This window comes from Notolabrus celidotus, chromosome 15 (genome assembly GCF_009762535.1).
Source record: "Notolabrus celidotus isolate fNotCel1 chromosome 15, fNotCel1.pri, whole genome shotgun sequence".
NCBI classification, from domain to species: Eukaryota; Metazoa; Chordata; class Actinopteri; order Labriformes; family Labridae; genus Notolabrus; species Notolabrus celidotus.
Genome location: NC_048286.1, coordinates 6,832,884 through 7,332,676, shown reverse-complemented (window position 1 = coordinate 7,332,676; position 499,793 = coordinate 6,832,884). Strand labels below are relative to the sequence as shown.

The following is a 499,793-nucleotide window of genomic DNA, read 5'->3' as shown; positions in this document are numbered from 1 at the left end:
TGAAGTGAGGGTGAAACTATAAGTCATGATTTAAAGCCTTTGTTCAATCATCACAGTATTTACTCCTGAAGCAGTCGGACTAAAGTGTCTTCATTTGAAGTTGAACAGTCCTTCTGTAGCATCGTACTGTATACCTCAACTTATTATTGCCTTTAAGGTGTGTTTTGAAGTTGGCAAAATGTTCTGATTTAGTCTTTAAAAGTAAAGGACGTGATTTATTTTAGTTGAGGACATACACCAGACTTTCAATGACCAAAAACGACGACTGAAGACATGATAATAATGAAGTTAAAGCTAAATTATGCTGAAAAATGTTGCATTATGTAGAAGTCATGAAACCTGAAATACCTCACGGTGAACATAAAAGAGAATTTGAAGCCTTTCTTTGGTTAATTATAATCTTATACTTATTTATTATGGCCAGTTAGTTTTACAGGTCAGTGTTTTTGTTCACCAGATGGGAACTCTTAACACAGTCAGCGTTAAGCACTGCGTATAGAGCAAAAAAAACATGAAATGTGTTGAATAAACGGTTTAGTTCTGACTGAGTATTTGCTGCTGTTTGTGTTTGTTTGGAGAAGCTGGTCGGACTTGAAGAGGTCATTAAAACAGCTGAACAAAACGTAGCACTCCAGTCCAGCACACAGAGGGAGCACCTGTCCAGGGTTGACAGTGTGATTAGGGCTTACATTTTTCACGTGGGAACTGATTCTTATTTGCTTCTGCTGCAAGTCCAGAATTTTGCTGCAGAGTTGAGCAATACGACGATGACTGAAAAAAGTCACTAAGTTAATACTGGTATCTTTGTTTTCCATGATTTATGTTGTTTCCTGATTTAGTAGTTAAGTACACAAGCTCACTGATCAATCATTGTCATCTTTACATCCATGTGTTGCATGATTCACAGGCATCAAGTAACCAACAGTTTATCATACAGAATGTTAGTTTATGTTAATAAGATGATTTTTCTACTTTCAAATAAACTCAAAGGGAAGTTCAGCACATTGTGGAGTCTGGCGTCGGTTACTCCGGGACTCCGGATGTAGCATGTAGCTTCATTATTAGGGTCACAAACCAGGGATTAGGGCTTTTATTTCTAAGCTAAAAATCAAGATGTGGCTCTTTCAGATAAGCTTGTGTTTTGTCAGTTAATGTTGATTACATAGTCACCTTCCGTTTAGACTATTGTAACTCCCTTCTGTTTGGCCACCCACACAAAACCCTCCATAAACTACAACTGGTTCAAAATTCCGCACCGCCTCCATCCACCACATCACACCCATTCTACAACAGCTCCACATGCTCCCCATCACATACCGGATCAACTATAAAATACTTCTCCTCACCTTTAAAGCCATACATAACCTCGCCCCTCCATATCTCTCTGGCCTCCTCCATACTGCCACACCCGTCTGCACCCTCACATCCTCCTCATCCATCCATCCATCTCACTGTCCCCCCTGCTCGCCTTGTTACCATGGGGAGCAGAGCCTTCAGCCGCTCTACTCCCCAGCTCTGGAACTCTCTCACACCTGACATCCGTAATACTGACTCACTCCCACATTTTAAATCCAAACTTAAAACTCATCTGTTTATACTGGCTTACTCCATTTGACCACAACTGTACTGTCCATTCTTTAAAAACTTTTTAAATTGTATTTTATTATTGTTTGTTATTTAAACTCTGTGTTTGTTTTAATGTTGTAAGGTGACCTTGAGTGTCAAAAAAGGCACCTATAAATAGAATGCATTATTATTATTATTAGTATATTTTGCAGAAATGATTAATAAAGGTTTTCAAAACTGTGCTGGCATTGGATATCTGTATAGGGTTCAATAATGCAGCTGTCACTTACACATTGAATGGTGGAAAAAAAGGCCTACTAGCTGTTGCAAACATACTTTTAACTACAAGTCTTTAATTAAGCATATGTTTTGGGTGTTTTACCCAGCATTTGTCTGCATTGCACATTTTAAACAAAACTTCAAGCAATCCTGTTACTTTAAAGGCTGAACTGCTGCCTGACATACAGATGAAGGTTAGTTACAGGTAAACTAAGACAGGGAAGTTTAATTTTTCCTGAAACACCTTCAAGTAATGGTAAACAAAGGTGAGGCCATCATGTTTGTCTCTGCCTCTCTTTTTGTAATTTCACTGCGCCTCTATCTCTGTATTTACGGTACGCCCCTTCGCCACACGGAAATAAAGGCTCCAGCTAGCTAGACACACACAGGGATGTCAAATGTTGTAGTACGTCGCCCCTTTTTGCATGTTTTTAAATATTTGTTCCTCGAGAAGACTATTTTATTGTAATTCTGCCTCACTTATCACCTTGCATGAGTCGATATGGCGACGTGCATACCCTTTCAAACCCAGCTGTCCTCGATAATGGAGGTCTTGGTCAAAGCAGCAGTGTCAGAGATATCCAAACTGGTCGATGACAAATGTGCGTTTTTGCATCTTGAGATCTCCAGAAAGCAAAGCGAGAATGAGATGCTGAAGAGGAAGTTAGTAATGATGGAGAATAAAAACGCACAGCTGCAGAGAGGCTTCGGTAAGACGCTTCATGACCAATGTTTACTCACATTCAACGACTGCTGCTGATGTATTTGTTATTATAACTGAACAAGTAGCATGCATTTAGTAACATTTGCAAATGCAAAAGGCTGGATTAAGGAGTTTTAACCATTACCTGTTTGGAAATCATACTTAATTATAGTCCAATATATTTTAATATGTGCTTCTGTTCTGCACCAGAGAACTACATGGACCGAGGAACTGATGTTGGGGGTCCGCATCCCACAGGAGATATGAAGGTCTGTATTATTAATACTACTTTAGAGCACATTTTTTAATGTATTTGAGTTAAGGCTTGTGAAACCACCTGGGTAAACAAGCTCAAGTTCAGAAACTGCTCCTGACCCCAGACCACAAGGGGCCTCAGCAGGCCCAGGACAAACTGGTGTAGTGTCCCACTTGGACACAGTGTTTCTGCAGGGTATGAAAGAGGGTTATGAAGGCTAAGGAATCCTAGCATCATCATCTTATTAGCATTGACACTTCCTCAGAACATCCGTTCATCATCCATACCGCTTATCCCATTTGGGGTTGCTGGGGATTGTAGCCGATCACTGCTGGGTACCTGGACAGGACCCAGGGTACTCTGGCTGGGTACCCCAGGTTGCCAGAAACATGAACCCACCCATGCACATGGAGATTTTGTAAACTCCCCTCAGAAAGGCTCCTGCTGAGCCAGAGTGGTGAAGCAACAGTACTTATTACTACGCCGTGCAGCCCACCTGTGCAAAGCATATTTACAGTGACACCTAAAGCTGCAATGAGTGATGTGTTTCTATCAGCGGTGGTTTGAATGACTGTCTGTATTTTAATGGTTACAGCTCAAACAATAAATAAACAGAGAATGATGAGCTCACTGTGCAGTTCCTCTCTGCTCATTGGACTGTTTTAGTGTCTTCTGTTTCATCGTTTTAGTTTAGTTTTTAGTTTCACTGTTTTTAGTTTCACTGTTTTTAGTTTGGGATTTGCTCAGTGTCTTTGTTCTCAGTGGTAGCACACACAACCATGTACCTGCCCCTTTCAGAGCCAACATAGAATAAACAACAAGCATGAAAACAAGCAACATAGCTAGCTTCTGTCAACACAGAAACAGGATGTAATTGAATGATGTGTTCTAGCTTCTGCGCAATTCAAAGGTTATATGTTCGCTAAACCTGCTTCACATTGGTGATATGTCAGCGTTGTGTTAAAGACTGTGCTGACTTCAATTTAAATCAAACATTGCAAGCTCAAATTTTCCTCACTCCCTTTCCGTAGTTTCCTGAGATCACAGATGCCGCTGTTTCATTTGCAATTAAAGAAGAGAGTCCAGATGAGACGCTGTGGATCACTGATCCTGCCGGACCTATCGGCAAGTCAAAGACTTAAAGAGTTAAAGAATATTTCTACAATAAATGTGTTTAAAAATTGAATCTCCTTTGGTTGAAACTAACATCACAACCCCTCTTATTACTGCCAGGTTCTGATGTTCAGTATCCTAATTCAGCCAATGCTCCAGAGAGTCAGCAGCTAGAAGATGACCGTCAGTTACATCCCTCAGAGGTTGGCAGGCAAAAAGCGTCCGAGTTTGGTGAGTTGTATAACTCTGGTCAGCTTGCAGGAGACATCAGTGGCCTTCAGTTCACCGTCAAGATGGAGAAGGAGGAGAACCAATCACGATTTGGGCGGGATGGATGTCAGCACAGCAGGGGAAAGCAGACTCAGCTTGGTGCTGACTTCTCCATGGATGAGCGAGAGAATCAGCTCTGGTCGTCCATAATTGAAGGTGAGGACATTGACACAGGTTTCCCTGACTTTTCCAGCGTGGTAGAGGAGTATTCCCAAACATTCCCAGACCATCCTGATGCTCATGTGGGTTCAAACACCAGCAAGTCAGCTGGAGTCCAGCACCTGTCCTCTCAGAGGCAGTGTAATGGGATCTATAACAGTGACGGTCCACAGTCGTCCACTTTTCAGGCCAGACCTCAGGGTGCTGTGTTGCAGCAGGACAGGCAGAAGGAGCAGATTTACACACAGCGAAACCCGTCACATGCTGCACATCTGAGGCAGCTGGATGAACACTCAGAGAGAGAGACTGCAGCGGGAGATAGACTGACTCCAGCGCCTTCGCAAAACACTTTCACATCAGGCAGCTTCACCCATCACACCCCACACAGAGCTCTCTCCGGCATGGCACGAGGCTACGTCTGCTCCCACTGTGGAAAGTCTTTCAGCCGCCTGCACCAGTTCAAGCTGCATCAGCAAAGCCACAAGAGAAAGAGGGCGTTCTGGTGCTCGGTGTGCGGCAAGAACTTCCAGTGCTCCTCCCATCTCAGCATCCATCACCGCACGCACACGGGCGAGAAGCCGTTCGGCTGCGGACAGTGCGGGAAGAGGTTCACGCAGCAGAGCAGTCTGAGGGTCCACCAGCGAACGCACAGCGGGGAACGGCCATACAGCTGCTCTTTGTGCGGGAAAACCTTCATCATGATGCACCATTTGAAGCGGCACAGAATCATTCACACGTACAGCTGAGGGGAAGACGTCTGAAGGGATATTGCTCAGGTGAAAAGACACAAATGACCCCAAAACCAAACAGAAGTGGCGCTGAGTTGCAACTTTTATCGGTTTGGATTCCTACCCATGAGGCATTTCACTCAGACTTTGTAAATTAATGCATATTCGACTATGCAATACTCCATGTGGATGGATTTTAAGACACTCCTTTTTTAAAATACTTATTTAAACTTGACTGAATTGCATCCACAGAACAGACACACACACACACACACTTCAGTATTTTTAAGACACCTCTGAAGCTAGAAATCCCCAAAAATACGGTCTGAAATGTGGAGTCATAACAAGAACGTCCTGCAGATTCTCTCCTCATCTTACCTGCATAAAGAGCTTCACTCATAGATCCTGTTGGTTTTAGCTTGTAGAAATCTGCCTTACTTTATCTCAGCACTGAAACTGTAGAAGCACAAGATGCCCATTAGCCCCCTTAACTCTGCCCTTTGTATTCAGAGCCAGCGAAGCACCTCTCAGGTTTCAATTTGGTGTCAAGATGTAAAAATAAATGCCTGCCTATTGTTCCAAGTTGAAAATTTCCATTAAATGTATCCCCCAAAGTCCTTAACTCTTTGTTATGATTTGTAATAAATTGACATTATAATTGAGAACCTGATATTTTATATATTTTATTCTGAGCAGTAACCTCTGCACTGCAGGTCCTGGATTGAGGCTGGCTCGAGAAGCCACAGAAACCCGATCAGAGCTTGCATCAGTATGATTATTTTAACAGCAGCATCAAACATGTTAACAGTTTTGGTCTTTCTACCTCTTTCTGTTTTGTTTTTTTTAAGTTATATTTTTGGGGCATTTTTGCCTTTAATGGATAGGACAGCTGAAGAGAGGAGAGGAAATGTGGGGAGTGAAGAGTGGTGGATGACACGCAGTAAATGGTTGAGGCTGGAATCGAAACTGCGACCTCTGCTATGAGGGCTATGGCCTCTGTATATGGGGCGTGCGCTTAGACCGCTTGGCCAACAGCGCCCCCTCTAACAACTTTACAGGGGGTACATTTTTATCACTCATCTATGATCGTATTGTATCATCTGTTAAAGTTTCCAATTTGACAGCCTCTATCTTCTGGCTTCATAACGCCTCTTCAGAGACCAATGAGTGACATCACTGAGATTACATCCATGTTTCATACAGCCTGTGGTTTATTCATCTACTCTGACTATCAAAATTTTGGTGTGTAAAAGGATCCATCACACTCTGAGCAGTCTGTTTCTTTAAGAACTTATCATCTCTCATAAATCTGATCAGGGAGACTGAAAATCATACTTTTTTTTAGTATATAAAAAGTAAAAAAAGAAGAAAAACACACATCTCTTCTTTTCAGAGCTAAATGTTCCATTTTTTAAAAATGTATTATTTTTGTAAAGTTATATTTTTGAGCATTTTTGCCTTTATTTGATAGGATAGCTGGAGAGAGATAGAAAAGTGCGGAGTAGAGAGCAGGGAAGACATTGAGGTAATGGCCGGTTGAGGCCGGTCCTGAAACCTGTGACCGCTGCGACAAGGACTATAGCCTCTGTATATGGGGCGCGCTTAAACTGCTGAGCCAAAGGCACCATCATGTTCTATTTTTTTGACCAGCAGCTAACAGCTAGTGTATGTGCGTATTAAGTAACCAAACAATAAAACATCACCCTCAAGAGTCGGCACCAGGATTACACTCAAACGAATTATGTTTTTATTATTGTCGGCCTGATAGGCTGATCATATGACTGAACTGTAGCACAGCCGCCAGCCACTAGTCAAGACTTTAGCTCCAGTAGTTATGGCTACTTCCGTAATGCTATAACACTGTACTACCTGGATGTAAACAAGCACAGATAAGAATACCTTTATTTGTATAGCACTTTTCAATACAAGCAACAAAGTGCTGCACAAAAACAATAAAAACACAATAAAAGCAAAGAAGCAATAAAAGCAAACTGACAGTAAAAGCAGAGAGGTAAAACTTTACTATAAAGGTGTGTCTTGAGAAAATGAGGGACTGACTCTGCAAGTCTGATGTCCTCTGGCAGGCTGTTCCACAGTCGGGGGGGGGGGGGGGGGGGGGGGGGGGGGGGCTTTGATAGCAAAGTCTCTGTCCCCTTTAGTTTTTATTCTAGACCGTAGAATAGCAAGCAGAGCCCTGACAGAGGATCTCAGACTGTGTCCTGGTTTATGGGGGGATAAAAGCCCAGAAATGTATTGAGGGGCGAGTCCATGTTGTGCTTCAAATGTGATAAAAAGTATCTTAAAATAGACAGGATTGTTACAATGTAGCTACAATGTAGCAATGCTAAAATTGGGGGATGTAGGAACATTTGTTTGTTGTAGTTAAAAGACGTGCGGCTGCATTTTTTACTGTCTGAAGGCGGTGGATTGATGTTTGGTTAAGACGGGTGTATAGTGAGTTGCAGTAGTCAAGGTGGGAGGAAATAAAAGCTTGAATGAGTTTTTCTAAGTTTTATGATGAAATAATCGACTTTACCTTCTTGTTTAGCTGTTAATAAGCTGTGCTCAGTTTTGAATGTTATCTGAGTGTTTTCTTACCTTTAGACAAGACGGTTAGTCTTAGTTTAAATTTCTGTTCAGAACTAACAACCCAAAATATTCTAATTTCTGTAATTTTGAAGTTAGACAGAAAACAGATCATCATTTGTTGCTGCATCAAAATGATTGTTTGAGTTTGATCTTTTTAAATGTCCGGTCCATGCAGCTGATTTTATTTGATATCAATCAACTCAGCAGTTCATGCCTAACAGAAAGCAGCCTCATTCAGGTCTGTAGAGTTGTCTGTTTTGCAGACGTGCAGTAGAGGGCAGTAGAGGGCAGTGTCAGTCACACTTCAAACATCTCTCTGCAGAAGTGGAACCTCAGAGTTCTGTTGTCTGAGAGGGAACTTTACCTTTAAAGTTCCTGTTTACTGACAGGTTATTACTTTGTTCACTGACTTTAGCCTTTAGGGTTTGATAGTCTTTTCTGTAATTCTTAACAAGGACACATTTTACTGTTTCATGCACATCATCCTTGATTCATTTACATATTTGACATAGTGCTTTCTGTTCAGCATCTAATTTTATCATGACTTTACCTGCTACTCTGGTTCTCCTTGCAGCTAAAAATGTTGCAACAACCAAGATGTTAAAACTAGTTAAGATTACGAGCAGACACTTTTTGTTAGAACATCAGGAAACATCATCGTTACATTTCTAACTAAAACATGTTAAGTCTTTAATATAGTTTGTATTCTGGTCTGTTGTGTGAAATATACTTTCTTTGGTTTATGTTCTTTACCTTTGTGGTCAACACGGCTTGAGGCGGGCGTTTAAAGGGTCACACAGGTAGTAAAGCACAGTCTAAACACAGCTTAGGAACAGCTTGTCCTGAGAGAGAGATACTTCCTTTTAATGCCTTCAAAGATTGTTAGTGCAGAGAAAGAGCTACTCTGTGAACTCACACAGTTATCTGAATAGATTAAACTTAACGTGCTGAAGTCATCCGGTGATCATGGACGATTCTTGCAGAGTGGTTACCCAGTCCAAGCATCTTTTTTTTTTACCTTGTTCTGGTGTTTCTTTACAACTTATCTCACCTCCTCTTCAAACACATTTGATTCCCTTTATTGTCAAACATGTTGAACTTACATGAACGCTCTCATTGTAGCTCTGCTTGATAAGTTTGCTGGAACACACACGAGGCGGTGTACAGCTTGATTGTTTAAACACCTCTAAGATGTCAAACAGGTTAGTGCCTGTTTTCTTTTTTTTCAACCAGGTGTGCCTCTGAAAACCTGCTCCACATGCTCAGCATCATTTGCATTCTTGTAAAATTATCCTCACCAGATGTCTTCATGTGCATAAATCTTGAAGAACTTGCAGGAGAAGATATTTGTAGCCTGTCAGTATGCAAAGAGACTGTTCGGTGAATCTGTACATCACCTGGACCTGCTCGTTGGCTGCAGTAAAACACATTTCTCATGACCTTGTAAGGCCGTAAAAAGTGTAGCCCAAATGTCCTGGAAAGGTTTTCTGTTTTGGGTTGTAATTAGGGAAAGAGGAGGAGAAAGAGGACAAGTGGTAGTCGGTGTGTTTCGAGTGAGAAAGTGGGAATAGAGGGGGACTGAAGTATCCTTGCTCAGAGCGAGTGGACAGGAAAGAAGAAAGCAGGCTGATAAAGTGAAGGACAAACCAACAACCATCATTGTGTTTTCTCTCACACGGGACTGATGTGGGAACTGGAGGGATTTAGTGTTTGGCATTTTGACTCTGGGAACATTTCTGTCTTTAAATACAGGAGTAACGTCGGGTCAACTTTTGTGCTCTTGTTTTTCTCTTCCTGTTAGATTAAAGTCCAAACTCTACACATGACGCTTCATCAAAACCACGTACATGATGTGACCTAAAGTACCTGTGGTCTGTTCCCTTTTTAAAGTTTGCGGTTTGACGTTGCATTTCCGATTTGCTTCTAACACTGCTGTCTTGCCTGAAGCACATTAATGCTCAGGAGTTTTGCTTTAGTTACTTTAAGAGAATGATGCAGGTGATGAAAATCCATGAAGCACCCTGAACAGATGCAGTTTATGAGGTTATATTTTCTTTAAAGCTCCTGTGAGGAGTTTAAGCTGATTATAAAATAGACTGAAACTAAGAATGGGGCCTTTGTTTGACCTGCAGAAGCAGACAAGATCATCAGCGTTGATACTGACTCTTTCTTTAAAGCCATTTTTAGTGCTTATATACCCCGCTGCTGCTGCTGCTGCGGGGTAGGTGTCTTATAAAGGGACGAACTGCATGTCACATGTTTGCATGTTGGAAGAACGCATGAGGAGATCTGTAAAAAAACGAAACATTATTACCAATCCTTAGAGGTGGGACGAAATGCTGATACAGCAATTTATGATACAATTATTCTCTCTCTCTCTCTCTCTCTCTCTCTCTCTCTCTCTCTCTCTCTCTCTCTCTCTCTCTTGTACACTACCAGTCAAAAGTTTGGACACACCTTCTCATTCAATGGTTTTTATTTATTTTCTTATTTTCAACATAGTAGATTAACACTGAAGACATCAAAACTATGAAATATTATGGTTTTGCCACAATCTGGATTACAACAGTAGTCAAATAGGGCTATCCATTGTGTGCTAACCCTACCTCTGAACAACACAACTGATGGTCTCAAACACATTAAGAAGGCAAGTCATTCTACAAATGAACTCTTGACAAGGCTCATGTTAATTAGAAACCATTCCAGGAGACCACTTCATGAAGCAGACTGAGAGAATACCAAGAGTGTGCAAAGCTGTCATGAAGGAAAAAGGGGGCTACTTTACAGAATCTAAAATCTAAAACATATTCTGTTTTGATTAACACTTTTTTGTTCATTAAATAATTCCATATTTGTTCTTTCATAGTTTTGATGTCTTCAGTATTAATCTACAGTGTTTCAAATAATTAAAGTAAATACAAACCCTTGAATGAGAAGGTGTTTCCAAACTATTGACTAGTAGTGTATCTTCTTTAAAGCTCCTGTGAGGAGTTTCAGCTGATTATAAAATAGACTGAAGTCAGGAATGATGCCTTTGTTTGGCCTGCAGAAGGGAACAAGATCATCAGCATTGACACTGTCTCTTTCTTTAATGCCATTTCTAGTGTTTATATCCCCTGCTGCTGCCGCAGGGTAGGTGTCTTATAAAGGGACAAACTGCATGTAACATGTTTGCATGTTTTAAGAAAGTAGGATGAGATCTGTAAAAAACAGAACATTATTACCAATCCTTAGAGGTGGGACGAAATGCTGATACAGCAGTCTTTTTCACACTCTATATACCTAAATCTGACATCAGACACACTGATGATCAAAATGTAACTTTAATCACATAAAAACACAATGAAGTAAGTGCTGTGGAGCACTGGGTGTATTTGCCTAGTTTGTTAGTTTTAAAAAGACAGCTGCATTGTGGGAAATGTGGGCAAGCACAGAATTTTCAAGAACCAGATGAGACCTTTTGAGGGAAAGTTTGCACACCAAGATCAAAACAACAGGGATGACTTTTTCAAACTGCTTATCATCAGAGACCTTAGACTGATTATTCATAACGGTGTCAGATCTGAAGCTGGGTTTTCCCTTTTAATACCATGACTCACAACCACACACCTGCAGGGGAAATATCCCCTACAGTACATCCCACCAGTAATCAAACCAGTAAGGAAACAGACTGTTCTAGTTTCCAATGAAGCACCAGAGAAACCACGTTGTTTTCATGTTGACTCATTTTATTGTAAAATAAAAGATCTGCAGTTTGTACAATCATCCGTACCTCTAAAGCACAGACCCAGTCTGCTACACAGTGATCGGACATTGAGGGAGATTGGAATTAAATCTGCTTACTTTGGTAATCTCATGCAGGATATAATCTGTCTTCAGCTCTGTCCATCAAACACTCTCAATATTAACACAGCAAATAAAAACACTACTTAAATACATTCAGTATAAATATTTTTACCGTTTATACATCTTCTAAAGAAAGCTCAGTATTATTTTCACCTTATGTAAGGATCTCAGAGACAGGTGCGATGTGTTTGTTAGATAAACTATAAAATAAGAATATTTCTGTATTTCTATGGTTTGTTAATAGACAACAGGGAATGTAAAAGAACCGCATTAATAAATATTTATTATATTTTATTCTCCAATTCTTAAATTAGAGGTTAAAATATGTTGTTTCACTCAAGCACTAGTCAGCTGAACATAGTGCAATAAATGGCAGCAGGGATTCTTCAGACAGCATTGTTCAGAAGTACAAAAAGAAAATGTAAACATGCTGATAGAGGAGTGTATAAATAGAACAGCTCCCAGGCTTTAAGTAACAGTCAGTGAAACTCTAAAACTCTTTTTGCGTTCTATGAAGCAAACGTTGAGAGCCGCAGGAAGGACAGCCGACCGGGTACCAGGTTCAGATATCTTTAGTCACACGCTTCAGTAGGAGTTGTTGTTCTGCTCCAGCCGAGCCACTATGTTGGCCACCAGCTTCTCCAGCTGCTCGGCCCTCTGCCTGCCCGTCTCCAGGACTTCCTCGTGGTTGGCCCTCTCCTGGCTGTCGTAGTCCATCACGGATCGGTTGCTTATCAAGGACAGGGCGAAGCAACGCATCCCTGCGTGCCGCGCGACGATGACCTCATGGACTGTGCTCATCCCTGCAGTGAGGAGACGAAGAGGAGGTGAGGAATTACACAGAAAGAACTCTTCAAGGTAAACTTCATACCCAAAGGTTATCATACAGATACTGAGAATTTGTTGATTTACATTTTAAAGAAGGATTGGAATACTGATTTTAAAGGGGCAGCTGTAGCTTCATTTTCTCTGTGTGAATACAGACATTATGGGCACATTTAGCAGTCCTGCTCGATGTTAATAACAGGCTTCAAAATGAGAAAATTCACTTGATATTCAAGAAACAGGCATTCATATCTTTCAGTATCTATGTCTTTAAGATTATTTGACGATATCTCTTAAAACCAGCTGCCAAACTTGTAAGTAAACATCAAATTTTGACTGCTGAAACTTCAAAATATGATTGAATCACCTTATTTTGTTGACATAACATAGAGCAATTGAGAGAATATGCAGGATACACAGGTCAATGATTAAAAATATGACAAATAGATAATAAAGCTTCATTACATCAAAGAAACTACATTTTAAAACCAAACCAGCAAGTCACTTTAGCTTGTTCATTCATATTTAAGTTGATGAATCTATCCATAACTAATAACTAAGCAAACAATAAAACCATGAGGATTTCAGGGAGCACATTACGCTGATTGTTTTCTTTATTTTCTTTAATTTTAAGAAGTATTTAGGCAACAAAGGCCAGGAGAAGCTTTCTGATTTACAAACTGTTAAGCTCTGTCCAACCCCTCAGATAAAAATAATGTTTTCTTAATCATAGGCAACTACTCCTTACAAGACAGAGTGTCAGTTTGACAATTAATACTGTTTAAAGTCCAAACTGCTGATAGGTGGTGTGAGTATTATTTGTTTGCAGGGATTAGTTGTTATTTTCAAAGCACAGAGAGGACCGCTGGTTGAAGCTTGAACAACCTTCACTTAACAGATATGGGACACTACTTATCTCTGACACAATGATGTTTTGAATTCTCTATCAAATCCACCTTTCAGAGGAGAGGTGTAACGTCTTCTGATCAAGCTTCTGATTGTTATATTTTGTAGCTGACAAAACCATCTGTTACATCCAGAGCAATCGCCCACTCCTGAGCTGTTGTATAATGTAAGAACAAAAACAACTTTATTTTGATGTTCTTCAAGTGTCACAAAACCAAAAATGTATCAGATGAGGGTTGATAAACAATATACCAGACAGACATGGTAAAAAAACATGTGACTCCAAACCAGTCTAGCTTCCACTGACTCCTCCTACTGTCTGCCACTCACAATCCTATATTACAGAGACGGTGTCTTCTCATCAAAAAAGGAACTAAAAGAGTTTATAAAACAACCTAATCAAATTATAATTTTTACAAGCTTTACCACTACAATTTTTCAACAACTTTATTCATTTTACTGTATTGATTTTATTTTATTTTAAAGTATTTTTTATGATACTAATTGATACTAATACTAACTAATTATGAAACTATTTAATTTTACAATTTCTGTCGTTTTCTGTCTCTGTTCTCTTGTGAAGCACTTCGGGCTGCATACTTGTTTGTATGAAAGGTGCTATATAAATAATGTTGAGTTTTAATATCTGGGATCTGTCCTTAGTCAACATGCAGTTATTTGGGTTTGGTCAAATGATCCAACTTAATCCTAAAAGATTGAAAGCACCTTTTAAAATGACGTGCATTTTATTACACAAAGGTTCGTTGGACATGTCTTACACAAGTATCCTGTCTGCGGTGGAGCGGAAAATTTGAAGTTGCATAAAAGTAGGCTGGTGACAGAACAGAACTGTGACTCGCCTGTTAGTCAGTAGAATAGATTTAGACCTGTGTGAGTACGTGTGTGTGTGCAGGTACACATTTCTTGTTGTATGGATTAGGTTTGGATTAGATGTAGGTGAAGGACAGGTTCATAGTTGGAGTAATGAGTGTTGTGTTCAGGGTCTCATTAATGGCACTAACAAGCATTTAAGGATTATCACTTACCGACAGCATCAGCCCCCAGCTTGTGCAGCATGCGACACTCAGCGATGGTTTCAAAAGAAGGCCCTCCCAGGACGACGTACACCCCCTCCCTCAGGAAGTCGCTGTAGCCCAGCTCTGATGCCACATCCTGTGCCATCTGTCGCAGCTCGCGGTCATAGGCGTCAGACATGCAGGGGAAACGGACTCCAAACCTGGAGGGAGGAGGACAGTGTGTATTCAAGTTTTAGAAGCTGTTGGAACCGACACAACTGTCCTACTCAATACTGAAATCCCTCAAATGACTCAGGTGCCATTAAAGCAACACCACGTTTCCAGTCTTCATGAGAACAACAGAACCATTCATGTGTCAGTGTTTCTGGGAATAATTGCAGCAATACACTACAGTAGTGTAGGGAATTATTGAAAAATCAAAAAAAGTTTGCATCAGCAGAGAAAGTACTCATTGTGATGTAGGGAGAGCTTAAGGTCTTTGTGAATGCATTGTGTGGAGGATTTGTAACGTGAACTCCTGCATTACACAGATTTCTGCTCTCAAGCTGAAAGTCTTGTTAAAGTGTTTTGATGCCTGTGGCCTCAGAAAACAATAAGATTTAGTGACACTAGCATCAGCTCAATGTTGCTCCAGGTCAAGTTATGCAAACGAGACTGAAAAATGTGCGATAAATACAGAGTAAAGTATGTCTGGGGAGGGAAAACTGTCATGAGTAGTAGGATCAGGAAATGAGTTAATGTGCATGAAACGGCAAGAAGAGATAAGACTGTATTGATCTCCGGAGGGGACATCTGAATGAAAGTTATTTGCACTCTTATTGCTGGAGGAATATCTTTATTTTAAAGTAAATTCTAAAATCTTTTCATCAAATATAAAAACAGATATTTGTAGATTACGTTTCGGTGTGCAGACTCTTAATCAGCTGAAAAGCCCCACATTTTATCCGGTCTAATTCTGTTTAATTTTTCTACAATAAGGCTTAAAAAATATTTTGCTGTAAGGTTTTTTAAGTAAAATCTAATATTAAATATCCTCCATTAATAGCTGTCAAAATAATAATAATAAAGTGTATCTCTTCATGTATAAAACCCCTCCATTCAGAGATCCACTCCTCTTCATCTCCCCTACCTCTCATCATTTGGTCCTCCCAGCGGGTTGACTCCAGCGAACCCTGGCATGTTGATGTGGTCTTTGATGATCATGACGTCCCCCACCTTGTAGTCCTGGTTGAGGCCTCCGGCTGCGTTGGTGAAGATCATCGTCTCAACACCCATCAGCTTGAAGACGCGCATTGGCAACGTGATCTGAAGGAAACAAGGTATCATAAAACATGTGCACACTCAATGGTGACATTTATGAATATCATTGAAAAGAAGTGCAGGATTGCAGCTGTAACTGTGCAAATGATAAGAAAACACTTGTATCCTCATTGCAAAAAATAAGTGCCTTTAAATGTTTTATGTTTTTTTATCCAGAAGTCAAAGAATTTTAGGGACACTGAGTTTGATTTAAAGCCACTCAGAGACGGTTCAAGCTCAAAGATGTTTCTGTGTTTACTGCAAACCTGCCAGTGCAGAGCTTGTTTCTGGCTGAACCAGACTGGAACATACGCCCTGATATCTCCATCTGTGACTGTACCAAGACAACAGATACACAAAAAAAACCTGCACGAGTGATCAACTAACCTTTAAAGGTGGATTTCCCCCAAAAACACTCAGTAGATATTTTGATCTAATTTGAGTCAGGGAGATCTGTGAGGACTCTCAGACTTTAGTTTGAAGCATTTGGAGGATCATAATGCCTCTCCAGAAATATTTAGCCGTTTTCGTACCAATAATGAATCATAAATGCTTCCAATATCCCTTAACATGTGGTGCAAGTATCAGTGAGGACGTCAGTCTATGCACCAATCCAATTTAAAGTTTTAGTCTTAAAATAAATGTACAATACAATTCATGAAATGAATTCTTCTTCTCTGCTCTAAAACAGTACTTCCTCTGGTTGTATAATTGCTGCAACTGAAAGAAGGCCTGACATCAAGTTATCCAGTGATTCCTAAACTGGAGGGTGTGATGCCTACAGCTTGAAAATAAATGCAGACGGCTCAGCTCTACTAGCACAGCTTGGACAATTTTGCAAAAGGGCTGCCAGGTAAATAAATAAACAACAATAGTCTCAACTACCAAAACCAAGGCAAAAAATGATGGCGAGTCATACCACACACACACCCTCAGCTTGGCCTCCACCAATGTTGAGCTCACATATTAAAAAGCTTGGAAGGTGCATGTCGCAGTGTAGCTTTAATTGCTTCCTTGTATCCTTTGCAAAAGTGGGATGATAGTTTTTCACTTTGATGCATCAGTTTGATGGATGTTCCAAATAATTCTGCAGATAAAGGACGTGTCTGACTGTGAGCTCTTGTTCTTACTTATGTATGTTTATGTGTCGTAGTGAGGTAAGCAGGGCTTGAAAATTCTGTCATCTTCTGAAGAGTAACAACAGTGTGGAGCTAGCAGAAATGTAGTGATTTTTTAGAAAGAAAAGCTCAGCAGTTACAATATGATGATGTGGTAAACACAGCTTCAGTTATGAAGGGTTTAACACAGGGTTAGGTGTTTTAGCTTGAGGTTGTGAAATAATTGCTAACAAGTGGCTTTCAACATACGCAAAGTAACAGGTTCAAGCATTGTTGGTATTTGGAAGTAAAAAATGAATGTGATCATCTTTAGAAAAGAAGTCCCAGTTCAACCCCAGAGCTCCTGGTGGTTACAAGCCTTCACAGAGCTGGTTCTGTTGTTAGTCTCACCTTCTGGACAGGGTAGCCCTCATACAGGTGGAACCTGCCCTGCATGCAAACACACGGCTTCCCTTTTAGTGTTCCAAACACCAGCCGGCCTGCGTGACCATGCACTGTAACACACACACACAAACACACTCAGTTAGCCACCTGGTGAATTTAAGTGCAGCTTACAGACATGCTCTCACATTCATTAACAGCTGTGTACATGTCCAGACAGCTGCAGTTTGTGCGTACCTGTGCTCCGGGGGAAGTTAGGTATATCGCTGTATTTGATGACCTCAGGGTCCTTGAGAATCCCGGCCAGCCCCCCGAGACCAGAACCACACACTATTCCCACAGTGGGCCGCACCTGTGTGGTGGACATCAGCCAATCAGCTGTGGCCCTACACTCCTCATAGCTATCACTGGAAAACAGAGACAACGGAAAAAGACAAGGTCAGTGGGCTGGGTACAAAACTCCAGACTCTACAAAATGTACGTTCTGCTGATCTGAAGAAGAAAAAGGTTGATTATTGAGGGGTTATAAATGATGCGATTAGATCATTGCATTAACTTGGACACTCACTCCATGCCTGATAGATACCACGTTCAAGGCAGTATCTGAGTTATTTCCAGTACTAGTTCTGGTTTGTTTAATTTTCTTTGTAACATAACACTCATATAGTCGCTGAACACGTCATTTCAGAATAACAGGGATTATTCTGCAGATGTTTATGCCTCACATGAGCCACTTTGAGGTCAAGAAAGCGTGGGACGAGGCAGAGGTATTATTATGTTCTTTTCTTATTCATTAAAATCATCATCATCATTCACACACTCCAAAGTTTAGTCAACATATTGAGCTTTTTCTGATGTGGCGTGACTCAATGCTCTGAGCAATGACCTCTCAGCATGCTGGGTCATGTGGTATTCAGTCACCAGGAAACAAGCAGGAGTATCTGATTAAACAGAAGGAATTTAGGATGCGAGGGGGGGCGGGGGGCATCCTAAACAGAATATCTATCCCTGCTTGTGTAATGTTTTTACATAAACACTCATAATAACCTGTTATGTTTCTGAAGTTAAGGTTAAGGTGGCTCTATTGTGCCAACATAGCTTCATTATCACATTCAAGAGCAGCACAGTAGACTTGAAAACAACTGCCTTCACAAAGAATACAATTTATTCACTTTTATATCCCTGCATGTGTGACTGCCCGGTAAATGTGTCTATCCCTCCTTTAGCCTCTGACTCTCATACCAGCCTTGACCTTTTATACAGAGATATCATCTTTACAATTTAACTAACAAGTGAAGATAACATTTTTTAACAGATTTTGTTGCAAATAAGACTCTAGTTTGACAGACAAAATGTGGATATCTTAAGAGAACAAATGAGAATTTCAGAACTGCTGTAAGACTAAAAACTAACTAATTCATAAAACTGATTATTTAATACTGGTTGTATAATTGATTAATTGTGTCTTGTGCTTCAGCCAAAAAAATAATCGATTTTTGTTGAATTTTGTTGATTTTATTGTCTCTGGATATTTCACCTAACATCTTAATTTTTGTATTTTCAAATTATAAACTTTTAAAAAGTTGTCAGTGAGCACAATTCTAGCATTTCACATTTCAGTTCCTGTTTACTCCTTGTTATATTTTCCTTAAAGTTTTGCTCCACTAAACTTCTACTTTACCACAATTTCTGAGGCACTTCTTCACTTCTCATTACAACATTCAGTGATTATTTACAAGTTATTTAGCAGATTTGGAAAAACAAAAAAAATGTTACAAACAAGCAACCTTTTCTGACTAGGTCATAATTCATGACTCGTGCACGCTGTATCATAATCATTTAAAAGCTTCAACTTTATAGTTAGTTCATCGTTTATGCACCATTTCAATCCAGCATTAAGGCATGAATCATTCTGATTTAGAATATTATTCATGGTCAGTTTTTTGGGGTTATTTTACGTGGACTTCCTATCGATGCTTCCACTTTTCATTTTTGAGTAAATGCTATGTTCAGGACTTTTCCTTGCAAAACAGTGCTTCATTGGCAATTTGATTTGAAGGAAACAATGTATCATAAAAATTTGTGCCAGACAATGGTGACGTTATGAATATCACTGAATAGAAGTGCAGGTTTGGGGCTGTAACTGTGCAAATTGTAAGAAAACACTTATATGCTCATTGAACAAAAAGGGTGACTTTTAATGTTCTATGTTTTTTATCTGGAAGTCAAAGAATTTTAGGGACACAGACCTTGATATAAAGCCACTCAGAGACAGTTCAAGATGCTTCTACTTTTTCATTTTTACGTAAATGTTAAATTCAGGACTTTTACAAGTAAAACAGTATTTTTTAAAGTCTTGCACTGTTCCCATTCATGACTGTCCTTTAAATTTAGTATGTTATGAGAAAGTGTCACATGTTTTTCTGTTGCTGTTAGAAACACAAAGTTTGCTGTGGAAGCTGTGCATTAATGTGGCTACAAAAAAAGGAATTTAAGTTTCGATTTTCAGGTATTTTTCTTTCATTAGTCAGAAGCAAAAGGTTATGATTTCAAAAACACAAAAATTACAAAAATAAAATGAATTTCCAAAAATATACTTAAAGACTCCAGACTGTGTCTATATGAAGAATTATGAATATCTGATTTTGCTAACACTGATTTAGAAGCTTTTCTGTGAAACATCCAAATACCACTTATAACCCAGTGGTTCAGACAAAATCTAGTGCTCTATTATAGGTGCTACCAAAGTGGGGGTTAAGAGAAACAAATTGGGGTCGTGAGATGTCTTCCAGAATGTTTTTTTTTTTCAAGTTATCTAAAAATAGTATATTTTACCCATTATAGTAAAACAAAATAGTAACTAACCTTGAAATAAAACCTTGAAAATAGAAAATGTAATGAGTTTTTTGCCTTTCTTTTTGCCAGATGACTCCTAAGTTTAGGGTTAGTGAACAGTTAATTAGGTTAATTCATAATGGCACAGGAAACACAGACACATGCTCATTTGGTTAGGCTAATTTTCTGCACACTAGCTTAATGAAGACACATTAAATCACTTTGAGGGACTGTGGGGGTCGCAAGTCTTATATATTCTATAATCTATAGAATATATAATTTGGGGGTCGAGGGCTTAAACGTTGCTCTATTAGTCTAATCTAAAAGCTTCAACAGATCTGTTCTGAGCTCAGCTGATGCAGGAAATTATGAAATTCCATTGTGGAAAAGAGGGGTTAACTGTCACGTGATGCTGTGACAGTATACATATTAAGAGTTTTTGAGGATCATGTGCGATGAACCATGTGTTCTGCCTGCTGTGTGCCAAACATGACCCTCACATGGTCCACTTTATGCATCATGAAGTCCTGGTATTGCTGAATGGATCACCTCGAATGTGTTAGGTCCCACAGACAGTCACATTTAGTGGTTACACGCACTTCCAGTATTTGTTAATGAGTATTACAAAGTTTTCCTGTAGGACTAAGAGGTCAGTCAGTTTGTAGAAATGACGTCACGGCTGAGCGCGTGTGCCAATTGGGGTTTTTCCTCCCCACAGTGAGTGGGCAGACAGACCGGGTCTGTTACGTGCTTTACTGTGTTATTATCTGATTAATGAGGAACACGTTTTTATTGGGAAGAGCGTCAGGAGCGAATATGTGTCTCCTCTGCTCCTCTGGTCCAGAGACATGAGAAGGAACTGAGCAGCATCCTCCTCGAAGCGTCACATCCCGGCGAGGCAGGCGCGCTCTTTTGATTGCGCTTTTAATTATCGCGTTAATCACCCAGCCTGATCTTATCTGTGTCCTGATCGATTTCTGCAGAATGTTACTCCATGAAAGAGTATTAATCAAATAAGTACAACCTCCAGATGTACCTCTCACTGGGAAATGAGCGAGGAAAACCGGAATTCGGAGTCTCAGAAATATGATACTTCATATAAAAGACGTTTCATGATCACAACAAAGCTTCATAAACACGATCATACCTTCTTTGAATATAGTTTTCAATATTTTACTCACCCAGGCACAAACTCGGACATGGATGCTGGTGGTTGGCAGGCTTTTCCGTGTTGAACTGATCAGGATCAAGGTTATTCTCCGGGTTTCCTGATGAGAGACCGGTTTTACGTTTACACCCCCCACCACTTCACAGGACTGCCACACTCCCTTTACGTCACACCCCGGCAGAGGCTCTGATTGGTCGAAGCACAGGCGTCGCAAAAGTGCGGTTCTGATCCGCTGGTGTGGTCCCATAGACTGATGGTGCGTTCACGTACTCCGCTGGAAACAAAGTCAAGGGTTGAAATTAAGTGAAAAGAGGTTTTTTAAAAGTACAATCTACCGTTGAAATGTAAAGAAAAGTCCCCTGTCTGCAAAAGTAGTGTATAATGATGAAATATAAGTATTCTGTCAAAAGGCTCTCTCACTCACATCTTAAAAAACGAAATCCAAAACCAAACTCAATACCTTTTCATCAATCAATATATATAAATAACCAACAAATTTGATTTTAAAAAGTCCTCATTTAAAGTTCCTGACAGAAACTTTTAGTATGTGTTGTTTTTTTTATTATGAAGCTGCACTTCTTATCTCTTTGCTGATTTTTTACTTTAGTTATAACATGTATAAGTAAGTACCGTGTTGGTATCCCTAATTGAGGATCTGTGCTGTCAAAAAAGGAAGAAAAAAAAGGTGGGTTTCTACAGTATGTTGTTGACATCTCTGTCTGACATCCACCCTGGTGCAGCGGTTTCAGGAATAAAACACAACAATATCAAAAAAATAAACCTTTAATGACCTTATTTGGCTTTGTAGCTCATTAAGAGGCATTAGTGTTAATTTATGTCTCATTTAGAGTCAGCTAAGAATAGTGTTTCTTAAAAAAATAATAGGATGACAATGCTTTCATTTCTTGCTGTGGGTTTGCATGGAGTTTTATATGACAATATTTGCATCAATAGATTTGATCTTGGGCGTCCAATATATTTCTATGCAGCTTTTATATCACTGAATACAGGAAGGTTGAATATTGGCAGGACAAAAATAACATGTATGAAGATAAGTTATCCAATATGACACATAATGTTGCAGTAAACCTCCAGGGTTGTTGCCTTACAAAACGTTAATATATCTCAAACAAGTCAGTTTTGAAAATCCCTTTTATTAGTCCTTCTTTAATCTGATGTTGTTTTTAAGTAGCTGATGTTTTCAGTTTGCATCCTACGTGACCAAATATGCAGAGCAACCCAGACATTCCCCACAGTACTTGAACGCAGCATTCCGCATTCATCACAACGTGGTCGTGTTGCTGTTGGTGCTGATGCAATACCCTCCATAAGCACATACGGTGAATCAGGGGTTTCCTGCTTTTGAAAAAAAGAGATCTACTAACCATTGAAGAAATAGTTTATTATCTATGATTCGGAAAGCTTGATTCTTACCTGTGTCATTTTTCAAGTTTAACAAAATACATTAAAAATAAATGTATAATAAAAGACAGTCATATAAACCAAAATTAGGGTTCTCACTGCAAACCCCCCCCCCCCCCCCCCCCAAAACAAGCAGAACAAAATTCATGTGAAAAGATGGTCCTGAAAGCATCTCTGTCTACATGTAATGAGTACACAGTTATAAGAAGAAATGTCCAACTAGTCCGATTGGTTTGAAGAAGAAAACAAACATTTATCAGTGTCCCATCTTCCATATCTGTCAAGAAAATCTCTTTCTGTTTGTGGTAGAAGAGCACTGAAGATTACGACCGGAAAAACCTCAGACACGCTTTGCTGAAGTATTCGGCAGTAAACAGCGTCTTACAGTGGAATGTCTGTCCGTGAGTGTGGGGCAGGAAAAGCACAGGAAAGCCACAAAACAAACCAGACTTCAATCCATCCTGTACCTAAAGGAGGCATGCAACTATGACACTCCAACACACCAGAGAGCTGTCTGTAAAACTAACCCAACCATGATGTTTTATTAAAGTCAGTATTTATACACTGTGAAATAGAGTGTAAAACTATGGTTGATTATTGTTTTCTCAGACTGATGCTCACCATGATCAAGAATGAAGCAAGTACTGCTTATTTTTTAGTTATTATGAAAAGTAGTACATTCATATATTTATGGGTTTGGGTGTGATAGCAAATAATCAAGAAACACTTAATAAGCTGTAAAAGCAAGCTGCTGCTAGGGGTGATTTGTGCATGTTGCAGAGAGAGCTGTCTTTACATTTATCATGACAAAGATTCACAGTGAGTGATGTGTTTGTTCAAAGAAAGCATTGCAAGATTAATTACAACAAAGAAACACTCATTACCTATGATTAGGACAAGATCAGCAAAGAGAGAGGCTGCATCGCTTTGTCAGGAGGGGGCGCTAAAGTCAGCACAAACCGAAAGTTCTTCATATAAGCTTGAGGTAAAAGCAAGCGGCAACCTCCGGTCTTAAAATATGAAGCCCATGTGGAAGTGCTAAAAACTGCAGTTCATCGAACATCCACTTGAGGCTGTCTGCAGAAGCACCAGAAATCCATCCATCCACCGGAATCTATATTGGATTATTGGATGCTGCGTTATTAACCCCCCGCCCCCCACAGTGTGTGCCAATCGAGAAATGAGCTATCCAGACTACACTTGTCTTTTGTACCAGGCTGTAAACATGTTTATTTCTGATGTAAAGATCGTCTTTTTTGAATTCATGTCATTTCCCGTACTTCCGGAGCCAGCCTCAAGCGGACACTCGAGGAACTGCAATTCTTAACACTTCCGCATTGGCTTCAATTCTGGCGGCCGGAGGTTGCCGCTTGGTGGGCACCCTCTAGCTGTTAGCGAAAAGGCTAAAGGCCTGCCTCTTTACCTTACACTAGTTCGGACAAAATTTGGTTGTGTTTAGCATTTCCAATATGGTGCCCACTGATGATTGGCTTAAAAACAACGCTTCAGGGAGAGATGGGTGATTTTTTATACAGCATAGGGGTAAAAGTTGCAAAGCATGGCTGCTCACACGAGGAGCTGGTTTAGACCGTACTCTTTGTTGTATTAATAAGAGGAACCAGTCACTAATGTACCGTGAGCAAGCACACAGGGCAATACCACATTTAACAGGCAGAAACCTCCAACAGAACCAGACTCATTGTGAGCATACTTCTATTGTGACTGGATAGGCTGTAAAGTAGAGCTGCACAGTTCATAGAATATGAATCATGATCGCAATTTTGGCCTTTCCACGATTTGATAAACATGGTTCATGGATATACTGATCCCAAAAAATGCATGCTCCTATTTTATCAACTTCTCCCTAAACTGAGAAGCTCTCCTTGACAGATTTTTACATGTAGTCAGTATTTTCAAATTTCCTCCAAAGCTAGTGGAAGAGAGGTTAAGATGAATAAGATAGAAAACCCAGAGTGGATTATAACTACCTCTAATTGTTCTTAGGAATAGTGTTAGAATCAATGAACTTTATTACTATCCGTGCACATGTATCTGTGTATATTTTTCTACATGTACATGCTGTGAACGAAGCGGCACAGAGCAGCCAGTGTTACCCACTGTTATGTAACAGCTGATTTGTATTCAGACCGTTTCCTTTGGCCTTTCTGCCGTGTGAGTTCCAGCTGAAGACTGCACTCTCACTTTGCAAACACACAACAGAAGGTGGAAAGGTTTTGCACTGAGAAAAAAAGAAGATAATAGATGTTTTGTTTCCTTGTACATCACTTTGTGCTGCAAAACAAAACTTTCCCACAGGAAAAGAAGAAACATGGACGAGCTGCATGAGTCCCAGACAGAATCTACTAACAGTACACATGTTTTTTAAATCGCGGTTTCCTTATCAGAAAGGCTGTGAAATGATGACTTTTTGCATCTTGATTTATAGCTACATTTGAATAGTTTCTGCGTTTTTTTAATTGCATGTTTAAAATACTGTTTTTTTTGCATTTCAAAACAGTTTTTTAGTTTGTATGAACAGTGTAAAGCATTTCTTATCAGTGCATTCATTTAGGAATCAAATGAATGCAACTAATTGTACTATATGATCTTAACTTTTTAGGTTAATTATTCAAACAACTGCTGCACTGCTACATCAGCCTGTTCTGAAACCATGACTCAAAGGGAGGAGACAGTTTCAAAGTGCTAAAAGGCAGTCGGGGCCAACCCATTAAACAAGTACTGTAGTTAATTTCTTCAATTTAGATTCATCCTCAGGTCTGATGCGATTCTCACTCTCCAAGGTAGCACTCTGTCGGCTTTTGCAATGCTGTTTCCTGCTATATTTAATTCTATTTGACCCAAAGTTACTTTTGACTTGTCATCAGAGCTGTCTGGGAATGAAATGAGCCACTCAAACACACTGGTGTTGTTATTTTCTATTATGGTGCCAGTAGAAGCTGGAAGACACTGACAGCTTAACTACGGTGTGCAAAAAGGGACACAATAGTGACAACCCTATCTGTAAGTTTAGCATGTACTGCACAGTGCAGTCTGAAGAATATTTATAGCTGTGGAATCATTCAATCGCTCCTGATTTTGATTTTCAAGCTACTTTTTATCATGCTATCTGTCTTATTCTGACTTTCTGCACACTAATCTATGGAGACTCAATTGTAGTACAAAATATTTTTTCGTTATCCTTGTAGTTGGGTCTTACATTTATTGCACTTTTAACTTTTTGTACCTATGTGTGAAGGATGCGGAGCTTTAAAACCCATTTGAATTATTCTTGGCTTTTGGGATGATAATTTTAGTTGTTGCTCCATAACTTTCCAAAGCTTGATCCGTAAGGCAACTGGACTGGTAGAAATTATTGAAAACAAGAATTTTCAAGAATTTCTACCAGTCCAGTTGCCTTACGGATCAAGCTTTGGATTACCATGACCTGGATGACTGAGAACCTTCACAGACATCTTCCATAACTTTGAAATATCTTAAGTTACAACCATGTGAAAGAATTCAAAGATGCTCATGGCTCCAACAAGATGAATCATTTATGACTTTTATTGTCCCCTCTTCTTTTATGTGGTGCCAGCTGCAGGTTAAAATGTCCTAGGTTGTTAACAAGTCTAACAATAAGTCTCAGTGCTTCCAGGACAAATGCTGTAAAATATTAGCATGTAACTATAGTGAACTAAAGTGGAACCCAAACATGTGAATAATGAATTATATGGATCTGAGTGAGAAATTGTGCATAATATTAACGCTCATGTTTTTATAGTTTCCTCAGCTCTTGCTTCAAAAGTCTGCTCTTATATAACTGAAGAAAACAAAAGCCTAAGTCCCTCCAGTCTTACTGAGGTTTATCCGGACTGAACTGAGAACTTTATAACATCTGCCTGAAGGTCTGCTGAGCTCCTCTGCAGCATCAGAGCTCACGCGATCACATGCAGTATCTTCACCGTGCATCTCCAGAGCCTCTCTGTCCTTAAATGCCCTCACTCAGTGATCTGGCCTCTGCACATCCGAATAGTTTCCCTCATGCTGCAGGGATTTAGATTTATCCATCATGCATTTGTGTCTTTCTCAAAATTATGAAAGGGTTTGGCAAGGAATGGTAGAAAATATGCAATTATATGCTGATTCTGATCTCTTCAATGTGATCAGATGTGTCCCTGATGTGCAGTTAGTTATTTAATAACCACATTTTTTAAATCATTGAGTCATCACAAATGCTGCTCTCTGTCACCAGTAAGGGGCGCTGCAGTGCAAAGAGCTTGCTAGTCCCTGATGAGTGCTTTGAGTTCAGTTCAAAAACCAACTCAAACCAACCTCTTCTGAAAAGCCTACAACACGTGACCTCTACTTCCTCCTCATCTCTGTTTTTGTTTTATTTATTTCATTTTCATTTTTCACACTTCATGTAAAGCATTGAGCATTGAGTACCAAGAAAAGTGCAATAAGTCTTATCAATTATTATCTATTATTAAAGATGTATGCTTTTCTATATGGTGCAACTGTAGTTGCAGTGTCAGCCAATCAGAGACCCTGTGACATATGACCTCTAGACTAAATCCTATCACCTGTCAGGGTGCTTTTTCTGTTTACTGGCTGAGAGTAAATAAGTATTGGATAAATAGTATATCTTGTGTTTTTAGACCCAGTCTATTTAATATTTCATATTGACAACAACAAAAAAATGGCATGAGTTCATCATCAGGGTCACGTGACAAACACCAAACAAGTGTCATGAGGTTAAGATGTTTTTGAGAGCTCCCAGTGGCCGATAAGTGGACCTGTGAGTTTATACATTATCCTTTAATAGATATAGATTTAGAATAGAATAGATTAGAACAGAATATAATAGAATAGAATAAGTCTTTATTGTCAACCAAGGTGGAAATTTGTCTTAGGCTCTCCTGATACATGATGTGGGCACAACAACATTCATGCATCAGTATAACAATCAAGCAGAACAGCAAAATGACACATTAAAAACAGTTCATGTTATGTCAGGGATTGGACCTCATCAGTTGTTTTGTGAGGTTGAGAATGTTTTTTGCACCTGGGATTAATGACTTCTTGAACACATTTTTAGTTGCCAAAGGGACTCTAAAGTATAGTGCTTCCCTGAGCTTAGAGGCTCAAACTGGCTGAAGAGAGCATGGGAATTATCTGTAAGATGCTCTGTGCTTTCTTCCTCATCCTGTCAGTAAATAGTTGAGACAAAGGTTTTTGTGGTTTGGTCACAATTTTATCTGCCACTGATACAATCTTAAAAAGTTTGGAGTTATTTTCTGACGTGTGAAGCATCACACTAAAACATATTAATTCTTGACAGTATTTGCACATGATATAACCAATTTCAAGTGCACATGTTCTACAGATAATGTGTATTTTAGTAGAAAAATACTGTCAGTAGTCCTAGAGATGTAAGCGAGCACCCCACTTTCAAGCGCTACGTCCTTGTTCCATTGTTACGACTCATGGTCACGCTGCATGTCAGCCCCTGCTCTCTACTCCCCACGTGTCCTGTGTCTCATCCGCCATCCTGTCAAATAATGGAAAAATACCCCCCAAAATTAGCTTATATAAAAAAGAGTTACTGGAAAAAGTTCTCATTTTGATTTCTAAAACTGATGAGATCTTAATTTTGGTTTACATATCACCACAAACATTTACAAGTTAGTCTTATTTAAACATTTTTGGCATTTATATTTAAAAAATAACCCTTCCTCATTGTTTAATCTTATTGGATGCACATCTTTGTACATGTTTAATTTGTACATATTGGTGTATTCTTATTTTGAATGCACAGCAATATATCACATTTCTGTTTCTTCTACGTTGTGAACAGTGTTTGTAGTTTACATATTATTGACTTATTCTACAAACATCCTCATATCTGATTTTTTTTTTATACTATATTCCATATCAGAGCAAGTGCAACGCCCAAATCTTCCCTCATGGATGAATAAAGTATCTCTGATTCTGATGAACAATGCAGTAATGTGTTCAGTGCAGATATTTGTTTTTCTCGAACCCAAATCTGATTGTGCGTCTGCTCTCAGGTGGGCAGACTGAAGCTTTGTTCCCACGAGAAAGACGAGGAGCCGTCCTGAGAACTTCTTGGAAGTGTCGGTGAGCACGCAAACACACACACACAAAAGCACACATCATCATGCACGAGGCAAGTTTCCCCTAAATTTGTTAAATGCTGCCACCTGTTGGTTGAAAACTTGTAACAAAGGCACAAAGTACTAAAGGTTTCTTTCTGTCTTATTTTCTCCATCCTTCAGTTATCACATCATTTAGTGACATCTGTATGCACCAACATGTTTGAGTTCGTATAGTTATGAACATATGCAGCTCACTTTTTGATTTCTTCTGTATTTTATTGAGAGAAAGTTACTTTTTGAGAATTACAAATATTAAAATATTCTATACTTCTACATTAGCTATTATAATCTACTGCAAAAAGGAAATAAAAGTCTGCTATGGATGGCATTTGGTGCAAAAACATGAATCAATGTTTCCCAGGCTTTGATTGTTGAGAAACAGCGGCAGGTCTTTAAACTCTCTCTGAACCTGTGTCAGTGCTTTTACCCAAACTGGGATAGACTGACCAACGGCAGAAAAGAGGGGAAAAAGTGAGCAAAACAGCAAATAAATATTCAGGAAGAGAGCGAGCAAGAGCGAAGGGCTGCAGAGATGCAGAAAGAGAGTCTGAAAGAATGAATGAAACGGAGGTAAGACTGCTAACACCAACACTGACAGGAGCCAAAAGCACTTAATGACCCCCTCTCACACACACACACACACACACACACACACACACACACACACACACACACACACACACACACACACTAACATGCACACACACTCACACACACACAGAATGTTTATCCCCATCATGCAACACACAGTTCAGCATTTAGAGGAAGAAGAAGTGTTAATCAGCTAATTATGTTATAGGCCTCAGATCAAATGAACGCCATACAAGGTTAAATGTGATGAGATGTAGGAAACATCATACCCACACACACTAACATGCACACACACTCACACGCACACACACGAACCCACACACACACCCATCCACACACACACACACGCACACATTGCAGCAAAGAGGAAGTTCTATCAGCTGATTCTATCTTAAGAGATAAAATGTTCCCCGCTGAGGTTAACATCAACACTAAGTCACACACACGCACACGCACGCACACACACACACACACACACACACACACACACACACACACACACACCCACACCCACACAGCTGATTCTATCTTAAGACATAAAATGTTCCCCGCTGAGGTTAACATCAACATTAAATCTCACACACACACACACACAGACAGACAGACACACACACACACACACACATACACACGCACACACACACACACACACACCACACATGATTTTATCATTAATAAGACATCATCAGAGTCATGCTCACGTCTCATGTGTTGACTAACTGTCGCCTCTCATCACCTCAATGTTGAGAAAGTTGTTTCACAATGAACACTCAGAAGAAACAGCAACTTTATTCTGAATAACTTGGAACTAACAACTGAATTTCAAGTGTAGAATATCTGCAGATTTCAAGGAAACAGCAGATTCTATTATCTTTACTCTGAATCTGATGCAGATCACCGCAGCAGCTGTGAAGTGATCTCAAAATGTCCTCTACCACTGTACATAGACTCCACTCTCTTTCACTTAAGTAAGAATAAAGTATAAGAGAAAAGTTATCCCTCCATCCATCACCTATACCACTTCCTTGAGCTCTTAAGAGTGTTATTGAATCCCCATTAGCCGCTATCAAGTTAGCAACTACTCTTCCTGATGTCCACTCATGCAAACATGAAATTAAAACTCACACAGATTACACAATAAAAATCGAAATTAAAAAACAATAAAAACAATAACACTCAATGATATGAACATATGATAAATCATTTTAATACCAGTAATCTCTTAAGTTCCCACATTGCATCCATCAATCAATAAGGAGTACTACAATGAAAGTTTTTTTTTTACATTAATAAGTGCACAGAGTGACTACCAATGGAATAAAAAGTGACCATAAGGTTGTTAATTTATGGTTGTATTTTATAAGCAAAAAAAAACCCCATGATATTAAGAGAGACTCTTAAGATGATGCATTAGATGTTGACATGACCTCAGCCTTTTGTCCATCTGTCATTTGACAGAGGTGGGAAACACCCTGGAAAGGTCAGTCACAGGCTACATACACCTACACAAAGTGTTTGCTTTTAAAAAATGAAGCCAATGCAGAAGTGCTAAAAAACTGCAGTTCCTCTATAGTTCCCTCTGGAAACCTTGGTCGACCGGCCAGGAGTCGAGCCAGTGACCTTTTCAACAAGGACTATAGCCTCTATACATGGGACGCTTAGACCGCTAGGCCACCATTTTTTGAATCTTTTAATGATATTATGAACTGTAGATGATGAAAATAGTTTGTTATTTTATGCTCAGGAACATTTCTCTGGAATGACTGAACTATTTGCTCACGCAGTCTCTCTCAGAGTAGTGAAACTCCTCCCATCCTTACTTCTGAAACACTCTCTGGAGTACCTTTTTTATACCCAGTCATGTGACTAAACTGTTGCAAAGTAATCTCATTAAATGAGGGATTCTCCTCTATGTGTTTTATTTTAGCATTGTAAAACTTTTTTGGTGTTTTGTTGTCACTTTACCAAACTTTTTGATATATGTAGCTGGCATCAAATTTAAAATGAGAACACATATTTCATAAGACAATCAGGCTTTTTAGTTTCAACATTTGATCTGTTGTCTTTGCACTATTTTTAGTAAAATAAAGACTTTAAATGATTTGCAAATCATCAAATCCTGTTTTAGTCAACATTTTACGGTGTCCCATCTCTTAGGTTTTTCATATTAGATTACATTAAATGAAATAATTATGCATTATCAGGCCTAATTTGGGGGTGTGGCTGATTTGACTGGCAGGTGGATGTGTTGTAGCTATTTACAGAAAGGTTACGGCCTCTACTCTTCCTCTTTTCCTGTTTCTAGATGAGCTGGATGTTAGTTAAAGTCAGCATTTCCAACAAGGCAATGTCCATCTTTGGGTTTTAAAATGCATCTTCATGACCAATGGATGACATCACAGAGACTACATCAGTGTTTATTACAGTGTGTGACTCACACCTATGAGTAACTTAGAGCTGAAATTAACCTAAACTGAGTACAAGGGGAGGACCCACATACACAAAAAGATCACGCCGACTACAAACAGAAAGTGGGAAGTATTGTGTCTCACTCACATTCCCACACAAATTCCCATTCAATCAAAAAATCAATCAATTAATCAGACTTTGTATTTGTAAAGCAATTTTAATACAACATTGTAACACAAAATGCTGTACATAAAAACAATAACTGGAGTAATAAATAGAATAAAATAAATACAAAAAAGAAGAACCCCCAAACCCACATGCAAGGTTAAGAACATTATAATAATAATAATAATAATAATGATAATGATAATAATAATAATAATAATAATAATGACAATAATAATAATAATTATAATTATAATAATTATGATAAAATAATAATAAATGAAAATTCAATAATACTTTTCGTTCTTTTTTTTTTTAAGTTCTATTAAAAATGTACCCCCCCTGCCTTCTCCTGTTATCAGTATAACCTTAACCTAACCTATCAATACCAATACATTATTGTTAATTTATTTTATTATACCTATGTTGTAATTTTAAGTATTACATCCAATGTTAATAAATAAATAAATAAAGTTGGGTGTAAAGTGCAATATATAATGATTTATTTTAGTGGAGAAGAAGTTTAAAGAAACCATTCAGTAAATGTTCCCCAGTGACGTGTTCCCACTGAGAAAATGTATGAATACACATTCATATAAAGTTATAACCTAAACAACCTCATCACTCAGTTAGTGCTCTCATGGTGAGTTCAGGGGTGTGTCTGTGGGTGACCAGGGTTGGCATGGGCCCCTCTTGAAGGCCACCCTGAAATCCTGAACTATGGCAACAATTGGCTTTTTTCTTTGTCAGTGGCGGGGCTACTGTGATAATTAACTTGGACTGGAACCCAACAGGCTGCTTATTTTCTTTACACTTCAATGTAGCATATTTTCTTTCATGATACCTTAAATTGTAGAAAAATACTTCACACATCTTTTTCATAAGACACGTGTGTTTTTGTGTTTCAAATACATGGGCCAGACATGACCATCAAACAGGCCGAGGGGGTCTGACACAGAGTAGTTCCTTGAGCAGCAGAATCAGTCCATCAAAAACTGCAAGGAAACTCTGCACACTGTCTAACCCTAAAATTACATTTATCGGAAACATGAGTGAGTCACAACGTTAACAGTAAATGTATTTTTGGCACCTAAAGTACCTAAAACCTTGACATCTTCTTTTTAAGTCTTTGGAGAATCAAATACAAACGATTTACATGTTAAAATTTAAACACAGGTATATTTTATCTATATGACACATGACCTATGTATAAGTTGTCAAGTTATGATTAATGGTTGGAGGCAGGAAGGGTAAATAAATGCTTTTCATGTGTGCATAAGTCAGAACCCCAATTGGGGAACTCAGTCAAAAAGTCTGGACATGCCAGGCAGCGCTGACTAACAGTAAAGGAAACATATGTGGCTGATGGTTCTCTTTTCTGTTCTTTTTCTATTATATCCAACTTCCACATTAAACAGTGTATCTGTAATTCAAAGAAACTGTGATGACCTTAGGGAACATTAGCAGACATACTCTAAACAGTCTTAATAACAATCATACGGTCCATTTAACAATAAAGCCTGAACACATTGACTAGAATAGAAACCTATCAGATCCAGTACCGTGACGGATTGGAGACGGACCAGACACGTATCTGGTCTAATTTGGCTGTAAGGGGGCCCTGAAACAGACCATAAGCACACAGCCATTTCTAAACAGTCGATATTTGATTAGCTGAGATTTGTTTGTGGAAACAAAGGAATTACAACAAATCAAACATTTCACACTCAAAACATACAGACAAAAATGGCTCTCACAGTTACTTAGCTTGACATGAGGAGTACTTCTCTACATGTCTAAAACAAATTAAGCCGTATGTAGTCCTGTGTAAAGGCTTATAAAGTCACCTTTACCCAATGATGTCATCAGCTTGAGACAGAAAACAGCCGTAGGCTGTATAAATAATGGACGTAGTATCTGTGACGTCACCCATCTGTTTCTGGAGCGCTGTTTTGAGGCCAATCGTCAGTGGCAGCCATACTGGAAATGCTAAACTCAACGTAAAGAGTCGGGTTTTGAGCCTCCTCGCCAACAGCTACAATGTTCCCGTCTGTCAATCAAGTCAGCTGTACCTCTCGTAATGGAAAACTCGTAATCTTAATATCTTCGAAATTGACGTGTTAGAAAAAAAATTCACTCCCTGTACAGTGTGTGCCGATAGAGAAATGAGCTATCCAAAGATTTGGGTGTTCTACTACACAGTATTATTTTCATTATGGGAAGTGTATGGTTTTATCATTCTTGTTTTTTAACCTGTCCCTCTCAAGTATTCTGACTCCATGGAGGAACACAGCTACATTGATGCTGCACTCATTTAGTGATAGTGACAGCCTGCCAACCAAATGAGGCGTGCTGATCTGAGGTCGCAGGCTGCTGATCAGACAGGAAGCTCTCTAAAATAAAGAATTCTTTTTTCAGTGTGTGGTGTTTCACTTCTTGAAACCACAGACTCACAAAACCTGGGGTTACTTTTATTGTCAAAGTTTACAATCTACATTAGAACATGTAGAACCCATACATCGTAACATACAGTATGATACAAATCAATACAATGCAATTCGATATGATTTGATTGATGCAATGCGCTTTTCCGTCCCCCTGGGGAACTTTGTCTGTGACTTGAGTGCATTCAGCTGTCTCCACACTACTCTAAATAACTAAAGAAGAAGTACCCTCTACAGTCTAGCACGTTTGGGTGGTCTTTCCATGATGCCGACTCTTTCCTTGTCTTTCCTTTCTTGGTGATGAATCTAACCTCCTACCATGAAGTAAGCTTTCCTACCATGCAGAAACTGCACACGCCGCTTTTTCCAGCAACAGTCTTTGCAGTCTACAAACTCAACAGAAAGTGAAACGACACATTGGGCTAAGTCACACTGAGGGCAGTAGACACATCAGGGTGTTGGTTAGAGTTCACCAAAGTTGACGTGCAGTAATATAGTTTTTCCACTGTTTTTTTAAAGTAGGTTTCTGAGTCCCTTACAGCTTTGAGGATGTTACTTTCTCTGACCTTTTTTAACACCTGAGTGAGACAGATGTGCTTTTTGTAAACACCCAACAGAAAGAGCCATGGTCCTTTTTTTTCTTTAAAATGTTTGAGTTGTTTGAGTTTTTTTTTGGGGGGGGGGGGGGGGGGGGGGGGGCTGTTTTTTTTGGAGGGGCTGCGCTTTTGGGGGCTACTTTTTGGAGGGGGCTGCTTTTTCCCCCATGCAACAACTTTTTGATGCAACCTTATTAGTCTCAGTCATTTTCAAACTCACTGTAAAACAAATTAAATGAGGTGGAGAGATGGACCCTTCCAGGTGTCCTATGCCATTTCTTGCGCATACATTTTCTCCATTCATGTATCATGTCAGTGTTTACATTGTTTCTTAGTTTGATTTTTGTTTTTGGTAGTATGGTGACCATGTAGACCCTCTTGCTTCAGCTTCTGTAGGTTTAATTAGTTCACTTATTTGAAATGTCTGTCCCAGTTCAGTTTCAGGTTTTTATTCAGCTGTTTTGTTTGAGTAAAGGAACTCAAGAATCTCTGAGTCTTGTCCACGCATAAGCGTAAGTTAGATCGTAACATTAACATGCGGGTTGGTGTGGTGTCAGCAGTACTTCAGGTGAAGAGGGAGCTGAGCCTGAAGACGAAGCTTTCGATATGTCCAAACCCTCACCTGAATGGACACGAGCTTTGGGTCATAATTGAAAGAATGAGATCACAGCTACAGGACGACAAAATGAGTCTCCTCAGCCTTAGAGGTCAGGAGCTCAGACATATGCTACCTGTTAGCACCTAAAGGAGCCAGTTAAGCTGGTTCAGACATCTAGGCCTGTATGCACGTCCAGCCACTAGTGATGAAAACGGGCCGTTTCTACTAATGGTGGGAAAAAAATTTGGTTAGCGGTATGCATGAGCCAGGTTAACACCCAAACAAAGCATTAAATTTAATGGCGGTAGACCCCACCATTACAGGTGCTAACGGCAGGATTACTGCACCTGTTAGGCTGTTTAAAGGACCGCGAACATCATGCTTATGCGTTACCGTTACCGGATATTTAGGGATCAAACGAATCCTTTGGAAAAGTATGACGATGTCGAAATATTCAGCAAATTAAAATTTAGGAGACGCAACATAATTCTTAGGTAACCTACCAGCAATACCGTGAAGTGAATCCTTCCCAAACAACTCCAAGTCCTCATCCTTCAATGGGGGGACAGGTGGTCCTCCACATGGACCACGCTTGTTGCGCAAAGCCGCTTTCATGTTGCTTATTTTATTTTTGAGGTCTTCTACTGTGGGCTCAGAAACACCACACGCATTTATCCGGTTCAAGATCTGAAGCCTCGTCTGTTCTCTTTGAGGATTGACTTGCTGATAATAGCTGTTTGTTCATTCTATATTCTTGAAATAAAGTGTCCATTTCTTCCGTTGAGAATTTTTTTTTTCTTGATCTTCTCTCAGTCACACCGGTACCGCTCACCATGTTTATTATTGTTTATGTGTAGTAGGCATGCGCAATTCAAATTTGTTGGATAGTGGTTTTCCAGGAGGTTCCCTGGACGTTTTGCACCAGCCCCGCTTTCATGGCGCAATTAGTTAATTGGCCAATTATTTGCAGTCGTGCATGCGGCTAATGCTACTGCCAAATGGGCCGTTCCATAACGGTACGTTAAGACTAATGGTCCCGTTTGAGTAATGGCTGGATGTGCATATGGGCCCTGATGAGGATGCCTCCTTGATAGCTTTCTCAGGAAGTTCTCTCGAGCACTTCTGATTGGGAGGAGACCCGGGGTAAAACCCGGAGCTCACTAGATGGCTTATGTAACTCGGGATTCCGAGGTGTTTCCATCTGGCCTGGGAACACCTCTGAACCCCCCGGGAGGAGTTGGAAGAGGTTGCTGGGGAGAGGGATGTTGACTTGCTTAGCATGCTTCCACTGCGACCCGACCCCGGATGAGTGGAAGAGAACAAATTAATGTTTATTTGATAGGGACAGAACATGTCGCTGAAGGCTCCAGAGTTTACAACAATGCTCATTTCTACTCACAGTCCCTAAAGTTGCCTTCGCCTTTTATTACATTCCTCACTTTTTGTTGCTTCTATTAAACAAAATCACAAAATACTTACAAATAAAGGTCTTTGCTGAACTTTGCATTGCTTTGTCAGGAACCCTCAACTACATTCGACCAGTGGTCCTCATCAGCTGTGTCCTCCTCCCCCTCTTTGAGTTAAATAATGCTTGGTCACCCTCTTCTGAGGCGGAAAAAAGGCCTGTATTCACCTCACGGATGTCCCTCTTTATGTGTTGGAGCTCGACAGGACGCTCCGTACGGACGCTCTTGGACACAGCAAACGCGGGGCTCAGAAGTTATGAATAGGGGGCTCTGTGGTGCCCCCTAAAAGACTGTTTGTGTGTGTGTTTTTCTGTGTGTGTGTGGGTGGGTTTTGCTGCAGGGGGTGGTCTTTTAGACTTGTTTGTTGGCGTGTGCTCTGTGCATTGGTGGAGTGCATGTGAGGTTCAAACATGTGCACGTGTTTGTATGTTTGAGTATATCTGTGCACATTTTCAACATTTAAAGCAAAAGAGTGATGTGATGCAACAACAAATGCATTAACTGATTCTTTCAAGCCAATTTGCAAGGCTACCTTTGATGCATTTGTGTTCCTACGTGTTAATCTGATGCTGAATTGAGATGAGGGGGAGCGGCTATCAATTATTACAGCAATTACACAGACGTTTGCAGGATGCAGCAGGAATTCAGGAGTGAGAGAGAGAGAGATGGAGGAAAAGTAAAAGAGAGAGAGATGCCTCTTATAAAGCCAAGTCCGGTCTCTTTGGAAGGAATTTGTGGGCAGTGAGACCGGGCTTTGGGTCAGAAACAGGAGCCCCATCAGCCAATGACTGTCTCCATAATTCTCCTCAATGGTGCACGGGTGCCAGGCTGCTGAAGTTTTACAGTCCGTGTCGTGTGAGCATGCGTACGACAACAAAGCAGACATGTGGACGACAGGCTGAGGCTCCGGGCTCCTGCCTCCTCTCTGAACAGGTCAATTAGATTTCAATCCCAGCAGAAAAGGTAAGCAAATTATCTTCTCAGCAGAGTGCAATGAAAATACCAGAGTGAGAACAATGAATAACTTTTAAACTGCAACATGTTTCCCTTTTTAATTCTTGGTTTTTAACAATCTAATCTAAACAGTTATGTTAAGTGTATCTTTGGTTCTCACCTGAACTTTTCTTGTGCAGAATATCCAGATTCATGGCAGTGATTTGGAATTTATGTCATCTTTCACTTATTATCTATGTTTTTCTTGACGACTAAAGTGCTGTTGATGAATTATTTCCACAGGTTTCTACCACTACCTTTTTACATTTTGCTGGTTAAGGACTTGTTAATAATGAAAAAACTATTTAAAAAGTTCTCAAACAAAGATCAAGTTGCTTCTGAACTTTTAAGAACTTCTAATTTCACAACATTTTAAACGTTATAATGAAAATGAAATAACATCACAGCAAGGAAAATCAAATAATGCAAGGTACAAAGAATGAACTCCATGTCATTCATTCTCAGGTGTCATTTCGTGCAAAGTTTCACAGGTGAAACCCCCACACGGGGTTATCAAGTGAACACGGTGGAGGGAGGTGCCCACTTGATAACCTCATTGATGTGCCGGCTCTCGCTGCCCATCTGTCCTATCTCTCTCAGGCTGTGGGTGACACGAGGGGCCATGTGGTAGACTATGAAACCTATCAGTGGAGAACATTTGTATGAGGGCGTGATGGGATGGATGTCTTCACTGAGCGCTCATCCTTCTTATTCAAGCACAAATCCAAATCCTTGGATGTCAATTGGTGCGGTAACTCTGAGTGCAAAGGTTAAAAAAGATGCACTTCACGCACAAAATATTAGAGGTGAACAAAAATTATGGATCCCAACATGATCTCATCAAGGACTGAATCAAATCAGAGCATCAGGTCTGATTGTTTATTCTGTATTTTCTCTTAAAATTGAGTGAATGAAATTCAAGGTAGCAGATAAAGTAATATACTGTCACTGTGATTAGTGATCTGATAGATAAACGGCGTGGATTAGGGCTGTCTTTGTGTTTTGCAGCAGTTTGGAAGATTTAAAAAGGAAATAATACCAAATAAAAACTTTAAAATGTTGTTTTATTTTGAGGAAATTTCAGGGTAATGATTGAAATAAGACATTTGGCTTAATTTAAATAAATTAATCAATTAAAGCCTGATGCTTCCTTACGGATCCTACACTTTCTTCAACTTTTTCCTTTTTTTTTCTTCTTTTTTTTAGTGCTAGAGTTTTAGAGTCAGAGTGAGAGTCTGTCCTCTGACTGACAGCGTGTCAGATGTAAGAAGGGACAGGAATATTCAAGAAATTTGATGAATGGACCGTAAAAAACAAACCCTTAAATCAGGAGAAGAAGAAAGTGAAAAAGGGAAGAGGAGGAAACAGAAGAGTTGCTTTCATTTTAAGAAATGTTAAGACATTCAAAGATATCATGTCTAATAAAAGCCTCTTATTTTGGTGCTCAATGAAATTCTGTAAAAGCAGAAATTTGTTAAAGAAGGAAAGGAAGAGAAAGAAAGGGAGGTAAACTGAGGTGGGAGTGTGTGTGTTTTGTGTGTGTGTGTGTGTGTGTGTGTGTGTGTGTGTGTATGTGTGTGTGTGTGTGGTGGGGTGCAGAGTGGGAGAGATGGAGGGGGATTACTCCTCACTCCGGAATACTAACGAGGGCCTTTTGTCACAGATCTCTTTCTCTCTCTCTCTTCCTCTCTTCCGCTCCCTCGTTTTTCTTTCACTCATCGCACACACACACACAGCAACACACTCACACACATGCACATAAACACACTTGTATTTATGCTTGACTTTCCAGTTATTGCTCACATACATGCATACATCACACACACACACACACACACACACACACACACACACACACACACACACACACACAGAAGCAGGCGTGTAATTGCAATCCCACTCTCACATAATCGCACACTCTCGCTTACACACACACACACACACATACGGATGGACACAGAGTCGTTTTTGTCAATGGTGTCTTTTGTTTCTTTTATCTCAGCTGCAAACAAAGCATTCCTGTGTACACAGAGGAGAGAGAGAAGGAAACAGTGCGAAAGAGGAAAGCAGAAAAAGAGAGAGACGGAGGGAGAAAGAGAGAGATCAGGAAAACAGTGCGCGGCCTCTTTTGTTTGGCTAAAGAGAAAAGTTTTAATTCAGTTTTTGGACCCGGCTCACTGAGGCAGGGCGGTACTGTAAAGTAGTCATGGAGATGGAATACATCCGACTGGAGAGGTTGGTCTGAAATATTTCACTCTCATTTACTCCCAAATTGCTCTATTAGTTATCTGATATCTGCCTGTGGTGGAATTTATGTGTGTGTGTGTTTTCTCTCTCTGTTTGAGTGTGAGGAGAAAATTGGGCGAGACAGCGACCCAGAGTTGAAAGAGTGAAGATTTCAATGGTGTCATTGTAATTATGAATCTTTTGAGGGGTTCAACCCTTGCGTAATCACCAAAGTGAGACGTAATTAAAGCTGATTGGTTATGTAATCCATGAGCAGCGTTGCAAATAGGCTATTTTCAATCATAGAAAGAGGCCAACGTTTGTGGACACCCTCGATTCTGTGTACTCAAAATCAAAGCTCTAAACTTCCTCAGAGGTAAGGTCCACCAGGTGACGTCAGTGTAGGTTTTTTATTTGTATGTTTGGTTTGGAAGAACTTGTCAAGTCTCTGACCTGAACTTCATCCAACAAATTAAGGATGAACTGAAACCACGACTGAAAACCAGGCACAATAGGTGAACATAATACCATAATAATAACATTCACCTGTGTGCTACTTGAGTACATTCATTTGATACGACCTATTGTGTCATTGTTTAAAGTTTAACACCTTATTTGAATTTGTATTTAAAATAATTGAACATTTTGGTAAATATCTGGCGTTACAAAAAACAGCACCATTAACGTAAATACTTGCACATGGTAGGTTTAAAACCTTAAAGTTTTGGACAAAACGAGAAACCACAGAGAGAAAAACAAAGATATAGAAGACTATAAATGAACTCATATTTACATGCAGAGCATCTTTCATACACAAAAGCATGCACCATCAAGTGCTTCACAAGCAGAGGTGCACCCAGTCTGTTTTTAGTCGGGTGGTTGGATGAGGGCACCAACGTTTACAGAAGTGGCATTAAGTGTGTGAGTACACACACATGCATGATTTAAAAGCTGTTACTCCACTGATCATATCTATTTTAAAGGGATGATCCAGTATTTTTTAAGTGGGGTTGAATGAGTTACATGTCATGTAAGTGTAGTGGCAACAATGGATGCTGGTCAACTCAACTCCTTTAATAAGAAACTGCAGGGAGACACGGCACGTAAGCTAGGCTACATTCTACTACAGACGCTCTTTTGAGCCGGTAGACCTGAAAAGCTGATCAGTGCACTACATTTGAAATAGCGCGCCTGTGTTGCATCTGCAAATAGTGTAAAACAAACAGGCTTCTTTATGGCAAAATAAAGCGCTGAAAATTTCTAAGTAGAGTGTACACCTGAACCGAGATGAGTGTTCGGGTCCAAATATCTCAAAACCAAAAAAAATTATGAGGAAGACTTGGCCCCATCTGCAAAAGACTGTAGCCTAGATTTCTCCCTGCAATTTCTTATTAAAGGGGCCGAGCTGAGTGGCATCCTTTGTGGCTACTACAATTACAAGTGACATACAACTCATACAACCCAACTTAAAAAAATCTGAAACATCCCTTTAATCAGATCAATAATCAACCCAAAATGTTTTACTCCTTTGCACTTTTTCATTTTAAAAACTAAAGTAATAGAACGGTGAGAGGAGCTCTTCAAAAGAAAATGTTTGTCAAAAATTCAGATTTAAAGTACTAACACAAGGAGATGTGACAAATTGAAACCCAAGGAAAGCAAAGTCCTGCCTCTGATAAAGCCAATAACCTAAAACAGTTTAAGATTTGGGGTGGTCTCATTTCGGGGGGGGGGGATTATGGCCACCCGTAACTTTTCCCCGGAGCTGCCCCCAAACAAACAAAATGACAGGAAAGATGAGAGAATAAATAAAATACACTTCACTGACTTAGATTAAAATTGATTTGAGTTGAATTAGACTAAGTAAAGTCTGCTGTTAAAGTTCATCAGGTAGAGTTTGTCTAAGAAAAGAAAACAGAAAAAACCAAGAAGTCAAAAGCTGCAGAAAAAATAAGTCCTGATCAGGACATGCAGAAAGCGCAGATCTGGCCCTTTTCCTACCAAACTCTTACCACCGTCTCTAGTTACCACTCTGAAGTTCACCCTTTGTCCATTAAAGGCCTCTCTAGTTAGACCCAACTGTAACGCGCTAAATAGAAAAACTTTATCTTGATTCACGCCGAGTTTCAGACAAAGATTTTTTCAACCTTAAGCGATTCATCCAAGTTTCTCCTCTCTCTCTCTCCTCCGGCTGACAAATGAGACAGTGTGTGGAGTTTGTTCTCTTAAGACACTACATCTTCATCCTAATTCTACTCTTTCTCCTTTTCTCTCACGTCTTCCTTATCTTCCTCTTTGTGGGAATTCTGTTCCCCACGGGCCTTCGTGATTTGTTGGACGTAAGTGAGCATGTTGAATGTGTGGAGATACAGTGACTGTCTGTCTGTCCGTGACAAGGACGGACCACATTTGATGTGTTTGTTGTGAAAAGAGCGTCCCAACCGTCCCAACAGTATGAAGCCCTCAAGTAAAGATACTGTACTGTACATGTCTGGGAGATCCAGCAGGTCAAACACAGGACTCACTGTTAACACTGACTCAGTGTTTTAGCCCAAACCAGGATATTCTAAAAGCTAACTTGTACATAGTTCATGTTGTGAAAACGTTCTTTGAGTTTCTTTGTTAAATTTATGAAAATATGCAGGTTTGGGTTAAAACATTACGTCACCAAAACTGTTACATCCAGCGTAGGAATGATCTGCCTGCAAGAAGCATTAAAGACAAGCTTTAAGGTAGCGGGTATAGCCAATCACCAGGGATGTGTCCAGAGGGGTGGCCAGGGGTGGCATGGGCCCCTTTAAAATCTGAACGGCCATCCCTGGTGCTGAGTTATGATTGGCTTTTTGCCTGACATGCCTCCATCCCCAGTGTCTTTAAAGAGTTAAGGAAGACTGATAAGCTGACACTTTCTTCTTTATCCTTTCAAAGCTTTTTGCATATAAATCAAACATCCGTGTGATACTACACCAAAGGAGAGAGGATTAGTGGAGATATGAAGGATAAGTCAATTCTTGTTTGTTGGTGATTAAATCAGTATCAAGTGGGCTACAACAGTTTAAAGGTTTGGCCACACCCCTACCAATCACAGTACATTAGACTTGGATTATGTATTATGAAAAAAAAAAAGAAAAAAAAGACTTGGATTATGTGGAGCTCTTGTGAGTAAAAAAGTGTGAATGCAACTTGCTGCATTGTGGATTATTTGAAGCTAATTTGCTCTATATCATAACCAATATGCTTCATCAAGGGGAAAGATCTCACACATGCAGACGACACAAGATCTACAAGATCTCTACAAGTCCCATAGACTGTATAAGAATTGACGTAGCCGCCGTGATGTAACCTGGTCTGTGGACTGCTGTTTTGAAGCCTTAAGTCTGGTTTATACTTCTGCGTCGAATCAACGCCGTAGCCAAAGTGTGTAGGTTTGCGTAGCCCCTTACCTAGGCAGAGGCCTACACACATAGCTGACATACATAGCTGACACACATCTCCTCACAAGACCTGTGATTGGTCCTTTCAACAGCATTGTATTTCCTGTTTTCACAGCACTTCTGGAATCACTGCACATCAACCGTGAATTTAATCTCCTCCAAAGTCTCCTCTCTATTCTCCCCTATAATCATGTCTGTATGATATAAGCAGCATCATGTATCAGCTCTAAACTAACAGAATACATTCAGAATCGCTGTGAAAAAGCAAACAGGAAACAGGTGACCCGACTATCAGGGAGACCAAACTGCACTCAAGCATTTCGGCAGAGTACAGCTGTGTGACACCTACACACCAATGCACAAGTATGTGGTGCTCACGTTCGCATCAACCACTGCTATGTAGGGTCGACACAGAAGTATAAACCAGGCTTTAAACTCTGATTTTTGACAATCACCCTTTTGGAGTTTTGATAGCAGTGATGCTATTTTTGATGAGAAACTCAAAGGCTACGTCAACTTCTTATTAAGAGCCTTTCGTAATACCCAAGTCTGCCTTCAAGTGTCAGACCTTAAAGATAGCATCTTAACAAGAACTGTGCACTCACTGCTTCTGCTCACTCAACTTAACAGGAATTAACACCCACATCAGCAGAGGTGTTAAACTATTCTCTCTGTTGTTTACATGAATTGTAAGACAGTCAAGTGTTTTAGTTTAATGGCTGAGAGGTTGAAATATTTAAATGTATCGAAATGTTTGACCAAGTGACTTGTTTTACTTCCCTGGAGTTATCAGAATCAGAATCAGAATCAGAATCAGCTTTATTGGCCAGGAATGCTTGAACACACAAGGAATTTGACTTTGGTAAACTGTGCTCTCTCTCTACAAGGCATAAGAATAAGGCATACAAATAAAAATGAAATAAAAATAATAACAATAACATCAGCTATAAATACAAAAGAACAACAAATAGGCATGACTAATATGTACAGGCTAAAATAATATGATAAAAGTGCAGTGGTGAGTTGCAGAGGTAGTTTTTACATTTAAAAAAATAATAGTTAAATAATACAAGAAATAGAAATATGGAATTCTGCTTGGAGAATTGTTGCATTGTATACTTACATGTATATTTACAGAGAGTTATGCCTCTTGGTTAACACCTCTTTAATGACTAAATTATATAAACTTTAAATTTAGGTCAACAACTTTTTTTCCAACCTCAAATCTTGTTTGGTTTCCTTTTACATGTGGTTTGGATGTTTATTCAGTGGTTCTCAAGCTCTTTGTTCTCACACTAAAAGCAGAAAAAAAATGTGTGGCCTGCATGACATGTTTTATTATATCCTTGATTTCCATGCTTTTGAGATTGAGATCTTTTGAAGAATCTCTCAATCTACTTCCAAGCAACAAAAACTTAAATTCAGAACTATGTCAAAAAAGAGGAAGACAAGCCATGTCATGAACCGTATTTGTTAACTCTTTGAGGTTTTATTGCGTCATGGTTGTGAGGAAACACCTTAGCTTCCTCTTAACTCTAAATCTACAGAAAACTGTCAAAACAATGAGAGCAACTCCACCAATTTTTTCCCACATCACAAATGAACTTCTTATGAAGAAGTGTTGCTGGTCTTTCCGATGGTGTAACAGGCAGGTCATTATTTGAAATTTCCAAAACCAAGAGCTCAAACAGGCCTGTTACATGGAGCTATGTGACAGATGTACTAAGCTGAGGAGGTGGGACAGGTTAACACTATTTGCTTTATTTTATCCTCACTCAAATTATTCTGTCTCTTTTCAGTCCTTAAAGAGATACCGTCTGAGAAATTGGGAATCATTACTCAGGGTCCTAGTCTACTTTGTCATGTCATTGTGCAAAGCCCCTCTCACTACCTGCTGACAATGTCAAGACAATTTCAGGACATTCAGGCCCTGACAATGTACGAGCGATTTTGCTAGTGCACAAACAACTTGTCACTCTTTTTGTTTTTAGGGGAGAGGGACAACTGGATGGAAGATGCAGTAGGAAGAGTCTTCTGGGATAATAATTATGCAACAAATTTAAGGAAATGTCCTTTTAAAAAGCAGAAGTAGAAAATAAAGTGCAACTGAGGCGAGCAGTATAAAGAAGCAGAACTCTGCTAATCAGAACCTGTTGACACTCTGACATTGCAGAGGTTTTGCTTGGGGTGGATCCACATGAACAAGTCTTCTCGAAGTCAATGGCTGTTTTAGAAACCGCCTACTGTACTAGTAGTACGTATGGATTTGGCCATAATTCAGTATGTAGTATGTAGTATGTGAACAAGAGCAAAATCTGCAGTATGACAAAACTTCCCGGATGCCGTACTGATTCGGGAAAATTTCTCAGTATGCATCAGAGCATTCTCCCTCGCATACTGTTTCCCACAATGCACAGCGCTAACGTTACACTTCTTTTTTTTTGACGGGGGGCACTCAGTTTTTAGGTTCTGTGAAAATGATCAAATTCCGTATAAACCACTTTTTAACTTTTTAAACCACGAGTAATGCTAAAGAAGCAGTTTTGCTATCAGCTTGGCCGTTGTTTACTTCCACTTTCCGAAACCAGAAATCCAGTGACGTCTGGCCAACGTCTGGACAGATTGAACAGAACTGTCATACTACAGACTGAATTCAAATCAAGTATGTAGTAAGCAGTACCCACTGCCTACTACATTCGTAGGTAGTATGTAGCAGGCCATTTTGAAAAACTGCCACAGTGAACAGACATTCGCATCAACACATGTATCTCCTGGATGTTGTAGGGACATTTCTCAGGACTTCAGACAGGGGGAGACTTCAAGAGATCTACCAGAAGACTCCTGAGATCATGTAGTTTGTGTTGGACATACTGAATCGGGCTGTCTTGGTATCAGATTTTCACCTATCAGATATGGAAAACTTGAAAAAAATTGTATCAGTCAAATTAAGGAAAGGCAGCACAAGGGTGGAGCGACACGTTGCTTAAACTTAAACTTTTGACTTACTTACATGTCATCATGTATTTCTAATGATGCTTAAAGTTAATATCTAATGAAACGAACAACTCACTGTCTTCTTCTGCATGTGATTCTGTGTAACACGTTGTCCATTAAAACTCCTGACATCTTCTTCTATGTGATTTGCGCTGCAGTAGAAGACACACACTGTGGTGACAGCTTCTTCTGCTGCTGCTACCCCCTCGTATGACCCAGTTAGTTACATAGTATTACCATATGTCTATTTTAAGCACAATATCAATATTTCTTCTTTTAAAAAGATGGTAATAGTCAATACCGAAATATTGTGACAGCCCTAATACTATAACTTAACCTGCCGGAGGAGATCAGGCAAGCAAAATCCTTGTCCTCTTTAAAGTCTCTTTTAAAAACACACTTTTTTAAATGTGCTTTTACTTCTTAAATCATCACTGACTTTTTAATTTCTGCATGGTTTTTATTATTGTCTTTTACTCAACTCATTTTAGTTCTCGTACACCATTGTGATGTGCTTTTGTGTTTTTTCTCTCACTATGTCTTGCACTCTGTAAAGCACTTTGTAAACCTATTTTTAAAAGGTGCTATATAAATAAATGTTTTTGTATTATTATTATTATTATTATAACTTATATCCTCAAAGGGGGCTTCGCTTAAAGGTCTTTTGATTTGCGGGCAGTTCTCTTCCAGTTTTTGAACGACTGACAAGAAAACATGGGCATAAAAATTCAATTCTGAAGGGTTAAGAAACCTCAGAGCCAAGAGATTGAGAACCACTAAAAAGGAAAACCCACACATTTTCTTATTTTTTCTGGATGACTGACCTGCTTTCACGATTCTGTTCGAGGGTCGTACATTTGGAGTAATTCCCAGTATTTTGTAAGAATTAAAACAAAAATTAGTCCTTCTTAACGTGTCTTTTTGATTACATCATGCAGATTTTTTGGCAATCATGAAGGCCGTATTAGAGATTAAGTCCACACCGTGGCTCTTTGATGGCAGTCAAGAAGGTGTTTGATTGTGTGTCATTCTCAGGAAACTCCCACAAAGCTTCCTCCAAATTTCAAAAGAAAAAAATTCAAAAACACATGTGGGTGTGCCAGACTTTTTATGTTGTTTTTTCTTCACTTGTTTTGGTGTTTAAAACTGTGTTCCAGTTGAGGTAAATCCCCCTCTTAGAATGGGAGCAGGTGGCTGATGGTTACCAAAGCCATCAGAGGCAGTTTCTAGCTTTCCCCTAATGCTAAAGGAAATCACCAAAATCTCAATCAGATCATGAGGTTGTTCTGACGTTGTGAATTCTAGGAGTCATAAAAATATTCTTCACTTCCTTCTGACAAGCCTTCCCATTTTACCAAGCGGCAACCTCTGGTCTAAAAATATTCAGCCAATGCTGAAGTGCTAAAAATTGCAGTTCATTGAGGATCCGCTTGAGGCTGGCTCCGGAAGTACCGGAAACCACATAGACACCAATTCAAAAAAGACGATCTTTACAGCAGAAATAAACATGTTTACAGCCTGGTTCAAAACACGAGTGTAGTCTGGATAGCTCATTACTCGATCGGCTCACACTGTAGGGGGGGTGAATTTTTTTATAATGCAGCAGTGTCGAAGATATTTAGGTTGCAAATTTTCCATTATGAGAGGCACAGCTGACTTGATTGACAGGCTGGAACACTGTAGCTGTTGACCAGGAGGCTCAAACCCCGCCTCTTTACCTCACACTAAGTTTGGTTGACTTCAGTTTATCCAATATGTTTCCAGCCAACGATTGGCTTCAAAACAGCGCTTCAGAAACAGATGGGTGACGTCACAGATACTGCGTCCATTATTTCTACAGTCTATGCATTTTACCCATCACTTATCTCAAATTACCATATTAACAGCACTGTCAAGTTCTTGAGGTCACCAGAGACCTTTTTCTAACTGTTTTTTCTTTGTTTTTCACCAGATGACATCTGCTACACCCCCTTCCTCCCGTAGCTCCTCCCCCCAGAAGGTGTGCCACTCACAGACACAGACAGACGTTTTAAAACCCTTGCTCGGAGGTGGTATATCTGGTGGGGGCGGGACTCTGAGGAAGAGGAGGCGTGTCTTGTCCAAAGATGGGCGCAGCAACATTCGAATCGAGCACGTCAGTGGGCGGAGTGCTCTGTACATGCGAGACCTCTGGACGACGTTTCTGGACATGCAGTGGCGCTATAAGTTCTTCCTGTTCACCGCCACCTTTGCAGGAACATGGTTTCTCTTTGGCGTGCTGTGGTATCTGGTCGCGCTGGTTCACGGTGACTTGCTTGGTGAGAGATGAAAAGGGTGTCAGGGGGTCATATACGGTAACTGACAGGGCTAAGCAAAGGCCCACATTCAATATGAAGCACTTTAATAAATGTGCAAAAGCAAAAAAAAAAGATTTGTGGAAACTTTCTGCAAATTAAAGACGTGCTGCAAAAAAAATGACACGACTGCATCGACCGCAAACATGCTGCAAATACATTAATCATGCTTGATGATAGAAGCACTTCAGGTCAGCAGAACAGCTTGTATGTGACAGAGCAAGAGAGTAAGAGAGATGATGCTTTACCACACGTTTCAAAATGTTACTAGAATTTCTGAGAAATTGTTTCTGATGAACATCAAGCTGTGCTAATGTTACTGCATCTTAGCATGGCTTACGCTAGCTAGGACTCTCAGTTAGCTTTACTATAAGCTGACTGCCCAGTGTCAGGCTCTGAATTTAATATTTGAACGCTTAGCTATGGTGCTTAATTAGCCTTGCAGCTACTGTTGCACAGGTTTTTTCTATGTTTTCTGTTTTTGTGTTTTTTGATTTGCAGCACATTTGCTGTTAATGTAGTTTTCTCTTCATTTTAAGCATGTTTTTTTGTCATTAGTAGCATGTTTCCAATCTTGCATGTGTGTGTGAATATGCAGTTTGCAGATTGGTAAGCCTGGTTGACCACTTTAGTCATAGGTTACGAGGTCAAAGAAAACTGAAGTTGTGTCATTCCATAAAAACATGTTGTGCTCACTATGGCTTTTAGAAGGACTAGGTCTTCAGAAGACAATACTTCAAATAAAAAACAATGTTTATCCTGAATCAACAAGGGCTGCTTGTTCAAAAAAACCCAGCCTGGATAAGAACAATCTGGATTTGGGAATCCACTTTTTGTGATCCAGAACTAGGTAATCCCTCTTTCTCAATCCCATAGCTTTAATAAAATTGGATTTCTTTAAAACAGCTGGCCCAATGGGCACTGATTTGGCCTAATGGTTTGTCTGTTTGTCTAATGTTTGATACTTCCTATCTCAGCCACAAGAAGACTCTGCATGCATTAGTTGCATCATCAGAGTGGTAGGCAAGTAGGTAAAAACAACAGGCAGGTTTGCATACAATCATACATTAGCTCCAGGGGAAATTATTGGACTAATTCAAAACTGCACAAGAAATTGATTTTTAATTGTTTGGTTTAAGGATTTGATTTAATGATCAGTGTAAAGGGTTTTATAGAAGTTTTAAAGAGTAATACTGAAAGAAGCTTTCTCTGCAGCACTGCAGATCTAAGCCTGATAAAATGAGACATTAATAACATCAGGAAATTGTTTCATATCCGAAGTAAGACACATATTTCCCCCCTGCTTCCTTTAATGTCACTCAATTCTAACGCTTGCTCAACCATATATGACAGTTATACAGAGTCCTCCGTGATGCTGCATATGAATAGGATATTTGTGAGCAGACACATAGATATGGTACAATTACAATATTTAGCTTTCAGGCATAACAATCACCAGAACCCCATATTTTAGTGTACAAAAGTAGAAAACAGCAGCACATCCCAAAAACTGCTTCCTGTTCCTCAAACTCTAAGAGAAAACCTTCAATGACCTATTTTGCTCCTCCAGAGTTCGACCCTCCCTCAAACCACACGCCATGTGTGATGCAGATGCAGTCCCTGACGGGGGCGTTCCTCTTCTCTCTGGAGTCTCAGACAACCATCGGTTATGGCTTCCGCTGCATCACTGAGGAATGTCCGGCAGCCATCATCCTCCTCATTGTCCAGCTTGTCCTCACCATGCTGATGGAAATCTTCATCACTGGTACCTTCTTGGCCAAGGTATCAAACAATCAATCATCAATCAATCTTTATTTATATGGCACCAATCCATCCATCCATCCATCCATTATCTTGACCGCTTATCCCGTCAGGGGTCACAAGGGGCTGGAGCCTATCACAGCTGGGATAGCGGAAGGCAGGGTACACCCTGGACAGATCGCCAACCTATCACAGGGCTAACACAGAGAGACAGACAACCATACCACACACTCACACCTATGGGCAATTTAGAGTGACCAATTAACCTGGTAAGCATGTTTTTGGACTGCGGGAGGACGCCGGAGTACCCAGAGAGAATCCACACATGCATGGGGAGAACATGCAAACTCCACACAGAAAGGCACCTGCCCGGCCGGGGATTCGAACCAGGAACCTTCTAGCTGTGAGGCAACAGCGCTACTCACTGCACCACCATGCGGCCATGCGCCAAATCAACAAACTTTATCTCAAGATGCTTTTACAAACATAGGAGGTCTAGACCACTCTATGTCAAATTATGAACAGAGACCCAACACCAAGACAGGATAAGACTCAGTCTTACCCCACCTTAATCCATCATGATTATTGCACCTCGCAATATTTAGCTAGTTACAGCGGCTTGGAAAAACATTTTTTTTAACAGGCAGAAACCTCGAGCAGAACCAGACTCATGTTAGACACACATCTGCCTTGAACGAGTTGGGGTAAGAAAGAGGAATAGAGGAGAATAAGAGATAGAGCGGTGACAGTGATGAGACGAGTAGTAGTAGTAGCTGTTGCTGCTGGAGTCCAGCATGTCCGTATCAGCTGGAATCTGGAACCTCCACAGCAGGAGGACGTCTACGGCAGCTCAGAGGAACCTACGAGACAAGGGAGCTCAGGGACTCCAGAAAGGTCTATGGTTAGTAACTTTAATGGGACAGGAAGAGCTAAAGTAAGTGATGGAGGGTTGGGAGGAAGGGGATGAGGTAGGATCCCAGTGTGTCAGTGTGCCAGTTCCCCTGACAGTCAAAGCCTATGGCAGCACAACTAAGAGCTGGTCTAAGCCTGAACCAGCTTTAACTATAAATTAGGTAGGAAGCAGAAAACATGAAGCTGTAATGTAAATGTCATGCAGAATCTAGAACTGATGAAGCTTTTTCTCAGGTGGCGCGGCCAAAGAAGCGAGGTGAGACTGTGAAGTTCAGCCAACATGCTGTTGTATCGACTAATGAGGGCCGACCCTGCCTGATGATCAGGGTGGCCAACATGCGCAAGAGTCTCCTGATTGGATGTCAGGTAGGTGTGAATAGATACTATCAGACGTTTCCTCAGAATCTACAAGTTTTTGAAACTTTAGACTCTGGATGTGGATCTCATGCAAATCAGAAACTTGTCAAACTGTGAGCTAAGGGAGCGTCCCTTCTCCACCAGGTGACGGGGAAATTGCTCCAGACGTCTCTGACCAAGGAGGGCGAGACAGTTCGTCTGGACCAGAGGAATGTGCCCTTCCAAGTGGACACATCCAGCGACAGCCCCTTCCTTATCCTGCCCCTCACCTTCTACCACCTTATCGATGACAGCAGCCCCCTGCGAGCCTGGGCAGACAAAGGTAAGCTAACCTGTAAGGACAGGAGGCTAGTTTTACCTCTGCAGTCAGCTAACTTTTATCCCTTCAACATAATTGGTGAGAATACATTTTGAATTATCATAGTAGTGTTTCATTACTGTGGAGTGATCTACTGTCAGCCTGGTTTCACAACACTGGTTGTCAGCTACAGCAACACACAGAGCATTCAGATTTCCAAGAATGGAAATGGTGTAGAGGTTCAAAAAGTCATGTGACAGGATGATAAAATGACTTCCTCTGTTGGTGTCAACTAAGAAGGTGTGAACTAAGTTTGTGCTACTTGAGTCAGTCTTATCTGTCAGGGAATGGAGCTTTGTATTGCATTTGTTTTGCAGGATCAAGTACCTCTGATAAAAACAGAAGTGAACATTTTGCCATCCACAATTGGCTCTGAAAACTTTCTTATTTCTTAAATACTGATATCTGAATATTTGTTAGCTTACAGACACTGAGCCATATCTAAACAGTCTGAGGTGCAGAGTTTAAAGCATATGGCATGGGGTCATATGGTATGTTTGACTACTTTTGAACTGGTAAAATGATCCATGCACATCTTATAGTGAAATTTGTTGCAAGTTGTTGAAACTTCCCTTCATGTCTGAAAGAAAAGTGCCCTCACGGATAAGATAAAACATTAAAAAATTGCCTTCTCTGGTGTCCTTTCTTTGGAAAATGCATGAAAAAGAGTCCTCTAGGTGCCCCTCCAATGTATAAGGCGTAATAAAAACCGCTCTGGATGCACTTCTGTTAACTCCACAACTAAATTTTGAAAAATACTCCTGAATGCAAACAGACAATTATTGTTAGGAAGTGCTCTCTGGATTCCTTTTTATTGGATTGAATGCATAAAAGTGCCCTTTGGATGCCCCACCAGTGAATCAAATGTAAGGAAATGCCCTCATGTTGCCCTGTAATTTATTATTAAATGTTATGTTAATTTTGTAATATAATCAATGATATAGAAATATATCAATAGTATTGTGCTTTCCTTTTTCATAATTAACTTGGCACCACAATTTACCACAAAAATATTCACCATGATACAGGGAATTACATTATAGATACTCAAACATTTTCTAGGGATGGATCATTCATTCAAGTTTAAACTTTAAAAAGTTACACAACAAAGTGTCAACAAATACATCTTCTATGCTAAATTCTTCAAGGACTCAAAAGAGAATATTCGAAACACTTAAAACAAAAGTATGCAAGCAATTTGCTGCAAGCTGTCGCAACGTTAGAAACTTTCAGTCTGATAGCCAAACAGGAACATGCAGTTGAATGCACGGATACTGAAAGTATGGCAGCGGTAGCAAAGCCAGAGCAGAAGAAGAGACTGGAACTTTTGCAGGTTTTTGAAGTGCTGTTTTGAAGCCATATTGGTAATGCTGAACTCAACCTAACTTAGAGTGAGGTAAAGAGGCGGGGTCTGAGCCTCCTAGCCAACAGCTATGTGTTCCCACATGTCAGTCCAGTCAGTCCTGTCCTTAAATGGGCAAAACTCGTAGTCTTAATGTCTTCTGAACTGACGTACAGTGTGTGCCAATAGAGAAATTAGCTACTTAGACCCAAGCCGTTTTTTGAACCAGGCTGAAAACATGAATTGGTGTGTATGTGGTTTCCGGTGTTTCTGGAGCCAGCCTCAAGCGGATGCTCAATGAACTGCAGTTTATAATACTTCCACATGGGCTTCATATTTTGAGACTGGAGGTTGCCGCTTGACTACTACATCTTGAATTTTTTTACACAGAGAGGGAAGTTTGCCTGCTATTATTTGATGGACTGATTCCTCTCATAACACTCCTGTTCTACGAAAAAGAAGTGTGAAGTATTTATTTTGGAATTAAAGAAACAATAAATAAAAACAGGCTGTCGCAACACAAGTCCCGCCTCCGACAAGGGAAATAGCCAATCATAGTTTAGGATTCTGGATGGCCAAGCAGATTTCAAACCCCGGTCCTTGTGCTATATGGAAACACCAAAAAAAACCAAAAAAAAACACACTGCTTAATGAAATGGGTTGATGTGCACATTGAAATTAGACTTGCTTTTTCAACATGGCAGACTCAGGGTGTAAGAATGAAAGCTGCATCAGGTGAAAACTTGCAATCACACGTGTGCAGCTTGGTGCCAGGTGTAAGATCGACCCATCGTTATCTTCCCATAGTGCAATGCTAGATTTCTCTACTCGAGTAAAAAAAAAAATTCTCACCCTCTCTCTCTCATTTTCCTTCTTTTACTCCTCTGTGATGGGCCATCTCCTCTAATCTACCTTATTCCCATCAGGTGGGGGCTGGTCAGATCCAGAGTTGGCAGACTTTGAGCTGCTGGTGATCATGAGTGCCACAGTTGAGCCGACCTCCGCCACCTGCCAGGTCCGCACCTCCTACCTGCCCGATGAGATCCTCTGGGGTTATGAGTTTCCCCCTGTCGTCTCTCTTTCCCCATCTGGCAAATACGTAGCGGACTTCGCCTTCTTCGACAAAGTGGCCAAGACCAAGACCACGCCCATCTTCAAGACCCCCAGCCCCCAGCATGTGTACCAGAGCAACGGGGGTGGGCTTGTGTCAGAGTTGTGCGATCCAGAGAAGATTCGCCTGGAGCAGAGTTACAGGGAGAGAGGCGAGGACCGAGGCAGAGCCAGAGACACCCCTCTCAGTGTTCGCATCAGTAACGTCTGATCAAAGAGGGGCGGGTTAAGTTTGAGCATTTCATTCAGAGCAATGAGCAGGAAACAGCCAAGCTTTTAGTCAACTGCAAATCAATGAGAGACTGTTTATTCAGACTGTTTGGAACTTTAACAGGAAGATATTCAGGTCTAGGGAGCATCAAGTGATGCTGTTAGCAAGTCGGAGGGCTCTGGACGACTTCATGTTCCTTTAGTCGTACGTTTGCTGGGAAAATATGTTTTACTCAAATATAAATGTAATCATATGACGGCATAACACACTGTCTTACTTTAGCTAATGAATGTATTTTCTGATCGTACACTGTAGACTCTTTTATAACTAAAATAATAACAGGTTGATTTATTTATTCACACAGAGAAAAACACCATGATGGGTAAATAGAAAACAAAACTACAAGTGGAGAGTACAGAAAACTCCGTGGGGTGGTTTGGTCTCCCCCTGAAAAAAGGTTTCATACAGGTTGTGAGTCCGTATGAGTAGTTTCCTCCGTCATGAATGGATGATTCCAGCGTTTGGTAAGATTTCTGATGAGGGGGAAACTTCCAGAAACCTTTGGTATCCTCTGCAATGATCATGTGTTGAAAACTCTCCAAATGCCTAAGTGACACACGTTTACAAGACTTAGGGTCAAACTAAGCCGGTCCATGTAGCACACTCTCATGATACTTTCATTTCCTGTAGAGTGCTGTGAGGTTCAGCCTTACAAAAATGGAGTCAGCAAACGGAAACCTCAGCTGAACCAGCTCTGTATTGCCTCATACGAACGTGAAGATGGTATCTTGGTTTCTCTTTCTGTATAACTGCTGCTTCAAACAGAGAGTTGGCACTTTATGTGAGTACAGTCTGTACATTTGCACCTTAGGAAGTGTAGCTGCCTTTACTTAAAACCTTAACAGAGATGTGTTTTGTACTACTGCAAGCACTTAAACACTGTTTACCATTGAGGGAATTAAAATAGACTTTTTCTACAAAGATAAAAGTAGTTTATCTGTCTCACTGGCAAGCACAATTAGGCAGGGCATACACTGTGGTGGTGGAAAGTGAACTCATATTGTATGAGTGAGTCGTTCACAATGCACAACTGAAGGTGACGGTTTATGTGCTCACACGGTACGGTCCGACTGTCGAGCTCGACCTGACTGTTGGCATGTTTCAAATCGGGAGAGAGCTCAAACAATAAAGTTGCCTTTGAAAACTCCCTCAGACAGCAGTTCAAGTCTAAAGGACAAATTCCACCAGATCCATGTCTGGTCAGTCTCCGATCCGTCATGGCACCGGATCTGATAGGTTTCTATTCTAGTCAATGTGTTAACTCCCACTGGATCCACTCTGCTGCGTCTCTGATCCGGCAGCTCGGAACGCAACAGATCAGATATGCAAGACTTCTATTTTTGCTGGATGCGGGAGCACGACACATCAATCTCAACAGAGCAGATGGAGCGCGACAGGAAGTCAGCCACCAAAACAAAATGAAAACATCCGGTTCATTTTCAGAATAAAACACTCTGTGTTATCGTTAGATCATTTTTGACTTAACTATGACAACAAAATGTCATTTTGAGCGGAGGCAGGCCTGGAATCAACAGGTCAGAGGTTTTCAGAGGACCATAAAGACAACATGGATGAGGAGAGGAGGAGGGGGAGGAGGCGAATGCTTGATTCAGTGATTGCTGCGAGAAAACCTCGGTAACATGACCAAAGCGCCATAAAGCACAATCTTCTTCTTCGTTATCTGACGACCGCAGCAGAAAAAGTAGAAGCTTATACTAGACTGTGTTAAATTGCACAGGAAGACATAATATTATGGCTGATTGGTGTACAGTATATGTATATTTCAGTTGTCCACATCTTGCTTTGTGCTCTGCAGGCCTAATCAGGAAAAAAAAAGCCTTGAAGCTGGGGAATCATCTCATGGCGCTGCTCTCATGGCGCTGCTCTCATGGCGCGAGAGGATGCAGTTGGCCGACTAAAATTGCATGCCAAAATTTCATCCGACTGATCAGGAGCAGCAGATCGTGCCGTGGTCGTCTCCTGTGTTCCCCCTGTACACTGCACTGCAAATCGCGGAGGCAGCAGTCCAAGCAGATCGACCCAGACATCCCTCTCCCCAGCAACACTTTCCAGTTCCACCTGGGGAATCCCAAGGTGATCCCAGACCAGGTGTAATATATAATCCCTCCAAAAAGTTCTGGGTTTATCATGGGCCTTATCCCAGTTTTACGTGGGAGGTGTCCTTTTCAAATGCCTGAACCATCTCAGCTGACTCCTTTCGATGCGAAGGAGCAGCAGCTCTACTCCGAGCCCCGTACGAATGTCCGGGCTCCTGACCCTCTCTCTAAGGTGGCCCAGCCACCCTTAGGAAGAAGCTTGTTTCAACCGCTCGTATCTGTGACTTCATTCTTTCAGTCAGGACCCACAGTTCATGACCATATTTGAGGGTTGGAACATAGACCGACTGGTAAATTGAAAGCTTTGATCAATCTTGCGACTCAATAACTGCGCCTGAGTAAGCCTGGATTCTCACAGTGTATGCCCAGCCTTCTAAAGGTTAATGTTTTTAATGACTTCACAAACAGCTGCTGTAAATAACATGGGTTTTAATGCCAGTCTGGATGTTATAGTTTTCAAATATCACATTAAACATTCTGTTTTTGTACTAATGTCACATTTTGTCGAAGCCCTTTAAATGTTTTTAGACGACGAAGAAAGAAGGAGGACTTGTAAGATGACCACTCAAGTTTCACTCGAGTGACGACTTATGAAAATGTGAAAGAGATGTTGTAAGTTACTGAAAATGATTCTATTTGAAAGAAAGATGGTCAGACCTGACGGGTGAAGAAAAACGAGAGTGATGGATGCAAATATGTGCGAGATTGCAAGTATTTTTCCCCACTTCCTTCAGGTAACATCAAGATCTCCTCGTAAATATAAAAAGTGTTTATAATGAAGAAAAAAATATGAAATGTGGATGACCTGTGTCTAAAATCTGATTAAATAAAGCTGATTTTGAGTTATTAAAGGCCATGGTTTGCTTTGTGTTACAGGTACAAACTACAAGCTGCACCCTCACATTCACTCTACGTGGCTGTTTAACTATTTAACTCAAAGGATATACACTGCTCTTGAAAGTTAGGGGAATACTTAACCACCAATGGAGGGAAATGGAGGGAGGACCAATGTGCAGAGAAAATTAGATTTTAATCATAAAAGAACAAAAAGTAACAAACAAGACTCCAAAAGGAAACACTAGGATAAAAGAAACACAGAGAACACAGGAGAGACGTACACTGATCCTACAGAGGACAGGGGAAACAGAGGAACTACATACAGAGTGTAATCAACACAGACGTTGAACACATGTGAAGCAAATCAGGGTAATCAAAAAGGGAGGGAAACACACAATGGCAGGAAGTATAACTAAACTGGAAACACAGGGATCAAGAACTACAAAATAAATCAGGAAACACAAGACCAGACTAAGAAACATGAAAATACAACAAGAAATGACCAGTATACACACAAGAGAGACAAAGATATGAGTAATATAGACTAAACACAGGGAGGAACCAAGGCATGAAACACAAGGACAAAACTAAACTAAAAATCAACTCATGACAGTATAACACCAGGGGCCCATTTCAAGAAGCAAGTTTAACAAACGCAGAGACATTTCCATGCCCCCCCCCCATACACATACTATTTGCCATTTATACATACATACTATACTACCTATTTATGTATTCATTGATTTATTGATTCCTCATTAATTAGTTCAACTTTTTTTTTTTTTATTAATTTATTTTTGACTTAAAAATACAGAGTTGTAACACTTTGAAGCAGGTAGAGCCGTAGTAACAGATGTAAATCCCTGCTTCAGCTGCTTGATGAGCGTGGCTGTCCTGCAGTGTCTGACACAGAGAGGAGGGGGTCCGATCTACGTTGTTGTCTGTCACATATCACTCTGCTACACTAATATGTTTACCTGCCACTTCACTTCTATCACATATATACATAGTTGGCCTAGTAGCAATGCAGAAGTGCGTGTATTGTTTTTATTAATCCGTGCCACCCCCCTGGTACGACTGCTTTCAGTCTGCGGGCTTCAATCTATGAGCAGGGGTAACTCAGGGTTAGGTGAAGGCCAGCGAGCAGGTTAGTTTCATGGTGTATGTTCCCCGGGTAACTGAGTCAGTGTAACGCTGAACTGGCTTTGAGAAACCGAAAAACCAGAGTTTCCCTCATTTCGGGGTTTACTAACTTGGGATTTTCACTTAACCTGCTTTCTGAAATGGGCCCCAGGTCAGAAAGCATGAGTATATGTATACATATATGTATATGTACTAGTATATGTATTTGGGCCTGTCAGGAATGTGCCCAGAAGTTGTTGGGAGTGCATGCAGGGAAGGGAAGAAGGAAATACTGAGTCCCATAATGAGCTGCTGTGATAAAAATTAGCAGCGAGTTTAAAAAAACCCTGTAAAAAATACATTTTTTGAAACTCTAAGGAAGACGTTCAAAGCGGAAGTCTGCTCGCTGTTTATACCATCAACACTTCCTCATGTGGTTCACTGTGTAGAATGGGTCCCATCGTGCTTCTGCTCTCTTTTACTCTGCTGACTTTGTGCCAAGCAGACGGTAAGCGCTGTATTTAATGTATGATTCCCTTTGTTTGAGTGTGTGTGTGTTCTGCTGCATTGCTTTAATAATAGGTCAGAAATTTGATCTGGATTTTAAATAATAACACTGAGAAACTTTTCAAGGCCTTGGGTTACACTGAGCTAGAACATGATTATTGTTCTCAGAAGCCAGTCAAAATGTTGTTGAATATCATAAACATTAATATCAAATCAAAATATTAGTCAAATTTAGTTCATATAGGAAAGTTCACATTTTGAATCCCCGGCTGGGCGGGTGCCTTTCTGAGAGGAGTATGAATGTTCTCCGAGTGCGTGCATGGTTCTCTCAGGGTGCTCCAACTTCCTCCCACAGTCCAAAGACATGCTGGACAGGTTCATTGGTCGTTTGTCTCTATATTTAGTCCCTGTGATAGATGGAGGAGCTCTCCGGTTGTACGCTGACTCTCACCAAATGACAGCTGCGTTACCCGGGAAGTCCACAGGATGCGTGTGCGCCACGTTACAGCTGCGCAGCATGTTTGCTCCATCCGAGGGCTCGCGCCCTGGTCCACATGACGCGAGTTGAGAGCGTAGCGCAGAGCAGAGCAGGTGGGATCAGCTGGATCCAGGGGTGTATCTTTCGCTCGGCTGGAAGTGAAGCTTCCACCAAAGCGTCTGCCCCCTGGTGGCTGACTGCAGTATAGGTCAAAAAATCTGTCTCCCCCATTCATTTGAATGGGGCAGCAGTCAAACTTTAAAAAATAAATACACGTTGTACGAATGTTTCTCACATTCGTATGCTGTGGTGATATGTAGTTATTATTTGACTGTTTTGTGTTCAAGGCCTCCTTTTTCTGAAAAGTTTATTTTTCGTTAGTTATTGGAGTTTTTTAGAGCGCCCTGTGGACCCTAGAGCGTTGACTAGAATGGGAACGTATTGGCTGCGCAGTGCACGGCGCAGCCGTAATGTAACGCCACGCATCCTATGGACCCGAGGCTTTAGGCTTCAGCCCGCCAAGACCCTGAGTGGTGTAAGCGGGGAAGATAATTGATGGATGGAAGGATCGAAAAGACAGAAATTCTAAAATCATCCGTATAGCCTGCTGATGAAACAGTCTTTTCAACTTCCTTTTAATCATCGAGTTGATCAGGATACAAAAAGCCCAGAACAGCACGTGTAAAAGGGCTTTAGAGAGTAATTGTTGAGGGTCAGGGTGCAGAATATGTAGAAAATTCAGTTAAGTCAAAAATTTTAATCCATTTTTTTCCCATTTAGTTGACATAACACATCGACAGCTTCAAGCTGGTTATCCATCCATCTCATAATCTGTCCTCAAGTCCTTTGAATCTACCTGAGGTCCCCAGGATAACAGCCTGTACACGAGATTCATAGAGGTCCTGTGCATGGAGCTTTATATTTCTAATGACAAACACAATCAAGGAACTGCAGTCTTTAACTGACAGTAAATATGCAATTTAAAGTATGAAGTTCTAAAAGCTCCAGGGCAGAAAAAGAACTTGAAATGTTCTTCCTCTTAGTTAGTGTGTTATAAAAATATCTTCAGTGTGAGAAAGAGCTGCAAAAACCCAGAGAAACCACACGAGCAGACAGCTGCAAACCCCACGTCTCTCTTTTTTTTGGTTCATTTCTCGTTACCTTGTTTGGTTCCTTTGGATTTTTTTTTCTGACCTCTTGCTCAGCACGGGGAGATTTAATGCTGTCTTAAAGATGTTCTGCTGCTTTAGAAGTTTTGGGCAGTATAGAGAAAGGTAGTCTGACGAATCCTTATCATTTAACAATTTGTACACCAGCTAAGGTTACATAGGGGTATTGTGCAGAAATTTTCCTGAGAAAGCATATAAACCAATTGAGGATACATTGCAACATGACGACTTTGAGTCTTTATTTAACACACCCTTTAATATCACTGTTGGACTTAACCATTGATGAGGAGAATTAAGTAGCACGGTTGCCTGCTTAGAAGTTGTTTTTATTAAATGTACGTTCAACAATCACTCTGATTTCAGTTAATTTTGCACCTGCAGTTAGGTGATAATGGTAGTGTGTTTGTCGGTAACATACACTTAGGTATATAGGTATATACCTATTTAGGAAAAATTGACGATATTTTGCTTTAATCATATAGATAACTTTGATATCTCTTCTTTGTTGCAGGGACTCCTGTGTTTGTGCAGACGGGGAAGAATTTACTTCTGGATGTCAAGGAGAAAGTTACTCTAGAAGAGGATGATCTTTTAACATGGTCTGTCAATGAGACCAAGAGTATTTCAAGATATCCTTCGACTGGCAATATCATTTTAAAGAGTTATTCAGGAAGGGCTGAATATTTTACTCAAAATCACTCTCTACTGTTGAAGAACGTGGAACAGAGTGACAGTGGAGATTACAAAGCACATGTTTCTGGTGTTGCTAACAAAGGTGTAGCTGAACACAAGGTCACAGTTCTGGGTAAGTTTCTGAAACTTTCAAATATTAAAACAAAATACTTCCTTGTTTCCAAACTCCTCACACATGTTCTGTTTCTCACAGATCCAGTGTCTCCAGTGAATATGACAGTGAACTCCACCAGCTCAGACTCCTCTAACCTCACAGTGACCTGCAGTACTCAGGACTCTCTCATCAGCAGGACTTTCACATGTTTCACATGTGCTGACCGAACCTGCTCTGATGAGAGAGGAGAGAGAGCAGAGTTTACCACACCTGGAGCCTCTCTCAATGTGTACCTGCAGGACAACTCCATCATCTGTGTCCATAAGAACGAGGTCAGCAGGACAGAGGACGTCAGAAAGATTGAAGATTTTTGTAAAAGGAATGGCGGTAAGATTCAAACACTCAACAACAATCTGACAGTAATGTAGATTGAGGGTGGTAGCTTGGTTACTTTGAACAGATACATAGTTTTTTATGATAAAACAGTAAATACATCAGGTTTGATATAAAAATGTGTTTTACACTGAGACTTCAGGGCACGATGTGTTAGTTCTTAATTCAACACATTAAATCATATTTCATTGTTCACAATTTACTAACAAAGAAATCTGAACAAATCAAACTATGATGTTTCAAAAGCAAAGGCTAAATGTGAAGCTATTACACACTGTCGGTTATGATGCATTTGATTTTCTTTCCCCTGACAGGACCGGGTCACCACAACAATAATGTCCCAGTCATTGCTGGTGCCAGTTTTGGTGTTTTAGCTTTTCTTCTGCCCATCATTGGTGCAGTATATTATCTACGAAGGACAAGAAAATGTAAGTCAATGTGGATTTTTGTTTTTATGTAATATCCCAAAAAATTTGAATTACTGTACATTTCATTTCTGAATGTTGCTTTTGAGCAATGACACATTAATAAACTGAAGTCCTGCAGACTGCGCACAGTATGGAAGCAAGCCACATTTGTTATATGTCTTTATTTATATTTATATTTATATTTATATTTATATTTATATTTATATTTATACTTAAATAAAACATGTTAGGTTTTATAATAACTGAAGTTTGTCGTAATCAATGTTTCATACATTCTTAATGCCTTTTTTCCATTAAAAGGAGACCTGTTATACTTATTTTACCCTTTCATTATGTCGCTCTGGGACTCATAGAGAGTAGCTTTGTACGATTTTCAGCTTAAAATACTAATACCCTTGTTACAGCACTATTCAGCTTCTGACTGAAAAGCTTGTTTTGGCTGCTTTTCCTGTGATATAAAGTTAGACACAGCTTGTGGATGTTACTGTTCTCTCAGCTTTGTAGGGATGGAAGGACCTGAAAGTTCTGCCTTCACAGAAAACGAGTGAGGCAAGCTGTTATCGCCACGTTACATCCCTGTTGGACATTATTGTTACATTACCTGATGTTATAAAGTTAAATGCCTAGAATCATGTTACTCAGGCTTCAGTAACAGTTGAGACACACATCCAGCTCGTTCTGGTGTTATTTTTTTACAAAGGAGTTGTCAGTAAAGTGGTGAGCACAAGCAGCTACGTTGATGCTGTTTTTGTCGTGAAAACATGAAATCTTCCCTCTGGTGCCTTCGTCTTTGTAAAAAGAAAATAGTTTGATTTTCCTTCACATAAAAAAGACACATACATGAAACTCTCTGAGACATACTGAATCAACAAAGTGCAGAGCGGAGGGTAAACCCGAGCCGGCTTAACTTTAACATTGTCCTAAAAGGATGACAGAGCCTGGTTACATAAATAAACTCAGGACTCCATGTAAGTGCAGCTCCACAAATATGAATCTAATGTTACTTTCAACATGATGTTTTTATGACTTACCTGCAGATAAAACAGAGAACGTGGAAAATACAGTATATGAAGTTCCTCAGGTAAGGGGGAAGCTTTTTTTTTTAACACCACTCTCCCAAATTCCTCAGACATATCCAGGTTCATAATTTCACTTTTTAACAAGCTTACAACTGACACACAAAAACACCAGCAGTCTAACATGTCCCTGTGAAACACTGTCTTGAAAGGAGATTAATTTACATTCATGACGTCTGACCCCTTGTAAACTCTGCATCAATCTGCTGTTCCAGGTCCTGCTGCTTGCTCCTAATGCTGCCCGCTCATGCCTATGGGACGCTGTTTGTAAAGTTGTGCACACTGAAATAACAACATTTCTCCACATTTAGCTAAAAAACATCATAAAAACAGTGTCAATAATCAAAAGTCACTATTTTATCACATTGAGAGCAATATTTGATCTTTTTCACTTTATTTTTGTTGTGACAAATATATTGAAGTTAAAATAACTGTAAAATCTAAATGCTAAATCTAAATGTTAAATGTTAAAACTAAATGTTGAATATAAATATAACCCAAAGAAGTCAGCACTGATTGACTTGAGATATGACTATGGGATATCTGTATCACTTATGAAGCTTTTATTTTGATACTTCCTTTAGGCAGCAGTGGGAATTTGAAAATTAGCTAAATATTAAGTATTGCAGAGCAACATTTAACACTTAGATTTTGTTTTTAACATTTAGATTTAACATTCAAGATTAACATTTAAAATTAAGATTTAGCATTTAGATTTAATTTTAACATTAAGATTTAATTTTTAAAATGTAGCTTTAACTTTTAACATTTAGATTTAGCATTTAGATTTAACATTTAGATTTAGATTTAGCATTACATACACACCACATACATGTCAGTGGTCTTTCTGCTTTCCTGTGCTTCAGTGTATTGTCTTGGACTAAATAAACCTGAGTACTTTCAAGGTGAACAACAATCCACAACTCTCTACCCACTGCAACAGTGTCCCCTTGCAATTAGCTCATTTTGACTGCGCTATGTTTGTCTCTGTGTTATTTTCCTGCATTTTAAACATTTCATGTGTGTGCACTGTTAAAAAGAAAGGATCAGTGCTTGGGAGTTGGGTAAAAATCTAACAAAGTTGTGTAAAACAGGAAATGTTGATTCCACATGGTGTTGTGATCTCAAAAATAATATTTCAAATATGTGAATAGTTCTCTCTGAGAAGACAATGTGTTCATTGAGCCGTACATTGTCTTCTGATTTAGCTGCTGTTTGTTGTGTTTGTTGACACACACCAAACATCCAAAGCTAAATGTGATTTTATATTTAACAACATTTTTATATCATGTTCAGTCAAGATGAAAGAATATCAGCTTAAATCTGAAGCTGTAAAAAAGTGTAAAAGAAACCACCTGCTCTCAGTTTTAGAGCGTACTCAGTGATCAGAAGTTTGTAGTTCTCTAAAGATTATACTTTATATGAGCTGCTGTTCATTTCAATGAGATAACTCTGTATGCTAACGCTATATAGAAGCAACATTTGAGACAAAGCCTGATGATCAAATATTAAATAACCTTTCTTATGTCATATGTGTTGAAGGGCACCAACCCAAACCAAACTCTGGAGATGAGACCAATGAATGATAAGGGCTTGACTGAGGATCCATCCTCCCTCTACCATTTAGTAGGCAATCCCACTCAACCTGAAGTATCCAATGAGGCTAGAGACAAGCCTTTGCCAGAGAGTGTGTACGCCACAGTACAAAAGCATACAAGGTTCTGACACACTTCAGAACCAGCTGTGTTTCTCCAACACTCACAACAAGAACCAGATTTTTGCTAGCAGCAAGCAGTGATGGACTTCTGGTCAAGACATCTTCTTCTTTGCGCTTCTTATTGTTTACACTCCAACAAGCACCCTGAGTCACAAGGACGGACTGAAAACTGAGGGACGTGACTTCACCTGGATTTCTATCAACATTTTTATGTAACTCAAAAAGAGATTAATCAGAGTTAAATGCATCTTCTTGAACTTTTAACACAGACTGTTTCACTGCATATCACCTTGACTTGCGAAAATGCTAAAGAAGATACTACTGGGACAACCAAGGAAATAAGAACAAAATCATGCAGGTTAGGGCAATAACCGGTACGATACTGTGACGATAACCGTCTTTAATGGCCCCGTCACACCTTGACGATTTTTCAGAATCAGAATCAGAATCAGCTTTATTCGCCAGGTATGCTTGAACACACAAGGAATTTGACTTGGTAAACTGTGCTCTCTTTATACAAGGCATAAGAATAAGACATACAAATAAAAATAAAATAAAAATATAATAACAATAACATCAGCTATAAATACAAAAGAACCACAAATAGGCATGACTAATATGTACAGGCTAAAATAATATGATAAAGTGCAGTGGTGAGTAGCAGAGGTAGTTTTTACATTAAAAAAAATCTGCTTGATGATGTAACACATGATGGCAGCAGCAAAATGAACTCGGCAGTCTACAGAAACATTTTGTCTGCCAATTTTAAAGAAATATGCAACCAAACTGATAGGGAGATCCTTCATCATGCAGCAAGATAATGACCCCAAACACACTGCAAAAACAACAAAGGAGTTCATCAGGGGCAAGAAGTGGAAGCTTTTAGACTGGCCATGTCAATCTCCAGACTTAAACTCTATAGAGCATGCATTTTACCTGCTTAAGAGGAGACTGAAGGGAGCAACCCCCCATTACAAACAACAACTGAAAGAGGCTGCGGTGAAAGCCTGGAAACGCATCACAAAAGAATGCAAAAGTTTGGTAATGTCAATGGGTCACAGGCTTGATGCAGTTATTGCAAGCAAAGGATTTGCAACAAAATATTAAGTCTTATTCACTTTAATGTATTATAAGTGTATCTGTTCCAATACTTTTGCTCACCTAAAAATGTGATGTTCCTTTACAAATAATGCTATCTTCTAAGTTGTGTATCAGATCCAGATGTAAATACCTGGAAATAAAAGCTGAAATGTTGATATCTTGTCTCATGTTCATCTTTTGGTGTCAAACTCAAATGTTTCCCGTCTACAGCAAAAATAAGGGAGTTGGCCTCACTGTTCCAATACTTTTGGAGGGGACTGTATAGTCCACTTGTGCAAAGTGTGCGGCAGCAATCTAATGCAGACGAGGTGCATAAAAAGGCTGCCGCTCGTTAGTGACAATGTATACATTTTGAAATGAGATGCTCTTCATTGGTGATTAAAAAACGTGTGTTGTTAAAAACTCTGTCTTTGTGCGAACATGATGAGCCATGGAGAGTGTCAGAGGAGTGAAACCAGCAGGAACACAGCCTCTGCTTTTTACAAGAAGTTACACTTATTGACTGTGCTTTCAAAAACGTCACATTTTGAACTTCATTGCATTCTACAACAGCAGCTTTATCGTTGAACAACACCAGACTCTGACAAGCTGGCTTCAGCTTCTGTTTCAGAGGCTCTGCTATTTGAGACTGAGTGAGGGCTCCAAGGCTTCTCACACTCACACACACAGAGACACACAGCTCTGCGTGTGTAAACGTGTGTCAACCATCGCATAACTTACCTACAACTTACGGCAGGCCTATGCTGGACGTATGATCCATACGCTGCATGCTTACTCGCCGTACTACGACGTATTCCAGCGTGCTTCAGTATGCTCGTAACTTATACAAAACTTGACTGTAAGTTATGCGACCTATGCCAGCGTACTCACCAATTTTTTTATACGCCAGCATACACTGGCTGAATCGTCAAGGTTTGACAGGGCCATAAAAAATAAATATTAATATTGGGCTGAAAACTAGCATGGGGTTATACCATATAACTAACTGGTTCATAGAGGGATGTTGTAGTGTGTCTTTACACTGCCACCTGCTGTAAAACAGGGGACAGACGAAGAAGAAGCAGCAGCAGCAAAAGAAGAAGACTCAGTATTCAGCTAGCCATCTAACCTTTACAGCAGTGGGTGGCTTCTACTGCCGAGCAAATCATGCTGTCTGAGATGACAGATCAAAACGAAGTACGGTACCTGATCACCCCAATGTTTCCTTTGTAGTTGGGGAGTTTTGTGGATTTTGTAAGACAGGGTGTTTGTGGATGCTCTAGTCTGCAGGAAATGCAGAACAACAGTGACTGCACAATGGAGAAAAAAGAGACATGGACAGAAAAAACCAATCATGTCCACATGATCAGTGGACATTAATCGTAAGACATCAGAGTGATTAGCTGTCTGTGGCTAGTGATTTTGATGTAGTCAGCACATTGTTGTCAGATATTGGGCCTTGTGGATGTTTTGAATCAGGTTGCTTTTTTACCATTCAGTATTAGTGTACTTGTTCTGTCTTGTAAATAAAAAAAAAAATTATGATTACAGAATCTCTTCATTTCCATATGCTCATGTTTAGAGCATTTTACCAAATAAGAGATTAACAATTTTAATATTGATATCCTTTATTTTGTAAATATGAACATTTTAAATTGTCATTGTTTTTCTATTTGTGTTGTTGCCTGTATTTTTTTCTCATTTAAATATTTGGTCATGTTGTCAGTGATGCTTGTGCAAAACTGTTCTTGCAATGTTGATGCAAATAAAGCCTTTGAATTGGTTAGAAATTAAAAGAACAAATTCTGCAAACAGGCTTCCTTATCTTTAACAAGGTTGGACAATCTGCAACCACCTGTACCATCTTCATGAGTAGAAACCACATGCTCATCGAATGCAAATTCAAAAACACATGCAAAAGTCCATAAATAGCATAAACATGCTGCAAAAAGCCAAAAACTACAGTGTGCAAAAGTGGATGCTGCAGACCAGACAATAATATTGATCAGTTATTAGACCATGTAATGAAAAATGCAACTGGAGTGTGTTTTGCAGCCATGTCCTCTTGTCTACTGTGCCAAAACACAACTTCATGAACATATACCAAGTAAATTCTGCACAGCTTTACTTGAGCAATAGTTTCTGATGCAGCTGTTATCTGGAACCAGGAAGAGAGAGAGAGACCATCTCTTATGCACTTGCAACTTTGCACTGACTTACAGTCAAGTTCAGGATTTAGTGTCTTTTTGTTTTTAAAGCTTCACATGGCCTCTCCCACAAAATGACCTGCAGCAGATGGTGTGCAGGATTATCAACCCGACTGATCAGGAGCGTGTCCAGAAACTGTTGGGGGTGAAGATGTTCAACTGGTAATTTGTCCAACAAGATCTGATGAGTGTTATAAGTTTTCACTTTATTTTAATGATCACTGAATTTGAAAACGGAAGTTTCAAAAGGTTACAACAGGAACTCTTCAAAGCGGAAATCTGCCTTAGAGGAAGTTTGCTCTGGGTGCATATAGCCTCAACACTTCCGTATATGGCTCACTGTGTGAAATGGGTCCCATTGTACTTCTTGTCTCGTTTTTTCTTCTGCATTTGTGCGAAGCAGAAGGTAAGAATTCTATTTAATTTCTGATTCCTGTTGTTCGATTGTTTTTCTGTCTACAGCTGCATCGCTTTCATGGCCTTAAGTTATCCTGAGCGAGAATCTGATAATCATGGCCGAAAATGAAGTTTGTTCTCTATCATCAATATTTATGTTAAAATACATCCATCCATCCATTATCTTGACCGCTTATCCCATTAGGGGTCACGGGGGGCTGGAGCCTATCCCAGCTGGCTTCGGGCGGAAGGCAGGGAACACCCTGGACAGGTCGCCAACCTATCACAGATGTTAAAATACAATATTTGTAAAATGTAATTATTAAAGAAAGTAAATAAATACTCTCACCAGCCATGCCCTGTTGATAAAACTGTCTTTCAGCTCACTTTTAATCACTGAGTTGATCAAGAAACCAAAAACCTGAAACGGCAAGTGTAAACAGGCTCTTAGAGACTCATTTCTGAAGTTCAGGGTACCGAACACCAAAAAATCTGCTGAATCCGATCTTTAAATTCAGTTTTTGTTGCCTTCTGGGTCAGTTCACTCTCTAATAATGAAGAGTAGGGAAATCAAAACACATCACCGTCAACTCAAAATACAAAGCATAATCATAAGTAACCTGTAAGATTGACTCCTGTTTGTGGTGACACAATGAATAGACTAATCAAGAGCTCCACACTGACCAGCCTGGCACGGGTGGGCTCACATAGCATAATCACTCTGCTGTGGGGGAAGTGGGCCATGTGAGAGGACATGGGGGAAACCTTCTCACAGGCAGAAAAGAAAAGAAAAGTTTTAGCAGCTTTCTTACTTTTTAAATTCAGAAATGGTTCCAAAGTACTGCTCAGTTTCCTTTTCAAAAGCTATAAATAACCATTTGGAGTCTTTGGATGAACCAGCGCCATTAAATGATGAATTTTGAAATACAGCATTTTTTGTACAGTATTTCTAGCAGTGTTATGTGTCTGCTAGTAGAGTGTACGTATCAGATGTGCTTGGGTGATTCACAGCCATCACAGTGCGAAACATTATCATACAAACAAAGCAAATTATATTGTGTAACGTCAGAGCAGGCACAGGAGTTCCTTTGGTGATTTTGTTTTGACCTCATGCCTCATGGATCATAATGTTGTAGTGCTGTTCTAAAGATTGTTGGCAGTATAATGATTTAAATGCTTTTGATATCTCTTCTTTGTTGCAGTGACTCCTGTGTTTGTGCAGACCGGGAAGGATTTACCTCTGAATGTCAAAGAAGCCGTTACTCTAGGAGAGGCTGATCTTTTAACATGGACTGTCAACAACAAGAAAGATATTGCAAGACTTGGTGATACTGGTAGAGTAACTATTTTCAGGGATTATTCAGGAAGAGCTGAACTTCAAAATCAGTCCTTACTGTTGATGACTGTGACAAAGAGTGACAGTGGAGATTACAGAGCTCGTGTTTCTGGAGACGATCCCAAAGTTCTAGCTGAATACAAGGTCACAGTTCTGGGTAAGTTTCTGAACCTTTCAAATATTAAAACAAAATACCTCCTTGTTTCCAAACTCCTCACACTTGTTCTGTTTCTCACAGATCCAGTGTCTCCAGTGAAGTTGACAGTGAACACCTGCAGCTCAGACTCCTCTAACCTCACAGTGACCTGCAGCACTCAGGACTCTCTCATCAGCAGGACTTTCACATGTGACAACCAAACCTGCTCTGATGAGAGAGGAGAGAGAGCAGAGTTTACCACACCTGGAGCCTCTCTCAATGTCTACCTGCAGAACAACTCCATCATCTGTGTCCATAAGAACAAGGTCAGCAGGACGGAGGACGTCATAAAGATTGAAGATTTGTGTAAAAAGAGTGATGGTAAGACTCCTAGACTTAACAACCATTTGTCAGTAATGTACGGTGTGTTTTGTAGCCTGGATAAATATGAACAGAGTAACAGTTTTTTGTTATGTTGTCTTGATCAATCAGTACATATTGATAAATCAGGATAACCAAATGTAATTTTCCCATTCTGTTTTGTTTCTCAACAGACTTTAAACCTCCTAACACTCCCTTTGCAGCGATTCTTGTTCCCATCTTTTTTTTCACTGCGTTCATATTTGCAGTATTTCTTTATCTTAAAAAAAAAAGCAAAAGTAAGTCAAAGTGTCCACTGCCTAAAAACTGTTTGTTTTACACATTTGTATTTCATCATCATGTATTCAATTATTAGAAGGAACTTCATGAGCTTTGTCACTGCTGTTTGCCAATGCACAGTTTTTGATGCTTCCATGAGTTCTCAACATCTGGAAAAGTTTTATCCTGTATGTAGAGGGCAACCGTCATAATTTGATTTAATTTAGACAGCCAAATTCTGGACTCAACAAAAGTGCAGCTTAAGAAGTGTTATTGAAATAAATGTTTCAAAATTAATTCTAAACATTTGTTTCATTTTCATGATTGTTCTGCAGATGAAAATGAGAGTGCTGAAAACACCATATATGACGTTCCTCAGGTAAGGACGAGGATTTTTTAAAACTCTTTTCCACTCTCTCAAATTCACCTGACATTCCAGGTTCAGAGTTTTAGTTTTGGAGGACGTTATCAATTGCAAACTGCCAAACATATTTTTATTGACTATTCCTGTGCTGTATTTTCATAAAAAAGGTCAAGTTAAATCTATTTATAAACCACATTTAAACACACAGCAGAAGCTAACCAAAGTGCTGTACCGTTTTACGCATTATTAGGAAGAGAGCATCAACCAAAACCAACAACGTTTTGTTAGTTTGTAAACAGCAAACACCTTTCAAGGTGTAATGCACTTAAAAGTCTTCGTATTTTCACAGAAGCTAGTGTCTTAAAAGCAAGCTGCCACCTTCATACATTGACAAATGAAGGCAATGTGGAAGGTTATAAAACTGCAGTTTCCTGGATGTTTAGAGTAGAATTCAACGTTTATAGCCTGACTAAAAAAAGCAAAAAAAACTGTTTTAGTTTAGCTTGTTAGCTCATTTCCATAATAATAGGTCAGCTTTAATATCAACTCACTAGTTTTTATCATATTTACCCTAAAACCTATGGGGCATGGTAGCTTTGAGTGACGGATGGATACTGCTGGTTGTTGCCACACATCAGCTCAGCCAAACCAGTCACCAAACTTAGTCTATTAGCCATGTTTGGGTTTTGGTATTCCTTTTTCTTTTAAGTAATGAACTGGTGGTCCAAGAAGTGTGAGCTCAAGCTTTTTCAGATAGTGTAATTCTAGTATTATTGAATTAATATTGATGCACTAAGTAGCAGATATACTGTGCTCGCCGTACCATGCTTGTCAGCTCATTCAGTGTTCAACAGGGGTGTAACGAGATCTCATGCTACAAGGTACTAAACACAGATACTAAATTGTGAAGATATCGGTCAGGATATTTGTTGAACTTGACATACAATTTAAAATAGCAAAATAACCTTTCTCATGTCATATATGTTTCAGGATGTTAATAAAGACCAACCTCCGGTGAAGAGACCAACAGATGACGCCGCTTCAACTAGTCCATCCACCGTCTACTACACCTTAGGGCAAATCAATAACACAGAAGAATCCACTGAGGCTGTATGCAATACTCTGCCAGAGAGCCTTTACGACGTAGTAGAAAAGCCTGCAAAGTCCTGAGACAGTTCAGCACCAACTGTATTTCGCCAGCAAGAAGCAGCTATGATGGACTTCCAGCCAAGACTTCCTTCTTGCATTGTTTACAGTCTGACTAGTGACTTGAGTCACAAGAGTGGAGTTAATGTGGCAAGACATGAATATAGCTAGATTGCTATCCGAAGGTATTCTATCTACCACGTATCCCTCAAAATAAACAGGCCTTTATTTGCTTTTACTGCAGAGGGTACCAGGCCTTTATATGTGGCAGGCTTGTATTAGAGGCAAGCTTTTACCTCATGTTCTCCGAGTGTTACAGCCTCCCTTCACAAAGAAACCAAGGCTCAGAAAGTGGCGACGCCAGACAAAATGTATAGATTCAACTTTGAGCTTTATTTGAAATCAGACCCCCAAAATATTCAAGAAAGAAGAAAATGAAAACCTGGGACACAGAAGGGTCTGGAGACCAAAATCCACAAATGATGGGAAGGTGCATGGCCAGCCGAAACTAACTACCCAAGTTTACATTTTTACAGTTGCCCAAAGCCCTGTATCCTTGTAAATGAATGTCCAATCGCAACAGTAGTTGCAGGTCTATGTTAAAATGATTCTGTGTAAACAGCCCCTTAATAATCAGTCGCTAAGCTGGTAAGCAGTATATCTGGCAGCTACTCAGCATTTTCAGTTTTGCTAATTGTTGTCTCCCATTGTGCTTTATTATTGTCTGTATTTGTTAAATTGTTATTCAGTGAACAACTTTTGCTTTGTTGCAGTTTTACAGTTCTTCAATAAATACCAAGAAAAGTTAACCTTTTGCTTACTGAAGGACTTTGAACTGTGGTTCAACCAGAATATGGGAGCCGATTGGGGTGTCATATTTTAAACTTGTAATGTTAGCTGGGGATCAATAATTATCCCTGAAATGTAAAAAAATGTATGCATAATTTTAGCAGTACAGTAAATAGAACTGTACAAAGGTGTACATACTTTTAGTTATTATATTGTGATTAAACACATAAAGGGGATGTCTTTGTTGTATTTTCTGCAGATAACATCCTCAGACACAGTTTTATATAGTTGTAATGTAAAATTAATTAATTTAAAAAGTGTTATTGGATATGTTGCATACAATCAATGGCAATCAAAGAAAAACAGCATTTGATAAAAATTGCAGTGTAAATGTATTAGCAGCAGTACAAAATAAAGAATGGGAAAAGCAGATATCGACACGTATTTCAATTCTTTCATTGGCTGTTTCCATGTTTGCTGGCTTGCACTCGTCCACCTCCTCTACATTTCTTGGTGATTTAGCTCCACCAACAGTGAATAAGTAGAACAGCATGAACTCAGAGACAGGGGTGTGAACACAGCGCCCTGCAGTTTCACATGATGAACCAAACAGGAACTGTGTCATCACAAATGCTCTACAGTGCTGTGTGTGGTCAAAGTTTCCACAGGTTACATTCAGCTTTACAGTCCTCCATGTTTATGTTTTCTTCTTGACATTCTCTATGATGTGAACACTGATGACCGCACACACCATGATGACCAGACCAGAAGAGATCACAATTATCTTCACTGTGCACACAGAGATATTATTGAAATAACTCAAAGGACCTGAAAAAAAATGAAACAAACTTCAAACTTTGAGTGAATATCTGAAAATTGTCTAGAGGAGTCTGAGCTGCAGGAGTTCACTGTCAACTTCACTGGAGACACTCGATCTGTGAGAAACAGAACACGTGTGAGGAGTTTGGAAACAAGGAAGTATTTTGTTTTGATAATCGTAATATTCAGAAACTTACCCAGAACTGTGACCTTGTATTCAGCTAGAACTTTTGGATTGTCACCAAAAACACAAGGTCTGTAATCTCCACTGTCACTCTTTGTCACAGACCTCAACAGTAAGGACTGATTCTGAGGGAAAACTTCAGCTCTTCCTGAATAATCCCTGAAAATAATTGTTCTACCAGTATCATCAATTTCTGCAATATCTTTCTTGTTGTTGACAGTCCATATGAAAAGATCAGTCTCTCCTATAGTAACAACTTCTTTGACATCCAGAAGTAAATCATTTCCGGTCGGCACAAACACAGGAGTCACTGCAACAAAAAGAAATATCAAAGTCATCTGTACAGTTGAGTCAGAGTGAAGTCAGAATGAATGCTGTTGTAGCTCTGTGTATGTTGTGCTTACTGCTCAACTCAACTCTCAACTCAACTTTATTTATATAGCACCTTTTATACATAAAAACATGTAGCCCAAAGTGCTTCACAGAGTAACAGACAGTCAGAAAACAACAGCAATGGTAAAATTATAAAAGGCATGATTTAAAAAGAAATACTTAAAAAAGAAAATCAGCACAGTAAAATTAATAAAATAAGTAAGAGTGGAAAGAAAAGTTAAAAATAAGATAGAGTTAACAAGATCAGATGAACACAAAATAAATAAAATAAATAAATACATGTTAAAACAATGGTTTAGATAATAATGATTAAAATAATAATAATAATAATAAATAAATAAATAATAATAATGCAGTCCAGGGCTAAAATAAACTACTCCAAATTAAAAGCTAGATTAAAAAGGTATGTCTTAAGTTTACTTTTAAAAACTCCCAGAGAGCTCGCCGTTCTGATGTCCAGAGGCAGAGTTCCATAGCCTAGGGGCATAAAAACAGAAAGCTCTCTGGCCGGTGCCTGTGTGAGACACACAAGGAACATTTAAAAGGGAAGCATTCGAGGACCTCAGTGATCGGCCTGGAACATTAAATGACAGGAGATCAGTGATGTATGGAGGAGCAAGGCTGTTAAGAGCTTTAAAAACAAGTAAAAGGACTTTAAAATCAATTCTAAAAGAAACAGGGAGCCAGTGCAAAGTTATTAAAAGTGGGGTGATGTGATCGCTTTTCTTTCTCCTCGTTAAAACTCTGGCAGCAGCGTTCTGAACAACCTGCAGTTTCTTGAGAGACTTTTTGGGCAGGCCTGTAAAAAGGGAGTTGCAGTAATCAATGCTGAAAGATGATCTGTGATCACTTCAAAGTTACTCCCCTCATCATGCTAACACAGATCTGTGAGTGTGGGATGTATTACGTTGGTCGTGTTTCAAGACACTAAAAAAAGTGTAAAATAAGTTCATAGTTGTTCCTACCTTCTGCCTCCACACAGACCAGCAGTCCCAGAATCACAAAGATGGACATCATGAAGTCTCTGCTGTACTGACTGAGTGTGTTCTGTAGCAGCAAACACACCACAGTGTTTTATTCCTGTCAAACCCACACAGTCTGTGAGTGAGTTCATATGCTGATGGTGTGAACATGATGTGGTCCTCTTCTCTACTCTCTATTTGAATTCTTCAGATCTGATGATAAAGTTCATTTGTCTCTTTGTTTAGGATTTGTACAAATCCATGAAAGAGTGAAAACCAACAAACTAATATTTTAATCAACTCTGTGCTGAACTGATGGTTTTAACCAGAAAGACAAATTTAGGAAAATAATCAGTTTTACAAAAGAGAAGACTCAACAATTACAGTTTTACCAATTGCACTCTTGGAGGGAGTCTTCTTTCCTGAGTAGTTTGCTCATTTGCACAGGCTTAATGACCACAAAACCTGCACTCATTCGGCCCTAATTTGTGTTTGAGGATGATGGGCTTGGTTTTAGTCCCACAGTAAGTATTCATTTCTTCAACAGCCAGCTACGATATCATGGAGACAAGAAAACACTTTGCTGACATTTTCTTTATTTTTGAAATCAAACTTCAGTGTGTTCACACATCAAAAACTGTCAGTCTGTTAAATGTCTCTTTAGTGTCTTCATGTAAAGATTGAGAATAGCTGCATTAGGAACAAAAGATGTTTAAATAAAAGCAAGACATAGCGAGGGGTGCTACTTTCAGTGACTCGTACTTCAACACATGAGATAATGTAATTGTGCAACCCACAAAGGTTGACCGAGCAGGAAATGCAACAACAAACACGGCCTCAGCAACAAACCAGGAAACAGAGATGAAGCCAGAGTCCTTTAAATAACTTCTAAGTTAGCTTACAGATCTCAGCCATGAGTCTAGCAGAGGGGTACCGCAGCCAAAGTCCAGCATATAGAGGCTCAGTGAACGTGGTCTGGACTCTGTGGAGGAGAGTCATGGTCTCAGAGACGCTGTAGAAAGACAGAACACCTGCACTGTGATCCAGGTACACTCCTACTCTGTTGGACCATGGACCTGAGACGGGGATGTTGACGATGCCGTGCCATACTTCATACTTCTTGTTGAAACATTCCAACGCCCAAGATTTCAGATTGTATCCAAAACAGCACTCATCTACTTTCGCTTTCCTGCAGATACTCTTGTACGCAACTTCTACATAAATGCCTTCTCTTTTCCACTCCACCTCCCAGTAACACCGTCCGGTCAGACTCTCTCCACTCAGGACCTGACGCCAGTGACTAAACCGGTCTGGGTGATTGGGGTAAGGCTGTCTCTTGATCACCAATGTTACTTTTCTGTTCCCTTTAGATAACAACATCTGTTTGTTTGCTGTGTTTTGATCCAGTGTGATGTCACATGCATACTGTAAGAACTCCGCTCTGGTCTTGGGCTCCAGGTGTGACAGTAAAACATCCACTTCAGTCACTGTCTGGGAGATGTTTGTCCATTTCTCTCTCAGGACATCCTGTAGATTATCTCTGACTTCTGAAACAGTCACTGTCACATCCTCAAAGTACCTCAGAGGACGGGTCTTGATGCCTGATGAGTGTGTAGATTCACTGAGCGCTGACTGTGAGGGGTAGTCCTGTAGAAACTTTTTGTGGTCCTCTGTGTGTGACAGCTTCTGCAGCTCAGCATCTCTCCTCTTCAGCTCAGTGATCTCCTGCTCCAGCTTCTCCTGAAGCTCTTTGACTCGACTCACTTCAGTTTCCTGCTGGGATCTGACCTGCTGCTTCACATCAGAGCGTCTTTTCTCCATGAGACGGATCAGCTCAGTGAACATCTTTTCACTGTGCTCCACTGCTTTATCAGCGGAGCCGTTGATAGCCTCCACCTCCTGTTGAAGCAGCTTCACATCTCTCTCTCTGTCCTGAATCCTCTGCTGGATGTTCTGTAGACTCACCTCGAGCTCTCTCTGCCTCTCAGTCCTTTCTGCTGCAGCAGTGTCATGGTCTTTGTGCTCCTCCTCAGAGCAGAGACAGGCAGACTGCTGATTCATGTGGCACCCAATCTTCTCTTGGAGATCCTTCGAGGGCTCCATCAGCTTGTGTTTCTTAAAGGCAGGAGATTTGTGATAATGATGAAGGTCCATCTCGCAGTAAGAGACCAGACACTGCATACAGGACTTGCAAGCTTTGCGTTTCCTCCCAGTGCAGACATCACAGGCCACGTCTTCTGGTCCAGCGTAGCAGTTATCAGCAGGAGCAGCTTTGAGTCCAGACCTTCTCAGTCCCTCCACTAAATCTGCTAACATGGTGCTCTTCACCAGTACAGGCCTCGATGTACAGGTCTTGTTGCACTGAGGGCAGCTGTAGACTCCCTTCTCATCCCAGTGGGTCTCAATACAGCTCATGCAGTAGCTGTGACCGCAGGAAATTGTCACCGGCTCATTCAAGAGGTCCAGACAGATGGAACAAGAGATGGTCTCTCTGACCACCTGAATGTTGTGCGCCATTCCAACCTCTAGTTGTAATGCAGCACTTTAACGCCTGTCTCCCTTTGATTCCTGGTTGGTCTTCCCTGCGCAGTGCTCACTCGCCCTCGCTGTGTTGGTTGTCTGACGTATAAGCGTTAGCTCTGTTTTATCAGTGAGAGGGCGGGAGCAAGGAAATGTGAGCACACAATGAAGATCCCAACAGGGCGGGGTTAAAAGTCAACGTTGCACTCATGAAGGAGGAGTTTCCTTTCAGAGGGGCAGTGACTTTCCCTTCCTCTCTTACCATGCGGCAAAGTTTAGAGTAAATATTTTAACTGAACATACATACTTCAGCCTGCCACACTTCTCTGTAGCTGATTCAAACATTTAAAGGGTAAAAAAATAATACATGCTTTCATGTATGGTCCCTTACATCCTTCAGAGTAGTGCCTGTTCATCTGTTTCAAATAGGTCTTTGCAACCCACCTTCACCCTGGCTCCTCCCTTTCTGCTGTGTCTGATGTTAGCAGTGTCATATGTTTTGTCACTGGTGCTTGCTCTGTTCTGCACACCTGTTTTTTTTTTTTGTGCTGCTGCTGCTCCCCCTACCTTTGCTTTTCATGGCTGCACATTAAACAGAGAGGGGATGTGTGTTCATCCCAGCTCAGGCTTTGGCATTCCACTGAGGCAGATGGAAGGGCAGGGAGCTCAAAGAACAGAGCCATACCGCCAAAAGAGAGTGGTCCTGGCTGATGTTTACCAAATTAATAGTGCAAACTTTGTTAAATCTCCCCTCAAGAGGAAAAAAAACTACTTGTAAAATACTTATTCCTCTCACAGAGATCAGATCAATCACTCATGATGCATTCAAGGGAGTCTGGAAATGTAAACACTAATTTTCTTTTACAACAAAGCAGCTGGCAGATCTGTTGCCCATGTATCAATTTCAGTGCAGTTCAGCTGCACTATTGTAAATGGTTTACTTCTGCATCCTGTTCTCAGTGCTCAGGTGGACAATGACCTGAAACCTGTGGTCGGTGCTAAAGGTCCTATTTTAATATGTATGGCCTATTGATGGGGGACTGACGACCGCAGCCTTTGTCATTTCCCAGAGCTCAGATTGATTGGCTGAGTCAAACAACCCAAACAAATGAACATTTGAAAGCTTACCCTGTCTTTTTGAGTGTTGACGGTCATTCATGTTAATTCTGACTGGGCCATTTGGCTGCCCTGACCTGTTCTCAAGTCAGTGCGGGTGTCTACAATGGCTTGGATCATGTTGGCTTAGGGTGGATGGTCGAGGTACTTGTTGTTGTGTTTGGACATGGTGGAGAAGAACTGACAATGACGGCCCTGGTTGTTACCCTGTGCCCGGATACTAAAGTTGGGTTGTGTAACCCCCCTCCAAGAAATTAAGACAGATGTTTGCACCGGTACTTATTCAAAGCCTGAATCATCACTGACTTTAGGGCCACTTGGGGGATGGGGAGTACTAGTTTGTTGATAAGGAGGATTCATGCAAATAATCCCATTTGTCAGTAACATTTGAAATTTGGTCCTACCTCTCTTTTGTGTGGAGATGGTCCATCCTAACAGCACCATTGTTCAGTTTGGGCTTGATGGGGCCATTTCTGACCTATTTCAGTGCAGGTGTGGGCAATGGCTTGGACCATGTGGGCTTCAGAGTGGGTCCCTGTTGTTGTGTATGCATAAAGTGAGGAGGGACTGAGTATGACCACCCTAGGCGTCACATAATCTCACATAAATTATTTTTACTGCTTTGTGAGTTTACAAAACCATGGGTGTGGACCAAAAACTAGGAAACCGTGTTTGAGTTGGAGGAAACAGGCTAACTCCAAACTTTTGAAACTCAGATAATAAGTTGAAGTGATTAAGACAATATAGGAGGAAAACATTAATTGTTTAGTTTTTAATAAAATCAATGTTGTCACTTCAAAAATCAAAATATCACTAATGGATAGATATTTTCAATCCAAGAAATATTAAATATGAGGTTTTAAAATCCTGGATTTAAACATTGCAACAAGGGAATATTTAGCATTGGTGTGATGAAGCTATCAGTCTCCATGACAGCCTCAACCTGAAGTTCTGCTTTTTAATGTGTGTCAGACCACAACTACATTAACTTTATATACAGCCCCAATTCAAAATTTCCCAAGATATGTTCCTGGATCATGTGATATAAGGTTTCATTTCTGCATGGTACAGCTTTAACCTGCATTTGTAGCTGCAGTGATGAACTTTGTTCACAGACAGGGTTTTTTGGAAGTTATTTTGAGCCCATGCAGTGATTTCCACTAAAGAGTCATGACTGTTATTACTAGAGTACAGCCTGAAGATTATAGACATCCAGTATTAGTTTTCAACCGTGTCCCTTTTGCAAATATTTCCCTGATTGTCTCAAATTTTAACCATTTTATGAACAGTAGATGATGAAATCCCAAAATGTTTTGGAACTTAACACTAAGGTGTATTACAGTTTCTCAAAGAATGGGAAACCTTTTCCCATCTTTTCTCCTGAGAGACACTGCCTCTCTGAAATACCTTATGATATAGTTAGTTTACCTGTTGTACCTCTTAGTGGGAAGATGTCCCTCCAGGTGTTTGGCTTAAATATAACACAACGTTTCAGTGTTTTATTGTCACCTTCCCAACCTTTTTGAAAATGTACACAACTTCCCAACACTTATTGGAATAGAGGACTCATTTCCACCTCAACTCAAATAAGAGAATCACATTACTGTTTCCCTACACTACCAGTCAAAAGTTTGGACACACCTTCTCATTCAATAGTTTTTTATTTATTTTAATTATTTTCCACATTGTAGATTAATACTGAAGACATCAAAACTATGAAATAATCTGGTTTTGCCATAATCTGGATTACAACAGTAGTCAAATAGAGCTATCCATTGTGTACTAACCCTACCTCTGAACAACACAACTGATGGTCTCAAACACATTAAGAAGGCAAGTCATTCTACAAATGAACTCTTGACAAGGTTCATGTTAATTAGAAACCATTCCAGGAGACCACTTCATGAAGCAGACTGAGAGAATACCAAGAGTGTGCAAAGCTGTCGTCAAGGCATTAGCGGGCTGCCTTAGAGAAGCTAAAATATAAAACATATTCTGCTTTGTTTAACATTTCATTAAATAATTCCATACACGTTCTTTCATAGTTTTGATGTCTTCAGTGTTAATCTACAATGGGTAAAATAATTAAATTAAATACAAACCGCTGAATGAGAAGGTGTTTCCAAACCTTTGAAGGGTAGTGTATGTTGTAACGTGATATTGTGCCCCAATTCCATCAGCAGTAAGACGATTAATGGCTCTTATTTGATGATGTTATGTGCAGAATCTAAACTCTATACAATAAACAATATCTTTGATTACTGTAATTGTGGTTTTATGGTGACTTGTTGTATTTGGTTAGGTATTTGGAAGCATTGGTTTGGTATTTGTGTGGTGTAACAGATTAGGAAAATTAGAAACAGACAGTTTCAAGTTCATGTTAAAAAGTAACTTTATTGATAGAAAAAAAAAACGTTTTATTTACAAATCCTGTCAACCAAGTATATTTTCAGATGAAAGTTATTCTTGGAACAAAACTTGTCAATTTGAATGTGGATTAAACCAGAGAATTCTTCAAACTGAACATTAGAGACCCCCCGGGAGAAGACCTGGTGCTTTCAGTCTTCAGGTTGTTGCAATGAAAAAATTAACATCATATCAACATATTACAAAAAGGAAAAAATGGCATCACAGAAAATCTTTTACTTTTTGCATCACATTGTTGTCTCAGCAGGCGAGCTCACAGAACTTAGCAGTGGTTGGTGGAAAATACATTCCCAGTCCAGCATAGAGAGGCTGAGTGAACGTGGTCTGGACTCTGTGGAGGAGAGTCATGGTTTTAGCGACCCTGAAGAAGGACAAAACACCTGCACTGTGATCCAGGTACACTCCTATTCTTGGAGTCAGAGGATCTGTGACTTTGCTTTCGGCCTGGTCATGCTTGAAGGTATAACCTGATTGGCTGATGTCGAAAGACCAGGAGTTTACATTATATCCAAGTCTAATTTGGTTTCTGCAGAATCTGCTGTTGTCCCTTTTGATGTCCTTGTATGTGACGCCTACATGAGCAAACGTCCCTTTCACCTCCACTTCCCAGTAATGACGTCCAGTCAAAGTCTCTTTACCCAGGACTTGATTCCAATAAGTGAATCTCTCAGGGTGGAAAGGATAGGGCTGTTGATCACACACTGCTGTGGCCCTTCTGTTCTGCTCGGACAGTAACAGTGTGTCAGACGCTGTGTTTGGATCCAGAGTGATGTCACACCAGTACTGCAATAACACAGCTCTGATTGTGGTGCCTGGGGGAGACAGTGTCAATTTTTCCCTCAGGATATCTTCAAGTTTGTCTCTCTCTTCTGAAACAGCTGTCTCCACATCCTCAAAGTACCTAAGTGGACGGGTTTGGATGCCGAGTGAGTCTGTAGGGTCACCGAGTCGTGATAGTGATGGATGGTTGAGACAAAAACGGTCGTGGCCCTTTGTGTGTGACAGCGTCTGCAGCTCAGCGTCTCTCCTCTTCAGCTCAGTGATCTCATGCTCCAGCTTATCCTGAAGCTGTTTGACTCGACCCACTTCAGTTTCCTGCTGAGATCTGACCTGCTGCATCACATCAGAGCTCGTATTCTCCACGAGATGGATCAGCCCAGCGAACATCTTCTCACTGTGCTCCACTGCTTTAACAACTGAGGGTCTGATAGCCTCCACCTCCCATTGAAGATGTATCACATCTCTCACTCTGGCATGGGTTGTCTGCTGGAGGCATTGTCGACTTATCACAAGCTCGTTCTGCTTCTCAGTCCTTGCTGCTGCAGCTGGTACAACATTGTGGCCTTTATGATCCTCCATGTGGCAGCAGTAACAGATACACCGCTGGTCAGTGCGGCAGAACAGCTTCATCACCTTGCTGTGTTGAGAGCAGACATAGTCGTGAAGGTTCTTGGAGGGCTCCACCAGCGTGTGTCTCTTGAATGCAGAAGAATGGGAATGAGGCCGGAGGTGTTTCTCACAGTAGGAAACCAAACACTGCAGACAGGACTTGGAGGCTTTCTGTTTTCTCCCGGTGCAGACATCACAGGCCACATCCTCAAGACCAAATGAGCAGGGAGAAGCTTTGAAACCGGTCTTCTTCTGTTCTTCCACTGAGACTGCTAACGCTGTGTCTTTCAGCAGGACAGGCCTCGGTGTGAAGGACTTGTCACAATGAGGGCACCTGTAATTCTTCTTTTTCCTCACTTTGTCCCAGTGGGTGTTGATGCAGCTGATGCAGTAGCTGTGTCCACAGGGGATTGTAACAGGTACTTGTGGTAGGTTCAAACAAATCAAACAGGTGAGGGATTCAGTGCCCGGCTGGACTCCATCCTGTCCCATTTCACCTCTTGTCCACCGATGAAAAGAGTTGTCTCTGCAAAGGATCACACTCTTTAGTCAGCCAAAACTTTCTCCTTCAGCGTGTTCAGTTCAGTGCTCCTGAGCCCCTGCTGTGTGAAGTGACCTTCTCTCCTGTTTCAACACGCTTTTATCAGTGAGGGGGAGGGAACAAGTACAGGTGTCAAGGAGGGAGGGTTATCAGTGTATGATGCTTTCCAAGAGGAGGAGTTCACTCTCAAAGAGCAATCACAGTTTTGTTGGGTTTCTCACCACGCATTCAAGATGAACAAAATCAAACTATTACATTTATATGACATCAGTTTACATGAGTCCAGTAAAAACAAGGACTCAGGATTTAAGTCATGAATTTACGAGATCATAGAAATGAACACATGAGAAAAAAAAGAGAATCATTTTAAATTTGTAAAACCTATATTTTATCTTGATAGTGAAGATCAGAAGAGCAGCTCACCTGACCTGAAATAAGGGAAGTGGATAATCTTGCAAAGAACAACTTAAGTAAAGTTTTCAAAAATAACAGAATACTCGGTCTCGTGTAGATTCTCTCTCTGGTGAAGGCTAAGAAGAAGAATGTGCACCCTTAAGCAACCTGTGTGTGTCCTCAGCTGTTCAGTCTAACTTCACAAGATGATCCACGTTCCTCATGCTGGGTAATGTAGCTGGCTGCCCAAGTAATACCAAAAAATGTGTTATATCTGCCTCCATAAAGATTAACCATATGCTGAAAAACTATTTCTTCACAAATTACAAATTTATTCTTGTAAAATTACCACATTATTCTCTAAAAAAGTCATGAATTAACACATTTATTCTCGTAAATTGTTTGATACATTTATTAGAATATATTTGCAAATATACAAACATATTATCCCAAATTATTAACTTTATTTTTGTAGACTTTTGAATAAGAAATGACTTTATTCTTTTAAATTAACAACTTAATTTTTCATTATTGGTCTTTTACAACTCTATTTTTGTGAATGTAACTTTCACATAAGTTTACACCTTTAATCTTGTCTATTTACAAGGGAATTCTCACAAAATTAACTTCATTTTACAAGAATTTAGTTGGAATTTGACATGAATACAGTTAATAATAAAGATAAGTAAATTTAGACCTTATTCTTGAAATCTCAAACAAAGAAGTTTGGGGACTAACAAGATGAGTTAGAGTAATGAGTACATAAACCATCAATATTTGGTTTGGAGTAAAATGATATGGCGTTGTTGTAGTTTTATTCATTTTATGTCAACAACATTCAACACGTATCACATCAAGTTCTGAGAATGTATTTTTGAGAAGTTTTGCATCTGAAAATTTGAGGGAGAAAGTCCTGAAATAAAGAAGCACAAGTCCCAACACCATTACCATCAGTATTTAAATTGTTCTGTCTCAAGCAACAAAAGGTTGGTAACAGCCAACCATTCATTCATTAGTCAGCACACTTTTCGGCCTATTAGACTCATCTGTGAGTGCTGTAAAGATGATGGGCCACACCTGTTTTAGATGATCCACAACGAGCTGAGGATGGCTGGGTGATTACCAAACTGTCTGGGACAAAAGACTTGAGGGTGACCATAAGAAGACAGACATTTGAAGACTTGAGTTTGAACAAAGGAGGCAGAGCACCACATCACCCCCTCCACCTATGCTAATGCTTCTCGTGCTATCTGCCTCCAGAGCCATCCTCGTACAGTTTGAAGCAACATTTACAGACTACCCTGCAAGTTAAAAGTAAGAAAAGGTAGCTCCTGAGAAAACCAGCTGAAAACATTGTTTACCATTCAAATAAAACACCAAACCAATTCTGCATGGTGACTATACTCAGACATAAAACTCTGTCATTACTAAAGTTGTCAGCTGACCGACGCTGGATGTATTGTAACAAATATGAAAACTGGTAATCAACACAAGTGATTAACTTAGCTGTGTTACATATCTGTGTCTATTGTGGTCTTCTCTACACTGTGGCTAATATGCTGAAGTAAATATAGAAGCAGTACATTTCTGAGTTGCTTTATTGCAGCCAAACGTGACATATAAACATCCTTCAACAACATCTTCAACAACTACAATAAAATGTGGCAGAAGAGGTTTTTTTGTCCATATGTTTAAAAATGTACTATAGTGGCTTTTTAGAAATCAAGTAGACAAACTGACAGAAGTAACACAACAACAAAATTTTACTTAGTTAAAAAAATTAAAAAGCCCTTAAAGAAAACCAGGTAGCTGGATAACATTCTTGGTACTGTTGTGAATGTATGACTAGATACTGTATTCATTAAATGTTCTAAACTGTTACTTTGGATGTACTTGAACGTGAAGGGTGGTTGAATACAACTTTGCAGTAAAACAGATTAAGTTAAGAAGTCACTGATTTATTTTGAAGCACTATAATGCATGCTGGAAAATCAGAGACAGGAATATGAACAGCGCCCCCTGCTGACTCTCACATGTACAATATGAACAAACAGGAACTGTGTCATCACAGATTGTTCTACAGTGCTGTGTGTGGTCAAAGTTTCCACAGGGTACATTCAGCTTTACAGTCCTCCATGTTTATGTTCTCTTCTTGACATTCTCTATGATGTGAACACTGATGACCGCACACACCATGATGACCAGACCAGAAGAGATCACAATTTTCTTCACTGTGCACACAGAGATATCATTGAAATAACTCAGAGGACCTGAAAAAAAAAAAAAAAAAAATTAACCAAACTTTGTATGATTTTCTGAAAATTGTCTCAAAGTCTTACCAGGGTCCTTCTTACATAAATCTTCAATCTTTCTGACGTCCTCTGTCCTGCTGACCTCGTTCTTATGGACACAGGTGATGGAGTTGTTCTGCAGGTAGAAATTGAGAGAGGCTCCGGGTGTAGTAAACTCTGCTCTCTCTCCTCTCTCATCAGAGCAGGTTTGGTCATCACATTTGAAAGTCCTGCTGATAAGAGAGTTCTGAGTGCTGCAGGTCACTGTGAGGTGAGAGGAGTCTGAGCTGCAGGAGTTCACTGTCAGATTCACTGGAGACACTGGATCTGTGACAAACAGAACATGTATGAGGAGTTTGGAAACAAGGAAGTATTTTGTTTTGATAATCGTAATGTTCAGAAACCTACCCAGAACTGTGACCTTGTATTCAGCTAGAACTTTTGGATTGTCACCCACAACTTGAGCTGAATAATCTCCACTGTCACTCTTTATCACAGTCCGCAACAGTAAGGACTGATTCCGAGGGAAAATGCCAGCTCTTCCTGAATAACCGTTGAAAATAGTTACTCTACCAGTATCATCCAGTCTTGCAATATCTTTACTGACATTGAGAGTCCATATTAAAAGATCAGTTTCTCCTATAGTAACAGCTTCAGTGACATTCAGAAGTAAATCCTTTCCAGTCTGCACAAACACAGGAGTCACTGCAACAAAGAGAAATATCAAAGTCATCAGTACAGTTGAGTCAGAGTGAAGTCAGAATGAATGCTCTTGTAGCTCTGTGCATGTTGTGTTTATTACTGAAAGATGATCTGTGATCACTTCAAAGTTACTCCCCTCATAATGCTAACACAGATCTGTTAGTGTGGGATGTATGAGTTGGTTGTGTTTCGTGTCCGTTTTATTTTCAAAAGACTAAAAAAAGTGTAAAATAAGTTCATAGTTGTTCCTACCTTCTGCCTCCACACAGACCAGCAGTCCCAGAATCACAAAGATGGACATCATGAAGTCTCTGCTGTACTGACTGAGTGTGTTCTGTAGCAGCAAACACACCACAGTGTTTTATTCCTGTCAAACCCACACAGTCTGTGAGTGAGCTTATTTGCTGATGACGTGAACATGATGTGGTCGCCTTCTCTACTCTCTATTTGAATTCTTCAGATCTGATGATAAAGTTCATTTGTCTCTTTGTTTAGGATTTGTACAAATCATTGAAAGAGTGAAAACCAGCATACTAATATTTTAATTAACTCTGTGCTGAACTGATGGTTTTAACCAGAAAGACAAATTTAGGAAAATAATCTGTTTTACAAAAGAGAAGACTCAACAATTACAGTTTTACCAATTGCACTCTTGTAGTGAGTCTTCTTTCCTGAGTAGTTTGCTCATTTGCACAGGCTTAATGACCACAAAACCTGCACCCATCGGCCCTAATTTGTGTTTGAGGATGATGGGCTTGGTTTTAGTCCCACAGTAAGTATTGTAACAGCTCTACTGTTAGTGTTGTGTTCAGTGTAGATGCTGTGAATTCCTACAGTGTGTTAGTGAAGGCATCAGGAGGGGGCGGAGTTAAGAGAGTGTGTGTGCGAGCGGAAGGGAGAAAAAGGAGAGTTTTTTCATGGTTGAACGGGTGGATGTTTTGTTGCTGTTGTAACTGTTGTAACTGGCGTGGTCACGGCTGACAGTGACCGGGAATTAAAAGGAGTTACTACGAATCGGCTCGTGATTTTCTACAGCGTCCAGGACGGACGTTACATTGGTGTCAGAAGTGTAAATACCGAACTTTCTACGCTAAATTGTGTTAGCCACATCTAGCTTGGAATCGGCTAACTTCAATCGTCGGTTACAATGAAGGCTGAACGTGACGGGAGCGGGGCTCGTCCGAAAGTCAAGGAGGAGGTAATGGACGATGGACAGTCTTACATGCCGGCGGATGTGATGGACTTTGACCGTGCTGCAGGGCACATGAGCCGCTTGAGACAGACAGCCAGGAGGCTAGCGGTGGACGCCGGTTTCAGCCCATCAAGCGCAGGTGCAGCGGCCAGAAGCGTCGCGGGTCTGGACACAAACAAAGATGGCGTCGCCATGTGTGATCGGTCACAGGTCAAGACCCCGAAGTACTCCGGTAAGGTGGACTGGGAGGCCTTTCATGCCCAATTTGAACTGCTAGCTCAGGCTGCCACCTGGTCAGAAGGCACTAAAGCTCTCCAGTTAGCCATGTGCCTTACCGATGACGCCTAGTCATGCTTGCTGCAGCTGAGCCCGGCTGAAAGAAAGGATTATGGGGCTTTGGCTGGAGCTCTCCAGCGGCGGTTCGGACAGTGTAACCAGCCTGGTGTCCTACGTGCAGAGCTGACAAACAGGCAGAGGCAGCCAGGGGAGCCTCTCCGTGTGCTGGCTAATGACATTGAGACTTTGGTGAGGAAAGCTTATGCCCACATGCCCACTGTTGTGCAGAATGAACTAGCCAGAGACCAGTTTATACGAGCCTTATTCCCCAGGGAGCTGCGTGTACAGACACAGCTTGCCCATCCAATCAGTCTGCAGGAGGCCCTGGAGCTGGCAGTGGAGAGGGAGGCTGTGGGAGCCGCTGCTGAGAGCTTCCATGAGCCGGTTGCAAGGGCTGTGGTGCATGATAACCCGGGCCAGGAGAAAGCAGCCTGGGCTGCTGAATTGACTGAACTGATCAGAGCGGTGTCGCTGCAATCGACACACAACAGCCCCCAGTGGACATGTGGTCAGCAGGGTCACATCAGCAGGCGGTGCCCAAAGCATGCTGGTGTTCCGGGAAACGCCTCGGGGCCTGCGTAGAAGGGACGACGCAGGCTCCTTTCTCTGCGTCCTTACCTGCCTTTTTTCCGGCAGACGGAGCCCCACTGAACAGCCAGGGGGCGGGGCTCCACTCCCCCCAGAAGCAGACGATGGCACAGAATCTGCTAGGGTGGTGGGCTGGACCCATGCAGGGAACTTTTGCCATGTCCCCATCACCCTGGCGGGTGCTCCACAAACAGCCCTTGTTGATACTGGCTCCACCGCAACGCTAGTGAGACCCGATGTGGTGCCGGCAGGGACACTTTTAGAGCCCACTAGGGTGAAGCTACGAACAGTAACTGGGGAACTAGCCCCCATGATTGGGAGGGGAGTGGTGACAATACGACTGGGGGGGCTGTCTGTGAACTTTAAGGTATGGGTTGCAGCAGTGCAGGACCCCTGCATATTGGGTCTGGACTTTCTTCGGGCCTCACGGTGTGTGTTAGACCTGGGGGAGAACACATTGGCTTTTCCTGGGGGCCCCACAGTTGAAATGGTAAGCCCCAATTAGCCCTACGGACTGCACCAGCCGAGCGTGAGAGCAGCGGAGGAACAACACGAGACACAGCTCCTACCCCGACTCAACCCCCCTACACCCCAGCCCCCCGTGCCCCATTACCTGACGGTCACACAGCCTCCTTCCAAGGTCCAGTGTCCTACAGCAGGTGAAGAGGACAGGATGACAGTGGTGAGGGAGGTGTGGAAACGCAGCTGCCACAGCTTGGATGCCGTTCAGCAGGAGGAGCTATGGCAGGTGTTGTTGGAGTTTCAGGACATTTTTGCTCTGACAGAAGAGGAAGTGGGCCTGACTCACCTGAGCTGGAGGAGCTGGCACCATACAACTTCCTAGTGGAGTACAGGGCTGGAGCTCGCCACACCAACGCTGACGCTATGTCCCGGCGCCCCTGTGCTCCTGATGGCTGCCGGTACTGCGAAAAGAGGGAGACCCGGGAGGTGGAACTCCGCACCGAGGAGGAGCGCGACGCCATGCACAGTGAAGACAGACCGGCCTGCAGAGCAGCGCAGATCATCGGCCCAGCAGAATGGAGAGTGCAACAGGAGCAGGATACCGACCTCCAACCAGTGCTGCAGTGGGTGGAGTCCGGACAGCGACCCCTGCGGAATGAGGTTGCCAGGTGCTCACCTGCCACTAAGGGACTCCTTGAGAAGTTTGCAGCTCTCCGACTTAAAGACGGGGTGCTTCAGAGAGCCTGGAAGGTGCCAGCTACAGGGGAGGAGAGGTGGTAGGTGGTAGTCCCCAGGGCCCTAAGAGAGGCTGTGCTAAAGGCCTGCCATGGCACAGCTGGGGCAGGGCATTTTGGAGTCTCAAAAACCCTTCGCCGGCTACAGCAGAGTTTTTACTGGGGCCAGCTCAGGCGGGACGTGGAGGACTTTTGCCGCCGCTGTGACCTTTGCACAGCGCATAAAGGCCCCCCTGACCAATCCCGCGCCCAGCTTCAGCAGCTAGCGGTGGGAGCCCCGATGGAGAGAGTAGCCGTAGACATACTGGGTCCATTTCCACACACAGACAAGGGGAACCGTTATGTTCTGGTTGCCATGGATTACTTCACAAAGTGGCCGGAGGCGTACGCCATACCAGACCAGGGGGCAGAGACTGTTGCTGACGCTCTGGTGGAGGGCATGTTTGCCAGATTCGGGTCAGCTGAGACTATTCACAGCGACCAGGGGAGGAACTTCGAGTCAGCTGTTTTCTCTGCCATGTGCGAGCGCCTGGGAATGGATAAGACACGGACCACACCCCTGCACCCTCAGAGTGACGGACTCGTCGAGCGGTTTAACAGGACCCTGGCGAAGCAACTGGCCATCCTCACCGCAGACCACCAGCGTGATTGGGACATGCACCTCCCCCTCGTCTTGCTGGCCTACAGGTCTGCTGTGCAAGATTCCACTTCATGCACACCCGCCCTGCTCATGCTGGGACGGGAGCTGCGGGCCCCAGCAGAGATGGTTTTTGGAAATCCCCCAGACACACCAGCGGTTCCGCCGGGGCCGGAATACGCCAGGAGGCTCCAGGACAGGATGGAGTCAGCTCACGACTTTGCCCGCGACCAGCTAGGAAAAGCAGGGATAAGACAAAAACGGAACTATGACCTAAGGGCCAGAGGGAGAGATTTCAGGGCCGGTGACTTGGTGTGGGTGTACAGCCCGAAAAGGAAAAAAGGACGGTGCCCTAAGTTAGACTGCCACTGGGTGGGGCCCTGTGAGGTGTTAGAGAGGTTGGGGGAGGTAGTGTATAGGGTCCAGCTGCCCCCTAGGGGGAGACGAGTGGCCCTTCACAGAGACAGGTTGGCCCCATACAGAGGAGCTGCGCGCCCGCTTCAGCGCCCCAGGCCCCCAACACCCCCCCAGAGAAGCGAAACAGCATCACCCCTGGACTCACCCTCTGTGCGACAGCAGGATACTGCAAGGCTGCCGACACGGCCCCAGAGACAGAAAAAGGCCCCAGGCCACTTCAGAGACTTTGTTTGTGAACCCTCTGGGCGAGGGATTCAGTAAGGGAGGGACAATGTAACAGCTCTACTGTTAGTGTTGTGTTCAGTGTAGATGCTGTGAATTCCTACAGTGTGAAGTTAGTGAAGGCATCAGGAGGGGCGGAGTTAAGAGAGTGTGTGTGCGAGCGGAAGGGAGAAAAAGGAGAGTTTTTTCATGGTTGAACGGGTGGATGTTTTGTTGCTGTTGTAACTGTTGTAACTGGCGTGGTCACGGCTGACAGTGACCGGGAATTAAGAGGAGTTACTACGAATCGGCTCGTGATTTTCTACAGCGTCCAGGACGGACGTTACAGTATTCATTTCTTCAACAGCCAGCTACGATATCATGGAGACAAGAAAGACTTTGATGACATTTTCTTTATTTTTGAAATCAAATTTCAGTGTGTTCACACGTCAAAAACTGCCAGTCTGTTAAATGTCTCTTTAGTGTCTTCATGTAAAGATTGAGAATAGTTGCATTAGGAACAAAAGAAGACGTGCTAAGTGTTTGGTGTGCTATAACAAATGCATTTCTACAAATGTTTAAATAAAAGCAAGACACAGCGAGGGGTGCTACTTTCAGTAACTCGTACTTCAACACATGAGATAATGTCATTGTGCAACCCACAAAGGTTGACCGAGCAGGAAATGCAACAACAAACATGGCCTCAGCAACAAACCAGGAAACAGAGATGAAGTCCTTTAAATAACTTCTAAGTTAGCTTACAGATCTCAGCCGTGAGTCTATTTTGATTGGTTTATGAAAAGGTTTAGACTACCCCACTCATACTGTTTGGGTCTATTTATTCCTACTGATGGATTTGTATGAGCATTTTTTTTCTTTGACTTTTGAACCACCAATAATCAGAATATTATGCTCCATAAAAACACAGCTAGTAAAGAATCAAGCCATGAATCAGTCCAGTTGCACTTCCATCTCCTAAATTATTGGGGTGGTTGACAAAACAACTGATACAGATTAAGGTGAACGACCAGGGCCATGATCGTCAGTCCCTTTCCACCATGTCGATACCAAACAACAAAGACCTTGAGCTCTCACTTTAAGCCCACTTGATCGAGTTCATTGCCCACACCTGCACTGTGAAAAGGTTGTAGCAGCAGATTAATGGCCCAATCTTCATAACAATAGAGCAGTCTGAACTGGTTGTCCCCACACAAAGAGCAACAAGTGAACGTTTCAGATGTTTTTATTTAAAACAATCCTGGGTGTGTTAGAATGACTAGGAGTGGGAACCAGTTCCCTCATATCCACACACAATACAAAGACCTCACTTAATACCCTAATAGCCAACACTACCTACAAAAGCAGTCAAAAGATTGGACACACCTTCTCATTCAATGTTTTTTAATTATTTTCCACATTGTAGATTAATACTGAAGACATCAAAACTATGGAATAATCTGGTTTAGCCGTAATCTGGATTACAACAGTAGTCAAGTAGGGCTATCCATTGTGTACTAACCCTACCTCTGAACAACACAACAGATGGTCTCAAACACATTATGAAGGCAAGTCATTCTACAAATGAACTCTTGACAAGGTTCATGTTAAATAGAAACCATTCCAGGAGACCACTTCATGAAGCAGACTGAGAGAATAAGAGTGTGCAAAGCTGTCATCAAGGCAAAAGCGGGCTGCCTTAGAGGAGCTAAAATTTAAAACATATTCTGCTTTGTTTCTGCTTTTTTGTTAATTAAATAATTCCATACACGTTCTTTCATAGTTTTGATGTCTTCAGTATTAATCTACAGTGTGTAAAATAATTAAAATAAATACAGAGCCTTAAATGAGAAGGTGTTACCAAACCTTTGAAGGGTAGTGTATGTTGTAACGTGATATTGTGTGTCCCAATTCCATCAGCAGTAAGACGATTAATGGCTCTTATTTGATGATGTTATGTGCAGAATCTAAACTCTATACAATAAACAATATCTTTGATTACTGTAATTGTGGTTTTATGGTGACTTGTTGTATTTGTTTAGGTATTTGGAAGCATTGGTTTGGTATTTGTGTGGTGTAACAGATTAGGAAAATTAGAAACAGACAGTTTCAAGCTCATGTTAGAAAAAGTTACTTTATTGATAGAAAAAAAAACCTGTTTTATTTACAAATCCTGTCAACCAAGTATATTTTCAGATAAAAGTTATACTTGGAACAAAACTGGGGAAAAATGTCAATTTGAATGTGGATTAAACCAGAGAATTCTTCAAACTGAACATAAGAGACACCCCAGGAGAAGACCTGGTGCTTTCAGTCTTCAGGTTGTTGCAATGAAAAAACTAACATCATATCAACATATTACAAAATAGAAAAAATGGCAGCACAGAAAATCTTATGCTTTTTGCATCACATTGTTTTCTCAGCAGGCGAGCTCACAGAACTTAGCAGTGGTTGGTGGAAAATACATTCCCAGTCCAGCATAGAGAGGCTGAGTGAACGTGGTCTGGACTCTGTGGAGGAGAGTCATGGTTTTAGCGACCCTGAAGAAGGACAAAACACCTGCACTGTGATCCAGGTACACTCCTATTCTTGGAGTCAGAGGGTCTGTGACTTTGCTTTCGGCCTGGTCATGCTTGAAGGTATAACCTGATTGGCTGATGTCGAAAGACCAGGAGTTTACATTATATCCAAGTCTAATTTGGTTTCTGCAGAATCTGCTGTTGTCCCTTTTGATGTCCTTGTATGTGACGCCTACTTGAGCAAACGTCCCTTTCACCTCCACTTCCCAGTAATGACGTCCAGTCAAAGTCTCTTTACCCAGGACTTGATTCCAGTAAGTGAATCTCTCAGGGTGGAAAGGATAAGGCTGTTGATCACACACTGCTGTGGCCCTTCTGTTCTGCTCGGACAGTAACAGTGTGTCAGACGCTGTGTTTGGATCCAGAGTGATGTCACACCAGTACTGCAATAACACAGCTCTGATTGTGGTGCCTGGGGGAGACAGTGTCAATTTTTCCCTCAGGATATCTTCAAGTTTGTCTCTCTCTTCTGAAACAGCTGTCTCCACATCCTCAAAGTACCTAAGTGGACGGGTTTGGATGCCGAGTGAGTCTGTAGGTACACTGAGTCGTGATAGTGATGGATGGTTGAGACAAAAACGGTCGTGGCCCTTTGTGTGTGACAGCGTCTGCAGCTCAGCGTCTCTCCTCTTCAGCTCAGTGATCTCATGCTCCGGCTTATCCTGAAGCTGTTTGACTCGACCCACTTCAGTTTCCTGCTGAGATCTGACCTGCTGCATCACATCAGAGCTCGTATTCTCCACGAGATGGATCAGTCCAGCGAACATCTTCTCACTGTGCTCCACTGCTTTAACAACTGAGGGTCTGATAGCCTCCACCTCCCATTGAAGATGTATCACATCTCTCACTCTGGCATGGGTTGTCTGCTGGAGGCATTGTCGACTTATCACAAGCTCGTTCTGCTTCTCAGTCCTTGCTGCTGCAGCTGGTACAACATCGTGGCCTTTATGATCCTCCATGTGGCAGCAGTAACAGATACACCGCTGGTCAGTGCGGCAGAACAGCTTCATCACCTTGCTGTGTTGAGAGCAGACATAGTCGTGGAGGTTCTTGGAGGGCTCCACCAGCGTGTGTCTCTTGAATGCAGAAGAATGGGAATGGGGCCGGAGGTGTTTCTCACAGTAGGAGACCAGACACTGCAGACAGGACTTGGAGGCTTTCTGTTTTCTCCCGGTGCAGACATCACAGGCCACATCCTCAAGACCAAATGAGCAGGGAGAAGCTTTGAAACCAGTCTTCTTCTGTTCTTCCACTGAGACTGCTAACGCTGTGTCTTTCAGCAGGACAGGCCTCGGTGTGAAGGACTTGTCACAATGAGGGCACCTGTATTTCTTCTTTTTTCTCACTTTGTCCCAGTGGGTGTTGATGCAGCTGATGCAGTAGCTGTGTCCACAGGGGATTGTAACAGGTACTTGTGGTAGGTTCAAACAAATCAAACAGGAGAGGGATTCAGTGCCCGGCTGGACTCCATCCTGTCCCATTGCACCTCTTGTCCACCGATGAAAAGAGTTGTCTCTGCAAAGGATCACACTCTTTGGTCAGCCCAAACTTTCTCCTTCAGCGTGTTCAGTTCAGTGCTCCTGAACCCCTGCTGTGTGAAGTGACCTTCTCTCCTGTTTCAACACGCTTTTATCAATGAGGGGGAGGGAACAAGTACAGGACAAGAGTGCACAAAGAGAAGGTATCAAGGGGGGAGGGTTATCAGTGTATGATGCTTTCCAAGAGGAGGAGTTCACTCTCAAAGAGCAATCACAGTTTTGTTGGGTTTCTCACCACGCATTCAAGATGAACAAAATCGAAGTATTACATTTATATGACATCAGTTTACATGAGTCCAGTAAAAACAAGGACTCAGGATTTAAGTCATGAATTTACGAGATCATAGAAATGAACACATGAGAAAAAAAAGAGAATCATTTTAAATTTGTAAAACCTATATTTTATCTTGATAGTGAAGATCAGAAGAGCAGCTCACCTGACCTGAAATAAGGGAAGTGGATAATCTTGCAAAGAACAACTTAAGTAAAGTTTTCAAAAATAACAGAATACTCGGTCTCGTGTAGATTCTCTCTCTGGTGAAGGCTAAGAAGAAGAATGTGCACCCTTAAGCAACCTGTGTGTGTCCTCAGCTGTTCAGTCTAACTTCACAAGATGATCCACGTTCCTCATGCTGGGTAATGTAGCTGGCTGCCCAAGTAATACCAAAAAATGTGTTATATCTGCCTCCATAAAGATTAACCATATGCTGAAAAACTATTTCTTCACAAATTACAACTTTATTCTTGTAAAATTACCACATTATTCTCTAAAAAAGTCATGAATTAACACATTTATTCTCGTAAATTGTTTGATACATTTATTAGAATATATTTGCAAATATACAAACATATTATCCCAAATTATTAACTTTATTTTTGTAGACTTTTGAATAAGAAATGACTTTATTCTTTTAAATTAACAACTTAATTTTTCATTATTGGTCTTTTACAACTCTATTTTTGTGAATGTAACTTTCACATAAGTTTACACCTTTAATCTTGTCTATTTACAAGGGAATTCTCACAAAATTAACTCCATTTTACAAGAATTTAGTTGGAATTTGACATGAATACAGTTAATAATAAAGATAAGTAAATTTAGACCTTATTCTTGAAATCTCAAACAAAGAAGTTTGGGGACTAACAAGATGAGTTAGAGTAATGAGTACATAAACCATCAATATTTGGTTTGGAGTAAAATGATATGGCGTTGTTGTAGTTTTATTCATTTTATGTCAACAACATTCAACACGTATCACATCAAGTTCTGAGAATGTATTTTTGAGAAGTTTTGCATCTGAAAATTTGAGGGAGAAAGTCCTGAAATAAAGAAGCACAAGTCCCAACACCATTACCATCAGTATTTAAATTGTTCTGTCTCAAGCAACAAAAGGTTGGTAACAGCCAACCATTCATTCATTAGTCAGCACACTTTTCGGCCTATTAGACTCATCTGTGAGTGCTGTAAAGATGATGGGCCACACCTGTTTTAGATGATCCACAACGAGCTGAGGATGGCTGGGTGATTACCAAACTGTCTGGGACAAAAGACTTGAGGGTGACCATAAGAAGACAGACATTTAAAGACTTGAGTTTGAAAAAAGGAAGCAGAGCACCACATCACCCCCTCCACCTATGCTAATGCTTCTCGTGCTATCTGCCTCCAGAGCCATCCTCACACAGTTTGAAGCAACATTTACAGACTACCCTGCAAGTTAAAAGTAAAAAAGGTAGCTCCTAAGAAAACCAGCTGAAAACATTGTTTACCATTCAAATAAAACACCATACCAATTCTGCATGGTGACTATACTCAGACATAAAACTCTGTCATTACTAAAGTTGTCAGCTGACCGACGCTGGATGTTTTGTAACAAATATGAAAACTGGTAATCAACACAAGTGATTAACTTAGCTGTGTTACATATCTGTGTCTATTGTGGTCTTCTCTACACTGTGGCTAATATGCTGAAGTAAATATAGAAGCAGTACATTTCTGAGTTGCTTTATTGCAGCCAAACGTGACATATAAACATCCTTCAACAACATCTTCAACAACTACAATAAAATGTGGCAGAAGAGTTTTTTCCCCATATGTTTAAAAATGTACTATAGTGGCTTTTTAGAAATCAAGTAGACAAACTGACAGAAGTAACACAACAACAACAACATTTTACTTAGTTTAAAAAAATTAAAAGTCCTCAAAGAAAACCAGGTAGCTGGATAACATTCTTGGTACTGTTGTGAATGTATGACTAGATACTGTATTCATTATATTTTCTAGCCTGCTACCTTGGATTTACTTGAAAATGAAGGGTGGTTGAATACAACTTTGCAGTTAAACAGATTAAGTTAACAAGGTCACTGATTTCTTTTCAAGCACTCATGTTTATATCTCTGAATGCTTACATAAAAGCTGAGATTCTTAAATCAAAGCCAGCATTCTTAGATTGAAGCTGGAATTCTGAGATCAGAGCCGGAATTGTGAGATCACATTCAGTTGCTGTTCATATTTTGTTGGTCCACATATCATCTTTTTAACAGCAACTTGCTTGTTGATACAAATCTGTACAATAAGGGAACACTCTACTTTAACAGTGTGAATCATTTCATATTGTAGTAAATCTCACTTTTAACAATTTAATTAAATGTGAGGATGCTGCTTGCAGGGCACTGCACCAAGACACTATGGGGCACTCTTAAAGTCTACATACTTTACCTGCTGTTCTGTTCATTTTCTTAAGCAGTTTATAATTATGTGTGGTAGCTCAGGAAGAAACGTGGAAAAGGGAAAGTGTTCTTTTAAAAAATTACTTTATTTGTGAAGGAAACGTCTGGTTTACATACACAACCCATCAGCAACAATCTCTTACATGAACCCAACATGATCCAATGCACAGAAATGGAAAAACAATGTTGTATATTGTTTTTATTCTCATTAAACCACACTATGACAATCCTTTTTAAACAGTGCTACAGAGAAAAGCATTTGATCTGATTATCAAACCGCTGATCTCTTAAACCTGGAGAACATATGGTGCTTTGATTCTTTACACATTACTTAAATAACAGTAACAGTATACCAGATGATCATAACAAGAATTGTTAGTTTAACTGAGAAGAAACAACAAACACTGTATGTCACAGCTGCCTTCATTTGTAATCTCCTTTTACTGTTTGTTCTATTTCAGCTTACAGAACTCTGCAGTGTCTCCAGCAGCCCGGTAAAGTCTTAGTCCAGCATGTAGAGGCTGACTGAATGTGGCCATGACTCTGTGGAGGAGAGTCATCGTTTCAGAGACACTGTAGAAGGAGAGGATACCTGCTCCGTGATCCAGGTACACTCCCACTCTGGGAGACGGAGGGCGTATGAAAGCAGTGCCACGCCATTCGTGGAAGGATCTGTATTGTTCTTGTACACAGTCTAGAGCCCATGAATTTTCATTGTATCCAAATTTAATTGTGTTTTCACAGTGTTTCTCGGTGTCCCTGTTGATGTTCTTGTAGGAGACAGCCACGCAAATGTCCCTGCTTTTACATTCAACCTCAAAGTAACACCGTCCAGTCAGACCCTCTCTGCTCAGGACCTGCATTTCATCAGTGAATCTGTCCGGATGACTGAGATCAAACTGTTTCTCCTTCGTTGCTGTGACTTTCCTGTCACCATCAGATAACAGCAGTTTCTGGTGTGCAGTGTTAGGATCCAGTGTGATGTCGCACCAGTACTGTAAGAATTCAGCTCTGGTTTCTGGTTCTATTTTTGGTTGTGTCAGTAAAACATCCACTTCAGTCACTGTCCTTGACAGATTTGTCCATTCCTCTCTCAGGACACCCTGCAGCTTGTCTCCCATTGTTAACACAGCTGCATGCATTCCTTTCAAGTACCTCAGAGGACCAATTCTGAAGCTTGATGAGTCTTTGTCTTCTTCCTTGAGTCCTGACACAGAGGTGGGATAATTGACCAGAAACGTGGTGTGATCCTTGGTATCAGAGAGCCTCTTTAGCTCCTTGTTTTTCCCATACAAGTCAGTGATCTCCTGGTCCAGCTTCTTCTGAAGCTCACTGGCGCGCTGCTCCTCAGGTTTCTGCTGGTTTTCAACTTGTCGCTTTGCATCAGAGCTCCTTTTTTTCAAGAGACAGATCAGCTCAGTGAACTTCTTCCCAATGTGCTCCACTGCTTTATCAGCTGAGCCATTGATCGCCTCCACCTCCTGTTGAAGCAGCTTCACCTCTCTCTCTGTGTCCTGGATCCTCTGCTGGATGTTTAGTCGAGTCACCTCAAGCTCTCTCTGCCCCTCAGTCCTTTCTGCTATAGGTACCGTTTCATGGTCCTTATGCTCGCTCACAGAACAGAGGTAACAGATAGACTGCTGATCAGTGCAGCAGAACATCTCAATCACCTCATCATGTACGGAGCAGACACTCTCCTGGAGACTCCTAGAGGGCTCCACCAGCGTGTGTTCCTTAAATGCAGGTGAATCATAATGAGGCTTGATGTCTGCCTCACAGAAGGAGACCAGACACTGCATACAGGACTTGCAAGCTTTGCGTTTCCTCCCAGTGCAGACATCACAGGCCACATCTTCAGGTCCAGCATAGCAGTGATCAGCACCAGCAGTCTTCTTCAGTTCCTCCACCAAATCTGCCATCATGGTGCTCTTCACAAGGACAGGCCTCTCGGTGAAGGTCTGCCAACACTGAGGGCAGCTGTAGACTCTCTTCACATCCTCTTTGTCCCAGTGGGATTTAATGCAGGTCATGCAGAAGCTGTGACCACAGGGGACAGTCATTGGCTTGTTCAGTAGTCCCAGACAGAATGAACAAGAAAGATCATCTTCAGTCTGTGCCATCCTCCTTTCTGAAAGGAAAGTTTCGATTTCTCTGTCTCAAAAGTTGTGATATTTTTTGCAGTGGGTGGCTGATCTGCACTGCAATCATGTAGATAGCCCCGTGGGTCTTGGATTTATAGATCAGCAAGGGGGAGGAGACCAGTGACGCTGTAGGTGTGCACTAAGGGGACCTGGCAAATAGGGCGGGGTTACTATCCGGCTGTGCACACTCCAGCATCATGAGGTCTGCTCTCTGAAGTTTGAACTTTCAATTCATTGTAATGTTTGTGATCAATACTTTCTGGCCCATACTCGTAATGGCTGGTAAAGTGCATCTATTGTAGCATAAAAAATGTTACTGGCAATGTTAATGTCTGAATAGGAGTAACAATTCATGACTGATTCTGCACATTAAATAACTACCTTTGTGAGCTTAAGACTCAAAATAAGACTAAAACAAAGTGAATTGTAAACTATAAGAAATAAATATATAAGCTCAATTTCCAAAATGTTGTGTAGAAAGTTAATTAAGTCAGAATATGGTGTTTTGCAAATCATTTAAACCCTACATTTGGTATGAAGAAGACGTTGGGACGAACACAATGGGAATCACAAAGTCATTCTAGAGAAGCTTAGTCTCAGAAATAGAGACAGAAAGAGGTTCACTCTCAGACTTTTGAACTTGAATGCTCTGAGTGAATGTGGCCCCGCTTAAACCTACCTGATATTCTGGATTTGGCTAGCTGTGACATGTTACCTGTGTGTGTGTGTGTGCGTGTGTGTGTGTGTGCGCTGCAGTGCTTACTAATCTCATTTCATTTTATGGCAGTGGTAACAGCTATCAAAATATTATTTAGCCTATTTTTTATATAATTATAATATATACTATACCTTCTTTTCTTTTTTTTTCACATTTCTGCCTCTTTTTCTAAGAATTACATGATATAAATTAAATCATAAAAGTCCAAACCCTGACTTGTTTGTTAGTATTCTGTGTCACTGCCAAACATGCTGGAGGGAATGTTTTGGATTGAGTTGTTGTTTTTTGTTTAGATGTACCTCAGAAGAGACTATTTTATCACATGAAAGATTAAAAGGTTAGGGTCATTCATATACATATACTGTATACACCTTTTAAGATGTGATCTTTTTCATGAATTCAGATTTTTATAGAGTTTCAAGGATTCACGTCCACTTCAGAAAAAAAAGATGCTGATGTGTCTTATCTGTGACTACAAATTTGTTGCATTATATCATTAGACTTCATGATTCCTGTGGTGTCCTAATTTAATTCAGATTTCCTGCAGCTGTGAAACAGTTCAAAGTGATTCTGTCTTATTCTGAAAAAAACCATCTCACTGACTTGATATGGAAGACAAATACAATTTACCTGTGATTAAGCAACAACCTAGACAGTCATCTCATTTACACCTACAACAATGAGCACCCACCCTAAACCTCCCCATCCACAGCTATTGTCAACACCGGCAGAGAGGACAGGTTATAGAAACAGATGAACGGCCCATCAAGACTTACAATCATGCAGCCTGAACTGACCATCACCAGACAAAGGCGGGGGAGAGTTTCAAATGCATTCAGAAGGGGGTCGTTTACATACGACCTCCTCGTTAACCTTCTGGGCTTCTTGGATACCAAGTGAGCCTACTATTGGTAGACATGTTTACATGGACAACATTTCTTTTTTCCAATTAAAATCACTACAAATGAAGGTATCAGTTCTAGTGTATACATGGGATTTGATTTCATCTGGTTAGGTGTCTACATGAACCTACAAACTTAGTAAGAACAGCTGTGTGACATGTTCATAATAGATGTTATTAAGCCCAGCAACCCTCTCCTCTACCGGTCCATGTAAACAATTATATCTGGACGACGGAAGATTGAGCGTTTATACAAAAGTCAAACAAAGAACTTTATACAATACTAGTTTTATCCAGCAGGAAGGTACTTCCTTTTCTACAACTGGACACAGACTAGTGATAGACTGGTGTGCATAGTGAATGAAAAATCAATCCGAAAGGCTTAAAAAAGGGACACAAACAGAACACCGCTGGTAGACAATCAGAACCATAGATAATATGAGACCATTGTTATTTTGATTGGTTTATGAAAAGGTTTAGACTACCCCACTCATACTGTTTGGGTCTATTTATTCCTACTGATGGATTTGTGTAAGCATTTTTTTCTTTGACTTTTAAACCACCAATAATCAGAATATTATGCTCCATAAAAACACAGCTAGTAAAGAATCAAGCCATGAATCAGTCCAGTTGCACTTCCATCTCCTAAATTATTGGAGTGGTTGACAAAACAACTGATACAGATTAAGGTGAATGACCAGGGCCATGATCGTCAGTCCCTCTCCACCATGTTGATACCAAACAACAAAGACCTTGAGCACTCACTTTAAGCCCACTTGATCGAGTTCATTGCCCACACCTGCACTGTGAAAAGGTTGTAGCAGCAGATTAATGGCCCAATCTTTATAACAATAGAGCAGTCTGAACTGATTATCCCCACACAAAGAGCAACAAGTGAACGTTTCAGATGTTTTTATTTAAAACAATCCTGGGTGTGTTAGAATGACTAGGAGTGGGAACCAGTTCCCTCATATCCACACACAATACAAAGACCTCACTTAATAACCTAATAGCCAACATGTTCCAGGCCATTATCCGTATCTGCACTGAGAACTCGCCTTTTAAATTTCAGGTGACTGATTGGAAATAAACTGTGAATTGTAAATTGGCACAGGTTGTCACCACGCTTGTTCACATAGTTTCGTTTATATTAAAACAACATTTTCTATCAATTTAAACAGTAACAAAATAAAGCTGCCAAACAAACTTTTATATTCAAGTTTGCTTCAAATTTGTCTTTAATCTCAGAATTCTGGTTTTGATCCTAGAAGCCTTGCTTTGATTTTATAATTCTGGCTTTTATCTCAGAATTCTCTCTTTTATTTCAGAATTCTGACTTTAATCTCAGAATTATTGTTTTGATCTTAGAATTCTTGATTTGATTGTGGCTGCTTGCTTCAATCTCAGAATTCTGGTATTTAATATCGTATAATTCTTGCTTTGATCTTATAATTCTTGCAGAATTCTTGCTTTGATCGTTAAATCCATGCTTTGATCTCAAATTCCAAGAAAAAACATCAGACTTTAGAAAAAAAAGTTTCCTGCCTTAAGTCTCCTCCATATTATTATCAGCGTATCCACTCCTTTCACTACAGCTATAGCAATGCTGCATTCAGGGCACATGGGAAAGATGGATGGTTTATCTCGTTATGCTCTGTTGAACAGGAACTACAGTATACAAATAAATCAATGGAATGATCAAATGGCTTTTAGAGCAGAAGCTAGGTTATTTTTTCATGCTGAGAGAAAAGCAGTTCAGGTGTACAAAAACCATCAAAAGTTAATCCTCCACGGCTAAAAAGACAGAGGTAGGAATGTTACTTCAACAAACTCAAACCTTTACACAACAAATGAGAATACTTAAAAGCAGTTTACATCAAGTTTGATCGACAACTGAGAACAATCAGCTCTCAGCACCAAACACCCATTGTCCCTTAAATCACCACTTTTTTGGTTTGCAAAACTCAGCGTTTGATCCAGAAGACCAGTACAACCAAAGTCCAGCATGCAGAGGCTCGGTGAATGTGGTCTGGACTCTGTGAAGGAGATTCATGGTGTCAGCGACGCTGTAGAAAGACAGAACACCTGCTTTCTGATCCAGGTACACTCCTATTCTGGGCGACCAACAACCTGAGACAGGAGTGCTGACTTTGTTGTACCAAAAGTCATAGCCGGTTTTGTAACAATGTAATGCCCAAGATTTCTCATTGCATCCAAACACACATTCGTCTGAGCTCCCTTTCCTCTTGATACTCTTGTATGCAATAGACACAAAAACTTTCCCCTTACACTCCACCTCCCAGTAACAACGTTCAGCCAGAGTCTCTCTACTCAGGACCTGCCATCTATCACGGAATCGGTCTGTGTGACAAGAATATGGCTGATGTTGTGTCATTAATTTTACTTTTTTGTTCCCATCAGATAAGATCAGCTGTGTGTGTGCTGTGTTTGGATCCAGTGTGAGGTCACATGAATACTTTAAGAACTGAGATCTGGTTGTGGGCTCTGGTTTTGATGACAGTGAAACATCCACATCAGTCGCTGTCCATTTCTCTCTCAAGACGTTAAGTATTTTATAGCTGACTTCTGTCACAGCCGCTGTCACGTCCTCAAAGTGTTTCAGAGGAGAGGCGTCACTGTTGTCGCTGCTGGGTGATTGTGTAGATTCACTGAGCGTTGACAGTGAGGGGTAGTCCAGTAGAAACTGGTTGTGATCCTCTGTGAGTGACAGCTTCTGCAGCTCAGCATCTTTCCCCTTCAGCTCAGTGATCTCCTGCTCCACCTTCTCCTGAAGCTCTTTGAATCGACTCACTTCAGTTTCCTGCTGGGATCTGACCTGCTCCTTCAATTCGGAGCGCCTTTTCTCCATGACACGGATCAGGTGGTTGAACCTCTTCTCAATGTGCTCCACTGCTTTATCAGCAGAGCCATTGGTAGCGTCCACCTCCCGTTGAAGCCGCTTCGCATCGTTCTCTCTGTATCGGATTCTCCGCTGAATATTTCGGCTACTTGTCTTCAGTTCTTTCTGCCTCTCAGTCCTTTCTGCTGCCGCTGTGACTGTGTCGTGGGATTTGTGTTCATCCATAACACAGAGGTAACAGATACACTGCTGATCAGTCCGGCAGAACAGCTTCATTACCTCATCATGAACAGAACAAATGCTCTCCTGGAGCCTCATGGAGGGCTCCATCAGCTTGTGTTTTTTAAAAACGGGGGATTCAAAATGAGGCTTGATGTCTTTCTCACAGTAGGAGACCAGACACTGCAGACAAGACTTACAGGCTTTCCTTTTTCTCCCAGTGCAGACATCACAGGCGACATCTTCAGGTCCAGCATAGGACTGATCCGCAGGAGCAGCTTGGGGTCCAGTCGTCTTCAGTTTCTCCACTAAAGCTTCCAACATGCTGTTTTTCTCCAATACAGGCCTCAGTGTAAAGGTCTGCTTACACTGTGGGCAGCTGTATTCTCTGTTCTCAACCTCTTTGTCCCAGTGGCTGTGTATGCAGTTCATGCAGTAGCTGTGTCCACAGGGGACGGTCACTGGATGCTTCAGTAGATCCAGGCAGACCAGACAAGAGAAGGTGCCCTGGTCCAGCTGAACTCCTTTCTGATCCATTTCTCCTCTCAGTGACAACTGGCTCAGAGTCACTTCAACTCGAACTGTAGATCTGAAGGAGAGGGAGCACGGAGATATATGGTCAGTTGAGCTGCAAGAAGAGGGCGGGGCTAACAAACTATTGTTTCTAGTGTCTCAACAGTGATGAATAAACACTATGGCTGTGTTAACAGAGAGCTGGCAAACTGATTTGAATACTAAATGTAAAGGGCGGGGAAGTTTACAAACAACAGTAAAAATTACGACTATAACAAGTTAGACATTTCAACAGCTACACTGAACTTTTCAAAGTTTATGCACACTGTATTGAAGTGTAGCTCTTTTGTACATAGATAATAAATATTTAACACTTCTTTATGTACTTTATTATTATTTCATTTGAATTTATATCGTATCTTATTCCTTCTTTCTATTAATATTTTGACTTGTTTATAAAAGCATACTGTAATGACTGAATATCCCCCCAGGATAAAGAAAGTATTTCTGATATATTAGTGAGGATGCAATACAACGATACATAAAGATTGCACATCTAACAGGATAAATAACTATTGTTGATGAATTCAGAACACTGTATGAACACAACAAATAAAAACGTGTGCGATTTTGAAACATAATGATGAACATGTAAGCAGAGCCATTCAAATATGATGGTTTGAAAATGTAAAGCCTGTCTTTGATTGAAAATAGTGACAAAAGCAGTTGTTTTTCTAATCTTGAAGCCCTTTTTAAACTTGATGCAACATGTTTGAGAACAATTAGGAAATTGGCATGTTTAGCATTATGTTGCCACACCTCTTCTTTTCACACTTAAACATGTAAATGATTGGGAACAAAGGAGACCAGTTTCTGGGGTTTGAAGGAAACCAGTTGACCCATTCTTGCCTGATGATCTTTTTTACAACTCTTTTATAGTCAAGACTTTTTAATCATTTCTAGTTTTCATGGTCTTATCTTCAGTGAAACTTGTGGTGAGGTGAGGCTGAAAGCAGAACCCCGTGTGTTTGCAATACAATGTGTCCATGGCTAAACTTTTACATGAAACATAAACATAACTTCACATACCTTTAAATAATGTACTATGGTAGCACAGCAGCTTCACACAGCTGGTTTCCACATGCACACCTGAAAGATAAACAAAGTGCTGTACTCGATCAAAAGGGCTTAAAACAAATAAAGCGAACATGTTTTAGATCAACAAAATGTCTATGCGTTAAACAAAGTTAAGTTAAACCCACTTGTTTACAGTTTTAACACATTTTAACACAAATAAAGGACAGGTAATCGACACTTACCTCTTCAGCTGGGATTCTAAAGTACAGTGAAGCGCGAATTTACCGGAAGTGACGTCGCCGTACAGGATCGCCAAAATAAAAGTTCTTCTTATTCTCCTTTTTTGTTGGCGCATTACCGCCACCTTCTGGACTGGAGTGTGGATCATTTTTGATGATTTACCATGCCACACTCTCATAATAAGTCCTGTATTTGCTAAAAATATAAACACTGCCCTCTTTCCTTTATCCCCTGGACTCCCCTATATAATTCACCTGATATCCAAATATCTTTTTCAATTGATTGTCTCAGAATCATCCTCTCTGGTCTCATTCTTAAAAAAATATGTCCTCCTCCTTTTTGTTTCTTTAAGTATTTCTCGCTTCTCCTTCTTTCATTTGAATGCTGTAATAGAACCTACCTTTATTTCCCGTATTACCCACTCATCCTGCCAATTCTTTTTGGTCTCTTTCTTTATTATATTGTTTTATTTCTGCTTTGCTGTACTTTACAATCATACTTCTGCTTTCTTTGTTGCCATTTTTGCAAATTTACCTGCTAATTAATTTCCCTCCACTCCAATATGTGAAGGAATCCATAAAAACTGGACATGTTCCACCACTCTCTTGATTCTAGATGCTTTATGAAATATTTCAAGGACTACATCTTGCCTGAACTCTGGATATTCTGAAGTGCACTGGAGTCAGAACAAATTAAAACCATCATTGGCTTGACCTCCTCTACCAAGTTTACAGCAATCCGAATAGCTAGGAGTTCCCCTGTATACACTGCCAGTTTATCACTAACCCTCTCATTTGACATTATATTTAACTCTGGTATGATAAATGCTACCCCAACTTCATTGTTTTAGATTCATCTATATAAACTTTTACATATTCTGAGTATTTTCCTTCAATGTATTTATCAATTTTACCTTTTCCCATACAACCTTCTTTCCCCTTCCTCAACAGGTTTAAATCTTACTCATGTTGAGTCCATGTTGGGATAACAGACCGTAGAACTGTCAGACTCAACTTTTTATCACATTGCAAAGTTTTTAACCTTTTTGGGCTGGGCGGCTGTTGCTGTGCCCCTTTAAGTTCGTCCAGTAAATTAGTGCCATCTGCTTATATCACATTTCTAGATAATTCAGGTCACAGGACAGAATGCAGAGTGACCTCAGTTTTAGTCACAATATCGTGAAATATACAGAAAACAAAATACGAGAGCTCACTGGTGATCTTCACGTGGTCCATTGGAAGACCCAGATGAAGAAACTCTGTTGAAATGTTGACTTGTGAAAAGTTTCAGATTTTTTTTTCAGACGTAGGAAAGTGTTTAGGTAAAAAAGACTGAGTGAAATCTTGGGGACACAACCTAAATGTTTATTTTAACCAAAAATAATGGAATTATTAAAGAACTATATTTAAACCAAAGATGGGATGTGGCAAAAACAAATTACTATATTTCATGATAAAATGTTGTTTTCGAAAGTTAGGGACAGGTTAGAAATGCTATCTATTGGCGTTCTAGGTAGTTTTTATTGATGCTTAAAATTGAATAGCTTAAATTTACAATTTGAAAGACACTTTGCTTAAAAATAAAATATATTTGATATTTAATTATCATGCATTTTTATATCTAAAAGGTCCTGGGGACTTAAAGGCACCAGTATGGTGGAATGGCCTGTGTATAGAAAATAAATACAGCAGTCTTACGTATCATCAACTCCCTTAAGGTGCTGAATCTTATCAGTAATTAGAAACAATCTACTTATCTGACCAGTGAGCAAAAAAACAAAACAAGAATAGTTAGTTCGTGTAAATCTGGTTAATACAACATACAATAAGGTTGGATTTTTATGAAAGCACAGGAATTACAAGCTGTCATAAACTAATAACCCACAGTGAGGCGCCAGAGTTCCACTAAAATTTCAGTACCACAGGAAGGTGTATCAATACAGTTCATATACACACCCTAACCAAGCGACAACCTCCGGTCTCAAACTATGAAGCCCATGCAGAAATGTTATAAACTGCAATTCATCAAGAATCCGCTTGAGGCTGGTTGCAGAAACACCGGAAACCACATACACATGAATGGGAAAAAAAACAATCTTTACTGCATCAATAAACATGTTTACAGCCTGGTTCAAAAAACGGCTTGGCCCTATGAAGCTAATCTTTCTATCGGCACTCACTGGGTCTCATTCATGAAACGTGAGTAAATCTGTGTGTAGATTTGCACATAAAAGCTCACTCGACTAAAACTCTACTCCGGATTCATGAACAGCGCAGGAAACTCAGATTTAAATGAAACACGTGTGTAAGATCATGAATGCCAACTCATCGTAAATTGACAGCACGCTCCCGGTGATCATCAATTAGCATAAATCCAGCCCATGAATGGCAAATAACCACAATATAAGGACACAGACCTGTGCATCTGGTCGGCCTGCCCTGCAGTCATGGCGCAAGGAAAGAAGGATAGAGAGCGAAAAAAGAACTTCTCCGTGGCGGAGATTGAAATTATTTGGGGCAAATTGGAATCTAGGAAGCACATTTTATTTTCTATGGATATAAAATGGTAAGTCTCTCCATATAAAACACATGCATTTGTATAGAAGACTACATTCTTACCCAAAAGCCAGCCGTCTCTCACAGCTCCATTCTCCAAACGGGTGCCAACACTATGAAGCTGTCATGCGTCCCAACGGGCCACCGAGCCACAACGCTGAGCAACACACAGTTTGCATCACATACCAGCTGCACACTCATGGAATTAAAGTTTTTCGGGTTTATGTATGCAAATGCATCATCAGATGGAGCCTTGATGCGTATGTGTGTGCAGTCTATGGCACCGATGACATTTGGCATGTTGGCCAGCGCGCTAAACCCCCGCTTTTACCTTGATTTGCCATTGTGCGCCATAGGGGAATTGAATGTACTCCAGCCTTAATTCATCAATACCAAATGAGGACGTTCAGGAACAGACGGGTGACGTCAAGGATACTACGTCCATATTTTATACAGTCTATGCCTTAAACACATGAAGTGACCTTTTCTTCTTTGCTTCAGTGTTCAGATAGTTTAGTTTACTTAATTATACTAAAAAAAAAAATAGTTAAAAAAAAAAAACACAATTACAATCTTCAAAAGTTATAAGACTCAATGGCCAGTTATTGGTTTTCATGACTGTCGGTCATAGGTCAAAACCCTCCACCCAGAAAAATATGTCATATGAACAGGGGATGCCTAAAATTGACTTATAATGTGGATAACTATTAGAGACATACCTGTAGATCATCTCCAACATGATTTGTGCTGCAGTAGAGGCCACATATTGTGGTAAAAGTTAGCTAACTGGTTATTTATCGAGTCTTCTTCTTCTGCTGCTGCTGCTCTGTCTTCCCTCCGTTTTATGGTAGTGGCAACTATTGTAACCACTACCATCTCCTACTTCTAACAAACAAGTTAAGAAATATATTTTTTTATTATCATCAATACTGGTAAATTGTAACAGCTTCAACCCAAACCAATTATCAAACAGTTATTTAGAATAAACTTGAAGGGGGTAAGCTTCTTTGAACCTCACATCAGATTCGCCTCCTGCTTTGAGAAGCATAAAGCTGTGTTACCAACCTGCTGTTGGTGCTACATGGAGACAAGCTTCTTTGATGTGTCCCGTTATTCAAAGCAGAGTTTCCAGAGCTGCTGGGCAGTGGTCTGTTTAGTGTTTCATGTTGCCCCTTCAAAGCCAAACATGTCATAACAGCAAGGTGGAACTGGAGTCAGCTGGTACTGCTGTGTCATTATCATCTCTCATGTTTAATTGGTACCTTTGAAATACGGTAGATGTGTGTTGAATCATTTATTATAAATAACTGATGTACTGTATATCTTCATATGTATTATAATTAACTGGAAAATCCGAGATTTTATAGTTATAGTCACCACCTTTTTTGCTAAGTGCTCCCAGACCAGGCAGAATCAGCTTAGTAGAGATAACTTAGAAAATTAGCGTATAGCAGCTCCATTTAGCAGAGGCCATTACTTAAGCAATTATAAACCATTATCAAATAAAAAAAATGAAAAAATTATGACAGATTTTCAATAAAATTAGAGAATGAGCTGAAAAATTTGTGTTAGTATATAACAATAATGTACAACATTCCCCCCTGGTGAAGTCAAAACCTTTAGAGCTCCCCCTGGTGACTGGCTGCAGTATAGACCATAAAGAAGACTTTACACGGTGTAACGGGTCAAACCAAAGGACATTTTTATACATGACTCATATACATCTTTGGTTTTGTTTTCCACAAATAAGCCAGTTCTGACAAACTGTTCCAGCACATAAATGTTTTAAAGGTCAGAGGGCCAAGTTCTGGACCTCCTCCAACCAAGGGCCCAGGATAACTGACCCAGCTGTCCACCCCGTTGGCGGGCCAGTGTGGTGGTACAGCTGAATTAAAGCTCAGGGATGCAGAGGCAATGGTGGAGAGCAATCAAAAGTCACTTTCCGCTCGTAGAAAGTGACCATGCCTACATTTGATTGACAGTAAGCACTGCAAAGGCATTGGCCCCAGATTAGAAAATATAAGAAGCACCATGACAAAGCGATGTTGCACAGCATTTTATACTTCAAACAATGAAAAAGAAAAGAATACACAACATTAAAGATGTTTATCATCCTGAGAGGATAAACTATGACCATCACTGGATTCACTTTAATGAATTTTAAAGGTCACATTGCTGATCGCAGAATATATCTGGGCGTTTTATAGCCATTAGTTAATAAAATCCATAAACCCTGGAATTTCCATTTACTGTCTGTCGTTTATTGACTGCCCACATCCAAAAGGGGGCGGGGCCACAACGTAAGAGCAAAGTACCTGTTATTGAAAAGGGACAATGTTAATGCTGCCGCCCTTTTGTGTTTCAGATCATTGAACAGCTGATACCTACTGAACAAAACTAGATGTTTTTGGGTGGTGCATTGAACATATGATGCGGTGCACATTCAAACACAGGATTTATTCACTCAATTTGTCTTCAGCCAATTCTTATAGTGCAAGTTCCAGTATCATTCGGATTAAATAATGAAAAGAAAACACATTTTTTGACATCTTTTAAATCTAAAGCAGTTGTCCGACAGGGTGTGGTGGAGCAGGACACATTGGTGGACTGGGAGGGGGTTCTGAAAGTTAGCCAAAAGGAAAAAACGCTGATATCACAAGCAATGCAAAGGCAGAGGGAAAAACTCCTTTAGGGAACACAGAGCTGGCCGAAGGGTCCGAAGGGAGAACAGAAGAGGCTTGGGTGAAAAGAGGCCTAGTGACAACCAGCTACCGTTTTTTCCAACTAGAAACTTTAATCAAACACGCTGACAAAGATATAATTTCAGTTTATACAGAGACACACTCTGATAGCACATACAGGGAACCTCTCACTCTCTGTGCAGGTGAGACAATGAGTCAGTGCTGAAACTCCAGGGTGTATATATAAACTACACCCACCTGATCTCAATCAGGGCCAATCAGCCACACACACACACACACACACACACACACACACACACACACACACACACACACACACACACACACACACACGCGCACACACACCTACACACACACACCTGACTCTACTCTGGTATGATTCCCCACCAACTCAATAAGTATCCAGAGTGAGTGCTTCTCCCAGTCTTTCAAATTAAAGCCCAAATTAAATCTCACAATCCTCCTCACACCTCTTCATAAACTGTGATGTAACAGAGTTAATTTCAGTGTTCACTGTTTGCTGTAGTTTGTTTGCTGGAGGTGATATATCTGTGTATCAGCTGTCGTCTGTGGCACATCCTGCCTTGCTCAGCCTCTCCAAAACCCCAAATTCAGTCATCAGTCAGTCAGACTGTATTAAGTTACACTGTTTTCCTCTGTGTTGACTGAATAACCCAAAGCCAGACATGATGTAGGTAAAACAGCCAATACTAATAAAACTGAAAGCTAATAACTGGTTATTTAATGATTGAGGAGAAAGAAGAAATCAGCTTGAGGTTTTTTTATTTGAGATTTGACAGTGTTCTGTCCGGTTTGTGTCTTATTCGTCAAAAATAGCCTAGGAGATCAAATCCCTTCAACATTTTTTGCCTGGTTGTGAGTTTGTTTTGTTGTGGGCACATTGTGATGACAACATTTGGTAAATTTTACGGATTAAAGTTCTGCAAAGACTGGAAATTTAATACAGCAGCAGCAGTGAAATCAGAATCGTTGATCTTCTATTGAGAAGTGTCTTTAATCCGCCATCTGTCATACCATTGTACAATAACCAAAGATAATACAATCCTTCAAACAGATCTGTCCGACAATTCAGACTAACAAAACAGACCTGCAGAGAGAAACTCAAATATGGAGCTGATGGGGATTTGATTCACTCAGCATAAACCTACAAGCAGGAGGAAGCGGCTTGATTTATTCCAGTACGGTGTTAAGTCAGGTTATCAAACACAAAATTAGATATCATTTAAGTTAGTCACAAAACATAGCTTCATAATACCATGTATTCTCTTCTCCAGTGGATTGTGGGATAAACTTAATCCTCTAAAGCCATGAGCAAGCCTGAGTACGCAGAAAAACCCATTTGAAACACAGGGCTGTGAGCGCTGTCGAACTGATCTCTGCAGATCGACAGTCATCAAACACGTTCACTGAGGGAGCTATTATGTCCTCAGTTTAGCATATGATGCTGAACAAACTGCGCTTTAGCCTGTCTTCACCTAGAAGCTGTGATCCGTGTGATGACTAAACCTGCAAGCATGTCGACACGTGAAATGTCATAGCAATGACCTGAAAGTGTCAGACAGAACAGCTGCCAAAACAAAGCAGATCCAGCGACCTTACCCTCGTTGGAGCAGGGATTTCTTTGCCACTGTTTCTATTTCACTCTTTTGTTTAAGCTCTTATTTAAAAATATGTTTCCCCAGCCTCTGGAGACAAAGATGATTCACCATATGGAATAAAGCTGCTTCTCTGACTCAGTCTGCAGCTACTGCAACAGCCTAGCTGCGAGTACAGGTACCACTCGAGGATACTTTTTTACCTGACCATACTTGATTCTGATTGGTCAAAACTCCATAACTGTGTTAATTTATGTCAGCAAAGTCTTAAACTGAATTATTCAAAGGAAAGGAGTCCAGCACATTTCACCCTTGCCTGTTGACACTGTGGCAAAAATGTTAGTTTCTGTTAGTGCTCAAAATCTGTAAGAAACATGAAGGATCATTTTTAAATAGCTTCTAATTTATTTTGAAAACACACGGCTTTAGATCCATGGTTGATGGCTGACCTAAGATGCAGAAACGATGCATCTTTAAAAACACATGCAAAATTCCAAAACAAACACGCTGCAAATGAGAAAAAGTACTGCAAAAAGCCAAAACAACTGCACTGATATCAAACAAGCTCCAAATACACGAATGGTGCAAAGTAAAAAACATGAAATCATAAAACATCTGCAAGAGAAAAAGCGGTTCAAATTGAGGCTTGAATATCGAAGTGCTCCAGGCCTCTAGGGGGTGCTAGTATATTGTATCAGGGTGTAAACATGTTTAATTCTGCTGTAAGAATCTAAACACAGGCATTCCTTGGCTTCTGAAGTCAGCCTCAAGTGGACACTCAAGGAACTGCAGATTTTTGCACAAACACATTGGCTTCAGTTTACAACATCAGATGTTGCAGCTTAGCTTGAATGTTGGTTTTTCTTTTTTGTTGATCGGAACCAGACACAACTCCCTCCCTGCTCCTCTTTGGACAAAAGGTGTAGCTTAAATTGCATCCATATTGTAGTGTATTTAGTTTCACAGTAGTTTAGTAAAACAGATTGAGCTGGGATGGTGTTTCTGCAGAACTACTAAGCCTGTTTAAGGATTTCTTTTATCCTCTCCCATTACTATAATTTTCTGTCCTTGGTAAGACTCAGTACAGTCCACTTTCTTCTGCCCCCGTTATTACACAATTTGCTGTTCAAGAAACTTTGATACAGATTTAGCCACCCCCTCTGGAGGACTCTGGTCTCCATACACATCAAACCAGCTACGTGAAGCCATGTGTTCACTCATCGCTCAAGCATTGACCTCTTTTCCCAACCCGCCTTCTCTTTCCTAATTAATGGGATCTTTGCCTAAAGTCGCTCTGTCAGCTCAGATCAGGACAGCTCGACTTCTCAGAGATGACTGAGCATCCAGCTCGCCACCTTCAGGCCGTGCAACTCGAAGATGGAGACAGTATGTTTAAAGGACACGAGCAAGAAGGAGAAAGAAAAATTAGGTAAATGAAAAAAAAAAATATTTTGGGGAGATCTCTTCCAATCTAATCTGACTCCAGCACCAACTACCCAACCTGATATTGGTCCTCTAAACTCAACTCAGTGGTAGGTAATGCTTCTTTGGATTAGCTCAAATAAGGAACATTTCTAAGGGGCCATTTGTTTCCCCAAATTTAAAAATTAATTTAGAGGCTCAATATTGTACAATGTTTAAATTTCATGATTATTCAAAACTTGCTGTAAGGTTTGGTCGATGCCTAGCAAGGGAATTTTTACTGAAGCCCAAAAAACAACAAATTTTGTACTAAGGAGCTTCAACTCCATGAGTCAGAGTAATCTAAAGAGATTATGTAGAACAAATTGTATTACCTGTAATGAAGGAAAGGTTAAATTAACAGCGACACAGTGGGATGCTTACAAAGACAGTCTTTATCAAACATCTTTTTCATGACATTCATGGTGTTTCTATTCAGATACACAGGTTGAATAAAGACCCGAAACCCAACATCATATCAGTCAACATTAAGTATGAAGTCACTCTACAAACCAGCACTATGGGGGCCTGATTCAAAATACGATTGTGCTTCTTTTTGCGTACGCTCAACCTGTGCAAATACACCAAAAAGGCCTCCTCTAATTCACAAAGCATGCACGAACAGCTAAATGCACTACAAACTTCACTGCAGAGCAATTAGTGTCTCTGCCCACCGGTGACTCTCTTGACCGTCTGATGAGGGTAAGTTTTTATACAGCTTATCTGAAAAGTGGTGTTCCACAAGGTTCAATACTTAAGCCTCTACAAGTCTCAGCTTAGAATCAACATTGCAACATCATCTGAGAGTAATTTAATAAAATCAACCTTTGTGCAGACAATGTTCATACTTAGCTCTCTAACAAGGGGACATGATGTTGCAGTATGCCAAACTTTGTAAAAATGAATATAGAATTATGATTTGACTTACAATGTATTCATGATATCCTACTTTTACAGATGTACAAAAATGTATGGAACTCTTTTTTACATCATCAAATATTAAAAAACATTACATCTGATATCTGATATCTCTAACAGGCCCATATTTGCAAACCATGACAGCCAACTGATGCGTCTGTTTGGCTCTGGTTGTTTGCTTTTACAGAAACTCATGTACAATGTTAATTTCAAATATTTAATGTGAACAACATCACACATCTTCCTTTCTTCTCCTAACTATTATTATAATTTCTATGTCCAGTAGAGGGCTCCGTCACTTGAATACAAACATACTCTGTTTTGGAGTGTTTGTTTAAGATACTGAAATCGCCATTGGGAGGACAGTCTCTTATGCTTAGTAGAAGTACATGGCTGATGCATTATATAAACAGCGTATATAAAAGTATAAATTTAGGTCAGTCAAACCAACTTACAAACACAAAAAGGTGCCAAGCTTAATTAATATAGTTTTCTCTTCAAGATTTTTCTCTTCCAGCACCGCACAGTCACAAAATACGACTTACATGGCAGCAACAGTAATGGTAACCATTAATAGAAAAAGTAGTTCTCATTCACACATATAAATACATACCATATATGCAAGGTTATGTACAGACATTTCTTTCCAATCTCATGAGAACATATCTAGGAAAAAGCTCACTAAGTGTACGGTTGTTGATGTTGCAATGATTGCCTACATGAACTGTCCTTTGTCAGTTCATGGCATAAAAAAAAATACAAATGGGTCCTTGTGTCCAGCAAACATATGAACACTTTCATGGATGGTCCAGACATGCTGAGAGTCCATTTAAGGTACATTGAAGGCTTGCAGATATGTAAAGCTAAAACCAAGATCTGAAAAGCTGCGCAGATCCAAACAACGTAGCACTTCACCTCAACTTTGTAAACTATGAACCCGGGTCACCTGGAGCTTGTGTTTATGTGTAGTCGTTTTGAAGATTCTTCAGGTCTTCACAGTACAGTGGTCTCTGACTGAAGGATGGACTGAGTTCTGGAGTTTCGGTGAAAGTGCACCATGTGCTCTGAACCGTTCCTGGAGGTGAAAGTGTTGTTAAGGTGTTGCGCTCTGCTCAGGCGGCAGTTCAAACAAATACTCCGCCACTTCCTCTTTAGCTCGCCTTGGACCTGTGCAAAGAGATCAGATCACAGTCATGAGGATATCTGAATTGCAGGTTTATATATTTCATATTTGTATTATATATTTTCCTTAAGTCCAAAGAGATGCTTGATGGGTTATCGGTTACTCTAAAATGTCTGTAGTTGTGAGCATGTGCATGAGTGGTTGTTTGTCTCTATATGTTAGCCCTGTGATTTACTTTCAACCTGTCTATTGTGCAGCCCGCCTTTTGCTCAATGACAGCTGTGATAGGCTCTAAACCCTGTGACCCCCAGGAAGGATAAGCAGAACGGATAATAGATGGATGGATTTTTATTGTATTTTTCATCCAAAAGTCAAAAACTAAAACTAAACGGTTGTTGATTAAAGCTAGGGTTGGTAGTCTCGGAAAACTATCATGAATTTGAATGTAGCATGTCCTCAGGACTCCGTCTAACCACTACCCCCCTTCCCCTCGGAGCTCCTCCAAAACAGCCCTACAGCGTCCGGACGAACGCTACAACACATATACATTTTCTGTAGGACTTACTAGATGTAATTCATTCTTCTGCTTGTCAGAGCCCCCGTGGTGAGAGCTTTTTAGACTCTGATCCAGACTACAGTCCTGAGCATAGCACCTCATCAGGTCAGAGGGGACAGGCCCGAGGACGAGCGAGAGGGGCAGTCAGTAGAGTCAGGGGAAGTAGAGGCAGGAGACGGGGAGTACACGCCAGGGAAATGTACGCACAGGAGGCGGGCAGAACGGCAGGACAGGATTTGATTGTTTTAAAATTTTGGCACCCAAAAAACAGTGATTGGTTGGTGTTTTCTCAGGTTTACTCCGGCTGTAGATAGCAGCTTTTCTTCGCTCTTTTTTAAGAACACATTATGTATTGATTGCCATCAGGACATGAAGATCATTTTAACCAGTATAACAAAAAGTGTATCTAAATCTGATTACCAACCCCAGCTTTAAGTAGCAAACTCAAGCTTGAATGTTTCCTCAGATTTACCTCTTGTTATACTCCTAAATACTTTATGCTGCACTCAGTCATCGTAAAACTGTATATCTTACCTCACTGTTTAGGAAACAATACAGAATGGCGACCACCAGGCCCTAAAATAACAGCACAGAAATATTCAAATGTAAATATTAAACTTACAGCATGAAAATGGACTTTAGCACAACCTAAATTCCCAAAAAGTTGTGACGCTGTGTAATTTGTTGATAATGAACGGAATTTGATTGTTTGTGAATTATTTAAACCCTACATTCAGTTGAAATAGTGCAAAGACAACACATGAAATGTTGAAAGTGAAATTTGTATTGCTCTATGAAAAATATATGCTCTTTTGAAATTTGATGCCAGCAACACATTTTAAAAAGTGTGAAGGGGACAACAAAACACTATAAAGACATCTACATCTACCCAGTAGTTAGCCTAATTCTCAACAGGTTGGGTATTAAAAGGGCATTCAAAGAGGCTGAGTCTTTCAAAAGTAAAGATAGGCACAGGTTCACCCCCCTGTGAGAGTCCCTTGGGCCAAATAGTTACACATGCTCAGAATAATGATGGTCAGTGTAGAATTTTAAATAATTAGTGGATTTCATAATCTACAGTACATAATATCATCAAAAGATTCAGAGAATCTGGAAAAACCTCTGCCCAAAGGGACAGGGCCAAGAGCATTGCGGCACTGCATTAAAACATGAGTCTGCAGTGGAAGTCACTGCAATAATTATCTGTAAGCACAGTTTGTCACTGAATCCACAAATACAGGTTAAAACTGGACCATGCATAAAAATGATTCAGAAACACCAGAGACTTCTCTGGTCGAAAGCCTACAATTTTTTTGTCAGGAAAGACATTTACACAATATCCCAACTATTGGGGAATTTGGATTGTACCTCTAAAACTGCAATAGTAAGTAACAGTAACATGTATTACTAAATGTCTGGGCAGAGGAACTTATAAAACACCACCTGAAAGGATCCGAGGGCCAGGTCAAAGAATATTTTGTAATCTTCAGCGATGGATTCACTGGGAGAAACGAAGACCACATAGTGGATCCCAAACAGAGGGATCAGGAGTAGAGTGGATTTGGCCAACCTCCTGAGAAAAAAGCAAAAATAAACTTCAAAGCTGGCACCACTAAAATAAAACAGATGCACAGCTGGATTGTTTGCACTTTTAATAAGAGTTTGCAGAAAGTAAAGGGGTCATTTGTGCAAAGTAGATATCATACGTTTAAAATTTGTACCTCTCAGACATTAAGAGGATATGACAAACAGGCTTTACCTGCTTTATTTGGATGTCAGAGTGCAGACTGGTGATGTTCAGCATTTGTTGCTTAAATTTACATTAATCTGCTACACAAAAATATCAAAACTTACAATATATCTGTGACTTGCACATCATATACCGACTGACTGATTAGTGTGCTTCAAGAAGAGGACCTTCCAAGAAAAGTGCAAAAACAAATGGGCTTTCTTACAGCAAAGTAAAGCACTGGAACATTTCCAAATACAGCTAAGACTTGGAAGGAGAGTAGTGCTGTGGTTGGAGTTCAATGAAATTAGCTAGTTGACCCTGTCTGTTGTGGTTGATAGCCTAGCTTCCTTGCTTGTTTCTCAAAAAAGAAGCCAAAATGATCAGCATCCTCTGTGGCTAATCCACACTTACTATTGTCAAGTACCTTATACAACCCCACTTAAAAAAATCTGAACTATCCCTTTATTTCAACTGGGGAATGGAACCCCATCTTGGTTACTGGAATCCAAGTGGATATTTTAAAATTGGGGAGAAAATAAGCAGAACTTTCACCGTGGCTGCTGGAGAACTACTCATGTAGCACTGTGATACACTTACAACTCTCATCTAAGACTCTAAAATCCTCCCCTCCAGTTCCGCTCTCCAGCTGTCGACTTAGCTCAGCTCTACACTGAAATGCTCTGCACTGACTCTGAATCTTCACTTTCACCAACAGGAGAGTCTGTGGTGGAACAAATTAAGATTTATCCAGGCTTTTCATCACCTCCTGACACTAAATCTCAGATCCCTGCAGCTACAGGAATACCTGACGACTCAGCACACCTGAGATTTCCCGGGAGGTGGTAAAACTTCCAGAAGATCAACGCACTGTCCATGACCGGGAAAGACTCGGACAGACACTGAATCATGCAAGAATGTATGCCACAGAGGTTTCACCCCCGCACTCTACATTTCACAGATTGCTGCATGAAACGCTGTTGTGTTCACTCAAAGTTAGCATCACTCTTATCTCTCCAGACAGCAGACACTGAGGGGATAAAACACCATCTATTTTATATAGTTTGGGACATTGAGCTGACTCTTTTCTAGACAGATCCAGCTTATGTGACGTCTGCCTGTTGACACATAAATGTTAACATAATCTGTCAACTCATATTAAAGCTGAAGCTCAGAAACAGGTCTGCAGCACATATCCAAGCAGGCTGAGATGAGGTGTAAACCACTGTGTAGGTTTTTTGCTGTGCTTGCCTGGTGTGAGATACCTGTATTGTGATTGGTCGTTGCCACCCACGTCAGGACACCTCAGCTTCTGGACCAAGATCCGAAAGATGCTGATGAACAGGATGAAGTTCACCTATGGGACAGGGGGGAAATAAAAACTGAGGAACTCATTAGGGAGGATAACTTTGCTGTGTTGGACATTTTTTCCACCCACAGAAAGCAATAAAGGGAAAGCTAAGATGGAAAACAGCAAGTGTATAAGTGTGAAATATAAAGTCAGTAAATAGAACAGTAAAACGTAAGTGTTGAGCTTTTTTAATTTGAGTTTAATGTCAAGTGAAATTACATAAATACGTTATAGGGGAATTCAATTATTTTAAATTCCAAATACAGCTGTCAGCATACTTAGCTCTTCTTACTGGGGATGTTTCGAGGCCACTCATTTTATGAATGTGTAATTGGAAATGTAAACTCTGAGTAGCCAACTAATCCAAAGGCAAGAAAAACCCTCAGATAACAGTCCAAATGGAACAGCTAATTTAACACGGCTGAACATGAGTTCAGAGTCTACAGGTGACCAATGTGAAAGTGATTTGCTGAGTATGGCTAACGTTAGCATGGCTTTACCTCTCCTTGCAAGTTTAAGTCCACATGTCTGTGCTGGTTACGCATTGCTCCGGTCGAGTAGAGTAGGGTAGAGTAGAAGATTTAGAGTCCCCCCCATGCTGAGCAAACTTCAATCTGCATATCTTTACAAATAGCAGTCAAATGCAAATTTATAGATTCCTCATTTTCCTATGATTCTGGGACGCCAGAGCTAACTGTTAACCTCTCCGAAGTGTCATGAGCCTAACTAAAGGAAACATCACTGAAGGGAGGTCCCCACCTGATAACCCCAGTGATATGCTTGCTCTCTCTGCCCATCTGTCCTTTCTATTTCAGGCTTTTGAGGACACAAGGAGCAATATGGTAGGCTACTAAATGTATCATTAAAGGGCATAGTGGGTTGGGTTTCTTTACTGAGCGCTCATCCTTTCTTTCAGCACAAGTTCATTGTGTTAAACACAAAGTCAAATGGTGAAACATAGGTAGATCAAGTTTAGACATTAACAGGCTACAGCTGTCAAATCAGAGAGTGACGCCTTATGAATCAAGATGAGTCGCTTAATATGATCTTTCTAAAGTCATGTATTCTTTCAAAAAATGTGCACAAATTTAGAGTGGTGAACCTGCCATAGATATAACTAACAGCCCATGTCAAGTGTTGGAATTAAAAAGTACCAATAGTAAATGAAGATAGAGGGGTTAACACCTGTAAGTTTATATTGTCCTTTAGTTTTACCATTATAAACACCTCAAAACCTCAAAACATAAAACCACCTGCAGACAAAAGGAGGTAATAAACCCAACCTACCATTATGGAGAATCCAATTGGTCCATTAATCACCCAGTTGGGTATGGGGTTGTCGTTTCTTTCCCAGCATCTGAGGGCACAACACATTGATGTAATGAAAAAAAAGGACTTAAAATATTTGCAAACAAGAAAGTTTGGATGGTCACAAGCAGAAGACAAAACCAGCTGCTAATACTTTTTCCAACAGATTTTTTTCTTGACCTCAAAGCTTGATGATAAGAAGAAGTCTGTATTTTGCCTAAGCTATCACAGTCTCAAGCTAAGTCTAGTGTGCTTCAAGGCAAGTGAGGATTTTAGTCACAAATCCAACCATCGATTTTCAAACACTTATCCTCGCTCGGCTGCATTAGTCGAAATCTACCTTCATTTAAGCCATGGCCTCCAGCAGTTTCTTTAAAATCCCAAAATATGAACACACACATATCAGGTGGTGAATATAATCCCTATTAAATGTTCTGCGTCTGCCAATTGGGTCTTCTTCCAGTTGAATATGCTATATATACTGGAAGAGTCTTTACCAGTGGGCCAAGCCATTTTAATTGGCTTCTTTTGATATCAATGAGCAGGGTTTCTGCTTTGAGGATTCCTTCAAACGCCTAAGCTCTACATCTCTCTGAGCTCTGACACCCAGCATAGAATACTAATTTAAGACACTTCATTGAATATCTCTTTCTTACTCTAATTAACCAAAGACTATGACCGTACACCTGAGGGTTGGAGAGTAGAGGAACTGGTAACCCGAGAGCAAAATCTTTGGACACTGCTTCCTTTTTTATGATGATCCATTAGAGATAACAGCATCGTGATGATGAGGACAAGACCAGAGAATACTTGGATATTTCACTTGCAGAAAGTTTATAGAAATACATACTATTTTATCCTTTCAGAAATATGGAAGGTTGTAAGGAAATTACATGTCAAGATGATGATTTTTTTTAAGGTTACTATCAAACTGGTGCATTTGAACAAGATATATGGGCTCAATAAATAAGTATAAGTATTTCATGTATCCGGCCACACAAGGCCTGACTAATTTTCTTTTGAAACACTAAGTGGTCAGAAGAGACTTGCATTCTTCAAAGTGTCTGCCGCCTTGATGATTCTTCCAGTAGTACATGCCTGGAGGACTGGAAGCATCTTAATCATTGGGAAAAACCCTAATCATTATATTCTTTTGATAAAAGGGAGCAGGCTCTCTGCTTGAGGATCTCTTCAACGCCTTAGCTCCTCATTTCTCTGGGCTCTGACGCCCTTCAAAGAATACTAATTTTAGCTGCTTTGTTAGGGACCTCTTAATTACTTTAATTTACCACAGCACATGACAAGCCAGCTGAGGGTTGGAGAGTAGAACAACTGGTGGTTCAAGAGTTCAACCTTCAGACATTGCTCCGTCTTTGTGCTTGTCGATCAGGCCATCCAGATTGTAACTGATGCAGCAATGTGCCAGTGAGTCTCATATTCATGGGCAAGACCAAAGAGAACTTTTGATCTTTTACGTATTTCAAAAGTGAAGGAAAGGCTTCGCACATCTACTTCATGGTGCATAGGAGAGAAGTTAGGAGGATCATTGGCGCCCCCCTACCCTCCCTCTAGGACCTGCACTCCTCCAGGATGAGGGAAAGGGCAGGGAAAATCCTCACAGACCGCTCTCACCCGGGTCACCACCTCTTTGACCTGCTGCCCTCCGGCCAGCGCTTCAGAACTCTGAGCACAGAACATCCAAGCAGCGGAGCAGCTTCTTCCCTCAGGCTGTATCTCTCATGAACAATCACACTGTAAACCACTAAAGACTCCCGTGATATATCACATACATGTGCAACACTTTGATTTCCGGTGCAATACCTCAATTTCCATGTGCAATATTGTAAATTATTCCATAACATATTTTATTATCATATTAATTTACTACATGTGCACTCTGGCTTAGGCTGAGTTAACTTATTTCATGTCTTTAAAAGTACTTCTATACCTTTCTTTGTACAGATAGTATTTTTATTTTTATTTAGAATTTTTGGATTTGTGTTTGAGTTTATATATTTATTGCCCTTACTGTCTTATTGTGAAGTACCAGTGTTCCATTCACCACGTCAAATTCTTTGTGTGTGCCAGCTCACTTGGCAGTAAAGCTTTCTTGAATCTCATGAATCTTGAAAGTTAGAAGAAGCTCACAAAATGCAAGTTGCAAGATCTTTTACTTACTGACCTTTTTTTAAAAAGTATATACACTTCTTTGATCCTTGCAGAAATATGTAAATTGCAAGTCAAGATAGAAATAACAGAATATCTGGGCTCAGTGATCCAGCATTAGGGGTTTTCTGCTATAAGAGGCCTATTTGATGCTCTTTTTGATCACTACATGTCCAGAACTTGGAATTCAATTCTTCAAATTTGCTTCCAAGCTTTGAAAAATTAATTTATGTAAGCAGTAAAGTCTAAAGATCTAGGTTTTGGGATGAAGACCAACTCTGGTCTCCAGCTGAAGACTCCAAGTTTTGTTAATTGACTCTGTAATTACAACATTGGATAGCAAAATGATCCTAATTTACTGTCTAGCTTTTCTTCATGACTTTAACGTTACACTGCGTCCATTTGTTCAGTGGTGAAAAAAAGCCTAAAACACAATTGAGATATTGTGATACACATTATAGAAATCAGGATGGAGACATCCGCCAAATTTTGGATTGGGGCGGATTTCTTCTTTCTTTCTTTCTTTCTTTCTTTCTTTTGTTTTTTTGGAACCAGACCAGGATGGAGCTGGAGAGCAGCAACAGTTCAGTAAATTAGCCATTGCTAGCACTATCTAGCTTGGTCTGCAAGCTGTTTCCAAATTGAACCAGTTAGTATTTGTGATGCTAATCAATGTTAGTACAACGCTCTAGGCAACAAACAAATGCTCTTGCAGAAATATTAAACAGCTGACTCCTTAAGAGTGTCTTTTAGTGCGAAGGAAAGCAGACAAAAATAATGAACAACAATTTAATTTACCGTCCAACTTTTTCATACCACACCCATTTGTACATTGGCAAAACAGTAAAGACAAGCTACTGTGATAGGATGGCAAACATGCTGTTAAATAATAATTGAAAATGCTTATATAGTTGCAAGGTCAAGAAGGAACCTTGTAGCTAAAGCTTCATTTACAACCTCAATGCAGTCTGCGTACACTGTGGAGCTGTATCCTAGCTGTTTTTACTTCTTGGACTGCTGCTGTAGAGTCATTTTACAAGAATACTCTGCTGCAATATGAGCAAAGAAGCCAATTAGAATCATAGCACTAGGTTCATTATGATGACTACTCAATGCAGATCCCCGGCTGAATGAACCAATACAGTGCCCTTTGACCTCAGAGATATTAGTTTTATCATCTAAGAAAGTTAGCCACTCACACATTCACCCTCCAGCAGAATCTAATCTGAATGTAATATGTGGGCTTAATGTGATTAGTGATGCAGTCTTGGTTGAATATCAATGATGTGTAATCTATTCTCTGATATGACTGAAAATCCCCATCATCCTTCATTTAATTAAAGAGAAAATAATAAACAATTCAAAAGAGTCCACAGGGTATGTTTGACACAAAGCAAATTACAGATGATGACACATGTATCAGACAAAACATGGCATGCAGATTCTTGATATTCAGTAGAAGCTTTTTGATTGTAATGATATATATACCAAAGCTTGTCCATGTTTTCATGCCGATAAGTGATGTGTTGTGATTGGTTGTTGGTACTCACCCTGTGTCCTCCAGATAAACCCTCGTCATCACCCACACAAAGACGAACACGGTGGGGATTCCTGCAAAGCAGCAGGAAGAAACGATCACCACATATTTTATAAACAAGATCCAGAACGCTGGCGACTTCTCTGTGCTCGAGCCTATTTAAGATGGACAGAGGTGAAGTGAAAAACTGTCCTGTGGTCTTACGAATCAAAACATTCTTTTTAGAAATCCTGGACATGTCCTCGGCTCCGACCACCCAGCTTGTTATCAGAGAAAAGTTGAAAAGCCAACACCCTTGATGGTATGGGTATGCATTAGTGGCCATGGCATGGGTAGCTTGAACATCCGGGAAGGCACCATTAATTCTGAACAACATATACAGGCAAAAGGCGAGCGTACCCCAGCCGATGAACATGTAGATGACAAAGTGTCTGTTCTCAGAGAAGATGACGACGAGCAGAGTGTGGAGGTACAGACCCTCCACCAGCAGCCAGAAGAAGTTAGCCATGATGAAGTACTGGAAAAACACCAGGCTGGCTCTACATCCCACCTTAACAAAGAGAAAGGGGAAAAATAAAAATAAGGACTTTGCATCAAAACATTGAAACATTTTAAGTCACAAAACTATCTGCAAGCATAACCATTGACTCAAGATCAGCCTTTAATTAATTTCCATGTATGTCTGCAGGGCTGCTTCATTCTGCAGGGTTGTATGGACTCCAAAATCCAGAGACAATCTGGGTTAATCAGGCTTTTATTCCCAGTATTGTATATGGGGTTACACATTCAGCTGTTCCATTGGGACAATTATTGAGTCCGTATGAAGTGGAAGCTTAAATTGAAGATCATAATGTTCCAACAAGGGAGTGTAAGGTCAGAAGGTCACTACAATTATTACAGAAACGGTACCCCTTAAATATTAAAGCCAATGAAGGCTTTGAAACTGAATCAAGAAAGGGTCAGCTAATGAGGAAGAACAAATATAAATGTGTTGCAGCATTAATCATTTGAATGAAAAGCTCTTAAGGTACTTAAAGCTGAAAGTAAGTTCTTCACGTCTTCATTCATGTTATTTTTGTTGCTTTTTTAATGACGGTATAGATATGGTAACAAGACAGGAAAGTTTACCAGCTGGATTGAGCCCAAATGAATAAATTTAGGAATGGACTTAGCCAACATGATGTCCAGTTTCGGTTTGTGAAAGTTTTAGTAGTAACCATCTTTTGTTTTTTGGAGCCAGAATTTGGATGAAATTGTGGAGCTGGAGAGTGTGAGTGAGACTGTGTAAAACATGGTCGTAGTCTCAATTTTTTTGTTCTGGAGAGGCATTATGAAGCCTGACTATGACGATCACCATGTTGGAAATGCTCAAACAAACTTTCAATCAAGCTAGATACTCTTGTTGATGCAAGTGTCCTGGCAAACAGATACAATGCGCCCACCTGTCAACACCCCCATGCTCCTTATCGTTCAAATTTATACATAACTCTTAGCCTTAATCAGAATCAGAAATACTTTATTTATCCCGGTTGGAAATTCAGTCATTACAGTTGCTCCTATACACAATAAGTAAGAATATCAAATAATATTAAATAGAAGAAAGTAATTAATAATATATCAATATAATCAGAACAAATATATATTTTAAAATATGAACAAAGTGTGTATGAATTGAGAAACTGTCTTCTGAACCAGGTTGTACACATCTCTATTTCTGCTTTAAAATGGGAATTTTAAAATGTGTGTTGATGGGACCTCCTGGGCTTTTGGAGCCAGCCTCAAGTGGACACTTGAGGAACTGCAGTTTTTTGCACTCCTGCATTGGTTTAATTTTCTAACACTGGAGGTTTCTGCTTATTTGTAATGCTTATTTTGGCTGGTGAAGTAGTCTTAATATAAAATAATAAACAGCTAACTGTTTAGAGTATCTTCGAGCACAAAGTAAAACTAGAGACTCTTCCTTGGTAGCAACAAGTCGATCACAAAAGGCCACACCACATCGTATTTCCAATCTTTATCCTCTTGTAAATGATAGTCACATTTAATGCTAAATAAACAAACAAACAAATAATGCTGACTATAATGAGACCTGAAAGTGGAAATTCTGACCATGAAGCCATGTGGTAATATCTCAAATTAGTAATGGGGTCACGTGCTCAAAGACTTCCATATAATTGGCGTCTTATTGAAACTTGTGACCTGCCTGCCATAACAAAGAAAGCTGTTTTAAGGGTCTTCCACACTGGCTTCACTTTCTAGTCTTGGAGGCTTTGTCCTCTTCTTGTGTTCAGACAATGAGTTTAACTCTGGAACTCATGTCTCATGTAAACCCCAAAACCACATGGTCACTCCAATTTTTGCATTTCCCTGACTTTGATATAAACTTGGTAAGTTTTGTATTTGTTTAATTTGTATAAAGTTATTTTCAGCTGTGACAATTAAATAATCTTTCCACATTAAAGCCCTTCAGTACACAGCTGCCCTTTCTCTAAAACTGAAGCAGTATGGTTTCACACTCTTATAGTATAATCCTCCCGTCATACAGATTATTATTTTCAGGTTTTCAGGACATCTTTGCAAACATTTCAACCAAGTAGAAAAATGTGAAGTCCTAAGACATTACATTCTACAGGGTCTCAGTTTCCCTCTGTGACAGCTGCCCCCGTTCACACATAAGCGTATATCCCCCTGCTCCCTGTGCTCCTTCACTTTTCTTCCCTCAGGATTAGACCCGGCTCTGTGAGGACAGCGGGGTGATGACCTCACCAGAGACGGTTGGTTTGAGCACAGTGATGACCGGTTAAAGAGGATGACGTCTTTCACCAACACCGCCACGGCTCTCAGGATGAAGGAGAAGAAGAGGTTGAGGTGGATGTAGTTCCTGGTGCAGTGGAGCTTCCTGAGAACAGGTTACACAGAATACAGTATATGACTACTGAGCTTGGTCATGAGATTTGCTATATGAGTACACTCACTATCAATCCTGGATACTGGTAGAAAGACAAGACGACTGAGGGCTTCACATCTCACAATGGGCTGATCATGGAGTGGAGATGTACTTACTATACAGTCAATGTTTGATGCAGTGTTGGCTGACATGGCTGATGTGCTCGGCCATCACTGTTATGTTCCCCCCAAAATTTATCTTGCACCAAACTTCAGAAGACACTCAACCAAGACCTAAAAACTGAGCTTCAATCCACACTAACTACTCTTTTGTAAGCAGGATTTATTGTGTATGTTTTCACTGTTTTGTATGTTACAGAACCAGCTCCTCCACAGGAACTTTGGATTTTATACCATGACAAATTCTAGTTATTTTTCTCCCACCTGAACAGACAGAGGATGGCGCTTCCTGTGGTCAAAGCGATCAGCGACAGACTGTGACCCAAAGTGTACAGCGTCTTCACAACCACGTAGAAGACCAGCTGCCCAGACAGAGACACAGAAGCAGGATTATTGTGTTGTTGTGTTATTATTACAGACACAAAAATCTCAATGATTACCAAGTGACAACCTCTGGTGTTAAAAATGACAATATTGACGATCAATAAACTGCAGTTCCCAGAATGACCACAAGAGGCTGGTCCCAAAAGTGAGTTATTCTCCATTAGAGCCCATGTTAAGATGCTCTCACTCCGAGCCCACTGTAAACTGAATGTCTGTCCAGCACGCCTGTCACCACAGGTACAGTTAGGGACCATAGTAAAAGTCCGATACAGTCCCTCTCTTTATGAGCACGTGTGTTCATTGCTCTTTTATTCAAAGTCCAAGAAAATAAATATAGCCATAGTGGCCAAAGAGGAGTGCACTGGAGTAAGAAACTTTCCTTGTCTGAAGACCTAGACCAGGACTAAAGCTAAAGGAGCAAGAAATAACTCTGGGTGTTGGCTATAAAAACAATGCATAAAATATTTTACAAACTAACTTCAGATCATTTGTTAAAGGCACAGAGGATACACGGGAAAACAGCTTCACTTAATGAAACAGCCATGAGACATGAAAGCTGATTTGATGTGATTATTCTCACACACAATACATGTTTGTCTTCTCCAAGTGTTTTGCACCACAGTACATCTGGCCTGCACTCTCTGTGACCCTGCGTCGTGCTCTCGGTGTGTATTGTGAAATATCTTGTAACATGTCAGCAGCAATTAACCAGGTCACCCCTTTCACTCAGGACATAAAAGCTGATTCAAAAACTAAAACACAGAGAGGGATAGAATTCGTTTTACTGTAGCAAGGGAGGTGGCAGGGTGCAGTGTGATTGTTTTTGTGATACAGTGGTTAAAAAAAGCAAAGTTTAACTCCCAATTAAAAGTAGGTTTCACATGATTTTTATGAGGGAAAAACAAAATTATTATCAGAACACAACACAAACAATTAGATAATTCTAAATTGGGGACATTTCTAAAATGCAACCAAGTATTTGACCAAAGTGCAAATATCTGAGAAAATGTATTAGACATATATTGAATTACAATGCAATATGTTGGGTTTTCCCAACAAAACATCTGAATGCAATTACTGCCCAGTCTGCCCACTGCAAATGATGTGACATTGAAAGCAATAAATCACATTACCATCCTTATTTGTGAGCATACTTGATTACTGTTCATGAGAAAACAAACAAAAAACATTCACTTTTATTGACTGTGCTCAGGTTTACAAGATCTAAAAGATTGTTTTTAAAAATATATATTTTCACAATTAAACTACATTCCTTGAATAAAGAAATACAAACTGTTTTACACTTCTTAATAGGTCTGAAATGGCATCTGTAAATACAGGAAAGGGTAAGGGCCACTGATTTATTTTGTATTGTTTAGGGTCTGACATTTTTAAGTAATTCTGGCACCTTTTGACAATCAAATTCTGAGTTTACAGTATGAATTGAAACTTTTTTCTGAGTTTGATCTCAGAATTTGGAGGCAAAATTCATAAGTCTGAAAAAAGGTCAGATTCCATGTTCAAATGGTCAAAAAATGCCTTTCCTTTGGGCGGTGGTGGCCTAGCGGTCTAAGTGCCCCACATACAGAGGCTATAGTCCTCGTCGCAGAGGTCGCCGCTTCGACTCCCTGCCTGGAACATTTCCTGCACGTCTTCCCCCACTCTCTATTCCCTCGTTTTCTGTCCCCCTTCAGCCCTTCAAAAAAAATTGCTTTACTCCTTCAAGAAAAGTTGGTAGTGTGCTTCTTTCCACATCCACGGAAGCGTGAATAGCAAAAGTTGAATACCTTTCTTTGAATTCGTCCATTTTAATTTCAGGTACACTCATTTACTTTTCAAAGGACCAGGCATGGGAGACGTTACGCTTCTGACTCCTGCTGTCTTTTGTGCAGAGAAAATGAGCTGTGAATTTTCCCCGGTTTCTCTCTTCTTCCTTGTCCAGCCTGTAATAGCAATGGTTACGTTTTAAATTAGTTTATGATTTTCCCTTTCACACAGCTGATGAAGTCATCCATAAGAAGCCAACAAGAAATAAATGCTATCTTTTTTTCCAGCAGAATACATCAGCTGGAGGTGGACTGCTTTGGTTCAACAGACATGGAGTGCTGTTTGTGGTGTTCTGAGTGAAATGTTTCGAATGACACATGTTCAGAAGAGTCAGGGACGAGGACTGAGGAGGACTGAAAAGAAGAGGAGTTAAAGAGGCAGAAATTGAAGGACAGGAGAGAGAGAGAGAGAGAGAGAGAGAGAGAGAGAGAGAGAGAGCAACAGAATCAGGGAGGAGAGAGAAGGGAGAGATAATTGAACAAGCACAATGGGTGATTCAGAGTTAGAGCGGTCGTGACCCGAACTCAACCAAGATGGGAGCAGCAATTATCACAGTCAAGGTCAGACGAGGCCAAACATTTCCTCAGCAGAAGTTTCCTTTTCTTCTTCTCTCCCAACACGACAGAGTAAACCAGGAATCATAGCACATCAGGAAACACAAAACACTAATACTCAGAGTTAGTAGCCTCAGGTATCATGTTTTTGATTATTATCGATACACTAGCATTTCAGAAATCTGTCAGCTAACTGCTGCATGATTTTGGCCTTTGGCTTGTGGTTTGATCAATGCTAAAATGATTTTAAATTAAAACAATGTGGCAGCACTCCTTCTTTTAGACCTTAGTGCAGCATGTGATACCATCGACCATGACATTTTAATCGACAGACTTGAGAAATGGGCTGGTCTCTCTGATCGTGTTTTAGCCTTGTTCAATTCTTATCTTTGTAACAGACAGTTTTTTTATCAGCCTTGGTGCTTGTGCGTCTCAGACACATGATTTGAACTACGGAATTCTTCAAGGAAGCATTCTTGGGCCTATTTTAATTTCATTGTACATGCTTCCACTTGGCCATATAATCACTCACCACCATGTCCACTACCATTTTTAAACAGATGACACGCAACCTTATAACCCAAATGCACTTCAGTCCCTCATCCCCTGCCTCTCTGACATTAATGTATGGATGAGCAATAACTTTTTTAAATTAAAAGAAGATAAAAACAGAAAATATTTTAATAGGAACCAAAGCAGCCAGAGACAAAGTACAAATCAAGCTAAGAAGTTTCAAGAATAAAGTCAAAGCAAACGTCACAAACCTTGGAGTGGTGTTAGATCCAGAGTTTCATTTTAAAGCTCATTTTAACAAGGTCTTAAGCACTTCATTTTATCACCTTAGAAACATATCGAAAATCAGACCTTTTGTATCTCAAAAAGACGCCAACATTTTAATTCTTCTTTTATCACCACTCGTACTGATTATTGCAACTCCATTTTTACCGGTCTGCCAAACAAGTCTCTTGAAAAACTGCAACTCATTCAGAACACTGCTGCCGAGTCAGCCAATCAGAAGCTTCGAAAACGTTTCATCATGGATGTTTGTTGCCTGCTTATGTGGTTGATAATACAGCCTTTCTGGAAAGCACATCATTACCGCACATTGTAACAACAAATATCTTCAACAAAAGTGATAGTTGATGGCACGAACAAAATCTTTTATGTAGACTGTATTAGGGGTGACCCCAAATAGTCGAATATTCGATGATTCGTTCTAACGAGCCTTAGTCGACTGCCAATCTCATAGTCGAATATTTGCATATGAAACGTGGATCATTCCATTCAAACCATGGGGGTGCTCAATGTCTAATTTTACATTATTTTCCTGTTTCCCGTATAAATAGTGTCTCATTTAGCCTATTTTGATATAAATATAAACTTATTTAATGTAATTCTGAGAACAGATCTTGAAGTGTTAAATCTAGTGGTAATTAAATCTCCCCTGGTAATTAAAGGTGGATCATTTAGTGGGGACCTGTGGAGCAGACGTACCTCAGCTGGCCTTTAAATCTTTCTACGTTCATAGCAGCTCAAAATGTCAGGAAATAAAACTTCACTTGATCCTAAAAAATAGTGATGAATATGAGGAGCAGCTTCATGAAGAGGGCTGTAAGATCAAGGATTATTGTAAAGGGTTATGCGCAATATTGTCATGCGGTCACCATCATACAGACTTTGGGTCAATAAGGAAAAACAACAAACATTCGACTATTCGTCGACTATGGGCAAAATCTGATGAATCAGATTCGACTAAGCAAATCCTTAGTCGGGCTCACCCCTAGACTGTAAAAATAATGGACGTAGTATCCGTGACGTCAGCCATCTGTTCCTGAGCGCTGTTTTGAAGCCAATCGTCGACAGGAGCCATACTGGAAATGCTGAACTCAACCTAACTTGGTGTGAGGTAAAGAGGCGGGGTTTGAGCCTCCTAGCCAACAGCTATGTGTTCCCGCCTGTCAGTCAAGTCAGTCATGTCCTTATTTGGGCAAAAACTGAGTACAGTGTGTGCCAATAGAGAAATTCGCTACATAGACCCAAGCCATTTTTTGAACCAGGCTATAAACATGTTTATTTCTGTTGTAAAGATTGTCTTTTTTGAATTTGTGTGTATGTGGTTTCCGGTGCTTCTGCAGCAAGCCTCAAGCGGATGCTCGATGAACTGCAGTTTATAACTTCTCTGCATGGGCTTCATATTTTTAGACCGGAGGTTGCCGCTTGGTGCACAGATGAGTTGCTCACTCATGGACATGTACCCCTCTAATGTCAGGCGTAATGACTTTCACGCAGATGCAGCAATTCACTTCAAACCAGCATCAATGAACATCAGACCCTGCATGCTTTGGATGCTGTGCAACTAATGGTCTGTGTTATGTTGCAGTTAGTTTTCCTGCAGAATAGGAATCATTCAGGGTTAATGAGAAACACTCCACCATCATTTTCAACAAGACCACACAGCAAAGTAAGATAACAGACGTTTACTGTACCTTATCATGGCTGGTGTCTGACCCACACACGCTTGAGATGTTTGGGAACACATCCGTCCATCCCCCTGATGAGCAGTTTCGGCTTATGTTACCTGTGAGAGAAGAGACGAAGTACAACAAATGATGTATGCACTGCACCCCTGCACCAACTGAAAACTGAGAGGTTGAGTACCAAAAAGTCTTGCGAGTCCAGATCAGAGAAATCAAAGTCGAGGCCAAAGGATAAATCTGGGTATTTTTCCTCTTCTTCTTCTTTTTTGTTTTGAATCATGTGTTCTGAAGAAGATTATTGAGGTATCATTTATTCTCAAGTTGGTACCTGTCTCATGTCATATTGTAGTCCACTACTCAAAACACAGCATTGCAAAGTGATATTCAGCCTGACACACTGAGCTCCACAGGGAAATTTTCTGGTTGTTCTTATTCCAAATTCGCTGCAGTGCACTGGAAGTTCATCTCGTTTGGAAATTCCCAGAATGCATTGTAAAGAGCACGAAGCATCTCTGGCTCAGTGGCTGGAAGTAACGTCACCACACTTCTGCCTCAGCACACTCTCAACAAACCGTCCTCACAGTGTCACAGTGAGGTAAACACAGCTGAAGCTGGGGGAACTTTTGAAAGCCAACAGTGTTTACATTTGGATTTAATTGTTAACAAGAAGAAAAAATACTGCTGTAACAATACTGTGATGTCTGAGGAAGTACCAGAGCAGCACACCAACCAAAGTGTTACAATAAATCCAGGTTGGTTTTTTTGCAGCTGTTTGAAAAACTTTTCACAGCACAGTCGTGCATGTGGAGACGTGGACTCTGTTTTTCCCCTTATAAGTGTTAAAATACTTTTAATGTTACACAACATCATAATCTATTTAATGCTACTAAAAAACTGTTGCATTAGTATAAAGAATCGGTATACAGTGACAGGAACAGGATCACTCAGGGTACACTCCCTAGGGATGGGCACAAGTACTCATTTTTTAAGTAGTGATTCAGCACAGACAGTAATGCTCTCTGACAGCCAAACAGATGGCTTAGTTGGGGAGGACCTTGTCAGATTGGAAACTTGAGCTTAAATTGGTTCAATAATTACGTTGTCTGACATGGATTGATCCCTCCGCCCGGAGAAAGTCAAGAGGCGGTGCGATAGATGAGCCTAATAATAGGAGGAAAAGGGGGCTGAAAAAGCCAGATTAGAAAAAGAAAGGCAGACGCCAAAGTCAATACGTTTTCTTATTAAAACAAGCTCAAGGAACATGCCAGGTGGAGATGACACAGATTAGCTACCAGCACAAAAATCAAGATGTCAGATGTGCAACACAAAGCATAAAATATAACCTTCAAACCATCATTCAAGCTTATGAATCAAGCCATGACTCTTGCCTTATGTATATGATACAGCTACAATTTTTGAAAAGACCATATTACAACAAGAATTGAGTGTGAAACACTGCCATGTAGGCCCTTAGCAGCAGCAGGTCTTCAAACAGTTTGCTGCTGACAGTGAGAGTGAGGAAGAGCCATTACCAATCACAGGCCATGAGTCCATAACTCCAGAGTGGGCAGGTGGGATTCAGTCAATGTTTGTATTATAAAGACTACAGTCTAGACCTGTTGTATAAGAAAAGTGCCCAGAAAAAAAATTATGATTTAGCTTTATAAATAAAACTGACCTGACTTCATCGTGATTGAAAATAAAACTTTGTAAGGAGGGAAGACAAAGCTGTCAAACTTTAAAAAATCATAATAATGGGTCTTTATTATGATTTCAGCTTTTTGTTTTAGATGAAGTTTAAGGATTTAGGTTGAAATGTCTCTCTAAAGCACAGTGAGGTTCAGTTAAGGCTGCAGAGAAACATATAAAGAGAGATGGAGTTCAGATGGCTGTTTTAACTTTCACATTGTTGAGTCATAGCCTGGACTTAAACATTTTTACTTCAGCAAAGAAGCTGAATCAGTGCTTCTAATGTTTTTCCTTTATTTGATAGGACATGCAATGTGGGGAGTAGAGAGTCGGGGAAGACATGCAACAAATAGTCAAGGCCGGGAATTCAACCAGTGACCTGTATATAGGGCGCACTTGGACTGGTAGCCTACCGTCGCCCATGTGCTTCTAGTTGTACCTGAGGGTCTTTACGCAAGCAAATGTTCCTCTACTTGGGGAAAAACAAGTGCATTTTCTGGTGCAGAGCACTGTAGGCTGCATTGTAAGTTCTGAGAGTATGCAGAGTAAATATTGCTCAGCCAAGTAGAGAAAAAATGTAATAGGTAGAGATAGATGAAACTTACAATGTAGGGTTAATCAATACAAAATAAGCTTCATTAGTGGTGAACCTAATGTATTTCCAGTTATATGCCCGCACTCGCATGACGTTATTTGATCAAAACCAAAAACCTTCAGACCTCAGGACTCCGCTGATGGAACATGTTCTTCTTACATAATGAGTCTTTAGTATTTCTGTAAAATGATGTAACTGTAGGGGGGTTAAATCTGTCTCAAATCTGTTTAGCCTTCAATGTAAATCAGAGCATGGCTCAGAGTGGAAATCCAAACTGCCATCTGGTCACTGGCAGGAAAAAGTCTGATGGATCCGCAGGGGGTTCACTGCACATATTAACATAGACAGCAATAACCATGGGGGAGCAGGGGCAGGAGGGTATATACAAGGTAAGACCAGGACAGAAAGCCTCATGAGTTCAAATTCAATAGTGGAGTTTTATTTAAAGTCAAGAAAAGAAATGGTGGGAGAACGAATCAGTCTTTTACTTATGTCAAATAAGATTTCAAGGTTTTGGATTCTAGAATAAAGCCCTTAGAATAAACTTATCATCTGATTAAATGTACTAAAGATATATTCATTCCTCTTTATTTCTAAATCACCTCATTACTTATTGTGAATGAGTGAATAACTTACCATTTCTCCCAAACACAGTCTTGAGGACTCGTGGACAGGGGATGGTGATGGTCTCTCCGATGTCAGCTCGCTCCCAGCAGGCAATGTTGTCCCATGCTCCTTTGCATCCTGACCCTGTCCAAACCAACAAGAGTCAACATGAGCACTCTTTCACACAGAAACATCAATTACAGTTTGGCATGGCCCTGATTACTGCTCTCACAGGTGCTTTTTAGTGATCCAAACAAAATCAGGGTAGTCTTTCCTGATATTAAGATGTCCAGACAACCAAAGGTCACTGAGCACTCCACACATAAGTAAGAAAACATTATAAATGTATTCTTTTAACATAAAGGAAATCAAACATACCAACGTGTATTGACAGACCAGACCAGTTCCACTTCCAGCAAATCAAATCCTGCAGTTTTGCCAGTGGCCCGACGTTTTGAACTACATCAACATCTCTAGCAACTGTTTTTTGAACTATTCAGACATTACAAAACTTAGATTTCCACAGCCAAAATTAAGGCTAATGTCTTTCTACAGATTCTACTCAAAAACATAGAATCTGTACTTGGAGGTCTGGATTTTCAGCATGGGCTGTGTTCTGATTTCTGTTTGTAGTGCAGGTAGTTTGCAGGCTTTGGTGTACGTATGTCAGGAAAATGGTCTGCATGGAGAGCAAAAGCAAGAGGAACACAATCCTCTGAAATTACATCCTAGTTTCTATTGGTGATAAACTCACAAGGATTTATTGATCTCTGTAAACAGATATCTCCATGAAAGCTCAGCTAAAGACATATTCTGGATCAAAAATGTAAACTTAAGTGACAAATCTGCCAAATGCTGTGTTGTAAGAGCCAATCAGCGTTTAGATTTCCTGACTCCCGGGAACGCATGAGAGATGGTCTTTCCGACCTCTAGTTAATAAACAGAGGTATGGACTTATTTCTGCAAACTTAAGACATGGAAATTGTATGTAAATCACAAAAAAAATGGTTCCTTTATTGGGCTCATACAGCTGAAGTAAGCCAGAGTGAAACCTCTGTGTAATTGACAATGTACAGTGAAACTGAGACCTACTTGAAACAGTACAGCAGAAACTCCTGGGGATGTAATGGACAAAAAATGACAGTGATCGTGTCTGCAACCGCAACTGCACTGAAAAGGACATTTTGTCTGGACTAATGGCTACACCAGAGTTACAGAAAAGTTGGCTCTCTATTCCCAGAGGCATACATATCACACAGTGTCGTTAGAGGGGAAAACCAAACCTAAGATCACCCATCGATAAAACACAAATAGATGCCCGCATTGCTAGGGATCACATCTCTATCATATTAGCTTCTCTGCACTGCTCGATAAAATAGACTCTTAACTGCATGGCATCATCACATCTGAAAGCGCCCCAGTACCTCTCTTGGACAATATGCTCCCAGAGAGCAGGTCTGCTTGTTGTGCCTAAAGTATTTAAAAGTATTATGGGAGGTAGAGCCTTCAGTCATCAGGCCTGTGAAATATATGTATGCAGCAAAGTCAGAAGATATGACAGACAACCATCTGCTCGTTCCTCTCCAATCTAATGGAGCTTAAGCGCTACCCAGTGTGCATTTTTGTGACATCAAAGTCCAGGGTTTGCGCTTAATTTGAATACCCTGACGGCCAGACGTCGCTTCGGAGCAGGAAAAATGTGCACAAGGCAGCTCTCCTTTGGAATCATTAACAAATCAGGATCTGGGAGGCAGACACCTGCCCTCTTTTTAGGAGTAGGTTTCAAATCGTCCACAGGGAACGCGGGGAGCAGAGAGTGGGGGAAGACATGCAACAAATGGTCGTGGCATGGAGTCGAACTGGCAACCTCTGTGGCAAGGACTATAACATCTGTATGTGGGGCGCTCAGACCACCAGGCCACCAGTGCCCAAAATGTTCCCTGTTTTAAAGTTATATTTTGGGCTTTTTTTGCCTTAAAGATACCTTAATGATAGGACAATTGAAGAGAGACGGGGAACGCGGGGAGCAGAGAGTGGGGGAAGACATGCAGCAAATGGTCATGGCCGGGAGTCGAACCGGCAACCTCTGGGACAAGGACTATACTGTAGCCTCTGTATGTAGGGCACCAGCGCCCCAAACTTTCCCTTTTTTATAAAGCTGGCTCAGAGTTAGATCAGATCTTAGTTATGCTACTACAAGCTCAGACTCCCTAGACTGGAGAACTGATCCACTGATTTTACTCTCTCTCTCTCTCTCTCTCTCTATCTCTCTCTCTCTCTTGTCCTTCAATTTCTGCCTCTTTAACTCTTCTTCTTTTCTGTCCTCCTCATTCCTCATCTCTGACTCTCTCTCTCTCCATGCCATTGCTTCTCCCGTGTCTCTGAGGTTCCTGTGGATCCTGTTACTGCAGAGCGCCACCTGCTTGCCTCAAACTGCTGCAGTTATTGTTATAAATCCCCATGACAGGTTCACCTTACATCAACTCATCAGATTTAAACTATAACTCTGCATTGTTTTGTTGCTTTGTGCCTGTTTGTCCGTCTGCATGAAATTCGTGCGACTCCCTTTCAATGCTGATGAGCTGAAATAGCTTTTGTAGTGCAGGCATGAAATAGACTTACCATTGAAAGACATCACTTTTCAAATCCCTGCTGACCACCACAAAAAACCCCAATAAATATGGGCCCATGAATAGGATTGTACAAATCATAATGTGACTATTTCACTGCCGGGAGACTAGATTTAATCAACATATGTGGAGGATTTAGACGCTATCAGGGAAATTTAATGAATACAAAACTCCCACCCACCCTCCAGAAACAAAACACACAATCTGCCTTCTGAAATAGCTCTCCCAGCTCTGAAATGGGAGCAAAAAATGCTGATGGCAAACTGAGTAGTCAACAAGGCTTTTGAGATATAGATGAACAGAGACAGTCTGTTTGGTAAAATGTTGCAGCCATCTCAACATTCATGCTAAAGAGACGCAGACATCCAGCCACCGAGGCATCAGACCATGAAAAGAAAAAAAACTGCTATAAAAGGAAACCTATTAGTATCAAGGCAAAATATAAGAGCCAGAGGAGATGATATTCAGAACAAACCAGCAGGATTTCTTCTCTTTTTCTGTTTCCATTATGACTCTGATGGAGGGTGAAATCGTATTTAAACTGGGTAAGAACTTCACATAAATCAGAGCTCACTTCAAAAACACGGAAACATGCCTTATCAAGAATGACTTTTAAAACTGGAGTATTAATGTTTTGTCAGGGTTCACAGCTTCTCTTGGTTTGCTTGCATGCAGACATTATTCTTTTTAATCTAGAGATCCACATGAATGAACCACATCTTTTTTTATTTTATTTTGACACACTGGTTAATTTGTTTGCCTTCTACGTAGGATGGTTCAGAAAAGAGAGAAAGCAGAAGCCAGGGGCCGAGATAGAGATAGAGATAGAGATAGAGAAAAGGAACGGCTGTGAAAGAGAGTGACAAACAGAAACACAGAGAGGACAAGAGAGGGAAGAAAAAGAGCAGATGTCTTTGGGGTAAAAATGTCTAATGCAGATCTGAACTCATCAGTGCACAAAGACGAGTCCATCTACCCCCTCAGTGAGCCGTGCTTTCTCTGTGTGCTTTCACAGAAGCACACCAGTGGCAGGACTGCTGCTTTTCAGCAACGAGGCAAACACACAGCAGCTCTCGTCTGCGGGGAAATCCTCTTTGTCTGGTGGATGCTCTTTTTAGTCTTAAATTATGTATGAGTGAAGACTGGCTGAGCACAGTCTCTTTTCAGCATCACCCAACTTCACTTCAATTTATTGTGACTGACTGCTTTCTAGACAGTCGTCCATTACAAGGTTAAAAACGTTCTGAAATTTTCATTAGTTCTTATTTTAAATTCGTTTCGACTTTTTGTATCCAATTCAGTTTAGTTTCAGTTTGTTTTTAAAGCTGTTTTCAATTTTTGAAAATGCTTGGTTTTCGTTAGGTTTTTATTAGTATTAGTTTTAGTTTCAGTATTTTGCAGTTTTTTCAGACAAGACCCAAAAGGACCTGAAAGAAACTCTTTAGAAAAACCTGAAAACATAAATCTATTTGGCTATTCGCCGTGTCAGATATAGGACTTCTGTTAAAACTAACTATACGCACCATGTCATCCACAATCTCGCTGCTATACCTCTCTGAACTTCTGCACATCAACACAAACCAGCCGCACTTTCAGGTTGTCTTGTTCCATTCACCTCACTACACCACCCACACGCTTCACCACCTTGGGGTCCAGACCCTTCAGCCACTCTGCCCCCCACCTCTGGAACTCCTTTCCTCCAGACATCCATAACATTGCCTCATTTCCCATTTTCAAATCCCACCTCAAAGCACATCTTTTATAAAGTGGCATTTTTACTCTGATTACACCTCTTCACTGCACTGTATCTTATCATGTTTGTTGCACTTGTTTTTCACACTGTATCATGCCTTGTTGATTTTATCAGACTGATTTCTATGCCCGTACAATGACATTGAGTGCTCTGAAATGCACCTTTAAATAAAATGTATTATTATTATTATTATTATTATTATTATTATTATTATTATTATTATTATTATTATTATTATGTTTCCTTACAGATGCAACAATAAATACAATTTATTGCACTTTATTAGGTACACCAGTTCAATTGCTTGTTAACACAAATAGCTAATCAGCCAATCACATGGCTGCAACTCAATGCATTTAGTCATGTAGACGTGGTCAAGACAACTTGCTGAAGTTCAAACCGAGCATCAGAATGGGGATTTAAGTGACTTTGAACGTGGCATGGTTGTTGGTGCCAGACAGGCTGGTCTGAGTATATCAGAAACTGCTGATCTACTGGGATTTTCACGCACAACCATCTCTAGGGTTTACAGAGAGTGGTCCAAAAAAGAGAAAATATCGAGTGAGCGGCTGTTGTGTGGATGAAAATGCCTTGTTGATGTGAGAGGTCAGTGGAGAATGGGCAGACTGGTTGAAGATGATAGAAAGGCAACAGTAACTCAAATAACCACTCGTTACAACCAAGGAATGCAGAATACCACCTCTGAACGCACAACACGTCGAACCTTGAAGAAGATGGGCTACAGCAGCAGAAGACCACACCGACTGCCCCAACTGTCAGCTATGAACAAGAAACAGGGGCTACAATTCGCACAGGCCCATCAAAATTGGACTATAGAAGATTGGAAAAACGTCATCATCATGGTAACCTTGCACGTCAGTGCCTCAGTTGGGCCACCCCAGTCAAAGCCTACACACGCCCCTGCTTGCTAGAGCGTACCTCTCTGTAAGTACGTACAATGTGCTACTTTGCTCAGCAGCAGGGGGATTCATGCTGAACAGCGGTTCTGGGGTTTGCTTTTCATTACTTATATCAGTTTTTGTTGCCTTAGTATTGAAACAGGTATTGACATTTTTTCATTTTTTACAAGTATTGAATTGTAGTTCAAAACTCTAGGATCGTGACTACTGTAGTCCTGAGATAACTTAACTACCTGCACCTTAATCTTGAGAAGCAAAGGTGACAGGGTAAATGAAAATGGGGCATGGATGGGTCTCTCCAATGCTGCTTCAGAGTTTAATGTTCAAACCCAAATCCAAACTTTTTTGCGGTCCTAATCTCTAATGTCAAATTTCAACCCTTTGTATGACCTCCATCCACCCAAGAGGAGTTCTTTTAGCGCGTAATACTTTCACTGTGGTTAAAAAGAGACTGTCATTTGAAGCTTGACCTGACTCTTATATTTTCTCATACCTTAAAAATGATTAGATTCCAGATTTAGAAAACGACCCTGATTTGAAGTCAATTCTTGGCCTAGTTTGCTGCTGAAGTGGTCGAAAAAGTCAGTGACACTGAGGTTTTGGTTTGATTACTGATGTAAATGTTAACTGTCATGTTTGGACATTTTAACAAACCAGATCTGCAGCATGCCACAAAAGCACGAGAGCCTCTTTTTGCCGACCAAATGGATGAATCAACTCTGAAAGAAAACTGCTTTTCCCAGCAGATTTTCCCCGCAGACAATTTGAGCCATGTTATTATTTTGCTCTACTTCATGTCATTGAGCTTTGATTAACGCAGCAGGGGGGACTCGGAGTCCAGAGCTCACATGGCTGCAGAGCAAAGTCAGCCTCGTTAACACTGCAGGAACACTGCGGCTAACACAACAGAGCTTTTAAGCTTCACTGTCGCGTCTGTCACAGACAAAAAAGAGCTAAAGAATTAATTTGTTTTTCATGAACAATTCACCTCACATAAGACCCCCGACTGTGAGGTAAATGTGGAGAATTAGAGTATATACGTGACTTCACTGAATGTGCAGTTTAGAGGGGGATGCGCTGATAAAACACTGAAGGAAAGTTCCCTCAAACTTTCACCATTTAACTCAAAATAATTGGATGTTAGTGAACAACAGTTGGTCTTAATAAGACATCCGCGAGGCAGCTCAGTGCGTGGATAATTTAAAAGAAGAGGGTTAATCAAAATGAGCCTTTTCTCTGTGGAAAAAGAATCAGTAACTAAAAAAGTTTTCCCTCCTACCAAACTTCAACATTAATGAATATCTTTTTCCTACCAAGAAGTAATTTAGAGAAGTGGTCTCAGATTTTCCGCAACTCAAGTAAATGAAGCAAAAACTTAAAATAATATTTCTATTATGCATCATATTAACCTGGCCTTGGTGGTTTTGCAATATCCAGGTAGAATTTCAAAATAAATCAATCAAATCAACAATAAGACATTACGAAACACCTGGCTAGACTTTAACCCTTTACTATGCCCTGAGTATAAGTAAGTAAGTATCAATAACGACAAGACAATACAAGGCGTGAACTTTAAGAAACTTTTGGTTAATCATGCATTTAAATAAAAGGGTAGTATACCGTTAATTACAGAAAAACAACCCTTGTTGAGTTCTGTTATGGATGAAAAGACTCCTCAATCTAAGACAATGGTTGACCAGCAGAGGTGGGTGGCAAGAGTCTCTGCCTCTTGATTGTTGGCAATGGATCCAAATTACCCCACTACCGCACCTGTAGCCAACAGGATGGTGAAAACATATAATACAATAATAATAATAATAATAATAATGATACTTTTGTTTGTATAGCACTTTTCAATATAAGTGACAAAGTGCTTCACAAAAACAGTAAAACTAGACATTAAAAGCAGAGAGGCAATAAAAGCAAACAGACAATAAAAGCAGAGAGGTAAAATGTTAAAAATTAGAATGAATTCACAAAATAAAAGCTTTAACATAAAAAGTGTGTCTTATAGTGAAATAAAATTGGCGGTGGATGGATTTCTGGTTGACACAGGTGTACAGTGAATTACAGTAGTCAAGGCTGATGAAAACAGGACTGGACAACTTTCTTTAATTTAGGCTAAACATGATACTAGAAGGTGCTACACAGCTGCATAGAAACTGCACATTGCTGAATGTAATGGAAATCTTCCAGACTGTAACAAACTATCAATCCAGCAGTATATCATAGAATAATCTGATCCTTGACCCCAAATACCAATATTATAGCTTTTCTTGGATTATATCTGGTATGGTATCTATTATTGTATCACACCGTATTTGATATTGTATCATATAATATCTGGTATCGTATCATATTGTATCATATCTGGTGTTGTATCGTATTTGTGACGACCCCTCCACACCACTAGGTGTTCCCGTGTTGCTGTTTTTTCTCTATCTTTCAGATCCGGGTGTCATCGAGGTGATGAGCGGCACCTGACCGAGCTATCAGCATAAAGCATCCTCCCATTCATCATTTTGGCTTTCCCTTTAATCGGCTCGCACACATTCCGTGTGGGCATCGCGGCACAGCTCTTCTGGTTCCTTATTTTTATATACTGACATTTGTTCTATTATTTTCCTTACTTTTTGTAATAAATTCAGAATTACTTTTGCACATCCCTCGTCTCCTCTCCCATTTTTGTTACAGCCTCTGAGCCGGGTTGTAACATATCATCAACGTTATTTTCCCTGCAATTCCCACGCCTGGATTGGTTAATGAAAATATGATGGTTTATGTTTAAATAGGTACAAATTAAAATTCTTGGTTACATAACCAACAAATATTAAACTACTAATAAAACCAAAGCACCAATGTAATGAAACTAAGGTCACAAGCACATTAGTTTGATTTTGACATTAAATGTTTTCCTCAGGGTTTCAGAAATCAAGACTTGTTTGTTAAATACACAACAAAGATTAAAACCCCAGGCTTTAAAGATAAACACTATCAGAGCTCTTTTTAATGAGAGCTGTCAGTGACTGAAACTGGACATTAATACCATCACTTATTCATCACATGCAGAAGGAAGTGTTCTTGTTTGTTTTTTTTATGTAACGGAGAATGAGTATGCTGTTTGCAGAATACCAGGAGAGGTCCTACTGCTGTATTTAGTGTTTTCACACAGACCCATAAGCCATTCAGTTTATTTCTGTTCCGGAGTTTAACATTCAACACATTTTTCGATTGGCATTGTATCAAAAATGCTCCTGACATGAGCCTGGACACAGCCGAATCCCCGAGTTGAACATCAGATTAGAGGTATTTGCGTAAGTTTAATTTTAGTTGTATCTATATTTGGTCAGGCAGAGGATTAATCCCATAGTTCAACATGAGATATAATCTGATTAGTCAACTCCAGAGGTCAGATCAGGTGAGTCTCATACCCTGATTTAGTGTGAATACATCCCTCGCTGTATCACTCAGGTTTTTAAGTCCTGCATGTGTTATTCGATAGGAGAAGATGACCTGACCTGGAATCTGCTGGCTTTTCATTTTGTGCAGAGAAAACATGCTAAACTGCTGGACAGAATACAAACTATGGGATTAAACCATGATGTACAGGCTGCTCACGTCCTCACATTGCTGAGGTATGAATATATATATACCTATACATGGATGAACTTCATACATAAATACATTATACAGCCATCTACAGTTTCTCTCCATATTAAATGTATTAAGATGCAGCTCAGTTCCACAGATCTTTAAGAGTCTTTCATCTGCTTGGTGGAATTTATTTTCAAATGCAGTTCTAATGAAAGTCTGACCTTTTCCAGCGGTCTCCTCCTCCTCCTTCAGCTTCCTCAGACATTCGGCCTGGTCTCTCTCCACCTCCAACATAAAGTTACAGTTTGGATGTCGTCCGTCCACCTAAAGAGGAAAAGGCTAAGGATTCAGTGTATCTGACAGATCTGCACAAAGCAGCAACCCTTCTATATAAATGTCAGCATTAATACAATATACTCAAGTTACCTATCTTTGTTCCCAGCATGCTTTGAGCAGAGAATCAGCTGCTTGCAATGAACACAATGAATGGGAGTACATTTTCAACCGCGTTAGTTTGCTGTCAGCGGGCACACACACTCATTGTTTATTGAAAGCGGCTTCCTCGCTGCTCAAAGCATGCAGGGATAGTGATGTGGACCAGACTAATGGTGCCCTCATTAGGTCATATTCATGCATCAAAAAAAAACATTCGTGTAGTATTCAGCAAAAACCCTGTGGAGTGCTGATTTGATTGAAAATACTCCTCACTATGAGGCCGCCACAGTAACCAGCAAAAGTGGCATTGGTCACAGGCAGTGCCACAGAATTATCAGTGCGACTCTAAGCTGAGCTAAACTACAAGGGGGCGGGGACAAGACATTTTATCAATCATGTAAATAATACTGATTGTAGAAATGCAAATGTAGTGTTCTCTGGTTTGTTTTCAAGCACTTATTTTGTCACAAATGTTCTTTTTCATCATCAATCAATCAAGCTTCAGCTTACACTCCTCCACAACCACACAACTGGCTACTTTTCTTACAGGCTGAATCTGGTGTAGTTTAATCACCTTTCTTGAAGGTGCTTTGCTTGACTCATGTTTGATAAAAGTAGCATTTCAGTGTGATTTCTCCTTAAAAAAGAGTGAGACTCTGTCTTTGCTTCTACCACCTTTGCAGTACACTGCATACATGTAATCTGACACCGAGCCACAGCGTCAACTGCCCTGTTGTGGTGAGTTGGTGTTACTGAAAGGAATCCAATTCAAGACAACAAGTGAAGCAGCCGAAGTGGGCGGCTTGTCTGCTGACTGCATGCAGTGAGTCTGCACTGTTATTGTGAGTGGATACACCACTTATCTCATAACACTGACAACTCACAGGAAAACCAAGAGGCAATCTCCGGCTGTGAGAATTGAAGTTAATGCAGAAGTGTTAAAAGACTGCAGTTTCCCGAGTGCCCACTTGAGGCTGGCTCTGGAAACACCAGAAACCACATACACACGAATTCAAAAAAGCTGATCGTTACAGCAGAAATAAACATGTTTACAGCCTGGTACAAAAAACGAGTGTAGTCTGGAGAGCTCATTTCTCAATCAGCACACACTGTTCGGGGCGTGAATTTTTTCATAACGCAGTGATTTTGAAGATATCAACATTACAAGTTTTTCATTGCAAGAGGCACAGCTGACTTGACTGACAGGCAGGAACACTGTAGCTGCTGGCGAGGAGGCTCAAAGCTTGCCTCTTTACCTAACACTTGCTCCACAGAAGTTAGCTTGACTTCAGCATTTCCAATATGACTCCCACTGACAATTGGCTTCAAAACAGCGCTTCAGAAACAGATGGATGACGTCACGGATACTATGCTCATTATTTTAACAGTCTATGAGGAAAACGTGTAAAATCTAGTGTTGTCTGTTAACAACCTGCCTCACACAGAGTCTCCGACTCAATAGAGGCAGCATGGTAGAGCAGTGGATTCTAGCTATTAAGCAGACGTGCTGTTAGTGGTCAGCGTCAGAGCACAGGGTGTGTGCATTAAATGTCATGTCTACAGGGGGTGCGCTCTAAGCTCATTTAAGTGTAGGCTGTGGGGGTAAATTTTGTTTGCCCCTAGCTTCTGCTAGAACCAGAGCTCCACATGGTGAAATCAGATAGTGCTAGAAAGAGCTACACAGCTGCAGAAATGTTGAGGATGTTGCTGAACACAATGGAAGTCGTCATGCAGGACGACAGTTGAAAGCTTTTTCCCTCTGAAAGACCAAAAACAGTTTGTATTAGGGTTATATTCAAAAGTTTATGGTAAGGTCAGTAGGTCTGTTTTTTTGATTGCCTGACAGCACTATTCTTTAAACCCTTTTAAGATGTAATAGTCCAAGATATCTTTACACAAGATAGATTCATTATGATTGATTTAAGGCAATATCTTATTAATAATGCAAAATTAATCAGTTTTTACTTTCAAAACACTTGACAAAAAAGCTTAAGTCTGACACTCATTCACACCACAAGTCATTAAGAGACTGACTTTAAAATTTTGCAAAGACTTGGTATGTTGCAGAGTCCCCATTTCAAGATTACACAAGTAGATACACAGTTGCCCTTGTTTGAGTAGTGGATTACATAATCTGGCATTACTGAGGCCACCAAAACAGCCTGCCAAATTAGCTGTTAACAGTTTTCCTCATCCTACAGCAAAAACTATTATTTCAACTTTTTATATTCTTACTCAAAAAAATTATAATTTTCTGTTTCCCTCACTTTTTTGTCCATGTTTTGTTAGATTTGTTTTAAAGTAACTCATGTAGAGAAATATTTCAACCACATACACTGGAGGGAAGTCACGGTTATGATTACCAGATAAATACACAGTCAAGATAAGCAGCTTATACCAACTCCCTGTGCTCCCTGTGTGTATTTGTGTGTGTGTGTTTGCTATTTGTGTACGTGTGTTAAAAATCAACAGAAGCAGATGACCTAATGTTCTGTGAGCCATATAAATCCTGCAGATGAAACACCGAGACCCTGCCAAACAACAAAACAACGCCTGTATTTTGGATCATAACATCAGCTAGTGTGTGCGTCTCCGTGTGTGTTTGTCCATTTGTGTGAGGGTTTGTGAGTTTTGCATACATTCAAGCAGCAGCCGTGATGAACAGACGACATGATGCAGAGTGGTTGGAGTGTGTAAAAGTGGAAAATAGGCATGTGATCTGATTTCAGTACTAATGAAGACTCATGCCGACACTGCAGTCTGGTTACGTCACTGCTACATGGAGAATATTCTGATGTCACTGGCACAGAGTCCTGAAACAACACGCAAACTGAAGTGTTGTTTTAGTTTTTTGCCAACAGGATTAAAGTCTGACTGCTCTGATTTATAAATAACTTTAAATTTACAGTGATTTACAACCGTCAAAGAGCATTCCACTGTGCTCAATATTTGGTACTGTCCTTACAATTTACATTAAGAATATTTTAACCTTAACAACTATTGGGCTGTAATGACTAAATTGATGGTTGACTTGTCATTATTGAACATTAGTGCACAATCATTTAATAGCTCCAATTGAGCTGTCAGATTTTGAATGTAACTGTATTAAACTGTGCGTTTGTTCCAGACTTAGACTGTATAAAGAATTGACAGTATGCGTGACGTCACCCATCTGTTCCTGAACAGTGTTTTGAGGCCAATCATCGGCGGGAGCCATATTTGAAATGCTGAACACAGCTCATTCAAGCTAGTGTGAGGTAAAGAGGCAGGCCATTAGCCTTTTCACTAACAGCTACAAGGTATCCTCCTGTCAATCAAGTCAGCCATGACCTTATTTGGGCAAAACTCATAAGTTTAGTATCTTCAAAAATACTGAGTTATAAATACAGTCTCCCCCTGCACAGTGTGTGCCGATATAGAAATTAGCTATTCAGACCTAAACCATTTTTAGAACCAGACTGTAAACATGTTTATTGTTGCTGCAAAGATCGTCTTTTTTGAATGAGTGTGTATGTGGTTTCTGGTGTTTCTGCAGCCAGCCTCAAGAGGACCCTCAATGAACTGCAGTTTTTAGCACTTCTGCATTGGCTTCATATTTTAAGACTGTCTGGAATCAAGCGGCAACCTCCAATTATAAGTACAGGTGAGCTTCTTGGTAAACTGCCATTAACTCCCAAGAATCAACGTTTGCAAGCGCTTACGGGTCCAATAATTCATTTTTTCATGCTGTGTCTGAACCACCACCTAGGACCTAAGCATACAGGTGCAGCTAACCAGACTGATATAAGCAGACTGGCAGAGCATTGTTTATCACTGTGAATTATCCCTGAATGAAACTTACATTGAAGAAATAGAGAAACTGGAACTCCTGAAAAGTGCAAATGCTGTTGCGTTAACCAAGGATCACTGGGCGTGAGGGACTGAAAATGTAAGTGAGAGAAAAATTATAGTGTGGCTCTGACTTTGGACCTTTGGATGTTGAATATCACTGTTGATGTTTAAAGGTGCACATTACTGTCCTCCCCCCACCCCCCATCAATTACTTTAACTCTCCCTGTCCCATTGAAAGTTACTAACCATAGATCTTTCTGGTGTCCTGGAACTCCCTTGTCTCGTAGGTTCCTCTGAGTCGCTGCGGACAGAGCTACTACTACTATTCATCTCATCACTATCATTGCTCTCTCTCTCTCTCTCTCTCTCTCTCTCTCTCTCTCTCTCTCTCTCTCTCTCTCTCTCTCATATTTCCTTCTGTCCCTCTTTCCAACCCCAACTCAGTTGAAGCAGATGTCTGTCTAACAGCCTGTTAATGGAAGTTTGTCCTTGCCAGTCTAACTTGCTAAATGCTGCAAAGTGCTCTGCTCATGGTGGATTGAGATGAGATAAGATTGAGTCCTGTCTGTAAGATGGGACTGGATCTTATCCTGTCTTGATGTTGGGTCTTTCTTAATAATATAACATAGAGTACGGTCTAGACCTGCTCTGTTTTGTAAAAGCACCTTGAGATAACGTTTGTTGTGATTTGGTGCTATACAAATAAAGATTGAATGATTGATTGACTGTCATGCTCCCATGACAGACAACGTCCACTGAATTTGTAGGCAGACGCTTCCTTTGCAGAGTTGAGGGTGAAATGCTCCTAGAATTTAAAAGTTTTTGGACATGATTGTGTTGCATCTACTGCCGTTATGTGGCTTTGTTTTGTTTACCTGCCACTGCCCAGTAGCTGTTTTGCACGGGCAACTCTCAGCAGCGATAGTAAGGATACAAGATCGTTCACCCCTCAGCAAATCAGCTCCAGGAAATGGTTTTAAATCTGTTCCCAGCTTGAAAAACACTCATTGCGAAGTAAAGAACTTATCACTAAAGATTAAGTTCATAAGAAACTAATTTTGTCATCAAGTTGTGTTGACATTGTCAACTAATCTTCTTTGTGCAGATGACACAGTTCTGTATTTCTTTGCTCACTGCAACAGCATTATTTTGTAATCTGATTGAATCAACCTGCACGGTGGTGCAGTGGGCAGCGCTTTTGCCTCACAGCTAGAAGGTTCCTGGTTCAAATCCCTGGCCGGGCGGGTGCCTTTCTGTGTGGAGTTTGCATGTTCTCCCCGTGTGTGCGTGGGTTCTCTCCGGGTTCTCCGGCTTCCTCCCACAATCCAAAAACATGCTCAGGTTGATTGATCACTCTAAATTGCCCCGTAGGTGTGAGTGTGTGCATGAATGGTTGTCTGTCTCTCTGTGTTAGCCCTGTGATAGGTTGGCGATCTGTCCAGGGTGTACCCTGCCTTCCGCCCGAAGCCAGCTGGGATAGGCTCCAGCCCCCCGTGACCCCTAACGGGATAAGCGGTCAAGATAATGGATGGATGGATTGAATCAACAATTTAGAGTTTAATTTCACACATATCCTAAAGTGAAAACCAAATACTGGGATATTTATACAGGAGAAGATTTCATGTGGTTGAAAATTGTTGAAAGTTGAAAATTTTCTTCCTCGTCTTTGCTAACAACAGGGTATCTCACCCTAATTGTCCTTTCAGCATGCAGTCCCTTTTCAGTCTCGATGATGATGGTGGGAGGATGGGAATGAGAGTTTGCGTGAAAGTCTGGTGACACAGAAGACTATGATTCAGATTTGAGCCTGCAGCGTCACATGACCCATCACCGGAGAGATAACATTTAACGCTGAATCTGTCGGCCATCATGTTTGACCTCCATCAAATTACATTTATGTTTCAGACCTTTAGGTGATGACTTCCTGGGGGGAGTTTAGTCCTATGGTTCTCTTTTCAGCTGGATATTATTAATGCCTAAATTAATCCTAATTTACAGGCATTTCTGTTGTTTCATCATCCAAACATGTTGGGCAGAAGGAGTTGAAATTCAGTGTTGTAGTTAAATTTTTAGGGCTATGTTTTAAGGTGGTGTTAGACTAAAGGTAGGATAGAGGTGGCAGGTGTGTCAGCAGGGTTAGCCTAATTGCAAACTATTATTTAAAGTGCTGGGTTCTGATATGTAACCAAAGAATGGGATTAAAAGGGCTAAGAAAATAGTAGTTTAAAACACCCATAAAAACGATTCCTCAAAGTTTCATTAGATAAAGAATGTTTTTATAATTTCTTTGACCCAAATTTTCTCCCGTAAAAGCTATTTGTTGTATTCATTTACATTTTGCAGTGCCCTATCAGCAGCTCAGCAGAGTTTGATGAAGAATTTTAGTTCATTTCATCGTCCAGCTATTCAAATATGGCAGCTAGGTATCAAAATATAACAATCTCGATGCCTTTTTGTCACCAGTATTCCAAGCCACATAGACAAGATGGTAGTAATAACTTTAAAACTTCCTGTAAGCAGGGGTGTGTCCGGACTTTTTTGGTTTGGGTGGCCCAACTGGGGAACTTAAATCCTTAAGGGCTCTATAAGAAGTTGTCCGTCAATTTAAAGTACAAACTTTAGTAAATGTAGAACACTGAAGTGCAAAGAAAGCTACCAGCAGCCTGTCGAAACAATGCCCATATGGTTGGTTCTAACATCAGACCCACCTCAGATAAGGCACTAACCAATCAAAGTTTGGGATTCTGGGGTGGCACATGGGGGAGCCAGTCATATTTCATTATGCAGCAATAAAAAACAACATCTGATGTGATGCAGAACTTTTAAACTAAAGGTGCAGGTCTTGCTCAGTTGGTAGAGCCCACAAAGACCTTGCCACATGGGCCCTTAGATTGATTCCATTGGCTGTTTGTTATCTCTTTCTACCCACTCTCTCTTTCCCATGTTTCTTGGGCTGTCCTATTAAGAAATGGAAAAAATCCCAAATGAGTTCCCAAAAATTGACTTAAACCAAAGTTGTCAAGTACATCTAGAAAGACTGCGACGTGCAACACTTATAAACAAGTGGGTAAGTGAGAAGTAATGCAGCGAAGTGATAGTTCCTCTGACTCCATGGTTGGTTCCATAAGAACAATACCGCTCATGAATACACGTAATGTTGAAGTGGCAGATTAAAACAAACAAAGGGATTTGGTGACGATGTATTTTCATGACAAAGAAGATAAATCTTCACGTTTTTGTCTGAGGAAATGAATCATGAACCTCTGGATCTGAGACTCAATAAACCGCCTCCAGTTCAAATGTGGTATCAAACAGCATCAAATAGGAAACTGTGTTCCTATAGCAGACCCCCCCCAAAGCAAAGACTTAATATAAAGGAGTCCTTATCAGGGCTGTCAAAGCCTAACAGGAGACAGCGCTTGTAGGGTAACACAGATTACGGTGATAAAGGAAAATGTGGTGTTCTGATTTTCTGTTATCTAAGTAATCACACTGCAGGGGACACCGCAAAGCTTCAGAACCTCCCTATTCTGGTTCCCTTTATGAATACACTTGGTTGATCTGTTATCTCAGAATTTATCTCAGAGTGGGTCTTTGTGAGGTTCAGTGCCTTGCTTGAAGGTACTCTGCAGGGACAGGAGCAGCAAGGGGAGGACAGACAGCTGTTCATTAATTTGTTCAGCTGGTTCCACAAAGTCAACTTCCTTAAGTGTGCACGGGGAACAGATTTCAAAATATACATTATTACCACATTTATCGTGTATTTAAAAAAAAAAAAGACATTATGTTGCCAAGCAGTGCCAGAAATTCACAGGGTGAAGACTTCATCAGATAAATCCCCACAAAATTAAACCAGATTATGAGAACAACGAGACGCCAATTCCAAACAGAGCTGCTAATATTTTTAGAATCCCATTATATTCAGCTCTGTTGTGTGCTGGCTGTGTATAATAGAGGCAAGCGCTTCATCCCTCATCGTGTTAATGTTCATGCTCACGGCACAAAAGCAACTAAATCACAGCGCTATGCTTAATCATGGCGGGTTACGCCTCGCTGCTTTCTGTGGCCTAAATACTGACACACAAACAGATTTCAAAATGAACTTTTCCTCCCTCCCAAAGAAAAGAACCCCCCTCACTGAGATTAAAACAAGTAGTGTAGGTAGCAGTGATGGCTGGTGGAGTTTTCTCCAGGGGGGGCTATAACTCCAAAATAGTACATGTTTGCTTGCTTTTTGGTAAAAGTCTGAGGTATCACACCAGTGTATTTACATACACGAAAACAGCAAAAGCAACATTATAATGTCATGTACTGTTCTAACTTTTGTACATAAATTTTGCTCTTCTTTCCTTGAGAGAAATAAATTTCTCAATGACTCTATGGTTAAAGTCAGGGATGCTTTTGACAAGTTTCTTCTCCATAGAGAGCATGGCCAATGCATTGAGACGATCCTGTGACATTGTGTTCCTGAGGAAGGTCTTGATTCTCTTCAGTGTTGAGAAGCACCTCTCAGATTCAGCGAGATTCATTCGATTGTCTTGCTGCATCACCTGTAATAGATAAGTGACCATGGTGATGGTGTCTCATGGCTGCAGTATTCATGCTGCCACTGGTGCAGTAGGCTAAATAGCTACAGTAGATCATTGATTAATAAGATTTCTGTTTACCATTTGTATAAGCTGTGTAAGCTAATCATTGTCTCAGTACTTATTTAAAGAGGTGTAGATATTATTCATGTATCACCAATTAATGTGTGTGTAGTAATGATATTACATGCTCGCCAGCAGAGGGCACTGTTACACTGTGTATAATGCTTGTTAACAAATAATCTGTCAAATAATAGCATTACTATTCCTGCCAGTTTAACTTTTCTGAAAAGTGCTTTAAATCAGTAATACCTGTCTTAATCCATGCTGGGTCAGATCCTGACGTTTGGAAAAGGAGGCAGGGAAAGCAGAATAACGCATTAGCATCACTGCATGTAGTTAGCCTTGTTGCTAAACCAGGTCCTGGAAAAAGACCGGGTGTATTGTCTCCCTCTGTCTTTGGACTGATGATTAGTGTTGATGTTCGGCTGATCAGGTCCATGCTCTTTCACGTGGAGCTTCTCCTGGTATGTTCTCCTCTCAAAGGGTGATGTTTTGAGTGACTTCACTGAGTTATTTACTTTCTCTCCCTCCATTTTGCGTCTCCGTCCGATCGTCTCCTACTCCCACGGCTCGAGCTGTCAATCAGCCGCGCTTGATGACAGACGGCTGTGACGTCAGCCCCATGACAGGAGGGTGGTGGTATGTAAATCAAGCTGCATTCAGCTCTGGGCGCAGGGAAGGTGCACCCCGACATGGCCCTATCTCTTGTATTGAAGAGGAGCTACTGCGCATGTACAACTTTTAACGAGAGTCTATGGCCAAAGATTTCTGCGCCCCGGAGGAAAACCGGAGAAAACCAGTCTATGGGGAAACCCCATGGAGAACATACGTCAGCAATCAGACAACACAGATGAACGAAACAGCTTTGCTAATAATTATTTAACTATATAATATGAATCTTGCTCATTTAAAAATATATATACATACAGTTCAGAATATTATTTTATTATTTTATTTAAAAAAAATAATTTTAATGTCTTGTGGTGGGTGGTGGGGCGGCGCCCTAGCGCCCCTATTGGCCAGCCGCCACTGGTAGGTAGATTGGAAGACTGGCTATCACAAAGGTATCTTTAAGATGTTCTGTGGTGAAAAAAAAAAGTCTCCCAACCAAGACTTTAAATCACAAGACCTGGTCGACTCTGAGAGACTTCTTCTTCCAGCTGACCGTCCTCACCACAATCATTCTGTAACTCTGGCGTACGTCTTTTCATCTCTCTTCCAATAAATAAAAGATATTGTCAAGAAAAACATGCATATTTGACCACTTAAGGCACAATGATCAAGTGACCCCTACTGAGGGTCGAGGATTTGATAATCCTCCAATTTACAATGAAAAGATAGTGATCTGAGGGACAAACTGAATAGACTGATGTGTATGTAAAACCTACACACAGTGCTGGAATCCCAATGAGTGCTCTCTGGGATGAGACACAGAAAATGTTTTTTGTTTACCACAGCTCAATCAATCAATCAATCAATCAATCAATCAATCAATCGATCGATCGATCGATCAATCTTTATTTGTATAGCGCCAAATCACAACAAACGTTATCTCAAAACGCTTTACAAACAAAGAAGGTCTAGACCGTACTCCATGTTAAATGATTAACAAAGACCCAAGGCCAAGACAGGGTTAGACTCAGTCTTATCTCATCTTAATCCACCATGAGCTTTGCACCTCGCTGTATTTAGCTAGTTACGAGGAAAAAATGTCCTTTAACAGGTAGAAACCTCGAGCAGAACCAGACTCATGTTAGACAGACATCTGCCTTGACCGAGATGGGCTGTGACTTTTCATTTGTCAAATCATCCTGCGTCCTTCTATCTCAAACAGCCGTGTGGTAACTTTGGCTGTGGGATGATTCATTATTTAAATCACAGCTAATCGCTGAAATTCAATAGTTAATTGGGATAAATCCCATCCCTTCAAATCTCATTGTTTTGCTTTTTAAAACAGCTCATCCTCACATTTAAATTAAGGTGAAGATGTGTTAACACACATTTGTAACACTTATGGTTGATTTATACTTCTGCGTTGAATCAACGGCGTACCCTACACCGGGGGTCCGCGTAGCTCCCATACCTACGCCGAGGCCTACGCACGTAGCTGACGTGCACCTCCTCCAAAATGTAACTCCCTGTAGAGCCGACGCGGACCTCAAGCACTGTGATTGGTCCGCTCGGCGGCTTTGTCTTTCCCGCATTCACAGCACTTCCGGGATCCCGGACATCGGCCGTGTATTTCATCTCCTCCTCTCTGTTCTTATGTAATCATGTCTGTATGATAAACAGCAACATGTGTCAGCTGTAGATTAACATAACACGCTCTGAATCGCTGAGGAAAAGTAAACAGAGATCGTAGCGAGACCGGAAGCAGGCACCGACACACCGACGCACTAGTATGTAGTGCTCATGTCTGCGTCAGCCCCTGCTGCGTAGGGGAGACGCAGAAGTATAAATCAGCCTTTACATTTACAACACTTGTTACCATCTGTTCCAACCATAGACTGTATAAATAATGGACATAGTATCCATGACGTCACCCCTTTGTTCCTGAGCGCTGTTTTGAAGCCAATCGTTGGCAGGAGCCATATCGGAAATGGTGAACTCATCGAAAAGAGTGTGGGGTAAAGAGGCGGGGTTTGAGCCTCCTATCTAACAGCTACATATGTGTTCCCGCCTGTCATTCAAGTCAGTCATGTCCTTATTTGGGCAAAACTCGTAATCTTAATATCTTCTGAACCGTTGCATTAGAAAAAAATTCATCCCCCGTACAGTGTGTGCAGATAGAGAATTAAAGTAGTAGACTGAAGTTGTTTTTTGAACCAGGCTGTAAACATGTTAATTTCTGCTGTAAAGATTGTCTTTTTTGAATTGGTGTCTATATGGTTTCTGGTGTTTCTGCAGCCAGCCTCAAGCTGATTCTCAATGAATTGCAGTTTATAACTCTTCCGCATGGGCTTCATATTTTGAGACCGGAGGTTGCCGCTTGGTTCTGACAGATTATATCAACCAAATTCAACTTGGATAACCTTCAGTCAGAGCGCTGGTGGTGTTAAACTTTTCACCATGAGCCATGTTTTCTCATCTCTGGCGGATGAGTTTCAGTTTGAACCCTGCTGTGCTCTGATTTAGATCTGACCACTATGCAGCCCATATTCAGACAGGTTATCTTAATAAGCCTCTGTGGGAGGAGGTCTGCTCACACCTGAGTCCCTGCAGTCCTCTGGTGAACCCAGGCTGCACAGACAGGGACGTACATGTGTGGAAAAAAAGGTACACAGGAATCACTTATGAAACATCTATGAATATATTAAACAGCTCGACAAGCAACAATAAAGTAAAATTATGAACCTACTATTATGAATAAGTGCAGATAAATGCAGTCTGCTGTATTATTAATTAACGTTATTTAGAACACCTGAAACAAGTGATACATACAAATGTTTGCCAGCTGTTTTAAATACTTGATTCTGATTGGTTAAAACCAATAGCATTATTTCCTAACAGCGAATTGTTTCCAAACTGATCCCACATCCTTCAGCAATCAGAATAGAGTCCAGCACATTGCCCCTCTGCCTGTTGACACTGTGGCAAAAATAGCGGTATTCAGTAACTTTCCAAAACTAGTAAACAACACGGTGGATATTTTTGATATAACTTTTTATTAATTATGGTTAATGGCTGACCAGTCACCAGCAAAGGAAAGAAGAAGAGAGGAGGACAGCAGTGCAGAAACAGCGAGAGAGGTTCACAGACACAAGGAGCTGACTGAAAGAGACGTCGATCACATTGAAGAAAACAGAGATGGTATGAGCTTTAAGGGCAGGTAGAGTAAAAAGTTTGGTAAAAGTCATCAGTTGTTGCGGTCATTTTAATAAGCATCAGTTCAGAAAAATGCTAATGTTAGCGTGAATGAAAATATTAAGTTAAATGTTAATTAGACCAGCCGATAAGATTACACTGATGCCTGGACTGGAAGCACAACCAACTGTGAAACTGAGACTGCTATCTTACAACTGTATTCATAAGTATTTTTTAAATCAACTACATCAACATTAAATCAGTATTTTGTGTCAACCTGTTTTATGCCTTTCATTGTAGGCATACCTCTTCGGACTCTTTGTAACGGGTCCTACTCACCCTGTCAAGGTTTCAGTTCACTGTAACTAACCACCCGCTCACTATACATTATCCCTTCCTTTAAAGTCCCTGTGCGGTTGCACTCTGACTTGTTTCATCTCTCTATCGTCTGATTGTACTTTTATGGAAGTTGTTTTCAAGATTCAGGCTTTGTTGTGAGGGGAGCTCTGCTGTTTTTTATGTGTCCACTTCTCTCTATCTAAACACTGCATGTTGCTGAACCTCCGTGTTCAACACCAGAGGGTTCTTATTTCAAACTTTTCAAACACATCGACTCGTCGCTGGCTTAAAGCTTTAAAGTATTATTTATCTCTGTAAACAGTGATCTACAAACGTGTCAACACAGCCTTGCTCCTTACTTCATCCATACTGTAACTCAGTCCAAGATGGTGACTAATATCATATTTTTGTTTGCTTTGTTTTCTATTCCCTATTTTTGATTATTCATATAATTTGTGTGCATATGTGAAGACTTTTAGCATACTTTCAGAGACAGTGTTCACCCCAATTTAACCCCTACATTTTAGTGGTGTGAACATTTTGACAGCCCAGTCTTCTTTCAGTCAGAGAAGGCTTGAGGGAAAGTCACTGTTTATCCTGTGAGGTAGATCAACGTGGAAGAAGGCAGATGGTGTGTGATGGGCTGACAAAAACGAGTGAGATAATATCTGGAGGATAACTAGAGAAAAAGGACTGGCGATAAGACCTTACTTTGACAAAAGAAATGCTTAAAGGTGATTCTAGCTACCCTGTGACAACATTTCACATCATTTATTAGACTACCAATTCATTTCCCAACCCGCAGATTAAATAATGAACCTAAAAGATGTAGAAACTATGGAAATGTTTTCAAAGGCCAAAGAAAGATGTGTAATTTCAATATTTTAACCAAACTACAGTAGTCTAAAGCACAAAAATGTTCAGTTTATGATCACACAAAACAGCTATAAGCAGCTTGTCTCACATGTAGAAAGCAGAGTGTAAATATTGAGAATTTTTTCTTTAAAGCTCCTTTCAAACTTTGTGTTGATTTTGGCGCCCTCTGTGGACAAAGCAGCACCTCTTATTTACTTTCTTATTGTGTCTTTTGCTGGTTTATGAATTTTTTTTTAACACAAATTTATTTTAACAGTAAAATGTGTGAAATCTTTTTCATGGAAAATGTTTAATCAAAAGACGTGTGCAGTTATATACAACTGACGCTGACCCCCTACCAATAGTTTCAAACTTTAAAAATATCATCACTGAAACAGTTCATTTTGATGATAATGTTCTTGTTTACTTTCGTAGATCGTTAAGAAGCATCAATATTAGTTTCAGTCGGTTCTGTAACAAGCTAAAAACTCCTCACAGGAGCTTTAAAAAGTGGCCTTAATCAACTATTTGACCATCAAAAGATTGCTTTTTAAATTTCTATTTTGTTTGCATAATTTGCATTTTTACATTGAATTTCAATGCAGATAGTAACAGTTCTTGCTTAAACTGGAGAAAAACATTTGCTGTTTTTTGTGGCTCAGTGATTTTAAAAGTAATATATTTTCAATTTGAACAAAACAAGATGAAGTATACAACTCAAAACTGCTTCAGCGATTAACTGTTTGGTACATACTATGTCTTATTGTAGCAAAAATGCCCATTTCTATCACCCAAAGCCCAGGCTGAGCTGACCAGTTAGATTTTTTTTTTTTACCCAATGAATGACCCCAAACTTAAAGAAACTTTAATTTAATAAAATAATGGCAAAAAAAAGCATTCAATATTTAGACAGAAACAAAAACTTGAAGAAAACTTAATTTGCTCTTGTATTTTTCCAAATCTGTCTAAGTGTTGATAAATACATTGGTCTTTTTTTCTATGAAATGTTAGAACATTGTCAAAAATGTAGATTAGTGCTTCCTCCAGCCTGAGATGAGTCCCCCAAACATCTTGATTGTTTTTGGTCCACAACCCAGAGATATTGATGGATTAAGACACATCCACAAAAACGGTGACAGATCAATCACATGTTTCAAATCCAACAATTATTCTGATATTGAAACCTTAAATTCGATCCATAAGGATTAAAAAGAACAAACTATGGGCCAGGTTAAAGAAATGCAAAGGAAATATTTAATAACCATGATTAAACCATAGGATTAAACCTCCTTTAAAAAAAAATCAAGACTATAAAATATTTATAGCTTTTTTATAAATCAGAAAATGTCCCTAAATATGAACTAGGACTTGTGATATGCTTGTTTCGATATCGATATGACGGTGTAGGTTAGAGTCAATTATTTACGGTATCAATCCAAGAAAATTTTACACGTGTAAAGTTGAATGTTGATGTTTGAGTTCTGTGAAAACAATACAGAAAAAAATGTACTTACCGTGAGCGGACAGGTCGAGAAACACAGCGTGACAAAAAGCAAACTTTTCATCTTTAATCACTCCTCTAGATGAAAAACAAAAATAAGTCCGGACTCTATTTAAATTCCACTTTGGACCTGGCCATTCCGTTATCAGTGTGTTTTTGATTCCATGAAGTTTGGGAGGAAAAAAGGGGTAAAAAATAAGAAAGGTATAAAGTCACAGCTGGTGATGTCCTGATCCACGCTGGTCACTGACACGGAGCTGAATGTGGAGAGGCATCGGTCCCCCACAGCTGTATTCAACAATCAAGTTGACAATGCTGTGCCCCCTCACTTCCGGTGTTGAGTATCAAATTAAAATCAGTTTCCTTTTACAGAATGATTGTCCGCTAGCTGTAGACATTGGTTGTCTAAGGCGAAATACATTAAGTGGTTTTTAAAAAGCAAACTAAAAACTATGTAACATGTTTACACTGAGGCCATGTTTATTAGAGCAGAGGGTTTTTTTTAATCATCATTTAAAAACTTTTTATTGTCAATCCTGCAGATGCTACAGTTGTTTTTACACATTTGTTCATTTTAATTTTCCCCTTTTTATACAGTGACAAGCTTGACCGTTGACCCTCATTATCTCCCTGAAGTTAGATGTATCTTACATTTAGATGCAAGTACCTCAAAACAGGAGACGTCTTGTAAAAAATTCAGTCCTGCGACCAATGATTTTCACAGTCCTATTTTTGTTGAAGTAGGTCTGACTGGATCCTGGCAAAAAAAAACCATAATTGGTTTTTGTTTTTATTGGTAGTTAATTGTCCCATGATGTTCACCGCCTGCAGTTCAGGGTTCATCCACTTCTATAATTGCCACTTAAATACCAACGGCTGCAATCCAGACCTCTTCTGTCCAGACAATCAGAGCCAAACAGAGGCCCTGTGTAAAACGTTTGACCTACAGTAGATTGAGATTCAGCAGGGCAACAGCGGGCTGAGTCACACTGGGTTTGTGTTGTGACTCAGACTGTGAAATCCAAACGTTCAGACACCTCCTAACAACTGATAATCTGGAGCGTTATAGAACCTGAACTCATAGTCACAATGTTCCTTAACAAGTGTACCATGATAATGCAGCAATTACACACATCACCACAGGCCAACACCCTGAAGCCTTTCTCACATATGCAGTACTGAAAACTTCTAGGAGGCTGTGGCAATGCTTCATAGAGTCTTTCATTTATGCACTCCTGAAATTCAGAGCCCCTGAAATTTGAAGCTTTAGATATTCAGAACACCTGTAAATTCCTAAAAAAAAGGTTCTGATTGTTATAGTCAAATATAAGGCTCTGCAAATGTATAGCTCATGAAATTTTTTTAATGTTCTCCAAAAAATTGAGCTCTTGTAATTGAGAGCTCTTAAATACGAAAATTTGAGCTCTCGAAATTAAGAGCTCCAAAATCCAAAATATTTGAGCCCCTGAAATTTGAAGCTTTAGAAATGTAGAACTCCTGCCAATTTCTAGAAAATATTCTGATTATTTTAGGCAAAAAACAGCTGCAGAAGTAAAAGGCTCTACAAATGCATAGCTCATAACTTTTTTCAAAAAAATTTCTACAATTTTCTAGAAAATTAGAACTCTAGAAATTGAAAGCTCCAAAATGCTCTTGAAATTGGGCACTCCAAAATCCGAAAATGTGAGCTCTCGAAAGTAAGAGCTCTAAAATCACTCTAGAACTCTAAAATTCTAAAAAAAAAAAAAAACAAAAAAAAAAACAAGAGTGCTCAAAATTGAGTGCACCAAAATCCAAAAATTAGAGCTCTCAAAATTGCAGAGCTCCAGAAATGTAAAGCTCCAAATTTCTAGAGCACTTGAGATTTGGAGCTCTAAATTTGGAGCCCCTGGAATAAGATTTCCAGAACTTAGAGCTCCTGAGAAATGTCATAATTATTTTTTACTGAAAAACCTCTGAACAATTTTAGCTCTTGAGATTATAAACCCCTGAAATTAAGAACACTTGATATTTAGAACACTTCAACTTTGTAGATATTTTCTACAAAGTTCCCCCAAAAGTTTGAGCTCAAGAAATATAGAGCTCCTGTAATTTTTTAGAAGCTGTGCCCCTGAAATTTCTCTTTTTCAGAATATGGTCTCACATTGGCTCACCTTGACTTCTTGTTAAGAGTAAGAGTGATTTCTTTAGCAGCTAACCTTAATAATCTTGGTAAGTTTTCAAGAGTTTTGTGCGTATAAGATTAAAGGTTTATACAACATATCCTAATGAGAGGCCACTGTCCTCTGGTGGGCTATTAAGGTATTACAGGTGGGCTTCCAGAGGTCTTTCAGTTGTTCCTACATAGCTGTACTGTACATACTCATTAATGGTTCACAGGTCGGACTGTTAGCAGCTCCTGCACAGTCGTAGAGTTGTCATACAGGATGATGTACATTGTATAGCATAAGTTGTCTCTTTCAGAGCAGGAATGCACACAGAAACTCCTCCTCCCTTTATTATGAATGTACTCACACCCTCAGATGTGTACATACTTTATGACTTATAGGGTAAACTGAGGGAGGCAGAGCGAGGATGAAGTGCCACATATTTATACAAAATAGAGACCATCAGTCGCCCTGCTGTGAAGTGAAGTGTCAACATTACATTTCAGAGTGCAGACAGACAACCTAAAGCAGTCACTCTCTGTTCTACATGCCTCAAGTGCTTTATGGTTTATTTCTTACACTGAATTTAAACAGTGGGGTGGTGTGAGCAGCATGGTTTAAGATACCCATCCCGAGCCACATAAGGTAAAGGAAGTATCATGCAGTCTTCTTTTTCCTTGTTTTGATCATTTCTCCTTTCTTATTTTTGTTACTTATGATTCATATCTTTATGGATGCCCAACGCAGACATGCATTCATACTTTTGAGTGTACTTTCAGTTGTTTTCTCAAGATCTGATCTTATTTTCCTCATTATCTAAAGATACCAGCTGGTTTTCCTGTGATTAGTATGAGTTTTGCGGTTATTTTTCATTGATATGTTTGTTTTCTTTCTGATTTAAAAAGTACCACCTCCCAGGAACTAATATGGGGTAATGTATTGCTTACAGGTGTTTATGCAAATAAGAATCTTGACAGGGTAAGCCAGACCTCAACTGTGCCTGTTAACTGTCATTATTTCTGACTGTCAAGACCAGCTTTAGAGAGAAATTAATGTTTTTGCCACAGTCTCAACAGGCCGAGGTGAGATGTGTTGGAAGTCCTGATTTGATTTAATGTGTGTAATCAGGTTGTCCTTAGTTTCGCTTTTGCTGTTGAGAATTGATCACTGTTGTTGTGGGGTTTTGACCAATCAAAATCAAGTATTCAACACAGCTGGGTAATAAATGCTCATTAATCTATTAGTATACCTGTTATAGTCCATTTTGTCTTGCCTCTGCACATTACAAATTATTTTAAGAAAGTCCCCCATTTATTTGAGCAAAGAAAAGCAACTCAACTGGTTGCTAAATTCTCTTAGGGCTAAGGAAATATTCTTCTTAGATGACTAAAATAACAAATTTATCGTTACGTTTGAATTTAGAAAGTGTCTTTTTTTCAGGATTGTTTCAAGAGTTGACTCTATATGAGCTCTCTTTATTTTAGTTTACTGTATTGATACTATACATCAACAGTGATGCAATGCGTCAGACAACTAGCCCTACCATGACATCTAGTGGGGGAAGGCTGCCTTTGCAACTCTGCTTACCAAGTCACCTCATCAGCCCTTACAGCAATGATGGTCTCAAAATGATCCAGAACTCCTTAAATGACCTTTATAAAGTTCTCTTTTGGTTTTAAAAAGTAAACCATCTCTTTTAAAATACCTGACAGTCTTAAAATATATATGGCGTCAACAGCAGATTAGCTGTGTCACATTACAGGCAACAAATGGGATTAAATGGTCAAAGGTTAGTGGTAATGGATTAGCCAAGTGGTGAGAGAAGAACACATGGAGTTGACTGAACGGCCATATACTTACTATTCTTTCACCATACTAGACAAATGGTGTTTGGTAGATCTGTTACTGTAGGCTGTATTTCATAAGCTCCCAGGCAGTATTTGACAGTATAGTTAGATACGGGATGTGCAAATGGTAAGGAAGTCTTAGTGGTTCCTGTTCTTCTGGCAGATGAAATTCAGTACCGGGTTGATAAAGTAGGCCTACATTATGATCTGGTAGATATGATACAGTACCACAAACTTGTCCACAGTAAAAATAATATTACGATACAACAATTCTGTGAAAACTGAAATTCGTATAATGATACATCATAATATCTGATAAAGGGAAGAATACAAAACGCCCCTAAAAGGTGAAGTGCAGGATTAAACATCACAAAATAAGACACAATATGACTTGATATGATACAATAGCCTCCCGCTCATCATGATAGAATAGGATAAGATACGCTACGACATAAATAATATATGATACAATATAATATGCAATATATGATACAATTGGATACAATACAATATGATATGATATGATACAGAACCCCAAACTTGCCAAACAGTTCTGCTTAATGACCCTGTGATAACAAGGGATATAATGTTTTGGGGACAGGGTAAAACAAAGCTTGAGAAAACAATGCTTGTTACCTCGAGATCTTGACTTGTTTTTCTCATGATAATAAGAGATCATTCCTCTCATTTATCAAGAGATTGAAGCTTGTTTTTTGTGGTTTTTATCTTCAACCTGTAAGATAAATGTCTCATAACAAAATGTCTTTTTATTCTTTACTGAGACAATATTTTCTGAAAAAAAATTGTGAAAAAACAAAACAATAAAAGAAACTGAAACAGGCCTTTCCTATTACCTGGAGTTACTTGCTTATATGTTTAAATGTGCTCTTTTTATGTTTAGTACAGAAGCCCTAAAAAAGAACATGATTAAATACAATTTATTTTCTCAGCTTTCTCAAGATCTCAACGTTATCTCTAGAAAACAAAGAAAATAAAATGTATTTAATCATGTCCTTTTATGGTTTCCTTACCTATTACCTGAAGTTACTTGGTTACCAATGTACAAATGTGATCCTCTTATGCTTAGTACTGAATCCCTAAAAGAACATGATTAAATACTTTTCACTTTCTCAGTTTTCACCTCTTGTTTTTCTCGTTATCTTGAGATAACGAGAAAAACAAGTTGAAATCTTAAGAAGACATAGAAAATAAAATGTATGAAATCATGTCCTTTTAGGGCTTCCTCTAATTAGTAGTACTTTTTACAACCCTTCAAAAGTTAATGATTATACATTTTAAACTTTACATGTAACTTTAAACTTTAAAAACAGAAAAATAACACTTAATTATTTGTAAAACCTTGACTTTTTAATAGAAACACAAAATTCAACTTTACAGTTTTTACCTCGACACAAGATGGCGCCCAGGTCCACTGTCGTGTTGGTGTTTTGAAGCTCCCTCCATGTCTGAGGCTGACCTCTTTCCCGCGATGACAGTTTCCTGCAGGCTCTGTTCAGACAGACGAGTCGTCCTCACAGCAGGATATACTGAAGGGGAGACTGAAGGGGTTATCAGAGTTTACCTGGCCGACATGCAGAGGATCGGGCTGGTGAAGTGATTTTTTATTTATTTTTCAGGGAAGAGTGAAGGTAGCTGGTGGAACAAGGTGAGTGTGCTGCGTACTTTGAGAGAGAAGTAGTTGTTTTCCTCGCTAGTGTTTGGTTTACGCAGTGCTGGTGCTTGAATCTCAGATACGTGTCACTTTGAGGAGAGAACGTCACGACGGACCCCGTTCAAAAACCTCGCAGTTTAGGAGTTGCAGCTCTTGGCGGCATACTTAACCACACAGTGAGTGAAAATATATGTTATAGTTAGATCAAGTAGTCCAGTATCTGTTCATCGGATGCCTTAAATCAAACAAAACAATAAGTATTCCTGAGAATCACCATCTCTTGTTACGGCTTCACACTTCTCCTGTCTGTCACGGGGGTTTATTTTGGTTGCTGAGGACGTTGGGCAAAACGGCTGTAGCACTTTTAAAAGTTAAAACACAACTAAATGATTGTGTAAAGATATATTGTAAGCATGCCGAATTAAAGAGTACACATATAGGCTTTGTATTTTTCTGTTTTAGGAGTTTATTGTAGCAGTACGCCCCCTAAAAATCCAGTGGACTAAAAATGTCATATTTTCAAAGGGGGTTTCGTGTGACGTGCCCTCTTCATACTGACAGTTCTGCCTGCAGCCTGTGTACACAATACAGGCAATGAAAACATTACCAAACAAATATGATTTAACTCACCTTAACAAATAGAATGATTAGGTTTAGATATAAATTAGTAATTTATATATTATTCACTTTTTACTGCCTGCTTGTTGAAGAGATAGTCTAACATGGGGCCTCTGGGGTAGGATCTTTTTATCCTCTTTTAATATATTTTTGATGTATTTAAGGTACTAGATTAAAAAGTTTTAAAGATTTCTCTTAACATGTCATGCTTTTTTCTCCAGATTATCTCTAACATAAAACTTAGTTCAGTGTCTTTACTTTATTGGAAGGTTTATGATTGTTTTCCACCTGTTTCTGCTTTTTCCACTTCTAACCAAGAAATGAATACAAGAAAAATGATGTTCAGTAGTAAGCCTGTTGGATTTTCATGCTCTTAATTCCTTCCCTTGAAGCTCTTTAAATCTTGCAGCCTGAGGCCTGTACTTTGCTATGTTGAACAACTGCACTTTGTTGAAGCGCTCTGCGTGTTAAAACACTAACATATGCTTTGAAATGTTAAAAATGTTTACCCAGGGGGAGAAATGAGTGACAGGATGGAGGGTTCAACTGGACCAGGTGCCAGGACGAATGGACCCATTGCAGCGCCCAGCAGCCCGGTGAGCTCATCATTAGGCCCACCTCTGTCCCCAGAAGAGCTGGAGGAAGAACCACAGTCAGCTCTGACAGATGTCAGCCAAATGTGGATTAATTTTGGCAAGACATTTGCCATCATCTTCCCGATTTACATCCTGGGATACTTTGAGTTCAGCTTCAGCTGGGTTCTGATTGGACTCGCCATGTTGTTCTATTGGAGGAAGAACCATGGCGATAAGGACAACAGGATAAACCGTGCCTTAGCATTCTTGGAGCAAGAGGAGAAGGCAGTGAAGCAAAGCATGCCTACTACTGAGCTGCCACCATGGGTAAGTCCCTCCAGCTTTATTACAGTTCTTGTGTTATCAATATCGAGTAATCGCCGCTTTGTAATTGGACTTCTTTCTTCTGCCAACATCAAGTATTGGATGTCAACACAGACTGCTCGCTTGCCAAAGTGGCTGATAAAGCTGACTTAATACCCTGCCTTGGCTGAAATGTAAATGTAGTTTCTTCCCACTGCTTACTATTTTTATCCTTATTCAAGAAATATCACATTTCTATCACTTTCCCTACAACTACCTTAAGATTGAACAAGTGTTTTGAGTTTCCCATTTCAAAAATCAAGTCAGTACCCTATAATTTCATTATCTGGCTTTGTGATGAAGATTTCCAAACTCTTATATTTTGGGTGTTAAAACTGCATCAGGAACAACACGAGACACACAAGCTTATTTCCCAAGAGGAAGGACAAACTATTGGTGGAAAAGAGTATTTTCAGATGGTGCACTTGGTGTCAAATAGAAAAAAATCTGATACTCCAAAAAGGCCACAAATTGGAGAACTCATGTTCCACCAAGTATTTGAATGTATGTCACTACATTGTGAATACGTCATCCGCAGTAGTGTCTAGCAGATGTTAATCAGAAGGTGTAGCCGTGTTTTAACAAAGAGAATGATGATGAAAACCAAAGATAAAAAGTGCCATCAGCTCTGACATTTATTTTCCTCTGCAGGACAAAACAAATGTTGTTTGTGGTTAGCTGGGTTCCCATTGTCATTCAATGAGAACAGTCAAAAAACAAGAACAACTGTTATCAAAGCATGGAAATCATAGTAATTTGAATTTGCACAACAGCCCAATCAAATGAATTGTTTTTAAGATGACTTTAAAAGTAAGATGGTTCTGCTTTTAAAATAGTGGCATTAAGCTGCTAAATTTCTGCTTTATGACTAAAATCTTCCCCCTGATCCTGTAACTCTTTTTTCCTGTTGGCTGGTAATTCCCAAACTCTCAAACTCCCAAATGACATTACATCCTAAAACCAAGCGACAACCCCCAGCCATATGAAGCTAATGCGGACGTGCTAAAAACTGCAGTTCCTCTAGCGTACACTTGAGGCTGGCTCCAGAAGCACCAGAAGCCACATACACACCCATTCAAAAAGGAATAAACATGTTTACAGCCTGGTGAAATAAGATCTACCGTTTTTAAATTACTTTAAAGTCATGGACGGAGTAAAATGTTGTAGAAAAGGTTTTGAAAAGTTGTAGAAGTTCATCTTTGATAATGAATAAAAATCCTGAATAATTAGGGTCTCATAGATAGCTGTCTGAAAGGTCACAAATGGTCCACCTTTGTCGAGTGCACCACCATCAGTTGGTCTATCTGATCCATGCTGGACTCTTTCTGATATTCTCACTCCGGCTAACCACCTGAAGGAGCTGGGTCGTCCTCAATGAATAATTTACACCTGGCCTCTGAGCCCCGCAGAGGTTCTCTGGGCTGGCACTCTTTTAGAAGGAAAGCCATGAAACATGTTCTGATTTTCACTCTTTGGATCCATCCCCTTGGTGTGGTTGTCTCTCTGTCAGAGAGCAGGCAGGTTTCCCTGAGCCACGATAAGAAACCAGCATGAAGAGGAGCGACAGCAGGGCGCACGCCTCCCACATAGCTGCCATTCTTTCTCGGTCTACTCATTCTCTGGTTATTACATGTGGCAAGCTCATCCAACCAAAATTACTAGTTGTATGCATGCGAGGAATGGAGACTACCATTGGGTGTGTATTGAAGGGATGTCAGCAAACCAATAACATTCAGAGCTGACTCTGTAAATAAGTTAGTGTGGCACGTGATGGTAGAGATTCATATGAGCACAGCGTTTTCCAGGGAGCTTGTTTAGAGCATGGTAATGAATGGAAAGCTTCGATTTAGCAATGTATGGTACCATTCATCATTTTGAAACCTCATAAATCCCACAAATACGCCATATCTGCAGGATTACTTATGGTTAAAGAGCACAAGAATCAATGCTTGTGATTACTTTCAGTGTACATCATTTCTGAGAGAATATCACAGTTTCATGGTAACTCATTTGATGGAATCACATATTTATTATTAGCTTTGATTCCTCTTTAATGATTGAAAACAGTATTTTTGACAAATCAAAAATAGGAGTTGTTTGGTTATAATCCAGCAGAGTCCAACTCATAAATTAAAAAATGTTCTTTATATGTTATTCGACCATTTTCAAATGATGGCATACAACTGTAAACTTGACAATGGGCTATGTACAGAAATTATCCTTACTTATGTAAGAGATAATGTGCAGTTGGCAGGTGATTATTCAAATTAGAATCCTTACAGGGTGAGCTGAAACTCATCTGAAACTTAAAGATGCTCACACCAGCTCTGCTGCTGTTGCCTGATATGCATTATGACAGAATATCAAAATATCCATTGTTTAGCTTACTGATATACCATGCTAATGCAAACTAACACTTATGCCACAATGTTAAGCAGTTTGATGCTAATTGAAGTTGATGTTTTTGCCACAATGTTTAGGCAGGAACTAACATTTTTACCAATGTCAACAGGCAGAGGTGAAATGTGCTGGACTCCTATCTGCAGATTATATGATGTGACGTGTGTGACATGGTTGTCCCTCGTGTTGCTCTTGCTATATAGATCTAATCACTTGTTGTTTTTTTTTAAAGTGATGTTTTTTGGGCATTTTTGCCTTCAATGACAGGACAGCTGAAGAGAGACAGGAAATGTGGGGAGAAGAGAGAGGGGGATGACATGCAGCAAACGGTCGACCGGCCGGGAGTTGAGCCAGCGACCTCTGCAACGAGGACTGTAGCCTCTATACGTGGGGCGCTTAGACCGCTAGGCCACCAGCGCCCCAATCAATCACTTGGATTTTAACCAATCAGAATCAAGTATTTAACACAGCTTGGTAATTAGTATTAAAGACGGATAATAAGTAACTGATACATCTGTAATCTTTTCCATGGGAGGTTAGATTTTAACTCGGGTGTTAATGGGGATTGGTGGACTTTTGGAGCAAGCCTCCAGTGGACACCATTAGAACGGTAGTTTTTTGCACTTCCGAATTGGCTTCTTTTTTCAACACAGAAAGATAACTTACATTAAGAAACAATGCAGTACAATACCAAATACATTGCAGATGATTACAATGATATCATGATGTAGAGAATCGGAAGAAAATGGTAAAGTGCAAGATTACTGTTAATTGCGCCATTGAGTGGATTCATGAAGTGGTGATGCGGTGGGTCGAATTTGAATTGAAATCTGTGTTGAGAGCCGTATTATTCTGAAATATCAACTTTGGCGCTAGTGTTATGATAATTTATCGCAAAAGTCATGGCGGCGATATTGTGGAATTAATATTTCATTCCAGCCCTACGAAGGTTTGTTTTCCACAACAAATGTCACGAAAAAAACGTTTTCAAATCAGGAAATGTCTGAACACATTTACAAATACTGATATCTGTTATAGGAAAATATTGGCTTATAATATCGGCCAATCTGTTCAGTATATCAGTCTAACTGTTTTCTGTTTGTTGTGAATTTGGGTCGAGCTATATTTCAACATTATTAGCTGAAGGTGAGTTTTTACAGCACCAGAGAACTGATGCTTGATCTCCAGCATCATGTTTAATTCAGTCTTCAGAATTACAAGGAGTCTGAACATTTAGGATCTGTTATGTTCTTGTAAAGCATTTCTCTGCCTTGAAGCCTGGCGTTCATCTAATCCCAGGCTTGTGCAACCGACACTCAGTACCTCTGTGATAAGGATGCTTCTGTTATGCAATGATATTTTTGATGATGATGCAGTGAATCTGTGAGGAGCTGAGTGGATGGCAGCGTGCCAGGCCGACCCAAACACAGCGTCCTCCCACCATCACGTCCATTATCACACAGACCTTGAGAAACTCAGAGCTCAGCAACAACGCAGACAGCTTTGCAGCGAGCAGAGACATGCTGCTGTGGAGCAGCTGTCGTGTTTGTTGTGTTGTGAGTCAGTGAGCTTATCTTTTGTCTCTGTGTTGTCTCTGTCACCACGTCTGTGTCGCAGAGGTTTAAACCTGCAACAGCGCGGCTAATAACATTTGGATGTGTAAACCAAACAGTGATGACTGACAGCTCATTGTTTGTTTGATTAAAGGGAAACAGAGGATCCACTGAAAGCCAGTCAGAGGATAAACGTGTCCCTCTGATTACCAGCCAAACAATCAGCTGTGAACTTTGACTCCTGACAGACACTCAGACACTGACAGTCTGTGCCTGTTCTGCATTCAAGATACTTTATCAATCCCACCTTTATCACACTCACCTCAAAACTCAATGATTGGAAGCTGAAAGAAAGTGCTTAAGTCATCACCGACCACCGTTAGGAGCCTTTTGTATAGCTGGAACTTACTTCTTGGTAAGTGAAAGTCATTGATTTCGCCTGAAATCAGTTTTTTTTCACCAGCAAAGAGACCTAAACCCAAACACAAGGCTGAAACTTCAGAAAGGGACAAATGTTTTTGTATTCTTGAAATAGAATATTATATTATATATTACTTCTACTGTCCCTCTCATCACTATCATCGCTTTCTCTATCTCTTATTCTCCTCTATCCTTCTTTCCAACCCCAACTCGGTCGAGGCAGATGTGTGTCTAACATGAGTCTGGTTCTGGTCAATGTTTCTGCCTGTTAAAAGAAGGTTTCCCTTGCTAAATGCTGCAAAGTGCTCTGCTCATGGTGGATTAAGAAGAGATCAGAATGTCAGTAAGATTGGACTGGATCTTATCCTTTCTTGATGATGGGTCTTTGTTAATAATAGAACAGAGTATGGTCTAAACCTGCTCTGTTTGTAAAAGTGTTAAATAACGTTTGTTGTGTGGCACTTTAAAGATTGATTGATTTAATATCAATTCGTTTTTCAATGATTGCGTTTACGTAGACTTGAGTATCCTGCTTATGAGCCTCATCCTTTTTTTTAAAGTTATATTTTTGGGCATTTTCGCCTTTAATGGACAGGACAACTGAAGAGACAGGAAATGTGGAGAGTAGAGAGTGGGGGAGGAAATGCAGTAAATGGTCGAGGCTGGGGTCAAACCTGCAACCTCTGCGATGAGGGCTATAGCCTCTGGGGAGCATGCTAAGACTGCTAGGACAACAGCGCTCCATGAGCCACATCCTTTTTTTTAAAGTTATATTTTTGGGCATTTTCGCCTTTAATGGACAGGACAACTGAAGAGACAGGAAATGTGGAGAGTAGAGAGTGGGGGAGGAAATGCAGTAAATGGTCGAGGCTGGGGTCAAACCTGCAACCTCTGCGATGAGGGCTATAGCCTCTGGGGAGCATGCTAAGACTGCTAGGACAACAGCGCTCCATGAGCCACATCCTTGGTCTTATAAGGTATATGGCGTTAACATGCACACAGAGAAACCTGGTTATTAATACCCCTGTATACATGATAATTATTCGAACTTGTGCCTGTAAACGGCTGCAGTTTGGAAATCTACGAAAAATAAGTCCACTGTGGTTAGAGAGGCCACTGTGGCAAAGTGGTGTTGCAGACTGAACTTTGGGTGGTGGACAGACCAAACACAGGAAGTTTAACCATCTACATTTTTAAAGAACAAACAACTACTGGATCATAGATAGATAGATAGATAGATAGATAGATAGATAGATAGATAGATAGATAGATAGATAGATAGATAGATACTCCATTGGGGGAAATTTGTTTGTTCCAGCAGCTTACAACACGGGACACGAAAATGCAACAATGTGCTTACATAGATACAAAAATTATTATTATAAATGAAAATGAAAATTAAATTAAATACAATTAAATACAATTAAATAATATTAATAATGATTAGATGAATATGAAATAAGATACAGTAAAATATATGAAATATACTATGTTCACTTCTACACTTCTATCTTCTGAATCGATAGTAAGGTATGTTATTGCATGGATAAAATTGCACCAGGTTTTTATGAGCATACACAGTATGAAAAGCAAACACAGGGCGATTTATTTATGGAAAGTATAGATATGAGAAATAATAATAGTTGTGCGCCAACCCAGAACTCCATACTTCAAATTCAAGCTATAATTGTTTTTTTTGCGTATAACATATTTTTTCCTTCTCAGATTTATGCTTGTAAAGAATTCCTCCCCTTTTCTTTCAGTTGTCTCACGGACTAAGTGTCTTATTCCATTATATTTCTATTCAAACTTAAGCAAGAGAAACATGCAATGCTTCAAACTTGCATACACTCTGTTTACAAAACCAACAAAATGAACATCATCTGCAGAAATCCTGGCACACAAACCGCGACCATGAGTGAAAAATGGATTCTGGTCCAGAGCCTGTCGTCTTCGTGGCTTGCTCTCTCAGAGAAATATTCCCAGAATGAGGTTTGATAGGCAGTGTGGGCAGCAGCTCACAGTTAACAGGCCAAGACTGCCTGAGGTAACAATGCAGTTTTATTTTAGTCAAGACACACGGACTCTGCAGTGAAACCCTTCAGTGATCCACATACAGACAAATGCATGTCAGAGTTTCTTTTCAGGAGCAGATCGAGTTTTTGTCTGCTCACGAGTGTGTGAAGTAATACAGCTGAGTTTCACCCCGGAACAGTGAGTCATGAAAACCACTTGACACACAGATGGAGAATTTACCACCATGTATGTTTCTTAGGCAGTGTTGTAATAATCCTTTTTTAACTCAGAATAATTTCTTCACTTTTGCGGTTTGGACTGAACACCACCAACAACCTGTTCTCTTCTGTAACACAGTGATGTGCTCAGAGGGGGGGCACCTGGGATGTGGGTCTCAATATAACATTATAAAACGCCCTCTCTGCCCTTCAGTGGATAGAAACACGTGCATTCTACTTCTACTACTACTACTTCTTCTGCAATTTCTACTAGTACTACTTGTTCTACTACTACTACTATGACTACTACTACTACTACCACTACTATTACTACTCTTTCTACTAGTACTTCTGCCACTGCTATTACTACTACTACTCTTACTTCTACCACTACTATTACTACTACAACGACTTCTTCTTCCACTACTTCTATTACTGCTTCTACTACTACTACTTCTACGACTACTACTACTACTACTACTACTATTACTACTACTTTTACTTCTACTACTTCTACTATTACAACTACTACTACTATTTCTACTAGTACTACCACAACTAGTATTACTCCTACTGTTTCTACTACTACAAATAATATTACTCCTAGTACAACTACTTCTACTATTACTACTCCTACTCCTACTACTTCTACTACTGAAATCAGAAATTAGTGGCAGGGACACCAAGGTCATCCCAGGAGACAGGTGACATTCAAGGCCTGATGAGTAATGTTGCAACAGTGGTGCAGACATATGATTAAATCTTTGCAGCAGCGTTCCTACACTAAGGGATTTGGGTTAGTAAACTAATGGTATGGAAGTCTTACACAGGTTACCGGATATTGAGGACAGGCTTTTCTTGTAAAACAACATTCCTGTGGAGCTTAACACCAATATTAGAGAGGATATGATGGCTGACAGACATGTGTCTGGCGTCATGTCAGTCAAGTATTTGGACTTGATGTCAACATCTCCTTCTGTCCTGACAGCAGAGGACGTGTAAGGCTGGAGGGCGCTAAATTACCCAAAAGTTCGTTTAAAGCTTTCAAAGGTTTTTTCAAGGTACAAGGTTCAAAGTTTCTTTATTATCCCGGGGGGCAATTTGTTTCTCAGTCAGCTGTGCCATAAACAAAACAGTACAACAAATTACACCAACATTAAAACATTTAGAACAATAAAAACATAAAAACAATAGTTATGTGGCATCGTTAAGCAGACTAGTTGCTACCGGGACAAAAGTGTTTCTTTTTCTATTTGTACTGCTTTTTGGCATTGCGTATCTGCGACCTGAGGGAAACCGGCGAAACTCACAAAAAAGAGGATGGCATGGGTCAGCCACAATGGACCAGGCTTTGCTGAGGGTCATGGCTCAATGAAGGCTTGACATGTCAGGCAGGGATGTTCCCGCAACCCTGCTGCATGTCTTCACAATAGCCTGATGTCTCTTTTTATATTTCATACTAGTCGACTCATACCAGCACACCATTGAAAAAGTTAAAAGCAATTCAATAAAACACACATTTTTCTGGCTTTTGGCGTGGTTAACCTTTTTCTTTTTTCTTTTAGAGAAATTAACTTGAGATTCAGTAAAGAAACACAGGGAAAGAGGAAAGAGAGACAAAAAGCCCCTGTATAATCTGATCCAGGGTCCTTGTGGTCATGGGTCTTAAACGTCTGTCCTACCAGGACCCCCTGGCACTTTTGAGTGCTTTATCAAATCTCATCTAATGAGGAGGATTTGCACAGGAGCAAAGGGTAACACTGGGAAAACTGAAACAAACCATTGACTGTAGACAGATGATGTGATTCCACCTTCTTTTGTTAAAAGAGGAAGCTAGAATTCAGTGGTCGCTGATGAATTGGGCATTTTGTGATCGGATGTGTGCAGTATGGGGCAACCTTGGCAGGGCCCTTTTGATAGCCTCAAATAACTAATTATAAATAGAATTCTCTGAAAAATGCTTTGTCGTCAGCTAATGCTAGCTGCGCTACAAATGTGCAGCTTGTGATTCTTATTTTGGCTAGTTTAAAGTGGCCATATCAAGTTTTATATTTCCACTCTGTGAAACCTCTTTAGTAGCTTTGAATTTCTTTTACAATTTTAAAAACTCCTTTTTCATCTCACCCTAGTGTGAAAACCCTCACTTCAGCCTTTGCCTGACACAGGAAATATCAGGTACTGTCTCTTTAAGCCTGCCAGGGAAGAACCTGTTTTCATAGCAACATGAACAACAATGGATTTCTGTAATTTTGTGATGTCGCAAAATTTTCAAAATAGAAAAAATGTGATGAAGCTGGTGTTTTTATCAGCCTTGAGTTTACTGATTTTTTTTTTATAAAAAAGAGCTTACTCCTTTAGACGTACTCAGTCTAACTAAAAGCTGAAAAAGGCACCCCTCATGTGTCCTTGGCAGAAACTTGTCAATCACAGGTTGTTACGCCTTAAAAACAACCCTGCTTTGTTTTGTATTCAACTCTAAATGGGACCTCTATTCAAAAATTAACATTAAGCACATCCAAAACTGTTGCTAATTCAAACTTTAAAGACTCTCTTTAGTAAGCTTTAGGGAAAAATAAGCTTTTTTTGCCTCCCCACTACTTCCACTTGATTGCTTTGCATTTTATGTAACGCTACTTTAATGTGTAGCATCCTTTCAGTTAAAAGTCCTGTGAGAAACTTTTAAATTGTGTCAGTTTTGCCAACATCTATGATAGGAATGTTTTCAAGTGACTCATTTCGTAATGTTATGAGCTTCAATCATTAGTATTTGCCAACAACTCAGTACAAAGCTCACAAACCACAAAACAGAGAGGCATCACATTGAGCATATTGTGTTTTTATGTAGCTCTGAAACCTTTCAGATTAATAATGTAGATGTTCGAGTTGGAGGAGTATGTCCTCAGTGGGCAGTTCCTGGGTGTGGATGTGATGATGCAACTGTACGAATATGAAGCTTTGTGGTGCTGTAAACAATCAGCTGTACCCAGATAAACCCTCAGCCTGAGAGGTTAAATGTTAAATTTGTGGTTTGAGACTGTTCTCATTAGCTTTTCAAAGTTAATACAACTGCGGAGTAACAGTTTCTCTCTCTGTGTCAGTTTCTGTTTCCCTCCACCTTCTTCTTCCTCCCCTCAGTCTCTGTGTTCTCGTATGACTCCGGCTGGGTGGGGCTACACCCAATCTTTTTGAAGTGCTACAGGGCGGGGCTCTGCTCCACAGCCCAGTATGGAAACAATGTGGAGGAACAGACAGGCCTTGTGCTGCTCTGAACTGCTCTTACAGAGAGTTTATAAATGTTTGCTTTTCTTTTAGAACAGTTTTCAAGCACATTAGGTTTGCAAAAGAGAAAGCTATTGTAAGATTGATATGCTGCTAACTTTAATCCTCACTTGAGGGTTTCTAAATCTGCCAAACAACAGAGACTGATGCTTCTTTTACTGTTTATGCTCCAAGAGCTCCTACAACTCCTGCAACGTAACAAACATCATACAGTATATGACTTGTTTTATTGAAACCAGAGTGCTAGAATACATCAAAAAACATTTTTTAACTTTAAAGACTCTCTCCAGAAAGCTTCAGGAGTCCTCTTTCTGCTGGACCACTTTGCATTTTTAAGTAAAGCTTCTTTAATTTGTATTTCTTGAAAACAGAACCCTGTAGTTAAAACTCTTGAGAGAAACTTTTGGGTTTTGTCAGTTTATCCAACATCGATAGTAGGGATGTTTTCAAGTGACTCATTCTATAGTTGTTTAATCTGAAATTTCAATTCCGACCTATAAGCATAAAAGGAAGGAAACACCTAGCAGTCCAAATTTGGCACAATGTATCCAAAGTACAAGTCTAAGTACAAGATTACAGTCTACTTGTAAATGTTGACAAATGAATTTGGAGAATGTGGCTAATGTTAGCCAAGCTATCAAGAGAAAGTAACAGCTTTTCTTGTCGCTGACAAATTAACATGTTTTAAGTTAGCTGGTATAAAGATGTGTCAGGAAACGATGGCCAACGTATGATTTCCAAGCGTGCCGGATACGGCCCTGGTGGTGAGGCTTTCAGCAGTGTGACTGCCCCCTGGTGGCTGGCTGCAGTATAGGTCAAAAAATCCGTCTCCCCCATTCATTTGAATGGGGGAGCAGTCAAACTTTAAAAAATAAATACACGTCGTACGAATGTTTCTCACATCCGTATGCTGTGGTTATATGTATTTAGTATTTGACTGTTTTGTGTTCAAGGCCTCTTTTTCCTGAAAAGTTTCTTTTTCGTTAGTTATTAGAGTTTAAAAAACGGGGTTTTACTTCCGGGTTTCCTTTGATTCACAGCCGCCGTAGAACGAAACTTCAAAGGGCACGCAGCGTCTTGTGATGTTGCGCTGTAGGGCGGAGCTTATTACAAAGGCTTCACAGGCTCTGGCTGCACAATGGCGGCGCCCAGGAGAGGGATTTTTTGGCTTCAGAACTGTACAACGGGAAGAGGCGGAGCAACGCTGTCCATTTTTATTTACAGTCTATGATGATTTCCTGTGTAGCTAGACGTTTGTGATAAACAGTACAAGTTGCAATTTGACATGCAAAAAAAGCGCCATCATTTCTCCATGGCATTCTAGGGGCAGCGCCTGTTTATCTGTTTCTGGTAGGTCTCCGTTTCACCGTAAATTTAAAGTTGACAGAGGCTTCACTCTGGCATAATCTACCAAAATAAACCTGCAAAACTAAGCACTATCATTTCTTGGTTCTTTACATTCCAGGAGCACAGCATTTCTGAAGTGGACAGAGGCTTCTCTCTAGCTTACTTTAGCGACATAAACCTGAAAAAGTAACTGATTTTCATACTGGAATTAACAGGCCTTAAATTTGCCAATATAACATCCTCATGAAGATTTGTATGAAGTCAAGAGTTCAAGCTTTGTCAGGTCTGTCTTGAAAAGGAGAAACAACTTTTAAAATGCTTTGTTTGTTAAATGAAGGTCAGATGGATCATTTCTGATGCATTCAAAGGAGTCCGGAAATGCTAATTAGTTGTCGCAGCACAGCATAAAGCAGATTTGTCCCTCAGGTAAAATGTTTGATTTAGAACAGATTTTAAGCACTTGCATGTTGATATCTGTTTGTAAATATATAAATAGTTGTTGGATTACCGCCAATGGAAGCCAGTGTGTCATTCAGTACAGTAGTGCATACAGATTTCCTCGACTGCAGTTCCTGCCTGCAGTTTATCCTCCTCACATCCTCAATAGCTCTCTCCTCTCTCTGTCTGAGCCTATATATAGACCCCAGCAAGGAGAAACCGTCTTGTCATTTGGGTCTCCTCTTTCTGCACCTTTCAACCCCTTCTGCAGACGCTTATTGAGCAGGTTTCCTAGCTGTTTCAATGTCACCTTGTAGAGGAGAACCGCTGTCCTCTTGGCGTAGACTTAGACTGACTACCAGACAGAGTACATTTATAATGCCATCAGGAAATGCAGGTTTCTTTTTCATTTGTCTGTTGGGTTTTAAATTAATGAATTCCAGTGCTTGTCGACAGTTTTTTTAATCCTCTCCACACCTCTCTCTTGCTCTCATACTCACATGCTTTGTATGGGAGGTGTGGCTAAGGGAGGCTAGGATTTCCAAACAGCTGTTACATAGTTGGCCTGTGAGACTCACCCATTTGACGTGCCGTGACACAGAGAGACACACACACACACATTCTGGACAACAAGGGATGCCCCAGTCCTGACAGATCTGTAGTGAAGTATAATTTTCTGCTCATTTCAGTGGTGTTGTTTATGTCACTTTTAATAGAAACACACAATGATAAACAGGCTGTTTTGGCCAAAGAAAATCAACCACTTTGTCTGAAATCTACCCCCCCCCCCCCCCCCACCAGCGAATTTAGATATTAAAGATAATTGTATTAGGGATGCACCGAAATGAAAATTCTTGGCCGAAACCAAAAAAGGAAAATGAGGAAACCAAGGCCGAAAGCCGAAAACTAAAACACCAAAACACCAAAATATCGAAACAAATGATTATGACAATTATGAGTAGGGAGACCGGGGACAGTTGTAACATGGATCAGTTGTAACACTTGCACTTGCTCCAATCAGGAACAAGTTAAGAATCACCTGATTCACTCTGCACATGCTCAGTTTAGTTGCAGCTAGTACAAAGTTATAGACAGGAATGTCAAAAATGTTACAAATGTCTCCCCTACCATTGCATTTATGGCTATGACTGTGTACTAACCTCACTAAAATCAAGGATCTCATTGAATATATCAGAAAACGAGGGTGCCTGCCCCTCATAGTTCAGAGAGACAAGTCCTTTTTTCTGCGCTCTGTTCTCCTTCTCCGGCTGCAGTTTTTGCTTGCATCATCACAAAATTCTGTTTTGTCTGTGTTGGTTTGGTGATAAAAGTCTTCCGGCCGAAAAGCGAAAATGCACAGTTCAGCCGAAAAATTTAGGTGGACAAATTTTCGGTGCATCCCTATAAATAATCAGTCTTCATCCTGATGGTCTCATTTGCTTTTGAAGGTCATATAAAGAAGAAGAAGAAGAAAGGTACTTTATTGATCCCCAGGGGGGAAATTAAATTTTTTCACTCATGCTATTTTGGACATGCTACACGTACAGTTTTTTTGGTATATACATACAAATGCACACACATGCAGTGAACATGCTTAGGGAGAGATGTCAGAGTGAGGATACTGCCGTCAACCAGCGCACCCCGAGCAGTTGGGGGTTCGGTGCCTTGCTCAAGGGCACCTCGGCAGTGCCCAGGCAGGTGAACCAGCACCTTTCCAGCCACCAGTCCACTTGCCAAGCTTCGTCCATGCTGGGACTCGAACCGGCGACCCTTCGGTTCCCAAGCCAAGTCCCTATGGACTGAGCTACTATTAAAGGCATTAATATCAATTCCTGTTTCTCAACTCAAAATCTATATCGTATAAACATGATCCAGAAAACACCAGTGATTTCTCTGGGCCTGAGTCCATTTAAGATGAACTGGGGCGAAGTGGAAACTGACCTGTGGTCTGACAAATCAAAGTATGACATTCTTTTTGGAAATCATGGACACTGTGTCCTCTGCTCTAAAGAGGACCGAGTTTGTTATCGGTGTGCAGTACAGAAGTCAGCCTTTGGTATGAGGATGACATTTCACACACATGAAACAAAAAATATGACACAGGCTCTAATACTCATGTTAGCTAGTTTGTATGCACCCCCAAACTTTCCTGTTCACCTCCTGTGAAAAACACTTGTTTGCTGTCCGGCCTAAGTATTGTTCCCTTTCCACTCCACTTTCTCTGTCTTTGCTGTTTATCCTCAATGAGGAGAAATGATGTGACTGCAGCTGCCTGTTTTATTAGCCAGATGAGTCATTCTTTCCTCTTTTTACTCCTTTATGTTGCTTTGATATCCGTGAAGCTGAAACAGATGCAGCTGGTGTTGCTGACGGCGCCGTGTGGTTCAGGTACACCACAGAGGATAACAGGGACAGATTGTGTCTGCTACAGCTACACTGTAAATACCACCTTTAGAAAACGTCTGTGTTCAAAGTGTGAACTCAGGCGAGAAGTGATTTGCTTTTCATTTACATGTTCGGATACATTCCTTTGACTTTACACTCTGTCCTCGAGACCTGACTTGAAAGTAGTGATAATAATTGATGCAACTTTAGCCTTTTCTTGTCATTTATGGTGCTACATGTATTCCCATGACATTGTGACACAGTGCATTATGTGTCCTGGCAGAATAAAGGCAAATACTGTTAGGTAGTTTGACTTCCTCTGGTGCTTTATTTCTGTATTATTTTTATGTAACAGGCAGCAATACATCTCCAAGGTTAACTTAATTCCTGGCAACAGAAGTTCAACTTTTTATTCTCCATCCATACATGAGATATGTCCAGATAGAAACTCTGCCACCTGTGTTACAGAAATAGAAGCTGTCGTACCTTCTGAATAATCACCACGTGATGCTGACGTCTGTGTCACTTGTTTGTTTATGTTTCACACTGCATGGTTGTGGGTGCACGATGACTGTCTGGTGTATATTTCCTGGATGGCTTCATGTGTCACACATAGACACATGAGCTGTGTGTGTATTGAACAAGAGTGACCTTACATTCTTGTGATACATGCAATACTCTAATGTGAGTGTGTGCCAGAAAAGAAACAATGACCTCATGTGTAGAGTAAAGATGTGCTAGTTAGTTAGCTGTTTTTTTCTTTACAAATGTTAGGGTTAGGCAAGAACCCAGAGTGGTTAGGGTTAGGGTAAGAGTTGGGTGAGGCAATAGGTGTTGAACAAGCCTGAAGGTTAGGTTTAGGGATATAGTTCACTGACAAATACTAAGGGTTCGGGTTAGAGACTAAGACCACTGACTATTCAAGTTAACAGTTTCTCTATGAAATACTTTAATTAGAGTTGAAAGAAAGAATTTAAAAGTGTTTTAAAACTTTTTTTAGTAGAGAATTACTGTTCCTTTAATAAAAAAACATGATATTAATTTTTTTTAAAAGCACAAGACATAAATTGTTCTATATAAAAAAGCAGCACACTATATAACATAACTGGTTATTTGTCTGTCATGAGACTGTACTTAAAATGGTGAATTAAAGTATATATTTCGTAGCCTTGAAGCACAAAACTGTATATTTTAACCATATGCATTAATTTTTCATGGTCCACCCAAATGTCCTCTCTATATAATGCCAAAATTAAAGATGGTGGATTCTGTGTGTCTGCAGAATCCTCTCTGTGTTAAAGGTTTATCTTAGTCCCTGATGCTGCTTTTCTACGTCCTGTCAGGCAGGTAGTCAGCACTCTGCTGATGCACACCGCCACTTAAACGGCTTACAGTAAGATCTCAGTGGGATATCATCCATTATACAACAGAAAGGCATACCTGCACTTTGTGGGATAAATCAAAATACATTAGTCATTGTTTTTTAGCTGTACCAGCATCGTTGATTGATTCTGAAATATCACAGCAGCTATTAGATGCATCATTAACAGCATTTTGTGCTGAGGTTATGGTTCCCAAATTGATGTATCTTTGTATTTTGTGGGTTTTGCTGACTTCTGGATCATGTGCTACCGGTAAAAAGTTGCAGAGTCACTCAAATATTAACAAAGTGCGTTATCCAAACTTCAGAAGCTGCTTCCTTTCAAGCGCCAACCTTGGATGTTGAAAAATGAAGCTAATGCAAGAAAATGCAGTACCTCGAGTGTCCACTTGAGGCTGGCTCCGAAAGCCCAGGAAGCCCTATTAACACCCATGCAGAAAAAATAAGGCTGTCTTCAAACCCGCTTACTTTACTTGCAGAAGGTACTTAATTAAAAATTATTGCAATCATGATTCTTACTTTCTCCTTTCTTTTTCTAATTTCAGGTCCATTATCCAGACGTGGAGAGAGTGGAGTGGCTGAATAAGGTAAAAACACACTCACATTCACAGTATGTCATCTTCCTCTTGTTCTGTCCAGTGGTTTGCTCTGTGTCAAGAGCTGTAAGCTTGTTAGCTCACAGAGACTGACAGGTAGGGTTTATTAATAGAGTCTGAATCTGGAGCTCTGCAAGACCCTGACCCAGTGCTGCAGCATCCTCAGAGAGAGAGGAAGAGAGAGAGAGAGCCAAAGCCTGATATGTTATAATAACCTTTATTTATTTATTGCACTGACTCGATCTCCCCTCAGGTAGTTTGTCCCAGACCCTTAGGCCCTGGCAGATATAGAAAGAGAGCTACACCCAGGAAGAGCACCACTTAGTGTAAATGTTAGGATGGTCTTCCAGGAAGAAGTAAATGGATTTAGATGAGACAGAAGAAGGATATCTCTATATCCAATATTGAAAATGATATCCATAATTTCAGCCCTGATGTATTGTTTGTATATTTTTCAAAGCCTGTGCAGTGAATATTAAGGTTGTCTAAGGGAAAAGATGGAGAGATACCAGGAGTGGAAATCACAGAACTCATGGTAACATTCCATACCATACTATACCATATCATATCATACCATACCATATCATACCATATCATACCATACCATACCGTACCGTCTCGTACCGTACCATACCATATCATACCATACCATACCATACCATATCATATCATACCATACCATACCGTACCGTCTCGTACCGTACCATACCATATCATACCATACCATACCATACCATATCATATCATACCATACCATACCGTACCGTCTCGTACCGTACCATACCATATCATACCATACCATACCATATCATATCATACCATACCATACCATATCATACCATACCATACCGTACCGTACCGTACCGTACCGTACCGTATCGTACCGTACCGTACCAAACCATACCATACCATACCATACCATATCATACCATACCATACCATACTGCACCTGAGTACAAACTGAACTGAATACAAAACTGTTTACCAGTATATCATAACTGTACTGTAATGTATCAAATGGAATGGAAAGGGCCAGGATTGAATGGTATGGTATAGTTCTGTTATGGTATGGTATCATATCGTACCGTATGGATTAGAATGGAATGGGCTAGGATGGAATGGAATTGTTTCATATCATATTGTGTTGTATCGTATTGTATCAAATGGAATGGAATGGAATTGTATCTTATCGTATAGAATGGATTGGAATGGGATTGAATGGGATGGAAATCGTATCATATCTTATTGTATCTTACCATTAAGTATCATTTTAAAATCATTTCACACTGTTAAAGAATACTGTATGATATCATAATATATTGTACTGTACTGTATGGTACATTAATATAGGGAATTGAATGTGTTGTGCCTTAAAGTATTGTATTGCCATTACGTGAGGTAACTCAACGTTAAGTATTGTATTGCTACGTCATGTAACGTTACGTAAGGTAACTCAACGTAAAGTGTTGTATTGCTACGTAATGTAATGTTGCATAAGGTAATTCAACATAAAGTGTTGTATTGCTACGTCATGTAACGTTACGTAAGGTAATTCAACGTAAAGTGTTGTATTGCTACGTCATGTAATGTTACGTAAGGTAATTCAACGTAAAGTGTTGTATTGCTACGTCATGTAACGTCACGTAAGGTAATTCAACGTTAAGTGTTGTATTGCTACGTCATGTAAGGTAACTCATTGAACTTAAGGTAACACAACTGAACTTAACGTAACATAATGTAACTCAGCTTAACGTAACTCAACTTAACGAAACTCAACGTAACGTAACTCAACTTAACTTAACTCAACTTAACGTAACTGAACTTAACGTAACTGAACTTAACTTAACTGAACTTAACGTAACTGAACTTAATGTAACTCAGCTTAACGTAACTCAACTTAACAAAACTCAACGTAACGTAACTGAAAACGTAACTGAACTTAACGTAACTCAATTTAACGTAACTGAACTTATCGTAACTCAACTTATCGTAACGTAACTTAACGTAACTTAACGTAACTTAACGTAACGTAACGTAACGTAACTTAACGTTACTCAACTTATCGTAACTCAACTTAACGTAACTCAACTCAACGTAATGTAATGTAGCATAACTTAACACAACACAATGTTCTGTATTTTTTAAAAATATTTTACTGCATAGTTTTGTTCTTATGGAACTGTAATTATGATATTGTGTTGTATTGTTTACTCTATTTCTGGGAAATTTTCCTTTAAAGAATATAAAGTTTTTCTGATTCTGAAAGTGTCATATATATTATCTTATTGTTTCATATTTTATCATGTTGTATTATACTCATTGCGTGGTACTTTGTTGTTTAGTATCACATTGTCGTATGATATGGCATAGTGTTGAAATGTACTGTATCATATCACTTCATGATATCCTGTCATATTGTACGTATCCTATTGTATCATATTGTTCTTAATAGTGGTGTATCACGTAGTAGTGTCTCAAGGATTAAGTGTGTAGCATTGTATTTTATTGTATTGTATCGTATTGTAACTCATCATGTTGATATGTGTAGTATTGTCTCCGATTGTCTATTATTGTATTGTTTGATATTGTTTGGTACAGTATAGCATCTCATTGTTTGGTATTGTAGTATATCTTATCATATTGAAAATTGTCCAGTAACAATTGGAAATTATGAATATAAGTTTTAATTTGATAGAATTTCAGTTTCCTAAAGCGCCTCAGTTCTTTTTCTACAGTTCAGAGACCTCTCCTTAATATCACGGATGGTTAAAAATGAGAATACTCCTTCAGTTTCCCTCACACAGATTTATGCCGTCTACTCATCTCCTCTCTCCGCCTGTAAAAATTCTTCAAAGTTTTTTCTGGGTCACTGAGCAGCAGTTTAACGCTCTGGGGAGAGAAACACTCTGATCTCGGAGCCCTTACAGTGTGAGGCATATTAACAGATAAAAGAGAGGTTCCACTTATTATTCTTCAGTTTGATCCTCCGAGCAGAAGACACAGTACATGGCTCCGTTTAGACATCAGGAGTTTGACACTTCTTTTATGTGTTGATGTGTAAATAGATCTACATGACAGCCTGATCAATACTGGATTTTGAGGCCAACTCCAACTCCAATATTGATATAGTAGAGAGATTCATGTTTGTGTGTGAGGGAAAAAACAAATGCAGAATAATGTTGAGAAAGAAAGCACAATAACCATGAAATGAAAAATGTAAGTGCCAAAGACAAAAACTCTTAAGAACAAGGATCCAGCTTTGTCTGAAAACAGATCTTAGCTTCTTCATACAGTGTTGAAATTGGACTCTATACTTCTGTCTGACACTCTCTCTCTCCCTCTTCTTTTTCTCCAGACGGTGAAACAGATGTGGCCGTTCATCTGCCAGTTCGTGGAGAAGCTGTTCAGAGACACCATCGAGCCGGCAGTGAAGGGCGCCAACCCTCATCTCGGCTCCTTCTGCTTCACCAAGATCGACATGGGCGATAAGGTGATGAGACAAACAGACAGTATTGGTTATATTTACTCTAAATAAACCACATTTGTTAAGTAATTTGAACATAAACTGAGTTCAAACATAAAGCCAAAGAATCCGAATTGTGCCAGAAAAGAAGACTAATGCAGAGGTCAGACTGCACCATGTTTTTCTCTGCTACGATGGCCACTGTGACAGATTAGGGGATCACAGAGACATAAATTTGTGTCATGACTTGGCTGACAGACACGACAGACTACATAGTGGCACCCGACCAATAATCAGGACCGAAGTAATGATGTTGGAAAGAAGAGAGGCGTGTCCTCCAGGTCACGTCATGTGATGAAGGCATAGATGAGCTTGACAAACTCTTCCTCTGTCTCATGGTTCCCTCTTGCAGGACCAAATTCATCAGTCTTCTTCTGCTTGTGTGCTCTCTCATTGGTCAACATCACTAATGTAATGGAACACGTGGTAAAAAGCAGAGAGAAATCAAACATGCTAGACCTTCTGTCAGGAGGTCGTGAGGTGTCAAAGATGTGGACTCAATTGTTGGTCATTATGACACAGGATTACCATTTTCGGTGCAGACAGGTCTTGAAATCCTTCCTCTGCTGGATCGGCCTATGAATGTGCTTATAATGTGTAGTCTGACCTCTGCACCTCTAAAAAAGACACAACAATCTCTGCAGAGAACTTAGCTACTTCTTTTGAGGTAAACTGTTGTTATTACAGTTTATAAATCTTAAACATAGTGACAGCGATAAAAGCTAATTTATTATTATTGAAATGCATATAAGGTAAGGTAACAGGTTAAAGGGTAAACTTTGAGATATAAAGCCATCTAACATCCAATTTGGAAACATTCAAGAGATACTTGTATATATAAAATTCAATAAACATATGTTGAATTTCCCTTTGGGATTAATAAAGTACATTCTGTTCTATTCTATGTATGTATGTATATATATATATATATATATATATCTATAAACCAATAAAACCTTAATTTCAAAATTTTATAACATTATTATTGTCTGTATTTAATAAAGATAACCAAAGGAATACACATACATACATACATACATACATACATACATACATACATACATACATACATACATACATACATACATACATACATACATACATACATACATACATACATACATACATACATACATACATACACGAGGGCAACTCAATGTGCTTTACATTAAAACATTAAAAGCATTGGAGACATTCAGAAAAGAACACAATTAAAATGACAAATATGATAAAACAGAAAAGAAAAGGAAAATTAGAAATATATTAAAAATTACATTAAAATTTTAATTTAAAGTGGGTTAAAATGAGCTAAGATAGGAAGGCAGAGGTAAATAAAAAAGTCTTAATCTTTGATTTAAAAGAGGTGAGAGTTGGAGCAGACCTACAGCTTTCAGGGAGTGTGTTCCAGATATGTGGTGCATAACGACTAAACGCTGCTTCACCATTTTTCATTCTGACTCTTGGGACTGAAAGCAGACCAGTACCTGATGACCTCAGCGGTCGAGGTGGTTCATAAAGTAGTAGCAGATCAGCAATGTATTTTGGGCCTAAACCATTCAGTGCTTTATAAACCATCAGCAGGATTTTAAAGTCTATTCTCTGACCGACAGGAAGCCAGTGTAGGGATCTAAGAACTGGAGTGATGTGGTCTACTTTTTTGGTCCTTGTTAGGACTCGAGCAGCAGCATTCTGTATGAGCTGCAGGCGTCTGATGGGCTTTTTAAGGAGTCCTGTAAAGACCCCGTTACAGTAATCTAGTCTGCTAAAGATAAATGCATGGACGAGTTTTTCTGCATCCTGCTGAGACATGAGTCCTTTAATCCTTGATATATCCTTAAGGTGATAGTCTGCAGACTTTGTAATTGTCTTAATGTGGCTGCTGAAATTAAGGTCTGAGTCTATGATTACACCAAGGTTTCTGGCTTGGTTTGAACATTTCATTGTTGCAGATTGGAGCTGAGCAGTAACCTTTAACCTTTCTTCCTCCAAAAACAATCATTTCAGTTTTTTCTTTGTATCTTAAGTGTATCTGTTATCTTTTCTAGAGCCAAGCACAGAGACATTTCATTAAACCACCGTGTAAGAAATGCATACTTGTATATTTAATTAATAATGCTGCTTAAAGCTTCTGTAGGTCTAAGTGTTGCTATTGTTACTTTTATAACTTGTATGAACTTGATTTGTCTTGTTTAAAGAGTTAATCTCATTTTTTTTTCTGGGATGAAAAGAATCCATCCTTCTCTGGATGGAGTGTCTGAATCCACATTTGTAATCCATGGTTATGTCAGACTGGGTTAAGATTTGCTCACTTGGATCTGTTTCATGTTTCTGCAGCCGCTGAGAGTGAACGGGGTGAAAGTTTACACAGAGAACGTGGACAAGAGGCAGGTCATCATGGACCTGCAGGTCAGGTAAACAGAAACTCTCTTACATTTACAAATGCTCATTTCCTTTATGTTTTCTGGGGATGTAGTTTTTTTCTATAATGTCTAAAAACCTCATGAAACCCAAAACTGTATCCTTTGTGTGAAGGAGTAGTTAAAGTAGTGCAAATAGTCACAAATGCATACATACTCCTGCTTCACTAACACCAACTTTAGCGCCCAGCTGCCTTAGATCATTGCAAAGCCTTTATATCCATTAAAATACATATTTTTCAAAAGTTACAAAGATTATTTCTCTACTATAAACAAATTTTCTTAAATTTGAATTTTACATTTCACTTTTTTACTAAGATGATAATATTTCTACTGTTGCTGTCTCTGGTTTAAGACTATAGCAAAACATAAAACTCTAACCCAATATTCCATCTATGTATTGCTAGCTTTGTACCCTAATATCACATTACAATATTAAACCTCTGATTACATTTTCTTCTTCTTTGCTTTCAGCTTTGTCGGAAACACAGAGATCGATGTGGACATCAAGAAATACTACTGCAGAGCTGGAATCAAAAGCATACAGGTACGGCTGCAGCAAACATTGTATTTAAGGCAGCTAGGGTCACAATATATGAAGTGTTTTCACTGAGTTTTGTCCTTTTAGGTCAGTTTTAATTGAGCTTCTCTCTTTATCTCCACATCCTTATAAATAAGGGGAATCTAAGTGATTTCTGGGCTTAGATAAAGGTTTGAGCCAATATGCTATAACTTCTTTTAAACATGCTTTTAACTGATTTCAAAGAGAAAACAATACCTCAGTTCACTTTCATTAAGTACTTGCATAGTTAGAGCTCACACTGCAAGATTAACCTGTACCATCCACCTCTCCCTTTTTATGCTTGTTTTTATTTCAGACCTAACTGTCTTCATTTTTTCTCAAAACCTTAATAAAGCTTGGGCAATAAAACATGAATTTTAATACTAATATATTTTACAAGACTTAAGATCAATTCAACCAATTTCATTCAATTGAATGTGTTTTGTACAGACATTAAAAAACACAGCCAGTGCAATGCAATGCATGTCACCCTGACATCCTCTCATCCTTCAAACCCAATATAAATAAAATTAATGGAAAAATAAATCAGAATAAAGTAGAGCAATGAAAACATTAAAATAAATAGCAGAGACAGAAACAAGGTGCTACTGTTCAGAAGTCAAAATCATAACGAGACAGCCCTCCATCACTGATGTTTACCTTTACCATGGGAAACCTTTCTCTCTGACCCTGACCTCTGTGTTAGCCTGTGACCCCTCCACAGACAGATTTTACATAATGTGTAGACTCAGCAGCTGATAAAGGAGACGTTATCCTCTCTGCTGTTGGCTCAGGATCAGGACATGTTTGCTGTTCAGAGATCAGAGGAAAAGTAAGAGGAGAGAGGAGTTGGAAAGATTTACGAAAAGAAGCAACAAGGCTTACGAGTCAATATTTGCCTTTGTGTTTGGCTTAAATTTTACAGCTGCAGCGCTGCTCTGTGTGTGAGCACTTTTTATAGACTGCTGAAGACATAAGAGGCTCAGACGGGGACGACTTCAGCTTAAAACTTAGGATGAGTCATTTTCTAGGAGAACGGATTTTAAGAAATGTCAGACTACACCACTTTCTAAAACAGAGAGCTTCTTCTTCCTCTGTGAAATGTTTTTGGATACAACATTATCTACTGCAAGTGGTTTAGAAAGCCTCCTGTGTCAGGAGAGAACTCCCTTCAGGGCGAGGGGATAAACAAAACACTATCTTCAATCTTTCCACTGAACTCGCTCTGATGAGCAAAATGTTGGTATTTGATTACTCAGAGTGAGCTACGACCAAATTTGGTGCTGCAGACGGGCAGTCTACATGTCTGAGGTTTGAGTCACTGCAGCCTCTGAGGAAGCAGCGTCCTTAATAAACATAATGAGCTCTCAGGGGATATGTATACTTTTTTCTCAGGAATAATAAACCTTGACTTTTATTGTAGCCTGATATACAGTAAAAGAAAACTTGTTTGCACCACTTATTTAGCCGATTTCTCAGTATCACTTTGTCCCTTTTTGAGGATCCCTGTGATTCTTGGCACCACTGAAATTTTGCAATACCAGCATTTCACACATTCTGATATCAGCGGAGACAGCCAAGTGTGTTTGAAAAGTACAAGTCGAGTATCTCCTACATGACAGCCAGAGTGCAGATTTCCACCAAGGCTGATATTGGAGTCTTCCTTGTATGCAAATCTGCAAGCACAGCATTTAAATATATACAAAACTACATTTCCCAAAACTACGAGAACTATGTCAGAATATGACTACCTTTAGCTTATAGTCCTTACAAGTCTTTGCATGTAACATCTACACATTATACAAATCTGTGGGACCATGCATGGACCCAGATACAGTGGTGGAAGAAAAGCCTGAAAGCTTTACCTGATTCAAAGATTTCATACCAGAAAATAACTTTGGTTAAAATAAAAGTTGACTTTTTACAACCTAAAGTCCAAAAGAGTTTTGATGCTGTGTCAAATGTTGATAAAAACAGATTTTGATGGTTTCCAATTCATTTAAAATTAATTGAAAACCGTGCCTGGCCCTTTTTTCCCTTTGCATAATCATGAAGGTCACAAAGATCATGTACTAAACAGGAGTTTTCATCACTTCTTATTAAATCCTTGCATGAGGTGGCTTACAGTAAACATAATGATATGTTTGCAGTTGTCACATCACTAAAGGGTTAACTGCCTGATCAATAACGTTTTGTTTCCTCTGTTCAGCTTCATGGAACGATGAGGGTGGTGATGGAGCCTCTGCTGGGGGACATGCCTCTGATCGGAGCCCTGTCTGTCTTTTTCCTCAAGAAACCAGTGAGTACTTTGACCTTTGACCTCCACTTCTGATTGTGACTTCCTGCAGAGAATCTCCACTAAAATACTGTAAAATACTTAAAACATGAAGTACAAAAGATGGACATAAAAAAACTGTGAGTTTGAAGCTCCTGTGTGTAACTTTCAATTTGTGTTGATTTTGGCGCCCCCCTGTGGACACAGTAGTACCTCTTATTTTTTGCTGAATTGACTTTCAAATTTTTTACAAAAAATCTCATCTAATTTTTTAACAGTTAAATGTTTTGACCCATATGATGGAAATGGACAATATTTTAAAAAAAAAGCTGTTTCTGCTGGCTGTCATTAATCACTGACACCTACCCTCCACCAGTGGTTTCAGACATTCAATATAACTACATAAAATAATAAATCTTATGCTGATGGTCTTGTTTGCTTTTGTAGCTTAAAATGGGGGCATCAGTATTAATTTGAATCTGTTCCATAGCCAGCTAAAAATCCCCTCACAGGAGCTTTAATTAATTCACTCTTTTCAATATTGATTATTTCATATGTTTCACAATATTAAAGCTCTGTGAGGAGGTTTTGGCTGGCTAAGAAGGAGACTGAAATTAATGCTGATGACCCTATATGAGCTACAAAAGCAAACAAGACCATTAGCATAGAGATTTATTATTTCTAAGGTATGAAACCATTGGTGGTGGGTAGGTGTCAGTCAGAGTGATTAATTATAGGTTGAAGAAACATATATAAATATTTTCCATTTCAATTCATATTTCGTATGTGTCATACATTGTACTGTTAAAGCTGGGGTTGGTAATCAGATTTAGATACACTTTTTGTCATACTGGTTAAAATGATCTTTATGTCCTGATGGTAATCAATACATGATGTGTTCCTAAAAAAGAGTGAAAAAAAACGTCTATCTACAGCCAGAGTAAACCTGGGAAAACACCAACCAATCACCGTTTTTTGGCTCCATAAATTTTAAACCAATCAAATCCCGTCCAGCCGTTCAGCCCTCCTCCTGCGCGTACATTTCCCCCGGTGTGCACTCCTCCGAGTCCCAGTCTCCTGCCTCTACTTCCCCTGACTCTATTTACTGCCCCTCTCGCTCGTCCTCGGGCCTGTCCCCTCTGACCCGATGAGGTGCTTTGCTCAGGACTGCAGTCCGGATCAGAGTCTAAAAAGCTCTCACCAACAAGCAGAATAAATGACGTTCAGTAAGTCCTACAGAAAATATATATTTATTATAGCGTCCGTCCGGACGCTGTAGGGATGACGAGCCGATTCGTGAACACGTTGAGCTTTAATAACCGGTCACTGTCGGCTGTGATCACGCCAACCAACAAAACAACAATCAATGTTTGAATGAATGAAAAACTTCTCCTCTCCTCTCTCCCACTCGCACACTCTACACCTCTCCTGATGCCTTCACTGACTGTCAACACTGTAGGAATTAAGATCATCTACACTGAACACGTTTAACAAACAGTAGAGCTGTTACAGTACTATGTGTGTTTGAACTTTTCTCCTGATATCGTGTCACCGGTACAACTGGATAATGCTAGCATGATAGTTGTGAGTACTAACAGCAGCCATGTTTGTTTGTGTTTTTAACTTTCACTATGAGAATGTTTTGTTGAGGACCGGTTTTGAATCAGTCACCATCATATGGTCGCAAGAATAAGCGGTGCTCGTGCATGTGAGCGGGGGGGCGTCGTTTTGGAGGAGCTCCGAGGGAGATGGGGAGGGGTTAGACGGAGTCCTGAGGAAAAGCTACGTTCAAATTCATGCTGGTTTTCCGAGACTACCAACCCTAGCTTTAAGAAAATCAAGATGAGAATTTTTGAAAAAAAAACAACCCAAAAAACATACACATGTGCAAGATAACATTTGCATAAATATAAGAGGTACCACTGTGTCAATAGGGGGCGCCAAAATCAACACAACTTAAAGTTGCACACAGGAGCTTTAAACTCAAAGTTTTTATGTCCACCCTCTGTACTTCATGTCCGAGCTACAAAAGCAAACAAGACCATCAACTTGTAGACTCATTTTTTTTATGTAGTTGTTTTGAATGTTTGAAAAATATGTAGGGGGCTAGGTGTCAAATGAAGTGATTAACAGCATGCTTCTGATACCGCGTTTTAAACAGAAAGATTCTCGTTGGGTGATATGTTTGGATATTCTGAGATAGCAGAATGAGATTTTTGTTAAAACATTACTTACACGCGAACAGGACAAGATCAGAAAAGAGACAAGAGATACTGTGTTGTCCACAGGGGGCGCCAAAACAAACACAAACAAAGAGCTTTAAGCAATGACTTGAATGTATTTTTCTCTAGCTGTGCAGATCCCCCAAAAGACAGTATTTTTCCACTGTTGTCTTCCTGAACTATATCAGTGCATTCCTCCTCTCTGAATGCTGACTTCCTTCCTGCACATCAGCACATTCTATCTTCTAGATTCAGGGTTAGATATGTGTCGTCGTCAACATGGGAAAGAATCATCATCAAGAGAGGGATGTGGAATTTTTCCCTCTCTTCCAAAGTTGGTTTTTCGACCACAGAGGGTCATTTTTGAAGTCTTGAATGAGTTCAGCGGCAGAACTTTTGTTTTCAACCTGTCGTGAGTTGCTTCAGTTGTACTAATCTGACTTGTAACCACAGTGCATTGTTTCTCAGTGATGTCATTGGATTCACATAGCACTCATTGTTGCCTTTTTGGCTGCATGCAACAGATTGCGGTTGGAACAAAGGAGCATGCTTTATCTTTAAATGAAGAATGTATTACTCAGTGTAGAAATGTGGTTGGGTTTGGTACGTTGCTTTGGTTTCATAAAAACATAATCTGGTTATAGTTTAAAGTCAAGGTGTATACCCTGGGACCTGTTAACTAAAGGAATGTGCAGCAAGTCATTCGCATTTGCTGTAAAAAAGTTTTGAAAGATAACCTTAAGTTCTGCTTTTAAATATTTGTAGCTGTCAAGACCGGATTAATACTTTTTATCCCTCACGCCTGCTGTCGGTTTTAACAAGCAAACAAAAACATGACAGACTTCAAGAGGTTTCACTGAGAGGCTGTTATTTGCTCACAGATAGCATCTTTTGCATCATGCTAAATTGAGTTCTGGCTTCATTTTTCAGGCCCAAAAACAAAAGCCTTCACTTTTATCTCATCTAACATTCATTTCAGAGATAGTTGTGAAAAGTTCACATGTTGCTGCTTTTAACTGTCTTCCTGTGCCACCCTTGCAGAACGGCCCTGTGGTCCACTGTGCTCTACATCTAGACTGCTAACTAGGCCACGGAAATATACTCCCACTTCTACACTGTTAGACACACTCACACCATCACACGCCAGCGGTCACACACCCACACCCACATATACATTTGATTTGAGATATTAGTCACACATCCCTGCTGACAGCTTCTGCTGTTAAATCTACTCTAGAGACACATTTTAACAGACTTGTCTTTTCGCAGGAAACTAGTCTGCCTCGTTGTTTTTAAGTGATTTTAATGATGTCTCTTGTGTTTGGTTTATTAATTATGTATTTCTACATTTTATTTTTAGGTGCATATGCATGGCCTACTTGTTAAACACTACTTCCAAAATGTTTTATTGCTTTGTGCCAGCAATGTGTTTCAAAAGAGCTGGGACAGGGTCATGTTTACCATTGTGTTGCATCACCTCAGATTTTAACACCGAGACGACGAGTTTCTGGAGTTTGGAAAGTGCAATGTTGTCCCATTCTTGCCTGATAAAGGTTCAACAGTTCAGGGTCCCCTTTGTCTCGTTTTCATTTCATCATGCATCCAATGTGTTCAAAGGGTGAGCCAGTTCAGCACCTGGACTCTTCTACTACGGAGCCATACTGTTGTAATATGTGCAGAATATGGTTTGGCATTGCCTTGCTGAAATATGGAAGGTGTCCCCGGAAAAGGTATTGTCTGGATGGCAGCATATGTTACTCCTTCAGGTTGTGAACCCTGTTGGGATAGTTTGACATAACCCCCTGATAACTATACATTCTCCCTCTGTATCGTATCGTATCGTATCGTATCGTATCGTATCGATACGTAAAGTAAGGTATCGTACCGCATTGTTGGTTACCGTGCAATTCCATCCCTATTTGCAACTCCATGTAAATAAAACAACCATTATCACATTAATCACCTCTGCTTATACTGGTGCTACTATGATGCCCCAGTTTAGTATTTTATCCCTGATATTGGGAAGACATCAGGGTGTGTCTGCTTTCTGTTCTATGATTCAGTCTTCCCCCCTATTACTGCAGTGCATGTCAGGAGATTCCTGTCTGAGAAACTGACATGATATATTAAAATATATGACTTTCCTCATATCCCAGGTCCCCTGGTGACACAGTTAGAGTGTAGAAGCTTCCTAACTGGGTTATAAAACCAGGCTAGGCCCCCTCTCTGACGGTGGGAGCGGATGTTTCTTTGGAGAACTGAGTGTAGGAGACTTGTCAGTACCTGCAGAGCTGAGTTTCCTAATTTCTGCAAACTTGGATGTGCACATACGTTTTTTTGTGGCTTGTAATGTTAACAAATACTTGGTGTAGCCCAGTGCGAGGCAGCTGCACCTCCCACCATTATCTCTTTCTACTTTGTATTTTCCTGTTCTGTCTGTTTTTACTGAAAAGCTCACTCAAAGGTTCTGAGAGGTTAATACGAATAACTTATCTTGTAGGTGAAGGGGTAGAAGCATCGTAGAGGTGGAGGTAGTGTTAATTTGTTGATGACCCCTCTGACTTATTTTTCCCCCAACCCATTTCAAGAGGTTATGAACTATTTTTTTAAACTAAAGTTTGACATCACACATCAGACTCTGGACACTTATTAGAACAGCCACATTACAGAGTATGTATGGAGATCTAATAGTTAACTAAGGATCACTTTGGGTGACATTTATTGAAATTATATTCACAAATACCAAAAGCCAAAGAAATGGGATAATCTATAGTGAGATCCCATCTCAAAGTGGAGGGGTCCTCTCTTACCCTGAATGGATTCATTATCACCCACTTACTTGTTACCCAGCTACCAACTAAAGAAACAAGCTGACAGAGAGTATTGGTTTAAAGCTGATTTTATTGATTTAAAGATAAGTAATGTACAGCTATAAAGTTGGTAGCGGTTGTGGTAACGATATATTCTTATTGGCCTACTTGCAGGAGGAATCATAAACTTCACATTTTCATTGACACTAGAGTCAAAACCCTTGTGTTTTCCTTGTTGCATGTTGACAACTGATACATTGAATGATAGGCACACCTGATTAAGGTCCTCTAGCCTCTAAGGTCTAACTTCTGTTGACAGTTGTGGTTTGTGGTTGGTGGCTTCATGTTGGTTTTCCTTAATCTGGTCGTCGTCACTTGAAGTAGTCCCTGCTGGTAACTGGTCAGCCATAAACCACCAATCTAAAAAGTCATGCCCTTTAAATACTGTAAATCCAAAGTAAGATTAAAACTATTCTCTGTGTTTACAGATTCAGAATGCTAATGGAAACTACGATTTTTATCAAAGTATCAACAAGCAGAAATGTGCCAGTTTCCTTTACACTGTTTGATTTAGCATGTAGGATAGTAGTATGACGTGTGTGATTAGGTTGGGAATTGCCTCTGCTGTTGAGAATTAATTACTGCTGTTATAGGTTTTTGACCAATCAGAATGAAGTTCACAGCTTGGCACCAATTTCCTTCAATCAACTTTCACTCAGCTTGAAATGTGGGGCTTTAGTTGGCTAAAATCTACTGACGCAATACATTTCATAATACAGAGGGTACAATTCAATGAATCATGATACAGTACTGTTCTGTAAGGAAATTTGTCCTGGTGTGAAGACCTAGCACATAATGCATTAGTTATGAGCAGAAGTGGTTGTATGCAAATTGAAAAAGGGAATCTGTTTCGTATTTTAAAAGCTTCCTCACATTACTTCATTTGTCGTTTTATTGTTCAGTACAACACTAATTCCTACAGTACATGCTAATAAAGAGAACAACCAACCTTTTTTACTGAAAGCCGAACATGCATTGAATTCCATCACATGACTGATACATTTAATCAGATTAACCATGTTTAGGTGTAAACTTTTCCCCTGTGTTGAAACAGCCTGGGTTCAATTCTGCTCATACTGCTTCACTGCATATTCATCTTAATGAAAATCCCAACCTTTCTAACACAAACATAACAAAAACTTTTTCTGAACATCCAACACATCTTTGTTTCATTTCTTCATTACTATATTATATTATACTTTTTCAGTGCGAAACGACCCATGTCAATGCATAGTTGCGGGATATGTAAAAATCCCTCATACCTATATCAGGTTATATTTGTGTGGGTACTCAAGCAGGTTCTTTATCTCTAGCTCACTTTCCCTTCATGATTATGTGCCATGATCGAAACAGTGACAATGAGATCAAAGCTATTAAATGAAATCAGAGAAATGGAATAAGTTCAATCATTAGAATGAGATCAAAGGAAATAATGAGTTCAATCATTTGAATGAGATTAAAGCAAAATGATTAGTTCAATCGTTAGAATGAGATAAAAGCAAAATAGTTAGTTCAATCATTAGAATGAGATAAAAGCAATAGAATGAGATCATAGCAATAAAATGAGATTGAAGCAATATAATGAGATTAAAGCAATACAATGAGATGAAATAATAGAGTGAGGTAAAAGCAAAATGATATGATAAAAGTGGTAACAAGATCAGTATTAAAATGAGATCAAAGCAATAGAATGAGACTAAAGCAGTAACTTATTTAAAATAGACAAGAGCAGAAGAATGAATAAAAGTGTTAAAATGTATAAAAGATGATCTATTATTGCATCTAACAGCTGTTTATATGTAATGGTTTTTCCAAAGACTATTAGATACATTACCTTGTCATATCCTTCCTGTTCTAATGAAGGCTAACTCCTGCTGTAATGATTATTGGGTCGATTGAGTTTTGAGCTGAGCTCTTGCTGCAGAGGCTCTGCTGAGTCATGGAGGTGTGGAGCTGATAATGTGAAGAGAAAGTTCAAGTCTTTAACAAAAATGATCATGCAAACTTTAAGGGTGTTTATCTTTTTCTTTTTTCTAAGGTGACAAAGTATTTTAAAGTATGAGGGTCTTCTTTTTATTTAAATGTTTGTTTATTCAGAAACTGTTTACTTGTTTATTTGAATCTAAATTGTCTTTTCTGTCTTTTCTGTCTTTTAGTTGTTGGACATTAATTGGACAGGACTCACAAACATGCTGGACATTCCCGGTGTCAAGTAAGTGACTGCATATTATCTGCTGTGCTATTTTAAAGGCAGTCTTATGATTCATGTTGATATCCTAAACAAACTGTGGAGGGTAAAAAATAAAGAAAAGAAGGAAGGAAGTATGAAAAGAAGAAGGAAACACAGAAAACAAAGAAGACAAAAAGGATCACAGGAAGTAAAAAAAAGACAGAAGTAGGAAAGAATAAGAAGGAGAGATAGAGAAGGAAAAGGGAAAAATAAAAGAGAGGGGGATTGAGTTGGAAATGATAAAAAAGAAGGCAAGAGAAGGAAAAGAAAAAAGAAAGGAGAAGGAAAGAGAAGAAAAGAAAAGGAGATCAGAAATAATGAAACAAAAAAGAGACAAAGAAAAGAAGGAATGAGAGGGAAAGATTGGGAAAAGGAAAAAATGAAGGAGAAGATAGAAGGAAAGAATAAAGAAAAGGAGACAAGAAAGGGAGAAGAAGGGAAGGAGCTGAGAAGGAGAAACACAGAATGAAGGAATAAGAGAGAAGGAGAGAAGGAATGAATGAATGGAAGGAGGAGAGAAGAAAAGAATGAAATTGAAGAAAAGAAAAGAAAAGGAGATAACAAAGCTATAAGTTAGCTGTTAGCTGTAAGCTAACAAAAAAGAGAGAAGAAGTCAAGAGAATGAAAGATTGGGAAAAGGAAAAGACAGAAGGAGAGAAGGAACGTATAAAGAAAAGAAGGAGACACTGAAAGAATAAGGAGAGAAGGAGTCAATGAGGTGAGAAGGAGAGAAAGACAGAATGAAGGAATAAGAGAGAAGGAAAGAATGAACGGAAGAAGGAAATCAACGACGAGGGAGGAAGGATAGAAAAAAGGAGAAAAGAATAAAGGAAAGATGAAGAGAGAAAAAATGAAGGAAAAGAAGAAATATATAAAAAAAAAACAAAGGGAGGAAAGATGTTTGTATCATAGTTATCAATATGAGCTGAAAAAACTGAAGCAGCTTGTAGTTCTCACAGACCACCAACACATTCTGCAGCTGTTACTATCAGAAACAACATCAGGTGTTTTTATCACCTTTCAGTCTCATCACTGTGTGATCATATCCTTCTGAACATATAGTTTTACTTTTCCCTGAGTCATATGTTGGTCTGTGCGTCCATGAGTACTAATGAGATTACTATGTTGTTCAGTGGCAACAGCAGTGTCCATAACACACACATGCACTCAAACACACGCTGCTTTGATAATCATGACCCGGTGACTGTCCCCAGTTCTTCAAGCTGACTGTAAGAGCTATGTTTATGTGTGTCTATATATATTACAGAGACATGATGTCACATTTTTTCTCCTTGAGCACATGCTCTCACACTCTCTTGTAGTTTAGTCACAGTCAGCTGTATTTAAGGGTTATAACTTTGAGGTCAAAGGTCACTGCTGTATTCATTATTCCTACCTTGTGGGAGTGTTTGTGCCTCATAATAGACTGCATGAGAATGTTATTATGGTTTGGTTTCATGTCACCAAACTTTAACCGGAGCCTGCTTTCATATGCAAACACTGGGATCATGTGAAGCCACTGAAGTGACTTTATAGAGGGGGGGAATTCAAATGTGACATTTAAATGAGGCTCAGTGAGACAGCAGAGTGTCGTAAAAGGAATTGTGAAGCAAACATCTCTCAGTGTTTTTGGAGCATGAAGCAGCACATTCTTCCTTCTCTGTTTAATGACAAAATGAAGCCGCTGCTTTGAAGAGACGTCCCAGTGGACACTCAGACAGAGCAGGTCTGTCAGACTCTCAGGCTCTGCTGCTGCTGAAACCATTACATTAACCACCGGATCACAGAGTGGATTATGACCTTTATTTTTCCCTCTAAGTGTTATTTATAGAAACATGGTTATTAGAGGGGAGCAGCCGCAGACAGAGATGTGGGGCTCTGTGGATTTGGGAGAAACAGTTCCAGATACAAAAATAAACCTTTAAGAAGAAACGGCCACTCTTGGGATTAAAAATAAAGCTAACAGAATCCACATCAGTCACCACTGATATGGATGTAATGACTTTGTACATCCAATTCCAATAAAAGGTGGGGTGCTGGGTAAAATGTTCATAAAAAAAGAATTTGATGGTTTGCAAAGCATGTAAGCCTTTTCTTTAATTTAAGATAGTGCAAAGGCACACATTTTTATTGTTATTGCAACATGTTTCACAAAAGTTGGGACAGGGGCATGTTTACCATTTGCATCACCTCTTTAACAACACTCTGTAAGTGTCTGAGAACAGAGGAGGACAGTTTCTAGAGTTTAGTGAAATGTCGTCCCATTCTTACCTGATAGAGGATTTCAGCTGCTCAAAAGTATTTTGTTTTATGATGCGCCAAATGTTTTCAATGGGTGACAAGTCAGGACTTCAGGGAGGCCAGTTTAGCACCTGGACTCTTCAGAGTCTCAGTCTCTACAGAGCCATGACGTGACAATGTGTGCCTAATGTGATTTGACATTTGGAAATATGTTAAGAAATATGATGGCAGCATATGTCCCTCCAAAACCTTTATATGTTATTCAGTACTAATGGAGCCTTCACTGATATGCTATGGGCACTTATGTATCCCCATACCATCATGGATGGCTTCTGAACTGTGCGCTAGTAACAAGGTGGGGGGGGGGGGGGGGGGGGGGTCTCTCTCCTCTTTGGATTGTAGGGCGACATAAATGGTAAATGTACTTGTACTTCTATTTATATAGTGCTTTTCTAGTCTTTCTAATCACTCAGCGCTTTTACACTACTCGTCACATTCACCCATTCACACACTAATGGTAGAGGCTGCTATATAGTAAGGGATCATCAGTATTACGGTAGTAGTACAGGAGTAATTTGGGGTTCAGTGCCTTGCCTAAGGACACTTCGGCATGTGGCTGACAAAGCTGGGATTGAACCAACCTTCCAATTGATAGACGACCGACTCTTCCCACTGCCCCACAGCCGCCCATGAGGTGTCCATGATTTCCAAAAAGAATGTCAGATTTTGATTTGTCAAACCACAGGGCAGCTTTCCACTTTGCCTCAGTCCATCTTAAATATAGTCTCAGGACCAGATAAGTAGTCGGGGTTTCTGGATCATATTTAAATATGGTTTCCTCTTAAAATAGTATTTTTGGTATCTATTTATATAATTAAATACAGGGTTTAAATTATTTGCAGCTATGGAATCTGTATCTATCAACATTTACACAGAGTCCCAACTTTTTTGAAATAGGGGTTTATCTTGGTCCTAAAAAAGTGTTGTGGATGTGCTCGAAAGCAGCCTTCCTATCATCCTATCATTCATTTTAACATAGTTTGGCGAAAGAAAACTCAAGCTCAGACTCTACACACATCACTCCTGAAACACTACCTGTAAAAGTGTTGACAGCACACTGTTCACTGTGATGTGACTCCTCTGTAGTGACTTCATTCTGTTTCCTGCTGGTTTGTTTTCAGCAGAGAAACTCTTTCTGCGGTTAAAAAAAAAAAAAAAAGACTCCGCCCTGTGAAATGTAGCTTTCCTTGTTTGACGAGTTTGAAGGAAAACACCAGTGAGTGTGAGTGTGTGTGTGTGTGTGTATGAGTGAGTGTGAGTGTGTATCTGCTGTTTGGACCTGCCCTCGCCTCACCCTGCTCGCTCTCTTCCTGTGTGTTAGAGTGACGGTGCTCAGTGTTTCCTCTGGTGATTTGCATTTTGTCCTGAAAAGAACTGTAAGTCATCCTCACTTTGTGTCACATCTGAGGACGTTGGGTTGATGGTTGTGTTTTTAAGGAGAGGGCAAACTGGTAAGCAGCATATAAGCATCACAATGAACTTATTAAATTTTTTTTAAGTGGTCTAAAACTGACTCAGGATCAGCTCTTTATTAAGGGGGAATTTGTCCCTGTAGTGAAGCACTGCAGCTGTGTTTTAATGCAGGTTGCTGCTGCCCTCTAGAGGTGACAAGGCCAAACATCAGCACAGTGTTTTCTATACTCATTTGTTCATGCTGTACTCATTATGTTAAAAAATGCAGATAAATAAATATGTTTCAGTTGAAAATAATCATCACAACTTGTAAACCTTCTTATTTCTCCTCGTATTGCAGCCTCAGGTAGTTGTGTGGCGTCAGATCGAGACATTTTGGGATCTTGATCTGCTACAGAGTAGTCAATCAAAAAGGGTCAGTTTCTCAAAACTCCTCCAAGATTTTTATTTTATCCTCCAGATTACAAATTTGAGCCTGTGAAATTCCTGGCTTCACCTGATACGTTCAGTAGCATCATCTTTTTCCCAGGACAGTATCAGAATTGCTCTAAGATCTACTGACACACTGTCTCAATGAGGCGCCCTCCTTAGGGACATGGAGGAAGAGAAATGTAGGTAAATCTTGAGAAACTTTGGGAAGATGTAACAGATCTCTCAGGACTCTCAGCTGGCTGTGAATAGAGGGTAATTTTGGAAGTCGAGCTCACAGGATGGTTTTCACTGATGAACATTGGGTTGTGGCTCTCGATCTGCCTCAGTGTGGTAGTGACCGTTTTGTCAAAGAAATGATCAGCTGATGAGTTTTTGACTCGGGAAGCCTGAATCTGAAAATCTCTCCAACTTCACAGAGGCCAGACGAGCTCAGTGTGAGATGAGTGTTGCCTTCCAACAGACTGATTTCCTAATAAGTGACGAGTAACATTTGAAGACACATTTAATACTCATAGTTCCTGCATATGATAAAGGACTGTTAAAAACAACAGCTGGTGAAAATGGGTAGTTTCTATTTCATTAAGGATGTGGGTTAATGTGCACATCCCTAATTCTCTCCACACGTCTCTCACTTCTGTGAAAACCATGCTGACTGGTGAGAACGGAATTCACACTTTACATTGAAGCCCCGGCTCAAAACCATGGGATTGGAGGGACTATGTTGTTTTTGCTGTATGGATACATTATTTTATAAATCAATAAACTCATCTTGGGTAAACTTGTTTGTGTCTTAAGTAGAGCTAGACCCAATAATTGATCAGCCTTTTAATCAGTTAATTGATTTATGGCATTATGAAATAATCATTATCAACCAATGCCTGCGCTCACCAGGCTGATTAAAATAATTAGACGATGTCTGCAGACACTGCAGGCAGCCTTGTCAGTTGCTGCTGTTGAGAGCAATGTTAGGACTCTCCCTTGTCCCCCAGTGCGCTGTTACTTTTAAGTTATTATTATTATTATTAATATTCACATATTTTTCAGTCTGTATTTGTCAAATGTTTTTCTTTTTATCAAATACAAACAACAACAACATATCATCATATATCAGTAATCGGTCAACCTGCTCTCTAATTATCAATCAATCAATCAATCAATCTTTATTGGTATAGCGCTAAATCTCAACAAATGTCCCTGAAGACTCTTTCCAAACAGAGCAGGTCTAGACCGTACTCTATGTTCTATCATTAACAAAGACCAAACATCAAGACAGGATAAGATCCAGTCCCATCTCACAGACAGGACTCAGTCTGATCTCATCTTAATCCACCATGAGCAGAGCACTTTGCAGCATTTAGCAAGTTACAGCGGCAAAGACAAACTTCCTTTAATAGGCAGAAACCTCCAGCAGGACCAGACTCATGTTAGACACACATCTGTTTAGACCGTGTTGGAGAGAGGGATAGATGGAGATGTCCACATGTCCACAGAGGAACCTACGAGACAAGGGAGCTCAGGGACTCCAGAAGGGTCTATGGTTAGTAACGTCAAAGGGACAGTGAGAGCTAAAGTAAGTGATAGGCAGAGAGAAGGTAGAGATAGTATCCCAGTGTGCCAATTCCCCTGGCATAACGCAGAAGTAGTCCCAGTGATGTCACCAGTTAGTTTCTGAAGAGGTGTTATGAAGCACAACGATGTCCGTCGCCATATTGGAAATGGTAAGGACAAACTTCCTTTAACAGGCAGAAACCTTGATCAGGACTAGACTCATGCTAGACACACATCTGCTGAGACCATGTTGGAGAGAGGGATAGAGAGAGATGAGAGAGATGAAGAGAGAGAGATGAAGAGAGAGAGAGAGATGAAGAGAGAGAGAGAGAGAGAGAGGAGAGAGAGAGAGAGAGAGAGAGAGAGAGAGAGAGAGAGAGAGAGAGAGAGAGAGAGAGAGAGAGAGAGAGAGAGAGAGAGAGAGAGAGAGAGAGAGAGAGAGAGAGAGAGAGAGAGAGAGAGAGAGAGAGAGAGAGAGAGAACGATGATAGTGATGTAGTGATGAGACAGATAGTAGAAGTAGTAGTAGTAGTAGCTGTTGCTGGAGTCCAGCACGTCCGTATTAGCTGGAGTCTGTCACGTCCACAGCAGGAGGACATCTACGGCAGTTCAGAGGAACCTATGAGATAATGCAGCTCAGGGACTCCCGAAAGGTCCATGGTTAATGACTTTCAATGGGACAAGGAGAGTTTAATTGATTATCAACATCAGACATTCAAAAACGGATATCAGTCGACCACCAGTCTTAAGGTGATAGTCCGTCTACATGCTGTAGTAACAGCTGTCTGAGTCCGGCTCACCCTGTTGGGATTCTAGTTTGCATAACCGCTGTCTAACTGTACATTATCCCTTACATAACCATGCATTGTTAGACATTCAAAGGTAGCGGCTACTGAAACAGCTGTTTGAAGATGTATCACAAAGGTTAGTCGTGTGTTTGCACGCCACGCTGCTGTTAGCGTATCAGGTCATCGTGTCACCCTGTGTAAACAGCAGCTTAGTCTGCAGTCAGTCAGGGTTTAACGGTGTCCTAACATCCATGCAGGTTGTTTTCTGTGTGGATCAGCGCCCGTCTTTCAGCCTGTCCATCATCTTATGACTCTGATTTATAAATAGTGTCTGCAACCAGAGAGGAGAGCATGTATGTGTTTGTTTATATGTGAGCATGCTCGTTGCTGCACGTGTTGGAATGTTTGGACGAGTGTGATCCTGCAGGAGACGTTACAATGCTTCTCTTTTTGGGCTTAGGATTTGTAGTAAACGCAGTAATTTTACTTCCAGGTTATTTTTTTATTGATAACCTAGCTCCCTCTTTCCACCACTCTTCATCTTCTCTCTCTGTTCTTCATTATAATTTTCCCTCTGTCTTTTTTTCAGTGGTTTGTGCGACAACATCATCCAGGACATCATCTACAGCTTTGTGGTCTTACCCAACAAGATCACCATCCCTCTGGTCGGAGAGGCTCAGCTGGCCCAGCTACGCTTCCCCATGCCAAAGGTGAACACGATAGCTTGGCTAAAAGTTTAGATCACAAATATTTGATCTTGTAGCCTCAGTGAACATGCATCGTGAAGGATCCGTGCTTTTACATGAAATGCCTCCACTCCTGTGTTTCTTGACCTCCCTTCTCACCTCACGCTCTCCGTCACTCTTCCTTCTCCTCAGGGTATCCTGAGAATCCACTTCTTGGAGGCCCAGGACCTGGTGGGTAAAGACAAGTTCCTTGGAGGGCTGATCAAAGGAAAGTCAGACCCGTATGGAGTGGTCCAGATTGGGACCCAGCTCTTCCAGAGCAAAGTCATCCACGAGACCGTCCAGCCCAAGTGGAACGAAGTGTATGAGGTGAGAGATGAAGTCTGACTCATGACCCATACAGCCAGCTTCTGTCTGAGCTGGAGGGAATTAAATTTTTTCTATATTTCTTCAAATTGACCTCGTTTCAGCCTCATGTATAAAAACAATCCTACAACTTAAATAAAGAACACATTCAAATGTAGGAAAGTGTGAGTTAAAACGGAGGATTAGGAAAAGAGTTTAAATTTTGAGAATAAAGTAGTTATGTTACAAAAATAATTTACTAATTCATGAGGAGTAAAGTCACAGAAAATGTAGTAGAATAAAGCTAAAGTTAAAGTTCTTACAGGCTAACCAAAGCCTGAAATTAAACCTGTTTTGTCATAAATTCTGGACTTTCTTTTCATATTATTACGATTTAATCTTATAAATTTCAGTCTTCTTTTTCCTCATGAATTTAAGAGTTTATTCTTGTAAATGTAAGACTTAAACCTAGAAATCTCAAGATGTTTTGATTCCACTTTAAATGCAGTTAAAGACAATTTGTAGAAAATAGCAAAAACAAAGAGATTTCTGTTTTCTTTCTCCACAAACTGAGGAACATTTTTTAAGTTGATCTCCAATCTATCCTTTTTTCTTTCTACAATCATCCAGAGTTCATTGTGTAAGGAGGTTATAAGTGTTATATGCTTTTTTTCCAGGCCTTGGTGTATGATCATACAGCACATAACGTTGAGATTGAGCTGTTTGATGAAGACACGGATAAAGACGACTTCCTTGGAAGGTAAGTTTTCTGTTAAAAAAAACAAAACTGCTCCATGTTTCAGAACCTCAGTCAAAAGTTATTCATCTTATTATTAAAGTTAGTCTTACACTCTGATTCAGAAGCCCTCCGTGGAAGTTTCATGTTGTTGTGACTTTGTTTTTCAGTCTGATGATCGACATGGCCGAGCTGGAGAAGGAGCGGAAGGTGGATGAGGTAATCTGACTCAGATTTTCTCCCAAACACTGAAGCAACAGACATGTTTGTTGATATCCGGACATCTTTGCTCCTCTGTTCTAATCTTTTTGCCCTGGGTTAATATCTTTTGTGTTAAAAGATCAAATATTTATTTAGAAAGTATTAAAGCTGGGGTTGGTAATCAGATTTAGATACACTTTTTGTCATACTTTATGTCCTGATGGCAATCATTACATGATGTGTTCCTAAAAAAGAGTGAAAAAAAACTGCTATCTACAGCCAGAGTAAACCTGGGAAAACACCAACCAATCACCGTTTTTTGGCTCCCCAAATTTTAAACCAATCAAATCCCGTCCAGCCGTTCTGCCCTCCTCCTGCGCGTACATTTCCCCGGCGTGCACTCCTCCGAGTCCCCGTCTCCTGCCTCTACTTCCCCTGACTCTACTGACTGCCCCTCTCGCTCGTCCTCGGGCCTGTCCCCTCTGACCTGATGAGGTGCTTTGCTCAGGACTGTAGTCCGGATCAGAGTCTAAAAAGCTCTCACCAACAAGCAGAATAATTAATGACGTTCAGTAAGTCCTACAGAAAATATATATTTATTGTAGCGTCCGTCCGGACGCTGTAGTGATGACGAGCCGATTCGTGAACACGTTGAGTTTTAATAACCGGTCACTGTCGGCCGTGATCACGCCAACCAACAAAGCAACAATCCATGTTTGAATGAATGAAAAACTTCTCCTCTCCTCTCTCCCACTCGCACACTCTACACCTCTCCTGATGCCTTCACTGACCGTCAACACTGTAGGAATTAAGAACATCTACACTGAACAGGTTTAACAAACAGTAGAGCTGTTACAGTGTTATATGTGTTATATGTGTAACTTAACTCCTGATATCGTGTCACCAGTACAACTGGATAATGCTAGCATGATAGTTGTGAGTACTAACAGCAGCCATGTTTGTTTGTGTTTTTAACTTTCACTATGAGAATGTTTTGGTGAGGACCGGTTTTGAATCAGTCACGATCATATGGTCGAGAATCAGCGGCGCTCATGCATGTGAGCGGGGGGGCGTCGTTTTGGAGGAGCTCCGAGGGAGGAGGGCAGGGGTTAGACGGAGTCCTGAGGAAAAGCTACATTCAAATTCATGCTGGTTTTCCGAGATTACCAACCCTAGCTTTAACAATGTGTTATCTGTGTTAACTCTGTCCTCAGTGGTTTGTTTTGGAAGATGTTGCAACGGGGAAGCTGCACCTCAAACTGGAGTGGTTATCTCCGCTGCCCACACCTGAGAAGCTCGACCAGGTACAGAAACAGCCTCAGACAGGTTATATAAAGATACCGTCCCATGCTGTGAGAAGATTTATCTTCTATAACACAAACTGTATTTTATGTTTCGTCGTCATAGGCTCTGATGAGCATCAAAGCTGACCGCGGTCACGCCAACGACGGCCTGTCGTCTGCGGTGCTCGTCGTTTTCCTGGATTCAGCCCGAAACTTGCCGGTAAGTCAGTCTACAAAAATACCACTACAGAGATGGTTTCAAACTTCAGCGTCAACTAATAACCTTCTTCTAACGATAATCATGAATCCCAAGTGAAGGAAAAATGATGATCTGTTGATGCTCCTGGTAAGAAAAACAACTCTCCCAAAAAGTTCAACGGTTTGTCATCTGAACCTTCCATCATGTCTTTATGCTGCTGTATGTTTTTGTCCATCATTCATGTTGATGAATGTGTCAATTCAATAATAAAAGGAGGAACGGTTACAGACAAATACTCATGGTTAGTCAGAATAATGATACCATTGTTGAAATGATTGCTCTTACCCACATTTTTATTGCATCATCTGTTACTTTTGACTCGTAGGTCGGCTTCAGCTGGATTCATCAGCACTACTTCTCTTCCTTATTTAAATTGGTTAATCAGATACATGTTGAAAGTGACTGAATTATCTAAATGTTTTTAAAAAACATGTACAGAAATGTATCACAGTATTTAGGCAGTTTAAAAAACTTGTTCCACTTCTACATTTGATACCTGAATTTTAGACATCTGCTAACTGTCAAATACTTAGCATTTATGACACATCACTCATGCGTTGTTTGTAGCTGCTGTAGTGTTTGGAATCTCATACATTGAATTGTATCTGAGAGCCTTTTGATACCAACAGACAACTTTTACTAATTTTGGGTAAAATCTTTTCAGGAAGTTGTTTAACTTGAGCTTTTTCATAACTTGGTTTGGGTTTGTTTCTGTCCATAACTCGGAGGTATCGTGCAGATATCAAGCTCTTCCAATAATATTTAAAATAATATATATTATCTATCTTGTACACAAAGCTTTTCTAGGGAGTTTTAGCTTTGTCACTTTATTTTGGTAGTTTAAATACACAGTTATATTCATGCAGGAAATAGATAAATTGTTTAGACAAGCAGTTTTTACGCTATGTCATCCTCAGTCCTCCCTCTATTTCTTTTTCTAGACTTCTTTCCTATTCTTCAGTCTTTTGTTGTTTCTTTTGTTAAACCCAATATAAAGAAAAATAAATACATCTAATATTTTTATTACTTAAGTCAAATCAGAAAGTCAAATATTTGTAATTTTCTTTTAATGCTTCCTTTTGTCATTGCATCTTAAGTCCTTTGGATATCCATTACATTTTAAGTGACGAACCAAAACTATAATTTGTTCCAGCACAACCTCCCACTCCTCTGTTAATTCCACTGTCATTACTGACCTTACCATTGTAGCATTTCTTTATTGCAATCAGGGGCAGTGTCCACTTGCTATCCTTTTCGGTTTCTATGTGTAGTCATTGAGTTTCACTTAAAATATGATATGTAATGGTGTAGCAGTGACAGGGGATGTTTCCTTAGTTAATTATTTTCTTCTTCTTCTTACAGTTTTACCATTGTACATAATTTACTTATGTTACATTTTCAGTGCTGGAATTTCACGATAAAAGAGTAACGTTTTGCAGTGTGGTATCAATACTTGACTAAATACTGTACTTCCTCCAATACTGACTGACGAGCATTAAAACAGTGTCAGTGTTCAACAGCTTGAAGTCAAGCAAACAGGAGCTCTCTGGTCTTCAACAGTAATACAAGTCACATTAAATGATAAATGTCTGTCAGTGGTGGAAGTGTAGGCCTCACCTTCCTCTTTTCAGCCTGCTCTTCTTCTCTGCTTCTCCTGTCTCCTCCTCTTCCTCCCCCTCTGAAGAGCGTCTTCGAGGGGAACTTGGGCTCTGGATACTTAAAAGAGAGGCGGGCGGCGGGCCTTGTGTTTTGTGAGAACACAGCCTCTCTCTATAGGACCTTATTTGTGAGTGCGCTCGCTGTTTTTCTGCATCCTAGAGTAATCCGACCTGAGCCGAGGTGTGATTAGAGGTTCTTTTGTGACTCCTGCTTGTGTTTGGTTTTATACAAAGCAAGCGTTTGAACTGTTTGCCTATCGAGCATGAAACCCTACTACTGCATGAGTTAAACTCATTAATATTATGTTTTTATGATTCTTATTTGTTGGCGTTCGACTGATCACAAAGCAGGGGAACATGAGAGAAAATTTGACAAGAAGACAAAACAACAACAAAAAGGATTTTTGTTTTAGGGCGATCAAAAGCATCCTTCCTCTTCTGTGATTTCCACCCAATGATCACCCAGTGCTTTCTGTTTGCTCTTTAAACCTCAGTATTTAAATCATTCTCACAAGAACGTTTGTAATCTTTAGTCAAAATATTAGTTTTGAGGTGTGCACACTGGGGTGGGAGAAATTATCAAAACAATAATATATCGTCCAGACTTGTGTGATACCAATTCAGATCAGCTGGTGCTAAATATTGAATATATATTGAAAAATGTATAGACGTTTTTTTGCAATTTTAAGTCACAGCTTTACGATTTATTGCTCGTGGCGCAAATTACATGAAAAAGATTAACATGAACCGTAATTCTCAGAAGAAATAAAAGCACTATTCAAATCATATCTTATTGAATAATATCATTTGGTATCTTACATGTAGTATTTCATTTTAACTTTTTTCTACATCATAAATGGCAAACTACAGTTATCCTTTCTTCGAGCAGTCTTAAAGAACTATTTGCTCTCTAGGCGGAAGAGTTTTTAATCGTGTTTTTACTTGAGAGGAAGGAATGCCCTTTGATCATTCAGAGACAGTTCAGAGCAGGCAGGGTGAATTCTCTGTGGATTGCTTTTCCTCCATCCTTCCTTTTTTAACACTCATCATGTGTGTGAACAGGTTTTCCCCCATCTGCCTCCCCTGTGGCGATTCATCCAAACTCAGCCACCAGAGGGCAGCACATGGTTACCCCTCCATGAAACTCTGAAGATAGTGTAACTTTAAAGAATACATGGATCAAATGACAGGAGATGTGTATTCTTTATTATGTTCAGAGATTGTCTTTGAGGAGTAACATCATGGCACTTTATCTGACAATATTTGTTCTTATTTGTTACAGTCCAACTTACACCTGAAAGTCAGTGACTCTTTTATAATCTGCAACAAACAATGGCCAGAATCTTCTAACATAGGCTAGCTTGGAAGTTTAGCTGTGAGGCAGTTTTTTGCGTGTAACACAGTCATAGAAACATCCTACATATCCTGCATCAATCAAATAAGACCCCCAGACCCCAACTGACACTACAGAGAAATGCAGATTGAGCTTTTGATGGGGAAATATTCCTCACTTGCTAAAATGGGGGCTGATAAAGTAAATTTTTTGAGCTTCGTTGAGATTAGACCTTTTTTTCATCAACTATGCACAGAGTTAGCACCAATATGAACATCCAGTGGTACTCAAAAGGCTGCTTTTTGAACTGAATGAACATTTTATAAACACAAGTAAGAAAAGATTCAGCACAGTTCCAAAAAATGCCAAATATAGAATCCCAATTTGAATATTTAACCAAACGTTTTGTTCTGTTATTAATCTTTTATCAATCTAAGATTTTGACTCTACGTACCAGCATCACATGCCTTTGATTTAGTATTTAGTCAAAAACTGAGTTGAACTCAAGTGGAAACATCTGGTGTTGAAAAGAGGAGTGTAAGTACAAAAAACTGCACTTCCTTGAGTGTCCACTAGAGGCTGGCTCCAAAAGTGAGTCAATTCCCAATAGGGCCACAGGTGACTCATTTCTTACAACTCATCAGTTTTTATGATATCAAGGCTAATTATTCCTAAATTTGCTTAAGGGGATGATTGAGTTGACTGTCGGTTTGGGGTGCTGTAGCTGCTTCCTAGGAGGCTTGAAACCTCAGCTCCACGTCTTTGTCTGTTTCTTGATTAGCTTAAAGTTAGTTGGAGTTGACATTTCTAAGATGGCGACCTCCGTCTTTGAGCTTCACAATGCCTCTTCAGAAACCAAAGGGTGACATCACCAAGACTGCGTCCATGTTTCATACAGTCTATGGTTAAACCATTTCAGTGTGTTTTAAATGAAGTTATTTTGAATACAGATCAATGGATCTTATACCGATATAAATAAATAAATGTCTTCGAGTATCTCCACAACCATAAACCATCTCAGCTTTCTCTCAGTCAGAATGATTTCTATCTCTTATCTTCATTTACTCTTTCTCCATTTTTATCAATGACTTCCATCCTAATCAATGCTGTTGTATTTCAACCAGAGTCCAACCAATACAGACCAGCTGGGGTTGGTTCATGGCAGATATTGGTGTGACCATTGGCAGACATTCAGTACAAACAGTTCTTAATACGTCTTTTTATGTGTTTTTAGTTAGAGTTTGATTTGAGCTGTTTAAACCATGATATAACCATTCTAACAACTTCCTTAACACTATTCTGTAAACAGCAATAAGTCTATACGTATTGTTGAGTTAATAAAAATAAGTAAGGATTGCAGCCTGATGATGCATCAGTATCTGCCTCATGAATCCAGTATTGGTTGGACTCTAGTTTTGTCCTCATATCCAGGTTTATTTGGGGAATGACATTAACCATGTGTTCATCCATGTTGTCTCTCTGTCCCTCTCATTATGTCCCATCGTTTGGTGCTGGTGTGTTCTCTTCCTCGTCTTCCTCCCTGCATGCCCCTCTTTCCCCTAATAACCTGCTGGTGTGTGTGTGTTTGTGTGTTGTTTGCTCTCTCCTGCCTTGTCCCTGGGGGAAAATCAAAGCGCAATCCGTTAGAGTTCAACCAGGCGGGGCTGAAGAAGGCCTCGATCAGTAAGGCCATCAAGGTAACGACACGGTAACGAAGCACACATACGTACCGCTCAGACACCGAGGAGGGATTTTCACAGGGAAACAAGTTATTCATTCAAACAAGCTCATGCCAAAACTGTGTGGCCGAAAGTATCTGGACACGAACACATGTGGTGTGGATTCTTCAGGTTCTTCAACACTAAACTGGGAAAGCATTTAAGTATGATGCTGATTTTGTGCCATTTTGAAATGTGAAAAAGAGCTATCAAAAACTTTAGACGAGGGATGCACGATATGGATTTTATGAGCTGATACAGATAATCAAAATTAACCCGCTCCTGGTGGCTGATAACATGTAGGTAATCTTATCGGTATCTTATTAATTTACCTTTTTTAAAATATTTTAGTGTATGCTTACCTGAGAAAAGCTACGATTTAGTGAGCAAAGATACATATTCCAAATTCTAACTGATGTCACTTTTGTCAACACACAAAATGAAGAACAGTCTGACTCTTCAGTCTGTATGTCCGTGGTCCAACTTCTGTCACTAACGTTGTCGTGGATCAGACTGTGAATGTGTCATCATGCAGGGCAGGTAGGGATACAGCTGTAAAGTAGCCGCAATTAAGGATACTCTTCCAAATGCTTTTAGCTGGGGAAATCCTTGGTCCTCTACATGGTAAAAACAGAAGCTCTTAAAGTGCTGTAAATCCACTGATTCCTCATTAACTGCACTAGCTTAGAGTTGTGTCTTCAAAGATTTGTTGAATTAACACAAGAATTAACAAATACTTGCAACACATGTTTTTCAAACTGCAATCATGTTATCCTCCTCTGAAACAGTGAAAACATCCACAGCGGTGACGCCATTTTTGTACTCCATCATCAGCTTGTCACAGCTGTGCTTCTTCTGCTCTTCAGTTAATAGTGGATTTTTTGATTGGAGAGAAGAGTATTGTCTGAATAATAAAAACAACAACTCACTGTAATCGGACGATAATTTATCGCACTCATATACAGTGTATTGTGCATCCCAACTTTAGACACAAAATTTAAGTACAAGGGTGACCAAACAAGGAGGTGTCCATATACTTTTGGCCATATAGTGGAGCATGTAGTTTCAAGTCAGCACAGATAGTTACAGTAGAATGTGTAGTCTTTTTAAATGCTCCCAACTACAAGCGATTGTTAATTCAGTTTCAATCTACGAAAGATTTCTCCCTTTTGCGTGTATTGCAAAAAGTGTTTCAACTATATTGCTGTAGATGTCCTGGTACCTTTTTAAATAAGGCTCTAAAAGTGGAGTTCTTACAATCTTGGACTCAAAGGTCACAGAAATAACTGGTTATAGTGGTTAAGATGGGCACTGTTGAAATAAAAATGTTAAATTTATAACTGTTGCATTTATTTGTAGTGCCATTGTAAAACAGTCATGCCTGTTCATATTTTGAGAGAAGAATTCTGCTGCTGCAGAATTAGTATATTGCTAACGGAGTGGCGTATTTCAGTCACTTGAACTGTCCTAACTTACTGACCATTGTTGTGAAATCATTAACAAACTGCACTAATCATGTTGTGACTAAAGCTGTGTCTAACAATGTGTGTTGTAAATAACAACATTGTTGTGCACTTCCACTCCTCCAAACCTTCTTGATTCTGAAACTCTGATTGATCTTTTTCTCTAATCTAATCCAGTGGGGTTTTTCAGAGTCCATGGTTTGGGGTCATAGAGGCTTTAACCTGATGTACTTTACTGATTAACTGTGTCACATAGAGAAGATCACATTTTGACTCTGAGGGCTGAAATGTGATGAGTAGCACTGAGTAGTTTTGTACCAATGAAAACATGAAATCACACATCCTTACTTGACTCTGTTAGAGCAACAGATGTGAACTTTGAGTGCTATAAACATACTACCATGTTATTATCACGATAATAACAACCATGTTTTAACACATTGTATTCTAGTTCATATGTTGTAGTTTTTTAGTGACTAATTATTGCATGTATATTTGGATTACTTGTAAAAAAGATGCTTTTAGTAGCTATGCTAAATCCTGAAAGTATAGAACAGGATTACGGCCAGTGAACATGTATTTATTTGGGTTGTAACTTTTTTTTCAGTTCTTACTTTTTTCACAGAATTCTGTACTTCAATTCAGAATTTTAAAAAAAAAAGAAAGAAAAATTAAAATTATAAGAAAAAAAAATCTGAATTCTCAAAAAAAGAAATCCGACTTTTAACTCAGAGGTCTTAAAAGAAGGCAAAATTTTAAAGAAAAGTCAGAACTGTGATTTGTTTTCTGATATTTCTCAGAAAAAGGTCTTAGTTCTGAGAAATAATTTGAATTCTGACTTATTTTCTGTTAAGTTTTTAAATTCTGATAAAAAGATCAGATGTAAAAGATAAAAAGAAGTCTACTGGCCCTAATTCTCCTCTGTATGAATGAGTATTTGGGCCACATTTAAGAAAATAACTATCAAAGATTTTGAGTACAAAGCTGACATATTACACGAATCAATATGTAACAGTTAAACAATGATGTTGAAAAAGAAGAAAGTCGGACCAGCAGGAGAATACAGTACAGTGGTAACATTAGCAGAATTAAGTGTGCTATTTAGACTGTCCTTCAGAATAGTCTCAGTTTCTCACAGTTTTCACAGACGTAGCTGCTGATGTACCAGATGATGAAGAATTCGCTTACTTGTGAAACTTGCACTAAAGTGTACCTTCATAATAAGCTCAGATTTCCTCGTTTTAACAAACTAATGATAACAATAACCTCTATGTATACTATGTAGCATTTTTTGTGCTCAAGCTTCAACTACTTTGCAAATTCAGATGATTAAACATAGAAGTTCAATACATTCAAATGAAAACGAATTAAGAATTCACATTAAAGTAAAAGCCTTTTTAAAAAAATGCACTTACGTCTTTACTCTTGAGGTCTCTGATTTTTTCTTTGATGTGGCCCTAATTCTCTGACAGACCATATTACCCTTCACTGCATCTTTTTTAAACGCATCAGCTACATAATGAAATGTAGAAATAAGAATGATTGTGATTTTTGTGTTTTAATGAACTAAAAAAGACTTTTGTTTAACTGAAATCAAAAAGAGACGTAACTGCTAGCATCGGATGCTAACCCTTTGCTAGCGATTGCTTCTTCTTGTTGGATAACACGTTTTTTTTCTTCTGCAGTCCGGTAAAAAAGTGACCAGCGATCCCAGTCCGTTCGTTCAGTTCACAGTGGGACACAAGTCCTACGAGAGCAAGGTGAGACCCCAAAACCCACCACATCACCTCATCAGTCCTCTTGAATCCTGTAATCTAAAAAACTTAACAACATAAGCATTAAGATGTAATTAATGTAACTTTGAGCTAACTTTATTTATGTTGGGCTCTATAGATTTATTACTCTTAGGAAGAAAGTAGTTCAACAAGAGGAGAAATCTCATGTCATGCAGATGTTTGGTCAATTTAGGAAATCCTTTGCCAATTTTAGATTATTTCCTTAAGAATATCAAAGTTTGCAGCTTTTGATTCAGAAGTATTTTGTGACTGTCAGAGTGTTTTTCTAGTTTGATGTATCCCCCTCTCCTTTTTCTTCTTTGCTCTTTAACTCTTTCTTATTGTGTCGTCTTTCAGACAAGATATAAGACCAATGAACCGGTGTGGGAGGAAGCCTTCACCTTCCTCATCCACAACCCTAAAATCCAGGAGCTGGAGGTCGAGGTACACAAGCGTTATGAGTGCATTTCCTTGTTCGGTCTTGTGTGACAAAGAGACAAAACTGCGCTGCATTTGTTGAGTTGCACTTTTTCCTCAATGTCATCTGATGTTGTTGGACTCTTTTGTTGGACTCTTTCAGGTGAAGGATGAGAAACACGAGTGTTCGATGGGGACATTAACGCTGCCTCTGGCTCGCCTGCTGGAGGCCAAGGACATGACGCTGAACCAGCGCTTCCCCCTCAAGAACTCCGGACCGAGCTGCACCCTCAAGATGAAGATGGCTCTGCGGGTAAGAAGACAACCTGCTGATGGTCTTCATCTGAATGATGCTTCACAAACATCAGCCCTATTATTTCTGTATCATATAATTTATAAATATAACGTAGAATAAACACCAAGTAAAAATAGATTTCAGACTTATTCGGCTGTATTGAAGTGCCACAAGGAGTAATTAATATTTAACATGAAACAGATGTCATGATTCACAGGATGTCCACCAGGAAAGTGGTTATATATAATGTATAATGAAGATTTCCTACATTAAGTCAGCCAGTAATAGCACACTTTGGAGATCTGGGTAGTATTGCTAACATGGTTTGCAAATATCTTTTTTTAAGTTTGTTTTTTTTTTGCCATTTTTTGCCTCAAATGAAAACGATAAGCTGAAGAGAGACAGAGAGTAGGGGAAGACATGCCGCAAATAGTCATGGCTGGGAGTTGAAGCAACGGCCACTACGATGAGGACTACATTTTCCTTACATGGGGTGAACCTTTAAACCAACAGGCCAACAGTGGAGTCGAAAAATAAAACTGATGTCACATTATCTCGTCATAGTTTAACATCTCTGCGTGCACATTCAGAATGAAGAAAACTTATTTTGGGTGTATTTCTGTAGTGTTATCAGGTTGGGTAGAGTAGTGAACCTCGCTTTCATCTGGAATCTTCTCTGACAAGATTTGTGCTTTGATAGAAGCCACAAACTGTGGTCAAGGCAAACTAGCTCGCTGGCTACTGAGTCTTCTTCTTCTGCTGCAGCTGCTTTTTCTTCGTTTTCCCTTTGTTTTATAATGGGTGGCAACCAGAGTAAAGCAACACTACTGTCCCCTTAATTTTTGAATACTTAAGTTACCTAAATTCTATTCACGCACATAAACTTTAATAGTGATTTTTACGTCAAGCAAAAATGATCATGGTCTAAGGGTTGAGATTTCCAGAGTTTTCAACCTTCTGTGGATAGACTTTAAGCAGTCATCATGGAGGTAGATCAAATATATCACCTGAAGAATAGCTTCAACTTCTAATGAAGCCAAATTTTATGAATTCATGAAAAATAGTTCTTCCACACATGATTTTTAATATATCGTTCACAGAGCTATGGCCAAAGAAATGGCACCATAAAGATACCTGTACAGTTCCTGAGCTTCAATTTAAGTCATGATCTTTATTTGTCACATGCTAAAAAATAAATTCAATGATTGTATCAGAAGGCAATGCAACAAAGAGCGTAAACTGTAAAAGGCACATATACATTTATGGATTTGAAAAAGATATAATTAAATATGAAAAAATAAGAATATAAACATTTCAAAGTGAAATATAAACATGTCAACATGAAATATAAACATGTCAAAGTGAAATATAAACATGTCAACGTGAAATATAAACATGTCAAAGTGAAATATAAACATGTCAAAGTGAAATATAAACATGTCAACGTGAAATATAAACATGTCCAAGTGAAATATAAACATGTCAACGTGAAATATAAACATGTCAACGTGAAATATAAACATGTCAAAGTGAAATATAAACATGTCCAAGTTGTTTACAACTCCAAATGACTGTTGTGACCTTACCTATCTTTTAACATTTAAAGCTTCATGTGTAAATTCTTCTTTATGTTTTAATCTATGATTGTTTTATTGTATTTTATCTTTTTTTTGTGAAGCCAGGAGTAAAAATCTTAAGAAAAGTTAGATATATTTTAAGTCCATGTTATATTTACGTTCCTGTTTTCTATGTGTCTGTCATTCCAGGTGTTGTGTCTGGACAAAAGCACTCCCATGTCTTCAGACTCCACCCCATCCTCTGTACAAGTCCGCAAGGGCAGCTCCTCCAGCTCCAACCCTCAACCCTCCGTCTCCTCTGACTCCCAAAAGCCTCCCTCCTCCACCTCTGATATCCCCCGCTCTGCCTCCGTGTCAGCTCAGGATATGCTGAACCGGCAAAAAGAGGCCAATGACCCCTATAGGTCTTCTGGAAGCACAGACTTCGGACTCGGTGGAGGAGGGAAGGGCCTGGCTGAGACCGGGAGGAGCACCTCCAACCTGGCCATCTCCGGTTCACAGCAGTACCTGGCTGGAGGAAAAGAACCAACGCCCAGCATTGCATCCGATATCTCCAACCCCTATGCTGCCCAGGAGCTGCAGCTGAGACTCCAGCAGCTTCAAAAGTATGTGTCTCCAATCATATATCAGTTTTTCTGTCATCTAAAAAACTAGCAGGATGGTGCAAACATTGGTACTAGAAAGAGCTACACGTCTGCACAGAAACACCAGGTTTAACCCCCTCTCTCTTTCTCTGTTCCCTGCAGTGGTTCAGGCCCCAGTCATTTCCCGCTGGGTGAGGTTCAGCTGACGGTCCGACACAGCTCCCAGAGGAACAAGCTCATCGTGGTCGTTCACGCTTGCAGGTACGGATCAGTTAGAGGGGGCAGAGTTACACATAAAGCACACAAAACACAGTCTCACCTGTCGTTTGTTCTCCTCCTCAGAAACCTGATAGCGTTCACGGATCACGGCTCAGATCCTTACGTTCGCATCTACCTGCTCCCTGACAAGCGGAGGTCAGGCCGGAGGAAAACTCACACATACAAGAAAACGCTCAACCCCGTCTACGATCAGACGTGAGTCATTTGCACAGCTGGATTGTTGAAGACAGTTATTGATAAAAGTAATTGATGTTAATGTACCTCATGCTTGTCCTCTCTCTACGTGTGGTCAGGTTTGAGTTCACAGTCTCCCTTGTGGAGCTTCACAGGCGGACTCTGGATGTCGCAGTGAAGAACGGTGGAGGTCTGTTGTCCAAACACAAAGGCCTTCTGGGAAAGGTAAGGACTTTACCCTTTACTGTAGATAATAGGGAAAGGGGGTAGGTGTTTCAGGTACAAAAATATCCTGAAACCAAGCGGCAACCTCTGGTCTTAAAATATGAAGCCCATGCGGAAGTTCTAAAAACTGCAGTTCATCGAGCGTCCACTTGAGGCTGGCTGCAGAAACACCAGAAACCACATACACACCCATTCAAAGAAGATGATCTTCATTCATAAAGCAAAGTTTCAGTTTCGAAGATATCAAGATTACAAGTTTTCCATTATGAGAGGTACAGCTGACTTGATTGACAGGTGGGAACACTGTAGCTGTTGGCTAGGAGGCTCAAAGTCCGCCTCTTTACCTTACACTAAGTTTGGTTGACTTCAGCGTATCCAATATGATTCTAGCCGATGATTGGCTTCAAAGCAGCGCTTCAGGAACAGATGGTTGACGTCACGGATACTACGTCCATTATTTATACCGTCATCGTTCAAACCTTCAAAAGTCTGAAGACTCTTCAATTTGAGACAAGTGTTGTGAGTCTCAGAGAATTGTTTGGGGGCCGTGGATCCATCTACACCTCACAACTATTGACACTGCCATAGGCTGAGCTCAACTATTGTATGCGTAACTGGCAGGCAGGTGATAACAGATGGTGCTAGAAAGAGCTACACATCTGCTGCATAGAAATTGCACGTTGCTGAATGCAATGGAGGTCCTCACAGAGGAACACAGTTTAAACATTTCCACCCCAAACCTAGAGATTCATATTCAGGATTTGACGCTTTGTATCCATTCAAATTCAGTTATTTTAAGGGCACTAAAGCTAAGTGTGTTGCCTCTCCTCATCAGGTGCTGGTGGATTTGAGCCACGAGGACATCACTAAGGGTTGGACACAATGGTAGGTGTTCCACATCCACATTCTCCTATCTTTCTACTGATGTGTACTCTAGATATCTGCAGTTAAAAAAATAATCTTTGCATTTTAAATTACTTATTTTATAGTGAAAGTCTGTCTTAGAAAATTCTCATAGCCAAAGCAGTGTAATATTTTTGAACTGAGACGTTTGGGCGTGTGTTTAATTTCATGTTCTGTTCAAAAAGTGTGTCCAAATTAAAATGTTATTTCTCCTCCTGCAGGTATGAGCTGAGTGAAGACGGCCAGTCGAGGCCTCACCAACTATAGACAATCATCATCATTATCATCATCAAATCACCATCTACTTTATACACTTCCACCCGAGTCCACAGTGTGGCTTTTTAAGTTCTTTATTTGTATCTGTGTACAAAAAAAAAGCAGCTTTTACATTCATTTAATCACATCAGTCGCAAGGCAAACCTCCCCTTTAAGAAGTGAACGGCTGGTGGACTAAAGGGAGTACACAACATGTAGAAAGATATATTATAATGTACTGCTGTGGAAGTGTATATTCCATATAATATAACAGTCGTAGAGCAATCTATTTTTTCGCTGATGCAGCATTGTCCTGCCTGATTTTTGGCGATGACTGACGATGTAGAAGTTTGTACATAAATGCAGAGAAGCTGGACAAAACAGGTGGTGTGTTGTAGAAGTAGGAGCGAGGTGTAGTCTCTTACCTGGCCAAATGATTGTTTATAATTTTATTTTCTAAAGCGTAACATTCTGGATAGAGTTTCCAAAGCAGAGCAGGCAGGTGGTCGCGGGGAACGATGCCACCAAAGAGACGACTAGTATTTAATTTTTCCACCCTCCAGGGTTTTGGTAACACATCTGCACTCGGCTTTATTCCACTGTAATAACGTGCGTGTGGGTTAACCGAGAGAGAGGAACTGTAAGTGCGCCAATATTGTGTTACATGTTATGCAACTATTCTTTTTTTTTTAACTCTTTCTGTTAATACTCCTGTTATTATGCTGGATTAAGACCATTGTGGAGCGTTACCTTTAACTGAATATTTGCACATCTGTGTTTTTTAAATGTACGGGGATCATCTTTAATTTAAGTTACAATTTCAACTTGGCCTTTATCTGTTAACTATCAAAATGTCTGTTGAAGGGAATACATTTTACCTTAAATGTATGAGATTTATCAAGAAAATAACGAAAAAACGTAATAAATCAGAGCGATGATAAGATCACTTATGACAGTCAGTTAAATATGGAGCTACTGCAAGTACAGGGTTAGTTTAGCTAAGCATTAATGAAGCTAGCCTGACTCTGCCCTAAGGTGAGAAAATCCACCCTCCTGCACCTGTACGAATAAAGAAATGAGCTGTAGAGACCATAACTGTTTTTGTACAAAGCTGTCAACATGTTTAATCTGGCTGTAAAAATCTCCATTTTAACATGGGTCCTTATGGGGATTCCTCGGCTTCTGGAGCAAACCTCTAGTGGACACTTGAGGAACTGCATTTTTTGGCACTTCCACATTGGCTCCACTTTTCAACACCAGAGGTTGCCACTTGGATTCAACCCATTGCAGGCTCTATATTTAACATGCTATTGTCAGTCTTATTATCTAGTTATATATTGTGAAAGATAACAAGCATACCCCCCCCCCCCAAATGTTGAACAATTCATTTGAAGTAGTTCCTGCTTCAAAGTGGGCTGTTGTTAAGTAAGGTGATGATATTACTGGCCATCTTTTCTCCATGTATTTAAAGCAACTGTTTGTAGAAGTTTACATTTACTCAGTCTTGCACCCTCTTGTGGTCATATTAGGAAATGCTGCAGTGACGACCAAACTGAACTGTCACTGCAGGACATTTCTACCCGCCAATACAATGTTGAAAACTTGGACCATTTCTATATTGTTACATTTAGACGATCATTTATATTCCCTTTTCAATGACACAGGAGTTTGTTTTGTATCCATTAATTCCTTGTTTTACGCTTTCTCAGTTGACAATAATCCACTGCCACAACATTTAACGCTTCCTGCTTTAAATATCTTCCACATTTTGGATATGATGATAGTAAAAATGGAACAGTATTGATACCACAGCACCATAAACTCCTGGGCATCAACATCTGAGTAGCTTAGGTTGGTTTTTTTTATTACCACTCAGAGAGTCTTTGAACAGAGAGCAACATTTGACAGGCTATTAACAAATGTCTTTATGTTTCCCTGCATTGTTTTAATTAGCGGTCTCGCTCTCTCAACTTTATTTCTATCTAACTCGACCAACGCTGCTCTCTCTCTCTTTCCAGCAGCTTTGGGTTGAAACCATTTCTGTAGATCTGTCTTTTTCAAAAGCTTCAGTACTTTCTGATATTATCCAATATAAAAATAATACAGATTGTATGGTTTTAAAGCAGGTAGTGTCAAAAAATATCCAAGTATAGAACATTTTTACAACCTTCATCGCTTCTTTTTTCTAATCAGGCCTTTATTAGGACAGCTTCATTTGGTTTGCGTGGCCTCGCTCTCTGCTGTTCTTTGAGACATGCTCAGTATTCACTCTTATTTGAGTATTAAAGGTTTACACACCTGCTCAAACATTCAGGTTCATGGGATGAGAGCTTCAGATTTCATCATTCAGAAGGTGCTTTTACCGCAGAAACTTTCTACAAATGGTGGCTTAAGGAAAGATAAAATAGTGACATTTTCTTCACCAACAAGTTGTGCATTTTGTCTGAAGGGCCTTTAATTTGTATGTATTGTTTCCAGGCACTCACTGCAGGCTGTTTGTTGCTGTCTCAGTGAGGTTTATATCACAGAAAAAACTCCACTACAATCATTCTACGTTTCTCACGTTGTGTTTATAAATCAACATTAGTCTTAACTTGTTATGTAGTGTCATTTTAAACACAATTTTGTGTCTTATTTTTTGTAAATTCAAAGTATATGAATTTATAATATATGTACAATCTAAAGCAAGATGCTACGGAAGCCCTAATTGGACATGTATCTACAAGCTTCCATAAGATACAGACAAGTGTTGAAAATTACATTTTTCTGTTTTTTATTGTTCTGAGTATTTTCACTTATTTTTCACATCTCATATCACACACTGCTTTGACTTTACAGCACTCACACGAGGATCAATATCAGTCACCAGAAAGCATATTATTGATATCATACATACTTTGTAAATGCAAACGTTATTCTATGCGGTATACCAAGCCAAAGAGCAGCAGTGATGTGTTGAGGTTAGACTTTTGCCTTGTGTTTATGTATCCCATCATGAGAGTATTGTACACACGTGTATGTAAATTCTGCATTTTATGTCTTTTAATGTTTTTTATTTGTGTTTTTCCAGCTGTCGCCCTCTTTGTCTTGCGTGTTTTTATTTTGTCAGAAACAAAAACATTCATCTGTAAAACATGAAGATTTTAGAGCGCCGCCTCTGTTCAGTGTGGACTCTGTCCAGAGTCTGAAAGGCGGTTTGTCTTCTTCTTAATTTATCTTGTGCCTTAAAATTCACTCGACCCAGAGATAATAACATGTATAAAAAAATACTTTGAAAATGCAACAACCGTTTCCCATGTTTCAGAATGTCTCCTAAATGTCTTTTAAAAGAAATAAAAGAGCTTTAGCTGGCTAATAGCAGCATGAAGCTGTACAGCACTGCCAAGTCTGCTGATTCTTTTATTCATCACAACAAAGGCTTTTAAAAACACATTTCAGCAGCTGCATTGAAGGTGTTCAGAAGTTTGAGGTACTTAGAAATGAACATGTTGTGGCTGATGGTCTTGTTTACTGTTAAAGGTCATAAAGAGGCACTAATACAACATTGTCCCTGTATCCTTGAAGGTTCTGTTTCCTCACTGAAAGACAAGTTTTCTATCTCATCAGTCTTCAGCGTCTTTATTCACCTGCTTTCTACACGCAGGCGGAATGGTTTCCTACAGCACCTGAAAGCAGCAGTAGTGCTGAATCAGAGAGAAGAACCCCTGAATCCGTCAAGTCTGTTTAAAAAGATTGAGAGCGGATGTTGACAATTGTACCTTCAAAATAAGAGTTGACAAGGATGAGGCATGGTGTAAGGGAAAAAAAGTATTGCTAATAAAGGGTAACGCTCACTGTAAAAAAATAGAATGATTACATACTATTATATCACAGAGACATTTTACTCATGCATGCTTTATTGGCAGCTTTAAGCTTATCACTTCACTTGACACCTACCCTGCAGCAGCAATTTCAAAATAATGACATAATAACAAATATCTTCTCACTTATATTGAGGTTTGCTTTTGTAGGTCATAAATAGGCTTTATTATCAAATTCAGACTATTACATAACAAGATAAAAAAAAAACACCTCAGAGGAGCTTTAATGACAAATCATCCAACAAATGTAAATGAACATTTTTTAACATTTCTTGTCACATGGAGAGCAAATTTTGTGAGGAAAAAAAGACAACAACAATGGGACACCACAAGATTCATATTTTGTAAAATAAGTTTTATAAGATATGTTTCATATTTAGTACCTGTTAGTCTATTGGTTGGCTTAAGCACTAGCATAATGTTGCCTTTGCAGCTCCATGGCGTATACCATAGTAAACGAGACTACTGTTTTGGCTTGTTTTGTGCTGCTAACTAGCAGTCCAGACAGGTTGTGAGAACGTGTACACCTTTCCACACTTCTTCTTCTACCTGTCTACTACATTACCCATTAGCCACCGCACTTAAAGCTGCTGTTGGTAGTCACAGAGTAAACATCTTTTCAGAGAGAGGGACCAACCAGATTTCCTCTTAGCCCCGCAACACAGAGCACACACGTGTGCAGTCATGATAGTGCCGGACTCATAACCAATCGGAGGACGTAGTAGGGGCCACCCCTTAACCAATCAGGACAGAGGATTGGAGATTAGCTCTGATTGGTCCATCATAACGGGAACGAGGGGAATAATAACATTGTTTGATACAAAGGCATTGGAAAACGCAGAGATTTCGCAATAGTCTCAAATTACTCCACTTACCGATGAGTACTGATTGGCACTATGACCTTTTCTCCAAATCCAGCAGAAATAAAGTAACGTTTTTTACACCATTCCTACCAACAGCAGCTTTAAAGGAGCAGGCCCAGGCCGGCAACAATAGCATCAGGTTTGTGACACTTTGTGTATCTGTAGACATTTTTTATTTCAGTAAACTTTTTGATTGATTTTGTGTAATCTACTGCTGAATCGGTTCAATTTACTGAAATTTAAGACAATTATTTTGAAATTCCTCACCGGAAATACAACGTCCATCTACTTACGCTTGACGCTGTGAGAGCTCGAGCCTCCAGCAGCAGCAGCAGCAGCAGCAGCAGAAACGCCCTGCATCCACTCTCCTCTTCCTCCAACATCCATCCACCGTCCGCGTCTCCCGGCTCTCCTCTGCTCCTCTTGCCGCGGAGGAGTCACTCTGAGCGGGACTGAAGACGCACCAAACCTCGCTGGAGAAAATGGCATTTTAACTCTTTAGAGGAAAAACCAAGAAGAGACATGGATGTTTTGCCTTTTTCCTTCCACCACCACCTCCTCCTCCTCCTCCTCCTCCTCGCTTCCCTGAGCTGCTCTTCCGCCTCTGCCGACAGGAGATTCGGTGAGTAAAGAAAAGGTTGATTATTTATTTTTAGGATAATGCAACCGGAGCTGCGCGTAATCGTTTCCGGAGCTGCAGAGACCTCCTCAGTCCTCAGAGCCATTTTGCAGGAGACTATTTCTGAAACTGATCTGTGTCAACATTGAACCGGCAGGCTGGATTACTGCAGCTTCACCTGAGCCGAGGAAAAACAAACAGTGTGAGCCTGTAACAGCTGAAAGAGCCACCAAACATATAAATGCAAACATACATATCAGAGAAACAGGAGAGGAGCAGCGTGGAGTCACACCTGAGCCCGTGTTCATCAACAAACTGCAGGCTGGAGCTAATAATACAGGACAATTAGCCTGAGAGGGCCTACATCTGAGAGTCTGGACTATTTTTAAACTTAGAAAAATATCTTTACAATAGTTTAGTGATACATTAAATACAAGAAAATGCAAAAAAATACACAATGCATGAAATGTGTTTACAATATGAATGTATAAAACACAACAGTATATTAAATTGAATAAATAATATCAAATAATAAAAAAGGAGATTATTACAATAGAAAATACATAAGGACATATCCAATATGAGTATTTGGTACACCAAATATAATGAAAAGCATATTCTTAAGTGAAATAAAATAAAAGTTAATGGATACATTTATGATTTAAAAAGTTGGATATTTAATAAACATACAGAGCTCCTGAAGTCCGAAAGAGGCTAATGTTTCTTACTGTGTTCAAACTATTTGCAGTAGAATTATGTATTTGAATCAAAGGAATAATTAGAGTTAGGTATGTCAGCATTGTTATCATTAATTCTGATGTGAGTATTGGCCAGAATGAACAGAACATCTCACTTTAAAAACCTCCCTGGGTTGACAAATAAAAAGTAATGTGCACTTTTTGTCAAATGATATCAAAATATCACTGACATACTTTGAGTTTGAGGTATCGCCTATGAGTTAAACATACAGGTGCAGCTTGTCACACTGATGTTAGCAGACAACCGCATCACTTAAGCCAGCAGAGATCTAGATTGGAGTGTGTGAATCAACACAGACCTGTGGATGAAACTTATATCAAAGACATGGGCTGTTCTCTAAAACGCCTGCTACATACTACCTATGAGTACTACCACCAGTACTGCATACTACATACTACGTACTACATACTGCATACTGCGTTTGAAGGTAGTATGTAGTATGATTGTTCTGTTGGTTCTGTTCTACAGTATGCTTGGTCAGGCGCCGCTGGATTTCCAGTTTTGCTGATAGCAAAACTGCTTCTTCAGCAACACTTATGATTTAAAAAGTTAAGAAGTGGTTTATATGGAATTTAATAATTTTCACAGCAACTAAAAACAAAGTGCACCCGTCATATATGGAAAAAAGAGGAAGCGTAATGTTAGCTGTGCATTGTGGGAAATAGTAAGCGAGGCAGACTGGTCCGCTACCCGACATCCGGGTAGTTTTTGCATACTGCAGATTTTGTTCTTGTCGGCATGCTGGATTCTGGCCAAATCAGTACGTACTGCTAGTATAGTAGGCGTTGTCAAAAACAGCCACAGAGAAAGAAACTAGACTGGAACTCCTGAAAAGTGCAAATGCTGTTACATTAACCAGGAATCACTGGACGTCAGTGAGTAATCAGAGTTATCTCAGAACAACTGCACACTGGATTGACACTGATTACACATTTTGTACACTCCTGCACATTTCTGAATATGAAACAGTGTTGTTTAAAAAAAAAATGGTAAGATAATTATATTGTTAAGACTGCTTTAAAGATGGTTTTGTTTGCAAAAATGTAGCATTTTAAATGTTATTAAAAATGTGATAAATTGCAATTAATTATTGAAATTCTGTGATTAATCCAGATTTTTAAAATGAGTTGTTTGACAGCTTTAATAAGAATTAAATTAATTGACAGATAATAAAAGATAATCTAATAAGCAAAAGTTTAATATATTTAATAAATTGAAAATATTGTAAATCATTGCAGAAGGGAAATACCTAATGTTTTACAAGGTCACCAAGTTTTAGATAAAATAAAAATTGTTAATGGGTGAGAAAAATTGCTCAAGAAAAATTGCTCAAAAAAAAGAATAAGCAACAACCATAAATGAAAATATCAATACAAAGAAGTGATGAATTAGGGCACCGCACACTCTCCAATTTCTAGCTCTATGTTCCTAACAGTCAGCTATTGATCTGAAATAAAGAAGTGTGTGTATTCGTGTGTGTGTGTGTGAGTGTGTGTGACTGAAGACAATCAATTCTCTCATGCAGGAGTCTATATTTAGCTAATATCTAATATTGCCCCTCTGGTTTGAGATCCAGAGTCTGCAGGATGACTGATGCAGAGATGTGTTGTAGAAGATGGTGAGAAGAGGAGGAGGAGGAGGAGGAGGGGGAGGAGCGGGAAGAAGCTGGTGCTGAGAGGCTGAGAGGGAGGTGTGTGAGTGTGTAAGTGTGAGTGTGTGTGTGTGTGTGTGTGTGTGTGTGTGTGTGTTTGTGTTTGTGTGCAGACCCTCCTCCTCCTCCTTTCTCCTTCAGATTACATAACCAGCATACAGAGAGTATGGCAGCCACAGGACAGCTGAGGAGACGATAGCAAGACAACAGAGAGCATGAAAGCTGCTGTGCTCAGTCTTCATTTACACAGTTATTCTTGGAAACCATCAGTGGCCTCCCAGGAAAACCATTGCAGATGTCACTTATGGTGTTCCTATTATCTATGTAAGGGATACAAATGCACAGTGAGCAGGTTGTTACAGCAGATTGGAAACCTAACAGGGTGAGCAGGACATGAAGTGGAGGGGTTCTATCTCAACAAATCCTTACACTCATTGTTTGAACTGCGTTTATAGTAATGCTTAACTCTGGAGCCTTCTTGAAATGAGTGAAATAAGCTGTTATAACGTGAGGGCAAATGTATGGTGAGCAGGTGGTTATGCACTAAGAATCCTGACAGGGTAAAAGGGTTTTGCTACAATGTTTACCAATTTGTTATGCTAATGAAAACTTGTGTTTGTGGCAGAAGTGCACTTTGCTGGACAACTTTAGTAAGTAAGTAAGTTAGTGAATTTTATTTAGTGTAGCACCTTTCACAGAGCAGAGTCACAAAGTGCTTCACAGAGAATCAGTATCAACAAGACAATACAATGTGTAATAAATAAGACAATACTGTAAGCAGTCAAAATAACATCAAATTACAAAAGATGGTCAAAAGCCATATCAAACAAGTGTGTCTTAACCCTCCTGTTATGTTTCGGGTCAGATTGGCCCATTTCAAAGTTAAAAATACAATAAAAAAATGTTAAAAGTATTTTTTGGTGCAAAACTTCTTCTGCTTGGCTTAATTAGCGTAATCAACATATAAAATAAAAATGGTTCGTTTAACATAATTGCAACCTCCCCTATATGTTTATATTTCGTAGATACTGTGCGTGGGTCAACTTGACCCGGAAGTCAAAGTGGAGGCTAAAAGGGGTCAGAAGTGTCAAATACTCATTTTTTCTTTGCTACTGTGTGACATATTTCACCCCAATCATGAACACACACATGAAAAATGAGTGAGTTATCCTCCTTGAACCATGATCTGTGAGAATTAAAAAACACCATTTCACTAAATATTAATTTAAATGGTTAGTAATGGAGTTAATAATGAGATTTTTTTTTTAAATATTGGGGATTGTTTTGGGTTCTGACACTTTTGGATAATTAAATATGCCTCGGGTCAAGTGGACCCAGGAACATTATTGCTGTTTCAGAGAAACGAACATAACAGGAGGGTTAGGGTGATTTTTAAAAGTCTCTGTGGAAATAGCACAGTGCATTTGGGGCCGAAGACTGTTCCACAGAGTTGGAACCACAAGCTCAAAGACACAGTCACCTTTAGTTTTTAGCCTGACACAAGGCACAGCAAGTAGACCCTGGTCTGAGGATCTGAGGGGTCTACTGGGGATGTAAGGGTGGAGCAGGTCGGAGATGTAAGAGGGTGCACTATGGATTGCTTTGTATGTTAATATGAGGATCTTAAACTGTATTATGAATTTGGTTGGCAGCCAATGTAAGGAGAATAGGATGGGAGTGATATGGGATGCTTTACTGGACCTGGTTTACAGTCTTGCGCAGCATTTTGAATTAATTGTAGTTGGTGAAGAGCAGCTTTATTGAGGCTGGTGAAGAGAGAATTGCATTAGTGGAGCTGTGAGGAAATAAATGCGTGAACAAGCATTTCTAACTCTGTGTGAGACGATGGCTTTAATTTTAGCTGTTTCTTAGGTGGAAGAAACATGAACTGGTTATAGATTTAATATGTTGGTCAAAAAGCAATCCATGATCAAAAGTAACACCGAGATTTCTGAGAGATTTTCTCACAGATTTTTTCCGTGGATTGATCTGATATGATGTGTGTAATCAGATTGTCCTTGGTGTCGCTTTTGCTGTTGATGATTAATCAGAGTCAAGTTTTCAGCACATTAAACTGGACACTTCTAAAAATGTGCCAACTTAGCTGCTATCACTCATATCAGAATGAACATTTCAACTGATGGTAAAACAAGGGAAACAGGACCTGATTGAGATTTTCTCTCTCGTTCTTGTCAGAGTCTGTGACATTTCCTTTTCCATTAATCAGTCCTTCAACACCGCTGTATATACATTACCATCATCTGTATAGTGTTTACTTCATGTGCCATCTTCGGTTAAGTAGATTGTTCCTGATCAGGGTTGATCTTGTTACTTTTTATGGCAGTTTCAGGAAGAGGAAAATCAAAGTTTAAAGAAAGAGGAAAGTGAGAAAAACTGAGTGTTTCAGATGTCCCTGTCCGGCACACCTTAAGCTTTTACGCTGGATTATTCTATCAGTGCTGGGTGATGAAGTGGGAGCTCTAGCTTGCTGGGAACACCGCCAAACCAAAACACCGATTGGATTACTTTTTTTTCTGCCTTGTCTTTTATTTTAGGTTTTAAGACTTGAAGAGACTTTCTTCTTTTCATCATCTACCTTTCAAATGGAAATCTTCACTTTATATGCTGCTTAATTAACTTGACAACTGGAGTTACTTTATTTCAATCAGTTCTACATGGTGTAATAGTCCCCTAAGTTGGTTTTGCAAACTCAAGATGTCAAAGGTTAGAACCAGATACGCCAGCTGTTCTGTTGTTGGTGGCAAAAACCAACACAAATGTCTCTAATCTGTCATAACACCAGAGGACCAAAGAAGACAGTCATTGCTTTCATTTGTGACAATTAGCCAGCTATGGCTGCTAATGATAATTTGTTTGTATGTGTCATTGGCTTAACTTCGGACTGTCTCAGCAAGGGCCGACCACATTATGTTACAAGGCAAGACAAGAAAGATGGAATAACACCAGAGTTATAAGTTGCCTCTTCCTGTTTGGTGTCTGGTTCTGGACTGTATGTGTGGTGTACTGGCGCTGGTTCTCCTGGAACAGTTGCCATGTTTGTTGTGGTGTTTTTCCACCTCTGCATCCTTCTGCACCCTCAGACAACATTTAGACACACAATCAGCACTGCGCCTCATTATCATAGCAGCCCTGCCTACTCAGATTACTGTGCAGATAAAGAGGTTAGAAACTGAGAGGATGCAGATCCTCCACAGTGGCTGAGTTTTTGATTTTGTTTTTGCAACTGAATTCAAAACCGTGTGAAAAGACGTTTGGCCATGGTGTGAAAAGCTGAAAATACCATTATATGGAACTGTTAAATCTGTCAAAAACAATGTTTCTCATAAATTGAACAACCATTAGGATGTCAGAAAACAAGGAAACATTCCTATGAATGTTTCCCAGAGCAGAAGGTTATGTCTTTATATTTCATCAATTTGTCTGGCATTCAATTTTTTTTTTTTTTTTTTCTTTCTTTTTTTTCTTTTTTTTTTTTTTTTTTTTCTTCTTTTTTCTTCTTTTTCTTCTCTTTTTTCTCCTCTTGTCTGCATATATATTTCTGCATTCAATTTATAATGACATAAAAACCAAGGAGCAAGAAATCCCCAAACATGCAACATTTTGACCCCAGACAAAATATGGATTATTTTTCCTGATTAAAGTAATTTAATAGTTGTAGGTTATCATAAATTGTGTTGGTATATAATGATTGTTATAATTTCATATTCAACTAATGATATAATTTTTGAGTTTACTATTCTCTTTAGTTTTGTACTGAAATGTCCAATTTAGAAGTTTCATAATGGTATATCTTTGAAATATTCATTCAGGTACATTGACTTGAACTTCTATCTTGTGTTTATTTCTCAACCGTCAGATTTAAAATTGAGGTTGCATCCTGACATTGTGTGGACTAATGAGTACATTAAGCTGTAATTGCAGTATTGTGATTCAGTTTGCCTCTGACAGACATTACAGGCATATTTCTAAATACCATTTCCTCATGATGAGCCGCTCTTTATTATCTTTTGTCTCTCTGTGTGGTCTCATCAGCTGCCGTTTTTCCTCACTGTGATTTACATTTATTGTCCTCTTCTCCGTGTGTTGTCTTTGTAAAGTGAAATTTTCTCTCCTGGGATTTGTGCAATGCGCTGTGTTCAGCTCAGGTCTCCTAATCATTAACCTGGACTGGGAGAAGGTCACTGCTGGTTTGCCTTGTGCGACCGTAGTTATGGAAACACCCATTAACATTTTATTCATGATGATTGGTTGGTTGGCTTGGGGCAGAGCTGCAGAGCTGCAGAGCTGCTAAGGACGATTACTGTAACTGTGTTGTAATACAGGTGGACAGGGACAGAGCCAGGTGGATCAGAACTGTTATGTCATCCCAAAATGTTATTTTTTTTCCCTCTGCTGTCCTTTGGTCTCTGTTTCAAGAGGTGAAATTTAATATGTAATGCACTTAGTATGACGTGAGCAGTTTGACGTCATCAGAAAGAGAAAGCTTATAACGGTTATCTCAGTTGTTGTTACAGAAAATGTAACATAGTGTCCTCTTTTAGTGCTCTACCAGTGGAGAAAACATAATTAGTACTCTGAAAGAGATAAAGTATTGTGTTCCTAGAGGAGTAAACCTGATGAAGTGTCCTTCATTGTGCTTATTTAGTGGAGAAAACGTGTTTTATCCCTGTGAAAGCAGCCCCCACCAATGCAGCAAATGTAAAAAAGTATCTGTGTTTCCCTTCCAGTGGAGAAAACTTACTCAAATGTCATCAAGGCTGCTCTTACAAGAGCAAAAACATATATATAAAAACATAATAAAAGTATTTAAGTGGTGAAAACCTTATCAAGCATCCACTGTGATACCCTTTTAGTGAAGAAAAAGTAACAAAGTCTCTTTTAGGGTGCCCTTCTAGTCCAGAACATGTACAATAGTGGCCTTGAGTGGAGAAAATACCACCTATCTAGGCATCTCTTCCAGTTGGGGAAACATAGCAAACGTCATTGAGGTCTCTTAAGAGAGAGGGATCGCCTAGTGTACTATTTCTTTGGAGTACACTTTATAAATATGTCCTTTGGTGCGCCTTTCAAGAAGAAAGAACATTTAATTACTGTCAAGAAACCCCTCCAGAGGAGAAAACTCAATCAACTGTTGTCTGGGCTGCTCTTCCATTGGGAAAAACACACAGATTGAAGTTTAAAGATTTCATTTTATTATTGTTGTCATACATATTATCTTATGCCCAGCCTGTGTGGGCTTAAAAGACACCATGATTCATGCAGTCCAGAAAGGGTCAGACGACATGGTATGTTCATTAATTGTAGAGAAACGGAGAAAGAAGATTTAAACAGAATAAAATAAAAATAAATATAAAAATGCACACTACTTAAAGAGACTATCTTGTTTTCTTTTCCCAGGCTTTTTAGACTAAATAAGCCAATTTAAGCTTGTCAAAATTAAACACAATAAAAGTCATTTTGGGTACTCATTTTGTCATGTAAACCTTATTGAGTGTCCTGAATGGCACCATTGTAGTGGAGAAAATGTAATGTCCTTTATGGTACCAGTCCAGTACAGACAACTTAAAATAGTGTCCAGTTCCATTGTTCCAGTAGGGAAAACATAATGAACTGTCCTGTAGGGTGCTCTTACAAAAATAAGTGTCCTCTTAAACAGGTGTAAACAAGTGTATTCCAGGACACCTGTCAGTGGAGAAAACATGATGCTGTGCCCTTTATTGGAGACATGTTGCCTTTGCTATAATGGTTATGGTTTATAATGTAGCTGCCACTGTGTTTTTATAAAGTTGTTTATGAAAAGGGATTTATGATTGAAAATAAGAATTTCAAATTTGACTTTTGTCTGCAGCAATGTATTCATACATTTTTTTCGTATTTTTGCAGAAAAATACATAGTTTATTTCAGCTTTTTACCAAAACCCTCACAAAGATTTGAAAAGCTGTGAATTCATCCCTTTTCTCGACTCTTACATGATTTTTTTACAGTAAAAAATGTGCTAAATACTTTCTTGATTTTGTTGTTTTTTCAGTTGTCATTGAGCACGGGAGAGCTTTGATGTTGGTACTAGATCTTGGCTAATTTGTTTACAGTATAAATAAATATCCAAAGATACATTTTTGCAGATCAGATTTGATAAACACAAAACCCTTTCACGTGTTTAGCTGTGAAAACAGAAACCATTCAAAGAGCAGAGGGGGTGTTCCTTAATGTTCCTGTTGTGAGAGAATCCCAGTGATGAGCCGAGGATTATTTAGTATTCAGAGAAAAGCAGATGGTGATTATAAACCTTGACACCATCCTGTGGTGAAGACCAGCTGGGATGAACCAGTGCCTCATTTGTTGGTCTTTACTTTATAGGTAATTTAAGTGCATTGACTAGACAAGAATCAATAAATGGATCAGTATTGGGCAGTGTTTCTAGAGCGAAGAAACTGACGGAGTGGTAGAAAAAAAAGTCAGTCACTCTCAGATCCGTCTTCTCTTCTGTCGCCTGCTGCAGGCTGCCGTTTCAGGCTGGGTTGATTGATATCTCCTGCTGTGTTTGGGTTTCTTCTCTCAGTGCAGGTGGAAACACATCTGCTCTGAACATTTATCTCAGCGAAATGTGCCTGTTAGACCTGCAGGGGTATACCGTGCTTCCTGCGCACTCTCTCGAAGAAAAGCTCCCGGACTTTAGCCGATATTAACAGTTTGGATTTTTGTCTTTAACTGAGAATTGATCAGTTTATGAATGGACTTTTCATTGACTGTTAATAAGAAGTTGACATAGCCTTTAGATGTGAGATGTGAAGCCAAAGCAGAGGGGCCTTAAACCTACATGCTTGTTTATAGCCAGTAGGGAAAGACAAAGACAAGTCTGGGGAGTGAATTTACGAAGAATGGATCACGGCCAATAATTGCACCAATAATTGTTCATCAGTTGACCCCGCAAACTGCTCTGTCTTTAAATCCATTTCACACCCAGAAAGTTCTGCAGCTTTGTGCACTTTGCGTCTAATTGTGAAGATGAGCTGTCAGCATCTCTGCTCTCTGAACACATACTGATAATGATCTGGATGAGGACGGTTTTTTCTAGGGCTGAACGATTAATCGAATTCAAACCAACATGGCGATGTAATAGAATGCAATTATCAAATCGCAAAGGCTGCGATTAAAAAAAAAAAAAAAAAGTTTTGCGTACACAGACGCAACCTTACGTGACATGCAGTCAGTAGGTGTCCGTATTGAACCTTTCAGCCGGTTTGCCGACGGCCAAAAATCTCCGAAAAACGAGACACGTGCGAGAGGGGGACGAAGAAAACAACTTCAGCCAAGCTCAGTTTTGATTTGTTGTTTTGTTGTTGACATCTTTAAAAATGGCCTCAACAGAAGAACTGATCATATTGAGGCGTACAAAGTAATCATCATATTCACGCTGAATATCAACATGTGGAGCAGGCTTATAAATAATCTCTGCAGGCGCAGAGTCAGTGAAGACCCAGACAACGAGGATTTACTGCAACAGGACCACTGAACAGAATCATATTTCAGACTCACAGTGTTCAGTTTTCTGTCTACTGGTTCTTATTCAGTAAAATTAGAATGTTTACGTGGTCAAGTGTCAGCCAGGAGCGCAGCCGGGTCAGAATCAGTCTGGTGGCAGAGAAAAAAAAGAGACCTGTCACTCAGCCGCAGCCGCCAGCTGAGCGTCTCCGCTGTGCGCAACACCTTCAGTCAGCTGATTCACATCCAAACATGCTTTAAACTTAAAACACTTGTTTGGCAGAATTTTGTTAATTAGTTGTGGTGAACACTTACAAGACTGCAAGTCAAAGTATTAAGTAAGTTTACAACTGTAATTCAAGTAGATAAATAAACCTTCTTTCATATTAATTCATGCTTCATTTGCCTTTATCTTAACATAGGCCTAAACTATGAGAAAGAACAATTCAATCTGATATTGTTTATTATAATACAGATTGATTTATTGCTTGTGTTTGTTGAAAAATACATGAAGAGGACCTTGAAAAAGTAATCGCATATTAAATCACAATTGCAATATTAAGGAAAATAATCGCAATTAAATTATTTTCCAAAATCGTTCAGCCCTGGTTTTTTCCCCATTGAATTGTCAAATTGATTTGTGTCAGATGCGATACAGGTTTTACCCTTTCTGCAAAACAAAGCCTCTACTTTGGAACAACCCAACAAAGCAGCTCATCCAGTTAAAAAATCTTCTCTCATCCCTGTCTCAGCATTTGAGGAGTACTGTGTCTTAAATATCAGGATTGAGCTAGGTAAAGCCCTTTGCTAGTTAATAATGACACTAATGTCAAAATAATATCAATAGACTTCAGGTATACATAATTATTGTCTTTAGGTAATCCAGACATGGAATTATTGTCCTGATTATTGGAAAGTTTGAGTGTGACATCCCAGAAAAATCAACCTTGGACACTATTTATTTGACTTTATTTGGGGCTAAAGTTAGCAGAGCTAGCACCACCAGACTTCAGTCCTCCTTGCAGGTTAATATCTGTCATCTGTTTGTTTACATCCAGGCTGAAGAGCATTAAAGCATTATGACAGTAGCCATTAACCAGAGCTACAGTCCCAGCTAGTGGTGGGTAGCTGTACTACAGCGCAGATACAGCATTTGACCAGCATTTTGGGCCAAACAAAATACAAAATATTGAAAAATGAATAATAATTTGTATAACTGGTTAGTAATTCTGGTGCTTACTAGCAATGGTACAAAGTTTAATCATTTAAAAACTAACATTCTTCTTATTTGAGCTATATTTTTAATTATTAGACTTTTACCTTGATGGGGTGAAATGTGAAGGATCAGAGCACTCTCCCCCTCTTGGTTGGATTTCCCCTTCCCAAAATTGAAATCATAATTTATTTTTAAATAAAGAGTATAGACACTCTGCAACCCTTGTTTCCACCAATATCAGACCAACAGCTGCCTTTTCTTGTCATAGTTGTGTACTGAAAGTTTACCTATAGTCAATGAGGGATTACAGCCAATAATTCAGTTATATTTGTTTCTGTTTGATCTGCAATAAAAGTGTCTTCATGCACACAATGATAGTGACATCTATAATTTTGTATGCAGAATAATAGTGCATATTGTTTTCAAGGCTGATGCCAGCAGCATATAATTAAAAGCTCAATGGAAAACCAGAAAGGAAATTGATTTACTGTAGCTCCATAAAATGCCTCTTGAATTTTTGGGTAAATTAAGAATCCAGCAGGCAGCCAGCATCTGAGAGCTACAGTAAAAGAGCTTTGCATGCAAAGCACTGCTGTTTCATTTAACCAGATGGATGCATCAATGCCGCAGCTCTGAACAGTCAGTGGAGTAGAAGTAGAGAGGAGGATGAGAGGGGATGGATAAAAGGATGAAGGAGGAGGTGATAGAGTTGGTTGTTCTGTCGCTGCAGGAGGGTAAGACAAAAAGAGATTACTGTTCATTTTAGCCGAGCTGTTCAGACACACCTTCTCATTGAGAGATAGATTTCCCTGCTCGACTGTCACAAAATGAAAATAATCAAATGTTGCTTTAGCTCCCAAATCTGTTACCTCTCTCAGTTTTTCTAAATGATCAGATGAAATGTGATTGATCATGTCTCTAAGAGACGTGGCCAAAACAGATTGGATTTTTGTCAGCTGAATAAAAAGGAATCATTTAAAGCACAATGCAGGAAAGAAAACACGTCCTCTAATCACACACATATAAATGAAAACACACAGACCATCAAGGAAAGCCCTTTCTGATAAGCTTCAGGAACAACCTGAGAGTGAGTCAGCCTTCAGATAAACTAAAAATAAAAGTACAAAGGCAGAGAAAGCTCTTAAAGGCCCACTCACTTTTCTGTCAGTCTCAGGCCGCAACTTATCAACTGTGCTGCGATGTAAACAAACCCACAGAGATAACATTGTGAGGAGCTGAGAGCTGCACGCTGAAGGAAAAGAGTCGTTTGTTGTAAACGAGATTGAAGACCACTTTCCTGTGTGTTTGTATGACTTAACAAGGACAGGGGCAGAGGCTTAGGGTGGATACAAACTTAGCTGCACTTAATTTCTCTCTTAATGTCTTACCTTATGAAAATTGATTGTCTGTCAGCTGAACTCCCAAGGGCTTAACATTCAATCATAGCTTAGCAGCCATATACGAGTGTGTGCAGTGAGACAAAGATAAGCAACATTTAGTTTAGTTGTTTTGACAGAAATCGAGAGAGCTGTAATTATAAAAGTGAGCATGATGAAGCAGATTTTCTCTACTGTCTCAGAGTGTACAAACAGATTTAACTTTCAGTTTGACTCAACACGTCACCACTAAATGACTCTCTGCAGTGGCACTAACAACATTAATCATGCACTTTACCTTTAAAGGGCATATTCAGTGAATCAGATTATGTGATGTGTCACTCTGTGATAGTGTTGCAATTTATCAACTGCCAAAGATCACTGTCTATTATTGTATTATAATATATCATATTGTATCCCATTGTAATGTAACGTGACGTTATGTAATGTAACTTAACATTATGTAACATGACATTACTTAACTTAGCTTAATTTAACCTAACGTAAAGTAACGTAATGTAATGTGACATATCTTAACTTAACGTAGTGTAATGTAATGTAACGTAATGTAATGTGGCTTAACTTAACGTAATGTAACATAATGTAACATGACATAACTTAACTTAGCTTAATTTAACCTAACGTAATGTAATGTAATGTAATGTGACATAACTTAACTTAACGTAATGTAACATAATGTAATCTAACGTAACGTAATGTAACATAACAACATAACAAAGCATGACATGACATGACGTGACGTGATGTAACTTAACTTAACTCAATGTAATGTAATGTTATGTAAAATAGCGTAAGGTAACGTAAGGTAACGTAACTTAACCTCATGTATTGTAATGTATCATCATTCTAAATTGTATTGTATTTAGCAGTGAGAAAGATCTAAATCAGACAGCAGGTTTGTTGCTCAGTTAACCAGGGTTTGGTGGCTCCAGTTTGAGCACCATAATGTCTGTAATGACATATCATATTGTGATGTATACTAACAAATCATGATGCAGTGTATCATTTCGTATTGTATTGTCTCATGTTGCATTGTATAATAGTGTGTCATATCATATTTTTTTGCACTGTATTGTATTATACCTTATCGTATTGTATCGTACCGTATCGTACCGTACCGTATCATATCGTACCGTATCATATCGTACCGTATTGTATCGTACCGTACCGTATCGTACCATATCGTATCGTACCGTATCGTACCGTACCGTACCGTACCGTATCGTACCATACTGTATCGTACCGTACCGTATCGTACCATATCGTATCGTACCGTATCGTACCGTACCGTACCGTACCGTATCGTACCATATTGTATCGTACCGTATTGTATCGTACCGTACCATACCGTACTGTACCGTACCGTACCGTATCGTACCATATTGTATCGTACCGTACCGTATCGTACCATATTGTATCGTACCGTATCGTACCGTATCGTACCATATTGTATCGTACCGTATTGTATCGTACCGTACCGTACTGTACCGTATCGTACCATATCGTATCGTACCGTATCGTATTGTATCGTACCATATCGTATCGTACCGTATCGTATTGTACCGTACCGTACCGTATCGTACAGTACCGTAGTGTATCGTACCGTATTGTATCGTACCGTACCGTATCGTACAGTACCGTAGTGTATCGTACCGTATTGTATCGTACCGTACCGTATCGTACCATACCGTACCGTATCGTACCATATCGTATCGTACCGTATTGTATCGCACCGAACTGTACCGTACCATATCGTACCATATCGTACCTTACCGTATCGTACCGTATCGTACCATATCGTATCGTACCGTATCGTATTGTACCGTACCGTATCGTATTGTACCGTACCGTATCGTACCACATCGTATCGTACCGTATCGTATTGTACCGTATCGTACCATATCGTATTGTACCGTACCGTACAGTATCGTACAGTACCGTACTGTATCGTATCGTACCGTATTGTATTGTACATTACCGTATCGTACCATACCGTACCGTATCGTACCATATCGTATCGTACCGCATTGTATTGTACATTACCGTATCGTACCATACCGTATCGTACCATATCGTATCGTACCGTATTGTATCGCACCGAACTGTACCGTACCATATCGTACCATATCGTATCGTACCGTATTGTACCGTACCGTATCTTACCGTATCGTACCGTACCGTATCGTACCATATCGTATCGTACCGTATTGTATCGTACGGTATCGTACCATACCGTACCGTATCGTACCATATCGTATCGTACCGTATTGTATTTCACCGAACTGTACCGTACCATATCGTACCATATCGTACCGTACCGTATCGTACCGTATTGTACCATATTGTATCGTACCGTACCGTATCGTACCGTACCGTATCGTACCGTACCGTATCGTACCATATCATATCGTACCGTATCGTATTGTACCGTACCGTATCGTACCATATCGTATTGTACCGTACCGTACCGTATCGTATCGTATCGTACCGTATTGTATCGTACCGTACCGTATCGTATCATATCGTATCGTACCGTATTGTATCGCACCGAACCGTACCGTACCATATCGTATCGTACCGTATTGTACCGTACCGTATCGTACCATATTGTACCGTACCGTATCGTACCGTATTGTATCGTGTCGTACCGTATCGTGTTGTATCGTATCGTGATTACCTTGTGATTCTATACCTACCTTTTACATAGTGGACTATTTACCCGAGAGTGAGTGCCCATGTTTCTACTGAAAATTAGGAGGATTTAGGAGTTTTGGTATATCTTGAACCTTATGTAGTAATGGTTCATTAGTAAACAAGCTAACCATTTACCTTTTTTTCTGCACTGATGATGTGGAAATTTTAAATTTAAGTTACTCCAAGATCATGACTTACAAACCAATCACTGCTTTACAAATTCTGTAGGTTAAAACTCTGGATATGAGCAAGTTAATTGCACACATGAATTTAATTGATTTACAGATAATGCAGGATTAAAAGTTGCACATTTTTATTCAACAACATTTGCATTTGAAAAAGTATTTAATTTGTGTGGATATGTGTTAATATGAAAAACTGTTCAGTATTCTCCAATTACAGAATTTGGTCATTTCATGCTCCACATCGTCATGTTTACCCAACACTTTTATATGGTCAGTTATATCATCGGCTTTATATTTCAAGGTGACCGCTCTCAGGTTCAATAATTGGCCCTCTCCCTCAGGAGCAGCAGGTGTCTGATTCAAACAGACAGATGGCATCCTGGGAAATGTAGTGCCTTTGTTGTGGTCGAACGCAGCTTGTAATGCTCCTGCCAGGAGGCATTAAAGGCCACAGCCTGGACGCTGCTCTTTGCTCACAGGGTGAAGCTGATTGAAATTCCCTTCCTCCCGCATCGCCTGCTTGGCGTCAGTCCACAGTGCAAGACTGCAACCTATTTCACACTCTGCTGGTGAGAAGTGATGAAACCAGACAGCAAAAAGTCATGGTGGCTGCAGAAGTAGCACTCAGGGCTGTCTTCTGTATCATCCACTTCTAACTGGTTTGAAAATTCTCTTATCTGGAAGTGAAATGGAAAAAAAAATCTTCTTACCCCTTCACTTATATCTTATTTTACCTCAATCCTCTTTATAACACATCCCTTCATTCTTTGAGGGACAGTTTTCTCATGAACTCTGTTCACATTGGAACCTATAACTTCATTAACTATGAAGTGTGTCATGTTTTTTCTTCATAAGAAGAACTAGAATTAGCAGCAACCTGTGGTGTTGGCCTAAACTGTACGTGGTGATTCCTTTTAACTCATGTGTTTTCTTTTTGTTGAGGCTTTTGTTTTGTTAAAGCTACCAGTTATGCATATATTTGCAAAATTGGGAGCGTGTCTGATTTGACTGACAGGTAGTCACATTGTATCTGCTTACCAGGAGATTAAAGGCCCACCTCAGCTCCACCTCTTTACTAATTTCTAGATTAGCTGGAAATAATTAGAGACAGCATTTCCAATATGGTGACTGCATATTAAAAACCAATGGGTGTCACTGAAACTATTTGCATGTTTTATACAGTCTATGCTGTCTGTGTATGGTGTTCTGACTGCTTGACATTGTACTGCAAAGACTTTTAATAGACCAAGAAGGAAGATTTTAAAACCAGTCACTTTCATTTAGGTTTCATGTTGTGTTATGTTCTAGGAGTTAGGCACTAACTAACTCAATTATGGACTGTTACACAGATTATGAAATTAAGATTAACACCAAAATTGACCTTATAAGACAAAATAAATAGTACTATAAAACCTGACCCAGTCCCAAGTACAGTAATGCTTACAGATCAGTCAATCAATCAATCTTTATATAGCGCCAAATCACAACGAATGTTATCTCAAGACGCTTTTACAAACAGAGCAGGTCTAGACCGTACTCTATGTTCTATTATTAACAAAAACCCAACATCAAGACAGGATAAGATCCAGTCCCATCTCACAGACAGGACTCAGTCTGATCTCATCTTAATCCACCGTGAGCAGAGCACTTTGCAGCATTTAGCAAGTTGCAGTGGCAAGGACAAACTTCCTTTAACAGGCAGAAACCTCCAGCAGGACCAGACTTAGCCATCTGCCTCAACTGATTGTGACACAAAATAACTGATTCACTAAAGAAAAACATGAAAATGAAAACATATTTACTTCAATAAATCTGCTGCTTTTATACTGCATTTAAAAAGCACTACGATGATATGCTCTACCATAAAACATATATACTAACAGGAATATAATCTCAGGAACAACAAACATCTTGTCTCATAATGTTGTGATTGCTTTCATTTGCAGGCTTCTGTGTACTGTGACTTCTTGCTCGTGTATTTTCTCTCTTGTTATGCTCTTTTGTAAAAAAACAGAAATGGCCCAAATGCTGCATGAAGGCCCCAAAGCTGCTGTAATGACGCTCTGACTCCTTGTATAAACAGCGTTTCTGTGTTACATGTTTCTGCTTTTAACAAGACTGCAGCTGCTGGAGACTGCTGTGATCACAGAGTCTGTTCCTCAGAGATGTAAACAAATACAGCCGAGAGTAACTTTCCCCTTTAATTCCACCGAAACACAAACAAAATGGCACAAGCTTGTAGCAAATGACTTCGCTCTGATACTGTATGTCCTCATTAAAGACAAACTGCATCATGGGTAAAGAGAAAATGAGGTTGCTCTGAAAAAAAGGGATGTAGCTTCGAAGTTTGTGCTGATCTAAAAGCGGCTGTAGATGAGTTTAGTTGAAGGCTGGTGTTTCTGATGCTTTGTCAATCATTTAAACCCTATAGTTTATTAATAATTGTGCAAATATTCTTGTTTTATGGAAATATATGCTCTTTTTAAATTTGATGTTAGCAACACGTTTCCAAAAAAATTGGGACAGACACAACAGAACACTGAAAAGTGTTGTAATGCTAAAATAAACACCTGGAGGACAATCTTCCAGCTAATGACGTCAAGAGGTTAGTCACATGACCGGGTATAAAAAGGACATTACAGAGAGGCCGAGTCTCTCTCAGAAGTACAGATGAGAAGAGGTTCACAACTCTGAGAGAGACTGCAAATAGTTCAACAATTTTAGTAAAATAGCAGATAATTAGTGGATTTCTTCATCTACAGTTCATAATATCATTAATAGATTCAGAGAACCTGGAGAAATCTGTACAAAAGGGACAAGGCTGAAAAGCAATACTGGATGGCCATGATCTTCTGGCCCTCAGGTGGCACTGCATTGAAAACAGACATGACTCTGTAGTGGAGGTCACTGCATGAGCTCAAAATCACTTCCAAAAATTGTTGACTGGTTTGTCGCTGTATCCACAAATGTAGGTCAAAACTGAACCATGCCAAGAAGAAACCACATATAAACATGATCCTGAAATGCCGGCCACTTCTCTGGCCCTGTGCCCGTTTCAGATGGACCGAGGCGAAGACAAAGACTCTCCTGTGGCCTGATGAATCAATTTTTGGCATTCTTTTAGGAAATCATGGACGCTGATCACACGGCTTGTTATGAGCGCACAGTTCAAAAGCCAGCATCTGTGATGGTTTGAGGATGCATAAGTGTGTTACAATGTTACAATGTTACAGTGTCATTCAGCAGACACTTTTATCCAAAGCGACGTACATAGGAGAACAAGAACAACGCAAGCAAAGATCTAGACAAGAGGAAACAAGACCAGTAAGAGTGACAAAGTGCTTCAAGTCAATTTGGATACAGGTACTGCCAAGCAGTATAAAGGCAATGCACAAAAGTAAATAAAGATTTTTTTTTTCCTAGTAAAATAAGGACCATCTACAATGAAGCAACCAAACAATTTAAGACCTTCCATTATCACCATTAATAATTAAATTTGCATCACCACAATAATTACCAAAGTACTAAGTGCTGGGCCACTCGAGCTGAACACAGATTCCCAGAGTAGAGCAGGACAGTGCGAGTCAACTGTAGCTGGAAGACGTGTGCATGGCATGGATAGCTTACACATCTGGGAAGGCACCATTAATGCTGAACAATATATACAGGTGTGGAAGCAACATATGCTGCCATTCAGATAATGACTTTTTTGGGAGGACTTTACATATTTCATCAAGACGATGCCAAACAACATTCTTTATTAACGGCGAGTCTGGGTGCTAAACTGGCCTGCCTGCTGGCCCCATTTGTTACTTACTGACACATTTGGTGCATCATGATCAAAATATACAACAAAGGAAACCCCAAACTGTTGAGTTGCCGGAATACTATATCAAGGAAATGCGGGACATTCTCCTGTTTTAATCAACATTTTAAATAGTGTCACTCTGATCTTAATCAAACAGATTGATTTACTTAAACTTTATATTCATTAAAAAACTACTAATTTACTTGTAGGGAGTAAATATTCAATAGGATATCTAAACATTCTTCAGATGGTGCTTCATATGCGCTGTATTTTTGTTACTCGTAGGACTCAGTGATTGAACGGAGTCTGAAAAGCTCAGGAGAAGTTTTTGTGATGTAGTTTAGTTGCAGATGAGACTGTGGTGCTGATCACAGAGCTGTTCTCTCTGGAGAAAGATATTATAGCACAAAATGAAAACAGGAGCTCCCAGAGTCTAGATGTGGAAGATGATTGGAGAGATATAGGGGGGCGGCAGTAATTGCAGCCACTCTTTGATCCCTGAAAGGCAGAGGGAATCATTGACAACCAACTGTTTCCATGGTTGCAGCATCCCACCGATTTGCTAATTTCAGACACAGGACTCTGGCTCCCTGCCTGTTATTACTGTCCCTGGAGGATTTCCCTTGTGTGTGTGTGTGTTGACATCCACCCGCACATAGAGTTGTCAGGGGCACCAGAATTTTAATGCATACTTGTAAAAATCAAATAACAGTGTTACCTGTTTCAATGCTAAAAGATGAACTACAGGGCACCCGAACCTGAGTAATCATGTTGTTGATTTAAACCTACACTCAGTGATGGTACAGAGTCACTGAACATAACATTTAACACACCATGAATGGTAATGGAAGGCATTATAAATACGATTTATAACAAAAATAAAATATTTGATGAGATGCTAAAAGGACTTTATAAGATATGGGTATCTGCAGACCTGTGATGGGAACAGTCAGCAGTGTAGGAGGCAGGATGAAGCGGGACTTGAACAGTAAACAAACAAACAAACACCTTCCTGCAAGTTTGTGCAGAGGTGTGGGTGTGTTTGTAAGGTCTTCAGATCGTAACACCTGTAGACCAATCAGAAAGTAACATCTCTTTTCTCTGTTTCACCACTCTGTTTTCATTAGCAGTGCTCGCTCACTTCACTTTGACTCTATAATAGTGTTAATAATTATATTTATTTATAAAACAGGGTTCAAAACAGGGTTGCAAAGTGCTTTACAAATAATAAAGAATATGTGAAGAATAAAGAAAACCAAAGATAAAACAATCAAAAAAACGGAATATAAAATATAAAAATATAACATCCCACCGGTGATCCTGCCTGAAAAAGAATAAAAATGTCTTGATTAAAACACACTAATGTGACATTTCCTGTAAAAGCACATCGATAAAAAAACCCTCAGGCCCCATTCCTAATATGGGTGTTTGATGGAGAGCTGCGGTCAGTTCAGAGTTTGGATAGAGTTTTGATAGTTTGGATACTAGAGTTTGGATAGCGTTTATATAGTTTGGAGAGTTTAGAGAGAGAGAGAGAAAGAGAGATGGTTTGAAGATTTAGGAGTGAAAAGAGGACAGGTAAGACAGAGCCAACGAGAAAGAGGGGAATTAGGTGCGGACGTATTGCTAATCTGTTGCAGACTTGGCCTAATGGTGAATAGCACGTCCATGAAATATTTGGTCAGGGTTCGAGTCCAGCCTGTGGCTTATTAATCACATTTTTTTCCCACTTTCTTCCAGTTTCTACACTGTCCTCTCCTCTATAAATAAAAGATGTCAAAGCCCAAAAATATAAGAGGAGGATTTCCCCTGTGTGGTAACATTTTGATTTAATAACTCCTGATAACACAAGCATATTCAGTGCCCTCTTCCTAGTTCCACAATCACTTTTACTGTCCTCTGGCTGCTTAAGCCAATTCCATTTTCCTAAAGTGACAGAAAAATATAATTACACAACCTGCCATATCATATGATACTACCATTTTGGGAAAATTTACACACACAGAATACATTCAAAAATATTGTATCATACACATATATGATAATTTATGTACAGAAATGATTTGGTCATACATTTTTTGTAATTTAGTCATTCCCATAACAGACACAAAAATTCAATGCATCACACATTATGTGGTTAAGATCCAGCAGCATGTAATGATAAACCTGGCCAGTAGGTGGTTTCGTGTGCACACGAAGCTTCGAGAAATGAACCCTTTCTCGAACCAATTGACTCAAGTGGTTCGACGCCTCGTGAGGCTTCATCTCACCATCACTAATTATTACCTTACCTAAATTCACAAACCAAAATTATAAGAATGAGGTCAACATAAGGTGTGATCTAAACAAACAAACTTTACACAATGAGACAAAAAGTTAACTTATGTAGTGGTTTGGCCAAACCAAGTTTAACACAAAGGGTAAACAAAATGGACACCAAGTTAAATTAAATTCATAGTAATACTAACTAAACCCGAACCCCCCCATGACATCAGAGCACATGGTCTGCTCCAACAAGCTGGTCTTCAGCATAACAGTCCTGTCTGCCCTTGGCCACACCTTTTGCTCAAACCAGGAAGTGCCATCCCCCACAGCCAGGTGACTCAAAGACAAAGAAACATTGATTGATATAACAAGAACATGTATCTAGTCTTACAGTTTAGTGCCAATTAATTCAAACAAAGTAAGATTAAATGCAAGAAAAATCAAACTAAGTGTGTTAATTGTGTGGGTGACTGAAAATTAAAACATGTGTTGGAAAAACTAGAGAGGTGAGAATGTGGCTGTGGTGATAGTACCCTCATGTGGCTTCAGCTATCAGAATGAGCTATCTTTTGCTTCTTTCCTTTTTTGATATTATCAATTATTAGAATAACGAAGATTATTATGTATTGAAAAGTATGAAAATGTACCTGCATGTATTACACACGCAACTGATGGTTATTATCACTAGTACAAGTAAAGCTACACTTTTTAAACTTGTAGTGAATTACAGATAAAGGTAATAGGATAGCATGAGAAAGAGTAGCAGTGTATGTGTTATGGTGTATCACTATTTGATCTCAACATGTATAAATTTATCCCAGAGTTGTTGTTCCCACTTGAGAGTACATTCATGTGATTATTACCACTCAAGCACTCATTTTGTTCCATTATTGTGATGCTGCATGATTGCAGGGTAATTTACAGCCACAGTGCTGCCTTTATTGCAAATTCTGTCTCTGATCCTGCTGCTACTGTATATGAATCATCCTTTTCATGGAAGAAATATGCAGGAAATGTGTGACTCTGTTACAAAACCCAATCTATGTGAGCTTATTCAGTGTTAACCTTCTAACCTGTTTTGTGTCTCTGCCCAGGTTGCCTCTTTGAGAATGAGTTGTGTTCCCACTACGAGATCTGCGTCAATGGTAAGATGTCTGACACACCACACAAACATATTTCATAAGCTTCATCTTCATTTACCTTTCAAGTATTTGGTAATTCCTTTGTACATGAAGATTAACATAATGCCCTTAATATGCTCAGAGGACTAGCCAATTGTCTGAAATCAGCATTATCATTAAAGGTCAGCAGGGGGCGACATCATTGTTCGCTTTAAGGAGTTTAATTGTATGGGAAAAGAAAACCTTCTAACTTCTCAGTTGTTCTGAAGAAATTTTCCTAATGAGTTCAGTCACTACTTGCAAAAGTAAAAAAGTGGAGTCAACACAAAACTGCCTCAAACCTGTATTCCTTTTAATGGCCAGCAGGTGGCGACTCCACTGGTTGCTAGAAGTCTGTTATGTCTGTAGACAAAATCTTTACTTTCTAATCATCCTGCACAAAGCATGTGTTCATTCTTTAAATGATGGTCCCATTTAGTTAAAATCAACAATAAAGGAAAGAACGGTTAAAGGCATTGCTTCAGCGATTAATAAATGTCAACCTGGCCTGTCAACAACAGGTGGAATCTCAGGGTTACTCACAATACAGTACTTGTACATTGTCCACAATAATGGTTAAAAAATCTTTAGACAATTGATGAATCCCAACTTTATCATATGATGATAAAGTATAAAAATATCTGATCAACTTAACAATGTTCCTAAAAGGTAAAGTACATAATTCATGTAATTGGTACCACTGCCAGGAGTCATGAAGTAGCGACTTGGTGATTCTAATCTGTTAAAATGAAGATTAAAATACCCATATTTGGCGCCAGGGATACAATAATTGTATTGCAGGTATCGTATCTTACTGTATTGTATTAATCATATGCTTCACATTGAAAAGTATCAAATCCTATCATATGGATTGTGTCGACTCATATTGTATCATAATGTATCATATCCTACCGTATTGTATGGTAACAAGGGTTGGTAAAAACGCTGACGTGGGACTGAAAGGTTAATAGAAGAACAAAGTACCACCATGAGTACAACTAATGTGCCCAAAAGAGTTTCAACCTCTACTTTATTAATTACATCACTAACATCAAGTGAGGCATTTAGCTTACAGTATGTGGATACAAGCAAACCTGATCAGCTGCATTGCCTCTGCGTTTATAAAACCAATCCTCTCTCTGCCTCACTCGTCTCTTGTGGCTTGTCTGGCATCACCAGTGAAGAAGGAAACCCCTGCTGAGAATCAACCCAGAATCAAAAAAAGCTCACCACATGAAAGACCTTGGCAGAAAATCATTTAAATTTATTTCTGAGTTCTGGAAACCGTTCTGTCTTTGACTCCTCTCGGTCAGATGGGTGATAACCATTAAAGTGTCAGAGTTCAGTTCTTGTCTGTTGTTAGCTAACCTTTTGTTTTGTGTATCAGCCAATCAGAAGCGTTCATTAGTTTACTGGGAAGCGCTCAGGCTTCTCTTATCAGCATGTCTGCAGGGTTTCAAGCAAAGACAGGGAGCTGACAGAGATAGCAGGAAACTATAATCTGTGTTATAATCTCATTAAGCATGTGATGGTCTGCTGGAGGTGCAGGTGGCCTTGCTCGGCTCATCCACTATGTTTCTGACCTGCTTCCTGGCATGTGTTTATTTTGGGCAGGGTGTGTTTGTTCTGAATTCGTTAGCTCGGGCGTTTCCTGTCTGTGTCCTTTTAAAATGTGCCTAATAATCTGATTCTGTCGGAGGAGGAGGAAGGCTGAGGTCAAGAAGCAAAACTGGAGTGTAGTGCTAAAAAAAATGATTATGTCTGCCCTGAGTTTTATTTAAAGCTAAATTTAGACGAGCTCTCTGCTTCTGTTGTGACTGCCTCGGGTGACCTGGTTTAGCTTCAATGAAAAGAGGTGATAACTACTTTTATTTGATAGTTGGTCTGTCGTACTTCAGCGCTGCTGTGATTTTCTGCTCTGATGATCACATTTGAATCATCTGCTTCTGTTATCCAAATAAAGATAACTTATTTTCAAGATTCTTAGATATTTCTTAAAAAGTGATAGACAGGAAGTTGCTTTTTCAAATATTGAAGACATTCTGTTTCGGGATGGGAGCCTCCATTGAGAGCACTAAGATCATCTCTGGCAAATTAAGGCTCTTTATTTAATCCTCTTTTTACAGATAAAGTTGTTTAGTAGGTATAGATATCGGGAATCATTTTGCTGGTGTTGAAGCAAATTAAGTCCCTCATGTAAGATCAAAGTTAAAAAATTATCAGGTAGGACAAAAAGGTGAAGATGAAGCTTAATTTAGTGAAGCATGATACTTTTCTTTTAGTCGTTTTTGGCTTTAAATAGACCTTAATTCAAAATAAATCATAATAAATGAAGTTCAATAATGGGGTGGGAATCATGGGATGAATCAAAATGCGACACAACATGACACAAAAAGACTCAACACCAAATGAAACGACACGACATGACAACACGACGAGTAAGACAAATGACAAAACACTATACGAAACAAGATAACACAGAATGACAGAACACTACACGTCTCTGCACAGAGACATGACAAGAAACGCCATAACGCTTCATGACACAGAAAGACAAGACACAACGTAACACTACATGACACAGAAAGACAAGACACGATGTAACACTACATGACACAGAAAGACAAGACACGATTTAACACTACATGACACAGAAAGACAAGACACGATGTAACACTACATGACACAGAAAGACAAGACACGACGTAACACTACATGACACAGAAAGACAAGACACGATGTAACACTACATGACACAGAAAGACAAGACACGACGTAACGCTACATGACACAGAAAGACAAGACATGACGTAACGCTACATGACACAGAAAGACAAGACACGATGTAACGCTACATGACACAGAAAGACAAGACACAACGTAACGCTACATGACACAGAAAGACAAGACACGACGTAACGCTACATGACACAGAAAGACAAGACACGACGTAACGCTACATGACATAGAAAGACAAGTTACGATGTAACGCTACATGACACAGAAAGACAAGACACATTGAACGCTACATGACACAGAAAGACAAGACACAACGTAACGCTACATGACATAGAAAGACAAGTTACGATGTAACGCTACATGACACAGAAAGACAAGACACGATGTAACGCTACATGACACAGAAAGACAAGACACAATGTAACGCTACATGACACAGAAAGACAAGACACAACGTAACGCTACATGACACAGAAAGACAAGACACGACGTAACGCTACATGACACAGAAAGACAAGACACGACGTAACGCTACATGACACAGAAAGACAAGACACAATGTAACGCTACATGACACAGAAAGACAAGACACGACGTAACGCTACATGACACAGAAAGACAAGACACGACGTAAACAATGCTACACAACACGAAATGAAACAACACGACAACACAAATGGATTTAGTTCAACTGGATACTATAAAATACAACAAGATATAAAATGATGAGACACAATACAATATAATACAACAGGATGCAATATGATGTGATACAAAACAACTGGATATGATTATATACAAAAGAGTACATTATAACCAGGGGTGCATCCGGCTCGGCTGGTGGTAAAGCTTTCAGCAGAGTGTCTGCCCCCTGGTGGCTGGCTGCAGTATAGGTAAAAAAAATCCATCTCCCCCATTCATTTGAATGGGGGAGCAGTCAAACTTTAAAAAATAAATACACGTCGTACGAATCTTTCTCAAATCCGTATGCTGTGGTGTTATGTAGTTAGTATTTGACTGTTTTGTGTTCAAGGCCTCTTTTTCCTTAAAAAAAAAATTTTTGTTAGTTATTAGAGTTTAAAAAACGGGGTTTTACTTCCGGGTTTCCTTTGATTCACAGCCGCCGTAGAGTGAAACACAGGCTCTGGCTGCACAATGGCGGCAAACCAGGAGCGGGATTTTTTTGCTTCAGAACCGTACAGCGGGAAGAGGCGGAGCAACGCTGTCCATTTTTGTTTACAGTCTATGATTACAACAGGATATGATTCAACAGGATGCGATACGATTCAATACAACAGAATACAATACGACAGAATGCAATACAAAACAGTATGATACAGTTGGGTATGATGTCATGTATTAGACTTTAGTTTGGTTTCATTGAGATTCATCCGTGTCAGTATTGGTGTCAGATGTATTTGTTGTCAGGCTGTGTGACAATCTCAAATATGTTGAAGTCTTTCCAAGGTGTTACATTTTACAAAGCAGGCTGTATGATGCAGACATATTGACTGTTCAGTGTTTCACATAAAAAATACTGCTGTTGTCATCTAACCCGATCCTTGTGAAACACCAGTATTAAAACAGTTGTACACTCTTTTTCGGGGGAAATACCCGTCAGCTCTGCTACACTTGTTTCAAAATCATAGAAAGCTCTCCCAGGCTGAGTCAACTGAGGCGACGCTGACAGCTGGATCCCACAGTGGAAAAGCTACGGTGCACGGCTGCACCTCCGGCCATTGTTCTCACCCACCGTGTGTCCAACCCGCTTCAATAGCTGCTGTCAAAGCGGCCCTCGCAGACAGTGCCAGAGTGTTGTGTTGGTGATTGGCGTCTGAGGCTCTATCAGGCCTCGCAGCAGCTCTGATTGCCTGAGCTGGCTATAATCTCCTGGCAGGAAAAACAATGAGTAAGGCTGGTATTGTGTAGCTGAGGACATTCTCTCTCTTTCTACCTGTTTGCCAACAACAAGAGGAGAGTGTGACAACTGAGAAATATCTCAATACCCCGAGGTAACAACGTGTTCTTTCACGCTGGCAAGGGAATGCGTTTAAGCACTTTGGTATCACGTTTTCTAACCTGTTCCTGTGTGAACACTAGATTTATGACAAATTTAAAGAATAAAACACTCATTCGCAAATTAAATTAACACTGCATGACGTGGAGCTTACAGATTTTATAGCAGTGCCCAAAGCAGTGCTGTGCAGAAGGGACAAAATGCTCAGAGAGAGAGATGACTAATATGTTCTCCATGTCTTTAATGGGCTTTTTTGCAAACTCCTCTAACAACTCAACAACATAATGTTCCCTGATCCTCAGATACTCTTACCTTAATTATACAGCAACACAGTTTGACATTCCAGGATTGACGCAGTAGTCCAGGAGTCAGTAAGGAGCGGTTTAGACGTCCAACCACCCCTGTAGGCTTTTTGTTATTTCCAAGCATATCACTCCATCATGTCAGGGTTCAACGGAGAGCAATGGATACACGCCGCTCGATCGGTGACATTTTCACTGTGAATGTCATCTCAGCAGACGTAGTGATGCCCTATTTAAAGCAAGCACTTTATCACACTGTGAAAAAGGCGTCCTTCAGATAATGAATTCACGTAACGGTGAGTTTCCAATGCCTGACAGCAAAGTTTGACTTGCACCCTTTGCACCTTGACCTCCCTTTTCATGAATTAACAAAGTGAATGCCGGTCGATTCTTTCACTATTTTAATTGCTCAACTTTAAATTGAATGTCAGCATTAAAGAAGTAACTCTCTTTTCAGATGGCATTTTTTGCAGCATAGGAACCTGTGCCTGACTTCCATATTTTAGTCCCAGCATGCAGTGGAGTCTGGACGTGGAGATAAGGATGGCTGCCTGTCAGTCATACTTACAGTACTCACCTAAAGGTTCCTGTGTTCTACATGATTTAATACCGGCTGCTGAGGATGATTATTTCAATTATTGAGTATCTGTAAATTAATCTGAATAGGAAGGAACAAAAATTGCCTCATGCAATTGCTCAAAGCCCAAGCTGATGTCCTTGAATGTCTTGCTTCGTCCAAACAAATTACATGTTCTGAAAATGATGCAATCCTCTTGATGCAGGGATGATCCAACACGCCTTTTTAGACATTTTTCATTGAAAAAAATAAATAATAATCTTTAGTTATTAGAGTAGTTCCTTGAATGGTTTTGGTCAATCTTCTTATCTATTAATCGCTTACAATAATTCAACATAAATCGTTACTTCTTTACTGCCACTTATTTCCAGAAGTGCAGAGAAATGATGAAGATATAAAGACTTATTTTCTTAATGTGTGACGTATACACTACCAGTTAAAAGTCTGGACACACCTTCTCATTTTTTTTTATTTTAATTTTAATTATTTTCGACATTGTAGATTAATACTGAGGACATCAAAACTATGAAATAATCTGGTTTTGTCATAATAGTAAAATAGGTCTATCCATTGTGTACTAACCCTACCTCTGAACAACACAACTGATGGTCTCAAACACATTAAGAAGGCAAGTCATTCTACAAATGAACTCTTGACAAGGCTCATGTTAATTAGAAACCATTCCAGGAGACCACTTCATGAAGCAGACTGAGAGAATACCAAGAGTGTGCAAAGCTGTCATGAAGGAAAAAGGGGGCTACTTTACAGAATCTAAAATATAAAACATATTCTGCTTTGTTTAACATTTTTTTGTGAATTAAATAATTCCATATATGTTCTTTCATAGTTTTGATGTCTTCAGTATTAATCTACAGTGTTTACAATAATTAAAATTAATACAAACCCTTAAATGAGAAGGTGTTTCCAAATTTTTGGCTGGTAGTGTAGATAACATGCAGATTAAAAAAATGATGAAATTAAAATGTATTCATTTTGAAAGCAACATAAAAACAATTAAAAGGGATTCAAAATATCAGAATGTGTCTGTGTGGCGCACTTAGAGCAAATTAAACCACAATACAGTAAAGAGCAGGTTGCTTCACGTCGGTGTCATGCTCACACTGTCTGGATTTTAATGTGTGTAACCACCAGTCCACTATCCATTATCCCTTACATGGCAACTTATAAATGGATTAAGATTGGGACATTTTTTGTTTAAAAGACATTCAAAACTCACATATGACCTGCATCTCTGGTGTCTCAGACAAAGGGTCCAATCCTGGAGGAAAATTAGGAATATTAAAAAGGTCTTATCAGCTTAGAATGAATGCTTGTTCTTTAGATTACTTTTGTAATGTAAAAATATCTTCATATACCAACAGACGCTGTATGAGAGCAGTGGTGTTAATGAAACAAAGTTTTTTTAAATCACAAGAAGTTATTTTGGAGTTGTGGAAATGTCAGGTGTTTTACATATCTCAGTAGAATGATATATTTATGTGTGCCTGAACATAATGACAAGCCCAGCTCCAGCATGTCCTCCCTCTCGAGCTCAGTGATAATGTCACTGTCGCCCCCCTAGTGTTGATTGGGTCCCCTGGCTTCGCTCCCAGAGCTGTAATGGAGCTGATCTGGAAGAAGCTGGCTCAGCATAGAAACAGTCATTTCCAGCAGAGAATACTGCCTCCAGTCAGGCTTTAATTGGCATTAGTTAACTCAGCAAGAGGAGAGCTGAAGTGTAGTGTGAGTGCTGGAGTTGAACTTTATTATTCCTGTGCTATATAAAGAGTCTATAAAACATCACAACCCACTGATTTTTACTTTAGGGATCTCTTCAGAGAGGACTACAGAAGATTTATATCCAACATATTCTGAAGTGAGGAGGTAACAAATATAACGTAACTTGGATGTAATGGACTCATCTAACTTTAGAACTTATTTTAACCCCAAATATGATTGTTCCCTCAACCTAACCAAGTCATTTTATCACCAGTCTGTAAATGTTGACCACTAGTTTGTCCAATTTTCATGTTACCACTGGACCAAGAGACCACCTCGATCTGACTCACACATCAGATACTGCTGCTCAGTCTAAGGCACCGAGCTTCAAAACATGACAAACTAGATATCCATCTATCAATTGTTTGGCTTCTGCAGGTCTCAGAGGTCAATTTAGCTTTAATCTGTGATTAATTAAATCTATTTAGGACATACAAAACAGTAGAATTTGTAAGGCAAGACTTTAGAATGAGAAGTTATCTGTTTTCTGTTGTTGGAACGCTTATTTGACCAATCAGTACACTTTGGTGTGTGCAGCAAAATCAGTGTGCAAGGCGAAACACAATCTGTCGTGATGATGTCCCAACTTCCACTAGCAGTAATCTGGCAACATTGTACATATCACTTTACAGGTGTCTGCATGCTAGTGGGGCAAACAATCTGTTCCCAGTCAGCTTTAGAAACAAATCTGCTTGACGCTGTGTTGGAAGTGATCATCCAACCTCTGTTCAACAAACATTCTAAAAGTTGTTCTCTTCTCCTCTCGTGGACAGACCTGACAAAGCTTTTGTTCTTTACTTCAGACCTGAAACTTGCAAGTAAATCACAAGAAAATCAGGTGAAGCCTCTGTGTGACTTACTGTTTACAGTGAAACTGAGACCTACCAGAAACCTAGGAATGAGTGCTACTCTGAAGGATGACATGGACCAAGAAATGACGGCTTGGATCCAAACAAACGGCAAACTTGGATCCAGGGCAGACTTGTCAAAAGATCATAGTGAGAGAGTCGCTCTGCTATGAAACCCTGACCCAGAATCACGTCGTCTGCAAGTCATTTAGCGCCTTTCAAAGCTTGATCCGAAAAGGCAACTAAACTTGGTAGAAATTCTTAAAGATGTTTCACCTCTCCTCCGAAAGGCTTGTCCAGTTCTGACCAGGCAGGTTCTCATTTAGCTCCAGGTTCTCTGCAAATATGCGGTGCAAGATTGGAGAGGGGTGACCATCGTCCAGCAACCCCCCAGCTCTATCCCAGACGAAAACACAGTTGCTTCGTAACTTACTAAATGGACCATAAATAAATAATGCAACACACGGGAAGTCTTGCCTAGAACTTGTGTAAAGCTAACTGCTTGCTACAGTTGAATGTCTGAATTTAGTTGGACACTGTTCTCAAAGGTGTATGTTGTTGTAAGCTTAAATTTGGGATGATGAATAACCAATGTCTACCACCATTTCAGAATAAAGCTTGCCAACATACTTTTTATTCTGGCTTTCACACAACTTTTTAGGATGTGAGATTTAACATGTGGTTAATGCTGCAAAATGGTTGCAGTTTGGTTACATGAACCAGTCATTGCCTCTTGCATCCAAGAGAAAGATCAGATTGCTGTATTTGATGACTTTGGTGTGAGAATGAACTGAGCAGTTTGTAGTTTATTCATTGACAACTGACATGTCATTTAGGTATTCAGATGTGTTAGATTTCATGGAATTTCTCCCAAAGCCTTCCTACTAGATCAAATCCAGATCCAGCTGTGACTTCAGGGCTCTCCTGAACGTACCCCAGGTGCTCTCTACAAACCAAATTGGGAGATTCACATGCCAAGCCCAGACAAAACACACACTGGCATACACACACAGGAGACACAAAGGGGTGCTCCATTTCAGCCTCCCTGTCCTGCCTCCTCTTGATTAGCTTTGAGGGACAAAAAACACTCGATAGAAGTCGCCATGGCAACAGGTGCTGGAGGAGCAGGGCAAAATCAGCCCATTACCCATCTGCACCCAGTCGCATGTCATCTCCCCTACATGTCTTCAACAAATGACATGTCACAGCAAGCCACGGCGAGGGCAGTCTGTCCTGAAGACTTAAAATGATAAACCTGCTCGGCTGAATATTATGATTCAAATAAAAGCAGTGTGTATAGTATTATGGGATGTTTGAGTTCAATGGGTCTGAACCAACTTCTTTAAACATAAGAAAAAAGATAGGCTTAGAGGATATTCAATAAGTGTTAACGTTGCTTGTATATAAATGTTGGTTTCCTGATAACTTTGACTCATTCTGAATGTTTCTTGATGCCCAAAAATAAATATTACTCTTTAAAAGTTGATACAAATGAGCAGCAAGTTTTAATTATTCTACTGCGGACTCTGTCACATGAGAAGCCTTCAGATGAGATAGTAATAAACTTCTGTCAGAGTCTGAATTCGGTCAGTTGAATTGGATCAAATTGGATTTTAGTATGAGAAAGAAGTGTTCTGGTTTCAGCCTCCATCAGCAGTAATCAGACCATGATTTAATCATCTCTATAAACAGATATCTGCATGCTAGTGCGGCTAACAATCCATTAGCATGCTGATTTCCAGACTCCCTCGAATGCATCTGAAATGAGTGATCAAAGCTCTGTTCAGCAAACATTTCAAAAGTTTATTTTTTGACTTTTTACTTATCCATAACACGATGTTTTATTTCAGAATACTTAAGATCTGTTCATTGAAGTATATTTTTTAGTTAATCGGGTTAAAGTAAACCAGGAGGAAGTATTAACTCTACTATTTTTTATTTTTTAACTGAGACTCACCAGAGACAGACAAATAGAGGCTACACCAGGGGATGTAATGAAGCACATATTGATGCAGTTTACTGTGCAGACATAGCTTAAAGTTTGAATTTCAATACACTTTTGTGGAAACATTGTTGCTTCTCAAGTCATTGATAGGATTGTTCACAATGAAACCCACAGACAAGGAAGTCTGGTTGAAGTTAAGACCTGTTGTAAAGTAAATTGGAAGAAAATCGATGTACTTTTACGTGATGTCATTCTCTTTCAGCCTTTTTTTCATCTTTCTACTCATTCTCCTATCATACGTTCTTTATCCTTTCTTCTTATTGCTTTCATGGCTTTTAATTTCTTTTAATTTTAGTGCTTCATCTCTTTAATTGCTTTTATATTTAAAAACAAAAGCTCTATATCCTTTGATTGTTTTTTTGTCCTTTTATTCTGCTTGTATGGCTTGTATTTACCTCTGTTGATATTATTCATTGTGTTGCTTTTATATGTTTTACTTTCTTTATCGTTTTTCATGCTTTTATCTCTTTTATTCTCTCTGCCTGTTTAATTGCCTACATCATCTTTCATCTTCGGTCCTGAGTCATAGTGTTTCCTGCGTTCTGGGCTCTTATGATGTCTAGGTTTATTATGCCAAGCGATGTTAGATGTCATTGATCTTGAGGAGTGCAGTCTGCGAGGAATGGACTTGTGTTGTTCCCCAGAGGCGACGGAGCCATTAAGACGTCTTAATCCAGTTCATTAGGCTGGACTCAGTTTGCTGCCTTCAGTCAGAATAGAATAACACCACAACTCAGCATTTATGTGACTGCACCTTGTCGCTTGCCCATCAAGAGATAAAAGCTCTGATACACTGTCTTTGTGTCCCCAACATCTTGTTAGTTCTGACTCTTGAAGCATGATGAGCACTCAATAAGATTGATTGCCACACTTAAAAAAATCTCTGCCTGTACAGTGTTCATGTTGCTCCAGGATAACAATCAGTAAATGTTATTTAACCATGTTCCCTGAGTTAGATCGTTGCTATGGAAGTATTTATTAGCTATAATTTGGAGTGTCATCGGGGGCTGCAATATAATGGTTAACATAGTCAAAGCTCAAAGCTGTTCTCGCTAATATAAACTCTAGATGATCAGGTGTGTGAGATTGGACAGAACCCAGAATATTACAGTGGCTTATTGTGATTGATCAAAGACTTTGATGCACTTTATTTTTGCTTCATGTGATTCACTCTCTAAAATAAATCTCTGCTGCTTTTGTGATGCGGTTGTTGGCTGACACCAATCTGATTGACTGCACCTGAATGCTTAGCTAGGGGGAGCTCAAACTCAAAGTATTTCTGTGATATTTTAACTCCATTTGCCTCGTAATGCAGCTTTGTTTTGTACTGCATCCCTGGAGATCAACTGCACAAACATTGCAAGAACATTAAAAAAATAGAACACACACAGAACATTGAAAAGCATTTCACTAAATGCAAAAAAAATGTCGAAACATGCAACAAATATTTCAGGAAACTCAAAATGTGTCATGAAATGCAAAAATATTTCCCAAAGTATAAAAAAACATCTCACAGAATGTATTTGATATTTCAGCAGTTTTTAAAATGTATTTTTTCATTATCTTTTTCTCATTTTATTAATTGTGTTTTGTGAAATGTTTCTGGGTTTCCTGAATTTGTTTTGAAATTCAGTAAAATGTGTTTCCTGTTCATGAAATGTTTGTAAAAATGACTCTTAGGGACATTTTTTTAACTGAAATGTGCCATTCAGAAGCGCAGTATTCTTCTTTTCCATTGCGGCAGCAGAAGGAAGCAGGAAGACACTGCGGCAGCATATCTACAATGAGCAGAAAGGGACAAAATAACACTTTAAGAAATTAAAAAATCATTAATTTTGGACAGTAATCCCATCCTGCTTTACAGGTTAACTCTGACAGCCGTATATTGAACTTTCAATATTTAGCTGTAGCTGTGATGCACTGCTCTCCTACACAATCAGCAGCTTGAAAACCCCAGAGGAGAGCTACCACCATAAAGTAAACACAGCACGTGCTGGATTATGGCAACAAGTCAGGGTAGAAACCAGCAGGGCAGCAACACCGTCACAATGAATGATGATACAAACATTTTACTGCTGATTGGATCTGTGTTTTATTTTTGACCAGAGACGCTGCTGTTTGCTGTCAAGCTGTTGGAGAAATTACTAAACTCAGTGTAGTGGACAGATTAAAGTTATATACGTACATAATCGGACTGCTTTTGTCACAGTTCCTGCACAACCACAGGGCTACAGAAGGTTAGTAGTAAATATAAAGTGTTCTGAGAAGTGTGTATTTTATTTTCACCGAATGACGTTTATATCAAAATAATGGCATCTTAAAGTAACATCTGCGTCAGCGTTGCAGGTCCATCTTTTCCATTTTAACACAGCCTGTGCTTCTGTGAATCCTCATTCTGCTCTAATCTGCTCCATAAATCAGAAGAGGACATGTCTGGCTCTGAATACCAGCCCCCCGGTAGGAAACCGGGATAGATTACAGAGCCTTAGATATGCATGAGTGTAATTATGAGAGATAATTCAAGATGTTCCTTCTGGGAGACTCAGAATTGGTGTTACTGTATGCTGTTTGAGATGAGAACTGAGGGAGAAGAAAGGCCTGCTGCAGGACTTCACTCGAGAGATGGTTCGCCTTTCCTCTCTGTTGCAGTCACAGCATCATTATTGAAATCATATTAGCATGAATAATCATCAGGAAAACCCAAATATTGTTTTCACAGATTTTGAGTCATTTAGTTGATTTCTCTGGATCCCGACGTTCATCAGATGATTACAACATGATACACGTTAAGGCTTAACTTACCTCGTGTGTGGGGAAGGTTCAAGGTTAATTTATCTGTACCCTTAGGTAGATTTTGTTTACAGTGAGTCAGCCTCGTTTTTACACCAACCAACAAACTGACAGCACTAAAACGGTAACCCTCAATAAAAGCAAGAATCAATGAAAATCAATGGGAATGCTGTTTTTTTATATTTTTCTTTTTATATTTTACATTTATTTTTAGTGTTTATGAACAAACTACTGTCTGTATTTATTCTGTAATATTAACTTTTTACATTTTACTTCATACAGTAGTTTTCTTTTTTTCCCCCTTTATACCTATTTTCTGTTTATGTGCTCAAATTTGAAAAATAAAAATAGAATATAAAAAAAACAAGACAAGAGAGAAATAGAATCAACCATTTGTCAGAATAAACATGATGAATAAAAAACGAGTTAAAGATCCATAAATAGTTATTAAATAATGAAAAACTTATTTCTACAGCATCAGTAATGGCAGCATGGTTTGTCACGGTCTCAGCAGATGTGTGTCTAACATGAGTCTGGTCCTGCTGGAGGTTTCTGCCTGTTAAAGGAAGTTTGTCCTTGCCACTGTAACTTGCTAAATGCTGCAAAGTGCTCCTAGGTTTTGATGGATTTGCTGCTGGAGTAACTCTGAGGTTGTTGCTGGTGTATTCTGAGAAGCTTGAAAAAAGAGATTTGATTCAGATCTTTCTCCATGTGTACTCAGCTCTGCATAGCTTTAGAGGACTTGAAATAAATGTGAGATTTTTCTGAGAAATAATACAAAAGAAAAAGGAAACTGGGACACTTTAGTTACCACGTGGTTATTGAATAAGTGCAGTGGAAGGACATGAACTTTTACATTTGTTAAAACCACAAAGTCAGATTTTACGAGCAACTGTGGTTCAAACGGGTGTTTCACTCTGTTTTGTCAATGCAGTGTTTTTTTAATCTTGATTTATTCAGCAACAAAAATAACCTCAAACTTTTTAACCATTATAAAAGTTTGTCTAAAATCTCCACATCTTTCACTGAACTGCAGTTTGCATCAATCCTCCCCCCTTCCCCATCTCATTTCTCACCTCTCCTCTTTCACCTGCAGCTCATCTCACCCTCCTGTCTCTTGTGTACACAACACCACATGTACTCAGTTAAACATTTGTGAGTAATCACAGAGGTGCAGAACAGCCGCTGGTCATCCTTAGCTGCCTGTTAAATGGAGTGTGTAAGTTGATTGAGACAGTCTCTGTGACGCAGAGACTATTTATAGACAAAGAGGCCCGAGTTATCGTTTACAAGTTATGCAGTTATGCAACATACATACATGCTAAAACACACATGCAGATGTGCAGTGAGAGGCATGCACGGAAACTACCAACATGGAGCTGCAGACACCAAACATGAACTAACAACACAGGCTGATCACACTTTATACTTTCACTATAAATGAGCAAAATGTTGTCTCACCCTGTCAGGATTCTATTTTGCAAAAACAAGCTGCTCACCAAACATCATCCCACTTATTACCTGGGATTAAAAAGGATTTGCAGCTTAAACAAATAGTCCCTGTGATTGGCCACTTTGTAGCTCTTCAATGGCAACAGTATCAACCAATCAGACTTTATTTATAAAGTGCTTTTCATACAATGACATTGTAACACAAAGTGCTGTACATAAAAAACACTTAAAATAGGATAAATTACAAAAAAAGAAAGATATGAATAAAAAGACCCCCATCCTAATCCCAACCCCAGCCCTGACTCCAAACCCACCCCACAATCCTAAGGTTAAGAACACAATATATTCAACAATGATAATTATAACAGTCACAGTCACAATGAAATAAATAAAGAAATGAAAAATAAAAAAGAAGTTGCTGAGGAAACGCTCTCATGACGCTCTCATGATACCTTAATGAGGAAACACTGGAGGTAAAATAAGATGTTAAAACTCTACACAGAAAATTAAACCCACCAAAATAAAATACATTTATAAAATAATAAAACACTAAAATACTAAACCATTAAAAGAAAATAAGATGCTATTCTTGAAACAAATAAATAAATAAATAAAAATAAATAAAAAGTGACAACAATTTGAACTAGATAATACATGAATAAATAAAGTGAGATGAAATAATCTGGTATAAGAATGAAAATCAGTTAAAAGCGAGACTAAAAAGGTCGGTCTTGAGTTTGCTTTTAAAATGTTGATGCTCTGTGTAGCCCTCAGATCTTCAGGTAGGGTGTTCCACAGGCGTGGGCCGTGATAATAAAAGGCTGCCTCACAGTGGGTCTTTGTTTTAGCTTTTAGTACAATTAAAAGTCCATTATCCTGAAGACCTGAGGGCTCTCACTGGCTCATATGATAAAAGCAAATCTGATAAATAAGAAGGAGTAAGACCATTAAGAGATTTAAAATCTAATAAAAATATCTTAAAATCTATTCTAACAGATATGTCTTTTGAATTAGACTCCATCGTGTTGTCTTCATGTACTTGAAGGAGTAGTGAGGTTGAGACGAGGATAGGATACCCCCCATGGAGTCGTAGGATCTGGAAGAAGGAAGGTCTGCCCCCCACTGACAGAATCCCCTCTTTTTCATTTCTCTGTGAGACGCAGAAAAACATCAGCTGCAACGAGCTGCACAAACATGTGACAGGGTTTGAGGGTTCATTCATGAGATGTCACACTGCAATCAATGTGTTAAGGGATGGGACGTCATCTCTCTCTCTCTCTCTCTCTCTCTCTCTCTCTCTCTCTCTCTCTCTCTCTCTCTCTCTCTCTCTCTCTCTGTCTCTGTCTCAATCTCACCATCTACTGAGGGGTGCAGATCGAGTGCAGATATCACATGAGTTTACTGATCATAGAAGGTGATCATACAGGGGATGAAAAAGGATGCAAAAATCTGGGGCAGATATAGTTGTGCAGCCATAAAAAAGTCCTTGTGTGACCGGCCCAAGTTTAGTCTTTGCAGGGGGAACACGGATATGTGATGCATACATGGATTTAATATTTGGACATAATATTTTGATCTATCTTAGTGTTGCTAAAATCACTACAGGCATTGAAAATGAATATAGAAATCGTCTGTGTTCTTCCTGGTCACTGTGTTTTCTTGCACAGGTCACGTAGAGACATCAGTATGAATCTGAGTCTGTTTGTCAGGTTAGAGACTCCTCACAGGATTTTTAAGGTGTGTGTTTGTGTGTTCACAGATGGCATGTTTGGGAGGTGTCACTCTGTTCCAGTGAAGGAGGTTTACACTTACGATGTCTCCCCATCTGTGGTGCAACGCTTCAGGTCACTGCTCGAGAAGCTCTCCAACCGAGGTATGACACACTCACTCACTCACTCACTCACGCACGCACGCACACACACACACACACACACACACACACACACACACACACACACACACACACACACACACACACACAAACACACACACACACACACACACACACACACACATTCAGTTGGTAAATGATGAACCATGATGGGCTTTTTTGTAACCTTCACTCGTACATCTTTATTTAAAGGTTCACATCTCAGCTTTCCCCTTGTGCAGTAAGCCACTGTAGTTGTTCAGTTCGACCACTAGAGGGAGTCAGAGACCGTTGTAACAGCCCAGGTGGCACCACCAAGCGTTTCGTCTGCTTTCATCATGCAGCATTATATTGAAAGGAAAGAGGAAAGACCTCGATACAGAAAAAAACAACCTGTTGCTCAAAATCTGCAAACAGAAACTGAACAGTTTTATACAAAAAGTATAACACTTTGACCTTGATGCCTTTTTCCACTCTCTTTATTTGAACCAGACTGAGCCGAGCTCCTGTTCTCCTTTGTTCAGAATAGTTGAGTCGGCACTCTGCGATAGAGCTGCAGAAATTCAGGTTTCACAGAAGCGACTGGTTTGGAGGCGTTTGTCAGACTCTGAAGTGAAATAAATTATGCAGATGAGACGTTCAGCTCCAGCTGTCTGCTGCAGATATTTGAGGAGACTGAACTCTGAAGACACATTTCAGGAACCGCCATGCACTGTAAAAAAATATCAGTTTAATCTGCTCTTACATTCTCTATAATTAACACATACACAACCTATGTCCGTATATCGACTGGTTCCTTTTTTATATCTTTCTTTCTATCTTCCTTCTCACAATTTCCTCCATCTACATTTATTACTTATGTCAATTAACTCTTATCCCTTTTTTCTGTCTTGTTGTCTTTTACTTTTTCTTTCTGCATAATTCATTTTTTCTTTAATATTTCCTCAGTCTTCTCCTTTATTTTTGGGGTCTTTTCTTTCTTCTTTTTTTGTTTTCTTACTTTTTCTTTTAATTTCCTTAATTTTTGTCAGTACTTTTTCTTCTTATTGTTTTTTTTCTCTTTTTTTTTCATTTTTGAATTTTTTATTTTCCTTTTTCTTTTTCCTCATTTATAACTTCTTTTTAATTTTTCTCATTTTGTTTCATTCTTCATTTCATTCTTCATTTCTTTCTTTCTTTCTTTCTTTCTTTCTTTCTTTCTTCGTTTACTTCTTTCTTTGTCCCTTTCCTCATATTTTGGCTATCATTTCAATTTTCTATTCATTTTTCCCTCTTTCTTTCTTTTCTTTATTCCTCACTTCTTTCTGTCTGAATTGATGTCTTTTGCTTCCTTCTTTAATGTTTCCCTCTTTCTCTCTTTCCATCTCTTTGTTTCTTCTTGGTTTCGTCCTTCTTTCCTTCTTTCTTTCTTATATCTTTCATCCTTTGCTACTTTGCTTCAGCTCTTCATTTGTTTATCATTTCTTTATTTCTTTTCTTCCTTTTCTGCCTTTTAATTTTTCTTTCTTTCTTTTTTCTGTCATTCCTTTTCTACATAATCAAACATGAATAAAGAATCAATGTTTATAGATTAATGTTCTATAAACTGAAAACCCCTCAATTTGTAAACGACAGGAATAATCGCCTGAACTATAAAAATATCTATTTTGTATCTTTGGACTTACAGAACCTGTAAGCTCTCTCTCTCATGGTACACCTTTTCTTACAATTGTTTCTGCCATGGCGTTCACCTTCCTCTATCCACCCACGCTCACACACACACACACACACACACACACACACACACACACACACACACACACACACACACACACACTGTCCTCTTCATCCTCTCTCACAGCAAATTGAAGGCCTCGTGTGGAGCCATTTAAAAGGCACAATGCTGAGGTCAGAGGAGCCGCCAGCCCACAGCGACAGCGCTCCTCTTTAGTTCACACGCAGCGTTCTAACTCTACTTGACCTCCCCGTCTCACCTGTGAGGGACTATCAAGCAGCAGTCTGGTGTGTGTTCTCTGGCTCTCAGCAACATAATGCGAATCACAACAACTGTCTCTCAGAGGGTCAGACTTGCAGATGGGTTTTTTTATCCCAGTTTTTAAAATGTATAACTCTTTGTTCAAACATTTCCACTAAAATATTGAAATTGAAAAACTCAGATATAAAATATCTTACTAGAGTTAAATCCTTGTTGCTTATCTGCATATCGTTTGTTGGTAGTTCATGTATGAACTGGTTTTAGGAGAAATAATTGTCAAGAAGAGGGCCTTCACCGACCTTGTCGGTGCTCTGGCCCTAATGATGGTGCTGTGGTTAGGGATGCATCCCGAGGGGTTAGTGCTGTTGGCTCACAGATTCATGGTTCAGCTGTGTTAAGTTAGCATGCTCTCCCCTTACAATTGTGTGTTCCCTCCAAGCGAAAACCTCCGACCGCGAGAATTGAAGCCAATGCGGTGTTAAAAACTGCAGTTCATCAAGTGTCCGCTTGAGGCTGGCTCCGGAAGTACAGGAAACCACATACACACCAATTCAAAGAAGCCGATCTTTACAGCAGAAATAAAAATGTTTACAGCCTGGTACAAAAGACGAGTGTAGTCTTGATAGCTCATTTCTCGATTGGCACACACTGTACAGGGGGTGAAGTTTTTCATAACGTGGCAGTTTTGAAGATATTAAGATTACAAGTTTGCCATGATGAGAGGCACAGCTGACTTGATTGACAGGCGGGAACACTGTAGCTGTTGGCCAGGAGGCTCAAAGTCCACCTATTTACCTCACACTAGCTCAACAGCAGTTACAGTGTGTTGAGTTCAACATTTCGAATACGGCTGCCGCAGATGGTTGGCCTCAAAACAGGACTTCAGAAACAGATGGGTGACGTCACGGATACTACGTCCATTATTTATACAGTCTATGGTTCCCTCTGGATGCTGCCCACAGTCCAAAGACATGCTCGCAAGGTTAATAGGTAACCTTTAATTGTCCATATGTGTAAGTGTGTGGGTTGCATCCCGCCTCTTACTATATGAATGCTGGGATTGTCTCCACCCTTTGAGGCCCTGTGATTAAATAAATGGATTGTGATCAAGACTATTTACAAGTTGCTTCAAAAATCAAAAGAATTCTGAATATTGTTGCCTGCTTTAGAGATACAGTGACTTCAGGGGAGTAATTGCTGCTGTCCGACGTCACCACCTGAGCACAATTTAGTCCAAGTAAAAACAAATGCACAGAAAACGAGTGTCTGAAACTAAAGGAAACCAAGCAGCAACCTCAGTCTTGAAATATGAAGCCAATGCAGTTCATGGAGTGTCCACTTGAGACTGGCTGCAGAAACAATGGAAACCACATACACACCCATTCAAATAAGACAATCTTTACAGCAGAATAAAAATGTTTACAGCCTGGTTAAAAAAAACAGTTTAGGTCTGGATAGCTCATTTATCTCTCAACACACACTCTACAGGGGGGATTTTTATAACTGTAAGATATTAAACTTACAAGTTTTGCCTAAATAAGGACATTGCAGACTTGATTGACAGGCGGGCACCCTGTATCTGTTTGCGAAAAGACTAAAGGCCCACCTCTTTACCTCACACTAGCTCGGACCAAGTTAGATTGAGTTCAGAATTTTCAATATGGCTCCCGCCGATGGAAGAATCTCAAAAAGGGGGCTGGAGCTTGTGCAAAACAGACCTTGTGTTTTTGTCAAGAGAAGAAGGCTTTATCCTCTGACCTCTGATGCTCAATGTTGTTGGCCCTCTTAAAAACAACCACAAATTTCAGCCTCTGAAAATATTCTGTACCTTAACCCCTCTGTTAGTCATGTATTCAGATGTGAAAGCATCTGACTACACTCCCTGTACCTCTCTCCTCTCCTCTCCTCTCCTCTCCTCTCCTCTCCTCTCCTCTCCTCTCCTCTCCTCTCCTCTCCTCTGGCTCACATTTCTGTGGTCGGTTTCATCTGTGAGAAGAGTCTCTCTGAATATCCTGGCAGGGGCTCCAACGTTTATTAACCTGTCGTGTCAGATGCCGTCTGTTCACCCGACGCTAACGCCCGTTTTCTCAGCCACCACAGCCGCCGTTAAAAGCTCCGTTTTATGGCTCTTTGATGGCGGAGGCTGGCCTGACACGCTGTGCAGCTGTTAAAGAGAGGCTTGTGCCTGATTCCTGGCAGTTGGGGTCGTTATTCATCGTGCAGGGGTCTAAAGAAGGTGTCCTTCTGCTGAAATGTTCATTAACAAGTAGAGCTGATTTAATTAGATTCACTGCTCATCAAGGCAGAAGTGTGGATTCAGTTGTTAGAAAATGAGCCATTGTTGGCTGACCATCAAATGTAAATGAGGTGTTAGCTGTGAAAGTGTCTCCTTTAGGATGACTTCATGAAATGCTTTTTACTTTCAAAGCAAAGGGGACTTCTGGGTATATTTTGCAGAGCAGGTTTAGGAAAGTTAGTCTTTGTATTTGTTTTCATGCAGGGACATTTAACGCCTTTGTTAGCTAACCATATCCCAGAATAGCTGACAAGAACTACGGTGACGTGTAGCTAAAGTAATGACGGGTGCACAGAGAGTTGTTGCTTTTCAACATCACTCGCCCACATGATGTGAACTTTCAGGTTTTACAAAGTTGAAGACCAGCACATCGCAAGTGGATGCAAATTTCAACTCCTCTCACTAAAATTGTTTGGTCTACACTGGCTGTAATAATCATAATGCAGTGCTAACAAAGTTTTATTGGGAAAGTGGGAAAACCCAGTCTGATGCAGATACTGAGTACCAATCTGGTAGCAGTGTTGAATTAATTAAGTTTACAGCCCCCATTCCAAAAGAGTTGGGACACTGTCTAAATGGTGATAAAAACAGAATATGATAGTTTTCAAATGACTTGAAGTCTATATTTAATGAACATGTATGGTCCCCTCCTCCTAAAGCTGGGGTTAGTAGTCAGATTTAGATACACTTTTTGTTATACTGGTTAAAATGATCTTTATGTCCTGATAGCAATCAATACATAATGTGTTCTTAAAAAAGAGTGAGAAAAAGGGGGGGGGGGGGGGGGTTAGACAGAGTCCTGAGGAAATGCTACATTCAAAGTCATACTAGTTTTTCGTGACTACTAACCCTAGCTTTAAGTTCGCAGGATTGTCCATGATTTCCAAAAAGAATGTCTAAACGGACGCAGGCCCACAGAAGTCACTAAGGTTTCTAGATCATGTTTATACATGGTTTCTGTATTGCATACATTTGTAGATGTGGTGACAAACTGTGTTCACAGACGATGGTTATTATGGACGTTGAGCCCATGCAGTGGCTTCCACTACAGAGTCATGTCTACTTTTAATGCAGTGCCACTTGAAAGCCTGAAGATCGCAGCCAACCAGTATTGGTTTTGGGCCTTGTCATCTTTGTACAGAGATTTCTCCAGAGTCTCTGAATCTTTTAATGACATTATGTACTAAAGATGAAGAAATCCACTGGTTCTCTGCAACTTTTTTCTAAATTGTTGAACTGTTTGCTTGCACAGTCTCTCACAGAGTGGTGAACCCTTCCCATCTTTTCTTCTGAGAGACTCAGCCTCTCTAGTGTCTCTCCTGGTCATGTTACTTAATAATTAGTTGGGAGATGTTCCTCAAGGTGTTTCTTTTAGCATTAAACAACTTTTTCAGAAACATGTTGCTGGCATCAAATTTAAAATTAGCATATATTTTTTGTAAAACAATAAAATTTTACATTCCCAACATTTTTTTTGCAGTATTTTGAATTACATTTGGGCTTTAGATGATTTGTAAACTATCCAAATTTGTTTTTATCAACATTTTTCAGTTTGCAGAGTTCAACTTTTTTGGAATTGTGGTTGTATTCCTCCCAGTGAGGACCAAACAGTTTGTTTTTTTGGGCAACATCAGGCTTTTCTAATTTAGTTAAACTCAATCTAAATAATATTAAGAACATATAAATAAACTGAACGAATAGTTGTCACAATCAGCCCCACAGTCTGTCTCCATTAAACCTTCTCTGGGATGTTCTTTCCATCCAAAAACTTGAGATCAAGGCTTTATTGCTGACAGTGTTGGTGTTTTCATTCTCATTTTAAAGTGTGTGTCCTCTCCGCTGGTCTCACATCTCATTGCATCACATCTGGAGCTGCAGTCTGTATCACTGGAGTCTTTCAGGAACGTCATCGCTCATCTGCCAAAGCCTTTGGTTCATGTTGTGCTCTGTGCGTCGCAGCCATATTTCCGGTAACATTTCGTTCCGCTACCCCATCTGCTGTTGGCGCCTGCTCTTCTGTTCGGGTGCCAAAAAGCTGTTTGGAGGCATGTTAAGCATAAGAAACAGACGTGACTGCTCGAGCAGCTCATCAGACTTGTCCTTTGTACACTTGCTGTAATGCAGAAGAGCTGCGTAACAAATGCTGATACTCTTAACTTGCCAAGTCCAGACAAACACAGTCATGTCTGGCTGACGTCGGTACAAAGACGCTTTGAATACTTAGTGCTGAAAATGTTACCTTGAGGAAAAGATCAAATAACGCTCATCTGATCATGACTTAGTGCTCTTGTTGTTTGATTCCACCGAGAAGACGAATAGTTACTGATATCAAATCAATCCTGTGATTAACAATATCAAGAACGCATTATTTATGTCCAAATGTAATGACGTTTGGGTAATTTGATTTGAATGATCAAGTTACACAAAGTGGAGCATTGATCAAACGTTAAACTGAATGAGTGGATGCTACATGCACAGCCATTTATGCATCACATCACTGGAGACATACGAGAGAGAGTTTTATAAAAGATTTAGAGACAGGATATTTTTATATCAAACAAGTCGATATATTTAAAAAGGAAATATAAAGATGATATCTGAAGTAGAGGTGAATTATAAGTAATAAATAAATGGCATGCAGAGACTATATCTGTGGGTATTTTGAAAAGTAAACTTAAGACTTACCTTTTAATCTAGCTATTAATTTGGAGTACTTTTTTTAGTCCAGGACTGCATTATTATTATATTATTATTATTATTATTATTATTATTATTATTATTATTATTATTATTATTATTGTTATTATTATTATTATTATTATTATTATTATTATTATCATTATTATCATTATCATTATTATTATTAGTAGTATTATTAGTATTATTAGCATTATTATTATTATTAGTATTATTATTATTATTATGTTGTTGTTGTTGTTGTTATTATTATTATTGTTTCAACATTTATTTATATTATTTATCTATTGTATTTATCTGATCTTTTTAACTAATTGTTTTTTAATTTTGCCTTCTACTCTCACTCATTTTATTTATTAAATTACAATAAATAAATTTTTACAATAATGTCTTATTATTTTACCCATCTCCATTGTTTTCTGTCTCTGTTCTTTTGTGAAACACTTTTAGCTGCATGCCTGTATGTATGAAAGGTTCTACATAGCTTGAGTTGAGTTATGTCACAAGACTGTAAAATGTAAACATGCAAGCGATGCTGCTGCCGCCACAGATACCCGAGTAAATGCTCAATAAAGCAAAGCTCATTTTGAGACAGCCTAATCCTATGAAAGAGGATTAGGGTCACTGGAAACATAGTTCGGAGGCGGGGACAACAAAACAAAAGAGATCTGACTTTTATTTTTTATTCTGACTTTAAATTCAGAAATCTGACTTTATAGAATTTAAAGATTAGAATCACAGTTCTGTCTTTAATGCCTGAGATTCAGATCATACAGAGTGAGAACATCAATCCTGAGCTTTGGTTTTGCATCGTAAATGATTCACTGGTACAGTGAGTTTACTTTCCGCCACAACATTTATAAAATTGAAGAGTGGATCCCGACCTTAAGCACAGAAAACGGATGGATACATAGCTTATTTTTATGACAAGGTTCAGACTTTCAGCCTTACTCGGATAAAGAGACCTTTATCTTTGATATCTGTATTCATGCTTGTGGATTCTGAGCGGTGCTGATGAACAGCTTTAAATAAGAATTCGTACAACAATTGTCCGTACTCACGTTAAACCCGTACTTCCGAACTCATGGTGAGAAGTGGAGAGGAGAAATAGTTTTTTGCCTTGTCACTGAAAAAGCCTGCAGCTCACGACAACAGTCTCAAAGGACGACGTGCTGTTGCCTTGTCTTCTCTGCTAATAACTGACCTAATGAGTTTAGCAAAATAGCTGCAAGCTCAGCAATAATTCTCCCTGCATTACAGGCAATACTAACAGCATCTCTGCTGGACTTTTTCATGCATAAAAATCACAGTTTGACAGCTCCGCCGCCCCTCTGACATCTGTTAGATTAATAAAGGTCTCTGCTCTCTTCTGTCTGAGACTCACATGATAGAGATCATTTAATGTAATGATGTGTTCCTAAGGGTTTGCTGTGCTTCTCTCTGCAGGCTTGACCTGGGAGGATGACACCACTCAGCAGGTTCTGTCCAAAGAGTTGTCCAAGCTGAGGAGGATCCCCTACAGGCCTCAGCAGATCGGAGCAGACTACAACAGGGACAGCAGGTCAGATATTCACCCAAATATTCTTAACACCAGATCATCACACATCCAACATTTACCCACCACGAGAGAGCAGAAGAGCATAGAAAGTCAGAGAGAGACTGACAGAGAGGTGTACACAAACAGCATTTAATGCAGACGTCTTTCTCTCAGGCCGACAGCTGAAGCGATGGACCCACAGGACCAGAGGGTGAAGCCACTGGAGGTGGAGCTGAGCAGAAACCTGAAGATGTACCTCCAGCGTCTCGGACTCCTTCCCAGGACATCGTCTGCCTCGGGTCTGAGCGCTCCAGGCAAGGTGAGGAAATCCTGGATGCTCTGTTTGCTTTCTCTGAGTCTCTGGTGGTCCCAACTTTTCTTCTTGTTAGTGGTTTTGATGTGTTACTGTTGTTTTACTTTAGTTGCACTTTGGTCCAGAGGGTTGGTGTTTGATGAGACAACAGCTTTAACCTTTTTTGACCCCATATTTAGTCAAAAATGTCATACCATAGTGTTTTATCGTACGTTTAGTTCAGTAATTACCTTTCTCTAGCTCAACAAAAGAGTGGGGACCACATTAATATTCTGTATCATACAATATTTTGATATAGCTCTGTCCTCCTAACACTCCAAGTGTTTCATATTTCAAATCAATATGTCATAACATCCTCTGTTTCAGAGGATACTCAACACTCTCTTATGGCTACTTGTCAGATTTAAGCGGCAGCTAATACCAACGTTGGAAATATTCAGCTGGTGCAGCCGGTACAAATATTTAAAGGAGAGCTATTTTTCTCATTTTCACCTTTCATTGTATAAGTCTTGCGACCAAATTCCATCAGATCCGTGTCTGGTCTGTCACGGCACCGGACCTGATAGGTTTCTATTCTAATCAATGTGTTAACTTCCACTGGATCCGCTCCATTGCGTTCCGGCTACGTCTCTGATCCAGCGTCTCGGAGCCCTCCGGATCAAATACACAAGACTTTTATTTTTGCCGGATGTCGGAGCACGATGCATCAATCTCAACAGAGCAGATGGAGCGGGACAGGAAGTCAGCCACCAAAACAAAATGAAAACATCCACTTAATTTTTAAAATAAAACACTCTGTGTTATCATCAGATCGTATTTCACTTAACTACAACAACAAACCGTCATGATGAGCGAAGCCAGACCTTTGAGTAAAAAAAATCCTCCTTATTTATCGTCTACGGGCTTATTACCGTTCGTAAATGAACTTCTCCCAATATTAAATTCTAAAATATTTTTTTCTAATGAAAGATGCATGCCATTAATTTTGAAAAAGATGTGTGAGACGGTTTATGAAGAAGGCTTTGTGAAAGTATACACTGTGACTGAAGGGGGAAGCAGGTGGGACACATACAGCACACACACACTCACCACCAAACACACTGTCACTTCAGGGAGTCCAGTGTCATCCTCCATTGTCAGCTCGCCCTCGCCTCTCCATCCTAACTGATGGCTTCTCCCAGCACGACCGTTGGGAGCCAAATAATACCAGCAGAGAGTTCAGGAGTTCAACGATTTAATTATTAACTCTCCACGTGACTCGCTCCTCCAACATGTCCGCTTGCTGTGGGAGAGGGAGCCCGGCTGAATGGCAGAGGCCTCTTTCTCCGGCTGGGGGGACTAAACCGAAGACTCCCTCAGCACGCTGCAGAGGAGCCTGCAGGCGACGCTCGGGGCTCGTGGGCTTTTCTCTTCAGGTTCACGTGCTCAGTGCTTCTGAAAAGGAGCAGGAGGGGTGAGGGGTCCTGGAGGGTACAAACTTTATGAATATCGTGACATTGTAAATACCAGGAGGGGCCTCGCACATACAAATCATACAAAATTATGACAACTGTGAGGACCTTCAACGCTTGCCGGTTTTGTTATGTTAATTTAACCGTTACAGGGAGTTGTTCTGTTTCTGCGCTCTGAGGTGGGCGTTAATGGAGCCGTCAGTGACTCTCTCCTTTTGTTGGAGCTGATGGATTCGTTAATATGATTGCATAAATGGATTAATAACGTGTTTTTCAAAAATGGGCTCTATTTTTATGCCAATTATGACTTTTTTTTTTTCCACTGACGTTGGATGAAAGTGTTTAATATGAATGCTGAAAATGGCTCCTACATCAAAATGTTCCCATTGAAATGAGAGGTAGAACAAAGGTTTGATTTATTTATTTTTGTCTCTACTTTTAAATCAATGTACATATCCATTTCAATGATGTTTGCATTGAAATTTAGTCTTATACGATCAGGTTAAAACAACAGCATGCTTATTTGTTCTGATTTACATTAAACTGAACATTTAAATTGAAGGTAATGTCAGACAAGGTGAGCTTGGACTTCTGCAGGAATATTTATGCTTACATTTCTGTCTTCATTCAGCTCTCCTTCTTCTCAGAGCTTTGCAGTGACACGCATTTAAACACAAATGTGCTAAATGTCATTTTGCTTCCACTCTCAAGACCTGCCTGAAACCAACACTGACGTTTTTACCACAGTGTCAACAGGCAGAGGTAAAATTTTACTTTACCTTGTTGGATCGATGAAACAAAGGAATTTTATTGAAGAAGGCCCCTTTTGATGGAATTCGCCAAGAATAGATTGTGGCCGTGAATAGCATCAATAATTGGGCATTATTTGCCCCCACTATCTGCTCTGTCTCAGGGTCTAATTCACAGTATAATTGCAAATTGCTAATGATATTCAAGTGCAAAAATGCCCACAAAGTTCTGCAGCTATGTGCTGTTTGCTCTGTTTTTGAGCCTGATGGTGACTGAGATGTGCTGTAAGCATTTCCACCATGTGCAGCTCAGAGCTTCACTGTGCGCTCCCCTTCTGACGACGTTTAATTATATCCACATATATGATGAGCTGGATGGAGAGGGAATGGCCTCACCATTTTATTGTGGAGCTGATTCACGACACATGTGACACAAATGTGGCAGTTCACTTACAGCTTACTTGGTGGAATGAGCTAGCAAAAAGCTCACATGACACAGAGAGAGCCAGAATTAAATTCACCTTGAGCAACATTTTGTTTTGTCTTTCTGGAAGCAACTAGAACTGTTTAATTCAGGACATTTCACATAACTCATTAAAAAGTTTTTGTTGTTTGAAGTTATGATTATAGACTTAAATTGGCTTTGAGGTTGGTACAGTGTTGCATCTCTACTCTCCATTCTTATATTCTTGAACTTTTTACACCTGTGGAATCAGAAGGTTCCAAAATAAAGACATTTAATGTATCTAATGTTCCTTATTCTACTTTCTTCCCTAGTCCTTGATTCCTCCAAACAACGTCTCAGTCTGTGTTCATATGTACTTCTCTTTGATTCTTTCAGAGTGACCGTTTCCAGTCCGTCCCCGAAGACTTCTATCGCTCCATGGCCCAGCCTTCATCTCAGAGATCATCTCCCTCCAGCTTCTCTCCTGTTTCATCTCTCCAGAAGCAGAGACCTCCACCTGACCAGATGCTGGCCATGCAGGCTGAGGGTGACCTTCTCCTGGGGGCCCTCAGGCAGTATCTCTCCGGGCGTCTGCCCTTGCACCGTGAGGGCCTGGGACCCAGCCAGCAGGAGGCCCCTTCGCCCCGTCTGCGTCCCTTTTACAGCAATGGAAAAGAAAATTCTGGGCTCAAAATGGAGACCTTGAAACCCAGGCCTCTGGAGTTGGGGAGAACTCAAGGGGCTTCAGTCAGGGACCCTCTGACTTCTGTGGATGGTGTGTGTTTTATGAATTTTAACATCAGAAAACCATGTACTCAAACTGGCATCTAACAATGCTTTGTCTTTGTGGCTTTCTTTTCTCATTTGCGTCGCCTCCAGAGAGGTTCATCGAGAAGGTTCTGAACAACGTCGGCCAGCAGCACGTAGACGTGGACGAACTGACACAGCAGGACTTGGACCAGCTGTCCAGCCTCATAGCTGACGCTCTGCAGGTGGTGGACAAGGACAGAGGACTAAACAGGGGCCGGATCTGGGATAGACCTGAACCGAGAGACCTGGAAGAACAGAGGAGTGTGGAAGAAGAAGAGGACGAGGCTGCCAAGGATGAGGAAGAGAAGAAATTGCTTCAAAATGCCCCAACACTGAAGCCACAGGAGAGCGCTTCAATTGTGCCTCCAGCACTTCAAGGTAATTATACAAGGATTCATTTTGTGCTCTTACACAATTAGAGTATTGATCACGAGCTGGTACATACATAATTGTGTAGGTAGAATAAATAAAGGAGCTCCCAAACAGCTTTCTGCAAGGCTGCAACATAAAAATCAATGTGAAAATAAACAGCCTTCTTGTCCAGCTCAGTGGTAACACGGCTAGTTTTAATGGTCCGGTGTCTTCTGAGACCATTGAACATATTTACACTCAAAGTACTGGGCTCTGGAAAAGGCTTAAATATGATCTCCTCACGACCATCTGTGATAACTTTCTGTGAAGAAGCAACAATAATCATCCCAAAACGCTTCATTTCCAGAGAGGTATTACATTAATGCTCCTCTGCTTCAGAAAGTTTCCTAATGGGCTCTGTGAAGGTGGTATGTCCCAGCTAAAGATCCTGCAAGCAGCGCTTAAAGTCCATGAAAAATGCAACCTTGAGACCTAAGGTTTAAGACAAGATACAATACAATACTATATGATATGATAGGATACAGTCCAATGGGAAACGATTCAAGTCTAAAAGGAAAGGATAGGTTAGGATACGATACAATACACACACTCCAACAGGAAATGACAATATGTTTCAGTACGCATAATGGGATATGACACAATCAACCAGGATACGATACAATATGATACAATATAATACAATATGATACAGTCAAACAGGCTAGACTACAATAGCATACATTACAATAAAATACTATACGTTGTCATATATGATACGAAACGATACGAAATTATACAAAACAATACGATATGAAACTTTACAAAACATTACGAAACGATACAATATGATACGATACAATCCAACAGGATAAATTACGATATGATATGATACGATAGCTATTGATACGATAGCATATGATACGATAGCATATGATACGATAGCATATGATACGATAGCATATGATACGATAGTATATGATATGATATGATATGATATGATCATTGACTGTATAAAATATGGACATAGTATCCGTGCCGTCACCCATCTGTTCCTAAGAGCTGTTTTGAAGCAAATCGTCGGCAGCAGCCATATTGGTAATGCGGAACTCAACTAGGCAGAGTGTGACGTAGTGTGAGTCTCTTAGCCAATGGCTGTGTGTTCCCGACCGGGAGTCACGTCAGTCATGTCCTTATTTGGGCAAAACTCATAATCTTAATATCTTCTTAACTGTCACGTTAGAAAAAAATTCACCCCCCGTACAGTGTGTGCCGATAGAGAGATTAGCGTTGTAGGGCCAAGCCGTTTTTTGAACCAGGCTGTAAACATGTTTATTAATGCTGCAAAGATCGTCTTTTTCCCATTCATATCTATGTGGTTTCCGGTGTTTCTGCAGCCAGCCTCAAGCGGATTTTCGATGTATTGCAGTTTATATCACTTCCGCATTGGCTTCATCGTTTGAGACCGGAGTTTGCCGCTTGGATATGATATGAAACAGTCCAAAAGGATACACTTCGATAGCATACATTACAAAACAATAAGATACGTTACGAAAAGATACGATATGAAACTTTACAAAACAGTACGAAACAATATGATATGATACAATCCAACAGGTTAAATTATGATAGGATATACGGTACGATACGATACGATGTACTTTATTGTCCCCGTAGGGAAATTTGTCTTTGACATCAGTGCTGCACGTTACCTGCTCCTACAAAATCACCACAATGACACAAGAACACATAAATAAATAAGAAAAGTACAATAAATAATACACATTCATACAACACACAGCATACTCTTAAGGAGAGAGCACCATGACACTGTCCCCACCCTAACAGGCTATTTACTATTTAAAACTCTGATAGAGGTTGGCACAAAGGAGTTTTTAGAACGATTCAATTTACACTTGGGGACTCTGTACCTTCTTCCAGAGGGTAAAAGTTCATACTGAGAGTAAAGGATGTGCAACGGGTCTCCAAGTTTTCTCTGGGCCTGCCCAAGAACACACTGCTCATAAATGGCCTGTAGGGAAGGGTTGCCAGTCTTCCCTATGACCTTCATGGCAGTCTGCACCAGGCGAGAGAGTTTGGTTTTGAGCTGAACAGAGAGGTTACCTTACCATGCTGTCATCCCATACCTAATGATACTCTCCAGTACAGCCTGATAAAACAAAAACATAGCCTGCTGATTCACACCAAACACCCTGAGCTGACATAAAAAGTACAATCTTAGCTGTATGCGGGAACACAGGTTATCAATGTGGGCCTCCCAGCTGAACTTAATATCCAGGTGGACACCTAAATATTTGTAGGAGCCGACCTGACAGATGTTTGTGTCATGAATAAGGACTGGAGTGTGATCACCCACAGAGCGAGGGTCAAACACCATCTCCTGTGTCTTCTTCACATTGATTAAAAGGTGGTTATATTATATGATACGATATGATATGATACAATACCATACGTTACAATATGATATGATACGATACAAAATTATATGATACAATACCATACGTTACAATATGATATGATACGATACAAAATTATATGATACAATATGAAACTCCTTCCGACAGGATAAAGTACGATATGATATGATCCAATACGATACGTTACAATACGATATGATACAATACAATCCAACAGGTTATATTATGATAGTATAGGATATGATACGATATGATACAATACGATACATAACAATACGATATGATAAGATACAATACGTTACAATACGATATGATAAGATACGATATGATAAGATACGATATGATACAATACGATACGTTACAATACGATATGATATGATACAATACGATACGTTACAATACGATATGATATGATACGATACAATACGATATGATACAATACGATATGATAAGATACGATATGATACAATACGATACGTTACAATACGATACGTTACAATACGATATGATACAATACGTTACAATACGATATGATATGATACGATATGATACGTTACAATACGATATGATATGATACGATACGTTACAATACAATATGATAAGATATGATATGATACAATACGATACGTTACAATACGATATGATATGATACGATAAGTTACAATACGATATGATATGATACGATATGATACGTTACAATACGATATGATATGATACGATATGATACGTTACAATACGATATGATACGATACATTACAATACGATATGATACGATACGTTATAATACGATATGATAAGATATGATATGATACGATACGATACGTTACGATATGATAAGATGCGATATGATACAATACGATACGTTACAATACAATATGATACGACACGATACGTTACAATACGATATGATATGATACGATATGATACAATACGATACATTACAATACGATATATGATTCGATATGATACAATACGATACGTTACAATACGATATGATATGATGCGATATGATACAATACGATACGTTACAATACGATATGATAAGAAACGATATGATAAGATACGATATGATAAGATATGATATGATAAGATACAAAATTACATGATACAATACAATACAATCCAACAGGATAAAGTATGATATGATATGATCCAATACGATACATTACATTACGATATGATACATTGTGATACAATACAATGCATTTATAGGATATGACATGATATGAAAGGATATGATTTGTGATAAGACTACAAGACCCAATCTGATATGGTTATTATTATTTTATATGCCAACTTCTCCCTATCATTCAGTCAAGGCCAAAACAACACAATTCAAACAATGAAAGATACAGTAATACAAACACAAATAAATATGTTATATGATATTATACAATATGATACCTTAACATGCCATACCATACCATACAACATGACATGATCTAATACAATACAATTCAATATGATATGATCAGATTACAATGCAAAACTGTCTGATACGGTACGATACGATACAATGTGCTTTGATACAGTTTACTGTCATTGTCCAGAACAGATACGTTTCACCCCTCAACTTTTCCCCATTGTTTAACTTTAATTTGTTATGATGACAAAACACACTTCTGCTAGATCTGATGGTTTCAAACACCAGTTTGGAGCCCGGTCTCCGTCAATACCATCCTGCTTGCTTCCTGGTCTTAAAACTTACCATGGTATTGGTGCATAACTTCTCTTTTTGCACCCTGGTGACATTACACAGTGTCATACTGATCTGCCATGGTGTTTTAACTGAGTCAGGGTCACCTTATTCTCTCTCCTCAGCCTCTCTGACAATGTCCAGTGTTTAGAAGCTGCACTCTCACAGGTTAATAGTAACTGTAGAACAGAGAGAAAGCAGTGTGTCTCTGGTGTTATGAAATTATTGTGCCTGTTCAGTTTCCACACACAGATCAGCCAAAATAGGAAATAACAGCATAAAAAAGCAGCCTGTCATGAGTTGCAAATAAGGGCAGCCACTCTGAAACCTTCTTCTCCCTAAATGTTCTTCTTTGTGTCGAAAACAAAAACGTCTGAATACATTTACTCTTTTTCTCCAAACAGAGCGCCAAACGGATGCAGAGGAGCAAAGTGTGAAGGACAAGGTAAGCATTCAGTTTACGGTTAAATAAATCTTTGAATGTCAGAGGGACGGCTGACATTATACAGTTATGTAATATCCTGCATGAAGAAGGAAATGAACCCCACAGCCAGCACTTCTCAAAAGAACTTCAGATTGTGTTTGACATCTGCTCCTGTACAAAAAGTGAAGAGAGTACTCCGTGACTTTGACAAGAACTCGGTATTCCTGTGAGACGAACTTAACAATGGTGTCTGGTTTTTAAAACTTTTGAGGTTTTTGTGAGGCATGAAACTTTATAAATACTCTGAAATACTTTGTTTAAAGATAGTTACTTTGTAGTTTCCACCACTAATACTACAGATAAGTTCCTCTAAAACGCTGTCATGCAAAACAAACAAATGAATGAGTGTAACCAAAAGCAATGTCTTTTTATGTAAACAGGGGTGCAACAGTTGGAACAGCTAAATACGCTTCTAAACAAGACAGTGGAGACATCTGTAGTAGTGTAAGGGGAGTCTGAAGGTGCTTTTTGAAAGCAGGTACTTTCTACAGGAATTAGGAACCAGGAACCTTTTGAGGAATTTTGCATTTGAACCTAAGTTCCTAGGAACTAGTGTTAAAGGTGACATATCATGCAAAATTGACTTTTTAATGGTTCTTTACCTGAAATATGTGTCCCTGGCATGTCTACAAACCCACAGAGAATGAAAAAAATCCATTCTGCCCCTGTTTAGATTTCTACACCTTTCTGTAAATGTGTGTGAAACGAGCCGTTTCAGACTTCCGTGTTTTTGTTATGTAGCAACAATATCCGGTCTGTCACGGAGTCAGAGCTCAGAGCTTGTTCAGCCCATAGACTGTATAAAATACAAATCAACCCCTCCTCTGTTTTTCATTCCCTGCAGAAAAGGTCCCGCTGCCTTTCTGGCAGAGGTCGGTTTTACTCCCCACGTCTGCAGATTTGAAGATCTAGTGGATTTTTATTTGTCATGGATAAGTGCTAGCGCTAGTTAGCATAGCCACATAGCTACATGTTCATAGCTGTAGCTGTGTACCAAGACACACGTCGACATACTGACAAATAAAACAACAAGAAACACTAAATCTGTGACCAATCCTTCATAAAAGGTCCTGCTAGCTTTCTGGCAGAGGTCGGTTTGACTCCCCACGTCTGTTGATTTGAAGATCTAGTGGATGATTTTTATTTATCATGGATAAGTGCTAGCGCTAGTTAGCATAGCCACATAGCTACATGTTCGTAGCTGTGTACCAAGACACACGTCTACATACTGATAAATAAAACAACAAGAAACACTAAATCTGTGACCAATCCTTCAGAAAGGTCCTGCTGCAGGCGCCTCTCCGTCAGGATCAGATTCTGGATCAGATTCAGAGGGTTGAAGTAACGCGATCTCTGAGCAGCCGTGTATATTCAGCCAACATGTAAACATTAGATCAACGTGCTGGAGAGCCAAGGCACATCCACTTCCTGAGGGGGCGTGGTCAGAGGGAAAACAGAGTGTTCTGAGGAGGAATGAAGAAGAGGGTTTTTCAGGCATGCCAAAATCTGATTTCAAAGTGTTTTTTTGATCATAAACTTTAAAGACATGTTTTGGGGACCTCTTAGACCAATATATATTGATGAAAAAAGCGTGATATGTCACCTTTAATTTCGTTAACGAAATTTATGACGAGAAATGTTCGTCAACGACCATTTTTTCAGGACGAAAACGAGACTAAACCGCGCTAAACTGCATCACTGATATCAAAAACTCTGACAAACGTATGTTTAGATTTCGTTGACGAGACGATGACGAGACGAAAACATTAGTGGCCGACCGTCGGACATTCAAAATTAATGTTTCCTCTGCTGTGCGTCTTTAAAGATAAAGTGATGCATTCCTGTGACAGGCTGAGTTATTATCTGAGGGGCGCAGTGTTAGTTTGGTCTCTACCTGTAGCAGGTGTGCTCTATGAACCAGCTCTTCTCACCTCCATGCATCTGTCTCATCTTCATTGAAGATTTTTACCCCCTGGTGTGCGTTAGTGACACAACCGGGGGGACATCTGTTTAATATTTGCTGTTACAGCTTGATTTAATCCAGTTTGGTGATACATCAGACACATTTAGTAAGTTTGGATCAACTCCTTGTCGAAAGATGCAGATGCATTTCAGAGTGCCATGAACTGACTGTCTGTCCAGTGCCTCTGTCACTGCGAGGTGCATTCAGGGACCGTCGTAAAAGTGCAATACAGCCCTTATATTGTGTTTATGGCATTTTTATTTGAATCAAGAGAATCAAAATATCTTTATAGTGGTCACATCAAGAATGTTTCCTTTTTACATTTTAGCAGTTAGAGGCTAAATCATTAAACTTAAGATATTACACAAAAGTGTTAAAAAGTGTAAATTGAATATTTGAACGCTTGGTAACCCTGATACTGATATCTGATTGACTACATGAATTATTTTAAAGAGAGAGGATGATTTGGCAAAAATCAAAGACTAAAATCTGATTAAAACTAGACTACATTTTTTTGAGTTTCCACCGACTAAAACTAGACTAAGACTTAAAAGAGCTGAGAAGACTAAAATGTGACTAAAACTAACAGGCATCTTCGTCTAAAGACGTAGACTAAGACTAAATCTAAAATAGACGCCAAAATTAACACTACTAGGAACCAGGGTCTAAATTTCAGGGTAGTTGATCTACCCCCTTGAAATGTCCCTGCTCTGGGGCAGGAACTTTGGGGGGGGCAGGGCCTGCAATGTTGAACGTTTCTGATTGGTAGAGCACCCACAGTTTTCTTTTATTCCAAGCGCGTCCACAATAACTTAACACACAACTGTGATTCACTTGATTTAATAACTCCTTAACAATCATCTTCTCTGAGCCTGATAGGACTAATGCATCTCGTCAGCTCTCGGTGTTGCAGCATACACAGTGACCCTGTAAACTGGCGACCTTCAGCTGAACATTTCAGTGGGTACCAAGTTATAGCAGCTGCTGAAACATGGAAGGAGTCCTCGGGAATGCATCCTGGTTTAGTTTTTTATTAAAATGTTAAAATATCCTCGTCAGGTATTGAATGATAATCTAAAGAAGTTAGTGAGGGATGTGTTCGGCTGAAAGTCAGCAGTTAGTAGGGTCGCTCTTTAAACCGTAACACCAGTCGATCTCTGCATGGCTTTTAGAATCCATCTTCTTGCTTTAAGTCGAGCATTTTGGACGTTTTGAATCTGCTTTGTCACTCACGCTCATCTCCTTCAAAGTGATGAGTCAGCGAATCCATTTGCAATGCATTAATGATTCCAGGTCAGGAGGTAGCAGTAAAATAGTCATATTAACACAACACTCTTGAGGACTATTTGGACGGATAATCTGTTACAACGAGCCTCGTATTAGGTCACACCCTCTGATTCTTCTTGTCACTGAGACTTCATCTATGTTTAAAACCGTCTATGGTCTCACTGCACATCTAAATGTTTGTCCTTATGTATTTCTTCAACATATTTCATGTCAGCTCGTTGAAATCGTTTGAAATTAAAAACAGAAAGTTCAGTGTAATGAAGTTTTTGGCTCAGGTAGGGTTTGGCTTTTTTGATCTTGACAAGACAAGTAATTTCCCAGAATATATCAGCAAAGGGATAATAGAATATTATAATCCTTTTCATTTCACAATCCGACAGCTGGATTGTTCTTTGATTGAGGGCAATTATTTCCTCATGCTTGTAGCCGTAGATCGCCAACACAGGAAAACTCCCACCAGTTCACTTTGAGCTGTAAGACAAAAGATCCTGATTGAACAATGTGTCGTTAACCGAGTCTGATGTCTGTGCTTTTAATTTATGGAGGTTGATCCAAAATTTAGTTGTCAGACTTTGGTTCAGACATCTTACAATTTGAATCATTTCTCATTAGACTGAGTTATTTGTTCTTTTTTAAGTTTGTGAGTGTTAAACTCATGTGAAGTTTTAAAACCAAAACCTGAAAGTATTAAAGAGAGATGCCCGTTTCTCAACAAAAAATCACCCACTGAAAGGGATTTTTACCCATCTAAGTTAATACTTCTGTTTTTGGACGTGTACAGATTGATTGTAAATGTCTTAACAGAGAGAAGCCACATAAATTGAAATTTTGGCGAACATTGTAAATATGAAATCCAGACTAAATCCAGACTAATAGAAAAATATCAGTATATCTTTGGTGAGTTAGGAAACAAGCGTTATACCAGGACTCCACAGCAGCATGGATCTTTTCAACTTTCTCATTCATGGTCATCTTAACCATTCAGAAACCCACACAGCTACTATACCGTCCTACATTTAAACCACAGTGAGCTGTGCAGATGAGTCAGTAATGTCTTGACAGATAACAGTATTAGCATTGTGTTCTCTGGCTGGTATTCACGAAACACATCTGTCCTGAAAACTTTGGATTTCATGCAATCTGATATCAATATTTTTGTTTCTCCAGCCTGAGAGCGAAAACCTCTTCACCAAACTTCTCGCCTACCTTGACAAAACTTCCTCCGACGCCTCCCCTGCAGCAAGAACTCGTGACGATGTTTCCATGGAGACTCCCAGCGGCCACCAGGTGGGGATGGAAAACGTCCAGAGTCGAACCAGCCAGGCGGCAATGACGGTGGAGAAAAAGGACGCCACCCAGTCCGTGGAGGAGGTGTCAGAGGTGCACGGCTGGATCAAAGAGGTGGCGCCCCCTCCTGCCTCGTTAGTGTACGAAGAGCCGCACAAGAAGACGATGCACGTTCCTGAACTCCAGCTGGACGTTAAAGCGGGGAGGAAGAAGGCTGAGGATGACGTGTTTGGCTACGTCATCACTGACACAGAGTGAGTACAAAGAGGCTGATTGAATATTTGAAGGTTTGTCTTTAGGGTACCCTCTAAAAATGCAAAAATCTGTAAGTTTCATAGGTTAAATACCAAAAAAGAGAGGAAAATAAATAAAAAGAAAGAAATGTAGGAAAAACAATGAGACAAATTACCAGAAATACAAGGAGTGAAAGAAACCAAAAGAAAAAAGCCACTTAATAAATAAGAAATAAAAAACAGTAAAAAAAATACAATAAACATAAAATATATAGGAAGAATAGAAAATAGGATAAAAAAAAGATAAGAAAATAAGAGGAAATATCAGAAATCAGAGAAATAATTGAAGTGGACAAAATAAAAAATGAAAAATTGAAATATAAGTAGAAAAAAAATACACGAAAACAATAAAAACAACAACGAAATGACAAAAATGAAAAATAGAAACGCAATGAAAACAAATCCCATCAAGAAAAGCTAAAAATGAATAAAAAAAGAAGTTTAGAAATTTAGAAAAACTACAAGAGATAAAAGCAATAAAAAGAAATATGAGATAAAATAAATTCAACAAAGAAAATAAAAAAGTAGAAAAGAATAAATGTAATCAGAAGTAAAAAAAAAAGTAAAAGGGAGAAAGAGACAAAATGAATAAATAGAATAAATAAATCACAAGAAAACCACCAAAAGGAATGAAAGATGTAAAAACAAAGAAAGATATAAGTAGGTTAAAGAAATAAAGAAGTAAAATAAATTAAAAGTAAATGGAATAATCAAAAAAAACATGACATAAAAAGTTAAAAAAGAAGATAATATATTTATGTTCCATCTCTCTATTTCTTACAAGCTGTTGGTGTGAAACGCTCTGTGTTTTGAAGTTTAAGATCACTTTAGGAAACGTATCATCGTGTGAGGTAGCATCATTACTCACCATCATTGTTCACCTTGCTCTTTTTTAAAAAGTGGTCATAATGTGACTCATCGACTGGCACCCAAAAAAGACCCGATCAGTCTCTCTACCAAATCAGTCCTCCCACGTTAGAACAGTCCCACTAAGCGTCTAATGTAAGTGCAAAAAGGTCCAAACTGGCTCATGATTACATAGGCTGGGTGTAAATTACAGTGCATTACTTTTCATAAGTATGAAACTTTCATGAGATCAGACTGCTCTGAGTCAGATTTTTGATGCCAAGCTATTGTAGGAAATGGAAATTTATAAAATGTGGAAAACAATACCATTTTCTCCTCCTCACACTCTGTATGGAGCCTGTTCAATAACTATTTTTGTCCGTTGACATTTGCAGCCGAGATCAGAGCCGATGTGGATATAATAGATATCCCTGACATCTAGGAATACATTCAGACTGAGGGAAAAGTTTCCCATTAAAACAGAAGTATAAATGCCAGAGAGGGGATGTTTTTCTTAACAGTAGAAAACTCAAACGTCTCAAACCTGTCACTGTTTGTTATCTACCTGTAGACACAACATTACTCAATGCATTTAATTTAGTCTTTGTCTAGAAGCTTACATTTTTCATACCGAGGTAAGAAATCTGTTTTTCCTGTAAGCACAAATCTCCTTTTCTCTTTTTTGTAATGAAGGACAAAAACATCAAAGCAGCCTTTTCTACGTAACAAGTTGATATAACCAAGGATTCAACAAGAGGACACTGCAGGCCATAGTCTGTCCTTCGCTCTTATCCTCACCCAGAGCACAGTGATTCTTCAAATTGATTTCTCTGCTCCGGTTTGAGTTCGAAGACCTTTAGAAAACGGTCGTTGTAGTGTTTGATTTTTCAAACCTCTCCTGTGCACGTCTTTAGCAGCAGCAGCAGCAGCTGTAATTTTGTCTAAAGGCCTTTGTGACATGTCCCTTTTCTTTCCTCCTCCTTCACCCTGTAACTTGTCATTCAGAGTGATACGACAGAAAGACGTCAATGCTTGCTCTATAGGAAGAGAATTTTGTGGTGCCCCTGGTGAGGTCAATCTTTGGTTTGCTGAATGATGGAAAGCTGCACACCGGTGCGCAGAGTGTTTTCAACCTTGAAGCATCTTCAAGTTAAAGCTCATGGGAGGAGTTTTTAAACGTTTTTTAAACAGATTAGAAATAATAGAAATGAACTTTTATGACCTAAAACAGCAAATGAGACCTCCCTCAACATTAACTGTAGCCTCTTTTTCTCAGCATAAGACGAGAATGTCTACAGTACACCAAAGACACAGTGTTTGTTATAGTTTAATATAGCTATTGTTCAGAATCAGTGATACATTTGACTTTCATACGACACTAAGATGAGTATTTTGTGGAAGTTCACTTTTGATGCCTATGATGTTGTACTTGAGGCCAAGACTCGTACTCAAGTCCAATCTTTTATAGCGCCAAATCACAACAAATGTTATCTCAAGACTCTTTCCAAACAGTGCAGGTCTAGACCGTACTCTATGTTCAATTATTGACAAAGACCCAACATCAAGACAGGATAAGATCAAGTCCCATCTTACAAACAGGACTCAGTCTGATCTCATCTTAATCCACCATGAGCAGAGCACTTTGCAGCATTGAGCAAGTTACAGTGGCAAGGACAAACTTCCTTTAACAGGCAGAAACCTCCAGCAGGACCAGACTCATGTTAGACACACATCTGCTGAGACTGAATTGGGGTTGGAAAGAGGGATAAAGGAGATGAAGAGAGAGATATGATAGTGGTGAGACAGATAGTAGTGTTTGTAGCTGCTGGTGTCTTGAAAGTTCACTGCAGCATTTTGTCTACTGTAGCAACTCAGAGGAACTTACGAGACAAGGGAGCCCAGGGATTCTTACTCGACTCAGACTTGCACTCGGATGGGGGTTTTACTCGCTGTTTAACCTTGTGTTCATGTAGGCATCTGGATGCGTTATGAGCCTAATTGTAAATATAGTTGTGTATGTAGTACACTTCTTACTGGAGGATACCTCTAGAGGGCACACCAGAGAGCTCGATCATGTGCAACTACAGAATGTACTCAACTCAACTCAAACTTTATTGTCAGTCATTTGGATTTCTTGTATACGGCTGAACCAAATAGTGTTTCTCACAGATCAGGGGATAAGTAGTGCAAAGACAGGAAGTAGTGTGAACAAGAGACATGGCGGAAGTTTCAGAGGTTACTGTGATGTTGTCTCTGGTTTTCAGTGGCACAGTGAGGGATACGTTCTTGAGCTAGCTGAGACGACTGGTGAACAGAACACACCAGCCCAGCCCCTGCTTAGTTTTCTCATGCTGTGCTCAGTGCTTGGACATTACAACCATAGACTTGTTTACTTTGAGTTTTGAAGGTTTTAATGTCAACAAATCGAACTGAACTGCCAGTTTCTAAAGAGTGTGCACTTACACCGAGAACAGCGTTTTGGGTTTCATTTTGTGCTTGTTCTCCGGTCGCTGTCTGAGCTAACCTGGTCTCCCCCGTGGGTAATGCACTAGTGACAAGTGCCTTATACAACCACACTTATGAAAATGAATGAACTGTCCCTTTAAAGAGCCAGGGTCATCTTTGAAAACGCCATCTACTGTACCAGTCTGGTGTTCAGGGATTCTGGGTTGAGTGTGACTCTCCTTTCAAACAGAGGAACAATAAAATAAGGTCATGGTGCTTCTGTGGATGTGAAAAGAGGTCAATATAAAGAAAGAGTTTCTGTATTTTGATTTGAAACGACAGCTGAAGTTAAACTGTAGTTGTAAGCAGAAGCTGCACTAGGTACAGGAAAAGTTCCAGCATGAAGGTTGAGTCCTTTAAACTTCTTGAAACAGAAGCTGAACTTCTCTTCTCTCTGAAGAGCAGCAAAGTTCAAGATATCCTCAGTCCTCAGTGTCCTCTGCAGATTCCTCTCTTACCCTTTACAGTCACTCTTTAAAGTATCTCTTGACATTTCTGTGAGATCAGTGAACTTCAAAAGAACACCAGAGTCGTCCTCACCAATCTCTCCAAATGCAAAACGCAGCATCAGCCACAACACAGACAAACTGCCACTTCAAGTGCAACGCAGCAGAGGGAAAGAAACTCCTTAAAGCTCATAATGCAGCCGCCTCTCTGTGATGTAAAGCTTCATCTGCACTGCAGCCGTCTTAACAAACACTAGTTGTTGTTGTTTAATCACTAACACTGTTTAAAGGGAGTATTTTATTATTATTTATTACCATTTCATATTCCAATGATGACATTTTATTGGGTTAAATCATTGGTATGCGATCCACCATTAGATCCAGAGAGGAAGAACATGAGCAGATACGCTAAACTGTTGAGACAGTAAAAATGGCGTCACGGGTGTGGATGTTTTTCTCTGTTTCAAAGGAGGGTAACATGATTGCTAATTGCGAAAGATGTGGCAAGTTTTCGGAGAGGAGGAAAAAAGTCCTTGAGTTTTAACACAACAAATCCTTTCAGTCACCTGAAGAGTCATCATGGCTACCAAGATGTATTTAATAAATAAAGACTAGCATAAGCACCATTAAAAAGACGAGTGCTAATTCAACAGGCGTTTTTGAACAGCAGAACTTCAAACATCAAAGGTGACCCAAAAGCTAAAGCAGTGAATGACACAATCAGTGAATTTACAGCACTTGATTTTGAGATAGAAGACCAAGGATTTCACCAGATAATGGCATTCTCGGAACAGTAATCCTGAGTCAGTGTTACTTTGCGGATGTATCCCTACCCACCCTGTATGATGTGATCTCTACACACACTCACAGTGTGATCCAAAACGTCAGTGACAAGTTTGACGATAGACATACGGACTTCTGACGTTGGTCCAGTGAGTATGCAGAGTTTGATAACGCCATGAAATTTTCCACTAAGCTGTCTTCTCCAGTTTTTTCACTTGAGCATCTTCAGGAAGTCAAAGTTTTCACTTTCATCCTCTAAAATGTCTAAACATCCATTGAAAGGACTCAAATTCATGCCTCTTCATGAACTGACTACTGGGGGAGAAGGATGTCCATTAAAAAACCTGAGTTCAGTTTTTCAAAGGCTTTCTAGAGTTTTAAATCTCTGAATAAAAGTAACACCAAAATGAAGTATGTTTCAGCCTGAACCTGAAGCATTAGAAATCAAAATGTGGGGCACGTTGGCCTAGCGGTCTAACCGCGCGGGGGTCACAGGTTCGATTCCATCCTCGACCATTTACTGCATGTCCTCCCCCACTCTCTGCTCCCCCCTCTTTCCTGTCTCTCTTCAGATGTCCTTTCGATTAAAGGCAAAAATGCTTCAAAAATCAAAATGCTCAATGTAATTTTTTTTACTAAAGCTTTCAAGGCGTTTCTTTTTCTGAAGATTTCAAACAAAAGGAAAAAAAAAATCAGGATGCAAATGAAAACTGTATGTGAGCACCATGACTCATATCAGGAGTGTTTGTGCGTGGGTTCCAGGAAAAAAAAAAGCATTTCAAGTCCAGGGGTTCAAATATCCACAGGTGTGTGTGTGTGTGTGTGTGTGTGTGTGTGTGTGTGTGTGTGTGTGTGTGTGTGTGTGTGTGTGTGTGTGTGTGTGTGTGCGCGCGCGTGCGTGCGTGTGTGCGTGGGTGTGTGTTAATGTGTGTGTTAATGTGTGTGTTTTGGGGAGCAGGTGTTTCCCTCCAGCTGTGATGAATCACCCTGTCTTCTTCCTCCTCACACCATTATAACTTATTTTCACCAACTCCCCTTGATGTTTAGAAATGACGTTTGTTCACAATTTTTTAGATAAACAAAGTCAAAAGACAGAGTTTTAAATCTTAGTTTTTCATTATTTTATTTGGGACCCAAAATATGTAAAAACTAGGGGTGCAACAATACGTGTATCTGTATACACACACATTCATTCAGTCCAAGCTGGTCACGTTTGTTTTAACTGTGCTTCATATGGAAATATATATTTCACCATAGGACAGTCTGCTTGGTTCATATGTTCACGTATGTGTGTGTGAGCGCGCGCCCGCACGAGAGGGAAGCACGAGTGTCCGCCGGGTCCCGCCCCTCCTTGAAGTCAAAGCAGAAGTGATTTAAGGTTCCTTCTCTCATAGATCAGGTCTATACCATGCTCTTTTATTTAACAGACTAAATATCCTAATGTTATTTATCTTATTTACATGACGTGATGTCATTTCTGTCTCCTCTGCTCTCTATCACGCACGGCAGATGCACACGCAGACAGAGACAGACAGACAGACAGACAGACAGACACGCACACACACACACACACACACACACACACACACACACACACAATTTAATTTATAAACTCTGATTTTGAACTGAAACAAATGTTGGTAATTTCAACAAACTACGAAAAAAAAAGCATTGAAATTTCTCTTTTTCTGTATTTGAAAAACTGTGACAAAAGCCTACCGAACCGAACCGAATCGTGGATTTTGTGTATCGTTGCACCCCTAGTAAAAACCATAGACTGCAAAAAATAATGGACGTAGTATCTTCAACTTCACCCATCTGTTACTGGAGCGCTGTTTTGAAGCCGATCGGCGGCGGCAGCCATATTGGAAATGTTGAACTCAATATACATAACTTCTTTTGAGCTAGTGTGAGGTAAAGAGGCGGACTTTGAGCCTCCTAGCCAACAGCTACAGTGTTCCCGCCTGTCAATCAAGTCAGCTGTGCCTCTCATTATGGAAAATTTGTAATCTTAATATCTTCAAAATTTCTGCGTTATGAATAAATGTAACCCTCACGCAGTGTGTGCAGATTGAGAAATGAGCTATCCAGACTACACTCTTTTTTTTTTAACCAGGCTGTAAACATGTTTATTTCTGCTCTAAAGATCGTCTTTTTGAATTGGTGTGTATGTGGTTTCCGGTACTTCCGGAGACAGCCTCAAGTGGATGCTCGATGAACTGCAGTTTTTAACACTTCCGCATTGGCTTCAATTCTCGCGGCTGAAGGTTGCCGGTTGGTTAAAACATTTTGTTAAACGCAAAAAAAAAAGTCAAAAATTGTCAAAAAACAAACATTTAATCAAATACGAAAACTTTTACGAAACTGCTTCTCTCCCTTCCTTGGCTTTTTATTTATGCATATGAAAGAGACAAGAGGTGTGCTCTCCCCATCTTAGACTTCAGCATTCCACAAAAGCACTTGGAAGGCCAGGGAGCTCCCAGAACAGAGCCACTCCAGCAAACAAGCAATGGCATGCAAATAATAAATTCTTCTGAGGAGAGTGGTCCTGACTGAACTGTTGTTTGTGTTAAAGTGTTCGACATCTTGGCTGCAGTAGTTGTGTTTTTGCGTCTTTGTCTCAGCAATGATTTTGGACGGCACAGTCTTGAGTATGCACAGCAGCCAACCTCACCGTGAGCATGTGTGAGAGCTAATTGAGGCATGAAATAATCAAAGGTGCTCCATTTGAACTTTGAGATAAAAACCTGTAGCAGCAGTAAGAAGCTGCTGTCAGGTCTCAGCCGTCAGCGCTGAGTATCAGCAGGCAGGTAGAGTGATCACCTGTGTGAGACGTGAAGCAGCTGCTCTGCTCTGTGGACGGCTGACTCACGCTGTGGGCTGCTAAAGCTGCCGTCTGCTCTTCAGACTGAGGAGGCAGGAAAATCGCTGCCGGGTCTTTAACATTTCATACACTGAAAATCTGGCGACCTTAACAGTGATTCACTCACAGTCAGACACATTATATTATCATTTTAAACAAAGGGAGAGACACCTTTTGTCTTTCAGTGTGTCAGATTTATGTTTAAGGCTGGTACTGCTCACACAATGGAAGTGGAGACTGCTTTTAACGTCTTTTGTAGTTTGCTGTAAAATGAAACTTACGATTTGTGGCGTCTCTTTAGGCATCCTGCTGAGAGGTCCCGGGTTCAAATCCCGGAGCAGCTCTGAAATCATTTTGTGTGACCCAAGAAAGCCAGCAGGACAGGTCAAATCAGAGTAGGCAGCAGTTTTTAATGATCTTTGGATGTGAGGAAAAGGCCAAAACCATGAACAAATGTTATTTAAATGAACGCTAAACTTAAAAATGCTGCCCTTCTTCCTGATCAGCTTGTGGAGACTGTAACGTTGGTTTATGACGCATTTCTCAGCAACTGGCCTTTTACTCTCTATCTCAAACAGAAGTTCAGTTTTGTGTTTCTTCTTGTTCCTTAAAAACACAACTTTTCTGTCTTTCTTCAACTCTCCTAACTCTTGCCTTATCTTTATCTCCCTCAGTGGGCTGCAGACGGATGAAGGCCTCCACCTGATGGAGGTTCTGGCTCGTATGTCTAAAATCCAGATGACCGACTTCTCTGAGCTCTCGTAAGTATCCTGTTTTTTTATACCTTATACGGGACTTCCACAAGATCCATGTCTGGTCCGTCTCCGATCCACCGCGTGCCCTCTCGTCCGTCAACACCCACCGGTTGCGTATTCAGAATGCAGCACGGAGCAGGACCGGCGTACAGCTAGAGTCATGTGACAGAGGTTTTCCCGCGGTAATCACTGAATCAAGGATTCTCCTCCTCCTCTCCTCATCCATGTTGTCTTTCTGGTCCTCTGAAAACCTCTGACCTGTTGACTCCAGGCCTGGCTCCGCTCATCATGACGGTTTGTTGTTGTAGTTAAGTGAAATACAATCTGGTGATAACACAGAGTGTTTTAATCTGAAAATTAGCTGAATGTTTTCATTTTGTTTTGGTGCCTGACTTCCTGTCCCGCTCCATCTACTCTGTTGAGACTGATGTGTTGTGCTCCGGCATCCGGCAAAATAGAAGTCTTGCTTGTCTGATCCATTGCGTTCCGGCGTGCTGGATCAGAGACGCAGCCAGGATGCAACGGAGCGGATCCAGTGGCAGTTAACACATTGATTAGAATAGAAACCTATCAGATCTGGTGCCGTGACGGATCGGAGACGGACCGGAGACGCATCTTTTGGAATTTGGCCATTAGTCTTCTTCCTGCTGTGTAGATGCTGTTAGTCCTCATTGAGTACAGAGTGAGAACTGAGAACTGAGAACCACCATGATAACTTAAAGTGGTATTTTTCCTCCAGGTTCAAACCTCTTTATGTCTAACGCTTGAAAAATAAATGTTGATCCATTCACAACTGTTCTGGCTCACAAGGCCAGAGAATAAAGTCTGTCAAACTGAGCCAGCAGCACTCTGAAAGGCACATGTTTCATGTCCATAAACCCAGCAGTTTCATACTTCTAGCCTCAGCATCCTCCATGTTTTAGGAACACCTCACTCTTTTTATGCAGATCAAGGTACTGACATCTACACACACCAGCTTTGAAAGATAGAGGTAGTCCGTCAGTCAAAAATGTAATTAAAGATTTTTACAGTATTGTTAAATAAAATGTTGTATTATTATTACTATGATTTTCAGCAACAGAGACATTTGTTTTTCTGAAAAGATTATAAGTACTGTGTTAAATAAGTTACTGTTTGCTGCACTTCAGTCCAAGACAAATGTACCAACAAAAATGTCCGCCATATTGTAACTTAACTTACTTCACTTATAATATATTTTATCACACCGTAATGTATTTTATCATATCGTTTCATATAGTACCGTATTGCCCAGATTAAGTTACTACTGTTTCTTCATTAGCAAGTCCTACACATGGTTCATTTTTTCTATATGTTATGCTTCCTGTCTTCCTACGATTACATGCGACCTACAGACACATATCTACATACTGGCATCCGTACTGGACAAGTAGTTTGGTGAGCTTTAGGCACCAAAACAAAAGTTAAATTTTTACTAAAGATTGTGGTTTGGGTTAAAACAGGGAACCAGTTTTTTTTTATGATTACTCTGGTTGTGTTTTGCCCAAAACCGATATTGCAAGCCCCTTTAGTAGATTCCTGTTTTTGAACTATCCACGGCCCACATACACCACCCCAAACCGTCTCTAAAGTAGAGGTGTGTCATTAAAATGAACATTACGAGTGCCCGATTTGGCTCAGCACAGCCTACAGTTCAGTAGATAGACTGAAGCTCTAGCTGTGTGTTCAGAAGCTACGCGTAAATGACTGTAATGCTTTAACTGTCCTTGTAAAACTTGTTTTACTGGTAATACAACAATACCTTTGGACATGAAGCCCTGCCGGCTGTCTGACGGCCAAGCAGCTGAATTAAATGAAGAATTACACCTGAACAAAATGTCCAATCCACCGCTATTACATTTCAAAACCTCAAACAATCCTATCTCCAGACGAGAACTACTCAAAGAATAAAAGCCTTTAGATGACTGGTGGTGCTTATAGTGTGCTGTTATGTTTCTGGCACAAACCAGTTTATATCTGGAGGCTCAGGTGGGCGGCAATTTTCTGAAAAGACGAGCATCACATAACAAAAGTCCTCAGAAAATTCTCTGGAAGATGAAGAGCGCGGAGCGCCATCACCCCTCTCCCTTAACCACGTCAGATCAGAGAGTGCAAACTGGTGGGATCCAAAAGAGAGATATTCCAGTGGCACAAGGTGTTCAAATCTGAATTTAAACTAAGAAATATAAATAATGAATTCAAAGAGTTTGAACTAAAGGATGCTGCCTGATCTTTATTCTGTCAACACGCTGTCCTGCTCTGGGGGAAAGAAAGCAATGAGAGCTCCTGGTCCACGTTATTGACATGTTGGAGTGGAGCCTCTGCTGACTGCAATCACTTATTAATGAGACTGAACTCTACCTGAACCTGCCCTCTCTCTACCTGTCTCTATGTCTCTCACTCGTTCTCCATTCTTATCTATAGCTGTTACTCTTTTTCTTCTTCTTCCTCCCTCATGTCAGACTGATCCTCTCTGAGTTTGTCTCAATCTATTTCCATAATCCACCTCTCTCTATACTATTTCATTTGTTATTGCTCTCTTCCTTTCTTGGTGTATTTTGGCGCACAGGTGACTTACAGTAAACATTTTCATTGAGGTGTGATGCAACAGCAAAACAAGTACAAAGCTTCAGAGCTTTCAGGTGGTTTGCTGCGGATTATAGTTGAGATACAGGCAGTGTATACTGTGTTTTTACATATAAATAAAAGTGTGTGTGTAAATTTGAAGAGGCCTCAGTACTGTAACACAGATGTTCCCAAACTTTTCAGCCTGTGACCTCCCCTAGTAATGATGCCAGAGACCTGTTATCGTTTGTCACAGCTGTGGGCATAAACTCAAGAGCCAAACTGAAATTGGACACAAAGAAACACACAAAAGGGGCCAAAAGTAGAAAGATAGATGCTTCATTGTTCCGGCCTAATGACCTCACCATCATACACCTTTTCTTTTGTGACAAACAAGAAAAGTGGAAATCAGATTAGATATTTTTAATTGCATGGTGTTAAATAAACTGTTGCCTCTATTTTCTTCATTTTCTCTCAATAATGGCTCAAATGTGCACGTTTTTTTAAGTATATTTATATATATTTTTAAAATGTGTTTGTTATCTTTTTTCAATTTGTTTTTAATTGTCTTTTTCGCGGTATTATTGAACATTTTGTCTTATGTATGTTGCCTAATAACATCTGATAAAGGGACTACTGATTCAAATTTGACTTTTGGCTAACTCAGGTGCATTTCACTTGTCTAATTGTCAATATATATACATTGTCCCTTTTCCAAATAAATAAATGAATACATATTTTCTTAAATTTTCGAATCTCAGGGGGTCCCGGCCCCAATTTTGAGAACCACTGCTTTAACCTGCAGTACTCTGTTAGTGGGTAACACACTCAAAACCACAATAACACCTTCAACAGATTAGCTGAAAACATGTTGTTGTTGGTGGCGATGGTGGATGTCATGTATGGTCTATTTTGAGTTTAGTGTTATTCATATTTGGTTATTCTGGTTATCATTCCCCTAGTGGTTTTGTTAAACATTATCCTGGTGTTAATCCACTTTCTTATGTTGCTCAGGTCCAGTTCTGATGCTCAGATTCCCATTATGGGCGCTTTGGTGGTGGAAGACTTCAGCATGGGCTTGTTGACCGGTCTGCTACTATGCAGCCCTGTTAAATTTCTACATATTGTGTTCATAACCAGCATATTCTTTGTCAATTCGAGCCCCAATATATCTTCTGTTGAATCGGACCACATGGGCCAACCTTATTATCCCCACATATACCAGTGAACCTTGGCTGGTCAAATGGTCAAGCTTTGACCTACCAAAAATTGTCCTTCCTTGGACCACTTTTGTAGATTTCGACCACTGTAGACTCGAGACACACCAAAAGAGGCATGCCCTGGCCCAGTTGTTTCCTTGTTTAGTTATTTGCTCACGTGCTTACCCTCAACCATTTCTCCTGCTTCCAACAAATCAACTTCAAGACCAAAAGGATCACTTGCTGCCTGACATATCAGACCCACGAGAAGTGCTATTGTTACAAGACAACCCCTGATATTCACGTCAGCTGCTAGTGGTTATAATGTTATAGCTGAATGGGTTTACATTGTTCAGTATTCAGTATTGAGTTTCAATGACATTTGATTTTTCCACTTGGATTGATTTTCTGTTCTGTTGGTTTAAGAAGTGATCTGGCTCTGCAGCAGCTGGGAGAAACTTTTTACAAACTATACATGTGCATGTATACCTGTGCAAATATCAAGGTTTTAATGCTGAGAATTCACTCTACAGAGCAGATTAGCTGCTGCAAAAACTGAGTCTAATTCAAGTGAGACACAGAGAACAAATCCATGTCTACATTCATGAAAATGATTGTGTGTGTGTGAGAGAGAGAAAATCGCACCATGCCAAGGCAACCAATCGCCACCTGTCCGTCCACACACACACACACACACACACACACACACACACACACACACACACACACACACACACACACACACACACACACACACACACACACACACACACACACACATTAACAGGCACATACCTTCACACATTCCCTCGCCCAACCGTCCAGCCCCGTTGCTCCTGTGGCACCTAGTTGGGTTGCTGGGCTGCTGTATTGAGTCGCTGGGTGGCCCGTTCTGTTCCCCTGTTCTAATGCACCTTTTGTCTTTGTTCTCCTATTCTGGGAATGAAAGGAGGGAGCTTTACACTGGGGAGAGTGATGGATTGGAGGCAGAGAAAGCGACAGAGCGACAGAGAGGGAGAGATATAGATACAGAGAGCCGGGGGTCTCTTTTGTTGCGAGCGCAGTGAAAGCCCAGCAGGGGGAGCCGCCTTGACAATTTGTCAGAGGCGCCATGCTTAATTTCTAGGGCCGCCCTGCTCCTCACCGCTGAGGCAACAACAGCCACCTCCACCAGAGTCGGTAAGCCCAGAAACAAAGGCTTTTACACTGACACTGAGCCTGCTGACACTCCTGATTTACCCAGCATGCCCCTGGCTTTTACCACCCAGCCCCCCGAACACCACCAAGAGTTGGTTGTCAGACCTCCTTCAACCAGTTTTCCCATCACATTGATTAAGATTAGGGAAGATCTTTGATTATGAATCTCAGCTCTCTGTCTATATATATATATATATATATATATGTATATATATATATATTTGGTCTCGTCTAAAGCCGTATGGTGGCATTAGTACTTAAACCATTGAAATAACATTTATTTAACTCTACCCACACTCATCAGGTCAGCACTCCGCACCATGTACCTCCACTTTAACATAAATCAAAGTATAATGCATTTCATTCAAAGCCCAACTCATGTGAAAGTTTGACACGGAGAGTCATTTTAATGGGATTAATTAATCTAAAGATTACCAAAATGGTCGCAGATATGATATTTTTTTGTTGTGAATGTAAAATACCTTTTTCTGTCTGGCCTGTAAACCAATTTTGCACCCATTACATACCCATTGTATACTTCCTTAAATATATATCCTAAAATATAATATAACATGAAATATAGATGCTTGGTGAAATACAAGCCTAAACCATTATATCTGCAATGAGCCCATAGAGGAGGATAATATCTGCTGACTAATATGAAAAAAAAAATCTTTTTCTGCTTAGATCTCATTCGATTGATTTGATCTCATTATGTTGCTTTGATCTCATCCAATTGCTTTCATCTCATTTGATTGCTTTAATCTCATTCTAATACTTAGATTCAATTCTGTTGCTTGAATCTCATTATTTTGCTTTGATCCCATTCTATTGCTTTGATCTCATTCTGTTGCTTTGGTCTCATTCTATTGCATTGATCTCATACTAACACTTAGATTTCATTTTGTTGTTTGAATCTCATTATTTTGCTTGATCCCATTCTATTGCTTTGATCCCATTCTATTGCTTTGATCTCATTCTATTGCTTTGATCTCATACTAATACTTAGATTTCATTTTGTTTCTTGAATCTCATTATTTTGCTTTTATCCTTGGGTTTCATTCTATTGCTTTATCTCATTATGTTGCTTTGATCTCATTCTGTTGTTTCTATCCCATCCTACTGCTTCAATCTCATTCTTGTATTTCTATCTTTTTTAATTGTAAACATCGTCTTGTCTCTTTAGTCCCTCATATTCTAAATGGTCTCAATTGATGGTCTAAATTTGTGTTACTTTGTTCCTTTGCAGTCAGGTTCTTATGATGTTTGGGTTCTTAAGTTGTTTGGGTTGATTATTTAAAAATCGATAAACTGAAACTCCTGAGCTTATTCAAACATTATTTGAATTGGCCTGAATTTGTTGGCCTGCATTGTTTACTTTAGCTCAACTTGCCAATTGTTTTGTTCACATTGATATCCCTCCTTTTTTTGTGTGTGTGTATCAAATCGGGAAAAAAGGAAACTTGCTTTTTTGCATACCATACGCTTTTCAGATGAAATAACGCTAATAATTTCAGCACAGTTTCTTACTGTACTTGTAGCATTTTTTTTTCTTCTGCCCGTTGTCAGGTGATATTGGATGAAGGCTCCATGTAGCTAAGTTTTGTGGGCAGTCAAGTCCATTTTCTCCAGCCGTAGGCAAATCTGTCAAAGGTAGATTTCTGAAAAATGTGTTTTTTGGGATGAACCAGTCCAAAAGATTTACAAGGATGTGTTTACAGTAATTGAAGTTGCTGTGTGAAGTTGTGTGTGTTAATTTATCCCTCCCTCCATGTTTTCCCGTCCTACACATGTATCCTGTATCTCAGTGATGGCTCAAAGTTTCCTTCATCCATTAGCCAGGCAGCAGCACTGCAGGCAGCTCAACCTTACACCTCACACAGCAGCTCCAGATTAGCATATTACAACAACAAAAAAGTCTCTGAACAGAGCGGCGACCTGTGCCACCTCAGCTCAGTAAAAAAAAAAAAGACAACAAAACTTCCCTTTTTGAGCAGCTTCCTCTCGGGGGGGCCGGAGCCAGAGAGCCTTAGCAGCAGTTCAGCCAGCCTGCAGCAAAAACTTCCACACCGGCAACAAATGAATCATAGAAGCGAGCCTACACAACGAGCCAGGACACAAAACAAACCTGCAGAGTGACTCACACCCTTACGTTTCATTTGGAACAATTCAATACTGATTAGATAATACTGACGGAGAGCGCTTTCACAGAAATGGCCTTGGAAATGTTTTTAGCTGCCGAGCTGGCCCTGTAGTGGTGGAGGGCGATGGAGAGGGCGGGAGGAAAGCGCTGATGTGGGAGGCATCGAGGAGCCTTTGACTGGAGCTGGCCGCCGAATAATGATGGCTGTTGCGTAACTGTCACTGAGTGTAGACTGGGTGTTTTTTTTTTTCGTTTTTTATTTTTCGAACAGGAGGGTTGAGGTGATGTAATGTCTGTGTCTGAGATGAGGGGTCATTACAAAGAGCAGCCAGTAGGAGGAGAGAGTGAGCCTAGACTGACTGGGTGTGAGGATGATGAGGGTGATGGACTGGATGTTAGATGATGAAGCCAGAGTTAACACTGCTAAATACTCCACTTTTTTTAATTTGCAAATTTAGTCCCAAGTTTAGGCATCGATTGAATCACTTTTCAGATTTAAAACTGTTTTGTTAGGAAGTTACAGTGACCTCACAAGTGTAGACTAAAACATATAATGCAAACATTAAATGAAATAAAGAAATATGAAGACTGCTAATAAGTGCCCAGCAAAACTGTAAATTGAATCATAGTTTGAAAATATATACAAGCAAGTCCGATTTAAAATGTAGGCCTAATATTCAGAATATTCCCTTGGGTACATTACTGTAGCTGGGGTTGGCTGATATATTTTTGGTTGCAGCAAAAAAACCTTCCCTTTTGGTTTCAAACGTATAGTTTTACTTTATGAATCCTGAAAATAATGAGATTTAAGTCATATCTAAGGTGCTTGAGGTATCTTCTTTTACGTATATCATTTTGAAACCAAGATGTAGTTAAATAAAATATTGAGATACAACTATGTTGATTAAATTGGTTTATTTCCAACAAATGAAAAGTTTGCTACCCTGCGGTTTCAAAACAAGGATCAAAATGACCTCCAAATAATTACCCACTCTGCATGAAAGGGTTAATTCAAGTATTCCAGACACGCATCCTGTTTTGCAATAACCTGGTCTTGAGAGCGAAGGTCTCCATTTAGTCCAAGTTTTGTGTGCTGGAATCAAATTTTCTAAAAAGGTTACCATGCAGGCCAGGCGAGTTTACTTCCTGACAACATTTCGGCAAAAAAGGCAATTCAAAGATGACATTAAAACATCATGATAGGGCGCGGACTTGGCCTAATGGTTGAGTTGCGGGTGGCCTGGGTTCAAATCCAGCCTGCAGCTCCCTTCCCGCATCTCATTCTTCCACTCTCTCTCAGCTTCCTACACTATCCATTGTCCTCTCCCTCTATCAATAAAGGTGTAAAAGCCCCAAAAAATATATAAAACTTAAAACATCATGAAAGAGGACATTTAAAAATCATTAAAGCAGTCCATTAAAAATCAAAGAGAAGATAAAGTCAAAGGAGCAAAAACAGAAGCTTAAGTATGTTTAAACAAGGGCTGTCAGGATACCACATTTTTAACTCGCGATCTATTGTGGTGGAAAAAAGTTCACGATAAAGATATTGAAGATAAAAGTAAATGTATTGATTTTTTTAAAATACTCAAAAGTACAGCTACACAAAAACTCTACTCAATTACAGTAGCTTGTGTAAATGCAGCAGGGGATTATGTGGATTAGAATCCATTCAGGGTGCAACAAGACCCTAACACATGCCGAAGTGTCCTTGGGCAAGACACTGAACCCCAAATTGCTCCCGCTGTTGTTCAGAGGTGTGTGAATGTGTATGAATGAGGTTAGCTAAGACTGATGGTGTACTATAGCAGCCTCTACCATTAATGAGTTAATGTGATGAGTAGTGTAAAAAGCGCTTTGAGTGGTCAGAAAGACTAGAAAAGTGCTCTCTAAGGACAAGTCCATTAACCATTCACCAAGTTGGGATTCTAATTTGCATAACCACCCGTTCACAATGCAATATCCCAGTGATAATATTAAAACAGTCCTCTCAACGTGTGCTTCTAATTAGTTTTTATGAATGGAACCAATTTAGGTGCTTCAGGGCTTGAAGGTCTTCAGGTTTTAGTCAAATGTCACCTATTGTAAAACGTAGCCTATATGTGTTGAAGAAATTATGAGGATATCCAGAAATGACCAGTGTGACAAGGTCCACGCTTGATGTGATGTCTTTCTGCAGGACCTCTGTGGCAAGTCAGAGTTCGACAGATGGATCAGTTATCAACTCAACTCAGTGATTTCTCTTCTTCTTCTTCCTCACACACTTCCCCTGCGCTGGCTGATGAATCACTTCATAGATCTGACAAATCTATCAGCATCATAGCTCAGAGCAGAAATAAGAAATCAGAATGCATGAGCTGAATGTTTGTGAGGAGTTCCTCAGATGATTTCACAAGTGACACAAAGCAGAGTTTAAGTGGAATAAAGCGAGTATGCTACCGAACACGACGGTGCATTGAGGTAGAAACGAGTAAAGAAGAAAAGTTGCTTCTTCCCTTTTCTTCTTATTTGAGCACTTAGCTTTACCACATTTCCCCCTGGGGATCATTAATTGGACCTGGTGTAATTAGCTTGTGATTTTACCTGAAATCTGGGAATGGAGTAACATCACGACTGCTCAAAGTGAATGTGAGTTTGGTGCTGTTTCGCTCTGATTCACCAACCTCGGGCCCCAAGAAACCCAATTAAAAACACACAATAGTAGTTCTAAAAAATGCATGGCTGGGAATGTCAAACAGAGGCTGAAACTGTGGAGTTTTTTTTTACCAGTGGTTTGGTAAAACAGGAGAGAGAGTGTGCTGCAAACACCAGAGAGGACCTTCAACAATCAACACACACCCTTACACCCATATACAAGAATGTCCAGAAGAAACGCTAAGCAATAACTTTCGTTGGTCTGTTGGATCCTGATGCAATATTTAATGTACTTTTAGTTTTAATTGGTGTTTTTGTCTACATATGAGATTACACTTTACTTTTATTACACTTTTTTAATTGTGTAGTTTATGCACACCTGAGGGCGATACAGGCTGAGATTTAGTGAGCAAAGATGCACACATTAACATTCAGTACTCACCAATTCTAAATGAAATTATTTATGTTAACTCACAAAAAAACAAAGAACAGTTCTAACTTCTTATTAGTAATTTATTTTTATTCATTTATATGTTTTGGGGCATTTTGACTCTAGTTTATAGGAAAGCGGAAGAGAGACAGAAATGTGGGGAGCAGAGAGTGGGGGGAGACATGCAGCAAATGTTTGAGGCCGGGAGTAGAGCCCGCAACTGCTGCGACAAGTGATATAGCCTCTGTATACGGGGCGCAAGCTGAAACCGCTAGGCCAGTAATTTATCTTTTACTGTGAGCCTGAGCTCTTCTGTGCTGCAATAATATAATTTCATGTTAACTCAGTGTACTCACTGGACTAATGCCAGACTTTCATATGTCTGTGGTCAAACTTCTGTCCCTGATGATGGATCAGACTGTGAATGTGTGTAGAGATCACATTCGCACAGGGCTGGTAGAGACATGTCTGTAAAGTAGCAGCGACTCAAGATACTGTTCCAAAAGTTGTGTCATCAAGTGCTGTAAATTCACTTGTTTGTGTCATGCATTGCTTTTGCTTGTAGTTGTCTCTGATAAAACTTCCTGCAGTTGTCAAGTTACCTGCTTCATATTCACTCTGTGCATCTTCATCGCCATTAAGTTTTTTAAGGTGACTTAAAGATTAATTTTGGTAAAACTTGTTACCATCCCCTGAATCAGTGAAAACATCCACACAGGTGGCGCCATTTTTACTCTCATTGGCTGTTTTTGAAACAACCTGCTACATACTACCTACTTATGTCGTAGGCAGTAGGTATTGCCTACTACATACTGAGTTTGAATTTAGTATGTAGTATGACTGTTCTGTTCGATCTGTGTTGCAGTATGCTTGGTCAGACGTCATGGAATTTCCGGTTTCGGACTGCGAAAGTAAACAACGGCCAAGCTGATAGCGAAACTGCTTCTTTAACATCACTAATGATTTAAAAAGTTAGGAAGTTGTTTATATGGAATTTAATAATTTTCACAGCACCTAAAAACTGAGTTCCCCCCGTCAAAAAAAGAAGAGAAAAGAAAAGGCGGAACGAGCGCTGTGCATTGTGGGAAACAGTACGTGAGGCAAACTGGTCTGATGCATACTATGACATTTTCCTGAATCAGTAGACATCCGGGAAGTTTTGGCATACTGCAGATTTTGCTCTTGTTCACATACTACATACTGAATTTTGGCCAAATCAGTACGTACTGCTAGTATAGTAGGAGGTTTTGAAAACAGCCATTAGCTTGTTGCAGCTGCGCTTGTTCTCCTCTGTATGTAATGGCAGATTGCATCAGCTGTGACAAGATGTGAAGGCTTCAACTCAACTCAACTCAACTCAGACTTTATTTATAGAGCACGTTTAAAACAACCAGAGTTGACCAAAGTGCTGTACAGATCAAAAGCAGCACAGCAATAGTGTAACTACAAACAATATGCTGAACAGACGAGGGAGATGAGGCTGACGGCTTGCCACCACAGGCGCCATCTTGCTTCCATTAAACCAGTTTGGTTTTAAGGTTAATAAAAGCAACTCTTTTTGTTTGTTTTTACAAGATAAAATTAAATTAGCTGAAAAATAACGAAGATCGGATGAGGATTTATCAGTATTATATGTATGATGCTTCCCTCGTGTTTTCACTCTTCTATGTTGGTGTCTTGTTTTGTTTGTTTGCTTTATTTCTGCTTCATTTTATATTCTCACAATTTATCTTACTACCATTTTGTCATCTTCATGCACAGAGCTAGAAGAGGTTAAAGAAAAAGGAAGGAAAAATGATTTTCAGGCAAATGTGTTTGTTTTGGGTGTAAATAAGTGGTATTTCAGATGCACTCTGTGTATGCATGTGGAACATTTTCTGCAGAAGGACAGGGTTTTAAAAAATAACGGCACCAAGACAAGACAAAAACAAATCTTCAAATGAAAGTGATTGTTTTCCACATTTTGTTCAGTTATTTTTCTGAAAGCCTGAACTGAAGAGGCAGACCTCACAGCCTGCAAAAGCGCTCTAAATGAAAGTACAGTTGCTTAAATCCATCAACCTGAAACAAAAGACACTTTTCTGAATCCCTGACAAACATTTTGAGTGTTATTGTACCCAGCAGCTTTAGGAAAGGACCTGCTTTCTTAATGATGTCACCATATTTTATAACCGTGTTCCTGCAGCGGCAGTCACTTCCTATAGCAGCGCACAATACTTCCAGGAGGGGATCCTGGTGATATATCTTCCTGCTGGGCTTTTAGTCTGAATTAGAGGAGGAAAAACAAAAGGTTAATCACATTGGGAGACTCCGCTCTGCCTCTGACCACCCACCTTCTCTCGGTCGCTCCCTCTGTGTTCGATTCAAGCTGCTTTATTGGCATGAATGTTGGAGGGGGAAAAAAAGCACAGAGAAAAATAATACAGATGTCTTTATGTCTCTTTTCTGCCCGCGTCCTCTTTCGTCTTGCCTCTCTCTTTTTTTCTGTCACCCTCAATTTACATCTATCACCACAATATGCGCCGCAATCACCTTACGTCGAATCAAAATGTAAATGCATCTCAAACAAGGCCGCTAGAAATGCATTTGCTCATCTGAGAGTCACGTATCGGAGCGTCCTCTCGTTGATGACCAAAAATCCTCTCATCCTCGACCCCCCCTTCTTCTTCATTTCCCGGCGTGCTTAAATGCCGCCAGGCGCATTACATTGAGATTCAAGAGGTTATCTGAGCGTGGTGATGGGGATTGCAGCAGCCTAAAGGATCACCACAGGTTAAAGCTGTTTTTATTTTTTCAAGCAGCATGTATGGCTGAGCGTTAATGAGCACAACATCTTTTCCCCCGCTGCTGAAGAACAACGACTCGCCACTGTGGAAAGCAGACTCTGATGACGTCTTTTGCAGATTCTAACTGTGTGTTTGTGTCTGTGTGTGTTTCACAGGGTGGTGGGCCCCGCTGTGACCTTCAAAGTGGGTCCGAACACTCAGAACGTCAGCACCACAGATGTGGCCAACGTAGCTGGTAGGTTTCTCCACGGCTGAGTAATGTTGTCTTTATACTGACAGAGAAAAAGGACAGGCCATTATCACCGGCTTGCTGCTGCACCTGAGACCCCACATGAACATTTTTCAAAACTTGTGACTCTCAGTAAATCCCCCCTCCTTTTTTTTTGTCTCTCTATGTAATCTGCAGTACCCACACTGGCACTTTGCGCCCAGTTTCTCCACTTCTGTATGTTTTGTTAAGTTTGGTTCACGATCAAGGCCAGTTTTTCAAGAAATTTTACTGTCACAAATCTCCATCAGCCATGTTTGGCTCCATGGTGGGAGTCCATTGGAGGTTTGGATGAGTGCCTGAAAAACATGCCAGAAAAAACAAACACCAGCAATTTATTGTTTGGCAAATGAGTCTAAAGAACGATCACAGCATCTAAGGGCTTGTCCCAATATCCTGCAAAGTCCGTTTGAGGCTAGTTTTGCACTGAAGATAAAACAAATATTAGTCAATAGGTATTTATCACAGTTTAAATCAAATCAATAATTTAGTATGACTTCTATGTGACTAAATATAAGAGTTATGTCATCCAGTATCTGACCTAACCCCAGTCCCTGCTGTGCTGCTGAGTGTTTTGGTGGAAGTTTAAGAGTTGTGATGTGTTAAGTTTTCCAATTAAAAATAAACAGAACTGTATAAATCCCCAAATTAATGATGTTGGGTGCTGTAAAATGTTAATAGAACCAGATTTGATGGTGTACAGCATGATTAAAACCATTTTTTAAATGTAAATAGTGCAAAAACAACGATTCAAATGTTGAAACTAAATGTTTTTATAACATATCATAAAATCTATGCTCATTCAAATTTGATGCCAGCAACACGTTTCAAAAAAGTTGCGACAGGGGCTCGATTACCTTTGTGTTGCATCACCTCTTCTTATTATCACTCTGCAAGCATCAGAATTTCAGCCACTCGACAGTTTTCAAAGCCCAGAGACGTGGTTATATGTGGTTTTCTCTTGGCATGGTGTATTTCTAACCTGCATTTGATAATGCAACGACAAACTGAGTTCACAGACGATGGTTTTTAAATGTGATTTTCAGCCCATGCAGTGACTTCCACTACAGAGTCATACCTGTTTTTAATGCCGTGCCTCCTGAAGATCACAGCCATCCAGTATTAGTTTTCACCTTGTCCCTTTTGAATCTTTTAATGATATTATGTACTGTAGATGATCAAATCTCCACAGTCCTTGCAATTTTAAGCCGAGGAACATTATTCTGAAATTGTTGAACTACTTGCTTACGCAGCGTCTCACAGAGCTGTGAACCCTTTTCCCATCTCTACTTCTGAGTGGCCACCTGAATGCCTTTTTTATACCCAGTCATGTTACTGATGTGTCTCATTAGTGTTCCTCCAGGTGTTTTGTTGTCCTTGTCCGAACTTTTTTGAAACTGTCAATGGCATGACACATCAATCAATCAATCAATCAATCTTTATTTGTATAGCGCCAAATCACAACAAACGATATCTCAAGACGCTTTTACAAACATTGAAGGTCTAGACCACTCTATGTCAAATTATGAACAGAGACCCAACTTCAAGACAGGGTAAGACTCAGTCTGACCCCACCTTAATCCATCATGAGCATTGCACATCGCAGTGTTTAGCTAGTTACAGTGGTGAGGAAAAACTTCCTTTTAACTGGCAGAAACCTCAGGCAGAACCAGACTCATGTTAGACAGCCATCATGCCTCGACCGAGTTGGGTCTGGAAAGACAGATAGAGGGGAGTAAGAGAGAGAAGTGATAGTGATGAGACGAGTCGTAGAAGCTGTTGCCTCTGGAGTCCAGCATGTCCGGATCAGCTGGAGTCCAGATCGTCCACAGCAGGAGGACGTCTACAGCAGCTCAGAGGAATCTACGGGACAATGGAGCTCAGGGACTCCAGAAAGGTCTATGGTTAGTAACTTTAATGGGACAGGCAGAGTTAAAGTAAGTGATGAGGGGGTGGGGGGGGGGGGGGGGTGAGCTAGGATCCCAGTGTGTCAGTGTGCCAGTTCCCCCGGCAGTCTAGGCCTATAGCAGCATGACAAAAGCTGGTCCAAGCCTGATCCAGCTTAACTATAAGCTTTGTCAAAAAGGAAAGTTTTAAGCCTACTCTTAAAAGTGGAGAGGGTGTCTGCCTCCCGGACCCTGACTGGTAGATGATTCCAAAGGAGAGGGGCCTGATAACTGAAGGTTATAAAACAACAACATGTCTCAGTTTCAGCTTTTAATGTTGTCTTTGCACTATTTCAAGATGATTTGCACACAATTAAAATCTGTTATACAAAATGTAACACAGCACCTGAACTCTTTTGGAATTGGGAGTATTAATTTTCAAAATAACAGTACTTTTCTGCAGACCTGGCTATGTGTACTTCTCCAGTTTACAACTCTGGTTCATATAGATGTCAAGAGATGTGATTTCTGTCCACAGATCACTGTGTCTTCAAGGTATTGGAGGGTTTTCTGTTGAGTCGAACTGTCTCTGATTTAAGCAGATGTTCATTTGTTTCACTCCTGATTTTGTTCTTCAACTGACGAGTCATGTTGCAGGATGTTTAACCACTCATACCAACATAGGGGGTGTCCTGCTGTGTAAGGGACATCAATGCATACCAAGCGGCAACCTCCGATCTTAAGATATGAAGCCCATGCGGAAGTGCTAAAACTGCAGTTCATTGAGCCTCCACTAGAGGCTTGCTGCAGAAACACTGAAAACCACATACAAACCCATTTAAAGCAGAAATAAACATGTTTACAGCCTGGTTCAAAAAACGGTTTAGGTCTGAGTAGCTATTTTCTCTATCAGCACACACTGTACGGGGGGTTATTATAAATCATTTTCGAAGGGATTAAACTTACAAGTTTGGCCCAAATAAGGACATGGCTGACTTGATTGACAGGCGGGCAGCCTGTAGCTGTTAGCAAAAAGGTTCAAAATGCCCGTCTCTTTACCTCAAAGTAGCTCCAAAGAAGTTTGGTTGCATTCAGCATTTCAAATGAGGCACCAGCTGACAAATGGCCTCAGAATAGCGCTTCAGGAACAGATGGGTGACGTCACAGACACTACACTCATTTATTATACAGTCTATGATGCATATTCTCTGTTCTTGTTCAGAAATTAGTCCTGGATAATGATAAATAGATAAAAAGGCTGTGAAGTGTTGGTACAAACAATTCTGATTATTTTACTTTTGTGCGGTATAATTTCAGGTTATGTTGCGTAGTGTTCAATCAGTAGAAAAAACAAACAAATATGATTGAATAAAAATTGAGAGTTTGAGGGTGGCACCTGTTATGTGAAGGATCAAATGCTCTTAATTTTCATTCCTGGTGGTCACATCTTTTAAAACAAAACATTTATGCTCCTTGTAAACATCACCAATGGATTACTTTCCAAACCAGGACTCAAACCTGTGTCTGTAAAGTGCTTGGGAATTTTTTCGTAGTCAGGTGTTCTGAGATTTTGTCCACCCCCTTTTTTTCCCCGCCTGATGAAAGTGGAGAGAGCTCCTCAGTGATTCTGTTTCAAGATCCAAATCAAAATGACTCAGTGCAGCCTGTTCTGTCGCTTCTGTAATAATCTTTCAGGGTGCAATCCAGCAGTGGAGGTGTGTGTGTGTGTGTGTGTGTGTGTGTGTGTGTGTGTGTGTGTGTGTGTCTGTGTGTGTGTGTGTGTGTGTGTGTGTGTGTGTGTGTGTGTGTGTGTGTGTGTGTGTGTGTGCGCGCGTGTGTAAGGAGCTGCAGTGTGACTCACAGTAATGAGGCGAGGGTGTTGATGAAGTGGGGAATAAAGAGAGGAGGAATGTTTGCCATTAGCCAAGCTGTCAGTCCAGAGAGAGACTTTACTGATATTCCCTGAGCCCTATTCCACATACACACACACGGATGTTAAACTCATGTACACACACACACACACACACACACACACACACACACACACACACACACACACACACACACACACGCACACAAACACACACACACACACAAACACACACGAAGTTTCTGATCTGATCTGGATTAAAACACAGTCCAAGTGAGAACTTCTGTTTCATTTCATTCCAAGATAAAAACCACCCTCACACACATTTCCTTTCCTGTCTTACCACCAGTGGACTATCTTGGTACACCAACTGAGTGTGGACCTCTGTTTCTTATCATTAAAAGAAACACCCTCACCATGGTTTCCCACACACAGACAATATCAAGGCAGGTGTCCCAAGTATATTTTCGGCGGCTTGAGTATAACACAGACTATTTTTACTCTTTCTTTTTTCATTTTAATATGTTTAAGATTTCCGTCTGAACCTTCCATACTGCTGAAAAAGATACATTAAGATGTCATTCTGCACTTTCTCCGGCTTTCATCAAATTTTCACCTCGGGATGGTGGCGGCCAAAAAAGTCACTATAACGAATAGGGATGTCAATTTTAAGTATTCTCTGGGGATCGATCTTCGGAAATGTTAAAGATCAATTATCGATTCATCATAAAAAAAAAAACATTGGCGTTTTCCAAGTCAAAAACAGCGCTGCATGCGTTTTTTCCATAGACTGTGTAAATTATGGACGTAGTATCCGTGACGTCACCCATCTGTACCTGAGCGCTGTTTTTAAACCAATCGTCTGTGGGAGCCATATTGGTAATGCTGAACTCAACCAGTCAATGTGTGACGTAGCTGCATAGACCCAAGCCGTTTTTTGAACCAGGCTGTAAACATGTTTATTAATGCTGCAAAGATCGTCTTTTTTGAATGGGTGTGTATGTGGTTTCTGGTGTTTCTGCAGCCAGCTTCAAGTGGATTCTCGATGAATTGCAAATTATAACACTTTCGCATGGGCTTCATGTTTTGAGACTGGAGGTTGCCGCTTGGTTTTTTCCTCTAAATCAAATTTTCCCTTAGCGACACAATGTATATAACATGCAAAATTGAGTAGCTACGGATCATATTGAGGCGTACAAAATGTTAAACACGCTAAATATCAACATGTGGAGCAGGCTTAATAAAATAATCTCCAAGGACACAGAGTCATATAAAGTGAAGGCTCATACTGCAACAAGAGAACTGAAAAGAAACACATTTTAGAGTCACAGTGTCCAGATTACTGTTTACTTGTTCTTATTGAGAAAGATAAGCATGTGAAAGTGTTCAGGTGTCTGTCGGGAGTGCAACCGGGTCAGAATCAAGCTGACGGCAGAGAAAAAAAGCGTTCTTCAAGCACAGACACATCACCCAGCTGAGCGTCTCCGTTGTGCACAATGCCTTTATCCAGCGTATTCACATCGAATCATGCTTCAAACGTAAAACACATCCTTGATAGATGAATAAAATATGAGACTACATGATGTTTGTTCCATGTGATAGAAAATTGAAAACAAGAAACATGTTTGGGTACGTTCCTAACAATCAATTCATCGATACTGCATTAAATGTTAAAATCTCTAACAACAAAATTATCGCGATATTTATGGAAAACTTGGAAAAAACAAGTTGAATTAAGAGAAGACAAGATGAGGAAGGAGCAGCATGTTATTTTATAAACTTCACTTATAACGACGTACATTGTCTGCCAGCGTCAGTGAATGCATCATGCAGAGCTGTCAGTGCTGCAACCAAGCCCACGGCAAACCTCAAATGATAGACAGCAGCACAAACATTCAAAGAATATTCATTTCCACATTTGAATGTCTATTTAAAAAAAAGAAAATGTGATATATGTTGGAATTTTGAATATTAGTTGACAGCCCTAATACAGTACACACACACATACTACTGCACGAACACACAGACACACACACCTCATCTGAATAATTTTTCTCAACATCTTCTCCCTGCATGATAATTACAGCCCCGCCTCCTCACCCACACACACACGTATGTAGAGACACACTTTGTGCTGATTGTGCATCAGCTTCTCTCCTGCTTTTAAGTGCTGTTGTTGGCATTCTCATTTCCCGCCCCTCTCTCTCTCTCTCTCTCTCTCTCTCTCTCTCTCTCTCTCTCTCTCTCTCTCTCTCTCTCTCTCTCTCTCTCTCTCTCTCTCTCTCTCCCCCCCCTCCAGCTCTGCGGGGGTCACGGATGAGCCTCGGTTGTTATTGATGCAAACATTTGACAGAACGTGCTCAAAATGAAATACGGCGTCCTCTCAGCTAAAGTGCAACAGTGTGGGCGGGCCGTCTTTAAAGTGTCGTTTGTCATATTCAACTAGAATATCAATCCATCCCAAAGCATACATTACCCCCTCCCTCCTCCCCCCTCTCCCCCCTTCACTGCCTGGGTTTATACAGCTTCTCTGAAACATTAAGCTCTGCACAGCCATTGTAATGACGTCCTTTTATCATCATTTATAGATGCTCAGCTGTGGATGCTGGAGATTCAGCGTCTGTGTCGTCTGTCACAAACTTGTGGGTTTTGGTGGAGCGCTTTTGGCACAACTGTGAGGAATAAGTCAGTTTTATTTGACTTAATGCGTGCAAACACATCCGTAAAAACATCAGTGTGTGCCAAAGAAATGTTTAAAGCAGTAGAGTGATGGGGTTCTGTTGAACGGAGTTGAGTAACATTGAGGTGCGTTTTTAAAATTCAGGGAAGATGGAGAGACGAAGCCGTCGCCTGGATGAAATTGTTGAAAAGTAGGTTGTGTTATTCAAGAACTGAGGCGGAGTTAGGATGTCAATATGACAGTTAAATTTTTCGGCTTTTACACCTTCATTTGAAGAAGACAGGACAGCGGATAGTGAAGGAAAGTGGGAGAGAGAGGAGGAATGACATGCAGGGAAAGAGGCTGCAGGCTGGAATCGAAAACGGGCTACCATCTATTACCACTTTTTCACTTAGGCAGTTTCAGAGCCGGTTTGGAGCCGGTGCTCAATTGAGAACCTTTTTTTTGTGTTTTGACTGCGTGAGAACCGGCTGAAAACAGAAAACAGGTTCCAGAGCAGCACCAACTCCTTGCTGCTCTAGAACCAGGATCCGCTTTCGTCAACGGCGAGGGGTGGGCAGAGAGTAGGGAAGTCGCTGTCCATGTTAAGCACGACAAGTGCTGCATACGTGTTGGTAAAGTTGGATAAGTTCTCTTTGGGATCTCCTGTGATTACGAAAAACCAGGAGCGACACCAGCAAGCATGCTACGTTGTCTGCCATGGCTTTTATTGTGAGGGAAAGTTTGCAGGAAAAGTGGTCACGTAGAAGTGAAGTCATGAAGTGGCTCTTCCACGGGTTCGAGCGGGTGGAAAAATAAACTGTTTTGTTGGATTGCAAGTTGATCCAGCACGAGCACCAGCCCAGAACTACAACCAGGTTTGCGTTGGTCGAAAAGGGCTACATATGGCATATATGACACATGCACGAGGCCAAGCCTACACCCGTGATGCAAATTTAAAGTAATGGTTATGGATGCAGCTGAGACATTAAACAACTGTTTAATAAGCAGCCAAGACAAATGGCCAAGACATAAAGATTGTCTAATAGAACAACAGTATGCCCGTTACAAGAGCTGTCATCCATCCCACAGACTGCAGGTTATTTTTAAAGCTTTGGTATTTAAACACTAAAACCATACCTGGTTCATTTGATCACATTTAATTCAATTTAATTTAAATGTGACCTTTTAATTTTTAAAGATATGGAAAACAAGCCTTTATTCAAAAGGTGTCAAAAAAAACAACCTGCTTCTCTCAGCTTTTTTATCCTCAACTACGTTTTTTTTCTTCTCCTTATTTAAATATAATAACAAGATTTAGTTATCAAAACTTATTTTTCTTAAAAAATTTATTGTCGTCGATATACTGTATGTCTTTATTAATGGATCTAATTTGAATGATGATGATCCACAGATTTATAACAACACACAGCCAAGATGTTGCAATAGACATGCACATTTAAAATGAGTTTTTAGTGTTGTTATTTAATTTAATTAAAAATAAAGGAACCAGCTTTAGCTCTCGCTCCACAGGAGTCCCTTAAACCTCTTCATCTCCCTCCGTCTTACACCAGATCGATTCTGACCCTGGCCTCCGGGTGTCAAAAAGCCCGATTAATGCAGCCAGGCCGACCAGACCTGCTGATGCATTTTAAGAAGCCACGTTACCACTTCTGTCACGTGCGTGCGCCCATTGTGAGACGCTCCGGGGCCACCGGGGGCCATTGTCAAACGAGGGGGTGGATGTCAAGATGGTGGGCAGAGAGGTGGTGACCCTCATTGTCTGGATCGAGGGTGGGCGGGGGACCTAGAGGCTTCCTCCAGCGGTGCGTCGCGGCCGTGAGAACGGGACCCCGTGAATAGGCCGGGGGTCAGGGTCAGGACAGCGGGCAGCTCAATTAGCACTTAAAGCAGGAGAAGAGCAGCTGAGAGAGCCTGATCCCTGCTCCGTCTGTTCATCTGACTTCTACTCTTATTATCCACCAGCTCTTGTTTTTGCATACATGCTAATCAAGCCTCTCAGAGTGAGGATGGTTCCTCACACATGCCGAAAAGCTGACCACTCTGGGGATTACAGACAGTTTGGACAGTTGCAGCGAACAGACTCCTCCATCTTCTCCTCCATCACTGCCTTTTTTCGAGTTAAACCAACCCGTCTTTGTCTCAGGCCAACAATAGCTGCGTGCTCAGTCAGTCAGTGTTGCAGCTGAAGTTTGATTTGTGTGTTGACATGTAAATAATTCTCTGGCAGAGAGGTCAGTATCAGTTTAATAAGTTAAAAAGACATTGACCCCCTGAGAGGGGAATCCAGCAAACATTTAATTTACATGCAAATTAATGGAAAAAGTGGTGCGGAATGAGTTTATTATCCAAATCTAGTTCTAATGTCAATTGAATTATAACATTTTTAACACTGCTTTGGTGTTAACTTTGAACTTGGGGGTTCAAAACATCAGTTCAATTTATTTCACATGCAAAAATATAAAAGTTGGCGTAATTCTCGGAACAATTTCTCTCTAAATTCTCATTTGCAAATAATTTCCCAGTACTTCTTCCCAATATCTGACTTTGAAGGCATGCTTTTCCTGTAAAGCTTCAACAGCATATCTATAAAAGTTGATTCATATGGTTTTATATTTGTACATAAAGATTTTTATGCTTTATTTAAAATGGGGGAATAAAGAATGGTACATATAACTTAGGACCTGCAACTTCTTTGATTTGGATGAATTTAGTCAAGAGAATTAGTCAGTGTGGAGAGTAAAAGCAGGCAGAAAACACACTGCAGTGATAATATCCAGGCTTCTATTGGCAGTAATCCGACAATAATGTTCTTATCATAAACTAGTCATATCAAAAATTTCAACTTGAGTGACAAACACCAGAATCCCAACAGTTCAGGGTCTCCTTTGTTGTATAATTTGTTACACGATGGGTCAAACCTTTTCAATAAGTGACAAGTCAGGACTGCAGGCAGGCCAGTTTAGCACCTGGACTCTTCTACTACTGAGCCATGCTGTTGTAATTCAAGCAGAATGTGGTTTTGGCATTGTGTTGCTGAAATATGTAAGGTCTTTTCTGAAAAAGACAACATCTGAATGGCAGCATATGTTGCTCCATAACCTGTGTTAATTAATCAGCATTACTAATGGTGCCTACCCTAATGTTAAAGCTACTCATGTCATGGATTCTTATGCATCCCCATACCATCACAGATGCTAGCTTTTGAAGTGTGGGTTGATAACAAGGGGTGATCCCTATTCTTCTTTAGAGCAGAGGAAGCAGTGTCCATGATTTCCAAAAAGGATGTCAGATGTTTTACACACCTCGCCTCAGTCCATCCTAAATGGGCTCAACAATAGAAGTCGCTGGCATGGATCATGTTTATAAATGGTTTCCACTTTTGATGGTACAGTTTGAACCTATATTCATGGTACAGTGACAAACTGTGTTCACAATCAATGTTTTTTGGAAGTGATTTTAAGCCCATGCAGTGACTTCCACTTCAGAGTCATGTCTCTTTTTACACCTGAGGGTCTGAAGATTACAGCCATCTAAGTGTTGGTTTTCGGGCCTGTCCCTTTTGTACAGAGAGTTCTCCAGAGTCTCTGAATCTTTTCATAATAATGAAACCAAACTGTTTTATTTAACGTGAGCATAGAATTGTTCTACTGTGGGGATAAAAATTTCTCTAGAAATCCCTTTTCTTTTTTGTTACCCTGGTATTTTCAAATTTCCATGAAGCATAGAGAAAAGAATCAGGATTTTCTGGACTTTCTTTACAATGAAGGGAGGATTCGAGTGAGAAGTGTGCTTTGAAAAGGAGGAAGCAACATCAGGCTAATTTCTGACAAATGATAGCTTTCCATCATGGAGCTCCAAATCGGATCCCGGTGACCGGCTTGAGGAAAGGTTTAGGTTACTTTTACAAAAGCATCAGTTGCATCTGAAACCTCTCCTTTCCTTCCCTCCACTTCTCTTCTCCTCGTTTTCTTCCATCTGAGTGGATTAGCATAGATCTTGCATGCTGACAGGACTGACCTTCACTGCAGCTAAACACTTGTCAAAATGCCAAATGTAATTACTGAGCTCTTTAGGTCAAAGTAATGTGTTTCATCTACCTCACTCCGCCGTATTATTGATGTGCGAGGCCCTCGGACCTCAGACTGCAGTCGAGTCCCTCTTTCTTCCCTCTCGCTCCCTGCAGGTGTTTGTCTGTCATAACAAACCCAGGTAATGTATGTGTGATTACGCCTCAGTAATGCGTTCAAATTGTTATCTGTGTCTACAAGTTTGCACGCCGCTGCACAGCGAGATGTCTTTGCGTGACTTTGTGGGCCTTCACGCCCTCAGATCTTGTGATTATGGACAATTTAAAGTTGTCTTGTAGAGCTGCTGAGTGCTTCACTAACACTTCTTTTCAAAGACTGTCATCATCACCCTCATCTTCATCCTCATTCCCATTACCGCTGCTCTGGAAAATTGCTCTCCTGGAAATTGTCAACTCTGTATTGCTGCCTTGACTTTAACATTCAGGGAGCCCTTTTACGTCTGATGTATTTACAACGATTGTTAGCCGTAGAAACTGTGGCGTTCTTTAAATCCTGACTCTGAAAATAGATGTTCAGTGAATCAATCTGTGAATCGTAGCTTTCTTCTCTTGCTGCTCAGATGCTTCTTGTTTCTTTCGTTGAGTTTCAGAGTGAAATGGTCATTTCTGACAACCTGTACTCGCTATCATTAGTAACACCGCTGAGCGATTTCATGTCATCGGCGTTGCTACGTGGAACTCCTTTAATTGTTCCCATTGATTGGCGGAGTGATTGCATTGGAAACAGCTCTCACATTGGTATCCATCCATCCAGCGGTCTGTCCGTGCCCTTCAGGAGCAGCAGAATCCATTTGACTTAACTTCATTTCAGCTCACCTGCTAATCAGTTTTCATCGCACGCTGAAGGCTAATCGATTGTAGAAGTTTCTCTCACCTGTTGCTGGAGAAAAGAATCAAACATAGGAGAGAGAGGGGGGATGGCGGGTTAGCTGGTGCTCAGTGATGCAATTTGCTGTGACACCACGCTGCGTTTTTTATCTCCTCGCCTGTCGTCAAAGCGGAGCTGGAGGCGTTTTGTGAATCGCAAGATGCCTCATCTGAGCATAAAAACCCTGCACACCCTCCTTCCACCAATCCAGAGTCACCTGTGGTTATTTTGGTCTGACTTCAGAGAGAGCGGGGAGCTGTGAGCTATCCTCCAGAGCTCTGCAAGCATCTGTGAGTCCTGCCGTCAAGCAAAGAGGAGGGAGGGAGGCAGGAGGGACACAGGTGTTGTGCAGAGCTGAAGTTTGCACAGCGGTGCAACGTGATCCCTGAGCCAGCCGTGCAGCCACCCTGCCAGCCACTCAGCCAAGCAGCCGGCCTGATTTCCCCGGCGCTGGCATCGGTCTGCTGGCACCGCCAACCCCTCTCTCCCACTCCTGCAGCTGGCAGCATCTCCTCCAGTTGGCCTGAGCTCCTGACGTTTGCTGCGGGGTTGGAAGACCTCTCCCAGATGGCCACCTTGTAGTGAAGCTGGCTTCAAGCTTGCATCACGTTTACATCATTCCCTTAACTTCAGCTTCAAGCTGCAAGCGGAGAAGGCTCCCACCGAGGGTGCGGCGACATTTCTGCACTGAGAATCCTGTAAGCGAGAGGTGGGCGAGCTGAACTCTGCTGCAGCTCTCTCACTTTCCAAACACGACTTGTTGTTTTGTTTCTGCTTTTCAAGACACCAGGGACAGCTCATGGAGGGAAAGGAACCTGGCCATTCTGAGTTCATGTTCTCCTGCGCACACACGCACGCACACACACACACACACACATCAGAGTAACACACATTACAATCAACTCTACTTTTTAATTTAAATGTGGAAAAGCTCGTAATAGTCCAATCTTTTACATTCAAACTGACGGGACAGTGTCAAGGTGCCTCTTGGTTTCATATTTTATTTATAATCTAATTTAAATCTGACTGCATTACCTGTAATTTATGTCCCACTGACTTTGTAATCCCAGCTGAACGGAAGAACAGACCTCGACCTCTCCCAAAAACTTGTTAGCACCAAGGTTGAATAATTAAAAGTACATATTTTACAGCGCCGTAGATGAGAGTGAAATCATCTCGTGGAATTTTCTTAATATCCTCAGATTTAATGACCTCGTCTGTGTGATGACGGCTCCTGGTTATCACATTTTCATCCTGTGGGTTTTATAGGCTTACTTGTTGGCACATAATATGACTCATGGTGCCTTTCATATCATGAAGGTACAGTCTTTAAAATATGGAAATAGTTTTATGGCATCAGAGGACACAGAGGCAGGGAGGAGATTTTCTCTTAGCTTGACGGGGGGGAATTACTCTGTCCTCTCGTCTTTCTCTGTCATAACAGAAGTATTCCAAACATTATGTCCATCTTTATGATAATTCAAATAATAACGATAATAAATAATGCAGTGGGTAGATGTATTATGTAACATAAGTGTAGTCCACTCTGGAGATGGTGGACGACCGCTCACATTCCTTGAGGATCAGAGAGGTATCGAGAGTTGCCGGCTTTTACTGCTAGCTGTTCAGATGTAGTTAGCAGTGCTGATGGAGCCAGCTTTTGTGAATATTTGAAGGACTTTTATGAATGAATCAGATCAGAAACCAACAGGCTAAAACTCGTATGGTCTTAGAGAGGTGTGGCTTTTTGAGAGGGGAGAATAAATCACTGTCTGTGTTTGTTTATTCGTTTTTTTTTACCCTCAGCCCTTTTACTCTAGGGGATGTTAAAACCATCTCACCCACATCGTCTTTTACGAGGAAGATGTTCCCTTTGTGTTTGAGTGTTCAAGTCCTAACTGTTATTCAAATATTAAGCCAAAAAATATATAATTAATTTGTGTGTTTCTAAGTTTTCAAAGCAGCAGATTTTTCTCTATGTTTAATTGGGATTTTATTGGCTTTGAAACTTAATATCTATGAGTCTATAGTAGAATACACTGACTCATTTATTTTAGGTAATCTCAGTGATTTGAAGGTGAGGGATTGAAGCAAAGGACGCTCTACTGAAAAATTATTTAGGTGCAGCTAAAAAAAAAGAATGTGAATAGTTCATTTTAATGTGTGTGAGCTGGACCTTGAGCTAGCTCTATTTTAGAGTGAATGCACACAACACTGATAGTGAGCAGGTGGTTATGCGAAATAGACTCCCGACAGGATGTGACATGACCCTGACATGAAGCAGGGGGGTCTTGTCCGGCCTCGTGGACAGCCTCTTTGCAGGATGACTTAAGATTCAAGAATCAAGATTCCTTATATAAAGGAATAGAAAAAACACAGATAATAAGTGTGAATAAATACACCAAAACAGTGATTAAATAAAAACTAGATGCTGAAATTGTCTGCACAGAAATGAATAAATAATAACATTGCACATTTTCCCAGCAGCTTGTTGTGGCACTTACATTAAACCTTACATGTTCAGTCTTGTTGAAGTCAGAACATCAGTGTTTTACCATCTGCATTCGTAACGGATGCAGAAAATAACAACAACACCAGATTGAAGTTGTCTTCCACATATTCCACATAGTCTGTTGACCTTTTCCTCTCATTCAACAGTTTGTAACTTATACCGTGTTGTGGTTTGTGTTCGCTTCACGTCTGTTCTCTTTAATTCGATAGAATTTTCTTTCTCTCAGCTCCGCCTGTGTTTTAACATCTCTCCATAGTTTCTGCACATTTTACCTTCTCTTGTGTTCTTTGTTCTTCTGGTGACTGGTCGGCCATAAACCGTCAATCTAAAGTTTTTCCATGTTGTTTACTGGGGCTTAAGTTTTTGCCACATCGTCAACAGGAGCCCGAACTACAAAACAAGTATAGCAACTGTAATCAGATTTAGTTCTCTTCTCACTTTTCCATACAAAGAATTAAGCTTACAAAATAAGGGGGAAGGGGAAGGACACGTTTTCGGTCTACACCTTATCTTCTAACGTTGACCAATGAGCTGTCTCTTCCGGTTTCCGTCACATCAGGATAATCTTCAAACTAGCAGTTTTCCCATGATGATGATTTTCTGAACATAATGTTGATTGGTTTTAATGCAGGAAAAGTGCAGTATCATTTATTTGATATGAACCTATAAACCTTTAAACCTTCTGTATGTTCGCACATTTCCGAGGCTGCAGTTTGCAGGACTGAGTCTCAACGATGACATCACCACATCACCAACACTAAACAATACACAGTCCATCTCTGCAGCAGTAAACACTTCCCGCTCTGCAGGAGGCCGGTCGTTTTCTTTGCACTCTAACTGCAGTTCAGTTTTTCAGGCCGGTCGTGTCCTCTGCTGCAGCGATCACAGACTGAAGCCGTCTGTTTCTCGCTCTCTCTCGCAGCCCGAGGAGGGCCGCCTGGACCCGGCCGCTCATTTTTAGCCGCCTTCAAGATGCCTGATGAGATGTAGAGGCAGACAGCCGGATTGATTGGCCCCTCTTGAGCACACAGGCCTTGATTACAACTACACTCGAGTGCCCTCCCCCTCCCCCTCTCCTTGATTTCTCTTTCCCACCTTGTTCTCGTAGTCGAACTCAGCCTCCCTTTCTCTGCTTTTTCTCATGATTTCTTTTCCCTCACAAAAAAACACAATGTTGGATGAGGAGCGACTGCCGGGGAGAGAATAGAAAAGAGCAGAATGACTAACGAAGATTCGGCTGTGCTGGAAAGTAGAATAGGGCGAGGATTGAGCCGTCTGTTAAGGACCGGTTTGAGATGAATTTGAAATCATGCTTTGATGTGATAGAATTAGATCAATATTTTAAGCGCTGAGCTGGGATAGAGCAGATCATTTACCGAAATCTGTCACAGGCTGGTTTCTGGTTTTGCATGCATACCCTCTCTGTCCTGTAAATTAGTGTTCTTTCCCTCCCCTAAGCAGCTTTGTGCAGCATTTTCAGGAGAAAGAGTGTTAAACAGATTATTCAGGCTCTGTTTCTCTCGTACAAATAGTTTGTGGTGGGTGGAGGTATTTTGGTATTTTGGCAGGAATCTAATCCTTTTATTTTTAGATCTTAAAGAGTCAGGTCACCTTAAAGTAAACCATGTTTCTGGCTTTACCTCTCTCTACGTGAGGAGAATTTCTGTTGATCTCGCAGATTTTGTGATGTCAGATTATTTGATGCTAACACCATGAAATGATGATGAAACCATGGTGCACACATTTTCATCATCGAAGGTCGTTTAAAGTCAAACAGCAGCTCTGTTCAAGCTAATAGGGATGGGAATCAAAACCTGGTTCTGTTAAGGACCCAGTTCCAAGACCCGAATCAGCAACATTTGAGCCGTACTGGTTCTGCTGTCTGAAGATATTGTTTGACAAGGTGAGCTGGACTTCTGCTGGAATATTTATGTTGACATTTCTGTCCTCATTCAACTCTCCATCTTCTCAGAGCTCTGCAGTGGACACATCTTTAAACACAAATGAGATGTCCAAACCAGGGATGGGACGTTATTTCAGAATGCTTGAATATTTGTTCACTTCTTAAAAATTGAAGAGATACTGCGACTATTTTCTCATTTCAACTGAGCATGTGCACTGCAATGTTTGCGTTAATCTGAGCGGAGCAACATATTTTCTAACAGTAGCTTCTTTTAAAATTGAATATATATATATAGTTTTGTTGCTTTTGAGAAAATAGAAGTTAATAGCGACTAGAGAAGTTTTGTTTGTCGATATTTTTAATAAATTCTCAGTTTGTTTAATTTTATACGGCATCCATTTCATTTTTGAGGAAACCTGTTTTAGAAAGCACAAGTCAGAAATATCATGTCCTGCAGAAGTGGCCAAAGAAGGTTTTTGCTAAAAGTTGCCACTACAAGAAGAAAACATTAGTGAGTTGCTGGAGTGAGATTCAGAAACGCAGATAACTGCACATACTGAGCGTGGCTGTTAAATTTAAACACACACGCCATGCCGCTGGGTCACAGAAACACCAACATGAAGGCAGAGACAGGCGCTGCCAGTGCCCTCTACTAGCAGCACCTCAACCCGGTGCTGTATAACACGACTGACACACAAACCTACCGTTAACGGGACAGGTGTCCAGTGGAGTATTTACTTTTACTGTCTACATCTGCAGCACAAGTGTCGCTATTGTCTCAACTTGACGCTTCAAACCTGCTGTCAGAGAGCTTGATTAAGAATAATCGCCAAATAAATGCCAGTGATTATTGAATAGTATTTTGGCTTGGCCCATCCCTAGCCCAAACGTGTTCTGGATTAAGGGACAGGTTCTGATATTAAACTATCCTCTATGTTGCTTAAACTTCTGATTTAGAACGTTAACCGAAATACAGTTTTTGCCGCAGTGTCAACAGGCAAAGTGAAATGTGCTGCACTCCTCATGGATTACCTGTTATGATACTAGAATATCAAATTAAACATACCACAACATAGTTTGTTCATTGGTTTGTCTTTATTGAACCTGCTGCTGATTTAATTTTGTCGAAAATTCGGAACATACAGGGACGAGAAACTTTAGGAGGCAGGGCAGGACAAGCCGCACAGGTACAGCTTCATTCTGTGTGAAAGACTGAATTACTGAATGAACTGTCCATCTGATTCTAGAGTTTGTGTTCAAGAGGCTAGAAGTAAGTCATTTTCTCTGCAGCATTTCTCACCACCCTTTTTGGACCCTTTTCAGCTCCAAACTCAAGTTCTCACCTTGCACAAGTGGAGTGCACCTTGCTTTCATACTGCATTTCTCTCTACTTCTTTAAGAGTGTCTTCCCTGAAGTTGAAATGTCCCTCACCATTGCTGGCTGTGTGCACCGTGTTTCATGTAGCGGGGAAGTGAGAGACAAAGGCAGTCGACAGCTTCAAAGGCTGCGGGTGACATTTAGCGCTCAGTATCTTCAAAGACCAGGCCCTCTTTTGTAGTTCTTCCTTTAGTGTATAATTAATGTCGGCCTTCCCACGGATTTTTCTTCCTTTTTACCTCATTTTTTGGAGCTGGATTAGAACAGCAGATTAAGGAAGCGCACCTTAATTTTCAATTTGCATTCAAGGAACTTCAAACTGCAGCACTGTTGATGAGATTTTTCTGACTGGGTGTGTTGTGGCAGTGAGGTTTGGAGGGGTTTGTGTTTGTGAGTGATTTTGTCATACGATTAAAGATTGTTTTGTAACTGTTAAGTTTCTGGCTGCAGGCTTTTTACAGTTAAACAATGAGCATTGAACTGTGCAATGGAAATTCAGGCATTTGACTGATAAGTGGCACAAAAGATGTTAGAGTCAGAGTCCAGAGTGTGGATCTGCTGGTGGGGCCTTGATATGCACGTCACGCCCCTTACACCAACAGAAAGAAATATTTTAACTTACAGGTTCAACACCAAGAACCCCTCAGGTCAGTGCAGACCACAGCAGAACAGACTCATGACATTTTAAAGCAGCTAATAACAGTTATGGAAAGTTCAATGACTCTTGTGTCACCATTCCTCCTCTGCTAACATAGTGCACAGAGCGCTGCAAGAGCCTCATTTGTAGACAGAGCTGTCGATCGTGGTGTTATAGCTCTTTTGAACACTTCGCCCTAAGCTTGCGGCCCCGACCCTTTTTTTATCTGCACATCTGCAGAGCTCACATTGGACATGTTTGCAACTTTTCAACAAGGGGTTATGGGGAGAGGGGAGATGAAATAAACAAATAAAAGTAGTCAGTAAATATACTTGGGCAGCTTGCCCAGGTGAAGCCTACAGTTGTGCTCAGAAGTTTACATACCCTGGCAGAATTTCTGGTTTCTTGGGTAGTTTCTGTTGTCTTTATGATATAAAGAGTAAACACAGTTGATTGATAAAAAAATTGCTTTACCCAACCACTAAACATGAGTGAAACATTTTTTTTTCTCTTATCATTCATGTTCTCTGAAAAATGGCCCAAAAAATCACAAATTCTGCCAGGGTATGTAAACTTATGAGCACAACTGTATGTGTGGGTTACAGCTGCAGGTGATGTGCTCACCATGATGTCATCTGTGAAGTGTGGCTGCTGAAGTTGGTGCATAACGGAAGGGAATGATACTCAGCTCTAGATTCTAATGGGACAAAAATTAAAACTAAAACAAGTCTTGAAGTCACATTTGCGTGCAACTAATGCTGACATCAGACTGCACCATCTTATTGTTTGTTACGATGGTCACTGTGTCAGAGTAGGTGATCACAGAGCAGTGAATCTGTGCCCGACCTTGACCAACAGACATGACAGACTACACAGTGGTGCCCTACCAATCATCACATTTGACGTGAAGGCATTGGAAGTAAGAAGGGCGGGTCCAGAAAGCACTCTGAAAGAAGAATGAAGTGCTTCTGCCATTTCTCGCCAACGTTTCTCTTTTTTCAGTCTGTCGTGGTCGTCCTTTAACGACACATCATGAAGGCAGAAATGTTGACGCCAGAGCTCAACAAACTTTTCCTGTCTCCTTCAACTTGATCGTTTTTTTCCCACTTCGCCATTCTTATTATTTTGTTTGTTTATGCTCAAGACTTCTGAGCATGCAGAGCGCTCAGTGCTCAGAAAGATCAAATGTGCTACACTTTCTGTCAGGAGGTTGTGAAGCGTCCAAGATGTGGCCTTTATTGTTGGTCACCACGACACCTACACTCCACTTTTAGTCCTGAAACCCTACATCTGCTGGATTGGGCTAAAATTGTGGTTATAACATGTAGTCTGAGCTCAACAATAGGTGTGAATCCAGTCAAGGTCTCAAACTCGAGTCCTGAGCTCAGCCAGGAGGCTTGCCACCCCCAAAATTGTGGCTGAATAGTTGGACATTGATTCTACTGTGCGGTGCTTTCGCGCACCGTTTGCTCTCTGTATACGAGATGACACACGTGTACCTTCAAGTTCCTGTTTCATCTTGCTCGAGTCTTTCTTAGCGTGTCAAAAATCTCTTATTGTTAGAAAAATTTGCGCTGTGCTGAACATGACAGACTGATTTGCATCTCCTAAATTACATTTCTGACACGCAGCTTCCTCTTGTAAAGTCAACAACCTAATAGACCGACAAAGGTCAGGGTGCTAACTTGGATAAAAACCAGAGTGTGTGTGTGTGTGTTGGGGGGTTGATGCAGGGAATATTGCTGTCCAAACACTTTGTCTAATTCCACTTGTCAACACACAGGTGAGAAAATCACCGTGACGGTAATAAGATTGTGGAAAGTGTTGCATTAGCACCTTGAAGTGTAAATAGCTTCTTATATTGCCTATTAGACCCAGATAACCTGGAAGGGTGGAGGGTGATGTCTGCATGTGTGTGTGTGTGGGTGGAGGGGATTCACAGGAAAGCATATTAGCTGTGTCAAAACAGTCAGAAAAACACACACCAACTCCCGAGAATATAATTAGGAATCTTTCTTCCACCCCTCTCTCTGTTTCGGTTTTAATCTACTATTGATGAAAGACGGGTTATTTGTTTCTTCAGCTGCATACTCGCTGCAATTTCCTGTCGCCCTGGCTGCCTGCTGAAAGAAATATCTGCCTCCCTCACCTCTCCTCTCCTTCCTCTCCTCTCTTCCCCTCCAGCTTTTGCATCATAAAGAGATTTCATCTCATCCACCTTTAGCCAGGTTTTGCCTTTGATATTATTTATTAGCGCCAGTATTGAGCAGTTCACCAAACTAGCACCTTGAATGGGCCGCCCTCTCCTCGCAATCAATACTGTTCCACATTATGTATACATTAACTCAGAGTGCAATATCGCCCGCTCTCAACCTGCGGCCTAATTAAAAAGATAAGCGGCTTCGTTTGAAGCGGCTTCTGCCTTGTTTCTAGGCGTGAATATTGAATAGAATCATGACTTTGCTGGAGATTCAGTTCATTTTGTAAAGATTAATCTGACATGATGAAGGGTTCGAATCTTGGGATCCTGTCAGGACAGGATCACGCTGGTCGGTTCATACTGCTTTACTGTTTTACCTGCAATGTACTGCAGAATCAGGACATGACTTATTCAACTCTTTGTGAGCTGACTCCACTTTTAATTGGCAGAGAACTTGGAGAAATGAATTCATACTTTCATCTTTTATTTCTATAAAAGATACAGATTCACCTTTCTACCTTAACTGTTGTTTGAAAGGGTGAGTGATTTTACCTGAGAAAGCTGCAAAGCTTCAGGGATTAGTAAATCAGTCCATCTGGTTCTTGAGTTAAGACTGTCCTCTCAGAAAACCACTCGCAGTCAAATCCTTGTGTTCAATAGTTTAATGTTTAAGGGTTAAATGGAAGCTCAGCTGCTGTAGTCTAGATTACAGGACAGGATGTTGCTCCACTTTTCCCTATCAGAGATGTTTGGGGTCCAGCAGCTCCTCAGGCTGCTCTCACATCTGTAATTATTTCCCCACTCTCAAGTCCAGCCTGAAACGGACACAAACATTTTTGTTGCAGTGTTAATCGACTTTAAATGCTAACAGCAGATAACGTTTGATTGGTCAAAACCCTAAAACAACAGTGATTTATTCTTAACAGCAAAATCAGTGCCACAGACGCTTGATCACTTGCGTCAAATCACATCAATCTGCCTGTTGACACTGTGGCAAAAACTATAGCTACCGTCTCATGCTGGTCTTCAGAGTCAGGAAATAATAACAGTTCGGCCTGTTTTATACTTCTGCATTGACTCCAGGCCGCAGTTGGCGACATCCTGTCCTGCAATCCAGAGAACGGCAGCAGAGCTAAGCTGCTGATCTCTATAAAGTAACTTAAACCATAAGCGGCAGTGATAACAGCAGACATGTTTAAAGTTTTAACATTTGACTCATTTATGTCTAAAGGTTCGTCAACTGTATAAATATAGAATTTTTAAAACAGTACAGCCATCTTTAAATCTACACTTTACGCAAACTTGTTCATAACGCTCATTGGTTGCCAGTTAATAAGCAGGATAATGTATAGTGAAAGGGTAGTTATGCTGATTAGACTCCTGACACGGTGAGCATCACCTCAACACAATGTTCTCAGGTCTGCAAACGCTGCTGTGTCTTTTAAGGTCGTTTCCTTTTATGATTGAGCATTAGGTCTCTGTCTTTGATCATAAGGGGAGGAAGTATCCCGGTGTTCTGTATTTCATTAGTTACTCTAACAGGGAACAAAAACACCACGGATGGAATAATTTCACTGCATAATTTATGACATTTTATGACATGAGTAGGTTGATGTGTAGGCGGCTGACTCAGTCTTTCAGCTTTTTTAATTACTCCTCTCTGACAAAAGCTTAACGGTTACAGAACAACTGTCCTCGATGTGTCCTCATGTCCCCCAAAGAGGAAGAGGAGTACGAGTGGCCGAGAAATGAAAGGGAACATTTCCTGTTGTGTGTTTTCAACCTTGATGAAAGGTTAGATATGACGTTTGTCGCTTTGTGTTTGACAAGAAACAACTTTTTTTTATAAAGGACCTGAAGTGACATCAACTACTCACTAATCAACTTGTCCTCAGTGTTTGGATCTTTGTTGGATTTATACCTGCAACCTCCATGGTTCATCTCAGGTGCTTGTTATGTAGTCTCACAGAGATCTGACTGCAGTCCAACTGCAGGAAAGATTGAAACAGTGCTTACTCTCCAGCTTCAGCCTCCAGACAGCATCAGAATCAGCTGGAGGAAGCCTGTGTGTGTGAGTGTGTTTGTGTGTGTGACAGATTTTTGGATCGGCCACCAAAGCCACATTCCTCCAGACGCGTGGCCCGGCCATCGCATCCCTGACTACCAGCTGCTGAGAAGGAGAGAGCCTCCTGACACACACACACACACATGAACACACTCGGGCACACACATTTTTTCCACTTCTGACTTTGCTTCCCTACATACACACACACACTCCCTCTCTCGCTCCACTGCCTGCTGGCTTGCCACCAAGTCCTGCATAATGGCGCTGCCAAAGCAGATATGTTCACCAGTTAACTGGCTGCTGCCATCACCAGCCGCCTCCAACAGCAGCTCACACACACACACACACACACACACACACACACACACACACACACACACACACACACTCACACACACACTCACACACACACACACACGGGGTGATGTAGAGAATAACTCACTCTGTTGTCATATGTTTTGATAAATATTTAAAGAAAACCTCAGTCAGCTGCACTGTTCTTCCTGACATGCAATAAAAAAAGATTTTTCATTTTTACTCTTTTACACATTTTATTTTTTGTCTAAACGTAAGCAATTTGAAGCTGAAAGACGGGTATTAACAGTCAGATTTTTACACAGGATCCAAGAATGTTTAGCCCTGAAATCAAACTGTGTCCCGCCCCCTTAAATAAGCTCTGATTTATTTATTCAAAAACGTAAACCAAGATGGCGCCACGGACGGTCGCCCTGGTACTGCGCTCTCTTGTACATGTTGCGTTTTTCTCTTTTTTTGTAGTTTTATGCTCCGCTTCTCGGGCTTTCACCACTGCACTTTTATCATATTATTTTAGCCTGTACATATTAGTCATTCCTATTTGTTGTTCTTTTGTATTTATAGCTGATGTTATTGTTATTACATTTTTTATTTTTTATTTTGTATCTCTTATTCTTATGCCTTGTACAAAGAGAGCACAGTTTACCTAAGTCAAATTCCTTGTGTTCAAGCATACCTGGCCAATAAAGCTGATTCTAATTCTGATTCTGAATTTGTCTGACCACAGGACTGTTTTTCAGCCCATCTTAATTAAGCTTGGGCCAAGAGAAGTTTCTAGTGTTTCTTGATAATGTTTGCATATGATTTCCTCATTATTTGGTAAAGTTTTAACCTGCATTTGTGGATGCGTCAAACTGTGCTCCCAGACAGTGGTTTTTGGAAGTGGTTTTAAGACTATGCGGTGAGATCCACTACAGTGTCTGTTTTTAATGCAGTGATGGCTGAAGGCCTGAAGCTTCCAGCCATTCAGTATTGTCTTTCAGCTTTGTCCCTTTTATACAGGTTTATCCCGACTATCTGAATCTTTTAATGATATCATGAACTGTAGATGAAGAAATCCACAAATTCCTCTAAATACTTTACTCTGAACATTATTCAAATTCAAATTGCTGTACAATGTGCTCACGCAGTCTCTCACAGAGTGGTGAACCTCTTCCAATCTTTACTTCCAGAGACTCAGCTTCTCTCAAGTGCCCTTTTTTCTACTCAGTCATGTCACTAATCTGTTGCAAATTAATCTAAATAGTTGTGTGATGTCCCTCCAGGTGTGGGGTGTGTTGGTTTTTTTTGCATTCCACCACTTTTTCAGTGTTTTCATCTAACATTTTTCAAACAAAGATCAAAATTTACAACCTGTTCCTTAATTTTTCCCATTTAGGTTTTTTGTAACTTTAAAGATGGCTCATCAGAAAACCCACATAGATCTGTGAAATTGTCATATTGGCTGTTTTGGTCAATTTTCTTTCTTTTGACTGAAGTATGAGGTCCAGCTGCAAAGCGGGAATTTTGTCCAGCCTGGGGAGCCAAATCCAGGTCATAGAAACTGCTACTGGCTCTTTCCCCAAGTCTCCCTAAGTCTCTCTTCACATCATGTCAGCTAGATGACTTGAAGGTATACTGCTGTAGTTATCAGGTGGAGTTATCTTCCTCCTGTCAGCGGTGTTCTGCTGACACCTCCGACACTGCTGACACTTCTGCATCATCTTGATGTAAACATAAAGTGTTAGCAAGTTGTTGCTCAGGTCAGATCTATATTCTGCCCAGCAGACGTTTTAGAGGTCTGGAGTTCAGGAGGAAGTGCCTACATGCTACATAAACTTCTCTTTAATACCCTGAGATCAAACCTGTTAAATGAGGTCAGCCGTTGGGTCATGTTTGCATTTCCTTCGTCGTCTTCTTCAGACCGATAGAGGTTTTCTCAAAGTCTGTCCGATTGGGGATGTGATATTGCTGATTTTCTTCGGGGTCACAGATCAGGATGCATCAGATCTGTGCCCCCCTCCGCAGGGATGGGCGGGTTATCGGCAGCCGTGGCTGCGTGGTGTTTGCAGGATCTTGACGGACACAGTGTGTGATTTGCAGCGACAAGCGGAACAAATGTCGGTAATGAGGTCACCTTGGGCTCCAGGTCTGCGTCTGACTCTCAAGACTGATCTCTCTCTCTATCTCATATACACACACACACACACACACACACACACACAGACAGAGACACACACACACACACACATATAGAGACACACACACACACACACACACACACACACACACACACACACACTCCAATGTACACACAGCGCTTCAGAGGAAATCATGAGGCATTCAGAGCCAGCTGAATGAAAATGAGACAGGTGGGATGCAAAAAAATCAGGAACAATAGGCAACATGCATCAGATCTGTCTACCTGAGGACGCTGTGCTTTAGTTCTCTGTTCTATAAAAGGGCTTCTTCTCTTTTTTGATCAATTCTTTTTTATCCATTTAGAAGCTAGGGCATATTCATTTTACACAACCTTTATTTATCTTTATCTAATGTATTTAGACACAGAAAATCATTGAAGAAGAACAAAATTATTCATACGTGAGAATGTGAGGAAATATTGCATAAAACCCACCTGTGAGTTGTAAAACAGCATTCTCCAGGTGGACTTTTTAAAGGTCCCAGTAAATAAAAAACCTGTGATAAAAATGATCTACACCAACAGTTTGTGACGCAATAATAGCAGACATGCCGTCAGCAAGTGTGGCAACTTAGTGATAGTATTTATTGTTTAGTAAAAGAAACATTTGGTGTGGTTCTTGCAGGGCTCTTCATGAATTCCATTTTTTTTTTGGTGTTTTTCCGCCTCTGCAGCCAGTCAGTAACAGCCTGTACCCTGTCCCCTCAGTGTATTCGTATTGATTCTGATATTTTGCACTCAGCAAAGGTTTGTTTGACAACTTACATCCATAAACCAGCAACAACCAGGTTATCCGCATCTCTTTATTTTGAGATCATAATAACAACAGCAAAAAAACATAGTGCATAAAAGTGACAAATATCTGTAATCAACTCTATTACCCAACAAAACTGCTTTTGTTCTTACTGTTGGCACAGATTCCTAAACTAGTTCTCTTAAACTTTGGCCACAAATTCTTGAAACTTTGGGCTTGGACTCATAAACTGAGAACAAATTCACAATCTATTGACATGGATTCATGAACTGTTGTAAGTGTTTCTTCATCTTTGGGCTAAGATTTGTAAACTCTGGGCACGGATTCGTTATCTGTGGGTACCGATTTGTTACCCGGTAAACTGTGGACATAGATTCTTAAATTTTGAGCTCGTAATTGTAAGCTTCAGGCGCCGCTTCGTAAACTTCAGGTAATGATTCAAAATGCAATTTCTTTCTTCGAAGAACAAAGAATGGATGATTTTTACAGCAACTGTGTTTCAAATTTTAGCCAAGCGTATCTGGATTTAAAGGTGTATTTCCTATTATATGAAAGATTCAAGAAGTCTAATGGGTAAAATAATATAGCATTAAATCTACCCTTAAATCCAAATACACTGGCTTTTCCTGTTCACAGTGAAATGGTCCATTTCAAGTTTTCCAAGGAAAGAAGGAGATGGTGTGTACAAATCTATGTCCACAGATTAAGATAGTGGGCCTACAGATTGTAAATCAGTCCACACACGTTAGCATAATTAGATTAAAGATTCACACATAGTCAAAGTGTAGTCTAAGGTGGAGGAATACTGCTATCTATCCTCTGAAACGGTCCTGCTTGGTCCTGCAGCGTGATGCCAGTTTACCCACCGGTCAATTCCCCAGCCTTTTTTTTTTTCAAGTCTGCCAGTCTGGCAAAGAGCCCAGGCTGGCTCTTTGAAAGCCTGAGGCTGCTCTTTATTTACAATCTAGACTCTATTGCTCCGGCTCCTATGGGGGACCACCGGTGTTCTGAACCGATCCTAACACCGCCCTTTTTCCTCTCCTGCTCAAAGTCAATTGGCATTCGTCCAAAGCTGAGCAACCCTCCTCTGCAAAACTTTTTTTAATATTACTTTTGTCAGTATAGCTGATTATTACTGTAACTACATCACCAAGGTGGCAAAAAGCCTTATTCTTATCCTTGAGCCAGGTACCACAGTAATAGATCTCCTCTAGCTCGATAGATTTCAGCTCTTGCTGTCACTTTTTTGAATTTATCACCTCTCCAGATTTTTGTCCCTGCCTGGATTGTAATTAGGAGTCGAGGGACAAAATGGCTTGTTTGTCAAGGATAACGTCTTGATATGAAGGCCTCTCTTATCGTGGGTTTTACCCAACAGGCTTCTGGTCCCCCAGGCGGTTTTGATACCATGATGTGTGCATGTTTTGTGCTGTCCTGCTCAGCGGCTTGTCTGATGTGGCCTTTGTAGTGAAAGTCAGTCTGCAGGCAGGAGATGTGATATAGGGGTCAAAAGTGACCAAATGTATCCCTTTTTTTCTGGACTTTGAAGAAAATGCATTGCACTACTGTTGTCAGGCCGGCTGATAAGAAATGGAGGAAGTATAACCTCCAAGTTGTTGTGTAAGGCAACAGAAAGGTCAGTGTAAAGTTGTATTTACACAAAACTTTGTTACGTTATCTTGAAGAAACTAAAAGCTCTATTCACCTGTTCATTTCTGTAAAATAAACGTTCTGTCTTTACTGCAACATCTCAACATAACTTAACCCTGCCCCACATTTCATAAACGACTGTAATTTGTTTGACTTGAATCAGACGGTTACAACAAAAAATGCTGGACAGGAGAATGAGCCGGCTATCTGCAAAATAAAAGTCAAACACAAGCAAGCAGATACTTCTTGTTTCCATGCTGTATACGGGGAATATGATTTCAGAATCGTCTCTGTTTTAACTCTTGAACGCAGCACAGGTGCGTCCAAAGTTTTATCACAAGTTCACGTATCCAATCCGAGCACTTCTGACAAACTCTGAGCATTGCAACATGTTCAATGTGATTTATTCCTCCGGCTGTAACTCTGCAGTGATCAGCTCCATGTGCTAACATCCTTTGTCCACATGTTAGCATAGGTGTCTGAATTTGTGTAGTTTGAAGCAGACATGGATCCATCTGCAGATTGATTTTGTAGATTTGATTCTTGCAGCCTTCGCCTTGCTTACTGCCCTCTGGAATCTTTTAGTTAAGAGTAAAGCTGATGATCACATCTTAAAATCCTGTGCAAGATTGCAATCAGACATCAATTTAGGAGTAAAATTAGCGCCTGATTTTCAGTAAAAGCATCAAATTACTCAAATCTGATTGAATTCCTGATGAAGTTCTTCCTCTCCCTGACATTTCTTTTACAGTAAGATTCTTTAGAGTTTCATTTTTCTGAGAGCTGAATGGTAAGCTTCATTTTGAAGACCTTTAGTCGATTTAACCAGAGCAATTCCTTCATTGATGGTCTTGAGCCAGGGTCAGCTCCGCTGCATGTTTTACCAATATCTCTTACACAAAAGCAGCTCTTTTTGTCATGACTTCGAGTCGATACAGGTCCAGGAGAAGTAACCACTGTGCGAACAAGATGAACAACCTCCAGCGTCTTGCAGATAGATTGCTGCACAGGCGGAGTGAGGAGGCGGGTAAAAACGATTGAAAGCTCAAGGTTTCCTCCTCCAGCGTTTGGGCTGCTTTTCCTCCCTCCAGTGATAATGGAGGATATTTCCTGTAAGTGGAATTTCAGCGGAGGAGAAGCGGGCCCGATTCCCCCGTGAGAGTACCCGCTGCCTGACTGCCGAGCTGCACGGCCTTGGCTACAACGCAAAGCCAGCGGCTGCATGAAGATGGAAACACTAACACATACACAAAGTTGCATAAACACATGAGCTTTTAAATTCTGGAAATACAGAGAAGAAAAAAACACTCTCAGAACTGTGATCAGAGACAGATGGGTTGAGACAGTTTCCCTCATCTTCAACAGTAAATTTAGTTGCTTTCTGGACAGTAGTAGAAAAAATGATGAAGCCTGAGAGCAAGAGGAGACTTTAAAATACTGCGTTATGTTTACATCATGATGTAGAATGCTAAATAACAGACAGGTGTGAAAACATCTCACGTCCTCTTCAACCTCAGATGTTTTCATGAATCCCTGTATGCATCTCTCTCCTGGATGTTAACCCAGCTCACTCCAGCTTCTCTCACATATTTTACTTGGGAGGCCTTGCAGGAAAACGTCCAAGTAAAGTTAGGGTGAGAATTTACGCTGTTTGCGGTCAAACATTCTGCTCACCCTGTACATTTTTAGAAAGTTTTAAGGAGTTTGTGCATGTATGAATACAGATCATGGGACTCAAGGATCAAAATGACATTTTTTTTACTTTACCAAGTTCGAAAAGTTAGGAGCACCTGCAAAAATTGAGGAGCACCCACTGAAAATTAAGTAGTATCACACCTAAAATGCGTGGAATCCATGGTGAGTGCAGTGTGACCTGCAACCTTCATCCTGCAGGCTTTGCAGCGAACGCAGTGCATTATGCAATTTTCATAATGGAGCCATTTCAGCCTCTCTCCCCAAAAACTGAACCTTTTGGTGCATCCACATTCACAACATCACCATCACCAACTTCCTGAGTTATCTGTAACGTTTGGCGGCCTATGACAGAAATCCCTGCTCTCTTCATTTCCCTTATTCCAGGTTAGTGAGCTCTTTGTTAATGGGCAATGAAGCCAAGTGAAAGGGAGGGATCTTAAATCAGAAAGTTAAGAAACTGAAGCTGATTGGTTTTGAAAACATTGGATTGAACCAAATGGTGGTTAATTGGTAATACCTGCTAAGGGGAACACATCGCTCCTGACTCATAGACTGTATAAATAATGAACGTAGTCAGACTTATAAAACAGGCAGCAACTGTGTTCTCATCTGATGATTTGTGTAGCTTGGAGGCTACCCTAAAAAGCGGCATGGACGTTGGTCAGTAAAAAATATTGCAAAAGTTGGAATTAAATTGTAATTTCAACCTGCAATTTGCAGTAAAGGAGAGATTTCAGCACGACTCAAAGATGAATGTAGATGGATTCAAAGGCTTAAAATAAATCTAATATTGTAGCTCCCATGCAGTCACAGCCACTTGTATATTTTTAAAGTTATACCGAGTCGTACTGTTCCTCTCCCACTCTGTTTACGTCACCGTGCCGTCTGAACCACCCCCTCCTGTAGTACCTGCTGCTCAGACAGCCAAGGAGAACAAGTGTCTGCTTAGCTGTGGTCGCCGCTGCCGTCGGCTCTCTCCCTCTCACTCTCTCACATGCTCTCTCACCCAGTCAGCCAAGAAGATGAGTCATATGTACTGTAAAGGTCATCCATCAGAGAGAGAGGGAGAGGGAGAGTAAGGGGGAGTGAGGCAGCAGAGGGAGATGGAAGAGATAGAAGAATGGAGGGAGAGTGATGGAGGAGGGAGGCGTTAAGTGTTAGCTTTTCCATGTCAATTTTTCTGTCAGGAGCAGTAAGTGGGGCCTCTCTTCTTCTTCTTCTCCTCCTGCTGCTTTTTCTTCTCGCTCCTCCTCAGTGTTATCACCTCTGACAGCAGGAAGGCCCCTCAGCAAAGGCAAACCTCTTCTCTCATGGGTGCTAACATTTAGATTTTATGTAATGTGCTGTAGCATCATTCCTGTGACATTTACAGACATGTGACTCAACATATTGTGTAGTTTCTGTATTCCATGGTGTGTTTACCTTTGAAGTTATACTTTTAAAGTGACTGAATTAATAAATCAAGATCTTTCATTTTATCTGCATATCTGATATACTTTAACAAGTGGTTTGACACAAATCTCTGCAAGTTGGTAGAGAGCAGTGGGCCAATGCTCGGCTGTCCTTAACACTACTATTAGGTTGCGAGGTGGCAATAACAGATGGTACTAGAAAGAGCTGACTATCATATTATGTTGTTTGTGTAAGTAAAATATTTTGTACAACTAAAATGATTGGAAAATAAGTTGTAAACCTTTGCTGGACCGGGTAATCAAATACTGTTTTCTGGAGGAGACTATGCTTGTTGGACCAATCCAACCACCTGACTGACCGCCTCAAGCAGACCTTCCTGCTCGTCATACACTGATGGAGGGTTTATGAGTCACTATCATCGCTCTCTCTCTCTCTTATTTCCATCTATCCCTCTCTCCAAGCCCGACCCGGTCTCAGCAGATGTGTGTCTAACATGAGTCTGGTCCTGCTCGAGGTTTCTGCCTGTTAAAGGAAGTTTGTCCTTGCCACTGTAACTTGCCAAATGCTGCAAAGTGCTCTGCTCATGGTGTATTAAGATGAGATCAGACTGAGTCCGGTCTGTAAGATGGGACTGGATTTTATCCGGTCTTGATGTTGGGTCTTTGTTAATAATGTAACATGGACTAGATTGGTCTAGACCTGCTCTGTTTGTAAAGAGCTTTGAGATAACATTTGTTGTGATTTGGTAAGCATATTCTATTCATTATTGTAAAATTATGCAAATGTACAAAAATTCTAGCCAAATTTTAGAAAAAAACATGCAAATAAAAACCGCCATTGATTTTCTTTACTTTGTTGCCATATCACCTCTAAGGAAACTATGTTGCTTCCAGCCTTTTTAAAATACAAAGTAAAATGTAGGTGGTTTGATTTGCCCATTATGTATTGCCTGTGGCTGTGAGAAGTATTTAACCACCTTAGGAGTCACCAGTCTCTGGCACTGTTATTTTTGGGGTCAGAGGACATTGTCAACAAGTAAAGCTAGAAGGTACTTAAACCATCATGATTTCCATTATAGGTCTGTGACCAAGCCGTTGGTTATACGTAACTAGGTGTCCCAGGAGTGCAAAGTGGCTACCAAAAAGTTAAAGGAGTCTGATCTAAGTAGCAACCAAAATAAAGACAAAGTGCAAAAAAATGCAGTTCCTCAAGTGTCCACTTGAGGCTGGAACCAAAAGCCAAGAAGCCCCATTAACACCCATGTTAAAATGTCCATCTTCACCACAGAATTAAACTTGTTTATAGTCTGTTTCAACAACAGCTTTTGGTCTGAATAGCCAATTTCTCTATTTCTATACAGTGTAAAGTGGTAGAATTTCTTTATGACTCATCCGTTATTAAGAGTTTAAAGCCAACCATTGATTTGCATAATTAAGGTTACAGCTTAGTTGACTGAAAGTTGTAATGTTGCTGTGTGCTGGGAGGCTTGGGGCCCACCTCAACTCCGCCTAATGTCTATGTAGGTTGACTGAAAGGAAGGTTGAGTCAGCATTCCCAATATGGCACCACAACTGTTTGGTTTCAAAACATCCCTTCAAATGACACTGAGACTACATCTATTTTCTATTCAGTACATAGTCTGATCTGGGTCTTGTAAGAAGGAATAGAAGTGCCTCCGTTTGTATTGTTACTCGTTAAAGGAAAAGAATCAGCATCTAGATTTATATAAAAACACTAAAAATAAATGGAGGAGACGTCTGAACTATATTTCCCCATCTCCAGCTGCAGCAGAACCTGACCTGGATTGTCCCGATGCAGTAAACACCAGTTCGACTTGCACTGAAACAAACATTGAACATAATTTACAGAAACTATCCACTGAATGTCAGCCGGTCTGTCAGGGAGTTCCTTCGGTATGTGAAGATAGAGAGCTGTTGCCTTTTCCTCCCTCGCCTTCCTCCCTCGCTCTTCAGCTGGGTGATGCTTGGCTCAACAGTCGGAGGTTTGATAGATGGCGTCCCCAGCTTTGGCAGCCTTATCTCCGGCCGCGCCAAGCGATCGTCATCTGCCACTTATCAGCCCCATAAACACCCCCCACAAACACTCTGCTTTGGAAGGATGGGGGAGATCGGGAAAGGAGAGGCAGGGAGGGGAAAGGATAAGGAATGGGTGGCAAGAAGATAGAGGAAGATGGAAGTGAAGTGAGGGAATAAAGAGTGAGAAAGATGGGATGGGATAGAAGAGAGAGGGGAGAGTGGAGAAGTGAAGAATGGAATAATTCAAACAGAAGCTCAAGGTTCCTCAATCCAGACCTGAGTGTTTGATAAGAAGACAGCAGTAGGGGTTACCACAAGCAATACCTCACCACTGAATATGCACCAAAGGGTACCTGAAGGCAAAGCCATGAACATGTTAGACACAAAGAAAGCAGCTCAAGCAGATTGGCTAGTAGAGTTACAAAAATAGGCCCTTTATTTATCATATTTGAGGTTTCCTTAAGATATCCCTAGTATTGAATAGGAAGATGCTAATGGGTCCCTTAAAACAGACCTGACTAGATGTAAGGCATGAATACAGAAGCAAAGGGGTACCCGAAACAGACACAACTATAATGAAAAGGAATTAAACTGACACTGAATTGTGTTTTAACGCACTTTCAGTATGCCTGACAGGATAAAAACAGATACTCAAGAGAAACCAAAAACAATTCCTGCTACATTAGACAAGAAACAATAGAGACAAGAAAGGGTACCTTAACATGGACCGAACCAGATGTTCCACAGGAATAAATCTAAATTATAAAGGGTAAGTTTAGAAGAAGATAACTTATCTACATTGTTGGTAGAAATGAACAGAAGTAAAAGAACCTCAAAACAGACTTTACAACATGTTAGCAAAAAGAAAGATTCTAAAGGTACCTCGAAACAGACATAACTGTGTAAGAAAGAAAGGGGAAAAGATATCTTGATAGATATCTTAAATGGTCCAAACCACAAGTCTAACAGTATGTTGATAAGGGGGAAAGGGGCACTGATATGTTCCTTAAAACAGACTTTCAAACATGCTAAAACAAAAGGGAGAAACCACGTGTTTAGTCAGTTAAATAGCTCTAAGAAAGGAGCGCCGTTGGCCTAGTGGTCTAAGCCCGCCCCATATACAGAAGCTATAGCCCTCATTGCAGAGGTCGCAGGTTGGATTCCAGCCTTGACCATTTACTGCATGTCCCCCCCAACTTTCTAAACCCCACATTTCCTGTCTCTCTCCAGCTGAAGTTGTTAAAAGCAAAAATGCCTCAAAACACAACTTAAAAAGAAAATAGCTCTAAGAACAAGTCCAACAAAAAGACACTTGCAGGTATGAACAAACAGCCTTAAAAGGATAGTTTGATGTTTCTTGAAGTAGGGTTGTAGGAGGTACTCGACAGTAGTAAGCGTATTAGCCACAGGGAATGTTGGGTAGCTTAGCCTCTTTGTTGGAAAAAAACCCAAAACAGCTATCTTTAAAAAGCCAGGTAGACAGATACTAAGACAGGTCTTGGGTACCTAGAAACAGTCATGACTGCATGTTAGGGGGGGGGGGGGGGAGAAAGGACACCAAAGGGAACCTTGAAGCAGACTCCACACCATTTTGGACAGGAGAAAATCAGATTCTAAAGGGTGTCACAAAAAACTCAACAATTCAAAAAAATGATCGAGTAAGAGCTTTTACATGCCGATTAATTTAGATACATTTACGATAAGACATAGATGAAGGAGAAAGTAAGGGGGCTGTGTCCTCAAAAGAAGAGACTGGAAGCAAAATTTGCCCGATCATTTTTGTCATCACATTTTTGGAGCCAGAACAGAGTATTATTTGGTTTCTCTTTTCTTCCACATACTGGAGGTCACTTCCCTTTGTGGAGTATTGAGTTTCATGACTCAGAACTCTATTTCTCAAAGGTCACCTCCACTTGGGGAATATTATTATTTTTATGACAATTCCCTCCAAGAAAGAAAATTCTTTTACACACTTCACAACTCCTCCGAGTGAACGCTGCATGTTCCCTGTTTATGTGCCCATCAGCCACTTAAAAAAAACAACGAGAATAAAACCAGGTAAATGCAAAGGTTAGGTTAATTTTGCTGATATATTTTGGTTTAAATTTCATAGTGTGAGCGGTAATCTGCTAATGAAAGCTCGTTACTGGCTTCCTGTCTGTGTGCAGCGAGGCGGCTGTTGATGCGAGGTCATTAATTGTCGTGGGTGGCCAGGATATGTTTTCCTGCCGGGGTCCCCGGTGTCATATCAGCTTAATGAATTGTTTATGTAAACTAATCGGAGTGTTTAATACCTGCCTTTTAAGGTGTGAATGAATCAAACAGAGGAGAGGCAAAGAGCTAAATGTCATCAATTAAAGCGGTGAACAGTGTTCAGCACAACAAGGCAAACAAACACATTATGGCTGTTGTGAAATAGTAACTTGATAATGGATAACGCCCCAACAAATAATGAAACGTGGGAGGTTTGGACTCAGTATCCTGATGTTAACTTTATAGTGAGGCGTATTTTCTTGCCATTTTAGGACCCAAATACACATCCGACTTTGTAGAGAGATATTGTTGGAGTTCCCCTTAAAAATAATAAAATAACAAAAATATCTTCATTAATTCTCAACATATTGTTAAAGGGCACAATTTCTTACTTATATGAGAAATGTCTCTGCCAAACCAAAAATATAAAGCTGCATGTAATAAGCTGTGACATAGACTCACTCACGGTTACCTTTTTGATGAAGTCAGTTTTATTGGTCTCTCAATATCACACTTCTTTGAAGCGGTGGTATTATGCCTTTTCATACTTTAAAAACAACATGAAGTTAAAATGTTGGATATCAATACTAATCATAGACAAAGTTTCAGATTGTGAGGTACGTGTATATTGGACTAATCCCAGGATGAGACTGCTTTTGAATCGCTTGTTCAAAAAGTCAGATAAGAATTACGCGAGAGGGACGCACGAATAGCTCAATTTGTGACATCATCTCTTGGTCAATCTCCTGGAAAGACCAGATGACCATTCAGCATGAATCATGAGGCCATTTTGTTTGTAATTCTTGCTCTCTTATTGTCTTTCTTTATCCTCCCTCGTCCCTCCTCTCTTTCTTTTACTTCCTTCCCTCCTCTTTCTTTCTTGTCTTTTGTATTTCTTGTCAATCTAAATCCTCCCATCCCACCTTTAGTCAACTCCTCTTCCTCTCTTTTTCCCGTTTCCACATCGTTTTTCAGTCTTTCTTCCTCCTCCTCAGTCCCTTTTTTCATTTTCTCTCACCTCTCATGTTGTCTCCCCATCTGTCCTTCCCCCTCTTTTCTCTCCCTTGTCTCCACATCTCACTCTCTCTCTCTCTGTCTGTCTTTCTCTCCTCTCATAATGGTCTCTCGTCCCCCAGGTGGCCCTGGATACCATTTCGGCCCCCTGCTTTTGAATTTAATTACACATGGCATTGTCTTCATGAACCCCCCTCCCCCCACCCACACACTCATACTGCAGGCAGTAACACCCAGGGATGAGGGGGTGGACTGGGGGATCAACAAGGAACAGATTGAAGGCTGAAAAGTTGATATTGGAAATCAAATTAATGAAAGTGAAAGTGAAACCATATCAAATTAAGACGCCTCTGAAAAAATGACAGGCAAATCTGTTTTGACAGAAATAATTATGAACTCTAGCACCCAACTATCTATCTATCTATCTATCTATCTATCTATCTATCTATCTATCTATCTATCTATCTATCTATCTATCTATCTTTTTAATAAAAGTTGTATTTCACAGTTTTTTTGAGTCACTTAAACCTGAAAGATGTAATTGACATCTAAAATGACAGCTTTTTTTTCAGCAATGGGGTTTAATTCCCTCCTGTCCCTTTAAAAACATTGCTTTGGTGTCCCAACAAACACCTTGCCAGACATTCAGTAGTTAAAATGTCACCAGAAATTGAGGGTGTGTTGTATTTCTGACAACTGACAAAGCTGAAGATGAATAAATAATGTTAATGTAGTTTGCTAGTTCACCAGTTTGTACACAATATGTACGGGGTAACGTTAATGAACGGTTGGTTATACAATTTACAATCCTAACAGTATAACCCGCTCTTAAGCATTACCCTGCTTGTCATCAGGGTGCCAACTAAAGCTATAAACAAGTTGATACAAAACATGATTATAATATGATTTTAGGATTCAAAATATTTGTATTTATACAGTACAAAGAAGTCCCTCTGATTTCACAGTTTGCACATTTTTCACCACATTGAAACATTTTTGCCACAGTGTCAACAGGCAGAAATCAAATTTACAAGAATTTGCTTAGAGATGTAATAACCCATTGCTGTGGGGTTCTGACCAATCAGAATCAAGTATCCCATGTCAGAATAGTGATAAAAAAAACATGTTAACATTATTTATTTAAAGTCAGTTTCATTGATAAAAATTGTCATTAAAGGTACCGAATCAACTTCATTGAAAAAATCCTTATATTTCTGACATGCTTTTGATTAACTACCTCACAATTCAAAATCAAAAAGAGCATTGCTTATAGCTTGTCTGTCTGTTTTTAAAGCTTAGCAAACCAATGCTAATCAAACAAAATAACACTTTTTTGAAAGAATTCCAATAAATAGATTTAATATTTTGTTTCTTTGCAAAAAGATAATTTGACTTGATGTAGGCACAGATTTACTGCCATCCCAAACGTACTCATCAGTATCTTGAGTAAAGACAAATTCAGGCAGTTTGTTCGTATGTGCGTGTGCAGAACTGGTCAGACAGACTTCCTTATTAAGAAATGTTTGCAGGATTTGTTGTCATATATTTGTAAACACATTGTATGTAAAGTTTGTCCATGTCATTTAGGCATAAAACAACAAAAAATATACTTCTGTCGAAGCTTCAGCGGCTAAAAAATGCTTCACTTCCCATAACATCTCATGGCTTAGTCATTTTTTGCGTTTCTTTATCTGCCTTAGACCCTAAGCGATGGTTTGGAGCACTGGACCAGCTCCTTCAGATACTTCACAGATAAAACATCCGTCAATATATTTTCATTTGCCCAGGGCTCGTCGCTCTCATGATCAACTAATACGATTACGTCCCTGTTCTGTGTCACTGCTCTTCCTGCCTTTTGGTTTTGAAGGATATCTGTTGTTGTTTTCTCATTATACGGCTCCTGAAATGTACCCAGGAGTGAGTGAGTGAGTAAGAGGTATAAAGGTTGGGAGGGTGGGTGGGGGTGGTTAGTGGTTGAAATAACGACCCCTCAGTGCTGTAAAAGCATCCATTCTGTTGGTCCAGGACTCGTGGAGCCAGCCTGGGCCTTTCCCTTTTGTCACCAGTGAAAAATGAAGCATTTCTGAATCCCCGGCACTCGCTGTGTTTCCCTCTGGGCGCCTCAGATACATTGAGTTAACATAAAGCAAAATTCAGGATAGGGGCGGCCCGGGTGACAAATGAAGCGCCTCTGTGTGTTTTGGAGGGAAAATAAAGGGGCCCCTTTTGCAGAAATGAGATTTGGTCGTTACTTCCTTCAGGCTCTTTTTTTCCCGCAGTCTGACTGTATCTGAGAGGTACCATGGAAAGATAGAGAAAAGGGAATAATCTGAGTATAGATCATTTCCCTTCATCACGTTTCAGTCTGCAGTCCAATCGCTGCTTCATTCTCATTTTGTCACATTATGGCTTATTTTCACACTGCGCTGCCAGCCGGGCTGAAAGAAAAGTCACCAGCCGGTTTGATCACGACACCCAGCCCATCGCAGTTTCTTAAAAATGGATCCAATTTGGGTTTTGGAGAGAAAGCTCGCTGGGGTACAAATGAGACGCCTCGGCCCGCCTGTTCATGAGCAGTGCTCTCGTCCGACTTAGACTCATTTGTAGTCTGCAGGAGAGGACGGGAATGGTTGGTCTGGGTATCTCTCTGCTACATTTTGGAGAGGCCGCAGTGGCATGGCATTGGGCGGTCCAAAGATGTGTTTGCTAATTAGCGAGAGCTCGCCGCCTGTGATGTAGTCACGCTGGCTGGCTGCGTGGCAAATCACTCCTGGAGACCGGACTAGTGCTCGTGTTGCTGCAGAGTTTTCTTATTCCCTCCGAATGAAATCTCGTGGAACACTTTCATGTTTGTTTGTGTTTGGATATATCAGGCTTCTTACTCTGTGTCTGTTTCAAGAATTAAATGCGTGTGTTTCGTAGATGTTTCTCTATGTGTGTGTGTGTGTGTGTGTGTGTGTGTGTGTGTGTGCGGGAGCTTGTCAATTAGGCTTTGCTGCAGATGCAAGTCAAATAGGTTTTGCCTCACCAATTACCAAAGGCACTTTAGGCAACACAGTCTACTTGTTTGACTGAGTCTAGTCCCAGAGCTGCGTGCTGTTTACCATCCCTTCAATTTTTTCATTTGAACTTAATTAATCTTTTAAAACACTTTTGAAGAAAAAACCCAGGTGCTTTCAACTTCCATTAATGGAGACAAAAGCCAAAGCATGAATAAAATAGATCTGATGAAGGCTTTGACACGATCAGATTGATACAAAAAAAAACAAATCAGCTGCTTAAGCTTTATTTCAGTGGAATCAGTGGTTTTGTTGACAGGGGCAAAGAAACAGCCAGAATTAAAGGTACAGCAGCTACTGGACGAGTAAGTTCCAACAGGTGGTGTTGCTTTCTGCCCGGCCAACACTTAGCTTGACTTTACACGGTCCTTTGATAATAGCAGATGCAATGAACTACATCTCCTTTGAGCACCAATAAAGTTGCTTTCCTTTCCTTTTGGATTGTATAGGTAACACTTTATTTAATGCAATACAAGAAAAAGTGAAACTAGAAAAGTCCATGTGGCTACAACCTGGAAAAATGTAAAGTCTTTGTCGGCTGAAGCATCCAAGTGTTCTGCATTTCTCAAAACATCCAATTCAGTGATGTCAGGAAAGGTGTTTTACTCTACACAAGTGATGAAAAACACCAAGGACAGCAAAGCGCTGAAGATGTTTTAGGACCAAAACATGAAGTCACCATCCAACACGTGTAACACTGAACCAGAGGTCTCAAACAACGCTGCTCATCGAACAGAAAAAAGGCGACGCGGATAAACCAATTCAGCCACTTCAGCTTCTATTTCTCACAGCAGAGTGTGGAGTCCCTACTTGCTGACAGCATTATTAAGACATGTCAGCCCGCTTGGCTGTCGCAAACAAGGTGTTCATACGTCTCTGTCTGGAGCCTGGATGCCAACCAATCAGTCTTTTTCTTTTTTAGAAATTGTATGGCTTCACAGTAGTTTTATTTTGGTAAATTTCAGTCACAAGTTTGTACTATCACCATAATTCAATCTGAGGTTCATTACCTCAGACATACCAACACTTTATATACACCTCTATATTATTCATTATAGAGATGTAAGGTCAATGACAATATATTTTCTTTTAAGTGAATGATGTGGTTTTGCACAATTGAAATACTTACTGATAGAGACAACTGTTTTTAGAGGTAGTTACAGTGGCGAAACGTCATCTGTTTAAAAGAGGAGGCCAGCAGGATGGAGCAGCACCTCTGCTTCCTCCTCCAGCCCCTTGTATACTGCCAGTTCAAGGCTGGAACATTACACTTTGCCATCTGTGTGAAAGTTACAGACCCAAAATTGAGGGGCGACATCCATTGCCACTAAGCTGGCAATGGAGGTAGTAATGGTGGGGAATAGCTTCTGTGTAAAATCAAACACTGGGAAGGCGACACCACTGAGTGGTAAACAGCAAATTAACTGTACTTCTATAACACTTTTCTAGTCATCTGACCAAGACTACACCACCATTCACCCATTCACGCCACTGATGGCTGAGGCTGCTGTGTAGAGTTGCCATTCATACACCACTGGCTAGACCACCAGAAGCAATTTGGGGTTCAGTGTTTTGCCCAATGACACTTGTATGTGGACTGCGAGAGCTGGGATTTAACCGCCAACCTTCTGTCATTGTGTGGTTCAGTGTAGACGTACAATAGCAGAGTTACAGCTGAGCTTTTCCATGGCGAAGTGATGATCTCATTGTACAAAGGCTTCTGGGGACTCAAACGCACTGGTTAGAACTGCACTACATGCCATTGTGTGCACAGTAAGGTGGATGTCAATCAAAACCTCATCAGCCACACCCAGTCTTGATAAATGGTCCCAACAGCAAAAGCAACAGCTGTACACTAGGTTTTCTTATTAGGTTTACTGTTTCTCAGATATTTGTGGATGCTTAACAAAACTACCAATTCTTGTATTTTAAAAGCATTTTTACAGTTGAAGCCAAATTTCCAGTGGCTTTTGTGGTTGCACAACACATGGGAACGCTGTTGAATCACGCTCTGACAGATTGAAAGACTGATTATAAAAGCTATTGGTGAATTTAGAGAACTAAAGCAGAGTCATTTGCATATCCTTCATCTGCCTGGTGTGTCAACAAAGGAGCCTCGCTCTCTGTCTCCACACCGGTGTATTCAGATGCAAAGTAAAGTGAATGTAATTATGTATCCTCTCTTTTTTCATAACATTTTGTTCTGGCTTTAATATGTGCGCTGTCGTGTATTTCAATTGTGGCCCCTCATTTGTTTCCCTTTAGGAGATGAAGAAAGAGAGCTGTGCAGGGTTTAATTCTATTTGCGTGGAAATTTGTTGTAATACTTGCCTGCCGGCGGGTCAGGTGAAAAATTCATTTTTCATAAAGCAAAAATATGCCACAGTAATAGCTCATTTAGTTCTGGAACAGCACCGTTTTATCGTAGGGCCCTGTGGAGGTGTTGTAAGCCTAAATCAGCGAATGCTCATGTCTGGTTAGGGCTCAATGATAACCTCAATGACATCACACTTCAGAAGAAAGGTGAGTCTAAAGAGAAGAAATGGTGAAAAGGATGAAATAGGGACAGAAAGGATCCTATGTGTTGAACATTAAACAAACATAAAGTGGTATTTATTTAACTCTGCAGCCATTCAGCAACTCTGCAGTATGATTTTGACCTCATGCTCAAAACTTTTCAACCTACAGAACCGTACACAATGAGTGGATTAACTTTGTTTGATACACATTGTGCTGTAAAAGAAAAAAAAATTGGAATTCTCCAGGCACACATCTCCTCACAATGCTTTTAATGGAAATATCTGCACAACAATAACTGTAAGAGGATATTTTGGTAGACATACCTATGTTCATAGTTTCAATTTAGAGTTTGTGTATCTTTATTTTTGTGTCCCTCTAGCAATAAGAGCTAGTTAGCTAGTATGGCTGCGACTGTAGCACCAATCAATACCCCAACAAGTCCTTTCCTTGATTCCCATTTTGACAGCAAACACACTATAGAATTTAAAAATATGGCTCCAGTTTTATTGATGTCATCAATTGGTTTCTGAAGAGACGTTATGAAGGCCAAAGATGGTGGTCACCTTATTGGACTCCATCTGATTTCTGGGCAATCCAGAAACCAGCAAAGAGGTGGAGCTGAGGCTGTAGCCTAGCTGCCTGACAAACACTTAAGCTCCCGTACCTACGCAGGGACCTACGCACGTGCACTTCCTTCAAAATGTAACAATGCGTAGAATTGACGGGGACCACAAGCCCTGCGATTGTTCCGCTCGGCGGCATTGTGTTTCCCACTTATACATTACTTTACTTCATGTAATCATGTCTGTATGATAAACAGCAACATGTATCAGCTGTAGATTAACATAACACGCTCTGAATCTCTGTGGAAAAGTAAACAGAGATCGTAGCGGGGCCGGAAGCAGGCGACCGGCTATCGGAGAGACCGCACTGCCCTCAAGCGTTTCGGCGTTGAATTGTTGCGTGACACGGACACCACGATGCACAAGTACGTGGCGCTCATGTCCACGTCTGTCCCTGCTGTGTAGGGGAGACACAGAAGTATAAACCAGCCTTTAGAATGTTCCCACCTGAGCCAAATTAATTAGCCTCTAACTGAGCATAGCTCTGTTTTTGTACGAGGCTATTAACATGATTGTGTCTGCTGTGTAAATGAACATTTAAGATGGGTGTTGATAGGGATTCCTTGGGTTTCGCTGCAAGCCTCAAGTGGACGCTTAAGGAACTGCAGTTATGATGCACTTCCACTTGGCTCCATTTTTCAACACCGACGGTTGCCTCTTGGAATTTAAATGTCAATGTAAAGGCTGCTGTTTAGGTTGAGGAGTCAATGAAAGTTGCTATAGTTTATGCTGAAGGGAGCTTCATATCTTCACAGTGTTTGAGTTATCACTAATCTCCCATTAGTTATCTCAAACTTTGAGCTGCTGGAGGGCTTTGCTCACTCATTCACCTTGTTGAACTTAACATTGGTTGCTTTACTGATTTCATGCGTCAGGATCAATGAGATGAAAACATACTGGAAAGGGGAACTTCAGACTCTCAGAGCTTTATTTCACTCTCTCTTGAAGCCTCTTTGGGACTCCTGGGTGGTGTTAAATGAAAACATCAGCACATTCAGTCTTTATTGACCTGATTGTGCTCTATGAATTTGGGGAAATTGGAGATAAAACATTTTAGGACTTGAATCACAAAGTATTGGATGTTGGAGCTGTAATATCCTGACTTTCAAAATGGTCCTGACCTAACAGCGGTTGAACACTCTTGACTCTGTATCTTTTTCAGTCATCTGTAAGTCCCACACTTGAAATCAAATTGCGTTTCCGAGGTGTTTGGATCAATGCAGTCCTGGTTCTGCTGTATATACGTTGTGTGTTTAAAGCTCAGGGGAAAAGAGGAAACATTGATTTTCTGTGAATCAGTCAAGCACAGAGTTTTAAAGCTGGTTTGGTGGAAGTCATTCTATTGATTAATGGCAGCGCCCGTGCACACATGGATGCAGTCTGCACATTATTGAGGACACCTGGGATTAATCCAATTTTAAAGTTTATGCAGTGAAAACTGAAATCAGAGTACTGCACTGTAGCGTTGCTTTAAAGTCCGAGCTGTTCTCACGATTTTAAAGTCAAGTATATTGTATTTGATTGTATAAAAAGTTGTTAAGCTGATTTTGCTTTATAAACCAAGGGATCATTTTTATTTGGAGCGCATTCATTTTGTAGCACGCTGTTTCATTTGTTGTAAAAATTGGCATCTTAACATGCGTGTTAATGGGGTTTCCTTGCCTCAAGTGGACACTCAAGGAACTGCAGTTTTTTGCTCTTCCAAACTGGCTTCATTTTCCAACACTAGAGGTTACTGCTTGATCTACAGTAAATACAGACACACAAATCCATTCCACCTGTACCATTAAAGTCTTTCCATGTTGGGCTGGATTTTGGACATTATTTAATCTGGAGTCAAGTTTTCAACTCCTTATCATTTTGAATGAGATATAACTGAAATCTTAAAACTTTGAAATTTATGTTTTAATTTTTTCAGTGAATTGATGATGGTGTCTTTCTCTCTCTGCAGTCAAGCAGAAAGACGATCTGGAGAAGGAAATGAAGCTCAGCATCCTGGAGGCCGGAGTCACGGACGTGAGTACTTTAGTTTACTCTCTTCACAGTCACTTTCCTTTCTACCTTCCATGTGAGCAAAAACTTCAGATTATTATGCACAAATCTGAGATCTCCTCCTGAATGAAGCTGAACTATTCAACACTAAGGAACTACAAATACATGAGGCAAACCCCGACCACGTGTAGAGGATACAGTACATGTAACTATTGCACAGCACTCTCCTCCCCTGAACCTGTATGCTCATGTTCAGCCTCAGGAGCATTAGAGAGCTCCACCACTGATGTTTGGTGAAAGGGTCTGCAGTCTGGGATTTGTTCACCCCAATCAGGTTCAGTTCACTGAAAAACAACTTCCCCTTATCACATGCTTAGACCTGTTTTGTGTTTGCTTCACGTCTGTTTTCTTCAATTCAGTCGATGTCTCTTTCATTCAGCTCCTTGCGTCTCTTCACCTCCATTGCTGTTTCAGCCCCTCCTTTCTTCCTCTTCCTTTCTTCTTTGTTGGTGACTTGTCAGCGAAATAAATTTAAGGTACATATCCTCCATGTTTTTTTTTACAACGTTTTTACTCTACATTAGCGGAAACTAACTTGCATATTTACCAAAGCTAATCTGACTTTTGTACCTTCAAAATCTAACTGGATTTGAGGCTTAAAGTCATAATTTTGAGGTTCAAGCCATGCTCCTCATAAAATTAGTTCTTGTATCATTTCAGTCTAAAATTTTTCTTGAGTACATCTTTTAGAATTGTACTTGAGTAAATCAATGATTAACACTGGCAGTAGGCGAGAAGCATCTCAAGAAATAGATGCAAACTTCTCTGATGCTTGGAGCCCTCTCCATTATCCCTGCCACCTCTCCCTGTCTCTCTCAGCCTCTCTCCTGCTTGGTTTTCATCTCTCGGCATTGCTATTCTCCACCATCTCTGCGGGAAATAGACTGCTGAGTGTCTGCACTCGCCTATTGATTCAAGAGTTAGTCTGCACCGATGACGGCACGCCATTCACCACGCTTATCAAAGTAGCAGCAGCGAGGTCTGAGAGAGAAACGCTTGGAAAAGAGGAGAGGAGTTTAGAAAGAAGTGGAGCTGGTGGTGGGGGAGGAGGGGCGAAATGGAGGGTCTATCGTGGTGATCAATACTTAGCAGCAAACAGGAGCCAATTACTGCCAATCGAAGCTCTGTTGTAAGAAAAAGAGAGGGAGAGAAGCAGAGAAAAATCCTTCCATCACAGGCTGCCAGATAAATAGCCAAAAGCTGTGGGCGAGGCTCAACCTGCAACAAAACATCCATCATCAGCCCATACGGTGCTCATTATAGTTTTATCATACACTGTAAAATAGGAATATTAGCATACTACATCACAGCAGACAGTTTAAAACACAAAAAAGAAAAGTAAGCTTCTCATGAGTGAAGAGGGAAAGATGCCTGAGCTCAGCTCGGGGAGCAGATTCTGTACAAGCCTGCAGGTTTAAATTCTCATATTTTCATTGAAGCCTGTATATTTGAAAAGAAGATAACATGGGAGTTTATTGATCCCAGTGGGGAAATTAAGTTGGCGCAGCAGCTAAGGATAATGGGGAAAAATAGCATGCAATAAAACCAATAAAGACAAAACAGTCCAACAGTTAAACAGACCGTAAATTATTGTGGGGTTGTATAAGTTTATGAACCCAACGATCCACTCTGGGTGTAGGAATCACATGTGAAGAGCATGTTAAATCTACTGTGATGAGTTTTTGGGTAATCATGGAACAGACAGAAATTTATTCTGATGCCTCTTTATGAGGAAACCAAAGCACCAGCAACAGGACTTAGTTTTCTGAACTGTCATTTGTAATGTGTGAAGCAGCTGCTGCAGGCTAGGTATCGGACAAAGTGAGTTACAGCCGATTCCAGAAATAGCTTTATTCTATATCTTCCATTGCAAATATTCAAAGTGAATGACACATTTGACTGTAAAAACAACAACGGAGGATACGCTTTGGGGTTTATTTGTAAGAAAATATGAAATACAAATGTAAAAGGACAAAATCTGCCAATTTATAAAGGTAGTGCTTCAGCCACAGAGGGCGCCAAAATCAGCATAAACCAGAAGGACCTCTCAGGAACTTTAATTTGTCTTTTTTTCATTTTGTATATTTTATTCTATCCCTTGATTGAATTACAAATGTCTGCTGTGCATTTTCCAGAGAACATTGACCGTTTTACAATCCAGATAGCCTTTGGATTCAGGTAATGCCAGCACAGTTAGAAAATGCTCTCTAAAATCGGAAACCTGTCATCACTGAAATTGTTGTCTGCTTTGTGTTTCTTCATAAACTGTGTTTGTGTAGTTACCAAGCGGCAACCTCTGGTCTCAAAATATGAAGCCCATGCGGAAGTGTTAGAAACTGCAATTCATCGAGAATCCACTTGAGGCTGGCTGCAGAAACACCGGAAACCACATACACACCAATTAAAAAAAGACGATCTTTACAGCATAATAAAGATGTTTACAGCCTGGTACAAAAAACGTTTTGGTTCTACGTCACTAATTTCTCTATCGGCATGAACTGTACGGGGGGGTGATTTTTTTTCTAACGCAACGGTCCAGAAGATATTACGATTACCAGTTTTTGCCCAAATAAGGACATGACTGACTTGACTGACAAGCGGGAACACATAGCCGTTGGCTAGGAGGCTCAAACTCTGCCTCTTTACGTCACACTTTTTTGGACGAGTTCAGCATTTCCAATATGGCTCCCACAGACGATTGGCTTCAAAACAGCACTCAGGAACAGATGGTAGAGGTCACGGATACTACGTCCATTATTTATACAGTCAATGGTAGTTATGCTTGTAGATTGTCTAAGTGTTGTTGCCTTACCTGTACCTCAGATGTCTCCATGGTTGAATGTAGACCAAATGTCACTCAGCTCAGGGAGTTCATTTTGCACATTCATGAATTCCCTTCATCAATAACATCTGTAAATCTGCATCCTCAAAAGGCCAACATCACATATAGCATCACAAGCTTTATATTTGAGAGTATCCAGTTTCATTTTGTGGGCTTTGACATTCACTTTGTGCATTAAGATGTTAGAGTGGATACTGTTTATTGCGTAGATATTTTTAATTTCTAAAGTAAAGGGCGAGGATCCAGTCAGACTAAAAAGTCAGACAGAGTCTTACAGGTTGACTCCCTGCAGCAGCCAAAGTGTTGTCCATTGATGTTTGGCCAAATTGTCTCTGAGTGAGTCAGCTCTTCTCCTGCTGTTCATTCTTTGTGGGTCATTCAAGATTCGTGACTTCATTTCTAAATTTTCATATTTCTGTGAAATTCAGGCGGTAATTCACCATTTCCTCCCGAAAGCTTTTCTTGCTTCTTTGGAAATCAGGACAGCAAATGCATTGAAGCTTCAGTGAGCATATTGATTGGATGTGTGTGATGGAAATATCTGCTTTTCTAAGTCTGAGTGCCGGTAATTTTCCAAATACAAAGAAAACTTTTTTATCTGGGGAAATGAAAGATACGTTGGAGAAGCACCATTTTTTTAAGATATACAAATTATTCAATTGAACTTTAAAAAATATATTTCTAGAAGCCACATAAAGTGGAATTCTGGTATTTTTAAAGCTTGGGTTTTACAACTCAAATTCCAAAAAGTTTCTGTTTACAATGTCAAAAAACAGATTTTGATGGCTTACAACATACAAGAACAAAGACAACGAAAAGCTGTTGTGTTTTTTACAAAATAAATGCTCAGTGTAAATGTGATGCTGATGCTGTGACACTTTTCCAAAAAGTTGGAGGTAGGGACAACAAAACTCAAAACACACGGACAAGGGCAAGGCCTAAAACAAATACTGGCTGACCGTGATCTTCGGGCCTTCGCGCATCAAAAACAGTCATGACTCTGCAGTGTAAATAACTGTATGGGCTCAAAATCCCTATTGGAAACCATTCGAGGAGGCAGTGTCTAACTGCCCATGCAGATTAAAGCTGTATGGACTGAGGCAAAGTATAAAACTGTCCTGGGGTCTGACAAATCAAAATTTGACATTCTCTTTGGAAATCATGGACGCCTCATACTCTACTCTAAAGAGGACAGAGGTCCCCTGGCTTGTTATCAGCTCACAGTTCAACAGCCAGCAACTTTGATGGTATGAGGATACATAAGTGGCCATGGCATGGGTAGCTTACATGTCTGGGGAGGCTCCCTTAATGTTGAACAATGTATACAGGTTTAGGATCAACATATGCTGCCATCCAGATGATGTCTTTTTCAGGGAGGACCTAATTCAGCAAGACAATGCCAAACCACATTCTGCATGTATTACAACAGCATGGCTCTGTAGTAGTCCAGGTGGTAAATTGGCCTGCCTGCAGTCCTGACTTCTCAACTATTGAAAACATGTGGAGTGCATTGAAACCTAAAATACGACAAAGGAGGCTCTGAACTGTTGAGCAGCTGAAACACTGTATCAGGCAAGAATGGAAAATCTCACTTGCCAGACTCCAGAAAGTGGTCTCCTCTGTTCCTAAATGTTTACAGGGTGTTGTTAAAAGAAGAGGTGATGAAACATAATGGTAGACCAAGCTTTTTTTTAATCGTGTTCTGGGCATCAAATTTAAAATGAGCACACATTTTTGTATCTTAGCATTTGTAAACTATGTTAAAGAAGTAATGGTTATAGAGCTGCTGCTCTGGAGTGTTTTATATTGTACATGTTTGCCTGAAAAAGTGATCAAAAGATATACATTTTAGGGATTTATGTAATGTTTCAAAGTTTGTTTCTGGCTCAGCAGAGCTTCTGTTGGATCAGGAGATACACTGTGTTTTTGCTTCATTTCTTGCAGTGACTCCTCAGTGGCTTTGATAAATTACAAGCTTTCACCATAATCTCAAGCATGCTCATTTCAGTTCTTCATAAAGGTTCAGATGACACTGCTGCTCGTTACATGACTGCAGACTCTGTCCTTTTTTTCCTCCAGTCTGACCGCTGCTACCTCTCGTGGCTTCACCGTTGAACACAGCTCTCCTCGAGGCCTCTGAGAACACATCACTGTTGTTTCCACACTCAGACTTGCGTCCAATTAAGAAAATGTGTGTGCGTGATGGGAAGGGAGGGAGGTTGGAGATAAGGTTGCCGTGGCAGCAACCAGATTATAATTGTCTTGGAGTGGCACTAATCCCCCTCCGACCCGGCCAGCTCGTTTTGTTCACTGCAAATCAAGGAGCGTCCAATCTGTCTGAGAGAACGGTTTCACAAATAGAGGGAGGCAGGGAGGAGGGAAGGAGCTAATGAAACAAAAAATCAACAACAGTAGATTGTCTTTTTCATCATCACACTTACTGCATGAGAATACAAAGCAGGCAGTGAACACTCTCATTCACACAGACAGAGAAGCTTGTTGCCTCAGATCTTAATTGTTCCAGCAGCTGATTTCACCGATTCATGCTGGACAGATGTGAACTCATCATCTGTTGGAGATTTGGGTTGATTTGTGCACAAAACATTTTAACATTGAGGCTTAACGTGGTTTGACTGAGACTGTTGGAAATAAGTAAAAGATTAAACTCTGTTACAGCTCCCCACAAACTGGAAGCTTTGAGTTTGAGAGATGTCTTGTCTACCAGTCAGGAATCAGCTGTACATGGGGTTTGAGCCATGAGGCTTAGGGGCAGCTGTGGCTCAGTGGTAGTCATCTCTCATTGGGAAGGTTGGGGGTTCGCACTAAGGTCCAGCTGTCCACATTGCAAAGTGTCCTTGGGCAAGACGCTGAGCCACATCGTTGTGTGTGAATGGGATTGGTTAATACCAATGGGTACTTATATAGCAGCCTGTGGCATCAGTGTATGAATGTGGTGTAAATGTGACATGTAATGTAAAAGCACTTTGAACGGGTAGAAGACCGGAGAAAGGGCTTTTTTAACACTTTTCCATTACCATTAACCATCTATGAACTAAAACAATATATCAGGGTTTGCACCCATCTACCAACTAAAGAAATGGTCGATCTTCATGGTACAAAAAGGTCCCTCTGATTCCACATTCAGTAACCCTTCCATTACAACTCATACCAAAATTGCTAATTGGAGAAATTAGATACTTGCTATCAGTTTTTTGCGGGATTATAGCTAAGTGTCTCAGTAGCGCCCCCTAGAAAATATCAAAAATTCTGCTCCAACAGCACGTCCTTCCTATGAAGATAAGATTTGAGGTTTATGAATCATTTCTAGACTAACATAAGTCTCCTTGACCTATTTTGTAAAGACAACAGGAAGTCTGCCGTTTTTGGTGAGAAGAGGCTAATTTTTAGTTAAAGCTGGGGTTGGTAATCAGATTTAGATACACTTTTTGTTATACTGGTTAAAATGATCTTTATGTCCTGATGGCAATCAATACATAATGTGTTCTTAAAAAATAACCAAAAAAAGCGGCTATCTACAGCCGGATCAAACCTGTGAAAACACAAACCAATCACCGTTTTTTGGGTGCCAAAGTTTTAAACCATTCAAATCCCATCCTGCCGTTCTGCCCGCCTCCTGCGCATACATTTCCCCGGCGTGTACTCCTCGTCCCCGTCTCCTGCCTCTACTTCCCCTGACTCTACTGACTGCCCCTCTCGCTCAACCTTGGGCCTGTCCCCTCTGACCCGATGAGGTGGTTTGCTCAGGACTGTAGTCCGGATCAGAGTCTAAAAAGCTCTCACCACGGGGGCTCTAACAAGCAGAAGAATTAATGACATCTAGTAAGTCCTACAGAAAACGTAGGGGGGGGCGTCGTTTTGGAGGAGCTCCGAGGGAGGAGGGGATGGGTTAGACGGAGTCATGAGGAAATGCTCCATTCAAATTCATGCTAGTTTTCCAAGACTACCAACCCCAGCTTTAATTCTAGGGATCCTTCTAGAATAATCGTCTCCTAAGGGGCGTAATCCCATCCACTTCATATATGCTGAAGGACTAGAAGAGATTTGAAAGAAGAAGGGCATGGCTGTGATGGCTTGTCAAGTTTTGACATCTGAAAAGATTTTTTAACAGTTTTTTTACGAGTCACTGTTGGACTCGGTCTGCCTGAGGCATTAATGCAATCAACCTCAGAAAAAAAACTCCTAAAGCTCCTTTACAAAACTCAAATGGCGTGGTTGAGGTGGTCTATCAAACTTTGATGTCATGCCATATAACAGGAAGTCACTATAACTCAAACACACCTGCTTTAATCTGCCTCAATCTAAGATTAGAATCTCTTTCTGAAAACATCATCATTCATTTATTCATTTTTGTCATTAAACCAGAGCAGCGGTATCATTTTGGAAAGCGGTGCGTCTTCCCACTCCAGCTTCCCTGCTGTTTGCATTTTGGGCCCACATTAATGAAACTAATAATTTGTTTAGTGATTCCGGTGCTGACTAAAGAGGGTGGCACACTTTAATCGTTTAGTTGACTAAACATGCATAATCCCAAATTGAGCCTGCTTTAATTACAAATTAAGTTGAAATTGAACTCCAAAGCCATAAATATCATAGATTTTTCAACAACAAAACTAGGTATGATGATATTTGCCTTTAATTCAATTTTCTTTAACGGAAGATCTTGAATCAAAATGTTGCTTTTCCTTGTTTCAGTTATTAGCTTTATACTCTACCTCACATACTTAAGTTGCTCAATCCCAATCTAAAATAAGCTGGTTGTCTGGAATTTAACTCTAACTAAAGCAGTTGTACTTGTTTAAACAAAACTGTAAGCTAATCTTTTCATGCAACAAATAGATAAAACCTGTCTGTCCAAGCCGTGCTTTCATCACATTATTCAACGCAAGGTATGGAGGAATGTAATCTCCACACAATCCCTATCTACAGCAGATAATCTGGATTTTAAGGGTTCATCCTGGTTTCACAATATTGCAGGAGATGTTGTTGAATAGAGCCTCTCACCCTCGCAGCGTTGTTTGTTGTCTGGCTCGTCCACACTGAGCCACAATGTACGTCTTTCATAAAGGTTTCACAGGGAATATATTCTTGTCTGAGGTCTGTGCGGTGTGAGGAGAGCCGAGTGATAGCATCGCTCGTAATGACAAAGTATTGTTGTGTACTGCCTGCCCAGGTGCATGAAAACAGAGCTGCATTTGAAAGAGAATATTCATGAGACACACATACACACTCACACTGGATCAAGGTTGTCTGTTCTGTTCATCATGGCATGTTGTACCTCATATTTTCAATACAAAGAGCAAAATAAATTATAAAAGATCAAAAAAATTGTATGCATGTGAACTTTTCGACATACATGCAGAGAGTGCACATGCAAGCAAAACAGTGCATCTTTGTGTTTGTGCATCTACATGTCTGTGTGCCATGCATCAATCTGCATCCCCTGCCATAGATATTCAAATGGCTACATGTGAAAAATTGAATCGAGAGGCTGTTGAAGTGCTGGCTCTTCTTTCTTTCTGGACCAGACACGGCGCCCAAGTGGCCTTTGATATGTTAATGACAGCCCACTGCGGGGGCCCACAGGGTGAGATGCATGCTGGGATACATCCAAGGTGTCAGTCATAGTGTGTGGTGTCTACCTGATTTTAAAGTAAATTTTGCTTACCTATAAAATTCACAAGTTTTTCAACATCTGGCATGGAGAAAAATTGTATGTCTTTGGTCCAATGGATTGGCTTTTTTCTATTCTGTCCCATTCCCTTTTATGCCTCTGTTATCATTATTATTTCATCTATTGATTATTAAGACTAAGGGCCCTATTTAAAAGATGTAAAGTGCACACTCCAAAGCGCATGGTGATAAGTAAATCAGGGCGTGTCTTACTGCATGTTGCTAATTAAGCGGTGCACAATTGGCGCGCTTGGTGAGGGTGCAAAGAGGTTGGATGAAGTCCCTTCATTATTCATATGTGTGTTTTGGGCATAACATTAATCAAACCAACCTGTGTGTTTTCTCTCTTTCCCTTTAAGAGCCAGGTGCGCCTGCAGGCAGCTGTGTAACTATCCAAACAACGTATTTCAGCCCTTCTACTTGAATAGACGAAGCTTGAGCCTTCCTGTTTAACTTCTCTCCTTCCGTTGTGCCCTGAAACACACCATCAATTCTCTCAACCAGTCATAAGAATGGTCGCACAGCCTCTCCTAAGCTAATTTGCAGCCAAAGAAAGTGTTGCCAGTTGGTACTTATCAACAGTTGGTGTTGGGTGCCAACAGAAGTTGCCTATTTTTGGCTGCAGGAGTTTAGTTAGGGCTGTTGATTATCTGTCTCAGTGACAGTAGTCAAGGGTTTCTGGAGGAAATCAAGTTTGGATGGCACCACCTAATGCTATCGAGCCATTGTCATATAACAAATGTAGTACAAAAGTATATATGAATTACTCATCTTGCCTACTTAATACCCAGCTGTGTTAAATACTTGATTCTGATTGGTCAAAACCCTGTAACAATGGTGATTCATTCTCAGTGAACATAGAAACAACCTGATCCTGCATGTCATGTCAAATTAATCTGTAGAAAGGAGTTCCAGAACATTTTACTTCTGCCTGTTGACACTGTGGCAAAAAGGGAGATTCCATCTTCTCTCAAAAATAGCTTGAAACAAGTCATCTTTGCCACTTCTGCTCACTCTGTCGGGATTATAATTTGCATAAGCAGTTGTTCACTATCCCTTAATTAGCTTTTTAAACCAAATTTCCACACACTTTAGGAACTAATCATGCTTTACAAGAAAACTGGAGCACTTTATATATAAATAAATATATTTGGGCTATAATAAATATAGAAGCATGCACAATCGTACATGCATTACACATAGGCTACCCTGGATTACATTTCTATGCATTTAAAATTTTAAAGCTGGGAAAGATGAGTACATTAAGAGGTTTTTATTCTTTTTAGGAAGTATCACTGGCAGGATTTTATAATTTTATAATTTCATAATATAATTTTATATATTTTTAATTATATAGTTTTATTTTTTTTTCTACTTCTGTTTTTTTTTTTTTTAATCTTGTGTTGTTTTTATTCATCCAATAAGGTTTTATTTCCCTTTATTTGTCTTCCTCATATTTCTTTTTCATTTTCTTTTTCATTTTCTTTCTTATTCTTACTTATATTTTTATTCTTAGTCTTAGTCTTAGTCTTAGTCTTAGTCTTAGTCTTAGTCTTATTCTTATGGAATTATTGAATACCTGTACCTCCAAGCATGCAACGTGGCTGCAGAAAAAACAGCTGTAGTCGCTGGGTCATCATGTAACCTCTGAAATCGAATTGTTTGCCTTGTTAAATAATTGTTTTAAGTTGAATTGTACACGTCTGAAACTTTCAGTGCATTTAGGCCTTCAGTGGGTACAACAGTTTGCTGATTCTCTGAGTCAGTATTGACCTTTCATTAGAGTGTATTGAGCAGTGTTGTTGTCCACCGTGACGCAAGGTCCACCCAGACTGCAGCTGCAGATAAACACATTTTTCCTTTTGCAAATGGATTCTGGGAATGAATGATGTTTTTGAACCACGTGTGTTGGCTGAACTCCAACAAACCTTGAACATGGAGGTGGTAGATTATCGCTCACATCAGGTGTCTTTGAACGGCCAGCTTGGAAGGAAATTACGTAACGATTTTGTTGTTCGCCACCTGTAGCTTCAGTATTCTGTTGCTGACGTCATACGTGCAACACTTGGTTCCTGAACAGCCTTTGATTTTCCTCCCAAATCCATCTGGATAGTGACCATTTTAAGCTGCAGAGGAAGGGCTGTTTAATGCTGAGTCTGCTCTGTCATGGCCCTGCTGCTCTATTAGAAATCAATAGCTAAATAAATGTTGATGTAACTTATTTAAAGTCCTCCGATGCTTACTTTAAACACAGCACAAAAGAGGAAAGTGTGTTCTGGGTTGGCACAGCTTAGCATCCCTGCAGTGTGCTTCATATCTAGACTAGATTTATCCCTCTACTGTAATCACATCACACAAAAGTTGTGTTTTCTTCTGACATCTAAAGAGAACAAGTCTTTCAAAGAGTGGATATATCACAGGGTCACAGTTAATTACAAGATTACAACTGGATTCCTGGTGGGTTTAGTGGAAATCCTACTCCTGGGGGACACGCAAATGAAGAAGAACTTAGAAGAGAGCAGAAATTGAAGAAGCTTTTGGACCCAGCTGCTTCTCTGTGAGTAGTGGTGTGTGATATCTGTGGCAATTGAGGACATTGCATTAGCTGGCAGATATCAGGCCTCACTCTTTCTACTCCAAACTTTCAACAGATAACGAAGAGATGCTCAATATGTATTGGTTTGATAAATTAACAATCAATAATGGGACATTTTTATTGTTATTTATAAGGGTGGGAATCAACGAACTGACTGACAAACTGGTTCCAACTAGTTTGAGTCATCTTCATCATCAAGCCTTGCAAACTCAACGAGCTGTTTCCTGACAATAATCAAATCTTTGAAAGCACGAAGAGACGGCATTGATTATACATGTTTGTACAAATTGGCTGGTTGTTATCTGTTGTGTTCTTTTTCCTTCTGCACATCTGCTTTCCCCAAATCCCTTCTCCTCCCGGTGATCTGAACAGCAGCACCACACACTGCGTGGCATCTGCAGCTAAAGGTTTTCAGTAGCTGGGAGGCTGGCTGCTCATCTGCCGAGCCTACCAGACACTGACAGGCAGGCTCTGAGACGCTGTTACCCAGGCACGGCACTCCCCAGGTGGGCACATAGAGGACTGTCAGTGCCCTCAGGCTCAGCCATAATTACCCCCTCCCACCACAGCAACCATTACAAGCTCCCCAGAGTGTCTCCCTCCCTCCATGGGGTAAGCAGAATGCATCAGGGGACTGGCTGATGAGCACTGCAGTCCTGCAGCTGCTGGGGCTAATGTGTGATGGTGGACTGATCTGTTTATACAGCTGTGGTGTGGGAGTGTGTGCAGGCGGCGTGCCTCTGGGAATGCTAAATTCATGCATGTATATAATGACATACACTTCAGTCATACAGGGTTGACGAGCATTTACAGAAATAGAAATACACCAGAATAGAGCCATACTCTCTGTACAGAAACAGTCTCCTGGAAGAAGCTGTCAGTATGTCGTAGTGCTGACACTTGTCGTTGATAGATCATTGTGTCAGTTGACTCTTCGGTGATTGATGACTGTTGTTAAAGTCATCTGTCAAACAAAAATGGCGATCATTGGCTGGGAAAGGCTCATGTTTATGAAGTTTGGTTTCATATATTTGACAAACTACCAAAAAATTGGGGACTTTTGTTAAATTTGAGGATGTGTTGCTGCCATTTAGGATTTTTCAAGAGCAGTTTTCTGATGCCATTCCTGTACCCAACAATCTTTGAGAAACTAGGTTGTTGGAGGAGATGCACTAGTCTGGTGACTTTTCTACACTGAAGCACCTGCTATCAATGTCTGTCATTGTCTGAGGACGTTGTGGGTTTTATGTCTCTGAGAACAGATGCCAGCTTTTGAGTGATTCCAAGCAGTAGCCAGCAGTCAGCTTTAAAAAGTTTCAAGCCAAGACAGGGTTTGAATCTGTGACGTAACTGTCACTTCTTTGTCCATGAAATGTCTGAAAGTCAAGAGTAATTCTACCACTGGATGGTGATGGCTGAGTGGAATTGCTCTCACAAACTCCACAGGTAGGGGAATCTAAGATGTTAATCTTTGTGGCCGAAGAACTGAAATCCACTTAGAAATGAACACTGTTTATTCTCCAAATATGCACGTTTGGTCAACTAAAGAATTAAAAAATGACAAAAAAACATTTGAATATATTGTTAATATTTTTGCTCCTGTATGACTGAAATGCCAGTCACATGTGGTGGTTACTAACTAGGTTTACGTGGGCGCTAGTTGACAACCTGATGTGATGCAGATTGTAAAGGCATCCAAAGCACCTCAATAAGCTCACAATCACATGGTTTCGAAAGGAATATTGAACAACTGTTGCTGGTATAAGTCTGATCAGTGGATGAGAGCAACCTGGTTTTCTGCATGGTTGCATGTACCAATCAGATCTACTGCAGAGCGACACAGCCTGACTCTGAAAGCAACAAGATATTCTCCGGAAAATTGACTGAAAACAAAACTGAAGAGTCTTTGATAAATTTGACGCCACACGACAGAATCACTCCCCTGCATTTTACCAATGTTAAATTGGAATAATAATAACGCCTCTGAATTGTTATTTGTGGAGGCCTCCAGAGATTCACCGCTGTCAACCAACATTACCGTTTTTGTTGCCTTCTTCGAGCAGACAGCAGGCCCAGTAACAAATATTTAAATGTACATTTGAGGCGTTTAGCAGATGCTGTTTATCCAGAGAGACTGCTGGTGACCACAACAGCAAAACAGAGCATCAATCACATGATACAGGCAATAAAATATCTCTATTGCTTTGACGATATGTGACAGGTAAAACCTGCAGGATGAAAAAGACAAAATGCAACCTCATTAAGGGTGCACAGGGCACAGCAAAGCAAGATGTGGCGACATGATTCAGAGGGAAATATTTTTTAGAACTGGTGTGTTCCAGTCTTGAAGTGTCAGATCCCAGAAAGGCCCTTAAACTTCAGCACACCTCCTGAAAAAAGTCGTGCTGGGAGCCACCAGGACTCAAAGGTCACGCTGGTGTCACACTGTTTGGCTTGTCTCTTTGGTCGTACATCTCTGTGTGAGGATTTTGGGGCCTACAGCAGGTAACGGAGCAGTTTACATGTTCAATGTTTGCCAGAGCAACTACGCTTTCCTTTTGTTGTAATTATTGAAGATCAAGAATGTGGAGTAGTTGAAAAGTTTAGTCTGTTCTAAATACTGACAGGAGCAGGTCTATTAAATACATTATCAACTGGGCCAGATTTAATGACAAGGACAACCGTGCAGACCGGACATTTTTAGGAGCATTCAAAAATCTTTTTTTTTTGCTTTTGTTTAAAACAAATGAGTCTATGAATGGCCGCTTCTTCTTCGGAGGGACGCTGCTGTGGCTTTCTGTTGGACAGTGCAGGACCACACCTGGGTCACATGTCTCTACAGTCCAGTAAAACCCCATTATTAGATCATTTTAGCTCAATTATCAACAACACCGCATTGGGCACTGATATAATAGTTGCTCAGCAGTTCTCACAGCAGCAAACTTGACTTCTTGGCTGTTCCCCACCATTTTCTTGTTTTGTGCGCTAATGACTGACAGCTTGTTCACAATACAGTTGTTTGTCCTCTTCCTGTTAGCTAACGTGGCTGCCCTGAATCACAGTATGAGCTGTGTGGTGAGCAATTAGCACAGAATAATCTCCTCTCTGTATTATATCACTGTTGGCTCATGTGTTTCTCTGCTGATCAAAAGCAGTAGAAGATTAATTTATATACAGATGATCACTGACTCTCTAGAATAGGTGAGATTTGATGCACAAAAGGAAGCTGATTAACCAAGGATTGAATCAAGGGCCAAGTAACCCTCAATACCTGTCTCTGGACCCAGTATGCAGCCATCATGGTATCATTTTACGGAAGTCTTCCCTCAGCTGATGTTTTCAAGCAGCTTTGCCCTCTTCAAAAGTGCTCTTCTGGCAATAACTAGGCACACAAATAATGTTTGTGATCGAGCGATCTCCCAGAGTCTGACCTTGGCAGCTTTTATCAGTGGATGCATACTTTGAAAAGATTGCATTGTTTTTCCCGGGTCCAACCACAGCTTTAGTCCGGTCACAAAGATTGTAGATTTCAGCAAATTTATCATTCTATCTATGAAAAAAAAGATATGAATGTTGATGGCATTTTATCACTTACCTCTGAAAGGCCATCTAAAACACACTACCCTTGAAACTGTAGGTCCTGACACACTTTGTCTCTGTAAAGTGGTGGCTGTTCGATTATGGCAAAAATCATAGTCACAATTATTAAATACAGTTAGTCATCAATTTGACAACATTTGCCTGATGTGTATTTATTGAGCCTAAGCACTAATTAAACACTTAAAGCAAATGTGAGGAGTTTTAAGCTGGATATAGAGCAGACTGAAATAAACACTGATGTCTCTTAATGACTTCCAAGAGCAAACAGGATCATCAGCATAAAGACCAACAATTTTCATCTTGTTATTTTTAATGACCTAAACTACTGGCAAGTTAATGTTTCTAAGAAGTTTTTTGTTTTGTTTTTACATTGGAGGTTGCTTCATGGTTTGGACATTTATCTTCCTTCTTCTCAACATGAACTTCTTAATTCCAACTTAAGTAAAAAAAAAAAACAGAAAGAAATGTGAACTAACAAGAATAACATGAAAGAAAAGACATATAAAGAAAACCTAGAAGAAAAATCTGTTGCCCTGTTAAAACAAAATATTTACAAAAAAGTCTTCATATGCATACAAAACGAATGCTGTATTGACACCTTCACATACCGAAGAATATTCATATAGATCAAACAGTTAGATAGAAATGTTACAGATGCCTAAGGTAGGACTGAAGCCAAACCAGGCCATGGTCTTGATCCTGAAAGTCTTAAAACTTATTTTTAAAACAAATGAAACTAGAATGCTGCATATCTTCATCCCTGTGACAAAAAAATGTCTTAATCAACAGTCCCTGTGTTAAATGAAGTATAGTTTTAAGCTCGTTACTATGAAGTAGCCACAGTAGATCAACATATTTCATCCAGAGGAAGGTGTAGAGAATGTACCAGAAAATCTGATTCTCATTAATAAGTGTGAAAGTTCATGCATGATGGAACAAAAAAGGGTTTTCACAAGAGGTGAAAAGATTAGGCCGGGCAAGTATCCCTACTTTAAACCAAAAGTTATAAGAACATGAAATTAAGGGGATGGGTGATGGTTCGCTCCAATATTTCAACATTCAGATCATCAGACGTTTGTTAGTATGCTGTGCTAAATTATTGATTTATCTGCGTTAACAGCCAAATACTAAACACGTCCAAGTTCATTCACTTTATTTCAAACTTCCTCCCTCCGTCCTCATCCTCTCTCAGCACACAGATCACAGCACACTCTCCAGTTGTAAATCCTCAGCACCTTGCCCAGACACTTTCCTCCCTCCAAGCTCTGGCCGCCAGCACACGCGCCGTCTCATTAGCATTGGCTCGGTTTCCTCAGATTAGCCATAATTAAACTGTGAAATTGGAGCCGTTACCTTAAGTCAGGACACGGGGAGGACACCATGAGCTCGGTGACAGCGCCGGGCGGGGATGCTGGGGATCTGGGGGTGGAGGGGGGCATCCTGGCTCTCTGCCACCGGTCTGCTCTCTGAGAAGCAGATGGTCAGTTCATGAAATGGAGATTCCCAGAGAGTGGCCTGGTCTAAGATAATACTTCAGTTGTGTTGTGGCTTTTTACCCTTTTTCTGCATCCAGTGGAAATCCCTTTAGCTCTTTACCTTCATTGAGTTCCCACACATTCTAAACCTACAGTGACAGCTGTCTGTTATAAACACCCCTCCACAAGTTGAATGTGCATTCAAGAGAAATGCTCTCCTCAGGCAATCCCCTTGTAGTTTTATAGGCAGGACAAACCCTGCTGTTATTGTTATATATATCTCCCCACCACTAGGGGCAACACTATTAGTTCATAGTTGTTTATGATGTTGCAGATTTTTTGCTGTATCCATGGTAGCCTGAAGTTAAATAGTCAAAACAAGCTGCATTGTAAGGAAGTCCCTAAATCTCCCCTTGGACTTGAGGATGAGCCGATCAGATTTCAATGGACAAAGATCAAGGTATATTTGGTCACACGTTTTAGGAGATAACTGAAGCATTAATACGTTTGTTATAACAGAATTTCACACAAATATCGAACAAGATGAGATGATGATTTTTTTAATCAAAAGGTCAAAGGTCAACTTCTACAAAAACAATTTGGTGGGGATTATTCCTGCCATGTTCTTGTGAATGCAACATCTCAACCGTGCCTGGAGTTATATCATTACATTGGTTTTTTCTTCTTCTTTTTTTCCTTATCTGTGAGATAACGATGCAGTCCAGGACAGATAAGTGTTCAATCTTCTCTCAATCTACCCCTTGGGCAGCTATTCGTTCGACAGCTCAGGGATGGGTCTTCTAATAATCACATGTTCTTCAAAGAAAGAGAGCGAGAAAGAGAGACGTACTCTGGTGTTATGTCTCTTCTGTTAATGACCATGGTGTGCCATTTCCTGTTACGTATAAGCCAGTTCTGTAGTTTTGTTTTGTGGGTAAAGTGGTCCTCATATCCTTTTCGCAGCACAGAGATATTACATCAACAGATAAAGCGGTAACCTCAGCCGTTGAAAATTGAAGCCGAAACAGAAGTGCAACACACTTGCAGGTCCTGGAGTGTCCACTTGAGGCTGTCAACAGTTTTACAGCAGAATTAAGCGTGTTTTGTTTTCAGATTGTGATCTCTCAACCTCAATTTCTTATTATGGAAGTTTTTGTATGTCTAGTTTTTGTCATATTGAAGCCAATGAGTATAATTAGGAGTGTGGCTGATGTGGCTGATCAGGGGATGTGCAGTAGCTCTTTGCTAGGGAATAAGATTAACAGAAATGTAGTTGGAATCAACATTTCCAATATGGCGACCACCATCCTTAGAGCTTATAATGCCACTTATATTAAAGCTAATAGTTATATATTAATAATAATAATAATAATAATACATTTTATTTATAAAAGCGCTTTAAAAGGTTCTCCAAGCGCTTTACATGAAAATACAATTATACAATAGGAAGCAAAAGGAAAACAGTGCAAAAAAAGCAAAGAAAAGCAAGGCAGCAAAATAAAACAAAACAAGAAAAAAAAAATCAATCAATTATAGTTTAAAAGCCTTTGTAAATAGGTGTGTTTTGAGTCCGGATTTGAATTTGGTGAGTGAGGGAGAGAATCTGAGGTGTTGGGGGAGAGAGTTCCAGAGGGTGGGGGCAGCGACAGAGAAGGCCCTGTCCCCCCAGGTTCGGTGCTTGGGTTTGGTGAGTGGGGTGAGGAGGTTGGCGTTGGTGGAGCGGAGGTTGCGGGAGGGATTATAGAAGGGAAATGGCTGATTTGACTGACAGGTGAAGGCATTGTAGCTGTTTTTCAAGACGCTAGACTATGGCTCAAAAGTCACCTCTATATACCTGAAAGTTAGTTAGAGATAGTTCGACCACTATCTTGGACTTCATAATGCTGCTTATATTAAGGCTAATACTTATGCAAAATGATGAGAGTGGTTTATTTGACTGACAGGTAGGTATACCATAGCTCTTTGTGGGGCGCTTATGTCATGGCATCAACTTCGCCTCCTTGCCAGTTTCAAGATTTGCTAAAGCTTTGCCGAGGCTGGATTTCCAATATGGCAACCACAATTTCTGGGCTTTTGTAAAGTCACCAATGGTTGACTGCACTGAGATTAGGTCTGTGTTTCTACAGATACACTGTCCTTCTGTGTAAAAAAAAAATGACAGGCATTTGTCGCAGCTTCTCTGGTTGGCAGAGGAATACAACTGTAGGAAGGTTCATAGCTTATTTTCATGACCTTGCTGAACTTAAAAGAGACAGAAAAGTAAAAATCAGTCCACCAGGTATCCTAGTTTTTATGTTTTTTTACAGACAATAAAACAGACATAATGCAACTCAGTCGCAAGAGTACACTTCAATTTTAACTTCAGCTTAATTGTCCCAGAAGAGAAATTTGTTTTGCAGCCAGTTCCCTCCAAATTATGTAGGGACAAAACTTTAAAAAATACATGAATAACAATACAGACTTATTTGAAGATTCTTTATAGTTTTGTCCTTCACTTGGAAGGACAGAACCAAGGACAGAGTATTTGTGATTTCTATTTATGCATCTTAAATGATTTTATTATAAGTTTGATTAACTTTTATTGCTCAGGAATACAAAATTATCCTTAAATTATAAACAAAAAACATTAAAAGCATCCCAAATAAACTGAGGTGTCACAGCAGCAGCAGTGTTTGTGAAGTGCAGCCAGTTTTCTCTGTTTTCTTATCAGATATTGGACTGCTGCTTCAAACAGGAATTCAGGGGTGTTAATGTTGCATCAAATCAGTCGATAGATTGTTGTTTTTCCAATCTTATTTCATTGTCATGCTTCCCATTTATCCTACACCTAACTGGTTTACAAGTCACATCCTCGCCTCATGATGCAATTTCTGTGTAACAAACATATTTCAACATCCAGTTCATATCAGAGCTGCAGAAACCACCTTTTCTCCAGGAGAGAGTTGTTTTAATCTCCCCCTGTGAATTAGTTTTGAACACATTCATACCTCTGAGTTCATGTCCCTCTCTGGGTTTTTGATGTATTTTGTTGTTTTTGAGCTGGTCTCTTCCGCTGGTGCCTCTTTGTGTTTCTCTCTCCTCTCTCTCTCTCCGGGGTTACTTCTCCTCACATATGTAGTTTGCCTTTCTTCTTGGAGTTTTGTTTTTAAAAGTGTAGAAAGTAACACCATCTATTACTGAGGAGGAGATACAAGATGATTGATTGGAGCAGTTTTTTAATGGTGGTCCATTTTGAAAGTTTCGCCAAACAGTTGGATTAAAATGGAAAGTAAGCTTCAGCCAAATTTAGATTATTTAATAAAGGGTGATACCATTATAAATGTAATACCAGCTAAAGTGAAATTATATTCAAACGTTACTCACACTACATTTTCTCCAAACACTCAGGACTTTACATTTTATAGCTTGAGATGTGTGCGTTAAAGCTGCAATAAGGAACTTTTGGGTTGTATCAATTTTGGCGCCTCTAGTGGACAAAGTGATTTGTCGTGTCTCTTGTCCTGTACATGCAAAAGTAGTGTTTTCAACAAAAACCTCATCCTGCTGTCTTTTAAAAGTCAAATTGATCAAGCAATGTCATTACTTTCCATGGAAACTGTTAAATAAGGGGCACTGGTGGCCTGGCGGTCTAAGCGTCCGACATACAAAGGCTATAGTCCTCTTTTCAGTGATAGCCGGTTCTACTCCTTGCTGCGACCATTTGTTTTATGTCTTCCCCCACTCTCTACTCCCCACATTTCCTGTCTCTCCTCAGCTGTCCTATCATAAAACGGAAAAAAAATAAATTAATTAAAAAAAAAAATATATATATATATTTTTTTTTTTTTAAATGTCAATCATCTGGTCTGACATCTACCCCCTTACAGCAGTTTCAGGCTTTTAAAATGGCAACAGAAAAGGTATCAGGGTTGTTGTTGAAGGTCTTGTTTTCTTTTGGAGGTCATAGAAAGGCATCAGATCAGTTTCACTCTGTTTCTCTGCCACCTAAAACTCCTCACTGTGCCTTTAAGGCACCTAAGCGATCAAATGCTGTTGCCCTTGCTCGTCAGCACCATTACTAGTTTGTTGAAGTGATAGTTCATAGGTTTAGGGTTAGGTCCTATAGGACACCCCTGAAATAATTGGTTTGTTTAAGATGGCACTGTACAGATGGAGCGTTTGTCAGATTATATAAGAATTACAGTGTGTGTTTTTCAGCTGAGGGTTTTATGTATCATTGGAAATATGGACCAAAAGCGATGAACTGTATTGTCTTGGTTCAGATCAGCATCTCGTTGTTTATTCACAGTGACTTGTGGGTCCTGATGAGAGTGTAAGGATCATGGCCGACAGCAGCGAGCACTGATTTCTGAGTGTTTCTGTGCCAGGTGAGAAGATGAGCGAATTTCAAGCAGCGCTCCTGCCCGTCAGAGAAGGGCCCGGCGGCCATGTTTAGTTTGGAGGCCGTCCCGCTGGAGACGTGCATTTGAAGGGCGGGCGGGATGCAGTGGGAGGTGAGAGGGGGGAAGTATTGGGGGATCCAGGCCCAGGGGGTCGTTGTCATGACGAAGACATGGGTTTGGATCGATGGGGTGCAGCTAATGATGAATAATTATGCAAGGTTTTTATTCTAATATTGTTGTTCGTCTTCCCCCTCCTCCTGTTGTGAAAATTGTGACCTTGCCCCTGATTTCCTGGTGTTTGGAAAAACAAGAACTGACTTTGATGAATGGAGACTAAATGGTGTTGCAGAGGATCCTGTTCCTTTTGCAGAAACAACACTCCCCTCAGGCAGGGTCGCTGCCATTTTGTAATATGTGCTCTCTGGGTCATATGTATTTAATATTCCACAGTGGGCTGTGTGCAGCCTTGCCAAGTGCAGCTAATGGCACCGTGCTAGCTTGTGCACGGTGCATTAATGCCTGCACCGAGCTCTGCTGATGATCTAAGACTCACATTATAAGCAGGGAGGTTCTAGTTAACAAGTAATAAAAGAAGGAAGCTATGTTCAGAGAGTAATCAGACTGCTTAGAAAGGTGATCTAAAGGTAAACTGCTGGATGTGTCTTTGAATTCATAAAACAGAGCTTTAGTTAAAACTGCAGGAGTATCAGAGATAAAACAAGTAATGCACCTGACATATGTGAAGTGTCACAAACTCAACTCCACTCATTTTTATTTATATAGCACCTTTCATACATTCACGCATGCAGCCCAAAGTGCTTCACAAAAAGAACAGAGACAGGAAACAACAGCAACAGATAAATAATAAAAGGCTAAAACAAGATAGAGGAATGTGATATTAAATACTTTAAAAATAGAAATTATATAAAATCAATTAAGATAAAGTCAATCAATTAAATTAAATTAAATAAATACCAGAAAAATACAATAAAATATATAATACAATTATTTGAAAACAGAAAGATAGAATACAAATAAGATAAATAAAAAATAATGCTAAAATAATGTTTATAAAAGTAATAAAAGCAATAATGCAGTCCAGGGCTAAAAAGAAACTACTCCAAGTTAAAAGCCAGATTAAAAAGGTAAATCTTAAATTGACTTTTAACCATACATTACCTTTACATTTAAAGCTATGAATTGATTGCTCATAGTTTTTTCTTGGCTTAAAGTTAAAATATGTTTCCAAGATATAATTGTAACCTGAATTTCTTTACATTAAAACATAACTTTGTCTGAAAATAGACAAAATAATCTGCATGATAAACACACACATCCATGTTAGAAAATGTATGGTTCTCCACCATTATTAATTATTATGGACTAGAGTGATTTTCACTTGATTGTATAGATTAAAGCATATGGAGAAGTTGATCATGAATTAAACCGTATGGTGGGCTGGATATGGAACTGCAGGAGAGATTGAGCCCTTAACTGAGGAAGATCCAAAGCATGACAATGACAGCTACAAAGACAGAATCATCTGGGTTATTATAAACTAACAACCAGTGACGTGAACACAGTGTTAGATACAGTTAGCTAAAGCCACTCACTCACCATCATTTTCTGCTGAGTCTCGTTGCTCCTAAACTTTGTGTCTCTCTTGTGGCCATTATTTCTCTGGATCTTTTCCTGTTCCTGCTTCTGCTTTGACTTCTAACAGGCTCATAGGCAAAAGCTTGAGGTTCGTCATATGCAGTATATTTTACTGACAAAACTGGCTTTTAGATCCATCATTTGTAATGTTAGATATTAGCTTTACCAGCGGGACTCCCGTACGCTGTGTCACATCCTGTTGCCTGTTTTTGATGCAGAAGTAAAGTAGTATGAAGAAGTTGTTTAAAGGACCAGTTGGTGAAAAAAACAACTCATTAATGTATCACTATGACATCTTTTAAGATTTTCACAATCGCTACATCTCCAACTTTACACAGGTTTTAACCGGTCTTATCTGGTCGCTCTCATTTCACTTCAAGGTTCTGATTCTTTTCAGTTTTTCTGCACATAAAGCCCTCAAATGCACTCTCAAAGAACCTCCAAATCACTCCTCTTCACTATCAGTGGAACAGTTTTTGAGAATTATTCAGTGAGGTAAATGTTAAAAAGGAATATTTGTGCAGGAAAACACGAACTACATGCTTGCACACACAGTTCCTGCACAAATATAGATAAAACTCAATTAATACACACTTTCTGGTCAACTCCTTATACATGCATGGATGATTACAAAGTTCTCAAGGATGTGCTGCTTCATATATGCAACCAGCCTGTCACTAACACACACACATACAAACACTCACACACACACTCTCTCACACACTGGCAGCGAGCAGGGAAGACATGTGGGTGATTGAATGTGAGGGAGAGGAGAGACGACAGGCGTAGCATTCACCTTGATAAACAGCCTTTTCTCAGCTTTGAAGCATGGAGCATGCTAACACTGCTGCTCTATTTGAACAAACTAATCTGAGAAAAGAGTCAACACACACATTGTAACACACACACACACACACACACACACACACACACACACACACACAGATAAACATGATGCTCCATTTGAAGGTGCTTTTCATATATATAAGTTTGTCTGGATTGTGTTGGGGAAAGTCACTTTTGCATGTTAGCTCTGTAGCAGAGAACAGGAGTTCATATACCATTAACAAATTTACATGAACTCAACCAATCACCAACCAATACGTCATTTGTTGTTTGTGCAGTTTTGGTAAAAAAAAAATTGTAATTATAAGCACTGTTACATTTCCCTCCTTGTTGTTTTGGTCACATTTGAAACAAGTAGAAACTTCCAGTGTTGAAACATGAAGTCAATGTAAAAGGGAAAAACCGCAGTTCCTCCAGTGTCCACCTGAGGCTGGCTTCAAAAGACAAGAAATCGCCATTCAGTATTAAATTAAAAAGCCCATCTTTATAGAAAAACAAACACGTATACAGCCTGGTACAAAACAAACAGGGATTCATTTTTTTTTAACTTATCCATTTTAAAGATATTAAGACTGATCATTTGCATAATTAGGGGCAAAGTTAAGTTGACTCACAGCAGGGCGTCCTTTAGCTTTTTGCCAAGAATCTAAATACCTGCCTCAATTTCAGCTCTTTGCCTGTTTCTGAGTCGACCATAAGTTAGGTTGAGTCAGCATTTCCAATATGGAGAAGTAGCTTTTTGTTATTATGCAGCACAGACCTGGAATAACCTCCAAGAGAGTATTAGACAAGCCCCGACTCTGACCACTTCTAAGTCCAGACTAAAAATGTTCCTCTTTCACTGCTCAATAATGGATGCAAACCCATTTTTAAACCTTAGTTTTTATTTCTGTAACTGCAAACTTTTAATTTCTCTTAACAACAATATTAACAATCTTATTTTTAAAAATATTTTATGTTTTCATGCTTATGTTTGTTTAATGTCATATTTTAAATTGAGTATTTTCTGACAAGGTATGGTGTTATGGAATGAACCTGATATTGGATCTACAATTAAACGTTGGGCATACGGGGTCAAGAGGTCTGAGCCAGCTTCAGCGCCTCGACACAGAAAAGATTCAATGTGTGAGTCTTAATCCTTGGGAAGAAGTTCTGAGACCAACTGAATAATTTAAGGGTTCATTTCGGTTAAGACAAGATCAGTTGTGATTCTGTGTTACTCTGCAAGTTACGGACTTCAGAGCAGTGAGGGGGCTGATTATTAATAATAATCCCTCCTAATTTAAATAAATAACAAGACCCAACACTATTTACGATGTACGTTAAGTTACATAAGTACAGAGAGAGAGTAGATCAAACATAACTGGCTGCATATAACATTCTAATGTTTGAATTGTTTGCTGTTTTTGTTGATTGTTACTGTTCTGTTTTTTGTTTTTAACTCTGTAAAGCACTTTGAATTGCTCTATGTATGAATGGTGCTTTATAAATAAACTTGCCTTGCCTATGGCGACTTCCATCACACCCCTTTAGAAACCAATGGGTGATTTAACTGAGACTACATCTATGTGCTATAATTTGTGGTGAGTCTGGGCTAAATGGAGACACCAACTGTCTATGTTGTTATCTGTCAGGTCAAACTATGGACTGTATAAAACATGGAAGTAGTATCACTCATTGGTTTCTGGAAAGATGTTTTAAAAGCCCAATGTTGACAGTCGCCATATTGGAAATTTTGACTCCAGCAAACTTTCAATCAAACTACGAAGAGTCAAAGGGGCAGAGCTGAGGGGGGCATTAAACCTCCTGGTAAGCTACACCACACCAGCCATGCAATTTTATGTGTATCACTTAGCCTTTTTATTATTACCTCCAGACAAGCATAAAAAAATCACCCTTTGTACAGTGATTAAAAATAGATATATGGGCTACATATTGAAAAATATTATTCGTATCAGGCTAAAAACATTTTTAATTCTACTGTAAAAATGAGAATTTTAACATGGGATCTGATGGAGATCCCTCATATTTTGGAGCCTGCCTCTAGTGGACATTCAAGGAACTGCATTTTTTTGCACTCCCACATTGGCTTCATTTTTCAACATCAGAAGTTGGAACCACTTGAACCAAACCAGCATTGACTGTTCGTGGGAAAAGATTTTGAGAAATGAGAGATGACTCCATTTTTGAACTGCAGATAAAAAGCTCTCAAAATGGAAGACTCCATGACAGTGCTTTAGAAATATGACAGTAACTCCCCATGTTGTGGCTTCAGGCTTGCTGCTGAACAGCACAGCAACACTTTTACTTCTATAAGATATTTATTTGTCCCACAGAGGAGAGGAGACAATCTGCAGGGGCCCACTAGCAGATGTAAAAACGGCTTTAATGACGAGAGAAAAGTCACTGTTATCTCCTTTCCCTCAGTCTGCGTCTCATAAGAAAATAACCCTCAATTTATTTCACAGACCTGTGAGGCATCGTCCTCTCAGCTGAGGATAAGCTGATAAAGGTGATGGTTGAGGGGGATCCATCCATTCCTCTCTCCCACCCCTCCCTCTCTCCTTTTCCCTGCATCCTGCCTGAGCTGCTGAAAAGACTCCATTTGATGTGTGAGGAGGTAGAGACGGACAAAAGCCGACTCTTTCAAAATGTCATTGCTTTCTCAGGCAGGTGGCGGACGCACTCTGCCCTGGACTGGTCACATCGAGTTGTTGGACTGAGTCAGGAGGCAACATGCTCTCGTGCTCAGTGGCTGAGAATAAATGATATCTGAGAGAGGGCAGGCTGTGGGGGGTGACGTCATTTCTGCTGTGTGCTGCAATATCTTGTAATACTACTACACAATTTTAAATGAAACGACACTTACCACTGCTGAATTCGACTCTGCTCAACCTTAGTTTAACCTGCTTTTTTCCTGCCAGCTAGTGACAGTGTATGAAGTCAGAGTTTTACTGCTTTTATACTCTTAACTATTTCCCCCAGTTGTCTGCTTGAATTGCCTGATATCGCAATTGCAATCAATCAATTTTTATTTATATAGCCACAAATCACAACAAACAGTATCCCAAGATTCTTTCCAAACAGAGCAGGTCTAGACCGTACTCTATGTTAAATCATGAACAAAGACCCAACATCAAGACAGGATAAGATCCAGTTCCATCTTACAGACAGGACTCAGTCTGATCTCATCTTAATCCACCATGAGCAGAGCACTTTGCAGCATTTAGCAAGTTACAGTGGCAAGGACAAACTTCCTTTAACAGGCAGAAACCTCCAGCAGGACCAGACTCATGTTAGACACACATCTGCTGAGAGCGTGTTGGGGTTGGAAAAAAGGATAGAGGAGATTAAGAGAGACAGATGATAGTGGTGAGACGGGTGTTAAGGACAGTAGTAGTTGTAGCTGCTTATGGCAGCGACTCCATAAACGTGCTAAACATGTTCAATTTATATTAAACCAGAGACGGTCACCATTACTGCTGACTTCTCTTCCTCCTACTCCTGCACGCTCTACCAACCTCAGTGTTCTAAAACTTTTCGATATTGTCTGGGGTTAAGGTGTAAAAGAGGCAGCAGATGTTCAAAGCAGCTGCTCCAGCCATTAGACAATTTGGAAGATGCAAAAAGTATGAACGTGGCAGGTTTGATGTCTCGTTTGTGAAGCAATTTTCCAAAGTGACACTACCTGAGATGCATAGTTGTAGGAAAATTGGATTTTAGGGTGACACAGCTGTCACAAACAGATGAACAGATGATTAGGTAAGTGGAACGATCGTAATGAGGTCCAACTGTGGTCACTTTTTGGACACTTTTGGCTTGTCAGCGCCAATGCTAGCAGTCACCTTCCCATCAGGCATCTGTGACCAAAATGAATAAAACTAGTGATTGAAAAATTCACAAGTTAAATGATAAAAAATAAGTGTAAACAAACAAGCAAATCAATCAGAATTGCTGACAAGTTTTTAACATTTTATCAGGTGTTTCAGTTGAACAACACTGTCTCAATGTACTGACAGTGTACAGGAGAAGATGTCCATGACTGTGTTTCCGAATGCACGATATATTTCACAAACATCTAGAGATTGCCTCTTTCTGCTATGGACAGTCTCTCCTTACTTAATGCCAGGAGACAAAAGTCAGCACATGATGCCTTTAAGCTCTCTAGGTGTGGTTGGACTTGTGAAATGCAGCTCACAGACAGACCGGCTGTCAGTGTTGCAGCTCTGGACCAGGCTGTCAGGAGAATGGTTTTCATGCTCGTCTCTCTGCCTGTAGAGGAAAGACAGCTACATGGGCCTCCACTGTGGAGCCGTTTTCCAGCCTGTGAAGTGAGCTTAGCTTTAGGTACAAGACAGATTTTTTGTGTCTTTGTGTGAGTATGTGTTAAAAGCTGTGCTAGTAGCGTCTGCGCAGTAGAGATACAGGTAGAGGTGTTAAGTGTCTATTGATATGAATGCAGACTATTTGTGCTTATGTAGGGCGGAGAAAAATATTCTGGTATGTGAGCAAAAAAGCCCCATAAAAATACTCTATGTATGTGCATACTTATAAATACACATACATACAGTATTTGTATGTTTGTGTAGGTGTGCAAATGTTTGCCTTTAAGCTTTAAGCACAAACTTAAAATGGGTTTACTTTATTCTTTATTATTTATTCGGATCCCCATTAGCTTCCACAACGTGGCCGCTAGTCTTCCTGGGGTCCACACATAACAACAATAAAAAACAATAATTTACAATCACAATTCATCAAATCAACATCTTAAATGATATAATAAAATATTGCTGATCATGAAACAAGCCATAGCAACCCTGAGATAATCTAAAAGACAAATAGAAAATAATGCAAAGAATACCGAAACAGTCAGATAATAATTGAATCTACCTCAAGCTTAAAACAAATCTTTTGATGACTTTTTTAAAAGAGATTTTGTCCTTGAGTTTTCTATTTGCGATGGGGAGCGTATCCCAGGCATTAAAACCTCTATATAAAATGGTTTGCATCAAAGAATTTGTCCTTTGGCTTGGTAAGGCCAGGAGCTCTGAACTCACTTGACGCGTAGTATGCTTGTGGCACGAACCTATGCGCACCAGCTTTTCTTGAAAGAAGATTAGGGTGTTTTTCCAGACTGCGTTATGCATGAAATTCATGTACTTCTTTTGTGCCTTGTTGTCATGTGAGATCAGTTGAAGTTGTTGTTCCATTGATCCTGTTCGTGACACCAATTTGTTGGGAAGATTCTCAACTCGAGTTTACTGATCATTGGAAGGAAGATGACCAGGCTCAGCTCACTGTATGAGTTATGTTAATGCATGTATTGATGTTTCATCCACTGAAACAGATCTTCCGACCAGCAGAAAAACAAAAGCGACTTTCCAAATTGATAGAGACGTGTGTGTACATCTACACAAAAGGCACAGCAGCGTTAACCTCATTCATTATTTAAAACTCGGGAAACACCAACAGTTTCAGACAGGATCTAATATTGTCTAATGTCCCTTTATATAAAAGAAAGGCAGGCCATAAATCCTAATGTACTTATTTTTGCTGCTGCATCACATGGCTGTATTTTGTACTGCATGTGCAATGAATACTGCTCCTTAGTTGTGAGCAATTGTGTCTGCGAATGTCTGTATCCCAAAGCCTGCAAAATGAACAGCCTGATGATGGTCTCAGTCTACAGTTTTTGGCTTGTGCAGAGCTTAGGTGAAGCGGGAGGATCATAGGAGGTTACTGTATGAGTTATGTTAATGCATGTATTGATGTTTAATCCACAGGTACTTTGAACAGCAGAAACAAAAGTTACTTTACAAATTTACCTGTGTATGTACAATTATGCACGAGGCACACAAGGCAGCGTTAACTTTATTCATTCAACTGCATAATGAAGAGCTTGATGATGGTTTTTGGCTTGGTGCAGGGCTGAGGTGAAGCAGGAGGATAATGATAAAGGTGTCCTATGTCTTCTGGCATCCTGAGATAAGGCCTATGTATCATGATGTATGGAGACAAGGGACAAAATACCTGCCTTCCCAAGCCTTTTGTCCCATTAAACACTCAATTTCACTGCATCAGCAAAAACCCTGATATGTCTTCATTGTTGTGCGTCCTCAACATAGTAATGTACAACCTTTGCTCCTGACTACCCTTCATTTTAAAACCAACACATGCTTGGGTGCAAAGCTGGTTGCAAGTTAATTTACTGTTTACATTTGGTGGAAAATAATGACACTTACACACCACGTCAAAGCGCTTTGCATAGGGTGTCCGATAGGGCCCAGAGTCTGTTTTGTGCAAGAGTTACCTTGAGACAGGAGGTTTGTCTGATTACTCATCAACTGCTTTGTGTAAACAAAGGGACAAAGGTCACGGCGTCATTTCTTACTCCAGTGGAGCTAGTCGGGTAGTTTAGCTTTCCTATAATCAAGCTCTTGCACATTATGATGTAAGCGTTTCTCAGTTGGGTTCTTGCCTCTTCTGTTTTGTGTGTAGTACAGACCTATCTGATCTTTTTCATAAGAGTACTGATTTTTTCTTCACTACATTTCCATCTCACCATCTTCCTGGCACTGATATGTTTTTATTTGTTATATGCTGCCTTTCAGTCTCTGTATTATGACAGTACTCTGGCCATACTGACTTTACTAGTATCTTATAAAGCTGATTGAATCTTTACTTGTCACTTCTACAAAGAAACAGTAAAGGCGTCACCGTGTTTGTCTCATAGAGTATGATAATTATTACAGCAAACATTATGAGACAGCTCATCAGAGTCAGTGTGTCTGTCAGCCCAGATGTTACACTCTGTAACTGTACGTTGAAGATTTATGTCCCAGGGGGCCGAGGGGCGACCATATCATGAGGATGATGGCTCTTTTGTCTTGGGTGCCATCCCTGAAGACGAGGCGAGCAGGAATCCTAAATATGTTGCAGCACACAAAGGGCATCAGTTTGGTGGTCCTGGTCTGAATGAGCTGTCATTTTGGTGACAAAAAGACGTAGACCCTTTTATTCTGTTTCCACTGCTGACCGTTTGAATGTCACACAAGCTGTTTGTGGGTATCCAGGCGATGGCCAATGACGGCCTCTGATGTCGCCTCCATCTGACAGAGCTGACAGCAGAGATGATGTCCACGTCGCTCTGAAGCCGTCAGACAATGAGGCCGAGGCGTCTGTCTGTAAGGTTGGGAGATGACTGATGTTTTCTGAGGAGGCTGTTAGTGTAAAACCCTGTGTTTATCCATACATAATGACAGGAGAGACTCTGTCCCTCTGGGTGTCTGCAGGCCTTTCAGGGATTGAGAGAATAAAATCAAGCAGAGTCATGCAGAGAAGAGAAATGTAGAGTACTATCAATCAGTGACACATCAAAAGTAATACACAGTTACTTAAATACAACGTGGAGGCTCATTTAAACAGGAGGATTGATTGAGAGAAACAGACGTGGTTCTCTGAATGTTACTTAAGACAAACTTGAAGTTGTGAAAGGTAAATCTAAATGAAACATTATCAGCTGTGAAACCAAATCCTTTAGACCGGGTTTACAAATATTAAAAAATTTGAACATCGATGTGAAAATTTTTAATTTAGGAAAGAGGCTTGGGGCAACATGAAGGATTTTTTTTAAAATTGAGATTCCAAGAATGAAGTAAATTTACTAGAATAGATTCATAATAATAACAAAATAATAATAATAATAATAATAATAATAATAATAATAATAATAATAATAATAATAATAATAACAATAATAAGAGAAAAGGGAATGAGGGATAAGATCTCAACTTTACAGAAATAAACTCGTTCAGTAGAATGAATTCATAAATTTACTCCATTGTACTTACTGAACATGACTTAGATTTTGTAATGCTGAGTTAGTCTTTACACTGATGAATAACAAAGATAGTTAAGCTGTCAAAAAAATCTTGCAAAAGCTGTTGTGTGTGCTGATGATAAAATTGTTGTTCTGATCCAATTTTTATTGTTTGGCTTGGACATTTTCTCAATATGGCACAAAATTGTCTGTTGTTTTTTTTATTTTGTTTTCTTTTAGTGCTTTTTATTCACATAAATGTAAGAGTTATTTGAGAAGAAAAAGAAAGAAAGAATAGAATTGTATCTTTGACTGCATGTAACATTGTTGAGCACCTGTGTTAGTCAAATTCTCATAAAATGAAATCAATAAATGCACAATCATTTTAGGTCCATATTGAACTTCTTGCATTGCCATTTCTTATCATGAATTGTTACTTTATCCATTAATGATGTAAGACATATTGATGTTTGCTGCTTTAAATCTATTTAATCATAAATATGTGCTCTCAGTGAGCATTTAATTCTAAGTCATGATGTATAGGTTTAATAAATCAACTCATAGTTACTTGTAGTTTTGCATTGAAGTCTAATTTAATTCAGACCCATTTTAACATTTGCACTCTTGAAATTTTCTTGAAATTCTCTGGAGCAAGTCTCTACTTTAGGACAAGGGGTGGGGGATGAGTCTCAGGTGGCTGGAAATGATGTCTAAATAATGCTGTGAAAAGCCACAGTGTAATGTTTACAGCACGATTTTTCAGGATGCTAGCTGGAGGTGAATACTTCTGCTGTTATGTGTTTACACGCGCAGCCCATCCTGAAATGTAGGGACGATTTTAGGAGTTTTGTGCGTGTGTGAATAGAGCTACAGATGCACCAGAGTGGAGTCAGAGGTGTTTTCAGGGTCTGTGACGGAGAGTAGTTACACCTCCTGCTTGTAAGCTGTTTTTACAGCTCAGACAGAGAGAGAGAGTGCAGGTAGAGGGGGTGGCAGTGTGTGTGTGTGTTTGTATGTGTGAATGCTTTGGGGTGTAGCTGTACAGAGCTACAGCCTAATGAGAAGCCAGTTTTCTTTCTGCTTAAAGGGGAAGGAAATGAAAATTTGGCGCCCAAAGCTGCTCCTTCAACTCTCTCTCTTCGGTTAGCTTGTGTTCCGAGCGTACAGAGTTGGAAAGGTGGGGGTTGAGAGAAGTATTAAGTGTGAACGGGATGTGTGTGAGCGTGTGTGTGTGTGTGTGTGTGTGTGTGTGTGTGTGTGTGTGTGTGTGTGGTGGTGGGGGGGGGTACAAACTGAAAGGCACTGGTCACCCCTCCCTCCCTCCTTCAAGCAGAGCAGGGTCCTCACTGCCTGCCACCTCCAGCTGTCGCCAACGGGGACAAAAGGAGGTGTGGGGGTGTCCGTGAAGGAGGTGGAGGGTGTGGGGGGTGTTGAATAGAAAGATAAACTGAAGAGCCCCCCCCTCCCCACCCTATGCACACACACACATACACAAACACACACACACACTCCCCAGGAAGGAGCCTGTCATCTGCATTAGGCAGCATCTCCTCTGTTTGCACCCCTCACTTTCTTTCTAAGCCCATAACGGTAAGATGGGACCCTTTCACACACACATACACACATTCACAAATTTTATCTTAAATACACACATTCAGATGCTTACAAAATCGCCTAACCATGCATGTAAGTGTCTCCAAGTCATCAATGTATAAACACAGACATTAATTCACACACTTTCTCTCGTTATACCTCTCTGACCCTCCTCCCACGTATGCTGCAGCTGTTGGTCCTCCGTCAGTCTCAGCGCCTCTCTCTCCACTCTCCTGGGCTAATAACTCATTATCTCTATTTGTTGATTAAGCTTGGGTTAAGCCACAGTGTGTGTGTTCGTATGTGTTTGTGTGTGTTAGGGTTGAGCATCTCCCTCGGTAACAGCATAAACAGTAACTGTCACCTGCAGTCTCTCTTTGCAGAAAGGCGGAGGGTTGACTCACAGGTGGATTGAAGAAGGAGATATTTTGACATTAAAATAAGGGTGTTTTTTTTGTTTAAAGCTCTTGAGGAGTTTTTATCTGGTTATGAAACCAAAATAAATCAACAGTGATGTCTCTTTAAGAGCTACAAAAGCAAAGAAGACCATTAACGACATGATGGACTATTACGATTACATCACTTTATTGCCTGTAACTGCTGTGAGGGGGTAGGTGTCAGACAATGCAATTAAAAAACATGCTGAAGAAAAATACCCATTTTATACTTTTCTTACAGCAAATTTTCTTAACAAACTTAACTTCTGCTAAAGAAAACAGGACAGGATTTTTTTTTGTCCCAACTTACACTTACACTTACATAAACAAAGATATGAGAGGTGTCACTTTGTCCACAGGGGGTCCAAAGTGGACTCAAACGACATGTTGGTGTCCAAAGAAAGGAAGGAAGGTTGGGCAGGCCGGTTTAGCACCTGGACTCTTCTACTACTGAGCCATGCTGTTGCAATACGTGCAGAATGTGGTTATACATTATCTTGCTGAATTATGTAAGGTCTTCCCTGAAAAAAGACAAAATCTGTATTGTTCAGGATTAAAGCTGGGGTTGGTAGTCAGATTTAGGTGCACTTTTTCTTATATTGGTTAAAATTATCTTTATTTACAGATGGCAATCAATACATAATGTTTTCTTTAAAAAGAGTGAAAAAAAGCCGCTATCTACAGCGAGGTAAACCTGGGAAGGGGTTAGATGGAGTCCTGAGGATATGCTACATTCAAATTCATGCTAGTTTTCAGTGACTACCAACCCCAGCTTTAATGGAGCCTCCCTAGATGTGTAAGCTATTTTTATCCCCAGTCATGTTAATACCCTGTTGCAAATCAACCTCAATAGTTGGGAGATGGGTGTTTTTGCATTATACAACTTTTCAGTATTTCTCAGCGCTGTCCCGCCTTTTTTGAAATGCGTGGCTGGCATCAAATGAAAAACGAGCGTATATTTTTCAGAACGCAATACACTTTTCAACTTTAACATTTGACACGTTGTCTTTGCACTATTTCCACTCGTGACATATCCTCTCAATTGTACTATGACACAGTGGCGAAAGGAAAACAGAAATTTCAGAAGCCTTCAAAATCCCCATTGCTAAAGCTAACTATGGTAAATGGTAAATGGACTTGTACTTATATAGCGCTTTTCTAGTCTGTCTGACCACTCAAAGCGCTTTTACACACTACTCCTTACATTCACCCATTCATACCCATTCACTCACTGATGGTAGAGGCTGCAATGTAGTGAGGGACCTTCAGTGTTGGCTAATCTCATTCGTTCACATTCACACACCTCTGAACAACAGAGGGAGAAACTTGGGGTTCAGTGTCTTGCTCAAGGACACTTTGGCATGAGACCGCAGGAGCTGTAATCGAACCGCCAACCTTCCGATTGATAGACGACCGACTCTACAGCCACCCCTAGTTACCCACTGTCCCAAATGGGGCTATAAACGTTTTATGCTATATTTGTTTATTGATCCAAACATTATGATGAATGATACGCTAGCTTCATGCTAATGATAACGGCAGTTGCCCACTGGGTTAAAGAAGAGCGTCCCTCGATGACACATCATAAAGGCAGGGATGTTCCTCTGCTCCAACTTCCTGGTTCTTCTGTCGCTTCGCCATTTTGTTTGTTTCAGCTTGTGACAGTTAGAGAATCTTCAAATCTTATTAGAGCCGTGTTGGAACGGAAAACGTGCAGTGGAGGTAAATCTGGGATTGCAGGTGTTCTCTTGAATCGAGCAGCAGAGGACGGATCTGCTTGAAGATATTTCCACTAGTTTGTAGCAACAAGCAGATCTCGCCTCACTGACCGAAATATTTAGTCTCAAGTCTAAAGGAGTTGTAAGGAGGAATGAACTCCTTCCTTCCTCGCCTCCTTCCTTCCCTCCTTAAATTTCCCCCTTGCTCTTTTCCCATTTTTCACACCCCCTTTCCACTCTCTCTCTCTCTCTCCGTCCTCACCTCCTCTTCCTCCTCACTGTCGGCAACATGTGGAGCCGTCGCTATGGCAACGAGGGGAGGTGACATGTGCTGTAGACAGGCAGGGGATGGAGGGAGGGGTGGGAGGAATATAAGGAGGAGCCCCACGGCGCACTTTGTAGTCTCTCTCTCACTCTCTCGCTCTCTTTTGGAGAAAAAAAGAAATCGCATCTCATTCCTCCGTGTGCGTGGAAGCGGGAGAAGCTGCTCCTTGCACTCTTCTTCTCTCTTCCTCTCCTCTCGGAGTGAGGGCTGAATTATGTCAGGGAACTGAGAATGATTCCGGTGCATTTTTTCCTCTTTTTTGCAATGGATGAGAAGCGAAATCTAGATGGAGAAGAAGAAAGAGGAGGAGAGGAAGCTGGGAACTTTCTTTTCCCTCTTTTTTCAGGAGAGAATGAGGATGATGTGAGGTGAGGAAACTCCCTCTGATTCCCTCACTCTCTTCTCCTCTTCCTCATCCACTGCTGGTGTGATGTCGTCTCTGAGGCGGTAGTTTCGATGCAGGCGGAAAGAAGTGGGAAATAGATGCTGGAGGAGGTGTGTGTGGGTTACCTCACCATGGATTTTTGGTACGTTTTAGTTTCTATTTTGCATGTTCATGTCGCCTTGCTTCTAAAAACCTTGTGCTGAAGATTTGCCTCTGAAAAAATCTCCATGAAATGCTAAAGATGATGATTCGGTTCTGCTGCTGCTCCTCTCCTTACTAATTTCTCTGTTGGATCCTGCACATTTAACCAACAGTCTGTCTTTTTTTAGTAATGCATGTATTATAATCAGCCTATGATCTTTAAAATAACTCACAATGCTCCTGTTAATATCATAAATCTACTGATTCAAGCTAAGAGCACAGTTACTGAGGTAGACTGGTGATGGGAGTAGCTGTGAGTTTGGACGTTGATTGACGGCGCGCCCCAGTTGAGCTGCTTCATGCAGCTGCACCTCATCATTACGTTGCAATAACATTAAATTTTATGGGATTCACTGCTGTTTTCATTTTCTGCGGCTGTGGCTTTGCGCCGCTGGAGTGCAAACTTTAAACCCAATAAATCTAGTTTGATGTTGCAACCTGCAGGAGCATCCTGATTTGTATGCAAAGTGCGATATCGCCACACTGTCTTGTCTTGCAAAGAATTAGGGGAATGAAAACCATAAAAAGTGAAGCTCTGTATTAAAATCCTTCCTGATTAGATGAATTTTGGTACCACAGAGCAAGTTGTGTGCCTAAATATGCTTGGGAGTGTGTATTATGTGTAAAGTGTGCACATGTTGGCGCAAACATGCAGTTGGAAAGTGTGTGCAAGATCGCAAGAGTGTACGAGCGTGCACCTGCAGATGTGAGTGCATCAAATGTAGAATCGCTCTGCTCACAGATGGATGGAGAGATGTGCTGAGCAGATCCCAAACTGAGGGATTCTGGCTGCAGAATATCAGACAATTGAAACAACAGATGATTCAATGCACTGTGAATTAACTCCAATAACTGATGAAGAAAAATATGCATCCAGGGAGTCTTCTTAGCAGCATTAAATAAAAGTCTGAAGTGTCTTATAGATCTAAAGCCGATGAAATGTAATCGCTCCTTGCAGAAAGGTAGAGGTGTGAAGGTAAAATACATCGATGCACGCATCAAGCTGTGCAGATATATCTTCTTACTTACTCGTGCAGCTGTGTGTGTGTGTGTGTGTGTGTGTGTGTGTGTGTGTGTGTGTGTGTGTGTCCGCATTAACGTGCATGTGTGTGTGTTTGCTGAAAGGTTTAGTTAAAACCCTCGGCTGAACTTTTTCAAAGGCCCCGGGATGAATCGGAGGTGAGGGACGGATCTTTGTTTCCTACAGCAGTCGTCCTGAAGGAAAACAATAGCCGGCCGCCGCTCTCCCTCTGACCTTTTTTCACCCGCTCTGAATAAGCCGGAGCCGTGCAAATCCATCTGCCTTTTGTCTATGGGAGCCTGGCTAATCCACCCCCCCCCCCCTTCACACACACACTCACACCAAGAGACGTAACCCCTCCACTTCTTAAGCTCCTTCTCAACTCCTGATACAAAAATTAGGCTCACATTTATTTCTATTAGAGCCCTAACTCTCTTTAAAAAGATGGTTTCTGGAAATATTCTTACACATTAATTGGTTTTAACACCATTTTCTCCTGCTGCAAAGGAGATTATTTTCACTAGATGCGTTTAAATGCTACCTACACATCTCAGAGAAGAGGATTTTCCTGCTAAACTGAGCAAAAGATTTTACGGATGAGTTCAGGGATGATGCATTTCTTCCCCCGTTCTTTACGAGGTTTCTTCTCTCTGTCTAAAGACGCCGGTGTGTCTGTCTGTCTGCAGGGAGTGTGTCTGATATTTGCAGAAAAAAGGGCTGAACCCAGCGGCGTGTACAGCCAGCCAGCGTCCCTGACAGCAGCTATGTTAATGCTTTTCAGAAATACTCAGACAGGAGGAGCGGCACACTGTATGTCAAATCACGTTCGCCCACGATGTGAAATGAAAAAAATTTGCAAGTACAATCGCTTTCGCTCGGGCAGATGGACAATAGGAGGTGGAGGCATGAAAAGAGCTCCCTCTTTTTAGCTTCTGCCTTTCGAGAGGCAACATTCAGAGGCCCTCTCATCAAAACCTTTGATTTCCCTACAGAAACAAGAGGATTTCTTTTGTTTTTTCCCGCATTGTTTGATTTTAAAAATGTAATACAAGCTCAGTTGAAAGCTGGAGGGCGATTTCATTCTGGTTTAAGCGACCAGATCAACACAACAACCGTACTGATTTCCTTCAACGTTATTTCCTTTTACCTTCAATCGCTCCAGCAAAACAAGTTTCCGTTATTGCTTTGCAGTTATCTGTAGCCGTCTCCGAGAGTCGTTGAAAGGCCTCAGAGCCGCAGAGCCGTGCAGATAACCTCAGAGTGTAGGTGACACTCTCACAACGAGAATAAGAACTGCAATATGCAAATACGACACTTTGCTCAATATTTCCAAGTGTTGGTTTTCACGCTGTGTCACTGAAAAGGTTGCACACTCCTCTGCACGCCGATAACTGCACGCCGATAACTGCACGCCTCCCATCCTGAGCAAACATTTGATTTTCAATCATTGCAGATTTCTGCTACATCTGCCTCTGCAGCGCCGGCACAACGGCTGCTCGTTTTTCATCGCCGCCAACTAACAAGTCACACACACACACTCATACTGCACCCTCCTTTACTGTTACTAACAACTGCAACCAAACTTGATTAAGCAGGTGGGGTCAGGCTACATTTGTTTGAATCAATAGACAGACATGATAAAGAGAGCACAGGGGGTGGAGGTGGACTGTGTGTGTGTGGAGGAGGAGGGGGAGGTAGAGGAGGTGGGGGTTGCTTTGGAAAACGCCGGCATCTGTCCCGTGAAAGATGACTGAGCTGTTACAGTTAGAGCCTTGAATTATGGGCCATTACCAGCCGAGCTCGACGCAATCCCTCTCCATGAAACGTAATCAGACAAAACAATGAGAGGACTCTGCGAGTAAAATGACAAATGAAGTTATTTGATCCGTGGTGGAGGAAAAAAAAAAATACATTTTGCAAAAGATGATTGCAGTGGAAGCATGTGGAATCAGCAGTAATGCATTATTAATGGCCCTGCCAAGCCCACAACACGTTCAGACTACAGCTCAGCTACTTCTGTTTATGATGCCTGATGCTTCTGCTTTATATTAAGACCTCATTAATAATAAGAAACATTAAAAAAATACACCATCAATTAATATCTGCAGCCTAACAAATCGAATGTAAACAGAGCTCCTGCATTACGTTAATGATTTATGAAGAGCCTCAGCGGTAACTGGTCGATAAATCTTTCATACGTGCTGAACTTTAGCTGAATTTCTCACATTTTTTTCCTGCTTTATTTTTATATTTCCACCCTGAGCACCGAGAGAAGAAGCTTTAGTCAGAGACGCCCACTGTTTCCTTTCAAGGCCGTCACATTACTATGCAACCAGCTTTTACAGTACAGCTTAGAGCTCCCCCAAGCAAATTGGACACCCCACAAAGCATCGGACAACTGTTGTCCCCCATTGTGGGACTTTCTGCAGGCACTCTTTCAGGTGCTGAATGCAGAAGCAGCAATGAATGAAATCATAGGGGGGTGGGGGGAGAGGGGGCGTCGTCGAGTGGTGATAGTGGTTGCAGAGGGGGGTTCGCTCTCTGAAACCTCACAAGAATTTCAGAACAATCCGAACGTGGGGTAGAGAGCGGTTCCTTTTTCCCACCTCCCGGGGTTTCAGGGTCTCTGTGCGCTGACAGGCAGGCAGGAGGGATTCGACAGGGCTGCCCCCTTTCTCCGCGCCGCTTTCAAAGCCTCCTTTCCATTAACTCACCACGCTGCACCTCGCCTAATCTCTGTGACCTCTACCACCGAGGGAGAGTTTTTTTTTTACCCCCCTTTTTCCCACAGCCCAGACAGGCCTTCTACCTTTCTCTGAGGTTTCCTCCACTCTTATTTGCTGAATGCAAAAATAAGAACAAACCTATTAATGTATGTTGGACACTTTTCAAGCGCTGAAGCATGGCCCTCGAGTGGTTCTAACTGTGCTGCACAGACCTGAACAACAGGTCGTGTCAGGAAAGTTTTTTTGCGATAGATTTCTTTGGATAATTATCGTGAGGAGGAATTGTGGGCCGTGTCATTGGCGGTGCAATTTGTAGCTCTTCTCTTCGGGTTTCTCGCCTCGCTCTTTGTTGTCACGATCATTACGCGGTGTGTAATAACAGGGAATTATGTTGCCTTTTGTTAACTCTTAGTAGTCAGATTCAATGCAAGCAGCAGTTGGAGCTGCAGCTTATAATGAACAGCTCAATAAGACTTTCTTCCCCACTCTCCGAATGATCACCGTGGTGTTTTTTTACACACTGGAGGAGCAGCTCAAACAGACTTTCTGTCATACAGTATGTGTCCATTGTGTTATATCCAGCAGCAGGCTGTGTGAAAGGAAATCTTTCATCTCCAGTTGTTTGCTGAAGGATCTGGTTCTCACGCGTTAGATTAAAGCGCCGCCGAGGTCGAAACTGGCAAAGCACTCGCACAAGACGGCAGATCTTCCCTTGCCTTCATTCACTGTGCTGAAAAACTCCTCCAGTATCGCAAGCGTTGTAGTGTGAGCTGTCGAAGCACATCCAGAGTGCTTTGCTAACAGGAATTTAAGCATTCTACGCACTCCTGGGCACAGATGGTGGAACAAACGCCTGTGATTATACTTTTCATCGAGCATAGTGATATGCATATTTATGTCTCCCCAAAAAAGGAGAAGAAAGGCCCATGTGACTTATGCTTTCATCTGCCGATGCAGAATCAAACGTCTTTTGGGGAAATCGTGGAAAGCATGGGAACGCTTTTAACAGGGTTCACATAGATTTCTGTCAAACGGAGGAATTTAGTGTGATCATTTTTAGAATTTTTTGCTTGATGCTTTGATCTAGAAGTATCAAACCGTGGGCCGTCAGAGCCTGCATGGTTGTTCCAATCAAGCTCTCCACCAGATGATGCTGCTGATTGGCTCCTCTTGTCTGATTGATCGGTAATCTCACCTGATGTGTCTGGAATAAAGGCCTGCACAGGATGACGCTGGTAGGAGGCAGTTGAGATGTGAAGGGGTCTACTGTAAATACTGAACTACCCTTTTTTATTACTTTAAGTCATCTATCTATTACTTCTATCATTGGCTTAATTACGTTACTTTCAGAATGCTGCATGAGTCTCATTTGTCAACAGAGCTGTCAATCAATCATCTCTTAAACATCAAACAGCTAATTTAAGTTAACCGTCTCTAAAAAAATAAACACTGGGACATAAATCAGGATAAGAATTAACTATAATCACAGAAACCATGTTTGAGAAAAAAACGTGACGTTTATTTTTATTTTATAGTTTGACCCATGTTCCATCTGTAATAATGTAGGAGGCAGGGTTTATCATCTAGACCGCCGCCAACCAGCAGGGGGAGCTCTAGATGTGTTAGCTTCACAGTCAATAAACACTGATGACGACTATTTTTATATACAGTCACACACACGAACACACCACACCAACACTTCTCCTCTCTTCATACACACAGTGGCTTGTCCAGCTGTGCGTGTCTCATATTTTGAGGATACTTACCAGCTGCACGTTTTGTAAAGAGGCCCAAATGTCACAACTCATAATTTGAAATCTTTCACTTGATGTTATGTTACCAGAGCAGGTGACCCGTTTCTGTATGAGGGTTGCATGCATTAACATGAGGGATGCGAGGGGCAGTGAGCGACAGTCACTGATTGCAGATGACGCTCTACTTTTTATTTAAAAGAAGATGTTTAATGGTCAGCGGTGTTATCTGGCAGTAGTTGAAAATAAACTAGGATGGCCCACTCAGGTGTAGTCCCTGTGTGGGAAACACTGGAGTTTTACAGCCCTGCAGATTACTCCAAAGCACCTGCCTCCATCACAAGCACAGACATTTTTAGCACAGTGGATGAATCAAAACTCTTATCCCCCCTTTGAGAGCACTACTGTCTTACTGTTGAGCAGCAACACAGGAAACCACTCCTCTCAGATACATTACAAATAGGAATGTTTTATTAATCCTTTCTGATGTCTTCTTTTGTACCCCCACAGGGAAACCAGATCAAACAGATCCCCACCAAGTACAGCCAAGCCGAGTCCACCAAGTTCCTCGTCCTCACCGTGGTGTCCATCCTCTGCATCGTTGGGGTTCTGTTGGCGTCCACAGTTGTCTACTGCCTCCGTCACCGTTCCCACCACAAGCTTAAGGAGAAGCTCACCAACCTGGGAACAGATACTGGCAGTGATGCTACCGCCACCTATCAGGTAGGAGGTGTTACTGCGACATCTGTGAACCAAATAGCTTGAATTTCAGTAATGGTTTGTTTAATGTCTTCAAAATGGTAACACAAGATGAGGATTGGATGGTATTTCATATTTGGTACCAGGTGCTTGATATTCCTCATTTGATTTTGATTAGAAAAGGGAGTCATTATCTTTGGATATGGTGAGGCAGAGGCAAGTTTATTTACAGTTCTATCCAGATAATATAATAAATGTAATATTAATCACTCAGATTTGTGAAGTGTTTCATAAAAAGGAGAACCCATTTTCTAAAATAGTGTAATTTATGTTTCATGGAGCTTATTATTACATTAAAACCTGCAGTTTTTTGTTCATATTTTGTATTTATATAATGTAAAAGTTCCAACAATGCCTCTAATCCACAACAGTCAATAGTTCTATCCTCAATGCTTCCTCATGGCAACACTCACAAGTAGCAGACCTAGTAGAAACACGTGGTATATGTTGCAGCAAGGTTGCAGCTTGGTTTGGTATACGCACCAACACTCATTGGTTGGGTTTAGGTGTTTGGGTCAGGCATGCTTGTTGTGCATTCTACATTTCCTGACTCTTCTAGTAATATTTGCTTCGGTTACTGAGGAGGTCTCAGAAATAGCTTTTTCCAAACAACAATCAAGAGATCGACCATTTTTAAATGTATTAATGGATAGCCTGTTGAGATGAATCATCTCGTTTTTGAGGGGGTCCAAGTCATAACCATACAGCTCTGATTGGAGGAGCAAGGTTCTGTCTTAATTATCATATTTCTATGGAAATGTGCAGATAAAATCTTGCTTTCAGCATTCTTGTTATTAATTTTTATTCAAACTTGTCTATAGTGATGTATTTTTTCTTATTTTAATGACTAACGGTACAGTTATCTTCATTTATTAAGGGTTACTATTTTAATCTCATGCGCTGTGGTCAATTTGTCTACCATGTTGATTAAGACTTTCTAGTGGATGTGGATTGTGTGTGTAAAGATAGGGAACTTAATCACTTCAATCACCAAACCCAACCCATCCTAATCAATACTAACCTTACTTCATCTTAACTATATAACATTAACTAACCTTACCTAGACTACTCTATCCTCATCCGTCCTTACTTCATCTAACCTATCCTAACATAAACTTGCCTTCCCCACCCCAACCATCCCAACCCAACCAAACTTAACCTAATTCAATCTTTCCTAACCCAAACCAACCTTACCTTACCTAACTTGCCTACCTTTACCAACCCCTACTCAACCCCTAACCTATCCTTTCCTCAACTAGCCTCACCTATCCTAATCTTACCTGGCCTCACCTACTTTCACCTATCCCAACCAATACACCTTACACAACTTAACTTTACCTAACCTCCTCTTACTTATACTAACAAATTAATACACAACTAAACAAAATCTAACCTCACCTTACCTATACTAACCAATCCTCACACAACCCAACCTAACACAGCCTAACCTAACTTACTCTTACCTCTCCTAACCAACCCTAACCCAATCTAACCAACTGTAACCTAGCCTTTCTTAACGAGGGGTTGACCAATTATCAGGGCCGATATTCAGCATTTGGCTGGTTTTTCAAAAAGGGCACTATCTTGGCTCCACTGCCAGTGCGTTTTTACCTAACTACTGTCTTAGCAAATGTCCTGCCAACAAAACTATGTGATTGGCTAGACCTACATGGACATGTACTGTTAGTGTAACTTGTTGACTGCTAACTCCTGTATATACAGGCTAAAGTCTCAGCTATGATTAAACATTTGGGAAATACATTTATTTTGGTCAGAGTTTGTAAAATTCTAAATTCTAAATAAAAGTTTTTCACTTTTACCGTGAATATATATCAGTACCAAATATGTTTTTTTGATCTCATGACCTGACAATTGGTCACAGCCCTGAAAAACCAACATTGGTCGACCCCTATTCTCACCCAACCTAGCCTGTTCTAACCTTTCCTTACATATCACACCCAAACCTTTACTCACATAGCTGTACTTAACCTAACCTTAAGTATTATTCAGTGTAGGTTGGAAATTGCCCAGCTGAGCTATGCAGGTATATTCTTCAGTACCAAAGTTACATTTTAATTTTCTAATAAGTGTTTGTTTATTTTCAGATATGTAAATGAGTGTTTTTAGATAAGGTGCCGTACTTTAAGGATTTTAAGTGTTGTATTGATGTTGCTGATATCTTCACTCCGGGACTGGTGTTGGAATTAAAAGCAAAGAAAAGCTTTGCTGTGGATGTTCCAGTAATAGTCTCCACACTCTGCCTCACCTCGCCAACCTGAAGTATTTAAAATGATCGGGTCACTGGACGGATGCAGTGTGGTGATTGCTCACTGTACTTCATCCCCTGCAATAATTTGTTGTTGGAGACCTGAAGCCATATCACCAATCCAACAGGTTTTCCACCTCGAGTCATTTCCATTCCCCTCCTCTGCTCACTGTAATTATCCTTTGGCCAGAATAGCCTGGTGTGAAATTTAATTTACACAATCCAATATTAAGTGGCTTTTTGAGCAAAGAATTAGATTGAGATTTTTCCGTCTCTCTGCCTGACCTTTTCCCCACCATGTTTTTAAATGAGAGTGGTCCTGTGAGCATTGATTTTATAATGAGCCCAGCCCATCCCCTAAGTGCTTACATTTTATGCTGTTCTCCGGGGATTTTTAACTCCTGAAAATAGACTGTGTTGCTGCGACCGAGGTTTACCTCATCACCGTCGACTCGTGGGGATTCATAATGTAAATTCTTGCATAAAGATTTACTGTTCGCTGCAGAGAAAGGAGATGAAAGATGAAGTTTGAATAATGACTCATTATATATATTTTAGCTGCAAATAAAAGAGAATACAGCTCGTGAAAGTCTGACTTTCAACTCACCCAATGACAGGCTGACATTTCAGCGGCACGCCTTCCTCAGTCTACAGAAAATATTCGCTCTTCCTCTTTGTGAGAAACTTATCTTCAAGGTTTCTTACCCCCGATTCTCTGCAGGCACCTCGTTGGAAAATGCTAATTAAATAGGCTGCATTATTTACCTGATTAATAGATAAAAAACATTCATGTTGCTCACTCTCGAGAGGGTTTAACTCAGCTCTGCGTCACTCAGACTCCCAAAGCTCCTCCAGTTGATTCTCTTCTCTCTGTCGTCTTTATCGAGTCTCGACAGCAAGCCGTCGTCATCCTCAGTGAAAGACCTCAGTGTTCAGCTCCCATCTTAGCCGTGTAAGCCTCGTCTCTTTGTCAGCGCTGCTGTGTGGAGGGGTTCCCTCCCTGGGCTGGGTTCTGCGTGTGTGTAAGTGTGTGTGCAGTCTCTAGGGCTACATGCAATTAAAGCAGACAGGAAGCGGCAGGCTGCCTGACGGCCTTACTACTGCAGCTCCTTCTCACTGGCTGTCAAACACACGCTCACACAGGGGCGTACACACACACGAACATGCACAAACACACACATTCTGTATATTCATGCACACACTCAGCAGCCTCTGCATGTTAATGATTCTTGCCCTTGGCGCGTTTGTTTGAGGCCTCGCTTCACACACTTACACATTCACCGTCTTCCATTCACGTCAGCCCCCCCCCATGAATCCCCTCCACCTCTAGCTCCTCGCTCCCCCAGCTTGTCAATCACACAGTCCCATAGAAACCACGACATGGGATTGGCCGACACCGACAAAGGAGACGTTGATTGACAGGCGTCGACAGAGGAGTGTGTGCAGCATGTCTGAGGGATGGGAGGGGGGACGGTGGATGAGTCTTGTCAGGTAGTCCCTGGATCACTCCGCCGTAGACAAGGGAGTCTACATCTGTCGCCTTCAGTTTATCTTTACATCTGATTCAAACTTATATCCGCTCTTTAAAGTCGTCTTTTTCCTTGAGGTTGAAAAAAACTATCCTCCCAGCAGAGTGAGATTATTGCACTTGATTGCAGTGGAACTTTTTACATACCCCTCAAATCAAGAGATATCATCTTAAAACAGTATTATCTTATTTAAAGATGTTCTCTCCCTGCAGCGTGAAACTTCTGGATGCATGAAAAATGAAAGGAAGAAGTTAAAATATCTGCACAAGTCTCAAGTTTGAGACACATTGGTTAAACGACTTGTTAGAGATATTTTGCGCCCTCTGCTTGCTTCACACCCCGTCTGTTTTCTCTCTGTCTCAATTCAATTTCAGCGACCTTCAGTGACGCGATAACATCATCTTTACACCGCCAAAGAATAAGTGCAAAGCACATTTCCAGAACATCTCGATTTAGATTAAACAAGCAAACAATAACTCCAGCTCCCTGACCGTCCTAAGCCTCTCTCCTCTCTGTGTCAGTTCTGTTTCTTATTTTCAGCTCCCCTCTCTGTAAGCTGATAAAAGCTTTTATTAAAAATAAGACCAGTTTCCAGTCACTGAACATGATGGAGGAAATGTAGAAGGATTGATTACATGTCATACAGCTAATCAATGATGAAACACTTGTCTTTGAGGAGACCTTCTACAGAACCGAGTTTGATTTGATTGCAGTATTATAACATTTCATTATGGTTCAGTAGTAGGATTAGCAGCAGTAACAATGGGATTTGTCCTTGTGCAGCAAGAGATACATCCAAGAGGCTTACTGAGCGGCTGAGCGAGATGGCAAACATGTTATTATAATGACTAATATTTCCCTGTCATTTGTAAAAGTAGTAGCTCTAAAAGATATTTAGCAAGACCTCTTTTTTGTTAGCATTTCCTTCTCACTCAGCTGGTCCAGTAACTCTGCCAAATCCAAACCGCATTGCACTTTGTGTCTGTTTTCTTCAATTTGGTAGACGTCTCTTTCACTCAGCTTCTTTAACACCCCTGGTTCATTTTTGAGCTGTTTTGCCATTTCTTGTCTTCTTTTCTCCGCTGGTGACTGGTCAGCCATTAACCACCAATCTAAAGTTTATTGTTCTCCAAATAAACTGAGACTAATATTAAAAATATCCTCCATTCTGTTTACCGGTGTTGTAGGAAACTAACATTTTTGCCACAGTATCAGCAGGAGGGGAGGAAATCATAAACTTTAAAAATGTGCTGGGCTCCTTTCCACAAATTGATCTGTTATTTTGCGTGGGATCAGGTTGTCCCTGGCATTGCTTTCACCATTGTGAATTAATAACCATCCTCAATGGGTTTTGTCCAATCAGAATCAAGTATTTAAACACCATGTAAAGTAAACACGGGGCAACCTCTGATCTTGAGAAATGAAGCAAATACAGAAGTGGGACAATCTGGTTCCAAAAGCCAAGGAGACCACGCCCATGTTAGTGTTTACGGCAAAAATAAACATGTTTACAGCCTAATTTGACTTTCTTCCTACATTATCTCTATATTCTTAATCGGCTTAATCAATCAGAAATCTGTAACTTAGAGTACTTCTCTCTTTGGAAAGACTCACATTTGTTTTATTTTCAAAAGTCCTGTTTTCCCTCTCCTCTTGCTTTCCTTTATTCCTTCAGTCCCTTCAGTCCCCCCAGCCTCCCTCGGCTCCACCGTATTGCATCATGTCTTCTCTTTTGTTTGTTTGTTTGTTTAGGCACGAAGGCAAAGCACTCGGGTGAAGGCCCCTACATTTGTTTTGGTCAGAGGGGCATGTAAACAGAGGCGCCCCTGTGGGCCTGATGGGCTCTGCTGACACACCCCGACCCCCAAACCCTAGTCTTCCTGCCCATTAGTAGGCTTTAACAAAGAGGGATTGCATTGGGTGGCACACGTCGCTCGTCACCGACACGCCTGCTGTCGCCTCGGGGTGATGCATTATTCGAAACGGTCATGTGGCGCCAAGTGGATTCCCTGGCATAATGCCCATTAGAGGGGTTGGTCAGGGTTTTTAACCTTTATTCATGCACGAAGGGTTGATGAGGCACACATACTGTTTAAGAAACCAACACTGAACCGACTCTGATATTACCACAATTCTCTGAAATCTTGATTGAAAACATAAAAAAATGTTACTGATGAAAAGGAGAGCTCTTACCTTCAATATGTTTCAATGATCTCTGACTCTCTTCTGTCTCTTAGTCCCTGCTTTCATTTTGTTTCATGGCATTCAATGTTGTCTAAAAGCAAGTTTATTAAAGAAAACATTCAAAGCAGGACGACTGGTGGACATTGCTGAATAGATTTTTTTACTTTCCGTCAATCTGAAAGGATCTTTGTCTCTCTGAATCAACCGTCTCATCGTTTATGACCTTAACCAGAAGCTTGAATTTAGTTATACATTTCACTGATGGCGTACTGGTTTTGAAGCGTGACATTTGGTCACATTACAAGAAATGCTTAGAAATATCACATCATCTTTACCAAGTGTTTTTTCAAATGCTGCCATAAATTTCAGGATTGATTTTCTGGCTTCCAGACAGACGTTTGTTCCCATCAATCCTGTTTGTTTTGTTTTAAATCAATTTGAAGACTGAGTAGAGACTGGTAATCCATCATGGTGAACATTTATCTACCTTCATTTAGTGTCACAGTTAATGCAGTTGCGGGAATGAATGGACCATCGTCTTACATCAAAAACCAGTCTGCCAAAAAGCATTCAATTTATGAGCGGCACTGTCAGAGAAATGAAAACAGACAACTTAAAAAATTAGCTAATGTGGATGTCCTGGAAAGGATAATATTCCCATTTGTTACTCTGAAATATTGGATGTCCTTGGTCGCACCAACAGTGGAGATGTTTTAAAAGTCTTTGAAGGCCACTGCAGCAACAACTTAATGTTAAAAAATTAGACGAGGACCAAGTTTATTTAAAGCTACTGTGAGGAGTTTTTAGCTAGTTATGAATCAGACTTAAATTAATACTAATGTCTCTTTCTTTGACATGGATTATTGATGGTTAATATTCTTCATTGTTGTAATAAAGCAGGGGGAATCATTCTCTGTAAAACACCACTCACTCATGTATAAGGTAAAATTAGCAAAGAGTTTAGAGGAACCTTGTTGTCCACAGGGGGTGCCAAAATTAACACAAACCAGAAGGTTCTCACAGAAGCTTTACGTTACCTTGATATGATTGAAAGTTATTGAAATCAATCAAATGCAAGGTAGGAGGCAAATTTATTTACATGAACATTTTTCTGCTTGGTACCCGGCTACCAACTAAAGACAAACATCGACGCAAAGTATTGATTTTAAAGACGAATGGGACAAATTATCATTAAACTGAACATTTTAATTTATGGTGCAGTTAAAACATTAGCCTGCCTATTTTTTACTTATTAACAAATATCACAGCATTTAGCATTGTGGCTATTATCACTACCACTTCTGGTTTAAGGGACTTTGTAGAGATCGGCAGCTCAGAGTTGCTCTCACCAGCTCTGCTCTCATTGCCTGGATAACAGGACAGGATGTTGCTCCACTCCAGAGATGTTGATTTCCATGGGTTGATCTAATACGACATGTGTGATCAGGTTGTCCCTGGTGTAACTTTTTCATTTGGGAATTAATCACCATTGTTTGAGGTTTTGACCAATCAGATTCAAGTATTTATCACAGCCGGGTCGTATTAATGCTGGTTAGCTTATAGTGGTGTTATTTGTTAAGCTGCTAACCTTTGCTACCACACTAAGCAGAGTCTGTTCGTCTCACCTAATCTGTTAATAACATTAAGAATAAAAAATTAATGTTAACATTGAAGCAAAGCTGAAAAATGCACACCAGCCTGTGATCACCATCATAAACCACAGTGATTAACATGACGCGTCTCGCCTCCTGATGGAGTGTGTCTCGTTTAAAAATCGATACGCTGTAAATAAAGCTACTTGTGTCTGTATGGACGCAGCTCGGGGACGGAGAAGTGTTGGGACTTTGCTGTAAATTTGCTCTGTTTAGACTCTAAACCTGTCCTGAGTTATATTGTTTCTTCAAATTTTTGCCTCTTTGTCCTCTAATTGGCTCTCGGGGGGTGAGGGCATTTTGAAACTGTTTTAATTACATCATAAAAGAATATGCTGCTGCGGCAAAGTTCACCGCGCGGGCTCGTTGAAATATGAATGCTGTTGATCATGTGGTTTCCCCTCCCTGACAAAACACCCACAATGCAGTGTGCTTGGCTGATTGGGTTCCATGTAGTGCCGTTGAGAATGTGACACGAGGGCACAGGCAGGACACCAAACAAATGAATGTATCTAACATCCAGAGAGGTTAGAGCAATCATGGAGACAATATCTGGCTTTTGTTAAACATCAGAAAGTGGTCAGTTCGTGTGCTGGCATAGAGACCTCTTCTTACTGAAATGTGACATCACATTCGGTTTTCTAGCTGAGAATAGACTGAGCTAAATGTTTTATGTGTCATGATACCTTAGATGCTTCTTCTCCTACGTGTCCAGATGTTAGAAGGGCTGAATCCTGCACAGTTTAGAATGAAAGTGATCAGATATAAAGATAACAAGTTGATTTTAGTGATCTCTTTTAAATACCTTCTTAAAACATGCTTTGATCCCAGAGCCTTTCCTGATTTTACCTGATCTTTATTTTATTTTACTTGATTTTAACCATTTAAAAAATATATAATTTAAAATAATAATATTTTATTCTATTCCTTTAGGGTCTTTTAAAGGAATTTGATGTTTATGTAATTTCTTTATCTTGCCTAGTGTGATTTTATGACCTACTTTTTTATTTTGCAGCTCATGTATTATTATTATTATTATTATTATTATTATTATTATTATTATTATTATTATTATTATTATTATATTGTGTATTTATTATTATTATTATTATTATTATTATTATTATTATTATTATTATTATTATTATTATTATTATATTATTTAATTATCTTACATTTTTAGTTTTAATCCAATAAGTTCAATTAAAATATCAATTTTCCCCAAAACAGGCTTTCCAAACTAAAAAATATATCATTAAGTTTCCTATAAACAACATTAAAGGTATACTGCAGCAAACATTGCACTGCATGTGTGTCACTCTGAGTATTTAAAGTCAGATATAAACATCTCTTAGTGTGCTCATCAAAGCAATGCAGGGGTGGATGTCCTAACAGAAAGCCTTATTTTTAAGACTGCATGACATGAATTTTATTAAACTAATATCCACAATCGACCATAGCCTGCTCTTGATGGATGATACCAACATCCATCAGGAAACCCATTGATGTTCTTGAGAAAACAATGAAGCTGCTTTTCAAAATGGTCAAAATCACTATTTAATATATTTATTTAGGGGCTTTTAGGCCTTAATGTAGAGTGTGGGGAAGTATGAGGTAAAGGAACGCTGGTGGGAAACTATCCAGGGCGACATATTGCTTTATATAAAAGAAGAAGCTGTTGAATCACTACAAAGAATAAATAAATCCATTAGTGATCAAAATGTAAAGCCGACATGCCCACAGGAAAGACAATAAGCGCCAGCTGTCCAAGTTATTGCACGTAGCCGTATCTTTGTCTGCGGTATCTCTGCAAACGTCACCTGTCACACCCTCTGTACGAGAAACCATACATCACCTTCCAGAGGCCCTGACTTCAGCAGCAGACCCAGGCTCTATCTGTGTGTCTTAATGAGAGAGATGCTGGTGATTAACCAACGAGGTGTTTGATTGACGGTGGAGGTAATGTGAGCAGGCCTTCATTAGTCTGTATCTGATGTGACTGATATCCTCGTAGGTCGGCACGCTGACACTGATCTACGAGCTCGGACACAGACTCATAAATGTGAGCAGATTATTAAAGCGCTCCAGTGACCGGCCTGGAGATACTGACTGCACGAGAGGTGGGAGGCAACACAAACACACCTGAGTGTGGATGAAGAGAGAGCAGACAGACGGCACAAAACATACTCAGACACAGCTTCAAGCTCAATTGGAAATTTGGTCCACAAGATAAGAATGAACTGCTATGACAGAAAGCGTGTATAAGAAAAGCTCACTTGACGTGTATTTTATTTTTCTAGATTGACCCATGTTCCATCTGTCACAATCAGAGAGGCAGGGTTTATGACCTATACTGTACCTAGTCACCAGGGGAGCTCTGAAATGTCTGGCTTCACACAGGATAACTGTTGCATACTCACAGGTTCATAGTCTTTGAGATATGTCCCTGAGAAGTTTGTGAGGTTTCAATGCCAGACTGCACCATCTTCGACGCTCAGTGGTAGAATCGTTCATCTCTTAATTGAAAGTTTGGGGCTTTGATCCCCAGCTCCTGCTGTCCAAGTGTCCTTGGGGAAGACACTGGACCTGGATTTGCTTCCAGTGCCAGAGCCAGCAGTGTGTGAATGTGATTAGTTCTTACTGATGGGCTTTTGGTGAAGTATCCTCTACCACCAGTGTGCGACTGGAGAGTTTTCAAGACCAGAAAGGGCTTTTTAAGTACAACTCATTTATCATCTCTGTGAGTAGTCTGCATTCCTCCAAGCCTCCATAGTTTATAGAGAAAAGGTGAGACGATAAATGTGGTAGTACTACACCCCAAAATGTACACTGATTTATTCAGTCACTGCAGGTTATGGAGGTCTCTGGCTGGACTTTTGAGGGGTCTGTCTGTCTGTCTGGAGTCAAACTTTTCATAGTGTCATGATATTCAAATACCCAGCAAACCTACAGTTGTTTTTTCGAGGCAAATGAATGGAAACAGGCATTAATTAGGGATGCATGATATTTAATTCTTGCAGATGTCCAATATGCTGATATTTTCAGACTCAGTTTGATTTACCATACCGATACGGATACAGATTGAAAATACTCCCATACAACGAACTCATTTTTGGTGCACAAAAGCTGTCATTGCATCACCTGTCATTTGTGCATATAGGCAGTACGGTAATTCACTTTAAAATCCTTTAACTTCGATATTGTGTCGATGATATTGTGCATCCCTCATATCTAAATCTGCATACTTTTGCTCTCATGTAAATGTTAACTGGCTCGTGTTAGATAAGTTTTCTATGTTTCCCGGATGCTTGCAGCCAGTCTGCTTCAACACATCTCCCTACTTTTTGCTCTAAACTCCACTTTTCTGACCTTTTCTCTAAAGCTTGTGGTTTTGTTGTGCTTTTATCAAGTCCTGACTCAATTTTCTGTTAAGGTCAGGACACTTTATTCCCATTTTCTGTCGCCTGGATCCACCACTTATACACACTTTTGCTCATTATGTAAATATTGCTGTTGTGTCTTTCAGCTTTTGAAGTTTAAGGTGACAAAGGAGGATTGAAATAATCACCATAATTATGAATAAGAACTATAGAAGTTTTTTTTTTCCCTTAAGAAATCCTCTCCCTTCTTCTTGTCTATAGATAAGAGCAAGCCAGCATTATGTATTAAAAGGGGTTTGGTTTGAAGGTATGACGACACTGACTCATCCATCCTCTGCTCCCTCTTTCCAGGAGCTGTGTCGGCAGCGCATGGCTGTCAAACCTCCGGTGGAGCGCCAGGAGCCGATCTCCTCCAGGATCAACAGCGTGTCGTCTCAGTTCAGCGATGCCGGTCAGGCCGTCAGCCCGTCCGCACGGAGCAGCGTCTCCTCCTGGAGCGAAGAGCCTGCCCACTCCAACATGGACATCTCCACCGGTCACATGATACTGGTGAGTTTCACACCAAACTCCTGCACACTGAATCGAAGTATAGAAAGATATGACCCTACTAACCAAGGGCCTCAAGCAAAATGAGCAAGAAGATGGTAACTTCAGTCAAATTCAGTCAGCTTTATTTATACAGCACGTTTAAAACAGCCAAGGCTGACCAAAGTGCTTCTTCTAAATGTACAACAAGAAACAACAATATATCACATTAAAACTGTAAAATTTGAAGAACCAGAGATGGTTCAACAATGACACAAACATTTAAGAGTAGAGGCAGATCTTATTTACAGTTGTATGCTCTTTGAACAGGTTAGCATCAGCTGATGCAAAGAAGACCTTATTGATTTATAGGGGTCTCTGTACCTGGTGGAGGTTTGACGGCTGTCTCTTCATTCTGCACACATTTCTGGGACAGCAAACGTGTTCACATGTGTACTTTTGTATGACAGATGCTAATGTGTAGATTAATTCCACCCACTTTCCATTTTGAAGTTCTTTTAAAGAGCATGACGCTACCCGTTATGTGGACCTTTGTTTTCAATCCTTGAGTCTGGCATACTGATGATCAACATCCGGTTCTGTTTGCGCCATTGACAGTCATTCCTCCCAAAAACCACCCAATCTGAGCTCCGTAGGCTTTATAAACAGGGTTGTAATCACTCAAATATGGCCGTCTTTACTGGTCACATACTGGTGAGTTTGAGCCACTGAGCTTCACAGGAAGTAAGAATAGCAGGACTCTTACTCCTGTAAAGATTGTACAGTGAATCAAATATAGTTTTATGTATCCATAAGGACTCTAACCTGATAAATCAACTTACCTGCTCATGAAATTGTGTTGGACACATTTTAACTGATATATCCAATCAAAGACTCGGAAGAGGACAAATCTCTCCCAATGTTGCACCAAGTTTGGACAGCTAGAATTTCCATTTATGTCCTGACTGAATCAAAGGGGCAGCATTAAATGTCAAAATGTAATTCACATGCTTCTCATATTTGCATATTTAAGGCATTGACTAGAAATCAGGCCTTGATTTTAAAAAAAATACCAAAAAAGAAAAGCACATTTTAAAGGAAAGGTGTCATCATTTGAACAAGACGCTTCCTCATTTAATCCTAGCCTGGCTCTGAATAGCCGCCTTCATGTCTGGATTTTGTATCCATTACAATCCACATTGAGCATAGAGCTTTGGGAGCCAGACTGAGTTGTAGTTGCGTCACCAAACCTCTTGTCCACAGTGTTCAAGTCGATGTTCAATATAGTCATGTTGCACTGATCTTACTGAAATTGATGTAAAATCTTTGAAAGTAAAATGGTGTCAGGAACTGTCGCCCTTACTCAAAACTGAACATAGTATTTTTCAAAGTGTCAAATCACAGCTAATGTTATCTCAAGACTCTTTCCAAACAGAGCAGGTCTAGACCGTACTCTATGTTCTATTATTAACAAAGACCCAACATCAAGACAGGATAAGATCCAGTTCCATCTTCCAGACAGGACTCATCAATCCACCATGAGCAGAGCACTTTGCAGCATTTAGCAAGTTACAGTGGCAAGGACAAACTTCCTTTAACAGGCAGAAACCTCCAGCAGGACCAGACTTATGTTAGACACACATCTGCTGAGATCTAATGCAGTCAATGCTCGAGTTTGAGTCATAAATGCTAGAGTCTAAGTGGAGTCAGGAGATATTGGCTGTCGATCACAAGGAGCCACGCCCTAGAGCAAACCCTGCTCTGTGGTTTATTATGAACAGTTTCTATCACTCAAAATGGAAACAATTTAAAAAAATGAGATTTGAATCTAATAACTAATGCTATAAACTCAATAGGATGATATGCATTTGGGTAATATTCTCCTTGTCTTGCATACAAACGTACAATATGAGTCGACCTCTTGATCAGTTCAGGGCCGTGTTTCCTTCACAGACATTCCACCTGGGAACAAAGAGCCAATCAGAGCTCTGCAGGCTTTATGATTGAGGCTATAATCACTCAACGTAAAAAACATATGCAACACTCAAGATGAATGGTGACACAAAATGGCCACAAAAAGGTGATTACCATGGATGAGATGGATGGTGCAGCTCTTAAAAAGCACACATGTCTTTGAATACTGTGATGAACATCACACTGGCTCTCGCAGGGACCATCGGAGCAGCTTATATCTTCTTTTAAAAGTACATTAGTGGGATGAATATTCCCCTTAACGGTTATGGTGTAAACAGAACAAAATACCACATAATCCCAAACATAAATTTGCTTTCATGTTTATTAAAACGACTGAATAATTATGTGAAACTAAATGTCAGGTCTGGTGTTTTTCTAAACACTGATGAGTCAATGCAGCCGCGGTTTGTTCCAGCGATGTTGAAGTCTTGAAGTTTTGGATTTGCTCTCTTCGTCTGTGATATTTAAGATTTAACATCTCTACAGTCGCTCCATCAGTTACCAGATTTTCTTTGATCTCTCCTTCTCCCTTTTATCCAAAACATCCCATCACCTGCTCCTCCATCTTCTTACAGACATTTATATCTTTCAAAAAGGCAGTGGAGTTTCAGTCTCCATGCCTCTATCTGGTATGCATCTCCATATATAGCCCTCTTTCCCTCACACACACACACACACACACACACACACACACACACACACACACACACACACACACACACACACACACACGCTCACACTCCTCTTTTCCCTCTATTCTCACTCCCTCTCTCATCTTCCTCCCTGTGCCTTTTTTTCAGTTTCTGTACATCTCATTACACCCACACTTTCCATAAGCAGGCTTCTTACCCTCTTCTATCCTGCAGATGAAAATCTCCACTGAACCTCCGTCGCACTCTCTCGAGCGCCATCGCGATACATAGCTGTTCACTTCAACCACCCACCACCCTCAGCTACACCACCACCTCCTCATCCTTCCCACCTTCCCCCGCCTCTCTCCCTCTGTCTCTCTCTCTCTCTCTCTCTCTCTCTCTCTCTCTCTCTCTCTCTCTCTGCACACATTATGGAGCTGCTGGCGAGATGTGACAGAGCGGGCTTTTTGATGTGTTCAATAGGCACAAAGATACTAATTACCCCCGAGAGTTGGACCACAGTTGTGTTCAGGAGAAACGACTCCCCGTGCAGCCCCGTGCTGCTGCACAGAGCCGCTCTGTTGTTTTACACAATCCTGCTAAATGCACCCACATCAGAGTGTGATGCATGTGTTTGATGCATTATGGGCATATATGGAGGAAAGCAGACAACCGGGTTTGAACTTCTTCAGGTACGTTTGCTTTGTCTCCGCCTGATGCAGCCTCCTCAGCAGAGGCGGCGTCACTCAAGAGAAAAGAGGCATAAAATGAAGTGCTGCTAATGTATTGTTTAGTGTTCATTCAGTGTGTGGGCCTTAGATTACTGAGTCTGATACATTAAAGACGCTAATATGTAAATGATGTGAGGGAAGCAGAGACCCGGTGCAACAGACGTGGATGGATGTGATGATTAATACACTTTCTGTGTAGGTGATGGAGATGAAGATCTCCTTGAATGCTGATATTCCCCTTAAGGGCCTGTGTCCACTAACAGTGTTATTGTGCTGGCTGCACCCACGACCTTAATTACAGAGCACTTTACATCAACGCTCACTGTTGCTAAGTTCTGAAAGTTTTCTCACAGCACTTCCCTCAGTAGTCTGTTTCAAATCGTTCTGTTTGCCCAATATTCGCTTTTGTTACAGAAAATAGAAAATTAAAATTGTTAATTATAAGCAGCTACACTCGACCTGGAAATGTGAACCTCTAAAAAGCATTTTGGGTGCAAGAGATGAACAGAGCAACGAAAAAAAAATGGGACAATTTCACCACCAAATACTCTTTCATCATTTTTATTGACAAAGTTGATACCAGAAGTCCCGCCCCTTTTAGAATTTGATTGGTTGTGTAGGAGAAGTGACAATGCAGCTTCTATTGCACTGAGGGTGTTTTTGCTCTCAAGTAAGTTGGTTTAATAAAGAAACTGCCAGTGGAAAAACAACGTTAGTGGATACTTAGGATGCTCTGAAGTGACCAATTTCTTCTTTGTTTTAAAGAGAATTTAAGTTATGACTAATCGAATAGTCTAAAGGTAATAAAGCACCCAGAAAACAGTCAACATTGAGCGCAATTTATACAACATGGCTTAACTCTGGATCTCACCTCCAATTTACACAGAATGTGCAGCGTCGTGTTACGTCTGCGCTGCGCAGCCAATACCTTCCCATTCTAATCAATGCTAATGTGTACAACATAGACTGTAAATAAAAATGGACAGCGTTGTTCCGCCTCTTCCCGTTGTACGGTTCTGAAGCCAAAAAATCCCACTCCTGGGCGCCGCCATTGTGCAGCCAGAAACTGTGAAGCCACTGTAATAAGCTCCGCCCTACAGCGTAAAGTCACAAGACGCTGTGTGTCCTTTGAAGTTTCACTCTACGGCGGCTGTGAATCAAAGGAAACCCGGAAGTAAAACCCAGTTTTTTCAACTCTAATAACTAACGGAAAAAAAACTTTTCAGGAAAAAGAGGCCTTGAACACAAAACAGTCAAATACTAACTACATATCACCACAGCATACGGATGTGAGAAACATTTGTATGACATGTATTTATTTTTTAAAGTTTGACTACTCCCCCATTCAAATGGGGTAGCAGTCAACACAGGTAGTTGCTTAAGAAGATAGCTCGGTATTACAGTGCTGATAAAGATCAACCAGAGTATAGGCATGGGCCAGTGTGACACAACTGCATACAAAGAAAGTGTCTTTTCCTTCTCCTGCTACATCCAGTGATCCAGCAGCGAGTGGTTTCATCTCCCACTGCTACAGTTTCCATTTAATATATGGGTAACAAAAATAGTCTTCCCCTAGCATATGTGGTCTCCTTTTAATTACAGCTCCACTGCTTTATACCCATTAAACATGTCCAAATGCTCTGGGCCATTATGTGCCTACTGTGCTGATGTGAAGCTGTTGGTAGATTTAATCCCACTAAGGAAATAAAAAGGAATTATCATCTTGTCAGAGGCAGGATGCTTACTGTTACTGAAAAAGATAATATGTGATTGTTAGTTAATGGGTAGACGCTGTGAATACTTGGACGGCCTTAGATTTTAAGCAGTTATTAAACCTGAAGAGAGGCGCAGGGAGGAGGAATATAACTCAGGAACACTCACACTGAGATGGTGAGTGTGTTTCAGCACCTTGGACAGCTCCACACATTCAGCAAAGAAAACCTGCAGCTCCGAATGGTCCACGCCATCTCCATCCTCCCACAATGGAGACATTCAGCAGCAGAGGGAAAGTTACATAATGCCATTGTCAGGTGGAGACCATGTATCTCCAGAATGTCAGCTCTTTTAGACAGAAAGAAACTCATCAGTGTGCTTTTCACCGCTTCATAACGGTGTTCATTTTTGCAGCTATTACAGATGAAGTCTTAGTCTTTGTAACAAAAGGCTCATTGGTTGTCTAGTTTTACACCAAGGTCAGACTACATGATTTTTTTGTTACGGTGATCACTCTGTAAGATTAGGCGATCCGTATATCTGACAAATTATCATGATGTTGGAAGAGGAAGAGGGGCAGGGTGAGACCACACCTGGAAACACTATGAGCAGTTAGTCTCCAGGTTGCTGAAGTGCATCCACTGACAATACGGATTAGTAAAAGAGTCCAAAAAACAACAGAGAGCAAAAATATGAGCACACAAAAATACCAGTACAGCCAAGTATCTACCAAGAGGGTTGATAACAATCTGGCGAGGAGTGTGTGGAAAGCCAGGAGTTTTATACTGCAGGGTTGATTGCTGGACGAGCAGCAGGTGAGACAGGTTGGCAGCAGTCAGGAACCACTACAAAGACAAACAGGGGAAGACTGAAACAAGGGAGGGGAAACAGCAGAGGACACTGGGGAACTGAGGCTTAATGCTCAGGCTATGATAATGTAAGATATTATTTAATGTCATATGTATAGATTCATGTAACTACAAAACATCACATGTAGGCCTTTGTATTTTTATTTAAAGAAAACATTTAAACTGTCTTCTAACCTTCATCACTGATTTTTTTTCACAGTTTCTTGGCATTTGTTGCACAAGTTTTACAAAAGAGTACATTTTTTATCGTCCTGACTGTGTCCTAACATGGGGTCAGATGAAGAGGAACCTCAATCAACCAATCAATCAATCAATCTTTATTCATATAGCACCAAATCACAACAAGCATTATCTGAAGACTCTTTCCAAACAGAGCAGGTCTAGATCGTACTCTATGTTCTATTATTAAGAAAGACCCAACATCAAGACAGGAAAAGATCCAGTCCCATCTTACAGACAGGACTCAGTGGGGTCTTAATCCACCGTGAGCAGAGCACTTTGCAGCATTTAGCAAGTTACAGTGGCAAGGACAAACTTCCTTTAACAGGCAGAAACCTCCAGCAGGACCAGACTCATGTTAGATACACATCTACTGAGATTGTGTTAAGGTTGGAAAGAGACTGAAAATAACAATAACTATATTAACATCATCAACAAAAACAACAACAAATGGTAGCATCTTTGTGTTTATATGTGGCTTTGTCACTGGCATACTGTACACGGAGTAAAAGATTATCAGTGACAGTAAGAAAAATGCATAGAGGCAGTGAGGGATCACACCTGTGGAGCACTTGTTGCAGAGGTTGTTGAAAAGCATTATTTAAATTTTGACTGACAGATTGAACACACAGCGGAGGAAGATATGTATTTTGAATGTCAGACGGCGCACAACTAACATTTTAGTTCAGTTTTGTGTCTTAACAAAAACAACCCATTCATGTCTTCAGAGTTTTTATCATTAAAGATTTGTTCTTTGGTTGTTAACGTCTTGTCTTCGTCACGGGAACAAAGGTCATTGGCGGATTTATTGGTGTAATTTTCGTTAACGAAATTAACGCTGCTTTTGAAACCTTTCAGACGCCCCAAAGGTCACATTGTTTCTCATCCCTCAGAAGGGGCAGGCACACTCTGCTCAAGTAAAAAGTTTTAAAGCACTAAAAGTGGAGTTATGAGGTTTTCACAAAACAGTGACAATCTGGGAAATTGCTGTTTAATGTCTTTTACCGCCTCCCTATCATCTTCTTTAGTGAAGGTTTTATGGATTTGCACCCACTATCCTCCATCTTTCATTCATTAGTTTTACTGCTCCATGTCGCTAATTTTATGTTTTCTTATAGTCATTTCCCACGCTTTTGTCTGTGTACTAAACCTCCCTCCTTCATTACTTTCTCTCTTTTATTGCATATTTTCTGGCACTTTTTATACGACACATATTTTTTCTTACCAGTTTTGTCATTCCTCTCCTTCTTGCTGTCATTTTCATGTTTCTTGGCATTGATCCCTCTTTTTTTTCTTCTTCATATTTACATTCCCTCCTTCTCTTTCTTCCTTTCCTCCCTGTCAGACCTTGTTCCAAATTATGGGAGAGAAATAGCAATTTGGTGCTGTTGATATTCTTCCCTTGCAGCTCAAGCTGTCAGTTTATCAAAAAATATTCACACTTACACGGGAACTCATTTCAGATTCACATCATGATGTTGACTAGAGCCCGAGCAGAGTTTCATAGCAACATAACCAAGACCCAGTCGACACGCTTTAGCGGAAACTCAGAGCCGAGGGAGGCTGCGGCGTCACAGCGAGAGGCCAAATCCATCACAAAGTGAGACGAGCGCAGCAGCTCCGCCGTGGAAAAGCAAATATTTCATCTGATGCCCTGCCACACAGTCGAGTGAGGGGACTGTTAGACGATTAATAAAAATCAGAAGCGTCAAAAAAAAGAATAACATGATCGCTGATGAGCTGCAGGGCCACACCTCTCCCACCAAACCCTCCCACCTCCCTAAAATTAATTGCCACTCGTAAACCAGCGCAAATTCCATGTCATCATCCACCCACTGATTTTAATTTGAGGAAAACAGATTTCACCATCTTATCTGAGTTAATGTATTACTCGGTCCCATGTGGCAGGGACTGAGCCACCCCTGCACCACCGCCGCCGCCCCCCTACATCCTCTCTGCTTGTGTCTTAAGAGGATTAGCCGACTCTATATATAAAGCACATTATCTTGTCTTTTGTTGCCGGCCGAGTAAGTGTTATAGATTCTGCTGCAGAGAGAGCCTCCATCGAGATTAGCCGTGCCGGGGATTTGTGGTGGTGGTGGTTTTCGTGGCTCACCAGCGGACCAGCTGGTGGGATGTGATCTGTGGAGTTGGTAGGTCGCAGGGCAGCGGCTGGAGGACGAGCGGGGCTGCAGGAAATGGATGTTAAATCACTCTAATGTGCTCAGAGGAGGAGGAGGAAGCAGTGAGCTGCAGAGAGGTTCGACTCATGTATCAGGATGATGTCAGCGATTAACTAAAAATAAGACAGCAGCCTTTAGATGATGGATACAGATTGGCTGTTGATGATTTATTACATGTTTGGGATAGATTTCATAGACGGGAAGATTTCGACCTGTAGTCATTAAAGTATCGAGTCAATGTTGATGAAGCCCAACTCCAGAAAAGTTGGTTTTGGGCCTTGTCCCTTTTAAACTGTAGATGAAGAATTCCTTAAAGTCTTTGCAATTTTACTTTGATGAACATTATTCTGTTGAACTATTTGCTCACGCAGTCTCTCACAGAGTGGCAAACCAATTCCCATCTTTACTTCTGAGAGACTCGGCCTCTCTGGAGTGTCCTTTTTACACCTAGTCATGTCACTGACCTGTTGAATATCAACCTCATTAGCTGCGAGATGGTCCTCCAGGTGCTTTTTTTTTCAGCTTTACACAACTTTTCAGTGTTTTGTCATCTCTTTCCCAACTTTTTTGAAACATTTTACTGGCATCAAACTTAAAGAAGCATGTAATTTTATTCAAATGACACATTTTCAGTTTCGACGTCTAATATGTCGTTTTTAGTTGGGTTATAAGCGGTGTAATGTATCCTGAGCTGGTGGTTATGTTCATTAGAATCACTTCAAGGGGAGCATGACTCTTCAGCTTTGAGTCCAGATTCCATTTTGCATATCTACCCACTTACACGTGTTGGATTCAGCTTCAACTATTAAAACACACAATTAAAAAATACATTAAAAAAAAAAACAACCAATCAGAACAGCTATGGAAGGATCTTGCTCTTTAACAAAATATCTCTTTCAATCTAGATCCTTTTTGTAATGTTTCTGGACACTTTAAATAACAGTCTGAGCACGTCAGTGGCAAAAACAAGCAATGCAGTAGACGTACTTTAACTTTCCCCACAGGGGTAACCTTGCGTCCATTAAAGCCTATGCAGTTGCTGTCCATTGAAGCAATTTACTGGAGCTGTTTTGCAGTCATTAGTCATTAAGCAAACCCAGAAAAGTTGAAAACAAAGTAGGACTCAGGTTTCAAAAATAGCTTCTCCTTCCAAGAGCTCTCCCCCGTCTTGACTCTCCTCCCTGCTGAGTAACTGTATCCCACAGCAATTTCATCCCTCATCCACTCCCCCTTTGTGGAGCCAAAATGGCGGCTGCATTACATCACCTCCCATGCGACCAAGGGCTCTCAAGCTTCTGTTTCCTACAGGTGCTCAGATGGTGCGTCAGAACCTCAATGGCGGCGCAGGCTTGTTTTTTTTTTTATTGAGCACCTTTGGCAGCTGTAAGCCCCCCCCCCCCCCCCCCCCCCTCCCGCAGTAAGGGGATTATTCAGTGTTTGGCCGACACATGGTGATCTCAGCACCTCCTGATTGGATTGCAGTAATCCCTTTACACAGCCACAAAACCCTATTACTCTGGCATTAGGGGGGGGGTCCGATGGAGAGGGGGGGGGATCTGATGGAGAACAGTGAGCGTGCGTGTGTGTGTGCGCGCGATTGATTGTTGGGCATGTATGATTGTCTGTTTCTTGAACACATAAATGTATGAGTAGGTGTTTGTTATTTCAATCTTATGTATATTGTGTGAGTGTGTGTGTGTGCTCGCCCAATTGTGTGTGTGTGTGTGTGTGTGTGTGTGTGTGTGTGTGTGTGCACCCATTGTGGTTGTATGCGTGGTTTCTTTTGATGGACTTCTATAGAACTGTGTTTCAGCGACTGTATACATGCCTGTGTGTTTGCGCTGCGTGGGTGGACTGTGTTTTTGTGTATGTGACCTTTTTTCATGGATTGTGTTCTATACGGTCATTTTCTTCATCCTTGAGTGTGTGTTTCTGTGTGTGAGTGTGTGGATCCTTTGATGGATTTGGACCGCCTGCTGTTGATAAGCGTCTATGTGCAGGTGGAGGGTCCCGGGGCGCAGCTTCCTGTTACAGCACGGCTGCTTTTAGCAGCTCTGGAGCGAATATAATGGAGTGGCGATACTAGAATAAGGTACAGCTAGTGTTACTGAGTGAAGGCTGTAGGTGTGTGTTGTGTGTATGCATTTTACACTACACACAACACAGCCTTGAGGGATGAAGCCTGCTGTTGGAGCACTGAGCGTGGCTTGCTTACTGATAAAAAAAAATAACAGACCTGGCCAGCTGTACGCTTCTGACACCAGCGCTAGTATTGAAAACGCTACAACACCCACCCTACCCACTCATCTTGCATTTAATATTTAGTCTGCATGTCTCTGTGTCTTAATTTTGACTTAAAATAAATCTGTTAGCAAGAATTCAGCAATTACTAAATGCTTCCTTCTTAAAGAGTCTCAGGTGCAGATACCAGCAGACAGAGCATGTGCTGTATAGAGTGACTGTTTTTCCATTTGAGGCAGAGAAAGAAAAGAGAGAGGAGTACTGGTCTGACTATCAAAGAGTCCACTGAGAACAGAGCGACGCCTGCGAGCTAGTTCAGGCAGGCAACTCAAGCTGCACTGATTTCAGACATGACATGCACCACTCTCACAGCGTCTGCCAAACATATCCTCACAATTTGGATTTATTTTCAAGCTGTGAGATTTCTGGTCTCTGCCTGGGCTCTGTCAGCACCATCGCTGTCCTGCACAGTCGAGTGCTTATACTTACAGCCCCGCCATCTTCCAGGATCCACCTTTGGCCCGCTACTATTTAACAATGTTCACTACTCGATCACTCCTCAAAATCTGCATGTGGATGATTCTGCGAGGGGTGATTAAGCCAAACTAAAAGCCAAACACATCAATGTTCTGCTCTTGCGATAAATGTTTTGAACCGTTACAAACATAAGTTGTCTGACTGAACTTGACGAAATCCGATTGTGAGAGGTAACACAACTTTCCGGCGTCACCTCCTGGTTTGTAGTTTAAAAACGTGAATAAGATAAAAAGACTCGTCTTCCTATCTTCCTCGGCCGGACGTGCAGCCGAACCGCTTCCATTTTTAACAAACCCCTCTCATTTTAGCAGAAAGCCATTAGGCCTTTTTTGGGAGCTAATTCTGATTAAGATCAGCCCCATTTGTAACTGCCACCATAAATCATTGCAGGAGCCATTTAAAGAGCTCATTTGGTTCCCTCATCCATTACCAACGATTGTACCATCCATATTTTGACTTCACGGGCCGCTGATCCTCAAGGCTGCAGAAAACAAAGCTACACCCGCCAACATCAGATAATGGACAACCCAACAGCACACATAGTGCTTTTTATGGGCCTGTGTGCCAAGATCATCCACCAACTGTTGATCAAAGTCACATTATCTTCTTAATTATGATTCTAATATTGTAGGTAATGGCAGGGCTGTCATTTAAAGAGTGCTAGAGTAGATGAAAGTGATACCTACGCTGATAACAGAGCTTTGGTGCAGCCGATCACATGAGCACAAAATGCACAATGATAGCTCCTAATAAGTTAAGAAAGTGAAGATAAGTCGATTATTCGGATGGTTTTCAGTTTTTCAACAAATGCCAAAATATTCAAGGGTTTCAAGGGGTTTTCGTGAACCTTCTTGATTCCAAACCAAAGTGTCTTGATGTTGTAAACTCACCTTTTCTGCTGCTTTAAGAAGGTGTAATCAGTGTTAACTTTTGAAGTAAATGGGTCACATTCGCACAACACAGAGATTGGCGATTACAGAGTTTGTATTTGGTCAACTTTTCTTGGATTGACGAACTAAGCACAACCTGGATTTCTGTCTCAGGTTCCCTTGAGATTTAAACTCAATCCCAGGCATGCTTGCTCAATTTAAAATCAACTGAAACTGGCTTTTCAAAGGGGGTACAAGATTTCCATCTGAGTCTCAAATCTAAAAAAAAAATTGCACAAATGCAAAACATCCCAAAACTGCAGATATGGTACATCCAAATATGACGAAAGAAAAGAAACAGAAAGAAAATGTCCTGGAATCATCTTTCCAAACAACACATGGTGTATCTCCAGCTCTGTTTACTCAACTCCTCCACCCTCTTTTTTGTCTTCTCCTTCAGTCCTACATGGAGGACCACCTGAAGAAGAAGGACCGCCTGGAGAAGGAGTGGGAGGCCCTGTGTGCCTATCAGGCAGAACCCAACGCCAGCACCATAGGCCTGAAGGATGGTAACGCCAAGAAGAACCGCTCCGCTGCTGTTGTGGCATGTAAGCAACAATCTCTCTCTGTTTTAATGCTTTCCAAAGGTCCTTCTGCATCTATTAGTTTGGTTCTTTCAGCCAAGGTGTATGGATTGGCCCTGAGATGGTATCTGGATATAAGACAGAATATTTGGGGTTTTGAAGTTTTCTTGTGTCTGTTTGGTGTCCAAGTTGTGTTGACCAATCACCTTGGAGCCAGCTTTGATAGTGAAACAACCAGATAAAAAGCAAGAGAGGTTGAACACACTGACCAAAATACAGTCTTGTAGCCCCTAAGCTATCTGCTGGATCAGACCATATCAATAGACAGCTGCAGTCACTGAAGTTGTCTGGTTTCAACTCAAACAGACCTGTACAAATGAAAGTAAAGATCAAATTAAACAGTGAATACAGCAGGCTATGATGTCTAGTTTTGAATATAGCTGTAAAAATAACAGTGTAGTGTTAGAAAACTAAATTAGGTATTAAAATATTTTGCTAAAATAATAGATTTTTAAAGATGCGCTTCACAAAAATTGATTAATTGGGATTAACAATTAAAATTCAGCAATTAATTGCATTTTTTGAAATTAATCGTTTGACAGCCCAGATAAAAGGTATCACTTTTCATCTCTCTCTGCTTCATAACCAGCTCAGAACTCCTCACAGGGGCTGTAATGACCAAATAATAATCCATGATTCTGCTGTGACTTTAAAGACGCAAGCTACGTCATTGTAAGAGTAAACTTAACAGGTTTCTATACAGCAGAAATTTAATTTGTTATCCTTTTTTTATTTCTGGTATCGTCAAAGTATTTTCTCTCAAATTAGCATGCAAGACGAAACAGAACCATGACTTGCAGTAAAACAGCCTCATCTGCTCATTTGAGGGTTGCAGAAAACCTTGAGTTCCTCAGCAGAACCAAAGCTCAGCTGATGTCTGTCTTTCAAACACGGTGACCTCGCTCTCACCACCTCTTGACCACGCTCCCCAAATACTCTGAGCCCGAGCGTCTATTATCAGAAAGCCGGAGCAGATGCAGCGAGCAGAAGGGTTGTAAATTAGTTTTCTATTAAAGCTCTCCTGCACCGACCTCATCAATGATTAAAATTTCTAAGCTTCTGTGGAAATAGCCCATCTAAAAAAGTGCTGTCCCATTCTCTCCAGCGGGCCCGGGCTTAATGAAATCCAGGTTGTCAGCAGGGGAAAGCAGTTTGTCAGGAATAATTTGTGCTCCCTATTTGAAGCACCACTGGCTCCTCTGAAGAAAAATATGGGAGCTGTTTTGCCACTATCACTGGAGGCTCCGGAGTTCTGCTCACCAGCGTTAAAAGTACAAAGTGGGATAATTTGTCCCTTCCAGAGATTTCAGTGGACCAGCGATGACGGAGGGCAGATTCTCCCCCGGGTGAACAAGACCAAATCTGTACTGCTAAACTCTGGGTTCCAAATAAACTTTAAAGTCAAGGGAGGGACTAGAATGTTTGAATACATCTTTACAGATTCCATATTTAAAGAAATATACTCCAGAGTTTGTTTTTAGGAGAAAGTAGTCAAAGAACTTTATATAATACAACACTTAGACGTAGGAATGTATGAACTACAGACTTAGGGATAAACCGGAGCCTGGAGCAAATTAAAAATCAATGGAAAGAGCTGAAGATGAGCTGTTTCCACCAAAAAACAAACTCTGCTGTCTTCCAGTTTACCTTTTAAGCTGCCATTTTCTGTAAGAGGAGAAGACCAATACGCCATTACATATAAATGTCAAAACATTGGGCGTGTGCAGGAAAAACGCAGCTGGAAGACAATTAGGATGACTGTTAATACAGGACAAATTTAAATATTTTTCAATTTATGAAAAGGTTTGAAGAACCCCTCTGTAGTGTAATGAATATATATATTCATGTTGTTTATTTATGTCTTTAAATAGTACTTTTATACTTTTAAAGCTTCTTTATTTATTGCCCTTACTGTCTTGTTGTTGAGCACCGATGTTCCCATCACCACGTCAATTTCCTGTGTGGGCGAGCTCACTTGACAATAAAGATTTCTTGATTCTTGAATCTTGAAATTTCATCCGGTTAGAGCCTGTTTATTCTGGTTGAAGTGTTTATATTCATTATTTTTATTATAATTGGAACATCATGCTCTATGTAAACGCAGCTAGTGTCAAAAAGCAGAGGTGAAATGTGCCTGAACTCCTTTCTGTGGATTTATATTGATGTATGTGATCAGGTTGCATCTGACGTCACTTTTGCTGTGAAGAAGTAACGTAGTTTTGACCAATCAGAGTCAAGTATTTAACTCAGCCAGGTAATGATGCTTGATAAAGACATGAGCTTCTAAAGATGAGCCCTCCAGTGTGTCCAGAGTTGCAGAACTTTACCTTCTCTGCTGGGATCATTGTTTCCCCTCTTTAGTAAACTACTACTCCTTGACTTCTGATAACTGAGACTCAAGGTGATTTCTGTAAAGGTGTTAAATCAGGAATAGTCCAACATTTCTCTGAGGACACGTCAGATATTTACCAAGCAGCTGTCTTGTTGGTTGTTTGTCTCTGTAATGAAACTAGATGTACTCTGAGTCGAATACAACCATGACCTACCAGCAGGTTGTGGACTCTCTGGGTCATGGAACGTCCTCACTTAGCTACTAACAGGAATTTAAACAAGGCTACAGTAAGAGTTATACCTGGCATATACCTCATTACGATGCATGCCGTATCGCCGCAGAGCTCTTGCATTCCAAAGACAAAATGCGCTGAATCCCTCTGTTTGTGTTCCAGATGATCACTCCAGAATCACCTTGAAGGTGGAGAACAGCCAAGGCAACTCTGATTACATCAATGCCAGCCCGATCGTAAGTACCTCCTCTGCATTCCAACTCTGCGCTCCGCACACCGCTGCTGCCGCCGTGCCCACTCCCACAGGGGCGTCACAGGAACAAAGGCAGCCTTCCGTTGTACAATCTAAATTTTGATGCAACGCTTGCTTAGCTTCAGCAGCAGCCCATCGCTGGTGTGTATGCTCTGCTCCATGAATATTAATGATTGTTACAGCAAACACCCCGGGCGAGTATCCGCTGAGGGAAGGCGTGGGAAAGGACATGCGCACGGATCTCGACTCGCTTCTCGTTTGTGAAAACAAAATTGATCCGTGGGGTCTTGGGAATGATTGTTTCTGACCTTGGGTTATGCTAATTTGACACTAGTTTGTGTTTACTGTTATGGTGTGTGCAACTCGCCGAGGCCTTAAGTAGCAGAATAGCGTGTAGGAAGGAGAGAGGGGAAGAAAGAGCCATGTGCATTCAGTAAGTCAGTGTATCAATTTGGAAACCAGTGTTGGAATAGTAGGTTTATGTTTCCCTCGAGGTAGATACAGTGGTATTCCATTAAAAGCAACAGAAACGCTATGCATTTCAAATCCGGGCTTCACACCAAGAAGTGTCTGAGTGTGTGTGACTCATGCGCATGTGAGTGCATGTGAGTGTGTGCGACTGACAGAGGGAGAGAATCAGAGGGATTTAAAACTGTACCAGAACAAAGGAGCAGCAAATACCACAAGCACACAAACGCTAAAACAAGATGCAACACATGTACCCACGCACACACTGGAACACACACTTTTGATGCAAACACACACACACACACACACACACACACTGAAATGTCCTGTATGCTCACCAACACTCAGATGCTACACATGCATGCTGATGACATGCATGCTGATGACACTGACACATGAATATTTGAACATATTCCAATTTCTCTTCCCACACACACACAAACACAAACACACACACACGAATTAAACACTGTATATATAAGAATGTAAAGAACACCCCAGGTTATTTAAGGAACCTCCTCAGCTGTCAGTTTGATTCTCCTGAACCTCGTTTCTGTGGAAAGAAGACAGTGAAGACATGTTTGGGGTCTTGTCGTCTCAGACTGACAACAGCTATAAAGAGTGGATGGATTCCCATACTCTTCCTTTTTAGTTTTCATACTCTAATATAAAACAAGTCAATTCTCTGCTTTGTTAAAACCCCTGGTAATCTTGCAACTATTTGGAGATGTTTACGACTGAGTCTTAAAGACAGTTGTAAAATGATTGAAATGTTTATTACAGCAGGAGAACATTTTTGTACTTGGTGTTGAAGCCTCGTCCTCATAACTCTTCACATTTTTATTTATTTAACATACACAATCGCTCTCTCTTACTCTCCTCTATCCCTCTTTCCAACAAAAACTCAGTCTCAGCAGATGTGTGTCTTACATGAGTCTGGTTCTCCGCGAGGTTTCTGCCTGTTAAAGGAAGTTTTTCCTCGCCGCTGTAACTAGCTAAATACTGCAAGGTGCAATGCTCATGGTGGACTAAGATGAGATCAGACTGAGTCTTATCCAGTCTTTGTTAATAATTTAACATAGAGTACGGTCTAGACCTGCTCTGTTTGTAAAAGCGTCTTGAGATAACGTTTGTTGTGATTTGGCGCTATTTAAATAAAGATTGATTGATTGACAAATTGAGGAGTGATGAAGACATTTCTTAAACTCCCTTAGTCAGAGCTTGCAGCTGGGGCTGAAAGTAAGAACACAGCACAGGTGCAGGGCAGCATTGGCAAAGGCTGGGAAGAGGGAGTGACAGGAATTATTGTAGCTTGAGTAGACCTCGAAATTGAGAGGATCAAGTGTGACATCAGTCAGTGCAGGTTGGCTGCTTGGACTAGCTTGCTGGTTGACCAATAAGTCAGGATCCTCACGAAAAAAACGGGACAATAAAGGAGGGCTTGGATAGCGTGAAATCACTACATTTCTAAAAAAGGAAAAGATACGATTCTCTGCCTCAAAACAGACGTTGACATCGTTCGCCCACTTCAACAGGTGGTGATGTGCTGAATTTCTTCACACAAGGACTTCTGAGCTTTCAACATGCTCTGTACCAGAATAATCTTTACTCAAAGCTTCTACCGTTTCCTATTTTATGCCATGACTGAGTTGTGTAGTTGCATCAAGGCTGTCACACAGTGTCCTTCTCTTTAAGAGGGCCTTGTTCAGTCCTCTATGAGTTGCTGTAAATTGTTTTTCTGTGTATGATAAACATGCTGGGATTAGTGGTTTTGTGTAGGTATGAATTATCCAGCAAACAAAAAGGTGTGACATTCACAGGTGTAGAAAAAGTGCGACAGCTTTGGCACAGCAAGGACCGTTTAGGAAGCTTTTAAACCGTACAGCTGTGTGAGAGCTGCATTTTTAAAGGAATCAGCCGCTGAACAGTTGTCACACAGTCAACCAGATGTCGTTCCCGAGCTAATGTAAGGGTAAAATGAAAAGCTAAATTACATAATTAAAGCCATCCTAAATGTTACATGCTCAGTTTCTCATTAAATGTTAGTTTGGAAAGCCCCCTGCTGGGATTCATTCCACACCAGCAGCTGGAGTTTAAAGCAAACAGAAAGCAGTGGAGGGTGTTTCAGAGGATGATTGTCGGTTTTACGGGCTCAGTTCATTACCTGTACGTTTGACTCCAAACACGGAGGATCTCTTACCCTTTTGGCTTATGCATCGTTTGACCAGTTAGATCTGAAACTCCCAACACTTTTGCAACGATTTACAGGGCGTCTGGCAAAGAAATATTTAATGACGACTGTTTGAATTTGAAATCTGGAGCTTAAAACATTACCGTATTGGCTGATTCTTGCATCACATTTACACAGCAAGGGAATCTGCTATGAAGATGGATGAAATTTGACATTTTCAGATAGACAAGACCATCCTTTTTCCAGTTTGACGGTCAAATTTCACATTGTGGATACAGTTACAGGCCCTTTTCTTGCAGGATCTTGTTTGCTTGTGCTTATAACATCCTTAAACCAAGTAAGCACATTTGAATTGAACTAGAACACAACCTCAGACCCAGTGCTAGCAGAAACAACAGAAGTATAAGCACTTTCAGATTTTCCCATAAACATATGGCTCTCAAATGGTGAGTTCGGACCTAAAAGTTCGTCACAGAGCCATTTCCTTTTGGTTGTGGATGTGTGCCTGAAAAAAAGTTAGGGGCAACAAGACCTTGATCTGCTTTTATTTTGAAGGTCATGTGTTTGGCGCAGTGTGCTTCTTCCAACACAGTTGTGCACAAACCCAGACTGAAGATGATCGTCTTCAGTCTGTAAGGGTGGAGGGGCTCCTTTCAGATCCCCTGCCTCTTTCTATTGGTGTCCCACAAGGGAGTATATTGGGTCCAACACTGTTCAACATTTATGTTAAAGACATTGCCCTTGCAGCAGGTGATTCTCATATCCATCTATATGCAGATGACACAATTATTTATGCGTCTAGTTCCTCTCTGACCACAGCACTGTCCCCATTACAGGCCAGTTTCCTTAGTGTCCAACACGCTTTCATGAGGATCCATTTGGTTTTAAATTCCAATAAAACTAAATGTATGGTTTTTAACAAAAACATACCAGCCCCCTCAAAATCTCCTCCCTGGATGGGTCGGAGATTGAGTTTGTTGACTGTTACAAATACCTAGGGATCTGGCTTGACTGCAAACTTTCTTTTGAAGCACACATCAACACACTACTCACTAAGGTCAAATCCCGTATTGGTTTTCTTTATCGCAACAAATCCTCCTTCACACACTCTGCTAAACAGCTTCTGGTTCAGATGATAGTCCTCCCTATTCTTGATTACGGTGACATAGTCTACAGGTCTGCTTCCAACACTCTCCTTCACAAACTGGATGTCATTTACCACGCTGCTATCCGTTTTGTCACTGGAGCCCCATTCACCACTCACCACTGTCACCTGTACTCTCAGCTGAACTGGCCCTCACTCCACTCTCGCAGACAAACACACTGGTTTCTATTCATTTACAAATCCCTCACTGGTAAAACACCATTATATCTACAGTCACTAATCAAACTTCACAGCACAAACCATAGCCTGTGCTCAAGTAGCCTTATCAAACTCATCACACCCAAAGCCCGGACCTCCTTTGGTCACACCTCCTTCCAGTTTTCCGCTGCAAATGACTGGAATCACCTGCAACAATCCCTAAAGCTGACCTCTCTCATTCCACTCGCCACTTTCAAAAACGAATACACCCTACAATTCAACATCACTTTTAAATTGCTTTTAAGTTGTTCACTGCTATCATATTTTTGTATTGTATTGTTCTGCCTCTAAGTCTCTCTGTATGTCCCCTCTGTTTTTTGTTTTGTCTTTTATTTATTGTCATGCCACCTGTGTTGCCTTCTGGCCCAGGTCGTTATTGCAAATGAGAATTGGTTCTCAATTAACTCACCTGGTTAAATAAAGGTTAAATAAAACACTTATGATCTCACACACTGTGAGGTACCTTCCTGCTAAATCTTACTGTAAATTTAAAGAACTTCAACCCATGTGATATGGCCAAAAGTCTCATATACATGCATAATTAGTTGCAGAAACTTACTCACAACAAACACGATCAATCACTCATGGTCTCCTTCAGGACACACACTTAAAGTCCCAAAACAAACTCAATAGCTTCCTCAAACACTCGGTCAAACACACACACTTCCTAAGACATAATCAATCAGTCAGGTACCCATCAATCATGCACACACACTATCAAACACACACTTTCACTCATTGAAGTGCATGTCATGTGCAGATAGCAGTGGGTTTGAGTCTGTCTCACAGCTTTTATTGACAGTGAAATCGACTTTGTTTGACTCAAAAGAGTCACACGGAAGAAAATGGAAAAGACCGAAAATCATGTGTTACTCTTTTTATCTTTACAACGCCACAACACCGAACAAAAGATGACTCAATGAAAGTCTCAAAGTGGATAATGTTTCTGTTTTTAGACGAAATACATTTTTTAACATCCAAGGAGGAGACAGAGAAAAGACAAACAAACCAAGAATTAAAGAGCAGAGCGAGGCAACAGCTCCTGTGTGCCGCGGTGTTTGTCAATGGAGTCTGCTGGCTTTGAAGAGAACAATGTCACAGCAGTTTCTCGTATGAAAAATAATTTCACTTTAACAAAAACAGCACAGTTAATAGTTAGAGAAAAAAAACAATCAGTGTTTGTAACTTGGGAGATAACAAATGGAGAATGGAGGAGACAAAAGCAGAAAGAAACAAACTGCTCCACTTTGGAAAGACAATTCTCTCTTGCCTTAAAGGGAAAAGGTGTTAGATTTAGAAACATGTACAACCCCCAATTCCAAATCAGAGACATGTTTACCATCGTGTTGCATTACCTCTTCTTTTAACAACACTCTGTAAATGTTTGTGAACAGAGGAGACCAGTTTCTGAAGTTTGGAAAGTAAAATGTTGTCACATTCTTGCTTGATATAGGATTTCAGCTTCTCAACAGTTCAGGGTCTCCCTTGTCGTGTTTTTTGTTTCATGATTTGCAAAATCTTTCAATGATAAGTCAGGACGCAAGGTCTTACCTTAAAAAGGCATAGTCTGGACGGTAGCATATGTTGCTCCAAAGCCTGTATACATTGTTTAGCGTCAATGGTGCCTTCCCAGATGTGTAGGCTAACCATGACATGGGCACTAATGCATCCCCATACCATCACAGATGTTGGCTTTCAAACTGTGTGTTGATAAAAGGCTGGGTGGTCTTTCTCCTCCTGAGAGCAAAGGATGCAGTGTCCATGATTTCAAAAAAGAATGTCAGATTTTGTCCACAGGACAGTTTTCCTCTTCACGTCAGTAGATCATAAAAAAGGGGCTTGGGTCAAGAGAAGGACAGCTGATGAGAGAAAGGAGACGTTGGGAGTAGAGAGTGGGCGATGACGTGCAGCAAAAAGTCTTGACCGGGAAATGAACCAGTAACCAGGGAGAGGACTGTACCTCAGTGGATGGTGTGTTTGTGTTTGAAGCACCAGGCCAAATAGTGCCCAGTTCATCAGTCTGTCAGTAAAAACACAAAAACACACGGGTACACAACAATACTTTCACCGTGAACCCCAGAGAGTCTCACACACACACACAAACACACACACACACACACACACACACACACACACACACACACACACACACACACACACACACACACACACACATATATGCACCAAATTTGACATCTTCATACCCCCAAAGAAAAGACAAAAAAACAACAGGGATAATTGCCCTTTCACTTCCTCCAGTATTGTTCCTCAATCAGGACGTATATCAGTGTGTTCCTCAGGAGGAGACAGGAAGACAGTTGTCTTCTGTGACAGACACTCATGCACTCTCACACACACATGTCACTGTGTCATTAATGGCAGGGTTTAAATCTGGAAGCACTTTGAGATGTCAGGAAGCAGTGTGTGTCCACAGTGATAAAAACGGAGACGGATAGGAAAGAGATAAAAACAGACGTCAAGTGTCTGTCTTTCCATCTTTGTTTCTCCGTTCATCTAGACTCCACTTTCTTTATTTTCACAAGTTCGCTCTCCGTCTTGTTCTATCCAACTCAACTTGTTTCTCCTTCTCTGTCCTTCTGGGTCTTTCTCTTTCAATTTCCAAGACTCCATTTTTCCACCGGCGGGGAGATGTACTGTTTTTTTTCAGTCCGTGTTCCTTTTAGTTTGATATCGTTCTATTTCCCAGGTATACATCAGGGTCTGAATTTCAACACTGTGCAGACTTTTGAGCTTTAAGCACTTCCTTACCTTCATATCTGACATTTCTATTTGTGTGCTATTGGGTGAGATGGACATGGGATAGTTAAATGCACGAAAGCAGATGTGGACAGGGAGGCACAGCTCATGGATATCATTACTTTAAAACCACATAAATGTTGTTTTTCACCACATTTTGCAACCTTTCTTGGGATGCGCTCTTAAATAGTCATGAGTATCAGTGAAGACCATCCTTGATGCATGTATCTTTGATGTTTGGGATGATATCTGGCCTCGATCTGTATTTATGTCCAATCTGAAGTATTGGATGGAGTTTACAGGGATCTATTTTATTATATTTTTGATGCACTGTTGATGCAAGGAGCAGCCATCTTGGATTCCAAACTCAGGGTTGTCAAAGTTCCTCAGAGTTTCTGACTTCAGGTGGCTTTCAGGATGACGTAGCTGACTGGCATTTTGGAATTTCTGACTTCTGATATGAAATTGAATGCACCATTACAGTAGTACAGCTTGTATGCCAGTCTCACATCCATGACAACTAAAAATGGCACCATGGCCAACTTTTAAGGGCCGACCCACCAACCAAAGGTGTATAAACAAACCCTTGGAAATGACTCCAATTGTCCAGCTATCAGACTTCCGTCCTGCTTACATGGATGCAGATGTTGCCTGAAAGGCAGTATAGCATGAACGACCACCTCTGTGTTCGTATCTCACATACAGAGCAGCAGCAGGCAGAGTGGTATGGACTCAGATTTTAATCCTTCTGTAGAAGTATCATTCCTTTGCATCAAAACAATGCAACATGTACCTAGACTAGAAGAAACATGCACACACAGAGGTGTCCGCATACCTTTGGACACACACTGTAGAGTACACAGGTGTAACCCTCGGGCAAACCCCCGTCTCATGTCTCCGAAGCACAATCTAGCCTGCAGCAATTTTTCTGGTGAGGCCCGGCTCGCAGCTGCAGAGTTTTTAATGAGCAAACCTCCCTGGTACCATGTCACCTTCTTCCCTCTCAGCTATTACATTTTAAATTCATTAGAGGTGTATTGTTGTTTGGCATTCAAAAGGGGGAACAAAGGACCATTAAAGACAATTTTGTTCAAGGAAAAGCCCAAGAAATTATCTGTCTTGCCTCTGTAATTGCTTCCAGCTAAATTGGTCTACCCAATTATTACATTTACCGTACAATTTGCATGGTAATAGGCAGGGGTGTCACTCACTTCCTTGCAAGTTCACCTCACAGTCGTCTCCTGTCTTTTGCTCCCAACGCCTACGCCCCGCTTCTGTAATTTCCATTTAAGTCAGGAGGAAGTTGAGATGCTGAAAACTCTCACCTCCCACACCAAGAGGCTCCCAGCTGTGAGTGGAGGAACAGGAACAGATGGTAGATACCTGCAATTTGACTCAGATTTAAGATGCAAAATGAACTTACTACCAGAAAAAAGGAGACGGGTTGAGTTTCTGAAGGTCAGGATTTGTTTTCACAAACTGGCGGACCAATGCGTAATGATTATCTCCCTCTTGTTGCATTGTTAGGGTTCTTTATATCATGATGCTGTGAGGTTTATAAATACAGCCTGCAGAGCTCTAAATCATCACTATGCTCCTGTATGCTGAGGTGGAGAGGCCCGCCTTGACCCATCAGAGATGATTTCATTGGTGCACCTTTATTTATGGAGCCATTAACGCTTTATTGCCCTCTGAATTCTCCTTCTGTTAAAAAATACCTCATCTTATAACCTACTTACCGTTCAGTTGTTTTTGTTTAATTCTCTAAATCAGACTTTAAAAACTAAGCTACTGTGGGATTGTGGAAAAGTTCAGAAAACACATTCCAAAATTAATATGTTAGATTAGAAAATTAAACCCAAGTATTTGAATTAATTTGTGAAGTTTTTTCTCTGAGGTCATTTAACTGCTTGAATTAAAACATTTAGCAGCTCAAGCCTTATTTTTGTCCAGAAATGTTTTTAATTAGGACGTTTTACTGGACTTGTCAGGTGAATGTGGCTTTTATCAAGTCTAATTAGACATCTTTATAACAGAAATAAGACTGAAACACTGACTTGTTTTAGGGAGTTTGCAGTGCAGCTATGAAGACGTTGGTACAAATACCTCTTTTTAAGCTCATAGTTCACGTTTGTGTCTATTAGTCTTTAAAAACTGTGTATAATTTAAGGACTTTTATCGTGCCTTTGTTGTCTTTTATCAATCAATCTTTATTTATATAGCGCCATACTGTTACAAACAGAGCAGGTCTAGACTGTACTCAAGGTTATGTTAAGAACAAAGACCCAACATCAAGACAGGATCAGATCCAGTCCCATCTTACAGACAGGACTCAGTCTGATCTCATCTTAATCCACCATGAGCAGAGCACTTTGCAGTATTTAGCAAGTTACAGTGGCAAGGACAAACTTCCTTTAACAGGCAGAAACCTCGAGCAGGACCAGACTCATGTTAGACACACATCTGCTGAGAGCAGACTTTGAGTCAATTGTCTTGTCAGATTTGTGTACACCAGACCTTATTTCTGGCTTGAACGTGTTAAAAAGAAAGACTGTGATTGCCACCCTTTTAAATAAATGGATATGGACTCAACTTTTTATTAATTATAGTCACTGATTGTGTAAAAAAAAACATTAACTTAAGTGTACAATCCACAAATCTAACCTTTTTTCTCCCTCTTTTTCTTTTTGCTCTCCTCTCAGATGGATCATGATCCCAGGAACCCTGCCTACATCGCCACTCAAGGCCCCCTGCCCTCCACAGTGGCTGATTTCTGGCAGGTAAGAAAACACACACAGCACATGCACACACACTCGAGAACTGAAATCAATACATACCCCTCTCTAAAACAAGAGTTAGCCGATTTTTATTAGTACAGCGAGCCACACGGGAGACCGGCTTGTTCTATGGATGTCGTCATTAATCTCTCCTTCACTATCACACTCTCTACCCAGGCACCAAACACACACACACACACACACACACATCAGCCTGCAGTGGGACACATTGTTAATTCAGAGGACGACAAACACTTTCCCCACCGTCCCAAATGTTGAATTGTGTTTGAATCTGGAGCAGGAGATCGATAAGTTATTCTGGCCAGTCGTGGCGGATAAGTGTGTGTCAAGGGGAATAATGGGGAAGCAATGTGTGTGCATGTGAGGGGTGTGTGCTTGGGTGTGAAGGAAAGGTCCCCTTGTCAAACATCTGTCCCAGCTGCTTTCCCAGAGGAGCTGGTTACCTAGCATGCTGGGGATGAAGAAATCTCCAGCTCCTGTGGCTAAACTGCTGCAACTGTGAATCAACCTAAATCACAGCTTATCTTAGAAATCTTTATCGTTTATCTTCCTTTTTCCCAAAAATGTTTTTTCCAGCTATATCTACAAATTATTAATTTAACTTAAGTAAGATAAATATTACAGTTTTTTGAGTCAGATTATGTTTATGAGAAAGCAGAAACCTCCAGTGTTGAAAAGTGATGCCAAAGGTGCAGTTCCTCCAGCGTCCACTTGGGTCTGTCTCCAAAAGCTAAGGAATCTCCATTAGAGCCCATATTAAAGTGCTGATCTTTAAAGCAGAATAAAACATGTTCACAGACTGGTACACTCACACCTTTTTGTCTCTTTAGCTTATTTCTGTATTTGTCACAAATACTAAGGGGTCATTTATTTTTATATTGTAGAGTGTTTTGTTTCCTTCTCCAGTTAAGATGGGCATCAGATGTGCGTAATATAACCACACACACTGTCAGTAATTAAGAGTTTTTGAGAAGTGTGTTTCTGTAAGGTTGCTCTTACATCTTGATCATTTGGAGAAGTTGTTTCCAAACAAGGCATTACCCTTCCTGGCCTCGGTTGTTCAAGCATTTGGTCGTAGGTCTCTTCCAGTGACACTTCCAAACCTTAGAGCGGCAGTGAGAACACAATCAACCCAGCAAACTTTGTCCAGCAGGTCAAACCAGGGGAATTTGTCCATCTAATTGCTATAACCTGCTGTCAGAGTTTCAGGTCCTTTGCCCTTCACTTTCATACTCTGACTCAGTCTGTAAACTTCTGTATTTTCTGAGTGGTGTCTCGCATTTGACAAACCATTGGCTCATCTGGCCAAATGCCGCTGAGACGTTTGACCTCCCTGCTGCTCAATGCACACTCATGCAACTAATTTTGTTGGTTGGTTAAGTGGCGAACTTACCTAGCATCTCACAGCTAGCCTCCTGCATTTCAAAGTGTAACCAGGACACATGGTCTTAGTTGACTTACACAGTGGGAAAAGGAGGCTGTGACATAATGATAGTCCTACAATGTGTGTGCCAGAACAAAATAACCCAAGTGTTGGATTTTATGACGCAGCTACAGGTGTGACAGCTCCCTAAAAGTCAGTATCCAGTTCACAGGTCCGAGCCCACAGCTGATGAGATCCTTTCAATATTTAGTCTTCCTCATCAAGTATTCATCTCCAGCTGATTAAGTGTTGTATTCAGGCTTCCCCCAGGCTCTTTGTTTTGTAGCTGAATCCCCATTACTGTGTCGTATCAGGCTCCTCAGTCAGGAACTGCAAAGGTTATTACACCTCATACATCACATTACGCAACGTCTTCCCCATCAGGATTGTGCTGAAGCAAAGTACTGAGGGCCCCTAATGTCAGACTTTCGAAATAATTCATGGACCCGTGTGATGTTGTGGAGCACAGCTCTCAAACAAACAGCATGGGGTGCAGTAAATTTTGTCACAGGATAGATAAGAGATACATTTAGATTGGTTTAAAAAATACTGAAGTTTTTGGAGTGTCTCACCAGCACCAGACAAGTTCTCACCCTGTCAGCTGCAGCAAATTAACACCATTCCTCAAAGAAGTGCACCGTCACATCTTTAGATCTGCGAGACCAATGGGGGGAGCGGTGGGAGCCGAGGGGGGACGCGCAGTAATTCAAAACCCGCTGCAATTAATGATGGTTAAATTTCCGGCAAGGTGTGGCAGCGCTCTGACTGAACGGCAGGTGCAGCCATCTTGATTATGTAGCGCGATGATGTGGGAGCGGTATTGTTTTATGGCCTCCATTAACGGCTGACTGTTACCTCTGATCAGAGCCGAATAGATCTCCAGAGCCGGCCCACCCCTCCGGCTGTGAGAATATGACTGCCAGCAGGAAAAATATGACGGCGTGCTGGGTCTCACTGCGCAATGACCCAGCCGAGGGAGGGAAACGCCCCAACAGCAATCACTTTTCATGACACAAGGCTCCACTTGCTTTTAGTTTCATTCTGAAGTTTGAAACACAGAAAAGTGTCTTTGGTTTCATTCGAACTCCAAAAACAGACATGTTAACCCTCCAAAATACTACAAAGCTTAAACATTTAATTGATTCTTGGCCAACAAATGAAGACTCATGTTCTTCATATTTATTTCGCTTGTTGAAACTTACAAAGTTATGCGATAATACCTTCAACCTTCTATATTCTGAGCCTCCAGGGAGATCCTGAGGGGATGTCAGGCCTACATGATGAGTGGAGCACACATTCATGGAAGCTGTGGCAATGTCAGAGCAGATGAAGTGACCAGCAATCTCACATCATACATTAGGCCCTCCTCAGCTCCACCTCTTCACCCGTTGATAGATATACCATATACCTGCCACCTTGATAAATCTGAGTATGTTTTGTCTGCAGATGGTTTGGGAGAATGGCTGCGTCGTCATCGTCATGTTGACACCTCTGGTCGAGAGTGGAGTGAAGCAATGCTACCACTACTGGCCCGATGAGGGATCCAACCTGTATCACATCTACGAGGTAAAATGATTCAGTGGTATTAAGCTTGCTTTCTACTGTTTAAAGATCTATGTGATGTTTTTGGATCTGTTGGATCTGAATGATTTGTTTTTATGTTCTAGCAGGTGTTTATATAATAATAGGTCACGTTAGACCACATTTATGTTCCCTAGCAATGGGGAGGGAAAAAGGGCAATATGAATATATAAAATAACTGCAAAAAAAAACAGAAAAGGGAGGGACTGTGACCGCCATACAAGCACCATCAGAATTCTGATAAGAGAACTACTGGGGATTCTGACTTTGATCGTAGAATTCTGGCTTCATCCAAGAATTCTGACCTTGATCTCAGAATACTTGCTTTGATCTCAGAACTGTGACTTTGATATCAGGAATTCTGATTTCAATCTTAAAATTGTTGCTTCAATCTTATAATTCTGACTTTGATCTCAGAACTCTGACTTTGACCTCAGTATTCTAGCCTCAATCTTAATGTTATGACTTTGATCTCAGAACTCTGACCTTGATCTCAGTATTCTAGCTTCAATCTTAAAGTTATGACTTTGATCTCAGAACTCTGACCTTGATCTCGGATTTTCTGGCTTCATCTCATAATTCATATTCATCTTAGAATTTATAGTATGTATTTTATTATTTTGACACATTAAACACAGGACAGTGTTGATTGTTGTATAAAAGTTAATTCTAATAATTAACTGAATAGTTTGTTTGACTTTTCCTCCATTTTTCAGATTTCATGATTTCAAAATAAAGAGTTATTGCTTTGTGGTGTAAAGTAAATCTTCTGTGTCATGTTGTGTCCTTGCAGGTGAACCTGGTGTCTGAACACATCTGGTGCGATGACTTCCTGGTTCGTAGCTTTTACCTGAAGAACATGCAAACCAACGAGACACGAACTGTCACTCAGTTCCACTTCCTGACCTGGCTCAACCAGAACGTCCCGGAGACTAGCCGGACGCTGCTCGACTTCCGCAGGTAGGGAACTCCTTTGAAAGACACCATCAAGATAAACCTAACGTGGGTAAGATATGTTGCTTTTCATGCAGCTGAAAGAAGGGATCATTTTGCTGTCTGCCGTTCTCTGTTACCTCTAACTCCGCTGTTGGCTTGGAAAACAGATAGCCATGTGTCTCCAAGAAACCAGCCTGCAGTTATTGGTACAGCAAGAAGACTGTGACCCCTCTTTGGCTTCCCACTGCCAAGACTGCCTGCTGCATTTTTAGGATTCTCAAAAAAGCCAGAAGTAGAAACACCACTGGCTGTTTAACAGAGGCCTCTGCACTGTGGGCCAGTGTGTGTGACTGTGTAGATTTGACTCATGCAGTCATACAGAGCTGCTTTCAACATACCTTTATGTACCGACCAGGTAACAAAGACTTTCATGAAAAGACTTAAAAACTCCCTTTCCTCCCTTTCATTTGAAGTTCACAAAGTACTACAGCTTGCTTTTATTGTAGATAGTGAAAGCACTGAGGTTTAAAAAGGCCATAAGGAAATTTTTTGGAAGTTTTTTTTTAAAGTGGCCTTTGGAGAGAAAAAACACTTTGATAACAGAGCTATTTTCCAAAGCAAAGCACTTTGTGTGATGTTTTCAACAAAAGACACCAAAGTTTGTTTCTCAAAGGGGCTGGCTACCTCACTTTGTCTTTAGCTGAACAAAACCAGCACATATTTGTAAAAAAGTTCACTTTTCCATAGACAAAAGAAATGCACAAGAACTGTATGACTGTTGCAGAAATTCTTCACTCAAAAGCAAAGTGATGTTTTGCACCTGCTTGGATTTTCTCTAGCATACAAAGAATTTTCACAACTTGACACAACAACAAGTCTTGCTGATCTCATCCTTGATTCTCCTTTTCAAACATTGCTTTACATTCAGGGACTGAAAACTATCTTTTGTGGTTTCTGTAGCTCCTTTTTTTTCCTTTTGGTGTCTTCTTTGGCTTTTTTCTGAGCATCACTTTTCATCCATCACGGAAGATTTTCCGAGGATCGTTGAAAGCCATTCTGAAAATAAGTAGGGAATCAAACTAATACTAGTTACCATTAGGCACTGTGTGAATTGAAGCCAATTCTGACCCTGCAGATCCAATCTGCTGCCCCCGACTGGATGGATAAATTTCGTCCATGTTAGAAATTTTGGGTGATCTACTACATACTCTCTCAAAAGCAGAGCCACAAGCTGACTCCCCAACTCCAGGACTTTCCTGGATGTGTTGTACTTAGTGAACTTACACATAGATATAGACCAGTCAGCCATAACATCATGACCACCTGTACAACCTCCTTCCAATAAGCTTCTTATAATTAAAGTATGACATCAAAGACAACATGTCAATTGAAACTGTTAAAAAACTGAAAATTTGTCTTGTGTGATGAAAGATATGTGCTCGTCTTAAATTTGATGCGTCTGGCTGGTGTCTCTGGATCATGTTTATATGGTTTCCTCTTTGCATGGTTGCATTTGATGAGGCAGTGACATACTGCTCACAGACAAAGACTTTTGGAAATGACAATTAACCCATGCAGCGACTTCCACTACAGAGTCATATCTTGGGGCCCATAGATCACAGCAATACAGTGTTGGTTTTTCACCTTGTCCCTTTTGTAGAGATTTCTCCAGAGTCTCTAAATCATTTAATGATATTATGAAATTATTTTCAAAGTCACACTGAGGAATATTAATCTGAAATTGTCAACTATTTGCTCACACGGTCTCTCACAGAGTGGTGAAATAGTTGTTGTAGGTCTCCTGTAAGAGAGAGAGTATTGTGGAAGTGTCCTTCAGGCTTTCTGTAAACCTCAGTGATTTCACTGTAACAATAAAACCAGGTTTTAGTACTTTGTGTCTCTTAATGAAAGTCTTTGTTACTTGGATGGTACAGAAGAATATGTCACACACCTCCCCTATAGTCTAGAGTCATCTGTTCATAGTTCTACCTCTGGCTTTATTTGCGAATAATAAAAATATCTGGCAGATGGGATATGGATCTGTGTTTTTTCTGATATTTGATGGAGCTGTTAGGCATAGTTTTACACCTCACATCTGATATCAGTATTGTGTTGGTGTATCGCTAACCTGAGGGGATAAACGTATGAAAGTAACCTTGCAGAATGTCCAGAAGTGCAGCAGAAGGCTTCACTTTCGTTTTTAAGGGTGGAGTTATTTGAGCTTTCTTTATCTTTTAGAGATAACACAGCTGAAACCTGGTAAGGCTGCAGAGTCGATGTTTATAGATGTGGTCCTTTTTTTCATCTTACCTCAAAAATCAAGAGACTGTGAGTCCCTCATATAGACTCTCTGAACATGATGTCATTAAGCCTCTCACATTTCCTGAATTTCACCTTGTGACCCTGAGATATGGGCGGATAAATCTCTATACATCCTCTATCATCCTGTGTATTTTTCCAGTCCTAACAGTGAAAATCAGGATGCATTGAGCAAACTCTGCAGGAGTGGTCCTTTATCTGAAGCGCCTTTAAAGCAGCTCCCCTGCTCACCCCGCCTTTGACCTCTTTAAAACTGATATACTGTATTGCCTATTAGGTGGGAGCCGCCCGGCCCTTCCTTCTGATTCACTGTGGACTTTCCAGAGCAATAGACCCCAACTCAGTTTTATATATAGGTCCAGTGTTGCTGAGCTACTGGCGCACATCAATTAAGTGAGATATCAGAAGTGAGAGTTTGTGGTCACAGCTATTATAAAAAGGTCTGGTGGGCGTCACCACCCACCATCAGTGAGGAAATATTGCCTTTACTCACAGGGCTGCGGGGTCAGAACACAATGAAGAAAGCTCAGAGGGATATTTTTCACTTTTATTACAGAGAATGTGGTTCTTTCACTTTAACAACCTGACCTCTTTTTGTGCCGTTTCCTTTTTCTAACACCTCGATGGTCTGAGGAAGTCGGTGATGTCTCCTTCTTTATCGCTCCTGCCTTGCCGGCATGTTTTTTTTTTAACCTCACTCACAACCGACTGACCAACCGAAGCACTGCTTACCGATCCTCTGTCATTCCCCACCTGTTTACCGGCTAACTAGCGGTTGCCAGTGTCATTTTTGTGATGTTGCAGCTAGTAATATAAGCCCAGTTGCATAGTCACAAAAGTGATCATTGGAGACTGTGACTCTGCAACCAAGGGGCCTCATGGACCCCACCCCCAACCCTTCCTGTCCTTATGCTCCTGTTTTTCAACTGCTTCTCCTCCCTTTCTTTTCTCTTCTTCATCTCTCATCCGTCTCTCCACTCGCTGTGCCCAGTGACCTGAGATGACCTCTTGCCTTTTTGCTTGCTCATGGTTTGCTTGACTACCCACGATTTCTTCCCCTTACCTCTCTTACCACGCCTCCCTTTCTCTCATGGTTGCTTTTGTCTTTTGTACCCCACCCTCTCCTTTTCTCCTCCCTCTTTTACTCCTCTATCATGTCTCTCACTCCTCCTCAGAGAGTACATCCACACTGAGACAAGAATGTAGGCAGGTGTTGCAGAGAGTCTCACTGTCTAAGAATGGCAGGATAAGAAAGCAACCCTCTCCAACTATTCTTTAGTCACTCAATTTAAATCTTAGCATCGCTAATGCTAATCTTTTCTTGAAGGATTTCATTGTCAGACCACCATACAACCACAAAATCAAGATTTGCTCAGTGTTTGTGCAGCAGTAAAGGCGTGGTAAGCAGCCCATAGACTGTAAGGTGTGAATATAGACACACATTAGTTTTTGGTCCCTCAACCAGAGGATGATTTAGTCCTTTGTAACATCATCTCTGTCTTTTAGGATAACAGATATTTGTTTTTTTTTGCTATAAATGCCCATATTTTGGGCGCCGGTTTGGCTCAGTTTTTAGAGCAAGCGCCCCATGTATAGGCCACGTCCTTTTTTTAATGTCTCTCTCATCTTTCCTCTCCTCCCTCATTAAAATTAGGGAGTGGGGGCAGATAGAGCGTACAGTGTAGGAGTCAGCAGGTATTAGCTCTAGTCCAAGCAGACTTTTTGCCCTGGCTCTGTCATCCCTGTCCTCTTTCCAACACCTCTTCAGCGTAATTCTCCTCTTTGTTTTCCCTTATTCTCTCCTGTCTTCCTTCATCAAATCAGGGGAGTAGGGGGAGGTGGAGCGTAATACCTAACTCTGCAGAGGTGAGCTCTAGACCCTGGCTCTGTCTTCCCGGTCTTTTGTCCATCTTTCTACATACTCTGGGTTTTCTTGCTCCTCTCTTCTCTTCCCTTGTTACAAATATGGTGAGGGGGAAGTAGAGCATACGCCTTACCCAGCGGGGATTGGCCCTTGCCAAAGCATGCTTTTTTTTTCTTTGTGAATATCTACTTTGGTGCATGAGTATGTCTGGAGGTGAGAGCTAGGTCTCTAAATACAACATTCCCCGCTTCATGGACTGAGATGGACATGTTCTGTGTGTCAGAGTGACCCCTGCTGGCCATTAAAATGATGCAGGTTTTAGGGCTCTCTATATCAGCTCCACATTGGAGGCAACGTTAGCTTCTTATATATGATCCATCGTGTGCTCCAGGGATAAGTCCAACTGCACAGTCTTTTCAGATTGAGTGATGTTAAAGTACACGTTGTCTTGACTTCTCATTTTTCATTTACTGCCACTTTTATGTCTTCTTTATGTCAAACTCCATCCTCTCCATCCATCTATCTCTCTTTCTCTGTGTCTTCCTCTTCACTGAACCTAAACCTCTCTTACGGGATGTTACCTTAGAGTCCTACACTTGCCACTAATCCCCTTACCCTGCCACCTGCCTGTTGGGGATTCTCTGACTCATAATTGTCTCCAGTGAGCTCTGACTTTCCAACTGTGGTGGGATGGAAGGAGGAAATGAAAATGAAAATGGGAGTCAGGGTTTTGGCGTTTTTGCTGCAATTTTTGTTCATCAGATGCTAGCGGCACTTGTGTTAGTGTTCATTACATTTTCTCTACTCTGATAATCAGTTACAGAAAGCTGTAGGAGTCAACAGAACTGTCAGCCAATAATTTGGCTAACTTCAAATAACCAATTAAAACCAAACTTCTTAGCAAAATGAACACGTGGTCACAAATCAGCATGAATAGAACTAAATGTAAAGACAGAAAGAATGTTTGAGAAAACAATATTTGAGGTGTATTTTGATTGTCTAGTTTGAGCCTAGCCCATTTGTTATAATGGAGGAGGCGGGGTTTAAAGCATATACTGCAGCCAGTCACCAGGGGGAGCCCTAAAAATGTTGACTCCATGATGCAAATTACTGGACTTTAATGACACATGATGGCATTAAAGGCAAGTAAAATCATTACCTCTGGATTCTCAAAGGTTGATATCATCTTATGGGACTGAAGGAGCTCCAGAATTAAAATTATTAATCTTTCTTAATTGAAAACAATAATAATTTCTCTTTTTAGCTTTTCCCTTTTTAGACCTGTTCCCCAAACCCGAAGGTCACCCTCAGTTAAAATCAGTTGCATGTTTTATCAGAGGCAAAACTTTCCACCAAATATTGAAACGTGTCTGTTTGAGAAATCCTACAAAAAAGGACCTAAAGAGCCACAACACAATCTTTGAGGGGTTATTTTAAAGTTTCTGCTGATCCCAGAAGAGAAGGAACATTAAGAGTTTTAAAATGTGGGAAAGTTATCCACCATGAGGATGTTAGACAGCTCAAAACACCAGGGAGTCTGAAATTTTACGATTAACGTCAATGAACACTGAACGAGAAATTTAAGCATCAACACCACACCTCCTGAAATTTCTCTCCTTGTGTGATGCATTATTGATCACACACACACACACACACACACACACACACACACACACACACACACACACACACACACACACACACACACACACACACACACACACACACACACACAGTGTCTTTACATATTATGCTCCTGCTGAATATTGTTATTTGGAGTTATCACCATGAGACAGAATCAGAAATGATCTCCCGCTGGGATCAAAGTCACGCCTCTCTGCTGCTCACTCAGAGAGAAGCCGGATGTTTTTCAGCGGCTGCCGTGAATTCTGATGAACAAGGTGTGAATTTTTTACCACTTTTTGAAAAAGATTTCAAACATGTACTTTGAGCCAGCTCTTCACTTTTTTTACACCTGTGTTGGCAGCAACAAATGTGAATGCTAAAATCTAGTCTGTTATAAGATGTTGTGTAAAAGCAACAGGATGGTTTTAATTTTTAAAACACATGTGATGGTATTTGTTTTGAGTGTGCTGAGGTTTGGTGAAATAAAAGCCTGTCAGTAAAACAGACTATGAGGAGGAGCCGTTATCTGTTTGTTCTGTTTGCTGGGACTCACTTTGCTGTGGTTTACATCAACAATCAGGTAGACGGTGCTTTTCTTTTAGAGAAAATCAAATACTATCCAATTTAATATTTTTGAATAATCCATTTTAACACATTAAGTCTTCAAAAACAAGAAAAAATATAACATTGGCTGAAAAAGTCAACATGAGGAAGCAGGATTTATTGGAATCATGCTTTTTCTTTGGTGCCAACAATTTTTCTTTTCTTATTAACTACAAATATATATATTATGACTTTTTAAAACAAAAAACTTTGTTTATTTGAAATTTTTTGACATAATGTAACAGTTGTGTTGAACACCAATAATTAACAGTTTCATATAACACTAACAATAAGACAATTAAATCATTAAATAATAGCAAGAACATAGAAATTAATTTATTAATACATTTAAAAAAAATAGATACAAATAAATAAGAGGAAAAATAAAAAACAACTAAAACTTAATAATAATAAGAAATGTTTTTAAACCATCTTTGGTGGTGTTTTCCAGTCATTCGTTTTGTTTTTAGTTTTAGTTTTTCATTTAATATTCTGTCTGTTGGGCATTTAATAGGTATTTTTTTGTCCTTTCCCCATTAGTCTTTATGTATTTTTCCTGCAACACCTGAATGCACAAAATACTGATGATAAGTGAAGACAGTGGTTGTTTTTCAAAACCGCCTACTGTACCAGCAGTGTGTTCTGACTTGGCCAAAATTCAGTATGTAGTATGTGAACAAAAGCAACATCTGCAGAATGCCAAAACTACCCGGATGTCATACTGATGCGGGAACATTTCTCAGTATGCATCGGACCAGTCTCCCTCGCTTACTGTTTCTCACAATGCACAGTGCTACTCCACTTTTAGGTGCATTTCTGCCACCTACTGTGTTGGAGTTAAATCAGACGTGAAATGGTCTGTTACACTTGCAGCAAAGTAATAAATAAATGCCAGTGAAGCTTGTAACTTCCATTTATTAGAGTCCATATGCATTCCACAGGTAACTGTTCATGTCTGTGAAAATGATTAAATTACATATAAAGCACTTCTGAAATTTTTAAATCATAAGTGATGCTAAAGAAGCAGGTTTGCCGTTGTTTACTTCCGCTATCTGAAACCAAAAATGAGCAAAGCCTGACCCAGCATACTGCAGAACAGATCCAACAGAACAGTCATACTACATACTACCTTCAAACGCAGTATTCAGTGCCTACTACATACTGCGTTTGAAGGTAGTAACAGCCAGTGATTCCCAAACTGGGGGACAGGACCAAGTTAAAGTTACATGTTGTGTTGCGTCCTTTGTTAGAGTTGCTTGTTTGTCAGCACTTTAGGTACCATCCTGTTTTCTGCATACATGGTCCAAATCTAGCTTAGCGTTAGTAAAGCCTGTGTCTGAGTGGGTTTTAGTGAATATGGCCATTATGCTAGACAGACGGATGTGTGAATGCGTATGGGTATCTTCATCTCATCAGGGTTACAGCTGTAGCCATACATCATACATTCTGCATCTCTAAAATATTGTGCTCCAAGTTAAAGCTGCGGTCAGGAACTTTCTGTTTGTGCCCCCTCTGGACAAAAGTGATTCCCCTTACAAAGACATAAGACATGTATTGATTTCTTGACACTGCTTTACCTTGTGGTTTGGTCATGGTTCCTCCAGATCTTAGAGAAGTCTTAAAAAGCCAGATTTTCAACATTCAAGGTCAACAAAACGTCTCAAAATGTCTCATTTTTACGTCTTGTTCATGTTGATATGTTTCTGCAAAGCTTTTGTTATTGTCGGTTTGATTTGCTTGTCTCCAAATGAAGATCGTTGGTGGTGCTGCAGATTGGTCAGCCGTGTCAGCTACCCTACAGAAAAACATGTCTTTGTTATTTGACAAATAAAAATGAGAACTGTCTGAGCTGTGTGTGCTGTGTGTGCTGTTCTTTGTGTGTTTGTTTGAAAAAGCTCTGGTACATGATGTACTCACTGCATGTGTGTGTGTTTTATTGTAGCTGTGGTGTTAACACTGAGCTTGTTTTTTCTGTTCTCTCCTTTTTTTTGCAGGAAAGTTAACAAGTGCTACCGGGGACGCTCGTGTCCTATCATTGTCCACTGCAGGCAAGTACCATAATAACTACAGCATTTATTGTCTCTCCCATTAATTTAAAGTCTAACATCCGGGGTTATAAATGTGGTTGCTTCTGACTGAGCTGTGATTTGTGGTTAATGAGCACGCACAGACCTCTGACTGATACCAACAAACTTCCTGCTCGCATGATTTGAAGCTGGACTTGGTCGGCTCCCTTGTGGTTTCTGTTATCCGGTCCACATTACTGTTTAATTTCTTACAAGCTCTCGTGTCACTTGTCAGCATGGCGGAGGATGGCAAACATTTAAAGTGAGAAATTAGCCAGAAAGTTGTGATTTAATTGGACAAACTGTCCACGGAGGAGGGTAACTTTTAATTGGAGGCACTTCAAAGTTTGCAGCGTGTCGGTCAGAGCCAGTGGGTGAGAGAGCGAGAGCAGGAGAGAGAGAGGATGGGTAAATAGAGGTAGGAAGGGATGTATTTGCTGCATTAGTGTGTGATCACATCTGCATACCTCCACCACGGTTAGAGAAAAGCTCAGACCAGTGAGGCATAATTAAATCTGTATTCAAGAGAAAAATATGCCATGTTTTTTTCTGTGGAAAAACTCTGCAGTGATTGGATTAGAGACAAAAACGATCTCCCAAAACAGATCGCTCTTATCTGTCTGCTCCCCCCGGCCCTCAGTGATTTATTATTTAATATGGTGTAATGGCTCTTCCAGGATGATGAAACCGTACAGTTCTTGGCTGCACCAGAGAATGAAACCTGTCTTTATCGAGCTCCAGGTAGCCTCAAGCTACCCGATACCAGGACTTTGAACTTTTGAACATGGTGGTAGTAATGGTAGTAACGCCTGAGCACCAAAGTTCAGTCATTTCCTTGATTTTGATTATGGATGTAAAAACAGAGCTGGTTTGGACTCTCATTAAAATATCCCCTCTAGTTCATCACATATAATCTAGTTACAGTGAAAGGTGTTTGGGTCATTTCTGTGACTCAGCTCAGAGCCGACGCCCTGCAGATCAGAACTAGAAGAAAACGCAGCGATCAATGACACTTCTATCTCTCTCCCTGCAACAGATACAGATATACAGTAGCTTGTGCATGTTTAGGAGATGTCCAAAGGTCTTTGCAAAACTGCAGGTGTGACAGAAATAGAGCAGAGAAGCGCAGCTGCATTTGAGCAGAATCCAGCTCCTTCAACACTTTTACGTGGACATATTTTGTGGTTCTTTAGTGTAACTACTGTGACACCATGTAAAAATGTCATCTTATTTCTCTACTTCTTTGCTTTGTATTTATTAGCAGGGCTCGCTCAACCACCGCTGCTCTCTCTCTCTTTTGCTCCTGCCAGCTTACAGTTCAAAATACTGTATTGAGCAGAATATAAGATGTTGTTTTTTAAATCAAACTACCTTTGAAAAAAGTGGGATTGTCTTATATTCAATACCAATGTTTGTTGCAGTAGCTGACAGCTCTACCTAACCTATCTGTCAAGCAAGCCGACTCCTTAATTTAAGACGACAAGTGACCAGTGGAGGGGGGTAATGTGAGTCTCTGTAAATTGATCGTGGGTCCATCTCTGTCCCAGAACTATCAATGGTATCTTAAGCTGAGCTCAACTTCTCTACAGGTAGCTGGCAGGGTGGTGATAACAGATGGTGCTAGAAAGAGCTACACATCTGCATAGAAACTACACATTGCTGAAAATAATCGCAGTCCTCACACAGAAGCACAGTTTAAAGCTATTTTTAGTCTTCCAGAAACAGATTTCATCTCATACCAGTGGGACTTATTCTCCAGATTTTACTGTACTTGAAATAAGGGCACAACACACACATTTAACTTTATACAAAGGTGTTGCAGAAAATGTGATCCTGGCAGAAAGAACATGTAGTGTCTAATTTAGTAGTTTAGTATTTATCTGACATGAAATTAACCGTTGCATGATTTATTGTTGTCTGCAAACAATTACCACAAAATAGTTTCTTCAAATCTAAAGTATTCTGCAATCCTCACACCGACTGATTTATGGTCATGTGATTTAACAGTCATAATTACTGATTCAATAATCATATTGAAAACAGTAAACCTCTCTTCTCCCTCTCTCTCACTCTCACAATTGCTTTCTGTCTTCTATTTTCTTTATTTGGTCAATTTTTTCATTTCTCTCTCAGTCTTGTCGTTCCTTCCTTCCTCTCTCTTCTGTCTCTCATTTTACCAAGAGTGAAAGGAAGCAGCAGACATCTTGACGTGTTTACTCACAGCCCTCAGGCTTCTGCTGCCGACCCACACACACACACACACACACACACACACAAATCACATATCTTTGATCGCCTTGTTATAATCCTGGCAAGGTGCAGCGATACGACAGATCTAATCAGGACGTAATAACCTGTGGGAGACACACACACACACTCACACACATGGACACACACAAACCATCTGACATCAGAGTGATAGTGAGATATGTGTAGGAGGCACTCATACAAACACACACACATATACACACACACACACACACACACATACACACACACACACATACAGTACACACATACAGTACACACTCACAGATACTGTGTTGGTACTTCTCAATTACTGCCACACAGTGTGTTGGAAAATGTAGCAACTCTAGTGTGGGTACACACTAGAGTTTGTAGCAAACACACCAGCCCATTAGATTTACAGGTTGGGCTGCAGACATCAGTTTCATCACTTGAAATAAATCTGCAGAGCTAATTAATTTGCCAATATGTCCATAGATCCACAAATGCGTACACAGATCTATGAATACATTTACAGATCCACAATATATAAGTGCAATTATATCCACCAATGTGTAGCAATACCGACAAATGCTACACATATCCACAAATCTCTGATTGATCAACAAATGTGCAAAAAGATTCCACTACATGGTACAAAAAATCCCTAATGAATACATACTAGATGGTCTTCAAATGTGCAAAGATCCACATATGTGAACATGGATCCGACAATGTGTTAAAAAATGTACAAATCCGTTAATAGATCTACAAATGTGTATGTGGAACCACAAATGTGCACAGATATCAACATCTTCTTTTATAGATCATCAAAGGTGTACATCAATCCACAAATGTGCAAATACATACACACATGTGCACATAGATCCACAAATGTGAACGAAAAGCCACAAATGTGTCAATAGATCCACATATGCATTGGTAGTACCACAAATGCTTAAGTAGATCCACAAATGTGTATATACTTTGATAAATGTGTAAAAGGATCTACAAATGTGCAAAAACGCCCACTAATGTGTACAAATTCCACAGATGCATACTTGCTCGATCCACAAATGTGCAAGAAGATCAACTAATGAATACATACATTAGCAAATGTGTACATAATCAAAAATGCATACATGATTCTACAAATGTGAACAAAGATTCCCAAATGGGTATATATCACAAATGTGCATACAGATCTAAAGATTCATTCAAAGTATCAAAAATGCACAAGTAGTTCTGTGAATGCATTTTGAATGTGCATACAAATAGATCTGTTTCCTTCTATGTTTTCACCTTTGTGGATGAATTTACACATTTATATCTAGGTAATCATTTGCACACTTTTTTTGGTAAAACATTAGTTTCATACAAATCGTGGACACAAATATTCCCTTTACATTACTCAGTTTAATTCCTTATTTGTTCTCTTTACGGTCACTTTTTGATTTATTTTTAACAGAATAGAAGAAAATGCATTTCACATCTATGTCAAACAAACACCGTGGCTGTCCTGTTGTCACTAAAAAGCAGATTTTCATGTTTCTTTAATTCCTGACCCAAAATAAAAACCCATTTCAGTCTGTCTGTTCCCTAATTATACACCTTTGAAGTTGTTTATCCCCTTGAAATAGCATTAGGAGACTCATCAAACCAAAACATATTAAATCTGTCTGACTACCCCTCAAATGCTGAGCACCAGAGTCTTGTTACATCTGTTTCCAGAGCAGAGGAAAACAATCATTGGAGTTTAAGAGAGGATAGGAAATAAACTGTATTGTTACTGTGAGCAGCAGCGGCAGCATAGACTTACTTAACTTGGGGTTAACACTTCAGATTAAATCACTCCCCTTGTTTTTCATTCTAATTTGAATTTAAATCAGATTTTTTTATCTTGTTTTATTTTGTTTTGGTGTCTCCTGGTGGGAGAATAAAGAATAAAATGGTGTATGAGCAGGTTTACTGTGTTTGTTCGGACACATGTGAAGCTCTCACGGTGATCAAAGTACTGACATGACAGCAGAAAACCATGGATAGCTGAGGATAGCGTACAGTGTGCCATACCACTTGCTAGTTTTTCTGTCAGATACACTCTGGTTGTTGTGATCTTAGTTTTTTGTGGTCTTGTCTGAGTCTCTCAGCACTGCTTCAACATGTGGTGGATACCCAGTTGAGCAAGCTGGCAGGAAATACTTTCAGAGATTTAAATAATACGATTTGCAGAGTCAAAAAGTAATCAGTCTTTATTTATTGACAAAACAGCTAATGTTATCTGAACACTCTTAACAAACAGAGCAGGTCTAGACTGTACTCAAGGTTATGTTAAGAACAAAGACCCAACATCAAGACAGGATAAGATCCAGTCCCATCTTACAGACAGGACTCAGTCTGATCTCATCTTAATCCACCATGAGCAGAGCACTTTGCAGCATTTAGCAAGTTACAGTGGCAAGGACAAACTTCCTTTTAACAGGCAGAAACCTCCAGCAGGACCAGACTCATGTTAGACACACACCTGCAGAGACCGACCCAATAAAGCCTGGACTTCATTGTCGCTCCATTAATAATGATTTTAAGACCTTAATGGAAATGTACCTTTAAGGTTATTTATTGTTATTTTCCAAACGTTTACATTTGGGTTTCAAAATGGCGGTCAGTGGTACTGAACTGGATCTTGTGTTCAACCCATCAACGTACACTTAAGTCATTAAAAGTCCCTCTTATGCTGGGAGGGTACCTGCTCTGAAGCAGGAGTTACAAAGGTTCCTCTCAACCGAGTTCTAGGAACTAAAGTAGCTCATAGTTCCTGCAGTGAGGGATCAATAAAAGGGGGGACGGTTCCTACAGTTCCTAGAGCTATGAAGAGGTTCCTGCAGTCTGAAAACGCCTATACTAAGATCCCTTCAGATCTGTTATGTGTCTAAATTAATAAGAGTACATGTTTGTTTCAGCAACATTTGGATGTGGATGGCATATGCTGAGGTTTTTCAAATTGTACTTGTGTTATTGGATCCTTTATTTTGAAAATTAACATTTTCTTGCATGTTATTAATTATTCTGCAACGTAATTTATTTGTAATCAAAACAAAGTTAAGAAAAATATAGAAAATCTGTGTACAAATATAGAATAAATCACATTCAATGACAGGTCAGAATGTGTTGTGGGAGATGTTATCACACTTTTAAAAAACTAATTATCTCTCTGTCTCTCTGTCTCCCTCTCTCTTGCTCTTGGTCTCTCGCCCGCCTGTGCAGTGACGGGTCAGGAAGAAGTGGGACCTACATCCTGGTGGACATGGTCCTCAACAAGATGGCTAAAGGTGAGTGTTGCTTTTCTTGACTGCCCTTCCTTTGTGCCTGAGGAGTTCGAAAACTTCACTAAGGGATACAGCGCTGCTAAATATGATCACCATCATCACACTCATTATGTAGAAATTGCACTAATGATTGCATTAAAAATGATGAGATTTAATGAGATAATTACGAAGACTAGCAAGTGAGAATGATTTTTTCTATTAACACAAAGCAGCTAAATCACCGTCGACAGTTTTGTTTAATTACTGCTAATTAATATCTGTTTCATTATCTTAGTCCATGATGCGCTCTTTGGCAGCATACTGCAGGTTTTCTCTCTCCTGTGGTGCCCTTAAATCATATTCACACCTTTTCAAAATAATAAAAAATAAGAGACAGGATCTCCATTGGATGGTTAGAAAAAGAAGGATGAAGGAAGGAAAGTTGTATCAAGTCTCAAACTTTTTTTTAGATCAAGCAGAGTCGACTGTGAAAACTTTATGTGAAGTCTCATGAAGGGTTGTTGCATGTTAAACACACTCTGAGTACACGATAATTACTGTAATTTTAGATGTAATAAATGTAATTATGATATCATAAACGCAGTGTGATAATTATAGGAGCTGAATCTTTGATGGGGCGGTGAAAGTTCATGATAGAACATCCAATTAGGTGTCATGTCTTTAAGTTTTGTTGGATTATATCCAGTAATTAAGTAACATTAGGATCTATATTTAGCCTTGATAGGGGTCTATACAGTATGAACATGTCAAGGTTGTGAATTGAAGTCCAACTTTAAGCTCACACACACTCATCATCGATATAATAGTTGTACCCTCAAAAACTGAACTAACTTTAAGACTACTGAACTTCACACACTGCAGCAATCTGTTAATGCATTGCACCATGTTTGTGCTGCTGACTCCTCTGAGTTTATTAACACTGCTCCAGACAAAGTTACATTTTTGAGCTGCTTATTTGATATAATCACACTAAACTGAACATTTCCACCGAAGGTAGGAATACTTACGTTGACATTTCTGTCCTCATTCAGCTCTCAGTGACATACCTATCTATTCTATTCTATTGTATGTTTTTGCCACAGTGTCAACAGGCAGACACACTGGAACTTCATCCTGCAGATTGATTTCATAGGTTGTCCCTGGCGTCCCTTTTGTTGTTGAGAATCGCAGTTATTATGGGGTTTTGGCCAATCAGAATCAAGTATTTAACACAGCTGGGTACTTTTAAAAAAATATCTCGATTAGCCAAAACTACAAATTTGTCCCCAAGCTACAAACTGAAATAACTTAAAAGCATCATCCGTGTTATTTCTGCTTTTAAAAGCCTACTTGGAATGAAGAGTATTTTCACTTAACCAGAGCAACTAAATCTGTTTCATCTTATCATTATATCGTGTGGAATTAAACCTCTGAGAAGGTTTCAAACATCTCCTCCTCCTCATGTCTGCTCTCCACCCCTCTCATGTTGGAGGTTTTTGTCAGTCCTGAGAAGCTGGAGGCCCTCTGGTCTGCAGGCTTCCCCCAACCTGATCAAAGACTCTTCTCACCACCTCCTCCTCCTCCTCCTCTCCTTCCTCTCTCCAAGTCTCCAAATTATTCCAGTTTTCCTCACCCTCCCTCCTCCTCCTCTGTACTTTCCCACTCTTTTTCTCCGAGGGACTGATTGTAAATTCGAGCGAGTATTATGGCGGTGTTGCAGGGTTGAGGAGGTATTGCGGTGGTTCTCACGTTTTGTTTTCCCGTCTTATACTTTTTAGAAAGGCTCCCTCTTTTCTATACTACCCCCCACCTTACACCATCACCTCCTCCTACACATCACCCTCCTCTTCATCTTAAGAATCCAATGAAACCCATCGAGGGGCTGCAGAGCTTTTCAGCATCCCCGTGTTTCTTTTTCCCAGCCCCAGCTGGTGAGCCCAGCCCTCGGCTTCAGCTTTCCCGGTCTTTTACGGCCCCTTCAAGGACCCCGTCTTTCTCTTTTTTTAAACATCTTTCTCCCTCCTTCTCCTCTTCTATACAACCCCTCCTCCCCTCCACAATCCCACTCCCCGACCTCCACCCTGAAGCCAGGCTCTTGCAGAGGAGGGAAGTTCAAAATGAGGCCACAGTTTTTTACACCATTCCTCTTTTTTTTTCTTGCCTCCACTACGTTTGCAAAAAGGGAAAGCTTGAAAAAGGCGTCTTTTTTCTCCACCGTCCATTTGAGGTTTATCAGAACCTGCACAATAGCCCTCAGCTTGTTAATTCCTTCACCGAGGAAAAAAAAAAAGAAAGAAAAACTACAGCAGCGAGTGGTGTGCTGCAGCTTTTCCTGGCTAGAAGGGGGTCCATTGTGTGGGAGAAAGAAGAAAAACTCTCAAAACCTGTGAAACAGAATAAGACGACGGTGTGAATGAGCAGTTCTCCCTCCATTCATTCCCGCCCTCATGGAGGCAAGGAAAAGAAGTGTTATTATGTGTCACAACAAGAAAGAGGTAAAGTGAATTCTTGCGCTTTTTTGTCTCCTCAGAATTTGGATAGAGGAGTAGAGGAGGAGGAGGAGAGGAGCGAGTGACAGAAAACAAATTAAATGTTTTATTTATTTCTTTTGTTCTTTGCAAATGTAATTATTGCCCCCGTCATCTTTCTCATCCCCTTCTTGCCTCGACTTCAGTTGTTTCTCTTTTTAAATATCTTTCTTTCTTCTTGAAGGAAAGCAGGGGAATATTTCACCTGTGCAGTCTTTTTTTTCTTTTTCTTTCTTTTTTTTTTTCACATATATTGGTATCTAAACGACAAATCCTTTAAGTTTTCTAAACGCTCCAGTAAATTGCTTTAAGCCGGTCTTTGCAAAACATGCTGCATCGGCTGCTCTGCAATCAAATGTGCCCAAATTAAATTGCAGCTGTACATCCTGAATAATGAAAGAGCTCGTTTTTGCAACTTAAGCACTTTAAATTGTTGTTTTAAGTATTCAAGAACTTGACAGAAAATATCATGAAAACGAGACATTATTGTTGAAGATTGAAATATTTCCTATTTTAACCGAATCAGTCATCACATCCCTAAAAAAATCAGTACTTCTACATCAGAGGTTAAACTGTAAACAGAACAAAGTTCTATAACTGGTACAATTATGCCTCCATACCTCTTCAGCCTTGAAAAGTTCATTTGCTGTGTCATTTTAATCACCGGCTCTCCGAGAGGTTTAAAAAAACATTCTGCTCATTAAAAGCTCGAGCCGCGCCACGGACTGATCCTCACCAAATCAAAAGTAATTAATAAACTGTTAAAGACTTTGAAAGAGGAAGCTCTCCATGTTCCTCTGAAAGCGTTATTATCTGTTTTTAATGTCTCACATTGTCTGATAATCTGACCAGTGTGTTGTTGGAGGTCATTCAACAGACTGTCAGCAGCCAAACTGTCCTCAGCTGTGGGGCATCTCGCCAGTCTGGCACGTTGACAGGCTAACTAGCAAGAGCACACACACATTTTCACACACTCACACATTCTGGTGGATTTTGGCAGAGCTCAAAGGCTACAGGACGATGATCAAAGATCGACTCAGTGTCTTTCAAAGTAGGCCACAAACATGTTGGTCAATGTTCTCCTTCACAAAGACCCCAGCCGGTTTCTTTCTCCTCTTTTTTACGTCCTGACTGAAGTAGTAGAGTCAGCGCGTGTGTTTGTGCAAATTGAATGAATGTCATCACTTTTCTGCTCTCAGTATCAAACACCAGATACACTGATGTTAGCTGGATTATCTTTGCGGTGCATTCATGTTTAAAGCTTTGTGTGTGTTTGTGTTTGACAGGCGCCAAGGAGATTGATATTGCAGCAACTCTGGAACACCTGAGGGACCAGAGGCCAGGGATGGTTCAGACTAAGGTAACACATACACACAACACGCACACACGCGCGCACGCACGCACGCACGCACGCACTCACGCACGCACGCACGCACGCACGCACGCACGCACACACGCATACACACACTGATTTATGGATAGATGAGTAGACAGATGAATGGATGGATATAAAGATTGATTGCTGGATGAATAAATAGATGTATGGAAAAAATGGATGGATTGATGGATAATGATGATGATTGATGGAAAATATGGATTGAGAGAAAGTTGGATTGGTGGATGGAATAATTAGATGATGGATAGATGAATGAAAGAGGATGGATGGATGGATGGATGGATGGATGGATGGATGGATGGATGGATGGATGGATGGATGGATGGAAAATATGAGTAGATGGATAGATGGATGAAAAATGAATGGATGGAAAAGTTTAGGGTAACAAATTGATAGATAGGTTGATAAATGGATGAAATAGGGGAGTGGAAAAATTGATAGATAAGTGGACAACGATGGATGGATGGATTGATAGAAAATATAACAGTGGATAAATGGATGGTTAAAAATGGATGGAGATAGATAGATAGATAGATAGATAGATAGATAGATAGATAGATAGATAGATAGATAGATAGATAGATAGATAGATAGATAGATAGATAGATAGACTAAAAAAAGGTTGGCTAAATAACAGATTGTCATTATAAGTCATTAAAAATGTCATTTTTACATTGTTGAATCAAAGTTTAGTCATTGACAGCTGCTGGGATCAAACCTGTGACCTTCACATCACAATGCTGAGTCCAACAATCAGTCACACCTTCATTAAAACTTATTTTATTTCAAAATCCATCTAATACTCCTTGGGCTCCATTGTCATATAGGCTGGATTAGCAGTTTTTTAAGGGGACTCATTTCTCCCCGTCAGGCGAGATCAATCGATTTCTGAGAAGTAATAAAGCAGGTATTATAGCCAGGTCTGCTGAGATCACACAGGAATATGTACAGAATTCAAATGGGTGGTAATAATCTTCTCTTAAACCTGCTTCAGGGAATCAAGGGTTCTGTTTAGTTTTATGAACTGAAAGAAAACCCAGGAGTAAGTTTTGATGTGGAAATGGAGTTCCTGCACTCTTAGGTTTCTCACTTTTCATACACTTTTTGATTGTTTGAAGAGTGCATAATGGAGGTTTTGGAAGTCAAACACTCACATTTTAGCAGATATTAAGGATAGAAAACCAGTTTTTGATGCACTACGCCTCTATATGAAGCCTTTGAAACAGTGTCCATTAACACATGATTTATTCCTCCATTAAAGACACATCTGCAAAACCTGGGCGACGTTAGAGCTTTACCTAAAACAACTTGAGTCTTCACTCTTCTCGCTGTATGCAGGGTAAAGCCGGGTCAGTCTGGAAACTTCAATTACGGGCTGATCTGTGAACATAATTAGAAAGAAAAGCCAGGATGTGTGTATAACATCCGTCGTATCGATCCAGGCTTTTATTAAACCATGCATCCTGAGAGAAGCTGCTGTCACCGAGCTCTCTCTGATCATTGATTCCCCTCGTGATCAGCAGTCGGGTTTCATTTCTGAGTTTGATAACGGAAGATGCTGCTTGGACCATTACTCTTCAGCTTCCTGTAATGATGTAATGCACAGAAATGTTCAGCGTGTATAGGCTCTCTAAACATGACTTATTAATGACTTCCATATATTTAAACATGAAGTAGTTTCTACCGTAAATATAAAGCTGTTAAGTTTACCACAAGGCCGTTTCACTGCATTAATTAATATATACATGAATGATTGATAATGCTGTATGTGCAACACTGCTCTGTGCAGCCTGATCTTCCATTAGTGTGCAACTCTAGAAGCTTTTAATTAAACATTGCACAAACAGGAGGAGGGTTAGTGTCTGAGCTCAGGCAGCACAGAACCCAGAGATCCAATAATCACAGCAATAAGACTGCCTGTATGAGCCTGAGAGGCAAAACCCAGGGTAAGAAAACCAAACAATAACCTCCTGCTAAGTTATTTTACAACCTTATCTATGTAAAGTCAAATCAACAGATCCTCCAAAACCAAATTCTAATGGGCTTCATTTTAAAAAGAAATCTCAGTGACGTTCAGTTAATTTGGACGTTACGCCCTTCCAGTTAGGTTGACCCTTACTTCCTTGTGAGACCACACAACCTGATTAAAAAGTGGCTAGTTCCAGCACGTGGTTTGACGTATAAATATCCATACACAACTAGGAGAACAACAACAAAAATGGCGGACTACAGGGCAGTGTTTGTGTTGCTGACAACTGAAGTTAGTAGCATGTAGTTGTGGATGCAACATTACCAAGACTATGGTTATCGTCTTTGTAGTCATCGTCTTCTTGTTAGTACTCACCTCTCTGTTGAAGAGCACTTTGAGCAGGCACGTGGTGATGTTCAACGACGTTGCATTACAAAGCTATACAGCCAAATACTGGTTTGGCATGCATTGAAACAGCTTTTCAAGTCCTGTTTTGCAGATCCATGTGCACCTGCATCATTTCACAATGTTTTCTTAGCAATGCAGATTTTTTTTTAAATCCCAAAATGAAGACTCTTCCAATTTTAATAGGGCCAATTTTAAATGTAGGGTATGGATTACTTCGGTATTAAATATGTAAATTAATCCAAACTGAGTTTGATAAACTGTGACATATTTCAGTTTATTCTTTATTGTTTAATGTTGAACTGTAACAGAGTATTTCTCCGCAACGCCCAGGTGCAGTAAAACCAGGTTTATCATCCCTCAGAAAGGCTCTCTGGCAGTACACATCAGTTAAATGAGACTTTCCAGCCTCTCCTGTAGTTTTACTTCTTCCATGAGTATTTCAGCTCCTTTAATTACCTTTCACTCTCTTCTTCCCCCTTTTCTTTGTCTCTCTGCAGGATCAGTTTGAGTTTGCATTGACGGCCGTTGCTGAGGAAGTGAACGCCATTCTGAAAGCTCTTCCACAGTAGGAAGGAGCACCTCCTTCTGATGGACCCTCTTCTTCTTCCTCCTCCTATGCTGTCTCATCTGGCAGACCGTTCCTGTTTTAACGTCCTCTTGTGTCCATCTCCTGTTACCTTAAATTGAATTGCTGTTAACATCCCCTTCTTCTCATCCTTGTTTTGTCTCCTTTCCTTACTTCTAATCCCATTTTTTTCTGGTCTCCTTTACTTCCTTCTGTCCAACTTACACAACTTCTTGAAATGCCTCCTCTTCTTTCCTGTCTCCTCTCTCCATCTTAGTAAACATTGTGCCAGGAATCTGTCAAACCAGTTGTGTACATAGATAGACCTTCCCCCTATTGTGCTGATCCATGCAGCCTGTTTTCCAAAGTGACATTTAAACCCATTTTGAGTTATAAAGATGTTTCTCTATGTTCTTTTAAGAGTATATTTATCAGAGTTTATTTGGGTCAGCATGTGAGAGTTGACCTTACTGGGCATTGCTCAGATTTGGCTGGATTTGGAACTTCTTCAATTTTGGGTATCACCAAAATTACTTAAATCTGTTTAAGTCATTGTGAATTTCATATTTTTGTGTTCTTGTACTGTAAGTTGGAAAATGCCATCAATCTGATGTATGCATCTCAAGGGGTTATTCCTAATAAATATTTCAAATCTGAGGATGTTGCATTGGGAAGTTGCCACAATCATTTTTCTCAATTTTCCAAATTTCTTCTGATAAAAATGGAATTAAAAGGAAAAGAGAAAGAAGTCATGGATAAATCTTTGATGAAAACATCCTTACTCGTGGCCCTAGATATGAATCCATCCCCCCAAATGACATGTACTGTTGGTGTATGCCAGTCTACTAGATTTACGCCCTTGGTAGGTCATTGTTGTGAACTTTTGGATGACGTTTCTCATCATGTCGATATCAAACAGTCATTTGTGTGTCTGATTTTAGTGCCATGCAGTGTGATATGTTTTAATGCAGTACGCTGGAGTGCCACAAACTGTGTCCTAATTCAGGGGAAGGATCCTTCAGCGTAGAGCACATTTATATCGCTCACTATTCCATTGAGTTGGAAGAAAATGCCACTTTTAATAGCGTATTACTCGGCTGCTTGAAAGTCCACCATCTCATTTGATTTGGCACGCGAATAATCATGGAATATGTTAGGCTGCATAGGATGAACCAGAAGCATATTCGTAGCCTTGGAAAAGTAGTTCGCACTTGAAGGAGCCTACAAAAAGCTTTTGACATGCTGCAAGGACATGGACCCTGAATTGGGACACAGCTACAGTCTTGGTTAGTGAGGTCAAAACAAGACACAAAAACTTAAAACTAGTATTTTTCTGAACACTAAGTAATTAAAACACAAATAGGATGTTGCTTTAGAATTTGTGATAATTCATTTATACATCTAATACTTTCAGCTGACTCTAAGAAAACAAAATACTGGATTTGAGCATGAGTTAAAAAACACATATAATTTTTCCATTGTATAAATTCCATCAACCTTGTGAAAGCAATATTTGTATTTCTTAACCTGAATCATTATCTCTCGTGGATGACCAATGTTGTGGCTTGTCAGTGAAGTTACACTCATGTCTGCCTTAATAAAAACACAGTAGATGTGTTGATGAATTTGTCCAGCCACGTGGAAACAAGGCTAAGGTGCAGCACTTCATTTCAGAATGGCCTTATTCCAGTGGATTAACCTGAGGACTAAAGGTTTGCTGTGCCCCTTCTTAATGAAAATCCTTCTGATAAACACTGCAGTCTTTAATAATGTAAAGGGCAGGGAGTTACCTCCCGTTCAAAAGTTTGTGAGAGTCTTTGAATAACTTTGACGGCTGTAATCTTGTGTTCTTGAAGAACGTTGTGATGAGGTCATTATGAAATGAAGTGTTTCAGACTTGTACTTTTATGATAAAAGAGGACAGTCTTGCTTCTGAACAGCAGTTCTTCTATGTAGCATTAAAGGATTATTTGTACACGTACAGTAGCTGAACCTGTATTGCATTTAAAACTAGTTTGCAGTGACACTTGGCGGCTTGTTTTCCCAAACGCATCTTCAGATGAACCAGATGTATTTCCTCTCAAAATGAAATGAAGGGAACACATTTAAAATCATTCAATTTAAAGTGCTTACACCTTTGAAAGCTGCTGACCAAATAATTGTACTGGATTTCATGCCTATATCCAAGGCAGTCATTAGCTTTCTTACAATCAATGACCCTTCAAATAAGTATTTTCTATGAACCATAATGACACCCAAAATAACTTAACTTTGAAACAACAGCATGAATTACCATACACAGAAATGTTAAAAGTAAAAGAGTCTACATAGTCCAAAATGGGGTACGAAGGCCTGTGTGCATTAACAGTGTTTTGTGACAACTTCGATTTTAGGGCATTTCTCACCTGCACTTAAAGTTGCTAGGTTATGAAAGTTGTCTCAGCACTTTTGCTTCCCTTAGTGGTAACCGTTACCTCTGTTTAAACTGCTGGGTATTAGTAGGACAGAAGAGGATTAGTTCCACCCCAAAAAACTGCGGGTCTTATTTTAGAATTCAGAGATCAAAGTCAGAGCTGGAATTCCGAGATCAAAGAAACATTCTTAGATCAGAGTTAGAACCAGAATTCTGAGATCAAAGAAACATTCTTAGATCAGAGTTAGAACCAGAATTCTGAGATCAAAGAAACATTCTTAAATAAAAGTCAGAGCCGGAATTCCGAGATTTAAATGAGAATCCAAAAATAAGAAAGGACAGACCTCAATTTTACAAAGAAAATGTAACAACTACTGAAAGGTACTGTGTCCTGGCATTAGCAACAGCTCAAAACCTGAAATTCTAACCTTCAAAACACAAGAGTTCAGTAGGTGTTGATTGGGAAGTCCCACCCCTTCTAGAATTTGATTGGTCGATGAGGGAGGGGTGACATTCCAAAGGTTTAAATATTTTCAACTGAGAGCGCAGTGAAAAATAGACCGTGGAAAAAGAAGCTGAAAGTGGACACAGGCCCTTATTCTTTTTATAAATATAATTACCTTGTTTTAAAGTAAAAGCACTGAAATACCAAACCCTCTAAATCACATTTCTCATATTTAGCGTGATTATTTGATTGGTCTGTTAGCTCTTATTATAGATTTTGTTCAAAATCAGAAATTCAGGTTCAACTTGACAGACCATGAGTAACCTTTATGGGAAAAAAACATCCTCTGAAGATGACTTTGGTTAACAAGCTCACAGTTTTTGTAAAATCAACTTAATTTCACTGCTTGTAATTGGCTGACAGTGAATGGACAGTTTAAAGTCTCTAATGATCCAATCGTAGATGTTTGTCCAATCTATTTTTGAATCACTTATAATATGACTTGCAAACACTCTGCTACTAGTGCATGGCTATTTATTCAGCAGATAGGCGTGCTGTGTTGTGGCCTCAAGGCGATTCTAGCTAAACTTTTCAGGTAAACAATCAAATGTTGGTTAATCTCTTCACTTTATTTCTGACTATGTATTACACGAGAATCTCCAAGGACCTTAAACGTGCAAAAGCCAAGGATTATCATCTCTAAACTGTGCAGATTGTGGTTAAAGAGAGTTGAAAGGTGGTGCAGTATCAGTATGATGTAACACTGCAGCAAGCTGGTGTCATGTTGTTGGAATGGACTTCATTTTTCATCACAATATTAAAACATGCTGCAAGAAATGCTCCTTACAACAGCTTACAGAAGAACTAGATCCTATTATTTCTGCCTTTTTTAAGGTACTGTCATGTACGTTTAGAAAATGCTGAAAAAATTCAACTGTATAAAAAAATAAAACTAATTCCAGCTGCAGTTTTTAATAAGAGTAGAAACCAAACATGTTAACTCATAAAGAGTATTTTCTTTGCAGTGTGTCTATTCCCCAATGCTGTTCTTTCTTCACACCCTCCATCAAGATCAATAGATGGTCTGTTGCATTACCACTGTACATAAACCAAAAAGCATAAAAAACAGAAGATATTTTGTTCTATCGGTGTAAACTTGTGAATAAAGTCTCATTGTTGATGCAGTATTGTAATGCAATCCTAACTTCTGAGTTTCTGTCTCTTTGTTCTTCCAGTACTGTGCATTACATTTATGCTTAGGATGCATTTATATCCAATCATTGGTACCATCTGGGTGGGTGGTGAAGCAGCTGTTATGTGTAGCACTAAAATACTGGAGGTGCCGCCAGGGTAGGGGAGATATGACTGACATCCTGAAGCTGATGTTTGCAGCACAACAACCAACAATTATCTTTACTTTTTATTTTACACTCAGTCAAAGTTTCTCAGGACTACCCACCTCTCTCCATCAGCATCTCTCTGCTTCTGATCTCCACCCACAACCCCGAGTACAGATTCTACATGAAAATTTAGGCCCTGAAATCAGGAGGTTTGGATTTTAGTATGAATGCTCTAGTTTCCATTTAGAGCAAGTAGTTGGAGTACAATTGACCAATCATTTATCAGCAGGTTTTATTATATGCAAGGAAATCAGTCAGTACAAAGAGCAAAAGCAGGCGAGGCAAAGTCTGCCATAATTACGTCCACTTCCTGGTGACAGACATCTCCATGCAAGTAAAGCTAACGATGTGTTCTACATCAAAAATGTTAACCATTGTGCTGCCAATCAGCGTTTAGATTTCCCAGCTTCCTTGAATGCCTCAGAAACTATCAGTGTGAATTTTAAAAGTGGCCTTTTCTCCTTTTTTGGACAAACCAGACAAATCTGTCATGATGATATTTTGGACAACTTAAGAGCTGTTGTTAAATTACAAGAAAACTGTTCTATTTTAGGTTTCTAAAGAAAGCATGAGTGTGTAACTTACATTTTACAGTGAAACTGAGACTTTTGTGCCCATCTGCAAGCTGCAAGCTGTATAAAACATGGACCTAGTTTCCTATTGATTTCTGATGCAGAGTTTTGAAGCCTATTGAAGGTGATGCGTAAATGCTGACTCTCGATCAACCTAAAGTGAGGCAAAGAGGTGGAGCTAAGGCCGGCCTTTAGCTTTTTCGCTAACAGCTACATTGTGCCTGCCTGTCAGTCAAGTTAACAATGCCCCTAATTATCCCAAACTCAGAACCTTAATATCTACAAAAATAATATGTTATTTTAAAATAAATCACAGCCTGTGTGCTGATAGATAAATGAGCTATTCAGGCAAGCCTCAAGTGGACAGTCGAGGAACTGCAGTGTTTAACGCTTCCACATTATCCTCACCTTCTAACACTGGAGGTTGCTTCTTACTTGATGCTAGACACCTGCAGTGATCCCACCGCAGCAGAACTATGGAGTAAATATCAATTCAGTGATAAATCGAATCTCTAGACACTGTAACAGGATCTGTCAGAATCTAAAATGAGTCTGGAATGTGTTTGCTACACATTCAAAAGGTCCCACAATTTCAATCAAGGTTCAGACCCTGAATACTTTGGACTCAAATAGTGGTCCTCTATAAATCCTTGGGTAATGGAGTTTATTTAATTTAACATCTTAACAAGATGCCTGAGCATCCAGCTGTAGAATTAATGTGGCAATCATGTTGCACAATGCCTCATCTAAAATTCTATAAGTTATTCTTCCATCAGCTAAAGAGCTTTCCTGAAATGTATCTTGTACATCATGTGCAGTTCACAATCAAATAGTTATTATTTCACATTTTAAGGAACATGGCTGTTGGTTTTGTTGCTGCTGCTCATGGACGTCTGCAGCTTCGTATTTTGTCGTTCCTACATGACACAGTCCACGAGGAGTGTAGTGATTCATTTGGATGACCTGTGACTGCTCAGTGATCAATAAGAGGTGTTGTGGACATCGTGACTCATCCTCTATGATTGCCAGTGTCTCACTGTGAATGGCAGTCACACTCACACAGTCATTTTAGCAGGTTATTTATCTGAGGGTTTACTGGGCACATAAAGTCATATTCAGTCATAAAGACACGTTTGCAAAATCACCCACCAGGGAGTCTCCAGCAGCAGCAGCAGACTGCTGTCACTCAGCTGTTGAGCACTCATTTAAAGGACGCCGGGGAGCTAAACGGCTATTTTTGAACATTCAAATGGTGAGACCTGACCTTTGAAATATCTGTTTTTAAAGCTCCTGTGAGAAACGTTAGGTTTTTATTTGGGCTGTCAATGTTAATGTGCTAATAACGAGTTTACGCAAATTCCTTTGAACGCCACTAATTCTTTGATCCCCAATTCAAGCATGCACATTCTGGGATTTTGACCCATGGCTGTCCTGTGAGTAATCAGAAAGCAGTTATGTTAAGTGAAAGTAAAAAAAAAAATCACTTTTTGTCAGAAAGTTGAATAATAGTTTTTGGAGGAAGCTATTTGTTTTAGAAGGCAATAAATAATAGATATTACATATGGAATCATGAAAACTTGAGCTTAAAATACATCATCAAAACTACTATTGCCAAGATTTCTAAATTAAATATAATTTTTTTTTAAAAAGCAAGCGTATTTGTCCACTCCCATGTTGATAAGAGTATTAAAAACTCAAAAAAATATCTTTCAAGGTACATAGGCAGAAGGGATATAAAAAAAGTTGTGATTATTTTGCAATTAATAAGAGTTAACTATGGACAATCATGCTATTAATTGAAATTTTTTTAAATATATAATTTGTCAGCCCCAGTTTATGTTGATTTTGGCACTCCCTGTGGACAAATCAATAATGTCAGATCTGAAAAAAACTACAACATTGTGTTGGCCTGACTCTAGATTTTTTCTCACAGTGTCCCTAATCCTCTTCCATAAAAGATAGTGTACATGACTACTTCCCAAAATGTACTTATCTTACACACACAAGATAATTCACTTCTGCAAACACAATAAAAAAGTTCCTCTTCACAGGACTTCAGGGGCCCTTTGTACCTCACCCTGCCTGCTTTTGTTCTTATTTTTCTCAGCTGTGTTCTGATCTCTCAGTAAAATCCCCTGAAATCTAAGTTTTCTGTACGCTCTCATGTCAGAACTGCTGAGCACGGCAATCAGGAGGTTGTTTCACTTCACGCTGAAGGTGATGGGGGCAGTTAAAATGATTTGAGCTCAATTTACAGTCATATTTATAATGCAATTAAACTCACACAACCTTCAGGTTTATTTGCACGGCACTGTGCTGGATTCAAACGATTATCACTTCACCCTGCATCTAAAAAAGACTTGGAGGAAATTAAAAAAATAAATTATTTTAATTTAAATCACCCCTCAGATCTCCTCTCATTACCCCCTCATCCAATTGGATTACTAATGGCCATGCGTGTGACTCTCCGTGCTGCTCGGCCTCAGCTCCTGTGCCCGGTTCACCTAATGTGAGGACACTTCTGGCATTTAGTTGATCATTTTCATCGGTGTCGCACGTGCAGTGCCCCCAATATCGCCCACCGTCACTCATCATTAGCACGTTTATACGCACACGTCCACCGGCGGCCCTCACGGGGAATTTAACCATTTGCATAGAAAAATTGCTTTCCTCCATGCGCTGAGAAATAACTGTTTTGCATAATTACAAATGATGTGCGGCTGCTGGACCAGACTGACATGAGCACGTGGGAGAATTAGGAGGAGAATGAGGCTGGGATTGATATGATGTGTGTCGGAGGACATCAAGGACGATCACAGAGAGAAATAATGTGGTTTCATGTGTTGGGAGGAGGAGAGTTTTATTTTATTGCTGGTTTGTAGGAAATAAAATAAAGTGTTATTTCCTTCATTCTGGCTAGGTGCAGGTGGTTGGAAGTTTATGTGCTGCATGCAGGTGTATGAAGCACCTGAAAGCTCAATGATGATGATTGAATAACTACTTCCTGCATTATTATTCATACGCAACTGCAGGCTCACACCCCAGAGCAACACGTGGCTGTAAGGCGAATGAGTATGAACAAAGTCTGCAGCCCTCTCAGTGAAGTCGACCTCTGATGGTAGATGTGAGAACAGAAATCAGCTTGCATACTTCACGTGAAATGAAAAGTTACAGCTCAGTTTGGATTCTGTGTGGTGTTATGAAGCTCCTCAAAAGCGAGTCAGTTACACCTAACACTCCAGTCAATCCCCCTGCAGGCGGTGAAATATAAAACAGAACAGCTGAGTGAAAAGAGTTCAGTAGCACTAATCAGTCCCCTGAGAAGAGTCTGTGTGGGTCTACTCTTTTAACATGCCTCACTCTTGTCTCTGCACTGAGAGCATTTTTTAAACTGCACTTTTTGGATGGATCAACTAAACAGGATATAGCAAGATTATCAGGGTCGTGTTTGTGATAACACCCTTAACGCAAAACTCTCGTACGTACTCGCCTTCTCCCACTAGACCCAAGTTAGTGTTCCCTGTTAAACTAAAGGTCATTTTTCATGTATTCTTTCAGCCCAAATCTTAAACTGTTCCACAACATTAACCATCTGAAACTTTGTAAGACAGTCCCTGTTTGTTAAGGTCTACGACCAAATTCCAAAATCCGTGTCAGGTCTGTTTCTGATCAGTCATGGCACAAGAGGTGATAGGTTTCTATTCTTGTCAATGTGTTAACTTCCACTGGATCCGCTATGTTGCGTTCCAGCTGTGTCTCTGATCCGGCATGCCCGAGATGCAAGACTTCTATTTTTGCTGGATGCATTGGCGCATCAATCTCAACAGAGCAGATGGAGCGGGACCGGAAGTCAGGTTTCACCAAAACAAAATGAAAACATCCGGTTAATTTTCAGAATAAAACACTCTGTGTTATCACCAGATCGTATTTCACTTAACTACAACAACAAACTGTCATGATGAGCGGAGCCAGGCCTGGAGTCAACAGGTCAGAGGTTTTCAGAGGACCAGAAAGACAACATGGATGAGGAGAGGAGGAGGAGAATCCCTGATTCTGTAATAACTGCGGGCAAACCTCGGTTGCATGACTCTGGCTGTCCGATGGTCCTGCTACGGAGCCAGACTGTAGCAGATTTGATAAGGACCGGACAAGTACCTGGTGGAAGTCCGATATCAGGCACCAGCTGGATCTGTCTTTAGGGTGAATTATACATGTAAATGGTAAACCCTCTGTTACAGCTAACTACCACCAGATCTCCATTCAGTCTGTCTCTGTCCCACCTTGACACCAGAGCTGATAGGTTTCATTTCCAGTCAGTGTGTGAATTTCAGCTGGCTCCCGCTCCTGTTCAGCTCCAACAATCCAAACTCTCCACAGCAGTTACACAAGACATCTATTTTTGCTTGACGCATCAATCTGCACAGAGCAGATCTAGTGTGACAGGAAGTCAGGCATGAAAGAAAATTAAAAAATCTTGTTGAATAACAGAATAAAACACTCCATTGTGTCACTTTACTACAACAACAAAACTGTCATAAGTTTACCTTGTTTAGTGTAGTGTTTTCCATGTGTTTTATCTGTCTTTGTTCCCTGTTTCATTTTGTGGATTTCCTTTGTGTTTCCTCGCTGTGTGTATTCTGTTAGTTAAAGTTATCCTATGTCTTCCTATTGTCAATTGTGTTTCCTGTTTTATTTTGTAGTTCTGTATTCCTGTGTTTCCAGTTCAGTTTTACTTCCTGCTCTTGCATGTTTCCCTCCTTTTTTGATTAACCTGATTAGTTTCATCTGTGTCCTTTGTTCCACACCTGGGTTAATTACTCTGTGTATTTAGTATATCTGTTTCCCCTGTCCTGTGTTGGATCATTGTACATCTTCCTTGTGTTCCCCGTGTTTTTTTTTGGATTTAGTTCTTGTAAGTTTTTAGTGAATTTTGTTCTTTTATTATTAAAACCTTTATTAATTCTGCACATGGGTCCTCCTTCAAGTTTTTCCAATCTGGAGTAAAACTTCCTAATAAGAGGAGCCAGGCATGGAGTCAACAGGTTAGAGGTTTTCAGAGGCTAACAAAGACGACATGGATGAGGAGAAGCTCATCATGGAGGCAGAAAACCGTTGACTCAGTTATTATCGCAGGAAATCCTCGGTCTTGTGACTCCACTTTTCCGGCTGTCCGGCGTTCTGAAAATGCAGCCGGTGGGTGTTGACGTTCGAGGGAGCCAAACAGCAGCCGAGCGGAGACGGAAAAAAAACGGACCAAAAGACAGGTAAAGGTTTCAGTTTTGGTTCACAGTTGAAGTCAGTACTCAGCTGAGGCACAAGACATGATGATTTGTAGATGAACACAATGATTTGCACGCAGGATTGCAACTAGAGCAAGTGAAATCTGTGTTATGAGGTGGCAAAATCTCTCATCTGAACCATTTTCTTTGGATAAAATCTGAGGCAGCTTTTCAGCTGTTGCTGCCAAAGTGAGTGTTGTCTTTCATCGACCAGCTCACAACTACCACACTGTAAACATGGGCACCCTGTGTGTGTTCAAGGTCTGAGCTCAGACTTTCAGCACCCAGCAGAACTTTCCATCAGTCCCATTTCTTGGCCAACTTCCTCCTTTTATCTGTCTCGCTCGGGTGGCGTCGGCAGTGGAGGAGAGAAGCGCCGAGCTGAAAACCACGAAGAAGACTGGAGGTGATAACAGAGCAGGAGATAAAAAGAGACAGTGAAAACGCACACACAAGGATGTGTTTGAGAGCTATTAGAGCCTGTCACAGTTGGCTTGTCATGGATCTGGCACACACACACACAAACACACACACTCACGTCACACAGCACCTTGCACAATCCTAATTCTCACAAGCGTACACGCACTGGATGACATACTCCCCACTGTGGCAATCACACACAGACACAAACTGGCTTCCTTCCTGCTCAACACTCTCTCTCACACACACAAAAAAAAACCACACACACACACATGGTTACACACAAACTGAGACACATGTCTGCCTGCCATCTCAGGGAATCAAAGAGTGCAGCAGCAGGTATTTTCAACGTGCAGACTTGAGCAATTTTCAAAGATAAGAGCTGCGACTGAGTGGCTTCTCCACCATCTGGGTGGTGTGTGTGTGAGTGTGTGTGTGTGTGTGTGTGAGTGTGTGTGCGTAAAGAGAGTGAGAGAAAGAGAACCAGACCGCAGACCAAACACTTCTGTCTCTGCAAATGTAATCCAGCATCGATGAAAATGGACACCTGTAAGCAAAAAGTATAATCAACAACTTTTAATGGAGGAGTCTGAAATTTTGGACGACAAAGTGTTTTCTCTGCAGGTGTACGCAGGTTTGGAAGAAGAGTGTGATTTGGCTACTAAATGTTTGAAAGGAGTGAGAAAACAAAGAATTTTCCTCCTCTATGTCTTATGCAGTTGCAGCAGATGATCTGATCAGGACTGAGTCTGGTTCTGCTTGAGGTGGTGTAAACCTAGAGCTGGACAAATAAAAAAGATGTTATCATGATATTTTTTTTCATATCAGTCGATATCGATAATTACCAGGATAAAAATCAAATCATCATTTAATCTAAATTTAAAGGCCGATTTTTGGTCCTGAGGGAAAGTTGAATAAACTGGATGGTTTGTTAGTTTGTATCTGGATTTAGTTTTCTGATGAGCTTCTTGAATCCCTCATTTCTGACGGTGCTAACAGGAAGCAGGTCGTTAATGTAAGATGAGATTTTTGTGAAGTTTTAGTTTGTAGATTCTTATTTTTCTTAGGTTGAGATACTTTGCATAGTCAGACTTATTTACCCACATCCTCAAAGTGTATTTAATGAAGTGTATTAAGTTAATAGTTAACTCTGAGTCTGCACAGTGTCAGACTAACGACTCTGCTTTGAGCTTGTAAGTTTTAAGTTTTCTTCTGTCACTGTCGCTCGTTTTAACTGTGTTTACATTACGCTCCAAACATCTTTAAGCCCCGCCTACCTCTCACCCTGCGACATGATTGGCTGTTCATGTCGTCTTCTTCTTATCTTTCCATTGGTTGGGGTTGTAATTACAGGTTTAAATATATCATTTTTTTATTTAAAAAATAATATTTATATTTAGAAAAATTATGTCACGATAATTATCATTATGGAATTATTTCCCCGTCCTATATGAACCTCTGTAATGATCTGGTGTTGATTGATTCTCTTAAGACTGGCCCACTCACACATTTTTATAATTGATGTTGAAAACGTGATGAAGTAAGGATGAAGATTTATCAGCTTTGTTCTTACAGTGTGTGGAGAGCAATAATAAAATCAACACTGCGCACCACACCAACAGATCAGTCAGTCCATCCCACTTTATGCTTCACGGTAACTACTGTAACCATCGCCGCCATTTTTTATGCTTCCCTCTGCAATCAGTTGTCTTCCCCGGTTAACAAAATGAAATACTGATAGGTAGCTCATAATAAGCATATGGTAGTATCATATTCATTGTAGTGGTTCTCTTCACTGGTTTTCCCCTGCCATAAAACAGAGAGAAGACGAAGAAGCAGCCGCAGCAGAAGAAGATTCAGCTAGCTAGCTTTTACCACAGTGTGTGGCTTCTACTGCAGTGCAACTCATGTTGCAGAAGATGTCAGATGAAATTGAAGTACTGTACCCACACCTGAAAAAATGTCAACCCATGTTTAGGAGTTTATCCGACAAGACTTTTGCAACATGTAACACAGAATCAGGTAGAAGAAGGCAGTGATTTTTAGTTTCAGGAGGAGTTCCTGTCAGAGGGCTGGTGATGCAGATAAACCATAACTATGAACATTTTTAGAAATGCATGATCAATCATTTTATCAATCAATCACTTTTTATATAGCATAAATTCATAGAAAATAGTATTTCATAACACTTTAATCTTGACATATAAGTAAATCTATTGCATTCATTAGTAAAATGTAGGAAGTGATGTGTTGATCTGATATTGTAGCCATAATAAATATATATATACTGTAGATGAAAGCTAGAATTCTCGCTTTGTCTCGGAAAATAAAAGTCATGATTCTGAGAACAGAGATTTGAGTGCAAGATTGAGTGGATGCTATAATTTTTTTGTTTGTTTTGTTTGATTTTTGTATTATATTATTGTAAAATTCTTGATGACAGAAACTGTATTTGGGTTTTTACTTACCACATCCTACCCTGATCACTTTGAATGTGCATTCATTTCAGACACATTTAATTACAACACAGGAAGATTTTGGGGGCTGAAATGAATTGATAATCTTTGTTACTTTTCTACTCAGAGAGAAAAAAAATTCAGATAAATTGTTGCCCAAACTGAACATTTTTATATTTTTTTCTGTTCAGGAGGAACGTGCTGAAAACACAGGTATGCAAGTACAATATTAAGAAGCAGCAGATGGAGGCAGAAACTGGTTATGGCTAAAATGCACTCTTTTATTTTAGCACTGAATAAATTTCAGCAATATGTAAAAAAGCATCAGATATATGTCTTATGCAGGCCAAGGCTCATATTTTGATATAGCATCCTTACATAGGGCCCTGATCAAACTTTAGACCAACTTCCTGCTCCTTTTCAGAAGAAGCTCTTCCTCCATATTAACAGTTCAATAAAACAAGAAAATAGAAACACATTAGTCTGATTGTCATCTGCACGTAACAATTTGAGTGAGAAAAGCAAAACACAACACTAATTCTGTATTTTCTACCAACAATGGTTTTTCACATGTCCATATTTCCATGCACTTGCCTGCATTTGCACTCCAGGCCAGTAGGGGTCAACACCACACTGATTGAAGTCTTCACTATCATGTAAAACAAGGAACATGTGCTCAGAGTTCTGTTTGTAGAGTTTTCCCAGGATTCAAGATGGTGGAAGATCATTAAATACAAGACTCTTCTCCAGGTAACACCTCAAGAATAATTTGAATAATTTGTTTGTACAGTTTGTTTCTAAATTAGCGTCACAACAAACTACTACTACCATAAGAACTGAAACACCAGACTCAATATTTCTACCAAAGAATCCCTATAAGATCCATCAGTTCTTTCCAGCTGCATCAGCTTCAAATGGCAAGTAAAATGGCACCTAATGCATCTCTCTGTTGTGTTGTAAAATGTGAGCGTATGCATTAGAACTTGTTGTAGGAAAGTGCAGGTGGTTTGAGAGCAGCTTTTTCAGCATCCATCAAGCCAACAGGAGAGACTTTGATCAGACAGGGAGGCGGCTCTTTGATGCAGAATGACCCAGTGAGTGTTTTGAGTAGTGAGAGAGAAGTCAGCTGCAGCTCCTCTCTGCTGTCACAACATGAAGGTAATGGAGCTCATCTTTACCTCACATTTGAAATGTAAGGCGTGCGGTCTAATCATGGTGAAAGTGTAGCAATGGAATCAACCTCACAAGGTTACTGTCCATACAGGGCCTCAAGAGGGAGAGGTAAAGTCGTTAAAAGTACTCAAATTACACTATAGACCTTATCATTGTCTTGTTGCTGGTGGTCTGGTTTACTTTTGTAGCGCATTACTATTCACTTCAGGCTGTTTCATAACCAGTTAAAAACTCCTCAGAGAAGTTTTACATCCCAATTTTGTATCAACTTTGTGACACCTGTGAGGAGCCAGGTAATAAGTGTAATGATGTATAGTGAGCAGGTGAGTCCTGGTAGGGTGAGACACCGACACAAAGCTTTTGGAGAATCAGCAGCAGGAGGAGCTTTTGATGATGATGATGATACCAGGGCAGCCCATCTAAGTATATGTGCTCACCAATTCAGGTTTGTCTTTATTTATCCTTATAAGTTAGTCTGTGTCAAGCGTGCCGGATACGGCCCTGGTGGTGAGGCTTTCAGCAGTGTGACTGCCCCCTGGTGGCTGGCTGCAGTATAGGTCAAAAAATCCGTCTCCCCCATTCATTTGAATGGGGGAGCAGTCAAACTTTAAAAAATAAATACACGTCGTACGAATGTTTCTCACATCCGTGTGCTGTGGTTATATGTAGTTAGTATTTGACTGTTTTGTGTCCAAGGCCTCTTTTTTCTGAAAAGTTTCTTTTTCGTTAGTTATTAGAGGTTAAAAAATGGGGTTTTACTTCCGGGTTTCCTTTGATTCACAGCCGCCGTAGAATGAAACTTCAAAGGGCACACAGCGTCTTGTGACGTTACGTTGTAGGGCGGAGCTTATTACAAAGGCTTCACAGGCTCTGGCTGCACAATGGCTGCGCCCAGGAGAGGGATTTTTTGGCTTCAGAACTGTACAACGGGAAGAGGCGGAGCAACGCTGTCCATTTTTATTTACAGTCTATGGTCTGTGTACATGTTGTGAGAGTTTCTATTACTCAGGCCAGATATCCGTTTTGGCCTTATATCCACACATGAACAGTTTTATGCCACTGAAAACAGAGGTTTTGGAAAAGCGCTGTCCGAGTTGAAAATTTAAAAACAAAATCTCTTGCCGTTTATATGTGAACATCAATAATGAATTTTTCTTAAAAACACTGACGTACTTGCTTAGTGCAGTTGTTGTTTATATGTTTAGCGCATGGCCAAGATGGTGGGCTACCAGTTTATGGTTGAGTTCCGCATTTCCAATATGGCTGCCGCCGTTGATTGGCTTCAAAACAGCGCCCAGGAACCGATGGGTGACGTCACGGATACTATGTCCATTATTTATACAGTCTATGGTCATAAAATCAAATAAAAGAATCATGATCATCTGTTTTATGACGCCGTCTAGTCTCCAAAGCTCAATCATAAACTGAGTTACTTACATACTTGGAAAAAAAGTAAAACATTTTTACTGGTATCGCAGCTCTTACATCGTATTGTGAGTTGAGTGTATCGTTACATCCCTAGTTCTGGATTTGTGTGGCGGATGCAGGTTACCAAGAAGGAAGGAAACCAGGAAACTTCTGGTGAGAAATATTTAAAATCTTGATTTTCTGCAGTGGGGATCTGCTCAAATGAGTATTTATATGCATAGAAACCTGCCCTGTTAAAAATGCCTCCCAGAGTGTCGAGTGTCATTACAGAAGAGCAGGGTGGATATTTTAATAACCACCTACCTCAGACAACCTTGTACAGCCTGCTTTTGCTTCACTGTACTTAATTATGTCCTCGCCATTAAAGCAAATTTGAATCAGCAATAAAAATCTGGCGACAGGACGATAAAACAAGAGTGTGAGGAAGTGAGACAGAAAACAACAGAGACAGAGTGAGAGAGAGATGGAGAGAGCGACAAGTGAGGGTCCAGACATCAGCATTTCAAATCCACTCCTCCACCAGAAATCCAACCATCCATAATGCATCGCATGTCTCCTAGCAACAGCCGGGAACCTAGCAACAAGATCTCAGCAACAGCATCAAATTGCCGCCTCCTGGTCCGACAGCCAATCAGGGCGCAGTCTGTCCGATTTACCATAGCCAATCAGGATGCGCGAGAGGCCTGTTAGCGAGTAAAGTGGGTGTGTTTCCTCCCACAGCTGATTGGGCACACACAGAGATACACAAAACAGGATACACACACAAACACACACACACACAGGGCGCAGAGAGGCACCTTTGCAAACACACAGGTTGGAGAGAATCTTATGTTCCTGCAACTTCCAGTACGCACGTCTTCTTTGTCACCGTGAATAAATGTGTTATTGAAATCAGCAGAAATAAAGTATACATTTTAATGAGTCTGCATTTAACATTTTTGCTTTCTACCTAAACAATTAGAGTGAATCAAATGTCCTCACAGAGTTAAAACATTGTGTCTTGTGCTGGTGATCACTGTCAGTGTGGTGGATATGCTGCCAAGTGTTTGCTCCAGGGTCTGCACCTGCACTGCTCATACAGTGTACTGCTGTACAGAGGGACATATCCGGCTCTCGTTAGTATCTCATGCTGATGACTCGGATTAAACTTCACTTAAAAAATCATTAGAAATTTTAATTGAAATTTAATTTTATGTTCTTTTTTTGGCTTAATACGGGACTTGAGAAACGGAATTTTGTTCCATATCATGCGACAGCTTGTATTGGTAAGACAATAAAAAACCTTGAATCCTTGAATCCTTGAAATGGTTGATGGCACAGCAGTAATTCAGATGTGTTTATCTTTGAAGTTTATAAAGAAGTGAGTTGCTCTAAAGTTTCTCTATCTGTTGCAGGTGTCATAGTCACAGTAGGAAGGGGTTTCATTTTAAAACAGAACAAAGACTCAGACCTGAATAATCAGAAGAATAATTTTGTGATTATAATTTCCAAATGTTTATATATTCATAAAACTTACTGCATTTATCATATTTATCTTCCTATATTTTTTTTAATTTCACAATGTTTATTTCAGAAAGGAAAAATATCACTCATCTTTTTTATTGTTTATTTTATTTAAGTTATTTTTGGGCATTTCTGCCTTTAATGGATAGGACCGATAAAGAGAGACAGGAAATGTGGGGAGTGGAGGGTAGGGGAGGACATGCAGCAAATGGTTAAGGCCCCGAGAACCTCCGGTTTTAGAATATGAAGCCCATGCGGAAGTGCTAAAAACTGCAGTTCATCAGGCGTCCACTTGAGGCTGGCTGCAGGAACACCGGAAACCACATACACACCTATTCAAAGAAGACGATGTTTACAGCAATAATTAACATTTTTACAGCCTGGTTAAAAAAATGGTTTAGGTCTGAATAGCTAATTTCTCTGTCAGCACAATAGTGTACGGGGGATACATTTTTTTGTAACTCATTATTCTTGAAGAAGTTAAACTTATGACGCAGCACAATCTTCATTCAGTGCCAGCAATCTTCAAACTAGGAAGATGAGTTTTAGCCATTTAAGGACATGGCTGACCTGATTGAAAGGCGAGGCTCAAAGCCTGCCTTTTTATGTCACACTAGCTCCAACAAATTTAGGTTGAATTCAGCATTTCCAATATGGCTCCCACCGACGATTGGCTTCAAAAGAGCGCTTCAGGAACACATGGGTGACATCACCGATACTACATGCATTAATTATACAGTCTATGAGTCAAACCTGCGACTGCTGTGACGAGGGCTATGGCCTCTGTATATGGGGCATGCACTTGGACCGTTAAGTTGTTCTCAGCCGTTGAGATCAGTTCCCCTCTCTTTTGTTGTCTTGTCCTTCATTTTTGCAATCTTTTATGCTTTCATTGATACTATTCATCAGATTAGCATCTTTTGGTTACCTTATTGTCCCATTCACTTTGGCTTATGTTGGTCAAGATGTTGTGCAGGCAGCATGCACAGGTGCAAAATATAAATATTTTGTTTGAGGTTCAGCACATAAAATATTCCACTAGAGTAGAAATAACGACAATATTTGTATTTGGTTCCTTCCCATGTGTGCTTTAGTTTCAGAGTCAAAGCACTTAAGTGAGTCATACTGCTCAGTCCATCTCACAGAGGGATGGCATGGTTGAAAAGGCTCCCTTCATATCTGTTCTCTCTCTCCGTTGTTCAAGCGGCTACAGCTGATATCAGGCCTCTTCTCTACACACCCCGGGGCAAAAAAAAGAGAATAAGAAAGAAAGCCCCATCTTTAACTTTAAATGAGCTGTAATGGCGTCTGGGGGCCTTTCCCCAGATCCAATACGGCCCCGCATCCTGCAGACACACGGGGGCTTTTCAATTCGCGGGGCCAAAGGTGCGAGTATTATCTGGAGATTCATTCCCTGGGCTTAAATGGAAGAATGAAAAGTGAGGCTTAACTCACCTGCCTTTTTGTGAGCTCGACGCAGCTCAATCTCCATTCAGTGCCAGCAATCTTCAAACTAGGAGAGGAGGGAAGGAGGAGGAGGGGGAGGAAGGGTGCCTTTTAGTTAAATGGCTTCCCCACTTTGGTACAAACACGGGTGGTTTGTGTCAACTTCATTTGTTGGGAGTTTTTTTTTTTATCACTCCTGAAAACTCAACTGCAACAACAAAAATCCCATTATAACTTTGATACTCTCAATCAATCAATCTTTATTTATGAAGCGCCAAATCACAACAAACGATATCCCCAGATGCTTTTACAAACAGAGCAGGTCTAGACCATGCTCAATGTTAAATTATTAACAAAGACCCAACATCAAGACAGGATAAGATCCAGTCCCATCTTACAGACAGGACTCAGTCTGATCTCATCTTAATCCACCATGAGCAGAGCACTTTGCAGCATTTAACAAGTTACAGTGGCAAGGACAAACTTCCTTTAACAGGCAGAAACCTCCAGCAGGACCAGACTCATGTTAGACACACATCTGCTGAGGCCGAGTTGGGGTTGGAGAGAGGGATAGAATGAGATTAAGAGAGAGAGATGATAGTGATGAGACGGATAGTGGTTGCTGTTGCGCTGGCGTCCGGCACGTCCGTGGCAGCAGGATGTCTATGGCAGCAACTCAGAGGAACCTACGAGGCAAGGGAGCTCAGGAAATCCAAAAAGATAGATGGTTAGTAACTTTAATGGGACAGGGAGATAGGATCCCAGTATGTACTGTATGTGTACCAGTTCCCCCGGCAGTGTAAGCCTACAGCAGCATAACTAAGAGCTGGTCCAAGCCTGAGCCAGCTCTAACTATAAGCTTTATCATAAAAGAAAGTTTTAAGCCTAATCTTAAAAGTAGAGAGGGTGTCTGCCTCCCGTACCCTGACTGGTAGATGATTCCAAACGAGAGGGGCCTGATAACTGAAGGTTCTATCTCCCATATTACTTTGAGAGACTTTAGGTACGATGAGCAGGCCTGCATGCTGGGAGCGTAGCGTAGGTGTAATAAGGCACTTTGAGCTCTTCTTTTCACTACAGAGAAAAGAGTGCTCTCTGTAGCACTCGGTTGAAAAAGTAAAACTTTAATAACAACATCACAGTAGTACTTCCTTGAACCATTGTGTAGGTGGACACTTCAAGAGTGTGTAAGGAGTAGAAAAGCATTCATTTGGTTCAAGATCAGAAAGTGAGGTCCTTCGACAGGTGATCTCTAGCAGTGCATTGTTGGAGAAAAAAAACTGACTCTCTGCATCAGTGAAGGCTAACGTGAGGGTGAGAGAATCTCCCACGGCACTTTAAATAAGTAATTAAAGGAAACTCGCTGTTGACATGACACCCAATCATCCAGGTTCATGTTTGGATTTTAGAATATTTTATATTTAAGCCTCTCTCTCACCAAGCTGATTTAAATCTAAATTGCAAATCTCCATGGGTCGCCATTGGCTGCCAGGCGAGCAAAAGGGATTCTGTGTTGTGGATGTGATTGCAGAGGTGGTAGAGGTGAAACAAATGACAGAGTAATAAAGCCTGTCTGAGTGCGATGATGACTGATGAAGGGAAACACAGTCCTGTGAGAGAACAGGTAAATTCATCTCTGTTTCATATAGAGAAGAGGTTCTGTTTGGGCCAAATTTTAGTGTCAGATTGTAGACAACCAGGAAAAAGTATACCTCTGACTAATCCCAGGATGAGACTGCTGGCTGCTCTAGACAGCTTGTTCAAAAAGTCATGTGAGACGCATACGAAATTTGCTCAATTTTTGACATCATGGGTTAGTGAATCTTTTTAAACGAGCAGCATAAATGCAAACAAAAAATGTCCTGCTCTGTTCGTTCCCTTTCCAAACTGTCCTCTTCAGATTTGGACTCAAAAATGTATGACCATATTTCGTAATTTGTCATTTTAAAAAGAGAAACACGAGTTAGCTCAATGATGGTGACTTTGTAGCATGGCAACAGTGAAGGAGGTTTCTGGTGCCCTGTCCAATCAGAGGAAAGGGGCTTGTAGTAGGTGACCTTAAAGAGACAGTACTTGAAATCTCTGACGATTCAACTACTGATACTATATGTAAGAGCTCAGGCTGCAGGCAGCTCTAAACACCAGCTTTCAAACAGTTTTTTTCTTCCATTGGACAATTTGTGACATCACAAAACCACGAAACTCCTTGATGTTCATGTTGCTGTAATAAGGCATTCTCACCGAGAGAAAAGTGGGCCTGTAGGGAGGGGGCCTTAAAGTAACAGCAGCTAAAATTAAGTGTTTCAGAAAGAAGCTGAAATCAGGGTTTTCAAAGACACAAGTCTGAAAATCATCTGAAGCAACAACAAAGGTGTCAGAGTGACAATATAGAGCCTGTAAATGAGAATAATACCCCACTCTAAATTTTCAAGTAACGTAACTTATGCCATGTTTATACCATAATTTGTGGACGGACTACCCCTCCACACCACTAGGTGTTCCCACATTTCAGGATGTATTTTCTGTTGCAGCTGCCGTTCGAGGTCTGGTTTGGTCATAGAATACAGGGCAAAAATCGGGGTTTGGTCACTGACACTAATAGTCGTTAAACCTGTAGTTGCTGGACTAGATAAACATCACAGATCTTCCTGATCAAAATTAGCATTTCAGGAATCACCTATATCATTGCTCCAGGGATTATGGCGTCACTTTTGCCATTTATGTGTATTTGGTTTTCAGTTTTTTTATGACACATAATTCATGTTGGGGTCCTGGTTACCATGAAGGGGCTCCAGACTTTGCAGTCGACACACCTTTAAACATAAACGAGGAAAATGTTGCCGGGTTCCTGAAATCTGGATATAATGTTCACAGGAACACAAAACTGGGATACTTAGAAAAATGATCAAAGATTGGATACTTAAGTCGATGTAAACACAGCCAATATTTCAAAATCAGCCTGAGGTGGAAACTAACATTTTTGCCACTGTGTCAACAGGCAGATGTGAAATGTGCTGGACTCCTTTCTGTGGATTGATTTGATATGACGTGTACGATCAGGTTTGTCCCTGGCACAAGTCTTGCTGTGAGAATGAATTACCATTGTTGAGGGATTTTGACCAATCAGAATCAGTATTTAGCACAGCTGGGTCATAAGATAACACAAGAACTATTGCAAGAGGTTATTTTGAGTGTTTACATCGTCCACATGGCCTATAATAAAGTCCTGGTTCACTGACTAACTGTGACCTGGACATGAGTCGTCTATGGAAACTCAATAAATGACACTCAATTTACCACCACAGATGTTCAAAATGTAGTTTGTCCATTTTCTAAAATAAAAACACACTATCCAGATAATTTCGACGTCTGCAGCCAGTCTGGCTGTCTCGCTTCCTGCTTTACACCCAAATCCAGCGTGGGTGTTAGGGGCAAGGAGTGCACATCACATTTTCTGTTTTTCATTTTAAAACTGACGTGCTGTCGAAAGAAGTGTTGCTTGGTGGCTGGGTGTGTGCCGAAATACAGAGCAGACCAGTTAGAGAGGAAAAACCAAGCTCAATGTTTTGTCTTTCCTCACTTCCTCTCGTGTTTTCTACTTTTCTCAGCTCGTATCTCAGACTATCTAGGCACAAATTTTCTCAAGATATTCTCCTCGTCAGTCTCCGGGGTCTCCATGCTCAACGTCTGCTCCATCCTCTGTTCCTGCTTTCTTTCCTGTTCTCTCCTCTGTCTTTATTCAGTGCAGTTTTGATTCAGTTTGTTTTATTGGCATGAATGTTGGATGAGCAGAACAGCTGAATCAGTTGAATAATAGTAATACAAAATGTCCACAGCACGACAATAAACGGCTCTGCATCCCTCTTTCGCTCTTTTGTCACACTCTGTCATATTGTGCTGCCTTCCTCTGTCTTGCTTACACACACACACACACACACACACACACACACACACCCACACACGCACGCACGCACGCACACGCACACACACACACACACACACACACACACTCCCAGCCCTCTCAGGATTTTTTCTCCATCACTGCTCAGATTAATCAGCAGCTTCCTGCCAGTGTCTGACAGTTTTCCCCTAGTTGGCCGGCCTCCAAATCAGACAGTGTTAGACATCAGCTCACTGTCCTGTCTGACTGCCTGTCTGACTCTCACTCTCACTCTCACTCTCTCTCTCTCTCTCTTTTTAAATCATCTTTTTTTTCCTGAACTCACGTAGCATTTATGCGACCTAATGGGATAAGACTGAGACTTTTTTATGTCAATAAACACCATGAACAACAATGCATTTGTTTGTCTGTCACATTCAGACTTTGAGTATATATCATCATTTAGGGCTGCCTTCTGAAAGTCAATAATTCAGAGTATCAGAGGAGAAGTACCTGATTTAAGCGGCATTTAGTCAGTTCAGCTCACAAACATGTATATCTTGTTGTACAAAGAATAATGCAGATGCAAAAACTTGTATACTTTGCACATGGGCTGTCAAAACATTGATTTTAAAATGCTATTAATTGGGTTTTAATCGTATATCCAAAATTCATTATTTTGTATTTTGGAACATTTTTTTAAGTGCATGTAAATAATGTAAAGCAATTCTTACCCGTGTCTTCATTGGGTAGTGAAATTAATGCAATGAATAGTCCAGTCTAATGATCTTGACTTTCGGATTTATTATTCAGATGAGTGCTGCCCTGCTACACTAGTGTGGTCTGAAACCATGACTTAGAGGTTGGTTGACAGCCATGAAGTTATTATTCTGTTATTAATAAAAAAAAATCTAAGTGTTATGGCCAAATTCCACCTGATCTGTGTCTAGTCCATCTCCGATCCGTCACAGCACCGTCCCCTCCGTTGTGTTCCGGCTGCGTATCTGATCCAGCCCTCTGGATCAGATACGCAGGACTTACATGTTTGCCGGATGCCGGAGCCCGATGCATCAATCTCAACAGAGCAGATGGAGCGGGACAGGAAGTCAGGCACCAAAACAAAATGAAAACATCTGGTTAATTTTCAGAATAAAACACTCTGTGTTATCACTAGATCGCATTTCACTTAACTACAACAACAAACCGTCATGATGAGCGGAGCCAGGCCTGGAGTCAACAGGTCAGAGGTTTTCAGAGGACCATAAAGACAACATGGATGAGGAGAGGAGAGAGCACGGAGTGATCTATTGGATTACTCACTGGCGTCCAGTGAGTCCTGGTTAATGCAACAGCATTTGCACTTTTAAGGAGTTCCAGTTTGGTTTCTTTCTCTGTTTCACGCAGGTCCTGTATGCATGAAACTAAACACAATGGTAAGGCATGACTGCTCTCAACATGCCAACCTAAAGACGTCCCTTCGATCCAAGCCATGGGTCTGTTACAATTTGAATTCTCAAAAATAGTGCTCTGTCTGCTTTGGTGCTGTGGTTGTCTAATTAGCTAATTAGCGCCTGTATGCCTAGCTTGAACTTTGGTGATATTTTCATTATACTTTACACAAAATGTATATTCCTATTACTAGTATTGCTATTACTGGGTGGTGGAGGCAAGCATGGAGGGGGGTTACCTGGAGCTAATTGCTGAGCCTCTCAATGTTGAGATGTTTTGGGCCTTACTTGAAAAAACACTGTTGAAGGGAGGTGCCTACGTGATAACCCTGTAAATGTACAGGCTCTTGCTGACCCTCTGTATTCAAGTGTCAAGGTTGTAGGGTACATTAGGTGTTCCATGGTAGGTTGCCAGTAGAGCATACATGCTGGCATGAGGGTGTCATTGGATGGGCTTATCCCCTCTGCAGTCCAATTAAAATATTGGTTCAGAAGCAAATCATATTCAGCTAACAAGCTTGTTTAGAAGCTGTACTCTCTCCCTAATTTTGATATCATTTTTCCCAGCCATCCTCTGTCTCTGTCTATCTTGTGTGTCACTGCTTATCTGTCTGCAGTGAGTCAGCATGTCGGTGCAGAGTCACCTTAATTTGGTCCACAGGGAACCTGTGTCTGCTGCAGAGTAACTGTCTCTCATAGCTCTGTGGAGCATTTGGGGGAATCGCTTGAATGCTAACCACACATAAACACACCTTCAGGTACTGTTGCTGTGCAATCAGAGATAAATATGTGACCAAAGATTTACAAGAGCCAAGGGGCACAATTGAACCTGCGTACATTTACAGAATATGTTAATTCAAGCATAAACACACTTTCAAAGACAAACTTATAGGGATGGCTCTTTTGAACTGGAGTTGTATGAGGTTCTTGTTAATAGTATTAACCACAGGAGACGCCAAACCATTCAGAGAACCAGCATGAAAGCTAGGTTATGACTTGCTTCATACAGGTTCAGCATTCATGAGTTGGACTCAGTAACAGCCAAGCGGCAGCCTCTGGTATTAAAATATGAAGCCCATGCTGAAGTGCTAAAAACAGCAGTTCATGGAGCGTCCACTTGAGGCTGGCTGCAGAAACACTGGCAACTACATACACACCCATTCAAAAAAATGATCTTTGCAGCAGAAATAAACATGTTTACAGCCTGGTTCAAAAACAGTTTAGGTCTGAATAGCTAATTTCTCTATCGGCACACACTGTGCAGGGTTGAATTTTTTTATAACTTGATATTCTTGAAGATATTAAACTTACTAGTTTTACCTAAATAAGGACATGGCTGACTTGATTGACAGGCAGACACCTTGTAGCTGTTAGCTTAAAGGCTAAAGGCCCGCCTCTTTCTTGACCTCACACTAGCTCCAACAAAGTTAGGTTGAGTTCAGCATTTCCAAATGGCTCCCGCCGATGATTGGCTTTCAAACAGAGCTTCAGGAACAGCTGGGTCACGTCACAGATACTACGGTAATTTTTTAGACAGTCTATGGTTACAACAGTACTTCACAGCCTTTCTGATTCAGAGGATAGCTGCAACTCACATGCGGCTGCAGTCTACATCATTCAGCATTCAGATTTTCCTTCCTTGCTGCTGTTTTTTTAACCAACTGTCTTCAATTTTTCAGAAGTTAAATCAGAAATCCAGAAAAGCTGAATGGAAATAAGTTTTCAAATTAAGTTTTCAGCATAAAGACACAACCAATGATCAACACAATATGTTTACTTTATCAAAATACTCTGATAGCTGTTGGAAGGGGAGACAGGTGAAATAACAAACCCTACTACCAATACTGTGTCAGCCTGATATTGTTCAGTGTTTGGTGCTTAAAATGATGTGGAAATGTGTAGAAGAAAATCAAAATTTATAATATATCAGTGTAATGGGCAAAAGTTAAGTTGACTTGTACATCAGAGTCCCGAAAAGCTGATTGGTGCGCTGCTGGAGGAGCAACATGTGGACAGAACTATCCCTTTAAGGTGTAAAATGACCATAACCACTTTTTCCTCTGTATCATATTTAAAGAGAACTATATTACTGATATAAAAAACTGAACTTTACTCTTTACTCTTGTGTAACAACTGCTATGAATGGCAGCTATATTATATCTTACTACTCCGTTAGAAACATTGACTTTGGAGTTTCAGATAGCCATTTTTCCCTCATCATTAATTCATATAATATTGCAAGTTGGAATGAGGTCCTCCATCTGTCATGTGAGCTTTCACCAAAGATGATATCAAGTTAATATAAAATTCACCTCATATCAGAGATTCCACTGAACATGGCACCTTTGATACCTGCAAAGTAACTGTGAAAAATCTCCTCACAGCTCCGGTCTGCTGTGAGAAATGAGGCAATATGTTACTAAACTGTATCGCAATTCATAATTCAAAACTCTGCGTGATTAACGTTCTTCTCCCGAGCCTTAATGTGATACGAAATTAAATAAGTGCAGAGAGAGAGGGAGGGAACGAAATATCCATTTAGAGGCTGAGGGAGTAAGAGTCGGAGTCGACAGCAATACAAGACTGTGAGGGAGAGGTAACGAGAGGTTATGATAATGTAGTGACCAGGAGGAGCAAACAGAGAGAGAAGAGAAGCAGAAAAATGTGTTCAACTCTGCGTGTATCCAGCACGGTGCAGTTAAAGGACACAAAGCTATTAAAGAAATATGTTGTTCTCAAACACAGCAGGATACCTGTGGCAAATGGAATGAACCTCTAAATAGATATCTCAATAGACCATATCCCCCCACCGCCATCTTCACGTGACGCCACGTTCAGGGCGGGAAGCTCAACTGTTGTTATCACGTCTTACTGCTGTGTCACTGGACGTAAGTCTGTAAGTACAAATCCATAGCTGATATCATAACACAGCTAACGTTAGCGTAGCACTGTTGTGGAAGTGTTGACGTTTATGTTGGTGGCTATTTTTGCATCACATTAGCTGTCCGACAATACAATGTTGTCCAGGCAGATGCTAGTTTTACAATTTAATGAGTGACCCTCTTAACTGGCAACTATTAGCCTTTTACAACAACAAGCACCAGTTAGCATGGTCACTACTTAAACCATAACATCTGTGGTTTGAGCTCCATTGTCAGGGATTTAAGCCTCAATCTGGTATAACAGGATGAGATATCCGACATGTACCCATCATTTTCTTTTGAACAAATCAACAAATGGTAGATTCATTTATGAAAATCCAGACAACAAAAATGATTAAAAAAGATACAACCACTAGATTGAGGCTAATATTCTCCATGTCCAAATGAAGACCCTGGACAGTAGTAACAGAACATCCTTCCTATTAGCTAGCTGTCAGTTGTGTTCTGATGCTAGCTAGAGGGCTGTCAAATATGTTTCTTAACTTAGAATAAGGCCGGATCTCTTTACGTATTTTCACCATCCACTGTCTTTGTGGCTGCCTATGAGGCAGGGAGCAATGAAATGAGAGCATTTGTCACATTATCAACATTTATACAACAGATGAGGTGGAACACGAGTGTGACATCATATGAAGATTGCCGCTGTGCAAATTTGGTTCATTGATAAGTGTGCTGCAGGAGAAGGAACACGTCAGTACATCCTTGTATTGTGTAAAAACCAAATGGCCTTCTGAACGTTGTTTCAATATGTAAATATATGAGAAGACACACATAATCTTGTGCTTCCAAACATTTTATACTGATAAATGTTTTAATGAGTTTACTTTTCGGTCCTTCCAATAAAGTACTGCTTTAATTACAGTATAATTTCCATTTCTACATCTAAATATTTTAACAGAACTTATCACAAACAACCTGCTGCAGGGACAGGATTGTGCAGACTGGTAAGATCGAATGGGGCTCACCCCTCAAGACTGCAGGGGCCCCAGCAGAGGGCGCTTTTGGCACACTCAAAAACGCCCGTGCCAGTGAAAATCTAGGAATACATTTTATACATGAAAACGGTAAAATAAGGAAAAATCACAGCAAATGAAACTGCTAAATGCTGCTACACCAGGTCTCGGTCCGACAGTACTGAAACCAATGGATGGCAGTACAGAAGGGACCTTTTTCTTTTTACACAGTCAGTGATTTGGAAAAACACATAAAAATACAATATAACGCTGTCATTATTTTGTTCTTGCTAGACATGCTGGTCTAAAGAAACGGCCCTGGTTAGACCAAGACTCCACTCTACAGTGCTTTAAGTCCACATTCAATCTGAACTTATCATAAAGACGTACATGACTTCTAGTAAATATAAGTACGGATTTGCGTGGAGATCAGACTCCACATTTACACACCATACTGTTCCTGACCTCCCCTCCCTCCCACTTCTCTTCCCCCCAGTCATTTACATTTATATTGAATTAGAAGCCGTGGTGGAGAGCGAGTGGAGGCAGCCGAGACTGATTATAATGGGAGATTACGGGCCGACTGCACCACCATTATGTCGTGTAATTACAAAGAGAGAGAGAGAGAGAGAGAGAGAGAGAGAGAGAGAGAGGATGGGGCCCTTGGACGCCCAGATGTCAGGATCTATTTCATTTAGGGAAATAATGTCTCTCTGCTTCCCTCTCCGTCGACTCTACCTGTAAATATTATAGAGTCCCGTTCTCGCCTCTTTTACACCCCCTTTTAAGGGTCACAATTTACTTGAGACAAATATCAAACAAGGCACTAAGGAGGATGTGTGGGTCCCCAACAGGCGATTTACCGCTGTGTCTCGATCCGCTTTATGGCTTCATTTGACTGCCATCGATCTGGTGTTGTAATGCTTGTAGGATTACCGGCCATGTACTCAGGGAAGGACTAATGGGTTCAGCATAATGTGGAGCCTGTTTGAAAAGATCATCTTGTGTAGCTTGCCTTATAAAATACTACAGGGGGAAGTGACAGGTAATTCTGGTATTAGAGGAAGAGTTATGGTCAAGGATGTAGAGGTGAATTAAACGGACGTTACAGGAAGTGCAAACGTGTAGAATAATATGATAATGATTAAAATAATGTTCTTGTGGAGCACTTTTTTTAACAAAGCTACATCTTATCTCTGAGGACAAAGTCTTATCGTCATTTATGCTCTCTTTTCCGTATGAAAATATATACATATGTTTTAGACTATGTAACATCACCCAGATACTCCTATTGTCCTTTAAGTTGGAATTAAGCAGCAACCTCTGGTCTTAAAATATGAAGCCCATGCGGAAGTGTTAAAAACTGCAGTTCACCGAGCGTCCACTTGAGGCTGGCTGCAGAAACACCAGAAACCATACACACCCATTCAAAGAAGACGATCTTTACAGCAGAAATAAACAAGTTTACAATTTCGTAGAAAAAACTGTTTAGGTCTGAATAGCTAATTTCACTATCAGCACACTGTACAGGGTGAATTTTTTGTATAACTTCTTATTTTTTAAGATATTAAACTTACAAGTTTTGCCCAAATAAGGACATGACTGACTTGATTGAAAGGCGGGCAGCCTGTAGCTGTTAGCCTCTTTACCTCACACTAGCTCGGACAAAGTAAGGTTGAGTTCAACATTTCCAATAGGGCACCCACCAATGATCAGCTTCAAAACAGCGCTCGTGGTACAGATGGGTGACGCCACGGATTCTATGTCCATTTTTTATACAGTCTATGGTTGGGATGGGCATTGTAAAAGAGCAGATGGTTTACTGGATGCCACACTTGAGACCTCCATTAAACTGAATCTTAGGTGATTCTAAAACACTGCAATCATCACAGGTTGTGTCGTCAGAACATGAAATGTAAATGATGGCAAATTAATTCCAAGCTGACTCACCCTTTCTTCAAGTTTCCACTCTTTTAATTGCCTTTTGATTGCAGATGAACATGTATCTTTGCTCATCTGTGATGTGTGTGATGCGACAGTTTGGGAAACTAACACAGAAATCTGAGTGAAGTCACCATACGTAAAAATATTGCAGCACATTAGCAGCGACATTAACTACTGAACCAAATAGATTACTTTAGATGATTAACACTGATGTGATAACTACTTCATATGAATGCACAAAACTATAAGTTAGGAGGATGAGATGCATGACTCCTGTGTGTCAAACTTCGGGCTTTCAAAATAAAGGTTGTCTGCAGCAGAATTAAGAAGCACGGACCTTTTGCACAGGCATTAAACAACACATCCAAGCGAGGGTGCTTAAACAAACTAGACTTGCAACGATCTCCACCTCTCAATTCTGCCATTCAACTGACATTCAGAGGCTTTTTAAAGAGAAACATATCCAATAGAAAACGGTAAACTGCAGAAAACAGCACTTTTGGAGGGCTGAAAATGCAAACTTTTGAGACATTTACTGCATTTTTACCATTCATGTTTCATTCTTATCTCTTTAGGCTTTCAGTGAAGAAACCCAGCCCATCACGCCCTCATCCCACATTATTCTCCTCTGATGTGTTACGTAACCTGCCATATGGCCTCTATTTTCCCCTACGACACAATCATGAGGATAGATGGGCAACAAGAGCAAGCACATCTCAGGACTATCAAGTGTGTTCCTCCCTTTATTTGTGTTTTATTAAGTTAGGCCCACAACCATAGACTGTATAAAAAATGGACGTAGTATTCGTGATGTCACCCGTCTGTTTCTGAAGCACTGTTTTGAAGCAAATCATCGGCGGGTGCCATACAGGTAATGCTGAACTCAACCTAACTTTGTCTGAGCTAGTGTGAGGTAAAGAGGCAGGCCTTTAGCCTTTTCAGGAATAGCTACAGTGTGCCCGCCTGTCAATCAAGTCAACCATGTTCTTATTTGGGCAAAACTAGTAAGTTTAATATCTTCGGGAAAAAAAGGGTTATAAAAAAAATTCACACCCCGAACAGTGTGTGCTGATCAAGCGGCAACCTCCGGTCTAAAAATATGAGTCAATGCGGAAGTGTTAAAAGCTGCAGTTCATCGAGGATCCGCTTGAGGCTGGCTCCGGAAGTACCGGAAGTCACATACACATGAATGGGAAAAAGACGATCTTTGCAGCATTAATAAACATGTTTACAGCCTGGTACAAAAGATGAGTGTAGTCTGAATAGCTAATTTCTCGATGTCCTCTCACTGTGAGGGGGGTGAATTTTTTCTAATTCGGCAATTTCGAAGATATTGAGATTACTAGTCCTCCAATCAGAGGCACAGCTGCCTGCAGGAACACTGCAGCTGTTGGCTAGGAGGCTCAAAGCCCGCCTCTTTACGTCACACTGGCTCGACAGAAGCAATATGGCTGCCGCAGCCGATTGGCTTCAAAACAGCGTTCAGAAACAGATGGGTGACGTCACGGATACTACGTCCATATTTTTTACAGTCTATGGTGCTGATAGAGAAATAAGCTATTCAGACCTATCCATTTTTTTAACCAGGCTGTAAACATTTTTATATTGCTGCAAAGATCGTCTTTTTTGAATAGGTGTGTATGTGGTTTCTGGTGTTTCTGCAGTCAGCCTCAAGTGGACGCTCGATGAACTGCAGTTTTTAGACCGGAGTTTGCTGCTTGCCCACAACACATTGGGGTGGCTTCAGAGTTAGAACTGGCGTCCTGGAGCCACTGCCCTCCATGCTAGCTCCCACCATTCACCAAACCAACATAGCAAAATAGAGAAGAGGAGAAACAAAAGAGTCTGGAGATGTTAGAAGGAGGATAGGGGAGAGTTAGGCTGCACACTCTACCTCCCCTTAGCCCCTCACTGTAAGGAGGAAAACGAGTAGAGAAAAGAGAGAGAGAGAAACAGAGGGTTCTTCCACATCTGCCCACAGGAGTGCAGCACTGATAGTTTGGTTTCCAGCTGTTATAGATATACATGGAGGGGGCGTCTACAGTAATGTTTTGCAAGTCTACCAGTGTTGACAAAGCTAATAGACACTGGGAGTGTTGATTTAAAAAAATCAATAAAGGGACAATCAATAAACAGACAAAATAATTGTCACTTAACAAGAATGAATCTCTCACAGGAGCAGATTGACTCCTGATAATGGTCTGAAACTCTCTACAATGCAACATTAGGATGGTGAAGTGACTCTCTCTAAAGATAACACATATTTGTAATATTATCTCTATCCTCTGTGGTCACACTGTTGTTAAAATCTCCCTTAAGATAACACTTCCTTAAAGTACTCATAGTTAAAAAACAAATCTGCCTTAATAATGATGTGACACTTCCTCTCTCTGTAGCCAGGCAGCCATTCCCCGTGTGACTTTATGTTGCTAAACACCAGTAAATGAATTGGATCTGTTTGAGGTGTAATAAAAACACCTATTTGAACAGTCAGGATTATGAAGGCAATAAAAACAGTCATTAAACAGGATGACTTTGATATTTCAGGTTGAGTTATAAAGACTTTGCGAGTGTTATCATGACTGAGTGATAAAATGCTCTTGCTGTGAAATGCAGATAATCCAGGCCCTTTAAGTGCCTCAGTGGGGCCACGATCAGACTGGACAATGGCCCCATCTAGTGTTAATTTGAGCTACTGTAAATGTATATCACCAGGTGACATTTATTGTGACAGATACTTCAGTAAATATGCAGTAATAGTTGTAGTCATTTGTAACCAGCCTGCTGGAGAAGCATTAGCTTATGTAAGAGCACTAACTGGATGCCTTTATTCATCTATTAAACTGAGAAAGCATGTGTGTAGAAGATTAGTATGGGGCTAATGTGAATGTAATTTATGCACATGAAGTCTATTAAAGGGGCCATTCTGCCAAATTGGTACACACTGTTCTCCTATGGCCAAAATTAATTTAAAACAGGTTTCATTATGCATATTCTACATTTTTATAAAGAACATGCTATAATCTATTGGTACCCATAATAATAATAATAATAATAATAATAATAATAACAATAACAATACACAAAAGCTTTATATACATATTTAGCTACCTTTATAGAGAACTTTATTTAGAGGAGGGCTGTCCGAACACAAATCCCTAAATTAGAGTGAATGAAAATGTTACTGAATTGATTTTTGCACATTTTTCAAAAGTGAAGAAAAGTCTTTGCAAATCTACTTCATGGGACACACGCGTAGAAGAGGAGTGAGAAGCTCATAAGATTACAAGAATCCAACAAGTCTAGGACTGAAACTTTGACATTAAATTCATAATATCTTTTTTAATAATATATTTTTAAATGACGTAAGAAAAATCGAATTTATTTCACTGTTTTGTTTCTCATTTTTTAACCTAATCGGGAAGTTCCATGGAAAAATTGTAGTCCCTCAAGGTTACATCACTAAATGATTTGAGCTATATATGCATTTTCAAACTAAACTAAACCAAATGTGGAACAACATTTTGAGTTAAGCTCAAAACTCTCCAAATTTTCACAATGGAAACAGTCACAACCAAAACATATTCTGAAGTTTTGTAAGTGGTCTTCATCTTTTATTATGTAGGAATACACACATTTCTTTGCACAGTTGAGTAGGTTTTTGATTTTTGATTTTTAATTTTAACTTTATAAGAAGCCAAAACATCCCGGCACCAGAGCAGCTTCTCCCCTCAGGCCATATCCCTCATGAACAATCACACTGTAAATCACTAAAGACTCCTGTGACAGATCATGTATGTGAAATACTTTGATTTCTGGTGCAATACCTCAATAACCATGTGCAATATTGTAATGCATTCCATAACATATTTTATTATTATAGTCATCTACTACATGTGCACTACACAAGTTAACTTATTTCATGTCTTCAAAAGTACTTCTATACCTTTCTTTGTACAGGTATTAATTTTATTTTTATTTAGAAATTTTGGATTTGTGTTTAGGTTTATATATTTATTGCCCTTACTATCTTGTTGTTAAGTACCAGTGTTCCATTCACCACGTCAAATTCCTTGTGTGTGCCAGCTCACTTGGCAATAAAGCTTTCTTGAATTTGGAATCTTGTATGTCCATTTTGAGCTTCCATACATGTGAAAACAGTGAACAGTTTGGCTGTATGTCCTGAATTTTGAGTTTGTGTGTGACCGAAGATGAAGGTAATATATGAGTTTACAATATACTACAGGGTCACTGTTATAATTATATAACTGGAAAGTCAAATAAATTAATTATACTGAAGAAACTCTTTTGAAACAAGACTTTTATTTTGAAGGCTGCTTTTGGACATACCGGAAGTAAATATTGATATCTTGCAGATTCCGTAACGTATCTTGCCGGAAGGTGTTTGTTTCTTGAAATTTTACCTCCGTATGTTTTGTTTTTCTAATTTGCACCTAACTTTGAACCAGCTCAGAATATGAGTGCGATTATTCCTCGGATAGAGCAGCTGTCTGCCAGAGTGATCCGGGTTCTGGGCTGCAACCCCGGACCGATGACCCTGCAGGGAACAAACACTTACCTGGTCGGCACCGGGGACAGGTGACAGTCATGTTGCATGCTCACAAATTAAGCTTATTAATGTCTCTGTCTTCTGCAGAGAATCTTTATTTGGGATCGACTGACTGGCAAATAGCGTGCTACTCAGGTTTGGTGTCAACAGCCCCCATGTTAGCATATGGAAAGGACGTCAGACCAAAGTCCATTCATAAATAACTACATTTAGTATTTCCTCTCCTGTAAGTTAAAGCACGTGGGATAAAGACTAGGACTGATCATGCATACGGAATAATTGGGATTTACTTGTTACTTCGGCATACACACAATGCAGCAAATATGAATGAAATACTATTTATATGACTACAATAGACTTATTTTCACGACCTTCGGACTCACTTTTTGGCACAAGGGTGCTGAAATTGAATTTAGTTTTTTTTTTTTAATAAATCATTAAAGTGGCCAAAGATATTCCTTTGCAAAAATACACTCTTTACATAGTTAGAAGGATGATTATTTTGTACAATATTTATATCACACAAGTCTGACCCCTTATGTATTTCAATCAATCAATCAAGCTTTATTTATATAGCACCTTTCATACTAATCAAATGCAACCCAAAGTGCTTTACAGCGATTGAAAACAAGAGAGAAGCAGAAATAAAATAATGGCAAGACATTGAAAAACAAAAAGGGATTTTAAAATAGAGAATAATGCACACCAACAGCAATAAAATATGTGTCACTGAAGTAAGTTAAAGTAACAAATCGACATTAAGAATATGAATAAATAAATAATTATAAAAGGTAAGGATAAGAGTTGAAAAAAAAAATATATCAATAAAATTGAGTAGATAAATAATAAACATAGATTTTAAACAGAAATTGATAAAATAATAAAACAACATTAAAATTAATATTAAACATTAAAGTAATAAAGTTGTTAAACCCCACATATAAGCCAGACTAAATAGATAGGTTTTTAGTTTACATTTAAAACTCTCTATATCTCCAGCTCCTCTCAGATCCTCCGGCAGGCTGTTCCATCGTCTTGGAGTGTAGTGGCTGAAAGCAGCATCACCAAATGTTTTTGTTCCCCTCTGAGGAACAGCTAAAAGAGAGGAGCCGGAGGATCTGAGAGGCCTTCCTGGTTTATACACTAAAAGCATCTCTGAGATGTAGTCTGGTGCGAGGCCATGCAGCGCCTTAAAAACTAGTAAAATCATTTTAAAATCAATATGAAAAGAAACAGGCAGCCAGTGTAAAGATTTTAAATGTGTGTTTGTATTCCAGGAGAGTGCTCATAGACACTGGGGAACCTGCTGTTCCTGAATACATCAGCAGTCTAAAACAGGCTCTGAAACAGTTCAACACCAGCATCCAGGAGATCATCGTCACACACTGGCATCAAGACCACACAGGGGGAGTGGAGGACATCTGCAGGGACATCGCTGGTAACCAGTTTCTTTGGACTGGGATCTAGATCTATTGTCCTTGTCACTATAATGCCTGATAAGTTGCAAAAAGTGAAAGTTTTAAAAAAAGCAAATTGTTGGGCAAATATATTTCTCTGTTCTCATGTGTGCAGGCTCGGATGTCCAGGTCAGCAAACTTCCTCGCTCCAGTAAAATCAGTGAGACCGCTGGGAACAAAAGCTTTACATACCTGAAGGACGGAGATGTTGTTCAGACCGAAGGCGCTACACTCAAGTGAGTTCTGTTTTTATTCTGTATCCTTTATTAATATGCGTGTCAAGTCAACCATGCTCCATGTTTATGTTTATCAGAGTGCTGTTCACCCCGGGCCACACAGACGACCACATGGCCTTGCTGCTGGAGGAGGAAGGCGCGCTCTTCTCAGGAGACTGCATCCTGGGTGAAGGCACGGCCGTGTTTGAGGATCTCTATGACTACATGAAATCTTTAAAGATCCTGCTGGACGCTCAGGCTGACCTCATCTACCCTGGTGTGTAAAAATATCATCACTCTCGAACAATCACACCTAAACATAATCGCCACTTAAAATCATGCTGTGACCAAACCAAAGCAATCCATATCACAACACAAAGTGCCAGTGGAGAGTCGCCTTTTCTTTTCTTCGTACAGGTCATGGCCCTGTGGTTCAGGATGCTGGCTCCAAAATCAGACACTACATCAGCCACAGAGACCAAAGAGAGCAGCAGATCCTGGCAGCCATTCAGGACGGAGCAGGAAAGCCTTTTTCCTCTATGGAGCTGGTCAAGATCGTCTACAAGGTCAGGACAAAATCTCCTGTTGGATGGAGAAGCATGTAAACGTAAAAATGTATGATAGTAAAAATAAGACAAGGCTTTGAAAAGGTCACAAATGTATTCTGCCACCAGATGAATAATTAATGATATACTCCATATACTTATATCACCTTTATATTGTGTTATACACTTTATATTTTCATCATTAAAGTTTACTAATATTTGATGCTCTGATATTTGAGCCTTATTTTTGTACTGACACATTTGGGTGAACTGACACTTCCATTTGATTTTGGGATAATTGAAGGTCCTATAATGTTTTGTGTCATCTCTTATCGTGTTGTGAATTGTCCTGTTGTGTCGTATTGTACAGTGCCAGATCATATCGTCTTGTGTCGCATTGTATTGTGTTGCATCGTGTCGCACCATGTCATATCGCACAATAGTGTCTCGTGTCATATTGTATCGTATTTTATCGTATCTTACGATATCGTCATGAGTCTTATCGTGTCCTATCGTGTCGTGTTGTATTATATCATATCGTAGCACAGTGTCTTGTGAATAATTTATTGTATTTTATTTATTTATTCATTTATTATTTAAAAGGACCATGCATATTAATTAACATTTCTGTAAATATGCCAGAGTTAGCCAAAAGGCTAGTTTACATCCGTAGTCCCTTGCCAAATGTTAAAAAGGCTCCCTAAAAAGATCATGATTAAACAAAGATAAAATAGAGTAAAATAAAATCAAAGTAAGAAGGTAGAGGAGAAACCAAAACACAAACATACAAACAAACAAACAAACAAACAAACAAAAAAGAGAAGAAAAGAAAAGTACAAATAGCACCATACGATTAAAAATGACTAAAAGCAACATAAGGACATGATATGACAGTTTTGGAGAAAGTGTCCATGGACATAAAATACATGGAGCAAGACAATCAGGAAGCAGCAATGAGGAAATGTTAAAGAAGACACATGGAGACACAACAGGACAACATTTAACAGTGCAGTACATATTTGCATCTGGCAGTGACTATCAATCATTAAACTAGCTGCATGCAGATCACATGAGGCAACATATAGACTGAGCGACAGGTGAGCACAACGAATAGACAACACAAACAAGCAACAGTATGTTAAGGAAAAAAAAACACAGGACAAATTCACAGATGGCCGACACAAGATGGCAGCAGCAGGGGGAGATGTGTTTAGTGCTGACAGATTTGATCATATCGTCTCGTATCATATTATATGGTGTCGTAGAATATCGTCTTGTTTCGTATTGTACCGTATCCTGTTGTTTCGTATCGTCTCGTTTCGTTTGTATTGTATTGTATTGTGTCTTATCGTGTCTTACTGTTTCCTATCGTATTGTATTGTGTTGTATTGTATGGTATGGTATCGTGTCGTGTCATATCTTATTGAGTCGTATCGTCTTGTCTCATGTCCCATCGTTTGTGTTGTATTGTATCATATGGTATTGTTTCCTGTGTTATCGTGCCGTATCGTATCGTCTCATGTCGTATCGTTTGTATTGTATGGTATTGTATGGTATCGTGTCTTATCGTGTCTTACCGTTTCCTATCGTATTGTATTGTTATGTATGGTATCGTGTCATATCTTATCAAGTCGTATCGTATTGTCTCATGTCCTATGGTATAGTATCATATTGCATCGTGTCGTATATCACAACATATCCTCTCCTCTCATATCCTATTGTGTCTTATCATGCTGTGAAATACCATACTGTATCCTATTATATTGTATCGTATCGGCTCATCATGTCATCGTATCATATCATATCTTGCAAAGAGAAAACTGCCTGATAAATCTTACCACTTCTCTTCCAGGACACCCCTGAACATCTGCACCGAGTAGCTAACGTGAACCTGGTCCATCACCTCACAAAACTGGAGAAAGAAGGCAGGATCACCCTGGGTATGTCATCTCTCACTCTCACTGCAGAGAATACTGTGATACATTCAGAGCATCAGACTGAAATTAAAGTCTTTAATAGTCTGTTCAACCAAATCCGATATTTCTTGCTTTGCAGTGATAGTTTGCTGCTATTTAGTATTTAGTAAAGTTAATGGCTCATGAAAATTGGTTTCATGTCTTTTTGGTAATTAGAAGAAAGGCTTTGTGCTCACAGACTGTTAGCTAAAGTACAATTAATACAGACTTCTCTTTCCTTCAGTGAATGAATCTCCACAGAACATCAAATGGAAGAGTAACCTGTGATGTCCACGGAGGCTATGCAGAAATAAACTCTCCATGATCATTTGTTGATACTAAATAACTCCTCAATCAAAACGGATCAACTTTGGATATAATGTTTATCGTTCAATGCCTTAGATCTGTGATTGACAGGTATGTGAATGAAGAAGGGGGAGGTGGTCGCACATGTTGCCTTTGGTGTTTCCTGACTTGGATCAAACTGAATAATACCGCCTGCTGTATTTAGAGGACTAAGTCTAAGTCTTTCACTCAGTGCATAATTGAAAAGAGTTTGAGAACCACTGAACGAGGTTTCTTCAATCAGGGTAAAAGTTCCCCAGTACAAGATGGAGTTTATGAGGCGATCATTTTTAACAGCCTAACTTAATTTATGCACATTTGTTTTGCCGATTCAGTCTTCATCTGGAAACTAACATAATGCTTTGTGAGTAAAATATACAGATAATGCAGCGCACATTATTCTGTGTGAAGCAGGGAGTTGACTTTCAGTGAATCATTAGGTCCTTTTTAAAATATATATATATGATATTTATATTAAAAAAAAACAAAGAAAAAACTAATAGGAATTATAATGGAATTGGAATTCACAGTTTAAAAATAAATAAGTCAGAAATATAATAATAATAATAAAAATTTTAATAATAATAACAATAATAAGAAGAATATGAAATTAAGGGGATAAGAGCAAAAAATGTGCAGTCTAACTTCACATTGAAATCATTAGATCTTTTAATGGATTATTATTGAGAACTGGTTAGCTTTAGAACAGTTTTAACATGTGCACCACTGGATTTTGCTGGAAATGAAGTGACTTTACCCGCATATCCTTTGGACAGTAATATCCTAAAGTTCTATTCCATCCTTCGGGGAAGAAGTCTGTCTTGTATGGAGTGTGTGCATAGATGTAGGTGTGCCATTGGTATAAATCTTATGAAAACCACCACTCAGACTTTCTTGTCTGCTGTCAGCCTGTCAAAACTTTTATTTTTTTCCTTTTTTTTTTTTGATGCTATTATTGGAGCACTTGTGTTCAATATACTGATGCAACGTTTCAGTCACTAGGTGGCAGTGTCTGCTTACATTGAGGCTGAACTTTAACAGCCGATTTAAATAATTCACACCTGTACCATACACAAATGAATCTGTTAAAATGTTGAGGATGTAAATGTGTGTTTGAAAATATTTTTAAAGCACTGAATGATTTAAAGTATCCTATGTTGTGATAATGCGTTTTTCTGACAATGAGTGAAAATTATTTATTTTTTTGACAACAGTTTGAACATATTGAGGGATAAGTTGTATAGATGTTGTTGTATGTGACTTATTTGAACAGATGAGTATACTCTCACCTTTGTCATCATCATGATCCAGTATTCCAGTAAGTAACTTTCGTAGAATTCTGACCTGTGGTTGAATTACACGTGGCTCACATCTGTTTCTTAATGACTAATATCTCTAATGCAATCTTACATTTTGGGGGATTTTTAAAAGAATTACTCAGAGTTGTTGTTGTCATTGCTCAGGCGGAATGGCAAATTACTGGAAGCAACCTCATTGGAAGGACACCTTGGGCCACCATTTTTAAAGCAAACATTGTTGAACTTCGCCACAGTGCCACAGAAACGTCCCAGATAACACAAACCACTGTAAGGCTGTCTAAACTGTACGATCATATGAGAACATTTCTGGAAGAATATGAGATTGATGATGTGGTTATATAAGAAGTATTATTTAAGAGGGAAGAGGATAAATGTGCTTATATGACATATAACATCATGACTTAAAATGTGATATTTATTTTTAAGCAGCATACACAGTAATGAGAAACAACAGACTTTTATTTATTGATTATTTTGATGAACCTGGTACCACAACTTGACTGAAGCTAGACTGTTACCAAGTACTAGAAAACACAAAAACATTTAATGAAATGCAGAATTGTTAAACATGACACAAATATTTTATAAAACACAAAAAGGAAAAATGTTTCTCAAAATGCAAAATTAATTAATGAAACACTTCATGAAACGGGGAAACATTTCATAAAACACAAAAATAATCCACGAAATGCAAAAAACTAAATATATTTACGAGAAAAGAATTGATAAAATGCAGAAAATGTTCACAAAATGCAAAAATATTTAATGAAATGCACAAATGTGAAACAAGACAAATATTTTACGAAACAAAAAAAAAGAAAAATATTTAGTAGATAATAAAAAAGATTGAACTAAATGTGGAAACAAAACATCAATTAA

General features: G+C 40.1%; 14 protein-coding genes across 21 annotated transcripts; 7 read left to right on the top strand and 7 right to left on the bottom strand.

The window, feature by feature from the left end:
* Positions 1-2,178: 2,178 nt before the first annotated feature.
* LOC117826407 (zinc finger protein 252-like) lies at positions 2,179-5,736 on the top strand. Its single transcript, XM_034702428.1, has 4 exons — positions 2,179-2,555; positions 2,759-2,817; positions 3,836-3,929; positions 4,038-5,736. Exons 1-4 carry the CDS (start codon positions 2,348-2,350, stop codon positions 5,090-5,092), a joined length of 1,416 nt encoding a protein of 471 aa, XP_034558319.1. The 5' UTR covers positions 2,179-2,347; the 3' UTR covers positions 5,093-5,736.
* A 5,634-nt stretch (positions 5,737-11,370) lies between these two features.
* Positions 11,371-21,219, bottom strand: pnp5b (purine nucleoside phosphorylase 5b). Its single transcript, XM_034703989.1, has 6 exons — positions 21,092-21,219; positions 17,313-17,482; positions 17,085-17,188; positions 15,407-15,582; positions 14,287-14,477; positions 11,371-12,312 (listed from the first exon to the last, which is right to left on the bottom strand). Exons 1-6 carry the CDS (start codon positions 21,109-21,111, stop codon positions 12,095-12,097), a joined length of 879 nt encoding a protein of 292 aa, XP_034559880.1. The 5' UTR covers positions 21,112-21,219; the 3' UTR covers positions 11,371-12,094.
* A 16,115-nt stretch (positions 21,220-37,334) lies between these two features.
* LOC117826298 (ATP-sensitive inward rectifier potassium channel 10-like) lies at positions 37,335-58,002 on the top strand. 2 transcript variants are annotated; one of them, XM_034702248.1, is made up of 6 exons: positions 37,335-37,911; positions 48,547-48,892; positions 50,499-50,710; positions 51,836-51,967; positions 52,103-52,280; positions 54,585-58,002. In XM_034702248.1, the coding sequence occupies exons 2-6, from the start codon at positions 48,547-48,549 to the stop codon at positions 54,977-54,979; spliced, it is 1,263 nt and encodes a 420-aa protein (XP_034558139.1). In that variant the 5' UTR covers positions 37,335-37,911; the 3' UTR covers positions 54,980-58,002. The 2 variants fall into 2 exon arrangements, with proteins under 2 accessions (XP_034558139.1, XP_034558140.1); XM_034702249.1 differs by lacking the exon at positions 37,335-37,911 and adding an exon at positions 39,855-40,176.
* Positions 58,003-59,561: 1,559 nt separating this feature from the next.
* LOC117827361 lies at positions 59,562-65,913 on the top strand. The gene is made up of 6 exons (XM_034703928.1): positions 59,562-59,623; positions 61,781-62,074; positions 62,156-62,443; positions 62,764-62,877; positions 63,915-63,958; positions 65,496-65,913. Exons 1-6 carry the CDS (start codon positions 59,566-59,568, stop codon positions 65,676-65,678), a joined length of 981 nt encoding a protein of 326 aa, XP_034559819.1. The 5' UTR covers positions 59,562-59,565; the 3' UTR covers positions 65,679-65,913.
* Positions 65,914-69,272: 3,359 nt separating this feature from the next.
* Positions 69,273-74,193, top strand: LOC117827362. Of its 2 annotated transcripts, XM_034703929.1 has the most exons (6): positions 69,273-69,363; positions 70,556-70,846; positions 70,928-71,206; positions 71,380-71,484; positions 71,800-71,843; positions 72,819-74,193. In XM_034703929.1, exons 1-6 carry the CDS (start codon positions 69,306-69,308, stop codon positions 72,996-72,998), a joined length of 957 nt encoding a protein of 318 aa, XP_034559820.1. In that variant the 5' UTR covers positions 69,273-69,305; the 3' UTR covers positions 72,999-74,193. The 2 variants fall into 2 exon arrangements, with proteins under 2 accessions (XP_034559820.1, XP_034559822.1); XM_034703931.1 differs by lacking the exon at positions 71,380-71,484.
* Positions 74,194-77,009: 2,816 nt separating this feature from the next.
* Positions 77,010-78,638, bottom strand: LOC117826639 (tripartite motif-containing protein 16-like protein). Its single transcript, XM_034702841.1, has one exon. The coding sequence runs from the start codon at positions 78,636-78,638 to the stop codon at positions 77,010-77,012; it is 1,629 nt and encodes a 542-aa protein (XP_034558732.1).
* A 3,786-nt stretch (positions 78,639-82,424) lies between these two features.
* LOC117826638 (tripartite motif-containing protein 16-like) lies at positions 82,425-84,065 on the bottom strand. Its single transcript, XM_034702840.1, has one exon. The coding sequence runs from the start codon at positions 84,063-84,065 to the stop codon at positions 82,425-82,427; it is 1,641 nt and encodes a 546-aa protein (XP_034558731.1).
* Positions 84,066-93,294: 9,229 nt separating this feature from the next.
* On the bottom strand, positions 93,295-107,651 carry LOC117827266 (tripartite motif-containing protein 16-like). 3 transcript variants are annotated; one of them, XR_004634177.1, is made up of 4 exons: positions 107,580-107,651; positions 107,350-107,409; positions 103,662-106,336; positions 93,295-93,390 (listed from the first exon to the last, which is right to left on the bottom strand). XR_004634177.1 is itself a non-coding variant. In XM_034703798.1 (3 exons), exon 3 carries the CDS (start codon positions 106,282-106,284, stop codon positions 104,608-104,610), a length of 1,677 nt encoding a protein of 558 aa, XP_034559689.1. In that variant the 5' UTR covers positions 106,285-106,336; positions 107,350-107,409; positions 107,580-107,651; the 3' UTR covers positions 103,564-104,607. The 3 variants fall into 3 exon arrangements, 2 of the variants coding, with proteins under 2 accessions (XP_034559689.1, XP_034559690.1); XM_034703798.1 differs by lacking the exon at positions 93,295-93,390 and having other exon boundaries at positions 103,564-106,336; XM_034703799.1 differs by lacking the exons at positions 93,295-93,390; positions 107,580-107,651 and adding an exon at positions 107,523-107,564 and having other exon boundaries at positions 103,564-106,336.
* Positions 94,484-96,124, bottom strand: LOC117826636 (tripartite motif-containing protein 16-like). Its single transcript, XM_034702838.1, has one exon. It carries the CDS (start codon positions 96,122-96,124, stop codon positions 94,484-94,486), a length of 1,641 nt encoding a protein of 546 aa, XP_034558729.1.
* Positions 99,361-100,968, bottom strand: LOC117826635 (tripartite motif-containing protein 16-like). The gene has a single exon (XM_034702836.1). It carries the CDS (start codon positions 100,966-100,968, stop codon positions 99,361-99,363), a length of 1,608 nt encoding a protein of 535 aa, XP_034558727.1.
* Positions 107,652-116,300: 8,649 nt separating the features above from the next.
* Positions 116,301-162,379, bottom strand: vipr2 (vasoactive intestinal peptide receptor 2). The gene is made up of 13 exons (XM_034702231.1): positions 162,122-162,379; positions 146,916-147,018; positions 137,828-137,941; positions 134,917-135,008; positions 129,930-130,027; positions 129,366-129,498; positions 126,999-127,149; positions 126,613-126,673; positions 122,876-122,945; positions 121,503-121,594; positions 119,952-120,081; positions 119,043-119,084; positions 116,301-117,996 (listed from the first exon to the last, which is right to left on the bottom strand). Exons 1-13 carry the CDS (start codon positions 162,170-162,172, stop codon positions 117,823-117,825), a joined length of 1,311 nt encoding a protein of 436 aa, XP_034558122.1. The 5' UTR covers positions 162,173-162,379; the 3' UTR covers positions 116,301-117,822.
* A 5,145-nt stretch (positions 162,380-167,524) lies between these two features.
* On the top strand, positions 167,525-227,491 carry esyt2a (extended synaptotagmin-like protein 2a). Of its 3 annotated transcripts, XM_034703222.1 has the most exons (25): positions 167,525-167,768; positions 167,854-167,950; positions 168,906-169,294; positions 185,313-185,354; positions 188,719-188,853; positions 191,221-191,297; positions 191,778-191,850; positions 194,075-194,164; positions 201,389-201,444; positions 208,534-208,654; positions 208,823-208,999; positions 209,653-209,735; positions 209,882-209,930; positions 211,127-211,216; positions 211,320-211,415; positions 216,080-216,142; positions 219,312-219,386; positions 219,759-219,845; positions 219,982-220,131; positions 221,880-222,295; positions 222,437-222,535; positions 222,617-222,748; positions 222,847-222,952; positions 223,788-223,837; positions 224,077-225,715. In XM_034703222.1, the coding sequence occupies exons 3-25, from the start codon at positions 168,914-168,916 to the stop codon at positions 224,120-224,122; spliced, it is 2,694 nt and encodes an 897-aa protein (XP_034559113.1). In that variant the 5' UTR covers positions 167,525-167,768; positions 167,854-167,950; positions 168,906-168,913; the 3' UTR covers positions 224,123-225,715. The 3 variants fall into 3 exon arrangements, with proteins under 3 accessions (XP_034559113.1, XP_034559110.1, XP_034559114.1); XM_034703219.1 differs by lacking the exon at positions 167,854-167,950 and having other exon boundaries at positions 224,077-227,491; XM_034703223.1 differs by lacking the exons at positions 167,854-167,950; positions 216,080-216,142 and having other exon boundaries at positions 224,077-227,491.
* A 1,629-nt stretch (positions 227,492-229,120) lies between these two features.
* Positions 229,121-460,427, top strand: LOC117826496 (receptor-type tyrosine-protein phosphatase N2-like). The gene is made up of 23 exons (XM_034702594.1): positions 229,121-229,455; positions 252,026-252,076; positions 268,360-268,473; positions 276,885-276,999; positions 277,150-277,294; positions 280,330-280,708; positions 280,813-281,121; positions 285,630-285,670; positions 290,127-290,500; positions 298,657-298,743; positions 311,865-311,944; positions 355,529-355,593; positions 397,204-397,416; positions 408,815-409,012; positions 421,417-421,564; positions 424,327-424,400; positions 433,899-433,976; positions 436,864-436,983; positions 437,792-437,958; positions 446,341-446,394; positions 451,900-451,964; positions 455,755-455,828; positions 458,739-460,427. The coding sequence occupies exons 1-23, from the start codon at positions 229,356-229,358 to the stop codon at positions 458,808-458,810; spliced, it is 3,123 nt and encodes a 1,040-aa protein (XP_034558485.1). The 5' UTR covers positions 229,121-229,355; the 3' UTR covers positions 458,811-460,427.
* A 12,005-nt stretch (positions 460,428-472,432) lies between these two features.
* lactb2 (lactamase, beta 2) lies at positions 472,433-497,614 on the top strand. Of its 2 annotated transcripts, XM_034703885.1 has the most exons (9): positions 472,509-472,541; positions 489,084-489,237; positions 492,978-493,107; positions 494,356-494,516; positions 494,651-494,771; positions 494,849-495,027; positions 495,168-495,316; positions 497,148-497,235; positions 497,495-497,614. In XM_034703885.1, exons 2-9 carry the CDS (start codon positions 489,201-489,203, stop codon positions 497,536-497,538), a joined length of 909 nt encoding a protein of 302 aa, XP_034559776.1. In that variant the 5' UTR covers positions 472,509-472,541; positions 489,084-489,200; the 3' UTR covers positions 497,539-497,614. The 2 variants fall into 2 exon arrangements, with proteins under 2 accessions (XP_034559777.1, XP_034559776.1); XM_034703886.1 differs by lacking the exon at positions 489,084-489,237 and having other exon boundaries at positions 472,433-472,541.
* Positions 497,615-499,793: the final 2,179 nt, after the last annotated feature.

Coding starts and splice junctions, on each gene's coding strand:
- LOC117826407 (XM_034702428.1), top strand. CDS start 2,348: ATGGCGACGTGCATACCCTTTCAAACCCAGCTGTCCTCGATAATGGAG. Junction 2,556..2,758: donor ACAGCTGCAGAGAGGCTTCG/GTAAGACGCTTC, acceptor GTTCTGCACCAG/AGAACTACATGGACCGAGGA. Junction 3,930..4,037: donor TGATCCTGCCGGACCTATCG/GCAAGTCAAAGA, acceptor TATTACTGCCAG/GTTCTGATGTTCAGTATCCT.
- pnp5b (XM_034703989.1), bottom strand. CDS start 21,111: ATGTCCGAGTTTGTGCCTGG. Junction 17,483..21,091: donor ATGTCCGAGTTTGTGCCTGG/GTGAGTAAAATA, acceptor TCTGTTTTCCAG/TGATAGCTATGAGGAGTGTA. Junction 17,189..17,312: donor TAACTTCCCCCGGAGCACAG/GTACGCACAAAC, acceptor TGTGTGTTACAG/TGCATGGTCACGCAGGCCGG.
- LOC117826298 (XM_034702248.1), top strand. CDS start 48,547: ATGACATCTGCTACACCCCCTTCCTCCCGTAGCTCCTCCCCCCAGAAG. Junction 48,893..50,498: donor GGTTCACGGTGACTTGCTTG/GTGAGAGATGAA, acceptor TTGCTCCTCCAG/AGTTCGACCCTCCCTCAAAC. Junction 51,968..52,102: donor GTCTCCTGATTGGATGTCAG/GTAGGTGTGAAT, acceptor CTTCTCCACCAG/GTGACGGGGAAATTGCTCCA.
- LOC117827361 (XM_034703928.1), top strand. CDS start 59,566: ATGGGTCCCATCGTGCTTCTGCTCTCTTTTACTCTGCTGACTTTGTGC. Junction 59,624..61,780: donor GACTTTGTGCCAAGCAGACG/GTAAGCGCTGTA, acceptor TCTTTGTTGCAG/GGACTCCTGTGTTTGTGCAG. Junction 62,444..62,763: donor TTTTTGTAAAAGGAATGGCG/GTAAGATTCAAA, acceptor TTCCCCTGACAG/GACCGGGTCACCACAACAAT.
- LOC117827362 (XM_034703929.1), top strand. CDS start 69,306: ATGGGTCCCATTGTACTTCTTGTCTCGTTTTTTCTTCTGCATTTGTGC. Junction 70,847..70,927: donor ATACAAGGTCACAGTTCTGG/GTAAGTTTCTGA, acceptor TGTTTCTCACAG/ATCCAGTGTCTCCAGTGAAG. Junction 71,485..71,799: donor TCTTAAAAAAAAAAGCAAAA/GTAAGTCAAAGT, acceptor ATTGTTCTGCAG/ATGAAAATGAGAGTGCTGAA.
- LOC117826639 (XM_034702841.1), bottom strand. CDS start 78,638: ATGGCGCACAACATTCAGGTGGTCAGAGAGACCATCTCTTGTTCCATC.
- LOC117826638 (XM_034702840.1), bottom strand. CDS start 84,065: ATGGGACAGGATGGAGTCCAGCCGGGCACTGAATCCCTCACCTGTTTG.
- LOC117826636 (XM_034702838.1), bottom strand. CDS start 96,124: ATGGGACAGGATGGAGTCCAGCCGGGCACTGAATCCCTCTCCTGTTTG.
- LOC117826635 (XM_034702836.1), bottom strand. CDS start 100,968: ATGACTGTCCCCTGTGGTCACAGCTTCTGCATGACCTGCATTAAATCC.
- LOC117827266 (XM_034703798.1), bottom strand. CDS start 106,284: ATGGATCAGAAAGGAGTTCAGCTGGACCAGGGCACCTTCTCTTGTCTG.
- vipr2 (XM_034702231.1), bottom strand. CDS start 162,172: ATGAAAAGTTTGCTTTTTGTCACGCTGTGTTTCTCGACCTGTCCGCTC. Junction 135,009..137,827: donor GACTGTGTTTGGGAGAAATG/GTAAGTTATTCA, acceptor CTTCTCTCACAG/GTAACATAAGCCGAAACTGC. Junction 119,085..119,951: donor TGGCCCTCGGATCCTTTCAG/GTGGTGTTTTAT, acceptor CTGTTATTTTAG/GGCCTGGTGGTCGCCATTCT.
- esyt2a (XM_034703219.1), top strand. CDS start 168,914: ATGAGTGACAGGATGGAGGGTTCAACTGGACCAGGTGCCAGGACGAAT. Junction 211,416..216,079: donor ATTCAGCCCGAAACTTGCCG/GTAAGTCAGTCT, acceptor GGAAAATCAAAG/CGCAATCCGTTAGAGTTCAA. Junction 222,296..222,436: donor AGACTCCAGCAGCTTCAAAA/GTATGTGTCTCC, acceptor TGTTCCCTGCAG/TGGTTCAGGCCCCAGTCATT.
- LOC117826496 (XM_034702594.1), top strand. CDS start 229,356: ATGGATGTTTTGCCTTTTTCCTTCCACCACCACCTCCTCCTCCTCCTC. Junction 433,977..436,863: donor CAGTGGCTGATTTCTGGCAG/GTAAGAAAACAC, acceptor TTTTGTCTGCAG/ATGGTTTGGGAGAATGGCTG. Junction 451,965..455,754: donor CCTCAACAAGATGGCTAAAG/GTGAGTGTTGCT, acceptor TGTGTTTGACAG/GCGCCAAGGAGATTGATATT.
- lactb2 (XM_034703885.1), top strand. CDS start 489,201: ATGGGCAACAAGAGCAAGCACATCTCAGGACTATCAA. Junction 493,108..494,355: donor CTGGTCGGCACCGGGGACAG/GTGACAGTCATG, acceptor TTTGTATTCCAG/GAGAGTGCTCATAGACACTG. Junction 494,517..494,650: donor CATCTGCAGGGACATCGCTG/GTAACCAGTTTC, acceptor TCATGTGTGCAG/GCTCGGATGTCCAGGTCAGC.